Source organism: Lynx rufus, unplaced genomic scaffold, assembly GCF_022079265.1.
Source record: "Lynx rufus isolate CCGP_SWC_20201006 ecotype Redwood Valley unplaced genomic scaffold, mLynRuf1.p SCAF_4, whole genome shotgun sequence".
Lineage (NCBI taxonomy): Eukaryota > Metazoa > Chordata > Mammalia > Carnivora > Felidae > Lynx > Lynx rufus.
Genome location: NW_025814856.1, coordinates 79,421,497 through 79,866,118, shown reverse-complemented (window position 1 = coordinate 79,866,118; position 444,622 = coordinate 79,421,497). Strand labels below are relative to the sequence as shown.

Below are 444,622 nucleotides of genomic sequence, written 5' to 3'. Positions count from 1 at the left end.
TATGATTTTCATGACATCTCACACCTGATCATGACACACACCTTTGTGTCGACACCATCTCTGAGGATCCCTCAATCACTTATTGCCTTGCCCTCAGTCTGGGCCAAGGTTCTCATCTGCACTCAGTTTTAGATAACTTATTTAACTTATTAACATAACTAATACAGGGAGCGCCTCAGTGGTTCAGTCGGTTAAGCATCCGACTTTGGCTCAGGTCATGATCTCGCAGTTCATGAGTTTGAGCCCTGCGTTGGGCTCTGTGCTGACAGTGTGGAGCCTGCTCGGAATTCTCTCTTTCTCTCTCTCTGCCCCTCACCTGCTCGTGCTTTCTCTCTCTCAAAATAAATAAATAAACTTAAAAAAAAACCACCCATAACTAGAAAGGAGTTTTAAAAAATATTTATTATATTTTGTTCTAGAAATGGTAGAAAATAAAAACTGGTGCAATTATGTCACACATCCTTGGCAAGGCATAGTCAGCCTTTCACACCAGAGAAAAGTTTTACACAATGCCAGAAACGGAAATACCCAAGCCGAAGGTGACAAAGGGTGAGGCTGCTGATCGGAGGAGCCCTTTTGTAAAGGTTTAAAGTTTTCTTCTCTGCCGTCATTTACTTGTGGACAAATACCAGTCCAGTGGAAAGCATTCTGAACATAAAAGGCACCTAGAGTAAAAATCACACCTTGACTAATAAAAATAGCGACACATGTTTACACTGAGAAAAAAGGTCCTATCACGCAACTGTCCTACAAGGCAACGATAATATAAATGCAAAAGCTACTGCAACTAAAAGATCTATCCACACTTACCTAAACCTGGCATGGGAGTTAGATGATGACAGCCACTTTTGCATCTATAACCTGGACATGTTTTATCATCATTTAAATAAGCATGAGTACTGTACTTATAGGCGGGGTGGGGGCATCTATTTATCCATAGTCAAGATTTGCTTTGCTGCATTTTCTCTTAAAATGCATTGCTGCATATTCCATTCATGGCTACATGAAAAATTCATGTCATCCTTTAAGAATGAAGCGAAACTTAAAATTGCAAGTTTAAACCGAAAGTCCTTTTAAATTATCATAAAGCCAAATAAAGCTGATGTTTTACTATGATTTAAGCACCTGAAATATATTCTGATCAATTTATATTCTCTGAGCTAGAATTAGGATCCTCAGGATTTGTATTATGTGTACAAATATTGCAAATTAAGCTAATAAAAACTTGAAAAAATACAAATAATCTTTAGCTACAAAGATCTAAAATACACCTATGGTCTGTACTAAGACAAAAATGAACAAGAAGCCAGCAAACACCAGTCTGCATGTTCTCGTCTGGGGAAAAAGGACTCAGCGGAGCCAGGTGGTGTTCAGCTGGGTCTGGTTCTTGATGCTGGTATCCATTTTTAGCACTTCGCGAATGGCCATGGTAGCGTAGGTAGAAGGAGGAAGAGAAAAATCCATCTTCAGAGCTCTGTATTTGCCTTCTGCCAGGCAAGAAAGAAGAGAACGGTCAGAAAAGGAAGGCAGCTGCAGAGAGACTGGGGCGAGTCATATAATCGCTACAGAGAGGAAAGAACTGGGCTCTTCTGCAGGCACCACCTCCCGTGGGGCCTCAGAGAATAAAATGTAGAAGTGAGATCAGAAGTATATGATCCAGCCGAATCCCGACAGTAATTCTACTTGGAACCTTCAAGAAGGGCACAGGGTGGAAACAGACGAGGGAATGGCAGCCAGAAGTTGACAATGACAATGCAGATTTCATGTTTTAGACTCTGTTCCTGGATATTCCCTCACCTTTGTTCACTCAGTAGGGGAGGAAATATTCAACCACCTAATACCATAATGTTCATTCATTTTCAGTGAAATCTATTGTTCTAATCACCTGACATCAAGCTATAACCACGAAACCAAGATGACAAAACACAAAATAGCAATCACTGGGCAGGTGGAAGGTGGCAGTTTAATTTATGTTTTCGTCTGAGAAAATGTTTCAAAGTTGACACAGGGCTGACGGCTGAGTAAACTTACCAGAAGCAAACACCGGTGGTGGTTTCCCTTCTAGGTTGTCCACATCTGTGTTGAAGAGTGGAATTTTGGGATCATCATATGCAACGACTTCCCTTCAAAACACACAAATAAAGTGTGAATGCAAACTTCTATGAAAGGAACTAAAACTGCTCATCACCATTTTCTTAGAAAGGAAAAAACACACAGGCCTGTGTAAGAAATTCTAAGGGGAAGCTGTTCAATAACAGAACAGGGCCAGATTTTACATGTAAGTATTGCTTTTGTATGATATACAACAAGATGACAAATGATGCCAGACTCTGTTAAAAAAAATATAAAATGCTTCCTTAGGATGGAAATTCTTTTTCTATGTAGGTGGAAACTTCACTTGGTGAAGATGTGAATTAGTAATGGCATTTGTATCTTCTCCACGGTGGTCATCACTTCTAACAGCACCGTGTTACTCACCAGAAACAGCTCTCTGGGGTGGGGAAGACCAAATCCAACCTGGCCAACCTCATCCCACAACCCAGAGATGGAGACAGGGAAGAGAGAGAATCTCCCGGCAATGGACAACTAATTCAGGATTTAGTTTTTAAAATTATCAAACAGAACTGAGTTTTATAAAATTATCAAATAAATATACTGAAATATTTTAAATGAGTTAATACATGTATGTTTTTTTCTTCAGAACATATTAAAACAAACAGATCAGTGTTTGAAACTCATAGCTAATTCGGAATAAAGGTAGCTTGCTCAGGGATAGCTTTATAAGCAAATCTTAGTTTTTTCAAAGTAGGGAAAAAGTTTAAATGTTTCTTCCTTTTTTTTTTTTTTAAAGCCTGATGCGGGCTCAAACTCACGAACTATGAGATCATGACCTGAGCTGAAGTCAGACACTTAATTGACTGAGCCACCCAGGTGCCCCTTCTTCCTTTTTATTAACGTTTATTTTTATTTTTGAGAGAGAGAGAGAGAGAGATCTCACAAGCACGTGCATGTGTGCAAGCAGGGGAGGGGCAGAGAGAGAGGGAGACATAGAATCCGAAGCAGGCTCCAGGCTCTGAGCCTGACGCTGGGTTTAAACCCATGGAATGCGTGATCATGACCTGAGCCAAGGTCAAACACTTAACCCACTGAGCCACCCAGGCGCCCCACTCTGCATAGATCTTCAATAATTTAGCAAGGTCTATAAAATGTAAACTTAACCACTTACACTCGTTTGTTTCCTGATGATTGAAAAATGCAAGTAGAAGTAATAATGATAATAGTAACAACAAGTAATGCTTCTATGCCAGGTTGTCAACACTGGACAATAAACATGTGATGCAAAAGCTTTAAATCTCACGTTGTAATTCAGTTCTACTTCCTTCCAGACTATCACTCACCAACTGACATTCTGAGGACGAATAATGATCTTTCGGTAGGCTCCTGATAAGGAGTAATCTCGAATTTTGTGTCTCATGTTGTCAATATCCAGATTGTCTGCTGTGAGCATTTCCCTGTAGGCTTCGCTAACTGTAAGATACAAAAAGTTAGCTGGAATGCAGCATGTGAGCAAGCCACCTTCTGCCAGACCACAAATAAATTCATAGCATCCTAACATATTAGTCCCTCTCATTTATAATCCAGCCTGTTCTCTAGAATCAAAATTTAGGGATTAACTACTAGGACTAGATGTCTCCAGCTTAGATTTGAGCAACTTGTAAGTTATCTCTCATAAGCAGCCACAGTATCTGGGGTGTAAGGTTCTCAAGCTAACTATAAAAGGCCATTTCAAGAGAAGTTATTAACCTATAATTTATACATGCTCAGAGTTGGAAGAGAGCATGTACAGAGGCCTCCAATTCCTGAAGAAGGCAGTTATAAATAAATGTATAAAAATAAGAGACCTGGGAAAACAATCTGGCTCACCCTCGCCCCTGATGTGGAGTCTTTTTTATAACACCTGAGAGAGACAGTCACCCGGCCTTTGCTTGCAGGTTGCCATTTACGGTAACGTCTTTGTGAGGCTCACCAATTGTTAGAAAGTTCCTTATTCCAAGCTGAAATCTGTCTTTTTATAACTTCTGTTCACTGCTTTGCAACACAGCAGGTTAACTGCCCTTTTTCACATGTTCACACAAGTGCTGGACCTTTAAGCCGTATCTTCTTTAGGCCACACACACGTTCTTTCAACTGTCCCTCTTCTGACATTGCTGTATTCTCCACAAAACCCTTCATCTGCCTCAGGGTAGCAGAATGATGTTCAATAAGAACTCCAGATACTTTTTATATAGACTACTATCAAGCCGGACCTTTACAGAAGTAAGAATTTATATTTAACTCTATTAAATGCCTTCTGTAGTTCTTTTAAAAAATTTACTTTTTATACAATTAGTATTAACAGTTTTGGGTAACATAACTTGTAAACATGATAAGCAGATTTTTAAAAAATGTTTATTTATATTTGAGACAGAGAGAGAGAGTGCACGAGCAGGGAAGGGGCAGAGAGAGAGGGAGACACAGAACCTGAAGCAGCCTATAGGCTCTGAGCTGTCAGCACAGAGCCCGACGCGGGGCTCGAACCCATGAACTGTGAGATCATGATCTGAGTTGAAGTTGGACACTTCACCTACCGAGCCACCCAGGCACCCTGCAGATTTCTTATTCAAGTTATTCATAAAAAATATTGGGTAGACCAGGATCAAGGAAAGACTCCCTCACAACGTATCTCTAAGACAACAGGGATCCCTAAATTGAGCACTGCTGGATGCCAAGCGCGCACATGTAACCGATCCACATGCCCATCCAGTCTACGAGCCCCTGTCTTCGCCACAAGGATTCCATGAACAGACTTTGTCAAAAGCTGTATTGAATTTATGGCTTAAATGGCATTACCCTGTGCCATAGGGTAGGCAGACTGTTCCCCTCCCCCTCCCCCCTCCTATTCATTCCCTCCTCCTTTTCTCTGCTTTCTCTCAGTGAAGTCAACCTCACATAAGAATTAGAAGCACAGCAATCTGATTATATTAATTTGTAAGTGGCAGATGACTAACTTTTGTCAGTATTTGCAGTATCAAAGAAGGGTGTTAATTCCTAAGCATTCTGTAACTTGTATGGTTACAAGGAATATAACATTGATAAGCAAAATAATCATTCTGACCCCTCGAGAGAAAAGATGTCTTTTTTTTGTTTTTTTAAGTTTTTACTCATTTGAAAGAGACAAAGGCAGTGTGAGTAGGGAGGGGCAGAGAGAGAGAGAGAGAGGCGGGGGGGGGGGAGGGAGGGAGAGAGAGAATTGCAAGCAGGCTGCGTGCTGCCAGCATACAGAATCTGACATGGAGCTCTAACTCCCAAAACCTCAAGATAATAACCTGAGCAGAAGTCAGCCCCTTAGCTGAAGGAGCCACCCAGGAGCCCCTCCACCATTTTGTTTCTTAATTTAAATTACCCAGGGGCACCTGACTGACTTAGTGGAACATACAACTCTTGAACTTGGGGTACTTAAGTTCGAACCCCATGTTGGGTGTAGAGATTACCTAAAAATAAAAATTTTTTAAAAATTATCCATTTGAGGGGCGCCTGGGTGGCTCAGTCGGTTAAGTGTCCGACTTCGGGTCAGGTCATGATCTCATGGTTCGTGGGTTTGAGACCCGCATCGGGCTTTGTGCTGACAGCTCAGAGCCTGGAGCCTGTTTCAGATTCTGTGTCTCCCTCTGTCTCTGCCCCTCCCTCACTCATGCTCTGTCTCCCTCTGTCTCAAAAATAAACATTAAAAAAAATTATCCACTTGAATACCTTTCAGGGAGACTTTATATATGTAAACATAGTTTATAAATGTTTGAAATCTAAACATTTTCAAGTCTGACAGAAATGAAAGTTCTAAAATCATATTTAAAGTACTGATTTTTTCCCCTCTCTCTATTCTTGGTGGCTGGTAAGTGGCTTAAATATGTCAGGCTTTGTTTTATCTACTTTCCCCTGACAGGGAACTTACTTTTATGCTTTGGGTAGATAACATCGAAACCAGGCAAAGGCATTACCACATCATGGATGGAGTAATTATTAACATCTTCTTCATCAACATAGGTGGCTGTAGCTGCAAATTGACACACAGATAAATTAAGAAAAACTACGAAAATAGGTGATATTTTCATGAGCTTGATCTTCAAAAATTATATGCAAGCTGACACAGGATGAGTGGCCTACAAAATTTAAGGAAATTAAGTTAGATACCTTTCTGTCTTTTCTGCTCTACCCAAGAAATAAAATCATGGATTCATAACAAGTGGAAAGTAAAAAAAAACAAAAAACAAAAAACAAAAAAACAAACAACATTTATTTCTCAGCTGCACCCTTATGTTTTTAGAATGCTTTAAAAAAACAAGCTGCTTTCCCCTTTTTAAACAACCCTACAAAATACTATCTGGAAAGCTATCGCCATTGGATGCATTTTGATAAAAGAATAATTTTAAATCAGTCTGCGTTTAGAGGATGAAATGTGATGGCATATGGGACATTAAAACACACTGGATGTAATCAACATTGGAGGAGATTAAAAACTATTAATCCAGGATAATCAAAATTTCTCAACAGGACCCTTAGTGGATTTACTGGGTATACATGTAGATGAACAGGCTATGTCTTCAGACAGGAGAAGGGCGGCTGGGTGTGCCAGAACATGGACTTTGGAAACAGGCCGACTTTGATTCTGAATCTCTGCCTTTTCTTTTTTTAACCAGATGTGGAATCTTGTGAATCTTGTCTGAAGAACACAGGGAACACTTCACAGAATACTGTGAGCTTTAAACCAGAAGAGGTAGGCAAAGGGCTTAACACAAGGCCTGACACAAGGTGGGGGCTCAGCATCAGAGGGGATCAGCTGTGTGTTTTATGAACATTGCCGGCACAGAGTACGCACTAAGTGTCTGTTACGTCACGGCCCGCGTGTGAAGTGAGCTCTGGTCGAGCGCTGACTTACAGAAACTCTTTAAAACTGGCGGACAACAGCTGAGGCGCCAAGGCAAGTCCAGAAGTATAGAGGAGTATTTGCTAGACCCAGATTAAAGTTTAGAAAAAGACTTAAAGACAACATCTCATTCAAATCTTCTTCTAGCCAAGAAAATGGAGGCCCAGAGACCCAGAAGAGAATCAGGCGCTTACTCAAATCGTATGCATATTTTGATTAGAGATACAGATGCAAAGCGTTCCGTCTGAGCTTACAATGCCTTTCCATTTAACCTTACTAGACACCCCCCACGCTCCCCAAGCAGTGGCCAGGCTGGATTTTAAGCACTAGTGTCAAATGACTGAACCCTAGTTTGGTGGAGTCAGGAGGATATCTGCCTTTTTACCTCCTTTGAGAACGAGGTCCCCCGGGACGGGTCTCAGTCCATACTCCTCTATCCTCTTGCTTACCATGTTATTCCACACATAGCTTTGGTAGCTATGAATATACATTAAGCGATTATTTCTTGGTATCTGGAGGGAAGGATAAAAAACAGGCAAGGAAAAAAATACGTTCTGAATATTAAAAGTACTGTACTTTCCCAGGCCTCCCACTTGCTCAGTGGTGACCCTAGAACAAGAAGCTCGTAGCTCAAATCTCATCTCTGTAAAGGCTTATAGCAACAGCGAATGATGCACGGCAACCAATTTTAGAGACAGAACTCCTCCGACTACGGGGTGCTCATGGTCAGCTTCCATGGCGGCAGCTCCCACATGTTCATGCAAATAAAGCAAGTCCTGTGGAGCTCACACCCTAAACCAAAGACACGGCCCTCAAAGTCTAGAAATTCACACATTGGTTAGTTACACAGCAAACAGTGCTTCCTTCCTGCTAATGGCCGTGGAGGGAGAAAATCTGAATGACTGAACTGACAACTGACTTCATGCAGTAAAAATTCTTTCTTGTTTACCAGGGGAAGAGTAAATGAGACGTTAAGTTTAAGAGTTAACCTTTAGTCCACGAGGGATCACAGCCATCTGAACACTGGCAGAGGCCACACTTGCCAAGATGGTACCCACTCCTGAACAACCACAAAGAAACCAAACTAAAATGTAATCACTAGGGCGCTTCCCGTGCAACCTCTTACTGAGGCAGGTTGCAGTCCTGATGCTGGACAATGATCAAGAAGTGCACCCTAAGATGGATTCTGAATTTCTCAAGTAGCAAGATACTTAAAATTAAATTTAAGTTAAATTTCCTTAAATTAAATTCCTTAAGTTAAATTTAATTAAATTTAAATTAAATTTCCTTGTAGGCAGTATTTACCACTTTCATGCTTTTCTCAGCCCTCCATGTGAATAACTGTTGCCAACGCCACCCACACCCACCACCCTCCCTCGTCACCATTCAGGGTACACACAAGGATCACTCAGGTAACACACGTCTCCGAGATCACCAAAGGATCCTTATTTACCTTCTGCTCTTCTAAAATTTAGTAAAATATTTAAAGGTAAAATTTAAAAAGAATTAAGCCACCTCAAGTCATTTGCCTGACTTCACAAATAGCACTCACTATGCCAAATGCAGAGACTATATTCTTCATTCCATATTTTGAAAGTCCTCGCAGCAGCTGCCCTTCCACACACCTTTTGACAGGTAGTTTTCTGAGGGCAGCAGCTGGGTCTTTGGTCTTCGCCCACTCTTCCCTGCACTTAACCAAGTAGCCCTTTTCAGCTGGGGGGAAAAAAAAGTTGTGTTAAAACAATTTATGAAATGGACGGATTTCCGTAACTTTAACGCGCTTCCTAGAGAACACAAAATTAGAAAATGCTCTTTGTAACACAGGTACTCTGAACAGATTCTGCTCATTGAGAATACCTGTCAGGAGGTGAGAAGGTGGGACGGGGAGAATGTACAGAATGAAACAGCTTCGTCGATATTAGCCCCCCCGCCACCTCCAGTATTGAAAGTCCATTACTGTCCCCTTATCACGGCTGATTTAACAGAAGACAAAACCCAGGGAGCCTTTTCTCCTTTCTCTTCTTCTACTGTGTTGGCAAATTTGATAGAAACTCTCCTTAAAAGTAGGCAACTTTATCTCTTTAATTTGGAAATGAATAATTACCCAAAGGGACTAAATATTTTGATAATTTGTAAAGTAGTATTTAAATCATTTTTTAGATGATATGAATTTAGACGTACTTTCTGGAAAGTAGCTAACAAACTAAAATCGTCAACACTTTTTGCCCAGTTTTTAATTTCTACTACACTATGCTTTAACAAATTAACCACAAGTGAGATGTGTTTGGATTCCTGCACGTTCAGGGGTTTAGTAGTGTATGGGGCAAAAGAAATATATTTGTTTATGAATTAATATATTAGATGAACTAAAGAGCTAAACACAGGATACAAATTATAAACCTCAAATATATACATAAAATTTGTGAAAAAATAAACTATCCTTTTAACTTTACTATAAAAACAATTAAAAAAAATTTTTTTTAACATTTATTTATTTTTGAGACAGAGAGAGACAGAGCATGAATGGGGGAGGGACAGAGAGAGAGGGAGACACAGAATCTGAAGCAGGCTCCAGGCTCTGAGCTGTCAGCACAGAGCCCGACGTGGGGCTGGAACTCACAGAGCGGGAGATCATGACCTGAGCTCAAGTCAGACGCCCAACCGACTGAGCCACCCAGGAGCCCCAAAAACAATTTTTAAAATTTCTGAAATACCTACCTAATATACACAGATATTTTTTATTCAAAGTAATTCCACAAATACCTAACAAGATATTCTATTTTTTTTCATTAACATGAATTTTATTCTTACCTCCAGAACGGGGTTTCAATATTAAATCCATGACTTCAGTCCAGGAATTCTGTAATATAGCTCTAAAATGAAACAGCATTTATTTTACTTTAATTTTTTCTACTTAATTTTACATTATTTTACTTAATTTTGCATTAAGATAAATTTTATATGCTGAAATTTATGGAGTAAAAAATTGTGTTAAAATTCTATATATTTTATTAAACTTAAAAATAAGCTGAAAAACTAATGATATAGGTTTCAAATGTAAATGAGAAAAGAACTCAAAAGAGAGAAGGAAATTAAGAATGTTTACTTATTAACATTTAACATCACATCAACTTCTATTTTTATTTATTTATTTAAATGTTTATTTATTTTGAGGGAGAGAAAGAGAGGGAGGGTGGGTGCAGAGAGAGGGTGGGGAGAGAATCCCAAGCAGTCTCCACACTGTCATCACACAGCCTGATGCAGGGCTCGATCCCATGAACCACAAGATCATGATTTGAGCCAAAACCAAGAGTTGGTCGCTTAACCAGCTGAGCCACCCAGATGCCCCTTATGTCACAGGTTTTAAAAGCTATAATAGTAAATACTACCAAGTCATTAAGCTGTTAAACATGGTATCTGTACCAATCTGTACTAAAACTTATTTGAAACCTCTCAAGAAATTTCTCCCCTGTGTTAAATACCTTCTTGCCTAAACAAAGAGTAACACTTTATCCTTCCCTATTATTCTGGCCCAAATGGAAACATCTTTACTTTTGTTGGTTATAAGTTATACATGCTTCTTAAAAATTAAACAGTACATAAGAAAGGTTACCTGTAATCTAATTTAACACTTTATTATTTTTTAATGTTCATTTATTTTTAGAGATAGAGTGTGAGTGGGGGAGGGGAAGAGAGAGAGGGAGATACAGGATCAGAAGCAGGCTCCAGGCTCCTAGCTGTCAGCACAGAGCCTGATGCGGGGCTTGAACTCACAGACCGCGAGATCACGATCTGAGCCGAAGTCAGACACTTAACTGACTGAGCCACTCAGGTGCCCCTAAATTAACACTTTAGAGTGTATTTTTCATGACTTTTTAAAAAAGATTTTTAAGTAATCTCTATATCCAACATGAGGACTGAACTCACAACCCTGAAATTTAAGAGTCATGTGCTACACCAACTGAGCCAGACAGACACCCCCATGACTTTTCTTGATACATCTATAAGTGTACACAATTTTTTCTTTAACTTTTATTGTACTATCTTTGGCCTTGCAAAAATTCTATTTTGCCTATCATATCTGCGATTTTTTTCTGTTAAGATATTTGGTCTTGGGAGTTATGCTTAGAGAGGCCTTCCTGACCATAAGAATATAGAAATACCTATTAATTTTAGTTTTAGTTAACTAGGGTTTTAGTTTTTCATATTTAAGTTAACCCATATGGGATACTTTTGTATATTAAAGTGTATAAAATGCTGTTTGGTATCCGATGATGTGCTCATATGGATTATTTATCCACTAATGTGATTAATTACATAACAGATTTTCTACTACTGGCCATCCTTGCGTTCCTGGAACAAGCCATGCTCTATCAGTCTTTAAATATTCTCCTGGGTGACACGTTATGTAGCTGGCTAGGCTATCTGCAACACCTCCCAAGAGAAGAGAGTTCTAACTCAGGACTAGGCATTGGTCTGCCAGGTATCATAGAAGGAGCTGTCTTTATTCAAAAACCTTTGTTATCTGGCTGGCCACTTGATTTTGTAAATACTTTTATTGTAAAGCAGCTGCGCTCAGCCATTTACACACTGTGTATGACTGGTTCACACTGTTTTAACAGTGGAGGTGAGTTGTTCTATGAACACTCCACGGCCCACAAAGCCTAAAACATTTACTATGTGGCCCTTGGCAGAACAAGTCTGCCAACAAGTGGTATAAAATATTGCAAAGTTTAAGATGCTACCATATACATGCAAGTTCCATATACACTGCCATATTAAATATTCGCAGATGTGGTTACAATAGGCCATTCTATCTGGCCCACTACACATTAAGATGTTTTCTACTTTCCCTATGTTCTCTTTCTTTACCTTCCTTTTTTAAAAAAAATTTTAAATCTTTATTTATTATTTTTGAGAGAGAGAAACAGCATGAGCAGGGGAAGAACGGAGAGAGAGGGAAACATAGAATCCGAAGCAAGCTCCAGGGGCTCAAACCTATGAACTGTGAGATCATGACCTGAGCCGAAGTTGGACACTTAACCGACTGAGCTACCCAGGCGCCCTATTATTTACCTTCCTTTTTTAAAAAATTGTATAAAATACATATAACATCGAACTCATCATTTTAGCCACTTTGAAGTGTACAGTTCTATGGCACTAAGTACATTCATATTGCCGTGAACAGTACTACCTGCCTCCAGAACTTTTACATCTTCCTCAACTGAAACTCTGCACACATTAAACATTAATTCCCATTTCTTCCTCCTCCCAGCTCCTGGCAACCAGCACTCCACCTTGCGTATGCGTCTAACCATTCTAGGTCCTCACGTAAGAGGGATTACAGTTATTTGTCCTTTTGTGACTGGCTAATTTAGCATAAAGGTCTTCAAGGTTTATAATCTTGTAGCATGTGCCACAAATTCCTTCCTGTCAAGGCTGAATGATATTCCATTGAATCTATGTACCATGTTTTGTTTATGCATTCACTTGTTAATGGAAAGTTGGTTGCTTCCTTCTTCTGGCTATTGTGAACAGTGCTCAAAAACACAGGCATATAAATATCTGTTGAGTGTTTGCTTTCACTTCTTTTGGGTATATACTCATAAATGGAATTTATGGACCATACACTAATTCTACATTTAATTTTTTGAAGAGACACCGTATCATTTTCCATACAGACTGTACCACTTACATTCCTACCAGCAGCGCACAAGGGTTCCCATTTCTCCACATGTTCAACACTTGTTTTATTGTCTTTTTTTTTAACTAATGGCATTTCTAATGGGTATATAGTATCTCATTGTGATTTTGATTTGCATTTCCTTAATGATTGGTAATACTGAGCATCTTTTCATTATTAGCTTATTAGTCATTAATGTATCTTCTTGGAAGAGGGGCGCCTGGGTGGCTCAGTTGGGTGTCTCACTTCAGCTCAGGTCATGATCTCATGGTCTGTGAGTTCAAGTCCCCCGTCAGTCTCTCTGCTGACAGTTCAGTCTGGAGCCTGCTTCGGATTTTCTGTCTCCCTATCTGCCTCTCCTCTGCTCACATTGTCTCTCTCTCTCAAAAATAAACATTACAAATATTTAAAAAATATGTATCTTCTTGGAAGAAAGTTCAAGTTCTTTGCCCATTTTAAATCAGGTTATTTTGTTGTTGTGTTGTAGGAACTCTATATATTTTGGATATTAACCCCTCATCAGATATATAATTTGCAAACATTTTCTCCCCTTCTGTGGGTTGCTTTTTCATTCTGTTGATAGTGTCCTTTGGACACAAAAACTTTTTATTTTCTTAAATTTAAATTTTATTTAAGTTTTAGTTAACATACTGTGAAATACTGGTTTCAGGAGAATTCAGTGATTCATCACTTCCATACAACACCCAGTGCTCATCACAAGTGCTCTCCTTAGAACCCATCACCCATCTGTCTCATCTCCCACCGAGCTCCCTCGATCAACCCTGTTTCTTCTCTATCATTAAGAGCTTCTTGGGGCGCCTGGGTGGCTCAGTCGGTTAAGCATCCGACTTCGGCTCAGGTCATGATCTCGCGGTCCGGGAGTTCGAGCCCCGCATCAGGCTCTGTGCTGACAGCTCAGAGCCTGGAGCCTGCTTCACATTCTGTGTCTCCCTCTCTCTCTGACCCTCCCCCATTCATGCTGTCTCTCCCTGTCTCAAAAATAAATAAACGTTAAAAAAAAAAAAAAAAAGAGTTTCTTGTGGTTTATTTGCCTCTCTTCCTTTCCTCCCACCCCTTCCATACATTCATCTATTTTGTTTCTTAAATTTCACATATGTCTGAAATCATATAGTATTTGTCTTTCTCTGACTTATTTTGCTTAGCATGATATGTGCTAGCTTCATCCACATCATTGCAAATGGCGAGATTTCATTCTTTGTGAAGGCTGAATAATATTCCATTGTACATATATATACACATCTTCTTCTTTTTTTTTTTTCAACGTTTATTTATTTTTGGGACAGAGAGAGACAGAGCATGAATGGGGGAGGGGCAGAGAGAGAGGGAGACACAGAATCGGAAACAGGCTCCAGGCTCCGAGCCATCAGCCCAGAGCCTGACGCGGGGCTCGAACTCACGGACTGCGAGATCGTGACCTGGCTGAAGTCAGACGCTTAACCGACTGCGCCACCCAGGCACCCCCACATCTTCTTTATCCATTCATCAGTCAATGGACATTTGGGCTCTCTCCATAGTTTGGCTATTGCTGATAATGCTGCTATGAACACTGGGGTGCAGGTACCCCTTTGAATTTTATTTTTGTATTCCTTGGGGAAATACCTAATAGTGCAATTGCTGGATCATAGGGTAGTTCTATTTTTAGTTTTGAGGAACCTCCATACTGTTCTCCAGAGTGACTGCACCAGTTTTCATTCCCACCAACAATGCAAGAGGGTTCCTGTTTCTTCACACCCTTGCCAATATCTGTTGCTTCTTGTGTAATTCTAGCCATTCTGGTAGGTGTGAGGTGGTATCCCATCATGTTTTTGATTTGTATTTCTATCTGTATTTTGATTTGTATTTTGATGATGAGTGATGTCGAGCATCTTTTCATGTCTGTTAGCCATCTGGATATTGTACACAAATATCTTAAATTTTATGGAGTCCAACCTATTTTTTTCTTTTGGTGTTATAACCAAGAAATTGGCAACCAAATGTCATGAGGTTTTCCCGTTTTCTTCTAATTTTATAGTTGTAGCTCTTATGTTTAGGTCTTTGATCTATATTAATTCTGGTAAATGGTGTACGATAAGGGTCCAACTTCATTTTTTAATGTTTATACCCAATTTCCCCAACACAACTTACTGAAAAGACAGTCCTTTACCATTGAATGGTCTTGTCATCCTTGTTATTTGACCATATATGCAAAGATCTATTACACCTTTAAAGAAAAATGTTTTACTTAGGTGTAATTCATGTATCCATATAATTCATCCATTTAAGTACACAATATAATGGCTTACTGTATACTCACAGAATTGTGCAACATCACACAATCAATTCTGGAACATTTTTATCACCCAAAAAGAAATCCTGCACCCATGAGCAGTCACTATCTATTACTCCTCTCCCAGACCTAGGCACCACTAATCAACTTCCTTTCTCTATGGATTTGTGTAATCTGGATAACTCATATAAATGCATCCTACAGTATTTTGCCTTTTGTGACTAGCTTCTTTCACTTAGCATGTTTTCAAGGTTTATCCATGTTGTAGCAAGTATCAGTACTCCATTCTCTTTTATTGTCCCTTTGTTTTAAGGGGGGGTGGGGGAGGGATAGAGGAGGAGAGAGAGAATCTTAAGCAGGCTCCATAGCCAGCCTGGAGCCCAGCTCAGGGCTCGATCTCACGAATCATGAGATCATGACCTGAGCCAAAATCAAGAGTCAGAGGCTTGGGGCACCTGGGTGGCTCAGTCAGCTGAACTTCTGACTCTTGGTTTTGGCTCAGGTCATGGTCTCACAGTTGGTGGATTTGAGTCCCACGTGGTGGTCACAGTATGGAGCCTGCTTGGAATTCTCTCTCCCTCTGCAAATAAATAAAACTTAAAAAAAAAAAAAAAAAAAAGAGCTGGAGGCTTAACCAACTGAGCCACCCAGGTGCTCATTGTTTATTTTTATTGTTGAATAATATTCCATTGTGTGGATACATCACATTTTGTTTATCCATTTATCAGTTGATGGACATCTGGGTCGTTTCCCTTTTTTTGGCTGCTATAAACATTGGTGTAAACTTTTGTATGACACACGTTTTCAAATTCTTGAGTATATACCTAGAAGTGCAATAGCTGAGTCATATGGTATTTGGTATAGAGGACTAGCCAGGCTGTTATCCAAAATAGGTGTACTATTTTACATTTTTATCAGCAGGGCATGCAGGTTCCAATTTCTTCACATCCTCACCAACACTTTTTATTGTAAGCCTTTTTGACTTTAGCCATTATAGTGGATGTGAAGTGATAGCTCATTGGGGTTTTAAATTGCTTTTCCCTAATGATTAGTGATTCCCTAATGATGTTGAACATCTTTCCATGTGCTTTCTGGCCATTAATCTATGTTCTTTGGAGAAATGTCTACTCAGATCACCTGTTTTTATTTTAGTTATTTTTTTTGGAGACAGAGTGTGCACGTGTATGTGAGTGCAGGAGGGGCAAAAGCAGAGAGAGAGAGAGAGAAAATATCTTAAGCAGGCTCCACGTGGGCTTGTCACAGACCCTGGGATCATGACCTGAGCCGAAATCAAGAGTCAGACACTCAAAAGACTGAGCCACCCAGGTGCCTCTCACTTGCCCGTTTTTAGACTGCCATTTGTCCTTGTGTCTTTGCTTTGTAAGAGTTCTTTAAAAATCTTGGACGTAAGTCACCCTTCCAAAACTCGAAACTAAGGGTTTTGTTTTTTGTTTTTGTTTTCCTATGATGGTAACAGTGGGCTTCTTTGAAGCTAGGAAATATTCTTATGTTGTGGAAACTGTTGATTTGGGATTCTAAATGCACTGTATACTCATACTGTATACTTAAGGCATGCAATGCAATTTTTGTTCCTTTGTATTTTTGATAAATCTGATCTCATTTTCATTAATCACTTTACACTATCTTTGGAGTACAAAATTTGCAGGGTCCCACCGCTGTTCTGCCAAATTCATTACAAATTCAAAAGTTGATACAGTTCTCCCTTAAATATTCTGTCCCATAATACAATTAACATCTTCACTATCTTTATCAATGTCCTTTGGCCATTTAGCAAGATTGAAAACATCATCATTTATTATCTAATAATAATGATTACCAGTTACTTTAGTTTTCTTCTTGGCAAAAATTCTTTCTGTGCTTAGGATGCTTTAGTTTTAAAATATTACTTTCTGGGGGCGCCTGGGTGGCTCAGTTGGTTGAGCGTCCGACTTCGCTTAGGTCATGATCTCACAGTCCATGGGTTCGAGCCCCGCGTCGGGCTCTGTGCTGACCGCTCAGAGCCTGGAGCCTGTTTCAGATTCTGTGTCTCCCTCTCTCTCTGCCCCTCCCCCACTTGCACTCTGTCTCTCTCCGTCTCAAAAATAAATAAACATTTAAAAAAAAAGTATTACTTTCTGGGGACGCTTGGATGGCTCAGTTGTTTGAGCTTTCGACTTTTGATTTTGACTCAGGTCATGATCCCAGGGTCATGGGATGGAGCCCTGCATCAGACTCCACGGTAAGCATGGAGCCTGCTCAAGATTCTCTTTCTCTCTCTCTCTCTCTCTCTCAAATAAAATATTATTTCTGCTTATTGAGCACTTACTGTATTTAAGGCATAGAAATAGATGCTGCATAGACACCATGTCACTTCCATTTCACCACCCTGTGGGGTTAGTATTATGATCTCCATTTTACAGATGAGTAGTCTGAGGCTCAAAACCCAAGTCTGACTTTACTGCCTGAGCTTTTAACTTTTACAACACTGCCTAAAGAGGTAGAGGAATACTACATCACAGATTTTTATCATGTTGTGTTTTTAAAAACACATGAACAGATGCAACTTCGTGTAGTCGGCTGCTGCAACCATGCACTGGAAGTCCAGAAAAGTCCTCTGTTCCTAAGACTACGGAGGAAAACTGGTGAGCTCCAGCAAACCCCAAGCCTAAATTTCACCTTTGCTACAACAGGGGTTTGAAACCCAAGGAAGAATGCAAACTATGTAAGCTCTCAGATTACCACCAACTCATAACCTCTACAATCCTAACTCCCATGAGAATGATTACTTTATGTAACACAGTCTACAGGACAGCAGGGCAGCATATACAGGTTTAGGTTTATGAAACCAAGTATTTAGTTATTTTTCAAGTTAATTTACTTACTCATTAAGTAACCTCTACACCCAACATGGGGCTCGAATAACGCCGAGAGTCTAAGTGTTTATTGATGGGATCCCCACCCTACCTTACCCTAGAGGGATTCCCTATTTACTGCCTAAAAGAGAATCAGTTTTCTTTTTAATTTTTAAATATTTATTTTTGAGATAAGGAGTATAACCAGGGGAGGGGCAGAGAGAGAAGGGGACAGAGGATCTGGAGCGGGCTCTGCGCTGACAGCAGTGAGCCTGATGTGGGCTCGACCTCATGAACAGTGAGATCATGACCTATGCTCAAATGACTGAGCCACCCAGGCGCCCCAAGAGAATCGGATTTCTTAAAATAAATTTTACCACGCAATTTATATCCTATGCCACTGTCTTTAAAGGTGGGAGAGTGGAGATGTAAGTTTAATAAACTGGGAAGTGCTTGTTAACAGAGATCACAAACTACACCATCTCTGTCAGGCTACTCTGGGTCGGAGTCACCCAACTGCTTATTGTACTGAGCCAAGATTTACCTATAAAAAAAGAAACTAAAAACAGAATCCCCGATGGGAGAAAAACTTACTTTTTGGGTTATACCCTTCTGAACACTGATGTATTTTTATTTTTCCCATGTACATGTATTATCTTAAAACACAAAAAAATTAGAAGGATATTATGGATCAGTTGATGAGATACACTGGCTCATTTGGCCCAGACATGAATAGTTATAAATGACAGCAACAGGGCACCTGGGTGGCTCAGTTGGTTAAGTGTGACTTCAGCTCAGGTCATCATCTCATGGTTTGTAAGTTTGAGTCCTGTGTCAGGCTCTGTGCTGACAGTTCAGAGCCTGGAGCCTGCTTCGGATCCTGTGTTTCCCTCTCTCTCTGCCCCTACCCTACTCACGGTCTCTCTCTCAAAAATAAATAAACATTAAAAAAAATTTAAAAATCACAGCAACAAAAAATCTTTCTTCTTTTTTCATGAGAGCTCTTTCAGACAAAAGTTAAGGAATGAAATACAAACCTTCCAACTTGATATGTGGGGACAGCGGTAGTTCCAAATCTTTGCATTCCATAGTAGTTAATAAATCCAATCTCCTTGAGAGAGTTCATGGCTTGCTGAACTTGTTCATCCGTTCCTGTTATATTTCTGTTAAGGGCCCAAATTTCCCAGAAAAAAATTTAGTCAAACATATTCATGGATACATATAAATGATATGGCTTAGCTTCCATGCTTTCCCCTTTTTTAAAAAAAGGTTTTAGGGTTGCCCTGGGTGGCTCAGTCGGTTAAGCATCTGACTTCACCTCAGGTCATGATCTCCCGGTTCATAGGTTCAAGCCTGGCATCAGGCTCTATGCTGACAGAGCCTAGAGCCTGTTTCAGATTTTATGTCCCTCTCTCTCTCTGCCCCTCCCCCATTCAAACTCTCTGTCACTCAAAAATAAACATTAAAAAAATTTTTTTAAGTTTTATTTAAGTAATCTCTACACCCCACGTGGAGCTCGAACTCATGACTCTGATATCAAGAGTCACATGCTCTTCCTACTGAGCCAGCCAGGTGCTCCTCCCTGCCTTTCCCTTATCCCTGGTAGCCTTCTCTCTACCTCCTGAGGACTCTTTTCTTTTTCTCTTTTCTTTTTTTAAATTGTAAATGGAAGCTCTGCACCCACTAAACAATAGCTCTCCTTTCCCCCTCCTACGCCAGGCCCCAGGTAACCTCTACTCTATTTCTTGTGTCTGTGAGTGCGCCCATCCAGGTACTGCATGTAGGCGGAAGCACAGCCTCTTGATCTTTAAACCCTGTGTTGGAAGCAGAAAGCTTCTCTCCGAAGGAAGGGCTGAGTTTTGAGAGGTGAGGGGGCGTTGGCACAAATATTCCAGCAGTACTTGCTCTCCCGGCCCTATGGGGCTCTGCTCTGCCTTCCTTTCCTACCACACCTGTTAGTGCCAGCTCACCTGGGTTGATCACTGGTGCAAACAGACGTGAGGTGCCCCAGCAAGACCCTCTAGTCTGCATTCCTACCTGCAGTTCTTTACCTGAGGACAACAGTGAAGTGGTTCCCTTGAAGCTCTCCCAATTTCAGAGGGTTTTTCTGATAGCTGAAATTTCCTAGCTTAAAGTTCATCAAGCACTTGTTCAAGTGGGCAAGTCTTTGAGCAGTTATTCTAAAAAATATAAAATAAAAAAAGGAGCATAAAGAGATCATGAAATACTGCCTCACTGAAAAATAGTCCAGGACGCTTGTTACTTGTTCCTACTTGAAACCAGACTGCAACATGCTATGAAGAGTGAAAAGGGCACCCCAGCAGCTAGGGTGGACAGATGTAACCTGGGCCATATTTATATTCATAAAGCCTCAAGTTATTTATAATGAGTAATGAGTAATGGGACAATCACGTAGGCGCAATCTGCTACTTTTTGTGACGGGGGAAGGGTGAGGCAAGGGGATAAGAGCAGAGAGCAATCCAATACAACTGCAGAGATTGTTATTAAACATTTTAAAGAGTCAGTCCCATTTTCAGAAAAATATTGTAATCTTGCTACAGGAAACTTGGAAAAGTACAAAGAAAGGCAATTTATAGTTTCATTACCTGAAAAAAATGTTAATATTTAACTTTGTAATTCCTCCCATTCTTTTTTTTTTTTCATTCTTTTCTTTTTCTTTTTTTTAAAGTTTATTTTGAGAGAGAGAGGGAGAGAGCAGGGGAGGGGCAGAGAGAGAGAGAGAGAGAATCTGAAGCATGCTTTTTCACTGTAAGTGCTGAGCCTGATGTGGGGCTCAAACCCACAAACCAAGAGATCATGACCTGAGCTGAAATCAAGAGTCAGACACTTAACCAACTGAACAACCCAGGTACCCCTCCAGTCTTTTCTTCTTAAACACATGATAGATATAGACAGATAGATAGACAGACAGACAGATAGAGATGGAATCTTACCACGAATGTGTACCTTGCTATCATTTAAAAGGTATTAGAAAGTGTTCATGAAAAATCCCTAAGTAGTAATACATGTAGAAAAACAGAGGACTGAAAAACTTTTGTCCTTTCTCCAGCCCTTAACAACTCTCCCCACCAGTAGCCAATGTTAATAGCTTCTCATGTTTCCTTCCAGAAACACTTTCTGTATATAGAAGCATGTAAGTAGCTACTGTCTCCTCTCTTTTAAGTATTTTTTGGGAAGCTTTTAACATAAATGTCATATATATGGAAAAATACACAACCCATAAGTGTTCTGCTTGATGAATTTTCACAAAGTAAACACAACCATGTAACTAATACCCAGATCCTCCCTTTTAGAAAACAAATTTCATTACATTATAAATTGTTCAGCATCTTGTTTTCACTTAAAAATGAATATCTGATGGGGCACCTGGATGGCTCAGTCGGTTAATCGTCTGACTTTGGCTCAGGTCATGATCTCGTAGCTTGTGGGTCTGAGCCCTGTGTTGGAATTTGCACTGATAGCCTGCTTGGAATGCTCTCTCCTTTTCTCTGCCCCCCCCCCCCCCGCACTTTCTCTCTCAAAATAAACTTCAAAAAAAACAATGAAAATCCGAGGTTTACTTTATTCACGCAGTACTTCTGAAGCTGCCTCGTTCTTTGGCCAGCGGCACAAGGATGGCTACTGTCCTACATGGATATTCAATCCTTTACGTGACCAGTCTCCTTTGAAGGGCATTTAAATTGCTACCTATCTTTTGCTATCACACACAATTCTATAGCAAATAACCTTACACATACTTCTTTGTGCATCTATATAGGTACATGACTGGAATAAATCCCTAGATGTGGACTTAAAATTTTAATCCCTATTGCCCTCCAAAAATGTTTTATCAGGGCGCCTGGGTGGCTCAGTCGGTTAAGCGTCCGACTTCAGCTCAGGTCATGATCTCGCAGTCCATGAGTTCGAGCCCCGCGTTGGGCTCTGTGCTGACAGCTCAGAGCCTGGAGCCTGTTTCGGATTCTGTGTCTCCCTCTCTCTCTCTGACCCTCTCCCATTCATGCTCTGTCTCTCTCTGTCTCAAAAATAAATAAACGTTAAAAAAAAATTTTTTTTAATTAAAAAAAAAGTTTTATCAATTTATGTTCACACTATTAATATGTAAGTGCCTGCTGCCTCATCCCTGTGTCTCCTCCCATAGCATATTATAAACCTTTTTGAGCTCTGCCAGTCTGTTAAGAATGGTATTTTATCTTGGTTTTTACCTACATACTTCCTACTGCGAGGAACATTTAAACATTTCTACATATGTTGACTGCGAACTGCTTGTTTGTTCTGTTACCTATTTTTTTAACCTATTTCTAAGATGTGTTTACTTATTTAGAGAGAGCGAGAGCTCAAGCGTGTACATGAACAAGGGGTGGGCAGAGAGGAAAGATACAGAATCTCAAGCAGGGTCTGCGCTGTTAGCGCAGAGCCTGATACCAGGCTTGATCTCATGAACCACGAGACCGTGACCTGAGCCGAAATCAAGAGCTAGGACGCTCAACCAAGTAAGTCATCCAGGTGCCGCTGCCACCCGCTTCCCCCCCCCCCCCGCCTCCACCTTTTTTAAACCTATTTTTGATATTATTTTTCTTGCTGTTTTTATATAGTAAGGTAATCTCTTTACCACACGTTTTGCAAATATCTCCCATTTTGTGAGTTTAGAGTAGTTTATACTTCAGAAAATTTCCTGACTGTTAAATTATAAAAATTCAAATGACAGAAAGTGGCAACAATGTAATGAACCTTATACTTTGCACGGAGATTGACCAAATGTTAACTTTTCCCAAGATTTACTTTACATCTCTTTCTAGATCTATAAACACCCACACAGTAAATACTTGACTGACCCATGTGAGTTAGTTGCAGACATCACACCTTACTCCTAGAGAGCGGTGTGTGTGTCTCCTAGAACAGGCAGTTGCCTGCCTAACCAAGCGGGTCACGCTCAGGAAGCCTAACATGAAATTCCACACTACCAACAAGCAGTCCATATCCAAACTCACTCAATTACCCAGTAACACAATTTCGATTTTTTTTTAAGCTCCTTAAATTCAAGATCTAACCGAGGACCACACACTGCCATTGGGACATCCAGTTATTCGCCATTAAGGTATCTGGATCTGCCCAGCCTTTTGCATTACGTTGGTATCGGGCTTTTAGCAGAATCCAGGCCAGCTGTTTTACACCATGCCTTTACATTTGGATTTGTCTGATTGACGCCTCGTGATTAGACTTAGGTACACATATTACTTAGGTGATACTGTGGCTTTTTTGGTGTACCACAGCAAAAGGCAATAATGTTCAGTCTGTCCATCACTGATGGTATAAACTTAATCACTGGGTTATGATGGTACTTGCTAGGTTTTTCTACTGTAATGGGACCTTTCTCTCTTTTCCCCTACCATCCATCCATCCATCCACTTAAAAATGTTTTTTAGTTTTGAGAGAGAGAGAAAGAAAGAGAACATCAGCAGGAGAGAGGCAGAGAGAGGGGAACAGAGGATTAAAGCGGGCTCTACACTGACAGCAGAGAGCCTGATGTGGGGATCCAACTCAGGAACTGTGAGATCCTGACCTGAACAGAGATGCTTAACCGACTGAACCACCCCAGGCGCCCCTTCCTTTCTTTGTAATTAGTAAACTGAAGGGTGGTATTTTAAAAACTGGGCAACTACCCTGTTCTCCCACAGTCTTGCATCGGCTTGTTCAGGTATCTGAGAATTCGTATTGCCTGAAGCAAATACTACTGGATTGATGTGAGTGTTTTTCTGTACTACCACTCCTGCTTTAGCTGGCATTCTTCCGTAAATAAGGACTATATAGTAAAACTGTAGTTATGTTCATGAATATTTTTTTAGTAGGTCTGGGATTTAAGTCATCCTTAGAAAGAGTATTCCTAGTTGGAGATTATTATTAAAGTATGTTAAGTAGAGTACATATACAGTTGTTTTCCTAGTAAGAAGGGCACTTCTGTTTTGTTTTGGCTTAGAGTAGTGATTACTTTTTATCATGGCTCATTTAGAGCAGAGTCGGCCTCCATGGGTTCACTAACCCACTAATTTTCACTACTGGGTTTTTACAAGTTTCCACTGGTTGTGGAGAAAAATAGAACTCTGGGCACTGTTGTTCCAGGGGCTGAGGGGGAGCTTCCGTTTCTCGCTCCCCAGCCCACCTCTGATGCAAAAAGTGGATGGTTTAGGAAGGAGCAGGATAGGTGATGCTCACTCAGAAGGTTTTCCTGTTCTCGCCACCTGCTTTACACCATGCAGCTCGTCGTGCTAAGCAACGAGGTCAAGGGAAGAAAAGGGCAACTGTTTTTCACATACAGAGGCAACCAGGTCAGCTGCAGCTCAGTGGCTTGGACTCCACATTTTAAAATAACAGCATCACATGTGCCTTTTTGATTTATGTCCTTTTAAAAAGGTACATTGTGGGGGCACCTGTGTGGCTCAGTCAGCTAAGCGTCCAACTTTGGCTCAGTTAATGATCTCACAATTCACGGGTTCGGGCTCCGCATTGGGCTCTGTGCTTACAGCTCAGAGCCTGGAGCCTGCTTCGGATTCTGTGTCTCCTTCTTTCTCTGCCCCTCCCCTGCTTGCACTGTCTCTCTCCCTCTCAAAAATAAACAAACATCAAAACACTTTTTTTTAAATAATAAAAATAAATTTTTTAAATGTTTATTTTCGAGAGAAAGAGAAAGAACGGGAGCAGGGGAGGGGCAGAGAGAGAGGGAGATACAGAATCTAGAACAGGCTCCAGGCTCTGACCTCTCAGCACACAGCCTGATGTGGGGCTCAAACTCAAGAAGTGTGAGATCATGACCTGAGTTGAAGTCGGACACTCAACCAACTGAGCCACCAAGGTGCCCCAGGGATCTGACTCATGATCCTGACTCAGGTCATGACCTTACCATTTGTGGGATTGAGCCCTGAGTCAGGCTCTGTGCTGACAGTGTGGAACCTGTGTGGGATTCTCTTTGCCCCTCCGGTGCTCTCTCAAACAGAAAATAAACTTTAAAAAAATAAGACAATGGTTTTTCATTTGAAATTGATTTTTAATATTTATTCATTTTTGAGAGACAGAGCACGAGTGGGAGTAGGGCAGAGAGAGAGAAACACACACATGCAAAATCTGAAGCAGGCTCCAGGCTCTGAGCCATCAGCACAGAGCCCAATGCGGGGCTCAAACCCATGAACTGTGAGATCATGACCTGAGTTAAAGTTGGACAGTCAACCAACTGAGCCACCCAGGAGCCCCTCATTTGAGATTTTCAAATTTTGTCATGTTAAAATATTTTTATATTGTTATGACAACATTCATCTCTACTTTGGTAAAGAGGTTTTTTAAAATTAGAAATAATCTGGAGTGCCTAGGTGTTTTAGTAGGTTAATTGTACAACATGGGCTCAGGTCACGATCTCTTGGTTCACAAGTTCGAGCCCCACGTCAGGCCCTGTGCTGACAGCTCAGAGCCTGGAGCCTGCTTTGGATTCTGTATCTCCGTCTCTCTCTGCGCCTCTCCTGCTTGTGCTGTCTCTGTCTCTCAAAAATAAACATTAAAAAAGAAAATTAAAATAAATAAAATAAAATTAGGAATAATCCAATATGCTTGAAAATAATTCATCAATTGAAATTTACTTTTTTACTTAAGATTCCCCAATTTGTGCCATCTGGGTTGTTCACAAGTTCTCAAAATTATAAATAATGCTGCATAGTATATCATTGCACATAAGAAAACAGTTTTAAGTTCTTCTAAATTCAGATTTGCTCTGAAAAGATAGCTACTCTGAGAACTACTACAATGAAGAGCGTTTGTGCTTCACTTTGTTGAATAATATACTTTACGCTCTAGACTGGTTTTCAGCACTGGTCCCTGAGCTCATTCTTGCTAGCGGGAGACATGGTCCAGCTGTGGCCTGAAATACAAGAGTTGGAAGTGTGGGTGTGTGTGTCTGAAAGTGGATTCTGGGCCTCGGGCCTGTATAAAAGGCTGAGCTCTGCCCCAAAGTGCCTGGTCTATACACCCAAAGTAGCAGATCGTGGACGCAGCCCCACAAAGGGGTGAACCGTGCCCTGCAGTGTCTGAAGTCCCAGTGTTACATGAAAAATTATTGGGTTTTATCTTATTCCTTAGTTAAAAATATGCTGCTACTGAGTTAAATAAATTGCTTAAAATGCACCTATATAATATCAGCTTGCCATTTCATCTCACAGAATTCTCTTTTTCTTTGTTGAAAATTTCCCTATACTTTCTGAAGGCAATCAATTCTTTGATGCATATCAATCAGCTTATTTGTTTCCTAGTTCAATATGTGCAGAAGCAGGCTGACCAAATTTGAGAAAAAAAATCTGTCATTGCCCCATTAACACAAAATGTAGGAAGCTAACCAGAAGTTGGGAAACGGGCAGAGCTCGTACTCCATCCCCTCCCCACCACCAACCCCTTGTCCAACCTGAGAACCACATAGCACAGAGCAGGTCAGGTCCAGCCTTGGACCAGCTGCTCAGAGCAGCTCCATTAGCAAAGGGGCACCAGGCATTGACTACATACAGAGGGGGACACTGGCGGAACCAACAAGGCATAAATTCATCCAGGAACTATATCCCAAAGAATTCAGGAGGCAGAGGGATTATGATGCACAGAGTGAGGAAGACGAGGACAGAACTCTTTGGTCAGTAACAACTACACAGAAACAAAATAAGTTTTGGCAGCTCTGGGGAGATCCTGGAGGGCACTCTGAGAGAGCCATGGAGGTGCCTGACAGCTCTGTTGTTTTCCTTCTTTTTAAGGCTGAGATAGAATTGGGGCGCCTGGGTGGCGCAGTCGGTTAAGCGTCCGACTTCAGCCAGGTCACGATCTCGCGGTCCGTGAGTTCGAGCCCCACGTAGGGCTCTGGGCTGATGGCTCAGAGCCTGGAGCCTGTTTCCGACTCTGTGACTCCCTCTCTCTCTGCCCCTCCCCTGTTCATGCTCTGTCTCTCTCTGTCCCAAAAATAAATAAACGTTGAAAAAAAAAAAATTAAAAAAAAAAAAAAAGCTGAGATAGAATTAACATAACCTAAGATTGGTAATTTTAACTGTTACAAAGTTCAGTGCTTTTAGTATATTCACAATGTTGTGCAACAGTTACGGCTATCTAATCCCAGAGCGTTTCCATGATCCCAAAAAACCTTACACCTACTTACCCCTTTCCCGCTGGCTGTAGCCCCTGGCAAGCACTCACCTACTCTCTGTCTCTACACATTTCCCTGCTGTGGACATTGCATATAAATGTAATGAGATCATATGTGGCCTTTGGTGCCTGACTTCTTTTACTCAGCATCACATTTTAAAGATTCACCCATGCTGTAGTATGCATCAGTACTCCATTCCTTCTTATGGATGCATCACATTCTGTTGCCAATCCCTTTATTTTAAAGTTTTTTAATTCTTTATTTCTTTTTGAGAGAGAGAGAGAGAGAGAGAGAGAGAGAGAGAGAGAGAGAGAGAGAGGGAGGAAGTCACAGAATCCGAAGCAGGCTCCAGGCTCTGAGCTGTCAACACAGAGCCTGATGCAGGGCTCGAACACACGAACCATGAGATCATGACCTGAGCCGAAGTCAGACATTTAACCAACTGAGCCACCCAGGCGCCCCTCTACTGTCTATTCTTGAACATACAACAGACATGTATTTCTGAATCCCACTGGCACAGGAGAAAGCAGGAGCTATACTCATTCTGAAGGATGGATATTCCCTGATAAGAGATGAAGTGGTATAGACAGTATCTTCATGATACTGTTCACAGTTGTAATTTTGACGATCTCAGATGGAGCTCTCTGGTTTGTAAATTCATAGTGAATTCTGTGAATAACTTGGGAATACTAAAAATCTCACTCTCAAACATAAGGAGCCAACGTAAGCAACAGGTTGCATATCAGCCCTTATTAACAAAGGCACTGAAACTGGCCCAGGTTCAAAAAGGAGACTGGCAGGAAGAGGCAAGAAAAGAAACAAATCATTCTGAATGAGGCTGTTCCTGCCTGAGATCCTGTGAAAATGACGAGGTGGCTGGAGAGTTAACATGAAGCTGAAAAGCAATGCTGCTTACCCCTAGGATTGAGCGATTCAGCAATAATTAAAATGCCTGTGTGGCAGAGAGGGTTTATCCTGTCTACCAGTTCTCACGGGAAAGGCCGCCTGCCTGGCCCCGGGTATCCATTAAGCAAACGAAGGGTGTAGCCTGCATCCGCGAGATAAGTGCTATGTGCTTTCCAAAGGCCAACGCTGAGGTGTCTAATATGGTTTCTTACTAAGTCAACAGGAAGATGATAAAAGCAGCAAAGGGCTATGGAGACAGAGCGCAGTGTGATCAAGTAGGACACCTGGTGGCTGACCAAGAAGAGAGATAAATATCTTCATTCCAAATATTCAAAGATTTCATATCATGTAATGCAATCTAAAAGAAGGAGATGCCATGTTCTGACCCTCAAATTAGCAAATGATTTATTTTATTAAAAAACAATTTTAACATTTATTTACTGTTGAGCGACAGAGTGTGAGCAGGGAAGGGGCTGAGAGAGAGGGAGACACAGAATCTGAAGCAAGTTCCAGGCTCTGGGCTGTCAGCATACAGCCTGATGTGGGGCTCGAACCCACAAACCATGAGATCATGACCTGACCTGAAGTCAGACGCTTAACCGACTGAGCCACCCAGACATCCCTGATTTTTTTTTTTTTTTTTTTTAAATCACAAGTTGTGTTAGGGAGGATTCTGGGGAAGCAGAATAGAGGTGGTAAGTGGGTACTGCCTTTCCATAGGGTAATTAGGCCTTGGTATCAAAAACCCAAAACCTGAGTTTCACATTCTCTTTAAGTCAGAATTCCACTGCTAAGTTTATCTTAATGGAGTTTTCACAGATGTGCTCAAGATTTAGCTACCGATATGTCTGTCATGGAATTGCTTATAAATAGCAAGAAATGGGAAACAATGTCAACATCCCCAAATAGAGTAACAGTTCATAAATTAGGATTCGCCATATATCTAAATATCTTTTGCTATGTACTAAAAGGGAAAGAGGTACACCATTTACTGTTCACGAGAACACATTCTATATAAATATTTTGGTTCAAAGGAAAAGAGTCGCTCACAAAAAACACACCGAGCTGTGCACAAGGCAACTAGGAGGAAGGACAATTATGGCTTAACTTTCACTTTCTACCTTGTTCTCTCTGTGATGAAAACAAAACTAACTTACTTATTTTTTAAAAGATTTTGTTTTTAAGTCACCTCCACACCCAACATGGAGCTTGAACTCACAACTGAGATCAAGAGTTGCATGCTCCACTGACTGCCAGCCAGGCGATGAATTTACTTTTTTTTTTTTTTTTTACTTATTTTTTAATTTATGTGAAAAAAATTCACAGAGCCAGGCAGAAAACACAGGAATTGTCTACAATGATATTTTAGCTCCCAAAGGGAAGGCAAGAACCTTCTGTGTCCCACATCCATGGAGGATGGAAAACCTGAGCCCTCAAATCACTGCTGTTCCCCATTTCTGACTAGCCCCCACCGGCCCACTCCCCCTGGAGGCGATTTCAAATCCTCACACTCTTTTCAAGTTCCCCTCCCCACTCCTGCCCCCTCCACTCTCAGCAGAGGACTCCACATTCTATGTGTCATGGGAAGAAAAGGAACAGGCCACCAAGTAGAACTTCTTGAGGTATCTTGGGGCCCTCTCTTTCAAACACATCAGCATTTGCACACACAGTAAAGTCACGGAGAGCAGACGTTCTTACTCTGCTTTCACTACTACATCCTGCCTCCATCCCAAGGTCAAGGAGGAAAAGGACTGGAAAATGCAGCAGGGTGCAACCGGACGCTTAACCCCAACACCACTGCAAGTGAATCCAAACAGTGGGAAAGCAGCGGACTACAGGGGATTGTGGGGCAGAGGAGATGCCACCTCAACTCTATGAAAAGATATGGGAATTACAAATAAATATATGTATTTACTGTAAGCGAGAACAGCAAGTATAAACAACTTTACTTTTCATTACAGCATAATTAACCTGTGGTAAGCTGTACATATTCAAAACGTACACGTTTTATCGTGTGAATAGGCCCAGGAAACCATCGCCACATTCAAGATAATGAACATACACAGAAGTTTCCTCCTGTCCCTTTATTTCTCCCTCCCACCACTCCTTACCTTGGGGGAGGAGGGGGCATAGATGAAAGCCTAAATTTGTCTGACGTCACAGAGCTACAAATACATCTTTTCCCCTTCCTTTCACTAAGCTGGCTGGGTTCAGAGCTCCGTTCTCCCACCCCCAGGACATTGCAATGGCCCTGATCTCCAGGGTTACCCACCTGCTCCAGTCACAACCCCTACTCCTGCCCCTACACACGGTCCCTCTGTTTATTATATCACGGTCAAGTCCAAGATCCTCACCGAGGCCTATGGCCCCTCAGGATCTGGATCGTGCCGTTCCCTTGAGCCTTATTTTTGCTAGCTCCCCAAGACTCAAGTGCCTGCCAAGTACCCCATGTGCTGCGCTCCCCAACTCGTTTCCAGCATCTTTTCACAAGCTGTTTTCTTGATTCAAACCAGCAACCCCAGACCCTCACGGCCCCAGGAAACTCCAACTTGTCCTTCTAGAATCTGGACCAGTGGTTCTCAACCAAGGCGATTTTGCCCTTTAGGGAACATTTGGCAAAATCTGGAGACATTTTTGGTTGTCACAGCTGGGGGGCAGGGGAATGGGTTGGGGGAGAATGCTGCTGGCATCTAGTGGGTAGTGACAAGGGCCACTGCTAAACGTGCACAGGACAGCCCCCAGCAAAGAATTACCCACTTCAAAAGGTGATGGCACAGGCCAAGAAGCCCTGATTAGATGAAAACTCGCACATCCCAATTTCTGTGCAAGCCTCCCTGGCCTGCCCCCCAAAACAAGCCCCATGCTTTGTTGTCAGGTCTGTCCCAACAACCCATTTTAGCCTTTATCGCACTGTGTGATAAGTTCTGATTTACTTGTCTGCCTGCTCCATTAAATTATAATTGCTTCTAATGCAGAGACCATCTTTTCATCTGTATATCCCTGGTGTATAACAAAAGAGCTCATTCACTGTTTTGTAATTAAATTTTAAATAACTCGTATTAATAATGAATAAACTACAGAGAGGAAGGAGAGAAAGAAGCACTTATTCTCCTGGCTCTACCACAAAAATCCTTTAAAAACCACACAAATAATACCTGTTTGCTGTAAAAATGTTACAAAATACAGATAAGAAGAAAAAAAAGAAAAGTGTGTTTTTGAATAGGCAGAAGCAACCGTTTCAAGGGGGGAGCGGAGGACTCTGGAAGGTGGTGCTAGGGTTTCTACAGAACGAGTCCCAGTATGTACTCTATACTTACTTGAGAACAGCAATCTCTTGAACGGTTATGGCCCGTTTATCTTTGGTTCCCATGTAGGAGAATATGTTTGGTTTGACTCTGGTAAAACAAAAACAAACGTATGAACTTGCACACCATTAGGAAACTGTATTTCTCATAATTTAAGATTCAAAATAAATATAAGAAAGTAAACGCTGCCCAAATAACTCCTTTCTTAGCAGGGCCCGACTTAGAACATTTGTGGTGAGTGAGTAGCATGTCATTCAAAGACTGGCTAGCCAGTAACCACAAAGGAAACAATGCATTTCCTACTGATCGCAGGCTGTTCATTAGATTACACACCTGTGAAGGTAAAGAGAAACTCATTTCTGACAACATACCACTCTGAAAATTTTACATCTTCAGTTTTTAAAAAGTTAATAATAATGTGAAGTTTCCAAAAACACATGCTATTTCTTTGCATTACGAAAGCCAAATGCTAAAATAGGGATAGGAATAGTTTTGATGTAAAAGTGTAAGTAACTACATTAACTAAGAAGTATTCTACAGAAACCGTTCCACATGAGAAGGAAAACCACAGGAAAAATTTCTTGAACTCTGTGCACTCCCCAACTGCAGATCTCAGAGGAACTCCCTCCCCAGTGGTCTATTCTCCCAGGCTCAGGTACAGACAGGTACCACTGACTCTCTCCCAGACAGCTAACAACTGGAGTAAAATAAAATGTTACTTACAGAGTACTGCGTCCTACAGGCTGAATGATCTTTTCCCCCAAATCCATATGTGGAAGCCCTGACCCCCACTACCTTAGAACAGTAACTGTATTTGGAGATAGGGCCTTTCAAGAGGGGGTTAAGTTAAAATGAGGCCAGTTTAGGGTGGGCCTTCTGAGCTGACTGGTGTTCTAAAAAGAAGGGAAAATTTGACCACATAGACGCCAGGGACACATGCACACAGAGGGAAGACCATGGCAGGACACGGAGAGCTGGTGGCCATCTGTAGGCCAAGAAGAGGCCTCAGAAAAAAAACAAGTCTTGGGACTTCTAGTCTCCAGAGCTGTGAGAAAATCTGTTTGTTACTTAAGCCACCAGTCTGTGATATTTTGTTATGGCAGCCACAGCAAACTATCACACTGTGTACCATGTTTAAACTGGGTTTACTATATATCAGAAAGTAAATTTCCATTGCACACAGATTTGCTGCGGTGTCTGTATCCATGACGGAAGAAAAATTCTTCGGCACCGGGCCCATCCTCAGAGACTCCATCTCTGCTATATTTGCACTCCTATGAGAAAATCTGACTGGTCTCAGGTTTTCAATCTAGTCAATATCCAAGAATTAAGAGTTTACAGTCTAGTAAAGCAAATCCCAGCAAACACATTGAAGCATGGGCTTCCAGGGGAGCAGGTTAATTTTTACTTTCAGCTGGACAGACTGGTAACTCTCAGCTCTACGTGAACTACTCACTTAAAGAATTTCCACCTCGGATCATTGGCAATAAGCAAGGAGGTTAGAAGAATTCATCTACTATCTAAGGAAACTATAATTGGGAGACACATTTGCTATCCATTTGCCTGTTTTCCCACTCCTTTTTCATTAGCGTGCAAAGAGGATTTTGTATGGGCACAAGAACAAGATACTAACCGTAAATATTTAGACAGTACGTTAATAGCATCCATGGTGTCTTTGTTTTCCTTGTAGAGTACAAAGTGGCAGTAACTTCCCCTAGATTTTGGCCAAGAATGTTTTCTTGGATCTTAAAAACAAAAAAATTAAATGTTATATATACCATAATAAAAGCGATCTAAGTTTTTTCTTATGAAACCTACAAGCTCATTTTTCACCAAAGAACCTCTGAGTGAGAAATCAGATCTAGTCTGACAAGAAATACAGGTTAAATGGTTACAGTTGTGCAGACTATAGGAATTATACTTCCTGTGATTGGGTACGCAACATTGTCCATATTTACAATCAAAAGCTGAAATGCAGGTTGTGTGATAAATGAGTGAGACTACACAGTGATCCTCACACAGAGAAACAGAGAGGTCCACCGTTCCCCCGATGGCTTCTAGGTGGGTACTGGCCTTCTAGAACACACACAGTCCAGAGGGAAACAGCACTCCAGTTGGCATTATACACCTTGCTTTGTGTCCTCGGCCAGGTGTTCACACACCCCGGATGGACGCCTCCACAGGGACGAGGATAAAGTTTGTGAAAGTTGTCACAGTGACAGGTTTGAATTTTCCAAAGGCTACTTCGGTCACAAAAGTTTAGTTAATACTAGTTGGTTTACAAATGTTTACCTGACAGAGCAAGCAGCTGCCATTCAAAACAAAATGGGTCATTATTCTTGGGGAAAAGGAAACTAAAAATTAAGCCAAGTTAAACGTTAACTTCTGAACTACAGTTAGTTTGATTGTTCAACTTTCTGAACACTGGCAAATCTGTCCAGACTTCGGAGAACTTTTAAAAGTATTCTTTTAAATGAACATTTTAACTATACTGTAATGTAGAGACAGATTTTTAAAAAAATATTAGGATTTAAACTTTGATTTTGAAAAATCAACATATTTGGGAGAAAATATGTAAGCCACAATCACACTTTCAGACGCTGTACAATAAGACTCGTGGGTCTGGAGCAACACACAGCTGCCACTGTTACTTGAACACATCTAATTCACTTGATTTCTGTAGCTCCATGAAAGAACAACTGTGGAAAAATACTTCATACAATCCTTAAGAGTCGTCTTCTCTTAAAAATGTTCCCTTGTCTTTGTCCCTAAAATAATCCTTTAGCATGAACTCATGAATCCTTCCTCTTCACAGAGATAAGAAACTCCTGGCACTGAAGTTGCTAAGACACCTGGCTTTGTCAAGGCAAAAAGCATTCTCGATAGGCCAGTGATTTATGCTACAATGTAAAGAACAAATGAACCAATAAATCATCTCGGAAAACTGCCACGGCACGTATGCTAGGCGATTGGCTTTTCCTTTCTGATAAATATGAACGTGAGTCTTTTCTGTCTTGGAGAAAAAAAGTATTTCTTTGGCTCTTGGTGTGAATTCCTCACAACTCATCCTCAGAAGATTGTGAATAAGAGTATTATTTTTGGCTTTCCTTCCAGCTCACTACAGTGAAATAAAACTGTCTATACTTAGCACTTGGGAGAAAAATCATTGGCATTTCATTTTATCTACATGAAACACCAACCGCTCTTACCTGCTGCAGTTCTGACCTCTGTCCAAATGCACAGCATAAAGAGCACAAGAGAGCAATGTTTAATTCAGAATAACGTTAAAGTGCTTAAGAGGTGAACATGCAAATGATCGCATGGACAGGTTACCGAGGACTGCTACGGCACCTGCTAGTCATGTGGTGGGTTAACAGCCATTCAGACACGAGCAATGGAATGTCTCAAAGGCACATGGTGAACGAGGAGAAAACTCACCTACAGGGACAAGCCTCCCTGTCTCAACCTCCTCACCTCCTCACAATGACATGTCAGTGCGTCCTCAAAGTTGCATGGGTACACTGTCTGTACCCGCGGGATGTAGCAAAAGGTTTAAGACTGAATACAATATACCATACACCTGAAACTAATATTACACTCTTATGTCAACACACTGCAATTTAAATAAGAACTGAAAAAAAGACTGAATACAAAATGCTTCCACATTTAGAGACTTGTTTTCACAGAGTACTACCTAAGATTATTTTTAAGATTACCTAAGTAATTACTGCTTTGTGTTTTTCTGGGTTTTATGAGTTTCCTGCAGTCAGGTACAACAACTTTACTTGAAAAAAATCATTACAGAAACAGTTCTCCAGAACTGATAAATTAAAAGGGATTTGAGATGACTTAAGAGACTTATCTATTGAATGAAATGTTCAGAACTTGTTTCTATCATTATTTGACAAGTAATCTGTATGTAAAAGACATTTTTGAGACAGGGAAAAACTGGACGTGCCCTGAGTATTAGATATTAAGAAATTATTGTTCCTTATGTTGGATGTGATACTGGTATGGGGTTTTAGGCCTTAGCTGCTAAATACATACTGGAATACTGATAAGTGAAATGAAGTGCTATGTAGAATTTTCTTTAAAACACTCCACAAGAAAAAATAAGCAGGAGGAGAAGATCAAAGAAAAACAACAGAATGTCAGTCCTGAAGATGGGTGATGGGGGTACAGTGGTTCAATACTACTTTGTGCACCCGTCTGAAAATGTCCGTAATAAAAAGTTAGCAAAAACTTGTGATAAAAATTGATGAAGTGCAAGCTATACTTTCCCTTAATAACCCCTCAGAGCATTCACAAACAACTATAATGGTGAGAAATAAATGAAGCCACAAGGTGAAAAAGCTAAACGCTATTACACCTTGAGGGAGACCATGACAACTGAGTATGAGTTTTCGCTCACACACATGCATCTTTTATTAGCAAAACCAAGCACTAAGCATGCATACAATTATCTCCTCTGTCTAAAGCAGATACAAAGGTTCTTTTTCTAAGTGTACTCAGGATACAAAATAGCAAGCATATGTATTAATTAACTGGGAATATTTTGAATAACAGAAAAATCAACGAGTCTCAACTTATTTTGAGCAATTTGACTTTCTCAACTCTGAATCCTTAGAACTCTAAGTAGGATATGAGTAGCTTTGTAATTGAAGAGAATTTAAAATAACTTTGAGACTTTTTTTCAAGACATTCTGATTTAAAATGTGAATTCAAAAAATTCTCAGGCTGAGATCACTGGAAGCAACCTTCTGATGGTCTGATACAGCAGCATCAGTAGAGCAGAAATAGAAACCAACAGCAGAAGAAACCATATTCAGGAAGATTCATGTACTGAGCTGAGATCCTCATGAATAAGGAAGGAAAAAATGTAGTTTGAGAAAGATGACCGTATGGGGTAGCCTGCAGAACATTCTTTCCTCCTTATTCGAGGCCATTTCCACGACTGCACCCCTGCTCACTGACCTTGCCAGCACCCTCAGGACCCTGCTCCACCCACTACCACTCTCCTAACATAATTTCTGCCTGCCCACTCCCCCCTGGCTCTTTCCCTTCAGGATACCAATATGCCCACAGCTCTTCCATTTTAAAAGTCAAACCTGGGTGCTTGGGTGGCTCAGTCGGTAAGCATCTGACTTCGGCTCAGGTAATAATCTCACTCACAGTTCATGAGTTCAAGTCCTGCATCAGGTGAGCACAAGTCCCGCCTCTCTCTCTCTCTCTCTCTCTCTCGCTCTCTCGCTCTCTTGCTCTCTCTGCCTTTCATGGGATTCTCTCTCTCTGCCCTCGCTCACTTGCGCCCTCTCTCAAAAAAAAAAAAAAAAAAGTCAAACCGATGCCTCCCTTTCAACCATGATGCTTTCCTTTCTTCTTTTCCTTACAGCCTTTTAAAAAATTATGTATATATATATATATATATGTAATCTCTGCACCCAACGTGGGGCTCAAACTCACAACCCCAAGATCGGGAGCTGCATACTCCTCTGACTGAGCCAGACAGGTGTCTCTCTTTACAGCTTATTTTATTAAAAAAAAAAAAAAATGTTTTTAAAGTTTATTTTTGAGAGAGAGACAGAGCACGACAGAGGAGGGGCAGAGAGGGAGGGAGACAGAATCCAAAGTAGGTTCCAGGCTCTGAATTGTCAGCACAGAGCCAGAAGAGGGGCTCGAATCCATAAGCCACAAGATCATGACCTGAGCTGAAGTCAGACACTTAACCAACTGAGCCACCCAGGAGCCCCTGCTGATAGCTTATTTTAAAAAGCAGTCTGGGGGTGCCTGGGTGACTCAGTCAGTTAAGTGTCCAATTCTTGGTTTTAGCTCAGGTCATGATCTCACAATTCACAAGTTCAAGCCCCACATCGGGCTCCATGCTGAACTCAGAGTCTGCTTGGGATTCTCCCTCTCCTTATCTCTGCCCCTCCCCTGCTCATGCACGCTCTTGCTCTCTCAAAATAAATAAGTAAACTTTAAAAAATAAATAAAAATAAAAAGCAATCTGTATTTATTGCCTTCTATCTCAACCCACTATGTAACCTGGTTTCCAATCTTACTCCACTAGAGCTGCTACGGTCAACGCACCAATGATTTCTATGTTGCTAAAAACCAATGGATATATTTCAGAAGTCTTATCTCACTGAACCCATCCATAATATTTTCCACTGCTCATCACTTTGGTTATTGGCAGTCACTCTTCTTGGGGATTCCATAACACCAGTCTCCCAGTTTCCTTTTTATCTGTCTGGCTCTGCCTCCCGCTGGTCTCTGTGGATTCCCTGATCCAGTATCCCTGCTGGGAACCCTTCATTTCCTTAAGTATGGGAGAACCTCTATATATCATGCAGCGGATTTTTCCTTTTTCTTTTACTTAAGTCTTTGAAAAGAAGTTCTTAGAGGCATCTGGAATATATACTATGCTTCTCAAAATATAAATTAATTTCCCTGATTAATGACTTATAATAATTATACTTCCAGAAAAATACCATAAGTATGCTTTGGTAGGCGAATCAAACTATGCTTAGATAGGGCCCTATCTATCTGACTGGATTAACAAACAAATTAACATCTGAGTTAAAACAGCTGGTAATTTGTAGTGTTTGGGCACCATGATTTAGAATCCACCATGCCCATGTTTTAGGATGCCTGGCTCTAGATGAGAAGAGTTTAGGTAAGAATACTGCAAATCTGCTAGATAATGCATGTAACAATTTATATCAGGGTGTGGTAGGAAAGGAGTGCTAAAAACACTATAAACTTATCTTTGCAATGAAGCTTTAAAAGCTAATTCATTCAGGGGCACCTGGGTGGCTCAGTCGGTTAAGCATCCAACCCCCGATTTTGGTTCAGGTCATGACCTCATGAACCTCAAGCCCCACATTGGGATTCTCTCTCTCCTTCTCTCTCTGCCCCTCCTCTGTTAGCACTCTCTTTCTCAAAATAAAAAAATAAATTTATAAAAATAAGTAAAAGGTAATTGTTCAAACGCTAGGCAAGGCAGCCCAAGAAGACAAGCTGTCATTGGCACTGGATTCTGTCTACAGAAGCAAGAACAGTCTCTGGATCCTAGCTCTCTCTACTTTTCCAATGGTATTTAACGAACAAGGTACTCTCGCTGGGAGGGAGCTAGAGCTGCAAGAGGTGAACGCAGGCTCTCCAGTGCCTGGGTCTAGCAGGGGGTGGGAGACAACAGTTTAGACATCTAGTCTATCTTTGACCAAATGCCACATCTCAAGCCCAAAAGGTTTAGATCTCTTTGCAAGTGACGATCCAATGTGACCTGGTTTTGTGATTCTTTTTAAACTGGGAAATTCATATTTTACTGAAGATGTGTAAGGGCAATGGAGAAGGGTGGTTTGCGTCATACATGCTCAGCAGCTGACCTGAAAAATCTGAAGGAAATTTTTTTCTTTGGGAAAGAAAAAAGGTGGGTGTGGCATAAGCTTAGAGAATGTGGATACAGACAAAATGTGAGAGGTCTGGCACCAGTCACTTGAGGGGAAAGGGTGGGAAAACTGAAAGGCCACCGTGACCTGCAAATGCCCTAACATCCCTCCCTGCCGATCACAAAGCCTGGCATCTTCTAAGAAACAAAGATCATTTCCAAGAAGCAGGAGTCTGCAGAGCAAGATTTTGCCTTTTCTTCTCGCCTTTGAAAGAGGGTGGCTGACCGATGGGGACTGCCTTTCTACAAGGGGCATTTCCCTAGCAGCCGTTCTCAGCCTGGGCTCCTTGAGACAATAAAGACTGAATGCTGCAGTAGTTAAGTCACCCTCTCTCCTCCACATCTAGAATAGTTACTAGCTATCTGCCAAGCTTGGGAGAATGCAAAAAGAGTCACTCGAATCATTCTCCATGGGGTTTAATTCTGCTGAAGAACCCTGGCTGGAAGAAAGCGTGCTAAGGTACTATCTTATACTGTGACTCAGACATCAGAGAAACACACAGTAGCCAAGCCATTTGTCTGTGGTTTGAGAGGTGATTAGCAACCTGTGCCCTCAGTTGTTCCAGAACACATCATCTCATTTTCTTTTTGGTATCTCCGGGGAAGTGACCTCCAATGTCCACCTTCTCTTCCCCAGCTGCTCAAGATTTCTGATTCCTGTGTCACTATCCAGACTGACCGAATTGACTACATAGTTTTTGCAGGCACAGCTAACTAAACTTATCTCTGCTCCCATTTTTTATACCCTCCCCCATTTCACTAAAATCATACTTATAAACAATTAAGGCTTCATCCATACACAGCATTAGCCTGAGAGAATACTCATAAAGCACTAACCACACGAAGTCTTTTGTTATGTAGTCTTGGAATTCCTCTAACAAATTTATCTAGAAACGACTCTTTACTAATAGAAGCCATCATTGGTAGGAAATGAGGGTGAGGAACTATCTTTTTCCCATTCTAATTTTCATTAGAATTATGTCTGCTGATTTGGCAGAAAAATTCTTCTTAAGATTATATGCAAGCATATATGGCTGTAGAAATTCTTTTAGAGGGGCGCCTGGGTGGCTCAGTCGGTTGAGCGTCCGACTTCAGCCAGGTCACGATCTCGCGGTCCGTGAGTTCGAGCCCCGCGTCGGGCTCTGGGCCGATGGCTCGGAGCCTGGAGCCTGCTTCCGATTCTGTGTCTCCCTCTCTCTCTGCCCCTCCCCCATTCATGCTCTGTCTCTCTCTGTCTCAAAAATAAATAAACGTTAAAAAAAAAAAAAAAGAAATTCTTTTAGAGCATAAATATCAAAGAAATTCACTGACAACACACCCATTTCAAATGAATCATATACAACGAAAGATGAGCTTGGGTGGAGGGCCGCTTTGCCATGTATTCCATGTTTTTTATGTGTGAGTGAAGAAGAGACTCAGGGTTGTAAAGCAACAGCTCTTGCAATGTGCCACAGGGACTTTTTGTTCATCTGAAAGCTTTCTCTCCTCCATTAAGAATACAGAATGAGCAACGTCCTTCCATTTTCTTCTTGAATTGCCGCTGAGCCCATTCTGCTCTTCAGGGAACATATCAAATTGCTACGACTATCTCTCAGGCACCACTGTAAATGTAGCAAATCTTCACTCACATAAGAGACCTAATGCCCCTAACCAGACAGTCTGCAGGATGGTGCTGGCATCTGAAGTGATATTATTCACCTCTTTGAAGGAATGACATGATTGATATCCTTTTCTGCATAACAGCAAAGTAGCCCTTGAACATGAACAGGCAAGGAACACGAGAAGCAGGATGCCACCCGTGACCAACAGACAGATGAAATGCCACGTCATGCACACACTTACTTGCCAGAGCCTTTTTTCCAGCTGCATGGTAGGCTACAATATATTTCTTCCCCTCTCTATCCTCTGTTTTTGTCTCTAATCCTGGAAACAGAGATTTAATCGCTTGATGGATGATGGTTCTTTTCTCTTTGGTGTCCTCAATAACCTATTAAAAACAAATCATGCTACTACTGATTGAAGAAACATTAAATGGGGAAATAACACTAATGAAGTAGTAAAATCACTAGTCAGGTTATCAGCTATGCAAAGTAACAGAGGTACATGGGTATGATTTCAACAATCCTTTTTTTTTTAAATTATTTTTAACATTTATTTATTTTTGAGAGATACACACAGAGTGCAAGGTGGGGAGGGCTGAGAGAGAAAGGGAGACACAGAATCCGAAGTAGGCTCCAGGCTCCGAGCAGTCAGCACAGAGCCCCGCGCTGGGCTTGAACTCACGAACCAAGAGATCATGACCTGAGCCGAAGTTGGGACGCTTAACCAACTGAGCTTCATAATACCGCACATCTTAAGAGCCTGTTTATGGGGCATGACTCTCTGCCAGGCACTATACCAGGAACTTCAGAGTCACTGTCTTAGTTAATCCTTATCATCTCCCTACCATGCTACCAGTATACCCACTTGGAGATCAGGAAAACGAGGTTAAGAGAAGGACCTAAGGTTTTACAGCTGGAGGGCAGCAGAGCCACGTGTACAGTCCAGGCTGTGACTCCAGAGCCACCCATCACAGATACCCCTGCTCAGGGACTCTGCTGGGCGAACACCTCAGGGCTCACAGATGGAAATGGAGGCAAGCCGTGCCTTTCAGGATATCAGAAACTCAACTCCCTTGAATAGTCCAATCTACACTGCCTCACAAAGAATCCTATTCCATACTGGATTATTTTATAATGGTGTTCTCATATATTCGTAATAAAAAAAAAATCAACATCAAAAAAGGTAAACTTATGATGTAAGGAACTGTTGCTCAATTTTTCAATGTGTCTCACACTAAGAAATACATTTCACATCTGGAGTCAACAGTCAGAAATATATACATGCACCTGCCTTACTAAAAATCTAGAGGGGTACCGGGGTGGCGCAGTCATTAAGCATCTGACTCTTCATTCTGGCTCAGGTCATGATCTCACGGTTCATGAGTTTGAGCCCTGCATCAGGCTACGTGCTGACAGCACAGAGCCTGCTTCAGATCCTCTCTTTGCCCCTCCCCTGCTCATGCTCTCGATCTCAAAATAATACATTTTTTAAAAATTTAAAAAATCTTACAAAATAATATTTATCCTTAATACGTATAATACACTGTTATTTTCTATTTAATTTATTGCACTTAAACAAATGTCGGGGGACACCTGGATGGCTCAGTTAGTTAAGCATCTGACTCTCGATGTCGCCTCAGGTCATGATCTCACAGTTGGTGGGACTGAACCACCCGCAGTCGCTTCTAATTTCACCTGTTTCTGCACCTGTTTAAGTTTCTACAAGATTTAAAATTACAAACATGGCTCACATAATTCTACTGGACATCACTGAGAAGAATAAAATTTTCCTAACAAAAGCTTTTGAAAAAACATCTACTAGCCCATTTAGTAGCTGAGCTCTCCTTTTCTTCAATAGCAGAAGCTGAGTCAAGTTGAGCAAAGAAATGTTCCCTTACTTCTTTCCCAACTCCTCTCCCTCCAAGACCCACTTGACAGCCAGAGGCTGCTGGAGGGAGAGCCAGGGCCAGGGCCTATTAGGCCACACATCTGTTAGATGGTGGCAGTCCTTTGGCTACAGACACTGTGACAGAACAGTCACTTTGTGGTCTGAACAACACATTTCTTTCTTTTTTTTTTTTTAATATTTATTTTTGAGAGAGAAAAAGAGACAGACAGACAAAGAATCTGAAGCAGGCTCCAGGCTCTGAGCTGTTGGCACAGAGCCCGACACGGGGCTTGAACTCATGGACCGCAAGATCATGACCTGAGCTGAAGTTGCACACTTAACTGACTGAGCCACCCAGGTGCCCCGTGGAACAACGCATTTCTTTGTTGACTTGTGGTCATATAAAATTTTCTTACAACGTAACATTTTTTTGCTATAGTATGTCTGGATACTGGTTATTTGCCACTGATCAAAACATTTTTAGGGTAATGCTCTTTTACATCAAATAGGGCAAAGTCATCATTTCGTCAACTACTGTAATTTTTCTAATAGATGCTTATAGACTTTACCCAAAAAGAAGCAATGAAAATCCTGAAATGTATGTTTTTGTGCTATTTACCTCGATGGCAACACTAGTTTCCTTATTTTTAAAAAGCTGGAGCTCTTCTAAACGCTGCTTTTCTTCAGCTGTCAAAACTGTAAATACGTCTTCCGTTGGATCCTTGAAAATAATGAAACTCCCAGTGAGTCACACACAGAACTCAAAGCTGTTACAGCTCTATAGTTCTGGATCTCTCGGAAGTGCTATTTTATAGGGAAAGTGGCTTGTCAGAGAGCTGCTCTCACCTCTTCATCCACGGGGACAGACAAGTCATCCAAATGGCTGATGCGTCCGTCTTTTCCTATTTCATGAACAACAAAGTCGGAGTATCTGATGAAAAGAAAACACAAACTTTCAAAGCATTAACATTTTGCTTCTGATTAATTTTAGGAGGAAGTTTATCAACATTAAACTTCATGGTTATACGAAAATTTTTTTTAATTTTGGGGTTTTTTTTTTGAGACAGCATACTTGCGAGCAGGGGAGGGGCAGATGGGGTGGGGGGAGAGAGAGGGGGAGAGAGAGAGAGAGAGAGAGAGAATTGCTACGTGGAGCTTGACCCCACAACCCTGGGATCATGACCTGAACTGAAACCAAGGGTCAGATGCTTAAGTGACTAAGCCATCCAGGAGCCCCAAAACAGGAATTTTTTTTTTTTTTAAATTCTTCATTACTAAGTTCATGTGCAGTTTTTTTTTCTGGTTTCTTAAAGAATGCTACGCCACAGCTTGCATTCTTCACACAGAACGTAAAGACCCTCTGAGCTTTAGAATATTCTTTCAGAGAAATGCATAAATCAAAGCTTATTACCCTATTGATTATATAAACAGTCCATACTAAAGTGAATCATAAACTATGGCATGGTTAATTGAATCAGAACCCCGTTGGGGCGCCTGGGTGACTCAGTCAAGTCAGTTGAGAAGCAGACTTTGGCTCAGGTCATAATCTCAAGGTTCGTGAGTTCAAGCCTGGTGCTTTGCGCTGACAGTACAGGGTTGCTTCGGATTATCTGCCCATCTTCTCCCTGCCCCTCCCTCCCAATATAAACATTAAAAAAATATATATCACAACCCAGTATATCTACTATGAACCAACCTGAAGCTTGCTTTTATGCTAAATATTCTACACACATTATTTAAAACCTTCTCAAAAACCACAAGGTAGTATTAGGAACCATTTTTTGGATAAGGATACTATGTAAGTAGTCTAGATTCATACCCAGATCCTTCTGGCTCCAAAGACTACCTTCTTTCTACTGTAGATGTGACACATTCAGGTGGAAGAGTTAAGGATTTAAGATTTTAAGACCAATTCAAGAGAAAACTTAAAACCATTTAAAATAATTTATTTTAAAGAAGTGAACAGCACTCATTTACATATTAGCAAGGCTTGACACAAAAATTATTATTTTTTTTTTTAAAGGGAGAGCTTACACAATTTTTTTTTTTTTAACGTTTATTTATTTTTGAGACAGAGAGAGACAGAACATGAACAGAGGAGGGGCAGAGAAAGAGGGAGACACAGAATCCGAAACGGGCTCCAGGCTCTGAGCTGTCAGCACAGAGCCCGACGCGGGGCTCGAACTCACGGATCGTGAGATCGTGACCTGAGCTGAAGTCGGCCGCTCAACCAACTGAGCCACCCAGGCGCCCCAAAAATTATTTTTTATTTACTCATTTGACCTTGAAATGGCTTCATCTGCTCATTTAGACAGCTCTCCTCCATCCTATTCCTTCGTGATCGTCAATAAACCATTCTTGGGGACAGAAAGTTAAATAGAACATATTGGTGATGGAGACGCGGGGGGCAGGAGGGGGGGGTAGAGACACAGAATCCGAAGCAGGTTCTAGGCTCCAAGCTGTCAGCACAGAGCCCGATGTGGGGCTCAAACTCACAAACTGTGAGATCATGACCTGAGCCAAAGTCAGACACTTAACCAAGTGAGCCACCCAGGCGCCCCTTGCTAATTTCTTTCTAAAGAACAAATAGAATGCCAAATTATGGAGAGAGCCCAATGTCCATTGACTGAAGAACATTTAGAGAAGATGTGGTAGATATACACAAGAGAATATTACTTAGCCATCAAAAAGAATGAAATCTTGCCACTTCCAATGACAATACACTGTGGGTAGAGCTACAATGTATTACACTAAGCAAAATAAATCAACCAGAGAAAGGCAAATACCATATGATTTCACTCCTATGTGGAATTTAAGACACAAAACAGAAGAACAAAAGAGTGGGGGGAGAGAAGAGAGGGAAACAAACCACAAGAGACTCTTCATGATAGAGAACTGAGGACTGATGGAGGGAGGTGGGTGGAGGGGTGGGCTAGATGGGTGAAGGGTACTAAGGAGGGCACTTGTTACAATGAGCACTCGGTGTTGTATGTAAGTGATGAATCACTGAATTCTACTCCTGAAACCAATACCGTACTGTATGTTAACTATAATTTAAGTAAATAAAAAACAAAAAACCACAAAAACAAATAGAACAAAAATAACTTTACATGTAAGTGAAACATACCTTTCTTTTTTTTTTTCCTTTTTTTTTTTTTTTTTTAATTTTTTTTTTTTTTTCAACGTTTATTTATTTTTGGGACAGAGAGAGACAGAGCATGAACGAGGGAGGGGCAGAGAGAGAGAGGGAGACACAGAATGGGAAACAGGCTCCAGGCTCTGAGCCATCAGCCCAGAGCCTGATGCGGGGCTCGAACTCACGGACTGCGAGATCGTGACCTGGCTGAAGTCGGCCGCTTAACCGACTGCGCCACCCAGGCGCCCCGAAACATACCTTTCTTTCAAGATGCCTGAGAATCCCTGATGAGAACTTACAAACTTGGTGATGCCAACGTCAAGTTCAGTGAGGCCATGCTTCATCATGTCTGCAAAACTCTCAGCTTCCTCCTCCTCCTCACCCTCCTCAGAGAGGCCATCTTCCTCCTCCTCTTCCTCTTCTTCCAACTGCACATCAGAATTCTTTGTACCCTCTCTGGCACTCACAGCCTCAGGTGGCTCAGGCACGTTGACTCCACTGGGTGGAGAGACATGCTCCAGCTCGCTCTGACTTTTGGTCAGACAATGGTCCAAGATCTTCTGTCTTTTTGCCTCCTCAGCTGGGGCCACCCTGTCATTGTCTTCAACAGCAACAGACCCACGTTTCAGCGACACACCAGTCACTTCTGTCATCTCCATTTTTAAGGCTCCAAGAAAACATTTAAGAGAACCTTTTAGGAAGGAAGAGAGCGCAGGAAGTAACAATCACTTCCTTAAAGTGGGTTTCAGCAAACAGAGGCACAGTTAACTTTGTTCCTAGGGTTCTAAAACTCATCTATTAAAATAATTTTTCCTGATGCTGGTGTATATATTTGGTGGCATAGAAAAATGGCACAACACTTCTGCATAGAATTTGAGAGTATGCCTCAAAAAAAACTTTAAAAAATGTATGCCCTTTGACCCAGAAATACTACTTTCAGGGTGTATCTTAAAATAACTGAAGTGCTTACAATTTTAGGTTTAAGGATACTCATTTCAGTACTTTTACATTAACAAAAGACTAAGAAAAATGATGCCTGCGTCTGTAAATTAAACAATACAATGAAACAATATGAACAGAAGCTGGGAAGGATGGTTTCTTCTAGCACAGAATATGGGTGGCTGGGCACAGCAGGGAGACGTGCTGGTTTTAGTGAATACCGTAGTTGATCACTTGAACTGTGTTTCATGTAGATTATTCTTTAAAAAAAAAAAAACCTGATTAAATAAAAATAGTGCATAAATACACTTATTGACAGGAACGCATACTAGTATATTAAAAAAAAAAAAAGCAAGGGGGATGTGAAGTTGTTTAATGGGTTATAAAGTTTCAGTTTTGCAAGATTAGAAAGAGTTCTGCATATTGGTTCCACTACAGTATGAATGTACTTAACGCTACTGAACTGTATGCTTAAAAGTGGAGATGATGCTACGTGTTATGTGCATTTTGCCACAATTTAACCAATACAGACTATCGTGTAAGCAACCCACACACAATGTAATGAGGGAAAGTCTAAGAAGCCATACACACCTCCCAGGACTGGGCGGCTTGCCAGAGGGGTAACATGTGGCAGTCAAAATAAATACATTTATCTAATTTGACCTTACTTGGTGCTCTTGGTAAATTAAGGATAAAAGTTTTCCTACATTAATTATATACGGAGGTGCTATAATTAAAATGCTAATGAACTTACTAAGCATACTCATAAAGAACATAAATGAGCAGAAAACTAACATTCTAAGGTTCTCCAAAGCCTAGTTAACAAGAAACCCAACTACAGAAGCATCTACAACAGAAAAATAACAACAATGAGCTAAAGTTTAAGAATCCACATTTGAAGGGTGTCTGGCTGGCTCAGTCAGTGGAGCACGTGACTCTCTTGATCTTGGGGTCATCAGTTTCAGGCCCATCTAGAGATAACTTAAAAAAAAAAATCCACTTTTGATCTTGGCTCACTGTCAACAATCTAGAATGGAAAGAAAATGTAAAGAAGAATGCAAATAGATGCACAAAATGAAAGAAAAAGGGATGATGACTATAAAAAAAAATGGGAGAAAAGGTACAGAAAGATGCCAGTAAAACCACTTTCCTTTGAAAGACAAAAAAATTAAATAAAGAAAATGGAAGAAACCAAGAATCTGGAACAGAAGTAGACCACAACTATACAAAAATTACCTCTAATTCAATTAGGAAAGCATTTATTCTCTATTTGTTCTAAGCAAGGTCAAGTAAGAAAAAGAATGGTTTATGAAATGCTGGTGCTATTCATGCTCACTTTCTATCAACAAGGCTGCCCTCACAGAGCCTGCGCACCAATGTGGGAGACACAAAGGGCGCAGGTCACTCGGGGACTACAGGAACAAAGACCTCAGAGGGCACTGCCGGTGAGGGTGTCAGAGAAGACACCTTTCCTTATGGCAGACCAGAAACGAACACCTGAGCCCGGCTGTGAGGAGCGGGTGAGGTCGCAGAACGCGGGGAGGAGGCTGTCTGGGGGGGATGGTCGGGCATGTGCAGAGGTGTGGGAGCCCAAGTAGGGTAAAACACACAACGGGCGAGTCTGGAGGTAAAGCTAGCAAGTGGGCAGATGCTAGACCAGCAGAATGGAGGGGATTCCATCCTGAAAGTCAAACCACCACTAGACTCGTGAGTTAGAAAGGTGTCGCAGTGCCTCTTTGAAGAGAAACAGGGGTTAGATAGAAGATTCGGTGAGAGGGTACAGCTGAGGGTCACTTGGCTGTCTCAGTTGGAAGAGTGCGTGACTCTTGATTTCGGGGCTGTGAATTTGAACCCCACATTGGGTGTAGAGATCACTAAAAAAAAGAAAACTTAAAAAAGAGGGTATGACCAAAATTGAGTCAAGAAATTAGTATAACATGATCTAAGACTGAGACAAGGGTGACAGAAACAAAGTTTGGATTCAGGGACATTTAGGAGGTGGTGGGAACAGGACTGGATGACAAATGTGGGCAAAAAGAGGAAAGACCCTAGGATGACTCAGGTGTTCTGCCTTAGGGATCTCAGAGGACAGGGGAGCTCTTCCTAACACGGAACCCCAGAAGAGAAGCAGGGAGTAGGAAGACAAGCCCACTTATGGTCCTGAGGTGTCACAGGTACCTGGGAACATCCGGAAGCCAGTCACTACATTGTGTTACACATACTCTCAACCCCAAACGTGCAATGGCGTCCCAGCTGGCATGCCAGGGTCCACTAGTAGATCCTGATACCTTTCCACGCCTGAACTCTCAGCAGGGAGGAAAGCACAGCCAATGACAACCACATCAGTATCATGGCTCAGGGACTTTGCTGTCAGCACATGTCTACCTCCTTGCCAGAATGCAGAGAATTCATCAAGCTCCTTTTTAACAACTGATGGTCATAAGCCACATCAATTACTTCCTCTGCAGAAATGTCTGCTCCATCCTGCTTTGACACTGCCCGTCATCCAGCAACCTGTACCATTATCTTCCACACACCTGCAACAACTCAGGCCCAGTCCCAATGAGTTCCTGCTTCCAGTCTGACTGCTCATGAGCTCTCTCCAATGGGAAGTCCTCCACACCTGTCTAAGATCACCCCTGGCCTCATCAGTCCTTCAAGGCTCATCTGAAGGCCATGAGTCCTGACTGCTGTGCCTTCCTCTCTACTAACTCCGTCTTCCCATTTTACCTCCCTTCATCTGCACTACCATGTGGGCACCTGGGCACCATACTTTTCTCCTGCCATTTTCTAGCTGTCCGTCGAAGTAAATTAATTTCTCCAAGCCCCTGTTCTTCATCTGTAGAATGGGAATGACATGTGTATCACAAGACTGCCGCGAAGATTAAATGAAATGATAAACATTATATCCTGGTTAGATATAGTAGGAACAAAATAAGCTAGTCCCCTTTCCCCCCTCAAGAAGTCTGCAGATTTTTTGAGGACATTATTTCTTTTATACATGCCATAGAATTCAGAGTGGTATAACAGCCTTCTATAGACATTTTGTAGATTTCTTGGAACAGGTGCTGAAACTGTTCCCCACCTGTAGAGATCAAAGTCACACTAAGTAGCAAATGCCTAATGAAATAGTGGACCTGGACAAGCACCACGAATGGCCCACTAACATACATGACAGGCAGACACTGCACGTCCCTGAAAGCACATGCTGTGAAGTATTCTGACTGAAACTCTATGTCTAATTGGTAGTTTCGACAGCACACAGAGACAGAAGATGTTAACCACCACCATGGGGAAGCAATCAGCAACATTCTGAATGTGGGAAACTCTACCAGGACAAAGACAGTTCCCTCAACTAATAAAAAGCAAGGGGAAAAAGAGGGAGGGGAACTTACATATAAACCTACAAAGAAATGCAACGAGTGGATCCTTCTTCAAACAAGTCAAGTATTTAAAAAAAGCATTTAGAAAAGTATTTGATGGCTGTAGCAACTTCTTACTCCACATGTCTCCAGAGGCAAGGGAAACAAAAGCAAAAATGAACTATTGGGACCTCATCAAAATAAAAAGCTTTTGCACAGTGAAGGAAATAATCAGTAAAACTAAACGGCAACTGACAGAATGGGAGAAGATATTTGCAAATGACATATCACAAAAAGGGTTAGCATCCAAAATCTATAAAGAACTTATCAAACTCAATACCTAAAAAACAAGTAATCCAGTGAAGAAATGGGCAAAAGACATGAATAGACACTTCTCCAAAGAAGACATCCAGATGGCCAACTGACACATGAAAAAAATGCTCAACATCACTCATCATCAGGGAAATACAAATCAAAACCACAGTGAGAGGGGTGCCTGGGTGACTCAGTGGGTTAAGCGTCTGACTTCAGCTCAGGTCATGATCTCATGGTTTGTGAGTTCAAGCCCCGCTTTGGGCTCTGTGCTGTCAGTTCAGAGCCTGGAGCTTGCTTCGGATTCTTTGTCTCCCTCTCTCTCTCTGCTCCTCCCCCGCTTACACTCTGTTTCTCAAAAAATGAATAAACGTTAAAAAAAAAATAAAAATAAATTAAAAAAAATTTTTTTTTCAACGTTTATTTATTTTTAGGACAGAGAGAGACAGAGCATGAACGGGGGAGGGGCAGAGAGAGAGGGAGACACAGAATTGGAAACAGGCTCCAGGTTCTGAGCCATCAGCCCAGAGCCCGATGCGGGGCTCGAACTCACGGACCGCGAGATCGTGACCTGGCTGAAGTCGGACGCTTAACCGACTGCGCCACCCAGGCACCCCAAAAATAAAAATAAATTTAAAAAACCACAATGAGATACCACTTCACACCTGTCAGAATGGCTAATATTAACAACTCAGGCAATAACAGATGTTTGTGAGGATGCACAGAAAGAGGATCTCTTGTGTACTGTTGGTGGGAATGCAAACTGATGCAGCCACTCTAGAAAACAGTGTGGAGGTTCCTCAAAAAATTGAAAATGGAACTACCCTACGACCCAGCAATTGCACTACTAGGTATTTATCCAAGGGATACAGGTGTGCTGTTTCTAAGGGGCACATGCACCCCAATGCTTATAGCAGCACTATTGACAATAGCCCAAGTATGGAAAGAGCCCAAATGTCCCTCGATGGATGAATGGACAAAGAAGATGTGGTATATATATACAATGGAGTATTACTCAGCAATCAAAAAGAATGAAATCTTGCCATTTGCAACTACGTGGATGGAACTAGAGGGTATTATGCTAAGTGAAATTTGTCAGTCAGTGAAAGACAAATATGTGACTTCACTCATATGAGGACTTTAAGATACAAAACAGATGAACATAAGGGAAGGGAAGCAAAAATAATATAAAAAACAGGGAGCGGGACAAAACGTAAGAGACTTTTAAATATGGAGAACACAAAGGGTTGCTGGAAGTGTTGTAGGAGGGGGGATGGGCTACATGGTCAGGGGCATTAAGGAATCTACGCCTGAAATCATTGTTGCACTCACTACACGCTAACTAACTTGGATGTAAATTTTAAAAAACAAATGAGTAAGCATTTGAGATGATGAGGGATGCAAAATACTGGGAATATTTGATGACATCAAGGTAGTACTGTTAACTTTTAAAGGTGCAATTATGTTACTGTGGTTACATTTAAAAACAGAATCCTTATGTTTTAGACACACTAACAAATATTTATGGTTGAAAAGTTACGAAGTCTGGAATTTGGCTTCAAAATAATTTACCAGTGGTGAATGGAAGTGGAGGGGGTACAGATTTGAAACCAGGTTCATAATTATTGAAACTGAGTGATGGGAACATGGGGAGGTTATCACATCTTCTACGGTAAGCTTTTTATTACAAAAAATTTCAAACATATGAAGTATAAAAAGATACACAAACTATTGTGTTCTGATCAACCACTATTTTACCCTTTCTTCTGTTCTGCTCTCTCTCATCACGTGTTCTTCAAACAGGTCCCAAGATACCGTCTCTCCACTGTCACTTTTTTTTAATAATTAAAAAAAAATCTGATGTGCAGGCCTGATGCGGGGCTCAAACTCACAAACCATGAAATCATGACCTGAGCCAGTCATTTAACTGACTGAGCCACCCAAGTGCCCCTCTCCACCTTCACTTCTTCAAGTGCCCCAAACCTCCACATCTGTTAGCCACCACTCAACACTCTTGCTCACTGGTGCTGCTTCATGATCCGTGCTAAACCCCAACCAAGTATCAAACCTACTGTCTAGGTCTGTGCTCCTGGATGCTGCTGGAGAAAACCACAGCAGGTGAGGGGGTTTCCCCTCTTAAACAGCCATCCCTACTCTCATGGCCATGCCTGGTCAGTACAGTCTTCTTCAAGTCCTGCTTGCGGGCCTCCTCTGACAGATGTCTACCCCTCTTTCCAGCATATGCACTAGACCACTCATTATAACCATTCCCTTAAATAAGACAACCCTCTTAAAAGTCCAGTCATTCTAACACTCACTCCTAAGCGCTGCACTTCATCCCCTCAACAAATACCTACTGTGCACCCTGCGCTAGGCAGTATTCCAGGCACTGCGAAAAGACACTGCAGCAAATCAAATCAACGCCCTGCCAGTGTGCAGCTGACGTTTAGTGAAAGATCTGGCTTCTGCCTCCCACACACCAATGAAGTGTTTTTTTGTTTTTTTTTTTTAAAGTTCAGCAATGGCTTCCTTGTGCCAAAACCAGTCATTCAAGCCTGGCTCTAATTGACATCTTTTCCCAACTGGACACAGTTTGCCACTTTCCTTCCTTGAAACTCTTTCTACCCCTTTTTTCCTGCCTCTTGAGGTACTCTTTTCCCCTCCTTCTCTGCTGCTGCTTAAATTTGGGCATCTCTAGGTTCTTACCCCAGTCTTGTTCCCTTCTCACTCTCACATTTTTCTAGCCAAGACCCATCTCTGACTTCCCAGTTTGCTTGTTAAGTCCAAAGCAATAGCTGTCAAGCTGAGCAATTGCAGAGTGCACCCAGTGAGCTCATTCAAGCCTCTCCTCCACCCTATGGCTCTGGGTTCATTAGCATTGCCAGATATCGGTGCCTTACTCCAGCTGACCCAGCTAGGAAGAGCTGAATCAAATGCTCAAATTCAACATGCCCTAAATTGATCTCATCATCTCCCACCACCAACACACATTATACCTCCCAGCTCAGGGAACGTTGCCACCAACTACCAGTCACCTAAGTCAGGAAATGGTCATCACCCAACTCCTTGCTCTCCGCTGCACCCACATCAGTAATTTCGTGAATAAAATCCTGCAAAGTTTCAAACAGCACTGTTATGCCTAACATCCCTGGCGTGAGAATATTAGCAGATCACACATATGAATATCACACACTGGTTTCGACCCGATCTACGTTCTGCCGTTTATGAGTGGGCCACTTACCCTCTCTAAGCTGAGGTTTCTTTCTCTGCAAAGCTGAAAAATGATGAGTTGCTCAAAGGTATGTAATAGCTGTTCCTATTCAACTACTGGTCATTAATATTTATTATGGATGGTTTGTACAGCAGAACTGTATTGCTGAGTCTGGGGAAAAAACAAAGCTTCTTAGGCTTCTTTTGTTCTCTGGGCTAATGATTAAACACGGGTTTCTTCCTTCAAATACCATTTAATTTTAAGAGTCCCTCAAAGCACTGCCAACAGCACCAAATAAACAGGCCTTTAATATTTTTGAGCAGTCTTTTCTCGATATTTGTGGACACTTGCCTAATCTCTTTTCCTTGTTATATTTAACTTACAAGACAAGCTCATTAACTAATCTCACTTTTGTGTTTCAAATGAAATTACAAATACTTTCCATTTGCTTTAACTAATAACCCTACCATACACATTAATTATTAAAATATACATGGTACCAATGATTATAAGTCACTTAATATGTATTTTGCTAAGTTCTTTCAGTGGGCCTAGAAACTGAGAACATATTTACTGGAACAGCTGTTCAAACTTCTGGACTAGGAGAGACAGAGCTCAAATTAGCATTGTTTTCATGAACAAGAACTATATAAAAGGGAAGACTAAAATGCAGTATGATTTTTTTAAGGTTTATTTATTAGAGAAAGACAGAGACAGAGCAAGTGGGGAAGGGGCACAGACAGAGGGAAAGAGAATCCCAAGCAGGCTCTGCACTGGCAGTGCAGAGCCTGATGTGGGGCTCGAACTCACAAAACCAGGAGATCGTGACCTGAGCCGAAACCATGAGTCAGATATTTAACTGACTGAGCCACCCAGGTGCTCCTGCAATCTAATTTTTAAATGAGGGGAGGGAGCGAGCAGATCCTGTGAACACTGAAGATGCTGGGAAGAATTCAATCAGAAAAATAAACCACTCAGGATGCCCCGGTGTGATTTCCCTAAGAAAAAGTTTTGCATTCAGGAAAATCCAAATATACATATTCAAGCATGCTACCTCAAAGCTGAAATGACTGGCTTTTTAAAAAGGGGAGGAAGGGTAGAGAGTACAGCTTTATGAGGTTTTTTAAATGTTATTTTAAAAAAAAGTTTTTAAAGAGATGCTATGCTGCACAAATACACTATTCAAAATAGTAATCAGTCAAGTAATATAGACCACACCACCACCAAGAAGAGGATCTACTGATACTTACCTGTGAACCTCAAAGTCCTATGCAATTTTTTGAAGGGAATACTAAAAAAATGGGTTTTGTTTCTTTTATACTCCAAATGACCCAACTGACATTAGGAATATTACAATTTTATCAATATTTTAAAATCTTTTTCATTAAGATACTAAATTCACCAATAAGCTCTCTTTACATCCACAACAACAAAAGTTTAACATTTTCAAAATTGTAATACAACACCGATAATCCCTTAACATTATTTCTGTAAAATGAACATTTAAGCCATATTAGTCTTAGTCCTACCTATATTTCAAAATACAACTTCCACTTTTTTTTTTAAATTTTTTTTAATGTTTTATTTATTTTTGAGACAGAGAGAGACAGAACATGAACAGGGGAGGGGTAGAGAGAGAGAGGGAGACACAGAATCCAAAACAGGCTCCAGGCTCTGAGCTGTCAGCACAGAGCCTGATGCAGGGCTTGAACTCACAGACCGCGAGATCATGACCTGAGCCGAAGTCAGATGCTCAACCGACTGAGCCACCCAGGCGCCCCTTTAAATACTTCTATCCTCCAGCCTCTGCAAACTGTCAACAACCCCTCTGGCTCACTACAAAGAGCACTTTCTGGGGCGCCTGGGTGGCTCAGTCGGTTGAGCGTCCAACTTCGGCTCAGGTCATGATCTCACAGTCTGTGAGTTTGAGCCCCGCATCCGGCTCTGTGCTGACAGGTCAGATCCTGGAGCCTGCTTCAGATTCTGTGTCTCCCCCTCTCTCTGCCCCTCTCCTGCTTGTGCTCTGCCTCTCAAAAAATAAAATAAATGTTAAAAAAAAATACACACACACACACACACACATATAATAAAGAGCACTTTCTTCAGGGCAGAGCACACTCTACATTCTAATATGCAAAATCATTAAGTCCATTAGATTTGTTCATCCCACAAATATGTGAGTACCCCTTATGAGTCTGGCACTATCTTAGGCACTGCGGAAAAGGGGCAATTTCTTGTTCTCTTTGAGTTTATATTTATTTATTTATTTTTATTTTTTTAACGTTTATTTATTTTTGAGACAGAGAGAGACAGAGCATGAACGGGGGAGGGGCAGAGAGAGAGGGAGACACAGAATCGGAAGCAGGCTCCAGGCTCTGAGCCATCAGCCCAGAGCCCGACGCGGGGCTCGAACTCACGGACCGCGAGATCGTGACCGGAGCTTAAGTCGGACACTTAACCGACTGAGCCATCCAGGTGCCCCAGAGTTTATATTTATTTAAGGAAATATCAACGAAAACAATAATAATCTCAGAGACATACACCCGTAAGAGCTACAAATAAAGCAGAGTAAAGGGAAGGGGAGAAAAAACTATAGACATGAAAAGATGTGTATGGGGAGAGTTCCAGGCAGCAGGACCAGCACAGGTAAAGGACCTGAAACAGGAGAAAACTTAAGTCAACGGACCAGCTGGACTGCAGTATCTCTCTCCTACTTGGGGTCAATATACCTTTTATTAATACTTGCATCGCCTCAGCCTCTACCAAAAGATGTTCAAAAGGAGCTGTTAAATGATTAAACAAAATTATCGCCTATTCATCCCCTTTTCACTATGACTGTACGGCCTATTTTTGACAGATCCCTCAATTGCCAAGGTATCCCCAAGGGAACGGAATATGACTGCACAGACGACTGGAGACTTGAAACAAAAGCCCTTGGTAATCCAAGATTTGTGAAATGAAAAAAAAAAAAAAAAGTGCCCTGACAACGGGATTAAATATCTGGCAAACAAACTCTCTCCAAACCCTACTTCTTGGCAGGCACCAATAACCCAGGCAATTAGGATGTACTTCTAAACCTCTCAGTGCAGGGCTGGCGGTAAGGACTCGGCGTAGATGAGTTTCAACATGCACAGCAGCACCTCCAAACATCCACTCATTAAACACAGACCCGGTGGAGAGCTGGAGAAAACACTCCTGGTCCCCAACCTGTTGGCTCCTACTCTGGGAAACGTGTACAAAAATAAGCATTCAGCTGGGTGCTTGCCTGGCTTGCAGTAGCCTCGCAGTTAAGTAGTGATGGGTGAAAACGAGGACGAGAGAAAGCACGTGGGCTTTACCCTGCGGAAGACCGGCCCCGCGATATACCGAGGCTGTAAGGGCCCCGGGATAGAGGCCGGTTTTCTCTTTGGCGAGGAGAGGAGTTTAGGGAGCTCCCGGGGCAAAGAAAGGGAGGAGAGGGGCTGGGAACCGAGGGCGGCCAGCGCCACAGAGAGGCGGGAGGGCACTGCGCCCCCTGCCGATCGGCCCCGGAAGGGGGGGCGGGGCTGGCACCGCGGGAGGAGGACCGCCAGGCTCCAGCCGCGCTTCCGCGGGCAAGGCCAGTAATGGAGGCGCTGTGGGCAAGCCGTGCGCTCACGCCGCGGCCGGGACGCCTTCCCAGGCCGCACTGTCCCTCCGGGCGGGGCCCTGAGGCCGGGCCGTGGAGCCCGGGTGGCTGCGGCGAGGCCGCGCACTTACCCGGGGCCTGGGAGCGCGGGCGCGGCCCGGGCCGGGCGGCGAGGGGGCGGGCGCGCTGCTCTGGGCGCAGGAGTGCGGCGGCGACGAGGGCCACTCGGAAAAGCCAGCTGCGAGGGCGCCCCGGCATAGACAACGCCGTCAGCGCCTTCAGCCCCTGGGGCCCGGAGCGCGCGGGTGCACTTGCCGGCCGCGGAGCTCTCACACGTGCTGCGCACCGACGCGCCGCCGCTAATCTGCCCCACCCTCGGGGCGGGGCCCGCCCTCCGCCGCCGGCCCCGCCTCCGCGCGGGCCCGGAGCAACGAGGCCCCGCCCCTCTCCGCCGCCCAGTGACCCAGTGGCCTCTGCCTGGAGGAAGCTCGTTGGTTCACTGCGGCTTTGCCAGCTCACGGCGGCGGGAGCCTGTCCAGGCCCTGGGCAAACAGTGATTTCTCCAGGGCCCGGGCAAACAGGGATTTCATCGTGCACCAAAGAGTCCTTCAGACAGTCTTTAGGACTTCTAAAGTGGCCGTGGCCATGGCCTTAACGAATGCTTCACGTATTTTAATAAAGGTTTCTTCCACATGGTTATGGCCGTTTTGTGTTGCCCCCCACATGCGGCTAGTTTAAGGAAAAGAATAACTTTAGAATATATTGTTCTATATATTATTCCTTCAAGTGCAGGGGATCCGAGAGAAGCATGTTCCCACTTCTTCTATTTACCCCTCCTGCTTGACGGCTCCTCAATAGGATAGGCTCCAGAAAAAAACTGATCATAGCAAGTTTGTGCTTCTGTGTGAAGAAAAATAAAATCCATACTCCTTCCATGCTCTTCAAGTAGCACACGTTTCGCGACCAAATTCTGGCCTCTAATAGTTTTTGCACTATTTTGCCAAATTTCAATCCTCAGTGAAACACCTATACATTATTTCAAGTCCTTTAATTTCTATTAGACTTGGTTTTTTAAATTGTGGTAAAGTACATGCAACATAAAATTTATCACTTTAATCATTTTGAAGTGTACATTCAGTGGCATTAAGTACATTCACAATGTTGTACAACCATCACCAACATCCATCTCCAGAAGGCTTTTCACCTTGCAAAGCTGAAACTCTATCCAGGAAGTAGCAAATTCCCAGCCTCCCCACCTCTTAGCCCTGGGAACCACTATTCTACTCTTCTCTCTGTGAATTTTACAGTTGTAGGTAACTCCTATAAGTGGACTCATATAGCCATATGTCTTTGTGACTGCCTTATTTCCTTAATGTTCATCCATTAAGGATGCAACACGTGTTGCAGCATGTGGCAGAATTTCCTTCCTATCTAAGGCTGAATAATATTCCATTACATATATATAGCACGTTTTGTTCCCCTATTATCAGTTGAGTTGCTTCGGCCTTTGGGCTATTGTGAATAATGCTGCTATGAACACGGGTGCTCCAATATCTATTTGAGACCTTGCTTTCAATTTCTTGGGGTATATACCCAGAAGTGGTATTGTTGTATATTAATTCTATTTTCAATTTTTTGAACAACCCCACTTTGTTTCCTATAGTAGTGGTAGACTTGTTTTTAAAATCTGGGTTTACATTATCCATACTCAGTATGGATAATTCACTCAGACTGGTAGGATTCTACACTGTCTTTCTCTGAGATCAGTCACCTCAGTTGAGGACAGTTTTCTGTCCCTAATCCATGTATAATCACATGTCCTGGGCTATGGCTAATTCATAGGTTAATGTCCCAATGACAGCAACTGCACATATGTTTACCACAGACACAGTAAAAATTCAATCCTAAACTTTAAATTTTTGTATACTTTAAAATTATCTTCTCTGAGGCCGAACGCCTCATAAATGCATATGGAAGGAAAGAACATTCACATTCCTTTGGCTGTTAGCTAGCTAGATCCATGATCAAAACTTACTGCATTTTATCCTGAACCGCCTCAGACAAGGTCCAAGTGAAACATGCATTTTTAGTTTTCTGTTTTTCAAAATGACAGCCCTTATTGGCTTTTATAGTTAAAATAATACAGAAGTGTTCAAAGCCTGTCCCAAATTCCAACTCCCTCTAATAATCATTTAACAATTTAATGTTCTCCTTGACTTTCAAATTGCATCCTAACATGTATGTTATGTATAATATTCGGGATCCTGCTTTTAATCCACACCAGCACTATGGACTGGTAAGGGCCCAAAACATACAATGTATCTCTTGTTTCATCCTTATTATTGCCTACTATTCTGTCCATCTAAGATTGCCTCTTTACACTCCCCAGATAGTAGTCAATTGTTTTCTGTGCTCCCTCAGTCATTGCAAACATTTCCGTTGTTGAGCCTACTGCATTCAATCTTAGTTTATTTTCATTTCTGTTTCCCTTACCAGAAGTGAATTCTCCAGAAGCAAAAATCTGGGTTTAGAGCAATCTTTTTTTCCCTTTAATGTTATTTTTAATTTTTATCAGAGTATGCATGTCTGTGATTTAGAGCCAAATAATTCTGTAGAAATCTTATAAATTGCAATGAAAGAGCAGAGACTGTACCCCCTCCCCTTACCAATTTCCCCCTCCTTGTCTTTTAACTGGTTATTTTGATATTTACTTTCATTTCTCTATATAAAATGTTCGCATTGCTATTTCTCGATTTCTCACTTCTAGGCGTTATCTGTTGATTTCACTCAGTGGGAAATGAGGATTTAATTCTTCTTTCTTTCCCTATCCTTTTCCCCACCGCCACCACACTTTTCATCCTTTGATCTGCTCAATCTAGTTATATTGTCCTTTTTTTAATAGGTTTCTGTTTACTTCATTATGATTAGGTAAACATTACTTACATCTTGGGCCAAGTAGTATATACTATGATCACTTTTCTTCTCCTGCTCAGCTTTTTGTTTTTCCTGCAGTTATTATCTTATTTTGGTTTACTATCCATCACCAAGCCAAGCCCAAACTTTTTAACGATTGTTTCAATCTCTGCTTCCCAAGACTTAGATAGACGAGGTGTTCTATCAGTTTCATCTGAAAATGGAATCTCTTCTGGGCCTTCTGGACCTGTACCAATCCATGTCTGGTGAAGAATTGTTGTCAGGGCCTCTCAAATCATTTTTCTCCTGCATTATATCTTCTGTTTCCTATATCCTGTATCTTCTTTTTTTCTTTGTTTAGTCCCTCATTTTAGTAGAGCACAACCTCCAGAAGCATCCTGAGGAAGGAAAAGTAAATGAAAGGGAAATTTTTTGAGATCTTTGAATGTTTGGACATACCTTTATTGTTTACCCACACTTGATTGGTATTTGACTCATCAGGTGTAGAATACTAGTTTGAAATAAATCTCCTTTTGAAATTTGATAGAATTTGCTCCTATGGGGTACCTGGGTGGCTCAGTCAGTTGGCTCAGTTGGTTAAGTGTCAGACTTCGGCTCAGGTCATGATCTCACGGTTTATTAAGTTCAAGCCCTGAATCAGGCTGGCTGCTGTCAGCGCAGAGCCCGCTTTGGATCCTCTGCCCCCTGTCTCTCTGCTCCTCCCTCGCTCACGCTCTCTCTCAAAAATGAATAAACACTGGGGCGCCTGGGTGGCTCAGTCGGTTAAGCGTCCGACTTCAGCTCAGGTCACGATCTCGCGGTCCGTGAGTTCGAGCCCCGCGTCGGGCTCTGGGCTGATGGCTCAGAGCCTGGAGCCTGCTTCCGATTCTGTGTCTCCCTCTCTCTCTGCCCCTCCCCCGTTCATGCTCTGTCTCTCTCTGTCTCAAAAATAAATAAAAAACGTTAAAAAAATAAAAAAAAAAATGAATAAACATTAAAAAAAAAAAAAGAATTTGCTCCTATGTCTTCTAGCTTTCTTTGTGACTGTTGAGAAATTGAAAGTTATGTTCACTCTTGACTCTTTGTTAAGTGATCTGTTTTTCTCTCTAGAAGCTTAGGATTGTCTGTTCCCCCCCACCCCCATGTCCTACAATTTCACAATGATGATTTGGGATGAGTCATCTTTTATCCATTGTGCTGGGCACTCAGTGGGCCCTTTTAATCTGGAAACTCGTGACTTTTAGTTTGGAGACATTGTCTTGAATTTTTTGGTGATGATCATTCCTTCCCTAAGGAGTGATTGGTTTTTCTTTCGGAACTCTTATTTTTCAGATTTTGGATCTCCTGCAGTGGTCCTCTAATTTCTTTTTTTTCTTTCTTTCTTATTTTTCATTTCTTTGTCTTTTTGCTTCCCACCCCCCCGATATTTCCCAACATTTATCTTCCAACTCTTTTATTGAACTTTCCATTTCTGCAATCATATTTGTCTCTGAATACTCTTTTTATTTATTTATTTTAAGGTTTATTTCTTTTGAGAGAGAGAGAACGAGAGCAAGTGAGCAGGTGAGGGGCAGAGAGAGAAGGGGATAATCCCAAGCAGGCTCTGTGCTGAGCCCCAGCTGGGGCTCAGACTCATGAATGGTGAGCTCATGACCTGTGCCGAGATCGAGTCCAACACTCAACCGGCTAAGCCACCCAGGCGCCCCTCTAAATACTCTTTTAAAAATAGTATCCTGTTATTTATTGTTTTATGGTTGCAGTGGTACCTCACATCTCAAGATATTGATTATATATATTCTATGTACAATGTATATAGACAATGTATACAGAATATATATATTTTAAAGTTTTCTTCTCACTAAATGGTTTCTGTTTCCTCTATGGGTTGTTCCCTCCCACCCTCCTTTGTTTGTCTTTTTGGTACCACCTCCCATGTTTGTTTTTGAAGTCAAATCCCTGGGTCCTCTACCTACCTCTTGCTTCCAGATCCCTCATGTTCCTCCTTCTTGTCAAAGGCCACGTTTTTTGGGCCTCTGCACGGGGTAAAGTGCATATTTGATGCTGAGTCCTCTTCTGCCATTCAGCTCCCAGTCGTTTACAACCAGATATGCACCCTATAGGCAGGAAAGTGGAGGGTCATTTCTAGCTGGGTCTGATCAGCCTTAAAAGAAAGATCCCAAGGGGCGCCTGGGTGGCGCAGTCGGTTAAGCGTCCGACTTCAGCCAGGTCACGATCTCGCGGTCCGTGAGTTCGAGCCCCGCGTCAGGCTCTGGGCTGACAGCTCAGAGCCTGGAGCCTGTTTCCGATTCTGTGTCTCCCTCTCACTCTGCCCCTCCCCCGTTCATGCTCTGTCTCTCTCTGTCCCAAAAATAAATAAACGTTGAAAAAAAAAATTAAAAAAAAGAAAGATCCCAAGATAATGACATTGGAATTTCCCCCAACTAAACAGGCCGACCAAATTACATTAAAGTTGGCCAACAAGCCCCCTCACACTCCGAGAACATCTGGGGTCTCATCTAAAGGATAAGCTGAACACAAGGAATTTACACAAGTTCACAAGGAATTTATGGTGTAGAGGGTGGGGGTACCTTCAAGCTCCATCCGCAAGGACCCCCGCGAGGTGGAGGTGTGGCGGAGGTTGAGAAGGCCCGCCCCCCTTTCTCCCGAGAGCCTGGGGGGCTGGCGCCCGCTTCCTGAACGGCCGTGCTGGCCCCCTGCCAGCAGAGGGCGCCACCGCGCATGGCTGGCGGCTGCGCGGGCAGGGCCTCTCTGGGAGGAGAGGAAGAAATCAGAGAGACGGCGAGGGGAAGTAGAGGTGGCGCCCAGCCCCACGGTCTCCCAGGGAGAGCCGGTGTCTGGCCGCTGGCCTCAGCGGAACTCTACAAGCCACGCTGGCTGCTCATGGAGCCGAGGACTCGCGCGGAGACGGGATGCTCCTGGCCGCCGAGATCGGCAAGGCGCCGGCAGCCCCGGTGAGGCGGCCCTGGTGGCCCGGGGAGGGGACGCTGGTAGCCCGGGGAGGTGGCACAGATCTCCCAAAGGAGATTGCGTCGGTGAGGTGGCCCTGGCGGCCTGGGGACGTGGTTTCCGTGGCCCGGGGAGACAGGCCTTCCAATCTGGCGAGGTGGCACGGACCTCCCAGAGAAGGTGGTCCCAGGGCGGTGGCTCTGGCGACCCTGATGAGATGACACAGATAGTTGTCTCTAGGGACGTAGAGACATGCCCTGAAGGCTGGGCAAGGTAACTCCAGCGGTTCTGGGGAGGTGGCAGTGGTGGTCCTCAGGGTCACCTGCGTCAGATGGCCCTGACCCCTCAGGAAGACCCCAGGGGAGGGAGTCTGGGACCTCGCGCCCTCTGGGCATCCTGAGGAGTTCCACCTATCACTCCAGTCTTAATGTGTTTGTTACACCTGTTCTTCTAGTGCTGCTCTGAAGGTGGTAACGAAAGGAAGGACGTCGAGGAGAAAAGTAAGCAGACTCGAAACACCTTACCATTCTTTACCCAGCCATCTCTCCTAAACTCAGCCCTCCAGGGTCTGCGGAGCAGAAGAGTCATAGCCTGTCTTTAAGATGAATCTCTCCATTTTTTTTTTTTTTTTTGGTACAATATACTTGCATTGTATTAAGTACTGGTTATCATCATGCACTTATCTTTCTAAAATTGTAAAATGTGGGATAATTTGAAGATAAGCTATACTTCCTGACCCGGACTTAGTGCAGGGACTGGTGTAGTTTCACTGGAGTCCGCCCCCCGCACCAATTCAGAATAATTGGGGCCTGCCTGTTATCTTAATGAAGCAACAACTTATCAAGCATCAGGAATTTGGAGGGGCTAATTAATGATCTAGGAGAGATGACCACCGCCTTAATTGGAGTCAAAATGGTAACTGTTTAGTGGTCTTTACCTTCAGTGAATTTGCCAGTAAAAGTTGATCTGGGAAGAAAAATACAAGGGATAACTTGTTTCCTGAATCTTGGTCTGGACAAGGAAGAGGGAAAAGGTCAGCATCTCCATTTCCTATCGAGGACAGGAGCACATGTCAGGGATGTGGACATTTGTCATTTTACTGTAATGAGCTAAGCATGGTAGGCTTCTGGAAATCAGGGAATCTTCAGTGGCTTTTGAAGTGAAGTTTATTGGGGGAGGAAGGGGAAAGGCATGTAACAGCTTTTCCATCAGAGGGTTTTTGGTTCTTCTGACCATGGCAAATAGTCTAGGAATGAGTAGTGGTAGGAGGAAGGGTGCCCACATTACCATAATGCCTTCAGGAATTAGGCTTGCCTTACCATGCCTGCGGATACATTCTGCCTCGGAAGGAAAGCTCTAAGTAGCCCATAGCACTTGATGGTCATGGCTCAGCTCCTTTTTTAAAAGATTGGAGAGTACCCTCTATCTTTTAGTTAAACCCTTCCCTTTCCCACCTTTGCCCATTCAGATGCCTGAGAAGTTGATGCCTACTGAGATGTCATTTAGTAGAATGATAGACACAGACTATAGACTTCGTCCTTATCCCTCCTTTGGTGGCTTGGTCAACTTGTTTGCAATTAGGGGTGCTTATTACAAGAAACAGAAAAGGAGAGTCATAAAAACCTCCCAAATCACCAGTGTGTCATCTTAAAGAATGTCATTTGACCAAGAATGTACTTACTGCATTTAAATGGTGATGTCAAAAGAATAGAATTTAAAAGTGGGTGCAAAAAAAAAATTTTTTTTTAATGTTTATGTATTTATTTTGAGAGAGAAAGAGAGAAAGTATTTCAAGCAGGCTCCATAAGACAGCCGATGTGGGGCTCGAGCCCACAAACCATGAGATCAGGACCTGAGGTGAAATGAAGAGTCCGAGGCTCAACTGACTGAGCCACGCAGGTGCCCCCCCCCAAAAAAAATTTTTTTATTAAAAAAAACAGTAAGTAAAAGTAAATGAAGATAGAATTTGCTCCCTAAGCTACAGGAAAACATTCCCTCCACAAAGCCCTGCCTCTAGGTGTCTGCAGATGGAATGTACAACGTACTTGTTTTATTCAAGATTAAACTAGAAAAAGAGGACACTGTGACTCTTGTCCATAACCGTAGATGGATTCTGCATTAATGAAGTTTGATGCAAACCAGCCTATTCTCATATTTGAAGGAGAAAAAAAAGTAAGAAACTTGGGTTGAGGGTCAGGAAACATGGATTTTAATGCCGTGTATAACCTTTAGGTGTCAGCTGGGCAAATGGTACAATTTATAGTTGGGAAGTCAAGGCATAGATTTATGCTAGTTTTGCTCCTAGTTACTGGTGGGCTACTGCTTCTCATAGCACATGGACGCACTTTGAGTACTCATAAGTTGAATAGAACAAAGGAAAATTTGGGTTTGGGGGCTGGGGGAGGAACATAACCTAGTACTAAACACATTGGTATGTATTCTCTTAATCCTAAACGAGCAAAATCTGACAGTTACATTTTGCATTTAGGCATTTCTCTCTCTCTCTTTTCATATTTTCATTTGATCAGAAGTAACAGTTTCGTAATGAGGCTGATTATAATCTCTTGTCTAACCTCTTGCCTTCTCTCATTGCTGCTTTCTTTTTTTTTTTTAATTTTTTTTTTTTCAACGTTTATTTATTTTTGGGACAGAGAGAGACAGAGCATGAACGGGGGAGGGGCAGAGAGAGAGGGAGACACAGAATCGGAAGCAGGCTCCAGGCTCTGAGCCATCAGCCCAGAGCCCAACGCGGGGCTCGAACTCACGGACCGCGAGATCGTGACCTGGCTGAAGTCGGACGCTTAACCGACTGCGCCACCCAGGCGCCCCTCATTGCTGCTTTCTTAAAACTTCATTTTTGGTGAAGAGCCAACTTCTACAAGGGCAGCTCCAGGAAGAACAGAGGCAAAGTTCAACCAGTATTGCTCCCCAGGAGGCTCCGTATTGTTTCCCCAGCTTTCTCTCTCACACACACACTTTTTTTTGTTTTTCTTTTTTCTTTTGTTTTTTTTTTTTAGAAATTGCTGTAGTCTTTGTAACTAAACATAAACTAGTACAATCGAGCTTTTCATTTGTTTACAAACAAACACCGTGAATGGTTTGTTTACGGAGGACCACATCCTTTAGTTAAACCTGAGGTAGAGAAATGCACTGCATGTTCAGGTTTATTCTAAGGTTTGGTTTCCAGGAAGTCTGCTTTTTCTCTGGGGCCTTATTTTATAGCACTTACTTTCATCTGGAAATCAATTGCTGTTCCTCTTACACTTCTACATTATCTTTTTTTTTTTTTTTTTTAATCTGTAGGTGCTACTCAAATCTAGGGAGATTAAGCCCCGTCTGCGGAATAATTCACACCGTGGACTGAGTGGAGTCAAGCATGTTGGGCAGCAGGGAGCCTAGGGACCCCACAGTGGCACGCTCGCAGCTACCATTATACCGAGTTTCCTAACCTTCTGCTGGAAGGATTCCATGAGTTACCAAAAGGGAATAGCCTGCACATGGAAACAGATACTACAGAGGAAACAGTGTATCTCAGCACACCAGGGTGGTGTGGAAAGAGACGCGGCAGCCATTGCGAATCTTGTCACTCTTACCTTCTTTGTCAGGAAGCTGCTGTGGCCTTCCACTTTCTCTGGCGCTTAGGGCACGTCCACCCTGGAACAGATATAGAGCTGGAGATACTCTGGAAGAGAGGAGCAGTGCTGTCGGTCCAGAAATTTAGGACAGTGGAAGATCACTTAATTGCCTTTGAAGTGAATCAAGCATTTACTAGAAGTTTGTTTCTTTAAATAAAAATTGAACATTTTTCATTTATGTATCTGAATCTTGCCTCTTTCCACAAAGAATTAGAGGCAGCTTAAATTGCTTAATTTTGCCTTAAACATTGTGGATACTGGAAGAAGGTATAGACGCTTGCAGAGTGAAAAACTGACGTGGAAACGATAGGCAATGCTAGGTTTCAGGCGGAGAGCATCTGCCCACATGCTAAATGGGATGGGAGCAAAGCTACCCAGGAGCTCCTGGTTTCACTGCACATTGTTTGCTCAGCCACCGTCCATGTTGCCTCTGCTCCCACTCTTCCCGAGAAATGGCTCAGGGCTCCAAATCACCTGTTTTTGTCACATTTAATAAGTACACTGTGGATTGGTGTGAGTCTAGTTTATTTGCCACAGAAGGATCCTCACGTCGGACTGTGCAATTTAGTGGTTGCATCAGTCATTTTGGATTTTCCTTAGTAATTTGTGTTTTCTCTCAAGCTCCCTTTTTTTCCTTTTTCTGACATGGAAAGTTTTGTATAATGGCATTTGAAGCTTTTGAAACTTTTTTACTCGGGGCTCCAGGGTGGCTCAGTCGGTTAGGCATCTGACTTTGATGTCAGCTGAGGTCATGATTCACGGTTTGTGAAATCGATCTCCACATCGGGCTCTGCATTGATAGCATGAGCCTGCTTGGGATTCTCTCTCGCTCTCTCTCTCTCTACTCCTCCTCCATGCATGCTCTCTCTCACTCTCTCTCAAAATAAATGAATAAACATTTTTTAAAACCCAACTTTTTTACTCTTACATAAGGAAGAGTTTTTACTCGGTCACCTTTCAATTTTTTTCATAGACTCAAAATCTTTCAATACTATTTTTTTCTTTTTTTAAGGCATTTTTTAAAAGAATTCCTTTTTTAAAAAATGTTTATTTTTGAGAGAAAGAGAGCATGCAAGCAGAGAGAGAGAGGGACAGAGGATCTGAAGCAGGCTCTATGCTGACAGCAAAGAACCTGATGTGGGTCTCGAACTCACACTCTGAGATCATGACCTGAACTGAAGTCGGACACTGAACTGACTGAGCCACTCAGGTGCCCCCCTTTGTATATCTTTTGTATTTCCTTTAATCCTATGGTGCTTGGTAATGTTAAATAATTGTTATTCTTTCATTTTAGATGACATAAATATTGCAGCTCTTTTTGGAAATGAACAAGTCAGTGAAGATACAGATAATGGTGATCTCACTTCCTACGTGTCTGCATTTATAGAAAAAGAAGTTGGAAATGACCTTAAATCTTTAAAGAAACTTGATAAACTCATAGAACAGATGACAGAAAATAAAATGCAGTTAGAAGAACAGGCAAGTATTAAAACTCATTGAAATAATACCAGAATTGTTCAATGACATCATATAGGCATCACCATTATTATATATCACTGTTGTTCTAGGGAATTTTGAAGATACAGATTATGACAAATAGTCTAGTCATTTCAAACTGTTTAATAGGTTTTAAGGACCTACAATGTGCTAGGTACTTTACAAATTATGTAAAAGACAAAGTTCCTGCTGGTCTGATTTAGGTCTTAAAAACATAATGACAGCTAACATGAAAAAAATTGTTTTTTAATGTTTATTTAAGAGAGAGAGAGAGAGAGAGAGAGAGAGCGCGCGCGCGCGCGGGGGAGGGGCAGAGAGATAGAGACAGAATTCAAAGCAGGCTCCAGGCTCTGAGCTGTCAGCACAGAGCCCGACTTGGGGCTTGAACTCACAAACCGTGAGATCATGACCTGAGCTGAAGTTGGCCACTTAACCAACTGAGCCACCCAGGCACCCCTGACAGCTAACATTTTAAGGAGTTGTTCATACAGTGACTTTTAAAGTCAAGGAAGTAATTCATGGTGTACAAAAATGTCATAACACCATCATTCCAAACTTTTTATATGTGCGCTCATGAGGAGAAAACCTGAAAATAAGTATGACATAATAATGGTTATTTCTGAGTGGTTGGTTAACAGGTGATTCATTTTCTTTACATCTTTCTGTATTTTCAGGTGTTTTCTTTTTACAGTGAAATTATTACTTACAATGGCGTTTAAAAAACCCAATGAATGTAATCTTAAAAAAATAAGTGGATCCATTTACTTGCAACAGTGTGTCAAGGATAAAAGATTCATATCATGTAACTGCTACATTGGGTTAAGTGTGTGGGTATGTTCGTGTGTTAGCCCTGGGTTGATAGCCATCCTGTGTTCCCCCATCCCCACCCCCTCAGCTCTCACCTTTCCAGTTTTTCCACCATGTCTGCCCTATTCTCCTAAGCATGGCCCAGCCCCACCCCCTCCGTCCACGCCTGCGGCCAAGCTGTAGTGGGCTCTCTGAGGAAGTCACAGGCTGAGCGGATGGATGCCAGCCCTGATATGTGGTCTCCAGGGCTCCTTCCTTGGGAAGGTCGGCTCCTCTGCCACTCCCCTCATTTGTTCTTACAAATTCTCCCCAGGATACCTGCCCCATCTGGCCATTCCGTCTTCCCAAATAGAAAAGATGAAGGCCGCTTAGCATGACTCTATTGAACAGTCTACCCCACATTCCACAAACTTCTTTGCAGCCATGTCTACTTCTTAATTCAGCTGAAGATCAGTCTATGGCTGTCCTCGTGCCTCAGATTCTACCTGCCACCGGAGTGATGTTGCTTCGTGGTTTTATAGTTTCCTCCTCTGCTCCTCAGCCAGTCCTGTCCCCTCAGCGTAGGGACACGCCCACGGCTCTTCCTGAAAACAGAACACTCCCCCCTCATCTCTTAGCCAGCGCTAGTCCCTCCCTTTTGTTGTTAGGCTTCCTCAAGAAGTCCCCTTTCTTTGTGTCTGTCTCCACTTCCCAACCAGGCTTGTTTCTCCGATGACCCTGGAAGCTGCTGCCAAAGCCCCTAACTGAACCTTAAATTCAGCATGTCCCAAACTGTACTGCTCTGTGTCTTCACATGCTTCCCTTTCTTGGAAAATGGCGCCACTATCTGCCTGTCACCCGGGCCTGAAGCCTGGGAACCTTACTAAGATCGCCGGTCATCCTGCCTCCTCTATCCCATCTCCAGAACATCTGACCTTTGCCCCCTTCCTGTCTCTGCCCGCCACCCAGTTCACCCAGTTTAGGGCTGCAGCCTCTCACACACTGGATGGCAGTTTGCCCGTCTTCTGCTTCCTTCCCATCCCGCAGTAACCATCGCTCATTTTTATCCATTACAGAAATGATCTCATGTGTGAATAAGCAAATATATATATAGTTACAGTCTTTTCTGTATTGTGTAAGCGCGTGTATACTTAAAATATGCATGGCTTAACTTTTTATAATTAATGTAACACATGACTTGCTTTCCTATCAATGTATATAGATCTCTCTTTTTGAATGGTTTTATGGTATTCAACTATGGTTGTACATAATTTAACTAGGCCCTTACTAGTGGACATTTTTGCTGTTTCCACTTTTTAGTACTACAAATAATATGGGAATAAACATAATTGTTTATCACGTTACCTTTTTTTTTTTTAGATTTTTTATTTTAAGTAATCTCTATACCCAACACAGGGCTCGAACTTACAACCCCTACATCAGGAGTCTCGTGCTCCCCCAACTATGCCAGCCAGCCGTCCCTGACTTTCCAAATCATAAATCTAACTGAATGATTACCTTATTAAAAACTCTTAATGGTGGGGCGCCTGGGTGGCTCAGTCGGTTGAGCGTCCAACTTCAGCTCAGGTCATGATCCTACCGCCTTGTGAGTGAGTTCGAGCCCTGTGTCAGGCTCTGTGCTGACAGCTCAGAGCTTGGAGCCTGCTTCAGATTCTGTGACTCCCTCTCTCTCTCTGCCTCTCCCTTGCTCATGCTCAGTCTCTCAAAAAATGAATAAACGTTAACAAAAATGTTTTTTAAACTCTTAATGGCTTCCCATTGCCTGTTGGAAAAAGCCCACATCCTTCTAAGGCACAAGATGCTTCTCTGATCTCGCCTCTCCCTACCAATCTAGGTTTGTCTCTTCTTTTTTTTTTTTTTTTCTTTTAACATTATTTATTTATTTTTGAGAGACAGAGAGAGACAAAGGATGAGCAGGGGAGGGGCATAGAGACAAGGAGACACAGAATCCAAAGCAGGCTCCAGGCTCTGAGCTGACATCACAGATGTGGGGCTCGAACCCATGAACCTCAAGATATGACCTGAGCTGCAGTCCAACCCGACTGAGCCACCCAGGTGCCCCTAGGGTCGTCTCTTCTTTCTATGTGTTCTTGAACTGTATTCTGTGCCTTACTCAGCTTTGCTGGTCTCTCATCATGACTGAGCCGTTCCTTTTGTCTGGAATGTCCTTTCCTTCCAAAGTTCCCCAGAAAATTCCCACCGGCCCTGAAGAGGTCTTTGCAGGAGCCATGTAAGCCCAGTTGCCTTGCATCTCAACACCTCATTATCCAAAGCGTGGGAGCTTGTTGGAAATGCAGAATGTCAGTCCCTACTTCAGACTTAACAACTCACATTTGCATTACACCAGCTGTCTAGGCAATTCCTGTGTACATTCAGGTTTGGGAGGCACTACCTTCGGACACCACTGTACCTAGCATCTATCTTTTATTGCATCAGTCCCATAATACAGTAGTTATTTGCTTCCATTTCTCTCCCATATGAACTGAGCTTAAGGGCAGACACCATGTCTTATTTATCTGTTCCTAGCACAGTGCCTCACACAAAGTGTCTAATCAGTCTTGATTCAATTGAAATTCCTCTAGAATAGTCTTTATGTTGTATTGATACCTAATATTTGTATATGTTTTTCCATGTGCTAGAAGAAGAATTAGTAAATACCACATCTAAAGGCGTTACCTGTATATTATCTTCCCAAGTCAATGGTTCTTGCCGTAGACTTCAGTCAGAATCACCAGGGTCACTTTTGCAACAAACATGTACTCAGACTTTTAGAATAGAACTTCATTTGTTTTTGAAGGAAAGTGTTTGGTAGATAAAGCATAAGAAAATTCTCTGTCTGGACCCTCTGAAAGTGCTGAGCTTCATGAAAGATGCAGAGGTGCTTACAGGGGCATCTGCTGCTGCCCACACATCCCCACGTATGACATTTTGTGTTTAGGTTTGGTTGGTGCAGGAGGCAGAAATCGCACCTTTCTTTTGAAGCTTATAATTGACAATTTTCAATTCTTTTAGAACAAACATGTATTTTGAAGATGATAATCTAATTAAAACATTACAAGGGGGCTCCTGGGTGGCTCAGTCAGTTAAGCGTCCGACTTCTGCTCAGGTCATGATCTCGTGGGTCTTGAGTTTGAGCCCTGCATCGGGCTCTGTGCTCAGAACCCACTTTCCGATCCTCTGTCTCCCTTTCTCTCTATCCCTCCCCCAGGGGTGCTTTTTCTCTCTCAAAAATAAACATGAAAAAAAAAAGTGTGAAAATTTTATCTGATTGTTGCTGTTTTTTGTTTTTGTTACAATCAGGTACTTACAATTTCATCAGAAATCCCTAAAAGAATTCAGAGTGCCTTAAAAAATGCAGAAGAATCAAAGCAATTTCTTAATCAGTTTCTGGAGCAAGAAACTCATCTCTTCAGTTCCATTAACAGCCATTTGCTGACCGCACAGCCCTGGATGGAAGATCTGGGGGCCATGATTAACCAAATTGAAGAAATTGAGCGCCATCTTGCTTACCTTAAGTGGATTTCACAAATTGAAGAACTAAGGTAAAAAGGGCTTCTTTGTTCTCATAATTATTATTTTCCTTTGAGGCTCTGTCTTAGCAGTGCATGCATGCCATTAAATAATTGAGTTAATTAAAGATTATAATAATGTAATTTTCCTGGTTGTTATGAAAATAGTATTATAATAATTCTTTTCCTTTTTTGTGAATGAACATAAACTTTTCAGGGAGCTTAATTTGCATTTGAAAGAAAGTGATCTAAGTAAAAATTTTAAGTCCTGTAGTTGTATTGTGAACACAAAATAAAAACTATTATTTATAATACCAAATTAATAAACAACTCTTCAATGTGGTAATATTACTTTTTAGACACGATCAGTTAATAAAATGGATTGCTTTCTCTAAAATTTGAATTTCTTTCAATGGGAATCCTCTAATAAGAGATGTACAGTATTCTTAAATAAGTACAGTTTTGCTACCTGTGGGTAGAGGGAAAAAAAGTACACACTTCTTTCTGAATTGAATTCTGAATTGAATCACTAGTGTTAACTGAGAGTGTCTGGTATTGTCTTTCAAACAAGCTAAATTAACATTTCTGCCTAGATTGGCAAAATTATTTGGTTTTTGATATAGTCCCCCAGCCCCTCCATACTGCATGGTTCCATCGTGCTTTGTTTTAGCTACTCTTGCTCAAAGCTGTCGGCAACCATTAATATTGTCTGGAAGACTTGAAGAAGAAAAGTCATCCAAGAGTCTTAATGTCCCATTGTGTATCGGAGTTAATATATTTTATGTTACGTCTTCCAAAGAGTAATGCAGTATCACTTTGTCCTGTGTATTTCCCGAGATTTTAAAGAATTTTACCTCTCAGCATGGTGTGAAGTCTTTGTTTTGCATATATAAGTTTAACATTTACAGAAAAAATGATACACCTAAGATTGTAGTGTTACCAGTGATTCCAGAAATCAATTTAAACTTTTTAGATCATCTCCTTGTTGGGATAAATTATTTGGGGTGAACAGATTTTAAATCTTGCTACTTTTTACTTCATTTTTCTTTGCCCCTCTGGAGGAAAACACCAATAAGGAGCAATGTTAATAACCTTATTATTAAGTAGAGTAAGTTGTTTAAAAGCCTCACTCTTGTAGTAGCCAAAGCAATAGGTTAATTAACATAGGACTATGGTTATGGATAGCCTTTTTCTGGTGTTGGGATTGTTTAAGACAAGTTTGCCCTGGGCATCATATTAGAAATAGGAATCAAGTTCATAATCAAATAGAGCATAGCTATTTCTCCTTAATAACATGTTCTTTGCTCTCGATGTGATAAATCTCTATTTCTGTCTTCCTTTGGGTTTTTAAGATTTTCCTCATCTAATTTCTGTCTAACATTAACCTGCTTTTTATTCTGTAGCACTTTCTCTTTTTAAAAAAATTAGTTTTTTCCTTAGAACTAGCATCTTTTATTAGCTCTGCTTCTTGAATACCACAGTATCGCAGTGTCATTATGCACAAACCCTGTTTCCCTAGCTTTTTCTGTGCTCTGAATGCCATTCATGATGCTGTGTTGTGTGGAGAGCTATTTCACTGTGTCCTGGAAAGGAGTCCTCCCTTACTCTGTGCTTTTGTGTACATTTTACATTGTTTTGTAATATTTGTACATTTCTTAAACACAGCAGTCTTCCTTTTAACATAATGCAACACTTACTTTGGCTTTATGTTTCTTTGAAGTGGGAAATCAGCAAGAAGGTTTTAATTTGCCATGATGCACAGGGAAGAACCTTACAGGGGAGTAGGCTCCGTGCATGCTGACCATCAGAACAAGCCCATAAACGGGGATCCTGGTGGCTCAGTCACTGGAGCGTCCGACTCTTGATTTCAGCTCAGGTCATGAGCTCACAGTTCGTGGGTTCCAATCCTGTGTCGGGCTCTGAGCTGACAGTGTGGAGCCTGCTTAGGATTCTCTCTCTCCCTCACTCTCTGCCCTTCCACCTCCCTCACACACATGCACTCTCTCAAAATAAATAAATAAACTTAAAAGACAACAAGAAAAGAACAAGTCCTTAAAAAAAAAACTACTGGTGCTTTAAATGCAGAAATAATGGGTTTCTTGACACCCAATGGGACAAAAGAGTGCTTTCAATTCTGGTAGTAGCTATAAAAGACAAAACTGGTTGGAAATCTTAATAAAAATGATTAGAGAAAGAGAAGAAAGAAAAATGAGAGAATGGGAGTAAGGGATGGCCACAAGAGCTGACAGGAATAAATAGAATAATACAAAAACGCGAGCTAAGTATTCTTGCTGAGGCCTGAAGCAGTGACCGTGAAAAACACAAGCAGCTCTCAGAGGAGAGGAAAAAATGCTTGTGCATAGTGGAGCTCTGCAGGGTGGAGATACACATTCCTGTTCCTAAGGAGGACGCCGTGTGCGCCCCAGGAACATACACCAAACGGGGGACTGGAGTCCCAGCACTTTGGCGGCCGGCAGAGGATGCCTGGAGGTACACTCCCGCCTCAGGTTTCCTACAGGGGGCGGCTCCTGAACCAAGGTCAATTATTGACAAGGTCACATTTTGTTCCTTATTCTTAGCTGTTTAAGCTATGAGATGTTATTTTTATCCAAAGAAACATCTCATTTTCATTTTTCCTCATTTTCATTTTTTTTATTTTTTTAAATTATTTTTTTCAACATTTATTTATTTTTTGAGAGACAGAGAGAGAGCATGAGCAGGGGAGGTGCAGAGAGAGGGAGACACAGAATCAGAAGCAGACTCCAGGCTCTGAGCTGTCAGCACAGAGCCCGATGCAGGGCTCAAACTCATGAACCGTGAGATCGTGACCTGGGCCAAAGTCAGTCACCTAACCGACTGAGCCCCCCAGGCTCCCCTTTAAATTTTTTATTCAAGTATAGTTGACACACAACATCTCATTTTTAAATAAAATGTTTTGCTCTATGAAGTCAAATAAGGCAAAATGGTGGCTCACGGGATAAATTTGTCCTGAAGACATCTTTTATTTGGCTTGTTTCAAAGGATTTGATTAATTGATTTTGCATGAAAGTCTTGATTTCTGGCTTTCCTAGAAAAAATGTTAAGCTTTGGCCACATTGGTAAAAAGAAAGCCACTTCTGGCTGCCTCCTTCTTCCTTGCACGGAACCTTATACACCACAGGAGGGAGATGTCATTTTTGCTGCACTTGGAATTTTGACAGACTATCTTTGAAGTTTGCTTTGCCTCATTTTGCAGTGATAACATTCAGCAATATCTGATGACCAATAACGTCCCAGAGGCAGCCTCTACTCTGGTGTCTATGGCGGAACTTGACATCAAGCTTCAGGAATCATCTTGTGCTCATCTTCTTGCTTTCACAAGAGCCACTGTTAAATTCTGGCATAAGATCCTCAAGGACAAACTTACAAGGTAAGGAATTCACCTGTTATTTCATGGTAGCTGCTTTCACATGGATATTCGGTGACCATTGTATTTTACTGAAATACATGTGTTGCTTTTTCTGTTACAGTGATTTTGAGGAAGTTTTAGCCCAGCTTCACTGGCCATTCATCACACCCCCCCAGTCGCAGACTGTTGGCTTGAGTCGCCCAGCAGGTGCCCCTGAGATATACAGTAACCTGGAGACACTGTTTTGCCAGCTTCTGAAACTGCAAACCTCGTATCTTTGTTGGAGATAAAACTTACTAAAATTGCTTTTTTTTTCGAGAGTGGATTTGTGGCTAGAGAGTAAAACTTTTTGAAAGGGACTAAGAAGCCAAACAGTAGTACTAGGTTTGGACTTGATCTGTATATACCCGCAGAGTGATGGATTGTGCCCTTCAGAGCGAATAGCGTTGGGGGCAGCGGGGTCAGTCTGAAATATATGACTGACCCAGGTTTATATCACATGTAGGTCTCTTGGGACGACAGAAAAAAAAAAAATGGGCAATAGGGAGGGAAGTTTAGTAATCTAGTGTTAATAAAGGAATTCTTGATTGTGTTTCCTTCCTCACTACTGTTTTTTATGTTAGGAAAGACAGGGTAATTCTAATAACATATTTCATGCACTTTTTATGAAATCATATGCAATGTAAAATTATGTCTTATAATTAATTTTACTTAGTATCTTATATATTTGTTAGAAAAATATATTGTGTATCTGTACATACATACACGTGTGTGTGTATATATGTGTATATATCCATATATCCATGCATATATATTGTTTTGTATCCTTTTCTTTTTCCTTGACTTGACTATGTCAGAGATGAATTACTTACTGAGCCAAAACAACTTCCAGAAAAATACTGTCTTCCTGCATCCCCGTCTGTCATCCTGCCCATCCAGATTATGCTGACTCCCCTTCAGAAAAGGTTCAGGTATCACTTCCGAGGGAACCGACAGACTAATGTTATAAGCAAGGTGTGCTTTGCCAACTCTTGTCCTTCGTTGTTATTAATAGCAGTTGTTAAGCATCCCGATCCTCTTTCTGGTTTAAGTTAAAATCTGATCCCATTCACATTTCTTTTTTTTCTCTGAAGAGCTAAATTCCTGTTTTGTCCTTGCCTTAATAGATCTATTTTGGGACTTGTGTTGATATGCCATGGGACTCCGCTCACTCATTAGCACGTCATCTCACCAGTGTCTCAAGTTGCCCCTTGGGTGTGCTGTGACATTTGTTGGGGGCACTTGTGACAACTGGCTCCACGTGTTTCACTGTGCGAATTGCTCCTTCAGGCTTTTATATATATATATATTTTATATATATATATATATATATATATATATATATATATATATACCAGAGAGAGATGTGAAAGTCCACAGATAGTCGAGTATTCACTTTTGAACAGAGTGCTGATGCTACCATGATTTATGGCTGAGGTGCCTGGGTGGCTCAGTTGGTTGGGCATCTGACACTTGGTTGGGGCTCAGATCATGCTCTCACAGTTCAAGCCCCGCATCAGGCTCTGTGCTAATGGTGTGGAGCCTGCTTGGGATTCTCTGTCTCCCTCTCTGCCCCTTCCCCACTCGCTTGCTCTCTCTCTCTCTCTGCCTCCCCTCCTCCCTCCCTCTCTCCCTCCCTCTCTCTCAAAAATGGATAACCATTTAAAAAATAAGTGAAAAGCTTTAAAAAATTTTAAAACATTAAATGATTTGTGTGTGTACAAGAAAGTAAGGAATGATGGGGATGGCTTTGAGGAAATTCTCACCATCTCACCAGCATTTTAGCTGAGGGGTTACAGCCATATATGTTGGAGATACTCTGTTTTTTGTTTGTTTCTTTGTTTTTTGGTTTTTTTTTTAGAGAAAGAGGTGAGTGAGTGAGGAGGAACAGAGGGACAGGGGGGCAGGGGAGGGAGAGAGAGAGAGAGAGAGAGAGAGAGAGAAAGGAAGGAAGGAAGGAAGGAAGGAGGAAGGAAGGAAGGAAGGAAGGAAGGAAGGAAGAAAGGAAGGAAGGAAGGAAGGAAGGAAGGAAGGAAGGAAGAAAGAAAGAAAGAAAGAAAGAAAGAAAGAGAAAGAATCTTAAGCGGCTCCATGCTCAGTGCGGAGCCCAATGCGGGGCTTGATCCCAGGACTCTGAATGACCTGACCCAAAATCAAGAGTCGGATGCTCAAATGACTGAGCCACCAGGTGCCCCTATATTAGAGATATTCTTGAGATTTTTCTTTAACTTGACCAGAAAAACAATCAGGCATTTGTTTTTAATGAAATTTGATTGAATTCATTGAGAATTAGAACTCTGTTGCCAGGGTGTGGAGACTACCTTATTTATCCTTAAGTTTGCTACATTTAATGCAGTGCAAGTAGCAGAGTGGTTCATTTCAGTGTTTTGAATTATATGTTATTGCACCAGGCTTACCCCAGGCGTTGTATGTGGCATTTATAAATGAGTTTATAGGCTTTATAGAATTTTAAAGGGGTCAAGGGATAGGGAGTTATGTTTGCACGGGAAGGAGTTGAGTGGCAATTGCATTTCTGGGTCTTAAATTCAGTTTATTCTGTTGTACTTTATGGATCTCCTCCTTTTTTGGATGAGGTGTTGGTGGAAAGAAGAATAGAACCAATTAGTAAGTAGCGAGACAAGGCAATAAACCTACAGCTGTAGAGAGGCAGTAAGAATTTGAGGTTAGAAAATTGTGAGTTATGTTGATTCCTTTCTTTTTTTAAAATTATTTTCTTAACTTTTTAAAAAATATTTATATTTGAGAAAGAGAGGGAAGGAGAGACAGAGTATGAGCGAGGGAGGGGCAGAGAGAGAGGGAGACACAGAATCTGAAGCAGGCTCCAGGCTCCAAGCTGTCAGCACAGAGCCTGACATGGGGCTCGAACCTACGAACCCCAAGATCATGACCTGAGCCGAAGTTGGACACTTAACTAACTGAGCCACCCAGGCGCCCCATGTTGATTCCTTTCTAAAGTACATTTCCACTCTGTCATCAAGCCTAAACTACACAGCCCCTGAGATTAGGGATGCCCCTTACTCACTTTTGTATTTCTAGCATCTAGCACATAACAGGGATTTACCCTCAGTAAATGTTTTTGAATGCCTGTCCAACAAAACTTGGAAGGTTTGTAGAATCATTTCTAGGGACAATTTAAAAAGCTGCCTATTTACATTTACTTTTCTATGATTTTACCTGTTTTAAGGCATATTTTTTTCTTACTTTACCTTTTGAAAAGACAAACCAGAAGAAAATCAGGTTTAAAAGTTATTTTGGAATGTAATTTACAAAAAAACCAAACACAAAACAAAATTAAAGGCCATCGGTTCTTTGTAATGCTCATCATTTTACATATCTCCAAAGTGCTATGTTTTCAACACATACAGTATTGTAAATTTATGAGTTTACTGACTTATGCCACCTTTGGGAATTTGTTGGGAGTACATTGGGAAACATCTGATTAAAGTTCAGAGCAGAAATTGTGTTCTTTTATAAGAATCTTCACCTAATTTGTGTAAGTGCTATGTGTATACAATTAACTAGAACCATTTAATTGTAACTTTCTGGTCAGAATGACTTAAGAATTCAGACTATTTTAACTTCCTTCCTTAGCCTGAATGGTACTTGGCTCAGGTACTTATGTGGATTGGGAATCACACTCAGTTTCTGGATGAGAAGATTCAGCCAATATTAGACAAAGTAGGCCCTTCGGTAAATGCAAGGGTAAGAAACTGTGTTCTTAAATTGTTCCAGTTTTAGAGTTGTGTGTGTCCGCGAATAATCTGTCATTTACCTTACCTCCTGCTTACATGTTTCTTTCAGCTTGAATTTACCCGGGGCCTCATGATGCTCGTTCTTGAGAAGTTAGCTGCAGACATCCCATGTCTGCTCTATGATGACAATCTCTTCTGTCATCTGGTGGATGAGGTGCTTTTGTTCGAAAGGGAGCTGCACAGTCTTTATGGCTATCCCAGCACTTTTGCCAACTGTATGCATATTCTGTCAGAGGACACCTGTTTTCAGAGGTGGTTGACTGTGGAGAGAAAATGTAAGTGTTCAGTAGCCATCAAGTGGAGAGCATATTATCTCCTTTTGTGTATATTACCTTTTGGTGTTTTTCTCCACCCGCTCTGGGTAGAAACTAGAGTCATCTGGATTTTTCTTGGTTAAGGTTTACCAAGTTGCCTTTTCTTCCCATCAGACCAGTTTTTCTTGTACTTGCACCATCCACGTTTCTAGAATGGAAGAGTCAAGCCAGTATAGGATACAGCTAACTTTTATAGATTGTACCATAGTACTTCCTGTTCTTTGTAGTGTCTGTTGGATGTAGCTTGTCTCATCAGTTTGACTATTTTGAAGATTTTGGGTAGGGGTGGCGGGGAGAAGTAGGGAATCTTGTTCAACCCTAACACAGAGCGTGTTAAATATAGTGCAACTGGTGGGAGGTTGTAGATTTGGTTTTTTGTTTGTTTTTTACAGAAAAACCATTACTCCTAAAAACTTGTGCTGAAAATTAAGAATGACTGTAACTACTTAATTGACCTGTTCCCTTTTTCTGCATATCAGTTGCTCTTCAAAAAATGGACTCAATGCTTTCATCAGAAGCTGCTTGGATATCCCAATATAAGGATATCACTGATGTGGACGAGATGAAAGTTCCAGACTGTGCAGAAACTTTTATGACGCTACTCTTGGTTATAACTGGTAAGTATAAGTCTTTCAAGATACAACTTTCTTTTAGGTAAGCTTTTTTTTTTTTTCTTTTGAGAGAGAGAACGAAAGAGAGAGCGAGCGCATGCGTGCACACAAGTGGGGGAGGAGCAGAGACAGATAGGGACAGAGGATCCAAAGTCCAGGGCTCGAACTCACAAACTGTGAGATCATGACCTGAGCTGAGGTCAGACGTTCAACTGAATGTGCCACTCAGGCGCCCTGAAGAACTCGTGCTTTTTAAAACATTTTCTATTTGGGAAATTTTCAAACATACACAAAAGTGATTGTGATACCATGAAGCCTCAAGTATCTGTTATGAAAGTTTAAAACAATGATCACTTCTATTATATTTTTTTCTCCTAGAGTATTTTAAAGAACATTTCAGGCATCTTATTTCACCTGTAAATTCTTAAGTGTATAAGTCTTCTAACCTGTCATAGTTTCTCCTTACTTTAAAAAAGAAGTCATTTTTTTGTTGAAGAAATGGGGTGATTTTAAAAAAAGTTTTATTTTTATTTATTTGGGGGGGAGGGGCAGGTAGAGAGAGAGAGAGAAATCCCAAGCAGGCTCCGCACCGTCAGCACAGAGCCTAACACAGGGCTCCATCTTACAAGCCGTGATATCATGACCTGAGCTGAAATCAAGAGTCAGGTGGACACAACCAACTGAGCCACCCAGGTGCCCTGAAATGGGGTGGTTTTTATATGTACATGATGAGGTTTTGGGGTGATGGTGGGGTTCGGAGCTGACGGCCAAGAAAGAATTCTTGAAGATGTCTTTGGTGCAAAAAGGTGATTTTATTAAAGCATGGGGGCAGGACCCACCTCCAAACCCCACCATTACCCCAAAACCTTATCATACAGCTCTGTGACTTACAGTGGAGCTACATCCTGATGAAGGTATCCTAAGTTAAACATTTTAAGTCAAAAATGCATTTCATACACCTAACCTACTTTATAATAAAATGTTGAATAACTCCTGTAATTTATTAAATACTGTACTGATAGTGAAAAACAGAATGGTTGTATGAGGACAAAATGGCTGTAAGTGCATTGGTTGTTGACCCTCATGATCCCATGGCTGATGGAGATATGCCGCTCTCCCGCTGCCCAGGATCATGAGAGGGTTGTATCCCATATTGCCGGCCTGGGAAGAGATCCAAATAAAATATTCAAATAATTCCTATAAATGTGTATAGCTTTTGTACCATTGTAAACTTGAAAAATCTTAAGTTGAACCATAATAAATCAGGGCCCATCTATAATTTCCTCATGCCTTTAAAAAATTAAACCGTGGGGCGCCTGGGCAGCTCAGTTGGTTAAGCATCTGACTTTGGCTCAGGTCACGGTTCGTGGATTTAAGCCCCGCATCTGGCTCTGTACTGACAGCTTGAAGCCTGGAGCCTGCTTCAGATTCTGTGTCTCCCTTTCTCTCTGCCCCTTCCCTGCTTGAGCTGTCTCTATCTCTCTCTCTCTCTCTCTCTCTGTGTGTGTCTCTCTCTGTCTCTCTCTCCCCCCCCCTCAAAAATAAACATTTAAAAAAATTGAGCTGTAATTTCTATACAATGGAGAACATAAATCTGAAGTATACAGTTCAGTGAGTTTTGACAAGTACATATACTTGTGAAACCTGCAACCTTGTAAAGTTTAGAAATAGATCCGTGCTTGGATGGTCGATTGATTATTTGACAAAGGTACCAAAGCATGTCAATAGGGACACCCTGTAACTGTGTCCTGGGCAGAAGCAAAACTTTCACATGTCTTGTTAACTTTCTCCACAGACAGATATAAAAATCTTCCCACAGCTTCCAGAAAGCTACAGTTCCTGGAGTTACAGAAGGACTTAGTAGATGATTTCAGGATACGGTTAACTCAGGTGATGAAAGAAGAGACTAGAGCTTCCCTTGGCTTTCGATACTGTGCAATTCTCAATGCTGTGAACTATATCTCAACAGTACTAGCAGACTGGGCTGACAATGTTGTAAGTTAATGTGCTTTTATTTATTTATTTATTTATTTATTTATTTTAACATATATATTTTTTAGTTTATTTACTATTTTTTAAAATTAATCTCTACACACAATGTGAGGCTTGAACTCACGACTGTAGATCAAGAGTCGCATGCTCTTCCGACTGAGCCGGCCAGGTGCCCGCTAATGTGCTTTTTATATTAAATTGTAGATTTTTCACAGTTTTAGTTAAACAGTTTTTGTTAGTAGTATTAACAGTTTTACCTTTTGAAATTTTGAATTTACAGCAAGCAGAAATTACACATTAGTAGAATAACAATTAGGCCAAACCTAGGGGGTGTGATTAAATTACATTTTTTTCTCAATTCGCAAATAGTTACATAATCCTAATAGTTTAATCATTGGAAAAGAAAGCCAACGTCTCATAAAATAGTGGTCTATAGAATGAACCTTTTTCCTCTTAATTAGACTTTATCTTGGGAAATATTCATGTATGGTAATTGCCATCTCAGAAAAAGCTAGGATTGAGAAATGGTGTCAAAATCCATAAAATCCAGGACTTTAAGGAAGATAAAATAACACCATCTGAGGGGCACCTGGCTCGCTCAGTCGGTAGAGCCTGCGCCTGTTGGTCTCAGGATCGTGAGTTCAAGCCCACATTGGGGTAAAGATTACATAACAAAGTAAAATAAAAGTAATAAAAATAACATTTGATACCCTTTGAATGCCTTTAAATCATGAGTAAGTAGAATAATAAAATGAACTCCTATGTTCCTGTCATCCAGCTTCTTGTACCAATTTTGTTTTATTTAAGCCTCTTCTCCACATCCCACACTTGATTATTTTGAAGATCTTAAGGTATATTTCATGATAAATATTTCAAAATGTATCTCTAAAATAATTCCTTAAAAAAAAAAAACAACCCATAACCACAATACCATTATCACATCATCCAAGAAAGTTAATTTCTTATAGTGTGAGGTGTCTTAAATAAATCTAAAAATCAAAACCTTGGGTCCGGTTAGCAAGTACTGTAAGGCCTTTTGCCTCCAAGAATTTTATTTATCCTTCCTTTCTCCACACACATTCATTTGGTCTGCCTATATACAATTATTAAATAATTTCTGTGTACTCTTTTTATTAATCCAAGGACTATAGTGGTTTTCAAGGCTTTTGCTAACCAGATTTTCCAATATGTATTTCTAGCCAAAAATGAAGAAACTTAATTAGCCTTTAAAACTTTAACATAGATTAATTCCTTTGATGATGTTTAGATATTAGAATGACCTCAGAGGAGCTCCAGGAACTTCTTGGACAGGGTGCTCTTGGGTTTGGAATCACTATTCCCTGATCATGTGTATAGATACAGAAATCAGCTTGGGTTTTCACCACTGTGTCCCATGAAGTAGGTTTCATGACAGAAAGTATTAACAGAGAATTTGCATGACCATAAAACAGTGAAGTATATATTAAATGGAAAAAAAAACAAACTGGGGTGCCTGGGTGGCGCAGTCGGTTAAGCGTCTGACTTCAGCCAGGTCACGATCTCACGGTCCGTGAGTTCGAGCCCCGCGTCGGGCTCTGGGCTGATGGCTCAGAGCCTGGAGCCTGTTTCCGATTCTGTGTCTCCCTCTCTCTCTGCCCCTCGCCCGTTCATGCTCTTTCTCTCTCTGTCCCAAAAGTAAATAAACGTTGAAAAAAAAAAATTAAAAAAAAAAAAAAAGAAAAGAAAAAAAAAACTGTACTAAGGTACATTGTAAATGTAAAGTATTATATGATTGTGTCATGAAATGAAAATAGGAAAGTAAAACAACAAAACAACTACAATGTTAACTAAAGACTTAATAATACCACTTTTTAAATGTGGTAGATAAAGTGGGAATTGAAAAATTCCAGGGTAGAATAATTCGAAAGCTTGATTAACTGAGGATTGGTGATAAGTTCATAGTATACTAGAAAACATAATTTTTGAGTGTGTTCACATGAGTCACAGAGGTGGACAAGGTAAATTAAAATGTCTGTATATTGTCAAGTCTTAATGTAATAAAAAAAAGCAGAAATGAAATATAATCAAACATAGGCATTTAAAAATACTCAATGTCCAGGTTAAGGACAGAGTCTTGAAAACATAATAAGAATAGATATATGTTTGTTTTTTTAAGTTTTTATTAAAAATAATATATTTTAAATTATGAATTTCTAACAAAAAGTATATACTGCTAACGCATTATATAGAAAATGTATTCCTTTACTGTGAAAGAATAAACAAAAAAGTCTTTATCTTAATTACATACAGGGTAATTAATTAAAAAAATAGGAAACAAAAATAAATGTAATAACAGACATAAATAAAATAAAAACCTGATAAACATAGTTTATATTCTGGACTCTGGCTGGGACTTAAAAGTCTTTTTCAACAAAAATGTTAACTGAGATCCACATTCATAGTATCATTCTGCTAAGCAAGGAAGATAAGACACAAAGTAATTATTTCATAAAATGAATATAGAGTGTACTGACTAATGCATTTGTTTATAAAGTCACCTAATTAGAACACATGGGCTGTATTCTATTGCGTATGCTACACAATTCTCATTGTGTACTTTTATGTGTTGTTTTCCTCATTTTAGTAAGTACTTTTTTCACTCAGCCCCCACACTGCTCCATTTTCTGCTAAGCTTTGTCATAAAACAAATTGTCATTCCTGATTCTTGTGCCAGATGATCTAATAAGAGACTCATTCGAAGCCAGATTTTTAGCTTCAACGAATTATTTGTGGAACATCATTAACTACTTTTACTTGGTGCCATAGTCTGTTAACGAAGATGAATTGGCCATCATCCCTGTCCTTAGGAAATTTGTAATGCGCTGCTGAATTAACTGGGTCCTTCTGTCAACAGAAGAATAACCAAATTTAGAGTAGCTCCTCAAATCATGAATGAATTTTTTGTCCTTGTATGTTATGATTTTACAAATTCTGTTTAATATAAGAAGTTATTTACCCATTTTCATGGTCTTTCAGCCTGTGAACGCTTAAAATAAAAATCATTAATGCTCTTGTATTGCCTAGATAGAAAAAAGGAAGAGTGGACAGAGCTCACCTTCCATTAATTTCGATTCTGTACTAATAGTTGTCTGTCCATTGCCAGATTGCACCAAGCCAGACATACCCAGCCATTCAGAGTCAGGAATTTTTCAGTTGTAGGTGACAGAAGCTGGATTGATGCTGGCCTGATTGGGGAGGGGGAGTGGGGTGAGTCGGTGAGGAATCTGTTTGTGTAACTGAAAGCAGTAGGCATGGCTGCCCTGGACTTGTTCCCTTCTGGCTTCATTGTCAGGCAGGCTCTGGGAGTGTGGCCACAGGTGGCTCCAGGCTCCCACTGTCCAGGCACTGAGAGGACCAGTGCCTCTTCTCTGATAGGTTCAGCAGAAAATACCAGTGTGGCCTCTCACATGTCCATCCCTGAACAGTCACTTATTGTGGCCATATCCTGTCCCTTATTAATGGGCATTTAGGTTGCCTTTAATCTCTTGCTAAATATCCACAGCGTTATTTTTCTGTAGGGCAGAAAAAAATAATACATATTCTACCTAAAATGCCACTGTAAAAATGACATTTTAATTCTCTTAACTCTCATAAATCTGCTTACTACAACTCTCAGTCTGTGTTCGGAGAAAATGAGTACTTAAAGAAATCAGCCATCAGGGAAATGCAAATTAAAATCATAGTGAGACATCACTAAATATAAACCAAGATGGCTATAATAAAAAAGACATAATAACAATTGCTAGTGCAGAGGTAGAGAAGTTGGAACCCTCACACACAGCAGGTAGGAATGTAAGATGGTACAGCCACTGTGGAAGAGAGTCTGCAGGTCCTCAAATAGCTAAGCACAGAATTACCGTATGACCCAGCAGTTCTACTCCCGGTATACCCAAGAGAATTGGAGACATTTGTCCACACAAAACCATACACACAAATGTTCACTGCAGTATTGTTCATAATAGACGAGAAAGAACCCAGCTGTCTGTCATCTGATGAATAGCTAAATACAATGTGGTACGGCCGTATAATGGAATATTATTAAGCAATTAAAAGAAATTAAGTACTGATAACATCTTACAACATAGATGAACCTTGAAAACATACTAAGTGAAAGAAGCCAGTCAGAAAGAGCCAGAAATTATAGGATTCCATTTATGTGAAACATCCAGAAGAGGCAAATCGATAGAGACAGAAAGATGAGTGGTTGCCTAGGGTGGGAGGGTGCACGGAGGGGATTGGGAGATGATGGTTAAGTGTGGGGTATCTTTTTGGAGTAAAGAAAACATTCTAAAATTGACACTGGTGTTAGATGCACAATTCTGAATATACACTAAAAGCCAATATATTGTACACTTTAAACAAGTGAGTTGTAGTACATGAATTATATTTCATGCTGTTAAAAAGGAAGCATCTTAATGACCATGTTAATACATTTTTGCTTTCAGTTCTTCCTGCAACTTCAGCAGGCAGCACTGGAGGTCTTTGCAGAGAATAACACCCTCAGTAAATTGCAGCTGGGACAGCTGGCCTCTATGGAGAGTTCTGTCTTTGATGACATGATTAACCTACTGGAGCGTTTAAAGCATGACATGTTGACTCGCCAAGTAGACCATGTTTTTAGAGAAGTTAAAGATGCTGCAAAATTGTATAAAAAAGAAAGGTAAGTCCTTCATATTTTCTTATTACTCAACTCTCAAATCCAGTTTGCTAAAAGTTGAAAGATGATAAATACCTATATTTCTCAGACTATTCCAAAACATAGAAGAGGAAGGAAAACTTCCAAATTCATTCTGAGGCCAGCATGACCCTGATTTCAAAACTAGACCAAGACTCCACAACAAAAGAGAACCGCAGGCCAATATCCCTGATGAACATGGGTACAGAAATCCTCAACAAGATACTAGCAAACCAAATCCAACAATACATTAAAAGAATCATTCACCATGATCAAGTGAGATTTATTCCTGGATTGCAAGGGTGGTTCAGTATCACAAGTCAATCAGTATGATACATCACATCAACATAAGAGAAAGGAGAAGGATAATGTGATTATTTCAACAGATGGCAGAAAAAGCATTTGACAAAGTACAACATTCATTCATGACAACAAATCCTCGACAAAGTAGGTTTAAAGGGAACATATCTCAACATAATAAAGGCCATGTGTGAAAAACACACAGCTGATATCATCCTCAGTGGGAAAAGCTGAGTGCCTGTCCCTTAAGGTCAGGAACAGGACAAGGTTGTCCACTCTCACCATCACATTCAACCCAGTACTGAAGTCCTAGCTACAGCAATCAGATAACAAAAAGAAAGAAAAGGCATCCAGATCGGTAAGGAGGAAGTCAAACTTTCACTGTTTGCAGATGACATGATGCCATATATAGAAAATCCAAAAGACTCCACCAAAAAACTGCTAGAACTGATGAATGAATTCAGCAAAGTCAGTGTACACAATGTACAGAAACCTGTTACATCTCAGCCGAAAGAGAAATTAAGAAAACAGTTCCCATTTACAACTGCGCCAAAAACAGTAAGATACCCAGGAATAAAACTAACCAAAGAAGTGAAAGAACTATACTCAGAAAACTACAAAACACTGATGAAAGAAACTGAAGACGACACAGAGAAATGGGAAGACATTCCATGCTCATGGACTGGGAGAAAAAATATTGTTAAAATGCCTACACTACCCAAAGCAACCTACACATTTAATGCAATCCCTATCAAAATACCAGCAACATGTTTCACAGAAGTAGGACAAACATTTCTCAAACGTGGATGAAACTACAAAAGATCCCAAATAGCCAAAGCGATCTTGAAAAAGAAAAGCAAGCTGAGGCATCACAATTCTGGACTTCCAAGTTCTATTACAAGTCTGTAGGATCAAAACAGTATGGTACTGGCACAAAAACAGACCCATAGATCAAAAGAACAGAATAGAAAACCCAGAATAAACCTACAACTATTTGGTCAATTAATCTCTGACAAAGCAGGAAAGAGTATCTAAAGGGAAAAGGACTGTCTCTTCAACAAATGGTGCTGGGAAAACCAGATAGCTGCATGCAAAAGAATGAAACTGGACCACTTTCTTACACCATACACAAAAATAAATTCATAATAGATTAAGGACCTAAATGTGAGACCCGAAACCATAAAATCTTAGAAAAGAATATAGGCAGTAATTTCTCTGACATTGATCATAGCAACTTTTTTCTAGATAGGTCCCCTGAGGCAAGGGAAACAAAAGCAAACAACAACAAAAAACAAAAACTATTGGGACTACATAAAATAAAAAGCTTCTGCACAGCAAAGAAAACAATCAACAAAACTAAAAGGCAACTACTGAATGGGAGAAGATGTTTGCAAATGACCTATTTGATGAAGGATTAGTATCCAAAATAGATCAAGAACTGGTACAACACCCCCAAAACAAATAATCCAATCAAAAATGAGAAGACATGAACAGACATTTCTGCAAAGAAGACATCCAGATGGCCAACAGACACATGAAAAGATGCTGATCATCACTTAACACCAGGAAAATGCAAATCAGAACCACAGTGAGCTATCACCTCATAGTTGTCCAAATGGCTAAAAATCAAAACCACGAGAAACACGTGGCACCTGGTGGATCAGTCGGTTAAGCGTCTGACTCTTGGTTTCAGCTCAGGTCCTGGTATCACGGTTTCATGAGTTCAGGCCCCATGTCGGGCTCTGCACTGACGGTGCGGGGCCTGCTTGGGATTCCCTCTCTCCCTCTCTTTCTGCCCCTCTTGCTCGCTCTCTCAAAATAAATAAAACACACACAAGAAACAACAGGTGTTGGTGAGCGTGTGGAGTAAAAGGAACCCTTGTGCACTGTTGGTGGGAATGCAAACTGGTGCAGCCGCTCTAGAAAGCAGTATGGAGTTTCCTCAAAAAGTTACCCCACGATTCAGGAATCACACTACTGTGTATTTACCCAAAGAATATGAAAACGCTAATTCAAAGGAATACATGCATTCCTATGTTTATGGCAGCATTATTTACAAGAGCCAAGATATGGAAGCAGCCCAAGTGTCCACTGATAGATGAATGAATAAAAAAAATGTGGTGTATATCTACAATGGAATATTATTCGGCCATAAAAAAAATTTTGAAACCTTGCTATTTGCAACAACAGGGATGGAGCTAGAGAGTATTATGCTAAGCAAAATAAGTCAGTCAGAGAAAGACAAATACCATATGATGTCACTCATATGTGGAATTTAAGAGACATAACAAATGAACAAAGGAAAAAAAGAGGGAGGCAAACCAAGAAACAGACTCTTAACTACAGAGAACCAAATGATGGTTACCAGAGGGGAGGTGGGTGGAGGGATGGGTAAAATAGGTGATGGGGATTAAGGCGCGCACTTGGTGATGAATATCAGTGATTAAAATAAAAACTTTAAAAAAGATTGAAAGATGATATATGCAAATTTCCAAGGTGTCTAGATAGCAGAGTTTGGCCTTTTGCTCTACAAACTTTTAACCATTTTTGATAGAAAGCTTTCTAAAATATATTCAGACATTTATTCAGTTTATTTATTCATCCTGAGAGAGAGAGAATCCCAAGCAGGCTCTGCACTGTCAGCACAGAGCCTGACATGGGGCTCAAAGCCATGAACCGGGAGATCACGACCTGAGCTGAAATCAAGAGTCAGAGACACTCAACCAACTGAGCCACGCAGGGAGCCCTGTTCAGACATTCTTAATCAGAATAAACTGATCCTAATTTAACCCTCAGATGTAGTTGTGACTACAGAGATAGTCACAACTGGTCTGGGATGTGGGGCTGAGTGGCCTGGTGCCCCAACAGTACTCTGCATGCATGCCTGCAGGGTACTCTGTATCCACCGACATGATTCTGTGGTCTCTGTCCCTTTCCCCACACTGCGTACTCTGTGAGAACAGGCAGGGTCTGTCTTCTCCAGCACAGTCCCCGTCACACCGAACATTTGTAATCCGTTTGCAAGTGTGCTTAGTCCCTGTTATTCTGCCGAAAACCAGAGCATAAAATTACCTGATGTCTTCAATGCTAATACATGTTACATTTTAACCACTTTGTAATTATTTCAGTAAGTCACATTAAGGAAATGATGTGTCATCCTCATTAAATAAGGGAGTATTTAATGGAGAACCAGTGTATCAATATAGTTATATTTATTTTCTGAGACAGCTTTTAATGTTGGGCTGTACATTTTGCTCTTATCCACCCAAGATGCCCCAGGACAGTGCTCTTCCCCACATGTAAAATGATTGGTCACATCTCTAAAAGTACAAGGTTTTGAAGATTCTGTAGTAAAATGTAACACGCTGCAGGCGGTGCGGTCTTGGTCCCTCGCAGGTGGCTGTCGCTGCCGTCGCAGTCGGAGCAGGCGGTGATGTCCCTGTCCAGCTCGGCCTGCCCGCTGCTGCTCACCGTGAGAGACCGCTTACTCCAGCTGGAGGAGCAGCTTTGCTTCTCCTTGTTCACAGTCTTCTGGCAGGTGCTTGTGGAGAAGCTGGATGTGTACATCTACCAAGAAGTAAGCAAGAGCGGGCGGCGTTCCGGGGCCCTGATGGCAAAGGCACGTGTGACACGAACTGCTCTTTGTTTCAGATCGTTCTTGCCAATCATTTCAACGAGGGAGGGGCAGCTCAGCTCCAGTTTGATATGAGTCGGAACCTGTTCCCCCTGTTCTCCCGATATTGCAAGAGGCCAGAAAATTACTTCAAACAGTAAGCTCAGAACTTAACAATGACTGTTGATGGCATCAAGCTTTACAGGATGTTGATTCCTCTTTTCACAGCCCTAGGGGCCCCGTGATGTGTGGTGGGATAAATAGAGCGTCAGCTAAAAATTGAAAACACTCATCAGGTACCCAGCTACTCTAAGGTGTGACCCATGACCCCCGTCCCCCCCAAATTTATCAGAACTGGATCTGAGTTATGGGCTGGGCTTTGTTCCCAGCATTGGTTTCATGCTTCTATTTGCCTGTTACTGGAGAGACAAATGGAAAATAAAGGCAAGTGCAGTTGTACCATAGTCAATAAATAGAAGAAATTAAAAGTATGCCTGGTACCTAATAGTAGGCCAGGCATGAAGAAAGTGGTTTTCTTGCATATTTATGTTGATTTTGGTTCTAAGCGTAACTATAAATGAATGTCAGAAAAATTCTTCAAACCATTTTTAGAATTATTGGTTTGAAATTTAAATTATTGGGGAGAGGAGTTTGAGATTATAAAGTAGTCCCTTTAAAGTTATTATAAAATGAAAAAATGATTTTTATTTTAGTAAGAGATCTGAATTTTTTTTTTCTTTTTTATTAGTTTCTCTTCCCATATTGTAACCTACCTAAAGTCTTAGCCACATTTAATAGGCTATTATGGGGGCGCCTGGGTGGCGCAGTCGGTTAAGTGTCCGACTTCAGCCAGGTCACGATCTCGCGGTCCGTGAGTTCGAGCCCCGCGTCGGGCTCTGGGCTGATGGCTCAGAGCCTGGAGCCTGTTTCTGATTCTGTGTCTCCCTCTCTCTCTGCCCCTCCCCCGTTCATGCTCTGTCTCTCTCTGTCCCAAAAATAAATAAAACGTTGAAAAAAAAAATTTTAATAGGCTATTATGTTAGTGTCAATATTACCTTTTGGTGAGTAACACACACATATGGAAAACAATGATCCTATCACATTATAGTAATCTAATGAAATAGAAACACTGTACGCATACATTGTCCTTACATGTTAAAAGAGCCAAATAATAAATCCATAAATATTTTCTAGAGAGGGATGTGGATTAGCAGTGCAGGGAAGCTGTTTAGTTTCTGAAGATGAAAATATTATGGAACAACGTGATGACACAGATAATGGATATCTCATTTCCCTCCTGTTTTTTTTTTTCTTAAACAGTGTCAAAGAAGCGTGTATTGTTTTGAATCTGAACATTGGCTCTGCCCTCCTTCTGAAAGACGTCCTGCAGTCAGCCTCAGGGCAGCCTCCTGCCACCGAGGCCTTAAACGAAGTTGGAATTTACAAACTGGCTCAACAAGATGTTGAGATTCTACTTAATTTGAGGACAAACTGGCCTAACACGGGAAAATAAAGCATCTTTTCTTGTTTTGGAGTTTTGGTGTTTAACAAAGAGGAGGCCAACTGGATGTCAAGTTATGTGACGAAGTTCTGAGTTAATGAAACTGGACAGTTGAAAACTTTATGGAATCATTTATTATCTTGGACTGATGGCATTATTAAAATGCTGCCCATATTTCCTCCATCCTCTTGTTCCTAAGAAAACAAAACCAGAAAACTCAGAAGTCATGAAAACTCCGAGTAATTCCATTTACAAATGTAAATGCTAAGTATGTCTGTTGAACAAGATACAAGAGCAGAGAATAATAAATTACAAGCAATTTTCAATTTCCTGTGCTAATTAAGGGAGACTGTTGTAGATAATCAAACACAGCAAATACATTAAAAAAAAAAATCACTTTAGAATATATGTTCATAATTGAAGTTCCCGTATCTGGTTTGGAAATTCACTGTCTTTCCTCTAAGAAAACATTATGAGGTGGTGACCAAAATAGAATTGCTCTCATATTCCACAAATGTCCTTACATTTAAAATCCTTCCTGATTCCATTCCAGGACAGTGGGCAGGCAGCCTTTTCTTTTGGATGAAACATTTCAGGCCAGGGCACTGTGTTTCAGTCTCTCCCCGGGGCAAGGATGGGAATTAAACAGTTTTTGTTTAATATTTATGTAACTAATAATGAGACGGGAATCTTAAACTTTCTTTTTTCTTTGACTTTTCCTTGGCTTTTTGGACTATGTTACATACCAATTTCTTGATTAATAAATCCTTAGAGAACAAAACATTTAAACAAATTGAATTACATTGGTTAGAGGCCTTCTACAACTATCAAATGTTATTCCAATTTTTTTGTTTTCTGATTCAGCATTTAGTTAGTACTTTTAAAGCTGTAATATAACTTGCATCTAAAATTGTCCTAGGGCCCCTGGATGGCTCAGGTGGTAGAGCATGCAACTCTTGATCTCAGGGTGGTGGGTTTGAGCCCCATACTGGGCATGGGGCCTGCTTAAATAAGTAAGTAAATAAATAAAACTGTCAGGCTGGCATGCAACCTATCCTATTTCTTTATTATTATTTTTTTACTTATGTGGGGAGGAATGGCAGAGAGGGAGGGAGGGAGAGAATCCCAAGCAGACTCCACTCTTTTGGCATGGCGCGATGTGGGGCTCGATCCTATGAACTGCAAGATCCGTGACATGAGCTGAAATCAAGAGTCGGACACTCGACTGAGCCACGTAGTCTCCCGTACTGTTTTTTGTTTGTTTGTTTGTTTTTAAATAAGCTCTACACCCAATGGGGGCTTGGACTCCTGATCCCAAGATCAAGAGTCACATGCTCTACTGAGTCAGCCAGGGGCCTCACAACATACACTGACGGTAAATACTTACCTGGTGATAAATAATTTTGAGGAAATGCTTTGAGAGAAATTCTATTACTCCATATTTTATACAGAAATTTCCCAACTAGGGATTTGGGCTCAGAACTTTTCTGTTAGTTCCAGCACACTGGGGCTTCTCCACCTCATTTTCTGAGAACTGCTGGGCTTTCCCACTGAGAAAAGAATGGAAGTGCCCCAGAAACTTCCCAATTCCAGCACCTTCTCCCTCTGCCGCCTGCCCCCAGGCTTGACATTTTGCTGTCACCCCTCGCTTTCTAGACAGCTGAAAGTTTCAAGGGACTGAAATGTTTCTGTCAAAAGGTAGGAACTTACGTTTTAAATTGTTTTCATTGTACTTTAAGTCATGCCGTATTATTTAAACATCAGTCACGTAAAAATAAACTTACACTTCACGTCTGAATTTATCCAGAGTTACTGCATGTCCATCATCTTTTAAAACTTCATCTGCAGTCAACAGACCCAGGGTTTTTAAGGCTGTAAAATCAGAATGAGAAGAAAGGAAAATTTACGAAGCGAGAATTATTTTCAGCTAGGGAAAGTTATGGAATGGCCACAAACTATTGCTTTAATTGAGATGATAACTGACCTTCTCTGTACTGCACGAACGATATGGTGCCTTTATTCGAAGTGTCCATCATCTCAAACATAGACACAATGTTAGAATGATCCATAAAGAAAGGAAAAGCCAAGCCTGTCATTTTGGCAATTCTCAGTCGTTCCAATACAGATATTAAATACTCTCTTGGTTTTTCTGCAAGAGAATAGTGCCAATTCTTTCCAATATAAAATTAAGATACATCACAAGTAGAAACAGTCATTTAACAATTATTAAATAACTATGTTCAAGGTATTGTAATAGGCACTGGGGACACAGGCCTTGCTTACAAGAAAAGCAAGACATCGAACAATTAACTATGTATATAAGTGTTCTGCAGAGATGGGACCTGGGCTTTTTTTTTCCCCAACTCCTCAGGTGATTCTAATTTGCAGATAAGAGTAGAAAAGCAACAAAAAGGAAGAGCATGATGCAGGGAAGAAGGCAGCCAGCTAAAAGAAGCGATAAAATATAAATAAAAACAGGGGCTCTTGGATTAATTAATACCCTCTTCCAGGGGCGCCTGGGTGGCGCAGTCGGTTAAGCGTCCGACTTCAGCCAGGTCACGATCTCGCGGTCTGTGGGTTCGAGCCCCGCGTCGGGCTCTGGGCTGATGGCTCAGAGCCTGGAGCCTGTTTCCGATTCTGTGTCTCCCTCTCTCTCTGCCCCTCCCCCGTTCATGCTCTGTCTCTCTCTGTCCCAAAAATAAATAAACGTTGAAAAAAAAAAAATTTAATACCCTCTTCCAATTAGGAAGCATGAATGTTCTTTTTTTTTATTTTAAACTTTTTTTTTAATGTTTATTTATTTTTAAGAGAGAGAGAGAGAAGGAGATAGAGCATGAGCAAGGGAGGGGCAGAGAGAGAGGGAGAGACAGTCTCCGAAGCAGGCTCCAGGCTCTGAGCTGTCAGCACAGAGCCTGATATGGGGCTCGAACTCATGAGCTGTGAGATCATGACCTGAGCTGAAGTCAGACACTTAACCGACTGAGCCACCCAGGTGCCCCATCTTTTTTTTTTTTTTTTTTTTTGAGAGAGAGAGGGTGCAAGCAAGGGAGAGAGAGAGAGAGAGAGAGAGAGAGAGACGCGCACAGAAGTGGCTCACCCAAAACAGGACTCGAACTCACGAACCGTGAGATCATGACCCGAGGTGAAGTCCGATGCTTAACCGGCTGAGCCAGCCACGCACCCATGAATGTTCATTTCTAACATAAAAGCAGTATTTTGGATAAGCAGACCATCTTTCATTTAAGCAATACGAAAGATAAAAAATGAAGATCCACTTTACAGAAATAATGCAGGTCAGTTATGATGAAAAGAAGCCAAGAGAAGGTGCAGCAGCTTAGGTGAGTGCCACTCACTACACACACTATGCACACACACCACACACACAGTAGTGTGTGTATATATGTATGTTTGTATATATATAAACGTGTGTATATACAAAATTCTTTAAATTTGTTTTTCTCATTGAGAATTTCATAAATATACAAAAGCAGGAAAGTAAAATGAACCTGTCACCAACTTTTAACTGTTAAAATTTGTGGCCAGTCTAGGGGCACCTGGGTGGCTCAGTCAGTTGAGTGTCAGACTCTTGATTTCAGCTCAGGTCATGATCTCGCGGTTCAGGAGTTGGAGCCCTGCATTCGGCTCTGCACGGACAGTGCGGAGCCTGCTTGGGATTCTCTCTCTCCCTCTCTCTCTGACCCTTCTTGTCTCTCTCTCTCTCACAAAATAAATAAACTTAAAATAAATTTTAAAAAATTGTGGCCAGTCTTATTTCACCATCATCTCATCCAGGTCCCCTTTTCCTGTATTATTCTGCAGTAAATCACAGTGATCATATTTCATTAATAAATATTTGAGCGTACATCTCTGAAAGAGAAGGACTTCTTTTGAGATACAACTGACATGTAACATTGTGTAAGTTTATATAACATGTTGATTTGATACATTTATATTTCGTAATATGATTGCCATTGCAGCATTAGCTAACACCTTCATCACATCACATAATTATTATTTCTTTTTAGGGGTGGGAATAATTAAGATAGAGTCTCTTGGCAAGTTTGATATTTATGATACAGTAATATTGTCTGTCAGCACTATGCTGTGCATTAGGTTTCCAAGACTTCTTTACAGCTGCAAGTCTGTACCCTTCCACAACATCTCTCCTACTCCCACCCCCACTCATTGTTCTACTCTGTTTTTACAACTTTGGCTTTTTCAGATTCCACATACAAGTGATAGCATGCAGTGTTTGTCTGACTTAGCTCACTTAGCATATCCTCAAGGGCCGTCCATGTTGCACATGGCAGGATTTCTTTCTTTCTCACGGCTGAATAATATTCCATTGTATAAACATAGCACATCTTCATCATCCATCCATCTGTAGACAGACACTTAGGCTGTTTCCATATCTTGGCTCCTGTGAATAATGCTACATAAACATGAGAGTGCAGGTATCTCTTTGAGATCCTGTTTTCATTGCCTTTGGATATATACCCAGAAGTGGAATTGCTGGAGCACATGGTAGTTCTGTTTTCATTTTTTTTGAGGAACCCCCATGTTTTCCACAGTAGCTATACCAATTTACATTGCTACCAACAGTGCACAAGAGTTCCTTTTTCTCCACGTTCTCACTTGTTATCTTTGCCTCTGGGATAATAGCCATTCTAACAGGTGTGAGGTGATATTTATTTGCATTTCCCTGATGATTAGTGACGTTAAGCATCATTTTATGTACCTGCTGGCCTTCTGTGTGTCTTCCTTGGGAAAATGTCTAGTTCCTCTGCCCATTTTTAAAAATGTTTATTTATTTATTTTAGTAATGGCTACACCCAAGGTGGGGCTCAAACTCATAACCCTGAGATCAGGAGCAGGGTGCTCTTCTGACTGAGCCAGCCAGGCAGCTCCCACTGCCCATTTTTTAATAAGATTTTTCTTTGTTATTGAGTTGTAGGAGTTCTTTCTATATTTCAGATATTATCTGACGCATAGTTTGCAAATACTTTCTCCCATTCTGTAGGCTGCGTTTTCATTTTGTTGATTCTTTCTTTGTGGTGCAGAAGCTTGTAAGTTTGATGTGGTCCGAGTTGTTGATTTTTCATCTTGCTGTTTGTGCTTTTGCTGTCATATCCAAAAAATAATTGCCAAGACTTGTGTCAAGGAGCTTCTCCCTAGGTTTTCTTCTAGGAGTTTTATGGTATCAGGTTTTATGTTTAAGTCTTTGATCCATTTTGAGTTCATTTTTGTGGGTGGTATAAGATAGGGATCCAATTTTATTTTTCTGCATGTGGTTACCCAGTTTTCCCAATATCCTTTGTTGAAGAGGGAACTTTTTTCTTTTTCCATTACTGTAATGCCATTACCACAATACCATTCATACATTAAAAAAAAATTTTTAATACCTCCATATAGCCAGGCAGTAATATTTCCAGTTGTCTCACAAATTTTATTAATTGTGAACACTTCTTAAAAATAAAAAAAAAAAATAGCAGTGGCTCATTCGGTTAAGCCTCCAACTCTTGATCTCAGCTCAGGTCATGATCTCATGGTTCCAGGATCAAGCCCTGCATCAGGCTCTGCACTAACAGTGCAGAGCCTGCTTGGGATTCTCTCTCTCCCTCTCTCTGCCCCTCCCCTGCACACGCTCTCTCTCTCTCTCTCTCTCTCAAAATAAATAAATAAATAAATAAATAAATAAATCTTTTAAAACATTTTAAAAAGTAAAAGTAAAAACACTTTTATTCAAATAGTATTCACATATTGTGATTATGTTTTTAAATCTCTCTTGTGCCTTTTCGTACAAATTTTAGTAGACTACAGAAACAAATGGGTCACTAAAGGCAATCACATCATGTATGTAGTCTTCGGTTGCTTCTCCCTGAGCCGTCTATCAAATTCAGAAAGAGAAAAAAGGCCAATTTCAAATTTCAATTCACTGCATTTCTTTTTTTTTTTTTTTTAATTTTTTTTTTTTCAACGTTTATTTATTTTTTTGGGGACAGAGAGAGACAGAGCATGAACGGGGGAGGGGCAGAGAGAGAGGGAGACACAGAATCGGAAACAGGCTCCAGGCTCTGAGCCATCAGCCCAGGGCCCGACGCGGGGCTCGAACTCACGGACCACGAGATCGTGACCTGGCTGAAGTCGGACGCTTAACCGACTGCGCCACCCAGGCGCCCCAACTGCATTTCTTTCTAAGGATAGAGTAAGTAAATAATTCTAAGGGAACTAGGTGTGTTATTACCGTATATCCCTTAGACTCCTTAGACTCCGTATATCCCTTAGATGCTATAATGTTCAGGTCTGGAGTCTATAATTTATACTCTGCCTGCTTCTACAAATGTTTTGGGGTCGCCTGGGTGGCTCAGTCAGTTAAGCGTCCAACTTTGGCTCAGGTCATGATCTCGCGATTTGTGGGTTCGAGCCCCGTGTCGGGCTCTGTGCTGGAAGCTTGGAGCCTGGAGCCTGCTTCAGATTCTGTGTCTCTCTCCCTCTCTGTTCCTCCCCTGCTCGCACTGTGTCTTTTTCTCTCTCTCTCTCAAAAATAAATATTTTCTAAAAATTAAAAAAAAATGTTTTGAAAGTGCTTACAACAGAAATAACAGATGTAACTTTTTAAAAGATTTTTATTATTTTCATTTTTTAAATGGTTTATTTATTTATTTTGAGAGAGAGAGCGAGCTCATGCACAATCAGGGGAGGGGCAGGGGGCGGGGCGGGCAGAAAGAATCCCAAGCAGGCTCTGCACTGTCGGTACAGAGCCTGACAAGGGGTTTTGATCCCACGAACCATAAAATCATGACCTGAGCCAAAATCAAGAATCGGATGCTTAACCAACTGAGCCACCCAAAGCACCCCTAAAGATTTTATTTTTAAGTAATCTCTCCACCCAACATGGGGCTTGAACTCACACCTCCAAGATCAAGCATCGCAGGCTCCACCAACTCTGCCAGGCAGGTGGCCCTAAAGAAATAACTTTAAAACATGAAGGGAAGATCCAAAGGTTACTAACCACCTAAGTTACATCAATGTCAGCTGATAATAACAATCAGTTCTTCAAGGGGGACAAACCTCAAGTTCCACATCTTAATAATCGCAGCTAACGTTTATCGAGCCCTCTCTACGTGCCTAGTGTTCTTCATAACAGTCCCTTGCCAAGGCCCAGAGCTAGGATGAATCCAGGCAATGTGCCTCCCAAAGCTGTGGGCTTTACCGCGCTCCACTGACTTAAATATACGAAGCATCTGGAACGCCCAAACCTAGTCCACCATGACAGTTTCTACTGAACTTTTCTTCTCCATCACTCTCAGATATATCTTATCCTCACTTACGATTCCACAGCAGCATCTCTCATCTGGGTTACTACAACTGCCTCCTGTCTAAAAATGAAATTCTAATTTTATTAAAGGCACCCCCTAAGCACGTATACTCGCTCCTTCCATAGCACAGAATGGTCACTGCAAAGTGGCTGTGAAGCCAGGGGCTCTGTTTCCCAGTACAGTCTAGGCGAGGCCACGTTTTCCTACCACATGACTTCAGGTTATGCTAGGTTTGGGCGTTAAATGAGTTATAATAATCTGCAGGTTTCCAGGGCTTTTAGAATTTTGGAGTTGAGGATGTGGGATTGTGGACCTGCTCCCTCGATATAACAATCCAATCAAACTGTCTAGTCTTATTTTCCATAAATCCCTTACAATCCAGGGTTTTGACACTGGGATACCTGTCATTGTGCCAGAGACTTCATAAGGACCCGAGACAAATACAGTATTTCTTCCTGAGAATCAATCCTACTCTGATAATATGAAATATTTACATTAAGAAACAGATATGTCTTGGGGCACCTGGGTGGCTCAGTCGGTTGGGCGTCTGACTTCAGCTCAGGTCATGATCTCACCACTTGTGAGTTCAAGCCCCATGGTCGGGCTCTGTGCTGACAGCTCAGAGCCTGGGGCCTTTTCAGATTCTGTGTCTTTCTCTCTCTCTCTCTCTCTCTCTCTCTCTCTCTCTCTGCCCCTCTCCCACTCACAGTCTCTCCCTGTCTCTCAAAAATAAACATTTAAAAAAATAAAAAATAATAATAAAAAGAAACAAATATATCTGTAGAAAAATGAAACTTGGACATTTTTAGGGTAAAAGAAGTGACTCCAAAGAAATGTGTTATTCAGCATCAGGCTAAGGTCTCAGACACCAAAGGTACAAGTCCCCTCTCCTCTGCCATTAGGGGGCCTTGCGCAGGGAACTTTGAAGGGCACTGATATGCATTCTGAACGTCAGCCAAACCCTCCTTAGCTTTTCCTCAGTGTTTCTTCACCTGTCCTTTTCTCCACCCTGCCTCACCCCCTTTGGCATTTGTACAGATGTTTCAAGAAGTTCATATTGTTAGAGTGGGTAACAGCATCTCAGTTTCTTACACTGATCATTATTTAAATTATGACTATATGGGGCGACTGGGTGGCTCAGTCGGTTTAAGCGTCTGACTTCAACTCAGGTCATGATCTCTCAGTCCGTGGGTTCCAGTCCCACATCGGGCTCTGTGCTGACAGCTCAGAGCCTGGAGCCTGCTTCGGATTCTGTGTCCCCCTCTTCCTCTCCGCTTCCCAGCTCACGCTCTTTCTCTATCTCTAATAAATAAACGTTAAAAAAATTTAAATTGTGATTGTAATGGGGATTATGGTATTAATGTGTAACTACTCCCAGACTCCCCCTTCCTTATCCTCTGCTGCTAAGAGAATTTGTCTTTATCTGAGATTCTCTTCCCCCCACCCTGCCTTCCACAGAATTCTGTTTTTGCCAAATGGGTTCAAAGCCTTTTAAATTAAAGGAGAAAAATCAATCCTTGAGATACTCTACTGGTTGACACAATAAAGAGCTAGAAAGAAAAAGGACAGGAAAAAAGGAGGAGACAGAAAAAAATCTACAAATTAAATAAGACCACAAAGCACCTAGTACAGTGAATTAGAAACAAACAAACAAAACAACCCCCCTTTAAGGCATATAAACATTTAGAACACCAGGGATAAAGTAAAAAGACAAACCTAAAGACTTCCAGATGAAGAAAACATCCCTTATATTAAACAGATCAAGAATCTGATGACATCATGATATCAGACTCTTCAGAGCAACAGTGGCAATTAGAAGACAATGGAACAACGCCCTCCAAGTTCTGAGGGCAGTATTTTCTAACCAAGAATTGTATCCACCCTGGTTATCATCATGTTTGAGAATAGGATGAGACATTTTCATATATGCTCCAACAAAGCACAGCCTCTCAAGGAGCCGCTCACTAGAGGATGTTCCCCTAGAGAAAGGGGAAAAAAGCAAAAAAAAAAAAAAAAAAAAAGGAGGAGGCCCAAGCCCCACAAAACAGCCTTTAGGGGCACCTGGGTGGCTCAGTGGACTAAGCATCAGACTTCGGCTCACGTCATGATCTCACAGTTCATGGGTTAGAGCCCCATGTGGGCTCTGTTCTGACAGCTCGGAGCCTGACGCCTGCTTTGGATTCTGTGTCTCCTTCTCTCTCTCTGCCCCTCCCCTGCTGGCGCTCTCTCTCTCTCAAAAATAAAAAAAAAAAAAAATTTTTAAATCAAAAAAAAAAAAAAGAAATCGGGCTTTAAGTGCAGGAGACAGGTGAAGTGGATTAGGATCAGAGTGAGGGAAAACCCTGAATCACAGCTGAACTGCAGGGCAGTTGAGCGATCATCCAGACTAGAGCAGGCAGAGAGCTGGGGGAGGCCCTGGGGCTGTGGACTGGATGAACGTAAATGTACTGGGAGGACATCTACGCTTGTGACAGCAAGGGAATATCGATGAATTGGCGACAATTGCAAAGACAATTTAAGTAAACATTTAAAATGTAGTATTATTAATTTCAGGGAGAACAAAGGAAATACAATCATAGCATACTACGTGGATTAGCTGTGGATATTTGCCTAATAATAATGTGATAATGGTCACACCAAAATTGAATTCTAACTTTCTTGGGAAATTGGAGATGAGTGGGAACAGGTGTGAGTGCGTGTGTGTGTGCGCGAGCGTGGACACGTGGGTGCAGGTGTGTAAGAGAGTTAAAAGTTTCATCTTCCATAGTATAAAGCTAAGCCTAAACCTAGGGTGCGGGGGGCACTAGTAAGTAGCAGTGCAAGTCTGTGAGTTAGAAATATCAAGGTAAATAGCTAAACGAATGGGAAATCATTTCGTCTGTAGAGTGGGAATCTGGGACATGGAGGGAAATGCCGTTATTCATGATAAGCCTTGGAGTGGCTTTTGATTTTTAAACCCCATACGTATACTTTTATAAAAACCAAAATGAAACATCTGTTGGTTGCCAGGCATAGGGCTAATTTGTATACTACTCATTTAATCTCCCCCACGTGTCCATAAAATGGGTACTATTATTTCCATTTTCCAGAAGAGGAGACTCAAGGGCAGGCTTGCGCCCACACGCACGTAGTACTAAGCAGGCCCCTCCTTGAAGCCTCTGTCCCACCAGCCACAAGCCTCCGCGCACCTGGCTAGTGGTGGGCACACAGAAGCCGTTCAGGAAGTACTTGTTTGAGGACCACAGCGTTAGTTGGCAGAACGGCTCAAGTCGCCGAGATATAGGGGAGAGTGTGCGCGTGGAGGTGGGGGTACTGGAGAGGGGAGCCGGCCGGCGGCCGCGCGGGCGCGGAGGGATGGCGGTACTGGGAATTTCTGGCAACCGCTCCGCGCCGGGAGGCGGAGGCGGTGGGACAGAAAGCCGAGCGGTGGTAAAGACTCTTACCTGGCCGGAAAAAGAGCAGGGTGCTGGTGAGATAGTTCAGCAACTCCATAATCCGATGTTTTTCCAAATAATCCCTGGCCTCCTGCTCTCTGCTGCCGCGGGCCTGCATGGCTCTGCGTGGCGCCGTTGCTAGGCGACCCGGCAGCGCCTGGCCGTTCGGCCCCGCCCCCTGCGCCCGACGCGGTCACGTGACGCGCCTCTCTTGAAGGCGACCTGGACAGGGAGTTCTACACTTCACCACCAGGAGGAAGCTGGGGGCACCGATGGGGTGGGGCCTATGCGGAGGCTGAGGGTGACCGGTGCACAGCCCCTTGCGGGCGGATAGTCCGCTTCTCCCACCCCCCATCCCCCGGGGCTGAGGGCGGGCCAGATTGTCTTTTCCTGTTTTTGTCTGGTACTCAGTACTTGTTGATCCAATGAATGAGACCTCACGTGGTAATTAACAGAGGATGAACTAATAACGGAAGGAACTTGTGCGATTCTGGAGGCTACGGTGGAGTTTTTTTTTTTTTTTTTTTAAAGTTTATTATTTTGAGACAGTGCATGCAAGTGGGGGAGGGGCAGAGAGAGAATGATCGAGAATCCTAAGCAGGCTCCGCACCACCACACCACCAGCGTAGAGCTCCTCCAGCGGCCAGAACTCACAAACAGGGAGATCTCGATGAGCCCAAGTCTGACAGTCTGAGGCTTAACCCACTGAACCCCCACCAAGCGCACCCGCCCCCCACCCGTGGAGAGTTCTAAGTACCATCTTTGGTGTGAGCAGCTTGTAGCACAGCGTTGGCAATGGGGCAGGAAGGTAGCCCATTTTCTCCACTGGATCGTCGGTCAGGACACATGCTGGGATCCTGAGCTCCAACATCTTTGCTGCTTAACTAGGCTGCGTGGAGTTGGTCTTATCTGAGACCATCTGACAGTAGTTTTGAGGGAGGGTCACTGAGTAAGATGGGATGCAGGTACCTAGGAGGTCCTCTACTCAATCATCACTGTACCTTCGAAACTGAACTCTAGGCTGGGACATTGGTCCTTGAGGGCCGGGCTCTGAAGCCTGTGCCCTTACCCTTCAACAGAGAGCCCATTGCAGGTACTTCAAGGAGAGAAAAGACAAATGGCCAATAAACATATGAAAATACTCTTAGCCTCTTCAGCAATCCTGTAAACAAATTAAAACTACAAGAAAATGCCATTTACATCTACCAGACTAGTAAAAATTAGGAAGTTGGACCATATCGAGGGCTGGCAAGGATACAGTACCACAAAACAGTGATGATGGGAGCGTAAATTGGAACATTCATGTTGGAAAAATGATTTGCAATTACCTTGGTAATAGAGACATGTTTCTGCACTATGACCTAGAAATTCCACTCCAAGAGCAACTCTTGTCCAGGTATATCAGGATATATGTACAAGAATGTTCATAGCACTGTTCATAATAGCAAGCACTGACAGCAGCCCCAAAGTTCACCAACAGTACAACTGATTTGGTCGCCTGGCTGGCTCAGTCGGTTGAGCAGGTAACTTCTGCTCAGGTCATGATCCCATGGTTCGAGAGTTCAAGACCTGCATTAGGCTCTCTGCTGTCAGAGCAGAGCCTGCTTCAGATCCTCTATCCCCTTCTCTGCACCTTCCTCACTCATGATCTCTCTCTTTCTCTTTCTACAAAATAAATAAACATTAAAAAAAGAGAATACAATGGGATTTTAAAAAGCTGTGGTATATTACACAATGGAATGCTATAAAGCATTGTAACAATGCATTGTAGCTACTTGCAAACATATGGGTGGATCTCAAAAGTGTCTTATTGTCTATTGTCTCAGAATATGTAGTATAAAAATCAATTTATATAAAGTTAAAAAAGCATACAGAACTAAACAATACATTGTTTACATATTATAACATATGTAGGAAATCTATTAAGAAATGCAAGGGAATTGTACACAAAATTCAGCATAGTGTTTGCCTTGGAGGGGAGAGGAAAGGGAATGGGTTTTTGGAGGAATATCCTGGGGATTTCAGGGGTAATGGTAATGTGATTTTTCTTTGCCTGAATGGACTAAGCTTCTTTATACTTAATATGTATTTTATAGGTTTTAAAATCTACTCAGCATTTAGGGGCTCCTGGGTGGCTCAGTCGGTTAAGCGTCTGACTTCAGCTCAGGTCATGATCTCATGGTTTGTGGGTTTGAGCCCTGCATCAGTCTCTGTGCTGACAGCTCAGAGCCTGGAACCTGCTTTGGATTCTGTCTCCCTCCTTCTCTGCCCCTCCCCTGCTTTCACTCTGCCTCTCTCTCTCAAAAATAATAAACATCAACAAAAAATTTTTAAATCAGCATTTAATAACAATAATTTTTAAGCAGTTGAAAAACAGAGTAGAACAAGGAACCAGAAAGTCAATGCCAGGAGACTGAACCAAGTCTGAAACAGAAGGTAGCCAAGGTGCTGGGGATGTGGGAGATTGAATCTTCAGAGGTCGGGCCTACCTTAAGAATTCTGTGCCCTGAGCATCTGGGAGGACTAGGGAAAGAGACTTTATAGCCAGTGGTTGGGAGATTGACACAACCTTGAGCAAAGTGGAAGGACAATGCTCTTTGTCTTCAAGGTCTGGAGGAGGAGTTCCAAGAAGGAGGAGGAGTCATTTCTCTGAAATGGCTTGAAAACTGTGTGCCCTAATCTGCAACACAGCTTTGGTCTCTAAGAAGGAGAATATTTCAGGATGATGTAGGCGAGTGCTTTTCTAACTCTTTAGCAGCAGAATCCTTTGAAGACATCGTGCGTGGAATCCCCACATGTAGAACAGATTCAGGCGAGCACCACATTGGGATTCACACACATGACAGGGCTCCATTATCTAAGCTCCCTTAGTTGTATTTTTCTCACAGAGACATGGCTGGCAGCCTGAGTGATCCCGGTGGCAGAATGCACTGGAGCCTGGAGAGCCCTTACAGAACTAAGCTGACAGAGCAGATGCATTATTCTGGAGCCTGTGGACCTGAGGGCTGCCTGGGACCCCTGGTTCTTGATGGATTCTGGGGAGAATTTGAAACTACTGATGTGGTCTCTCTTATTCTTCAGTACGTTTTGATCCTTCCTTTGGGGACTTGCTTTATGTTCCTTGTTGGAGGTGACAGTGAGGCACAAATGGCAAAGCCCAATTTATGCAACCCCCTTCCAAAATAATGACCACCTAAGTGCTTGACCCTTCAGGGTTGACCAAAAGATGTGTGGTCACTTAGGAGAGTGACTCTGGCTCAGAACAACAGAGGCCAGACAATGGCTGGGGACTAAAACAGAGAGGGTCCCCTGTGGGAGGGGATAAGGGTTATGGAAAGCAGAAGACAGAGGGGGCTGGTCATGGTATCTTTTGACTGACTGGCCAAAGGCCCCATTGGGGGGAGGGGCCTCCATTAATGTTCTTTAATGGAGGGAGAGAAGATTGTGTGGTGGTCCACTGGAGACCGTGAATTCTGCTTATTGCTCTAAGCTCCAGACATTTGGTCTTCTCCTTAGGAACTTCATTTACTTTCCACAGGTTACTCAGTCCCTGAATAACTAGCTCTGCTCTTTGAACCTCAGATGATACCAGCACCTTGACATTGAAATGCAGCGATCTGATTCCCAGTTGCCTATGGCGTCAGGCTGGGAGCTCATGGGACCGCGCTGACATCTTCCGGCCTCACTGATTGTTTTCCGTGCCAACAAGCCTGACTACCTTTGTGGGCCCCATGCTCCCTCTCACAACACACCTCGGGCAGCCAAGGCCTGGGATCTACAATTCCCGCGGAAGTCATGCTAAAGAGAAGTGTCCAGATGCCACCTAGTGGAGTCAGCTATTCTCTGCTGATGCCATCTCTTAGGCCGTTTTGGGCTTAATTAATCACCATCATCAATATTTCATTCCTTGCTAGGTAATGAAATGCTGAGCAAGATTCCGGGGATGGATGTACCCCAATTTGTTTATCCATTCACCCGCGGAAAGACATTTGGGTTATTTTCAGGTTGGAGCTATTGCAAATAGAACTGCTGTGAACACTGGGGTATAGATCTCTGGGTGGACATGTGATTTCATTTCTCTTAGGTAAATAGCGAGGGCCGTGGAATTGTCTGGATCATACGGTAAGTGCAATTTTTGGAGAAACTGCCAAACTCTTTTCCAAAGTGGCTGTACCATTTTACATTCCTGAATTGGTAGCTGTTAAAGGCCTCCCAGGTGATCCTGGTGGACAGCCAGGACTAAGACCCTGCCTTAGGGCAGCCTGTGAGGCTGGAGCTGAAGGTCTGAGAAACGTTGTTCAGGAGGCCCGAGAGTCTTGGAGCTCCCAGCTCATGTTTGGTACGGTTCCACAACATTCAACCCAGGGCACACACTGGAATCTCCTGGAGAGCCTTTTACAAACACAGTGTCTGTCCTTTTACCCACAGGAAGTCTGATATAATTGCTCTGGGGATGGGGTGGGGTGGAGGGAGGTCAAGGGCAGCACAACTTTTTAACAGCTTCCTGGGTGGTTCTAGAGCTCAGAGTGACCAACTTTCCTTGTTTGCCCAGGACTGCTAGGGATCCAGTTCTGGGAAGCTTTCTCCTTCTCCTCCTTTTCTCCCTCCTTCTCCCCCTCCCCCTCCTTTTCCCCCTCCTCCTCCCCCTCCTCTCCCTCCCCTTCCTCCTCCTCCTCCCCCTCCCCCTCCAATATGGGAAGCTTCATGAATTTGTATGTCATCCTTGCGCAGGGGCAATCCTAACCTTTCTGTATCCTTCCAATTTAAGTAGATGTGCTGCCGAAGGGAGCACAATTCTGGGAAACTTTCAGTGCTAAAACTAGGAAAGTCCCAGGTCAGCTTAACACTTGGTCACCCTATTTGTGGACCGCTAGCATAAGGAGCCCTGCTTTGGCGTCAGACTCCCCAGTCCTCCTGTCCACCAGGGATTCATAGCTCAGGGTCGTGTGCATGTTTGGGAAGCATGTATAAAAGGGAAGTGGAGGGGACAGGAGTGGCCAGAAGAGACTGTGGGGTGGTACCCTCTCTCTTTTCTGTTTCAGACAGGGATAAGTCAGAGATGCCTCAGCTGGGAGTTTTGCTTGCTGTTAAAAAGAGGGGGAAATATATAAAGCGTAATTGTTCTGAGAAAATATAGGTGAGGCAGTGTACTGTGATGGCCTCTGCAGCCAGACCGCCTCTCTTTAAAATCCATTGTTACCACTGACCATTAATAACTACGTGATCTTGGGCAAAACACCTAAATTCTCTGCCTCAGCTTCTTTCATGGATATAATGGGGATAATTTATCTACCTTACAGGGGAAGTCTTGAGGACCAAATGAGTCACTTATGTAAAGCTATTTTAAAAAGTGGTGCCTGGGGGCGCCTGGGTGGCTCAGTCAGTTGAACGTCCGACTTCGACTTAGGTCATGATCTCATGGTCTGTGGGTTCGAGCCCCACGTTGGGCTCTGTGCTGACGGCTCAGAGCCTGGAGCCTGCTTCGGATCCTGTGTCTCCCTCTCTCTCTGCCTCTCCCCCATTCTCACTTTGTCTCACTCTGTCTCTCAAAAATAAATAAATGTAAAAAACATTTTTTTTAAAATAAAATAAAATAAAATAAAAAGTGGTGCCTGGGGACACCTGGGTGGCTCAGTCGGTTGAGCGACTTCGGCTCAGGTCATGATCCCAGGGTCATGAGATTGAGCCTGGGTTCAGGCTCTCGGCTGACTGTGGAGCCTGCTTGGGATTTTCTCTCTCTCTCTCTCTCTCTCTCTGCCCCTCTCCCCTGCTCATGCTTTCTTTCTCTCTCTAAAAAAAATTTATTGACTTTTATTCAGTACTGAGAGACAGAGTGTGAGCAGGGGAGGGGCAGAGAGATTAGGGGACACAGAATCCAAAGCAGGCTCCAGGCTCTGAGCTGTCAGCACAGAGTCTGACGCGGGGCTTGAACTCACAAACCGTGAGATCATGACCTGAGCCGAAGTCGGTCGCTTAAACCGACTGAGCCACCCAGGTGCCCCTCTTTCTCTCTAAAATTAAAAAAATAAAATAAAAACGTGGTGCCTGTACTAAACATGGTATGTACTAAGTGCTACATAAGTATTTACTATTATTATCTTAACAGCCTTTTTAAAACGAGAAAGGGAAATTATGGGGCACCTGGGTGGCTTAGTCGGTTAAGTGTATGACTTCGGCTCAGGTCGTGATCTTATGGTTTGTGAGTTCGAGCTGCACATAGTGCTCTCTGCTGTTAGTGAGGAGCCTCCTTCAGATCCTCTCTCTCTCTCTCTCTCTCTCTCAGCCCCTCCCCCTCTCATGCTCTCTCTCTCTCTCTCTCTCTCAAAAATAAATATTTAAAAATTAAGAAAAAAAAAGAAGAAGGGGGAAATCTTGACCAAGCACAGTAGTCCCATAACGTATGTCCCCCGGCTGTCCTCCTAGTTTCCTATTGGAGGATTTTTTGGGGTAACATTTCAGATTTTGTATTGCAGCTTTAAGAAACTATAGCCTCTTGGTTCTGTGTGGCAATGTAGGAGGAGCTAAAAGTGTATTTGCTATACACTTAAAGTTCTTGTGCAAATCCTAAGACAGATGTAAGTTTTGGAGCCTGATGAGTTTATTTTCACCAGGTTGTTTCACTGGTGAGATGATGCATCTTTTTTTTTTTTTTTTTTTTTCAACGTTTATTTATTTTTGGGACAGAGAGAGACAGAGCATGAACGGGGGAGGGGCAGAGAGAGAGGGAGACACAGAATCGGAAACAGGCTCCAGGCTCTGAGCCATCAGCCCAGAGCCCGACGCGGGGCTCGAACTCACGGACCATGAGATCGTGACCTGGCTGAAGTCGGACGCTTAACCGACTGCGCCACCCAGGCGCCCCGAGATGATGCATCTTAAGAGGGTTTTTTTTTTTGTTTGTTTTGTTTTTTTAAGTTTATTTTGAGTGAGAGAGAGAGAGAGAGAGTATGAGCAGGTGAGGGGAAGAGATAGAGGGAGAGAGAGAGACTCCAAAAGCAGGCTCCTCACTGTCAGCACAGAGACTGATGCAGGCTTTGAACTCACTAACCATGAGATCATGACCTGAGCCGAAATCAAAATGTGGGTGCTTAACTGAGCCACCCAGATGCCCTTCGAAATTTTTTTTTTTTTTAAAAGAACACAGTCTAAAAGTGACACCGTATTAGTCTTTGTGTTAGGGAGAGCTAGCGCAGGAGCCCGTTTTAACTGTGCACCTGTCATTTAGCAGGGACACAGGGTGCTGTGGAGCTCAGGTCTCAGAAGTTACATGTCAGTCTTTGTCAAATGGTGACATTCAGTCATCTGAGACAGTGCTCCATCTACTCAGAGGCCATATCCAGCCCTTCCTCACTCTTCATTGACCTAAAAAAGCTAAAATGCTAAGGAATGTTTGAAAACATTTTTCCAGCACATATTTAAATCGATTTTACAAAACATGCAAGTGTAGAAACTCTCAAAGGCTGCCTGCTCACTGGCTGTGCGATCTTCGCCAAATTTCTTGACCTCCATAAAGTTTGGTTTCCTCATCTGTAAAATGGGGGGAATAATCTCACCTATCTGATAGGATTATCACAAAGATGAAATGAGAAAAGATGGGAAACAGATAATCATGTTATACTTTACGCTTATTACTACCACCATCACTACCAGGGTCATTGCTACCACCACCAGGGGGATCCCTGTTCTTTTATATTAAAAAAATTTTTTTAAGTTAATTAATTTATTTTTTTGAGGCAGAGAGAGGGAGAGAGAGAATCCCAAGCAGGCCCCATGTTGCCAGCACAGAGCCTGATGTGGGGCTCAAACCCATGAAACCGTGAGATTGTGACCTGAGCCGAAACCAAGGGTCAGATGCTTAACCAACTGAGCTACCCAGGCACCCTGGGCATCCCTGTTCTTTTAGCCATTTTCTTTTTGCTAGAGTAACAGAGGTATGGCCTAGAGCTGGGAGTCTGCTCGGGTGCAGGCTGGAAGTCTTTACTCTCCTGGCAGCTGGTAGCTAGTGGGGACGAACAAAGGGTGTGGTCTCTCATGGCTGCGACAGGCTCAGGTGGCCTACAGTCCTGTCTTCCCTGGCTGAAACTGAGAAAGCATTTCCCCAAATATTCCTACCGCACTGATGTCAGGCTTCAAGTACATCTGTGGATCTATGGGCTTTTGTACGTTGTCCTGCAACCTAATCACCCTTGATATTACATTCAAATGGAAGAATTTTTTAGGTTCCGAATGAAGCATTTGGAGCACAGCCCATAGACTGGGGCTAGCTTTTACAACAAAGATAGAGAATTGGTTTGTATGTTATTTTTGAAATTGAGATACCCATTTTACCCCATGCAGTTTTTTTTAAATTCATTTTTTTATTAAAATTAAAAAAATGTTTTCATTTATTTTCAGGAGGGGGAGGGGCAGAGAGAGGGGGACACAGAACCTGAAGCAGGCTCCACGATCTGAGCTGTCAGCACAGAGCCCGACTTGGGGCTTGAACTCGTGAACTGTGGGATCATGACCTGAGCAGATGTTGGATACTTAACCGACTGAGCCGCCCAGGCGCCCTTTGACTGCTTAATTTTTTAATACAACATCCATTGTATGCCTGTCATTATTTTAGGAACCATGTGGCATTGAACAAGACAGCATCTTGGGACTGTAAGGGGATCCCTTAAGGTAAACTTGAAGTCCAAGCAAACATGAAACCTACATGGCTTGAAAGAAGAAGCCCCGGAGTGCCGGTGCACCCCACATGCATTACCAACACAAAATCTCCATGGGGAAATCCCGTATGAGGGAGGATTGCCTTTAAAACCACCCCAAGCATTCCATTTTTAACCACCTCCAGAAAGTGGAGTCGTAATTAATTATATATGCTCACTTTTAGTTTCTCGCTGGTCCTATTTCCAGACTTTTTAAGCTTCCAAGCCCACAGCCAAACACCGCACTCTGGTCAACACAAATGTGAGATTGCCTAATGGCTCCCATATATTTCATCATTGCTTAGGTCTCTGATATTATACTTACCTAAATTTTAAAAATAGCAAAGCAGGGGCATCTGGGTGGCTCGGTCCGTCAAGCGTTCCACTCTTGATTTTGGCTCAGGTCATGATCGCACGGTTCGTGGGTTAGAGTCCTGACAGCTCAGAGCCTGCTTGGGATTCTCTCTCTTGCCCTCCTTCTCTGCCCCGTCCCCACTTGTGCCAGCTCTCTCAAAATAAATTAAATTTATAAAACAACAACAACAACAACAACAAAACCACACAGCACAGCAATGCACGCAAAATGTAACAAATTAAAATTCTACAGTTAAGGATGAGAAGAGAGGATTTCATGCTTTGTCCTAGCCCCGATTCCACCCCGAGCTAACTTTCTCTGCTGAGCCTGGTAACCCTGATTCCCGAATCTCAGTATCCCATTCCATTTTCCTAGAAAATAACCTTTCAGTTTCCAGTTGGGGGGCAGAGAAAGAGCAGTCACTTGGTGGCATTTGGAAGGTGAGGGGGGCTCCAGGAGCCCAGCAATCTCCTGTGAGATCTTCAAACCTTTTTGCCATTTTCACCCCATAGCTGCACCTCTCCTCTATGGCTTCTACTGGCCTGGGGGATTTGGGGAGAAAATGGGCTTCTCATTAGTATTCTCCTTAAATCACTTTGTAACTTTCTTCTTTCTGCTGACACAATTATCCCTCCAAGTCTGCCATTTACTTTTTTGTCTGTGTGTAAACTTTTAAACTTCAAAGTGCCCAGTGAAATGAACAAATCTTAAGCATACAACCTGATAAATATTTCGCCAATGATTATATTCATTTAACAAGTTCCCAGGTCAAGATATAGAACATTTCCTGCACCGGAAACCTCCCTTGTGCCCCCCAAAGGTAACAGCTATTCTATAAATCCGTCTGTTGGTATTCATGGCTTTAATTCACCAAGGTTACTTTGAATGCCAATTCATTAATTAAAATGTTGAACAGTGCTGGGCTCAGCGTAGACCTGGCGGGAACATCCTCTAAGTGCTTGAAGGTGAGTGCCTCTGGAGGCACCCTCTCTGTACTCAATGTGCATCTAGCCCATGTCAAATTTTTCTCAATTTATTGAGTTGGACAGACTTGCAAAAATTGTAAACCCAAAAACATGCATCTGATTTTTTTCCAAAAGAAAAGCTCCAGAATCATGGTTTCCTTTCCATTTACTTCCCTTCACTGTATGGGCTCTGCCTTTACCCCATTCCAATAATGTACCAGAATTGCTATCCTCTCCCTGTCAGCCCCCAACTCGGGGTCTGGATTATTCAGGCAAGTGGGGAGATGTGTATGTGGGGGCGGGGGGAGGGTGAGTGATAAGACCAGCTAGGAAATCAGATAGGGAAGTGAAGGGAGTTGAGAGAAGCTGAAAATCCTAATACAGGCTGCACAAGCTCCTATTTTTCTAGCAGCTTCCACAGTGCCTGCTCAGGTCTCAGAGGAAGCAAATGTTTTTGTGATGATGTTTGTTTGGATTAGACATTTACTGAAATATTTGAAGGTGAAAGTAAATTCCAGAAGAGTTCCAAAAATTTCTTAAATTGAGAGAATTTTTCCCATATTAATGACCTTAGATCAGATCTGTGTTTTGAAATGTCACAATAAATGCAACACCGCCGAGCTGTTGGCAAGCTTCCCAAGTGATTCTGTACTGACTCAGACTTTTGTGGGACTGATTTAGTTTTTGAGGCATTCAGCTTCTTTGTGCTTTCTCCATTTACTTTTCTAGGTGAATGGCTTATGAGGATGTAATGAATAGAAAACACACTTATTAAAATACATTCCTGGGAACTTCGCTCAGAAACATGAATGTGTAATGAATATATAAAGCCTGCTGCTGGGGACTAATCCCAACCCGATCAGAAAGCAAGAAATAATCCATCGGGCAAGTAGTTATTGCCTAATGGGAAAAATCAAAAAGGAGGAAAATATTTTAGTGAAATAAATTCCAGAGACCTGAATAAGCCAATGAAGAGACACACAGAATTTTAAAACACCATTCTGGAAAAGTCTGTACGTGGAGTTTATTTCTATAGGAAGCAGTGAGATACCATGGAAAGAACAGTAGGCGGAAGGAACAGACTTACCCCATCAACAAGCTGTGTGGTTTTTGTACCTCCTTTGACCTGTGTCTCAATTCCTCACCTGTAGAAGAGGGTCTTTAAGATCACTTCCGGCTTCCATATTGATTCTCCAGGCCTGTGACTAGTATTGAAGCAGTCTTCTCAAAAGTCTGGGTTTGGAAAACACAGAATGTATAGGCTCATTTCAAAATGGAGTTGTTAAAGGGGCACTTGGCTGGCTCAATCAGTGGAGCGTGTGGCTCTTGATCTTGGGGTTGTGAGTTTGAGAGCCCCATGTTGGGTGTGGAGATGGCTTAAAAATAAAATCTTAAAGAAAAAAAAAAAGGAATTAAAAGTCACCCAGCCCAATGTATTGATGGGTGGCCAGTCATGGGCAGAGCTCAGAACAAATGGAGATATGATGTCCTTGGTGAAGCCACACACTGAGGTTTTATAACTGTGGATAATTGAATTGTACAAACATTGATTTGCAAGGTGCTTACTATGTGCCAAGTTTCAAATCTGCTTCCCTGGCTTTCTTCTCTGCACAACAGTGAAAACATTCACTTGGGCGTGAGGCAGAATCCTAAGAAATTTGCCTTAGTTTGCTTTGGAGCTCCAATGGCCCTGCCCTGCCCTTAGTGTGCTCAAACCACTCTCCAAGACTGTCTTTTCCAGGCCAGGACTCTGCTTTGATAATGAATCTCAAATGTGCTCTCAACACTGGGGCAATCTGCTTTCACTAGTCATTACTTAATTCTTTCTTCACACGTGTCCCAAGCTCTCACACACACTCACCTTGCCCCATGGTCACTGAGAAAATGGAAGCCGTTAGATGTTTCCTGTCTTCCCAACAGCCAATCTACAAGGTGACTTCTTCCCCACTGCCCTGGAGGGAGTGCCCCTCTACCTAACGTTCTGTTAATTAAACAAGGAGGCCCTTAGACTGAGGTGGCTCTAAGGCCCTGGTGGCCTAGGTAGTAAGCAACCCAAAATATGGGCCTGTAAATGCCACTAAGGACAACCAATCACAAAACTTCCTTCCCTTCCACCTTTTCCCTGTTAAGTCTCTTCTTGAGCTCCTGTTGGTGGAGTGCTCCCAGCTCCTTTCTGTCTGGTGCCGCCTCATTCAAATCCATTTTTGCTCAAATAAACTCTTAAAGTTAAAAAAAATTTTTTTTCTTAATGTTTATTCTTTTTTTTTTTTTTTTGAGAGAGAGAGACAGAGACAGAGAGACACAGAAAGAGGGAGACACAGAATCTGAAGCAGGCTCCAGGCTCTGAGCTGTCAGCACAGAGCCTGCTGCAGGGCTCGAACCCATAGACTGTGAGACCATGACCTGAGCCGAAGTTGGATGCTTAACAGACTGAGCCACCCAGGTGCCCCTAAACCCTTAAAGTTTTTAAAGAGGTCTCAGTTTCTCTTTTAACACTACAAACACATGTGTTGGGTTCACTTCCCTCTTGCCTTCTCAAAGCTTCCCCCCCTTAAAAAAAATGTTTATTTTTGAGAGAGTGAGAGAGTGGGGGAGGGGCAGAGAGAGAGAAAGAGCATCTGAAGTAGGCTTTGCACTGACAGGAGAGAGCCCGATGTGGGGCTTCTACTCACAAACCGGAGATCATGACCTAAGCCGCTCAACTGACTGAGCTTCCCAGGCATCCCCCACCCCCACTTATTTTTTTAAAGTTTATTTATTTTGAGAGAGAGAGTGTGAACACAAGTGGGGGAGAGGAAGAGAGAGAGAGAGAGAGAGAGAGAATCCCAAGCATGCTCCCCGATGTCAGCACAGGGCCCAATGCTAGGCTCGATCTCATGACCCTGAGATCATGATCTGAGTCAAAGTCAAGAGTCAAATGATTAACCGTCTGAGCCACCCAGGTGCCCCTACTCTCTTTTTTAATCACCCCCTGTTTCTTCAGCTTTTCCCTCCCCTACTGTCCCAGTCTTACCAGCATATGAATCATAATCTTGTCTTTTCTCCTTTAAAAATCAAAATGAACAAAAGAAACACAATCCAAACACTCTGTTGAGCCTTCTAAATCTCCTTAAGATTTGCCTACTTATCTGAATTTCCTTCAAACCACTCCAGGCTGGCTGTGGCCCCTACCCCCCCCATCACACTTGCTTTGCTAAGGTCACTGTACTGGGTTGAATGGTAACCCCCCAAAAGATATTTGAGTCCTAACCCCTGAAACTGTGAATGTGAACCTATTTGGAAAAAGATGTAATTAAGTTAAGGATCTGGAGATGAGATCATCCAGGACTTAGGGTGGGCCCCAAGTCCAATGACAAATGCCCTTACAAGAGAAAGGCAGGGGGAGATTTGGGACATGGGAGAGACCTAGGAGATAAGGCTGTGTGAAAATGGAGGTGGAGAGGAGAGTGATGTGTTTATAAGCCAAGGAATGCCACAGACTACTAGCAGTCAACAGAATCTGGAAGAAGCCTGGAAAGGTTCCCCTCTAGAGCTTTCAAAGGAAGGGCAGCTTTGCTTGATTTGGGACTTCCGGTCTCCAGAACTCTGAGAATAAATTTATGCTGCCTTAAACCACCACATGGTGGTAATTTGTAATGGCGGCCCTAGGAAACTAATGACCAATGAACTCCATGTTGCAGAATTCCAAACACCATACCATCTCCATCTTCCATTTTGCAGCAGTATTTGACTCAGCTGACTGTTCCTTCTTGGAGCATCTTATGGTCCTGGTTTCCAGAGAACCACTTCTTGTTGGGTTCTCTCTTCTCTTTGTGAATGCTTTATCTCAGGGTTCTTTGCTAGTTTTCTGCTTCCACTTAACCTCTAAATGTGTACTCTGCCTGCTCTATATTCTCTCAAGTAAATCCCACTCACACCTGTGGCTCTAAATATCCTCCACATACTGAAGGTTCTCGAACTGGTGCCTCCAACGTGGAGCTGCTGAGAGTTTCAGTCATGTGTATCCCATGCCTCCTTGACACAGCAGCCTCAGTGTTCCGGTGACACTATTTATGAGCCAACACACATGCACAAAACAGGACTTCTGAGCTTCACCAAACACTCCTCCTGCCTGCCCTCTAGAGAACTCCTCTGGTTTCCACATCTGAAGAAATGGCAGCCCTCTCCACCCAACACGATTGCTCTACCACCAACCTGGGAGTCATTTTTCCCTACTCTCAGATCCAGTTCCTAAGCAAATCTTGTCAATTTAATATGCAAGCTATATCTCGATTCCATTCACTTCTCTTTATCTCTACTGTCACCATCCTGGGACCACACGACATATCTACCTGGTCTCTTGAAATAGCTTCTGAGTGATTCTCCATACAGCAGCCAGTACTCTTAGCAGATTCTGCTGTGCCTCTACTTAAAGTCCTTCAAAGGATTGCCATTGAACTGAGCATGAAATCCAGACTGTGTGTGACCTTGCCCTGCCTTCTGTCTATCTTTCTCCCTCTGCTCCATCCACAGTGGATCTTCCTTAGGCTCCTTAAGATTCCTCAAGAACTTGCAAGTTTTTCCTAACCTTGGACCATCTCTGCCTGGGATTCTGTCCCCCACACTCTGTGCCTTCAGCTCACTTCCTCAGGGAGGACTCCCTGATAGCACCCCCCCCCCCAATTTTACATCGGCTTCTCCTGTTCTTTTCTCTCACAGAACTCAATCTTTTCCACCACGGCATTTGCCACAATCTGTAATTACACATTTGATCATGTGTTTATTTATTTACTGTCTTCCCCACTGGGTTGCTTCCAGAAAGCAGCTGGGACTGTGTCTGTTTCTCTTCGCTGAACACAGAGCGCCTAGCTCAGGGGCAGCCACGACAAGATGCTCCATAAACATGTGTTGAATGAATTCCCTCTCTTCTAGCAAATGTGTATTTTAGCAGGAATGCTCATCAGGTGGGAGCACTTTCATCCAAAAGAAAAAAGAAATGACAAACATCTAAATTTTATGAAAACCCGAAGACTTTGTTTTACAAACATATAAATTATTTTATTTACAAAGCCATGTTACAAAAAAAAAAAAAGCAAAAAAAAAAAAAATTACAATCGCTCACTGGAGAATGTCTCCAGGCCTGGTGCTGAAACCATGGCAGTATCAATAGATACGTGTTTGTTCTTTCCTTTTAAAACTGTAAGCCATAGAATTTACTATTTACACCTACTTTAGACATTTATTCTGCTTACAATATCACAGGCATGGAATGAATTCTATCTGGTAGTGCTAATATGTAAAGGTATGGGACAAAGAAGGAAAATACTTAGTGTTACAAAATATGGATCGTAGAAAAGAAACCCACTCCACAAGTGTGGCATTTGTTTAGAATGTTTGGACATGCTTTCTCCAAAATTCTTCTGGAAAAGGTTCTAAAAATCGGTAGTAGGAAAGGACAAATGAGCAGGTGCAAATTCTTGTCTGTGCAACAACAGTTATTGAATATACCCCATGACTGACCAGCTACGTGAAACCCACAGAGTTTTGTTAAAGTGCCATGGGCCGACGGCATAACAAAATATAAGGTGTAAATAGAAAATTTCTTTTTTTTCTTTTTGAAAACAAGAGTTCACTGAGAATCAGCAATAATAGAATATGCTGTAGAAACTATTCTCTACAAAGGTTGATCAGCATTATTTACAATTGGTACATTGATACAAAAGAAGGCATACAAGTTATCCAAGTCGCTTTTTTTTATGGCTGACAGGTCTATGCATTGTGTTATGCTTAACAACCAGAGCTTTCGAGCCTCTATGGCTGGCGACAAGTCACGAGATCTTCAGGTAGATGGGGGGTGGGGTGGAGGTGGTGGTGATGTGTGTGTGTGTGTGTGTGTGTGCAGTCAAGGGGCTGGGAAGGGAGGGGTTGGGGGGGATGAGCAGAAGTACCCAAAGGAGATCACCCTAATAATGCTTAATAGGCTGGTCCAGTTGAACTCCATTAAAACAAACCCAAAGAAAACCTTTTATTTGCATTCCACTTTTCAAGCTGTGAGTTTTTAATACATCATTATAAAGTAAACCTGTGGTTGATTGTGAAGGAAGAAACACCGTGGGTTTTCCCTTTTTTGCTCAGTTTTCCAGCAATGTCCTCACCTTGGTCAGAGCCAGTCTTTCACCAAGTAAGCAGCATCGGTGGGGGGCCTCTTTATTCCAGCTTGCAATTCCAGATGGAGACAGCTCACACATCGAAACCTATTGAATTGCTCCGTTAGTCCCTGTCGAGACATTATTTCTCAGAAGCAGCCACTTAATCTCTCAACCTTTGTTTTCCCTCTTCGAGTGTAAGAGTTTATAACTCAGAGGGTTATTTTGTTGCTGAGATTTTTTTTTTTGTTTTTTGTTACTCCTGCAAGTTTTTACAACTTAAAATAAATTATAAACAAAACAAAAAAAACCAACAGACTTCTTAAAACCGAACAAGACAAAAGTTGTGCAAAAATAACAAAGATATGTACATACTTTTCAGTTGGAATAAATGTACAATAAAAACATAATTCAAAGAACATTTTAAAAATATAAACATTGCTTAAACTTTCCTACGTTTCATATTGTTTCTGAAACTATTCTGGTCAGTTAGCTCTGTAATATAGTAAAACATAAATTATTACAAAATTAACACTATAAAAATTTACTTTAAGAATATCTTCTAAACTTTTTTCCAAAGGGTCTAACCTGTTTATAATTTCTTAAACATTTATAAGTCTTAAAATCTGCCTTAACTTTTTTTTTTTAAAAAAGAAAGAGTAACCATCTTCCCTTCAATTTGCAGTCTCTTTTTCCCAAGACGTAAATAAACCAGCATATAAGTGCACTTTTAACACTGTAGAAATAAAAATGAAATCGTCTGAACTAATGTCCTGGTACCTAATATCAACTCCTGATTTTTAAAAAAATCTTCATTTTATATTAAAAATTTTAGGAATCCTATAAGAAACACTGTCAGTGCAATTCCATTGATACAAATCACTCCGTTTGCTTCCCGTCTTCCCAAAATCTAATGTGGTGAAACTTAACAGTAGTCTGATCTTTGGGTTGAGGGGATGGGGAAGAAAAGGGGAACTTGAGGGCCGGGATGAGGGTTTGGGTCCAGCTGTAAAACTGGCATTCATTTCTGATTTAGGGATGAAGCAAAACTTCCTAGGATCTCTTGCTATTATCTCGTCCGCAAAGTTTCATGATTAATAGCGCAGGATGCCTATGTCATATTGTGAATTCCTGATTATGATTCCCTCTTAGAGCTAATCGTATTGCTACTTCTTTCAAAACTCCAGTGTGAACAGTTTTGTAGCTGCAGGGCTCTGGCTTCTTTCTTCCCTCTCTTCCAAACGGCTCTTCCTCATTAGGCGGTGGCTGGGCTTACTATGCCTTTCTGGGGGTGGGGGTGCTGTGAGTCGGGGCTTGTGATAACCTAGTATAAGCTGATCTATGGGAATGCTGATTGCACGGGACCCTGGGGCCCAGGGCACGGAGGGGCGCGGGCAGTGCTAGTATTTATTCTCACCAGGCGTTGGATACTTAACCCTCCACGGAAGCTTTCCCTCAGACCCTTCCTGCACCCCCACCCTTGCGTTTTCTCCTCTTGCCTGGCCCCGGAGGGCAGCTTAGGAACCTCCATCGCTGTGGGCACTGGGGTCTCATGCCCTTTTCCCTGGGATTCCTCCTTCTCTGGCTCACCCAGCTTTGGGGCCCTTGTGCACGGCACCCGGGAAGGGATTTGGCAGCGTGGATTCCTAACAAGCTCCGATGATCAGTCACCCAGTTTCCTCGGTCTTTTGAGGGATATCTTCCCCTACCCATACGCTCTGCTTCCTGTCACCTTCCAGGCCCATTCCAGCCCCTGTTCCTGACCCAGTATATCCTCTCTGAGCTGCACAGCTGGACAGTGGTATTGGGTAAACGACATAGTTCAGTGGCCACTTTTCTCCAACTTGCCCACAGCGTCGGGCTCCTACGGTGCTGGTGCAGCGCAGGAACCTGCTGGGGGCGCTCAGCCCGGCCCCGCAGCTCTCCGCTCTCGGCAGAGACACAGGCTGTTTCCCAGCAAAGCCCCTCCCCCAGCACGCTGTCCAGAGGGGAGCTCGTGAGAGCCAGCCCCTTCCCGAAGGCCAGTGGGGACCCCGTGAGCGGCAGGTGGGAGGGGATGGAAGGGACAGGTGGGAGAGGTCGAGGGAAGGAGCACGGCGTGTGCTCAAGTTCAAGAGTTTCAGACAACGAAAACCAGGAACTGACACTTGCAGCGTCTGCTCTCCTGGCTGGAGCAAAAGGATGGTGCGGTAGCAGCATCGGAAGCTATAGAGGGCCGACCCCGAACTTGGAAGAACGCGTACACGTGGCAAATGAAGGAACCGAAACAAAACACTGGTACTGTTTTCTGTGAATCTTAAATTCACGTTCTTTTGCCTTTTGCTTTCTCTTCGGAACTAAAAACCGGTCAATTAAAAAAGGAAGAAGAAAGGCCAGAGCCACCCGCCGGCACAGGAAACGGACTCTCCCCGGCTGCGCACACCCCTCCCTCCTCCTCCCGCCTCAGCCCCGGGTGGCCAGGCATTGGTTTGGAAGTGGCTTCACAGTCTTGTTACGGAAGAGTCCTGATCCTGCCCGTTCTGTTGGTGGTCTTCTAGGAAAGAAAAGAAAAGCTTGTGTAGAAACCACACACTGGGGATTACCCGCAAGAACTCAAGAACGGAGCCTCCGCTTTCTCCGTCTGGCGTGACCCTTAAGGCTACCGTCCCATCTCTTGCCTTGGGCAAAGAAACGAGGCAAATGAGCAAAGGAGGGGCATGTGAGGTGGCCACAAAGATCCTAGCTTGGGGGAAAACACAGGGGCAAACCCTGTGGACATGCATGTGGTGGGGTGGGGGTGTGGTTCCCTTCCCAGAGAGAGAACTGCAATAATTAACCACTTTTTTTTTTTTTTTTTTGGCCTCTGTTCATTTACCTTTTCCTATCTAACCTGTGCACCACACGGAGAATTATCTAAGGAAGAAGTGTAGTGTTGGATTAACATAGAGGCTTTGGGTTCAAGTTACTTAGCCTCTTCGCCCGGGTATCTCCAATCTGTAACATGAGGCTCATCACTGGTCCTTCACAGGGTTGCTAACAGGTCTATATGTATGTAAAGGGCTCAGCGAGGCACCTGCAGAAAAAGCCACCACAAACGGTGGCTATTTGATTATTATTACATTTGTTAAGGGTGACCGTGTGGCCTCTGGGTGGACCCAGCAACCCGTGCAGGAGGCTTGTCAAGATCAGAGGCAGGTTGCCAGGGCCCAGACCCCTGCCCCCACCTACCCCCCACAGAGGATAGGCTTCAGGTGCTCAGGCACAAAGTGACCCAAAATGATGGAGACGCGCTCCTTGATCTAGGGATACAAAAACGGTTTTCCTATAATCTTCACCCACACACCACCCTGACATCTGTGGGGAGACCTCAAAGGCCGAAATGCAGACACACACATTGCAATTTGTTCTCTACAAAACCTGTAGCCCGTTGAAGACAACATAACACCACCATACGTTTATTTTTTCCAGTCACATGTAACCTACAAACCCCATCCCCTACCCACCCTGGCTTCCCCCAGGGGCACGCACAGTCCCTCATAGCAAATCATTTGTACACTGACTACTCTCACACCTTGAATTTGTAAAAACTGCTGCATCTACCCTGGATGTTCCCACCAGGAAACCACATCTTGAACAGTAGCTACAGCTCACCAGAGGCCTTGAGAGAGGACTGACTGATGGGTGTCCCTAGCGAGGCCCTGCAGTCAAAACCATTAATTTTCTCAACAACGTTAGGAGGTAGGCATCACTTTTGCTATTTAACAGATGGAAACACTGAGACCCAGAGAAGTTACTCTGCTAATAAAAATCGGGGCTCATACTTGTGTGCTATGTGTTAGGCATTTTCTAGAGGCTTTAGGTGAATAGATTAATCTTCACAAAAGCCACAGGAGGTGGGGGCCATTATGATCCCCTTATGGGTGAGGAAACTAAAGCACAGAGAAGTTAAGTAACTTGACCAAGGGCACACAGCTACTAACCAGAAGGCCTAGCTTTGGAAGCCAGGAAGCTTTGTTCTTAGCTGGAGCAGAGATTCGAGCTAGGGTCTGCCCCACTGCCCATGCCTCTGCGTTGGTGACCCTGTGCACATCCCCCTCAGTACCTTACCTGTCGGCTGTGTCCTGGGCTGGATATGCTTGAAGGACTGGACTGTGACAAAGGTAGGCTGCTATTTTTCCCAACCTGAAAGACACCAGCGAGGCCCACTCAGATCTGCCAGCCCGTGAAAGACTCCGGGGACCCTGCGCCGCCCGGGGTACAAGAGCGCCATCCCTCCCTCCGAGCGGTGCATGGCTAGTGTTTCCATCTCAGATGGCAGAGGAGATGAAAATGCCTTGGGAGGCATCTTGCTGACACCCTTCCCGTCCCAGAGAGAAAGCAGAATGGAGGGGAACTCTTCATTCTGCTTCCCAGATGTAGACCGTGAGTTTCAGGGGGTGAGGATAAAGGCATCTGGCAAGAGGCCCGGCCCCTCCTGGGGGGGCATTTAACCCTGCAGAGGCCCCAGCTTTTCCATCCCTGACCTCGCAGAGCAGTCCCAGACCCATCTGGTTTCCGGCTCAGATTCCCTTGGACTAGCTCAGGATAAAAGCCTGCATCTTTTTCTGGGTCAGTTTTCTTGGCCAGAGGACATAGCCAACACCTTGCTATTCTTCAGAAAACAAGGCAAACGGCGCTGGGGGCAGGTGGGTGTGGCTATGGGGCTCCTTCCCTTTCTCTGTGACCGTCCTGGGCACCTGGGGAGCTGGTTCCTCAGGTGATTACCATTCTGGCAGGCAGCTCCTCCTGGAGCCTATAGAGACCTATAGAGAGCATCGTCCTCTACGTTAACTCACCTTTGCATAAAGACGTTTGCCTTACATTGGCAGTCTTGTTATGGTTCAATTTAATATCTCTGTGGGAATTCTGGTCTTATGCTTCCCAGATACAATTTAAGAGAGCCCCATTTGGTTCCCAAAGCCCATACCTTGAATTTCTCAACCTATGTTATGCTTCTCCAGTTTCCTAACGGGATCAACACTGATTGCAAAGGCCTTTCCCCAACACTTGGAGATCACCAGTGGTGACCCTGGACAAAGCCTTTTCTTTCTTTCTTTAAAAAAAAAAAATTTTTTTTAACATTTATTTATTTTGAGAGACAGAGAGACAAACCATGAGCAGGGGAGGGGCAGAGAGAGAGGGAGACACAGAATTTGAAGCAGGCTCCAGGCTCTGAGCTGTCAGGACAGAGCCCGATGTGGGGCTTCAACTCACAAAACACGGGATCATGACCTGAGCTAAAGTCAGATGCTTAACCGACTGAGCCACCCAGGTGCCCCTGGACAAAGCCTTTTCTTAATGGCCTGGTGACAAGCACCCAGGCAAGTATTGCCTGCATTAGGGAGCCAGTGCTGGCTAGATCAAGGCAGCTGTTCAAGTAATCTGCTTTTTTGATTTCCCTCCTGATAAATACTCTGCTGGAGGCTCGTCTGCTCCTTTCAGGACTAATGCATTGTGTTTACTAAACTTTTTCGTTCACTCATTTTTGACTAATTCATTGTGTTTACTAAATATTTCATAGAGTCCTGCTGACCCAAGAACAAACAGGGCAACATTAACACAGAGGCCTGGGGGTTAAGAGTCTAGACTCCAGAGTCAAATTGCCTAGGTTGAAATCTCAGCCCTACTATTTCCTTGCTGTGTGACTTTGGGCACATTGTTTAACCTTCCTGTGCCTCGGTTTACTCATTTGTAAAATGGGGGTAATAACAGGTAACAATGAAAGGAATTAATATATCTGAAGTGCTTGGAACACAGCCCATCCCAGAAGTAAGTGTTAGCGGCTAGAACTTTATATAAAGTGGGTGACACTAGGTGCACCTGGGTGGCTCAGTCGATTAAGTGCCTGACTTGATTTTGGCTCGGGTCGTGATCTCACGGTTCATGAGTTTGAGTCCCACACTGGGCATTGCGCTGACAGCACGGAGCCTCCTTGGGATTCTCTCTTCCTCTCTCACTGACCCTCCCCTGCTCTTTCAAAATAAATACATAAATAAATAAAAACTTTTAAAAATAAAATGGGTGACACTATAGCCTTGTTGCTCAGGGTGTGGCCTGTAAGCCAGAGAGTGGCACCCCAGACCTGTTGACAAAGAGTCTGCAGGTTCATAAGACCCCCAGGGGCTGCCTGTGCAAGTTCAAGTTTAGAAAGCCCTGGTTCTGCCCTTCATCCTGAGGCCTGGAGGTGGCCCGGACCAGCAGCTTAGTCTGTGGGTGCCAGCCCCTTTCCTCTGCACCCCTGGAATTGGGGGCGGGGGGGAGGATCAGATGGTGGCGCATCTGCTGCAGCCACAGGGCTCTAGTGGGAGGACCTACATCTCCCCCTGTCTCCCCTTGGCCTCAGTGTGCAGGCTGTCCGGCCCCCGAGATCCAAACGTGCGGTTTGTCAGGTGTTTGCCTGTGATTTGTGAACCCCTCCCCAGATGTTCTCTTTGTGAGGTTGTAACAAGTCTCATATAAAGATGACATAAAAATTAAAACATCTGTTTAACTGCCTCTCATCCCTCCAGAGTCCTCCTCCCTAGACAGGGCTGGCCTTAGGGTCCGGCCCACTTCATTCTAAATGTGGGCAGCTGTAGCCCCTTGTTCGCTCTGCTGCCCTGGTGGGGCTCAGGCTCGGGCCCTCCCACCACCTCTGCCCTCTCCTAGCAGAGTCTGGAGGGGGTGGGCCTTTGCTAAGTAGCTCCCCTGCCTGGGAGAAAAGATCAGATTTGAGGATGGCTGGTCTTGGGCTCTTCTCAGACCACGCCCCACTTTCCCAGACTTCCTCACAACACACCCTCCTATTTGCAGGTGGCATCGGACCCTTCTGTGCCTATAGGTGTGAGATGCAGTTTTATCATAGGAGGAGGTGGGGCCGAGGTTGCCTGGAAGAGTGGGGACAGTCAGTCACCCCGGGAGGCAGTAGCACCGCCTACCATAGCCCAGGTGGCCCGGGTCATCACTGGACCTGCCTGGGCCTCGGGCTCTCACGGAGGGGATTCCCATAGACCAGATGTAATGAAATTGTGCTCAAAACTCAAGATCCAAAAGCGACAGAAGAGGAGGGGGAGCTCAGACTCTCCCTGTGCCTCAGCGTCCCCATCTGTAGAGTGGTGCTGACAATTGCACCGACTGCGCTGGGTGGTGAGGTTTAAAGTAAGTGACATGCGCGCAGCGCTCGCTCGCGACAGCTTACTTAGCACGCAGCGGCAAAGTACTCGTCAACTACTCAGTTCTCCGAACGGAGGCTGCTCTGTTACCTGAGCTACCTGGCTGAGCAGGGGCGCTGCCCAGCTCCCTCTGCCCCCCCCAGAGCCCGTGAAGGCAGCGCCGGGAGGCCCCTGGAAACACGGGTCCCTTACCTGCCGAGAGGAGGTGCTGTTAACGGGATCGGGCACCGGTGCGAGAAGGCCGGGTGGGTTCTTTTTGTGAACGCTATTCATACCAGGCATTTTAGTGATTTTACAGGCTTTGCTACTAGAACTCGAGTTCTTACGCTTTTTTCCTTCTGATTTGTCAAAAGAGAGGGGCAGCGAAGACACGGCATTGTGTGAGGCCAGAGAGAGGTCCCCTGCAAGGGAGGGCACAGAGAGGGGACAGGAGTCACTGCTGCCGCCCACCGAGCCCACGTGTCTCACTATGTCCGCGGGGCCACTGGGCAGCGAGGTCCGTCCTGAGGGCTCCAGTTTGGCACTGAGTGGGCTCACCCCATTGTTGGAGTTGTGCACAGACAGACTGTTATAGGGAGGGGCCGCCTGATAGGAGTTCAAAGCTGAACTGGCATTCAACACACAGTTCTTTTTGTGGGGCCCTGATAATGGAGACGAGAGGGATGTCTGCAAGGATAATGAGGAGGAGGAGGAAGTCGAAGGCTGCGGCTTCCTCTTTTTGTTACTTGGAGACTCGTCGCTACGGGCGGACAGGTCTTTGACTTTTGAGGATTTGCTGGTTTTGGTTTTGGATGGCTTGTGGGATGGGGAAGGGATGGCGGCTGGTATCGGGGACACGGCGGATGGGGCCTTGAAGGTTGAGTCCATGATGCTGAGGGTTGCAGCCACATGGGGGAAAGCTGTGGTGTGTGACATGAGGGCGCTCGGGTCCGGCGACGCCACAAAAGCTGCGTTTGAGAGCATGGCTGATGTCATTATGTAAGAAGAGGTGAGTCTCGAGCTGATGGGGGCTGAAGGAAGATACACAGCACTGGGGTTGCTGAAAGGCTGTAAAACGGATGCTGGAACGGGGGTGGAGGTGTGGGCTGCTGGCGAGGGCATGGGGCTATCTGCCGCAGGAGGGATCTTCCTAAACATGAGAGAAGAGTGAGAGAGAAACCGTGAGAAACAGGCTTGGCACTGCTCCAGAGGCTCGAGTAAGCGTGAGCCTCAGGGCTACAGAGGAACCCCAGTAGAACCAGACTATGGAGGATGAAGCCTTGGAGGATGGCGGACTCTGAATTATGGCCCTTCCCTGTGGCTCCCCCCATTGCAACATCCAGCAACCTATATTGAATGCTTTCAGGTTTTCACATCCTTGTCTCCACGCTTGGCTACCGGATAATGGCTGATTTGGCTTCGTGAATAAAGGCGAATGTTATTTAGAATAGAAATTTCCCCAACAGTGTTCTTGCTCTCTTTTTTTTTTTTTTTTTTTTTTTTCTGGCAGTGATGAAGGTGGTTTTTAATGAGCAGTAGTCATTTCACAGTTAGGTCCTGGCTTGAAGTAAGAGGTGTGAGGACAGGGCTTTGCCACCGGCACCCCGGGGTCACCCCTGCACACTGCCGCTCAGGGCTTCCCAGCCCCTCCTGTGCCCTGCCTCCCCCCTGCTCCCAGGCCAGCATTCTCGGGCCTTTGCTGCCTGCAGGCTCCGGTTTACTTCAGAGAGGCGTGTCCACGTGAGCCTGGGGCTGCTGTTGCCGATTTATTTCTATTCACCTCACCCAACCTTGGCTCTCGCTCTGGGGAGCTACAGTGGGGGTGTGGCTGCCCTCCCACAGGCCTCCCCATCTCTGTGTCAGGGTGAGGTGAGAAGATAGGGACCCGCATGTATCCAGACAAGGGGATCGGGACTTTCCACTTTGTTCTGAAGACAGATGCAGGATGTGGGCACAGGAGAACACAAGGTCAGGGGGAGGGGGGTCTTCCAGGAGGTTGGGGGTCCCTGGGAGCAAACTCCCTGTCTCCTGTACTCTGTGGAACCAAGGGCAGCACCAGTGGCGGGTCACTCTTGGGGCCTGCCTATAAACTCTGTCTTTTGACTCCCATGTCCAAACCATGGCCTGGGTCAATATTGCTGCTACTCTGGGAACCAGGAGGAGGAGCATAGGGGCTTTGGGGGTCTCCATTCGTTCCTGATTTTATTCTGCAGGAAGGGATACTGACCTCAGGAGCCAGGTGAGTATTTTCAAACGGGCTCTTTCCTGGTTCTCCCCTTGCTCCCCGCCCCCCACCCCCCGCTTTTGCCTGGAAATCATTTTCAGTGTAGCTGAGCCCCCCACCCCCACCCCAGCAGTTAGGAACTAGCTCTCTTTCTTTGAAAGTGGTACTTGAAGGTGGGCAGGCTTGGGGCCTGCACCCCCATAGCTTCGAGCAAGACGTGAGACGAGGCCTCTCGAAAGCCCTTCTGTCCTTGGAGGCCACTCTCTTGGCTGCAGCAGCAGGACGAGGCCCCACTGTGAAGGAAATGCCTCTCCTGGCGCTGCCCTGAAGATTCAGTGTCCTGCCTGCAATTTGGTGGAGCCTATGGTTTCCATCTTTAGGGTGGAATCCAGAGGAGTCCTTGAATACAGAAGCACAGTGTCCTTGAAAACATCAGATCAAACAGATCAAATATAAGAGAAAAATGTTGCCAAATCCACTGTGGCCACGATGACGTTCGAAAATCTACTTTTTCTTAGGCCTAAAGAACGTAAAAGATCCTGTCCACACTAAATCAGTGCTACGTTAGTTCTTGTTGCAATGAACTAATGAGTGAATGGATGGATGGATGGATGGATGGGTGGGTAGGTGGGTGGGTGGCTGGATGGGTGGGCAGGTGAATTCTCAGCAGCAACATAACTAAGCATGCTGGGCAAGGACTCCCATGATATCAGACCGGAAAGGTCTAGACACGCCCTTAAAACTGTCTGGCACTGCACAACCCCTTCCTGACGCTTTAGGGGCGATTCCTTGGAACGTGTGGCATGAGCACACTCTCCCTGCTGTCTCTGTTCCTGGCTGTGGTGCCACAGGCAATCCACTCCATCTTTCCCTGACTCAAGTTTCTTACTAGCTAAAATGTGGATAGAAATACACGTGGGCAGAGGTTTGCAGTTACTTGTAATAAATGTTATTTTCTGAATACCAGATGGCTTATTTAGAGAGGACCCCAATCAGTGCCCTTCAGTGGGATCTACTCTGAACGTCCCAATTTGTAACTTTCCCATTCAATAGTATAAATGTGTGCTTCAACTTGTGTGGACAAGCAGGGCTGAAGTCCCCAGTCTTGCCCAGCTGGCACTCAGGACTGGGATGGATGCTACTTTTTAGCCTACTCTCTATCCCTTTCCTTCTTTCCCCCCACTAATCATAAGTGGATAGCAGAGGCAGAGGGGAGAGAGGGCAGGGGAGTGAGGGGCATGTGGAGGCTCACTGTCCCGGGGGGGTCCCTCCCCCTCCCCCCCCATCCCGTGCTAAATAGTTTATATGTTTTTCTAGGTGCCAAATGGCAGCGGATTTCAGCTTTGCGGACTGTGCCCTGGTTTAAACTTTGCACGCCGGCCTAGGGAAGTCCCGTACAAAAGCCCACAGATGCGCATAAATTACTGACAGTGCCCATCCTCCCCTGCCAGCTGGCATGGAGATCCAGATGCTGACCTGGCTGAAAGAGAATACTGTGTTGGCGTCTCCTGATGCAGAGTTAAATGCTTGTTAAAGAAAAAAGAGTCTTGGCCGTTCCTTTTCTTCCTAATGTCTTCCACGCCCCCATCGGCTGCCATCCCTCCAGGTTCGGGCCCGTCGGGGCCTGGGGTTTGGGCAGCGAGGTTGAGAGGGCAGCGGGGTGCTACGCTTTCCAGAGTTGACACCCAGGCAGCCCCAATGTTGCTCAGTGACAGCAGATTGGTTAGGCAAGTCCTGAAAAGGGGGGAGGGACCTGACGCCCTGTGGCTCGGGTTTCTGTGCCTGAGGAGGAAAGGAATATGGAGCTTGAGCTGACAGGACACCAGGTAGCGAAATACAGATCAACACATTCCTTCCACGTGTCCGGGATTTACACTTCCACAACACAGGAGAGCAAAGAGCGGAAAGAATCACCGGGGCGGGCTGCCATCTTGGGGGAACAAGTGCAGAAGGATAAACAACCAAATAACTGAGAACACGGTAACCCCGCATGCAGCGCCCGTGTGTTGGCGTTTAGAATGGACACAGGCAGAAACCAAGGGTGCCTTTTAGACACACTGAGCAGTCGCTTCAGTGGGAAGAAATGATAAGCTTCTCTTGTGGCCCTTTCCTACTTTGTGGCAAGTGTCAACGTTGAGTCCACTAGGCCAGTTTACGGCACACACCGTGGGGCTTGTTTCTGCTACGAGCTTGGGTCCAGAAGCTCTTTGGGCGTCGTGGTGAAAAGGGGCTGCCTGGGAGAGAGGAGGGAAGCTGGGGGAGGGGCAAGTTCTGAATTCTGTTCCCAGGCCCACCACCCACAGCACCCTCCTGTGTCTCAGGAAAGCCTTCCTGCCCTTCCTGGGCTTCCCTGGGCAGGCAGGGTGAGGGGTTTGGCGTTGGCCTTTCCCGGGCCTAGACCTAAGGGATCCATCCATGACTCTAATGGGTTGTGAGGTCTTAAGAGCTCACCTGAGTAGGGGTGGGGGTGGGGGCTGCCAGTGGGCTTGAGTGGCCGGCACTGGTGCTCCTTATGTGTCGTGGTTGGAGAGGGTCTAGCTTGTCATTCTCTCATAGTGGCATTTGCCTAAATCAGGAAGTTTTCTTCCCTTTTTATGACTCTCCCATTGGGAGGTGTTGGAGAACAAAGGGGGCTCAGAGAGATGGAATAGAAGCTGGGGTTTAGGGTGGAGAGAAACACAGGGAGAGGCGAGGAGAGAGATCTAGCTAGGTGGGAAGGGCCAAAGACAAGCTTAACCAACTTCAAACATCGCCTGGGCTCTGCCTTGTTGGCCGCTGTACATATTTTTTTCCACAGGACATTAAACAATTAGAAATTGGTCCATAACCATAGTGAAGTTTTTAGCATCGACACTGTAGCATTGACATTACAAACAGAGGCATATTCTTAGTATCCTTAGATGTTCTCAGTCAGAGCATAAAGGCCCTTTAACACTCTTGCATACACGAGATCTTATCTACTACTCTTTTCACCTAGTTTAGAAGATTACCAACAGAAAAATGATCTCCAAAGAAAGACAAAGCATACCATATATCCAACGCGTCTCTGAAAAACTGGGGGCAAGGCATTAAGAAGCGCTGACATTAAAGAATTAATCATGGATCCTATTCTCAGAATCATTTTGCTCTACGAAAAGCCAACTACCAACATTGATCTAGAAAGCTGGGGTTCAGACCATCGTGGGGCAGCTCTGAGCACATACAGCACGAAAACTGCGCACTTACTTCCACATCTGGGAATTCAAGTGTTTTTCTACCATGGAGTTTAGTGCGAATCGAAAACGATCCCATCTTCTATCAAACACATAGTACCCTCGTCCCATGAGGCGACTCCCGAATGAGCAAAACTGTGAGGAAAAAAAAAAAACATTTAAATTTTGATTACAGGTTAATAAGCTAATATAGACCATGCAGAGAAAAATAACATTTGCACAAAAACACACAGGGGTACAATTTTACTCAAAATAAAGAAGCAAATAGTTCCGAAGCCAAAAATATTTCTGCGGTGCTTTCGTTTGTGTTTTAGATTTTCTGCAGAACTTGTTGTTATGACTCAACAATAGTGACATTCAGTTTTCTGTGGCACAGAGGGCTACCTTCTCTACACCTGGACCAAACCAGCATTTTAGGGTAAAAAATCCCCGCAAAAAACAAAAAAAAAACAAAAACAGCAACAAACCAAACCAAACTGAGAACAACCAGCAGCCAGGGTGATTTTTCAGCACCGCCCGCTTACGGTGTCATCCATCCATCTTCTCCGGGGACTCGGCGGTTCCCTGCCTCTCATTACGGTCACAGAAGCTGCTTGTCCTGATGCAATCTGCCATCTGGTTGGAGCTTTCCTATCTGTTGTCAACAGAGCCACTTGACTTCCAACTAGGCTGAACTCCTTCCTTCCCTAGTCCTGACCTCACGTCCGCCCCTCAGCACTTCTAGGCAACATGTCACCACCACCAAGCTTCCATTCGTGCTGTTCACTCTGCTGGCCACCCCCTTCCCCCTTCTCTCGCAGTCCCAATTCTCCCCTCCCCCAGTGCCAGAATTGCGACTCTCATTCCCAATGGCCCTTATCTGACCAACCTCGCCCCTTTGAGCTCTCATGGCACACCTACTACATACTTTACTGCATTTCACCATGGAATCACTACATGGCTGTTTTGTGTGTGTGTGTGTGTGTGTGTGTGTGTGTGTGTGTGTGTGTGTTTTAATGTTTATTTTTTTTTTGTTTTTTTTTTTCAACGTTTATTTATTTTTGGGACAGAGAGAGACAGAGCATGAACGGGGGAGGGGCAGAGAGAGAGGGAGACACAGAATCGGAAACAGGCTCCAGGCTCCGAGCCATCAGCCCAGAGCCTGACGCGGGGCTCGAACTCACGGACCGCGAGATCGTGACCTGGCTGAAGTCGGACGCTTAACCGACTGCGCCACCCAGGCGCCCCTAATGTTTATTTTTGAGAGAGTGAGAGACAGAGCACGAGCAGGGGAATGGCAGAGAGAGAGGGAGACACAGAATGTGAAGCAGGCTCCAGGCTCTGAGCTGTCAGCACAGAACCTGCTGTGGGGCTTGAACTCACGAGCTGTGAGATCATGACCTGAGCTGAAGTCGGATGCCAACGAACTAAGCCACCCAGGTGCCCCAGCTGTTTAACGTTCTATGTAAATAATGCCTATGCACCTGGCTTGATTATAAAGGTATCAAGACTGAAAACCTCATTCTCCTCTTCCTCCTCAGTATGAGGTTGGTAGGGAAGGGATTTGGGCTAAAGAATGGATTGGAGAGACAAGGTCCCACACAATGTTTATAGCAAATCATCACATTTAAAGCACAGGGCTAAAACATGAGCGGTAAAGATGTTTAATGAACGTCACTGGATTATGATGTTAGGGCAGGCAGAAGGCCAGTAGACAGAAACACAAGTGGACTCTGAGAAGGTGGCATGTGGCTGGTCTAGAGCTCAGGCGAGTCTGCATACGACTCTATAACTCAAACACAGCTTCTCCTCTTTCCCCCAGACCTCCCAGCAGCTCCCTGGCCTCCGTCCCAGACACAGTGCTGGGTTTGGACTCATTCCACAAACCCTTCCTGGAACCAGCCTTTGGAACAGTTCTTAGGAGGAAATGCAAGACCTTCCCTTTGTTTTGTTTCTGCTTATGTTTTGGGGGTTTTGCATTAGAATTTTGCCACCCATCAAATCTGGTACTCCTGATGAAAAACTCTTTCCTGCACTCTGATTATCAAGTGCTTACTGATTGAGCAAGAAAATATACAAAGGGGATTCTCCAATGTGGAAGCTGGTCCCCAGCAGCATGTGGGACCTGTTCCAGGTCTAGGCATCTTTTCTTCCTGCATCCCAGTTGCTAAAGACACCCTGAATTACTGTTTCGTTACAAAAAATGATTTAATGTATCAATTGACCATGAGAGAAAGGACAAAGCATAGAAACAATCCATGGCCTTTCCATTTAAATCAGCAGAACATTAAGGGCACACCAATCTGCCCTGCCCAGAGTTGAGCTAATCCACCGTAGCCTGGCAGTTTGTCATTTGGACAAATATCCTGCACTCTGGAGTCTGGCCTTCTGGTAGAGCCCAATCTCTTTTTTAGACTTGGAAGCTGGAGGCCCTCTACGTCTCTCATGCAATATAGCTGCAAGGTTAAATGCCCCAAGAGGCTCCTGTTCTCGGTCGCACACTGTGCCCTCAGTGGAGCTACAGGTCTTCACTGCACGGGCCACCACGGCAGACTCCACTGGTAGCCGGTCTCATCAACCGCCATCCCACCCCCGCTTCTCCCCACCCTTTCCTTGCTAATGGATCTGCACTTTTGTTCTGATATCTGACATAGAGCAGGCAGCAGGGAAAGGGGGTCTCTTCCCAGAACCTTGAGAAGAATCATGGCTACTTTCATCCCGTGTCACTGCAATCCCATCCACCAACTGGGCATGTGACCCGTTTCTGCTAGATGTGAATGGAAGCCTGCTGGGGGAGCTCATTGGAAGATTTTCTTCCCCGAGAAATGACAGAAGCTGGCTTCTTAGAAAGACTCCCCTTCCATTCGTCCCTTTCCACTCTTTGGAGAATACTACTGGGTGAGGATGTGACCAGAGCTGTTGCAGACACAGTGAGATCATGTAGGACAGGCAGAAAGGGTTGAAGGGATTCTCCCTCAGAAACACCATATTGCAGGGGCGCCTGGGTGGCTCGGTCGGTTAAGCGTCCGACTTTGGCTCAGGTCATGATCTCACAGTTCATAAGTTCAAGCCCCTCATCAGGCTTTCTGCTGTCAGCACAGAGCCCACTTCAGATCCTCTGTCCTCCCCTCTCTCTGTCCCTCCCCAGCTCTTTCTCTCAAAAATAAATAGACACAGGAAGGAAGGAAGGAAGGAAGGAAGGAAGGAAGGAAGGAAGGAAGGAAGGAAGGAAGGAAAGAAACACCATATTGCAGAGATGCTGAGCCAAGCTTGGAACCACCTATCTCTGGACATCCTGTTAGGTGAGAGGAATAAACAACCATAGTGTACTGTATGGGTTCAATTTTTTATTCCTGGCAGTCAAAGGCATTCCTCATTGTCCCTATTTCTGTACTGGCCAAGCAGCAAAGTCTTAGGCTGCTTGTGAACCACAGGTCAACATCATCCCCAGAAATAGGAAGTGAATTGGCCTTCATTCATCACACAGATAGAAGGGAGGAGGAACTCACTCCGTCTTGATGCATGATTGATTTTTTTTTTTTTAAAGATCTTCTTTATTTAAATAACCTCTCCACCCCACACGGGGCTCGAGCTCACAATCCCGAGATGAAAAGTCGCGTGTCTCACTGACTGAGCCAGCCAGGTGCCCGATTCAGGATTGGTTTTATCTACACAGCCCATGACACTGAGGGACAGTCGAAGCTAACCTTGCAGGGCTCAAGCTGGGAGCAGAGCAACCTGGCCGTGGGGTCCCACGTTCCAGGACCCCCTGCCTTTAGCTCTGTGATGGTAGCACCAGGCAGTCCCTTCTTAAGTGTTTGGAGGGCAAACATAATCAAGCCTTCAGCTCATGCCTCCTTACATTTCCCACCTTGATTTCAATGACCTTTTGAATTGTCAAAAGTGGACTCTTTCAAGGAATTGGGAAGGAATTGTACCTTAATGTTAATCGCCAATCATGCTGACATGAAATGCTTCCCCCTCTCCTCTCCTCTCCTCTCCTCTCCTCTCCTCTCCTCTCCTCTCCTCTCCTCTCCTCTATACACACACACACACACTCTCTCTCTCTCTCTCAGTTCTGGTGCCATATGGTCACACTTACTAATAACAATAAAACTCCAAATCAACAGGGGAGAAAGGCGGCTAGGGCTGGCACCTGGCACACCGCTAAGACAGACAGTTTCCAAAGCAGGCGAGGCAGACGAACTCTGTAAAACCAGAGGCTCCATATTCCGATGCGCAAGGCCACAAGGCCAGCTCCCCAGTGGGCTTATATAAACACCGTTTCTCAAGCATCCTTGGCCCACAGATACTCAGGTGTTTAAAGGATTATAACCAGTAGGGAGCCCTGCCCTTTCCTTCTGTGATTTTCAAGGGTATTTTGAAGGCAATCATTCAACGTCAGGGTGTACCTTTCCATAAAACACTGTGTTGGCAGCCTCTCCTTGGGAGTGCGTGCTGTCTGACATGATGACCTAAATGCCCGCAGAGCACTGGGTCGGGGGAGGGGGGAGGAATGCATGGATGGAAACAAGGTGGCCTACCGCAAGAGGTCTGGGGTGGTGGGTAGAGAAATGACAGTCTAACTTCTCGGGTTCGTCGGCTCCGTCCATCTCCCCTTCATCACTTGACAGTCGGCTGGTGAGGTCACCTCCAGCTGGGGGTAGCGGGGGTTCCGGAGTGCAGCCACTGTGATTTGAAGATGTGTTGCTACTGATGCTATTTGCAGATGATGGTCTAAGGGCAAGGAGAGAAACGGACAGAATAAACTTTTCTGAGGCAGCAAGACCCATTCAGCTGAAGGGAGCTCGGAAGGAGACCCATCGGCTTTCTCGACATACCAAGGAAGGCAGGTCAATGGCAGATTGACACAAGGCAAAAACTCAGGCTGAGAGCAGGTTAGCTCTCGGTAAGAGAGCCGACCAGCTCTCTAAAATGATCCTGTGGAAGTTAGGCCCTGCCGGGCTTCAATTCAGGCACCAGGGAAAACTCCCATAGTGTAAGTGGAACATAAAATACAGTACTGTAACAGAGTTAACTTCAAACCAGTCTTCTAATGAATGCAGTCACAATTACTCATCTCTTTGCACCTAAGTAATTTGCACTTGCCAGATAGTTGCTTCTCTCTGAAAGTAGACCCTGACAGGAAGTTCAACAGAGTAAACAACTTTGAACCAATTAACAGACCATCGGTGATGATGAAGATAGCCCCATACTTGTTGTTACTCTTAAATTATAGCTTTATGCAACTGTTACCCTACTGGCATGAAAAAAGGTTTTGCCCCAATGATGGAGCACAAGTCTCTTACTCCACAGCCAGATTTGTTTCTTTTTTTTCTTTTCTCTCTCTCTCTCTCTCTCTTTTTTTTTTTATAAGTAAGCTCTATACCCAACGTGGGGCTTGAACTTATGACCCTGAGATCAAGAGTCTCATGCTTTGCTGACTGTGCCAGCCAGGTGCCCCCAGATCTATTTCTTAATATCAAGTCACATGTAGTTCAATTGTATCTTCTGAGGATGGATGTGTCCATTTAATTTTTGACAAGCCACCAGAACCACAGGCTGGCATGACTGGCTTCTAGTGGGTTCTGAAGAAATAGGTTTCTTTTTTTTTTTAATTTTTTTTTTAACGTTTATTTATTTTTGAGACAGAGAGAAACATGTCTGAGCATGAACGGGGGACGGACAAAGAGAGAGGGAGACACAGAATTGGAAGCAGGCTCCAGGCTCTGAGCCATCAGCCTAGAGCCCGACGCGGGGCTCGAACTCACGGACTGCGAGATCGTGACCTGAGCTGAAGTCGGACGCCCAACTGACTGAGCCACCCAGGCGCCCTTGAAATAGGTTTCTTAATGAAGGCATGAATGAGTTCCTTGTGTATGAACAAAACCTAGCAGATCTCATCTCAATGACGGCTGAGCTTATAGAAAAGCAGTGTCATAGTCAGAAGCACTACATGCTTCACAAGCAGCAAAAAACAAAACAAAACAAAACAAAGCAAAACCAAAATCAAAAACAACACATTCATGTTGGTAAAAGAGTTAGAAGAGGAATAGTCAAAGTTAGCTGTCAGTTGTTTTTTCTGCTTTTTCACTTTCATCAGGTGATTGACCAAGGAGAAATAAAGGGAGAAAAAGAAGTTTTGGAGAAAAAAAATTAGTTTTCTGTATTCTTCTCTGAAAGCTGCCCCTTCAAGCAGTGTGAAACAGCACCGTTGATTTTCTCCCTATTCCCTCAACTTCCCTCGGAATTCTTCGTTGCTCTGAAATCTTTCCAGCTGTCAAATACCTGAGTTCAAACCAAATCCCCAAAGCACAGTCATTTAACTTAATTATTTATTAATGTTTATTTATTTTTTGAGAGAGCGTAAGTGTGGGAGGGGCAGAAAGAGGGGAACAGAGGATCCGAAGTGGGTTCTGTGCTGACAGCAGTGAGCCTGATGTGGGGCCTCAACTCACGAACCATGAGATCATCACTTGAGCCGGAGTTGGACGCTCAAGGGACTGAACCACCCAGGTGTCCCAAACACAGTCATTTAAAGCAAAGCCGCAAAGGTCCCAAACGTCCATCAACAGATGAATGGGTAAAATGGTATATCCATACAATGGAATGTTAAACCTTAAAAAAGAAGGAAATTCTGTCACATGCTACAACATGGATGAATCTTGAAGACATTATGCTAAGTGAAATAAGCCAGTGACAAAGGACAAATATTGTATGATTCCACTTATATGAGGCACCTAGAATAGTCAAGTTCATAGAGACAGACAGTAGGACAATGGTTACGGGTGATGGTGGATGGGGAATGGGGAGTTAGTGTTTAATGGGTACAGAGCTTCAAAATGAGATGATAGAAAGTTCTGGAGAGGGATGGTGGTGATGGTCGCACCACAAGGTGAAGGTACTTATGCCACATACTGTACACGTAGAAACGATTAAAATGGTAAATTTTACATTATGTATATTTTACCATAGTAACGAAGCCCATAAGAAACCAAACCCAAGGCCCCAGGTAGTTTTTTTAGTGTTACTACAAGAACTCTGTTGCTGTGACACTTTGTTCCTGACTGTCACCTTCCCATATTTATGAAAACAAAAATGCCATTCATTCTGCATGTTCAAAGTGTATGGTCCGGAGGACACATCTCCCCAGGTGCATTCCCACATACCTACTCCCTTGTATCAGAAGGGGCAACGTTATTGCCTATTTACGGCTGAAGACACATACAGGAAAACAATGCTGATAATGCTGAAATATAAAGAAAGAAAGCAGCATCCATAATCCTGCCACTCAAGATCAAATGCTATTACCATTCTGATTTATATCCTTCCAGATTTCTCTACTGTGCATACACGGGCACATGCATTTTTAAGCAAGAACTGGCTCACACTGTATATACTATTTTCAGACATGCTTTTTTTTTTTTGCCTAGTGATGTTGTAGAAATCATTCCATGGGTAGAATTAGATCATTTTTAATATCCCCAATATTCCATAGTATGGATAGATCATAATTGACTGAATTATTACTTAACTATGTCTATCGATGGACATTCACGTTGTTTCCAAAATTTCTAGCAGCCTCTTTTTGAGGCCTTTCCCACTGTGTTAGGACCTCCTTGTCCTACAGGAGATAAAAGTGAGCTGGATTTTATTTAGTGTGATTAATAGCATCACAGTTATGTAGGAAAATATCTTTACATTTATTATTATTATTTTAAATATTTTTGAAACTTTACTTATTTAGAGAGAGGGAGAAGAGAAGTCGCCTCCCAAGCAGGCTCCATAAGAGCCTGACGCAGGGCTCAAACTCACGAATGGTGAGATTATGACCTGATCCGAAATTAAGAGTCCATTTAACCCCTAAACCAAGAATGGGAATTTCACTTATCTTGCTAATGATTGATTTGTTAAAGGGTGTGAAAAATACATAAATTTTTTTTTTCCTCTGGGGAGGTTGCAAATTTTCCTCACTTTTAAAAAGAGACACAAGGAAGTGGTCTCCACCTTCATCTGGAAGTACCAAGTACCACAGCCATCTTGCTATAAAACTTTGAACATGGGGGCGCCTGGGTGGCTCAGTCGGTTAAGCGTCCAACTTCAGCTCAGGTCAGGATCTCATGCTCTGTGAGTTCAAGCCCCGCATTGGGCTCTGTGCTGACAGCTCAGAGCCTGGAGCCTGTTTCGGATTCTGTGTCTCCCTCTCTCTCTGACCCTCCCCCATTCATGCTCTGTCTCTTTCTGTCTCAAAAATAAATAAATGTTAAAAAAAAAAATTAAAAAAAAAAACTTTGAACATGAAGCCCGAAGACCGAAGAGGGTGGAATAAAAGAAAGGCAGGGAATGTGAGCCGATTCCGCATCTTTGGGGACTGGTGCCCTGTCGCCTCTGGACTTCTTGTCACATATGACAACAATTTTTTAAAAATTTTTTAATGTTTATTTATTTTTGACAGAGAGACAGAGCATGAGTGGGGGAGGGGCAGAGAGAGAGGGAGACAGAATCCGAAGCAGGCTTCAGGCTCTGAGCTGTCAGCACAGAGCCCGATACGGGGCTCGAACCCACAGACTGCGAGATCATGACCTGAGCCGAAGTCGGACGCTCAGCTGACTGAGCCACCCAGGCACCCCAACGATTTTTTTTTTTTAATTTTAATTTTTAGAGAGAGAGAGACAGAGCGAGACAGAGAGTGAGAGAGAGAGAGCACATGAGCGGGAGAGAAGGGCAGAGGGAGAGAAAGAGAGAATCCCAAGCAGTCTCCCCCATCAGTGCTCAGTAAGGACCCTGACATGGAGTTTGATCCCACGGCCTTGGGATCATGACCTGAGCCAAAATCAAGAGTGGGATGCTCAACGGACTGAGCCACCCAGGCGCCCTGCATGTGATAAAATGTTTAATTATTTAAGTGATCAGGAAGACTAGGTTTTCTGCTACTTGCGCTTGAAGCATCCCAATGGATACAGAGTGAACATGAGATTTTAACATACTTTGAGAAGACAGAACGTGTCTGCAGAAGTGTTAATTGCAGGGCCAGGAGCTGGCTGACCGCAGAACCTGGAGCTACCTAGGGCTGCAAAAGTCATGGGTGAGGTGTGGGCTAAGTCCTTCGAAGGAGAGCTGAAGGTCTTCCCACGTGGTAGCTGGACCTACAGGTCAACACCACGACCTCACATGGCCAGATGATGCACCACTGCCCCTGCCAGGTCCCACCCTCTCCAACCAACTCTCCAACAAGAGAACAAAGGTTTACTCTGCAGAGAAACTGAACTGGAGAGACCCTAGACAAGGGGCTGCCGGGCTCGGCAGAGATCAGGAGAGAAGCACAGGGCTGGAAACAAGGTGACTGTGGGCTATCTCTAGTTAGTGGGCACTTCCGGAATGCCTATCACCATGAAGGATTCATTCCCTGAGAAACTGAATGGCCTTGAAAAAGCTTCCAGATCTTGCCTTTGAGAATCCTTTTTGCTGACAGACCCACACAAAGACTTCCAATCAGCCTGTTAGTGCTTCTCTTTTAAATGTGAATGGTTAGGCACCCCACCCCCCCTTCAGCTCAGGTCAGATCTTGAGGTTCATGAGTTCCAGCCCCACGTCAGGTTCTGTGCTGACAGCTCAGAGCCTCGAGCCTGCTTCAGATTCTGTGTCTTCCTCTCTCTCTGCCCCTCCCCTGCTTGTGCTCTCTCTCTCTCTCTCTCTCTCAAAAATAAATAAACATTAAAAAAATTTAAATGTGAATGCTTAGGGATCACCAAACATTCCTGGAACATCTCCATTATGAGACCGACTAGCCAAACATCAAATGCACAGCACGAAAGAAATCAAGATAGCAAAGGAAAGAGGAAACAATTAAAAAAAAAAACCCCTATCTTCAAAGATATTAGAATGGTATTACCTCTGCAAAATGATAGTATCTTGTATGATATTCTGAGAAGCAATTAGAAGTTCTTTTTATCTAAGAACCAGATCCTAGAATTTTAAAAAGTGAATCATAAGTGGATTATTTCACATACACTTTTGAAGGTAAAATAAAAGAAAATCTTTCAGAAAGTAGAACAAGAGATGAAGAGAAACAGGGGAAAAGAGGTAAAAGAATGAAAACATCAGAGCAAAAGGTCCAACATCCAGCTAATGGGAAGTCAATAGAGAGAATAAAGACAATACTGGGGAGAAAATTAGCCAAGATGTAGCATAGGAAAATATCCCAGAAACAGGGGTTTCCAGATGAAAAAGATCCACTGAGTACCCAGTACAATGAATGAAAACAGACCCATATCCAGTGATACCTGAAATTTTAAAGCCCCAGGCTTCAGAGATTAAAAACTGATCACGCACAAAGAAATGAGAATCTGAATGATACCAAACTTCTCAATAAAAATTTTCGATGCTAGAAGCCAATCAAAAAATGCCTTCATAATTCTGTAGGGAAATGATTTTCTTTCTTTTTTTCTTTTTTTAATGTTTATTTATTTTTGAGAGAAAGAGAGCACAAGTTGAGGAGAGGCAGAGAAAGAGGGAGACACAGAATTCGAAGCAGGCTCTAGGCTCTGAACTGTCAGCACAGAGCTCGACACGGGGCTCAAACCCACAAACCATGAGATCATGACCTGAGCCAAAGCTGGACGCTTAAGTGACAGCCACCCAGGTGCTCCACGCAGGGAAATGATTTTCAATCCAGTTACATACTCATAGAGATTATCAATTAAGTGTGAGGGTAGAATAAAAACATTCAGGGGTGCCTGACATCAGGTCATAATCTTGCAGTTCTCGAGTTTGAGCCCTGCATTGAGCTCTGTGCTGAAAGCTCAGAGCCTGGAGCCTGCTTCGGATTCTGTGTCTCCCTCTCTCTCTGCCCCTCCCTGACTTGCACACATGTGCTCTTTCTCTCTCTCTCTCTCAAAAATAAATAAAAACATTAAAAAAATTTTTCTCAGGCGTGTAAGGGTTCTAAAAATTTACCCCCTTGAACCTTTTCACAGGAAACTGATGGAGGAGATACTCTACCAAAATCAAGGAGCAAGCCAAGAGAGAGGAAGGCAATGGGATCCCGGAAACAGGTGCTCTGACACAGAGTGGGTGGAGAGACTTCCAGCATGGCACGAACTCTATTTTTCATTCTAAATCTTTTGGTTCTATTTGACTTTTGAGCTATGTGACCACTTTACTTGGATTAAAAAAAATAAAGTTTCATTAAGGAAAAAAAGAAAACAAATGGTTGAAACACTTAAGAGTAAATTCTGCTTGCCAGATAAAAGAGCGATGAGGGGAGGAGAATTCTGGAGAGTGAAGCTGAGCATGGAAATCCGTGTCCAGAGCAGAATTGGCTCCGAGAGCGGAGCCGGAATCACGAGTGATGATGGTGTGCAAGGCACCAGTGAAGAAGGAGCTCTGAATGTGTTCCTTTCCAGGCTTGTTTCACTCGAGATGTATCCACCCTCCTGGCGATGATGGGAGACGCTTCCAAGACGTTCCAGCAGAGCCTGGGGAGGGAAGGAGTGTGCTGGAACCAACCTGTGTCTCAGGAAAAACAAGGCTTGGCAGGGAGTGATGGGGAATGGGACAACCAGTCATGGGAAGGTGTTGAAAACATTGCTCAAGTTTGGTAAGCTGCCATCCCCCTCAGCACGACATCACCCTCCGCTCTCCAGTTACCAGTCTGGTCTAAAGACAATGTACGTGATAAAGGTCTGTGCCCAGTTCCACTCAGGGAACCTTACAGAAAGTCCCCTCCCCCACCCCTTGGATGAGGCGTGAGCCTCGGGCTGTCTGAGTGCTTTGGGGAAGAGAACACAAGGCAACTGACCTTAACTGGGTCCTACTATGTGCGAGGCATGCAACGTACGTTTTCTTGTGCGAGTGACCCACTGCCTTAGGTGGGTATAAGTGCTATCTACACTTCTCAGATGAGGAAATGGGTGGCAAAGCTACTAACAAGTGGACATGAGACTTGATATGGTCTGCTTGACTTCAAAGCCCCCCATATTGAGAAATGGATGTAGAAAAAGCAGAGGGACAAATATTCAGCTGAGGCTTACAGTGTAGCCATAACATTTGTCCTAATGAGGCATAAGTTGCAGTCGCTTTCACTCCAGAAGCATCTTCGCCCTTTTTTAGGTATCCAGAACCTTCTGCCTGTCTCCTCACTACCCTTGTCAGTCTAAGAGTCATTGGGTTTTGCCATTTTTATACTTTAAGATTAGATGTGCGAGCGTCTATGAGACAGAAGGGAATGTGCCTAGATTTTGTCAGTCTTGGCTTCCACAGCCTATCTTTTCCTCCCTCCCTCCTGGGGGCCAGAGACTGGCTTGTCAGAGCCTGGCTTAACCCTCTGCTCTCCTCCCCCTTTCCTAAAGAATCCTCATGGTTTTGGTTAGTCTGGTCATCTATAGCTCTTGGGATGTTCCCTTAGAGTCGGGACGAAGAAACAGAGCACAGTAGCATGTTATTCAAGGGCCCCCAGGTTGGTAAGCAGTGGCCAGAAGGATGGGCAACTGGAAATTAGGTGGCACCAAGGCCTTTATTACTCACACTGCTTTCCCATGAAATGCTACTATGACTGACTACCAGTTTCCATTAATTGAGTGCTTATTAGGAGCTTAGTACTTATCACTTAATTCTTCTTAGCTCTGCTTTACAGATGAGCTGCTTGAAGCTGGAGAAACCCAGAAACAGGATGGTGCTCATCTTGTTAGCAAGCATGGAGCTGACGTTTGCACTTCCAACCTTGTTCCAATGCTTGTTATCTGACTTAAACTTGTCCAGCTCTAGACCTAAGTTCTTTTCTCAGGAACCCTTGACAAGAATGGGTTGCAGTTCAAGAATATGAGAAGTGAAATATTTTCAAAGTTGCCAAACAATATGTAAGAAATAAATTCACACAGGGCACCTGGGGGGGCTCAGTTGGTTAAGCGTGTGACTCTTGATTTTTGGCTCAGGTCACCCACCATATCACATTCCGGATTGTGAGTTTGGGCCCCACATTGGGCTCTGTGCTGACAGTGCGGAACCTGCTTGGGATTCTCTCTCTTTGCCCCTCTCCGGCTTGTGCACACGGGCATGTGCTCTCTCTTTCTCTCTCAAAATAAACAAACAAAAAAAGAAATTCACACGTGGTAGCATTTCCTACAAAAGGAATTCATGATTGCGAAGGGATTACAATATTTCCATTTACATGTGATAATTTTTTTGCCAATTAGCAATAATTACTGTGACTGAAATATTAAAATTTTTTTTAATGTTTATTTATTTTTGAGACAGAGAGAGAGAGACAGAGCATGAACGGGGGAGGGTCAGAGAGAGGGAGACACAGAATCCGAAACAGGCTCCAGGCTCTGAGCTGTCAGCACACAGCCCGACGTGAGGCTCGAACTCACGGACCGCGAGATCATGACCTGAGCCGAAGTCGGCCGCTTAACTGACTGAGCCACCCAGGCGCCCCGTGACTGAAATATTATATGTATTGTATATCATGAATATGAGGAAACAATGTTTTATGTTTTAGGTGAGGACATTAAAATTCTTTTTTTTTTATTTAAGATTTTAGTTTTTTTTTTATGTTTATTTATTTTTTACAGAGAAAGACAGAGTGTGAGAGCAGAGGAGGGGCGCAGAGAGAGGGAAACACAGAATCTGAAGCAAGCCTCAGGCTCTGAGCTGTCAGCACAGAGCCCAACATGGGGCTTAAACTCACGAACTGTGAGATCATGACCTCAGCTGAAGTCGGCTGCTTAACCGACTGAGCCACCCAGGCGCCCCTAAAGATTTTAGTTTTAAGTGATCTCTATACCGAACATGGGGCTTGAACTTACAACCATGAGATCAAGAATCACATGCTCTACTGACTGAGACAGCCAGACGCCCCAAGGAGGGCATTAAATTCTGATCATGCTTTTTCAATCCCTGATTGTATGGCATTTCATCCTAAGTAAAACCAAGTGAAAAAGAACATTATTTCCCACAAAGTTTGAGCAGAGTTCATCCCTGAGTTTTCTGGTGCCTACCTCAACCTTGAAAAACATCTTTAACAATTATTGTTAGCCAACATTTATAATGCACCCCCTTTGCCTCTTCCATTCAGAGACATTCTTTTTGCTGATTAACCTCATTCTTTCTCTTTCTTCTGCTTCCTTATGAGAACATAAACACTTGGCATTTCTCTATTGACAAACATTCCCTGGAAAATTAAGTAAAAAAGGAACATTAAGAAGCAGCTCTTAAACCTCCACTGCCTGTTTTTGCTTTTTTAACAGCTGCCCCGTGGCTTCTCCGTTACACCAGGTACTCTGTCTGCTAGGGTGAGAAATGCCTCCATCTTGATGGTGAACCTGAACCATACAATAAAGGAGGGTTTTCAAACTGGGTTCCCCAGAGCCCTTGGGGACTTGACAGGGATCCCTCGGGTGGGCTGGGGGGACAGCAGGCTGTGAGTTATATGTGTGATGGAAGCAGAGTTGAGCTGGAGTTAGGTGGAGGCAGGACTGCTTTTTTTTTTTTTTTTTTAACGTTTATTGTTGAGAAACAGAGAGAGACAGAGCATGAGCAGGGAGGGGCAGAGAATGGGAGACACAGAATCTGAAGCAGGTTCCAGCCTCTGAACTGTCAGCACAGAGCCCGACGTGGGGCTCGAACTCACGAACTGTGAGATCATGATCTGAGCTGAAGTCAGATGTTTAACCGACTGAGCCACCTAGGTGCTCCAAGGTCTGCTTTTATATTGGGTACCATGTACGGTTTTGTAGGAATAAAAAAGTTCTACAGCCACAAAAAAGTTTGAAAGCCGCTGTACATAGGCTTGAATCCCCTCCCAGAAATTTGGAACAGAACCATCTGCTGAACTCCAAAGCTAAGGAAAGGTAATATCCTTCACCAACATCTGGCGTGACAGTAAGAAGTAGTTGTAAAATGATCCTGCAAAATGGTGGGACACGTAAGTTGGTAGTAACAACACAGCAATGGTTATGATGCAGGAAATGTGTGTGTGGGGCCATTCCATCTACTGTGTCCTCCTGAACCTGAAGCCAAGGTCGGCGGTTCTGACAGAGGGACTCTGGCTATCAAACTGGATCTGGCTTGTGCCAGTGGAAGGCATGAAGGTGAGAACCCAGTAGATCAGTAACAACTGTCATCAAATATTTGCTTTTGCTTTAAAAATCAACTCCATCCCCTTCTTTTATAACTATGTTCTCTTTAATCTTTAAAAAAATTTTTTAAAAAAGCTTATTCATTTTGAGAGAGAGAGAAAGAGAGACAGAGAGTGAGTATGCGAGCAGGGGAGGGGCAGGGAGAGAGGAAGAGAGAGAATCCCAAGTAGGCTCCCAACTGTAGGCTCATGAACTGTGAGATCATGACCTGAGCCGAAATAAAGAGTCGGACATTTAATCGGCTGAGCCACCCAGGCGCCCACAACTGTGTTCTCTTCATGCCTAGTTGCTGACTAAACAATTACCCCTTGAGATTCATACTGTACGCATTAAAAATGATCTGAAAATACCACTATCTACAAGTCTCATATTTTGTTATTAATGTTTCCTTTTCATGAAGTTCTGGATATTTGAGTCTTATCTTCTAAACTCTAGATTCTTTTTTTTTAAAATTTTTTAATGTTTATTTTTGAAAGAAAGAGAGAGAGAGACAGAGACGGAGTGCTAGTGGGGGAGGAGCAGAGAGAGAGGGAGACACAGAATCCAAAGCAGGCTCCGGGTTCCGAGCTGTCAGCACAGAGTCCGACATGGGGCTCGAACCCATGAACCTCGAGATCATAACCTGAGCTGAAGTTGGACGCTGAACTGACTGAGCCACCTGGGCACCCCTAAACTCTAGATTCTTAAAAAGCAGGCTCTAATTTCGTTCATCTCTGTACTACTGCTTGGAAGTACCTAACATAGTACAGGCCTACCTCAGAGACATCACGGGTTTGGTTCCACCCCGCTGCCATAAAGCCAATATTGCAAGAAAGCGAATCGAATTCATTTTTGGGGAGGGCGGTTTCCCAGGGCATAGAAAATTATGTTTACATTGTACTATAGTCTATTAAGTGTGCAATGGCATTATATCTAATTTACATACTCTAATTAACAAACACTTCGTTGACACAGAGACATAGTGCGCGATTGCTGTTGGGAAAATGGCACCGACAGACTTCCTCGATGCAGGGTTGCCCCACACCTTCAATTTGTAACAAATTGCAGTATCTGTGAAGCGCAATAAAACGAGGTCTGTCTGTACCTTGCTTATGAAGCAAGCACTAGATAAATATTTGGGAATGAAGGGCTCCCTGTCTTATTACCTGGAAATCGGTCGGCTGCTTAGTACCCCATGGCCCATCAAAACAGACACGCATAGATTTTAAATCGTTCTTAATCCAAATGGGTTTTAATTCTGTTTTCTGTTCTTTCCTTTCTGTCCAGGACAACCAAATAAAACCCCAAACAGATGGCTCAGCTTTCTTGGTGTGGAGGGAAATGTAAGGACAAACAGCCTCTGTGATGCCAATTTTCCTTTCGCCCTGATCAGAGGAGACTCGTGGAAAAAAAGTCACAAGATATCGTGGCAAATGGGCTCCTAAGGTGTGAGGACTACCCCACTCTGTGTCGGGAGCGTCCAACTAATCTAAAAACCCAGGCCACCAGAAAGTTGCCTGGTGGCTGATATAGCTCAGCCTTTCCAGGTATTAACTTCCAGATTACTCTTGCTCTGTAAAAACACATACTATCTGAAATATATCTGCTATGGTGATGATGATGATGGTGATGATGGTGATGATGGTGATGATGGTGATGAGGATGACGACAGCAGGAACACCCACTGAACACTATACGGTGGGCACTGGCCGAGCCCCTTATGCCTGTGATCTCACTTACACTTCACAACCGCCTTACGAGGTAGGGCTCTTACGACTTCCAGATGCCACGTGATCAGCCCACACACGACCCAGCAAGACAGAGCCACTTGACCAAGGACTCAGGGCTTCTACTGCCGAATGGGACTTACCTAGGAAGCACAGAGTTAGGCGGCCTGGATTTTGCAGGGGATGCGACTTTCGGTTCTGGCCCAGAGCTCCCCGAAGGTCCTGGCAGAGAGTCCTGCGCTGGCCCCGGTTGGTTTGGAAGTACTTCCCTCGCCGAAGTCAGGAGATGCTCTTTATCTTTAACTTCTTTTTCGCGGGACTTGGCTTTGTGTTCTGCCAGAAGGAGGTCAAATTGCTTTTTCCGGCCTGGGACTGCCCTCCGATGGCTTAGCGAATGTGTCTAAGGAGAAGAGAGATGAAAAGCACAGCCTCTTTGATCAGCACATAAACCTGCTTCCCCAGGCCCTCCATTTCAGAAACAGCAATTCATGGGAATTTGGAGGTGCTTGAAAAGTCAACTTCAAGGCAACGGCTCCTGTTCTGTGGCTGGGAAGAGGCAGACACCACACAAACGCAACCATGCCCTACACTCCTGGCGTTAAGAAGCCAAAGCTTCCTCCAGAAAATGGCTTAGGATGACCAGCTTCCGCGCAGAGCCCACGGAAACCTCTCTGGATGAAAGGCAACGGTGAGGGCGCGCTAGAGTTAATCCAGGTGCAGGTGGGAGGCTGGCTTTGGCCCGGACACACACGGCCGGCCACCGGGCAGAGGGGGCCACGGCCTCGAGCCCGGGGAGCACTAGCACTTCAGTGTGAAATACGGGGGCCGGGGGCTACCCGATGGCGGCCGCCTCGCGTCGGCTGTCCCCGTGGCCACCCGGTGTGGCCGGATCAGGGGCGCGGCCGCTCGTCCTCCCCTCCGGGGCTGCCTTTCAGGCGCTGCCGCCGTTGCCGCCGCTCCCGCATACATTAAAACGTAGCAGGGTTTAGAACCGCCTGTGAGTGCCTATAAATACAATTTACTGTCTGGCCTCACAAGTAACAGGGGAAGCCTATTTTTTTTTTTTTTCCTTCTTAAAAAGCCAGCCAGCTTGAGGCAGGCACTCTGCTACCATGGAAGAGAAGAAAGCATTTCCCTTACAAAGAACAGCTGGGGGTCATGTCGAGGTTCCACACCCTGCCGTGTGCAGAGAGTGGCATGCAAACATTTCGACAAAGGCCCCAGCGAGAGCAGGAAGTATTTTTTATGGAAAGAGAAATACCTTGCAGGTGAGGGATCTTGTGCAAGGTTTCTTTGTCTCGGGATCCAATACTCCACAGTGTTTATTTGGGTCAAATTCTCTCTCTGGTTTAAGAAACAAACAAAAAATATAAGAAAAAAGGAGACTAAATAGGATTTGGCATTAAGACTACATTTAAAAAAAAATGCACATTTGCACCAACAAGTGAGACATTGTCAGGCAATCTGGGTTTTTTGTTTGTTTGTTTTGTTTTTCTTTTCCTTTCTTTCTTTTTCTTTTTCTTTTTTTTTTTTTTTTCCCCCAACCGGCCACTAAAATGCTTCAAGAACCGCTCAGGGGAAAATGGCGCTCCCCTTTGACCCCTGAGTTCCAGGTCCAGCTTCGGGAGGGATGTAAATGCAGCACAAGGCGCCGGGGGGAGGGTGGGGACAGGCACCGGAGGGCGAGGAGCCCTGACGCTGTCACACTGTATGTCACTTGAAGAGTTCCCCAGGTACTTGGCACTTTGGTCATAGCTGGCTGCAGACCAGGAAGAGGGCCTGAGGCCCAAGGGCCACTGTGTCCTGGGCGGCTCCCCCCACCTTGCCTTCCTGCTGGTTTTTAGCCATTTAAGTGGGAGATTATTCCTTGACAGGTCAGTGTGACCTGCCTCTCTTGTGCTTTGCCACGTCTTCAGCACCAGGCTTTCCGCGCAGCCGTGCTGACCAGAAATGTCGTTTACCTGATTCGGGAATGTTCTGGCCGAGTTGTAGGCAGGGGCAGGGGAAAGTTCGGGTGTGTGCTCTATGTGTGTCTGCATAGTTGTAAGTTGCCTGGAGGGCAGGGCCTGCTAGTCTCCCAGCTTGCTTTGCACCCAGCACGGGCCCTGTTGCTCCAAATGGGAATGAGCCAGGGCTAGCCAGCCTGTTGGGGCTGAAGGGCAGCTGCAGAGAGGCTAGGCTTTCTCCAGTTCCCGCCTTCTCCCTGGACTGTGGATGGCTCATGGTGAGGTTACTTCTAAGGACGCTGAACTTTTTATGCCCACTTATGGATCCTTTGCTCCTTCTGGATTACAGCAATGCTCCCTCCCCCTGGAGAAGGAGGGGAAGTGAGGCAATCCCTCAAGGACCCTTTAGGCTTCAAAGGTCCACCTCTCAGATGGTCTGTGCTGTTTCTGGAAGGCACCCAGCAGACACCTGAGTCCTGAAGCACAGGGATGACACAGCTCTTCTGGGCATTCAGGGAGGCCGGCAGCCGTGTTGGTGGGTGGGTGTGCGGGCGGGGGTTGTATATAAATTTGGGAATGTCTCCTTAAGAGGTCTGAATAGCTGCAAACTAAAAGGAGGTTACTCGGAGCACAATAACTGAATGTGTTCTGTTTTTAAAAGAGGGTTTGGGGGTTGTGCTGGTGGCTGCATCGGTGGTGATGATGATGGTTTGATAAAAAACATTCTGACGTCCAAGACAGATTTCCTGGTTGGCTATCAAAATGCCTCCCACCTCTTTTTGTTTTTGTCATTGTCATCATCATCTTCTCTTTCAAAGACTTGATTTTTAAGTAATCTCTACGCCCAATGTGGGGCTCAAACTCCCAACCTCGAGATCAAGAGTTGCATGTTCCACCGAATGAGCCAGCCAGGCACCATCCCCCCCCCCCCCACCCCGCCTTTCTCTAGCTTCACTTTTAGGACTAGAAAACTGTGAGGCCTGGAGACACCTGTTTCCTGTGTGCCCTCGCTGCCCACCAAGGAGGGCCTGGGCGCCGGGCCCCAGGCTGCCTGCCATGGAGTTCTTTCCCTCAGGCCTGTCGGAGTCAGACCGGGGCCCGGATCCACACCAGCTCTCACACTGGCCCGCAACTGAGCAGGTTGCTTGGCTGGGCAGTAGGAGCTGGCCGCCAAATGTCAAAGCGAGATAGAAACAAGCGAGATAGAAACAAAAGACCCAATGAGACAAAACAACCAACAAGATGCAAAACCAACAGACAACAAGAACCCCCCCCCCCCCATATAACTTCAGGTCAGGGTGCAGGCTGGCAGCCATGGTCACGCTTCTGCCTCTGGACACTGCCCAGCCGGGCCTACTGGTTTTTCCAGGGATGTTACCGCCCAGCTCTGCAGAGTGAAATTGAACTTTCCATTCAGGAAGAGAGCCAGGAGTAGGGGGCTCCTGTCTACACAGGGAGGCCCCGCAAGGCTCCAAGAGACTGCCAGGCCCTACCTTCCTTCCTTGATAGTGGGTGAATAGTACATAGAGACATTTTTAGGGTAAAAATTTTCTGAATGCTTTGGGGCCAAAGTACTTTTAAGAAATAATTTTTTTTTTTTTAAGTTACAGATGTAAGACAGGAAAACCAAAATACACATTAACACAAAGTACAAAATAAAAATGACCCACAATTCTTAGGTTGATTAAGAATTATGCTCCTACTAAAGGGCCCAGTTTCTCTCTCACAGGGTGGTTTTCGTTGTATTTTCTTTTTTCTAGTCAACATTTGATAAATGCCCATGGTGTGTGAAGACGTTATAAAGTTTATAGCTTTTCTTGGTCTTTTGGAGGAAGCAGAACTGCCAGATTTAGTTCTACAACAAATCCAAAGCCAATGTCATCCCTATGGGGGCCTCTAAGGGCAGCCATTGCCTCAAAGACTGGCCAAGTGCACCTTTCCAGGCATCCTGAGTGTCTATGCAGACAACCAAGAAGTAGATCTGGGAGAAATCCCTCAACACCTCACCTGCTGTGCTAGCCCAAGCATTCCTGAATGGCAATTCCAACCTGATTATGTGGGAAAGGCAGTGGTAGCTCCAGACCACAGAATCAACATGGCAACCAACTAGACCAAAGGACAGAGTGGGGTAGATGGGACTGTCCCGAGCCCGCCCTGAGGTACTGTGGGGTATCATTATGGTTGTCCACCTTCCCTGCACTGAGGCTTCCACGGAAACCTGGGGAGCAGGCCAGCCTGTCAGCACACGGTAAGACCATCACAATGCATGGGCTGTTGTGGTTGGTGGAAAGCATCCTGCCTCCCGGGTCAAGAGGATCAACTCCCACTGAGTCGAGCGAGAGACCTCGTCCGACCCGGAAATAAGAGAACCATTTCTCCCTCGCATTTTTAGGCAGGGGTCCTGTTTGCACATAAATTCCGTGTCCCCCTTAAAATGAAACAGACCTGCTTAATTGTAAGAACACACCGCTCCTTGGTTACGAATATGACCCAGAGGCGCTCTAATCATGAGCCCGACTCTAACGACACAGACACATACCTGAAAGTCTCCTGTAAGGCTTGTTGTTGTTTTTGGTGCCATTTTGGTGTTTCTTGTCTATTGTGGTGGGCAAAATTCCTTTGCCATTTAAGATCTTCTCTGGGGAGGGTGGCACTGACTTAGACATCAAGACTGGCTTAATTAAAGGTGGGGTGGAGACGGCAGAGGACGAGGTGGAGCAGGAGGTGACCGCAGTAGTGGTTGTTGAGTTCATTTTGACATTGGCACCATCTGCCTTCACTAGATTAGGGATTTTCTCTAAACTGACTACAGGAACCGGAACGCTGAAAAATAAATGAATAGACACACACAATTGCCTTCTTTGATACATCTGGTCCGCTGAGAAGCTATACCCGCTTACCCTCATCAGAACACTTCCTTATCACTTATTTATACTCCTCTTACAAGCGAGCAGCGCGATCCCTTGATGGGAGGGAGATTTGTGCCTTGGAAAGGGCCAACGGGGGGTTCGAGGCTGGCGCAGCGCCAGGGATGGCATCGGAGCTGACTGATTACCTCCTGTACCGGCTGTCCTCATAGACCCTGCAGCTCCCCCTTCTCAGCCCCGACATGTCGGCGGTCTCTGAGACAGCACCTTGGGCAGAACAAGGTGCCCGCTGTGAAGCTCAGAAGAGATGCTGTTTGTCCCCTGAAGAGGGTGTGCCACCGTGCCACTTGCTGACTCACATCCCCTCCCCCTGCTGCTCGCTGGTCTCCCACCTCGGCGATCAGGCCTGACATCTGCTTAGCTCGGGAGCGCTGACAGGCTCACGCCGCACGGAGGCATGGCTGCGGGCCAGCAAGCCATGCTACCTGCTGTTGGAGGACTTCTGGATCACTCCTGTCCTGGGGACGGGCTCAGACTGAGAGAGGCACCATGTAACATTATCTAATATGCCATTTTAGGCAGCTAGTTATGTAAATAGGCAATTCTCAAGGCTGGCAGGTGAGAGGATGAATTTTAAGAAGACAGAGCACAAAGGTGCATGTTTGCTCTTCAAAATCTGTCACCATAGCCCCACTTCCCTGCGATTTCTCCGATAATGGATATGCGTTTGATTTCTGTGCATGTAATGCTGGGGGACCCTGTGTCTGGGGGGGCTGTGGAGGATTCTGTCTCAGGGTCTTGAAAGATGAGATGAGATGAATAAGCTTTTCTCTGGTTCCTGAACTGTTCTCTTTCCTCCTTGTAGGAGGGCAGAACGCTAACACTTCAGCTCCCCAATCATCTCTGAGCTGAGAGGAGCCGACTTAGCTATTTGAATGCCAAATGATCTAGAATATAGCTTATACATACGTGCAGACAATGTAGGGCATGAGAGAGAGGCTGATTCTGCAGGGGAGGAGTCTCATCTGTCCACATGGCTGGCTGGCTCCTCTCAGATTTAGTCACAGATCGTTTTTTGGACCAATTTGTTCATGAAATTATTTTAGCGACCCCTGAGCCCTTGCCTCTTTGCTGACTTTGAAACAGGATCACAGGTGTTATTTATAGGTCTTTGCCAGTGAGAAGGGCACTCAGTGGTTAAGCAGATTGTTGCTGGACTTCACCCACTTTACCCTCGGACCATGTGCTTTCTTGACCTGGGGAAGGATGGTGTGGGATTTCAAGCCCTGCGTGAAGGGAAAGTGGAACAGTGGGTTTCAGTAATACACTAAGTCCCTGATAATTTCGTCTTTGGTCAGTGTCTCAATCACTGAGTTATGTCCCGACTGCTGCTACCTTCTATTTAACGGCAATTTGCAAAGTACTCACAAAGCACTGAAGCACAAGAAGCCCTTGAAAAGTCAGCACGGTAAGAAGCTGGAAAGAGGTTACCTGCTGAAATTAGTGCTGCATTCCTGATTTTTTTTTTTTCTGAATGGTAAAAAAATGTAAAACCATGGGACATGGGATTCTTCTAGGCTCCTTCCCTCACTCAATTTTAAAAGACACAAACCATACAAATTAGGGTCTTGAAGAGATAGGCGTGCACCCATGTTCACAGCAGCATAATTCACAACAACCAAAAGGTGAAAGCAACCCAAACGACAATTAACGGCTGGCTGGATACACAAACTGTGGTATATCCATTCAGTGGAATATTATTCAGCCTTAAAAAGGAAGGAAATTCTGACACATGGATGAACATTGAGAACATTATGCTAAGTGAAGCAAGCCAGTCAGAAAAAGACGAACATCAGAAGATTCCACTTTTGTGAGGTACCTAGAGTGGTCATATTCATACAGACACAAAGGAGAAATATGGTTGCCAAGGGCTGGGATTGGGGGAGAACAGGGAGCTGTTATTTCATGGGTATAAAGTTTTGCAAGATGAAGAGTTCTGGAGATTGGTTGTACAATGTGAATGTACTTAACACTATACATTAAAAGTGGTTAGAATGGCACATTTTCTTATGCGTATTTTATCACAAGTAAAAATACAAACCACTCCCTCCCCTCCAACAAATCACAAAATTCATGGAACTTAAATTACATGTCAATATCCTGGCTTTAAAAACACATATTATAAAGGCCTGCTTAAAAAGTTCCTGTTGAGGGGCGCCTGGGTGACTCCGTCACTTAAGTGTCTGACTCTTGATTTTGGTTCAGGTCATGTTCTCACCGCTGTGAGATGGAGCCTGATGCCCTGGGCATGGAGCCTGCTTAGGATTCTCTATCTCTGCCCCTCCCCCACCCATGCGGGTGCTCCCTCTCCCCCTCTCGAAAAATGAAATGAAATGAAATAAAATAAAATAAAGCTCTTATTGATTTAGTCACCTTTGTCCTGATCTGTTGATTTCTGTTTTTTTAGAATAAAAAGTTCAACTTTGGGTGGGAGGATTCTCTAGTGCCTGAGTGGCCTACTCTGATATCCTTCTTTGTGAAGCCCAGTAAATTCAGGAAAGGAAATTAGGGTCCTGGGGTTTCAGGCTGTTGTTGCATGAGCTGGTATGAGTAAAGGGAAGGCCTCTAGTTTCTGTGGAAAATGGCCAGGGCACATGCTGAGTACCCATGAGTTCAGCCGACAAAGATATAATGTTGGGCTGGAATAATCTAGAGCAATCGTAAGAACTGAAATAAATGTAAACACCAAGCCAAATGGTCCTCAAATGCTCATGGTACAGTTTGTGTTTCTCCCCTAAAGTCAACGTCCAACTCCAACATGCTCCTTAATTCAGCCACGAGAGCACAGGTCCACTCGGTCCAGCCATCTGGAACAGTGCCAGCTGACTCATCTCTTTGGTAACGCTTCTTTCCAACTGTGTGTTAGTGAGTGAGCTTGAGCCAGGTGAGCTAATATCTGTGACTGATCTCCCAACTTGGAATTTTCTCCACTATATAACAAGTGTGGTGCAGTCACACCCTCTACTGCCAATGCTTCCAGAACTCCAGACTTCAATCCCAACACCCATAGGCAGGATGTGGAATTGGAGCCCATCAGAAATCAGAAGAGAAGGCTACCGTGAAGTTCCCTGGGATTGAGTTTTCTTGCATTGGAATGGGAGGCGTTAGGGAAAAAAGTCTGATCAAGAGTGTTTCAAAGGGTTCCAAAGACCAGATGAATTGTAAGGAGCTGAGCCACTGAGTAAACGACTCTGATGCCAAGTAATTGGGACCCATCTTGGCAGTGGGAGGGGATAGGAGACTCAGTTGTTTTAGGTTGGAATTCTAAGGGTGTCCAGTAACTAAATGGAGAAGGGCTGTAGATAGAGTGAAGGAGGAGAACCTGGGAACTGACCTGGATACTTTTTTTTTTTTTTTAAGACTTTATATTAAGTAATCTCTACCCAAAATGTAGGGCTTAAACTCACAACCCCGGGATCAAGAATTGCATGCCATTCTGACTAAGCCAGCCAGGCACCCCTGACCCGGATACTTTTATCTTTGGTTGTCCCTCTGCCCCTAAGGTTTTGGGCTTCCCCTCTAAGGTAACCTGCCTCTGGTCTGAGTTGAGAAGGTACTTCTGCTGGGAGTTAAAGCAGGGAAGCAGGCAGCTCAGTGGTGGTGGGCAGGGTCAAACACATCCTTAGAAGAAACAAGAATCAGAGAGAGAGAGGTGAAAAGCCTTCCTGTTTGCTCTTGCCAACTTGATTCCCCAAGATAAATGTCAGCCATCAGTCCACTGGAATATTTAGTCTTTTTTCTCCACTACTGTTGGCAACAGCTCTCAGATCATAAACTAATGAACAAAGGAGGAAATGATTCCAAGATGGTGCCACACAATTTGGAAAACCGATCCCAGACATTCCATCTCGTTTCAGCTGAGAGCCCTGGTCCCTGCTTCACTTACACACACATCCCGCGTGTGTCTACACTCCAGGGTGTGAGGGTGCGACTGTCTGGAAACCATCATCTCACGACTGCCTCCTGCTTTCTCCCATGGTGCCCTTTCTCACTGTCCCACTCCCCCTACCATCACCGCTGGCCAGTACAGTGTCCCAGCCCTGGGCAGTGGACCCTGAATAACAGGTTTAATTTTTTCCATTGGAAAGAAGCCAAAAGATTCTGACCGCTGCTTTCTCAGTGTGGGTATCTCCCCTGCATGGAATCGCACTAACTCAAACATCTCCACGTGGGGTCGGGGAGCTGGGAGGGGTGGGTAGTTGGAAACACCCAGATGACTAAGCAGTTTATCACTCTGTTTGCTCAGGTGATAAACAAGCCTGGCAGTTACCGCCTCCCTCCCCAGGAAAGCCCAAGCCCCTCAAGTTTCAAGTTCCCTTTCTGTCTTAAGGGATGCAACTCACACACTTCCTGAGTCCCACAATTAGTTGCATTTATCACCTCGCTATTGTCCTTTCTTGGAGGAGCAGAGTTTGAAAGGGAAAGGTGAGTCCGGCTCTGTCCCTGTTGCTTTCATAATGCCTGTTTTGTTGGCTGCCAGGGAGACCAGGGCTGCAGCTTGTTCCCCTGCTGTGTCTAATATACTGGGAGTAGTTATCTCCTTGTTAGCCCTGTATCTCTGTCTCTGGTCCGGGGAAGGGATCCTGGGAAGTCCTCCCTCACCCTCCTGGCTATGTGGGGGAGACATCTACCTTGCTTCTTTTCTGCTGCTTTGGCTGCCATGTCTTCTTCCTGAGTGCCTGTCTGAATTTATCATTCAGGACCGAGGAGGCTGCTCTGGCTTTAAGAAAAATGGCTCTCCCGGCACCAAGTGGATTCCTGCCCGGGGTGATGTCTGCAAAAGAGCAGAGGTGGAAGAATCTCACGGTGCCGTTTCAAGGGCCACCCGTGTCTTTCGGGACCAGCTGCTCTCCTGCCAGCTACAAGGTCCTGTGGATCTCATTTATTCTTTCATCATCAACAGATAAGTCTTAAAAGAACGGTTCAGAAAATCTGGAGGCCTGCAGAAATCGTTGCCAGCTCTGCTCTACTTACCGGCGCAGGGTAAAGATGGATTTGACAGGCAAGAGCCCGAAGACATATGGTATTTGTGCTGTGGGTTATGTGTCTGATGAGAGTTCTCAGCTGTCTGATTTCTTCCCACCAATTCTTTCGACAAAGGCCCATGTGCCTGTGCTACTGGCCTGGCAGAATTTTGAGGATCTCTGAGTCACTGCCAGATCCTTGAACAGGCCACCTCACCCAGCCTCCTGCCTTCTAAGCAGTGACAGTATTTAAGTCATCCCAAATAAAAGGGGGGATTTACTCTATTTTAAAAGATCCTCAGAGAAGGAATTAAATTTGGCTCATTTGGATGCATTCTGGGAGCAGCTATCAGGACATTATTTACATCAAGTTTAAATTCTTCAAGTGGAAGAAATACCTGGGACATTCTTAAAGCCTGAGGGTCAGGCAATTGCTAAGAATCAGCCTCAGTAACAGAGCTACAAAGTCCTCAATGGATAGAGGAGGCACTATGTAAATCCCGATGAATGAATCAATTTTTTTTTTTTAATCTGGAAAAATAGATTGGGAAAAACTTTTAGAAAGCCAATTTGTAAACACCTTAAGCAAACAGAAAACAGGGTAATCAACCACAGAGCACATAAATTAAAAAAAAAAACAAAAACCTGCCAGATTAATCTAATATTATTTTGTGGCTGAGGGTCAGGTCCGGTGGTCAGGGAGAAAGCACTGTGTTTACTCTCTCCTGGCCTTTGCACAGCTTTGGATTCGCTCCCATATAACCCACCCTCAATAAACTGGGAAAACGTGGTCAGACCACAGAGCTATTGGGGGTGAGAGGCCCTGGCAGCAGAGGCAAAAAAGATTGGGTAGTGGGGTCTCGTGCCAGCCCAGAGCGGTACCCAGCAGAGCTCACAGGGGCCTGTCGCCGGCCAGGAAGGTTAGAGCATCTCCATCAGTGACTTGGGTGATGGGCCAACATCTCCATCAACTCGGAGGAGAGGTGGTTAGCCACTGAGAAGATGTGGGACTTTCCCTTCAGCCCATTATGAATGGGGGAGAGATGAACCTGGGGACTTTGACGAATTGTAAAAGTGGCCAGGAGCAAGTGAAACAAGGAGGGTTGGATGTCATTGCTCTACAGGGCGTTGCAAGATAGTTTAGGATAATCGTTAGGAATATAGGCTTCAAATCAGACAAACCTAGATGCGAATCCTGCCAGTTGCCTTATGGTAGAAAAGCCATCAGACTTCCCGAGTCCAGGGCCTCGGCAAGCCCGTAAGGACTTCTGTGAGAATTAGAAGAGGGTGGCTGACCTGGAAAGTGGAAATGTGCCGGTTTCAGTTCCTCCCTGCCTCCTCGGCGGGGACAGACTCATATAGGCATATGGGGGCTGCCCTCCCTATCTTATTTCAGGAACTTACCACTCTGGGCCTCAGTTTCCCTATCAGTAAAATGAAGATCATGGTGGAGATTTGAGGTGATTACATGAGATCATACAAACGGAGTGCTTAGCAAAGTGCTGGGCACACAGTTGGCCTTCAACAAATTGGAGCTAAAATAAAAAGGGGAGAGAAGATTGTGCTGTCCCCTCTCCCTACTGACCCTGAGTCTTGTGGGGTATACCTCTGGGGTGCAACTCATCAGAAACTTGTGTCCTCTTTGCCTTCTGGTCCGACAATGGAGGGAGGGCCACACAAGGCGGGAGGAGGAAGGGGCTGGTGGCCTTCCATATTTACCATATTCACCCAGGGGAGGATCACTTTTGGGGGTGTAGTGAAGAGGAAAAACAGAACTAGGTAGGACATCTTCCCTTCCCCATTGCTTCTCAATCCCTGATCTTGTATGCACGGCCCAAGCCTGGACGAGAGGTTAGAGATCCCAGCTGGAGAACATATTCTGGAGGAAAAGTGAGCAGGAGGTAACGGGGGTCCTTCTGGCTCTAAGACATCTTCTGTAAGACTGACTGGATGGGTTCTCAGCTGCTCCAGATTTCCTGGAGGCAGAAGGCCCCAGCACCAGCCTCTGTTAAGTCTCTCCAGCACTTTGGTTAATCAGGGTTTCGCAAGGCCCGGAGCTCAGAAGGTGGTCCCCAAACCCGCTGGGAGATCAACAGGCACTAAATGCCATTCCTGGTGAGTCGTAATGCCCTAAGACTGTGGGAAAAAATCAGCAAGCTAGAGGAGAGGAAGATGAAGAAGGGAAAACAGAGTCCTGGCACAGCAGGGTAAGTCGTGCAGGACAGGCTGTCTCTAGAGTGCACTTGGACCAGCTTGCCTGCTGTGCTGCTGCCTTGGGTGGCACATCCAGGAGGAGTGAGACCAACCCTAGGCCAGACCAATTGCACCTGCTCTGACAACTAAAAGTGTCAGTTAAAACGAGTACCGAGTGAAATTCACATCAAGGCATAAATGGTATCAGAGCCTCTGAGGGCAGGACTTGAGATGTCAGCGACCAGGAAGCAAGTGGATCCTGGAGGGAGCGCTGGTGCAGAGAAGAACAGAACCCCAACCCCGCCCCCCCCCCCCACCCCAGCCCAGGACAGGCTCTGGAGAAGCAAGCAGGAGCGCTCCCCTCTGTAGCCACCAGAGGTCATTGGCTCCCGCTACCAGAGCTGCAGGCGGCTCCCGTCTGCCCGGCCTGTTCCTCGCCTTCCAGACCCAGCACAGCCAAGACATTCACTGTCTCTCTCGGGCCCAGGAGCCAACACCGACTGGGGGGCGGTGGGGAGGGGAGAGGACTCCTCACAGAACATCCTCCTTCACCCCCTGCCAGGGGAGGCCCGGAGCCAAGCCCTGGGCTCAGGTCCTCAGCTTTTGCTTTCAGGAAGCTTGTTCTGAGCAGACTGGGGATGCACAAATGGCACGGTGTCCCTGGCTGCCTGTGGGTGTCCCAGCCTCTGCTCCCCACCGTCCTTCACACATGAAGAGCCCCAGGGAGCGTCTTCCCTCACAAGTGGCCTGGGAGCCAGGGTGTCACTCACTCTGCTCTTTTCTTCTCCACATGGAATCCTGGGCAGGCAGCCCTGCACCCCAAACACCTCCATCCAGAACACTGAGCACACTGTTTAAACCATCAAGAGCTGGAGACTTGACATGGACCTACAGCAGACTCAGGAAATTCTTTGTCCCAAACTAAATACTTTGTATTAAAACAAAAAACAAAAAACAAACTCTTCTGGTTCACAACATCACCATCCAGTCAGAGACCTTGGCTCTTTCCTGACATTCGGTCACTCACAGGTCTACCTGCTGGTCATTGTTGCTCGCCTGAACACTGATGAAAATCCCTACCACCAGTCTTTCCGTCCCAGCCTCTTCTCAGCCTCCACTCAGCTCCCGTGCAAATCTGACCCCGCCGTCCTGCTGTTCCAAAGGCTTGGAGGGCTCCCCGCTGTCCAGAGTCCAACCTCACAGCCCAGCCCCCCACAGCCCGCGCCCTGGGGAACCTTCCCCCACAGCCTGGTGGGGCTCTTACCGCTCCTTAAACACCCGGCTCTCAGCTTGGCTCCCGGCCTTTATGTGGGCTGGGCGGTTCCTTCTGTGGCGGTGCCCTCCTCCCTCCTCCGGGTGAATACTCCCCCATCTGCCCAGATCCAGATGAAATGTCCTCTTCTCTCTCAGGGCTGGCTGTTCCTTCCTAGGTGTTTGTGCCACATTTATCATGTCAAATGGCAAGGTCTCAGTTGTATGTTAATGTGGCCTGACCAGAAAATGGGCTACCTGAGGACAAGGACCTTGACCAAGTGTCCATGTTGCTCTGGAGTTACCTCAGTGACATATGCGTTATTTGGCACTGAGGAAGGGCTCGGTGAATGGTCAATGAGTGAATTAATGTTCTCAGAGAAGGTTAAGTCACATAACACGATAAAACCAAACCAGTGCTCCGCCAGAACAAACGCTGGAGGTAAGTGGCAGCCTGCAGCTGTCTCCCTTCCTGGTGGAGGAGCCAGAGTGATTACAAAGGGGGGGGGGCGGCTTGTCGATCCCCACCCCCCATCCACTACTCCTCTCATTGTCTCTTGACACTCATATACTGAGCACTTGCCACTGCTGGCCAGGAGGCTATGGAAGATAGTACCTAACCTTCACCCCCAGTTTATAGAGGAGGAACCTGGGGTTTAGAAAGGTTGCCTCAGGGCATTCAATCAGCAAAGTGAAGGGCAGCAGTGGGGCTTGACTTCAAGCAGCCCTCAGGACGGTGCACCTGATCTTAGCACTGGCAGTGAGAAGTCCTGGGGTAGAGTCCCAGCTCCACCATCGTCCAGCTGTAATCTTGGACCATTCTCTTCATCAGTGTGGGCTGCTTCCTCATCTTGTCACCGAGCAGACGTGAGGCTCTGGAGGCGTCTAATAAGTACCATGTGCAGTGCGAGCACAGAGGACGGTGACTACTAATCTTTGTGGCTCCTCCTCCCTTTCTCGGTCATGTCATTTGTTTCTTTCCCCAGCTGTCCTAGCCTGTATGTTCCTTCCCTAGACTCTAGTCCCTATTTCTGAGCACTTTTGGGACTTGACAAGGTCAGCTGAGTTTCTACACAAGGAGCTGTCCATTGTCCTTATCTTGATCATCTGGAAACCCAGTGAGCCTGCAGCACTCAAGTGTTTCAGTTCCTATGCCTCTGTGTCCTGGAAGGGACATGGTCCCCCCGGATGCTCTAACATTCTGGCCTGTTCCTCCCATCCTCTCATGACTGCCCTTTCCATTCCCTCCCTCTGGGGCTCATCACAGTAACCTCCATCTACTTCCCTTCCTCTACCTGCCTTTCCCCCCCTCACCCTCTGCCCCACTGCTCCCTTAACACCCAAACCTGCACCACTAGGGGTAAAAACCAGCCCCAGAATGCCCCCCTCATGTCTTGTGTGAGGGGCTGCATTTGTAAGTGGGGTCTAGGGAGGGACTTCTGTGGGATGCTATACCGACTCCTTGGTTCCCTTCTGATTAGGGTTTTCCTCGTAGTCAAGTGCGTCCTGGGACATGCGTGCAAACGCAGGCAGAGGCCACGGTACAAGGATGCGCTGAACTTGCCTCTTCCTTAATTTAAGGGAAAATAGCTTCCCCTTCTTGCCAGAGCACAAAGGTTTTTCCTTTTTATCATCCAGGACCATACTTCTCCCTTCCCAACTCTCATAACTGTGATAGGGACAACAGTCCCATGATGGGAGCCTGGCAGTCTGATTTCTCACCCAGAACTCAAAAGACAGCTATTTATACCTGTCGTTTCCTTTAGCATCAGAAAAATCGCATGGGGGGGTGGGGAAGGAGCAGTTCTATTTCACAGGCTCCTTCATTCATTCACTCATTATTCATTCACTTAGCAAATATTTGCTGGGATGCTGGATTCCATGCTACACCACAGGAGGCCAGGGAGCTAAAGGTCCAGATGGAGGCAGGGGAGGATAAAGATGCAAATGAGTATAAGAGACAACGAAGGCTCTTACAGCAGTAGCTTGAGTGCTAGTGGGAGCTTAGAGGAAGAAGCATAAAAGTCTGGGAAGGGGCGCCTAGGTGGCTCAGTCGGTTAAGCATCTGACTTCGACTCAGGTCCTGATCTTGTGGTTCATGAGTTCGAGCCCCGTGTCGGGCTCTGTGCTGACAGCTCAGAGCCTGGAGCCTCTTTCGGATTCTGTGTCTCCCTCTCTCTCTCTGCCCCTCCCCCACCCACGCTCTGTCTCTGTCTCTCTCAAAAAGAAACAAACATTAAAAAAAAAAAAAGTTGGGGCGGCTGGGTGGCGCAGTCGGTTAAGCGTCCGACTTCAGCCAGGTCACGATCTCGCGGTCCGTGAGTTCGAGCCCCGCGTCGGGCTCTGGGCTGATGGCTCAGAGCCTGGAGCCTGTTTCCGATTCTGTGTCTCCCTCTCTCTCTGCCCCTCCCCCGTTCATACTCTGTCTCTCTCTGTCCCAAAAATAAATAAACGTTGAAAAAAAAAAAAAGTTGGGGCGCCTGGGTGGCTCTGTCGGTTGAGCGTCTGACTTTGGCTCAGGTCACGATCTCGCGGTCCGTGAGTTCGAGCCCCGCGTTGGGCTCTGTGCTGACAGCTAGGAGCCTGGAGCCTGTTTCGGATTCTGTGTCTCCCTCTCTCTGACCCTCCCCCGTTCATGCTCTGTCTCTCTCTGTCTCAAAAATAAATAAATGTTAAAAAAAAGTTAAAAAAAAAGTTAAAAAAAGAAAAGTCTGGGGAGACTTCATGGAGGAAGTGACACACATGCAGAGAGGTTGCTTCTGGTAAGGGAAACAGCACATGCCAGCACATGGAGGCACGTCTGAGGAGCTACAAATAGACTGGGACGCCTGGAATATGAAATGAAGGAGTTAAAGTGTTGGCGGCAGCAGTTGGACAAGTGGGAAATGCCAGATCATATGTCCACCTCCGAAGAGGTTAAGCCTCTGCTCTGTAGGCAAACAACTGAGAGACCCTGGAGAGTTGTGAGCAGGGCAGGGGCATGATGCACTCAGGTGGGGGGTGTGGACGGCAGACTGGGGAAGGGCACGGTGAGGGGTAGGGAGACCAGGCAGAGGCCGCCACAAGAATCCTAAGAATCTGGGTGATCAGAGGGTAAGTTGGGTCACCTGGAGGGTCTGCAGCACTTCGGAACTCTGAGATTTCCCCAAGCGGGAGCCCGGAGAAGACTCCCTACATCCTCTGGGAGCCATTAATACGGAGCCGTGGTCTTGCCCCCACTTCATGGCAACACCAGGCAAGAACCGATAAGCCAGCCTCGTTTCTCCCAAGGCACTCAGCCAGGGCCTCTCAGCTCTTCCCCCTCTGCAGAGAGTGCTGGGAAAGACTTCCACACCACTCCTACTCCCCAAACTTCCACTGCTCCAGGGGGACACAGCCCTCGTTCTAAGCATCCAGAGGAGCCCTGCCTGAGGAAGGAGAGGGACACCCTCCCCCACCTCACTGTCGGGCACACGCAGGAGGCCAGGGAGCCTGCTGATTTTTCTTTTGCTCTGGCTCATTTTCCTTCTGGAGCAGCGGGCTCATCTCCTGCATTTTTAATAGCTGAGCGTATTTAGCATTCAGCACACACGTGTGGGTTGATAAGGCCCAAAGAGAAGGCAACAAGCCATGCAGGGAGGAAAGCCTCCTCCCTGCTCCCGCCCACGTCAACGGGTTTGCAGGTTTCAGTTCCCTATGGCTCTCTTCCTGGACTAGGATAGCTGAAGTGACAGCAGGTGGGAAAGTCAGACTGGCTGACTTAGTCCCTATGCAGGGCTAGTCCCCTGGCTGAGTAGGAAATCAGAAGTAAAGGCTGAAATGTTCATTTTAGCTCAAAAGGGCTGAATAGCCATAAATCCCTTTTGACTTCCACCTAGAGACAGAATCTCATCTTGTGCCCCTCCCTCCACCTTTATGGGCTCCATGGACACCTGGATGGCAAGACCACTGGCAGGGTATTCTCTGGCCTGACCCCCTGCAGGACCATGCACCAGTGGAGAGGGGCTCTGACTGGGGGCTGGGGGGGGGCGGCACTGGGAGTGCTGCTGGGCAGACCCGCACGGGACAAATTTGGTAGCACAAGGATGCCCTCTCTGTTTCTCCCTTTCTTCTAACGCGGAATTATTTTCTAACCTCCCCATCCACAGAAGGGAGCAAATAACAAACCCACGGGCCATTTCACCTTGCGTGAGATGCCAGGAGGTCAGCCTCAACTCAGGAGTGGCGTTTTTATTTCCGTACATGGGAGTTTGAGCTACTTGGAAAAGGGTGCCCCTAACCTGATGTTAAGTCTAATCTGAAGGCCACAGTCCACCACCTGCACCCAAGACTTGTGCTTTTCTGACCTCTAGGGGCTGCTACAGAGCTCCTCTAGGGCAGGGGAGTCTCTGCACGGCCCGACTGGGACCTCCAGGCCGGTTCCCACCTCACACCTAACAGCGGCAGGCTAATGTGGGAGAAGAGCAAATGTTCCTTCCACCCTAGAGTCTATCAGTTCCAGCGGGGAGCATAACATCCCAGAGACGCCAGGAGCCACATTCATACACCTGTGAATCAAAGAACCAGAGGGGCTTACCAAGGGTCACCTGGCCAAGGTGTCCAGGTTTGTGCGGTCTGACACAGCAGCCACTAGCCATTTGTGGCTATTGAGCATTTAAAAAAGTGGTTGAGGAACTGAATTTTGAATTTTATGTAATTTGAATAAGTTTGATTCAGTTATTAGAAAATGTCTAGGGGCGCCTGGGTGGTTAAGTGTCCGACTTCGGCTCAGGTCATGATCTTGTGGGCTTGAGACCTGTGTCGGACTCCACACTGTCAGCACAGAGCCCGCTTCAGATCCTCTGTCTCCTTCTCTCTCTCTGCCCCTTCCCCACTTGCATGCTGTCTCTCTCTCTAAGATAAATAAACATAAAAAGAAAGAAAGAAAGAAAGAAAGAAAGAAAGAAAGAAAGAAAGAAAGAAAGAAAGAAAATGTTTAAGTGTGTCTGGAACAACTTGGGTTTGCGAATTCATTTTATGGTCTCTAGTTGTTTATGAAACCTAAAAATGGATAAAATATTTCTGATGAAAACTTGGTGTCCAAAGTGACGGGTGCTGTAGGTGTAAAACACACAGGATTTCGAAGACTTGGTAGAACAAAAAAACAAAAATTATCTCGCTGATTATACGTTGAAATTATAAGATGGTGGATATATTAGGAAAAAAGTAAAAATTATCTCACTGGTTATATGCTGTAATTATAAGATAGTGGATATATTAGGGAAAAAACCAGAAAATTATCTCACTGATTTATGTTGAAATTATAAGATAGTAGGTATATTAGGTTAAATAAACTATATTAAAAATTGTTTCCTTTCCCTTTTTCCAACGTGGCTGCTAGAAAATTTACATTTCCACGCGTGTCACACACTACATTTCCATTGGATGGCACCAGCCCAAACACGTGTAGATAAAAGGTTAACTGTCCCAAGAATAGAAATCTTACAATCCTTTTCAACGGTCAGATCAATTTCACTCAATTCGACAAATATTTACTGACAAGGGGACCATGTTTGCGGAGCGTGAGGCCCCACCATGCAGGAGATTCCGCAATTGCTTCTGAGCAGAAGGAATGACACGAGGTCTCACCTGTGGCAGACCATGGACAGAGTCATGGGAAAGGTAAAAATGAAGGGTCCTGGGAATTAAAAGGGAGATGCCAGCATACCAGTGGCCTGCAAGGAGGGAATGCGTGAACGGCAGGTAGAGGAAGGTGGCCAGTGGGACAGGCAGTGAGGGCAGTGGGGGATTTGGACCAGGAAAGAGGGCCAGGATGCTATGGGAAGAATCTCGACTTTGCAGTCCCTGCCTCCTCAGGGCCGTCTTCCCCGGGGCCCCTGACTCTCCTTGGCCCTGCCCTCGGCCCCTGCTTCTCTCAAGCCACGTACCTTCCCCAGAGGGTGCGTCTGTACCTACGGTCTCAAGGCCTGTGTCTCCACTGATGACTGTCAAAGCTCCATTCCCAGCCCACACCTCTCTCCTGACCTCTGGGTCCAAACGTGCAATGCCACCAACCGAACATCTCTATGCGGACCTTCCTCGGATACAGGGATGCCTAGTTTTACTGCATTTCCCTTTGTTGAACTTTGCACAAACTGTGCTTTTTTTTTTTTTTTTTTTTTTTACAAACTGAGGCTGTGTGGCAACGCTGCGGTGAATAAGGCCATTGGCACCATTTTTCCAATGGCACGTGTTTACTTCATGCCTCTGGGTCACATTTTGGTAGTTCTTGCAATATTTCAATCTTTTCATTATTATTATATTTGTTGTCAGTGATCTTTGATGTTACTATTGTAATAATTGTTTTGGGGTGCCACGAACCACCATACGAGATCGCAAACTAGGTGATAAATACGTGTATTGATTGGTCCACTGACCAGCTGTTCCCTGTCTCTCTCCCTCTCCTCGGGACTCCCTATTCCCTGAAACACGACAATTATTGAAATCAAGGGACACCTGGGGGGCTAAGTTGTTTAGGCATCTGACTCTTTGTTTCAGCTCAGGTCATGATCTCACGGTTTGTGAGATTGAGCCCCACGTTGGGCTCTGTGCTGACAGTGCGGAGCCTGCTTGGGATTCTCTCTCTCTTTCTCTCCCTCTCTCTCTGCTCCTCCTGCATGCTCTCTCTCGCTCTCAAAAATAAATAAATAAACTTAAAAAAAATATCGAAATCAGGCCAGTGAGTAACCCTACAATAGCCTGTAAGTGTTCAAGGGAAAAAAAAGTCACACGTCTTTCACTTGAAACCAAAAGCTAGAAACGATTAAACTTAGTGAGGAAGGCCTGTGGAAAGCCAAGACAGGCCAAAAGCTAGGCCCCTTGCACCACACAGTTAGCCAAGTTGTGAACGCAAAGGAAAAGTTCTTGCAGGAAATTAAAAGTGCTACTCCAGGGAACACGTGAATGATGAGAAAGCAAAACAGCCTTACTGCTGCTAAGGAGAAAGTTTGAGTGGTCTTGGACAGAAGATCAAACCAGCCACGACATTCCTTTAAGCAAAGCCTAATCCAGAGCAAGGCCCAACTCTCTTCAATTCTATGTAGGCTGAGAGAGGCGAGGAAGTGACAGAAAAAAACATTTGAAGCTAGCAGAGGTTGGTTCATGAGGCTTAAGGAATCTCCATAACATGAAAGTGCAGGGTGAAGCAGAAGGTGCCGATGTAGAAGCTGGAGTAACTCTCCGGAAGATCTAGCTGAGATCATTAATGAAGGTGGCTACGCTAAACAACAGATTTTCAGTGCAGGTGAAGCAGCCTTCTCCTGGAAGAAGATGCCATCTGGGACTTTCAAAGCGAGAGGGAAGTCAATGCCCGGCTTTAAAGCTTTGAAGGACTAGCTGACTCTCCTGTTAAGGCAGCTGGTGACTTTAAGTTAAAGCTAATGCTCATTTATGATTCCGAAAATCCTAGCCTCCTTAAGAATCACACTAAATCTACTCTGCCTGTGCTCTCTAACCAATACAACAAAACCTGGACGACGGCACTCTGTTTACAACATAGTTTTCTGAGTATTTGAAGCCCACTGTTGAGACCTACTACTCAGAAAAGATGCCTTCCAAAATATGACTGCTTATTTAAAAAATTTTTTTAATGTTTATTTATTTTTGAGAGAGAGAGAGAGAGAGAGAGAGAGAGAGAGAGACAGAGGACAAGTGGGGGAGGGGCAGAAAGAGAGAGAGAGACAAACACAGAATCTGAAGCAGGTTCCAGGCTCCAAGCTGTCAGCACAGAGCCTGACGCGGGCTCAAACTCATGGACTGTGAGATCATGACCAGAGCTGAAGTCGGATGCTTAACCGACTGAGCACCCCAGGTGCCCCAGAATAGGATTGCTTATTGACAATGAATCTGGTCACCCCAGAGCTCTGATGTAGGTACAATGAGGTTCATGTTGTTCTTATGCCTGCTAACACAACATACATTCTGTAGTCTATGGATCAAGGGATGATTATGTCTTTCAGGTCTTATTATTTAAGAAATAGACTTCATAAGGCTATAGCTGCCACAGATTGTAATTCCTCTGATGGATCTAGGCAAAGTTAAATGAAAACCATTTGGAAAGAATTCACTATTAAGTGAATTAAGAGGGATTCGAGACTGTAGTGCAGGAAGTAACTGCAGACAGGTGGAAACAGCAGAACTAGGATGAGAAGATGGAATGAGATGAGAATGAGGAGCCTGAGGATGGGGCTGCATGGCCACGATCTCATGATGGAAGTTTAATGGATGAGGAGTTGCTTCTGATGCATGAGCAGAGAAAGTGGTTTCCTGAGATGGAATCTACTCCTGGGGAAGATGTCCAGAAAATAGTTGAAATGACGACAGAGAATTTAGAATATTGTATAAACTGGGGCGGCTGGGTGGCTCAGTCGGTTTAGCATCCAACTTCAGCTCAGGTCATGATCTCACAGTTCATGAGTTCGAGCCACGCATTGGGCTTGCTGCTGTCAGCACAGAGCCTGCTTCGGATCCTCTGTCCCCCCTCTCTCTGCCCCACCCCTGCTCACGCTGTCTCTCTCACACAAATAAATAAACGTTAAAAAAAAGAGAACATTACATAAATTTAGTGGCAGGGTTTGAGAGGGCTGATTCCAATTCTGAAGTGGGTAAAATGCTATCAAACAGCATGGGAAGCTGCAGAGAAATCGTTCTTGAAGAATCCACCAATGTGGTAAACTTTGTTTGTTGTTGTCTTACTTTAAAAATTGCCACATGGCACAAAAACAGACACTCAGATCAACGGAACAGAATAGAGAACCCAGAAATGGATGCACAAACATATGGGCAACTAATCTTTGACAAAGCAGGAAAGAATATCCAATGGAATAAAGACAGTCTCTTCAGCAAGTGGTGCTGGGAAAACTGGACAGCGACATGCAGAAGAATGAACCTGGACCACTTTCTTACACCAGACACAAAAATAAACTCAAAATGGATGGAAGGAAGCCATCAAATCCTAGAGGCAAAAACTCTTTGACCCCGGCCATGGCAACTTCTTACTCAACACGTCTGCAGAAGCAAGGGAAGCAAAAGCAAAAATGAGCTATTGGGACCTCATCAAAATAAAAAGCTTCTGCACAGCAAAGGAAACAATCAGCAAAACTAAAAGGCAACTGACAGAATGGGAGAAGATATTTGCAAACAACATATCAGATAAAGGGTTAGTATCCAAAATCTATAAAGAACTTACCAAACTCAACATCCAAAAAACAAATAATCCAGTGAAGAAATGGGCCAAAGACATGAATAGACACTTTTCCAAAGGAGACATCCAGATGGCCAACCGACACATGAAAAAATGCTTAACATCACTCATCATCAGGGAAATACAAATCAAAACCACAATGAGATACCACCTCACACCTGTCAGAATGGCTAAAATTAACAACTCAGGCAACAACAGATGTTGGCGAGGATGCAGAGAAAGAGGATCTCTTTTGCATTGTTGGTGGGAATGCAAGCTGGTGCAGCCACTCTGGAAAACAGTGTGGAGGGTCCTCAAAAAATTAAAAATAGAACTATCCTGCGACCCAGCAATTGCACTACTAGGTTATTTACCCAAGGGATATAGGTGTGCTGTTTCGAAGGGGCACATGCACCCCCATGTTTATAGTAGCACTATCAACAACAGCCAAAGTCTGGAAAGAGCCCAAATTTCCACTGATGGATGAATGGATACAGAAGATGTGGTATATACATATATATACACAATGGGGTATTACTCGGCAATCAAAAAGAATGCAATCTTGCCATTTGCAACTACGTGGATGGGACTGGAGGGTATTATGCTAAGCGAAATTAGTCAGAGAAAGACAAATATCATATGACTTCACTCATATGAGGACTTTAAGAGACAAAACAGATGAACATAAGGGAAAGGAAATAAAAATAATATAAAAACAGGGAGGGGGACAAAGCAGAAGAGACTCATAAATATGGAGAACAAACTGAGGGTTACTGAAGGGGTTGTCGGAGGGGGGTGTGCTAAATGGGTAAGGGGCACTAAGGAATCTACTCCTGAAATCATTGTTGCACTATATGCTAATTTGGATGCAAATTTAAAAAATTAAATTAAATTCAAAAAAAATTGCCAGTCACCCAACCTTCAGTAACCATCAACTCGAGGCAAGACCCTCCACCAGCAGAAAGATTATGTCTCATTGAAAGCTCAGATTGAAAAAAAAAAAAGAAAGCTCAGATGATGATTAGCACATTTTATAGCAATAAAGTATTTTTAAATTAAGGTGTATACATTGTTTTCTTTAGACACAATGCTATTACACACTTCACAGACTACAGTGAAGTGTGTACATAACTTTTATATGCATTGGGAAACCAAAAAATTCATGTGACTTGCTTTATCGTGATATTTGCTTCATTGTGGCAGGACCCGAACCTTCAATATGTTTGAGGTATGCCTGTACTTCATACTCCAATGACTTCCCAGTTTCATCCTCTCCTCCCCACCCTAAACTCTGGCCCTTTCTATCCTCCTCTTGAGAAAGTGACAGGACCGGTCAACATCCAGTTGTCCAAGTCTGGACCAGTCTTCTCTTGCATTGCAAGCTGTGTGTGCAATGAACACTAGAGTCCTGTGGCGTGTTCCTCCCTATTATTTGTCCCCGCTGACTCCTTCTGCACATGCCCACGACTGCTGCCTGGGTACAGGACGTCACCACAGCTCACCTGAATTATGCAAAAACACCCTCACTGCTTCCTGAGTGGCCCCTCAAGCCATCCTTTACACTGGGGGCAGCTCAAAGCTGCTCCTTTAACAGCCCCATGGGGCTTTCAGGATGGACTCCCAGTCCCTACACTTAGCACACCCAGTGGAACTTTCTAATATGGCCCTGCCCGCCTCTCCCCGCATGCAAATACGATTGCACATTCTGGTCCCTTTGCCTGGGACCCTCTTCCCACACTCAAAATGTTAAAAACAATTGTGTTAAAATATATATAACATTTACCATTGTAATCCAGTTTTCTTTGTCTAGATTATTGCTACTTATCCCTCAAATTCAGCTCATGTGTGACCCCTTCTGAAAAACCTTTTCTGAGTTCTCAGGCTGAGGTAGGTGCCTGTCTTTTGTGCTACAAATATCTTGGCTCTTATCCCATTGCATTCTGTGTTAGCTTATGTCTCTTTTTACAGACTCCCTAAGAGAGTCTGTGTCTTATTTAATCTTGCATCCACAAGGCTTCAGTGTACGGTTGTACAGGTTATGCACTGCACTAGGATGTCTGATTGAGGAAGTAGGTGACGAAGACCATTAGCCAATTGTGCACTCTAGGACGGGGCTGTATCCAGGCCTTTTTCTATCTTGCACAGGGATGCCATAGGAGACATTGGGGGCCCTATATATCCTCAGGCCTTGTTATCGAATTGGCACATAGTATTATAGTAGGTGCTAATTAAATGTTAAATTGAGTGCAGACAGGTGGATGGATGTTCTACGCAAAGGTACCAGAGGAAGACACGGTGGGTAAGCTGGGATAATGGGATGGTACTGGACGATTTAGGTGGTTTGGAGCCAGTTTGTAGAGGGTCTCTTATGTTGGGCTAGGGGCCTAACTCTTAATCCAGTAGGCAATGAGGAACCTTTGAGAATTTTTGAGAGGACTGTGACTTAGAATCACAAAATACTCAGGCTTGAAAATGGGACTCAGAGAAGTGAAGTGACTTGTTCAGGTCACACAGAAAGTTTGTGGCCAAGCCCGGGCTTGAATTGGCTCTTTTTTTTTCTTTTTTTTTTTTTGCCCCTGGCTCAGTGCTGGCTCTTCTATACTGCTCCCAGAGAAGTCTGCCTGAACAGAGGTGGAGCCCTCCCAGCCTCCAAGAAAAGTCTTCACAGCCTTCCTGAAACACACCCCTGGCGACAGAGGGCAGGGGGACGACGGCCTGGCTGGCTGGAGGTGAGAAAGGAGGACGAGGCTGCAGTGAGCCTCCTTCTGGCCCATCCCTTGTCCGCCTTCAGATCTGTCTGCTCGAAGGTGGGCACATCACCCATTAGCTTTCTGCTCTTCACACAAGGCAAGCGTTCTGGTTTTTTGAGCCCTTTTTGTTTTGTTTTCTCCGTAAGAAGGATTTCCCTCCTTGAGACACTTTTGATTGCTCTTCTTCGGGCCCTGGCTAATTTTTTTCAGACTCTTTCAGAACCACCTTCTGCCCTATAGCAGGTCTTAATGAGCACGTGTAGAGTTGGCTTCCACGGAGTGTGGACACTGATCTAACCCGGGGTCTCCCCGAAGGCTGGCCTCCCGGGAGAATGCTTGGTGCCGTGTCTCACCCTGCCGGGACCACGTGTATCATCGGACATCTGTGGTGTTCATGCTAGGATCTTCTGTAACTCGTGATTCTCCTTCTGGCTTATTCCTCACGAGCCCCTTGTCCAGCTCTCCTCGCCCGGTTTCTCGGTACCTCCGTTCTGGACTCTGAAGCAGTGACTTTATCCTTGTCCTTTTTCAACTTCATTTCTCTAGTGTTTCAGAGAGATTGGACATCTCGGCCTTTATTGCCAGTTATAAGGGCTCCGTCCTTTGGCGCACACAACAATGACATGATCGTCACATATGTATCGAATGCGTGCTCTGCTCCAGACATTGCGCTTGCTGCTTTGTAGCGCTCTTAACCCTCACACGATGCCACAGGATGGAGCTATTATCAGCTCCGTTTTATAGATGTGGAAAATTGAGACACACCAGATCAAGCAACTTGCCCAGAGCCACCCAGCTGAGATCTGTAGGCAGGTGGGGATCCCACAGCTTGTGCTTCTGTTGAGACACCTGGTGCTGCCTCTGCAAACAAGCTTGGAGGTGCTCTGCGAGGTCACTGATAAAATAGAGACTCACACTCCGTGCGAGCAGGTCCAGGGGCCACCAACCGTCACTCTCTGGCTGGATCTTCCCTAACCTGCTCTGTCCCTAACAATTCGAGAGAACACAGCTTGCCCACAAGGCCCACCTGTTTGACAGGTAACTCCCCTCCTTGACACCTGTGTTTAAAGCTTTCTAGTCAATCGCAAGAGGCTCTTTTCATTGATCTGGCATAATGAGCTCTGTACAAAGTCATCATAATTTCCAGAGAGCAGTGACAAATTAAATTGATGGATGATGTCAGTCCACAGCTTTACTAGGGATGAACTTAAGTGTAATTAACGATCATTAATTAACAGAACACTTTTCCCTTTAAATATATAAATTAGGCAGGCTCCACACTTATCCCCTGTCTGCCTTCACAACGCCCGACCGAGAAGGCTACAGGCTCTGTCATAAGCCCGTCCTAGGTGTTCCAAGTAGAGGCTGTCAGCATTTGAAGACATTTGCTTTTTGCTTCCTGTCCTCCTTTCCAATTTGGTCCCTGAACTGTCCAGCCCATGGGTAACCTTTTCTGACTCTTGGGTAAAGACTGAGATTAAAACAAAAAAAATGAACCAAAAGATTCTGATGCTTCACGGGCCCCCTGCAGCTAGCTCTCCCCCACCCCATCAAAGGGGTGCTATTCTCTTTGGATTTCCTCTTTTCCTCCAGTGGTCAGCTCCCAATGACCTCTGTGCCTCTGTGAGCAGCTATTCCCTGAGCCGAGGCCTGGCTGTTTGAGGCAGGGAGGCTAACCGGGGGCCCGCCTCCCAGGGCCGAGGGGCTGGTCCGTGGCCTCACACCCCCTAGGCAAACTGTTTGAGCTTTTGATGATTTACCTCAATGCTTCTCTTCACTGGGGCAGAAAATTGAGAGATGACCGCATAACTGAGGAATATTTCCCTGTTACCCTTTCCTGAGACCCAACTTGGCTCAGCTCTCAGGGACAGCAAAGTGTCCCCTGTCAGGCATATGTAGTGCTTTCAGGTCCTGGGTTCCCTCTTGGAGTTTGGGTTTCTCACCCCATCATTCCACTTCTCTGTCCCATTCCCCCCCTCATTCCCCAAATTCCCAGACTCGATGCCCAGGAACAAAGCCAGAGAGTAAACATGGTTTCCTGTGGTGACAGGGACGGGGGGGGGGGGGGTGGGGGGGGGTGGGGGACAGGCAGCTGCTGGCTGCCAGTGCCCGACACTCACCATGCTTTGTCCCTTGATCCCTTCGCAGAAAAGACCGTGTGCTGTTTGCTGCTGGAGGTAAGTAGATTGTCTTTGGGCGTTTTGAATGGCTTTGAGATGCTGTTGGCAGAGTTCTGGCCGCTGAGACAGGCTTTTGTTTTCACCTGTCCTAATGATGTCCTGGAATTGGAGGGTGGAGATGCTGGAGAGGGAGAAGGTCTACACATTGAACCGTGTCTTCTCTCTACAGAGGAAGAAAGAATAGAACTCAGCACAGGCAAAGAGAAAAATGCTTATCTGGCCGGGTCGGCACCCCCGAAGCCCCAGTCCTGACTCCCATTTGTCTTGACATTCGCTCCTCTCTCCCCAACAAACAGCAATGTCATTCTGAATGTCTGTATCAAATGACACGTGAAACTAATATACCAAGGTTCTCGCAGGAGGCATTTACCAGGCTATCCTTCTGCGAAACCACTTCCATAGGATGAGCAGAGGGGACACCAGCTGTCATCAGAACACAGTGGGATAACCACACAGCCAATCCCCAGTCAGCTACTCAGAGGCCACAAGGTCCCTCAGGGCAGTGAGTAGGGCAGGACTCCCAAGAGAACAAACAGGAAATTCTTGAACCTGAACCCCTCCCACCGCGCCCCCGCCCCTCTCTGCAGAAGCAGAAAGGTCTGAAGGACCAGCAGGGCTGAATAAAAGGGTCTTTGTGTGCCAGAAAGTGGCTTGGCATCTGTCCATGGGACACTGTGGCCTCTCCAGGGCTCACCAAGGTCCAGGGCCACCGCTGTTGGGCCAGGACCTGAGGGAGGGCATCAGTGCTTGAGGGAGAAGTCACAGATGTGCGCCTGGGTTTAGGTGGACAGGCACAGCCTCTTGAGGTTCCACAGAAAATCCCAGAGCTCCAGATGAACATCCTCACTTGTTCTCACTTGCTCAGCCCCTGAGATCTCAACTCAATGGGCAGGATGAGGACACTGACCAAGAAAACAGGTGCATGGGGTAAAGTTCTTAACTGTTACAGGTCTACAGATTTGATCCAAGCTAAGAATCCCCTCTCAAGAAAAATGCATAATTATAGGAAAGAATCCTGGACCCCCAAAAGACGAAGGCTCTGAAATCCTAAGTCCCCTCTCGCTTTCTGGTGCCTACGGCAGGGCCCCACATTATCATTAGTGCTTCATTCATGTGTTGAATAAATAAATGAAATTATAACAGATGTCCTGATGGTGGTGCCTGGCTGGCTAGGTTGGTAGAACATGCGACTCTTGATCTCAGGGTTGTAAGTTTGAGCCCCAGAGTGGGTGGAGAGATTACTTAAAAATAAAATCTTAAAAAAAAAAAAAAATGTCCTGATGGGAAGAACAAGAGATCACAAATCTGGACATCTGTGTTGAACGTGATAATGAACAAGGTAGAAGGCAAAGATGGCAGTCCACAGTGTCCTTCCATCTCCAAGCTGGGGATCAGCCTTTTCTCATTACTGAGACCTTTCTGGCAGTTATTCCAGGCACCTTGACCTGGGAGAAGAAAGCAAGACCAACCTGACCATCAGGAATGGGACTCTGGGGTTCCTCTGTGTTCCCTCATACCAATGGGCTGCCAGGTTGTCTCAAAGCAGATTGACTCTAGTCCTCTGATGAAGTGGGAATTGGGGGGAAAGTGGATTTTTTTTTTTAAAGATTTTTTTTTCAATGTTTATTTATTTTTGGGACAGAGAGAGACAGAGCATGAATGGGGGAGGGGCAGAGAGAGAGGGAGACACAGAATCGGAAACAGGCTCCAGGCTCTGAGCCATCAGCCCAGAGCCCGACGCGGGGCTCGAACTCACGGACCGCGAGATCGTGACCTGGCTGAAGTCGGACGCTTAACCGACTGCGCCACCCAGGCGCCCCAAGGGAAAGTGGATTTTTAAGCATCATCTGGTTGTTTGGTTCTTTGGCCTCACCAGTGCCCGTAGGTTGCCTACACTGAATAACTTTACTGGGTAAGTTTTCTTCATTGAATCAGAGCTGACCTTGCATGCATGTTCAGTCCCTAGCACCATCCTGCAAGTCTTGAAAACCAAGAGCTGATCCCAGGGCATCTTCTGTGATGTAGTGGGAGAACCCTGGGCTGCGAGCCAGAGATCTAGGCTCCGACTGCAACCACACCACATTATTAAGCTTATGATCTGGACTTCACCACTTGCACATTCTCAGTTTCCATGTCTTTATCTGTAAATGAAGTGGGTCCCTAGGTGGCCACTAAGGTCTCTTTCTTCTCCATTACCATAAATACAAGACATACTTACACCAGCGCCTTCTCTTCTCATCCCTCATGATTCCTGAATATCATGGCAATAATTACAGCTGAAGTATTGAAATATTTTACTCAGGCAGGATCTTCCTTGGAGGAATTCATCCTTTGTGAAGTTGTACTGGCCTTTACGACTCCTGTGAGACAGGCAGGAAGCTGCTAGACGTCTCCACCCTCCTCACGGGTGACTGGCCAAAGAAGACCCAGAGGGGCGAAGTGACTCGCCAAGGTCAGGGCCAATGGCTACGCAAGGAATGGGCCTCCGTGCTGTGTGCAGGGGCCTAGCCAGTTCTCAGGAAGGCAGGAAATGGGGTGTACCGTGACCAAGATTTGAAGCCAGGAAACTAGGAAGTGCGGGACTTAGCATCACGGAAGGTTAGGACTGGATCGAAAGTCACCTGGTCCGATCTCCTTGCTGATGGGGGAGGTCAGAGAGGTTATCAGTCGGGAGCCTGCAGGGCAGAGCTAGTTGGGGGCAACATAACTCTGTCCTTGGGAAGTGTCCTGCTTAGCAATTTTTTTTTTTGGCAGGGGTTTCCAAAATTAAAATATGACTTTGATTTTTACCACTACTGTTTGGGAACTTTCTTCATTTACTCACTTGCTTATCACTTGCTCAAGCTGACCAAGTGGGTAGGGGGAAAGGATGTGCAGAAACAAATATTCCTCAGCTCTGGTGGAAGAAAAGCTTTGAAAATGAGAAATTTTGTTTTGCCGAACTAAGAGTTAAAAATAATACTAGTAAATGGAGAGAGACAAATACCATATGATTTCACTCATATGTGGAGTTTAGGAAACAAAACAGATGAGCAAAGAAAAAAAGAGACAACCCAAAAAACAGACGCTTAACTACGGAAAACAAACTAATGGTTACCAGAGGTTGGGGGCGGGGTGCGGGTAGTGGGTGAAAGAGGTAATGGGGATTAAGGAGTGCACCTGTCGTGATGAGAACTGAGCGCTGTATAGAATTGTTGAATCACCATACGTACACCTGAAACTAATATAACACTGTATGGTAACTATACTGGAATTATAATTTTAAAATACCACTACTATTACTACTACTAATGCATGTAAACAAAGACCAATCACAAGGAAGGGTGCCATTATGGACAAAATGAATGAGCCAGACCAGTGATTCTAAAGTCGTCCTCTCTGTTTAGTGACCCAGCCAGCACATTCTACTGCTAAATTCACAGAAAAAAGGAAATCAACGGATATGCTTTTATCTTGGTTTTATATTTTAGTTCTATAAATTTTTCTCAGATGACTAATTGGAGAACAAATTGTATATGAGAGAATGTTCATCAAAACTTGAAAACAGCCTTTCACCCTTAATTTTTTTTTCATGTGTGATTTTGTATTGTAATAAACAGATTAAAGCAGTATTTCCTACTTGACCCGTTCCTTATTGTTCATACCAAAGTAAATCCATCACTATTTCAAGGTATTCCACAAAGAGACCCGTACTTCTGTCCCCTGAGCTTCGAGAACAAGCTTGCCAGCCGCTGGTGCAGGCGAGAAAGGCTGTGTACGAATTTCAAGTGGGGAACTAGGGTCACCGTGATCAGAGCTTCCCCTAGGAGGCGAGTTTCACACTTCACTTGCCGAAGCTTTTGAAAATGGTAGAGCTGGTGTCCTGGGTAGCGCAGAGTGAGCGGATGTTTCAGAAAGACCCAATTCCCATTCAATCTGTGTTTCTCTAGTCTGTGAATACCCGCCTGTAGATAACTTACATGGTTTTGCCTTTTGGTGGAGAGGCGGTGGGCTGGTGATAGGAACGGTGTCTTGGTTTCTTGTAAAAATATATTTCTGTGCAGGTGCGATGTCCCGGGTAAAGTGTTCCAGATTTATATCACAATCATTCTGATACAAGTCCTCACCTGCCCTGGGATTACTTATTTTTTTCTGTTTTGGTCAAGGGAGGGCCTAAGGTAGATCCTTATAATTTTTCTAATTCCATTTGCCCTGCCCAGTAAGAGTTTATAGGACATTGTATTTTTTATTCACTATTAAAATATTTTATAGACTTTTTTTTTTAATTAGAGAGGTTGAGAGAGAGAGAGAGAGAGAGAGAGAGAGAGAGAGCGCACACGAGCAGGGGAGAGCGACAGAGGGGGAAAGAGAAAAGATCTCAAGCAGGCTCCATTCACGCTTAGCCCCAGTGCAGGGCTTGATCCCATGATCCTGGGATCATGACCTGAGCCAAAAACAAGAGTCAGATGCTCAACTGACTGAGCCACCCAGGTGCCCTTAAAATATTTTATAGACTTGAAAAAAAATTTTTTAGAGAAAAAGAGGCTTTTTCTCTAATTTTTCTCATTCTTTGTTAATGTACATAGATGTATTAGCAAAACTGTAATTAATGGATATTTTGGAGTATTCTTTTTTTAACAAACATTATTCCGTTTATACATTACTAATTCCCATATACTGGTCATTTTAAACGGTGGAGTAATATTCAATCATTGCTCTATATTATTTAGCCCCTCTCTTATTATCTACTTACCATCTGGCTTTGTTTTTTTTTTAAAACAATTTATTTAAAAAGTGTTTTAGGATTATTTCTTTGAGGTATAGTTCCCAAAGTGAAAGACTGCAATAGCTGATAGCTCTTGCAACACATTCTTTCCAGACAGAAAGACCAAACCAATCTGTTGTGCTAATGCTAATATGAGTACCACTTACGTGCTAAAGTGGAAACAGAAAATCACTGTGAGAACACACCTGTAGAATTAAGTGCCCACTACACCAAGAACAGCCTCGGTGACTGATCTTGAATCAGCAACCTCTGGTCTCACCCCTCTGTCCTCTGGCCAACACTACTAATAATTTACTAAGAACTTCCAATATACCAGGCACTCTACTAAACTCTTGATTTATCTTACAGCATTTAATTCTTACAGTACCCTAAGAGAGATATTATTATTTCGATTCTACAGATGAAAAAAACAGCTTCAGAGACGCGAGTGTTGCCCAAGGTTACAGAACTAGAAAACATCAGAGCCTGTGATCTGATCTCTACCACCCTGAAATCTTGGAAGATGTGGCAGTGGATGGGGAGAGCCTCAGGACACCCCCTGCCCTCCCACCCACTGTGCATGGGAATTTCAGCGGGGCATCCCCGCTCCCCTAGGGAAAGGAAAAGAGACACCTGTCAGCAGTCAGCAACCCCACTCCACAACCTGAGACCTCAGCCTCAGGGTGTTGGGGACCCCAGGCCCAAAGAAATGAAAAACCAAACCCTTTTACTTTTTTTGCTTATCTACCAAAAGTAGTCCAGACCATGGCCTCGGCAGCTGGCCACCTGCTTCACCATACATGCCTTAAGCATCCAGGTGGGACTCCAGGGCACACGGCTGTGTGGAGGGCTCGCAGACACTGCCTCCCAGCATTCTGGAAATCTCTGGTAGGTGTGGGAAGCCTGGAGTCTCCACAATCCTCTCCCCTTCCTTCCTGCGGGCCAAATCCACCGGGTTCTCCGGCAATTCTGTTGCAGAAAAAAGTTGGACCTCCCCCACCTCGTGCTTGTTCACGGAGGTATTTTCATACTCACAACATCAATATCCTGCGTTGAAAACGTCAGCCCAGATGCCTCAGGAATGGCTGAGCCAGCCACCAACACCCGGTGCGGCTCCCTGTACCAGCCTTAGAAAGAACTTGTCGGGAATTTTCCAATACGGTTTTTAGGGGACCAATCCCCTCCCAACAGACTTTGAGCACCACCGTCACCTGTGGCCCGCCACGGTTGTGTAAACTCACTCGGGCTTAGGCTAGCACCTGACCTTCTCATTTGACAGTATACACTCTCTTTCAGCCCCCACCTCTGAGGGCAGGAACTTGGCCAATCATTAGCTGGGCTCTATTTTATCAATGGATTCTATCTGCATTCGCAGCCGCAGTCAGGATGCCTTCCATAAAGGACAACTCTGAATTCCAAGGGACCTTCTTCCAAAAGCAAACGAGCTGGCAGGTGAGGTGCACGGCATAGCCCTCGGCATGGGGGAAACCACATAGGAACTGTGCTAGTTGTATCCTGCGGCCACTCAGGGAGGGAGCTAGTCCCCAGTTCACAGCTGTGGACACTGAGGCAGACTGCCTTTGAGAAGCTCTGAAGTCACAAGGCTATTAAGTGGAAGTGTGGGGGCTAGAATCTGAGCTTGTGGTCTCATTTGCCACAATTGTACTGAAACACTAAATATAGTGCTATGGTGGTTAGAGGAGGCATATTGAATCAGCCTTCCTCAGCAGGGGAGGAAATGAAGACACAGCAAAGTCAAGTGACTGGCAGGCAGAGCCGTGCCAAGCAGTTCCTATGCCAGGAGTGCTGTGAGCTCCTCTGGAGTGCCTCCTCCTTCTCAGGCCAGAGTACCTATCTCTTTAAAAGACTTCAGGGTCTGAGTGGCTGGGGAAGTGCTCCTTAAGGCATGGGTGCCTGCCTCCAATTAGCTTATACGAGGTCTTTACCCTCTTCACTTTCTACGCACAGCCAGGCAACAGGCACTGTCCAGAGCACTTTGATAAATGCCACTGTGGGTCCGTGGCTCATGCCAGCTCAGTGCTCAAATCGCTCCAGGCTCTGTGTTGGTTTCTCAGTCATCTGGTCACCCTGTGCCCATTCATTCAGGAGGAGAAGAGCATTCTTGAGTGCCTGTGTGTCAGGCACCTTGCAAGCTCCTTTTACCCTTTCCAGCTCATGTAACCTACCCCACAACCCCGCAAAGTGGATGCTGTTCACCTCCTTGTTATAGACGGGGGAAATTAAAGCTTAGCGAGATTATGAAACAAGACCAAGGCCATGCAGACCTCAGCATTTGGAAGGAGAGCCCAGGTCTGGCTGGCCCAAGTGAATGCTCTTCCCATCACGCCACCCTGCTCGGATATCCTCCTCCCTCTACACCTTCAGGCAATGCAGGTTCTGCCACGATTCTCGACAAAGCACTTCCCCAATTTCAGAGCTGGCCTGAGACACAACCCTGAACACAACCCTGAGACACAACCTGGCCTGAGACACAACCCTGAGACACAATCTGAATTTAGGTAACTTGAGATTTTCTTCATCTTCCCGTCTACAAGTATTCCCCCCTCACCTATTCTTTTGTTGGTTATTTATATTAAGGTGCAAAATTCTGGCATCATCCACTGCTAGGCATGATGTGGGGAGTCCCAGGGACTTTCCAGGGCCCTGAAATATTTCCATCAGCCCTCAGGGATGAGCCCCCAGTCCTTACTCGGCACCGAATCTAGCTCGAAGAAAAAAACCACAGCAAATAGAGACCTCGGGGGATATAAGCACATGTACACACACTGCTGGGGTACTTTCAAGGGATGACATTTCTCTGGAGACCAACCTGGTGATAATGACAAAAACTAAAAAGGAATTCACAGCCTTTAATCTGGTAATCTGATAGTTGTAGTCTGGAAAGTACACCTCAAGAAAATAACCCCCTACCCCCCAAAAGTTCAAAGATATTCTCAGTGATGCTGTTTACAATAATAAAAAATATCACAATTGACCTGAATGATCTAAAATAAAACAATTGAAAATGACAGGAATGACGGTTATCTCTACCTAAGGAAAGGTGTGCATGAGATAGTATGCCCAAATCCACAAGGAAATTATAAATATAACAAATAATATGTAAACATGGATCATTATAAAAACAAAAATGGAATATATATGTGTGTGTGTGTATATATATGTGTGTGTATATATATATGTATACACACATATATATACACACACACACACATATATATATATATATATGAATACGTGATGTAGATAGATGAGAAAAAAAAGGGAAGGATGTTGGTGGACTGCTTAATAGGCTCTGTTTTGTTAGAGCTCTTTAAATCCGTATAAGAAAAAGATAAAACAAGTAAACAATAACAACTACGGCAACACTAATCCATCCTTAACCAGAGAGGGCAAAGGAGAGAACACAGGTGCAGATACAAAGGTAGGAAGGAGTAAAATGTGTTCAAGTCAACTTCATTCATTCATTCATTCATTCACTCACTCATTCATTCATATTTAAAGTATTTCCTTGACACATAACTGTGTGCCAGGCCCTGGGATACGATGGTGGAGATAAGACACTGTCACTGCCAGAGGGTTCCCTCGGGGTGGGAACACACTCTCCAAATCTTGGGCTGGCCACCACTTGGGCACCATGGGTGGTGGAGGAAGGCTCCCCCTCAGAGGCTGGCTTCTGGCTGAAGGGCCTGAGGTGAGTGAATTGCACTCCAGCTTCACGGGACTCTGCCTACAGCCAGAGACCCGATTCTCTTAATAATATCAGGCCTTTTGGGGAGCCTGGGTGGCTCAGTCGGTTGAGTGTCCGACTTTTGATTTTGGCTCAGGTCATGATCCCAGGCTCATGGGATCGAGCCCTGTGTTGGGCTCCACACTGAGCGTGCTTGAGATTCTCTCTGTCTCTGTCTCTCTTCCTCCACCTCCTCCCCTGCTGGTGTGCATACTCTCTCTAAAATAAAAAAAATAATAATATCAGGCCTTTGATTGTCCTAGCTGTTTCCATGTGCCCAGAGCCAACGTGATAGCGGAGGGGGTGAGAAGGAACTGCCCGCATGGTATTAACTTCTCCATCAGAGTGACTGCCTCCGCAACTGCCCAACATACCCACCGCACAAGCCACGTGAGTTCAAACACAAGAGCCACCGAAGCTTGGGTGGAAACTGGGGGCTTCCAGCTTTAGGATATACTTGTTGGACTCTACCTTAAGATGGCACAGCTGACATCCTCCCCACCCTTGGGGGCACCAAAGGGACAGGTGTGACAGGCAGCCGGAAGTTGGGTGAAGCAGGAGGCAGAGGCTGGTGTGTCTTTGGGGAGAGGATTCACAAGCAGGGATTCCCAGTGTCTCAAACACCTGAACAGCCGGACCGAATCTTCCCAATACTGTCTTGCGGCAACATCAGGAACCTTTCCCTGGATGCCTTGGGCTAAGCATATAAAAAAATCCTTGTCCACACCGCAAGCCAGGGAGGGAGGATCCTCATGCACAAGGTAGAAAAAGTGTCCGGGCCGTACCTATATCTCAGAGACCACTTGGTGCCACAGAGTGCTCTTCTGTCTTGGGACAGCAGGGCCAAGGCCCCCAAATCTGTACTTTTTAAAAGGTCCCGAGGGGATTCAATGCTCTGGGCCAGCTTTGGGAGTCACAGGAAGTATGGACCCAACACCGCTGTCTTTGGAATCAGAGAGATCTGGGCTCAAATCCCAGCTCTGTCACTCATTAGCTCTGTGACTAGGCAGATAAAATGACCCCCTGAGCCCCAGTGTCCTTAGCTGTAAACGGGGGGGGGGGACAGCAATGCCCACGTTATAGGATTATAAGTGGGCAGGTGCTTCCACAGCACACTGAAGCGCCCTATCTGAGCAACATCACATGTCATTACTGGTTTACCGGCCTGGGCGTCTGTCATTGGACGTACCTCGAGGGCAGGTGTCTTATTCACTCTTATCCCTGGCAGTTGGCCCTGGGTCTCGCCCTAACTGTGTTCAGTGTTGAAACGAGTGCTGTGAGGATTGGTGGTAACACACAGGAGGCAGTTACCACAGAGCCAACTCGCTTATTAGAAGATCCCCCCAACACATGAAAATGTAGATTTTTTACAAATGCAAGTAGTGGTTTTACTAAGCGGGTAGTTCTCTGCCTTCTCCCGGCCCCTGAATTAAAACCATTCCATTTACAAGAATCCTACGGGAGCGCACTGTTCAAAAAACAGAGGCTGAGCAAGGAGAGGCCACGGCTGCTCGGTTTCTATCTGTCCCGACTTCCAATTTCCACAGTGCAGGCCACAGCCTCCCACAACAGAAGGTGCAAAGTCTCCACTCCCTGCTAAGCTCTCAGCGTCACTCAGAACCACTCACCCCACAGGCTGTCGGGGTCCCGCAGCAGCCACTAATAACGGAACCGTTTCTGTTCTCCTTGGAGTGACAGTTGGCAGTGCAAACAGGAAGTTGTCTTGAAACAGGGTGTGGCTGTGCCCTGCCAATATGTGAGTACAGAGACACATTCCCCCCCCCCCCCCAGCCCCCTTCTGTTTCCCTCTGCCCCCTTCTTTGGGAGCAGAAGGTCTGAATTATTTCGGTGAACACAAAGCCTTTCACACAATTTAAGATCGACCATCACCCCCGTACAAACAAAAATCTAGGGGAGAGAGGAGTCTAAAATATAGGAAAGGGTCTGTTTTCCTACCGTCAGTCACTCACTCGGGGCACTGAGTTGGGAACTGTGGGAGTGAGCGTGTGTGAGCTTCCCCCTCGATTTCTCCATGGGCACACAGGAAACAAAACCAGAGCTGGAAACCAGGCCAGGTACCCTGCCAATCATCTGAGTGAGTGAGCCAGCCAGTCTGCCCGGGCGGGGTGGGGGGTGGGGGGAGGGTGGGGGGGAGGGGGGCGGTGCTGGCCACCGACCTTCGCCCAGGGCCCACTGTGTGCATACACGGGACCGAGGAGCATCCGCAAGTAGGAAACAAGGAAAATCACAGGTCGCGAGTGTCAAGCAGTTTTAAAAGTTTGAGTGCAAGAGACCTGAAATATTTCTCAACACAAATTACAGCCTAACAATGACAGAAATAATTGCTGAGTAGATATACGCACGAAGTGTCATCGGGGCTGCACATAAATGCAGAGAATGGGGGGGGGGGTGACGGGTGGGTGAGGTTCCCAGCGCCAGGAGAGGTGTGTGCTACAAAATTTTCCACTGCGCTCCTACCCGGGCCCTGAGGCTTGTGTCTGCAGAAGGGCTGTCCAAAATAGACTGGTCCCCAACCCAGCCTCCTACTCCTGACCTCCTTCTGAGGCAGCTCCTCTCCCCACTGCACGCCTCAGCCCTGCCTCGGCTCCGGTGCCAGCCCACAGCCCCACAGTGCTGTCTACGCTACACCTCGGATTTGCTAAGTGGACGGTGGGTTGACAGCACGCTCTGCCTGCCAGGCTCTCTCTTCCGTGACCTGGGCCCAGCCCCACGCCATCCTGTGTGGCCAACGTGCCCTGCGCTCACACTTACACATCCTGGGGAGGCAGCCTTGCCGTTTGGATAAGGAGGCTGAGCCAGTGACACGCTGGGCAACGCGACTCGTGGGAGCTGTTTCCTGGCTCCCGGCTGAGGGCCCTGGCCAGTCAGAACGCACCACTTCCCCTTTAAGAGAGCCCGCCCAGATGCGATTAGGGAAAGGCAGAAAGAAAAGCCCGGAACAGTCAGGGCTGTATCCTGAATTTGGCAGATGAACTTGGGTCTTCCTGAACTGCACACACACAAGGTGTGGTCAGAGGCACAGAATCCTCCGAGGCTGATTTGAGCAGAGTCCGTGTTTGGGAAGGGCCGGGGCCTTGCCGCAGCCCCCGGGCTTGATGGCCATGTGCAAGCTGCGTGGGGGACTGGTTCCTGGAGCCGCTGTCCCCTTGGGCCTGGTCCCGGCAGTGCGTGGGAGCTCAGGCCTTTCCACTCCCCCTTCCCCCAGGGCCGACCGGCCAGATGCACAGAGTCCACTGCAACACATGGCCCTCCGCTTTGGAGAGTAGAGACATCATTATAAAGGTTTAACTTCTGTGGGACAGTTTAATTACCAATCCCAGCAGGGAGTTTTCATTTATTCAGGATATTTGTAAAGTTGATTCCTTGGGGCGCCTGGGCGGCTCAGGTAGTTAAGCGGCCAACTTCAGCTCAGGTTCACGATCTTGCAGCCTGTGAGTTTGAGCCCTGCGTCAGGCTCTGTGCTGACAGCTCAGAGCCTGGAGTCTGCTTCTGATTCTGTGTCTCCCTCTCTCTCTGCCCCTCCCCTACTTGCTCTGTCTGTCTCTCTCTCTCTCTCTCTCTCTCTCAAAAATAATAAACATTAAAAAAAATTTAGAAAGTTGATTCCTTGATCTTGGCAAGGAGACTGGGGGAGAGGGATGGTTCCCAAAAATACTCCAATAGTTCACAAAAGGCAACATGGTGTATGACTCCACTGAGACGAAATATCCAGAGTAGGTAAATCCATACAGACAGAAAACAGGTCAGTGAGTGCCAGGGACTGGGGACGAAGGCAGTGGGGAGTGACTGTTTAATGGTTATAATGTCTCTTTAGGGGTTGATGAAAATGGTTTGGAACTAGGTGGAGGTGATGATGACCCAGCACCAGGAATGGACTCAGTGCCACTGAACTGTACGCTTGAAAATGATTAATTTTGTGGGGCGCCTGGCTGCCTCAGTCAGTTACAGGTCTGACTCTCGATTTCCACTCAGGTGATGATCTTACGGTTTGTGAGATAGAGCCCCATGTTGAGCTCTGCACTGAGCATGGAGCCTGCTTGGGATTTTGTCTCTCTCTCTCCCTCTGTCCCTCCCCAGTTCATGCTCTCTGCCTTTCTCAAAATAAATAAGTAAAACATTTAAAATGATTAATTTTGTTATGTGAATTTCACCTCAATCAAAAACACCCAGTGGCAAAGTGCATTTGGGCAACTTTATCTTCTAATGAGTTCTCTCTCGTGTTTCATCCAACATTTCTTTGCAAAACCTGGCTATTACCTGATAAACCTTAAGTCAGTCCTGGCTAAGGAATATATGCCTTCTCCTAAGGAAAAATAAAAACAAGCTTTTAAGAGACAAAAGCTTTACAAGGGTCAGAGGTATGGCTCCTATGGAGAACTTCAGACCATGGGGACATTGAATCATCTACAGACATGTCACACAACCTGGGCAGGGCCTACCTGCCTTTGTAAGATGGTCCCATGGTGGGACCATCCCTCTGGAACCGTAAGAGCATAAGAAAGAGGGAGAGGGAGGCTCCCGGGGAGAATAATTCAAGAGAACACGACTTTGGGCTTCTGGGTTCTTGGCTTCCTTTCCCCTCCTGTAGAGAGTTTCTTCCCAGAATGAAGGAGAATTAATCCATTTCTGACTGGGAGGGGGCTGTGCTGGATAGCAAAGTAGCACTGGTTTCCACAGTTGCATGTCTTTGGAATGGGGCCCGTGGGAATGGGGCGGCATAACCCGACCACCTGCTGGACCCAGCTTTGCTGGACGGGGCATTAAGCCCCCTTTTCTCCATCACTTCCAGCTTTGCCTGGGGATAGTCTGTTCCCAGGGGTAAGGCTGTGAGCCTTCTCCTCCAGACCCGAGCGAGGCCAGTGGGTCAAGGGCTCATGGGTACACTGACCCCGCTCAGGGGACTGTCAGGAGGAGGCCTGCTGGATGTTGCAATGTTGCACAGATGAAAGGGCAGGCTCTATGGCTTGCGAGCCAGAGTCATTCCAGAGACAAATGTCAACAGCTTTCCTAGTCTCTGCTGAGCTCCAGGATGACCTGGAGGACAGAGATGTGAACAGCTTCCACCGGCCAACTCTCTCAGAGCCCTTCGATCCTTCCGGAGCACCTTCCCTTGCCTCTTTCACCCTGTTCTCTCCTGTTACCTCAGGTGCCCAGTAGTAAGTTGGTGGCCTAAGTTCTCAGCAAACAGGTGGTTTAAGATAAAAAGATGCAACTTTTACTACTACTGTTCTAGCATCTGAGGAATAGGAAGTTTAGAACCTTAATTCTAAATACAGAAACAGGCAGGTTAAACCCAATTAAAAAATGGACAAAGGACTTGGACAGACATTTCTTCAAAGAAGATATGCATATGGCCAACAAACACATGAAAAGATGCTCAACATTGTTAGTCATTAGGGAGCAAATCAAAACCACAATGAGATACAACTCCATACCCACTAAATTGGCTATATAGAGAACAATAACCAAAAACAACCAAAAACGTAAAATAACAAATGTTGGCAAGGATGTGGAGAAATTGGAACCCTTAGGCATTGCCAGTAGGAATGTAAAACGGTACAGCTTCTATGGGAAACAGCATGGTAGTGCCTTAAAAAATTAAACATAGAATTACCACACAATCCAACAATTCTATTCCTGAGGTACATACCCAAAAGAACTGAAAACACGTACTCAAATCCTTGTATACAAATGCTCATAGCATCACTATCAACAGTCTGCTTCAGGATAACTCAAGAGTTCCCTTAAAAACCCTTCTTGGGGGGTGCCTGGGTGGCTTAGTTGGTTGGGCGACCGACTGTTGATTTTGGCTCAGGTCATGATCTCACAGTTCATGAAATCAACATGGGGCCAGCTTTGGATTCTCTCTCTCCCTTTCTCTCTCTCAAAATAAATAAACACTTACAAAAAAAAACCCTTTCTTGGAATCACTTAAAGAAGGTAATTTTTAAGTTAAGGAGTCAGCTCACAGGCACTCTAAGATAGTAGTTCTCAAACAAGGCCAACTCAGGTCTATGAAGAAGTGTGATTGTTTTAAACAATGTCACACATGCACACACCAGGTACTAAGGCACAGCCCCCTCCGCCAGTCCCTCATCTCTCATACAGCTGTTGCTTCCATCAAGGGGATCACCATTCCTGTGATGGAATCATCACTGCCATGAAAGGCACCCAGGTCTTAGAGCTTGAGGTTGGGACAGAGTAACAGACTCCCAACAGGCCAGAAGAAGCCCCACACTTCCCTGATGCCTGCCAGATCCTTTCTGGGGTTGTTATGGCCTCCTCAGCACTCTGATCATGGTGCCACCCAGGCTTGCTTCTCCCCTGCAGACCCCAGTGCCAATGGGACCTTCCAGGTGTGCACCAGGTGAGACAGCATGGTGGTTCCATGGCTGTTGGAGTGTCTCCCCTACTTGAGCTGCTTTGCAATGCCACACATGAATCCCATTTCTGCTCTGTGGGGGTCACCTTGAACCGGTCTTATTTCCCTTCCAGGGGACATCTTGCCAAATATTTGCTCCTTGAAATATTTCTCCAGGCAAAACACCCAGAGGTCTTTTTAAACCCTTCCTCACAAAACATCATTTTCACTATTCGGTTCTCTGGGTCCTCTTTGGCTCTACCGTCTGTCCTTCATAGACTGTGGAACTCAGATGAAAGAATGTTACAGATGGGGTCCAAGCAGCTCCTAGCTGGCTTTCCTGGACATTATCCTCCTATTAATGTAGCTAGAGATCCAACCTACATTTTTTTAGTTGTTAATTTATTTTGAGAGAGAGAGAGTGCAAATGCATGCACGTGCGAGTAGGGGAGGGGCAGAGAGAGAGGGAGAGAGAGAATCCCAAGTAGGCTCTGCACTGTCAGCGCAGAGTCCAGTGTGGAGCTTAATCTCATGAACTGTGAGATCACGACCTGAGCAGAAATCAGGAGTCGAATGCTTAAAAGACTGAGCCACTCAGGTGCCCCACCCCCAGCCTAGATTTTTTATTTTTGACAATTGAACCACCCCTAAGTCTTATTTCACACATTTTTCTGCCAAGCCGTGTACCCACAGGTGTCCTTTAAAAGTGTCATCCAGGGGCGCCTAGGTGGCTCAGTCAGTTAAGCATCTAACTTCAGCTCAGGTCATGATCTCACAGCCCGTGAGTTCGAGCCCCACATCAGGCTCTGTGCTGCCAGCTCAGAGCTTGGAGCCTGCTTCAGATTCTGTGTCTCCCCCTCTCTCTGCCCCTCCCCTGCTCATACTCTGTCTCTCTCTGTCTCAAAAAAAAAAAATAAATAAAAACATTAAAAAAAAAAGCGTCATCTGGTTGGATGTAGTCTACTGCTCTACCCGTTCATGTATGCATTCACCCTCCCAAATCTGGCCCCTGAAAACTTGATAGGCCTGCCGCCAACACCATTCCTCTTCCAAACCCTTACTTCTTATAACGTGGAAAAAGACACAGCCAGGCAGTGTGCAACATCCCCCTCCGTGACAGTGACCTGTGAACAGCACTCTTGACCATTCAGGGCAGGTGTGTCACATAGCCCACACTTCCTCCTCTTCCCTAGTAAGGATCTCAGTGACAACTGACAAGTGGGGCTACCAACAGCCCTCCTCTTACCAGTGGTGGTAATGATTAAGCGTAAGGGTCTTAGAGCGATGCATTGCACATATGAGCAATCGAATGTGGCTTTGATAACTGACAAGAAATACAATGAAAAAACACACAAACCAGGTTTTCTGATTTGCAAACTACCTCCTTACTGGCAACCAAATACAGACATTAGGCAGCTGAAATCAATACAAGGAGCACTGGTGTCCAGGAGCTGGAGTCTCAACCCGGGCTCTCCTTCCAGAATTTCCATGCTCTGGGGTTAACAATACCTGCCTCTCCAAGGCCATAAGGAGGAGCCAATGAGATCAGGCATGTAAAAGAGGTCTAAAAGTTGAGTCAGGCCATGCATACAAAAAAGAGCAGTTTTATGATTATTACCGTTACAAATAACCCAGATCTCACCTCCTCTGGCACTCGGGCTGCCAGCACGGAGCAGCTGATTCCTGACCTCCTCTCCCTACAGCAATCACCTTCTCTTTTGTCTCAGACCAAAATCCAGGCTGGCTCACAAAGGGTAACAGATCCTCCACTAGCCTGCAGGAACACACTATCTCTCCATGGTCCCCTCGTGGAGACCAGAACCTGAGTCATCTGCAGCAGGAACCCGGCAGGTGATGAAGAGCCGGGATCCCCTGTAGCTTGACCACAACTCATCCTTGGGTTTCTGTCCCCATTGGCAGTTTCTAAGAACACCAGGCTTTGGTGGCTGCCATTCTCAGGATGGGGCCCTAGAAACTCTGCTCTGGTCTTGGCTGAGAGTGGCTGCATCCTCAGGGAACAAATGTTCTTTACTAAGAAAAGATCTTGGGGGAAAATTCTTGGAAAGGGCTACCAGAGGTCAACCTGCTGGCCCCTAGCATCTCCAGGTCAAAGATGTCCTATAGCAAGGGAAGAGGGAGGGAAGATCAATGGCCAACCACAAGTCCCTGGGGAAAGAGCAGCCATTGAAATGGGAAATGATAACTGGCTAGCTTCTCCTCTCCTAGTCCATGGAAGGCTGGTTTCCCAACTTCTACAGGGAATGAACACTGAGGGCAGATTTAAATATATATACATAGTTGTTGGCAAGACCCAGAGAAGATCATGCAAACGAATCTATTCACATATGAGGGAGTTTGCCCAGAACGGCACCAGGAGGAAGAGGCTCAGAAGGGAAGGTAACACTTTCTGTCAGATGACTTCTGGGGCCCCCTGGTCTGTGAGCTACCTTTGCTCAACCCACCCTTCCAACAGCCTTCCTCGAGACGGGTGGGCTGCTGAAGTCATCTAAAGATCATAATAGAACACACTGAAAGCTAACTCAGACTTTTCACAGCCACTGGTGACTTCGTCTTGTGACTAGGAACATGTTTTGTCTTTTTCTCATTGCGTTCCCTTTGACTGTGCACCCACACAGAGAGATGGTGCCTGATTCTACACACTCACATGTGCAGGAACAAGTCACAGATGAACCTCTACATCATGGCGGTTACTGCAGTGTTCTGATGCTGCTAATGAGTGGGGCTGAGGTGGGACCAGGCTTAGTTGGCTGGTGTTATGGCCTGAATTATGTTGCCCCCAAATTCATACATTGAAGTCCCAATTGCCAATACCTCAGAATGTAACTGTATTGGCAGATAAGGCCTTTAAAGAGGTGATTAAGTTCAAATGAGGCCAGGGAGGGTGGGCCTTGATCCAATATGACTGGAGTCCTTTCATAGGACGAGAAAGAGACACTAGGTATGTGCATGGAAGGGGTGAGGTGTGTGGGGGGGAACAACCTGATGAAGGGACAGCAAGAAGATGGCCATCTACAAGCCAAGGAGGGAGGCCTCCGGAGAAACCAACGTGGCTGGCACCTTGATCTCGGGACTTCTAACCTCCACAGCTGTGAAGAATTAAATTTCTGTTGTTCAAGCTGCCCAGGCTGTGATATTTGTTATAATAGCCCTAGCAAATTAATACAGTTGATTTACCTAAAAGCCCTTCCTGTTCACCAGATTGGAGAGAAAAAGTATAGTATGGAGGACAGGGGACAAGGGACTCCTACCCTCTGACATGGCATAGATCAAATATATCTCCCTCCTTAGTCTGGGATGTGCCACTTCAATGGCAAACTGTAACAAGGTCAAAGTGAGGGCTCGTCTTGACAACTGGCAAATCCTGCCTGCCTTGGTGGACTGAGGCTGAGTTGGTCAGCAGGTGCACAAGGGGCTGGTCAGAAACAGGGTGACTAAGCCACAGCCAAAGAGTAACCAACTCCTTCCATTGGCTTATTTTCTTGTTCGGCCTCTTACTTTTGGGGGTTCTGCCTAATCTATATGTTATTGCTGCTGTTCCAGAAAAGCTTAAGACCTTGGGGATGAGTGGGCCAATAGCAGAGTGAGGTAGCCACCAGAGTGTGGAGAGCCACCAAACCCTCACAGGTTTGACGAACTAACTCAGACCATCTGGCCCATATTTGCCTCTGGCCAGGGACCCACCCAATCTCCAAGTTCTGCCCCGGATGCCTTGGCCTTCCGGCAGACTGCAGGACCATAACAGATCCTGGGTTTCCCACTGAGTGTGGGGCCCAGCAGAACCACTCCTTGGGGGCCAGGAGAGAAGATGGACCCACAAATGCTAATGCTGCCAAGAGGCCCAGACACAGATCAATTATCAATCCAACCACAGCTCTCTCCAGACCGGCAGAGACAACCAAAGCGTGGAAGGAGGGTATTTGAAAGCTGTTGGCGGGCAGATGTCTGGAGGGCCTGGGAGGGGCAACAAAGTCTAGGAGCCTGGCAAATAGCAGTGCCTTCATTTTCTCTAGGATCCTGAAGTGGGCGGGTCTGGCTAATTCAAATGCAAAAGCCCCAGGGCACGATGACTGGGAAACCTTTCTGTCATCACTGCCATCCTGCTTCAACACTGTCGTAAAGGTAGGTAGGTTCCTTCATGTCTCTTCAGTCACTCTGGCCATGAGTTTATTTACCCAGTAGGGCAGGAGCCCCCATAATCACTGCTGGCTGACATGCACACAAACCAACACACGCCTCAAACCCGGGACCTCCAAAAGGTGAGCCTCAAATCCTAGCTCAACCTTAATACAGGAGGAGGAAAAGGGAAGTGTCGTAGGGGCCGCATCCTTGGGGGCAGATTAGAATCACAGTAGAACAAAAGGTCTCCTGCATCAGCAGTGCAGTTCGCGGGTATGGATGGGGTAGCGAGGAGGCCAAGGTCTGATGGTAAATGTCTGGGCCTGAGTGCCAGCTCCTCAGCCCCGCTGTACGAGTCTTTTTCTGCTGGGACCAAAGGGCTTAACTTGTCCTTCACCAGAGCGGCAGGGCTACCGTGAGGAAGCAGAGGGCACACTCCACACTCAAGGACCAAAAGCAAGACAGCCTCATCGCCATTCTCTGCAAGGTTAGTGGAGGCCAAAAACCAAACCAAATCAAACCAAAAACAACGCCAAAAAAGAATCCACTCTCCCATCGACGAGAGAAACATGGAAGAGAAAGAAGAAAATCGGCTCTTGGCAGCACTTAGCAGTTACAACTATGTCACTTTCACTACCTCAGAAATTTCCGGCTCAACCATCCATTTTCATTTGCGGGTGTGAGTCGATGATGGTGGGGGTGAGAGGAGATGTGGACCTGTCTGTGAGGGGCCCAAGGACCCCAATCAGGGCGGACTCCCCAGTTAGAAGGCCTTTCACGCGGCCCAAACAATGTTTCCCGTTTTCTCCCTCCTTCTCGATTTGTTTGGTTTAAAATATTTAACCCGAGGCGCAATGAAGTGTCTCAATTACGGCGTTCTCCTGGACCATTAGACTGGGGACTCCACACTCATTATGCTGATGAACGTGCTACTTACCCATGCAAATTCCGGCGGCAGCCGGCGCAGAGATGGGAGGGCTCAAGGTACACTGTCAAGGGGTGATTTAATCACACAGCCATTCAGTGGGCAAAGCAAGGAAATTTTTAGCCAACTGTTCTAGTAAATATTATAGGAAACCCTTTCACACAGTGTTCATCCTGGCGTAGTGGTTTCGAACGTGCCCAGATTTCCTTCCATTCATACGCCCCCCAAAAGGGGGGGGTAGCCAAAGTGCTACCAGAAGGTGCTACCCCCAGGCTAGAAGATCAAACCGATAATGCATTAGCCACTAAGCCATCCTGCAGTCGATGACTTTTTTTTTTTTTAAATGTTATAAACACCTGAGTATCGCTGTCATTTAGATGAGGACAAACTTGAATAGCCACTAACTTCCCGGCGGCTGTCCTTCCTCTGCCCCTCCCCCAGGCTCTCGGTGGGTCCCGCCAACCGGCTTCTGGGCAGGCTGCTGCGGTGGCCAGCGGACACAGAGCCCGAGGGTGGGACGAAACAACCCCCGCAAACCCACTTCGGACGTTTGAAACAATACCCAATCACTGCATCCACCCTCCCAGAGCGCCCCAGAGGAAATGGCATCATGACTTTCATTTTGCTCCATTTCTGACCGACTAAAAGGAAAACAACACGTCCTAAGACAATCATCAGGGTATCTGATGTCAGTGGCTTGGAGTGTAGGCTCCGGAATGTTATCAAGTGACCTCGAGGAGAAATTAATTTTCAAGAGCTAAAATAACCCTCTGCTGAACATGCCCGGCCGCCTTCCCTCCTCACTGCAGAAACGGATTTCACTTTCCACAGTTAGAACAGAAAACTCTCATGCATCCCCGTTTCTTCAAAAAAGTCTATAAATAACCCAGGATCAGCAAAATTATGCAAAACATCCTGCTAGCAGAAGAAATGTAAACTAAAACCACTTACAGAGAGACTCAGGCTGCCAACTTAATCTGATTCTACGTCGACTGTAAACATGTTGTACTTTTGGAACCTGAAGAGATCCAGATTAGCACGGATGCCATCACAAAAAAGAGGAAAAGAAAAAAAAAGGAAAAAAAGAAAACAACAAAAAACAAACCCAACAGCGAAACAACAAAAGCCCAGCCCCAAAATGCAGCAACGTGATTCGGTGTTCTGCACAGTCCAGGACCGGGCTGACCAGCCGCAGCAGTACCAGCGGCCCGAGCTTGCACACGCCAACTGTTTTGACTACAGGCACTTGTTAAACACAGAGTTTCAGGTCCTACCAGTTGGACACCAGAAGTTCATAGAACTGACCCGGTGCCAAGAACAACAAGCACAGAAAGCGAAACGGCTGCCTCGTGCGCCGTGTTTTTGTTAACTGTTTATGCAGGCTCCAAAGCTATGGGGTAACAATTAAGAATCAAGCAGAACTTCAATAACAAAAGCAAAAGATTACCACCTTGAAGGAAATGTAGATGTTGGCAGATAAAGGACAGACGTCAACCTAGTTTATTGGTGGGGTGGGTGGGGGTTTTCAGAGAGAATTGGTGGGGGGGGGAGGGGCAGGTGTCACATGACACACTGCAGTTATTAGGCAGAAGGAACTGGGTGCTTCCTTGAAGCATCTTTTACTTAGAGATTGACTTGAGAGACTTTGCAAATGCTGAGGCCTTGGTGCACATCTGGGGGTGACGGCAGGAGCATCGGAATTTGAAAGTTGGCAAATGCCACAGGAGAAAAAAAAAGGGGCGTGCTGAATGGAGATTTCAGGACACAGGAAAGGGACTTCCAAGTTCCCTGCTCCGTGCCTTGAGATCACTGAGCCACACAGGAAGCAGACGGAGGGGGCAGTGTCCCTGGGCTGTTTCTTGACCTGGTCCTGAGAAAGGTTTCCCTGTCCCCTTGGAGTCTAGGGTTGATTGGGTCAGTCTTTCTCCTTCATCAGGACTGCAGTCTGTGTTCTTTTGGTGACAGTGAATAAACTATTTTCATCTGGCAAAATAAAAAGGAATGCTTGAATCGCTTATTTAACAAGGTTTTCCATTTCTTTCCCAGAATGCATTAAGCATGGTCTCATTTTAGGACCAAGACAATTAACCAGATAAAATTTTAGAGTTATGCGAGGATTCGAGAGAACTGAATTCGAAGAGAACTGGGGCGTAGATGTAAGAGTGAGAAATTTTACGTTACTTTGACTTTAAGTTAAGAAGAAATTCATTTAAGTAGTCTCTGCACCCCACTTGGGGCTCGAACTCACAATCCCAAGATCAAGAGTCACATGTTCTTCTGACTGAGCCGGCCAAACGCCCCAGAGTGAAAAATTTTAAATCGCTGAGTGGGCTCAAGCCCTCCTCCCATTATCTATCTATCTATCTATCTATTTATCATCTATCCATCCATCCATCCATCTATGTTATCTATCTACCTCTCTGTCAAAGAAGATTTCAAAACGCAGCAAGCAAGCCTAACTAAGCAAGTCTCTTTTTAAAATGGGGTCAGGAGGCCATAAGGGAGGAGGAATTTGTGCACGTCCTTCTCGCAGGAACTGTGAACTTTTTAAAAACCTTTCAGCCAGCTGCAAGCCCTCAGCTGGGACTTAACTTCCCCCTCATCATGGCACCAGAATCATCCTCACTCTTCACTTCCAAAAGAGCCCTTGCAACAAAGTTTCCATCCCTTATTTGCATATGAACCCAACCAATCCCAGTTAACCTAGTTTCAATCCCTGTTTTGCATAGAGGATCTGAATGAGAACTCTACTCGCAGCCTTGAGTATACAGCCCTGCCCTCTCTTTGTCGTCCTCAGAACATGGTCCAGATTCTACTTGAATCTGTCTCTTCAATTGCAATTCTAATTACCCAAGTAAATGCCTGTTTGCTTAAATCTTCAGGGAATTCTTTCTTGGTCCACTCTACCTATCTATCTACCTATCTATCTATCTATCTATCTATCTATCTATCATCCCTATCTATCACCTGTCTTTGAGTTGAAGAATAAAATGTTGCCACTTCCCCACTCCAGGAGTTTAGAGAAAAGCAGTAAGTAGTAACAGGTTGTTTATAAAAGCTACTGTAGCCTTGGGCCATATTCATGTTTATTCTGGAGAGTAAATGTTGTGTCTCCCGTTCTGGGGGTCACCAGTATAATGATGGTGGAGGTGAACGCACATGGTAGCTCCCACTTTCCTCCCAAAGGAAATCACATTTTTTTTACAAGCTATATATAGACAGGGTTTCTCTGGGATCTGAAATGGAGCCCCCCTGGAGTGAAACAGGGCAGTTGCCAGACAGATCAAAAGGGAAGACCAAAGGTAATTTAAAGCATACCAGACAAAGGAAGGAGCTGAGGAGGAAGAAGGCTGGGGTGGGGGAGGGGGGAGCGGGAAGGGCTGACCCATTCAGGTCGGGCAAAGTGAGTCTCAAACCAGCCCTGGCCTCTGGGTTGGCAACTGACCCCACAAAGTGACACCAGAATTTTTGTGAGCTGTGTCCTTCACATAGAACTCCATGGTTTACATGCACATTATATGATTTGATCCTCAGAAACACCCTGAATGGGCAGGGCCCATTCAACCAAGGAGGAAAACCGAGGCTCAGAGAGTGCTGGTGTGGTGTTTTATATTCACAAAGCGTTTTCAAAGTGGCGGGCTTTATTATTTCCATTTTTAGACAAGTGCACTGAGATTCTGGAGAGACTACAAACCACGTCCAAGGCCACACTGCAAATTATAAGCAACACTGGGTCTCCTAATTCCCAACCTGGCCTTTCTTCCTTGCCTCTATCATGTCTCCAGAACACATAATGATCGAACTAAAAAGGCCACAAAAGTGGCTGTATTATAAAAGCACATCATCTCACTAGATTTTCCCAGAAATCCCTGTCTTCGTGGTTTTTCTGTAGCAGGCTCAGATTGCAACTCTCAAACACAGGAGGGTTTCCCTCCACACCTGGGAGCTTCAGACATCTGTACTCCAGAGCTACTATCCCAATAGGAAGCAATGACCTCCACCCTGTCCTTCTTTGATTTGATTAGTGTACCGGCATGGTAATCCCTGGTTCTTCATCTAATCCCAGTCCGAGGAGGAGACCACGTGGAATGTCCCAGCAGGTCTGCCACACTGGGCGTCATGTCACGTACATTTGTAAGGTGTGCTGTCTGTGCTGTGTTGCATTGTAGGAGGGATTTGGCTTAGCACACTGTTTGGTGGATATCTTCTTCAACAGTTGTGTTTCCAAGTCACGCTTCTGTTGAGTTCTCTTGTAGCAGAGGCCACTGAAAACACTGGACCAAACGAAGGGTCCCGCTGTCCTGTTCCTTACGTGTGGCAAGTGGACACTCATGGCTTGACAGAAAATGATATTACTATTGTGTGGTACATTGTGAACTAGTTCATTGCAGGTTTGGGGCACTTCCTCCGAGGGGACGTGGTAGTGAGTTCCTGCAGATGGCCACAGGGCTTGTAACGGTGAATGGGAACATTGGTCAGGAACCCTGGTCTCAGGGCCATGACCAGAGATGCCGAATGGGGAGGGCAGGAGGGGTGACAGTCAGGAAGTGAAGATTACAAAGTTCTCGAGTGTTCAGTCACTGCCTTATGAATCTCTCTCCCCCTCCTTCCTCCCTGAAAACACAACACTACAAAACACAGAACCAAAGGCCAGGGAAGCTGGGTGTCGAGGTGGACTTTACGTTCAAAGTGTCTAAAGCAGCCTAGAGATGGTGAGGACCAACCAAATCCACAAGCTCTTGGTGACTGGAGAGGCTCTTGGTTGGGGGGATGCCAGGTGGCCCCTCTGACTGGTTTAGTTGAGGTTGTTTTGGTGACCACATGACATTTGCATCCATGCTGCCTAAAAAGAATACGGGGACTGGGTAAATGTGAACAGTCTCAGCAAGAAAACTCGATTGCTTACAAGATACAAAATGCGTAGAATATTTCCACATAACTTGTGACTCCTTGGAGCATAGAGTCCGTTTTTTCGTAAGCCAAAAAGTAGAACACGTGGTTTGACAGGCACTGGTATACTTAGGGAAGACAGATTTAAAATCAGAACTTGTGAAAATCCATGAGGCATGACCACTGAATCTGTAATATCGAATTAGCAAAAGTATCAAATTAATCAAAATTAAATTATCCAATTAGTAGAAGAGAGGGATATGGGATATTAACAGAAACTTGTAGTTAGTATTGGTGTGCTTAACAGAGGTAGTTCTACCCTAGACCAGCCAAGTAGTACTGTGTTGATGGGTACAGTGGTTTTGGGAAGGCAGGTGAGGACAGTACATCCAGGAGGAAGATGGCGTGGATGGAGACAAAGTTAGGACCCTGGGCCCACACTCTGGGCATCTGGACTCCCCCTAGCGAAGGGAGCTGCATCTGAGTACATACACAGAGGAGGAAGCTGGTCTGGGACCAGTAAGGTCTTCAAAACATGGCCCGGATATATGGAAAGCTGGTCAGGAAAAGGATAGAGCCAAAAAAAGACAGAGGCCTGAGGTGACAGGAGACAGAAAGCAAGATAAGCATGCCAGCAGCTGGGTTCTTGCCCCTGATGTTGTCCTGCACACTTTCAGGTCAGGACCTGCGACCCAGCTCAGGGCTCTTCACTTTTGCCTGGATTTACAGGGACTGTGCCAGCCTTCCTGATTGGATCTGGGACTGGCTTTTGGCTTAATCCTTCTTGATGTGGATTCAGGACCAAAGCCATGGGGCCGGCTGTACACATTCGGAGGCCACATACCCTAGGGTTTTAGGAGAGTATCAATTTCAACCAGCCTTAGCCGTATTGTACACAATTTGCAAAATGGCTTTACATGTGGGTTGACTGGAACTGGACTACTGGACTGTAAGTTCCTTGAGGGACAATCCCAAGTCTCCTTTATCTTGGAGGCTGATGCCTAGCCAAGCATAGAAGCCCTGCTGTGAGTTTTCACTACACGTTTTGAATGAATGAGTGAAATTCCTCTTAACACCCATCACAAAGATATATGCATACCTTATTAGGTGTACCTGGAAGGTGAATGCCTTCACCTTAAATGTATCTCAGACCTGGTGTTTTAATTAAAATTTATTTTAATTAATTATTTTAATTTTTCGGGTTTCTCTTTTTCTTCCCCTCCAGTCAAATTTTGTTTTTATTTTATTTAAGTTTACTTATTGAGAGAGGGGGAAAGAGACAGAGAGAGAGAGAGGGAGGGAGAGAACAAGTGGAGGAGGGGTAGAGAGAGAGGGAGACAGAGAATCTCAAGCAGGCTCCACATTGTCAGCACAGAGCCTGATGTAGGGCTCGAACTCAGGAACCGTGAGATCATGACCTGAGCCAAAATCAAGAGTCAGACACTTAACCGACTGAGCCACCCAGGCACCTCAGATTTTGTGTTTTTAAAAGTTATGTTTGTGATTCAAGTTAGGGAGAAGGTAGAAAGGCTTTCCATTTAAAATTTAAAACACTAAATCTTCAAAAAAAATTGGAGGCACTTTGTAACCGAAATCTTTCCAAAAGATCTTCATCTCACTGTACTTTGTCCTCTTAAATGGTAGACTTTGAACATTATTTGATCCTTTTTTTTTTTTTTTTTTTTTTTTTTTATAACTCAAGATCACTGTTCAGGGCATTCCGTTCTAAACTTTGCTGTAAAGTGGTGATGACTTCAGAGTCCTACATCTGTAGCCTTCAAACTTCCTGACCCTGATCCACCTGAAGTCACAAATTTTACACTTTGCCCTAACATGAGCAGCCGGATGTGACCAGAGTTTCAAAAGATAACATTTATCTTCACTAAGTAAAAGACACTCTGACACTTTCTCTTGTATTCTGCTGTTTAAAATGTTGGTCAATGGGGAGCTGGGGTGGCTCAGTTAGTTAAGCATCTTGATTTCAGCTCAGGTCATGATCTCATGGTTCGTGAGTTCAAGCCCCAGTCTGACTCTGTGCTGACAGTGCAGAACCTGCCTGGAATTCTGTCTGTCTGTCTCTCTCTGCCCTCCTCCACTCACTCACACTCACCTGTGCTCTCTCTGTCTCTCTCAAAATAAAGAAAAAAAAATGTTGGTCTCCCTGAACTAAGTGCCTCGTCATCACGGGTAGTACCTGCAGTTTGCAGCAGGGTGATTTGCCCCTGCACAAGAGGGGCCTCGGCTTCCCCACGTTGTGCCTTTTCCCTTTTCCTGCACTCTGGTGTCACTTCTCTCTACTGGCAGGGCCTGCCTCCGTAGTCCTGCCCAGAGTGCTAATTTGCCAAACTTGGACATCAGACCATCAAGTGTGCTAGGTTCCTGTACAAGCTAAGTGTAAGCTGTTTCTCAGGGAAAGCCCAGAGGCTGCTCCCCTGGATGCCCCATGGCACTTGGTGCTCTTCAAGGGCTCCTGGACACGTTCCCAAGGAGCTTCACTTGGTGGCAGAGCTCGTGATACTGAGTTGTTACTGGCTGCGCCACATGCAAATGCCTGCATGGCACGTCTTTCTTTTTTGAAAGGAGTATTCTGATGATTAGGCCCTTTCGCAGCTGAAGGGCTATGAAAGGACAGAAGCTCCCGGCAGCAGTGCTGTTCGGTGAATGAGCAGATCCGGGCTCTGGGGTATGAGGAGGTTACTGGGCAAGTAACTGAGCCTGCTCCAGGCTCTTTGCGATGCAGCGGCCTGGCTTCCCACCTTGAGCTGCCCTGTGTCCTGTTGCTGACCGGCTCCCCCTGCCCTATGCTTCAACTAGCAGAAGTCTTTCCACCTAAATGCAAAGGCCACCAGCTAATAAATAAATGAATCATCCCCTGGTGGAATTCTGAGAAGCGTGTGTGTGTGTGTGTGTGTGTGCGCGCGTGCGTGTGTTAGGAGTAGATATCTTGTATTGATTTTTAAAAAATTACACCTAAAGGGGTAGATACCGTGCCCCTAACCAGACCTAAATAACAAGCAATCAGGCACTGGTGAAGTAAATTGCTGACACATCTATTCCATGGAATGCTAGGAAGCTATAAAAATGATGATGTAGATCTATATTTAGTGAAATGTGTCCACACCAATTTTAAACGAAAAAAAAAAAAAGGCAGATTTCAAAGCAATGTCTATAATAGGATTCCACTTTTATTTTTTAACATATAAGATACATGCATACAGATACACATGTACAACACATAGACAAACACATACACATAGAAACATGATTATAAAGTTTTACACCAAAATATTTACTTTCTTATATTTCCTGAAATTTGGGCAGTGTTTACAATGTAATACTTTCATAATAAGAAAAAATCAATTTTCATTTTGAAGAAACAAAATTCTACATTATTAAGCAAAACAGTACTTCTGCTGGGGAGGGGCACCCCACCCTATCCCCACCTTGGTTGTGACTGTTGCCATGGGAACCTTTGTCCTGGCTAGGCATCAACAAGGTGGTATACTCATGTGGGACCTTTCACCTTTGGCTCACACTAGTTACGATAGCTTCTCAAACTTTCAAGAGTTCTACACATATAAAGAAGGGTACATTGAATCTTTACTGGTAATTTTTTACATTAATGCACTTTAAGGCCAAAGAAGGGCTTATGGTTTTACTTGTAAGGCTCATGTTCTCTTCTCTGATGGAATTAAGGGGAAAAGTAAGTGCCCAAGCGGTAAGGGGATGGTTCTTGCTTCCCTGGAAGAAACAGGCTACACACGGGTCTCTCCATTCTATAGGAAGACAAGTGTAAGAGCAGACATGATCTATATTCCAAAGCTAATTTTCCCCCAAGCCAGAGTCAAATCAAAGCATAAACCAATGTTGGCTTTAAGGACAGGAATAAGCCCTAACTCTTGTTAGTGCCGTTCTCTCCACCGAGTTTATTCACATCCATGGGATAACTGGTATCTCTCTTAAAAATGGACTACGGGGACGCATGGGTGGCTCGGCTGGTTAAGTGTCCGACTCCTGATTTCAGCTCAGGTCATGATCTCACGGTTCGTGGGTTGGAGCCTCACGTTGGGCTTTATACTAGTGGCATGGAGTCTGCTCCGGATTCTCTCCCCCCGCCTCTCTGTCTGCCCCTACCCTGCATGCTACTCTCTCTCTCTCAAAATAAATAAATAAACTTAAGAAAAATGACTATGGATGGAGAGCAAGCAAGTGTATTACTCTCAGTTTACTAATGAGGCAAGTAAGATTTATCAGGGTGAGGCAATTTGCCCGAGGCCTGCCTCCTGGGGAGTGGTAGAGACAGGAATCAAACCCTATTCTCCTGGGTATGTTCTCTTTGTTGTGTGCTACTGCATTTTCTATAAATAGAGTAACCATATACTTCATTATCCTGACTGGACACCTCCGAAAGTGAAAGGGAGTGCTAAACGGATGGGCCCCAGAGCAACAGGTATACATTGTGTGACTTCCCTGAACAATCCAGAATTTATAGTCACTTTGGATATAATCCAGCCCTCCTGCCCGGCTCAGCACTGGGAATCATGCCTTTTGAATAGGAGAGAGAAATGGAACATCGTTAACACTGTCTATAATTTGCTTTAAAGGACTTGAGTAAAAATAAATAGAAAAAAATAGTACTTGAGAATAACTGGTATTCTCTTGTGCATGAGCCAGTTAGTCTAGGTTTTACCTCTAGGGGTAATCAGCTCACACGCTACCAAGAATACAAAGTCCAGGGGCACCCGGGTGGCTCAGCCGGTTGTGCAGCCGACTCGATTTCAGCTCAGGTCATGATCTTGTGGTTTGTGGGATCGATCCCCATGTCAGGGTCTGCACTGACAGTGTGGAGGCTGCTTGGGATTCTCTTTCTCAGCCCCTCCCCCTCTTGCATACACTCTCTCTCAAAATAAATAAATAAACATTAAAAAAAAAAGAATACAAAGTCCAGATTGGGCAACTAGTATTAATCTGAGAGATCACACTCCAAAAGTGACTACTTTCAGGGGAGGTGGATGAAATAGGTGATGGGGAGTATACTTATCATGATGAGCACTGAGTAATGTACAGAAGTATTGAAGCACTATCCTGTACACCTGAAACTAACATAACACTGCATATTAACTATACTGGAATTAAGGTAAAAAACATAATAAAACAACAACAACAACAACAACAAACCCCAAAGGTGGTTATTGTGAGTCCTTTTGCTATCCATATTTTGATCAACATTTTGAACATAAGAAATGGGTGAATTCTGTTAGTGAAACTTGGGACTTACTATCATGGAGGCTAGAAATGGATTCTTTTTGGTGAAGTTAGAGGTATTCAAGATACATGGCTGGCCAAAGACATTTAGAGACCCTCCCACCCTTGAATAAACAGGGTGTTTGAATACAGCGAGGCCTGTCCCTTCACCCTTAGGGACGGCACTCGAGGCTGCCTTGTGCAGCCAGGGGAAGTAGGAGGGTTGATGACAGAATGATGCTGATTCAGGGAAACAGAGACCTGTGTTTAGAATATTCTTGCAACTGCCTTGAGTGAACCTTCTGTGTAAGGTAAGGTTGGAATACCTCAAAGGAGAGGAGGCTGGGACTTCATCAAGGTTACTGAGTAGGTTAAGTCAATTGTTTTCTTCCTACTGGTTGGTTGATACACGTTTGTTTGACAAATGCTGTATCTGTGGCAGCCTTCAGTGTGACACTAGAATTCGCTACAACCCGGTAGGGGGGTTATGGGGTAGAAGCAGTCCTCAGTGCCTCAACCTTCCACAACCTTCTACAGTGGCAACTATTGCCTACCAAAAAGAACCTATGAGTTTTGTGTGGCCAAACCAGCTCGAGGTCAGTCCACAGTGAGCATGCCTCTGGGTGAGTCTGAAATGGGTAGATTTCAGGAAGGGATCCCGTAACACATATTCTTTTTCACACCGGATTATGAGCCTCATGAGAGCAGAGACCTGGTCTGTCTGGTTTCCTCTTCTAGTCCCTGAGCCTCACACAGTGCCTTGCCTGACCATGAAAAAGTGGGTGATAGACATCTGTCCAATGAATAACATAAATGAATAGGAATTCTTTTATTTCTAGGATCTACTGTATTAACTAACCTGTGATTTGTCTTTATTCCACTAATGATAATCTGTTGCTTGCCCTGGATTAGGTCAGTATCTTAAAAAGCAACAAATAACAAGCTGGTAATAAAAACCGTTGGGATGGCATGGTTTAATCCTCACAAGCACAGGATGAGATTGGTATTATCACCCCCAATGTCTAGAGGACATCGAAGTCTAGAGAGGTTAAAACTTAAGTTAGTAAAGGCAGAACCTGAATTTAGGACTTGAACTTTGTCAGACTCTGAACCCAGGTAATGCTCTGCTATCCAGAGTTAGCAATCACTCGGTTTTTGCAGGGATTGAGTTTTTTAACATTTTATTTTATTTTTATTACTTTCACTCTACTCTCTTCATGTCCTGCTATTGAACACACACATCTTTTGGTGCTTCATCTTATTTTATCAAAAGCTTTTTTGGGGGGGAGGAAAGCTAGATGGATGTTGGAATATATGAACCAGCTTTCCACTTCTTTTGCTTTTAATTATTTTGATTGACATGTGGCATTGAGGGATGTCTAATGGCCTCTCGTGTCTTTGAGCTGCAGAAGAATCAGCCCCTAGGAATCCGTCACAGCGCTTGTCTCCAGGGCACCGGGCGCTCTGGCTTATTCTGGTACCCCCCCCTCCCCCCCCCCCCCGCCGGCATCTTCCCTCCTGCCACACTGGACTACTGAGAGTCTTTTGTTTCATGCCTCTGTGACTTGGTGCACAGTGTTCTCTCCCTGGAATCCACCCTTTCGTTCTTCACCTTGGTTAACTCTTTATTTTCTTTCAAGACCCAGTTCAAATGTTACCACATCTGGGATACAGGAGATCCTGTCACCTTGCACCTCTGCCAGGTTGCGCTCAAGTCCCCTTCTCGGTGCTCCCAGGACACGCCAAGCACGTGTCCACTTAGTGTGTCGTACAGGGCTCTGCACTGACCCTGGGCCTGCCCCCGCTCCCCCCCCCCCTTTCCACTACACCCTCAAGAGCTGAAGTCAAAGACCTTGCCTTAGCCCTGGCACATCACAGGCACTCAAAGCATGTTAGATAATGCATGGGGAGATCAGGAAATAATTAGCCAGTCCACAGCAAAGCCAAAGAATGCAGGGATCAGCGGGCCAGCAGTTTTTAGTGGTCTGAGGGCTAGCGAACTTGTCTTAGACAGTGTGCTCAAAAATTATTATTATTATTATTTAAGTTTATTTTGAGATAGAGAGAGAGAAAGCGAGAGCATGAGGGGGAGACGGCAGTGAGAGAGGGAAAGAATCCTTGCACTGCCAGCGTAGAGACCAATGTGGGGCTCGCACCCATGAACCGTGAAATCATGACCTGAGCTGAAATCAAGAGTTGGTCACTTAGCTGACTGAGCCACGCACGTGCTCCTCAAAAATTATTTTTTAGGCCTAAGAGCACGACAGTGGGTTTTGAAGAGAGGCAATAGGCTATTTAATTTTGAGTGCTCTGTTCTTTCGCCTGTTGCAGAAAAAAACGTCTGGAGAGATTTTCCTAGTGCAACCAGTTACAACTCACGGGTGCTGTGCCAGCCACCAGTACCACCTCGGGAGCCTGGGGTGATCTGATGGCACCATGTGACAGGCCGTCCTGGCGATTCATGGAGCCCTCACCAACCCCGGGGTGCCCATCTAGGCTGAGAAGTTACCAGCTCCCAGACGCAGGGCAACACGTGACCCGAGTAGAGCCACAGCTTGATCCGGCCGACCATGCGACTTCGGCCTAACGAAATAAACAATTCCCAGCAGGGCCTGACCCTTCAGAATGTAATTCTTTCTAACCACAGTGTGTAGATAAAAATAATTTAGTGATTTCCTCCCACTAAACTCTTGGCACAAACCAAGAAATCTGCAGTGTGGCTGTTCTGATGCTACCGTATGACTGTAAACATTCAGGCGTTTCTGAGTTCTTATCGCTGTTTACCAGCAGGGATGCACCTGGCATTTCTGGGGGGATAATTTTTCCCTGGGCGGAACTGTCCTAGGCTTTGCAGACCACTTAGCACCTCTGATCCAATCAATGCCGGTTCCCACAACAGCCACAAAATGCACGTTTCCAAACATGTCGAGGGATGGGAGCGGTCATGGGTCCTGGGCTTTCTGCCGGGGTTCGCTTTGATTCACTCTGCAGCACCAGGATCTTGAAAGAGACCAAAGAAGACACCCAAACCGGCGGTGGGTCGGGACAAGGCCCAGGGAGTCCGGGAGAGCGCATGTGAGGCAAAGCCTGTCTGTCTGTAGGGGGAAGCGGAGCTCCACAGAGCAGGGAGGACGCCTGGGTCCCTTGAACAAAGAAGTCAAGGCAGCCAGGGAGCTGGTCTGCCCAAACAGAGAGATCAGAGCTTGAGCAGAAGTCAGCATGGTGCAAAAGGGATAAAAGATGATCAGGGGGTGGTGAGAAGTCAAGGTAATGGCCGTGAATTCTGGCTACACTCAGCAGCCTCCTCCCAGCCTGCAGGGATGTAACAAAGGGGCCAAGAAGGACACTGGTTTGGGACAGCTCGAAGGGTCTGAAGGGTCTGAATAACAACGAGCGCTTCTCTCTCGCCTGGCCTTAACAACAACCCTACCACCGCCACCATCACCACTGTGATCAACCCTACAAATGTCACCCGCTAAAGAGAATTTCCAAGTCCCTCCAAGTGACCTTCAAGGGCATCTTGACCACAAAGGGAGAGGGGGGCTAAAACCAGCCAGGGAGAAAAGCCTGCCAAAGTGCTGAGTTAGAGGGGCTGTGGGCACAGGCCTCATGGACGTCACCCGGGCTTCATGGCTGGGCGCTCAACAGCCCTAGCAGGATGGTACCGGGCAAAGCTGCTGTGAAGCTACTTATTCCTTTGTCTCATCTTTCTCACTTATTTGAAATTTATTTTACCTTGCTCTGTTGTTTGCGATTTTACAAGTGGCCTTAAATCCTTTTGCAACAAGGCTGGGTATAAATAAATAAAGCAAAGAAATAAAATGCACGGCTGTGGCATCAGCACCGCCAGACTGGGCATGAAGTGTCTGGCTCCCATCTAAGAGAAGGAGGCGCTCTGCTGAGAGGGGGAGGGGGAGAGGGAGGGGGAGGGGGAGGGGGAGAAAATGACTCCACAGTGTGGAGAACAGCAAAGGCTGGCCCCGGGCCTGGAGACTGCGTCCTGCCCTGTCTCTGCATCAAGGAGTCACAGGGCCTCACGCAAGTTACTGACATCTTGGGCCTCGGTGTTCTCATCTTTAAAACGAGAGATTGCACTGGATGGATTCAAAGGTCTCTTTATGTCCAAGCGCTGTGATTCTAAGCGACACCCACTCTTGGCTCTGGCTCCTCTCCCTCTCTATTCTTTCTCAATATACTGCCTCTTCTCCAAGTGGAGTGGGCTGGTCGAGGCTCCTTCTAGAGGAGTTTCTGTGTGTTGGTGACAAATGGAAATTGTGCTGGTCACCCAAAGAGATAACTGGTCACATGGAAGAGATTAATGTCCCATTACAAGAAATTGAAGGACTACTCATTTGAGAGTACAGAAAACCTGGGTTTTATTGGATAATTTATTGACCAATTTTTCCATTGTAAACTGGGGTGAAAACACTGGCTTTTCCCTCCATTCACTGATGAAGTGGTAAGTTCCCTACTTTTAAATAAGTTCTGTTACAGCAATGAGTACCACATTTGTTTCCGCAGCATCTATGACTGGTGCACGAATCATTACTAACAGTCAAAAGAACGGGGCGCCTGGGTAGTTCAGTTGGTTACATGTCCGACTCTTGATCTTGGCTCAGGTCGTGATCTCAGGGTTCATGGGATCGAGCCCTGCAGAGCCTGCTTAGGATTCTCTCTCTCCCTGTCTCTCAAAATAAATAAATAAACTTAAAAAAATATTTAAAAAAAATATGATGCGGCACCTGGATGGCTCAGTTGGTTAAGCGTCCAACTTCGGCTCAGGTCATGATCTCACAGTTTGTGGGTTTGAGCCCCGCGTCGGGCTCTGTGCTGCCAGCTCAGAGCCTGGAGCCTGCTTCTGATTCTGTGTCTCCCTATCTCTCTGCTCCTCCCCTGTTCATGCTCTGTCTCCCTCAAAAATAAATAAACATTAAAAAAAATATTATTAGCATATGCCCAGGAAACGAAAGGCATTGTCAATGTTCTGGGACATTCTTCTGTTATCTCTCCCCTTAAGATTTCAATGTACCCCGTCTCCCAAGCCGTAGCAGTCACTATCCCTGTTTGCACACAGCATGGCTTAGGGCATCTGTTGCTTTTAGCAGGATCCAATTCAAAATATCAGAGAAGAATCCTTCTCAGACTTTCATGTACTCATTAGTTACCTGCAGATCCAGTGAAAACGCAGATTCTGATTCCATGTGTCATTTTTATTTTTCTGCATTTCTTTTTTTTAATGTTTATTTATTTATCTTGAGAGAGAGAGAGAGAGAGAGACAGTGTGTGTGAGCAGGGGAGAAGGAGAGAGAGAGAGAGAGAGAGAGAGAGAATCCCAAGCACTATCGGCACAGAGCCTGACTTGGGGTTCAGACTCACAAACTGTGAGATCATGACCTGAGCCGAGATCAAGAGTCAGATGCTTAACCGACAGAGCCACCCAGGTGCCCCTTTCTGTATTTCTGATGCTTTGACATCTTAGGGCCTTGCTGACCCCGGGCTAGCCAATTCCCAGAGATAGTGAAGGACGCACCTGCAAGTGTATCTTTCATATGCAAATCAACCGATCTAAAGCCCATACCCCACTACCTCCTTTACTGTCTAGGCCACCCTTCCCTCATCCCAGTCACCCCAGGTTCAGAGACAGATGACCAGAGACAGCCCGTACACCGAGAGCCTGCTGCAATCTCCCACTAGTCAATCCTGCGGCAGCTGCCTGCGCCTCACCTGGTCCTTCCCGTGGAAACCACAGTGAAGGCTCTTGCCTAGGCTTTCCCCATTTTCTCTGCCTCCTGACAGACCCAGGTGCCTCCTCGGGTAGCCCTGCATGGTACAGCATGCCCCCTTCTCTTCGGAACTGTCAGTGACAAAGTATCTTGTCGTTTGCAACCATCTCCGGATCTGTTGCCCTCACCACATCTGAATAATAATAAAACCTACCTCTTCAAACAGCCAGTGAGGGGGCCTGGCGGTGTGGATGCCGCTGATCTGGGAAGCGGCCTTTGTGCATGAAGGCTCTAAGTCACAAGGCTCTGTCACAGAGCAGCATGCCGCAGCCGGGCTCGGAGGGGAATGACCGTACCATGGATATGCTGACTGGCGCTGGAGCCCGATGTGCTCCAGGAAAGAAACAGGTGAAATGGCCCAGGCTGCTGCAGAGAGGGTCCGGAGGATAACCTGCATTTCCGCGTGCGGGTTCAGACAGAAATTAAATTGCCCTTGCCAGACAGAAATTAAATTAAAAGCTGCACAGAAGGGGAAGCAGGGCCCGAGCCCCTTCGACTCTATCAGGCAGAGTGGCGATGTGACCCAAGGCCCAAGGACGAAAGGTTAAGACTGGCAGGACAGCTGGCACAAGACACTTGTTGCACGTTCCCTACTTGAGCCACGTCACTGGAAGCCATGTGTGCATCTGTGGGACACCCCAGTCAGGAGGCTCCAGGGGACTTGCAGGGTGTAAGCCTCGGGATCCAAGCACCTTACTGGTCCCCAGGGCAAGAGGCTATGCAGGTACCCCTCGGCCCTTCTGCCGGGAGGTATCTAAGGGCTCGGTGGGGCCTCCCACCCCCAGTGAGACTCAGGGCTTACAAAGTCGTCTAGGCGGGATCTCAAACTTTCCGACTCAGAGGCTAGAGCACTTTCCTCTACACCAGGGCAGTGTGGCTCCATGTGTTACTAATAAAAGCAAATCCTGATTGAGAACTATCAATTGTAAGTACTTCACATGGCTTATCTCATCTAATCCTCATAACTCTGAGAAGTGGCTGCTATTTAAATCCTTATTTTCAAGATGAGTAAGCAAGTCCAGAGAGGTTAAATAGCTTGCCCAAGCCACCCACTAATTGGCACGGTCAGAATTTAAATCCATAGTCTGCATAACACAGCCTTCGCCTGCTGAGTGCTGCCTCCGTACCTAGGGCGGTGTTATTCCCGGAGGAGGCCTCTGGGTCTGTGGCATCAGCATCGGTACCCAGGCTGCCCACCCCAGACCTGCTGAATTGGAATCTGCGCTTCTCCAGCTAGCTCTCCAGGCCAGTGTGCTGCATGCCGAAGGTGGAGAAGCCCTGTATCCAGAAACCAGATGGAAGTTCATTTCCTAGGCCAGACCGATAGTAACGGCACCGGTATGACTTTATAGATTTCACTGCTTAGGTGGAGGTTCTGGGGGGCAGCCTGGTATGCCAGAAAGAATCAGGCGTCGGTTCAAAACCCAGCTCCGGCAGCAGTTACCAGCTCAGAAACTTTGGGCAAAGAAGTTAACTTGTCCAAGCCTCTTTCTCCTCCTCTAAGAATGGGAATGTAATACCACCTCCTGGAGTTCATGCGAGCAGTAAGAGAGATAACTATATAAAGTCCTGTGCCCCGTATCTAGCAGCTCAGGAAGTGCTCGGGATTGGGCACACCCAGCACCCCAATTTTCTAAAAGTCATCTTCTTTTGGATCATGCTTTACAACAGTATGGATCCTGAATTCCTTTGGTGCCAAACTGAGAGTTGCTTCCAAAAAAAAAAAAAATAAGGAAGCTATAATCTTGAATAACTGGAGTGGTGAGCTATGTAAATAATGCCTGAAGGCATTACTGTTATCACCTGTGGGGCGCAAGTCCCCAGTACTGTCAAAGATTGTAACCCCAAGGGCTGGGAGGAGTGCTTACTTGCAAAAGGCGGAAATTCACATTTCAAGCAATAGCTTTGCTGCCAACGATTCCCTGGTAAAATTGTTACCAGGTGCATATTAATCAAAAAATGTACCCAATCCCATAGCCCAGAAGTAGAGCGGGGATAAAGGTATGGAAAATCAGCTCCAAGCACACACCAAATATCACGACGCAGATTCCAGTCCTTTCTGAGCCAAACCAATCCTTTGGTCTCCAGTCCTACAGACACTTGGAGGAAGCAGTTGTCAGGACGATTACGGCCGGGGCATCCCCATCAGGCAGCAGCAGGCTTAAGGTATAAGCAAAGAAAAGGGACCCTTCCAAAAGGGGGGTAAGGGGAAAGAAAGAAAGAAAGAAAGGATGTGGGAGAGCAGGAAGGGAGTCTCTGGGGGCATTTATGTCATCCCTATCTAAGCCAGCTGCCACCAAGTCTGCTTTTCACTTGGGAGAAGGGGGTGCCTGTAGAATTGAAAACGTTTTTTAAAAGATAAGAAAAAATGTAATACTAGCTCCATTATAGAAATTAAAATCCCACTGGGACACGTCAGTAGTTACTCTTCATATCTGTAAGGAAAAATTTCAATGACAGGGTGTAGGTGGTAAAATGAAAACCTGAGGAGACCTCATCTTCTCATTATTCCCTTCAGGATTTGAAAATTTCCACAAAAATAGTAGATACTTTGTATGAGGAGACTACTTGTTTCCTGATGCTTTTAGATTCTTACCCAGAAACAAACAAACAAACAAACAAACAAACAAACACCTAACAAGCTCCCATACCAAAGTGCTTCTCATACACCTCGACTTTGGCACGGTTATCATGTTTGTTTGTTATAATTAAAAAAAAAAAAATTGAATCACATGGAGCGCCTGGCTGGATCATGCGGTAGAGCTTGTGACTCTCGATCTCAGGGTTGTGAGTTCAAGTCCCATGCTGGGTGTAGAGATTACTTAAAAAGAAAAGTCTTAAAGGGGTGCCTGGGTGGCTCAGTTAAGTGTCCGACTCTTGATTTCATCTCAGGTCGTGTTCTCAAGGTTCATGAGATTGACCCTGAGTTGGGCTCTGTGTTGACAGTGTGGAGCCTGCTTGGGATTCTCTCCCTCCCTCTCTGCCCCTCCCCCGCCTGTGTGTGTGTGTGTGTGTGTGTGTGTGTGTGTGTGTGTGTGTGCTCTCTTTCCGTCTCAAAATAAACAAACATAAAAAATGTTTAAAAATCTTAAAAAAAATCGAATCATATAAATAATATGTGTGTAATAAAGAATTTAGAAAATTCAGATATGAATGAAGAAGAAAAAAATTACCCATGGTTACCACACCTTTTTATATAAAATTCAAATGCGTGCACATTTTCAAAAATAAGATTGTATTGAATGCTCAGTATTAAATGTATTGAGTGTGGGGTGCCTAGGTGGCTCAGTCTGTTGAACATCTGTCTTCGGCTCAGGACATGAACTTGCCGCTCGTGAGTTCGAGCTCCATGTAGGGCTCTGTGAGGACCGTGTGAAGCCTTAGGATCCTCTGCCCCTCCCCTGCTTGTGCTCTCTCTCTGTCTCCCTCAAAAATAAATAAATAAACTTAAAAAATTTTTAAATGTACTGGGTGTTATTTTTCCTATCATGGACGATTCTCCACGTTCTGAAAAAAAGTTTTTAACTGTTTTGAGGGGCGCCTGCATGGTTGAGTCAGTTGAGCATCTGACTCTTTAAAAAATTTTTTTTAATGTTTACTTATTTTTGAGAGAGAGCGAGGGAGAGAGACAGAGTGCACAGGGGAAGAGAGAGAGGGAGACACAGAATCTGAAGCAGGCTCCAGGCTCTGAGCTGTCAGCACAGAGCCTGACGTGGGGCTCGAACTCACAAACCGTGAGATCATGGCCTGGGCCGAGGTCAGACACACAACTAGCTGAGCCACCCAGGTGCCCCAAGCAACCAACTCTTGATTTTAGCTCAGGTCATGATCTCACAGTTTGTGGGATCTAACCCTGCATTAGGGTCTGCACTGACGGTATGTAGCCTGCTTGGAATTCTCTCTCTCTCCTCTACCTCTCCCATGCTCCTCACCTCAAAATAAATAAACTTTATTAAAAAAGACAAACAAACAATTTTGAGAGGTCTACTTAGTATTCTAAAAGCCCTGTTTGGCATTCAGATTTGGTTCCAATTTTTTTGCTATTATAGATAATTTTGTAGTGAATGTCTTCAAGTAAATTCTTGCACACATTACAATTTACTTTCTTATATAAATTCCTAGAAGCAGAATTTTTGGTTCCAGGCCCTTGATACATGTAGTCAAATGCCTGGCAGAAAGGGACCCCCCATTTACAGGTCCATCAGCTGGGAAGAGGGATGTTTTCCCTCCCTTTCACTAGCATGTGGTACTGTTGATTTCTAAACATTTGCCATTTTGGTAAGTTTTTGTTTTAGTTTTAGTTTTTGCTTACCATTGAGGTTGAAAATTTTCATGCTCATTGATTACTTGAATTTCTTCTCTTATGAACTGCCTAGTCATATCCATTCTTGAAGTAGTATGTTTTATTTTTGTCATTAATTTGCAAGAATTTTTATAATAGTATGAATATTCATATTTTAAAATCAGTGGTTGAAAATTATAATTGCTTCTTTTTTAAAAAAATGTTTCTTTTATTTAGTTTTGAGAGAGAGAGAGAGAGAGAAAGAGAGCAGGGGAGGGGCAGAGAGAGAGGAGGACAGAGGATCCGAAGCAGGCTCCATGCTAACAGCAGAGAGCCCAAAGCAGGGCATGAGCTCACCCAATGTGGGACTTGAACTCACGAACCAGTGAGACCATGACCTGAGCCAAAGTCAGATGCTTAACTGACTGAGCCATCCAGGCACCCCTATAATTGCTTCTTAACAAGACTGGGAAATGGTTAATATCCAGCATTAAAAGGTTGTGTGTGTGTGTGTGTGTGTGTGTGTGTGTGTGTGTGTTTTGTGGAGGGGGTGGAGGGAGAAGAAATGGGGGCAGGTGAAATTTAAATCAGATTAAAAAAATATTTGTCACTAAACGTGATCCTAGAATTCTTGTTTTAAAAAATTTTTTTTAATGTTTTTATTTATTTTTGAAGGAGAGAGAGAGACAGAGTACGAGCTGGGGGAGGAGCAGACGGAGAGGGAGACACAGAATTTGAAGCAGGCTCCAGTCTAAGCTGTCAGCACAGAGTCCGATGCGGGGCTTGAACCCACAAACTGTGAGATCATGCCCTGAGTCGAAGCTGGATGCTCAACCGACTGAGACACCCAGGCGCCCCCTAGAATTCTTGTTTTAAAACTGCTCCCCTTTGGGGCGCCTGGGTGGCTCTGTCGGCTGAGTGTCCGGCTTTGGCTCAGGTCATGATCCCACAGTTTTGTGGGTTCGAGCCCTGTGTTGGGCTCTGTGCTGACAGCTCAGAGCCTAGAGCCTGCTTCGGATTCTGTGTCTGCCTCTCTCTCTCTGCCCCTCTTCTGCTCGTACTCTGTCTCTGTCTCTCAAAAATAAATAAAATGTAAAAAAAAAAAAAAAAAATTAAAGCTACTCCCCTTTTAAAAGAACAACAAAAATACCGAAGCACCAGACGTAAAAATAATGACAGGGTGGCCTCTTAGGTTGAGTCCTGTGCCTTCCCAGTAGCCCTGGTACCTTCCCAGTTATCTGCTGCAGGACACCTGAGTGGGAAAGAGCGTTTGTGTGGGCACCTACCCATGTGAGTCCAGCCCCAGTGGCCACAGGGAGGGTAGGGCATTTTGTAGAGGTTGTTGTTTGGATTATAACCAGCAAGTCAGTGGTCCAAATTCTGAGTTCCGTAAGCTGAGGGATCAGAAGAACCCATATGAATGTGATCCGCCTCCATCCTCAGGGTGGACAGGACTGAAGGTTTACGGAAGCTACAACACTGTTTGCTTGACCCACTGTTCCAAAGACACAGGGCCACATCCGCCTACTGGGTGTGGATGCCCGAGGGCTCCCTGGAGAGGGGGGGCACCGATCAGTATGAACTCTGGAATCTCCCAGGCGAGGAAACACCTCTTCACACACAGTTCTTGTTAAACAGTTGATGGCAGGAGGAGAAAGTGTGGCCAGCCAGGGTGGGAGGGTGAAGGACGAAGACTGCCAGGAGGCGGGCAGCCACCTTGCACTTGGGGCAAACCCCAGGTCATTAACTGCAGAGCAGGTATTCAGGTTGGATGCGAACCACTCACATGGGCTCTGTGTCTGCCAGGGTGTGTCCAAGCTACAACTGTTCAAAAATATAACAGGAAGTCCAGAACAAAACAAAAGCCTAGAGGTGGCTACAGCACTGAGCACAGGTCAAGTGCAGGCTGGGGAGAGAGGATTTATCTTGCGGGGAAGGGCTGAGCAGGGAGGCACCTGTTCCAGGTGTAGAAAGACAGCACAAACTGGTGATGAACAGAAGTCAGGTATCACATGAGCGGCTACATTTCCATGTTACATCCAGATCCCAAATGAACAAGACTGGATCACAGACCCTCTACAGTGGTCATCAGACCCACAGACCTCGCCCACTACAACAGAGATTTTCCTCTCTTTTTGCCATCAGTAAGGGAAGGGTAGCGAAGGAAAGAGACAAGGGAGTAGATGGGTAAGGAGAACGAACGTTCAGTACTTAGGCCTTCTGGGCATTCATTCTCCTTGTTTCTTCTTCTAATAACAGACCTTAGTCTTCCTCTGGGGAACACCCTTCTCTCACACTCAGTCCAAGAGGCCCCCGTGGGGTAGGCTCCACCCCACTTCTTGGAGGCTTGGGAGGCCTTCTCTAGGGAACATGGGTAAGTTGACAAAACCATTATCCCTGGCATTTGTGTAAGGTTTTCCAGGTTAAAGAGCTTCCACATGCGTAATTGCTACCTGGGGCTTTGGGGCTTTGTGGTTTCCTAAATTCATGCATGATTCCGTGTCTTAGTTCAGACTGTAGGTTAGGATTCCCAAGACCCTTGTGGCACTGACCAAATTCCAGAGAGGTACCCCGGAGCTTCCTGTTAAGCTGGAGCAGGAGCAAATTCAGAAGATACCGGTCAGGAGTGGAAACTTCCTCAGAAAGGAGGGATTAGATTACTTTTGGGGCGAATCCGACACCTATTTATTTTTATTTTTAAATTAAAAAATTTTTTTTTGAGAGAGTGAGAGAGAGAGAGCGCACAAGGGGAGAGAGAGGGAGAGAGAGAGAGAATACCAATCGCACTATGACAGTGTGAAGCCTGATGCGGAGCTTGAACTCATGAACCAGGAGACCAAGTGTCAGTCACTAAACCTACTGAGCCACCCAGGTGCCCCTTTTTATTTTTTATATGTGTATTTATTTTGAGAGAGAGAGAGAGAGAGAGAGAGAGAGAGAGAGAGAGAGAGAATCCTAAGCAGGTTCTGTGCTGTCAGTACAGAGTCCCACGTGGGGCTCGAATTCACAAACCATGAGATCATGACCCGAGCTGTGATCATAGTCGGACGCTCAACTGCCTGAGCCACCCAGGAGCCCACAGTGGAGACAGAAAGTTAGGATTTGGCAGCTCCATAGACAGAGGACAGACTAAAACCCACCACTTACAGAAAAAGCAACCGCACAGGGAGTGAGCACTGCTTCTGAAGTAGATTTCTGCCATTCCGCAAACAGCAGGGGACAGAAAGAGCTGCTGTGAAAGGCCTGGCCAGGAATGCATTCAAAGACTGTGCTGCCAGAGAGCCTAGGAAAGGAGACTCTCTTCAGCTTGCCCCAAACTTTGCATTCTTCCCAAACCCGGGGTGACTGTATAATCCCTTAAACGTCTTCTGACCCTGTAACCGCCAAAGCCAAATTATATCTTAGGCCATGGGGAGCTTGGGGGCGTGGGCTGGAATCTGGGACCTAGACTCTGCTTCTTGCTTCTTTCAATAGTCTGAACACCTTTTAGGAAGTCTGAAATCCTGCCCTTGTTGCCGCCCTTGGACCACAGTTGTTTCTCTGGGTCGTTATCCTTAGTGCAGGTGGTACAGTCATTAGTACCTGCAGAGCGCAGACTGGAATGGGCGAGGCTAAGCCTGGCTCTTTTCTGATTCAGTAGTAACCCAGGTTCCTTGTCTTCACCTCAGAGGAGTTGTGTCTTTTGGGCGTCCCCTGGAAAATCCCAGGGTGCTTGCTCTCTGCCTGTGTGGCAGAGCCAGAGCCAAACTTTGGTAAGCACCAATCAGGCTTCCAGGGGCAGCCCTGTCTCCCTCCACTTTGGCAAAGCCCCTCGTTCAAGTTCCCTTCCGTGGCCTTTCCATTCTTTTCAGGCCTGGGGCTGCAGGAACTTTAACTCATGGCTTTTCTATCTGCGCTTTGAGCCCACAGAAATTCTGGCGAGATGACCCTTAATTCACCCAACAGTCTGGGCAGCAATGGTCACAAACACCTGACACCAGATGCTGGTGACACCAGGGTGCCGAACAGCAGGGCCAGGACGGTGGCTTCAGATGGTAGGGGCCTTCCTGCTCCATCTCTCGCACTCTCCAGCCAGTGGGCTGTTGATGGGAACCAGGGAGAGAGGACAACACAGAGAATCAGTGTAGCAAGGCCTGGAAGTCAACCCCTATCTTGGACTCCGGTGATGTTCACCAAGGCCTCCAGCGTCCCATGACGAAGCAGAAGAAGAGGGACTGAAGGCCGACTCAGGCAGAAGTATAGCGATGGGCAGCGGGCAATCAGGCGCCGCATTCAGCAGCTGGAATGATTCCTAGATCATTCGGCACAGCTTGCCGTCAAGCGGCTCATCATTAATAACCGTGCTCCGAAGCCACCACGCGGATCTGCTGCAGGCCAGCCGGAGTGCAGGTCTGTGTCCCTGTTAGCATCCTGTTCTCCCGTATGTACCACAGCTTATCACAGCCACACCTGGGGGCCTCGCCATGTGGGGCAGGGGATGGGCAGCTATGGGGGCAGAACGGACACCGGCGCTGACTTGGGTGTCATTCCTTTGTGACCTCATTTTGCAAAAACAGTGAACTTCCTAGACCAGAGGGGAGGACTTCCTGGAGGAAAACCTGGAAGAATTCCTAGGGGCTGTTGTGGCGGCCTCAGCCCACTGCTCTGCCCAGCAGGACATGGCCCACGGGCTTCTGTGTTCCCTTTCGCCGGCTCCTCATCCTGAGACGACATCGCTGGCTGTGGCCTTCCTGTGAGACCCGCCTCCCCCCGACCCCGATCCAGCTCTGACTAGTGCATTTTGGGAGGGGAAATGCTCAGGCAAAACTCGTTTTGGAGAAAGTTTTTACATTAATGGGAACTGGGTAGCTTAACTGATAACACAGTTGGGTCTTTCTCCTAAGGCCCTCTCTCTAAGCGTGTGTTCTCTTGGGAGTGACTGGTGGTCCCTCTTTTTAAGAAGGGTGTGGGAGCACCTGGGTGGCTCAGTCGGTTAAGCGTCTGACTTCAGCTCAGGTCATGATCTCACAGTTCCTGAGCTCAAGCCCCACGTCAGGCTCTGTGCTGACAGCTCAGAGCCTGGAGCCTGCTTCCGATTCTGTGTCTCCCTCTCTCTCTGCCCCTCCTCTGCTCATGCTGTCTTTCCCTCAAATATAAAAAAAATTTTTAAAAATTAAAAAAGAGGTGTGTGTGTGTGTGTGTGTGTGTGTGTGAGTGTGTGTCTGTGTGCACGGGCATGCATATGTCTCCACATGTACTTGTGCATACAGCTGGGTCTATATTAAGAAGACAAAGTCCCAGGGCACCGGGGTGGTTTAGTCAGTTAAGCGTCTGACTCTTGATCTTGGCTCAGGTCATGATCTCACAGTTTGTGAGTTTGAGCCCTACATGGGGTTCTGCCCTGACAGTGCAGAGCCTGCTTGGGATCCTCTGTCTCCTTCTCTCTCTGCTCCTCCCCTGCTCAGGTGCATTCTTTCTCTCTCTCAAAATAAATGAATAAACTAAAAAAAAAAAAAAAAAAAACAAACAAGAAGAAGATATAGTCCCACCTTCTGGTTTTCAGGTACTGTGGTTCCAGATCTTGATGCTGTAGCTCTTTGGATAGGTGAAGTAAGGCATATCGCGTTGAATCTCTGCAGAGTGGGGGGCTCAGACCACTAGGGGTAAGGCAAATGTAATTCTGCCATCTGTGAGCTGTTGCTCTCTGCACAGGTTCTTTTTCTCTCTGTACCTCAGTATCCTTATCTACAGGCTGGGCAGAATAAGAGTCCCTATGGCAAAGTGTTATTGTAATGATTAAATAAGTTAATATACACAGAGCGCTCAGAAAATTTCTGGCACACAGTATGTATTCAGTAAGTACTTGGTATTATTTGTATTGTTATTCAACAAATAGCAGATGGTATTATTATAAATAAAACGGGCTGGAAAGTTGGATTGAATCATACCCCAGGTCTTTTACAGCTCTAAGATTTTATGATATTACGGAAGACTCAGTGGATCCTGAATGGATCCGTTGAAGGGAAACGCCAGCCATAGAGAACCAAGACTAGGTTGCCGGCCCACTCCTGGCTCCAGTGCGTGCATTCTGTGATCAAGCCCTGTGTTTCGGGTTGGTACAAACCAGGATGGTCTATGGCCCGGTAGTCTCTTCCGTGTGAATGCTGTAGGGCCAGGAGGTCAAAACCCTTCCTGTTTGGCCTGTTTCTGGACTGTAGTCCCGCCCCCAGGCCTCGGTTCTGCCCCCAGGCTGCTGCTACGCTAGGCTGGGCGGCTGACCTGGGTCAACAGACTTCACAGTGGGGAGTACATAGTCAGAGCCAACAGACTTCCAAATGTCCACGCAGCCACCGAAATACTCGACGCACTTGATTTTGCTGCAAAACTGGGAGAATGGGAGAAGGCTAGATTTTGGAACTGAAAGTCCATTGCTAGATGTGGGCCTAAATCTGTCTTTGTTGGAAACAGGATATTTGGGCTCAAAGCCTCCTTCAAGAGGCTTTTCAAGAGAACCAAAAGACGGGTTGTAAGAGTTTCCAGGGCTGCTTGCAACAAAGTACCAGCAACCTGGTGTCTTACAACAACAGAAATTTATTTTTCACAGTTCAGGAGGCCAGAATTCTGGAATCAAGGTGTTGGCAGGGTGGGCCTTTTCTGGAGGCTGTGAGGGACCTCCTAGCTGGTGGTCACCCTCACACCTGGTGTCACCAGGAATCCCTGCCATCCCTGGGCTTAGGGCTGTATCACTCCAATCTCTGCCTCTAGGTTCACATGGCCTTCTTCCCTGTGTGTCTCTGTGTCCCAACCTTTCTCTCCTTTCTCTTTCTTAGTTTATTTTGACAGGAGAGAGTGTGAGCAGCGGAGGGGCAGAGAGAGAGGGGGAGAGAGAGAATCCAAAGCAGGTTCCACACTGTCAGCTTGGAGCCCGACGTGGGGCTCGAAACCACTGACCACGAGATCATGACCTGAGCCGAAATCAAGAGGTGGATGCTTAACCGACTGAGCCACCCAGGTGCCCTACTCTCCTTTCTCTCCTAAAGACACCAGTTCAGATTTAGGGCCCACCCTAATCCAGTACAACCTCATCTTACCCTGATTGTGTCTGCAGATCCTATTTCCAAATAAGGTCACATTCACAGGTGGGGGTGGTGGGATTTCAGCATGTCCTTTTTTTAGGGGGCACAGTTCAACCCCTTAGGCAGGATGAACGAACAAGTTCCAGAATACAGAGTTGAGGAGAGAAGAGAGATGTACTGTGTGACCAATGATGAAACCAGAGAAATTGCCTCTGCTCTGAGAAAAGCTATAAAACAGCAAATGGAAACAACCAGTCTCCCTCCGTTTCTGCAATCCCCACTCTGAAGCCAGTTGTGGCAAATTAGAGGACCACTGGGAGAATAAACCCCCAATGATTAGTGTTCTAACGAAAGATCCTCCGCAAACCTTAAAAAAAAATCTGTCTGAATCCTTCCCTGTCTCCTCCTCAGAGGGCACCATCTATGATTTCCCACAGTTGACAGGTTGTGTGAGTAGAGCCTGCTTTGTAGGGAATCTGCTCTTTGAATGTGAAGCATATACCCGATTCTGATTAATCAGAACAGGGACACTGTGAGCAACTTTAATTTTTCCACATCTGATCAAATAGCAGCACAGCAAGTTATTAGCTTTCACACATCCATCCAAACTCCCACTCACCTAGGAAATCATTCTGGGAGCACAAGGAGGGCTGAGAGAGTGAAGTTGGAAACGGTGCACATCCGGAACATGTGAGAGGATGGAATCCCCCGTTCACATTCTTTAAGGATGTCTAACATATCTCCCGTCTCAGTGCCTCCTCAGAAGTCCCTTAGTATGAGCAAACCAAGACTGAGACGAGAGTCCGAGGTAATGGCTGGCTGAGCCAGGAGTGAGCAAACTCAGGCCAGCTGTTACCCTCACCTCTGTCTCTCCAGTGCTGGGCTTCCTGCCCGGCACCCAACAGACACTCAACGAATGGGAAATGAGGGCGCAAAAATGCAGAGGCTGCCTCTGTCGATGCAGATCCCAGATGTGGCTTCTGGGAATTTCTAGCCTGTCAATAACTGGATGCCACAAAGCCATCCCAGGGGCCAGCCCTTAGTAGAGGATGAAGCATGATCATCTGAATGAACTCATGAGCTTCCTCCTCATCAAGAGCACGAGAGAAGCCATGAAGAATCTCCCCCTGTGTCTCCCATCTTGGTCCTTCTGTGCCCGTGGTGTCCCCAGGCCCCCGTCAAGCAGATAAGGAGTTCGGGAAGAGTCATACAATTGCTGAAACATCTACTTAGAATCAGAGACCGAGAGCACGCCCAGTAGACCTCTGTACCACACTGTCCCTCTTCTAATAATTTAACTATTAACATTTTAAAAGCACTGGAAATCATCACAGCATGAGGTTCTTTTAAATAACACACAGTGAATCTTACCCCCTAGTTACTATTCTCTGGAGAGAAACATTAGAGACAAATTAGAAATTGGCAATCTGATTCTCTTCTCTGTCCCACTCACCCACATAATACGGAACATGATTTTTTTTCTCTAGCTTGAGTATGCTGACAGGCAGTTTGACAGGAGCTGTTACAGAAAATGTGCATTTCTATGACCCAGCAGTTCCTAGAGAAGGGCCTGTACATGTACAAGAGTGTCACTGCAGTGCTTGAGACTGTAGTAGGGGAAGACCGCACAGTTGTAACCAACATGTCCATCGTATGCAGTGGCACTCGCAGGGCACCCAGACACACACAGACACGAAAGATATCGAAGCTGAATGGTCTGAAGAAAAGAGCTGCAGCAGTTATGTGTGATGCCATTCATGTTTGAACACACACAGCAATACTGCACATTTTCTACGGGTACATATGTGAGGATATGTACAAGAAAAAAAGTGAGCATAGACATATGCCAGATGAGCAGCACGAAGGAGGCGAACAGGGCTTGGAGTAGTATTAAAGTAGTATTAAGTAGTTCACTTTAACTTTTTTTTTTTTAAGTTTATTTATTTTGAGGTAAAGATAGAGAGAGAGTGAGCAGGGGAGGAGCAGAGAGAGAAGGAGAGAGAAAATCCCAAGCAGGCTCCATGCTGTCAGCACAGGGCCGGACGTAGGGCTTGTACTCACAAAACGGTGAGATCATGACCTGAGCCAAAATCAAGAGTTGGATGCTTAACCAACTGAGCCACCCAGGCGCCCTGAGCTAACTTTAACTTATAATGAAAGTATTACTTGTGTAATGTGGGAATTACTTTTTTTTTTTTTTTTCAAACCAAGGCAATGAAAAACAGGTATGATTGTACCACTTTGTTTCTTATGGTAGTTGTTCTCTGTGAATTTATTATCCTAGCTAAAGATAAAACGTTAAAAAAAAAAGTGTCCCCTGGGGCACCTGGCTGGCTCAGTCAGTAGAGCATGCAACTCTTTTTCTTTTAAAATTATTTGTTTATTAAGGAATCTCTACCCCCAATGTGGGTCTTGAGATCGAGAGTTGCAAGCTCTACCAACTAAGCCAGCCAGGCACCTGAACATGCGACTCTTGATCTTGGGGTTGAAAGTTTAAGCCCCACATTGGATGTAGAGATTACTCACAAAAAAAAAAAATCTTAAAAGAAAAGTGTCCCTTAGGGGGACCTGGCTGGCTCCGTTGGTAGAGCATGCGAGTCTTGATCTTGGGGTCGTGAGCTCAAGCCCCACATTGGGTGTAGAGTTTACTTAAAAAAAAAAAAAAAAGTGTCCCGTTAGATCTCAGGGAGGGATGCAGACTGTGATAAGAGAGTCTAACCCGTATTACAAATGTATGAAACCACCTCATTGAAGAGGGCTGGGGAAATGTATTGATCTACGTAACCTTGGAAAGGAGTGGAGTGTGTAAGACTAAAGACAAAAGAAACTACACTATATTCTAGTAGATAAAGTTGTTTCCCATGGGGGCAACTGGTTAACAATTTTGAAACTGCTGGAGATGCAGACTGGACTTGAACAGTTATATAGACAGCATATGGTGAAAGCCAGGTTTTCTACTGTTGGGAGTGGACATTTACAGGTAAGTCACAATGATCCATGTGGTAACAGACAGGAGTTGGAGATGTCAGGGGTGCCTGGGTGGCTCAGTTAAGCAGCCAACTCTTGATTTCGGCTCAGGTCATGATCTCATGGTTCATGAGTTTGCACCCACATGGGGCTCTGCACTAACAGCAAGGAGCCTGCTTCGGATCCTCTACTTCCCTCTCTCTGCCCCTTCCCTGCTCATGCATGCACGTGCCCTCTCTTTCTCTCTCTCTCTCTCTCTCTCAAAGATGGACGTTAAAATTTTTTTTAAAAGAGTTGGAGACATCAGCATGAACTCTTGTTTACCTTACAGATGGTTATACATAGAAATATTTATAAATATGTATATATACACAAGTTAGTATACACACATATTTTCTCGTGCTGTCAGCTGAGAGGGCCTAGAAGCAACATCATCCTAGTAGCGGTGAGCACACCTTGGACCCAGAACTTGGTTTCTAATACCATTCTTCAGTAAAAGGAACCAGGACTCCTTGGAGAAATGGTTGATTCCAGGACAGGGGCAAGATAGACAAGATGACGCCTGGAGTATCTAGTAGGGCCAAAAAATAAAGAAGAGCTCACCACCTCCCCAAACAAATAGAAAAACCCTCCAAATCCCTACAATGATGGGTGCCTGGCAAAAGAACACAGGAGTCAATGAAAAGAGCTCCCAATGGCCAAAATTGGAGCAATTTGAGCAAAAAATAAAATAGCATTGGGTTCGAACCCAAAATATGATGATCCGTGAGTCCATATGGATATAAATAAGTGATTGAATAATTAATCAATTAATTAATTAATTAATTAATTAATGGGGAAGAAGACAGAGATTTCCTTTTCTTTTTTTTTTTTTTTTTTTCAACGTTTATTTATTTTTGGGACAGAGAGAGACAGAGCATGAACGGGGGAGGGGCAGAGAGAGAGGGAGACACAGAATCGGAAACAGGCTCCAGGCTCTGAGCTGTCAGCCCAGAGCCCGACGCGGGGCTCGAACTCACGGATCGCGAGATCGTGACCTGGCTGAAGTCGGACGCTTAACCGACTGCGCCACCCAGGCGCCCCGAGATTTCCTTTTCAAAAGAATTCCAAATAATATATGTAGACACTCCATCCTTAAGGAGGGGGAGCACAACTTCCTACTTCCTAAGTGTTGGCTGTGCATAGTGACTTCCTTCCAAAGACTACAGTATGGAAAAGGTGGGGGGAATAACTTTGCAGTGGAGAAACTTGACCAATGCTACCTCAGGCAAGTGATCCAGGTCAACATCAACAGTGATAAACCATGCTGAGGTATATCACCCTTGACACGATGTGATGAAATGGCATTCTCTGTGGTCTTTACCCTCAAGCCCCACAACCCCAGTCTGGTTATGAGAAAAAAAGATCAGACAAATTTCAGTAGAGTGTGTGCCTACAAACTTCCCTGACCAGAACTCCACAAAGCTGTCAGGGTCACAAAAAACAAGAAAAATCTGGGAAACTGGCAGAGCTGAGGGAAGCTTAAGGAGATGTGATAACCAAACATAATGTGGTATCCCCAATGAGATCCTGGAACACAGAGACATTAGGTAAAAAACTAAGGAAATTGGAAAAACCATGGACTTTAGTTAATAAGAATGTACCAGTAAGGTTCAATAATTGTAACAAATGTACCATACATATTCTTTATTAGTGTAAGATGTAATCATAGGGGAAACTGGGTGTGGGGTATACGGGAACTTTCTGTATTATTTTCCCAATGTTTCCATAAATCTACTACCCTAAAAAATAAAGTCTATTATAAAAGTGTTCTTTTTAATTTTTTTTTAAGTTTATTTATTTTCAGAGAGAGAAAGAGAGCACAAGTGGAGTAAGGGCAGAGAGAGGGGGAGAGAGAGAATCCCAAGCAGGCTGACAGCACAGAGCCCATCTCAGGGCTGGAACTCGCAAACCACGAGATTGTGACCTGAGCTGAATCAAGAGTAGAATGTTTAACTGACTGAGTCACCCAGGCGCCCCCAAAAAATGTTCTTTTAATTTATACATTACTTCCTGTTCCTTCTAAAAACAACCCAAAATCTAAGTACAGATTTCACATTTACAAGGATAGATCATGAAATTTTCTTCCTTGAGAGAGATTTTAGGACTAGGAGGCCAACTACTTGAGATGACAGCTGAAATGAATTTGTAGTTGGGATGTAGCTGCATGGGGCAGTTGACCGCCAAGGCCTTGTAGCACCCAGTGATGGCTGCTGAGGCCTTGGCAAGTCAAGTGTGCAGAGGCCCATATGGGCATATTTGTAGGTCAATATTAAGCAAGCTGGAGCCTATATTAGGTGGGTAGGGTCTTTGTGTGCCTTGTGTGTAACTCACAGTTTACCCCGTCAGCCCCAGACTCATCCCACTAGCTACTGGTTTAGATGTGGGCAATAGCTGGTGAGAGCCAGAGCAGGGAAGGCCTGGGGAGATTCCATCACTCTTCTGTTCAAGATCCTTTAATCTCCTGTAACTATCTGCTTCGTTTCTTCCCCTCCCATCACACTGGGGTCACAGCTGTTCCTCAAATCCACCAAGCACACTCCTGCCTCAGTGCCTTTGCACCTCCTGTTCCTCTTCCTGGAATGCTCTTCCTTTGAAAATCCTCATGACTTGTCCTCACCACTTCTTTTGTGTCTCTGCTTAGATGTCACAGTATCAGAAAGGCCTTGTGGCTAAAATAGCAACCCCTACATCAACACTATGTTCCCCTCACTGGCTTAGTTTTTCCTTTCTCTGTATTAACAATGCTGTCTAGTTAGTTGCTTATTATCTGTTATCCCCAAATAGAAGGTGATTTCTGTGACAGCAGAGACCACTTTTTTTGTGTGTGCACTGTTTATTATCAGTACCTAGGCTGGAACTTAGTACTTAGCAGATACTCAGTAATATCTCTGGAATGAATACGTGAATGCATGGGAGGTTTTCTACATTGCAGTATGGTAAATAATATGTGCTGATAAATAGTAATAATTACACTCACGTTGTATTACGCAGTCCCTTCTGTTCTTTAAAGCTCAAAACGTTACCTTCTCCACAAACTCTTACTTGTCTTTGTACAAAAGTATACACATCATAAGTGGATTATTCATTCAACAAATATTTACGAAGTGTCAAAGCACTGTGGTGGGCACCAAGGGTTCAAAGGTGAATATAAAACCCACTTCCCAGTATCTGGGAGTTCTGTTCATTCATCCATCCATCCATGTGTCCATCCATCCATCCATCCATTCATCCATTTGATCCTTCTGAGGCCCTGCTAAGTGCCCGAGACTGCATGTTTAAGTAGTATTTGGTACATCCCTTTGTCTTTCTCTCTAATGGCAGAGAGCTGAAAAATTCAGTTGTAGTCCTTTTTTTTTTTTTAAGGCAATCTTTTTTTTTTTAGTTTATTTATTTATTTTGAGAGAGAGAGAGAGAGAGAGACCGCCAGCAGGGGAGGCGGGGAGACAGAGAGGGGGACGGAGAGAATGCCAAGCAGGTTCTGCACTGTCAGTGAAGTGCCTGATGTGGGGATCGAACCTATGAACCGTGAGATCATGCCCTGAGCCGAAGTCAAGAGTCAGACACTTAACCGACTGAGCCACCCAGGTGCCTCAATTTAGTTGTAGTTCTGCTGCTGACTAGTTTTTTGACCCTGAAAAATCATTAAACACTGAGTGGTAGTTTTCTCACTTGTAAACAAAGGTTTGAGACCCGTGGACAGCCTGCCATATAGTGCTGCTGGGAGCATCCAAGGAGGTGACCCCAAAATAAATGTGCTCGTGACACGGCAAAATCCTAAATACAGATGCGGGATTCTCAAGCAGCAAGTGCTAAAAAAAAAACACTCCCCCCCCCCCCCCAGACAGACAGACAAACAAAACAAAACAAAAACCCAAACTTGATCTTTTCCTCAGCCTGCTTCTCAGTAGGCCTCACAGCCCGAGGCAGCTGCTGCTGCTGGCGGGGCTGAGCTGCCATCACTCAAAAATTCTACGGTTGGACAAAAATCAGGAGAGGCAGCCCAATTCCTGTCAAGGTAATCCTTTGCAGATTAAGTAGACCATCAATAATCTTTGGTTAACATTTGATTCAAGCATGCACCAGCTCTTCCCACCCTGGCCTCCCCTCCAGCTGAGGGTCTGTTGGCTATTGTGTACTATTCTAAAGCTTTCACAGCCCTCAGAGTCTCCTTTTATATTTTTTTAAAAACCTTGACTTGGCCGGCTCTGGAGTTTCTTATAAGATGGAGCTTGCTAGTAAATGAAAGTGATTCCTGAATGTTGACACATAAACATCATTGACCAGGAGAGGCCTTCTTCAAAGGGAAGATATTGTAAGCCTTCCAAAGTCTAATCAAAGTGAATAATTGGGGGTGGGATGGAGGGAAGAAGGGAAGAGAGAGAAAGGGGAGAGAGAGAAAGAAGGGGAGAGAGAGAGAAAAAAGAAGAGAATATGAGACAGAGCAAGAGGCCGAGGGAGCAAGTGAAGACAGAATACATATGAGAATATCCTTTCTAGAGCCATGACTGGATTTCTCCATAAGCTCTGGAATTTCCTAGCTGCTATATTTATGCTCTCACTTCCTGATGGGGTGCATGAAATTGTCAGCCTTAACTGAAAAGGTGGAAGCTTCCAAACGGAGCTGGCAAATTTATTCTATGGAGACAAAGACTCGTCCCTCTTCTGGGTGTTCTCCCATATAAGGGCTAAATGATTTCAGATTAAATACCTAGGAGAGATTCTTTTTTCCTCAGCCTCTTTCACATTGGATCCCCATGTCCTGGGCCACGCAATAGCAACATCTGTAACAGTAATGATGCTATCTGGGGGTTACCTTGTATAGAGTACCTGCTGTGAGCCAGGGAGACCCTGAGTGTCAACACAGGCACTGCCGACAGCATGCAGCCTGAGAAGCTTATCTGCACAGAGACACCAGTCCCTTTCTGGGGACTTTCCCTCATGTATTTCAGGGTCCAGCCTCTTCTGTCCGTTAGGCGCGGATGCAAGCTCATCCCTACCAACATGTTGACACTTCCTGTATTATTTTCTTTTTTCTTATGGGAAAATTTCAAACATACACAAAAGGAGAAAAGCACAACAAATGTACGTGGACCCACCACCCGGTTTCAAGAATTAATATTTTGCCATTCCTATTTTATCTACTCCCACCCCAAAGTGCCTTTTCGGGATTATTATAAAGCAAACCCCAGACACTGTACCATTCACCACTGCTCCTTGGAATTTTTTGTGTGTTCTTTTACTTTGTTTAATGATGCAGTCACTCTGAGAACCCGGTAAGATTTCCTGCTGGTTATTTTACTTGGATGCAAGTGGTATGATACACACAGGAATATAGTTTGCGTTTCTCCTCTGTTAATTAATCAAACCTGAGCCAACAACCTATTCATTTTTTTATATTGTCTTATGGTAAAAATTGTTCAAGTTGCCTCATTGTTATTATTTAATGAAACAAAGGACAGGAAGTAGATTTACACCTGACACTGGGACTGAAGACAGATATAAAACTAGCATCTGAGAGGATGGGTGGTTGAAAGGGGTTCCAGGGTCCCTGGTCAGGGACCCCCAACTACTAGAAAACAGATCTAGGACATCCCTCCCTCTTCTTTGGAGCTGACGGGACTGTCTGAGGAGGCTTCAGCCTGGGTGGTCACAGTGCTGTTCATGCTGGTTCTCATCACAGGAACTGGGGGACGGATGAAGGAGAAGCCAGAAGCGTGGATTGAGTGTGTGCACGCTGTGAATTGATTATTTACGGAACTGCTTACCACGTGTGCTTAATTACCTTGCAGCATCATAATGAACAGGTCTATCATTACAATCCCCTTGGATTCCAGAGATTAAAACCCTCTGTGGGCTTTCCTGGCCTTCCTTTGCAGCTGGCAGGGTTGCTGGCTCAGAACTCACCAATACAGGTGGACTTGTTGCTGGCTAGGTCTTTGGTCTCTCAAGCCACAGCACTTGGAGCTTTGTGGACTCCTTTAGGCTCTGATGGGAGGCTTGGCATGTCCACGGCCAATGGCTGCCTCTTCTGGCCCTGATCATGTCAAAGGTTTGGCTAAAAGTCTCTCCCTGAACTGCTGCTGTGCTGAGATAGTTTGGAACCATAAACCAGGCTTTGTGGACTTATGTAATTTCCAGTAACCTTAAAGCAGCGGTTCTGGGGAGCTTGAAAAGCATATCCATGGCCCAGTGCTTCCCTAGACGAATGAAATCAGTATCTCTGGGAGTGGGGCGTGGCGTGCCCCAGTGATTCTTACACGCCTTCGGCTGACAACTTGCTGCTGTAGGCCAAGTGCTCTGGTGCACACCGAGTCTTGCTTTCTTGCCCATCTTTCTTTGTTAGGGTCATCTTTTCCCTCAAAGCTTTTGAGATAGAAGAGGCATATGCCTTTCATGTTTAAATACTGAGTTCATGCTGGCTTCATAAAACGAATTGAGGGAAATTTTCGTCTTATTCTATGACCTGAAACAGTTTGAATGACAAAGAATATTCCTGGTTTTTGAAGACGAGATAGTATCCAGTTATAAGACAATGAAGGCCTTTAAAAAAGCATCTCTTTAATAAGCTTCCTGAAGTATCCCATGATTATTGGTCAAGTCAGGTGTTCTACCTCTTTGGGGGCAATAGTTTGATCATTTATATTTTGCTAGGAAATTCTGCATTTCCTCCAGAGTTTCAAATTTATTGTCATAGAATGTCACATACGATGCTTTTACAATTCTTTTGTTCTTTTCCCAATTGGTAATTACATTTTCTTTCTCGTTCTAATGCTGCAGACCATGAGCTTTTCACATTTCCTGTATTGTAATGATAAGAGCTCATGCTTATTGGTCACTGACCATGTGATCGGCACAGGGTTCTAACTGCTTTATTTGCACTAACTCATCTAACCCTCATGACAATTCAGTGAAAGAGGTACTCTTATGACCCTCACGTTACAGACAAATTCCTTACATCTAGGTGTGCAGAGAAGTTACACAACTTGCCAGCAGCCCTATATGCTGCCTACTGACCTGTGTGTGAGCTTAGAATTAGCCTACCAGTTGAGTATATTATTCTAGGGTTAAGAATTCAGGGGGAGGGGAAAGGAAGACCAACAGTGTTCCTGCTCAAAGCTCTTAACTAGAGTGAATAATCTTCTAAGAGTTCTGTGGCCGGGAGGTGACAAGATCCCACCGGCAGAGAGTGGCCAAAGACTCGGGGCTGTGAGTTCCAAGGTTAGATGGATTCCATGCTATGTGACTCTGTTCATGACCTGGCTCCAGGTCACTTAACTGCCTTGAGTGTTCACTCAATGACAGAAGCTTGTGTCAACCCCGCAAGGCAGACGTGAAGAGAGATGAAGAAAATAACCACAATTACCCGAAAGAGGTGAGTGGTTTTTCCATTCTACTCAGAGCAACAACACACTTCTATATGAAAAGGTATATTTAAAAGATCTCCCAGGATTAGCCCTGCTACAAGAATAAAATCTGGATGTTTCAGTATGGCCTTTGAGGATTTTCCACCACCTGACATCAACGGGCATTCTGAGCCCACCATCCTCTGTTGCCTTCAGGCACCACGGTGGTACCTGTCAAGCTAAACTCCAGGCTCCCTATGTCCTTGAATGTCAGCCCCTGTACCTCTGCTCATGCTTTTCCCACCACTGTGAATGCCTTTTCTCCAACTCTGGAATCCTTCAAGCTCTAGCATGTCATAACGCTATTGTCAATTCTCTCCTCCCGTAATTAAATAATACTAGCACTGACATACGGCTTACACTGTGTACCAGCACTTTATATCTGTTAGTTCATCTACTCTTCAAAACAATCCTGTGGATTATATACTATTCTTGTCCTTATTTTAGAATCGGGAAAATTGAGGCTCAGTCATTTGTCCAAGGCCACATGGCTACTAGCAGAGTTGGGATTCAAACCCAGGCCATCTGGCTCCACACTCTTAACCTCTATACACATAGTGCCTGTGCCTCTCTGCAGGCATGAGTTACAGTGACTTTTACACATGTTACCTTCCCTATCAGACAGCAAGCTCCTCCAGGAAGGGCTGTGGGTATGGTTCTGGTATACCTTTGTACCTACTTAGGAATGGGGTGCTTGGCAGGCTCAGTCGATAGAGCAAATTACTCTTGATCTTGGGGTTGTGAGTTCAAGCCCCCTCAAGTTGGGCATGGAGATTACTTAAAAAAAAAAAAAAGAAATGATTTTCCCTACTTAGCAGATGTGCCGTTGACTATTTGCTGATAGAGCTCAGCTAGAGAAGAACATGGTATTTGGTAGACGGGTTGAGGAGGGCAAGGGTGAAGAATTTGGAACCAAGGTCCCTGGGGTCAAGATACATTAAAGTGTGGGTAGGGAGGCCAACTCTGATAAATGATACAGTGGAAAATCACTGCTGAAGAGTAAGCAAATGCAAATCCAGTGAGTATAAACTGAGGCAGGCAAGGGAGAGACTGGCAGATGTGTGAAGGTCTGCAGACTCTTGGGGACCTGGGACCACACTTAAGGACTTGCTGCACAAAGTATGGCCCCTGGACCAGCATCAGCGGAGCCCATTTTGAAATGCAGAATCCTAGACCTTACCTTAGACCACAGAAGCAGAATCTGCATTTTAGTAAGACCCTCATGGGACTCATATGCACACTAAAGTTTGTAAAAGGCTCCCATATGGCCAGACATTCAGGTCCACCCCCAGGGGTTGTAACTTAACTGGTCTGGGGTGGGGCCAGGGCACCCATTTTGAAACAAAACCATTTTCAGGTAACTGTACCATGTATTCCAGGTTAGGTCTTCCCTAGAGGCCTGTGGAATAGAATGATAGGGGAGTGCTAGGGGTGGAGAATCCCAGCTCTGCCACTCATGAGCTGTGTGACCTTGGGCACGGCACTCAATGTCAAATGAAGAAAGTAGATTAGATCAGTGGTTCATGAAACTCAGAATAAGAAAATATACTTTCTTGGATCAAGTGAATTTTAATTCCCAGGGCTGGGCCTGAGGATTCGGCATTTTTAACAAGTTTTCTAGAAGACCCTCATACAGCCGGCTGGCAGCAGTTTTGGGGATCCGTGGACTAGGTGACCTCTAGGTCTCTCGTTCTAACATTCTATGCACTTGAGGAGAAGCATTTTCTTCCCTTTTCCTGAAAGCAATGGTAAGTATATGTCAGTATAGGGCAGTTCAAGTATTTTTGTCTGCACTGTAACTCACTAAGTACTAAGTACTAAGACCTATCTCTCTATCTCTATCTCTATCTCTATCTCTATCTCTATCTATAATCATCTATATACCTGTCTATATTTATATCTATCTCCAAAACACCTTACTATGTTATCTACTCTATTTTCTCTTTTCTTCTCTATTTTATTTATTCAATAATACTGATTTTTAAAAAGGATTTAAATGTTTATTATTTTTGTGAAAGAGAGAGAGAGAGAGAGCACAGACACACATGCACGTGCATTGGGGAGGGGCAGAGAGAGGGGGACAGACCATCTGAAGCAGGCTCTGTGCTATTGCACAGAGCCAGACAAAGGGCTTGAACCCATGAACCGTGAGATCATGACCTGAACTGAAATCAAGGGTTAGTTGCTTAAGTGACTGAGCCACCCAGTGCCCCTTCTCTATTTTTAACTATTGTTTTATTGTTTTCATGATCCGCTAGTGGGCTCAGAAGACAATTTGAAAAGCCTAGGTACACAATTGCTGATGACTTTGTCAGGGCTAGAAAGCCAGAATCTGGAAGCACTGTCTGGTAGAGGCCATAAAGCTCTGTAATGACCAATCTCTTGGAAGGGTCCAAGGGGCAGCGGATGACAAGGTGTGAAAGGTTTCACACCACAAGAAAGGGGTTTTGGTTGGGGAAGTCGGACATGAGAAAAGAGGTCAGTGGGTGGCCCACGACTCCAGGCTGAGGAGTTTAGCAACAACTTCAGAGGCAATGTGCACTCATATAGCTTACAGACCAGGGGAGATTTGTAGAACATTTAAAGCCATGGTTCTCAACACTGGAAACACATCAGAATTACCCGGAGAGTTCTTGAAAAGTACCAGTACCAAGGCCCTACTCTGAGACATGCTAGGCTTCTAACCCAAAGTTCTCCCAAGTAATTAGACTACACAGTGGGATGGAAAACTACGGACCTTGGAGCTGAAGATGTGGAGGTCACCAGCACCAAAAAATGTGGGCCTTTAATTTCTTTGAGGTTTCCTAACTATGAAATGGGGATAACAACACCCATTTTAGCGGCTTGCTGTGAGGATTAAATACGATAAAGCCACATATACCTTTGACCTCAGTCAAAAGTCACTTCATTGTGAGTCCAGCTTCCTCGGTAGACTAGTGAGAACGCTAAGCTCCAGAGAGCCAGGTCCAAGTTCACACAGCTGGGAAGGAGCAGAGCAGACATGACGCGCCAATCCAAATGCTAATTCTGCCGCACCGTGTGGCCTCCTCTGGATACAGGAAAAGAGCCCACAGAAAACTCAAACGACCCCAGTTGGCCACTCTGAACTTCAGCCAGAGCACTGGGCCAATGGAGAGTCCCTCACACAAAACAGAGCCTTAGTTTTCTTTACCCAAGAACCAGGTCATCCCCTCTCCCTACAACCTTGTATGGGCTTGGCTTTCAACATGCTGCTGATGGCGTTCAATTCTGACCCAACAGGGCCTGATGTTCTTTTCTGATCACAGTATCAGGAATGAAATAAGTGCCTCCGTGGGGAAAATGCAGCGGGGGGAATGATTCTTTACCCACCGTGTGGGAGGTGAGTGGGAATGATGGATCCGCCAGCTGGAAGGCACTTTCATCAATTCCGATGTGAAGGGTTGAGGGACTGGGAGAACTACAGGTTGAATCATATTCCCCTAAAAGATGTTAGAAGTCCTAGCCCACAGTACCTGTGCCTGTGATCTTTCTTGTAAATAGGTCAAATTACAGATGAGGTCCTGAGGGTGGGCCTTAATTTAATATGACTATGTACTCAGGGCACCTGAGTGGCTCAGTCAGTTGAGGGTCTGACTCTTGATTTCAGCTCAGGTCATGATCCCAGGGTCGTGGGATCGAGCTGTGCGTTGGGCTCTGCACTGTATATGGATCCTGCTTAAAATTCTCTCTCTCTCTCTCTGTCTCTTCTTTTGCCCCTCCCCTGCTCATGCACACGCTGTCTCTCTCTTTCAAAAAAAAAAAAAAAATGACTGTGTCCTCAGAAAAGGGAAATCTGGACACTGAGACAGATACACACAGGGAGAACACCATGTGAAAATAAAGGCAGAGATTGGGGTGAGGCATCTACAAGTCAAGGAAGGTCTAGGAAGCTAGGAAGCTAGGAAGAAGTATGGAACAGATTCTCCCCCCAGCCCTCAGAAGGAAGGGACCCTGCGGACACCTTGATCTCAGATGTCTAGCTTCTAGAATTGTAAGACAATAAATTTCTATTGTGGTATTTTGTTATAGCAGACCTGAGAAACTGATGCAGTGTCAGATCCTTGTTCAAAGAACACATTGTTACGCAACAAGGCAAAGTGACCCAAATGTCTTCCCTGAAGAACTAGAACTTTCAGGAGAGTAAGAGCATTCTGTCTCTTGTGTGATGTACCACATGGTGGAGAAGCCCTGCTTTATCTGGTGCAGGGACCTAGCCTTGAAATACAGCTTGTGTTCTAAGTTCAAGATCACCAGTCTCTTTGTTGATGTTCTCAAATGTCTGGATATGAGCAAAATCCAGGGGTGAGCTTCTCACTGACCAGTACAGCAGGTAATAACTCTTGCATGGTTGTTTAATCCATGCCTTAAGTGCCTTATGGACAAGAATTCATTTGATTTTCATGAATGTTTACAACCCTCTCATATAGGTACTGTTGAGTCATATCCATTTTACAGATAGAGAAACTGAGACACAGAGGCATAAAGGAGCTTCCCCAAGGCTGCACAACTAGAAATGTTAGAGCTGGAATGTGGACCCAGGCAACCTGGCTGGAGAATACATGCCCTTAGCCACCACACACACAAAAAAATGGTTACCACTTGCCTGAGGGCTTATCCTGGGGCATCTGTTGTTCTAAATACTTCCATTCTTAACCCATTTCACATTCCGAACCATTTATCTAAGATCGGTTTAATTGTTCCATATTTACACTTCCAGGAAAGCTATTTCAAATTTGAATTTTAAAAGGCCCCCCAGTTCCCATAACACACACACACACACACACACACACACACACACACACACAATCTGGTCCCTCCTGCAGAGCTGGTCGCTGGCTGGTGATCCCACAGCTACCCCTAGTGGATATTTTCCCATGGCCAGTTGCTTGCCCTTCCGCCTCTCAACACACCACACCCCTACCCCAACTTCCAGCCCTGGTCCTCCAGCGGAAATGAAGAAGTGAACGCTTCTCTGGGGAAAGCAAGGCCTCCTAAGGCCAAAGTCATTGGTTTCCAAACTAGGATCTGATGGATCTTCTTTCCTGGTCGGAGGTGCATGGGACTCGGCCTCCCCATTCTCTGTCTGTGATTTTGGTACAAAATAATAGCTACTGCTTTTACTAAGAGAGTCAGGGAGAGGATAGGAGGAGCAGGAGAGCAACATGGAGGAGGAGAAGGAGGGCAGACAGAAAATAAAGGATGGAGAAGAGGAAAAACCAAAGATGATCACATAACTGGGCCAGGAATGGGGCCTAGGTACTCAGCACATGGCTCCCACTGCCAGAAACCCCAAGAGGTTAGGTAGAGTGCTGCACAGAGCAGACTCAGATCCAGTACTCCAATTGCTGCCCCCAAGAGCTGGGGTTGGGGTGCAGAGTGGGGGAGCAGCCTTGTTCTTGACAAGAAGGAAGTCTTCTCAATGAGGCTTTTCCATTGAGTAAGGAAGTGATGGCCATTGCGTCTGTAAAGGCCACAAGGACATTTCTCCAAGGTTCCACGTGGCCCTCAGGATGACACTGAAAAGGCAGCTATGATCACTGAGAGGTTTTTTCACCTTAGAGATTGATGAGTGTCACAGTGATACGGGGGTGTGGCCCAGGAGGTGCCCCCACGCGTGCCCTTGGGCCTCTGGCTCTCGGCCTTCTGACCCACCCACCATAAAAGCTAAGAATGCCAGATGAGGCACAGCTTCCTTTCAGAATTAGCCAGCGAGACGCCCCAGCGGTTACGGGTTCCCTCCAAATCTGTCTGATCACTTAGGAGGAAATAGATCTTTCCGCCCCAGCAACAACAAAATTGGTCTTTGCGTCTGTGAAAATTACGCTCTAGCTGACAGCAATCCTGAAGATTCATCAAGTAGCAATCACTGACATGAGTGGAAAATAGAGCCGGAGCCTTCACTCGAGCCTTGTTGTGAGCAGAGCAAAGTGAGGGCGGGCTGGGGAGAAGACCCCTTCCCGGGTTTGAAACCGCACAGTGGAGTGGAAAGGGCCCTGGCCGGAGGCCTAGGCCTGACTCCACCCTCAAGTGCAGGAGCTCCCTAGGTCTCAGCTTTTCCACTTGTAAAACAAGAGAAACACTTTGGGCCCTCAGGTCACTGAGACTAAGTGACAGCAGGCAAGGGAAGCGTGTCTCCCAAGCAGGCCTTACATCGGAGCAGCGATTTTTTTAATTGCTCAGAATAATTGGGGGGAATAAACCTCCTGGAGAGGGTCCCTTTTCTTGCCAAATTATTAGCTCAGGAAGTATTTATTTATTTATTTATTTAAATTGTTTTTTTTTAAACGTTTATTTATTTTTGAGACAGAGAGAGACAGAGCATGAATGGGGGAGGGTCAGAGAGAGAGAGACACAGAATCTGAAACAGGCTCCAGGCTCAGAGGGGTCAGCACAGAGCCCAACGTGGGGCTCGAACTCACGGACCGCAAGATCACGACCTGAGCCGAAGTCGGACGCTTAACTGACTGAGCCACCCAGGCGCCCCTAGCTCAGGAAGTATTTAACATGTGCTGCGTCCACACCAGGTGAACATTCTCTTTCCGTTTCTCCTCCCGTTTCTGAGCTGTCTGGTCCCCACCAAAAGGGTTCTTCCTCACACGAGTCGCATTGTCCTGCTCTCTCTCTGTCCTTGTCCCAACGTCTCAGACTCAGAACTTGCCCCCTTGAAAGCACCTTCTGCCCCAAATACAAAACCCGAATGTAACCATGAGGCCAGCCACACTAAGGGACATTCTACTAGATAATAGCTTGTCATACTCACAAGGGTCAAGGGCTGTGAAAATGGCAGGTTGAAGGACAGTCCCCGATTCACGGAGACTAAAGGGACAGGACAACTAAACCCAACACCTAATCCTGGATGTTTAACTTTTTCTTGGCTATTCAAGGTAATTGGCCACCTTTGAATAAGGTCTCCATTAGCGATGTTAGTTCCCTGATTTTGATAACTGTACTATGGTTATGTAAGAGAGCCCCCCCCTTTTTTTTTGGAAATGCTCATTGAAATTTAGGGGTAAAGGGACATGGTATTTGCACGTTACTCTCACACAGTTCAAAACAAAATCTATAAAATATAATATATAAAAACATGAAAATGTATATACACACACATATATATGGGGGAGGTTGAACTGTTTTTTACAACTTTTCTGTGAGTTTGCAATTACCTTCTTTCCCCTCCAGAAAAGCAGTCCACAGTCAACCACACCGTCTCCCTTTCACTTTGTGAATGTCCTTTGAATGTGGTTTTTCACATGGCTGGTGTGTAAGGATATCGTTTGGATACCTCAGGCCACTCGACTCCTAGGCAAACATTAGAGTGGGAGGGTCCTCAGAGACCACCCAATTCCAACCCTTCCAGGTGATGTGACCGGGTGCAGAGAGGCCTCTGGCTCATGGTCCCACAGCTGACACATGCCTGAGCTGGCCCTGGGTTCCGGGTCCTGACCCCCCAATACAGTGCTTTCTTGGACTCCATGCCGCGTGACCATACGATGCATTCGGCTGCAAAGGAGTGACAGCTCTGACAGCACACTGATCCCTTCGGCCTTTGGGGCAATGGATGGGGACCTGTTTGAAGGGGGCAGAGGCCCTGGTGTCAGGGTCCTTCCCTCCCTTTTCTCCTGAGGAACCATGGTAAGAAACATGTAGGGCAGCTGTTCTAATCTCATCTGTTCCCAGGGCTCTAAGTGACACCTATATGCTAATAAGTCTCAAATTTGTCTCCTCGACCCTGACCTCTGTCTGAAGCTCATACTCCTCATCCAACCTCCAGCTCTTGCAAAAAAGTCTACCTGCAATTAAATCCACATTTCCTCCCATAAAATGTTATAAGGTACACTTCCACCAATATGAAGACACGTGTGTTACAGATATAAAATCATGATATACAGATTTGAACATAACTTTTTTTTAAGTGTGCAGTGTGTAATGTTTTTTAAAGTTTATTCGTTTTGAAAGGGGGGGGAGGGGCAGAAAGAGAGAGAGAGAGAGAGAATCCCAAGGGATTCTCAATCCCACAAACCTCAAGATCATGACTTACTTGAGCTGAGATCAAGAGCTCGATGCTCAATTGACTGAGCCACCAGGCACCCCCACAACTTCTTTTGTTTAACTATAAAACCATTCGGTAAAGTTTATCATAATCGAGGTTAAGAGACTTATCTTGTGCCTACAGTCAGAGTTCCCAGAAACATCCCACATATGCAAAGTCCCCTAGAGACCCGAATAAAAAGTAACTGAAAGGAAGATGGAGAAAGAAGAAACAAAGGCAAATTAGCTTTAAGGATTACTTGTGGTTTAAAAAAAAAAAAAAAAAAAAGTGCACCCAACCCCAAGGCCCAGCCTGGGTGGGAGCCACGACTCTTCCAGGTCTGAGGGTCTTGTGACTGCTGGACCTGTTAATGTCCTGGCCATCCACAGTCCTGATAAGAATTACCGGGAGACACTGTATTTGTGAAAAGGGGCAAGGGGCAGTGGTGGAATGCTGGACTTTGACACCTGGGGGAGCGGCCCAGCTCTCTCTCCACCTGAGGGACTCTGGGCAAATCACCCACATGGCCTCAGCAGGTCTCAGGTCCTTCTACTGTATCAAGGGGGTGCGGAGGTTGGATCTGTCATCTTGGAGGGAGGGTTCTTTCTATCATTCCGCAGTCCTGTTGCAAGTAGACGTTGCCTGTTGGACCACACAAATGGACGGGTGCTATGCCTTTGAGATCCATGCAGATGTTACATGGACATCACAGGAATCCTCAGTGACCCAGCTGGGCGTCCTCCTGGCTACCTGAGCCTGGGCATGCCTGAGCCAGAAAGCTAAGGCTCACCTTCCTGCTTCTAGAGGCTTCCTCCTCAAGCCCGCGGGGGACTTTTGCGCCTCGTATCTCTGCCAACTTTTATTAGCCAAGTAAAGTGCTCTGGAGAGCTGCTACACATGATCTGAGTAAAAGAACCCAGAGCCAAGTGTGGACAGGGCTGCCTCTGTGCCCTCGGGAGTGGGCCCACCCCGGAGAGCAAGGAGAAGGTCAGGTGGTTTTAGGAGCCAGCAGGGCAGACTATTAAAGTAAACTTCCCTTTCCTGAAAGATGCTGGCAAGTAAAAACCACAAAAGGCCCTGAGTTGGGGAGGGGGGCAGGCAGTGGGAGAGAGAATTCTCAAACTCTCTGCAGGAGACAGAAGGAAATGGCAGGGATGCAGCCAGGAACTGGCCTTTCACTTTGGAATCCACCCCCACCCCTCATTATCGTGTTCATTATTACAGTTGTCTTGCTAATTATTTTAGAGGGAAGCTAACGTTAAGATTGGTTTGCATTCCTTCTAAACATGCCAGTGCACTGGTGGAGAGATGTTTGGAGGTGTTGGGCTCCAGAGGGAATTTCCCGGGGGAATCAAAAGAGTTCTCTGTGGATAATCCTCAAAATCAAGTTTAGGCTGTGGTTACAGCTTGGGGGAGTAAGAAAGGGTGAAATGAAAATACTCCATAAATCAATCAAGAATGAGAAAGAAAAGTCCATCTCTCAAAAAAAGTTCGATGATGCCTGTGGTTTGATTTTCTTTTCTTTTCTTTTTTTTAAAGTTTTATTTAAGTAACCTCTACACCCCAGGTGGGGCTCAAACTCACAACCCTGAGATCAAGAGTCACGATTCTCCTTCGACTGAGCCAGCCAGGTGCCCTGGTTTGATTTTCTTAAATAACGTGTTTAAGCCTAATTCTGCCCTTATTTTGAAAGCTCAGGTGTTGTAGTCTTTGGAGGTGTTTTGGGGGGAGGTGGGGGAAAGAGGTGCATAGAGTTGTCACATCCAGAAAAGGGCCACTAAAAGAGGCTGTAAGGGGCGTCTGGGTGGTTCAGTCGGTTAAGCATCTGACTTAGGTTAGGTCATGATCTCACAGAGCCTGCATTGGGCTCTGTGCCGACAGCTCAGAGCCTGGAGTCTGCTTCGGATTCTATGTCTCCCTCTCTCTCTGCCCTTCCCCTGCTTATGCTCTGTCTGTCTCTCTCAAAAATAAATAAATATTAAAAAAGAGAAAAGAAAAAAAAGGGGCTGTGAAAACTCCATCCCTGGGTATTAAAGTGATACGAGATGGCATTTAGGCTGGCGGATTTCAACTGAAGGAAGCTTCAGAATCCTTCTGGGGTAAGGGTCTGTTCTTTATTTCAAAAGCCCCAGAAACAACTGTAATGCAACTTGATTCTCTATTGTTGTCCCCAAACCTGCTGCTACCCGGGTTCAAGTGCCCTGTTGAGAACGACTGTTGGACCTGTTCTGGACACTTACGGCCTGAAAAATGAATCAGCCTGTGAAATTTCTCCCTGCACTATGATTAAAAATTCTTAATGTACCTGTGACAGCTGTGCCTCATAGGAAGCTCCTGGGCCTTCAATTGGGAGAATTGGGGTTTTACCCCTCTTTGTTTTTTTCTATTTAAGAGCATTCCAAGAACAGTATATATAGACTGCAAGCACTTCAGAAAGAAGTGTAGATTGAAAAGTCTGTCTTGACACCACAGGAGGGTCATGTCCCTATTTCTAGGGCCAGGACCCACTCTCTGCTCTGTCATTCACCAGTCTGCAATTCAAACAAGATATTTGGTGAGCAGGAAAACATGATGGATAATATAATGTTACACTTACAACTGCACTTTTTACCTTTCTTTTTTTATTTTTTATTTTAGAGAGAGAAAGAGAGACAGCATGAGTGGGGGAGGGGTGGGGGGGGGAGAGAGAGAGAGAGAGAGAGAGAGAGAGAGAGAGGGAATCCCAAGCAGGTTCCATGGTAAGCATGGAGCCCAACTCGGGGCTCGATCTCATGACCCTGGGATCATGACCTGAGCCGAAATAAAGAGTTGGACACTCAACCAACTGAGCCAGCCAGGTGCCCCTACAATTGCACTTTTTTTTTTAATGTTTTTATTTATTTTTGAGACAGAGACAGAGCATGAGCAGGGGAGGGGCAGAGAGATGGGGAGACACAGAATTTGAAGCGGGCTCCAGGCTCCGAGCTGTCAGCACAGAGCCCGACGCGGGGCTCGAACTCACGGAGTGTGAGATCATGACCTGGGCCGAAGTCGGACGCTCAACCGACTGAGCCCAGGCGTCCCCAATTGCACTTTTTAAAATGTCACTTTTGTCAATCACTGCTTAAAATTTGTAAGCACTTCCCGCTTCCCCCACCAGCCACCGTTCCTCAAAATAGAGCCTTAACTCTTTGAAAGTGGCTTTTCCTTTTTCTCAGTTTGTCATTCAAAGCCTTCCATGGTCTGGCTCCAATGTGATCTTCCAAACTGCCCCCTCTCATTCCCCTTGTAACCCATCCCTATCGCTTGAAGCTGGCTGGCTGCCTCACTGTTTCATATTCTTCTCTAGAGCTATAATAATAACTGCATAGGAGGAGCACCTGGGTGGTTCAGTCAATTGGACTGCTGACTCTTGGTTATCGCTCAGGTCATAATCTCATGGTTCGTGGGTTCGAGTCCCACATCTGGCTCTGGGCTGACAGTGCAGAGCCTGCTTGGGATTCTCTCTCTCCCTCTCTCTCTGCTTCTCCCCCACTAGCACATGCATGCTTTCTCTCTCTCTCTCTCTCTAAATAAATAAACTTAAAAAAATAATAATGCATAGGATTGTAGCATTGGGATTATGGATGCGCCTTAACTATTCCCAATTGCTGGACATTTTTCCGTTCATCTTCTCTGAATTTTGCTAGAAGGCATACAAGGAATCATCTAGACCATGGCTATCAACTTTGGCCAGTCCCTGGAATATGGGATTATGGGCAGTGGGAGAGTGGGAGGTGGTGCATTTATTTTTTTTATTGAGGTAGGATAGGCATAGAGGAAAAGGCACAAAGCACAAGTATGCCACCTTTTAACTTTGGATGTACAAAACAGCCTCATGTAACCAGCACCCAGATCGAGAAACAGAACAGTACCAACAATGCAGAAAGGCTGGGGTAAAGGAGGCTTTTAAAAAACTTGCACTTTGGACCCAATCCTTTAAGATTCTTAATCCTAGATGTGAAATAAAGCCTAGGGATTTGCATATTTAAGATTCTCCCCAGAGAAGTCTGGTTTCCCATGCACCTCCAGACTTGGAGACCATGAATCTACCAAAGGTTTTCAAATTGCCCCTCGTGTGTCATCTTGGGGGGTGGCGGTTGAGACAGGAAAGCGTCAGACTTGCCTTTTCCTCCAGTCAGAGCCACTTGTATCTCTTTCTTTCTTTTTAATGTTTACTTATTTATTTTGAGAAAGAGAGCATGCACACAAGTGGGGGAGGGGCAGAGAGGGAGAGAGACAATCTCAGGCAGGCTCCACGCTGTCAGTGCAGAGCCCGACGTGGGGCTCGAACTCACAAACTGCAAGATCATGACCTGAGCCGAAATCAAGAGTTGGACGCTCATCACACTGAACCACCCCAGTGCCCCTTTGTATCTCTTTCTTAAATGGAACCTCCAGTTTAAGGAAGGCCTCCCTCTGTGGATAAAAACAACTCCTTAATCCACAATTCTGCAAACAACCTCTATCAGTCAGGGTTCAGTCGAAGAAGCAGAGCTACAAGGATGGATACGGATGTATTTGTCTATGTAGCTGTATATATGGATCTGTAACAGGTATTTCACCTTTCACAACAGGAATTGCTGGTTAAGCAGCCCTGAGAAGTCTATTGCTTTTGTGTCTGATGCTGGAGCGTGAAGTCCACAGGGCAGGCGGTTGGGATAGGAAAAACCTTGGCAGACCAAAACCAATCTGGAATGCACAGCTTTAACTGGAACCTTCGGAGGATGGACTGAAATGCATGTTCTTGTTGTTTTTGACCTTGATGGGATGGATGTCCCCCAGGAGCCAGGACCCTTCACCATGGAACTAAGCTCTCACAGCTGGCCCAGGGGTCAGAGAAGCTGAAGGGGGATCCAGGGAAAGGTAGAGTAATTACAGGCCTAGCCACTGCCACATGGCGATGGGGAGAGCCAGCGTGCAGGCGACGATACGTGTCCTGCAAAATAGCTGCCACTTCCCTTTCATCCTCCAGCCCTCCCAAGAATCCCTCTGTGGCCCAACCCAATTAGGAACCCATGGGACAGGGAATTCTGGGAGATGTAGTTCAGCCTAGCTAGGCAGATGCATGACAAAGCCATCACTATCCATCTGATCACTGGTTCTCAAGCTCAGACGCACACCGGACTTGTGTGGTGGTGTTTTATTTTTTGTTTTGTTTTGTTTTTTAATGTTTCTATTTGAGAGAGAGAAAGAGAAAGAGAAAGGGATGGGCGGGGGTGGGGGAAATAGAGGATCCTAAGCAGGCTCTGCGCTGACAGCAGAGAGCTCGAAGTGGGGCTCAAATCTGCAAACTGTGGGATCATAACCTGAGCCAAAGTCGGCATGCTCAACCAACTGAGCCACCCAGACGCCCTGGAATCCTGTGGAGTTTTAAAAACCCAGATGCCAGGCCTATTATCAGGATACGGGAAAGCTTCCCAGGTCACCCTAATGTACAGTTGTGGCTAAGAAACACTGGCTGTCAACCTGAGTACCAGCCTCAACCTGCAGCTCAAGAAGATAAATCCTCTCTTCTTGCCCCAGGATGAGCATAAAAAGATCTGCTTATTTTTTCGAAGGTCTTCTCATTATCCTGCCTTCTTGCATCTGTCTGTCCTCTCTTTGTGAGACCAGCCACAACCCTCCCGCAGTCCTCAGCACATTAGCTGCCCCTTAGATGAAGCCACCTGATTATCCTCCTCTGCTCGGAAGAGGAGCACAGCGGGCAGAGCCTGAGATCATCCCAAGGCCAGCAAGCTGATAGTGACCTGAAGACTGGGAAGTTTTCCCTCGGAAGCTTCTAAATAAAGCATCTCTTCCTCCTAGGCATAGATGAATTAAATGATTATAGCACAGCGAAGTGGTCAGTGAGCACTTAACCAACGTAATATGAGCAAGAGTTGCTGAGAGTCAGTGCCGTGGGCTCGCGGGTGGGGGAGAGGCCACTGCTGGGTCTTTTCCAAGGACGGCTGGAAGAGGAGGACAACAGGGGCCACTGTGGGGAGAAAGCGAGAAAAGAGGTGGGGGCCGGAAAGAGCTCAGGTTCAAGTTCCAGCACTGCCACCGACAATCCGCGGGGCCTTGGGTAATGTTTCCAAGCACCAGCCCTGCTGCCTGCATGGGGTCACAGAGAGCATCAGAAGACAGAGATGTGAAGCAGCTTGTTGGGGGAAGTAGGTCCAAAAGCAAGGGCATCTCTGTGTGCTGGGCAGTAACCCTTACAGGGAACGGTGATCTCGATTATGGATTAGACCCTTTGCTTTCTTTTTCTTATCCACAACGTGGTTGCTCTAACGAGGTCTGCTGAAGGGTGAGATCGACACAGTTGGTCCAAACAGGGTCTTTGGGATTTCCTGCGGGTTTCTGTTTCTTAGGCTCCCCTTGGCCTCCGTGTTACAGCGCACAGCTGAAGACTGCTGAGCCACCCCATTCCATGCTGTGTAAAATAAACTTACAGAGAGAAACCTTCTGAGAAACACTAGGAATCTTTCATGGCATCTCTGTGAAGTAAAGCCGGGGAAGGATCAGGCAGCGCTCCAGTACATTAAGTGGCTGTGTTTATTGTGTAGGGTGTTTTCTGTGCTCAGACTGGATTGTAAGCTTCTTGACGGGAAGGCTGACTCTTGATCCCCCTTTATTTGGATCTCAGCACCTAAGACAGGGCAGCAGAAGGATACTGGACCCAGAGATCCAAAGTTCCGGGCTCTAGGGGTGCCTGGGTGGCTCAGTCAGTTAAGCATCCGATTGGGCTCAGGTCATGATCTCACAGTTCGTGTGTTTGAGCGCTGACAGCCGGGAGCCTGGAGCCTGCAGCCTGCTTCGGACTCCGTCTCCCTCTCTCTCTGCCCCTCCCCACCTCATGCTCGGTCTTTCAAAAATAAATAAATGTTAAAAAAAATTCAAAGTTCCAGGTTCTAGTTACAGCTCTGCCCTTCAGAAGTGACTTCAGTCCTTCTCGGCCTCAGTTTCCTCCTCTATTAAGTGGGAATTACCTACTTCACGGGGTTACTGTGTCGTGCAGATTAGACAGTGTGTGGAGGAAATACCCCCATGATCCCAGCAGGGATGTCAAGTGGGAGACGATGTGGTAAGAGCCAGTACTTCTCAAGAACTAGGTACTGGCTGACTCCCTCGTGGAGGACAGGGAGGCACAGAAGTGGCTGATCCTACCTACCTGGGCTGCTGCTGAGGAAATGCCCAGCAGCAGAGGTGAGGGTGCAGGTGGCCCTGAAAGCCTGCAGAGCGACAGCAGTCTCTTTCTCACTGCTCCTCTTGAGAGATCTCTGCATGCTCTTTCTTGCTACAAGCTGGTTGTGGGCCTGGTCCCGTGTTTATTCAGACATTATTTTATCTTGTTTACTGAACACCTGCTACGTGCCAAGCACTGTGCCAGGGGTTGAGAACTGAATGGTGACCAAAACCAGATGAGGTCCCTGCCCTTCCTTCCCAAACTGATTTGGACTCAGGCTTGTGCACCGAGAGAGCTGGAGAACTAGCTTCATGCAGCCCCAGGGACAGAGGCAAATGTTGTGTTTTAGTGGGATCCTAGAGTTAGCCGAAAAATATCAACATGTTGAGGCCAGGTCTAATGAGAAGAAGGAAAGGAAGAAAAGGTAAACTCTCACCAACCCCCCCTTGGGTCTTCCTTACTATGCCCCGACCTCAGGTTTCAGGATCCTACTCTTCATGACTTACCCGCTATTGAAACTAGCTCTCACCTAGTTTATTCATGGTAAGGGGCTTGGGGCGCTGGTGGAGCTACACTCAACAGGGGTGAAAGCCTCCAGGTAAAGGATGATGCCCCTGCTGGAGGGAGAGATGTCAGAGGTCACCCTCAAATCACCTAAAATGTACCTAAAATCACACCACAAGGGTGGTCGCTTCAGACTGGCATTTCCAGGGACAACGAGGGGCAGTAAGTAGGGGCTCATGGCAGGGGTGAGTTCCCCTAAACAAACCTTTGTGGCCTTTAAAGTTTACCAAAGATCAGGGAGGAGGAAGGGCAGGAGCGGATGCTGTCATCAGGGTCCTGGCTTTTGTTTAGGGAAGGTGGGTTTGCAGGTGCTTATTCCGTCACTAAAAGCAATTGACTAGAAAATTAGCTACATAAACAAAAAGCAGGGAAAAAAGAAAGAGCAGATGATTTCAGTAGCCAGAACCCAGAAAAGCTCCACCCCCAGGCCCACAGTTCTGACCAAGCTGCCAGACAACCCCACTGGGGAATTTCCAGCTGGATCTACGATTTTCCTCCCACTGAGAAAACGAAGACGTATTTTGTTAGAGACAACTCCCCGCCAAAGCTGAATTCCGGCAAGACTATAGGTAATATGAACCCCGAGTGGACTCATTAAAATAGAAGTTTCTATTGTAAAATAGATACTCAAAACCATACAAAACAAATGGATCGCACCGGGATTGATGCAAACGGGCAAACGCCCTAGGAAGCACCCGCCAGATGAAGGGAGAGGACTTTGCTGGCCACCCCAGAAGCCCCTCCACGCATCTGTCCCAACTGCAGCCCCCCTCCCCCCCACAAAACAACCACACTCCTAACTTCCAGTCTTCAGTTCCTTGTGTTTACTTATGGTTTCATCACCCAATGTCCTTAGCCACTGTAGGTTAGTCTTGCCCATATTTTAGATGTCTTGTAAGCTTCTTTTAAGCTTCTCCATCTCTGCCTTTTCCTTACAAATTATCTGTTGGAGACTCAGACCACCTAACCTGCCGTTCTCTACCATCTGGATTTTGCCTTGGTACATGCCAACATGTCCAAATGCACTCATTCTTAAATTTTCCTTTTAATTTTTGAGAGAGAGAGAGAGAGAGAGAGAGAGCGCGCGCGCTTAAGTGAGGTAGGGACAGAGAAGAGGGAGACACAGAATCTGAAGTAGGCTCCAGGCTCTGAGCTGTCAGCACAGAGCCCAACATGGCACTTGAACCCACAAACAGTGAGCCGAGGTCAGACGCTCAATCGACTGAGCCACCCAGGTGCCCCAAATTGCACTCCTTAAAGCAAGTGATCACTTGCTTGAGAAAAACCCTGTACGCAAGCCATGTTCTTAAGGAGGGCACACCCCACCACACTCACTTTCCCACAAGAATGGTGATGAGATAGGAAGAGAATGTGATATGGGGGAGCTTTCTGTGGAACTAGTGATTTATGACATTTTTTTTTTCTTTCTGCAATTGGAAGTCACTGGGGAATCCTTCTCTTTAATGCCTTTCAATATAGTTTGCTTTAGTAGGAAACACATTTGGAATGAGGTTTGGCATCGCGCTATCCTTCAAGGCCTGGGGTTGTATACTGTTAAGTTTTATCAAAGATGATTATATAATAGGATCCTGGATGTAGCAAAACCCCAAGGAATGTAGACCACTAACCAGACTCCCCAAATATAATAAATATAAATGATGGATGAAGGGAAGATTAGATCTGGCCATTTACTTATGGTTTGGAGCAAGGAAAGTTACACTTACAAAGTTTTTCCTTTCTCTAATCTCAGCAGACCGTCCCACAAACATAATCATTACCATTTTCAAAGGCTTTATTAAATATTGACTTAATAAGAGCTCATGCACTTAATGGTGACCTCCAGATGTCCCAAGTCCAGGACCTTAAATTGCTTACTCCAGGGCTATGGGACCCACAAAATAGACAATAGAAATGAGCAGTGTTGTTGTACTAGGAGATGAGAGGCTTTTTTAACACTTAAAATTAAGGGTGCCTGGGTGGCTGAATTGGTTAAATGTCTGACTTCAGGTCATGATCTTGTGGTTCGTGGGTTCAAGCCCCATATTGAGCTCTGTGCTGACAGCTCAGAGCCTGGAGCCTGCTTAGGATTCTGTGTCTCCTCTCTCTGCTCCTCCCCAGAGATGCTCTGTTTCTCTCTCTCTCTCTCTCTCACACACACACACGAATCAACATTAAAAAAAATTTTTTTAAATCAAATACATGTGGGGTCTGTTTTGATTTGCACAGAAAGAATAAGCTCCCAAACTGATGGATACAAGAAAAACTTCAAAACTCAAGGCACCCTTCAAACTCAACAGGCTCCCCACCCTACCTTCAGAACTTTATCACTGCTGTATAGAGCCACGGAAGACCCCTGAGAGACATCAGAGGGGAACACAAGAAATTAAGCAGAGGCCCAAACTGATCACATTCTGATTCCCTGTCCATATTTCTTTCCTTGGTTCTCCCAGGGGTTTTATTTGTGAAGGAAATCAGGATGGTGTGTCCTCCTCTCTGGTAACAGTAGGGAGAATGCAGGAACGGGAAGGAGCGGGGAGAATCGGGAGAACTTAATGCACATTCGACAGACAGAATGTTTTCTTTCCCGGGCTCAGGAGTTTTCTTTTCTTTTCTTTTTTTTAAGTTTATTTATTTATTTTGAGATACAGCACGAAAGAGAGAGCAAGAAAGAGCACGTATGTGAATGGGGGAGGGGGTGGGCAGAGAGACAGAGAGAGAGAGAGAGAGAGAGAGAGAGAGAGAGAGAGAGATGCCAAGCAGGTTCTGTCAGCACAGAGCTCGGCGTGGGGCTGGATGTCACAAAATGTGAGATCATGACCTGAGCCAAAATCAAGAGTCACAGGCTTTACCGACTGAGCCACCCAGGCAACCCAGGAGTTTTTCAAATCTGCTTGCAAGATTGGGTTCCTGTTCTTAGAGTGTAGATGGTAATTGAGTTCCAATTTGGTAAGTTTTCACAACGCTCTAGGGTACAATGATGACAATGGGTGCGTTAAAAATTCGAAAACCAAATTAATTTGAATTCACTTTCACTGAAAAGGCAAATACGATTCAAAAGCTTTTTTTCTTCCCAGGCCAACTTTCTGAAAGATCTGATACTCCTTGGCACTCCTTCCTGCCCGGGCTCTGTGACACTGTCCTGCTGGGTCTGAGCCCGGGTCTTCCCGGCTGCTCCTCTGCGCCCATCTCTGAAGCACTAGGACTTCCACAGAGCTCTTCCTCAAACCCTTTTCTTGTCCTTGTCCACTACTCCAGACCCAGCATGGGATCCTCTCTTCCTAATTTTCCCAACTTCAGCCTTGAAGAGCCACCCAGCGTCTGACCTTCAGTGTAAGCATGTCATGTGCATCATGGCATTTCATCTTCACACCTCCTCTCCGAGAAAGCATTTTCTACATTTTCTATACAGGAGATGTCAGCCGGGAGAGGGCAGGAGCCAGGCGAGGCGGAGCTGTGAGCCCATTTCCAGGCCCAGGTCTAAAGCACCACGTTCTTCTGTCTGAGGTGGGAGATTCTGCCCTCGCGTTTTTGGACATCAGAAGGACTCAGGAGCTTTGGGGTTTAATTCTCTGGTGGGCCAGAGGGAGGACAGATCAGTGGTCACAGGTTCCAGCTCTGTTGCCCCGGCCATGCAGCCGTGGGAGAGGGTCCTGCCATGTCTGTAACAGCCCCACCTCCCCCACTGACCACCCAGCTTCCCCACGAGGGGCTACACCGGAAAGCGGGTGTGAGGTCTCTGCTTAGTACCTCTCACCTTTCCCAGGCTGGAATGTAATGGGACTTCTGGGGACGGCGCCATTTACACATGGACCAGGGCCTGGGCATTTTCTCCTGGGCAAACTGTGTGCATCAGTTCATAGAAAACCACTTTACTGACTAAACGTTTGAATCACAGAAAGTTCTGGATCTGGGATATGTGGGGAAGAGGCAGAGACATACACGGACCCGTCTTTAGATGGGCAACACGCTCTTGAGCCATTGTGCTGAACAGGCACTAGAGAGGGGATTGCCAAACCCTCCCTGAGCCATTTTAAAGTTTTCTTGAAGAACACCTCCTTGGGGCGCCTGGGTGGCGCAGTCGGTTAAGCGTCCGACTTCAGCCAGGTCACGATCTCGCGGTCCGGGAGTTCGAGCCCCGCGTCGGGCTCTGGGCTGATGGCTCAGAGCCTGGAGCCTGTTTCCGATTCTGTGTCTCCCTCTCTCTCTGCCCCTCCCCCGTTCATGCTCTGTCTCTCTCTGTCGCAAAAATAAATAAACGTTGAAAAAAAAAATTTAAAAAAAAAAAAAAAAAAAAGAACACCTCCTTACTCCACAGACCCATGTTCCACACCACCAACTACTACATGGAAATGAAATAATCGGTGGCTTTTTCTTCTAGTTTGTTCTGAACTTTGTCAGCCAGGTTTGGAGCATGGGGGTCGGAGGTGAAGAGGAATGTGGAAGTAGCCATTGGACTTTCATGTACTCCTCACGTCTTTCTTTAGTAATCTCTACACCCAATGTGGGCTCGAACTCATGAGATCAAGGGTCGCATGTTCTTCTAACTGAGCCAGCCAGGCGTCCCTCGTCATGTTTCTTAACTTATCGAGAGTCAGCCCTAAGATGGTAAGTGTGGGGCTCAGGTTCAGCCTGGGCTGCTCCCTCCCAGGGCCCGCACACAGACAGACTGGCTGGATCAGGGCCTGGCAGGGTGAGGCCTAAGCCGCCATGTTGGAGGAGCAGCCACTCCAAAGCACCACGTGCTCAGCTAGTGTGCGTGCATGTGTGTATGTGTGCGTGTGTGTGTGTGTGTGTTAGAATGACTTGCCCTGTGTGGATGGTCGTGGTAGAAAGTGAGACGTAATCAAAGAGACCCCAAAAAGCTGACAGCAGTGAAACTGCCCTTGGATGGATCTCACACAGGTTCCTGCCCACACATCCAGCCCTGTTCCTCCTACTGGAACACAGGGAGTTAAAAATGAAAGAACCCTGGAAACCGAAACCTAATTATCCATGGCAATTTAATAAATAACTAAGGTTTACTAGGGCTTATTAAAATAAATGTTTAGTGTATTTTCTTATGCTCTGACATTCACTTCTGTACTTGTCAGCACCTGCTGGCAGCAGCTGGAGTAATCTCACCAATTTTGTTGCATGTGCAAATCAATTTGATTTTCCCCAAAAAGATAAAAATCAGTAATGTGATTAAGTTACAATTAAGGCATGTCATTGAAAGCACAGACAATATGAAAAGGCTGAGGAGGACCTGTCCTGAGGTCACCAATGACTTCCTTCTGTCTGAGTTAAAAAGATCCATGCCCCCCCCCCCCCCCACCTCATTCTCCTGGCCTGTTCTGCTCTATGTGATGTTGTGGTCCATCAACAAGCCTCCTCCTACTTCTTGAAATTTCCTCCTCTTTTGGCTTTCATCATGCTACTCATGTGCCTGGTTCCCCTCATGGCTCTCACAGTGGCTCCCTAACTGTTCATCTAGCCATTTGTTCATCCAACCATCTGTCTGTCCATCCATCCTTCCATCCATGCATCTGTTTGGCCATCCATCCATTTGTCCTTCCTTCCTTCCTTCCTTCCTTCCTTCCTTCCTTCCTTCCTTCCTTCTATCCATCCCTCCAAACTTCCATCCATTCATCCGTTTGTCCATCCATCCTTCCATCCTTCCAACCATCCCTCCATCAATCCAATAGTGACAAACACTGGAAAAAATGACAAAGTCTATTTAAATCTGCTTTCACAGTTAAAAAAATGCTTATAAGTATTATTTCATTAATTTCTCATCACAACCATGTGAGGTGGCTGTTGGTACCCCCATGTTAGAGATGAGGAAACAGGCCCTGAGAAGACCTGTGATTTATTTACAACAGCACGACCAGCAGGTGGCAGAGTCTGAACATGAATTCCGGTTTTCATCCCAGTAAGAATTCACAATGGCACTCTCCTACATACTGGTCAAACATAATTTCTCCACTAGTCACACTGTTCCTAATTAAATGTCATGATCCAGTCAATATATACTTATTGAGACTGTGCTAGGCTCTGGGGGATGCAAAGACTGGGTCCCTTCCCTCTCACAGTATGGGGCCTGGTGGGGGAGATAAATATTAATCATATGGTCACACAATGAACATTTGTTTTTGAGGTAGAAGAGAGTGCTGACTTAGCTATGAAAACCAGACAACTCTTCCAGGAGGAAGTAATCATTAAGATGCATTCTGAAGAATGAGTCAGAGTTAGCTTCAAGAAGATGGGAAGAAAAAAAATCATACAGAGGAGGAAAAGCATGCGCAAAGGCCCAGTGGCAGCAGGACCCAATGTGTGCTGACATGCTGAAGGTCAGCTTGATTGGCATATAGAGTGAAAGGGGGCCTAGCAGAGGATGTGGTTCAGACCATGCAAAACTTTATAGCCACGATAATCATTTACTTTTAGCTTAAAAGCAATGGGAAGCCGTAAGTCAAGAGAATATGATTAACTTTACTTTTTGATTCTGACTTTTGTGCGTGGACTGGACTATAGGGGAGCAAGAGTGGAAGCAGGGAAAACAGCTGAAACGCTTTTGTACTTTTCCAGGTGAGAAGTGATGGCAGCTTGGACCAGGGTGGTGGTGGTGGAAATGGAGAGAAGAATCCCACAGCTGCCCTCTGCTCCGCTCAAGCCCGTTTTCTCCCTAAACTCTGTCACCAGAGTGTGCTCACGAATTTGCAGTACATGGGAGCTTGTCCATACTGCGGGGCTCTGCTGGAGTCTCCTCTTCCAAGAAGCCTTCTCCAGACAATGCCAGTCCTCCAAGAGCTTTCAGATGTTGTGTCTACCTTCCGCACTGCCCATTCTCACATCTGATTCTTCTCTATGGCTTGGCTGCTCTCTGGTCCATTTCTGGAGATGCCTCCATTTGTCTTGTTGTCTTGCTTTCTCCCTTTGGAAAGTAAATGCTTTGTTGGCATTTGCTGAATGGTATCAACAGGGCTCCTTTGGAAATTACATTTGTAAACGATTACTCACGCCAATTGCCTTATCTCTTTTTCCTAAATTAAACACTGGTTGCTTAAATCTGTCTTCATGATCTTGTTCTATCAAAACGCATGTCTCAATTTTTCTATAATTTCCTCTAAACTCTTTCCCACATTCCTCGTAGCAGAAAGCAGTTTCAGAGGGAACCGAGTGAGAGGGCGGGGTGGGGGCCGGAGTGTAATTAAACCGGGGCTGTCTGACCAGAATTCCCATACCTTTTAATGGGGTATTTGATTAATCCTTTCCACAGGCACCATTATTCATGCCTTGATGGAATCTCATTTTATAGCCCTTAATACATGGGCCCAATTTATCCACATCACATTGTATTCTAATACTTGTCATCCAAGTTATTAGCTATCTCCTTCTTGGTGTAAAATCATCAGCAGGTTTGATTAGCTTATTCCCTGGGGATGATAGGGGAGATAAGAACAGACACAGTACAATATGACCACCAACGGTTCTGCAGCTTAAGACTGCTAAACAGGATCCATTCACGCAGCCCGGGTGGCCAAAATAAACATGTACCCCCATGTGTGGTCTCTGTGTGGGACCCAGGAGCCAAAGCCACGAGGGGTCGACTGCTGCTGTGCCTAGCGGTACTGAGCCATCATCCCAACTGGGGTCGATTTAATAAAAAAGAGTGGGGCTCCCCTCTCCTGCTTCCTAACATGCCCTACCCCCTATTTATCTTTCCTGGAAGGCACAGCCCAGAAGCTCCCCTTTATTGCAGGACACCGCATCTGCCTGGAATTGCTCTTCTTTGCTTAGGGGGACCCGGGCAGGCCAGACGACCTAGACGATGCCATTGCTGTCAATGGCTCCTTCTCCAGCAGGAGCCCCTGCTTCCTCTTCTCTGGAACCAAACCTGAGCCTTGGGACTCACAGGTGACTTCAGTCCCTTGTAAGCAAAGTAGTCCTGGGCCTGAAGAGACCCCTACAGGAGAGTGGGCTCAAAGCCCACAGAGCTTCCAGTGCCCCTTCCTCTCCACAACCACCTCTCCTCAGTCCGATCAGGCAAATTTGCCACAGCGCCCTTCGGAGTCCTTTTTAAAGCTCCTGTCATCCTTTCCCAAAAGGTCCCGTATCAGTTATTCTTGTGCTTTTCTGGGCCTGGCAAGAGGAGGATGAAAGGAACGTGCTCTGTGGCGGCATGCCTCCTTCAAGAGGTGATGCCTCATTCCCTTCCCCTTGAGTGGGGGCCAGCTGGAGGGACTTGTTTCAGCATTCTGACTTCCTCGCTCTCAGGTTGTTGGCTCTGGGGGAAGTTAATTGCTAGGTGGCGAGCAGCCCTGTGGAGAGGCCTACTACGGCCAGGTGAGGGCGCCATCTTGGTAGAGACAAGCTTCGGCCCCAGCCAAGCCTTCAGATAACAGCGGCTCACAGATGACAGTTTGACCGCAACCTCGTGAGAGTCCCTGAGCCAGAACCACCCAGCTACACCACTCCAGGTCCATGACCCACGGAAACTGCGGAAACTGTGTAAGACAAGACATACTTGTGGTTTTAAGCTGCTGGATGTTGGGGTCATTTGTTACATAGCAATAGGTTACTTCTGCATTCTCTTCGGAGGAAGGTCTTAGCCCCTCTTACCCTTCAATTGCCTTCTTAGGTTCCATTTTGATCTCTTCTCTTTGTTCAGGGAGTCTTGTATCCCTGGGGCACCCTCTACTGACCTGTCCCTGGCCTCTACTGAGGGTCCTCACAGTCTCAAGGACTCTTTCCTGAAAAGAGGGGGGATGCATGGCTGCAGGGAGTGGGGGAGCTTCCCAGTGGCCTGGGTTTGGGAAGCCTAGCTCTTTGCCTGCCGTCCAAAGTAACATCTGGACTTAGCACAACTTTTTTGCAGAAAGCAGCCTTCCTCAGCCCATGAAACTCCCTCTGTGTTTCTGAATCCCGTGGGCCTAATGACTTCAGTCAGGCCGACAGCCAGCATGAAAAGACTTCGCAAGGAACTTGTTCCCTTTTGTATCATATGCTCATCTCCTGTACCCTTTTTGCTCATCTGCAGTTTCTGGAAAAGATCATGTCTCGTTTCAGCTTTGCAGTTAAGCACCTCTGACACTAAGTAGAGATTCCCAAAGTGGATGGAGGTACAATCTGGCTTAAGTGTTGCAAGAGTACCACCCTCTCCCACCCTCCTGGAGTGGGTGCATCCTGCCAGCAGAGACCACAATTAAGAAGAAGGTGGTGATCTGATTCTCACATCTCTCATAATTATACAAGGAGCAAAATGTAGTTTTCTTTTTCTTTCTTTTCCTTTTAATGTTTATTTATTGTTGAGAGCGAGAGACGGAGTGCACGTGGGCAGGGAAGGGGCAGAGAGCAAGGGAGACACAGAATCTAAAGCGGGCTCCAGGCTCTGAGCTGTCAGTACAGAGCTCGAACTCAGGATGCCAGCCTCGAACTCAGGAACCGCAAGATCATGACCTGAGCTGAAGTCGGACACTTAACCAACTGAGCCACCCAGGCGCCCCCAAAATGTAGTTTTCAATTAAAAGGTTGCTTTTCTATCTGATCAAATCCTGGTAATTTTTACAAAATCTATTTTAGTTACCCAGGGCGAGGTCAGACAACTACAGATGTTAGTCTCTTGGAAGTCTTGAAACAGGTGAAAGTACAGCCCCGGGCCAACAGCATCAGCATCATCCAGAGGCTTTGTGAAAATGCACATTCCCAGGTCCCACTCCAGATCCATCGAATCAGAAACTCTGAGGGAGAGGCCCAGCAGTCTGTGTTTTAACAAGCCCCGGAACAATTCTGATGCATGGCTCAAGGTTGAGTATCACTGACATAAAGGATTAAATATCTAAATTATTGATTCCTTCATTCATAAGACATTGACTGAGTGACTATTTGCCAGACACTCTGGGACAACAAAGAGGATTTATAAGGAACTCCTTCTTTAAGCAGCTCACAGTCTTCCCTTCTCTTGCTATATGACCACACTTGAAAAGAAAGCAGGAATTTGAAGACACCAATCCAAGGAATGGAAATCATTCTTTACATGTAACTCTTTTCTTTTTTTTATTTATTTTTTTTATTTTTTATTTAAAAAAAATTTTTTTTTTCAACATTTATTTATTTTTGGGACAGAGAGACAGAGCATGAACGGGGGAGGGGCAGAGAGAGAGGGAGACACAGAATCCGAAACAGGCTCCAGGCTCTGAGCCATCAGCCCAGAGCCCGACGCGGGGCTCGAACTCACGGACCGCGAGATCGTGACCTGGCTGAAGTCGGACGCTTAACCGACTGCGCCACCCAGGCGCCCCCATGTAACTCTTTTCAATGGACAAGAGGTATACGAAAATCGTCCCTGCCGCCTCCCCCCCCCAAGGAATGATCATACTCTCAAAATCGTAACTTTTCCGAAGTAAGTAAATGTGTGTATTTAATATATCATGCACAGCTGGCTCAGCCTTTTAAGCTTAAAAAAAAAAAAAAAAGATGATGTGATTTCGCCATGAATGAAATACAGAATTACCTTAAAGATTCACTTAGATTCGCACCTGTCTTTTATAAACAAACTCATCTGTCGTTTCGTCCTCTTGATGAAGTAAGAGTTTCTGTAAATCTACATAAGTCATAACAGCTAAGATGTTCTGTGTGCTTCCTCTGGCTAGGCTTGGGGATATTTCTACATTTGATCTTCTCCTGACCTTATAAAGTAGATGCAGCAAACAAACGCAGTCAGTAGAAGAACAGAGGCCGAACGAGGCAGGAAATAGGCCTGGACCCATCCCTTAACCTCACGCCAATTACCTTCCTGTGCTGTACTCCCAGCCCCGTTAGGTCATTTTGTTGCTCATTAAAACTACTGGTTAAATGGGAAAACATAAAGGGAAATACCACCCTCCCCTAATAGATTTCTAGTATGAAACCACTGGGTCAAGTTCAATAGAGGGATTTATTTTTAAATGTGAAAGGTCATGCTGGATTTCTCCTTCAGTACCATAGATAATTAGGAGCTGGCCATAAAGCCTTTATGGTGGCCTGCGAGAAATCTGCTGCACGCTCAATAGATCCAGCTTTGAGAAAATGCTCCACATTTGCTCTTTTCTCAGGGTGCCCCAGTGATGGTCAATGACTCACTGCAACACTATCAGGGCAGATGATTTTCCTGTGGTTAGCAATGAACTTGAGTTAATCCAGCCAAGCCCGGGCTCTTGTGACTGTAGCTGCCCAGTTAATCCGGCAGCCACGGGGGTGAAGGGGGTGACTGATGACCATAGACGACATCAAAGCTGTCTGGCAGGACCAACAACACACTCAGACCCTGGCATGGGCACCAGGCCTGCCCTGGCTAGCAGAGTTCATCCGCCACATAGGACTATCCTTCATTTACACGGGCGTCACAGGTCACCCACGTTTTGGCAAGCGAGAGGCATCAGGAGGCCACATCCGCTTACTGCATCCTTGCAAATCACCTGGTGACTTCAGTTATACACCACCAGGGAAATGGAAAGTCCACGTGGGCCGTGTCGAAGGGTATTTTTCAAGCCATATACAGAGCATGCAACTTGAGGTGACCTGAAATGCATCCGCCTTTCCCACTGGCCTTCTGTCATCAAGGCTTTTTAGAACACAGAGCCCAACCCCTATCTATTTCTAATTCAGGGGTGCTTGCTGGCTTCTGCCGAGACACCGATTTGATTGGTGGCATTCTGTGGAGCTAGAGACATAAGAAGGTGAGCTCACAAATGTATGATTCATTTCAGGATTCTGAAATGAGAAACGCACCTATCAGTGGCACACCGGTGGCTGGGAGATTCTGAGAAAGCATTTCATGCATATAAATGGGACACCCGATGAAAAAATTTGCTCGTGGTGACAATCCCGGAGCCAGGGACCACCCCACTGTGCTCTCCACCCTCGTGGAGTGACGGCTCTGCGGGAAACCGCGGGGATTAGACGTTCCCGCGTTTGGACACCCATATGCCGCCTCATTTATCTACCTGTGACAGGGACAGTGCTGGAAGAGAATCAAAAGATGACAAATTGCTTCTGGTTTTAAAGGAGCTGTTCAGGCTGGGTGTATGCCCAGGGGGAACCGGTTCTCATGCCAGGAGCCATCACTCCATCCCGTCATAAGGCCACATTTTGGCAAACACCAGCCAGCAGATGACTGCTGTCTCCTTTCACCGGTGGATTTAAAGACACTTGCTCTGAAAGCCTGAAATCCAGTCATTCTGAAGCATGTGCAACAGAGAGCGGTCCTGCCCACACACTGCAGTGAGGCAGGATGGCAGGCGTTAGACAGGAATTCCAGATGAGAGGGATTTTTCCCATGTTGAGGCAGACAGATAACAGGGGAAGGATTCTGTAGGATTCCAGAGCAGAGATACAGTATCAGTAAATGACGCTGGGAAAGACAGACTTGTGTGAGATAAACGGACAAAAATTTCTAGGATGCCGGCCACTGGAATCTGCTTTTGTGGATACAGCTGGTGGTCCAGCCAACGCTGGCTCTCGTCTGGCTGTGACTCTTCTTCTTTCCAGCCGATGCTGCCTCTCTGGGAATGACCATGCAATCCACGGCCAACACACTCAGTCCTCTGGAGGTGAACTTTCCTCAGCCAATCCAGTTTGTGTTTCTTCTCCGCCATAGGCTGGTGTTTGCAGGGCTGGAGAAGCCCTCACTGCTTATGTAGAGAGATGTCGGGCGCTCTTGTCAGCGTTACACTCGTGTTTACTCATTTTAGCTTCCTGACCACCTCTAAGACAGGTACCGATATCATCCTCATCTTGTAGATGAGAAAACTGAGGCATGGAGAGCTTGAGGGATGGGCTGATGGGGAGCAGAGCCATAAGTACACCAAGGCAGCTTGGCTCCAGGGTCTGGCTTGTGCCTAACCCCTGTGGTGCTTCCCTAATCCAGTCCTCTTTCAAATATAGCAGCTGAACCTCACCACATGGGCACTGATTTGCCTAGGTCCTCCTCCTGCCCCAGGCCCAACCCTCTAGAAGTCAGCGGACAGCCGGAGCTGGAGCCCAGAGCCTGCAATGTGAAGAGACAGAGGCTCATCTCCAGTTCCTTATTTGTTGCTAAATTCAGGCCAGACGTTCCAACGTTTATTTTGTGCGTGTTGGTTTTGAACATTCCACCATGTTGCCCCAGACTGCTTCAGAGATGGTCTCTGTGTTCTCCTCTCTCAGACAAGCACCTGGCCCTCTCCCTCATACCTCTCCTGTCTCGGGCAAGGCGCCTGCTGCCAGGGACTGACGTTCCCTGCCTCGCCTCATCATGCATTTCAGCTAAAAACTCCTTTTTCCACATGGCAGCAAGGCATATTTATAGCACAAGTCACATGCCAAGGCGTGTTCAAGTTATTCATTTCTAAGAATAACCATGGAGCAGAACCACCATGGCCATTCCACAGAGGGGCAAAGAGAGGCGGGAGGTCACAGCAAGGTTGCAAAGGAGTCCTAAATTGCCAGGTCTCTTGAGCCACTTATATACAATTCTCTTTCCAGATTGCTTCCTCCCATCTTCCTGTTTAACAGACTTATCTGAGGCCTGGGAATGAGAGATGTTATCGAGATCAAATTGTATTGTATCTGCGTCTATAATCCAGCTCTCAGAATACTAACAAGCAACTCTAAGCTCTGGTGGCAGGAACGTCAATGCTCAGCTTTCTGCCAAACCCCATTCTCATTAGTAGGTTTACACGCATGAAACACATACTTGGAGTTTCTGGCCCGCACAATTCTCTCAGCACTGGTTGTCACTAATCAGAATGCTGAACGGATTTATTCTCATGCAGAACACAACCAAACGCCTACGGCGGCTGCTAAAATGACCGTAACTTTGTCCTGATGGAATCTGCTGGCCAGGAAATGAAAGGGTGGATCATGACCCAGAAGCCGACTGAATACTATTCCTTCAGAATCAGAACTGGTAAGACTGTGTTTCAAATGGTTATTACAGAAAGCTTGGACCCCATGTGAGGCAGACACGACAAAGCCGGACGATGTGCTGGTTGCCTCTAGGTCTGGGATTAGAGACGGTAAAGGTTAGAAGTTGCATAAAAGTACACCTGCCTCCAATATTTTGCTGCTGCTGTGCATTTACCCCTCCCCCCCGCCCCGGGGTCTCTGTTCATGGAGAATGCACTGAGCTCACATTCAGGAGTCCTGAGTACTAATCCCAGCTCTGCCCCTATCCGTCAGCGACCCTAGGAAAGTCGCCGAACTTCTCTGAGCTTCCAAATCTGGGAAGCCAGCCTCTATCAGTCGTTATCATGGTGAAAATGAACAAGCTACTAGTGAGTGCTTCGTAAAGGGCAAGATGCCGTAGAAATCGAAGATATTTCTATAGATATACGATCACCCTCAAAAGGCCGGAGTGAGAACAGAAGCCTCTAATCTCTGTATTCAAAGGAAACATCTTAGAGAGATGCTGCTGATAAGTGGCATTTGGAGTGGCCACAGAAGGCGGTCTATGTGACATCACTCAAAAGGAGGCCAAGGGGTGCTCTTCTCCTTGTTCGCCCTCCTCCTTATGTTCTCCTCTGAGTCCTGTCTCACCATTCAATGTAAAGCTTGACACATATTGGGTACTCATAACCGTGAGACAAATCAAGGAATCCCACTCTAAGGATTTTAATCCCTAATGCAGAAAATTCCCATGGGGGAAGGAAAGGGGCTCAGGGGGTAGTTTCTGGAAGCCTGACTCTATGGTGACCAGCCGACTCAGACCCAGGGGACTTCCCAAGACAAGCTGTTCACTTTACCAAGTGTCATACTTGAGTATTCATTTTGCCTCCTCCCAGAGGGCAGGGAATAAGGAAGTCTGGAGGGAGGCATGTGTGTCTCTGAGTTCCTAAAGAGTAGATCCCTAGAGATTTATCGTCTTAACATTCCCCCAGCACCCCCCCACCCCTTTGCCCCCATTAGCTGCAATTTCCCTAGCTGACACCACCTTCTCACTGTCAGGAATCCGACAGAATCACATCCCTTCTATTTTTCCGGCATCAGATTATCACCTTTAAGATATTTCCCTGAGTCCTGTCAGTGGCTTCCTGCCACCAGCTAAATCTTCTACCAAACAACCCGAGGCATGTGGTACAAATCGGTAGGATGAGAACTCGGAATTGTCCGAAGTGCTCTGTGCAGGATTCACCAGGACACATGTGGATTGAGGGCTGACTGGTGCACAGAGCAGGGAAATTGTACTTGGGCTAGTGAGGAGTTGCGATCAGTGGGGATTTCCCCTTTAAAAACTTATAGCGAACGCCTGCCCGAGACCATTCAATATTCATAAATGGAAAGCAGAGATGGTGTTTCTGTTCCGCCAAGAGCAATAGCTATTTATCACAGCAAATGACTGAAATGGTTGTACGTACAATGCTTTACTCGGTGCTGTAAATTATGGTATATACAGAAGATTAAACTTAAGCCTAATGCTACCCTTGAGCCTCAACAGCTGAGTCCTATAAATGGCTACCCGTTAAGAAGAGAGAATCTTTTTCCTGGTTACTATTTAAAAGTGTATCTCTATTAAAAGCTTGTCTTAAACATAAATTACCAGGAAACCTGCCCCTGGCCCCAGGCAGGCTCCTTCTTGGGCACTGACTCATGGTGTCACATCTACATGACACAGTGACAGGCCTGAGACTTGAAGCATGTGCTGTGCCGACCTCCAGAGGGAAGGCAGAGCCGACAGAGGCAAGAGGGACTCACAGTGCGCAGAATGAGCGTTCATTCTGGGCTCTGCCAGACCTTAAAGCCATAAGGAGACTTTCCAAATTCGAATGATCCTGAATCCCAAACCACTCCAAAGAGAGTATTTCTTCTGCTATCTGCCGTTCTGTGAGGTATCATGGAACCCTGACCGAGGGCTGAGGCCCCTATCTTCCTAGCTAAATTTTATTCTCCAAGCACTTGTTACTCCAATGTGGTCTGTGTGCCAAAAGCACCAGCATATTACCCGGAGGCATATCAGAAATATAGACATACTTGAATCCAGAATCTGCATTTTAGCAATTTAGCATTTTGCAAACCCCTGGGGGATTCATATGCACATTAAAGTTCGAGAATCAAGGGATAAGTAAGCAGGTGTCAGCAGGGAGAAGCCCCTTCATTTTCTCACTGAAAATCATTACACATGACGAACAGGATTTATGGGAACAGGCCGTAGCAGTAGAGCATGGGATTCTGCATTCTCTTTTATCCAATGCCACTTCAGAACATTTTCAGGAACTTGAGAGACAGATTCTTTCTTTCTTTTCTTTTCCTCCTTTTTCTTTTCTTTTTTTTTTTTTTTGAGATTTTAGAGGGATTTGTACAAAAATAGTTAAACTACAATTTAAAAGAATTTGTTTTTGAGATAGATTTTTACAAACTGGAAATGAACATGTCACTCTGAACTTGACAGATGTCCAAAAACACCCCAGGGTGTAAAACAGAGTGAATTAGCAAAAAATTCATGCTTTACAAATCAATCGGGGTACCTCTAATCCCCCTGTGAGTCAGTAGGCTGAGAATGCATGGCAACGTTGTGGGCCATGATTTCAACTCTTTATTGTCATTACCAGTTGACTTAAGAGAAAAGTGTGCAAAAGTGTTTGTGCTGCTTGAGGACACAGAAATCCTGGAAAACCATAGCCTTTCTTGGAAGACAAATTACTGTTTAGTATGCATATTAAAAACTTAATGGCAATCGCCAAATAAGATTAAAAAATAGATTTATATATAGATAGATGTAGAAATAAAATCTATTGTGGTCAAACTAGCAAATGAAAAATGGAGAGAAGGTTAAGAAAACTTTGTCAACTTAATGGAGGACAGGTAAAGAGAACAAATAAGCAAACAAAAATCAAGGCAATCAGAAACTCAAAAGATAGAAATAAGTCCAAATATATAAAGTAATCACAATAAACGTAAATGGATAAAACTCACCTATTAAAAGACACTATCAGATTGGACTTTTACAAAAGCTAGCTATATGCTGTTTACAAGAGAGCTGTCCAAGACAAGATGACAAAGAAAAGTTGAAAATAAAAGACTGGAGAGATAAGGTAAATACATATTGACCAAAAGAAAACTGGGTAGGAGAGTTAATCAGATACAATTGGACTTAAGGGAAAAGTTAATAGGATGAAGATTCCACCACAAAAAAGCCATGTGTCATAAACCTACAGGTATCCAACAGTGAAGCCTCAATACTGTTGATCAAAAGCCGTCCAAGTTCCAGGAGAGACTGACACACTTACAACCATCATAGGAGACTTAAAACCCCTTTCTCAGAAATTACAGACCAAAAGGACAAAAATGGCAAGGATACACAAGATCTGAACAACAAAATAATAAATATGTGGAACCTTGCACACAAAAGAGAGATTAAATAAATCTTCTAATCACCTAGGAAACATTTTTAAAAAATGGTCACATGCTAACTAGTTACAAAGGAAATATCGCTAAGTTATAAAATGGGTAACTGATAGCTAATGTTCTCTGGCCATCATAAACTAAGCCAAAAATCAAAAAATAAAACAACGGTAAGGCCTCCCCTACTACTCTTTGCATCTGAAAACTAAAGCCGCACTCCTAAACTGTGGCTGTGTGATTTTTTTTTCCCCTATGTGTGGCCTAGGCGCTATGGGACCAGGTTAACTTACATAACATTTGTCAAGGGCTACCACCAGACACAGGAAACTCCCTAAGCCATGATAGCTTCATTGTTTTGTGCTTGGAACTAAAGTATAAACCAAAGGGAAGGTGAGGTACCTGAGTCCCAGGAGGAACGAAAGAGGGATGTGCATGGGTCTGTTATGACCCAGTGGTGCAGCACCAGGAGCGGCTACTGGCTCATTCCCAGGCCGTGCCCTGTTGGCCGCACCATACACCCATCTCTTTCTGCTCACTGATGCTGGCTGGCTGGAGACTGGCCTGGACATGCTGCTGGCACCTGGGAAGGGGTGCTATTCTGCTGACGTGGAGTCTTACAATGAATAGTGTTCTGGAATAAACACTGCAGGTGACAGTTTGTACGAGGCCTTCTGGTTGCTTTTTCACAGGGCCAACCACTTCTGAAAAATGGTCAGGGAATACTGCCTATGAGACACACAGGAAAAAATACAGGTCCATTTATCCTGTGGGGAGGAACACACTTCCCCCCCAGGAATCCCTCAAAATAAAACCCAAACCAGACAGATGGTCCTCCCCCTGGACTGTGCTGCCAACCCAATACGATTCCAGTGCTGGTTGACTAATGAAACAAATATTAGAGAGAAAAACACCAAACAACGGAAAATGGATGGAAGGCAGGATCAGGGTAATGTGGATCAAATCGAATTAATGACAGGTCTGTAAGCTCTGCGGGGGAGTGGGGGTGGGAGGCGGAAAGAGAGACGAGAAAAGAGAGGAGACGTGGCTCTTCTGCCTGTGTCGGGGGCACCTGTCGCGGTTGAAGCAGCACGGTGGTTTCCTGGCTCACAAACATTAGGGCAGCTCTCAGGGGCATCCCCCCCCCCACCTCTGGACCTCCCTGCTGGTCTCCCAGGCCCTTGTGGCAAACACCACCTCCCTTCAGAGAGTAGCAGAGGCAAAGGTCTGTCAGAGGGATGGAGGTGCCCCACCTACAAAACCCCAGAGGGTCGCAGTGGTGAGGATCTGACAGGGCAGCTGGGAAAGCAGAATAAGAATTTGGAAGTGCTGCCATTCTTCTTCTTCTTCTTCTTCTTCTTTTTAAATGTTTTTATTTATTTTTGAGAGAGACAGAGAGAGAGAGCGTGAGCAGGGGAGGGGCAGAGAGAGGGAGACACAGAATCCGAAGCAGGCTCCAGGCTCCGAGCTGAGAGCACAGTTGTCATGAGGAGCTCGAACCCACGAACCACAAGATCATGACCGAAGCTGAAGCTGGACGCTCAACCGACTGAGCCACCCAGGCGCCCTTAAGAGCTGCCATTCTTAAACACACTGGTCACCTGACTCCTATGTACCTGCAGATAGTGCCGTCAAGATGACACCCAGAGTTGACGGTAATGCGGGTCACTGAGTGAGGGGGCCAGTCTGGGCTGGCGTCAGCGCGACCCTACTGATGCCGGGGGTGCAGCGCGCTCCTGCTGGAGGCAGGCACTTGTTGCACAGGGTAACGCGTGGGGTGGGGAAGGCCACTTAGGGCGATGAGCAGGAACCATAGGCACAACCCGAACGAAGCCACAGGCACCTCTGTAGGAGACTCAGGAATCTGAAGAACTAATTCCTGGGGGAGAAAAGCAAAGCATCTGTGATGCTAGTAAGCAAACCTGCCCCAGGGTCAGTCAGAAACCAAACCTGGGACAGAAATCTGTAGCTGCGGTTTTGTAAAACAAAGGCTATGGTTGCTTTCTCTGGGAAGAAAGGTTCTTCATTCCATGTGCAGCAGGATTCATCCCAGTGAAGTTGTTGGCTCAGCCTCTCATCATTCATTACCCCCAGTCTACATGCTCCCCCAGACCCATTTATTTCCCACGCGGCTCCTGCACTGCCTAACTGGCATACTTTTCCAAACAGCCCAGCTCTGTGCAAGACCATGGGGAAAGTCCGCCACAAACCATCCGCTGTAGCAGTTCCTCTGTTCTAGGACACTGTTAATTGTTAAGAAGTCAAATCAGTTTAACAGCACTTTTTTCCAGAGGAGGGGAGAAGAAATCTGCCATAGTAAATGTGCACACGATGGGGAGAACCACTTTGATTTTAGAAGCAATAGGGCTGGGGGTGCCTGGGTGGCTCAGTCAGTTAAGCATCAGACTTCGGCTCAGATCATGATGTCATGGTCCGTGAGTCCAAGCCCCGTGTTGGGCCCTGTGCTGACATCTCAGAGCCTGGAGCCTGCTTCGGATTCTGTGTCTCTTTCTCTCTCTGCCCCTCTTCTGCTCACGCTCTGTCTCTCAAAAATAAATAAACGTTAAAATAAGTAAATCAATGTTTAAATAAATAAATAAACATTTTTAAAATTTTTTTTTTCAACGTTTATTTATTTTTGAGACAGAGAGAGACAGAGCATGAACAGGGGAGGGGCAGAGAGAGGGAGACACAGAATCCGAAACAGGCTCCAGGCTCCGAGCCATCAGCCCAGAGCCTGACGCGGGGCTCGAACTCACGGACCGCGAGATCGTGACCTGGCTGAAGTCGGACGCCTAACCGACTGCGCCACCCAGGCGCCCCTAAATAAATAAACATTTTAAGAAAAGCAATAGAGCTTGGAACCTTCTTTAAAGTCCCTGAGGTGAACCTATACATGGGCTCCTCGTATGGGATGCTCTGGGAGGTAACTGACTCTCAGTGACCCCAGCAAAACACTAAGGAGAATCAACTCCTTGAGAGAGGAGGCCCTTCTGAAAGGACAACTGTTCAGCAGGGGTCCAGCTTAGATAGGAGCTGGGCCCCAGCATCAGGGTGTGAGATGAAAATTATGTATAATCACCACACCCTTGAATGCCCTTCTGTTCATAAAGTACAGTGCACATGGCTGTGTGTGTGTGTGTGTGTGTGTGTGTGTGTGTGTAGGGGGGCGGGGAGTGGACTCTCTCTCTGTGGCCAGTTTTTCCTCCAGGTTTCTCTGCTCCAGCTCGGGATGAAGTGGAATTGTGTCTGGGGCCACATTTTTTGAAACAAAAGTGCATGATGATGATGATTACTACCCAGTGCCTGTGGCTGACTTCTGATAAATTAAGAGTGATGAGACTCCACAATGAAAGAGATGCTTCTGGTCTTTACTCCAAGACCTCAGAGCACATTAATCCGCTAACAGCTGCTGTGAGCCTCCGGAAGGGATCTGGGTGCCGTGCTGCCTGTGCATACGCGGTCACCCCAAACTCTAGCGCTCGGAGTGCTGGTTCTCTGCTTCGGGGAGGAAATGCTGCTTGGGAAATCCTGCTCTCCTCATGGCTCAGGATGGGGAGAATTGCAAAGCGACCTTTTGAATCAGTGCTGGCAACATTCTTTCCTTGGATTTAAATAAAGCGATGACTGTTCCCCTAATTTTCCTCGGTTGATACAGCTCTCAGGAATGGAATGGTGTAGCCAGTGATGAGTCAGAAGCCGGGGGTCACGTTACAGGGACAGCCCTCCAGAAATCAGCTGTGGTCAGGGATCAAAGCGGCAGCCTCCCAAGCGCTCAACGAGGAAGGTCGTTTCCCCCGTTGCAGCCTCTCCAACTGTATCTGAACAGAGACAGTCTTTCTCTTTCAAGGATTGGAATCTGCTACATGAATATACTCGTTTACAGGTGGAATTTGGCTTCTTCACAAACAGCAAGCCGATTTTCCTTCATTGTTTGCTTCCTCCCTCCTTTCTCACAAGAGTCATTTTTTAAGAAGTATACTGAGGGGCGTGTGGGTGGCTCAGTCGGTCAAGTGCCTTACTTTGGCTCAGGTCATGGCCTTGCGGTTCATGGGTTCGAGCCCCTCATCAGGCTCTGTGTTGACAGCTCAGAACCTGGAGCCTGCTTCAGATTCTCTGTCTCCCCCTCTCTCTGTCCCTGCCCTGCTCACGCTCTGTCTCTCTCAAAAATAAATAAATATTAAAAAAAAGTATATTGAGCACCAACTGTATATTCAGCGCTCATTATTAACACAGAGATGTGAGTGTGACGATAGGGTTCCTGGCTTCTTGAAACTACCTCTAGTCTGGGGTGTGTGTGTGTGTGTGTGTGTGTGTGTGTGTATGTATGTAAGAGAGAGAGAGAGAGAGAAATGGGACAGACAAGTCAACAAGCATTTGTAGCAGCCATCACGTATGCTAATATTGGTGAAGTGGAGGGTGCACTCCTTCCTTCTACCTGGCTGTGTAGCAAGTCAGGAAATGTGCTCTGTGCTGGGACTCAGGGATGCAGAAGACTCGACATCTAGTGTTCGCAGGTGACCCTGATGCACGGTGATCAATCCCACAGAACGCAGGGCTGCCGGGGACAGAGGGACCAGCTGACGATTTGGGTGGGAGGCAGCTGAGCTCAGCACAAGTGTAGACGAAACACTTAGGGCAGCGTCAGCCTAAAAAGAGGTCTATCAGTGATGTAAAAACGAAGTCACCTGCACTTGGAAAAAAATCTCAAGACACAACTAAGATGGCTATTGTCAAGGTCACTAACAGCCTATGATGGCAAATCTAGCAGCTGCTTCTCTTTTCTCCGCTCACTCAACCTCTTGGCATTTGAAAGAAACGCTACGAAACGCTTTCTTGTCTTGACTTCCATGTCGTCATCCTCTGCTGCTTTTCCGGCCAGATCACTGGCCAAATCCCCTGCTAACTAATCCTAAATGTTGACCTCTCTCTTTTCTAATTCAGCCCATCATCAAACTCTGTCAGCTCCATTTCCAGAACGGACCTCAAGTTTATCCTTTTCTGTCTATCTGCACAGCTCTGCATTTGTCCCTAGGAGGTTTCCCAGGCTCCAAGCAGCCAAAGTGATCTTCTAAAAATACCAACCAGATTATGTCTTTCGCTCACTCAGTGCCCTCAGTGTCTTCTCACAGAACCCAAAATAAAACCCGCACTCTGCACTCTGGCTTCCAAGGCCCCATCGTTCTGTCCCCACTCACCTCTCCTGCTGTGCTCTCTGCTGGGACATGCTTCATATGACTTGATTGCATTGTTGTTTATGTCATTTAACCTAGCAGAACGTAAGCTTCTGGAAAGCCATGCCCTCGTTTGTGCTGGCCACCACTGCACCTGCAGCACCAGAACAACGCCTGCCATGTTGTAGGTGCTTCGTACATATGTTCCAAATAAATGAATGAGTCAAAGCCACGGGGCTCTGAAGAAGGGAATCCATAAGACTCAGCCTTCAAGAAACAGGCTTCGATGAGATTGCAAGTAGAAGGGCTTTTTTTTTTTTTCAATTAAAGATGAATTCAATAATCCCAAGGTTATGAAGATCCTATTGATTTAGCTTGAAATTTGAGCTGAACCATTACATCTGCTGTTCTAAAAAAAATTTTTTTTAATGTTTATCATTTATTTTTGAGAGGGAGAGACAGAGTATGAGCAGGGGAGGGGCAGACAGAGAGGGAGACACAGAATCTGAAGCAGGCTCCAGGCTCTGAGCTGTCAGCACAGAGCCTGACATGGGGCTTGAACTCATGAGCCATGAGATCATGACCTGAGCTGAAGTTGGATGCTTAACCGACTGAGCCACCCAGGCGCCCCACATCTGCTGTTTATTTATTCACATTTCTACTTAATTCACAGAAACATGCAAAAAGGGAATTTCAGTGGATTTAGACGAAATCACCTGTTGGTGCAGCTTGTGGATCTGCTCATGTGTTGGAGATAAAGGAGAACGTAGCAGGCAGAACTAATGGGGATACCCTCTCCACCTCCTCCACAAGCTCCCTCCTTTTCACTTGTTGATATGTAAAGGTCTATTCAAATGTTGCGGCTGAGGCTCTAAACACACTCACCATAGCTGATTTATTTCTCCCTTCTTTGGTCCCTCAATATTGTGCCCAAGTTCTTCACCTATGCCAGTAAGCAGACAAGGTCAGCAACGTACGTGAGAAAGATGGGGCTCAGCTGCCTGAGAGCACCTGCCATTTTGTGTGCAGTGTCCCACAGGGGACAACAACGACCTTTCTGTATCCCGGTCTAGTTACAGGGTTGCGGGGAGTTCGAGACCCAAAACATTCAATCCCTACAGTGGTTAAAGTGACTTGAGTCAGACAGAGGTTGGAACCCTGGTTCTGCCACTTACATTAGGCTGATCTTAGGCAAATGTCTCAAATCCTCTGAATTTCCCTTTCCTTTGGTGTGTGATGGGGATAATATGACCACGGACCTTAGGGTGGTGGGAGGATTAACTAACACATAATAGGGCTCAGCACGATAATAAGGCTAGCTCATAATAAGTGTTTACTATGTGTATTAGCTCTGTTATCATTGTTGTTACTGGTACTGTTGTTTTCCACTGGCAAAGGACCAAGAAAAGTCGGGGTTTGGGACCAGGTCAACCTGCTCTGTTCCAGACCTGGCATTAACTGTAACTTGAGCAGTTGCAAGTGCAAAATATAAACATCTGAAGTGGTGCAAAACGTAGTCCTACTTTGTTGTAGATTCTCTCAGATGTAATGCTTGACTTAAGATATAGCCCATTTGTTAATCAGTCCGTCCGTCATTCTTTCCATGGGGATCTCTGTAGGATCTATTATAGGGATTTCCTCAGGACCTGTTGCGCGATCCACACTTTACCAGGGATGATGGAAAGATGAAATAGGAAGAAACAATGACAGATACTGTTTCTGATCATAAGGAGCGCAAAAGACCTATCAGTCTAGGAGTTAATTCTGGATCGGGGGTACAGTCATCAAATTAAAGTTAAAAAAGGATCCTACTAACAAAATAAAGTTTGCACAGATTCACATGCTCTAGCCAAACCTTATTGATTAGTGCTGTCAGACTTGACAAAGAAGATGTTCGACGACAACCATTTCCTTTAAGTATTTCATACTTCTCTGGTGTAAATAATCCACTCTCATAAAAGGCAACGAACAATAATAACAAACGGAAATTTAATCTCCACAAACAAATCCGAGTGAATTGACACCGAAACCCAAACAGCTGTGCAGGGGCAATCGACACCTTCAGAAAGGAAGTCCTGCAGGGTAATTAGCTGGAGATGATCCCCCAGGAGCCCAGGGGGCACTGACACTCAGAGGGACTGGCCTTCTCTATGGCTCAGAAGCACAAATGGTTTGTTTCCTCCTCAACTAGGGGTCACCTGGAGATAGACAAAATAAAAAGAACGATTGCAGGAAACCCTGGAACCTCATTAATGAGACTCCCACGTGTCGTGCTGCCGGGCTGTGCTGCTCTCGGTACCCAGCTGACACTGGCATCTGGATGCGTGTGGAAGGAATGGAGGTGAGTCGCTGTCACTCATTCATTTTCCCGCTCAGCCTCTCTGCCTTGGCTCACAGTTCATTAAATTCTACTGCATCACCATCAACATGCAAAACAGCGACTTGAAGGGCATTCAAAAATATAATCAGGAAAGGGAATAAAAAGCCCTCTCTGAGAAAGAGGGGAAAAATTAATCCTCTTCTATTGAATGACATCTAGGTTCTTTGGTTCTAATACACTTTTTTTTAAAGTGGCGGCGACATCCAGGGATTATCTCTGTCTGATGAATGGAGTGTGGGGCTGCATGGCTCTCTGCTTGGAGAACAAGCACCAAATGTGGCCAAGAGAATTTGAAGGATCTGTGTGTATCACGAACACGCTATTTCTTTTGCCTTTTTTCTCCTTTTCTGATTTTGAGGTGGGAAAAACTGCAGCTTATGGGTCTATAAGATAGCTTGTTTTATGCTTTGCATATGAACGTGATGGGAAATTGTCCTGGTGACCAGCTCCGTGGAAGCTGAAATAGTAAACTTTCTACATGCTGCCGTGTGTGTGCTTTCACAGTAGTTATTTCTGGGCTTCATGTGTGTGTGCGCACACACTCATTTTAATGTGGAGAAGAATTTAAATATAGAAAAGCACAGAATACGCTATGACACATGGAGGTGTTATCTTTTATGGCAGTAGTTTTCAACTGGGGGCAATTTTGCCCCTCAGGGGACACCGGCAATGGTTGGAGACAGTTTTGGTTGTCATGACCGAGGGCAGGGGCAGCTACTGGCATCTAGGAAGATCGAGGCCAGGAGAACGGTTCAGCACCCTGCACAGCACAGCACAGAGCATTATCCAGGCCCCAATGGGAACAGTGTTGCTGGACAGTAGGACATTATGCAACCATATTAGGACATAAGGAGAGAAAATAAATCATCCTCCTTTCATTTGGACAAATCCTACAACTTCCTAAATGTTCAACCCAATTGCAAAACTACAACTTAAACCTATTATTCTTCTCTTTGATTGCAATATTCCTAATTGTTAGGGGTATGCAACTACTAAATGTGATAAAAATATTTTTTCCATGGGAGGCACCTTGCACCTCGTTTTGAGCTTATATACATGCCTGTGCACACTGATGAGACCCCTACACACACACGCACACCTGCACGCATATACCACACACACAGAATGGTCTTTCTGGAAAAATGGCAGCAGTGCTCTCTCTGGGATGAGGGTGGGACCCACAGCAGCACTGACATAAGAGGAAGAGTCACACGCATCACCTTCCTACTCTGCTTTCATCACAAGTGAGGACCCTTGGGACAAGATTTCATTACAAAGCTCTGCAGCTCATCATTTGGTTAATGACAGCATAATTTTTTTCTTTTTTCTTTTTTAAAAAAATGCTTATTTATTTTGAGAGAGAGAGACACAGCATGTGTGCATGTTCGAGCAGGGGAGGGGCAGAGAGAGAGAGAGACAGAGACAGAGACAGAGAATCCCAAGAAGGCTTGATCCCACGGACCATAAGATCATGACCTGAGTTGAAATCAAGAGTCAGACGCTTAACCATCTGAGCCACCTAGGTGCCCCAGCTTTTTTCTTTTCTTTTTTCTCTTTTTCTTATTATTTTTTAAATGTTCATTTATTTTTGAGAGAGTACAAGTGGGGGAGGGGCAGAGAAAGAGGGAGACAGAAGATCTGAAGTGGGCTCTGTGCTGACAGCAGAGAGCCCAACATGAGGCTCAAACTCAAGAATGGCGAGATCAGGACCTGAGCCGTGGTCAGACGCGTAACTCCGAGCCACTCAGGTGCCCCCCGACTTTTCTCTTTGTAACCAAACTTTGTTTCACAATTGTACTAAGTATTTTCCAAATGCAAATTCTTTTCATCATTACAACAACCTTGCGAGGTAAACCACTCTACTCATTTTAAGAATAAGGAAACTGAAGCACAGTTTGGGCAGGGCAAAGTAACCTGCCCAAGGTCACACAGTTAATAAACGGTTGTGCTGGAACTTGATTCCAAGCAGACTTATTCCAGAGAGGCTATTCCCAACCATGAGGCAGTCACATCATGGCAGCATATTAAGCTACACCTTGGGCTGGACAGCTGTGAGGACAGGGATGCCTGCTGAGTGGGATTAGGGCTCCCAAGGTGAGGCTTTTTGTTTCCATTTCCCTCTTTCTGTGACTATCCCTAAATAACCTCATCAACTCACCTAAGGGGCTTCAGAAACAAAGCTATCCCTCAAAATCCTAGATCTTCTGAGCAGGGGGTTAAAAAGCATCTAAAGGACCCTTGCATGGACTCAGGAAGTAGACTTCAAGGGGCCACACAGGTGGGGTGGCTCAGAAGGTGGCCCCCAAAGAGGCTTCGCCTCTAGGCCAAGCACAGGGCCTTTTATACCTGGGACATCAGCGTGGGGCCCAAAGTGAGGAGCGACGGGAATGCAGAGAGTCCTGGCAGTGGGGATTCTGTACAGCCACGTGACCAGAGCAGGATGGACCCTGGCAGGGGCCCCAGAGAGGTACTGGGAGCTTCGCGGCATTTCCAAAGGAGCTGACACTGGGGCCTCATGTGCATGTAAACCATATCTATAAAGCCAGACCCTTGGGACTCCTGGCAATGTAATCATCTCCAGGCTGACAATTCTTGTCTTCAAGAGTATGTGAAGCTGAAGATGAATCACAGGCCAGCAACTGTAGGCTGACCTCAGCGTGCACGCCCCCAGAGACGGGGCAAGACATGAAGACAGGACGCATCTGACCGAATCGGTTTTCCCATTTTTCATAAGAAACATTCAACTTAATAAGAAATAGCCATACTTTATTGATGATAATAGCTCCCCTTTCTTTGTTTCCTTCCCATGTGCCAGAAAACTCTACTATATCTCTGTTCTTCATTGTAACTCTGCGAGGCAGGAACTGTCACTTTCATTTTACAGGAAAATGATGCTCAGAAAGGTCATGCAATTAGCCCAAGGTTACACAGAGAGTAAATGTTAGTCAAGATTCTAACCCGGGTCTGTTTGACTACAAAATTCATGATTTTTCCACTATGGCTTTCAATGTTTCACATTACCATCAACCTTCAAAGTCCCCCAGAGCCAAATGCCTAAATACACGTGTGTATTTTTTCAATTTCACTTAAATACCCAGGGCACTGAGACCTTGCATATTGCCATTCACCCATCTCCCTGTATATGCCAGGATCCATAAAACCCAGGAGCTGAATCACACGTACTGAGAATGAGTAAGTTTCTAAGAGAACATATCGTCCAGTCCTGTGTCATTTAAAACGTGACAAGTCCAGGGCCTCAGGGCCAGGCAGGGCTGAACTGGGCTTTGTTCCCGGGCATACTGGCCCCAGGGTTATGTCTCTCCCTGCACCATAGCTCTGCTTCCTGGGGTCAGGCCGGTGATGATGAACTCATTTCTGGGGGCTGGCTGGGAACACAGGGCTAAAAATGCACGTCCCTGGTCCTGGAAGGATCCGAGAAGTCAGCAGATGTGCTGACACAGTCCACAGATAACTGAAGTGCACGGCAGAAGGTGAGACGTGGCACAGGACAACAGAAGTCTATGGATACTAAGAGGGATGAATCACGTCCAACTGGGGGCAATGGGGAACGAGGCCATGCAGGAAGAGGGAGGAAATGAACCCGGGCTCTGGGTGTATTTGCAAACCAGTTATTGTGCACCAGTGACTCCGTGAGGCAGACAAGGTGGAAAGACAGAGGCAACCTGCCCAAGGTCACACAGTTAACGTGAATTGCTTTGTCTGCCTCCCACCCCACGTCCTCTCCATCACAACAAACTGCAAAGGCTGTTCTATGGAAGCCCTGGCAGGTTGGGAGTCAGGAGAGGCCGGGTAGGTGGGGTTCGAGCCCCTATACAAAGTTCAACCCCAGTGGTCTGCTTTGCATACATATCTATAGATCAGGGGTTCTTCATGAGATTCCTTTTGGAAAAAAAATCTCTGCTGCTAATAAAATAGAGTTTGAAGACCCGTACTCTCATGTGCCACGCGGTGATTGAATGGGGTGGGTCTTGGAGGGGGCAGGGCAGGGAGGGCATGCAGACAGGCAGTGAGGGCTGCAGGCTAAGCCAGCAGACTATGTACTTCCCTCCCTCTGGAGTGATGCTGCCTGCATTCCTAATCAGGCTCTACACCTGCCTAGCTCTGAGACCTCAGGCAGGGTGCTCCTGAGCCTTGGCATCCTCACGTTCGAAACAGGGATCATACTGGTACCTCTTCGTAGGGCCGTTGAGAGGATTACATACTCAAAGATAGGGAAAGTGCACAGCACAGTACCTGGCATTTAGCACAGTGTCATTCTTATTAACTTGTTGAAGAGAGCAAGGCTAGTCATAGGAGATAAAACAGCACGAAAAGAAATATCATTAAAGCATAGAAAGAATTCTCAGGGAAACTAAGAAATCCTCACTGCCCCCAAAGAATTGCTGTGGTTCTGAGCTCTGCCTTGCATTCTCTTGGTTGTGATAAATATGGGCTGTGAATCAACAGGACACACACCTGAAAGACAAGGGAGGTTTTGAGGCCTCCATCTGCTGAGTTGTGGTTGTGTTCCCATCACTACTTGTCAGCTGGTTCAGCAAGAAGCCCAATGGAGTCTGGGCTTCGAGTGATGGGCTCAGTCACCCCAAACCCCCAGACTAATTGTCACTGCTCAGAGGAAATAGCCACGAAACCGTTGGCCATCCCCCTAAGCTCGACTTGGCTCCTTAACCCAAAGGCCTAGCACCGAGGGAGGCATGTGGGTCAGCAGAGCCAAGCCCTAGAGGCTGCCTTCACTGGCTAGTTGAGGCCTTCCTTGCCTTGGGCAGAATTCTGCAGGGCATAGTGGGGTCCGAGGTCCCTTTCTGGTTCCTTCCATCAAAGACTCTGCCAGTGGATTAAGTTCCCAGGGAAGGTTTTGATGGCTTATGGGATTTTCGTCTGTCTTGTTCGCAGGCATATCCCAGTGCCCACAACAGCAGCACATCCCTGTGAATGAAGGAATGCCCATCACATTCGGGGTGATCTAGCCTCTGCATCATCCGTCATGAGACCAACAGAAGCAATCGGCCACACAGATTCCACGGTGATTCACTGAGCCACTAGCTGTGTGGGATCTTCCTGCCGCTGCTCTGCTTTCGATTCCCCCACCTGTCACCTTAGCTGGTGGCACCACCTCTCGGTCTCTGACAGTTTCCTGTCGGAAAGGTTTGACCTTTTCTCTCTCTTCTTGGAGGAAGGGAGGGTCATTTGCTACAGAGCACTGAGCAAGAAGGTCAGCTCGTGCCGAGCACACAACTTGCTCCTTTCATGCTCACTCAGCCAGAAATGAAAATGTTAGAGTTAGAAGCACCCGTGGAAATCACTCCTCATGGAAGAGAAGAGGAAATTCAAGCCCCAAGACCTTCAGCAAGTAGCTCAAGCTCACAGAGCTGGCTGCAGACACGTCAGGAGACTTGGCCTCTGAAAACAGAGCTCTCTGTATGGCACTTTAAGTAGGGGACTCTCTCTGCCTTGTGTAGGTAAGAAAGTCTTGCAGAGGGCCCCTAAATCCTGGATTCTCTTTGTGTATTAACAACAGAAAATATGGCCACTATATATACACACACACTGATAGATTATATGTATTTAGACATGCATATATCATATACATGTATACATATTCATAGATGATATTGGAATACATAAAAGTTATTCTAAAGGCCCAAATACATTTACTGAAGAGCTCAGACAAGCAACTCCCTTTATTTTAAACCTATTTATTACAGAATAGTGATAACTGAAGGGGTGGGGGAAAGTCAGAAATTCTGAGTGTGAGAAAGGGGGAGACGCCTCATTTACAAAAGCATGCTCAATAGTATTACTGCTTTGATTTTTTTTTTTTTTTTTTTTTTTTTTTTAGGCACAACATGTAACGTGCTTTGAGATGTAACAGTAAAAGAGGGCACTGCGACATTACGTTCATCAAAAGGGAGTCCGGCTTAAATAAAAAGGTTGGGAAATAACCATTCTGGAATTCACAACATATCACAGCTTTGGAAATCATCTGGTCCAACGTCCCATGTAAATTAAAGATAAGGAAACTTCCATCCAGAGAGGTTAAGTAACTGCCTGCCTAAGGTCAGCAGCTGCTTGTGCATTCCTGAGGGGGTGGGCAGGCGGACTTTCTCTGCTGTAGGCACCCGCACGGAAGGGGGTCTAGGGTTCGCTGCTGACCTACTGAAGGGAATTTGTGAGACCAAGGATGTAACGATACAGAGGGAAAACAGGTTCCCACACACAAACAGAGAGCATTCTTGGAGAAAGAGAAACTAAACCTGAGGCTTTAAGTACCAGGCGTTTATTTCCCTGGGGCAGGGCCCCGACAGCCCCACACTGGGCTGCCCTCGGCTCCAGCCCCTCCTCCCGTGAACCCCGGGAGACCCGGTCTGGCCCTCTCTGCCAGTGGGACACGGTGTCAGGCTGCAGGAGCAATTCCTCAAGGCCCTGCTCCTCCCTTCCTTTGGTCACCTTCGGAGGCCACCGAAAGGCTGGGCGGATGGCTCCCGCGGGCTTCCATTTCCCTAAATGGGTTGCAGGGTTTCTCTCACTTGGTCTGACAGGCCTGAGCGTTTCCGAAGAAGTACGGCGGCTCCTAAGACAGCTCCCCTGTGAGCAGAGGCAGGGCCGCAGGAAGAGCTTACCCGGCGCCCCGGCCTAAAGCAGACACGGGGCCAACCCCGCGTGGGAGCCGCAGGGGCGCGGCCGCGAACGCGTCGCGGGGCGCGGGGGTCCACTTACCGCAGTGCGCCTGGAAAACCTGCGGCTTGACGGCCTGATTGCAGGCGCCGCACACTACGAGATAGAAGTCGTCATGTGCTGGATAATGGCCAAATAAGTGCATATCTGTGGGGGAAATGAAAACAGGGTTTTTTTGAAAAAGCAATTAAGTCTCAGAGGGTGCACAGTTTCCTCTTGCAATTTCCTCCGGGGCAGCTTTTCAAAGGAGACGGGCAGCAAGGCGATGATCTTTACGGAAGGGAACGGGGTTAGTCCTGACGCAGCTCCCGGCACCCGCAGGAGCTGCCGCCTCGCGGACTCCCTGCTCATCGTAGCCCGGGGGTCGGACCGCGATAACCCCGCGTGTTAGAGGTGCTGCGAGGCTGCGAGTCCCATCTGCGGGGGGTGTTACCTTGTCCTGACACAGGGCCAAGTGTTAGCCGGCCCCCGATGGGGTGCTGGTTATTTTAGGATGGGGGGCTCCCCCAGATCCATTCCTGCCCGAAGCAGAGGTCACTTGGGTGAGGTGCCTGTTTCCCCATAACCTTTGACCCCAAGACAAAAGGAAGCCTGAAAACAAGGGCCATCATTATCTGTTACTCATCCGACCGATATCTACCAAAGGCCTACGTGTGCCAGGCACTGTGCCACGGGCGTGGGTAGTTGATGAACACCAATGAGCCCTGCTCTCCTGGAGCTTATGTGGCAGAAGAGAGAAATGTAAAGCAAATAATCACACGAGCCATCATTTGGTTATAACTGAGGGACTAAGATGTAGGGAGGAGTCCCATGAGAGCATGGGGGCCCAACCTGGCCAGAGGCATTGCAGAGGCTTCCCTGAGGAGGTGGGGGGGTGGTATTTTGGCTGAGAGCTCAGGTTGGGGGTAAACAAAGGGCCAGAGGAGGGGGGGGGGCGGGGGTAAAGTCCAAGTCAGTCAAGGCAGGAAGTTCTGTGTGTCTAAGGAGCCTCTCAGCTGAACAGGAGGACAAGGGGGAGAGCACAGAAGCTGTAAGCCTTATGGACCAAGTAAGGGTTTTGAACCTGATTTTAAAAACAAGGGAAGCTGAGACGCCTGACTGGCTCAGTCAGTTAAGTGTCAGACTTCAGCTCAGGTCATAATCTCATGGTTGGTGGGTTTGAGCCCCACATCAGGCTCTGTGCTGACAGTTCAGAGCCTGGAGCCTCCTTCAGAGTCTGTGTGTGTGTGTCTCTCTGCTCCTCCCCTGCTCATCCTGTTTCTCTCTCTCTCAAAAAATAAACATTAAAAAAAAAAAAAAAACAAATGACGGAAGCTACTGAAGGTTTTTTTAATTACTTTTTTAATGTTTATTTATTTTTGAGAGAGAGAGAGAGAGAGAGAGAGAGAGACAGAGTGTGAGTGGGGAGGGGCAGACAGAGAGAAACACACACACAGAATCCAAAGCAGGTACCAGGCTCCAAGCTGTCAGCACAGAGCCCAATGTGGGGCTTGAACTCATGGACTATGAGATCATGACCTGAGCTGAAGTCAGATGCTTAACTGAGCCACCCAGGCACCCCATGAGGGTTTCTTTCTTTTTCTTTCTTTCTTTCTTTCTTTCTTTCTTTCTTTCTTTCTTTCTTTCTCTCTCTCTCTCTCTCTCTCTCTCTCTCTCTCTCTCTCTCTCTTTCTTTCTCAGAGAGAGAGAGAGAGAAAGCTCAAGCAGGGAATGGGCAAAGAGAGAGACAGAGAATCCCAAGCAGGCATGGGATGAAGCCTGAGCATGAAGCCTGACATGGGGCTCGATCCCACAACCCTGGGAGCATGACCTGAGTTGTGACCTGAAATCAAGAGCTGGATGCTTAACTGAATTGAGCCACCCAAGAGCCCCAGCCACTGAAGGTTTTTTTAAGCAAAAAAGTGACACGATCTGCTATTCAGTGTTAAAAAATCAGTTATATGGCCTAAGACACATGAACGTGTATGACCACACAAAAACTTGTACACACATGTTCATAGTAGCATTATTCATTAACAGTCCCAAAGTGGAAACGACCCAGATATCCATCAACTGGTGAATAAACAAAATTTATTATAACCAGGTAATGGAATACTATTCAGCCACGAAAAGGAGCAGAATACTGACACCTGTACAACATAGATGAACCCTGAAGACGTTATATTGAGTGAAAGAAGCCAGACACAAATGGCCACATATTGTATGGTTCCATTTGTCCAGATCAGGGAAACTTATCGGAGACAACAATTAGATTTGTGCCTGCCTTGGGCTGGGGTGCCTGGAGGAGGCTGGGGGGTGGTGCTAAGGGGTGCAGGGCTTCCTTTCGGGGTGACAAAAATGTTCTAAGATTGACAGTGGTGATGGTTGTATAATCTTGTGAATGCACTACAAAGCACTGCCTTGTAGACTTTAAATGGGTAAATTGTGCAGTATGTGAATAAAAGTCCAAAAAGAAGAATATGAAAGAAAGTTAGTTAGGTTCTGCGGAAACATGGTCACATCTCCTCGTGTACCACAGGGTGCAAAGAGAGCCCTGGGGGCACCTGGGCTTGCCTCTTCTTAGCCCACCAGATCTAGAATCGTTCTAGAATCACAGAGCAGGAGGCTCAGAACCACTGACACGGTTGACGGAGGAATGAAGAGACTGTGTACACACGAGTATGCTTTCTGTCACAAACCTCCTGAACTTCCTCTCCCCACATGTCCAAAGCCCTCATTTTCTAGATTCAACCTAGGTCTTTAACACAGAATGGGCAAATGCACAATGGTGCCCCCAGCTGCAGAGCTGGGTCACTGGGAAGAGTCGGGTTCCTCCTGATGTGGGGACGGCTCATTTATAACCCAGCAAATGCCTCCACAGAGGCACCCTCAGCTCTGTGTTCTCAGAACAGCCCTGCAGCTCAGAGAGCAGTGGAATCCACACATTTGTCACTCGGCAAGGAGCGGAGTCCCGCACTGCCCTGGAGGAGGCGTGTGGCTGCAAGGGGGACACCGGCTCTTGCCGCAGGTGCCCGAGGGCCCACTTGCCTCCAACGCAGGGACGGTGTGGGGCTGGGGACGCAGGCCTCTGAACTTCTCACTTGTCGGTGGCCCTGGGCGCGGCCTGCTATTTCCTCTCTCCAGAACTTGCCTCTGTTTCCACTTCTGACTAAGACTTGTTACCAGAGGGGAACGTTATTAGTCAGTGCCTGGTGGGCGGGAGGCCTGTGGAAAGAGAGGCAGAGAGAGAACCCAACTGTGACAGGAGCCCCGAAGTGTGAGGAGGCCCGTGCTGGGCCCGCCCAATGTGTCTGGGGCCCCTGGTTCAGGCACCACAGGGTGGAGAGGACAGCTGTTGGTCTTTTGCTGTTGATACCACTCCGTAGTATAGGTTATTTATTTTTATAATATAGGTCCTTTTTTTAAAAAAAATAACAGAAGTGATCCATCGATCTATGTCTTTGAAGATACATTTGAAAAATGCAAAAAAACTAGAAGACATTGAAAGAATCATTAGCAACTTTTATAAACACTGTGCATCTCACTTAGATTTAGTTACATTTTATGTCCAGGTACACGTGAAACCAGGAGCTGGAGAGGGCTGAGACTCACTTATTTACTCAACAAGCATTTACTGAGGTGCCTTATATCCTGTGTGCAAGAGATCAGGCTATAAAGGAGGAGCAGAAACTTATTAATTAAAGAAACCAGGGGCACCTGGGTAGCTCAGTCAGTTAAGCATCCGACTCTTGATTTCGGCTCAGGTCATGATCTCAGGGTTCATGAATTTGAGCCCTCCATCAGACTCTGCCCTGACAGCTCAGAGCCTGCTTGGGATTCTCTCTCTCTACCCCTCTCTCTGCTCCTCCCCCGATCATGCTCTTTCTCTCAAAATAAGTAAGTAAACTAAAAAAAAAAAAAAAAAAAAAAAAAATACATTCTTTAAAAAAAAAAACAAGCATTAACAAAAATTTCTTGAGTGCCTACTCTGTGCGGGAAGCTGTGCTGAGTCCGGCAGGCCCAGATCGCAGGCGTGGGGAGTTGTGCCTCTGCACCTGCTGACCCGGCCGAGGCCCGTCAGGACTCCTACTTCTTCCGTAATCCTTCAGAGATCTGCAGAACCCCCACCTCCCTGCCCCACCCAGGTACACACACACTCCTCTCAGGTCATGAGTTAGGCTAGCCAGAGACTGGCTGGCCGTGTGTGTGTATGTGTGTGTGTGTGTGTGTGTGTGTGTGCATGCACGCACTCCCCTCCAGGCCCTCCGCTCCACTGAGACCCTTCTTGGTTTCCTCTAGGGCAGTTTCAACCTTGCATGTGTCTGCTGAGAGCGTGTCTCCCGTGGAAAGTGAGGGTGTCTCCCCTGCTAGCCTGCCTGATTATTCCTCAGTCAGCTGACCTTAGAATCTCCTCTACAGGCCCAGGTTCTGAGAGCCTGGTGGGTGGGGAGCAAGATAAGGGCACTCGGCCTCTCGGAAGACCATCCCCTCACGTGGCCAGGTGATGGTGGGCCATGCGCTGTTTGCTTGGGGATGGAGGAGGAAGGACAGGTGGAACTGAAAGCTCTTATGCCCGGCACATGTTAGGTATTCTATTCATCAATCCCCATCTCTTTCAATTTACTGCCCAAAGACATTCTGTGCGCAGTTTAAAATAACAGCAGTGTGTGCTGAGGTGGGCTTACAGCATGTCTCTCCCCAACTCATTCCATGGTGTCAGGGCGATAGCTTGAAATCAGCCATCGTGGGAGTATTTACACCCTGGAAAGGGGCAAAGACTACAAATAGGGTCTGGTCTTCTCTTCTGGAGAGAAGCACCAGAATAAAGATGAGAAAAGAGGGAAAAGTGAAACCACCTGCAACAAGACCACCCACCACTGCTGATGTGTTAATATGGGTCCTTCTAGACCTTCTGATGTGGTAACATTATCTTAGTTAATCCTCATAATTAATCTAGAAAGTTGCCATCATCTCCATTTTCCAGGCAAGGAAACAAAGATAATTTGGTTGAGATCCCAGGGCGTGATTTGTAAGTGCAGATGAGATGCTGGGACTCTGACTCTAAAGGGCAAGTCTCCCTCCTCAGCAAAAGGCTGCTTTTTTCATTAATAGAGCAAAGTCCCATTTCACAGATGCAGAAACCAGTTTGGAAGGGTTGTCTGGATGACTAATAGGCTGTCCCAAGGCTTGGAGGAGGTCACTGGCATGAGTGCAGGCCTGGGCTCAGAAGGAGGGATTAGAGTACAGTGCTCCTTGCTGGGCAACCTCCGGGAAGGTGCCCAACCTTTCTCAGTGACAGTTTCCTCATCCATAAAATGAGGCTTACAGTTCATGGGGTTGCTGTGATGGCTCGTAAAAGCCTGTGTTTTCTTCCACCAGGGATTCGGGAGAGAGTGTGGAGAACCAAGGTCATCTCTCCCATCTTTCAGAACTAACTAGCTCTCTCTCCAGTGGGACAGTCTTTGCTCTAGGCAACACATCCTTTGCCTCTCCCTCATGACCACTCACAGCAGACCTCCTGGGAAGCCTGGAGGTCCCTCTGATCTGCAGAACTTGAATGTGCGTGTGGACCGAGGAAGGCTGGAAGCTTTTGGGAAGGCTCTCTCTCTGGCTGTGGCTGGATTCCAGGAAAACGTGTTACCAAAATGATGAGACTTTGTCCAGTTTCAAACACAGTTCAACCATCTCACAAACACAGAAAGGCCAACTTCTCCATTTCCCCCCATTTTGCTCCTGCAAATAGATCAACTGTAGGTCAGATAGGGAGCTACCACCACCACGACACTCACAGAGATGACCTTAAGTCATACTCCTGGCCTGAAAACATGTGAGGAGGGAGCAAGCTTCATTAACTCCATTTTGCAGATGGGAGAAACAGAGGTACACTTACTTCTAGGTATTTTTTTGGTTTTTGACTTCAGCCCACTATATAACTTATCTATCTATCTATCTATCTATCTATCTATCGTCTATCATCTATCTATCCATCCACTTACCTACCTATCCATCCATCCATCCATCCATCTACCCAACCATCCATCCATCTATCCATATAACCAACCATCTATCTATCCATCCATCTTCTCTCATTGGGACATGTACATTACACTCTGATATGTTCTGTTCTACTCATTTCTTTTGGTTTTACTCTATTCTAGTTCATTTAAAAATTAAAAAAAATTTTTTTTTGGAAGAGAGCGCGAGCGGGGGAGGAGAAGAGAGAGGGAGGGAGACAGAATCCAAAACAGGCTCTAGGCTCTGAGGATGTGGGGGCTCAAACTCACAAACTGTGACATCATGACCTGAGTCAAAGTCGGACACTTAACCGACGGAGCCACCCAGGTGCCCCGTATTCTAGTTCATTTAAAAAATGCTCACTGAGTTTTCAAAATTTCAGGACTCTTTCATAGGTCACAACTCAAAGTCTGAAAAACATTTCTCAAGGCAGTCCAGTGAGTCAGGGTCTGAGCCGGTTCTCGGTGGTCACCTGGGAATCTGAAGCCTGAACTGAATCATTAGCGCCAATTTGATGCCGGAGCCCCCCGAACAGCTCACAGGAGTTGACTGCATCCTCCTAGTTCAGCACTCAGTGAGGCATATTGGTAGGTTAAATCACCACGGTGGGAATATTCACACCGTGTGAGTCAGTGTCCACTATAACCTCTCGGAGGACTGTTGTTTGAACATCTGCCAGCATACCACTGACCTGCACCCATTGTGGCATCACCCTTCCCTGCATCAATTTCCCTAATTACAAAAATGGAGAAAATGATATTCATCATCTACCACAGTGGGATACAGAAAGTCTTTTGTCAACTTGGGAGGAAAGCATCATATTAATATAAAATTACAGTTGGGGTACCGATTATTAGCCCAAGAACTTATGCACAACAGAGCCAGGTAAACGTGTTGATTGCTTTCTGTATCATCAGATCAGCACATCGAGCTAGAACTTGCCCACGGTCTGGTGCAGAGAAGGGGGTGGGGGTTGGTGGTGTGGGGGTAGCGGGGAGTAGAGAATTAAGTTACTGGAGTTCTTCCCAAAGTCTGTCAACTTATTAAAGGTTGTTCACAGAGGTTACTCACAGATCAGGCTCATGGTATTAACCTTATGCTGTTTATAAATTTATCACACACAGGCTAGTCTCGGTGCCCCTATTTGAAAGCAGGCACTTCTTGTCTTACCTCTGCTAAAATTCTCATTTGTGGCAGAGTCGACTGTCAATTGCATTCATGTTATCAACGGAGGCTGGCATACTCAGCATGCTTTTGGACAGTCCCCGAGGTTCCCACAGCCTCACCTTCCCTAAATGCACCCCACCCCCAGACAGCAGAGGAGGGAGGAAGGGGACAGAGCTCAGCTGTGATGGAAGGAGAGACAAAGTTCAGGACAGCAGAATGGTTTCTATGAAAGTGAAACAGTAACTCTGATGTCCTGGTGTGGTTGGTTAACTGTCTCTTAAGTCAATACTGAAATGAAATTGGCCGGATGGGAGTAGCATTTTATTCAAGATATACAGTTTTTTTCAAAAAACTTTTTTTTTTTAATTTATTTTTGAGAGCAAGAAAGTGCAAGTGGGGGAGGGGCAGGGAGAGAGGGGACAGAGGATCCGAAGCGGGCTATGAGCTGACAGGGGAGAGCCCGACGCGGGGCTCAAACTCACAAACTGTGAGGTCATGACCTGAGCCAAAGTCAAAGTCGGACGCTCAACTGACTGAACCACGCAGGCACCCCATCAAGACACACAGCTTTTTGAGGGGAACAGTTTTGACATGCAAAGCCATGTGTCTATATGAACTTTTGCTGCATCCAGTCTTCGCGTTCGGAAAATGGCTGCAGTTAAGGAAAAGGCAGGGTGACATCTCCAATCCCCTGTTTGTACAAGATATGTTTCTAAGATGGGAAGACGGCTGGTTTGGTAGATTTGGATCAAACTAGAGGCTGTGCGTCTTTGAATTTGCCCCTGGACACCTTCCAGAGCCTGAAACTCTGACATTATGAAGCAACAACTGGTGAGAGCTCAGAAGATGAAAAAGTTAAGAAGGCGTGAGTAAGGGCTGATGCCTTCCCTCTGCAAGTGGGATGTAGAGCGGAGCGGAGCGCAGGCTGAACAGGGAAGCTGCAAGAATCAGGCTGGCTTTGAAGGCAGGGGAACAGCTTATCAGCAATCCGTGATACCTATGCAGTCGATAGAAAATCCCACAGCAGGGGAATGGGAAGACAGCAAAACAGACAACTTTGAATTTCAGTTTCCTGAAAAAAAAAAAAAAGCCCCAGACAATGTCCTTCAGTTTCCCCAGAAGTCTTGTCCAGGGTTGGGAAATCACCCCGCTGTCTATCGGAGTTACAAAAATGTCAAGGGAGCAATCCCTATGATACTCTTAGTACAACAACAGTTTCATATAATTTAAAAATTATGCTTCCTTTTTAACTCACTCCAAAAAATGACTGGTAGTGAAAAACACTGAGATTGTATTTATGTAAAACACCAAGCCCTTTCCAGGAAGGTGAACGTGAGCCCTGCCTGAAAGGGGAGCCTCTGCCTGTGGGAGATAACAGGACACACAGACCTCGCTAGGAGCTGATGGTGTGACAAGCCTGTGACGGGCGATGGCTGGAGAGCCAGGTGCCACTGGACTTCCTCGGAAAACTGTCAAAAAGATGAGCGGGCGGCTGGCGGTGGCTGTGATCTGTGGGTTTCCACTTACATAAACTCAAACTGGGGAAATGACGGGGGAGAACAGTCACTGTGGTTCAAAGACACACATGACTGCCTCCAAGCAGATTCAGATCAGGACACAGAAAGGCACCTACAAGAACGACGCGTGCCACCTTGGGAGGGGCACTTCTCACACCGGGAGAGGCTGGTCCTGAGAGCTTTCCTCTCCCCCATTAATCTTAATATGCTCATTACACAGTTTTTATTAATTCGTCTTTTCTCTCTGCCGGTGGAGTTTTGAGCTGCATTTTAATCACTCGTGTCAAATGGAAAGCTTGAGGGGATATAAAAAACGTTTCTCCTTTGCTCTGACAGCATGATTCTATTTGTTCCCCAACTCCAAAATCTCCTTAAATTCAGAGATCAAAACAGCGTGGGGTCTTCAAAGCAATGACCTCAGACCCAATACCTCCCACTTTCCCAGGCAGAATGTTGTTGAATTCCCCTCTAGGAAAATGCAAAAAAAAAAAAAAAAAAAAAAAAAAGCGGTCACTCTCCATCTTTCAGATCTCTGCAAACCCAGGGCCTGACTGTGAGGGCTTCAAAAACAATGAAATCTGGAAATGGCAACGGCAACAGGAGGACCAGAAAGCAAGCAGCAGTGGTGAGCTCCGCGGCGTCAATGAGGGCAGGCGGGCGAGCATGTGCGGGCGGCAGGCACAGAGCCTTTCTTCTCGGACAGACCGGGACTAAGGGGGCCCCCGGCCTCTTCTTGCTGCAGCTGGGCCGGAAGGAGCCCCCCTGCAAGGCTGCAGCCGGGAGCCAGGCCTGGTAGCAGGAGGATGCTCCCGTGTTAGGCTGTGTGAACCGACCCCACCCCAACCAACCCACAAGCCCAGCCAACCAACACAGCCACGGCCACGGCCACATGAGACGGTCTAATCCCTGCCTCCTCAGAAGGGCCTTTACACACAAGCATTCATGCTGTGTGGAGGCCGGGGCGGGGGGGTGGGGGGGGTTGCTCCCTGGGCAGACTCTCCTATGGCTTGTCCTCAGACTCAGAACTCCCGTCCTGCAGCACAAGGAAGGAAGGGTGATGGGATGGCAGCTGGACCCAGGAGGTGACTGTCCTCCAGGGTTTAGAGCAAAACCTGTGAGACGTGGGCCTGGTAAAACGCGTTGCTCCAGAGCTGGGCCCCAGAGTCAGGCGGCCTCAAGTTCAAATCCTGACTCTGCCATTTGGCATGACAACCCCCTCTAAACTGTTTCCCCATCTGGAGCTAAAGGACTTATTTGTGAAGGGCACACCATAAGGATATAAAAGAAACAATATTATTATCTATGGCCTTCTTCCTGTCTCTCCACTTCCCCAGTCCCCTCCTCCAGGAAGCCTTCTCCACCTCACCCAGAGGCGAGGCAGAGTCCACCAACCTCCCTCCTGGTGTATGCCCTCCACGATGTGACCACAGCTCCCAGGCTGTACCAGGGCACTTGGTTTACACCTCTCTCTCCAGACTGGGATCTCCTTGAGGACAGGACTTGCGACTCAGTGCCCTTTATATGTCCACAGCCTACCAGTCTGGCACATTAGGTAGCTGCTTAATAAATGTCAATTAGTTAATGAGGCTGGAGGTTCCAAGAAGTTGATTTACTTTTTGTGCTCCTTAATTTTCTCTTCCCTCAAAGGGGGAAGTTGCACATGGTAACAAACTGCCCCAATACCCATGCTGCTATCTACAATTATGAGGTCAATAACTATGTCTATTTGTTTGTTCTTAGAGCTCCTTGGGAGATAAGTGCGGGCTATCTGACTTTAGGGAGGAGGCAAGGGCCACACGGGCCATCGTAGTGAAGAAGTGGTTACTTCCTGTCCCCTCCCCCCTCCCCCCCCCAACCCCCGTGCCCGACTCAGGAAGGCTGGGCCCTTCCTCATCTGGCAAACATGGCTATTCCCCATCCCACTCCCAGTGATGGCCCCCTCAGAACCAGTATTCGGGGTGCGCTTAGGGGTGTTTTCTGGATGCTCCCCCTGGTCTCATTTTCCATTTCCTCATGCTGGGGCAGTCAGGTGTCTTGTACATCAAGACAGTGATCCAGGGCCCGGAAGATCAAGACTTCCCTCAGTCCTTCTGGTGTCAGCTCTGTCCTGTCTGATGCTGGACCAACACAGCAGCCAGGCTCAGCCCAGGGCATACTGAGCAACCTGAGCCCAACCAGGCAGAGGATCTACCAGTCAGCAGTGACCCTGGTAGCTAAGAAAAGCGTTTTGCAAAGGGCTCCCCTTTGCTTATGTGTGGCTTAAGCTGCGATGCCAACAATACGTCCCTAAAAATGTTCCCAGGGATATAAACCCAGTCCTGACTCCCTTTCCAGCAGCTGCAGGGACACCCGGGCTCCTTCCCACCCAGTCACACACAGCCTTGTCCACCATTCCATCCAGGTCAGCCGGTGGCTTCTGGCCCCTCAGGACAGGTGAAGAACATATAACCCCACTTTGGCTGGTTGTGGAGTCCTGATAAGGGTCCTAGCTAAAGCTTCGCTTACAGCAAGCTTGGGTTCAGGGATCAGCTACATGGACAGGACAGCCTCCAACCCCCCTCACCACGTCAGCCTAAGTGCCCTGGGCCCAGGGAGAGAAAAGTTCTGTGGAGAGGACAAGGGTGGGTGTAGCATGTTCAACCAAAGGCCCATTATGTAAAAATTGTATAGTTCACTATGACTCAACTAGAGAGAGAAGCATCAACCTATTGGGGGAAATTCTAGTCCCTTCCTCTGGCTTTAGGTGAGTAGAGGGGCCTATGAATGCTGTGGAATATGGCTGAAAGTTGTCACCAGCCTCCCTTCCCTCTCAGGTGCTCCCACCTGCGTCATTTAAACATTTAAATGTTCACCTAAATCTTTATGCCCACGTTCCCTTCAAAGTGAGGACTACAGTAGAGATAATAGTTGTTATCAGTAGGTCTCCCTGGGCATTTTTTCTCATTCTTCGTCAGTAGGTCTTGCTTTGCTTCTTTGTTTGGAATACGCTTTTCCTACCTTGAGCCTCCCTCAGGACAGGAAATTTAAGAGCTGTTCTGTGTGAGGCCTGTTTCCAATTCATTCTGGGGTGACTCCTTCCACCTTCATCCTGGGGCATCTCTTGAGTCCACTTGGGTCTCCTGGCACAGTCTGTGACACCTCCGCCCACCTCCCACCCAAGAGAGATCTTTGAGAGGTGGAGGCAGGCACCATATTTCAAGGAAGAGGACAGTGGGTTTGAGGACAAGGAGGTAATGATCCCTTTCCTCACAAGACAGGTTACGGGCAAAAATAGTTTCCAGACTGAACAGAGCACTGCAATCAAGAACTACCTCAATAGGTCAAGGGGAAATCAACGGAAACATCTCCTTTGGTGCCTTTTCACATAGTACAGTCTACCTTCTTGTTGTGGCACTCTGACTGAGTCTGGAGGATGAACTAACTGGTCTCTTAAATCCTTTCTGGCTTTTCAGTTATACGATGACTGGTCCAGCAGGGAGTATGTCAGGAGAAGAACGGTGGAGGAAGAGGGGAGGACGACACATTCATGTTACAAAGGAAATCCCTAGGAAAGGTAAATAAGGCACAAAATCTAAGTGGCTTATTCTTAAGAGGAGTTAGTGAGGGCCATCTGTCTGTCTGTCTTTATCTCATTTACCCTTTCTCATCAACCATCTGTCTATGTCTATCAATCATCTATCTTGATATATCGATCATATCTACTCTACCTACCTACCTACCTATTTATCTATCTTCTATGTCTATCATTTTTTTTTCTTTCTTGCTTGCTTTCTGTCATCTATCATCTCATTCTCTCTTTTTCTATCTTAGGAAGCATTATTTGAGCAATGTGGTTTTGAAGTGGAATTAATTCAGTCCCAGCCTGTTTCACTGCTACACCAAATGCTACAGTTTTGGGTGACAAGAGTGAGCTGGCTTTAATAAAAACAAATAAAAATTAAAAAAAGAAGAAAACAAGATAACAAGAAACTTAGGCCACACCAAAAGAGTAGCAGTTGGTTTTCAAGAGTGGCATTAGAAACTACACGAGAGCACAGACCAAGCCTCAGGAACAGTTTCATCTTCCCCACCCCAGCACGTTCTGTTCACACAGTAGGAGCCAGAATCAAAGTTCTCTTCATAGGCAACTGAATCAGCCTTCTCCCTGAACCTTGCATAGATGTTAAGCTTAAAAAAGGCTGCTTTGAGGCACACTGGAGGACTTGATACCCACCATTTTGCTTCTCGAAAGTTGCATGCCAAGAGGCTTTCGTTCCACCTTGATGAAAATGAGACCGAGAGCCCCAGTTAAAAGAATGGGATGGGGTTGGGGCACCCAGCTATCTGTGGGGGCCAAACCATGCCATATTGAGGGTTTTCATAGCCCCTGCTAAGATCAGGACAATTAAGTAAGAGGAATGTCTCACTAGGCCTTCCAGCACTGTGTAGAGATTTTAATTTAGAAATGGACTGGAGAGGCCAGGCAGCATTTACCACAGAGATGCCCTACTGCTTCAGCACAGAAATTTGGGAGGTTTCTGGAATGACAAGAAAGCAGGTTGCTGGAACCTGCTGAAAGCAGAGCTCCTGAAGAAGTCAGTCCTCCAGTGATGCCTCGTGAATGCCGGAAATGTGACATTTTAAAGACACTAGACGGTGCCTTCATGAGTGTATCGTGGCAGGCTTCAGCTATCAAATTATTGTTACCGATGCTATCCAGAACATGCCACGGAGACCACAGGGCCAAGAAAACGCCCACCCCAGAAAATGCGCCCATCATTTCAGACATGCTGACCCACTGCTCCGTGATGAGGAGTTACATCAGTGTGTTTGCAGATGCTCAGAATCCATGAGACAAATGGCCAGGAATGATGGGGGGGCCCTTAGGGCCTGGTGGTCTTGATGAGTCCCCTGGCAGTGGTAAGCTCATTCCTATTCAGAGGGTCTCTTAGACCCCCAGATCCCATGGCACTTGTCAGTGGCTCTGAGCGCAAAGCAGAGCTGGTTCTGGCTGTAACTGGCCAAGAGACAGTGGCATTTTTTTCCCCAGAGGGCCATTTGTGAAGGCTATGGAGCCCCACAAGTGCCCTTCAAGACTCCAATGATCACCCAAACGATGCTGCCAAGCTCAGAGGAAAATGTGCCATTTGGCTCTGTCATGAGAAACATGCACTTGGCATAGCCAGAGGACAGTGGCAAGAACTGCTTAATGTCCCTGGGAATCAGTGTTTGAAGCACTCAAGCCATGGGGACGGCCAGACCGCAGGAAGCTGTGGACAGATACCCCAAGGCAGCCCCCTAGGAACAGAGTGCTTACTGGGGTGGGGGGGGGCGGCGCGCAGAGCCACTCCAGCTCCACCTGCTGCTGCATCCAAGTACAGAAAGGCACTTCTGCTCTAGGAGAACAGAAAAGGAGCATCTCCTCACACACAGGCTCCCCAAACCAGCCACACACTGATGGGCCGGTGCTTAAAGCCAGCAACCTTCTGAGCAGAGACTCAGAAAGAAAAAATCCAGCATAGAAAGGATTACAGAAAGCTGTTTTAAGGTACTAATGGAAAATGAGATCGATCAGCTGGAGGAGAAAAATCACGATGTCTTCGATCACAAATCAAGCATGAAGCGAGTTATGCATCCAAGGAGAAAGGGGAGACTCTTAGTGGGGCTCATGAGACTCTGGGATCCAGCGCTGCCTCTGGGTCCTGAGGTCAGCTTCTGCCATGTCCCCTTCCCCCGGAGTCCTTCCTCTGCCCCTCCTCCACACTCACTGCAGTCCTGTACATCCTTCCAGGTCAGCGTTAGCGCGACCTCCTTCAGGGAGCCTCCCAGACACAACTAGCTCTTCCTCTGTATTTATTGCACTTATTGCCACACTTAGTCCTATGCACCTGGCGTTTACAGAGTGGTGGACAGGCCTATCTTCCCCATTTGTACACTGATGTTTTACACATAGACTCAGACACATAACAGTAAAAAATCAAGGGTGCCGGACACACGCTCAAATGCTTAACAGAACACCAATGCGACAAAGCTGCCTTACTTTAGACTAAGGAAGCACCCAGGGGACTTAGCCGGGACAGCTGTCGGGTAGTACAGGATGAGTGACAAATTCCTACTTGGCCTCTAGCTGGCTGTGCAACACGGAGCAAGCCAAGGAACCTCTTCTGGAAAATAGTAGTCATGGCTTCCCCGTAAAGTTGTTGGGAGAATTAAAGGAGAGAACTTATGCCATTGCCAGTGCCTTACAGGCACTCAATTAAATGCCCATGAAATTGCACGGAACTAGCTAAACCAAAAGCCACCACCTCAGAGGAACACTAGTTCACAAAGGCAGCTCAGTGTCATGCTTAAAATGTGGGCTCTGGGGGCGCCTGGGTGGCGCAGTCGGTTAAGCATCCGACTTCAGCCAGGTCACGATCTCACGGTCCGTGAGTTCGAGCCCCGCGTCGGGCTCTGGGCTGATGGCTCAGAGCCTGGAGCCTGTTTCCGATTCTGTGTCTCCCTCTCTCTCTGCCCCTCCCCCGTTCATGCTCTGTCTCTCTCTGTCCCAAAAATAAATAAACGTTGAAAAAAAAAAAAGAAATTTAAAAAAAAAATGTGGGCTCTGGAGTCAGACTGGATTTGAATCCTTGGGAAATTTCTCTGGGCCTTGGTTTCCTCATCCACAAAATGGGAAGGATAACAATAGGGCAGTTGTCAGGATGAGATGGGAGTAACAGCCTTTGATGTCTGCTGCTTGCACAGCTCTCAATAAGTGTTAGCTATTATTATGATTTGGAATCTGATTTTGCATGGTGGGACTTTAAGAAAATAATCCTGGGACACCTGGGTGGCTCAGTCGGTTGAGCGTCCGACTTCAGCTCAGGTCACAATCTCACGGTTCGTGGGTTTGAACCCAATGTCAGGCTCTGTGCTGACAGCTCAGAGCCTGGAGCCTGCTTCAGATTCTGTGTCTCCCTCTCTCTCTGCCCCTCCCCTGCTCTCTCTCTCTCTCTCTCAAAAATAAATAAACAAACAAAAAAAGAAAACAATCCTGTTTCACTGTGGGAAAACAGTGAATGTGGAGAATGAAATCATTATGCTAAAAGCCATCAGACCTTGAACTTGTAGTCACTGAAGCCACTGGGTGAGTAACCAGTAGATGAGGGTTTCTCAAAGTGTGAATACTACCTGCGATTCGGTGGCCGATGTCGGTGTCTGGACTCTTTCCCAGGTCTGTGGAATGAGATTCTCTGGGGATGGAGTCCAGGAGGATAGACTTTTAACCAGCTCCTCATGGGATGTGATAACCCCTAAACTTGTCCAATCACTATCGTATCATGGAAACTACTAACATGGAGACACATGGCGTGACACACGAGTGTCAGTTTGGCGATATGGAACCTCTCATTGGTTCAGAGACAGTGTTAGCCAAGGGGAAGGCGTGTTCTGTACATGTGAGGGTGTCACTGTGGGTACCCTTGGCATGTGGTTTTGTAGGCCCCTCTTACTTATCTCTCCTTGTAAATGCTTTGGATCTATGGGTTAGAGAGTCGGTGGTATGCTGGAACCGACCCAACTGTGAGCCTCTCTTCCCAGCTCTACATTTAGCAGCTTCACATTGGCTCTTTGAAATTCACCACAGTGGGAGTACCTACGCCTCGAAAATCAGCAAACGATACACTCAGGGCTCTTAAATTTGTTCGGAGGGCCAGTATGCTAGCACTCCACTGGTTCTCTTCCATAAGAAAGTTCTCTTCTAGAACCCAAACTCTATGGAACGTGGTCCTGGGCACCATACTTAGGTCCCTGGATGGTTTGGGGCCATTTAAAACCTGGTTTCTGAAAACCTACCTGCTAGACGGTGCTGATGATAATAATGGTGTTCTGGTGTTTAAGTCCCCATGGGGTGGCTCAGGAGAAAACCTCCCTTGTGCTCTGTGGTCACAGCATAAACTCCAGCACGAGGCTAGCCATCTGGCAAACTGCAGTGTCGATACCCAAGTGGAATATAGAGTAGGATATGGATGCTTCAGGGCCAATCCCTCATCGCCACTAGAAAAACAACCCCAATCCCCTGAGGGCTGTCTCCTGGCCTTCACACCTGCAGGAAACCAATCTGTAATGCCCAGACAGGGCAGAAGCTCTACAATAAATCTCTCTCGTCCCAGGGAGTGGAAGGTTCAGGTGTAGGGGTGGCCCAGCTAAGCTTCAGCCCAATCTCCAGCCTGCTGTTCAGACACCCCCAGCTGCTTTTTAAAAGGTCACCCATTAAGAGCGGCAAGCCATGCAGTCGGCACTGTTTGGGCAGATAGGTGGTGGGAGACACATACTTTTCCCTTGAATTCCTCCATTCAGCAGTAAGGTGAGTCAGGGGGAATTCAATCCAATTTCTTAGTAAATCCTCCTGTGCTCTGGAAGGACACAGTTTGAAAAATCTATTTTTGTGCTTTTATTTACTTAAGGTCTGCATGCCTGGGGAAGCTTTCTCACAGTGCCATCAGACGTCCTCTCACTTACCAGGGGAAAAAAAAAAGATCCCACCTTCCGGGAATACCACCAGCAACAGCCAGGCCACGTATCCTCTCTTCCCGTCCCTGTAGGCCTCCCTCGCACAAATGCCATCCAAGGCCCGAGGGGGGGGGGGGCCGTGTTCAGGAAGACACTTTCGCAAGGGGACTGCAGCTCTGGACCCTCAATTCTCTGTGGCAGGAGGCTCCCTCTAGCACCCTGCACAGCTTTCCCCTTCCAGGGCTGTCCAGAACTCCAGGATTTTTGTTTTCCTGGTTTAAATGCTGTTTGTTTGTTTTTTTTTTTAAGTTTATGTATTTGAGAGAGAGAGAGAAAGGGAGCACAGGGAGGGCTAGGGAGAGGGAGACAGAGAAAGAGAAAGAGAAAGAGAAAGAGAAAGAGAAAGAGAAAGAGAAAGAGAAAGAGAAAGAGAGAGAGAATCCCAAGCAGACTCCATGCTGTCAGCAAAGAGTCTGACATGGGAACTCACGAACTGTGAAATCATGATCCAAAACCAAGAGTCAGATGCTTAACTGACTGAGCCACCCAGGTGCCCCTCAATGCTGTTTTTGATTCAGATGCAAATCCTGTCTCCGTGGAGTTTCCACCTGTTATGCTAGAGGTTTCTCAGTGTGAACTGCTGGGGAGTGGGGCTGGGTATCTTTGGACAGTCTCCTCTTTCGAGAAGGGCCCAATGCTCAGAGCAGAAGACAAATGTACTCAATGCACTTGGGGGCCTGGGGTCATCTGTACTGGTGAACTTCTACTTCCCCCTCCGTGTCAAATCCGCCCAGCCGGGACACTGTCCAGACCCTTAAGGGCTTCAATGCCAGCAACGGTGGGTTTTTTTTTTTTTTTTTTAAATTTTTTTTTTTCCAACGTTTATTTATTGTTAAGACAGAGAGAGACAGAGCATGAACGGGGGAGGGGCAGAGAGAGAGGGAGACACAGAATCGGAAACAGGCTCCAGGCCCTGAGCCATCAGCCCAGAGCCTGACGTGGGGCTCGAACTCCCGGACCGCGAGATCGTGACCTGGCTGAAGTCGGACGCTTAACCGACTGCGCCACCCAGGCGCCCCAGCAACGGTGGGTTTTGAGGTGCTGTGCACATGGCCACTGGTGGCTGTGGAGGGCTGAGAGTGCAAGTACAGGTTCTGTAAGGACTGGTCAAAGAGCTCCTCTCCTCTGCCCTTCCCCGGGACTATGGATGAATGGGGGCCCCCGAGTCCATGCCCTACGGCTGGCCCTCACCCAGTCACCCAGGTCCCATCCATCTGGCCGTGGTGGTTGTGAGAAGGCAGGGCTGGACCATAATCCATGGAGCTTTGGGCCTCCGTCCCTAACTTGTCAACATACGAGGCCTCTCTGGGTCCCTAGAGCACACTTGCCCCTGCTGGTGAAAAGAGGCCATGGGACCAGGCCTGTGGTTCCACACCAAGCTGGGCAGCAAAATCTCTTAGGAGCTTTTAAGGTACAAACTCCTAGCTCCTATCCAGACTAAGTGAATTAGGAATTCTGGGAGTGAGTCCCAGGAAGCTGTATTTTGGAACAACGTTTCCCAGGTGATTTTGATGTAGCTGTGAATTCAACCCAGTGCTGGGCTAGACTCCCCCATAAAAACTTCCCATTAAAACTTTCCCATGGAAACAGTCTATGATTCTATATACTTTCACCCAGTTATGAACGGAGACGGGGAAGGGAGAGCATGGGGGTGAGAATCCTATGCACGATCTGCTTCACTAGCAAACAGAGATGGGGCTAGAATAGTGTCCCCTCAGGTGCCACTACAGGTGAAGGACAGGTGATGCCCTTGTTAAGGCTTCAGCCCCCCCTCCCACGTTGCGTGGACAGAACGCCATTGGTAAGAGGACAATGAAGAGGGAGAGGGCTTCCCTTAGACACAGCATCGGTCCAGACACGCCCCGGCACTGGACAGGTGTGGCCCAAGATGCCCTGTGAGGTCCCACAGGCTGCCTCCCCCTCCTTGATGTGTCAAGAAAAGTCCTTCAAGACACGTGACAGCCAGGCCGAGATCGACTCAGTCCAGGGAAAGTAAAACCTAACTTCCTGTTGTGAATGGATGGGAAGGGCCTGGCTGATTATCTCTCAAAAAGCCTGATTAAAGAAGGATTCCTGTGGCTGGCTGTCCCAGGTGCTTGCACGTACGGGTAAGGAGCCAGCACACCTCACCCTGTGCCAAGATCAGATTCAGAACTGTTAGGTTTGCAGAGAAGGAGGTCTGGCTGCAGATGAATGGAACTTGCCCCCACCTTCCCCTCCCATCGCAGAGGAAATCAGCCATGCATTCCAACTAATGAGTAAGGGGTAGAGTTTCAGGGACGGCCCCTGAAACCATCTGCATGCTAGCCTGACATGTCTACTAACACTGATTCCACATGTTCGCTGTGGGACAGGGACTGGTTTATGCTACATCCTTATGGGGAAGATGTATTGATAAAATAACACGGCAAGCAACATCCATCACGGCAGCCAATATTTATTGAGTATTTACTCCTTGCTAGGCACCGTGCTAAGCGCTTGACATTGACTGTTTCATTTAATCCCGATAGCCCTGCAGGGATGACAGCATCTCCATTTTACTGGAGAGGAAGGAAAAGCTCACAGTGGGAAGCTCCTGGCTCCCAGTCTCACAGCTTGGGAATGGTGGAGGCATTTACCGTGGAGGTGCTGACTTTCAACTCCCAGGCCATTCTGCCTTTCCAAAGAGGATGGCAGGTCAGAGAAAAGGAAACCAGTGGGGAAATGACTGGAAGTCTGGGCTCAGTTATGAATAAAGAACTGTGCAGTGGCCTTTACTGACTATCCAAGGACCCAGGAAGTACAGAAGCATACACAGAAGCCCCTGCTCACGAGGGCAGCTAGGACAACACTCACACTTACAACAATGAACGAGCCAGACGGTAGAAGGCACTGACTGGGTGAAGGGGAAACCGGTGCAGACAGCTAGACAACAGGAGAGCCCACAGTGGTGTCACAAATGAGCAGGACCGGCAGAAGAGGCCAAGGGGGCTGCAGCAGGGAGCAGTGAACTTGGGCAGAGGCGGCAAGGGGAAAACCCACCCTCCCGGGGCTTGGTAGATCCTGGGCATGGGCTGGCAGCCAATGGCACCTGTGCCAATGAGTCATCTGAAGTGATTCAGTGCAGGAAAGAGGAGATTGCTGGGTTCCCATGAGTGCCCTCATGCACTCACTCACCATCTTCATTCAACACTTCTTTACTGTCACTGACTGTATGTTAGCCACCGCGGTGCACAGAAATGACTGAGATAATTCCTGCCCTTGAGGAACCCATGGGCAATTAAGGGACACGGGGCCACAATACTCTCTGGCATGTGATAAATGGGGTCTGTACAGAGTAGAAAGGAGGGCGAGCCCGTGCAGTGGCAGAGGGTGGGGAAGGCTTGGCCAGGTTGACCCCAGAGCTGCATCCTGGCAGGTGAGCGGGAGAGTTGGGCAGCATAGTGTGGAGCACCTCCCAGGTGAGGGAACAGCACAGGAGGGGGTGGCTTGCTCAGGGCACTGCAGGTAGCTGAGGGCAGCAGAGAACAAGGATGGCAGGAAGAAGGGAGGAGATGGGGCCAGAGAGGCGGGTGGTGGGATTTTACAGTGTGTATGTGTAGGAGAGGGAGCGTGGAGAATAGTGATGGGGGCCTGTTCTGGTGGCAACGGCAGGAGCTCTGGGACAAGTTCGGAGCTGAGACAGCTGCCGCCTTCCGCAGGGAGGGCAGGGAAATCTGGGGAAGAGGCTACAAGGAAGGAGAGGAGGGAGGACCCAAGACACAGGCAGCACAGACGCACTGTGGGAAATGACTTAGAGCCTCCTGGCTTGGGTTGCTGGAAAGAGAGGCAGGTGGATGGGAACACAGCAGGAGACCAGGAGGTGTTATGGGTTGGATCGTGTCCCCCCAAATTCATATGCTGAAGCCTTAACTCCCAGTGTGATGGGACCTGGAGATACCCTCCCCAGGAACCAAGTACGCTGACATTCTGGTCCCAAACTTCCAGCCTCTGGAACCGAGAGGTGTAAATTTCTGTGGTTCAAGCTACCCAGTCCCTGGTATTCTGTATGGCTGCCCAAGTGAACTCAGACAGATGGGGCAGGTAGGTTTTTTTTGCAACCTCCTAAGTTTGAATAACGGATCTGCAGTTCAAGAGGCAAGCTGAGGCCAGAGAAAGATGAGGACGATCACAAGCATGTAGATGGTCCCTGAGTCGGGAATGTGGTGGGGAGTCAGCTGGTGAAAGGACATTGGTAACAAGAATTTGGTCAAGGACGGAAATGGGGAAACACCAGCCAGGAAAGGACAGGAAGAGGAAAGGGGCGAGTGCAGGAAGCTGAGAAGAAACACCCAGAGGGGAAGGTGAGTCACCGGCCGGCTCCAAGGACGACACAGGCAATGGAGTCCAGTGCACAGAGACATCAGGAAAGAAAACGCTGCAGAGTGCCCAGTGCCTCTGAGAATAAGGAGCAAAGGCTACTTGGGGGACAAGGTGGGTCATGGAAGCCAAGTGGCCACTGCTAGGACATGAACAACTAAGAAAGGGTGATCCGTTTGACTTGATTTAAACAACAAATATTTGAGCAGGGTTTTCGTCTCCAAGAAGCCAGAAGAGCCTTGTTTTCCAGGGTCTTCGCCTGGCCTCAAGGCCTAAAAGCACTTCAGACCAGGACTCAGGCAAGCCTCCTGGGCACGGGAGACCCCCACCACCCTCTCTGCCCCCAACCTGCCACCGTGAGTGCCCCTCAGTGGCCCCCCACTGTGGCCCCCCTCAGTGGCCCCCCAGTGGCCCCCCACTGCCCCCCTCAGTGGCCCAGTGAAAGCAGCTGGTGCTGCCTGCCGACCTAGTGCCACACACCAGGCTGCTTCGCAAATATCATCTCGCCCAGTCTTCTGAAGAACCGTGAGAGGGAAGCTTGCACGGTGCAGTTTAGAGGTGAAGAAACTTTCTGGGGAAGCAAGGTCACCTGCCTGAAGTCTCATGGATAGTAAATGGGGTATGGAATTTAAGTCCACGTGTATCAAACGCCACTGTACTCTCCCACCTCAAGAGAACATGTCCCATTACTGTCTTCCTGGTAAGAGCCACCCTGTACTGACCCTGCACACTGCCATACAGGGATTGAATAGGACATACCTACGACTTGCCACTCCTGGGCAGGTGTGGCAGGAATGACCCCAATTTGCCCGCATATCCATGCCCTTGGGTGTTCCCCACCCACACTGAATCTGCGCTTGGTCATGTGACTGGTTTTGGCCAATAGAACAATAGCAAATATGACAGAAACAGAGACACAGAAAGTACTTGTGTATTGGGGGTTGTCTGCCCTCTCTTGTTGCTCCTTGGGATGCGTTGTCTCATGTGAAGAAGCTCAGGCTGGCCTCCCATAGAAGGGGACAAGCCATTTCTGTCAAGGCCGCTCCAGATCAACCAGCCTCCAACCCCCAGATAGATGAGTGCAGCCACCCCAGACTATGGGGCCCCCACTGAGCTATCCACACCAGAAGAACCACCCTGATGACCTACAGAATCATGATAAATGATGTTTATTGTCTTAAGATGCCACCAAATTTTGGGGTGCTTTGTTTTGCAGCAAAAGCTGATTGATATGAGTCCTGAAAAAAAGCCCAGACGAGCTTCTCCTTCGAGCTCTGAAAAGTGGAGGTGACATCTTGGCTCTCTGGTGTCCATAGGTTTCTTCAGCAATGGAAGCACCGCCCTGAGAATGCACCACCGTCCCTGGCCTGGAGGGTCCCTGTGCTCCTGGAGGGAGCAGGAAAAGGGACAGTCTTCTTTGTACCTTCCCTCTGGAATGCATGGTGGGCCTGCTCCCAGCCAGCAGGCAGTCCCTGGTGGGTGCCAGGTTATCTGGGGACAAGGTGACACAGGAATATGCTTCTGCCATATTGTCCCCAGCCTAGTGTTTTTCCACTGATGAGAAAGGAAGGAGATGATCTCTTTAGTGAGCATTACTGCAAAGGCTTCAAGGCAGCATTTCATCAAAGGGTGCTGGAGGAGCTCTTTCAGGAGGCTCTGCAAAACCCAGCAATCTCCAGCTTTGCTTAGCAAGGAGCCTGCTGCTTCCGTTTCCAGAGAGGCATAAAAATGAATGAGTACCCAAGAAAGCTAACCTGATCAGTGGCACTTTGATAAGGTGACAAAATTGCTCCCTCCTCCAGTCCAAACCCACTCTCTGTGGTGAACTATTATGGAAAGGAAACATCGACTAATTAGAAGCATCTCTAGGACATGAGAAAAATCAGCACCTAAAAATGCCTAAGCAAAGAGAATTCCTTGTTAGGAAGGGAGAAAACAACAACAACAAAATGCTAGGATGTCACTTTCCCCAAGCATATTTAAAAAGGGAGGAGGAGATAAGAATTAATTAGGACAGGAGCTTCTACCCAAGTGACACAGAAGACACAATTATTTCTGCTGCTTTAATAGACCAAGTACCCCTTGCAGGTGGGGACAGATGCCTGACATCACCCGCCATTTTGAAAAATGACTTTTAGTCGTCGCTAGTTCTAATGAAGCTTGAAATGAAGATGGTTCTTTTGTTTACTCCCCCTGTTTGCGAAGCCTTAGCCTCCCATCAATAACACCAATGTCTGGATTATTTATTTCTCATTGCCCAACCTATGGGGCATAGAAGAATTCTATGGAGCCAAAATGTGTGGCATTTCTCCTGAGGGCGTGTGGACACGCCCCTCCGGGACTGCAGAGCATGGCCCCTCGGTAATCTGGATTCTGACGGACAGGACTGATGCCCCAAGAGTCAGAGGCTCCCGTGTTGCTGCCCCCTGCCATTTACTAGCTTTAACCCTGAGAAAATTCAGTAGAACGAAGGGGTGAGTGGCTAAAACTATTTCTTTTTTTTTTTTATTGTGGCAAAACCGAAATGAAACAAAACAAAAAAACCATGAGATCTAACCTCTCAATATATTTTTAAGAATACAGTACAGTATTGTTAGCTATATGCAGAATGCTGTAGGACACATCTCTAGAACGTTCTCATCTTGCATAACTGAAACTCTACACCCAAGAACAACTACGACGGCAACCACCATGCGACTCTCTGTTTCTGCGAGTCTGACTCTTTACAGATCCCTCATATAAACGGAACACGTGGCATTTGTCCTTCTGTGGCTTATTTCACGTGGCAGGATGGCCTCAAGGTTCAAACATACGACATTCTTACAGTAACACTCACATGGTACATGATACTCACTGCTTGTATGGTAAGTAGTTACATCTATGAACTCATTGAATCCTCACAAACACCCTTTGAAGTGCAATATCGTTAGTATCTGTTTTTGAGGCACAGGGAGGTGAAGTGATGTGCCCAAGCTCACCTGTTACGAACGTAACAAAAATGAAGTGGTTTCAGTTTTACAAGTTTTAGTTCAGGCACGTATGTTTAATAGAGATACCGCAGTCACTGAGGACGGCGGCAAGAGATGCGGGGAGGGAATAAGCGGGAGGGGTGCCTGAGGGATTCATCTTTGCGTAGCTGCAAGTGGTCCTTCACAGTAGAAAGCCTGGAGCTGGGGAAGCCTAGGTTCGCTTTTGGCTCTACCCCTGCCCCAGGCACTTGGGAAACAAAAATGAACAAAATCAACAAGAGCCCTGCCTCCTAGAGACTGCATTCTGGTAGGAACGGCAAAGAATAAACAATAAGTACTTCAAATAATGTATAGTGTGTAGAAAGGGAAAGGATTCTGGAAAACACACTTGAACAAATAGGGGTTTGGGAACACTAGGTGGGAAGGCTACCTGGAATTTTAAAAAGGGTGTCTTTGAGAAGATGGCATTTGAGAAAAGACTGGAAGAAGGTGAGGGCATCAATCATGAGGTAGAAGGGTATCTAGGGAATCTTGCTCTAGGCAGAGGGGAGAGTTAGAGCAAAGGTCCTGAGGTAGGCAAAACTAGGATGTATGAAGAAGAGCAGGTAGGCCAGTGTGAGGAGCAAACAAGGGCCAGAGTAGAAGAAAATGATGGAGGGGGGGAGGCGTGGGTACAGCATGAAGACGCCAGTGATGATTCTGAGTGACAGAGGAGTGACATGACCTGATGTTTGGCTTCTGTAGTACTTTGGGTGATGGTAGCTCCGATCAGGGCATCAGAAATGGAGTAGGAGAAGTGGTTGGACTCTGGACCTAACCCCAAGATGAAGTCAGCAGTGTTTCCTGGCAGACTGGATGTGGGGTGAGAGAAGAGGATGGGAGTCAAGGATGACCCCAAGGTTTTGCCCAGAGCACCCACAAGAGTGGAGCAGCTATTAGCTGAGATGGAAGGGCTATAGATGAAACAAGGTAGGGGTCAAGATGTGTAGAAACCCTACCCCAGCACATGTGACTATGACCTTGTTTGGAAATCAGGTCTCTGCAGAAGTAATCAAGCTAAGATGAGGTCATTGGGGTGGGCCCTCACCCAATATGACTGGTATCTTTATGAGGAAAAGAGACACAGACATGCCCAGAGGCGAGATGATGTGAAGGCACACGGGGACAGCAAGCACCATGCGACCAAGGAGGCAGCAGTTGGAGAGATGTACCTACAAGCCAAAGAAAGCCAAGGATTGGTAGCAATGCTGGAGGCTCAGAAAGGCACAGGACAGAATCCTCCCTAGGGCCTTTGGAGGGAGCACGGCCCTGCCAATATCTCCACTTCAGACTTCTACCCTCCAGAACTGTGAGAGAAGAGATTTCTGTTGCTTGAAGCCCCCCTCCTCCCCAGTTGCTGTTGTTTTATCATGTGGCCTTAGCAAATTAATACGGGGGGGGGGGAGACTAAAGTTCAGTTTTCTACATGCCAAATGTGACGTGGAGATGGGCAGTGGGATATATGTATGAGTCTTGAGTGCAGGAGAAAAGCTCAGGTGTTGACAGAAATTTGGGAAATGTCTGCAAATAGAATGTGTTTAAAGCAACAACTCTGGGTGACATCAGTAAGGGATAAAAGCAAATAAGAGAAGAGGCACAAGCGACCGAGCCTGGGGTGATCCGAAGTTGAGGGACTGGAGAGAAGTGCAAACAAGGAAATGAGTCAGGATGGTGCGGAACTAAGGGAAGAGGAAAAGCGAGGGCTGGCATTCTGGAAGCCTGCATCCCGTCAGTGGCTCCCAGGGCTCCCGGCGGGCCAACGTCTCCCTGCTGACCTACCCGCAGTTTCCTCCTCTCTCCCCAACACACCCTAAGCTCCAGCTGGGCCACTGAGCCCATCACGACTGTCTCCTCTGCCAGCTGCCCCTTCCCTCCCTTGCTCGCAGGTCCCAGCCTAAGACAGCCCCCTGCCCCCCACCTCCACTGCCCTGTGATGGCCCGGGACCTCCCCAATACTCCCTTCTTAAGTCCCCCACCCTGATACTACCCTTAACTGCTATTCATCTCCTATTATGGGGTTTGTGGGGATGTCTGTCTCTGCATGTAGCCTGCTCCTTGCCATAGCACTGGACCCAGAGCAGAGATTCGATAGACAGTTGCTGAAATTAGTGAATACATAAATGGCTGACTGAAATGGGCCTTTTCTAGCAGCGATGACATGACCTATGTTAACCCCAAGTTTAGAGTCAATTAAAACATATGAACTTTTTAATACGTTTAAGGTACCTCTCCCTCTTCTTGTACCTGTTCAGCTGATCTGTAAGTCTCACAAATAGGATTTTACCTATAGTCCTCTTGAACTTTTATCTCGATAGATTCGACGCAGATTAGTGAATACTTAGGAGTTTGGTTTTGTCAGTTTAGATACTGGTTTTCACAGAGAACAGGCTGGTGGTTGTGGAAGGTGGAGGGTGGGGGGTGAAGGCGGAGGGAAATGGGTGAAGGTGGTCAAAAGGTTCAAACTTCCAGTTATAAGATAAACGTAAGCTGTAGGAATATAATGTAGTGACTATAGTTAACAATACTGTCTTGTGTATTTGAAAGTCGCTAAGAGAGGAGCTCTTCTAAGTTCTTATCACAAGAAAAAAATATTTGTAACTACTGAGGTGATAGATGTTAACCAAACTTATTGTGGTAATTCTGCAACATATACATGTATCAGATCAATCAGCCTATTATACACCTTAAACGAATACAAACTTATAAGTGAATTATATCTCAGTAAAACTAGGAAAAAATACCAGTTTTCAAGCCTCATTTTCTCTTCTCTACAAACTTAAAATTTTTTTTTTAATGTTTATTTATTTTTGAGACAGAGAGAGACAGAGCATGAACGGGGGAGGGTCAGAGAGAGGGAGACACAGAATCTGAAACAGGCTCCAGGCTCTGAGCTGTCAGCACAGTGCCCGACAGGGGCTTGAACTCACGGACCGCGAGATCATGACCTGAGCCGAAGTGGGCCGCTTAACTGACTGAGCCACCCAGGCGCCCCTCTACAAACTTTAATGAGCAGATCATCGATGTTTCTATGCAAGTCATTAATACAACACTAAGTAAGATGGGGCAGGAAGGAATCCTGTAACGCTACCCTAAAATTGTCTCTCCGGCTTAGTAATGGCCTGTTCATTCAGCAGGTATTTATTTATTAAGCACCTGCTACGTGCCTGGCATTGTTCTAGGTTATTGGTGAACAGAACAGAGATCCCTGCCCTCACCAACTTACAGTCAGATACAGCCTTTCACTCAGCTAAAAATCTACCCACTTGTATGATTTTTTCAGAATGAGATTGTCCTCTTATCCACACACACTTTATGAGAGACGTTTGTCAAATGCCTTGTTAAAATCAGGGGCACTCTGTCTCAGTGTTTCTTGACCTCTCAGTCCAGCAGCTTCTCAGAAGAGAAAACGGTGTTTCTCCAGGGTGTGTAATTTCTTTAAAGATTTTTTTTTTTTTTAAATTTTAGAGAGAGAGCACGAGTGTGGGAGGGAGAGGGGAAGGGGAAAGGGGAGGGGGAGACAGACAATCTTTTTTTTTTTTAATGTTTATTAATTTTTGAGAAAGAGAGAGAGCGCAAGCAGGGGAGGAGCAGAGAGAGAGGGAAACAGAATCCGAAGCCAGCTCCAGGTTCCGAGCTGTCAGTACACAGCCCGACACGGGGCTTGAACTCATGAACCGCGAGATCATGCCCTGAGCAGAAGTCAGACGCTTAACCAACTGAGCCACCCAAGTGCTCCTGGGTGTGTGTAATTTCCAGCAAACCTGGGCTGGCTTCTGGGACTTCTTTTTTTTTCTCTGTGACTCTGCCCAGCTCACCAAAAGCAATTCCATCTCCTTTTTCCCCATTATCCTAGAATATCATTATCTGGTTCTGAAATCTGAACTTACAATAACTGGTCTTCTTGGATGATTTCTCCATCTCTCCTGAACTGCCATTTCCTCTTACTAGTTAGGAGTCCCTGCACAGTCTGCAAATCTTTCTTCTTCTTTTTCTTTTCTTTCTTTCTTTTTTTTTTTTTTTTTTTGGAAAAACTGCGATTACATTAATGCAGCACATATTTACGTAATAAAAGCTTTTCTATGAGAATTCTTACCAAGTTCTTTAAAGTCGACATATATTTACAGGCCATGGGCAAAATGTCCTGCAATGCCATACAAATACCATTAAGTCCAACTTAACTTGGTTGACATTAATTTTGATCCAAGGACTGAGCATTTAAAGCCCAAACTGATGCATATATTTGTAAATAACCCATTTAGAAAATCTTTCTTCTTTCTTCTTCTTTTTTTTAAAGATTTTATTTTCGGGGCGGCTGGGTGGCTCAGTCAGTTCTGACTCTTGATTTCAGCTCTGGTCATGATCTCACGGTTTGTGGGATGGGAGGCCCACAGCGGGCTCTGTGCTGACAGCACAGGGTTCTCTCTTTCTCTCCTCCTCGCACCTGCCCCACTTCTGCGCACATGCATGCACGCTCTCTCTCCCAAAATAAACTTAAAAAAAAAAGATTTTATTTTTAATTAATCTCTATACCCAGCATGGGGCTTGAACTCACGACCCCAGGATCAAGAGACACATACTCTACCACCTGAGACAGCCAGGTGCCCCCCAAATCTTTCTTCTTAGTAGGTTTCTGTAGCCTCACCCTTCTCTTCACCTATTCCTCCATTTCACTGTCTCACCCAGAGAATATGGCGTCCTCAGGACAATTCCTAATAATGACCAACTTTGCTGCTCTCCCCAATACCCTATAGCCTCCTATAACACCAGCTGTTGGATCCTGCCCTTGAGGATATGCTGTCTCTGCCAGGGGCCTTTTCTGCCTGTCCAGTGTTCATTCTCTCACCCAGCTTCCAACCACTGTCCCCAGCAAGGCCAACAACCATGTGGTCCTGAAACTGATCTTAGGCCAGAAAACTTTTTAGGAAACTCTATTAAAATTATCCCTGGCCCTGCTCCCCCCCCCCTCCTGCCGCCAACCATACTTGAGGTTTTAATGATGATGATGTTGAAGAAGGGGTGGGGTGGGGGAGAAGAAACTCTCAGTTCAGTGTTTTCCACTAAGATTTTTCCAGGGCCTATGTCTGAGGAATACAAAAGCTAGGATACCCATATGCATTTGGCTACTTGATTATATTTACATATATTTATAGGTTATTAATAGGTATTGGATTATTACTTAACTTTTAGGTGGTGTTTTTTTTTCCCCCTCCCTCACTGCTTCTCAATTCCTCCCTCATTTCAGAGACTCACTGACTCCAATGCTCAAGAATTCTTTACAGTACATGTAAGGAAGGATAAGAAGGAAGGCAGAAGAAGAAAAGGACCTGGAGGGGGACGGACAGAGTTGCAAAATACTTGCATAGTTTAAAAGATAACATTTTACTTTGTCTCTCACCTCCTCGTGGCTAGACATTCAGAGAAGATACAGAAAGTTTGATGTAAAAATACATTCTTCCTTAAATAAGAAGAGAATGTTCTGAACGGCTTCTTCCTGGGGCTTTGTATTTATTACTGTTTCACAGAAATTGCCAGTCTAGAACAATCAGTTCACAGGGCTGTTAGAAAAGAACATTTACTGGGAGCATATAAGGATTAGGATTGCTGTTGAGAAGGGGTGGTAAGGCTGTGGAGGGGGCTGGTCTCCCACCCCTTGGCCCCCACCTCACTTTTGTCTTTTCAGGGGAAAGAGAAGAAATTATTCTTAAACTCAAGTAGGGGTGCTCATTCTCTGTCTCTCAGACGCTTTGAGGACTGCTCATTGGTGTCTGGAGAGCCCGGGATTACGGAGTGAGGGGGGAGAAGTGTCAGGTGCAAGACCATCTGAGATCAGAAACCAGAGAAATCGCACATTTGCACTTCAAAGGTGGCTCTAGGAAGAGGTACCCACACTGCAGACTGACTTTCGACCTTATTAAGAGTGGTGCCATTTCCTTCTAAATGGTATATGTTGGGATAATTAAAAGAACAGTTTCCTTGAAACATGGCTGATTCAACCACGTTACTACGTTTTATGTTTCCTTTCCCTCATAAGTCCGTGGAAGAATATGTTAAAGATATGAAAGCGGGTTGGACGCTGAGGATGGAGAGGTGCAAAGAGCCCTTGGTTTGCCCTTCTGCAGGCACACAGCCTACAGCTTCCTCTCTGGGCCTGCAGTTCATCAACTCGGGAAGGCTCAGGGCTGGAGATGCTCAGACCTTGGAGGCAGGGGAGAGGGGAAGGGAAGGGTTATGGTCAGGGCTGAATAGAAACAGGCTGGAGCCCAGACTCTCCCTTAGGGGTTCCCTCTACCCTTACCCCACCCCTGCCCACCGCCATCGAGGAAGTGAGAGCCTTATTCTGCGAGAAATTACTCCAGGTAGACTCCTGTCGGGGCACAAGGATGGTGCTGGATGAAAACAGGGAATGAGGTGAAAGTCAACATTCTAAACAGCAAACTGAGCACCAGCCACTGCCCTCGATGGTTTAGGCCTCTTGGGCAGGAGAACAGAATCACTCCATGTCCTTCAGGGGGAGATGAACCCTTTTGTTGATCAGAGACGACAGACATTTGAAGAATGTCGCCAGAAGTGAAAAAGGTGAGCTCCAAATCACAAGGAAAATGGAACTCAAAGGAAACAGCCAATTCAGGAAGAATAAGAAAACCTAGAGAGAAGTAGAGAAGTAAAAAAACAAAAACAAACCTGTAATCAATATCATTAGTGATATAAGACATTACATGTCAGAAGCAACGGTGTTCTGAAAAAGAATCAGAATAGAAAGTACTTCTAGAAATTAAAAATATGTCAACTCAATGGAAGACACTGGAGAATAAAGTCAAGGAAATAGCCCAGAAAGTAGAACAGACTCATAAAAGGATAGGGGATGAGGAGAGGAGGCAAAGTACTTTGAGGCCAGTCCAGTATGGCCAAGATCTAACTAACAGGTAGTTCCATAAAGAAAGAATAGGGGAAACGAAGGAATCATGTGAAATATGAACATATTTCAGAATCAAAGAAAGGCATCTTTAGGTTGAAACTTTCCAGTGCATAACGAACTTAAGGAGCAGATCAAAAAGAAAGGCAGGAATGGAAGGGAGGAAAAACATAACTATCTGATGCATATTATTCTGAATGATAAAGAGGAGATTTCATAAACTTCCAGAGAGAAAACAGGTCACGTTAAAAATTCAGAATGGCATTAGACTCTTCCAGAAGCTGGAAGGCAGCAGAGCATTGCTTTCAAAATTTGGAGGGGAAATGATTTTCAGCCAAAAGTTCCATAACCACTTAACCATCATTCAGGCTAAGGGGGGACCCTGGCATTTTCAGACCTATGTGGACTCTCAGACTTTGCTTCCCATGTACTATTTCTCAGTTGCTGGGGGGAGGTACTCCCCCCAAGCGACAGGTTAAAGTCAAAAAAGAGAAAGCCATGGGGTCCAAGAAAAATGAGGATCTAAGACACAGAGGTGCAGTGAAGGGAGGTCCCCAGATGATGCACGGGACAGAAAGATGAAGGATTTGGGAGGTGGGGGGCAAGGCTGAACTGACAGATTATCTGACGTTTGTGAGCATCCGGGAAGTGGCATTGGTAGGCATTTGATAGGTCTACAGGGGTGTCTGGGAAGAATGTGCAACAGGTATGTAGTCAACTAAGCACTCTTTTAAAGGCAACCATTAAGTATGAGAAAAACAAAAAGTTGCATGAGAAAAGATGCAGACCTCTGGTACAATAGTTGGTTCTCCAGTGAATAATATTTAAATCAGCACTGCACTGGAAACAATGACCACAGGTTTTGTCCCACTTTGTAGGTAACTCTACTGGGCAGATGGGGGAGGAGAAGTCAGGGACGGAGGTATGAGGGGGTCAAATTTTCCTCACAGGAATGTTTGAAACCTACACATCAGGAAATGCACTGTAAGCATCTAATTTATGACGGTCAATGCCAGAAGAAACAGCTAAAAGATTTTAAAGAGGTTGCTCTGGGGGAAGGAGTCTGGGGGGCTGGGAGGGGCTGAGAAGGGTATTGCTGTTGGCTTTTACTCTGTTTTTGCAATACTCTGATAAAATAAAACTTAATTTAAAAAGTAATGCATTCATTTGACATTTTTATATAAAAAAGCTTTTCATAGGGAAAATGCAGTGACAAAGAAACTCAGAATGGGGGAGATTAAGGTGGAGGAGGACAAAAGGGAAATATTATAAAATTCTTAGCGTGAAATGGTTTGGATTCAGAACCCATAAATGCGATTTTCCTGCTGCCGGAAACTTCCAAGCGCAGCACTCCTGTAACACTGTTCTCCTTGTCCCCACACCTGGAGCACAGGGACATTCTATGTCCCTCAGGGAGGGGTGCAGCCACTGAGCGATTTCCCCCAAATCACTGTCACTCCCACCACATCTGTTATGGGCCCAAGAGGACGCCTCCAATTAGGAAATATGTCTGCTGAGACGTGCCTCCAGCTGTGAGCTGGAATGTTCAGGAATGTTCTGGAATGTTTGCTTTCGAGGAAGGAGAAGCCAAGAACTCTAGGAAACCCGCAGGGTGTGGGGAGCAGGGTGAGAGGCAGCTGATGACAGGTGTCACAAACAGTGACCTCAGGGTTTAGAAAACAATCCAGGGAGAACAGGCATGGGTCACTTATCAGTATTTTACCCTAGCTGACAGATTTGATGGTGAAAGTTAGTCAGCAAGAGGAAGCTGGGCAAAGAGGGTGTGAAGGATATTTAACTGAGAGCTCCCTCCTTAAGGGCTGGAGACATAAAAAGGCAACACGTTCCCACTGGACTAGGAAAGCGTTAAATCATACTGGTGTTTACTCTTTCATTTCTAAGGCTTGGGAGTGGGGTGGGGTATTTATTTTTACTCTCTCTCTGGTGTATTTAGGGACCCTAATGAGGGCAGAGAGTAAACAAACATTTGATTGAAAACAGAAATGTCAATATGCACCCTCTACTTATTGTGGATACAGGAGAAGGCGATTTTAATAAGATTGAAACAATTAGACTCGAAGACTGCTGTATGCAAACCACATGAAAATGGAAACCTATTGCTCTGTGTGCAGAAGAAAATAAACCACTGCTGGTTGGTGGTTTCTTCTGATTGCATTAAATGCTTGGATGTTACAGGCTGTGAAGCTGATAACTGTACTGAGGTTATGGAAGAGAATGGCCCTTTTAGACACACACACTAAAGTCATTGGTAAACTGCCATGAAAAACATAACTTGCCCTCAAATGGTTCAGAATAATATTATGTGTGACTATTAAAAAGCATATATGGATAAGTATCTATAGATCTCTATCCTCATGTATGCAGGTATTTATCAATCCATCTAAAGAGATACTGATAAAACGAATTGGGCAAAATGTTATCAAATTGGGCAAGACCTATAGGGTGCTACTATTCTCATTCTTGAGACTTTTTTGTAAATTTGAAGTTATTTCCAGGTAACAAGCTTAAAATCCTATAAAATAGAATGGATAATATCCCAGGTGAAACCATAAGAAAATGACTGATGCCTTCACAAATATTCCAAAAGCATTTTGGGTGAGTGCCAGATACCAGGCGCTAACTCTAACAAGCTGCCTGAGCTAAAATCCTTGTCTTTTGGAATAGCTTTAGGATTCTTAGCAGCAAAAGCAGCAAAGCAGTCTTAGAATGTTTGAGGTGAAAGAAAACTAGTCTTTCAGGCTTTGTTTGACTCTGTAATGGCCCAAATGCAAGGCTGACTGATCAGTTGCACAACACAGCTCTGGTTTGAAACAAAGGAACCATCCATTGTCTTACCAACTTCAAGATAATTCCAGAAAGGGGGAGGAGGGCCTCCAAAAGTTTGGTCACTCTTTGGTAAGTCGGCAGCAGGCATTGAGGTCAATACGCATTAGGATAATTCGTAACTGTACCCTGGTGGAAATACTTTACCAAAAAACCAGGGTATTGAAGCCAAGTGAGACCCCAAGACTTGCAGCCAGAAAAGACTATGCCCATATTTATCCCTTATTGCTGAACACATGGGTGGCTAATTTTCCCATTAAATTTAACTTCGTTTTAAAAATTCAGGATGGAGGTTGCTCTGGGGGTGGGAGGGAAATGGTAAATGAAAGGGGGGACATGGATGTGTCTAAATGACTACAAAGGTCCTTTCTCTCTCTCTCTCTCTCTCTCTCTTTCTTTCTTGTTTATTTATTTTTGAGAGAGAGACAGACACAACGCAAGCGGGGGAGGGGCAGAGACAGAGGGAGACACAGAATCCAAAGCAGGGTCCTGGCTCTGAGCTGTCAGCACAGAGCCCGATGTGGGGCTCGAACTCATGGACCGCGAGATCATGACCTGAACCAAAGTCAGACACTCAACCAACTGAGCTACCCAGGTGCCCCCAAAGGTCCTTTCTTGACTTGCATGGGTGGTGGTTACAACAGTGTTGGCCTCATATAAATTTGTGCATTTGTTTTATGAAGTTTTCTGCATTCGTATTGGATATTTAACAAAAAAAAATGTTTAAAATCAGAGAAAGGTAAAAAGCATTAACTTTGTTTTTGGATTTTTCTTTTCTTTTTTTCGTTTTTTCCAAGCAAGGCTGGCATTTTAATTTTTTAACGTTTATTCATTTTTGAGAGATGGAGTGTGAGCGGGGGAGGGACAGAAAGAGAGGGAGACACAGAATCTAAAGCAGACTCCAGGCTCTGAGCTGTCAGCACAGAGCCCGACGCAGGGCTCGAACCCACAGACTGCGAGAGCAGAACCTGAGTCGAAGTCGGAGGCTTAACGGACTGAGCCACCCAGGCGCCCCTGGATTTTTCTTCTTTAAATAGTTGTTTCCCATTCAAATGTCCTCCACTCCAACTAGTATTGATGTTTGTAGGTCACAGATATAGAAGCCAAGCCATGCAAACGAATATTCAAGAAAACAGTTAAAAGGTACATATTATCAGGAAGTAGCATATCAACCTAAAATTTATATTGGGGTATGGATGACCGCTGGGTGAGTGTTCTTCCAGAGAGCAAGCTTTTTTGGAAAGAAGGAAGAAAGGATGGGTCCGAGGTGGGGGAAGGAGCTGGCATTGAGAATGGGGCCTGCAAGGCTCACCTGGCCCCTCGGTGAAGCTGGAGCCCCCACCTGAATGGACAGACAGCTGTGGTTCTCACCACTGGAAGGCTCAGACACGCAGCTGTCTTCTCCAGCGTGGTCAGGCTGAAAGGCCATCACTTTCCCACTTCTACTCCAGCTGTGGGTAAAAGGGGAGCAGGGCTTTTTCCACTGCAAACTTCCCTCCATGTCCTCAGAAGACTTGGCTGTGATAAGCCAACACATTACCTGCTGCTGCTCTAAGACCCCATGGCAGGCAGTGGGGGCTGGGTTCTACCCCAGCTTGGCCTCAGGGAAGCAGCTGGCCTGGGAGATCTGTAGGCTTCTTCCAGTTTTGGGTCCCCTTATAACTCCATGAAAGATCAGTTATACAGATATCCAAGAGAGATGAGTTGTCATCAAAGGTGAAAATCAAGACGTCATTTTACAGGCAGAAGGGTCGAGTAGTTAGGCACGTGGGTTCTGGACACAGAGGGACCTGGGTTGGAATGGTGGCTCCACCAGGACCATGCACAAGCCTTCCAGCCCCTCTTACCTGTAGTCTCCTCCTCGCAAAATGCAAATGAAAGCAAGCAGGATGAAATGAGATGACGCACATACAGGTGACAAGAGCGAAGTCAGTGCTCGGTATGGTAAACTGGCATTGTTGCTGTAGTTCTCCAGCACTTATATTAGCTGGCTGGTACTTGCAACATTTTATTTTCTCCTTGCATAATTAATCCTCTACTTTGTCTGATGCCGGAGATGCAGTTTTGCTACACTGTAGCACTGCACACACTCAGAATGTGTAAGCCCCAGACCTCTTCCAGGGACCAGCTGGAGGGTACAGACACTTGCTGCCAGGCGGCTCATGATTGTTTGCCCAGGGCCATGGAGCCCTTTCCTTACACTTGTTCTGGACACACTGAAATTCTCCGAGTCTCACGGACACTGCCACTGCTTCTCAACAACAGATTTTCCTTTCAATATTTATGGTGTCTATGCAAGCAGAGCGTAAGACCCTTGGGGCCGCAGGGAGAAATACGCACTTCTGCGAATGGAGAAGAGACACTGTTGACTCATTAGCTGCAAGATTTGGCCCTGGTGTTGCTTTGGGTGTTTGTCTCCTCAAGTCAGGGTGGGAGACTTTCACTACGTCACTTGTCCACTTTCACCCCATTACCTCTTATGACTAGCAGGCCGGATTTCTGGATGGCGAGAAAGAACAGCTGGCCGGGGACATGAGGCGGCTAACTAGTCACAGGACTGGGTTTGTGTGTTGACTGGCTATAGTCTATAAAGCACCCTCAGCTATGTCAGCCCAGCCACTCTCACAGACACCCTCTGCGGAAGGCAGGGAAACTACAGTATTTTTATTCTGACTTCACAGATGAGGAAACAGAGGCCCAGAATCCCGTGGCTTGCCCAACAGCCCATGACTGAGTAACGGTGGGATCTATGACCAAGTCCTCATTTCCATTCTCCCAGCAAATGGCTCTAAGTGAGGCTCAGACGGCCAACATTAATCCACTAGGGAGGGGAAACACATTGAAACTTCTAGTTATTTCTTCTTCTTCTTTGTTGTTAATTAATACTTTATTTTTTAGTGCACTTTCAGTTATTCTAGTTGTTCTTAGCTCACCATTATAACTTTTTAAATCTTGTATCTGTTTCATAATACTCCCAATATATTATGAATTATAATTATAATTATAGAACAGTGTATTAAATCCACATATGTTGGGGTACCAGCTCCAAAGATTTTAACTGATAGGGCTGCACAATGAAAACAGCTTGGAGATCTCCTCTCTGAGGAGGAATCTTACTACTCCTGAAAATTAACAGACTGTTCTGCTCCTTTCCTTTCCTTTTGCTGTCATTTGTGACTTTTGGTCAAGAAATTTTAAGGAGGGGTAGTTTTCGGATTGCACCACAGCCTGGTGAAGCGATAACCTTGGTTTTATAAAGACTCACAGAAGGCGTTTTCTCCTACAGGGTCTAAGGTTGATATGAATCATCTTTCTTTGCAAAAGGATTCTAGTGATAAGCAAACATGGTGGTTCCCAGCTCACACAGCAGAGCCACCCTAAATCCCAGCATCATTTGTAGCCACTTATAAGCAGCAAAGGTTCAAGCAAGTATAGGGGTACCCAGGTGGTTGCACATTGGTTCTTGATCCATAACAAGCCCAAGCTCCTTCTTTCCTTTTCTTTTTTAAAAATGTTTATTTATTTTTGAGAGAGACAGAGTGTAAGCAGGGAGGGGCAGAGAGAGAGAGAGGGAGACACAGAATCCAAAGTAGGCACCAGGTTCTGAGCTGTCAGCACAGAGCCTGACGCGAAGCTTGAACTCCCCAACAGTGAGATCATGACCTGAGCTGAAGTCGGACTCTTAACTGACTTAGCCACCCAGGCGCCTCCCCAAGCTCCTTCTTACAGTTGGTCATATGATTGCCATTTTGCGGCATTTAAGAGCATGGAACTTCTAGTAAACGTGATACTGAAAGTTTTAAGAAGGAAGGAATTGCAGGATTTATTCACTGCTCTGTCTCCAGCAGTGCCTAGAACCCAATGGGAACCCGATCGCAGTCTGCTGACTGGCTGAATGAATGATGGCTAGACTATCCCTCACTCTCTTTTCTTGTCTCACCAAAGGCACTCTCAATGTGACAGTACAGAAAATGGGGTGAATGCAATAAGAGTGGAAATGGCAGAGATCAACAAACAAATAACATTTTTGGAAAAGTGATCACTGAATGGGCAGGTGGGAGGGAACAGTGGCCTACATATGTCCCCAGAAAAGGGTATGGATGCAAGGGGAGTGTATTTGTCTGGGACATAACCTTGGTGGGCTTGGGAGCAGGAGACAGCGCACCCTTCAGATGAGCAGGGCAATCTGACGGGGGACTATTTGAAGGTCTGACGGTTTGTTTTCTAGGGAAATGAATCGGAAGAGTCTCCAGACTAGGTGACAGGAGGCGTGGGGAGGGTCAGGGTGACAGGCAGGCTGAAAACAGTGGGATGGAGTGAGAATAGCCACACTAAAATACATGATGCTCTCGGTCCCCAGCTTCCATCTCTAGGGAGGCCACCCTCCTGGCAGGGAGGGGGGAAGATTAGTCTCTGAAACAAAACAAAACAAAACAAAACAAAAAAACAAAACAAAACAGACAGCCTCAAGAACAGGCCTCCACAAGCTGATAAATGAAAATTCTCCAGAACCTCCAAGCCACTTGTGCTTTTTCTTTTTTTTTTAATCTTTACTTATTTTTGACAGAGAGAGAGACAGAGTGTGAGCAGGGGAGGAACAGAGAGAGAGGAGATACAGAATCTGAAGCAGGCTCCAGGCTCTGAGCTGTCAGCACAGAGCCTGACACGGGGCTTGAACTGATGAACTGGGAGATCATGACCTGATCGGACACCCAACCGACTGCTCTGTCACTTGTGTTTCTTAGAAAAAATTTAGGGGCGCCCGGGGTGGCTTCGTCCGGTTGAGTGGATGGAGAGTGAGTGTTTGGAGAGTGAGGACCACCTGTAATGTTTACTGTAGAACCAAGGAGCATTCACCTCCTTTTTTATGTAAAAATATGTGTATGGGGCACCTGGGTGGCTCAGTCAGTTGAGTATCAGACTCTTGACCTCAGCTCAGGTCATGATCTCATGGTTCGTGGGATCGAGCCCCACGTCAGGCTCTTTGCTGACAGCAAGAAGCCTGTTGGGAATCTCTCTTTTTCTCTCTCTTTGCCCCTCCCCAACTGGCATGTGTTCTCTCTCTCTCTCTCAAAATAAATAAACATTAAAAAACAAGTATGTGTACTGACTACATCTTCATTTAGCAAATTTAGACATTGGGGTTTACGCTTCCTCACATGTGCTAACTTTTTGCTTGTCCTAAAATCAACGACTACTTTGTGGCTTCTACTTGCTGCCTCCTATAATCAAAAACATTAATATTTCTACAATGAAACACAGGACTAACCATACTAATTCGGATAAAGAGTATAGTAAATGGCACATGTCAGTTCTGGTCAGATTTTGATGCCATATAAGTGTGCTTCAAACTCAGGAAGAAAAACCTTTCAGTATTCAGCGTATTTGAGCTTCAGACATGCAGATCCCTAATGATACAGCAGCACTATTATCCCTGTTTGATAGATGAGGAAGCTGAGGCCCCCCAAAATTCCGGAGCTTGTCCAAAATCACACAGCTGGTAAGTGATGAGCTCAGGAGGTGACCCGAGGCAGTTTGGCCTCAAACCTAGGCTCTTAACTCCACTGCCCCATTGCTTCCTTGGGCATGGCTTACGGTTTAGGACTGGGGTTGGGGGAGGGCATTAATTACACTGTCAGCATACAAGCAGGCGAGGAACCCGGTATCCACACCCAAGCAGAACCCTGATGATAGGTAAGAGAGCCAGGTAACATCAATGCTTCCTGTCCTTGGAAAGCAAGGGCTGCTGGCTTGTTAGAAGACCAGGGCTTGGAGTTATATGCAGCTGGCCATGAGCCAGAAAGACCCTGGGCACACAGCACCTTGGAGAGAGCTGTGCCTGCTCCGAATTCCACAGAGGGTGGGATGAGGGGAACACAGAAAAGTCCAGGTGGAACCAGGTGAAACCAGGTGAACCAGTCTCAGTAACAAGGGAGACGGATACTATGGATGTGAGAAGTGAAAAGACAATGAGGAGAAATATCAGCAACAGCTGCTTATCCAGCACATACTATAGGCCAAATACCACGATAAGCGTTTTATGCGCCAAATCACGCTTTATCCATTCAATAGCCTCTTGAGGGAGGAGCCTTTAGTCCCATTTCCCAGAGGAGGCGGCTGAGGCCGGACTCACCCCGTTCAGTTTATCAGAAGCAGAGCCCAAATGGAAGAAGGAGTTGATAAGAGGGAAAACACAGGGTTTAGAAGCTATCCCACTCGCGGAGGGAGACAAGAGGCTGTGAACCTCACTGATCTCTACAGGACAGACCCGTGAGCACCGCTGGCAAAGGTATTCACGGCTTATGCGACGGGAGCTATCTTCTATGAAGCTACTTTCCAAATTATGTCTTCATGGGACAAGGCCTTTGACAGAGTAAATGAAAGGAGAATTTAAATACCAGACAAGCAGTCTTATTTGCTTTTTTCACAAGAGAAGATGAGCAAATATATAGCCTCCGATCTCCAACTCGGAGAAGGCAATCAATCCTTTTGACAGGCTCAGCTCTCCAACAGCAAAGTGAAAATACAGCCACTGCCCACACAGACAAAGCTCCCGTAGGCCAACGTGCAGGAGAGAGGAGACACAGTCGCGCAATTTTATGATAACGTAATTCATTTAATTAACGGCAACAAAACACCCACAAACACACACTCACTGAGGAGCTCTGCACAACCGTCAGCTTCCCCATCTTCAGGGCTGACCATTTGCAGACTTTGGTGCAAATGATGGAAATGCACTTACCAAAGGAAAGCTATTTCTGCGAGAGGGGAAAACATTTAAACTTCCTTTCAGGCTGGGGCCAAAGACAGAACGTCGTTTACATTCCAAGCAAAATCGCAAGCACTTGACGACCCGATGTTACAATGACCTTACAAGGACCTTCTCTGGAAAAGGGATTACGAAGAAAACAGTGAGCTGTTACGTGCTGCTAAGGCTGGGGTACAGTGAGGCTTTCTCAAACATTCCCATGTGAAGCTCCCCCGTAAAGCTGCTTAGGGTTCTAAGTGGGAGGTCATGAGAAGGGTCTGTGTCTGCGGGCCAGCAAGCCCCTCGCCCAGAGCTGGCAGCTGTGTGCCCACTTTACAGATGAGGACAAGGAGGCGCTGGGAGGCTGAGTGACTCACCCCAGGTCACACCAAGCACAGGAAGTGGAACCAGAAGTGACACCAGGTGTGCCCCCACAACCGGGGACTCTCTGGCAGAGCTGGGGAGGGGGATGGTGACATGGGCAGGGGTCTTCAGCCCTCCTCACCCCACCCCTCAACCTGAGCTGGGGGGTCCCATTTTATCTGTTTGATTGATCAGGCTTCTGCTTATTAAGATTTTTGGAGGGGGCGGAAATGGTCCTTTTCTGCAACATCATCATCAACAACGAAGACGGTGACTTTGAAAAGCACAGCCCCACGCCCCTGGCATGCCTTGTTTTGTGACTGGAAGTGTTTTTGTACCTCCTTTCCCTCTCCCTGCCGCGGGGGTGCAGGGTGCAGCCAGTGGTGACTGTGGAAGAGGATGAGATGTCGCTGTGTGGGAAATGCTATACATACCTAACACGTGATTTGGCAACGGAAGATAACATCTGACTCAGAAAGCAGCCTACATCAAAACAGTAAATCAAAAGCAAACAATGTGGGAAAACAAATTCCTGTTTCTTGCGGAGCCCGTGATGGGAGGATTCCCGTCCCAGGGCTCTTAACCCATAAATCAACAAATCCACCCCTTCTAGAAGAAGCCAGAACTAACATTCTCGCCTCCACGTGGGGCAGGGAGATTAGGACAGCCGTGCTGTGCCCGACAAGTCCAGGGGCCCTGGCGACAGACGGGGGCTGCGTGTCCTGGGACCCTGCTTGCAAACAGCCTTTTATCACAGACTGACTGCAGGGCAATGAACACTGCTAAGAGCAAGATTCACAGGGCTGTCCTACTGAGAGTTTAGAGACGTCTTGAAGTCCAGTGCTTCTCAATCCCGGTTCCTAGGAGCCTTGGGGTGCCTCAGAAGTATCTCAGGGTTCACCTCAGGGCCATCTGCCCCTCCTCCTTCAACCAGAAGTCCCCTTTGTGTGTGTGTGTGTGTGTGTGTGTTTTATCGAGGGCTCTGAGCAAGGTTTCGGTAACAAATGAGGTGCTCTAGTCCACCTCTGTCATGTCATAGATGAGGCGACTGAGGCCCAGAGAGGGAGAGTAAGTTGTGCACTGTCACACAGATGGTGAGGGGCCAAGCTCCAGCCTGACTGCTCATCACTCTGCCCCTCTCACCAGCCCCTGGCTGCAGGAAGGGTTCTGCTTCAAAACAGCCAAACGGACGTGAATGCCCCGTAGTCCCATCACTATAGTATGAAGGCACATGAGACCCACGCAGGAGGTCTCTCAGACTGCTCTGGGAAAATCACGACAGATTTAAAATGCCTGGAAAGCAACTGGCTGTGATGACAGCACTTCCCAACTCCCTATTTCCAACTCTGCAGGCTGAGGTGGGCAACAGGTGGTAAAAATCATTAAGTAAGGAACATCTGCCAACATCCATTATGAAAAGGTTGTGGGCCAGAAAGCATGAAAAAATGCTCTGGGAGACTTTTTGGCTAAATGTGGCAGATGGATCATGACATTTATCTCTACTGTCTCCTGAAGCTGCACTAAAATGACAGCAAGTCTCATTTATTTATTTATTTATTTATTTATTTATTTATTTATTTAATGTTTATTTATTTTTGAGAGACAGAGAGCAAGTGAGGGAGGGGCAGAGACAGAGGGAGACACAGAATCTGAAGCAGGCTCCAGGCACAAACTGTCAGCACAGAGCCCGATGCAGAACCCACAAACCGTGAGATCATGACCTGAGGTGAAGTCGGATGCTCAACCGACTGAGCCACCCAGGCGCCCAAGTCTTATTTTTTTTAAGTTTTTATTTATTTTGAGAGAGAGAAAGAGAGAGCATGTGCACGAATTGGGGAGGGGGTAGAGAGAGAGAGAGGGAGAGAGAACCCCAAGCAGGCTCCGCACTGTCAGTGCAGAGCCCGATGTGGGGCTTGATTTCATGAACCACGAAATCATGATCTGAGCTGAAACCAAGAGTTGGACGCTTAACCGACTGAGCCACCCAGGAGCCCCATTAAGAACAGCGTGAACGAGAGGAGATGAGTGGAGATCTAAGATATCAACAAAAATTTGGATGCTACTGGAAAGCAGCTGGACAAACGGTAAAGGACTAAGTAAACCCCAGCCTGGGGCAGATGGGTGGGAGGTGGGCTCAGGCTGATTTGAACCCCAAGAGCTCAGGAAGGCCCAGGAGCATGAGGAGCATGAGGTGGGGGTGGCGAGGGGAAGTGGGGGAGGGGACTAACCACAGGAAGCTCCCCGGAAAGTTCATAGAACCTTACACCCTCCCACTCTCTGCCTCACCGTGGCAAAAGGCAGTGGGAATCAGAGTTGTTTAAGACAGGACATGCAATAATAGTGCACTAGCTGCTTCAGCTGTGAATAATACTTACATGGTCATAAGGATACGAGACCCACAGTAGCTATTTAGTGAAAAACTGCCATGCAGCTATCATGGAGGGATGCATGGAGGCGGAGTGCTGTGTGTGGAGGGTCTATCAAAGAAATAAACTCCCATCTCTCATGGCAGGACGTTGTTAGAGAATATCAAACTTTTTCAAAATCCAGAAGCGGCAGAAAAAGCCAGTTACTGTAAATTACAGAAGCCAAGAATAGAAAAGGATGGTGAAAAGTGTTTTGGAAGTATTTGCATCTGGGAGTAGGAATTGAGAGAAGGGCGGGGCCTGGTGATTTTTCTTACAAGACTTACAGTATGGTCTGATTTTTAAAAACTATGTACATGTACGAATTTGATAAAAATAATAAAAATTTGTAATGCCGGGGCACAGACTCACTCACCAAAGAAGGAATTTTTACTGACAACACAAATTGGTTATTCCCCCCACCCAACTGCCTTCCGCAATCATCTCTTAGCTGGCTCCCCCTGCCTCCGAGGCCAACTTCCTAGCATTTTTTGCACATGCTTCGCCAGAGTCATTTTCCAGCAGATCTCTGATCACACTGCCCTCTGCTCCAGGCCTGTGTGCTAGAAGATGAAACTCATAGCCCGGGCCTAAGAGCACATCCACAGCTTTCACCCTGACCTTCCAGCCTGGCCTTCTGCCCCTCCCAGGCCGGTGTCCTCTGTCCAGCTCGGCCTGCTCCCTACCTTCCCTACTGAGGGATGCCTGCAGGTCTCCCCTCCTCCTCAAGGGACTCCCCCCTGCAGTAGAAAATGCATGTATAACTTCTGACTCACCTAAAACATAACTACTAATAGCCTACTGTTGACCGGAAGCCTCATGGATAATGTAAGCAGTCGATTAACACACATTTTGTATGTTACATGTATGAAATACTGTCTTCTCAAAATCAAGTAAGTTAGAGAAAAGAAAATATTGTTAAGAAAATCATAAGGAGGAGAAAATATGTTTAGAAAGGACCGTACTGTATTGAAAAAAAACAACTGTATAAGTGGACCCATGCAGTTCAAACCTGTGTCATTTTACTTCTTACGACCTGGATTGTCTTATTTATGGATTGTCTTTCCCTCCTATATGGGGCAAGGGGCTTTCTTGCTCACCCTTGTATCTTAGAGCTCTGCCTGGGACCTAGTAGGTACTCAATAAATATCTGCTGATGAATGAATGAGTGAACAAGTGAATGAAGGACTTTTAAAAAATGCACCCTCTGGTCCTTCTCAGACATCACAGCAACCATGCTCCTTCTCAGCTCACTCCACCCAGAAATTCACTCCCACTGCTTTTCTCTCCAGTCAAAGTCGCTCATGACCCGGGGTTTGTCGATCTCCTGAAGACAGGGTCTGTCACTTCTTCTGGAAACGCCATGAGGCCCCACCCTCTGGCTTCTCCTTCCTTACTGCCCCTGCATCTGACCTGACCTCTCTCTTCTCTATTTGACCCCACCCCTGGGTTGTCTTGTCCAAACTCACAACTTTCAATACTGGCCCACTCTACCTTTTTGTGGTTCTGAAATCCAAAAGCTCTAAAATCAAGTTTTTAGATAACTTTGGTACCAAAACTTATTTCATGACAACACTGGATCTTACTTTATGTGAAGCTATATCTAGTCTTTATTTATCTACTGACGTGTGAAGTGTTACAGTTTGCTGAAGAAATACTTGTGTGCTTTATTACAGGGGACGCCCAGACCCCATCGGGAACATTAGTTGATTGCCTTTTCTAAAATCTGAATAATGCTGAATTCTGAAACCTGTCTGTCCCTATGGGGGTCGTACACGGACCTGCTCCATCTGCACACGGACACCTCCCACTGAGGCAGCTCCAGCTTCCCCTTTTGATAAAATTAATGCTGGGGCACAGACATGCTCGTCCAGCCTTCTCCACTGAAGGGTGTGGAAGGTGAAGCTTGCAATTTGCACTCAGCATGTAACAAACAGAACTCCTGACTTCTCTACAGGTTCACCTGCCTCAGTTATACCATGAGCATTCATGCCAGTTGCTTGGACCTAGAAACTAAGCATCATTTTTGACACCTCTCCCCCTGCCCTGTCCCATCCCTTTAATCCCTCAGGAAGGAGGGTCAGTTCTATCTTCACAAGCTGTCCGCTGTTAATCACATTCACTGCTACCCCCATTGCAAGCCTCCCTTCCTGGCTTCTCTCCTTCTATCTTTACCCCATGAGAGCTAGTACTCCACAGAGCAGATAGGGCTCTTAAAAACAAAGGTCAGATCAAAGTCACTCCCCTGATGAAAACCCTCTAATGGCTTCTCTCAACACCAGAATAAAATCCTAACTGTTCACGTAACCTACAAAGCCCCATGTAGCTCGTTCCTGCCTCCCACTCTGGCCTCACCTCCTATCATACACTGCCTTACTCAGTTTCCTCCAGCCATGGCAGCTGTCCTCCCTTCCTGCCCCAGGACCTTTGCACCTGCCAGTCCCTTTTTCCTAGACTCTCCTGGCTCTCACTTTGCTTTTTCCTCACATCATTCAGTTCTCTGGTCAAATATCATCTTCTTACAGAGGACTTCTGTGCTACGTACAGTCCATTCCTTACTCCCTATTTCTTTGCTGCATTTATCTTTGGTTTATTGACTCTTTTACCTAGTAGACTATAAGCTCCATAAAGGTAAGAAGTTTTGTGGTTTTATTAACCACTGAATCCCCCAGGGGAGCCTGGCTGGCTCAGTACAGCATGTGACTCTTGATCATGGAGTTATGATCCAGCTCCACACTGGGTGTACAGATTACTTAAAAATAAAATCTTAAGGGGTACGTGGGTGGCTTAGTTGTTAAGCATCAGACTTTGGCTCAGTTCATAATCTCACAGTTGGTGAACATGAGCCCTGTTTCAGGTGAGCTTGAGCCCCACACTGGGGGAGCTCCGGTACTGCTTCAGGTAAAAACACAAGCCCCAGGTGAGCCACGCTTCTCTCTTTCTCTCTGCCCCTCGTGGGATTCTCTCTCTCTCTATCTCTCTCTCTCCTCTCTCTCTCTCTGCTCCTCGCTCACTTGTGCCCCCCCCTCTAAAAATAAGTAAATAAATAAACATAATCTTAAAACAAACCACTGAATCCCTGGTATTTAGGGTATAGCCTGAAACACAGCACATGACCAATGAATACCTGTTGAATAAAAAAATGAATAGATGTACTCATTGTATACCATTTGGAAAATATCATTTAAAAAATGATCCCTAGACACAGATATCCCCTAGATACAAAGTTACATACAAATAAGTATGTGTGTTTAATGAAAAAAATAATAAACATAATTTGTAATGATCTATGTCTTTTTAAAAAATTTCAGTATAGGGGCGCCTGGGTGGCGCAGTCGGTTAAGCGTCCGACTTCAGCCAGGTCACGATCTCACGGTCCGTGAGTTCGAGCCCCGCGTCAGGCTCTGGGCTGATGGCTCAGAGCCTGGAGCCTGTTTCCGATTCTGTGTCTCCCTCTCTCTGCCCCTCCCCCGTTCATGCTCTGTCTCTCTCTGTCCCAAAAATAAATAAACGTTGAAAAAAAAAATTTCAGTATAGTTCACACACAATGATACATTAGTTTCAGGTGGCGAGGTTCGTATCGTGATAGGGATTTGAACTTTATAAGAGTATGCATTTGTTAAAACTCAGAGATTGTATAAGGTTTGTATATTTCATTATATACAAATTTTCCCTCAAATAAAAGAAAATACAAATATTCAATACTAGTTAATGACACGCATGCTGAAGTATTTACAGGAAAGTGTACTGATGTCTGCAACTTGAAATGCATCGAAGAAACCAAGGTGGTGTATTGGATGAATAGAAGGAAGACGGATGGATGGATACATATCATATATATATGACAATATAAATATAATAAAATGTGAATGTTAGACCTAGTGGTAGTTATAAGAGAGAGTTCACCACAAAATTTTTTCAATTATGCTGTATGTTTGAAAATTTTTGATAAATTAGAATGTTAGAAAAATGTTAGGAAAAACAATTTGTGGACACCTTGACTATAATTTTGTAGCCCACATGGTTCGCTGAATATTTTATTGTATTTTTCCATGTCATCACTATCTTTGAAAATATGGGTTCAGGGGCGCCTGGGTGGTTCAGTTGGTTGAGTGTCTGACTTCAGCTCAGGTCATGATCTCACAGTTTGTGGGTTTGAGCCCCACGTCAGGCTCTGTGCTGACAGCTTGGGGCCTGGAGCCTGCTTTGGATTCTGTGTCTCCCTCTCTCTCTGCTCCTTCCCTGCTCACACTCTGTCTCTCTCTCAAAAATAAATAAAGATTAAAAAAAAGAAAAAAAAAGAAATTATGGATTCAAATGGCTATATGCTGTGCCACTGAATGGATGTACCACAACTTATTTTAACTGTTCTCCTATCTTTGGACACTTAGGCCATGTTCAATTTTTCACTTTTGTCAACAATAGAGTAATGAAAATCCCATACATGGGTCTGTGTGCACAAGTATGTTTATTTACTCAGTTTACCCTCTCAGAAGTGTAATCACTAGGGTCAAATGTCATAGCATTTTGGAATCTGGATGCATACATACTGCCAACTTCTTTCTTCAAAAAAATTTTTTAGACATTTATTTCTTTTTGAGAGAGAGAGAGGGAGCACATGCATGCATGAGAGGGGGAGGGTCAGAGAGAGGGAGACAGAGGATCTGAAGCAGACTCTGAGCTGTGAGCACAGAACCCAATGCAGGGCTCGAACTCATGAACTGTGACATCATGACCTGAGCCAAAATCAAGAGTCGGACGCTTAACTGACTGAGCCACCCAGGTGCCCCCATACTGTCAACTTCCTTCTTGAGGCAGCCATTGAATGGGTATATTCTTATTAACAGGAGAGTCTGCAGATTTCTTGAAGGAAAGCAGCTGCTTTCCTCTGCCTCCATCTCTGGGTTTAGTGTCCTGCCATGCACAGAAAAGTGTCTTGCATTATGCGAAAAGACCATACAACCAGAACCAATCCTGCCGTATCTTGGAGGAAAAAAGCGAGAGGCACTTTTCTTCATGGGAAATTTGAGGTTGCCTCTTCATGACCTGTGTTGAGGAGAGGCCTTCAGACTGAAGGCAAACACCGAGGTCTCCCCGAGACGTGCTGGACCACTGGGAACCAGCTTTTCCCAGGGTTAAAGGTGGTCTCTGGGACTCACTAAAGAAATTATGGTTCACCAAGCAATGGAACATTCTGGTGGCCTTTCCGCAGAGTGAGGTCAGGCCATATGAAGTCTGGTGGGAAGATGACTAGGATGGATGCCAAGGGAAGCAGCAAGCAGGATGCAGAACGGGGCGGGGGGACAGCATCCTCAGACTGCTGGTGGAGGGGGTTGCCTTCTTTACTCCATGCCTCTCTGGACTGTGGGTCGTTGTTTTTAAAACAATTTTATAATTAAAACAACAACGAAACCCCCCAAAAAGCAAAGTTAGCTCCCAGAGGAAAAGGAGACAAGTTTGGTGGGGCTGACTCTTTGGGATTACTGTTTGGATTTAGCACCTCAGTATTTCGGTTTAGACCTTAGTGTGCTAGGATTTCAGCTTTGAAAGCCACTGGAGAGGGGCACCTGGGTGGCTCAGTCGGTTAAGCATCTGACTCTTGATTTCAGCTCAGGTCATGATCCCAGGGTTGTGGGGTCCACACTGAGTATGGAGCCTGCTTAAGATTCTCTCCCTCTGCCCCTACCCCCACTTTTGTGCTTTCTCTCTTTCTTAAAACAATTTTTTTTTAAGTCACTGGAGCAGTAGGCCACATCTACAAATAACCTTTGCACCAAAGGTTTATTTGTAAGTTGTTGTGTGGGACTTGGAATATACTTCCCCATAAAATGGAAGCAATTTCTACTCTGGCTGGGAAGAGCTTTTCTGATCCTTCGTGAAACCAAACCAGATCTGCTTTCCATAGAGGACAGTAGAACCTGACCAATGGAGACTCTGAAGGGACCTTCGTAGGACTGGTGACATAGGCTGTAGTTTTTCTTAAAAAAAAATCTTTCTAGGGAAGTCTGGCTAGTGGCACCCTTATTTTTCATCTGTTTTTTTTTTTTTTTCCAGAGGGAAGAAGAACAGAGAAAAAAACCTGTCAGAACTTTGCGTAAAGGGTGGAGGGATGAAAGTGAGGGGCGAGGGGTCTTCAGTAAATGTGTGAGAACAAGCTCCTTCAGAGGTGGAAATGGTCTGACTTATCCCTGGCGAGAGGGGGCGGGGAAGAAGGAACAGGCACTCCTGCATCCCGGAATAAGTTCAAAGGAGGGCAGTGCTCCAAGGGCAGTGCTCCAGACCTGGGGGGCTCGAGGACGAGGATAGTGGGATGCAGGATCAGAAATGAAACCCACTGGAAACCGGAACTCTCCCAGAGAAGGGAATGACTTTAATGCACAGACTTTGGAGGCAGCAAACAGACTCTTGAGCCTCACCAAAAGCAATAGAAATGAGGCGCTTCCAATGGTCCAGGATTTCAGCAGGCCCAATCACCAGAGCGCGGCCCTCGGATCATTGATTCATTTGCAGATGACACTGACCACACAGGCAAATAATTGCCAGTAAACAATGTATGTTTCCGCCATGTGGAAGAGGTAATATCTATTTAGCTGAACGTCTTATTACACCTTGAGAATGTAAGTCCCTGAGTCACACAAGTGATGCGGGGTCACCCAAACAAACAAAATGATCCAAGGACCAGAAAACAATTTAAGAAATGAGATGATCAAACCACAGTACCAAGCTATAGTAATCAAAGCAGTATGGTATTGGCATAAGAACAGACCCACAGGTCAAGCAACAAAAGAGACAGCTCAGAAATAAACCCACATGTATATGGTCAATTAATTTACAGCAAAGGAGCCAATGGCAAAAGGATAGCCTCTTAACAAATGGTGTTGGGACAACTGGACAGCTACATGCAAAAGAATGAAACTGGACCACTATCTTACACCATAGACAAAAATTTACTCAAAATAAAGACTTGAATATAAGAACTAAAGCCATAAAACTTCTAGAAGAAAACATAGGCAGGAAACTCCTTGACATTGGTCTTGGTGATGACTTTTTGAATTTGACACCAAAAGCAAAGGCAACAAAAGCAAAAATAAACAAGCAGGACTATATCAAATCAACAAGCTTCTGCAGAGCAAAGGAAACCATTAATAAAACAAAAAGACAACCTAATGGATGTCAGGAAATATTTATAAATCACACGTCTGATATGGCATTAATATCCAAAATATATAAAGAATTCTACAACTCAACAGCAATCCCCCCCGCCCCCCAAATCCAATTAAACAATGGCTACAATTAAACAATGGCTAGAAGTGGCCTGGGTGGCTCAGTCAGTTAAACGTCTGACTCCTGATTTCGGCTCAGGTCATGATCTCACTGTTTGTGAGACTGAGCCCTGCATCAGAGCCTGCTTGGGATTCTCTCCCTCTCTCTCTACCCCTACCCCACTTGCATGCACACATGCTCTATCTCAAAATAAATAAATAAACATTTTTAAAACATGGGCAGAGGACCTGAATTTTTCCAAAGAAGACATACTGATAGCTAACAGATTCATGAAAAGGTGCTCAACATCATTAACCATGAGGGAAATGCAAATTCAAACCACCATATCACCTCACACCTGTCAGAATGGCTATTATAAAAAGATAAGCAATAATAAGTGTTGGTGAGGATGTGAGAACCTTTGTGCACTATTAGTGGGAACGTAAATTGGTGCAGCCACTACAACATGGCGGCACCTTGAAAAATTCAAAATAGAATGACCATATGTTCCAGCAATTCTACTTCTGGGTATTTATCTGAAGAAAACAGAACACTAATTCAAAGAGATACATGCACCCCCATGATCAATGCATCATTATTTATAATAGCCAAAATACGGAAACAACCTAAGTGTCCATCGATAGATGAATGGATAAAGAAAATGTAGTACGTACACACACACACACACACACACAAATATTATTCAGCCATAAAAAAAAAAGAATAAAATCTTGCCATTTGTACTAATATGGATGGAACTTGAGGGCATTTTACTAAATGAAATGAGTCAGACAGAGACAGACAAATACTGTTTGATCTCACTTACATGTGGAATCTAAAAATGAAACAAGAAAACGAGCCAAAAATCCCAAGCTTATAGAGAACAGATTGATGGCTGTTTGGGTGGGGGTGGGTGGGGTGAAATGGGGGAAGGGGGTCAAAAGGTGCAAACTTCCAGTTATAAAATAAATAAAGCATGGGGATATAATGTACACTATTGATGACTATAGGTAATAATACTCTATTGCATATTTGAAAGTCACTAAGACAGTAGATTTGAAAGTTCTCATCACAAGAAAAAAAATTCTGTAACTACGTGTGGTGATGGGTGTTAACCAGATGTATTGTGGTGATCATTTTGCAACATATACAAATACTGAATCATTATGTTGTACATCTGAAACTAATATAATGTATGTCGATGTACCTCAATCAAAAATTAAAAAAAAAACACAAAAGAAATGAGATGAACATGGTAAAATCCCAGGAGAGAGCGATTAGGGAGAACACAGGAAGCCAGCATTTAAAGGGTAGGGCAATGCGGTCCCCTGTGCACAGTACAGAGTGATGCTTCTAGAGAGGAGATGAAGGGGAAGTGAATTACTAGGGACAGATGGCAAACATGATCAGGTGACATAAGGGCCCCCCCCAAAAAGTGCTGGGACAGGGAGACACTAAGGGCAGGGGCTGCCCTCCACAGCACGGGCTCTGAACAGATACTGGAAGAATATCAGTGATTTGAGGTTATCCTGAAGCAGCTGTCAGACCACTCACTGGTTTTTTGCTTCTCCCTATTTCTTCAGATCTAAGAAGAATCTTCCATATTTCACATACTGGTAAGAAAGAAAAAAACCAACAGACCAGTTAAACCAGGATACAGCATCGATTTTAAGATGCATTTCAACTCTGGAGATGCTACCGTGTGAAAATAGAAGCATCTTAGAAGCAAGGAAATACAGTAGATTGATAGGATGCTACCTGTTTGGGGAGGGGTGTATGGAACTGTGAGACTGCCTCACCCCTCCTCCCCAGCACCAACGAAAGTGGGCACAGGTGTCCAGAATCTACACATGATAGGGGAAAAGCCGAACGTGGGTGAATGTACGACAAAGGATCCATGGAAGAAAGCAGGCCTGGGGACTGCAGGACTCCCCGTGGATCTGATTTACGGTGTCTGTGGAAGGTGGCTTCGCCATGGGGCACAGGTCTCTGGCCACCCTTCTCTGCTCACATAGCGAGTCTAGCCGATGCCAAGCTCACAGCCTCCCGCAGGTGCGCCAGGCCTTAGGGAACGTCTGCCAAGTGCTCGCCTCCCTCGTGAATGAACACCGCGCCCGTACGTTCTCTCTCTCTATGGCGCAGGTCCTAAAAGCAGGAGCTGGGCTGCACAGGAAATGTTTTTGCAAAGAATGAACCAAGTCTTCTCTCTCAGAAAAGAGCTTCCCTCCAACCTCCTTCACAGGAGCTGGAAAGGAATGCTGCCCATTTGCAAATCAATAACTTACATTGGCTGTGTAGACAATAAAGCGCAAGATGTGATCCTAGAGACCCATAATGGCTCAGTGTTCTAACATAATCCTGCCCTCCACGAAGCAGACAAGAAAACGACACAAGCCTCCTGGCTGTGTCTGCCCAGTGCCACACCGAGGGCTGGTGGTCTGTCTGCTTTTCTTCCTTCCTTCCTTTCTTTTTTTTTTTTTTTTTTTTTTTTGGTGGAAAATCAGAAGGCTTCAGCTGAGAACACTGCCAGGAGCTGAAGACACTCGACATTTTACCACTTCCTACTTTTCACAGCTATTTGCATAAGGGTTGTTAGGAAAATACCTATACCAGAAGGGAGACGGCTTAATGGAAAAAGCATTTCAATCATTCACTTTCAGCCAGAATTTCACACACTCGGAGGCACTTGACATTATCCTTGGAAATCAGGAGAGAAACAGCTGCCGAGCAGGCCACACCCCCAGGGAGTTCACAGCCTTTTGATACGAGGGGAGTCACCCGTGCAGAGATTTGCTGGATTTTGTGAAATCCCAGCCAGGAGCAGGAGCTGGGAGATCAGGTAATAAAAGTGATCTCCATCCCACCTAGATCAGCCCCCTGCTCAACCTGCAGAGACAATAAAAAGGGGCCGTGATTGGCAACCTTAATTTTCCCCTGAATGGTTCACTCCCTTCTAATTACTGTCGGAGTCTGGCACCAGGGCGAGAGCCCTAGGCAAGTAGAAATGACCCCAAGTCTTGGATCCCTGGGAACCAAGCCAGCCAGGTGTTCTGGGAATCTAGGAGGGAGCTGTTCTCTACCCACCTGCCCCATCTGAAGGCTTGGCCAAAGCACACCTCTGCTTCCTGTCCATTCAAGAGCCTCTTGGGAACCTCTCCCACCCCAGCAGAAAAAGCAAAGGAATCCATTCCTTCATGAAGGGTAATTCCTGCTCAGACATGCAGTCTGCAGTTCAGACTCAATTGCTGAAGAACTCTTGGAGTTGCCCACTCAACTTTAGGGAGGCCAGCTCTAGCGGGAGGCACAAGAACCGACCAAAGGATCCAACAACATCTGACCCACTCGGCTGTGGGTGTTCTAGATATAAATGCAGAGGTGTTGCCTTTTATAAAGGCCAAATGGGATTCTGTGTCTCCCTCTCTCTCTGCACCTCCCCCGTTCATGCTCTGTCTCTCTCTGTCCCAAAAATAAATAAAAACATTGAAAAAAATATAAGTTAAAAAAAAAAGGCCAAATGGCACGCTGTTTGGGCAGCGGCTCAGCTGAGAGATGTGTTAGGAAGCTGTTGCTGCTGAATGCAGGAATTAAAAAAAAAAAAAAAGCTTGTGGAATTTGTGCACTTTTGACCAATATCAAAACTTGAACCTGGAAGATGGTTGCCTGATGGTCTGGCATCTCTCCCTGGCCTAAGCACTCTAAATCCAACATGGGGATTTCCACGCCGCAGCCCAACGCTACTTTACTGGACTTCACTCCCAATTTGCTAGGCACACGGGTGTAACTGCTGGCAGCTTCCCCATTTGGACTGGGTTCCAGATGGTACCTGATTAGCACGTATGAGTCTGTTTTGGCCACTTGGCCTATATTGGACAGTCCATCTGGGCCATCTGAACAGCAGCTGTTCATCAGTTTGTGCACAGGGCAGAACGAGATGTGTCTTCTTTCCCCTCTCCTGTATCTCAGTGTGCCCAAAAGACAGGGAAGAGCTTCAACGCCCCGTGAGGACTGGTAGTCTTAGGCCCAGCCCTGCATTGCAGGACAGAGAACGCTGGTGAGTTTACTCCTCAAACTCAGGCCATGAACGCTGATAGGAAAATATACCTATAAAGTACCTACTATGCTCCAGGCATGGGAAAAAGGGATATATACGAGACATGGGCCCTGTCTTAAAGGAACTCAGAGCCCACAAGGAAGAGATGATATAAGAAATAATAAGATATGATAGATGCCATAACAGAGGCACCTGAACTATGACAAGAAATAGGTGAGGACTTGGTAAACTGTGCATGGGGCTGGGTGGGGGGGATGGGGTCAGGGAAACTTCATTTGAACGTGGGAAATGGCCAGGTGGACCAAGCCAGAAGTGAGAAGCAGAGGATTAAGAGGGGAAGGTGAATGGGGGCAGGAGATGTGCGAGGGGACATTTGCCCACTTCACTCAGTAGACCCTAGGGGGCCACTAGTGTGATTTAAGAAGCAGAGTAACCATCAAGACCCGAGTTTTGGAAAATCCCTCTGGAGATGGTAAGACTAGATTAGAGAGGCAGTAACTAGGAGAGAGGTCGGTTAGGAGGCTGCTATGAAGGTTCTGGAGAATGAGAATGTGTACAAAGGCTGCCGCTGTGGGGGAGAAGGGGAGGAGCCAGAGCAGAAATGCTTTGGGACTGCAGGCAGGAGAGTAGAGAGGCCCACCTGGGGCGAGGCTGTGCACTGCTAGGTTAAAAAGCTGGTGCATTTTATATTTCGATCCAGCTTCCCAACGTACCAGCTCTCTGGACCACATTTTCTGAACCTTCCTGATCCCCAGATTCACCCCTGCCAGACTCCAAGCAACATTCTGGCTTCTATCACTACCTTGTATATCTTCTCCAGATCATGTATCCCACCTTCCACAGCTTCCAAACGTCTTACCCACCTGTCAAATGCTACGCCATGAAGCCCTTCACATCCTCCCCTGCATCTCCACTGGCTCCCAGACCAGAAGTCCCAAGAAGAAATGGGGTGCACACCCTGCTGGATCCTATGCATGGGCCCCTTTCCAAATACAAACCACAAGTAACTTAGTGGAGGTGAGGTCACCCTTCCAGGTTTACTTGCCCCAGCTGGTACCAGGAATTCCAGGATCCATCTGGTCTACCCATACCCCCAAGTCCTGACCCCATGGCATAAGGCAATCTTGGGAGTCTTCCCAGAAGCCCTTCTGGGATATTTTTCTGTGGCCAAAGAATCATGCACATAAAATGACAATTCTAATTTCCTTGGTGAAGTCCACAAGACATACGTTTAGGGTGGGACCAGAACAGATCACTGGGGTACATGAGCGCCAGGTGTTTTTCCTGTAAATCTAATTGCTAGTTCCAAAGGCAGGAGTAACAGTGGACCCTGTGTACACGGCACAGCATTTATGTTTAGAAGAGGGTTTTGCAATGTAGAATTGCATTGGATTTCTGCAACACGGGAGGTAGGGGAGTTACAAACTCCTGCAAGGAGAACTTGAGAACACATATCTTGTGGCCAGAGCGCCTGGGTTAGAACCCTGCTCTGCCTTTCACTGGCTGGCTGACCTTGGACGAGTACTCGACTTCCTTATGTCTCAGTCTCTCCAGCTGGAAAATGGGACTGATACTAATGCCTAGCACATAATGAGCACTTTGTAAGTGTTCGTTAAAGGAAGACCTCCAATTCGGAGATGACTTTAACATGGTGCTGGTGTGCTGAGGGACTTGCTTGAGGCTGTCTGGCTGGAATATGAGACAAAGAACTAGAATTCCTTGCTCTTAGAGACACGTCAAGCTCCTCTGGGAAGCACCTATTCTCTGGCAAGTTCCTCACCCTTCCTTGGCGAGAGCCTTTTTGGGGAAAACAATGTACATCATCATCCCACAGCAATAATTGTTAAAGCAGAACACATCTTTTTTGGAAAACTTTTAAGATAAAATTTATATAAATATCAAGTTTATATTTAGCCATTTTAAAGAGTACAGTTCAGTGGTTCTTAGTCTGTTTACAATATTATGCAGCCATTACCATTATCTAATTGCAGAATATTCAGCATCCCCAAAGGAAAATCCAGTTCTTCCCAATTCCCCTCCTTCCTTAGCCTATGGCAACCACTATCTACTTTCTCTATGCCTATTCTGGACATTTCACATAAATGGAGCCATACAAATAGCGGGTCCTTTTGTCTAGCTTCTTTCACTCAGCATGATGTTTTCAAGGTTCATCTGTGTTCTAAAAAGTATCAGTACTCCGTTCCTTTTTATGACTGAATAGCATTCCATTGTGTAGATATACTACATTCTGTGTATCCATTCATCAGTTGATGGGACGTTGGATTATTTCCACCTTTTGGCTCTAGTGAGCGATGCTTCTATGAATATTGGTATACAGGTTTTTGTGAGAACTTGGATATATACCTAGGCGTACCTATGAGTGGAATGGCTGGATCATACAGTAACTTTTGGTCTAACCTTTTAAGGAACTGTCAAACTGCTTTCCACAGTGGCTATGCCATTTTTCATTCCTACCAAAAACGGAGAAGTGTTTCAATTTCTCTACATCCTCACCAACACTTGTAATTATCCCCTTTTCAAACCCTAAATACATATATTATAGACATCTTAGTAGATGTGAAACACTATCTCATTGCAGATTTGATTTGCATTTCCTTAATGATTCATGATTTTGAACATTTTTTCATGTGCAGTACAGCTTTATGTTCTTGATAATATGGAAGTTGAGATAAAAGAGGTGTCGGGCCCTTTTTCTGAGATGAAGAAGTATGCTTGGTATATGTGTACAAAACTAACCCCCACACAGATGGCAGCGGGAAACATTATGCCCAACAGACAGGTACATTTGGTCAGTTCCTATGTGTAGCAAGCAAACGGTGGCCTCTAGGGGTAAGGTGGGATTTGGAAAGGCTGCACAGGCCCACGAAAGCTTCCACGTCCATCTGGGGCCCAGCCTGCTCTGTTCCTCTTGCTGGTTATTAGGGCACATCTGTTTTTGCGGGCCTTCTTGGCCACCTCCACCTTTAGGATGGCAGCCCAACTTTGTCCAAGGGCTTGAAATTAGCAAGAGGCTCTGAGACACTCAGCTGGTAAACCAATTGCAGACCTGAGAAAAGCTGGGGAGCTAAGGATAAATGCCACATGACAGATCCATCTCGTAAGCTAAGGGAGCAGATGGCCTGAAATGCCAGCCAATGTCAGGGCTGGGCACTCACTGAAGCAAAACCTTCCTATAGTAAAGGGGCAGCAAAGTGGCCCTGAGATGACTAGTGCGTGAGCACTGTGAGTTTTGAGCTGCTCTGCCAAAAGCAAAGGCAGAGTGTGACTGGGCAAGTGCCTTTCCCAAAAGAGACTGCTGGCTACCATGGTGAAGAATGATTACCCCAAGTATGGGTGTCCCAGGCCCCATGCTGCCTCTTCTTTTCATTGCTGCCTTTTGGCTATGTTGTCACTTTTCAGGGCCTTCCCCAGAAACAGAAGAAAGAAAAACACCACTGTGTGCTCCCACAATTCTTGTAGAAAGGTACTGCTGGGAGAGTCAGGCAGAAGCAATGGATTCCTGATCTATTATTGTGCCATAAATTACTCCCCAAATCTGTGGCTGAACACCACGATTTGTTATTATCTCTCACGGTTCTGTAGATTGACCAGACTCAGCTGGGCAGTATTTGCTTAGGATTAGATGTCAACTGAAGCTACAGTCATATGAAGATCCACTGGGCTGCATGTCTAAGACGGTCATTCACGTGGCTGGTGTTTGATGCTGCTGTCAGCTAGAAGTTCAGCAGGGGATGTCCACTGGAGTACCTCATCCCAAGGGGCTTGGGCTTCTTATAGCATGGTAACCGGGTTCCAAAAGGGAGCATCCCAACAGTGAACGTTCCCCAAAATGCAGGCAGAAATCACAAGGCTCCTATGACTTAGCCTCAGATGTCACACGATGTCACTTCTGTCATCTTCCGTGGGTCAAAAGTGAATCACAGGGAAACCTTCCTGACTCTATGAGGCCATTATTACCCTACCACACAAGGATATCATAAGAAAAGAAAACTACAGGGTGGTTGGGGTGCGTGGGTGGCTCAGTCGGTTAAGCGGCTGACTTCGGCTCAGGTCACGATCTTACAGTTTGTGGGTTCGAGACCCGTGTTGGGCTCTGTGCTGACAGCTCAGAGCCTGGAGCCTGCTTCAGATTCTGTGTCTCCTTCTCTCTCTGCCCCTCCTCCAGTTGTGCTCTCTCTCTCAAAAGTACATAAACATTAAAAAAAAAAAAAAGAAAACTACAGCTCAAATCCCTTTTTAATATAGATGTAAAAATCCTCAATAAAATACCAGCAAACTAAATTCAGCAACATATAAAAAGGATTATTTATCTTAAACAAGTGGAATTTATCCTAGGAATATAAGAGTGGTTCAACATATGAAAATTAATCCATGTAATACACCATATTAACAGAGTAAAGGATAAAACCACATGATCATCTCAATGGATGCAGAAAAAGCATCTGGCAAAATCCAACACCCTTTCATGACAAAAGCTCTCAACAAATTCGGAGTAAAAGGAAACTTCCTCAACTTGTTAAGGGGTGTTTATGAAAAGTCCACCACCTAACATCATACTTAATAATGAAAGTCTGAATGCTTTCTCCCAAAGATCAGGAACAAGACATGATGTCCAATCTTGTCACTTCTATCCAATATTATACTAGAGGTTCTGGCCAGGGGCAATTAGGAAAAAAAAAAAAAAAAGACAAGGAAAGGAAATAAAAGCCATCCAGATTGGAAAGGAAAAGTAAAACTATCTCCATCTGCAGATGGCATAGTCTTATATATAGAAATTCCTAAAGAACACACACACACACACACACACACACACACACACACACACTATTAGAAGTAACAAACACGTTTAGCAAGTTGCAGGATAAAAGCCCCATGTACAAGAATCAGTAGCAATGAACAATCTGAAAATGAAATTAAGAGAACAATTCCATTTGTAATTGAATTGAAAAAATAAAATATAAATCAATTTAGCCAAGAGGTACAAAACTTTTACACTGAAAACTACAAACAACATAGTTGACAGAAATTAAGAAATATTTAGAAAGATGGAGGGACACCTCATGTTCACTACTGGAATACTTAACACTGTAAAGACAGCCATACTCCCTAAAATGACCTACAGATTCAACACAGTCTCCATAATAATTCTAGCTATGTTTTTTTGTTTTGTTTTGTTTGCAGAAATTGACAAGCTGAACCTAAAATTTACATGGAAATTCAAGGGGCCCATATTGTTTCAAGTAGAAACAACTTAAAAAAAGAGCAAAGCTGAAGGACTCCTATTTCCTGGTTTCAAAACATACTACAAAGCTACAGTAATCAAGACAGTGTGGTACTGACATAAGGATACACATATGTATCAATGGGATAGAACTGAGAGTCCAGAAATAAGCCCTACATCTATGGCCTGCTGATTTTCTTTTTTTTTCTTTTCTTTTATTTTCTTTTCTTTTCTTTTATTTTATTTCATTTATTTTTTTTTTAATTTTTTTTTTCAACGTTTATTTATTTTTGGGACAGAGAGAGACAGAGCATGAACGGGGGAGGGGCAGAGAGAGAGGGAGACACAGAGTCGGAAACAGGCTCCAGGCTCTGAGCCATCAGCCCAGAGCCCGACGCGGGGCTCGAACTCACGGACCGCGAGATCGTGACCTGGCTGAAGTCAGACGCTTAACCGACTGCGCCACCCAGGCGCCCCAATGGCCTGCTGATTTTCTTTTCTTTTTTTTTTTTATATATATATGAAATTTATTGACAAATTGGTTTCCATACAACACCCAGTGCTCATCCCAAAAGGTGCCCTCCTCAATACCCATCACCCACCCTCCCCTCCCTCCCACCCCCCATCAACCCTCAGTTTGTTCTCAGTTTTTAACAGTCTCTTATGCTTTGGCTCTCTCCCACTCTAACCTCTTTTTTTTTTTTTTTTCCTTCCCCTCCCCCATGGGTTCCTGTTAAGTTTCTCAGGATCCACATAAGAGTGAAACCATATGGTATCTGTCTTTCTCTGTATGGCTTATTTCACTTAGCATCACACTCTCCAGTTCCATCCACGTTGCTACAAAAGGCCATATTTCATTCTTTCTCATTGCCACATAGTACTCCATTGTGTATATAAACCACAATTTCTTTATCCATTCATCAGTGGATGGACATTTAGGCCCTTTCCATAATTTGGCTATTGTTGAGAGTGCTGCTATGAACATTGGGGTACAAGTGCCCCTATGCATCAGTACTCCTGTATCCCTTGGATAAATTCCTAGCAGTGCTATTGCTGGGTCATAGGGTAGGTCTATTTTTAATTTTCTGAGGAACCTCCACACTGCTTTCCAGAGCGGCTGCACCAATTTGCATTCCCACCAACAGTAATGGCCTGCTGATTTTCAATAGAAGTCCCATGACAATTCAGTGGGAAAAAGAATGGTCTTTTCAACAAATGGTGTGGGGACCACTGGATAACCACAAAAAAAGAATGAATGTGGGCCCCTACTTCACATCATATACAAAAAATACATCAGAATAGATCAGAGATCTCAATATAGGAGCTAAAACTATAAAACTCTTCAAAGAAAGCACAGGAGTAAATCTTTGTGACCTGAGATGAGACAATGGTCTCTTAGGTGTGTCACCAAAAGCACAAGCATCAAAAGAAATAATCGATAAACAAGGAGTGATAAAAATTAAAAGCTATTGTGCTCCAAAGGATACCATTAAGAAAGCAAAAAGACAACTCATGGAATGGGAAAAAAATATTTGCAAATCATGTATCTGATAAGAGACTTCTATCCAGACTAAATAAAGAACTCTCACAACTTACTAAAACAAACTAAAACAAAAACAAAAAAACCGAATTAAAAACTGGGCAAAGAATTTTAAACACATTTCTCCAAAAAAGACTGCTGTATGTGCCAAAAAGCACATTAAAAGATGCTCAAAATTATTAGTCGTCAGAGAAATGCAAATCAAAACCACAATGCGATACTGCTCCATACCCACTACCATGGGTATAATCAAAAAGATGGACAGTAACAAGTGTAAGCAAGGATGTGAAGAAATGGAATCCTCAGACATTGCTGGTGGGAAGAGAAATTGATGCAGTTGCTTTGGAAAATAGTTTGGTAGCTCCTCAAGAAGTTCAGCACTGAGACACCATACAATCTACCAACTCCACTCCAAAAACTTGTACACAAATGTTCATAGCAGCACAATTCACAACAGCCGAAAGGTGAAAACAGCCCTAATGTCAACTGATGAATGGATAAACAGAATGTGATATATTCATACAATGGAATACTATCCAGCCATAAGAGGAATGAAGGACTGATTCATGCTACAACATGAATGAACCTTGAAAACGTTATGCGAAGTGAAGAAAGCCAGATGGAAAGGCCACATATTGTATGATTTCATTTATATGTAATGTCCAGAAAAGGCAAATCTATAGAGACAGAAAGTGGATTAGTGGTTGCCAAGGACTGGGGAGGAGGGAATGTGAGTGACTGCTAATGGATATGAAGTTTCTTTTTGGGGCAATTAAAATGTTCTAGAATTACATTGTTGTGTTGTTTGCACAATTTTGTGAATATGCCAAGAAAATGGAATTACATACTTTAAAGGAGTGAATTTTATGCTATATGAATTACATTTTAATAAAGCTATTATAAAACATACCCATACACACACATGTGAATTACGGGGTCACCTCAGTGTCCCAGAGAGGGGACTATGTTGGGAGGCATGTTCATTCACTGCAAGAGCATCTGTGAAGATCAGTTGTCACGTGCTCTCTAACTTGCTGTTCTCACTGTGGAAGTAGCTGAGGAAGGCTTGACTTGTAAGACTATGATTCACCCTAAGAATTAAAGTCAGCTTGGTAGAGTAGACAGCATGTGTGTAGTAGAGAGGGGCAGATTCAAGTTCGAATCCTGACCCTGCCACTTATTAGCCATGTGAGCTCACGCGAAGTACTTCATTGTTCTCTGCCCCAGTTTGTTCTTCACAGGGTCATAGGATTAAAAGACTAGTATATATGAAATGTCTGGTAAGTAAGAGTTGTTCAGTAAATGGTAGCTCTTACACTTCATTCTGTCTTGTCAGCATAATTAATACCAGTGGCCCTTCCCAGCATGCAGTAACACCTACCACACAGCTTTGGAGTTATCCAGGAATTTCTATTTTCCTAGCTACTTTGGTCCTTCAAGCTAGATCAAAGAGTCACGGAATTTTTGAGCTATAAGATTTCCTAAAAATCTGCGATCCACATATAAATACAGGCGTGGCAGATTACCCTTAATATAGAGGGAGCTTTTACAAATCAATGAGAAAAACATTAGGAGACCAATAGAAAACAAAGCCAAAACCATGAAAAAAGCAACTCACACAAAACATACACAAGTAGGTAATAAATATATACAAAATGGTCACCTTCATTAGTAATCAGGAGACTGCTAATTAAAGCAAGGTAACAATTTAAACTTCTTAAGTCATCAAGTATTTGAAAATCTTTAGTGAGGTATTGGCCAAAGTTCAAGAGAACAACCATTCTCGGGGCGCCTGGGTGACTCAGTTGGTTAAGCATCCAACTCTTAAGGTTTTGGCTCAGGTCGTGATCTTACAGTTTCCTGAGTTTGAGCCCTGCGTCTGGCTCTGTGCTGACAGGACGGAGCCTGCTTGGGATTCTCTCTCTCTGCACACACCTCTCCCGCCCCTGCTCATGCTGTCTCTGTCTCTCTTAAAGTAAGTAATAAAATTAAAAAAAAGAGAGCCATTCTCATATACTCTAATGGGAGTGTTAATTGGTACAATACTTCCAGAGGACAATTTAGCAATGACTATCAAAAGCCTCAAATATATCATATTCCTGGACTCAGGATTCCTCTTCTAAAAATATATCCTATGGAAATAATCAAGAACAAGTGCAAAAAATTTAGCTTCAAGGACATTCATTTATTAATGGTCATATTTTCAGTAATGAAAAACTGAAAACAACCAATATATCCAGTGATAGGGAACTGGTTAAATAAATTAAGGAACACATATACAATGGAATACTTAATAACCTGAAAAGATGCTCATCATAATCAATACAAGATTATCTCACTTTTGTAAATTATTGAAAAAAAAAAAAAAAAGCCAGCACTTGTTAATTCTAGGTGACAGGATGAGGCTACTTTTTCTTTTCTTCTTTTGTTGATGTATATTTCCCACAGTGATTGTATATCACTTTTGTATTAAGAAAAAACCCACATTTATTAAGTTTATTTATTTTGAGAGCGGGGAGAGGGGCAGAGAGAGAGAGAGAATCCCAAGCAGCCTCCAGGCTCTATGCTGTCAACGTAGAGCCCAACTCGGGGCTCAATCTCACCAACTGTGAGATCACGACCTGAGCGGGATGCTTAACTGGCTAATCTTAATGCCTCTCTCCTCCTGAAAGTGCTGTACGTAGATTTTCCTTCTACGCAAAGTTAATGCGAATGATGGCTCCTTGAGGATGTACAGGCCTCAAGATGACTTTGAGCGTTCTAGAGTCTGGGGTCACTTCCTCGACCTCTCCACCCCCCCCCCACACTTCCCATCTAAACTTACAAAGAGATAAATCCTAGCCTCTCCTTCTTCCCGCTCAACCCTTGAAACAGAGTCACCCTGAAAATGGAGGCAAATTCACACATGCTTTCACAGTCTGGGGCTATATCAAGAGCTTTCAGTGTTTCTTAAACTTTCATGCTTTATGTTAAAAATTAATGTAAATTTTGCTTTACACTCTATTTTTGCCCTACTCTATTTCATTAATTCTAAGCTGTACCCCCACCCCCACCCCTCACTGTAACATCTTTAAAATCCGGATGGATTCTTAGAATGGATAGTGGCTGTAGTTCAATTGGCAGTATTTTTTTCCTATGAAATACAATGATGAAAAAAATAATCCTTTCCCCTAGAAGTGTTGGCGTAGACCCGAAAGATGTCCCGGTTTGCGTGCTGCCAGCCCCCTGCTTAGGGCCCCAGTTTATGGGCCATTTCTCGATGGTGTTTCCTCATGAGCTGTTAAGTCCAGCGGCATCCAGAGTACAGCCCTAGCCAAGGCACTGTGCCTCGTTCTGGACAACGCTCCCCTGTCTCCCCTTCCGGGGATGCCCAAGGGCAGTGAAAGGAAATGACTGAAGAGCGTTGATGAAGGGCTCTGAATTATGCTAGGGGCTATATGTTCCCTTTATTTAATCTTCCCAACAAGCCTATGAGGTACCTGTGATTATCCCATTTTGCAGATGGGAAAAATGAAGCTGGGTGGGGTGAGAGGCCTAGCACAGAACAAGCATAGGGCTTCTGCTCTCAAACATCCCGGTTCCCTCGCTGTTCACAGAACAGGGGTCTGTGAGCCAGGTGACCTGTTTGTTTGGAAAGTAACCCTCACTGGCCCACAGGAGGCCCGCTCGCTCGGGAGCTCCTGGTCTCCCCGCCTGGCTCCTCAGGCCCTGTGCATGTTCTCACTGGGGGCCCGCTGTGCAGGGTAAGCTGTAGGGCCAGCTCAAGTGGGAGCCCCGAGAGAGTGAGAGTCGATCCCAAAGCGGGCAGAAGGCCAGTCTCTGCCCCCAAAACACTTCAGGTCTTACTCCTTCCAGTTGCCCCCTCCCTTCTAACCCACCTTCACCTGGAGCTTCCAAACCCACCTTCCTCTACAACACTCTGGTCCTTTGCTCTCAAATTCTGGCCTACTTTTTGCTCATCTTATAATTTACACAGACCCAGCCGGTGGTTAACCTGTGGAAGCCCCTGGACTTCTCAGACTTGTGCCCTCTGCCAGGCAATAAGAGCAGCCGTCTCCTCGCCGTCAACAGGGCGCCCGCTCACGAGTGAGCCCTAACCCTCCCTGTGACCGGTTGCTGTGGTCAGGACGAACAAGGGGAGGCCCAGAGAAATGAGGTCGCTTGCCCAAAGTCACACAGCCTTCAGGCAGCAGGGCCAAGATGTCAGTTAAGCTCCGACTGCAAGGCCTGTGTTTTTCCTTCTCTACCAACAATCTCCTCCACTGGCAACCAGACACAGGGATGAGATTCAAAGGTGGCTTCTTCACCTACTTTCCTGTCTCTTTATCTCTGTCTGTTTTCAGATAAAAAGCTTGAATAGAAATCACGTCAGCAGAGCTAGATTTTAACGTGGTTTCACTACCCAGGCTTCTCTCCAGCTCTTTACACCGATCCAGGGAAGAGTCTTCCTCAAAGGAGATTTAAACATGTCATGAAACCTTAACTCCAAAATTCAACCCCTAAAGCAACTCACACATTCCCTGCTTGCTTGGATCCCCATTCCACGAAGCTTGCGCCGCGGCTATATCTGGGCACATGTGTGTCTCTCCCCTGTGAGTGGGAAATTTCTTTAAACGCCATGTTTTTTTCAAAGGGGGAGGGAATGCCGTGCCTTTGAAGATCTCAGGAAAGCCACATAACTGCTCCCCAGAAAACGTGTGCACGCAAAAAACGTGCCCTCCAAGAGTCTTCGCGCAATTGGACGGCTTCACAAGCCAAGCATCCCTACTCTGTGTCCCTCCTGCGCCCTGGCACAGAGCTCTGTACCCGAGGTGCCAAATAATTTTATTTATTTATTTACCCCTCTGCCACCATCCCTGGTCAGAAAGAATGTAGCCACTCACTTTCCCCGTTTCTCGAACCTCCTGAGGTCTTGTACCATCTTCTCTTGTCCTCCGTGAAGCTCTACCACCATCTTGTTCTAGGCCCTGAGCCTTCGAGCCTGCTCTCTGGCCTCGTGCCACCCCCCCACCCCCACCCCCACCCCCAGAGGCCTGCCTGCTCTGGTCTGAGTGTTTGTGTCCCCTTAAATGCACATGTTGGAATCCTAATGCCCAACGTAATGGTGTCAGGAGGTGGGGCCTAAGAGAGCAGGTCTGGTCATGAGGGAGGAGCCCTCATGAATGGGATTAGGGCTCTTATAAAAATGACCCCCCCCCCCCCCGAGCTCCCTCACCCCCAGCCACATGGGGACACAATGAGAGGTCTGTGACCCGGAAGAGCCTGGCCACGCTGGTGCCCTGCCCTCAGACTTCTGGCCTCCAGAACTGTGAGAAACGCGTGTTTGTTGTTTACAAGCCTGGCAGTCTGTAATATTTCATTACAGAACCCAAATGCACCCAGACACTGCCCTGGATGTCTCCTTTCTCTGACACTTTGCCGGCTCTGTGCAGCGGGGACCTTACGGCTCTTCTCTCTCACAGATGAAGCTCTGTGGACCCTGCCCCTGTAACTGCCCAAGGTGGCCTTGATTTCTGGCAGAGGGACATCCAGCGCCAGGAGCCCTGATACAGGTACTTCAGCCCTCCACACCAGCCTCTGCCCAGCAAGCACTTCCCCTCACCCAGGAAGCAAAAGCACCAGGTGCACTCTGGCCTCTCAGCTTTCCAGGCGCAGGAGGGCTCCTCTAGGTAGTAAAACATCCTTGTGCAAATTAGGAAAAGGTGCCCCCACTGAGCAGATGCAGGCCAGGGGGTGCTCAGCCCCTCCGACCCCTTGGCTGGTGTGCCTCGAACGGCATCCTCTTGCACGTGTCCCCGGCAGCTTTGACAGAGAGATGCACCTGCGCTGAGTGACCTCGGAAGGGCTGAGGAGTCATCCCAGACAATCTGACTTCTCCATCTGACTCCATCTAACACCCAGGGCCATAGCAGCAACGATTCACAATGGCCGAAAGGGGCAAACAGCCCAAGTGTCCATCAATGGAAAAGTGGACAAACAAAATGAGGTAGATATTATTCATTCATCAAAAGGAAGGAGATTCTGATACATACCACAATATGGATGAACTTTGAGAACATTATAGTACAGAAAATAAGCCAGTCACAAAAGGATAAATACTGTATGAGTCCACTTTCCTAGATTAAGGAAATTCAGAGAGTAGAGGTTACCAGGGCTAAGGGGAGGGAAGAATGGGGAGTTATTGTTCAATGGGTGTAGAGTTTCTGTCTGGGATGATGGAAAACTTCTGGAGATGGCTAGTGGTAATAGTTACACAACACTGTCCACTGAATTGAACCCTTTAAAATGGTTAAAATAGTATGGGGCACCTGGGTGACTCAGTTGGTTAAACACCAGACTCTTTGTTTTGGCTCAGGTCATGATCTTGTGGTTCATGAGTTTGAGCCCTGTGTGGGGCTCTGTGCTGACCATGCGGAACCTGCTTGGGATTCTCTCTCTCTCTACTTGCCCCTCCCTCGCCTGCTCTCTATCTCTCCCAAAATAAATAAAAATAAAATAAAATAAATGGTTAAAATAGTAAATATAATGTATATCTTTAAAAATTTAACAGCTAAATGTGCTCTATACTGTGGCTTAAAAAAAAAAAAAAGGAAATAGCACACCTTCCTTTCCCTCACTTTGAAAAGAAATGAGGATTTATTATACTTCCCCAAAGAGCTTGACACATCCAGAACATTACCTCAATATCTAATTCCCAGGTGGTCACATCTCCATAGGAGCCCAACCCCTTTGGACACGGGACAGTTTGAGACCCCACTGGATGAGAGGTGCCACATGGATGTAAACATCCCCGTCTCCCTGCCCACCCCCTCCACCCACAGACCCCATCCCCACAGGCAGCTGGTTTTTTCAGTAAGGCCTCAGCAGCCAGGCCCGTTCTGGGTAGGCACGAACCGCCATCCTGTTATAAATCCTTCCCCACAAAGCACTGGAGACTGGTCCCCTCGCTGTGCCAAGAAGTCTTTCTCTGACCATCTGTAATCCATTCAAAGGCAACTGGCAGGAAATGGCAGCAAGGAAAACCCCTGCTCCATGCAACTGGTGGGACCACCTCTCCTCTCACTCCTGGCCGGCAACAGGAAGTCGGCCCTTCTCGGGACACAGAACATCTGTGGGAGTTCTGGAAGCTGCTGGGCGTCTGTCAGGGGCTAAATGGGCTCGAGACAGATGCTCACAAAATTTGGTAAGGAACGCATGCTGTATTGAGTTTTTAAATTAGCTCTGAAGAAAACTCATTTGAAAAACCAAAACAAACCCAGACCCTAAGAGGAAAAAAAAATTATATGAAAACTAACCTCAAAAATGCTTTCTTCTGATTTCTATGGACAATTAGACCACAATTTCAAGTAGTTCAAATCCTCTTGCTGTGGCTCCCCCTCCAATCTGGTATTGTCAGCTGCTTCTTCCTATTAGTGACAGTTTCCTTTTTCGGCACTAAAAGCGGAGGCCCTCAAAGCGCTGCAGTGGTGAGCTGAATCCAGCCTGTATAGGCGTGCTAGAGCTCATTATTAAATCTTCAGGAATATGGTGAGCCAATTATTAGATTGCTAAAAATTATATGATAACAGCTTACAACTAAATGTGTTATAGATCTTAAAAAGAATACTCAAAATTTATCGGTTCTTATTTATCTTGCTACATTTTGCTATTCTCTAGGCTTTCAGCATGAGTTGACTACTTTTTTTAGAAAGGGCCAGGTAGTAAATATTTTAGGTCTTCAGCATCTGTCTCAGCCACTCCATTTTGCCACTAAAAGGCAAACGTAACCAGAACAATATGTAATTTAATGAATGTGGCTGTGTTCCAATAAAACTTTATTTATAAAAAACAGTGGCAGGCTAGATCTCAACAATGGGCCATAGGTTGCTAACTGCTGTTCTTAAAGTTGTTTACATCTACTGTATCTGTGTGGTGGAAATCCTATGTAAAAGCGTTATGATGCACATCTCTTCCCAACTCAAGAGTTCAGCAATAGCTTGAAATGTTGGGAATTTACAGCATGGAAATTATCAAATGCTATCAAATCAGGGCTTGATTCATTATTATTATTATTATTATTATTATTATTATTATTTTGGTTATCTAAATTTAAGAAAGTGATGGAGAAAATATTAGTAACGCAGATTGAAAAGTCTACCATGTCCATAGCTGTGTTGTGCATAGCACAAAAAATGAGGACATATTTTCTCAGTACTTGAAAACTATTATCCAATTCAGCAAGGAAGTCACTCTCGTCACCAACAATCAAGTGAAGTTCCAACATATGTCTTTGTTCTTTCACTTTCATCTTACCCACTGACTTACACAAAAATACCAACCAACACTTATGTCGGAGGTACACTTGTTTGTCAATTTCAATCTCAGGTTGGCCAGGGATCCAAGAGTTTGGCAAAAATCAACAAAAGCATTCTGTGAGAATCAACTGACTGTGAAATTTATAATAAAGAGTACCAAATTGTTTACTATTTGTAAGTTGTATGGTAAACAGCCTCTCATCAGCAAAATGTATAATAAACATATATGTCTACATGCAAATTTCTTTACAGAGTAAGTTGTAAAACATTTACTAGAACAACACTGATTATGATAGGAAAGAACTTACAGGTTAATTGGGCAGCAGGACCTAAAGGTGTGTGAGTGTGTGTGTGTGTGTGTGTGTGTGTGTGTGTGTTTATGAAAGAGAGAACAACCCTCCCCCAGTACACTGAATGGAAAAAGCAAAACATGACCAAACCAAAAAGGACCCTATTTCCTGAAAATTCTACATCATAAAAAACTGAACTGTGTTGGGTATGGAGTAGGTGTACAACTGGAATAGATTATGAACTGTTTCTCTGTAGTATTAATGGCAGACTCAGGGCTCTCCATAACTCCTTTCCCTAAAAGTGATTTTTTGGGGAACTCATAACCCTGACCAGGGCTTTACTTGTGCTGTTCTGTCCCTGTAGAGTGCTCCAATGTCTACATCCTATCCGTGATGAAGCATTCATTCATTCATTCATTCACTCATCCTTCAAACATTAACTTGACTCCTATTACACACCCTTCACAGTACTCCAGATAGAACCACAAACCAAACAGCCCCTGCAGGTCAAAGGTTGTGCAGACAGCAGACTGGAATCTTCCTTCCTTGAGTTCCTGGGCACTCAGGCCACATTTCACACTCATTCTCTAGGTGGTGTTTCCAGCCCACTGCATAGCAAGGTCCAGAGTTCCTGGAAGGCAGGTACCAAGGCTTTCCCACTGTTACATCCTGCACAGAGCCCAACCCATTGCCAACTGGGTACCTGGTCACTTTCTAGTGAATCAGTGATAGAGGATGCACTGCTCTAGCTTCATAACCTACAGACTGTCATTCATCCTGAATTATAATTTAACTTTAGCAGTTTGCCGGACCCAGGTTAAATTCTGGGCTCTAGCTGAAAGGTGGGAGAAGGATTCTTTTTTTAAGTTGTTATGTTTTTATTTTGAGAGAGACAGAGACAGTGTGAGTAGGGAGGGGCAGAGAGAGGGAGAGAGAATCCCAAGTAGGCACCACACCGCCAGCGCAGAGCCTGACATGGGGCTCGAACTCATGAACCATGAGACCATGACCTGAGCTGAAATCAAGAGTCGGATGCTTAACCTATTGAGCCACCCAGAAGCCCCGGGAGAAGGATTATTTTAAGTGTAATTATCTCCTTCCTCAAATCAAAGAAGAGGGTCACTTTGAGTGTGTGGGATAATGTTACTCAACGTTTTAAAACTCATGCTCTACCAACCAAGATGTGGTCACACTCTACATTTGATGTAAAGCTCGCTATATCTAGAATTTCCTATCGATGATAGGTTTTCACACTACACATGCATCCTATTGAAATGCTGGTGTGCCCAGGCTTGTTCTTGTTCCTGCTTAGCTTAGATCATGGGTGCTCAACTCCTTACTCTGAAAATCGGTAATGAGAGGGGAAAACTTGGCCTTTTTAGGAGGAATTTAAAATTTCACCTTTGCTGATAAGTAACAAACAGGCCTTCTTTATAAAAAAAATGTCAGCCAATAAATGTAGATCCAAATGAGAGAATTTGAAAATGACCATTCTACAACAAGGAAGCAAGTGATTCAGGTAAGGATTATCAATGGATGCCAAGCCAATTCCAAGAAATTTCTTACTGGGGAACTGGGCATTCACTTGGTACCAAAGCACCACCTACAGAATGACGTGCCAATTGAAGAAGGAAAATAGCTTTGCAATGCAGAGAGGTGGGCACCCCCTTACCAAGTGACCAATACCTAATAATGGGGTGCCCTGACATTGTGTCCCTGGGAGATGCTTAATGAAGTACTCAGAATCACCTGGGATGTACTCTTGCCAAAATGCTGAGCTAAATCCGAGACTTCAGCTCTAACTTCCATGATGAGGGAAAAATAAGGCACAGAGAAACAAGATAAATGACCCCGTGGAAGGGTTCTGACAGAATGTGAAGCATTTTAAGTGGCAACGTTTTATAGATGTATAAACAAAAATATATACCTATGAACATACATATGGGCGTACACACACACATTTGGGGGGGGGGCACTGTTCTAGATTAAAAATGATGAAAGAGACATAACAACCGAATATAATGCATGAACCTTGATAGAATCTAGCTGTATACATTAAAAAAAGAAAGCAGCTAAGAGAAAAGTAGTTATAAACCTTTTTGGGAGGACAATAGTGCAGGTATGCATATGAACTGGAGATTGGGTGCCATTAGGGGATTACCATTAGTTTTCTGAATGTGACACTGGTATTATGATCATATAGGAGAATGCCTTCACTTTTAGGAGGTACACACTGCAGTATTGATGGGTAAAGTGTCATGCTGTCTGTGACATACTTCCAAATGGTTCAGCAAAAACACACATACATATTTACAATAACATGAGGCTCTGAGAATGTGAGTGAGTAGCCCAAGGTTACACAATCAAGGTATGTCAACATGATAAATATTTTGAGGGGAAGTGTCGCAGTGTCTACAACTCATTTTCAAATTGTATAGAAATACATATCTTTATAAGAAAGCACGATAAAATGTGCGATAATTTTTAACTCTGCGTGGTGTTCATATGCATGACCATAGTACTATTATGTCAGCTTTTTTTTTTTAAGTTTATTTATTTTATTTTAAAAGAGAAAGGGTAGGAGCAGGGGAGGAGCAGAGAGAGAGGGAGAGAGAGAATCCCAAGCAGGCCCTGGGCTGTCAGTGTGGAGCCTGATCCAGGGGCTCGAACCCACTAGCCCATGAGATCATGACCCGAGCCGAAACCAAGTCGGATGCTTGACTGCTGAGCCACCCAGACGCCCCTCAACTTTTTTATACATGTAAAATTTGACTATTAACATAAGATGGAGGGGTAAAAAAGAAAGAAGGGTGCAGGTTAGGGTTACATCAAATCTGAACTGAGACACAGAGGTGTCTGTGACTTTGTGCCACAATTCTAGCACTTTTCCATCTGAATTTTCACTGTTGGTGCAGGGACCCACGGGGGACCCTGAGGCTGCAGCACCCCAAGCTGGGCTGAGCTAAGCTGACCTTTCTGCACTGTCGCTCCAAATATCCACTGGAACAGAAACTTCAGGAGGCCAGCCAATTCTTAGAATCGTAACAACTTTAAAACATCAGGTGAAAATCAAAGAAACTCATAAGTCATCTCCAGACTACTTTTAAAAGTGCAAACCTAGGTGGAGCATCATTTAAAGGATATAGAGCTTCAGTTTTATAAGATGACAAGCGCTCTGGACAGTGGTTGTACAATGTGAATGTACTTAACACCATCCTTAAAAATGGTTCAGATGATTCAATTTTATGTTATTTGTATTTAACTGCAGTTTTAAAAAAATGAAAAAGAAAGGGGGTATCTGGGTGGCTCATTGATTAAGTGCCCAACTCTTACTTTCTGCTCAGGTCATGAACTCATGGCTTCGTGGGGTTGAGCTCCACATCAGGCTCTGCGCTGGCAGTGTGGAGCCTGCTTGGGATTCTCTCTCCCTCTCTCTGCCCCTCCCCACTCGTGCTGTCTCTGTCTTTCCCAAAATAAATAAATAAAAACTTAAAAAAAAAATGAAAATACAGGTACATCAAGACACGTCCCTGTAAAACAAACTGGATGCATAGCCAAAACGCAGCACTCTATTGGTTGAAAATATCTGAGGGAAAAAAAGGGAAGGTCTCTCCCCGCCTCATCTGGCAACAACGGAATGCTCTAGTAGACAATGGAATGGCCATGAAGTGAAAGACTTTGAGGCCAAAGTACATGGTGAGTACAGCCAGTGGAGGTCTGGGCTGAGCAGCCTGAGAGGCTGGGGAAGGCTTCCTCAGAGAGAGAATGTGGCCTGGGCCGTGCACAATGAGAAGCATTCACATGAGGGGAAGGATCTTGAAGTGGAGGACCCCACAGAGTCAGAGACTGGGACTAGGAAGGAGCATGGCTTGTCTAAGGCTGTGAGGGGCAAGCCCCCTGTGGCATTTGGAGGGGTGAGGCACAGAGGGCCTGGAATACTGCATTAGCTATAGTCGCCGGAGAAATGATGAAAGGTTTTCACTTGAGGAACAACCTGATAAAATGAGACTTTTCAGGAGATTAATTTTGAAGTGGTATGCAGGAGGATAGAGTCAGGGAGACCAATTAAGCAGCTATTATAAAAAATCTAGGTAAGCTATGAGGCAGGCTAGCCTAGGATGGGGGCAGGGAGAGTGGAAAGAAATGGAGAGGTGTAGAGAATCACTCTTCAGACGAGAGAGGGAAGGGAGGAGGAAGGGAAGGGGGCTTTTCTGAAGACAATGGAGAAGGGAAGATACAAAGAAGGTCTGCGCTTGCCTAGGGGAGTCTTGGGGTGCAGTGAGGACACCTGTGGGAGGCCGTCCAGTGTGGCACACTAGAGGAGTGAGCTGGGCACTCTGTGGAGAAGAGGCCAGGACTGGAGGCAGGCACGCCAGAGTCGCCACACAGAGGGAACCTCTGTGGTGTGAGTAGGGAGCTGACCCTGGAGGGAGCAGACAGGACACAGAGCCGGCAGAAGATGCATTAAAATGGGCGTCACCAAAACTTTGGCAAAGAAAGTATAATTTCCAAAATGCTCTAGGGTAGTCTACTATTTAATGAAATCTCCAATAATTCCATTTGGAAAGAAAATAGCTCCCTAGTCTATTTAAGGCTGGGTTACTATTTATTGGGTTTACATAAAACTGAAGGTATCTCTATTTTCAATTGTCTTCTGCCATTAAGTATTTGGCCTGAGCCTCTGAAGGTGGCAGGACTCATCTGAATGAGTCCTGAAGAGAACATGGCTGTTCTCTCAGTCTTGCCCTGCTTCTCAAAAGATGGTGAGGAAGGCCCCAATGGTCAAGGTCAAGAACAAAGTGGAAGGGAACAGAAGCCTGGGGTCTAGGGATGTGGCTAATGGGGCCATCACTGGTGAGTAGGCCAAATGGAGTCAACCTCACCCAAATGTGACCAGTTTCACTTTCTGGTGTTTCTCTTTCTTCCAGCCAGTCTGGGCAAGTTCTGTCACGTGAGGAAGGTGCTTCATCCCACGAGCTCTCGGCCCCTGCCAGAGGGATCAAACCACTGGCTGGCAGACCAAGGGGTCTGAGGCCTGTCAAAGGTCACCTGAAACCCCACACTATGAGGTGACTGAACAGGAGAGGGAACAGCACTGAAAAAGAAAACACATATCAAGAGTTCTTCCGGTCTCTGAAACCACTGACAGAGAGAGAGAGAGAGAGAGTGTGAGAGAGAGAGAGACAGAGAGAGGCAGAAACAACAGGTCGTCTAGGACGAGCCAGGTCATCACGTCTAAAAGGCTAACTGCTGTGGTTAATGAAGAGTAGGTGAAATCCAAAGTCATGGAACCAAACATGATCACATGGCCCTGGCCTCATGTGGGAGACGCATTCTGTGCCTTTCTCAGCTGCTCCAGTCCCTTCAGAGCCAGTGACAACTAGGGTTTCAGTGTGGCTAAGGAAGCAAAGGTCTTTCACACCCACTTAGCAGGCACATCACCCATCAAAAGGACACCTCTAAGGTGACAGGTACTAAAAAGCTATCTCTGTTCCATCATCCAAAGGAGTGCACCCTTCATGAAAACACTCACAACAGAGAAACCGAAAAGCAGCCTAGAAGATGTTCAAAAGGGGGGAAAAAAGAGAGAAATCACCACGGTAGATAGATGGCCCTGGGGTTGCCTGGCAACCATCTTTGCTAACACCTTCTCCCAAAAGAGAACAGTTTGAGTCAGCTCCTGAGATTTCCCTGAGGCCAGGGCTCCGACCACAGAGGCCCTAAAGCTGGGGCCCTGGGTTAGGAAAGCAGTTCACTACAGGGGAGCCCTGGGGCCCTTTCAGCAGGCTTACCCACTTACCCACATGAGGGGGAAGGAAACGGGAACCATTCTGCTTAAAGGGACATGTTCTCCCTAGCAGGGCTGGTCCTAGGGTGAGAAGTGCCTCCTTAAATGTGTGTCCTGGGTGCCTGCCTGCCTCTTAGTCCTAACCTAGCTCCTGGGGTGATATTGTGACCCAATGCTTAAGAATGTGATCTCCGGAATAAGCCTGTCTCTGGGTTCAAATCCCAGTTCTATGACTTCCCAGCTGTATCACCTTGGGTAAATCACTTACCCTCTCTGAGCCTGTTTCCAGTCTTTAAAATGGGGTTGATGCTGGTAATTGCCTCATAGGGTCGTCATGAGGATTACGTGAAAAAATGCACATTGAGCTCTGTGCCTGGCCCCTGGTCAATGCCCAATAAATGTCAGCTAGGATGGTTATTTTTAAAGACACATAAGCAGCTTCCTAGAACCCCTTAAACCAGACCGATGGAGTCAGAATCTCTGGGAGTGGTCTTGGTGGTTTTGTTTTTAAAGAGCTCCTCAAGAGATTCTCAAGGTGGACAGGATTGAGAACCACTTTTCATACCTAATAAACAGTGGTTCAGAAAGTTTGAGAAACAGCAAAGCCACCTGGGGAGCCTGTTTAAAATACTGGGGCACCTGGGCAGCTCAGCCGATCGAGTGTCCGACTTTGGCTCAGGCCATGATCTCACAGTTCGTAGGTTTTAGCACTGCATTGGGCTCTGTGCTGACAGCTCAGAGCCTGGAGCCTGCTTTGGATTCTGTGTCTTCCTCTCTCTCTCTCTCTCTCTCTCTCTCTCTCTCTGCCTTTCCCCTGCTTGTTCTCTCTCTCTCTCTCTCTCTCTCTCTCTCTCAAAAATGAATAAACGTTAAAAAAAATTTTTAATGCATTTCTTTGCTCTACTCCTAGTCCTTCTGATTCAGTATGACCACAGCCTGGAATGCTAAGGACCTAGAGATTTCAATGCAGGGTCCCCAGAATGACCACACTGATTTACTGAAACGGATTCACTCTCAAAAACTAATAGCACAGGGACATCGGTTCCACTCCTTTTGATTTTGTTCCCAGCGTCCTCAAAGAACCAGGGACGAAGTGTTGACCAAGGGTGCCTACTGAACCCCAGGCACTCTGCTGGAGCAGTAAGGATGCTGCCTGGTGCCTAGAAGTGGCCGCAAAGAAGAGGACCCAAATGCCTGGTCAGAGCAGCAATCATCATAACAAAAGCTTACATTATTAAGTACCTACTGGATGCCAGATAGCACCTCATTTATTTTCTGCAAATGAGAAAACTGAGGTTCAGAGAAGTATCTCACCACCCAGCTAGTAAGCAGCAGAGGCAAGATCTACAAAACGCTCCGTGAAACTCGCCACTCTGCAACGCCAGGGCACTTCTGTGCTAACATATACATAACATAAAGTTTGCCACTTTAACCATTTTTTAAGCGTACAGTTCAGAAGCATGAAGTATAATCACACGGTCTTGTAACTGTCACCACCATCCATCTCCAGAACTTACTCATCTTTCCCAATTGGAACTCTGTGCCCATTCAACACTAACTCTCCTGTTCCCCACCTCCCGGCCCCCCGGCAACCACCATTCTACCACGTCTCTCTGAACGTAACTACTCTAGGAACCTCATGTAAGTGGAATACATAATATCTGCCCTTTCGTGCCCAACATACTCTTAAAAAGGGCCAGATTCCACCTTGGTCTGATGGGACCAAGCTACGAATGTGTCTCAGCCATCTTTATAATCTGGCTAGTGTCATCAGTTTGGGTGTCCTGTCTCTCCATGCCCACCCCAGGTACCCATGACCTACTGGCATGTTGAAGCAGGGCAGCTCCCCCACTCCGGCCAGAGAATCCCACGTAGCTCCAGAGACTGGATGCGCTGGTAACTGCTTCCATGCTCAAAGAACCTGTCCCTGAGTCACTTTTATCTTCCCCACTATGGTGACCTGGTACCACTTTGTCCTGCTCTAGTGAGTACTTAATTAGCTTCCTTCTTTTTCTTTAAGCACCTGATCCTTTAAAATTGGCAAGTGGCATTGTGTTATGAAACCACAGGTACAAGGATAAAGCATCTACATAAAGACAAAAGCTTTCCTCACAGTGGGATTCCAGCTTTACTTAGAGGCAACTGGGCAAGCCAAGTCTAGCCCCTGAATGGTAAGGATCCTCAGCCTTAGCCCACTTGCAGGAAGGGATTTCCCAGACTGTCATCATTAGTTCAAGTGCCTCAGGGTCCCAAGCCAGGTCCGTTTGGCTGAAGTGGCCAATCGGAGTTCTGCCACGGGAGAGAATGAGAGCCAGCCAGACAGCATCAGCCAGAGCGCACCATCGACACAACATTGCACCAAGAGTTTTAGGACAGAGAGACACGGAAGTCAGTCCTTGACATTGGGTTTCCACAATCTGGAGAAAAGGCCAACCTGCCGGCTGAGCTTCTCCCTCTCCATGATGGCTATATTTGATTACTGCAGTCACATTTGGACTCCCAGTGGTCAGGCCCCACAGATTTGCCCTGTTGAGGTGAGACTGCAGTGGGGACCCCCCGGAGCTGGATGTCCCCCTCACCCAGGGCTCTCTTCTCCCTGGTGGAGCCTTGGCTCAAGGCAATCTGTCCATGCGGTGCTGCATCGGCCTGGCGGAGAGGGAGGGGGCAACGCGGTCAGGGAGCAGGGCTCCTCTGACCCTCCATGGGGGTCTGTCTTGGTCTGTGTGGTGCCGGGGGTGCGTCAGCTCACCCCCATGTTCTGGGATTCTCCCAGTGGTGCCTTGTCCATGGATAGTTGTTAGTTGCTCTTGTGAGGAGGAGTGAGGTCAGGAACGACCCATGTCACCATCTTGGTGGCATCGCTCCTATTGCAGTCACTAAATGATCCTGGTTTGCAGTGTAAACGGTGGGCTCAGAGCATGGCGTCTTCCTCTCTCTCTCTGAGGAAGACACTCTGAGCATGCCTCAGAGCATGGCGTCCCTGGGTAAAAGGGAATTGACTGGGACAGGGTCTCACTGCGTCTGCCTCTACTGTTTTATGTCATAAATGAAACGGAGTGTCACGAATGGAAGGTTGGCCCAAAGGATATAAACACAACGTCCACAGAACACCATGCAGAAACCGAATCTGCCTCACTTTTCTAAATCAATTCTGACCAGAGACAGCCAGCCCCTGACAACCACTGGCTGGAGTGAGCATGCCCTTATGGTCCTAAATAATGCCACAGACCACTTGGAGCACAGCTCAGCAGCCCTCAGGAATCAGACTTCCTCTGCCCTTCCTATTTTCTAGTCCTTAACACGGAAATCCTGAAACCAGCTGCTTTGCTCTCCATCATGTGCATCCCCATTGCAGACAAATCCCATGGGTAATCAAACTGCACAGAACGCCAGTTGTATTTCCAGCCTGACTTTAAATATAAATATAAACTGAAATCCTTAATGCTTCATCATGGTGCTTTTGACATCAGGGGCCACCATATAATAAACGCCGTCATTATCAGAATCAGCACCTCAGGGTCTCCTCTACCCACAGTGAGGGAGGGTGGGCCACCCAGAATTAGAGCCTGAACTCACTACTGTCACTATTTAGGACAGACTGGAACTGAAGGTTTGAAGGAGTCATCTTGGAAACCTTGGGAGGAGAGCTTCTTGAGGGAGGGATGGGGTCTTCTCTCTTTAGACCCTCCTAAGTGTAGCCCATTCCTGGGGGATAGTCACAGGTCTGTATACGCCTGCTGAGTATTCAGTTTGGTCGACTCACCTGGAATGTAGGCCTAAGACACAGACAGAGGGTAGCAGAGTATTTCTGTGAATACCTCAGTCTACGTTTCTTGTGTTCTTACTTTTCCAGCCTCACCTTACACCAGTAATTCTCCATCAGGGTGATTTTGCCCCAGCCCAGGGGAACTTTGGCAACGTCTAGAGATGTTTTTGGGAGAGGAGCCTCTGGACTCTACTTGTAGAGGCCAGGGACGCTGCTAAACACCCTGCAATGCACGCGACAGTCCCCACCATGAAGAAGCAGTACCGCAGCTGAGAAACTTTGTTCTTATTCTCTGCTTTGCTAGCTTCAGTCTAGTGCCAGCCTTTTTTCTTTCTAGAACATTCTATACACTCTCACACTTTGGGCCTTCACGCATGTTGCTTCCTTTAACTCCACCCTGGCCAGCCCTGGAAGCACATGGAAACTTCCATTCATCCTCTAGGTTTTAGCGTAAATAAAATTTCCTCGGGGAGGCCTTCACTGAGCCCCTAATGTAAGCTAGGTCCCTCCAACATGGCTTTCAATGGCACCCTGATTTTCCCTATCAGAGCACTCACCACAGTCACCATGACTTCTCACACTTGCCTTTGCCACTAGGTTGGAAGAGCCATGAGGCAGGGGCTGTGCTTTTCCACTGCCGTATCCCCAGGCCTCGTCCGGTGCCGGCACACTGTGACAGCACACTCGGTCTCAAATGCACGACGCAGACCAAGCTAAGCAGGACACTCAGAGGCTTAAGTTATGATGCCATCACATGGGCACACCCAAAAGAGAATGCAGTAGCTCTGTATGCACTGATAAGGACCGCTCTGTAAGATGAATGGATATGGCAAGACACCAGGCAGTACCTATAGTATGCTAGCATCTGTGTTGGGTAAGCGAGAAGGAAAAATGTATGCGTATCTACTGGAAGCAACTGGGGACAGGGGGAGGAGGGAGGCTTCCTTTTCACTGCACACCTTCTTGAATTTCGTAACCCACGAACATTATTAAAGAAAACAAGAAGCGTTTAAATGAGTGTGGGTATGTATAAAAGTCTACATCTTCTTGAAACTAAAAAAAAAAAAAATTATTCATGTAGAATGATATCCGATGAGAACCCAGCACAGGGAACTGTGCGTAGAAGCCAAATTCACATACAGCATTTCAAAGTGTGCCCACCCTGTCTGACTTCCTGTTTTGGAAGGAGCCAGAGTCCACATGAAGACACAGGCACATGGAAATGCTTGTATGTGTAATGGATACTCATTTTATGAGGCGCCTGGGTGGCTCCCAGTCAGTTAAACGTCTGACTCTTGATTTCGGCTCACGGCCGTGGAATCAAGCCCTGTGTCGGGCTCTGTGCTGGGCGTGGAGCCTGCTTAAGATTCTTTCCCTCTCCCTCTGCCCCTCTCCCCTGCTTGCACGCACTCTTTCTCTCTCTCAAATAAAAAATAAAAAATAAAAAAATAAAGAGGTACTCATTTTAGAAGCTTTATATTTTCAGAACTAGATGGCTTTGGAAACACGTTCTCTCTGCTTCGCGGTCTTGGTCCTGGAACCCCTCTACCCCATCAGTTGGGGGCAACTCCAAAGCTAATTCACTCTCCAAGCCCTTCTTCTCCTTCCCAGCTTTCCTCCCTACCACCTGGAGGCCTCTCTGTCTCTCCTGTCCTTTCATCCCAAATGCTGGGGCTGGGCGAGATGAGAGAGATGATAATGAAATGCCAAAGCCAACAAATTGTTGCTGCTTGTTAGCAAAAGAGGAGGCAGGTAGGCTTAATGGAGAAGGAAGTTGAAATTAATGGCAAAAATGAGGTTTATCTGTGTAATCTGTGGACTTGGTCTCTCCCCATCTCCTATTAGCATAGATACGGAGGTGTCTGTATAATGACAAAGGGGAGCTGTCCGCACTTTCCCATAAATCTCCACCACCTGTCGCTGGGTCCCTGGCTCGGTGTCCAGGAACACTTCACTCTTACCAGGTCACTTGCCATCCTTCCCTCCAATTTGCCACAACGGCAAGACTCCTAAACCTGAACTGAACATGTTCCCATGCTCCCTGCTTCTGCTGTGTTCCCCCCAACTCTGCCAGCATCTCAGGAGAGCAGCAAAGTCTCACCATCACGGCAAGGTCTTACAGGACCCTGAGCACCTTTCACATTGGAAGCGTTCCACAAGTGTACCTCCATCAAAGCAAAACATCTGGGAACATGAAAACACAAATGCCCAAAGTAACAAGCATAGGCTTCCAAAAGGCCCAAACAAGGATCTATTGAGGACTTTCTTGTCTCAGTGACCAGATAAAACAACTTATCGATCATTTTCTAAATTATTGTTTACATCTCACCTGTCCTCAGAACTCTGTAAACACTTCTTAGCCTCAGGCCCAAACCTGCCTAAATATTTTTTCTACCTCTTGATAAAAACTTATCAAACTACGTATCCACTGTGCCCCATTAAATACATGGATGTCACAGAAATCTTTTTTTTTTAATCACTAGCTTTATAAAATTATGATAACCTGGTTTACGATGAAAATGAAATTTCTGATACAGTAATCTCTCTTCCATTTGTCACTGGTTAGTTAAAAATCCAAGTTAATCATAATAATAAAGTTTTCTAGAAATAGCTTCATTAATAAGTGATAAGCATAATCATTATAACAGTTTAAAAAAAAAGACAAAGGCAAACAGTAAGCGCTTACTATGTGCTGGGTCCTTTTGTAATATCTCAGTCAATCCTCACAACCCTGTTACTATCTCCATTGTATAGAGTTCGGGGCACTTATGCACCACATGCACCCCGTTCCTTAGTTAGGAATTGACAAGCTTAAAAAAAGTTCAGGTGAGACAATGAGAAAAGAAGACCATCCTTCTCCATCACAGCACTTTTCCCCAATTAGCTGGAAAAAAAATCTTCAGATAAATCTCCGAAGCTAGAGAGAAGATTATTTTAAAAGGTTAACTAGATGAATAGCCTTCCTTGGAATTTTCTATCCTAGCTGAATTTCACATCTTAGATTAGGCTAATAAGATTCCTGGGACCCCTCCTCTTAAGGAATCTCAGTGTCTCATTGGTCCACACTGATTGAAGCCAACTTACTCTCCCCTCTAGGCAACACACATCCCTGGGTTTTGAATTCAGACCCTCAGTTTTCTCAGAGTCCTCAAGACCACATGGCATTTACAATCTATTCACAGAATATGCTTGTTTATGAAAGACAGTGATGTTTACCACCAGGAGAAGATACAATGAGAAGACAGACCCACTGTGTAGTAGTTTCAGATATTTTTAACGGGAAGGCTTCGTTTTGTTGTTGTTTCTTAAAAAACAGCCTGTCTGGCATGCCTCCATTTCAAATAGAAGTACATTCAGTAGGAAAAGTCAGGTTCAGCAGTCTCAAAGGGATCTTGGGCGAATGTTTAATCCCACTCCCTTACTTTATAAGTGAGAGAAGGGGCCCAGGGAAGGGAAGGTCATATATGACCTATGTTCCCAAGGTCATATAGGGGAACTGTAGGAAGATGACCCAAAGCCCTCTCTCGGGCTCCTTTGGCGCTCCAGCTGCCCTCCGCATAACCCCATGCAACCATGTTCAAGCACGGGTCAGCACACCTTCCGAACCCAGGTGTTGATCTGGCAAGGTGGAAAAATGTTTGCCAAATTCCTGTCAACTGTGCTTTTAGCTAACTTTAGATGAAATAACATTAATGTGAAGAATTCCTTACAGAAATTCTGAAGCGTTAACATTTCACACTGATACAGGTGAATGGAAGCCAAAAAAGGTGAAAGAGGAATGAAGAAGGAAGTATATTCCAATAATCAGGTTATTCAAAACCACTGCAAGTCCTTCCTGGGTCTTCTGAAGCTGTGGCCAGACACAAGCAGAAGGCGATACTATGTTTCTTCTTTTGCATTTCCAGGCTAACTCTCCTCCCTGAGCTTAGTCTACAAAACATATCACATGGTGACAATATTCACAGCAGCATTATTCACTACAGCTAAAAGGTGGAAACGAGCCCAACGTCCATCAACAGGTGGCTGGATAAATAAAACATGCACACGATGGAATATTATTTAGCCCTAAAAAGGAATGAAATTCCAACACATGCTACGGCGTGGATGAATGATGAAAATGTTATGCTAAGTGAAATGAGAGATGGGGAGGGAGAGATAGAGGGATGGGAGAGGGAGAGAGAGAGAGAGAGAATCTAAAATAGGCAACTTCATAATAGAGACAGAAGATAGACCATAGGTTACCAGAGGGCGGAGGGAGAGCTATTGTATAATGGGTACAGGGTATCTGGTTGGGATGATGAAAAATTCAGAAAATGTCCAGTGATGATGGTTGTACAACATTGTAAATGTACTTGGTATCCCCAGATTGTACTTTTGGAAGTGGGTTAAAATGGTAAATTTTATGTTAAAATTTTTTACCACAATTTAAAACATCACATTAAAAAGTGGATCATGCCCCTTCATTTCTCAGTTAGAATTCCTACCCTTTCTTTTATTCACTCACAGCCATTAAAGCCCAAACTTCTTTTCAAGACTTGCTTCCTACCAATAGTGTCATGGTCAATGTGTGTGTTTCACACACATGGATAGACACGATCACATCGAAGCCCCTTTGTGTCCTGGAGACCCATCCACAAACACGTGTCCACCTTGAAGCCACCCACGTGGGGACTCCAACAAGAAGGCCCATGGCAAGACTAATGCAACCAGTGTTTCTGGAGATCCCCGCAACCAAACATCCCGACAAGGAGTCCCAGCTCGACCCTTAAATTCCTCACCACGGGGGGAACAGGTATTTAGTGCTGTATACTCTCCCTGTAAAGAAAACTATATGCACATACCAGGGAGACCTTCAGGGATTGCTAACCCAATCCTACTCCTCCAGGCCCACGAACAAAGAGATTTCAGCCCATACATGGCTATTTGGTGAACTCAGCAATTGCACGTTACACTGAACAGTGGGTGCCCTTAATGCAAACGCATATAATTAGGAGCTAAATCTTTGTACCTTTACAGGACAAAGGCTATAATAACCAGGATGTACCACTTGTGACTTCTGAGGAGAGTAGAGCTTTTCATTTTTCCTTTAAAAAATCTATTTCTCGCAAGGCGAAGAGCATCTGAGAGCAAGAGTCTTTTGAAAACAGAAGCAGGGAGGAGGGTGCAGAATATGAGTTTTGTGTGCTATGGTCACAACCTATCACCCAGGCCTGAGAGGTGCCAATGGGTGCCCTACCACGACCTCTGTTCAACTTTAAGGTTTCACAACCTCGTCTTCTTCTGCGAAAACCTTGGCATTGCCAGGGGCCTGAACACCGAGTCCCATAAGCTCTTAAAGATTTCCAGAGTTCATAAAGAAAAACAATCCCTAGTGATACTTTCCATTGTCAACATACATGGGCGTTTAGCACAAATAAGCTGCCACTTGTAAGAAGTCCACTCGACATCACTCCCTTGCATGTCCTAAAAACACATGGCAAGATCACACTAAGATGTTTAGAGGCAAGCATCTTTTGAATAAGGTTTCGTTCCCAAAGTGCTTAATTAGCAGGAACACTATGCTAAAGAACTGTCCTTGAATATGCATGCATTTTAACCTCCATGCTATTTTTTCTAAAGCACAAATTTTCCTCTCCCTGGATGGTCAGGAGATCACTGGGCACAGAAAACCGACTGTCTTAGGTGTTGATCCACAAAATGAGGTCTGTCTTTCCAAGTAGGTTTTAACTGCCTTACAGGGCGATATCCTGGTTTATGAGGGAGACCATTCTTTGGAGTCTTTCCTCCATTCGTTTTGGATGAGCAATGCTCCCACGGCCTAGTTATGGCTGAACTCCTTCCACACTTCCCACCAACCTCTTCTGCCCCCTCACGCCTTCCTCCCACCCCAATTCCAGCCAACCATGTTTACAAGACACCCAGTTAGTAAATCACAATTCAAATGAACCCATCCATTTGTTCGGCAGAAAGTGGCCTCTGGAGTCGCTCCATGTGAATAGGCCAGAGTTACATATGGCAGGCCCGCAAACGCGAACAGGATATGATTTATTTATGACGACCATGTGTGTTTGATGCCCAGTTCCAGCAGGCTGTGGCTCCCCTCCCCTGCCTCAGTCTGGGATGACCTATCTACTCACTGTGTCCCATTTCAGGTACTGTATTTCCACGCTGGGGACACAGAGATGGGCGACCGGCTGGGGGCTGCACACACAGATGTCCCAAACCCTGCTGGCCATGTAACAATCTGTGACCACACACAAAGTGGGCCAAACATAACTTGCTGCAAAGGTTTGCCGTGTACAATGGTTTCCAGTGGAAAGTGGAGAAGTGGCGGCTGGAACCAATGACCATGTGGGGCTCATTAAATTGTTCTGTATTTACCTATAAGGAAGGCTGGGATGCCGGCGAGGGGAGTCCTGCTCCTCATTTCAGAGATTTCAACACCCCCCCCCCGCCCCCCATCATTTGGCAGTGATGCTCCAAAGGTGAATGGCAGATCTGCATCAGAAGGTCCAAACGTGGACCTCAACTAAAGTGCTGTAAACTTCTGCCTTCCACAGTCTCCCCCCTCCCCCCCCCAGTTGTATTTATACTTTGAAAGAAGTTAACATGAAGCAGTAGTCACCTGGGCGTGCTCGATTTTTGACAAGCCTTAGTCACTCTGTACCCAGCAGAACAATTCACATTATAGTCGAAATCCTGTGAAGATTGTGCCACACATGCTAACACTAAAATGCCAGTAGCTCCACTTACCTTCTTTATTAAGCCTCATAACCTCCCTGCTTTTTCCACCCTCTTTTCCAGCCTCTTCTAAATCTACATCTGCAGATGAAAAAGAAAAGGAAAAAAAAGAGAATGAGGAAAGAAAAAAAAAAAAAGATCAAAAAGGGGGGGAAAAGCCAAAGTCAAGGGGGGCAGGGAGAGTGTTTATTTGCAAACAGATCGATATAAATACTGTACATGAAAATCTTTCAAAAACTGACAATGCAACATTTTCTCCCAAGTCCGGATTGCCATCTACCTGGCCCAGATAGGTACCAAAAAAAACTATGCAACCAGCAACAGAGTAGCCTTTTAAACAGATACACCGTGGGGCTGTGAAAGCCCACCCCGCGGGCTGCCACGGGGAGCCGGGCACAGACAGACAGACAGACAGCCCTGGCAGCAGGGCCTCTCTCTGTGCATTGATGATCTGTCTCTGTGTGTATTTATTTAGAGAGAGAGGGAGAAGCATGGAGGACACCGGGGGCCACTCTCTCTCTCACACACACACTTTTTCCCAGTGGCTCTAGGTGAATGGAAAGGTTACAGGATAATAAAAGGAGGAGGAGGCGGTGGGGTTCTTACTGTCGGAGCAGTGTAATTTGGCGGCGTCGATCCAGGAGGACCAGGGTTTGCCCAGAAACGCCTCCGGACTGGGCACTTTGCGATCCAGTGTCGCCATTGCTCTTCCTTCTTGTTGCTTTTTCCCTGTTCCTTCGGCAGCAGCAGCCGAGAGACACGGGATTCGAGAACGCTCCGACGTCATCTTCGGAACGTTCCGACATTGAGTGCTCTGAAAGGGGGAGGGAGGGAGGGACGGGAGGAGGGAGCGGAGAGGCGGCGGAGGAGGGGAGAGCGAGCGAGGGGGAGGAGCCGGAGCCGGCGCTCGGCGCCCGGGGCCGGCAGGGCTCGGCCCGGCGGTGCGCGGCCGCCAGAGGCAGCAGAGAGGCGCCTGCAGCTCGCCGCGCGCCCGCCCGCCCGCCGCCTGCCGGCCCGCCCGCCGGGGGAGGGGCCGCGCGCCGGGCCAGCGCCGCGTGCCGGGGCCCGAGGCTGCAGCGCGCGCGGGCGCCGAGCTGCTGCGGCGCCACCGCCGCCGCCGCCGCCACCGCCTGCGCCCGGCGTCCGGAGCCCGGATCGGAGGGGCCGGGGCGAGCGGGGCGAGCGGGGCGAGCGGGGCGGGGGTGCGAGCCGGGAGAGGCACGACCCGGGGCCGTAGGCGGGGTGGTCTTTCCCGCGGAGTGGCCGCCAGAAGACGGAAAGTTTTTGCATGCAGTCCTTCCAGCGTGTCCTTCCCTCGCCGGCTCCCTGTGGTCCACCGTGAGGCGCCCCCGCGACCGAGAGGGGAGGAGCCGCGCAGGTGTTCCCCCCTGCCCCCCGACGAGCATCCCAAATCCAGGGAGGGGACCCTGGTGACCTCTCCTCCCAGCCACCGCTCCCTTCACCCTTTCTTCTCTGTCTCGGTGGACCTTGGACCGTGGAGGATTCCGGGGATGCCTTTGGGAGCTGACATCAATGTGTAGATGGAAGTGGTTCTAAAAAGCAGGTGAGTTTGGGGCGAGGGCAGTTGTCTACCCATCTCAGTAAGGCTGCGGGACGTGCAAAGCTCAAAACTCGGGGCCGCGGTGCCCCCAGATTCCCTGCGCGATGCGTGTCTCGGGCGCTCGGGGAAACCACTGCGTAGACCTTGCTCCAGGATCAGGATAGCGGGAGAGCACATTCACTTCTCTCGGAAAACGATGCTTCCAGGGCCAAGCCCCTGGAGCAATTTCCAGCGCTCCCCAAGGTGGTGGTTCCAGGGTGGCCCGGATTAGCGCCTGCAACCTATGGCCAGGAACCCGACTCCTGGGAGAATTCAGTCCGGGCTTAACTCTGGCCAGCTAGAAAGGAAGCGTTAGATTTCCTCTGGATTTGGGATGTTTGATGCTTTAATTGAGATTTCCCCTTTTCCCCTTAGGGGTAAGGCAACAAAGGCCTTAAAAGGTCTTCTGGTATCTCTCTCTTTCTCTCTTTGAATCCTTTCGTTTACTAGGACTTACCTAAAATAGATGGACACTCCCTCACAATTGACATATTTTTCATTTTCCCCAGTACCCTTTTAGTTCTTACTACTCTGCTTCTGCCTCATGGGGGAGGCACACTTATTGGAAGTTGCTCTGCACAGATGGAGTTCTGCCCTGGCTATGCCATCCAGTGCCCCTGCACTTGGCAAAGCCAGGGTTAGGATGGGCCATGAAGGAGGAGCTGTGGATTGGTCTCCAGTTGTGATATTTGTATGAATGGGCTTATGTTTTGTCAGATCCAGACAAGTTTGATTTTCCTCTGCTGTCTTTGGAAGGGTTTCTACATAGGAACCACTAAATGGCGAAGATGCCAATGAGTGGAGAATTCTCTTTGTAAGGGTTTGTACTATTAAATATTTATTAATTATGGACCTAGTATATGCTAGACACTGTGGCATATCCTTCCAAATACCCATCCATCCATCCATCCAACCATCCATCCATCCACCCATCCACCTTTTCAACAAATATTGCCTGTCATGGACTAGTGTTTTCAACAGGGGAAGACAAATGAGACCTAGCCCAGTGTGGAGATGCAGTCTGGTGGTCTCTGTGGAAGAAGGAAGGTGTGAAACTTCCAACTTAGCCACTTGGAAAAAAAACAAGTACAGTGACAGGCCCAGGCAGTGAATGGTGTGCCCTCTGAGAGCTGTGCCTGTTCATAGGAGGAGCTAAGATCTAGTTTGGAATGACCAGAAAACGTGTCACAGAGAAGATAGGATCTGCTGTGCATCTTGGACATTGGGGAGGATTTATCATGGTATAGGTGAAGGCTTGTCTTGCCGAGGGAAGGAGAGCGATGGTCACAGATGTTTCAAGCCGAGCACAAGCTTGGTGTGTTTGGGGTTGAAGGTAGTTTACCTGGGATGGTGGGTTATTGTTGGGGGTTTGGGATTATTGTCAGGCCTGGTCAAACTATGGAAGGCACTGAATGGTGGCCTAAGGAGTTTGGGGTGTTTTGTTTGTTTGTTTGTTGTTTTGTTTTTTGACAATGGGAAGCCATTGAAGGGGCTTTCTGCAGTGTAAAGGTAAGTAGAAACTGTGACTTAGAAAGGCCGTGGTGTCCAGGATATATTGGATAGGGAAGCAGGTTAGAAGTATTGCTACAATATTCATGGTGTGGGGAACTTTGGTGGTCCCATGCAGGTGGAGAAGAGGGCATCTCATTCAAGGGTATGTTGTACGGCTGGATTTGGGGAGGGAGAGAGCACAGAGGCATAAGTAATTAGATTCTGGAACATTTTTCCTTTCCCCTACTGCCTTCTGATTTTCCTTCCATTTTTGTATTTATTCCTCTATTCTGCTTGCAAGGGAAGATGTAGTAGGCAGCCTCTAAGATGACCACAGTGATCCCCACATCCTGGTATCTATGCCCTCATGTGAGCTCCTCCCCTTCCACATGGGCCGGACCTAGTAACTTGCAGCTAAACAAATAGGATATAGCGTGACCCTTCCAAGGCTAGGTTACAAAACGACTGTGGCTTCTGTCTTATTCACTCCTGCTGTCACTGGCTGGCTCCAAGGAAGACCACTGCCATCTTGTGAGGTGCCCTAGGGGGAGGCACATGTGGCAGGGAACTGAAGGAGGCCTCTGGCCAACAGTCAGTGAGGAACTGAGGCTCGTGGTCCAACAGCCCATGAGGTACTAAATCCTGTCAATAGCCATGTCGAGTGAGTTTGGGAACACATTTTTCTCTAGTCAAGCCTTGAGATGAGACCACAGCCCTGCCCACGCATGAGAGACCTTGGGGCAGAGGCCCCCAGTCAAGTCTGTGTTCCTGTGGTCCTGACTGCCTTAAACTATGAGATAATTGGTGTTTGTTGTTTTAAGTTGTTAAGTTCTGGGGTAACTTGTTACATAGCAATACATAACTCATACACAACGGTTTGGGTATAAAGTGTTTAGTGTTATCCTTGCCAGCTTAGTGGGACTGGTTTACTCTAGTATCTCCTATGCTGAGTTTTGTAATTTACCTTTATCTCCGGGTATTCAAGTTTTGGCTCTTTCTTTATTTTCATTTTATTTATTTACTTATTTTTAATTTGAGAGAGAGCATGCATGAGCAGGGGAGGGACGGGGGTGGGGGGTAGGGAGAGAGGGAGAATCTTAAGCAGGCTCCACACTCAGTGCAGAGCCTGATGCAGGGCTCAATTCCAAGACCCTGGGATCATGACCTGAGCCAAAATAAGAGTCGGGCGCTCCACCAGCTGAGCCACCCTGGCACCCCAAGTTTTTCTTATTTAAACTCAATCACTACTTTATGGAAAGAATTGTACAATGACAACAAGGTCATGATGTAACTGTTGGAAACAAATCTTCACTGAGAGCAATGCTACCACACTGATGGCCATTACAACCCTGCCGTCCATCCTTGAGGTGTGTGGAGAGTAAATTGATGAAGGGACTCAAGCCCAGTGGTTGGGAGCTTCCAGAAAATTCTTTCTCCCCTCCCAGGAACCATTTTAAACCACTCAAAAACCCAAAAGTGGCTTACCATCAGGAGGAGTCAGGGCACCTCCGTCTAAGAAGAAACAAGGCAGTGCTTTGATATTTTAACATTAATTTACTCCCACCCCCACCCCCACCCTCAGCTGAGCCTCTCAAGTAGAAATTACTTCTACACAGAACCCTGAAGCTGGTGTGACAGCCTAAATATCATCCCCTTCTAGCAGGGAGCATTTTCATTTGTAACACAGGAAAGTATGGTCTGGAATCTAAAAGTGGTTTAGCAGCTCTAGGAAATAGACATTGGATACATTGCTTGCTTAACTGATCATCAGAATGGGTATACATTATTGCAGTTAGACTTCCGGAGCATAATTGCGGTTTCCACTCTCAGCCTTGCGCAGTCTCTCCACTGACTATAGAGATAATAATACCAACTTTGTGAAACTCTAACCCACCTATGACTTTGTAACTGGATAACATGGCTGTCAATTAAATTATACCACTGGGAGCCAGAGAATGAAGGAAGCGTTGCTCATGAAACCACTGGACTTTTACACTTGGCTTTAGATGAAAATTGAGGTCAGTCGGGAGTAGTATTTGGGTCAGCGTGGTGCGTATATAGTATTATATACATGTCTATACTTATGTATCAACTATACCTATGGCAAAGTTATTGCAGACTTGTATTCCTTTTGGTGGTAAAGAGTTACAAATCGTGTTAGTGGCAACAAGAATCTTACACATTCTTCACACTGACCTGCAGAAGTCATTTAAAGCACATCAGTGTAACATCTGTGTGATAAAACCGTCTAGCAAAGGTGTAACACCTTCCTCCCTTCATGGTTAATGTTTGGGAAGATAAAAGGGGTGTAAATATTTTTATTGTTTTATTATCTTTCTTAGAAAAATAACAGGGGTGGGTTTAATTGAAAAAGATACTCTTCCATAGACCAAATAAAGAAATCACTTCAACAGAGATGACAGTGGAAAATACCTATTTAATTTGAATAACACCTGGTTCTGGAGAGATGTGCATCTAATACGCAGCCTGCATTCACTTAGTCTGATTCATGGGCTGTTTTCCCTCATTACTGAAAAGAAGAGAAGGGGTAATATTAGCTCTCTCATTTGAGGATATTAAGCTCCTGCTGGGGTCGAGGCGCTGTGCGTGCACCCTACTTCCTACCTAGACCGATGTTGGGAGCTCCCTGGAGGCGACAAGGGGAAAATGACATTCCATTAAAATGAGGCATCCCTGGAATTGTTTGATGTTCTTTGTCTTAATTGAATCCATCTATCCCATCTGCCACTCTTCTCCCTAAATTTATTTCCCTCACCCACTCTCTCTCCGAATTGTAATTGGGGGGAAATTTGTTACATACGTTGTTACCTTTTATAAGAGCTCCAGGCTGCATCTGGAGGGCAGGTGTGCCGACTCCCTGGCCTTGTTAGACAAGGCTGCCTGCCTCTTCCCTGCCCCTCACATGTTGCTAGATCAAAGAGGACTGGGATAAAAGACCCCCAGTAGCAATGGGAGTGGGAAAGAAAATAGGCATTCCAGGCTTTGGGTTATTGGTTTCACTCTAAGGCCCTAGCCATGCGTCTGCTCTGAATAAACATGGACTCCATTAATAAACAGAACTACAAAAACATGCAACTTGCATTCTGACTTTGGCAGAAGGGCCAAAAGGGGAATGTGTTATGGGGAGGTAAAGCTGCCTTGCCACCCCAGGCAGACTCATCTGTGACTTTGATCTCCTTGGGCTTCCTGAAGCACTCTGATGTTGCAGGGTGAGGAGGCCTCTCTGCTCCCCGCAGTATGGCAGAACCCGCCCCATCTCTCTCCGTTTCTCTTTCTCAGGGGTTAGACAGGAGGAGAGAGAGCATCTCTTTAGCACTCCTGTACAATTCACTTTTGGCCCTTAACCTAAATAGAAATACACAAAAATTTAAGACACATGTCCACCCCTCCAAACTCACCAGCTAATATAGTGGGGGAGGCAGTGCAGGGTGGAGGCCAGAGCACTGGCTTCAGTTGGGCAGGTATGCATTAGAATTGCCCTTCAGTCATTTGCTTGAGAACCTTTCTTAATCCATCCCAAGCTCAGTTTCCTCATCTATTAAATGGGTACCAAGGCTCTTCTCTTCAGAGTGTCGTGAGGACTCTCATGAGATGCCAGGTCTTGAGCCCCACCGTGGGGGCCTGGCACACAAAGGACAATTGTAAATGTTTGCTACGGTTATTACTTCAGTTGCAATATGACATTATTGCAATTAATGCAATTATTGCATTATTATGTTGTGCAGACAACAGCTGCCAGTCAGAAACAGGCTCACCCTCTGATGCCAGGAGGGCTCCTGATGCTAGGAGGGCTTCTGACGATCCTTCTACTTAGAAAGGAAACTCCACAGCCACCTTGAAAAAGAAACACAAAGCTGGAGGCATCAGGAGTTTGGACTACAAACTCTATTACAAAGCTGTAGTCATCGAGACAGCATACAAACAGACACATAGATCAATGGAACAGAATAGAGAACCCAGAAATGGACCCACAACTATATGGTCAACTCATCTTTGACAAAGCAGGAGAGAATATCTGATGGAAAAACGACAGTCTCTTCAACAACATGCAGAAGAATGAAACTGGAACAGTTTCTTACACCATATGCAAAAATAAATTCAAAATGGATGAAAGACCTGAATGTGAGACAGGAAACCATCAAAATCCTAGAGGAGAACGCAGGCAGCAACCTGTCTGACCTCGGCAGTAGCAACTTCTTACTAGACACGTCTCCGGAGGCAAGGGAAACAAAAGCAAAAATGAACTATAGGGACCTCATCAAGATAAAAAGCTTCTGCACAGAGAAGGAAACAATCAACAAAACTAAAAGGCACCCTACGGAATGGGAGAAGATATTTGCAAATGACATATGGGGTAAAAGGGTTAGTATCCAAAATCTATAAAGAATCTTTCAAACTCAACACCCAAAAAACAAATAATCCAGGGAAGAAATAGGCAGAAGACATAAATAGACATTTTTCCAAAGAAGGCATCCAGATGGCTAACAGACACATAAAAAGATGTTCAATATCGCTTGTCATCAAGGAAATACAAATCAAAACCATGATGAGATACCTCCTCACACCTGTCAGAATGGCTAAAGTTAACAGTGCAGGAAACAACAGATGTTGGCGAGGTTGTGGAGAAAGGAGAACCCTCTTACACTGTTGGTGGGAATGTGAACTGGTGCAGCCACTCCGAAAACAGTATGGAGGTTCTTCAGGAGGTTAAAAACAGAATTACCCTATGACCCAGCAATTGCACTACAAGGTATTTACCCAAAGAATACAAAAATACAGACTCAAAGGGTTATATGCACCCCAATGTTTATAGCAGCATTATCAACAACAGCCAAACTATGGAAAGAGCCCAAATGTCCATCAACTGATGAATGGTTAAAGGAGATGTGGTATAGGGGCTCCTGGGTGGCTCAGTCGGTTAAGCGTCTGACTTCAGCTCAGGTCATTATCTCGCGGTCTGTGAGTTCGAGCCCCGCGTCGGGCTCTGTGCTGACAGCTCAGAGGCTGCTGGAGCCTGCTTTGGATTCTGTGTCTCCCTCTCTTTCTGCCCCTCCCCCGCTAATGCTCTATCTCTCTCTCTGTCAAAAATAAATAAACATTAAAAAATTAAAAAAAAAAAGATTGGTATAGATATACAATGGACTATTGCTCAGCCATCAAAAAGAATGAAATCTTGCCATTTGCAGTGATGTGGACAGATCTAGAGTGTATTATGCTAAGTGAAATAAGTCAGAGAGAGACAAATACCATATGAGGCAAATACTCCTATGTGGCATTTGGGAAGGAAAAAAAAGAGAGAGGGAAGCAAACCACAAGAGACTCTTAACTATAGAGAATAAACTGCAGGTTGATGGAGGGAGGGAGGTGGGGGAAGAGCTAGATGGGTGATGGGCATTAAGGAGGGCACTTGTGTGATGAGTACTAGGTATTATATGTAAGTGATGAATCACTAAATTCTATTGCTGAAACCACTATTACACTATATGTTAACTAACTAGAATTTAAATTAAAATTGGGGGAATAAAAGGAAATTAAAGCTCCTTTTTCTTTGTGTGGGGCTACTGTCCTGCATCACCTGATGGAGACTTCTGTCAGAAACTTCTGCCTGAAACTTCACTGGACAGGGACTTCAGGGCAAGATGCATGTCCCTATTGTTCTGGGGAGGGCCCTACAAGACTTTTCTGTTATTTCAAGAAACAGCAAAATCCAAAGTGTGGTTGCAGGCAAAACTGTTTTTGCATGACAGTGTAAATACTTGTCTTAATAGTAAGCAGAGTGGGGTCTCTGCAAATTATCCCCCCCCCAATTTATTTATTGTCTTTTATAAAAAAAATTAATACTGAATCCTAAAAATCACACATGAATGAGTGTGTTCCTAGGAGACAGTAAAACAGTAGTGATGAGGGGGAAATGCCCTTTGAGTATTTGCTTCAAACGTGGTCCCTACCCTGCCCCCAGATCACTCCCTTACCCCCAAATCTGAGGGCAGCTTTTCATACCATTTTCTAAACATTTACCTACGTATATATTTATCATTACAGGCATAGATGATATTGCTGCATGTATATTCTTATTTTCTTTTAAACATGAACAACATCATTTTGTAGAAATACGTATTTTATCCTTGGTTGAGAAAGAAGCCTTGCATAAACAAGATTGACAGGGGCAACAGACTGTTTTGTGGATATTTTTCTGCAATTTTCTTTTTTCACATATGCGATTGCATGTTATTATATATGGAAATACCTCATTCTTTTAAATTGCTGCATAATATTCCACAAAATGTTCCAGAGTCTGCCTATCGTCCTAGTGATAGACATTGAGGTTTCTGGTTTTAAAAACATAGGGTGGTCAACATCTTTATTTTTATAGCTGCTTCCTGGGCACATGAAGAAGTCTTTCTACCCAAAAGTACAATCACTGGGTATGTGCATTTTAAATTTTCACAGTTTGGCCAAATTGTCTTCTGAAGTAGCTGATCGATTCACGCTCTGACTAGCAGCATAGGAATGCCCCCATTTCCTCACGCCCTAATTCATGCCCAACGTTTTCAAACACTTTAATTTTGCCAAGATTAGGATTGAAAAAATCTTATTTAATTTCTATTTCCCTCATGTCTGGTATATTTTTGAGCATTCGTTCTTATGTCCACTGTATTTTCACGCTGTAAATTGCTGTTAGTATCTTTTGATGATTTGCTATTGGTATTTTTAGATCCTTTTATTGATTTGTAGGAATTCTGTCTACATTCTAGATTTAGAGATTTTGTTTGTTTGAAAATAATGTAATTTTCCAGCTTGATGCTTTTCTTCTTTTAACCTCATGTGGGGCATCTTTTCTATGCACATTTTTTTTTTTTTCCATTTGGTTGTAGTCAGATGTATTGGACTTTTTCTTCAGGCCTTTTGCATTTTATGTCTTGCTTAAGAAGACCTTCTCTTCCCCTAAGGCCATAAAATATTTTCTTGTATTTTTTCTTTCTGCTTTACAGGTCTTTGTTTTCACTTTTAGCTCTTAGATATTTTTGGTTAATGATGTGAGGTAAACATTTTTATTTTTGAGCTTTTTCCAAACAGCTACCAGTTTTCTGCAGGCGTATATTGAATAGTTTAGACTTTCCATAGAGATCAGTCATACACTCGCTTCCCAAATACATGAGTCTGTTTCTGAGCTCACTTTTCTATTCCATTGTTTGGCCTGAATTTTCCATACCAGCTCCACAGTTTTAATTACTTTTATTTTACATATTTTGCTGTGTGTTAGAAAAAAAAAATGTTTCTTTTCTACTATGGATTGAGAATACTCTGTCTTGGTCTGTTCGGGTTGCTGTAACAAATTACCCCAGACCGAATGGCTCATAAACAACAGAAATTTATTTCTCACAGTTCTGAAGGTTGGAAGTCCAGGACCATCGTACTGGAAAGTTCAGAGTTCAGTCACAGTTTCTTGGTTTGTAGATGGCACCTTTTTACCATGTGCCCTCATGGTGGTGGAAGGGGTGAGGGAGTTCTTTAGGGTCTCTTTTATAAGGGTCCCCCCTGCACGACCTGATTAATCTTCCTTCAAGCCCCAAAGGCCCTACCTCCTGACACCATTAGCTTCAGGAGTAGGATTTCAACATAGGAATTGGTGAGGGGAACACAATCGTTCAGACCATAACACTCTATCCCTTAAAAAGGATTTTTTTTATTTCTGAGAAGTATGTTACGGGTGTCATTGTTCACCATTTGTCATAGGACATCTCATGATGGAGATGGGCCATGTTAGGAAGTTCATTGGAAACCTGACCTCATGCCTACTTCATGGGTACCATAGAGGTGGGCCCAATGGCTATTGCCAGCTTGGACTCCTGGTGAAAGCTTCCCCCAAGGTGATTTTCCAAACCAAATATCTAGACTCAGGAAAATGAATTGTTGAGAGATTATTCTTCCTACTAGAAAGGGGTGAAAAGGCCAACCCCTGTGGTTAGTGGTTGAGACTCTCTGGGGATATTCCCATCTGTCAGTCATCCCAAGGCAACAAGAAGGAGCCATGGGCACAGAAGGCTGGAGCAGAGGGAGGGAACAGACCTGCGACCAGGGCTGAGCTCCCCAGGTTTGGGGAGCAGGCAGGTGAGAGCCTCTTGCTGGCTGGGAGCTGGGCCAGGCAGTGTCCAGCAGGGGAACCTCTCTGGGATGATCTAGCTATGAGTCTGGAATCCTTCAGTAACCAGTCATAAGGTTTTCTGTGTTGTCTTTTCTTTTGCTTCCCTCAAGGTTTTAAATGACCTGCTCTTAGGTAGCTGTGTTGTGAGAAATCTAGTTAGGGGCTTACACTTATATGGGAGCCATAGGTGTAGGGTTGAAAATGGCTACCTTGGGGCATATGGGTGGCTCAGTCTGTTGAGCATCCGACTTCAGCTCAGGTCATGATCTCGCGGTTGGTGAGTTCAAGCCCCACATCCAGCTTGCTGACAGCTGGTCAGTGCAGAGCCTGGTTTGGATCTTCTGTCCCCCTCTCTCTGCCCCTTCCCCACTTGCACTCTCTCAAAAAATAAATAAGCATTAAAAAAAAAAAGTTGCTAGCTCTACTTCCTGCCAGCCCTGTGTGGTAGCAGCACCATTATTCAAGAGAAGATGGCAGTCCTGTAGCCCCAAGAGGCGGCTGGGCACCAAGTGAGCAGGGGATACCTAAGCTTGTGAGCAGCCCCCAATAGCCCCTAACACCTTTCTCTCAGTCCCAGCCCAATACCTTCAAAAGGAGGAAATCCTGAAAATGTGAGGCCAGAGTTTGGGATATATATATATATATATATATATATATATATATATATATATGGAAAGAGAGAGAGAGAGAGAGAGAGATTATTTATTTTGAGAGACAGAGACAGCACAAGTGGGGAAGAGAGAGGGAGAGAGAGGTTACCAAGCAGGCTCCTCACTGTCAGCTTGGAGCCCAACGTGGGGCTCGATCTCATGGATGGTAAGCCATGACCTGAGCCATATCCAAGAGTTGGGACGCTTAACTGAGCTACCCAGGTGCCCTTGGGTTATGTTTATATGACAGGAAATAGAAGACTGGTATCTTTAAGGTCATAAGACAATCACTGAAGAACGTAGAGTAGAGCCCAGGTGTCTCTTGCTTGGGGGCCATCTTGTTCATAGATTAATACTTCCCAAGAAGGATACTAAGGCTATAAATTTAAATTTCCCTGTAGGCCAGTTTTCTCACCCAGGGATGGTCTTGCTGCCTCCCCTCCAAACTCCAAGGATATTTGGCAATGTCTGGAGACCTTTTTGGTTGTCAAGATGGGGTGGGGGCGTACTCCTGGCATCTGGTGGGTAGAGGCCGGGGATGCTGTAAATTCCTGCCATTAGATGCATGGGAAGATTTATCTAGCCCAAAATGACAGTGATAGAATCCAGAAGCCCTGATGTAGGACAACTAATTTCTGGTTTCCTTCTTTTCCTTCTTCATTTCCAGAGAATGAACACCTAACCCTCAGCAACCTCTTTGCCATCGTGGGCTTTTTTCCTCACACAGGCATCCAGTCAGAGTGTGGCAGGGCTGGGAGACCTGTCATCCATCGCTATGAAGAAAAAGGATCTTTTTCCTTCCAATGGATGAAAGCCAAATTATGTTATTGGAGGAATACTATTTGTAGAATCAAAGGAAATAGCTATGGTTGTTACGCAATAATCAAGTAATACGGTCACCTCTTTCTTACTCTCTGAATCCTTTTACAGACCATTGCTTACCTACTCTAATGGGAAAGTTGATCAGTGCCGAGGCACCCATGCTAGATAGCCCTTATTATTCCCAACTTACAGATGATGAAATTGAAGCGGAGAGCAGAAGTAAAATGAAACATGGTTCCCTCCTGGTTTCTTAAATTCCAGAGTTATCAAACACCTGGCCACGGCTATTGCATAGGTTGTGCACTGTAAAACTGTGCCGCAGTTAAGGGAGTGCCATTCACAGCACAGACACCATAGATTTATCATGACAACTTTCTAGACAGATGGCATGAACGTGGCTTGTTCTAACAAAATCAGGACCATAAGACTATTTTGTAAATAGAAGTAAGGTTTCTTGAAGAAAGTGGGCCTTCCTCTAATGCCCACGAAGGCACTAGATGGACTAGGAGAAAAGAAGGAGAGTTATTGATAACTCTTCATACACGTTAGCAGTTTCAGCTGGGAGTTGTATGGGAAACATGGTGCCTTGTGTGATGGAATAAATAAAACGATCTTGCTGTGTAAATTTGGTTGTTCATACTACTGTTCTGGTGTCAGTCATCCTGAGCTTGGCTTGGAGGAGGAGACATTGACATGTTATATCACTTTATAAATTTGGCAGCAGGAGGTGCAAAGAGTGTCGTTTCAATTATGGATTGACCTATGATTGATTTAGCAACGTATGTTGCCTAGTTTGTGATCGATGCCACGGAATGGCAGGTGCTGGACTCTTAGGAAGGCGAGGGCAGATGTTGGAGCATTGATCAGCTGATGAGCTCCATGTAGGCCCCACACAGGGCAGATCAAATGTAAGTAAAGTATTGGAAGGTGGGAGTGATAGTGTCCCATGTGTTAACAGAGCCTGTCTGAGCTTTTGTCCTTTGTAGCTGTGGAACCGTCTTTCACACAGACACTACTCTCCAGCAGAATTGTTTTTTTTTTTTTTTTCAACGTTTATTTATTTTTGGGACAGAGAGAGACAGAGCATGAACGGGGGAGGAGCAGAGAGAGGGAGACACAGAATCGGAAACAGGCTCCAGGCTCCGAGCCATCAGCCCAGAGCCCGACGCGGGGCTCAAACTCACGGACCGCGAGATCATGACCTGGCTGAAGTCGGACGCTTAACCGACTGCGCCACCCAGGCGCCCCTCCAGCAGAATTGTTCTAACTTTGTTCTGAATCGTTAGTGTGTACCATTGATGGTGCTTTTAGGGGGAAAAGGCCTCACCAGTCGCCTCAATTGAGAAGGCTGTAATTTTTTTCCATCTATGCAAATACCTTGGCATTCAGAGACTCTGGCTGATCAAGAAAAAAAAAATTGTCTCTTATGATGCCTAGTAATTATTCAAGCTTGGGTAGGAGGTGGGGCATTTGAAGGAATCACAGCCCTCATTTTCTGATTTGAATAAGAGAGGTTGACAGCCTGGCCTTTCCTGGCCCCGTGCCAGGTGGCATAGACTGTGAGTGGTAGCTTTTGCGAGGAGCTTAGTCTAGTTTAAGGGAGACGTGTGCAACCAATGATCGGAGAACAGGATAGCCTGTGAGAAGGTGCTATTCCGATGTGCAGATGATAGATGTTGCAGGTGTCAGAGCAGGACAGGTTACTTGTGGCCGCGAAAGCTTGGGACAGAGCAGAAATTTGAGCTGGCCCTGGGAAAGATGGTGGGGGGGGGGGCGGGGAGGAAGGACAGGAATAGCTAGTGCAGAGTATGCGTGGAGGACAGTGGCCTTAAGTGAGAGCCTCAGGTCACATAGACAATAATTCCGTAAAACAAAGCCCTCAGTGGAAAACAGGCAAGTCACAAGGGGATTTGGAATCAGGAAGGGTTTAAAAGTGTTACACAATGTTTCCAAGATTAAAATCTACAGTATGAGATAACATGAGTATAATACTATATGTTCTGAGGCAAGTGGCATATTTCTTTGAGAAATACTTTTTATCAAGAGCAAATCTCCAAAATTAGGGCTCTGTTGATCTGAATGAGCTCATCAGGTGAGAAACTTGAACTTTTCAAGATTCTTCAGCCATCTGGTCGGCATGTTTAGAAATTGCACCCAACTGTACTGATAAAAAGGAACTCTCTGTGTTTGGGGTTTACCCTAATCCTCCAACTGTGGGTCGTTTTCAAAGGCAAATTAAACAGACTTTTTATTCTAAGTTTCTGTCTAAGCCTTGACCACATGGCTGCATTTGCCTGGGGAGTCCTGGATTATACAAAATTATTAATAGCTTCTCCTTTCAGATTCAAAAGTGCCCTGGTTTTGGTGATAAATTATATGGCTATCCTAATTCTAAGTGATTCACCATGAACTTCTTTTGCTTACTCTGTGAATCCTCAGTGACCAAAAGGGATGCTTCTAGCTCAAGGGTATTTGCCCACAAGTGCAGTCTGTCTTTTTGAAATGGTTGTATTTTTTTCCCTTTGCATACAAAGCAATTTTTACAAAACATTCAGAAGAAAAACAATCAGCATAAATGACTTATCACAAATATAGAAATAAATTTTAATATTTTGATATATATATAACTATATATGTTTATCTGTCATAAGTATATATATAAATATATATAAATAAATGTAAAACAAGTATATATATATATATATATTTTTTTTTTTTTTTAAGTTTATTTATTTTGAGAGAGAGAATGAGAGAGACAGAAACCCAAGCAGGCTGCATGCTGTCAGTGCAGAGCCCGACACAGGGATTGAACTCATGAACCATGAGATCATGACCTGAGCCAAAATCTAGAGTTGGGCACTCAACTGACTGAGGCACCCAGGTGCCCCTGTCATATATTTATGTACTTTTAAATCTCAGTCTCCAAACTGACTTTACTCAGAGTAGCATTCCATATATACAGATATAGATATGGATGCCACATAAAATTATATGTTGAGAACTATATAATAACAGTCAACAAATAGATGAAATCACCCTTTTTAAATAATCACTTTTAAAGACTATGTTGTAGGGGTGCCTGGGTGGCTCAGTCAGTTAAGGGTTGGACTTTTGATTTCGGCTCAGGTCGTGATCTCATGGTTCATGAGTTCAATCCCTGTGTCGGGCTCTGCACTGACAGGGTGGAGCCTGCTTGGTTCTCTCTGTCCCTCCCCCTCCCCCACTTATGCTCTCCCTCCCTCCTCCTTCCCTCCCTCCCTCTCTCTCTCTCTCTCTCAAAGTAAATAAATAAACCTTAAAAAAGAAAAAGACTGCATTGTATCCTGGTAAATGGCTGTTCTTAAACTGTATTTAAATCCATAATTTGGGGAATTTAGGTTCTTTTGTGTATATATTATTAGCAATGTTGTAATGAATGTTTTCTGTAGCTAAATCTTTTCTCATACTCATGGTTATTTGGGATGCTTTCTTATAAATGAAATTAATATGTTAAAGGGGATATGCATTTAAAATCTTGAAATTGTCAAACTTGGCCAGCATGTGTGAAAATTCCCACTCATGGCCTCATCTGTGGTGTATCTTTTCTTGTTTTTCATCTTTCAGCCTGATAGGAAAGAACTTCATCTCTTATTTATTTCAGTTGCATCTTTGATTATTGATGATTCTTTTATTTATTTATTTTTTTTAATTTTTTTTTTCCAACGTTTATTTATTTTTGGGACAGAGAGAGACAGAGCATGAACGGGGGAGGGGCAGAGAGAGAGGGAGACACAGAATCGGAAACAGGCTCCAGGCTCTGAGCCATCAGCCCAGAGCCTGACGCGGGGCTCGAACTCACGGACTGCGAGATCGTGACCTGGCTGAAGTCGGACGCTTAACCGACTGCGCCACCCAGGCGCCCCTGATTATTGATGATTCTTATTTCTTTTTTAGTAAATTGCTCATTTGTCTATCAGAGTGTTCACCTTTCTCTTATTGAATTGTGAAATCTCTTTATATATTAAATAAAGTAAACCTTTGTGTTATAAGTTGTAAGATGTTTTCTTGATTTAGTGTTTGTCCTTTAACTTTATTTCTGGCAGATTTGTGTGTGTGCATGTGTATGCATGGATTCAGAAGTTTTTACTTTTTATACAGTTATACTTATCAGCCTTTGCCTTTGTGGGGGTATGTACTTTTTTTAAACGACCAAGTTTTCAACAAAACTAACCTGAGAAATTTTCATAATCTAATCTGATGCTCTCAAACCCCTTGAGCTCCTTGTTTTAAACTTACCAGTGCAGACGCTGTATTAGATGAGGCATACTTTTATTTCCATTTCTCCAGTTCAGTCTATCTCCCAAAAAGGGGTTTAATCACTTCACAGACCTCACAGATAAGTTACTGCAAGTAAGAACTGGCGATATACATTCTTTTCCTCAACCACAAAACAAGTTATGCCTCCTTTCATGAAAAGCTGTGCTGGAAATTAGAAAGGACTAGTTTGTTTAGATTCTTTGCAGAGTGAATCACTGCCCCACTGATACGCTTTATAATTGCACTGATGTGTTCTCAAGAAAACCGTGGCATCCACCCCAGGTTCTGATTACAACAGAGACACGAAAGGCCATGGCCTGTCATTTCTCCCCTGAAGCAAGCAGATTCCGTGGAATGATGTCCCTGGGCTCCACGGCAGTGTTACTACTCTGTGATAAGGAGGGCCCTCCCGGCAAACGCACATCTTGTTCTCGATGGGACTGTTGTGGGTGAGCTTGTATCTGGGCTTCTATGCTGGTGTGCTGGGCTGAACCACATTTGAGCCTCAACCCCTTCTTCATCTTTCAAGTTAGACCCGTGCATTCTGCTCTCTCCTTGGCCCTCTCCCATGTCCGTGTGGCCCTCTCAGTGTTTATTCTAGGGAGCAGGGAGAGAAGAGAATCCTCTTCCACTTACAGACCTCATGGAAGCCCACTCGATGGTCCTCAACCCCTCTCCGCTTTCATCCAAGGGCCTTCCTGTAGGGTGAGGGAGAGTCGGTCCTGAGCACCAGCGAGGGTTGAACGTCAGTTGGATGTTCAGCACCTCCATGATGATGAGATGGGGCGACCTTCCTCTGTTCTCAGCTGTCAGAGCTTTTCCCCCGCTGCTGAGCAGTGGGGACTTCAGGGGCCATCCCAGATGCAATCTCAGGATACCAAACCCCACCAACTGACAGCTTCTCAAGAGAACCCCATCATGGCGGGAGTGTGGGGGTGGGGACCAAGGCCCTACATCAGTAGGCCTTTGCTCTCTGGTTTTGCCAAAGAATTATTAACAAGTAACGTGTGCAGATAACTTGCTCCTATCAGCGGGGAACCAGGCTTTCAAGGCCACTCTGGGAGCCAGACCGGGGATTTGAAGACAGTTTTTACTATGGAATGACCCTATTATGGATTGGAGTGGCCCCTTCTCCAGAGACTAAACTTTTATATGAAGTACATCAGGGGAAGACAAACTAATTTCGCTTCTGCCTAATCAGTGCCCTTTGGTCTCCCCCTGTTCTCTTATCCAGTATCGCAAAGGCCAAAGGGTGAATTTGGCACAACCACCCTCAGAGTGCTGGAGAGGAGAGAAACCAAATGTGAGCAAAGCCCAAACCCTCTTTAGTGGGCAAGGCTTGTTTGTAAATAATTTTAGTCTTGTTACCCATTCACTAATCACATCTCCTTCCCGACGGGTATTGGCAGCACGTCAGATGGAGATCACTCATGAAAAGATGCCATAGTTTCCAAGCCCCTTCTGGCTTCTCGAGAATCTGAGACTTGGGGAAGCCAGCTATCCTAAAGGAACTATAGGCCCATTTCCCCCCGCTCTTGGCAGCTGGGGCGGGGAGTGGCAGAGCAGAACAACTTCCATTTACTGAACTTTCCTCTGTGGCAGGTGCCACCAGAGAATTAGACACGTGATGGGTCTCCATTCTGCAAAGGCACTTCTCAGAGTCACAAATGACACCTGCAGGGGGCTGAGCGGTGGCCTCCAAGGACACTAGGTGCTAATCTCTGACCCCCATGACAGCACTACCTACGACAGTATATGCCAGAGTCTTGCAGGTGTGATTAAGTTAAGCATCTTGAGTTGGAGAGATTATCCTGGATCATCCCGCTGGGCCCTAAACGCCATCACATGCATCCTTTTAAGAGGGAGGCAGAGAGAGATTTTCCAATGACACAAAAAGGGAAGAATATGAAGTACAGATGGAGCAGACGGGGATTTGACGGTGCTGGCTTCGAAGGCTAGAGTGGTGCAGCCCAGAGCCGAGGGACACCAGCAGCCACCAAAGGCTAGAAGACGCCAGCAACAGATCGTCTCCCAGAGCCTCCTGAGGGTGCTGCCTTTTTTCACACCTTGATTTTGGACTTCTGGCCCCCGGGATTATGAGAGAATAAATTGTGGTTGGTTTTTTAAAATTTTTTTAATGTTTATTTTTAAGAGAGAGAGAGAGAGCGGGAGAGGGGCAGAGAGAGGGAGACACAGAATCCAAAGCGGGCTCCAGGCTCTGAGCTGCCAGCATAGAGCCTGATGTGGAGCTTGAACCCACGAACCATGGGATCATGCCTTGAGCGGAAGTCAGACGCTTAACCAACTGAGCCACCCAGGCACCCCAAATTGTGGTTGTTTTTTTTTTTTTAATTTTTTTTTAACGTTTATTTATTTTTGAGACAGAGAGAGACAGAGCATGAACAGGGGAGGGGCAGAGAGAGAGGGAGACACAGAATCAGAAACAGGCTCCAGGCTCTGAGCTGTCAGCACAGAGCCCGACGCGGGGCTCGAACTCACGGACCGTGAGATCATGACCTGAGCCGAAGTCAGACGCTTAACCGACCGAGCCACCCAGGCGCCCCATAATTGTGGTTGTTTTAAGCCCCCAAACTTGTGGCAGTTTGTTACAGCAGCCCCAGAAAGCTAATGAAACATCCTTGCAGATAAAATGGGGACAAGGATCTAGAGGACAGTTTTCACATAGGCAGAGCCACAGGTATCTGACCACATTGGTTTATTCATTCCCTTGGCATGTATTTATTGAGGAACTACAGTGTTCCAGGTACAGGAGACAGAGCATGAATAAGACGGACGGTGTCCCCACTGACACTGGGTTGGAGGGAAGGAGCAGGTAATAAAAAGGTAAATAAGAAATATAAACCAGGTAAGCATCTGACTTTGGCTCAGGTCATTATCTCATGGCTCATGAGTTAGAGCCCCACATCGGCCTCTGTGCTGACAGCTCAGAGCCTGGAGCCTGCTTCAGATTCTGTGTCTTCCTCTCTCTCTGCCTCTCCCCCACTCACACTCAGTCTCTCTCAAAAAAATACTAAATTAAAAAAAACATTAAAAAATATAAACCAGGTAACTTGAGTTATTGATAAGAGCTTTAAAGAAAACAAAACAAAACAAGGCCATCTGGAGTTGGGGAGAGAATTATTTTAGACTGGGCAGTAGGAGGGCCTTTCTGATTAATGAGATAAACTTAAAGCTGAGTCCTGGATATCAAGAAGGAATTACCATCTGGACAAAGCTTTCCAAATGGAGAGAGTTGTAAGTGCAAAGGCCCTGAGGTAGGAATGAGCTTCAGGTGCTTGAGTTTAATCGTGCATAGAAAGACCAGATTCCTCCAAGGCAATGTGGAGAGCCACCTCTCACAGAGGGCTACAGGTTGCAGACCCCGTCCTGTGCAGTTTTCTTTGTTTATAACTAAATTGGAAGTTAACATACAAATCATATTAATCAGGTGTTAGTAACATAAAGCTGGTAGGACTTATATTTGGCTAAATAAATGTCAGGGATTGGGTTTTAAAACATTTTGGCAGGTGTGAACAAAACTCTGAGGATCAAATTTGATAGGGACAAAATGTGAACCCCTGACATGAGGCTCAAGAAACTTATTTGCCTAAATCAGTACTTGTGTGAAGGCCCTAGAGCTCAATATCAGCAAACGACCTGACGGGACAGCTGTAAAAAGGTGAAACACCTTAACAACTTTTTAAAGCATGGAGTACAGCTCAAGAAAGGAGGTAGCCATGGTCTGTTTCTGGAGTACTCAGTGGTACCACATTTTACGGGGGCCACAGAAACCGTTCATTCATTCATTCATTCAATTAATAAATGTTTAGTGAACACCTTCTATGTATCTGGCACTGGCTAAGCTGTGGGGGAAACGACACTGAATAGGACAAAGCATTTGCTGATCTCAGAGAGAAGAGAGATCCTACAGATTTAATTATGTAACTATGATCTTTTTCTCTGAATTAAATTTTTTTCAGATTTTTTAAATCTTTAATGTTTATTTTTGAGAAAGAGAGAGAGAGCACGCATGTGCTGGGGAGGGGCAGAGAGAGAGGGGGACAGAAGATCTGAAGCAGGCTCCACGCTGACAACAGAGAGTCCGATGTGGGGCTTGAACCCATGAACTGTGAGATCATGACCTGAGCTGAAGTCAGACGCTTAACCATCTGAGCCACCCAAGCACCCCAATTTTTTCTCAGGTTATAAACTGTGGTAATAAAATAGCAAAATCAAACTTTACCGATATATATATAACAAAATAAAAATGCCCTGTTAACTCATCTTCCTTCTCCAGAGATAGCCACTGTCAACAGATTGGTGCATTTTCTCCAACTTTTAAAAATATACCTGTCATATATTTTAAGAACATAAAAATGGAACCATACTTTTTAATTTTTTTCAGCTTGATCTATCTTAGACATCTTTCCACATGGATACAAAGAGATCTACCCTGTTCTTTTAAATGGCTAAGTAATACTCCATTTCATGAATATTTCACAGTTTCACCAGCGTCTTATTGATAGGTAGGGGTACTGTTTCCACTTTTCACTCTTATAAACAATGTTGCCATAACATTTGTTCCACATAAGCTTTTACATGAACTGGTGGGAGTATTTCTTTCTGAAGGATATATTCATGGAAGTAGAAATGCTGGGGCAAAGAGTATGAAACATTTAAGTAATAGCTGTTGCCATATTTGCTACCATTCGGGTGGTACTTGAATGAATGCAAATCAGAGTACACGTTTTCTTATGGCCTCAGCACAGGATTTTATCAACGATCACAATCTTTGCCTGTCTGATAGGCAGAAGACAATACTGTCTTGTTGTCTGCATGAACCATTTTTGGCCTACGACTGAGAGAGTGGGTCTGCGGGGACATGGAGATCATCCGTGTCTGTCAGAGAGGCCCGAACTGCTGAGGTGTGAAATTCCCCAGGCAGGGCGTGGTGTGGGATGACCACAGCACGCCAGGTGGTTCAGGTAGCAAGTGCAAAGGCCCTGTGGGGAGATTGTGCCTGGCCTAGCAATGGGACTGGAAGGCTTCCCAGGGGAGCAAAGAGCAGGAAGCAAGGGGGAGAGTGAAGAGGAGGGAAGGGCCAAACTTTGCAGGGCCTTGGGGTTCATCTTATGGCTTTTGGTATTTATGCCAAGAGAAATGGAAGCCAGTGGAAAGTTTTGAACGATCCGACATGATCGGGCAAGCATTTTAAACAGATCTTTGTGGCTACTGTGCGGAGAACAGATTAGGAGGCCGAGAGAAGGTGAGGTAGCTCTTGGCTTCGGGGTAGGCTTGGTGGTAGTCTGCCCCGGGGTGGAAGCTGAGTGGAGGCTCCAGGGGGGCTGTCCTGGAGTGAGTGGGTAGGCTTCAGAGTGACTTGGGCCCGTTAGGATTTGCCATGAATTGATGGGAACTGAGGCCAGGCTGGGCTTAGGTGGCATCCTGGAAGACTCCCAGGTGTGTGGGACACACTGATTGGCAGTTGTCATCGGGATGATAAGATGTCAGAGGAGCTGGCGAGGATCAGCCCGAGAAGTGAAAATCCGGAGAAGATAGCTGCTTTGTGGAGGGGTCCCTCTACCCCGACCTTCTCCCATGCCCGTGGCTCCGCCTGAGGCCGGCTGACCCCGCGATTCCGCCACATTGGCCACAGCCAGCTGGCCCGGGAGAGTGCCTGAGTCCCGGCCACAGTGTGGTCCGCAGTGCAGCCCACCCCTGACGGGGACACTGCCACATGGAACTGACGACCTCCTTCTGGGAGTCGGAAGGACCCCAGCGAGAGAAGCATTTGGAACCGGGGTCATTGGAAAGGCCACACAAGGAGAGGGCAGAAAGCCGAAGCCACGAGAAAGGAAGAAGAGCGAGGACGCAAGCTGGGGCAGAGTGGCAGAGGGAGCACGAAGCCTGGGGAGGTCTGGAGGGGCGCCCCCGCGTGACCTGGGGGACCAGCCAGGCTGCAAGGTGGGTGGAACGAGGCTTGCTTTCCCAGCTCTGAGGCTAATTAGCAGGCTTACCCCCTCCCCCCCCAACAAGGCAGTGACCTTCCCATGGCTCCATTCTGTCTCCTCAACTATGAAATAGATGCCATCACATTATCTTCTTTGGCTTGTTGTGAGGATGAAAGATGCACACGAGAGAGGGAAAGACGGTATTTGCAACACATAAAACCACTAAAGAACCAGTATCTAGGATTAAATTGGAAAAAATCTCCTACGAATCAATACAGAAAAGACAGCCTTGGACAAACAAGCAAAAGACTTGAACAAGCGCCTACAGAAAGAACAGCCCATGGCAAAAAATATGAAAATACAATCAACCTCATTAATAAGGGAAATGCAGCGAGATTCCATATGCAACAACACAGATGAATCCTACAAACGCAATGTTGAGCAAACGCAGAAAGACGGAGACGAATGTATGGAGTAGGAATCAACGTATTTGAAGTTTTTTAAAAAACTAGGCATTAAAACTACAATTAAATCCTACACACGAATATCAGACTGGCAAAATCTGAACAATCTGATGATACAAGTGCTGATGAGGAAGATGTGGGTGGAGACCCAGAAATCTAAATGCCGCTGGTGGGAATGTAGGTTAGTATAGCCATTTTGGAAAAACAGCATCATCTAGTAACCTGAACACATGCATATTGCACCACCCAGCAATTCTATTCTTGGATATATGTATCTCAGAAGAACCTCTCATATACACTGGAACATATATACAAGCTTGTCTGTAACTTTCCTCATAGCCTCATGCTGGAAACGTCACAAAGATCCATCAACTATGGAATGAATAGATAGGTTATGATATAGTCACACAGTGGAGTACTATATAGCACCAAAAATGAACTATGCTATAAGGAACAACATGAATGAATCTTACAAACACAATACTGAACAAAAGAGATAACACACTGTATTTGATTTTACTTTAAAATTTAAAAATTGGTAACCCTGAAGTATATATAATGGAGTTTATATTGTGTAGCATATATTGTTGAGCAAACTACAAAGAGAAGGAGGGAAGCAATAATCACAAAAGGGACAGGAAGGTTCTGGGACAGACAGCAATGATACTTGGGGCAGAGGGATTCTGCAGTGCTTGAAGGTATTCTATTTCTTGACCCAGGAGGTAGTTATGTGAGTTTGCTTTGTGATTGTTCATTATACTGTACATTTGTTTTGAACACTTTAAGAGTATTTTATTTCACAATTTAAACAGGTCTAAAAAAAAAAAGATAACTAACACTTATAAAATGCTTGGCATGGTGCCTGGCCCATATTAAGAGCTCAACAGATGGCAATTTTATTTACTGTTATAACCCAGTTGTTAGAGCGCATTGTATCCTAAGCAACCTTCCAGCTCCTGGATTGAGCAGTAATCTCCATGAAGCCTGGCTTTGAGGCAGAGATTCTGGACTCCTCTATTTCCCAGGGTGGCCTCCAAATAAATCTCGTTGCTTAAGACAGCACTTCTCAATTGGCGCGTGACGGCTTGCTTCATTGCCTTGAACTCTACCAAAGCGTGCTGCCCCATTTTGGCAAGATGTAAAACTTATTTACCTATTTTTTAGTGTCTCTGTTGTTATGCAATTCCAGAAAGTGAGATTGCTGAACTGAGCACTACGTGATGTATACAGTCAGAGTCCAGCCTCTCGCTGGTCACAAGTCAGAGGTCACAGGTGGAACCTGATGGCAAGCTGGTACCAAAGAAATGAGAACACATGAGAACTTGTCTCGCTGAGAGTCTATCAGGGAAGTACAGTCACACCCAAACAGGTGAATCCCAGGATAGCTGTGGATGCCATTTAAATCCTTCAAGTGTATGGCCCCCCAAACCTAGTATTCCATAGAAAGGTTGACAATCACTGGTTTAAAGGAATCTGAGGATGCCTCCTTGCAAGCCTAATAATGGAATCACCATTCCACAGTTATTGGAAGGGTTACTGTGTCTAATAGCTAATTATAATAACAGCTAATTTATGGGGTGCTAATCATAATCCAGGCATTGTGCTAACATTTCATCCTCATTTCCACCCTGGGAGGTAGGTGCTATCATCATATGCATATAGCTGAGGCACAGAGGAACTCAGTAACTTGCTGAAGGACACACAGCTGCTAAGGGCTAGAGCCAGGAAGGAGGATCATTCATATTCTCCGGTTCGAGAAGGAGGGCATAGCACAATGTTTAGACGTTAGGTGGAGGCAGGTGTTGCTACCGATGAGCAAAAATGTCCTGACAGTGAAATAGGGAATTTTAGGGCACAACAAATTCTCTCCCTCTAAGCCCGAGGCAGCAAGATGGTTTATCGAATATGGTTTAGAAGAGATTTCTGCATTGGTGGGCAGATTGGACTAAATGCCTCCCAGGGTCCTTTCGAAGAAACCAAAACTCTAAGTTTGGGTCTTGGTAGAGCTTCCAAAAGGGAGCTGCACTCCATGCTTATTTTCGTCTAAAATATGAACCTCCCGAGTTCAGTGCACACCCTGATGTGTAAGCTACGTGACCACACTTTCATGTGGATGTTCATGAACTTCCTCAGAACTGTTGAAGCCAGTAAAATGATTTTCCCTATGGGGTTGTTTTCTTTGAGTCTTTTCGCTGACAGTAGTTGTAAAGACGCTTTCTGACTGGCAACAAAATAGCTTTCTTAGCTTTAGAAGAGAAAGGGTTTGCATTCAATGTTCTCCCACACTTATTTCTTTAATTTCAGACCAGAGGTGCTGATCTTTACATACGGACTTTCCTGCCTCACCTCCTACGATCGGCATGTGTAGTGTGGGGACTACGTGTGTGGCATTCACAATGGCGTTGGATAGCATTAGGGCTGTTTAGAATCGGCCCTTTAGACTGAAATGATATGTCTGGCTTTGTTTCCAGGGTTACAGAAACTTCTTCTATTTCCATGACTGTGTCCAGTGGAAACGCATTACTTTGTGCTGTTCAGACTGTGCTACCACCCTCCAGGATAATGAAGGCATACAGTGGCGTCTCTAGCTGGAGTTGGCTTTGGTTGAGCCTTTGCGATTACCTGGCAAAACCAACTTTATTGTTTCAAGCAGTTTTAAGTTCAGAAAAATGTAGGAGCAAGTACAGAGTTCCCAGGGACCCCCTGCCCCCATACGTGGACAGCCTGTCCCACAGCCAACATCCCCTACCAGAGTGCTACATCTGTTACAATTCATGAATCTTTGCTGACACATTATTGTCATCCAAAATCCATAGCTTTCATTGTGGTTCAGTCGCAGGGTTGTATATTCTGTGGGTTTGGACAAAGGTGTAATGAAATGTATCCACCATTACGGCATGATGCAGAATAATTTCATTGGCCTGAAAATCACCCCTGGTGAACCACAAATCTTTTAACTGTCTTTGCACTTTTGCCTTTTCCACAGCGTCACATAGTTGGAACCATATGGTATGTAACCTTTTCAGATTGACCTCTTTCACTCAGTAATAGGCACTTAAGTTTCCTTCATGTCTTTCTGTGTCTTAATAACTCCTTTCTTTTTAGCACCAAATAGTACCCCACAGTTTATGTGTCCATTCATCTACTGAAGGACATTTTGGTGGTTTCCAAGTTTTGGCAATTGTGAATAAAGCTACTGTAAACACCCATGTGCAGGTTTCCGTAGAAATAAGTTTTCAATTCATTTGGGTAAACACCGAGGAGCGTGATTGCTGGATATATGGAAAGGGTATATTTTGTTCTGTAAGGGAGTGCCATGCTGTCATCCAAAGTGGCTATACCATTTTGTGTTCCCATCAGCAATGTATGAGATTTGCTGTTGCCCCACATCCTTGCCAGGATTTGGTGATGTCATGTTCTGGATTTTGGCGATTCTAATAGGTATAGAGTAGTTTCTCATTATTGTTCTATTTTGCAATTCTCTATTGATAGAAGATATGGAGAACCTTTTCATATGCTTATTTACCATTTGTGTAACTTCTTTGGTGAGAGGTCTGTTCCCATCTTTTGCCTATTTAAGAAATTTCGTTGTTTGATTTCTTATTGTTGAATTTTAGGAGTTTTGTATATTTTGGTTAACAGTCTTAAAAAAAATTTTTTTAATGTTTATTTATTTTTGAGAGCAAGAGAGAGTGTGAGCAGGGAAGGGGCAGAGAGAAAGGGAGATACAGAATCCAAAACAGGCTCCAGGCTCCAAATTGTCAGCACAGAACCTGATACGGGGCCTGAACCCATGAACTGTGAGATCATGACCTGAGCCGAAGTCAGATGCTCAACCAACTGAGCCACCCAGATGCCCCTAGGTTAGCAGTCTTTTATCTGATGTGTCTTTCACTAGTATTTTCTCCCAGTCTGTGGCTTGTCTTCTCGTGCTCTTGAATATACACTATTTAAACTGTGCCTGCTAGATGTTGTATGAGCATATAAAATATATTTAAGATAGAGTTTCATGCTTTTAAGTTGCTTATTGGGAAGTACCTATTTCCTGGATGCAGAAGGATCCCCATTGCTTCTTTTATTGGCTACTAGTGAAGCTCTTAAGTGTTTCATGGGAGTGGTAAGCATTCCAGAGAATCAGTATATTTGAGAAACTTGCTTGGGTATTATTTTAATGCTTTATTTATTTTTGAGACAGAGAGAGACAAAACATGAGCAGGGGAGGGGCAGAGAGAGAGGGAGACACAGAATCCAAAGCAGGCTCCAGGCCCTGAGCTGTGAGCACAGAGCCCGACGCAGGGCTCGAACTCACAAACCGCAAGATCATGACCTGAGCCGAAGTCGGACGCTTAACCGACTGAGCCACCCAGGCACCCCGCTTGGATATTATTTTATGTACTGAGAGTTCCACAATAAATTATACTGTGGTGGCTTATGTATAGAAAGGCTTGAGACTCTGACTTGTCTGATGTTATGAGCATTCTAAGAAATAGCAGTGACTGATATTTATATATTCCTGTACATGCTACTTTCACTGATATTACCTCATTTGATGATTGCAAAGTGACTTATCTAAGGAAGCAACATGGCAACTGGGCCAAAGGAAAGAAATTTTATTTTATTTAGCTGGCCTTTTTTTTTTTTTTTACTTTGAAATACCTGAAAATATTTAACAGAAGGGGATCATTTCTACACAGTGTAGAGTCACAGGTAGTACAGATCACATGACATCACCTCTGGAGCTGGCGTTCGCTTTATACTGAACTATGTAATGTCAGCAAATGAACGTGACATGCTTTAGCTTCAGTATATATTATACAAAACTCTTCAGTGTACCCAGTCATAGGCAGAAAACAAACAAACACAAAACAAAATAGGGCCCGAAAACCCGGTGTGAATTGGATGATGTTGGATATGCTCAGTCTAGGTGCACTAAATCAGCCCTATTTACCTGGTGCCAAGGCCATTTGGGATCATAATGTTCAACTGTAAATCTTGAACGAAAAGGAAATATTCAAACATTTAGCAGAGGAGTGGAACAAACACTAGGGAGACAGAGTAATGTGTTAAGACAGACAACGAGCTGGGTTCAATATCCAGGACATATGCTCTCAACAACTGGTCCAGTCCTAAAGAGGAAGAGATAGTCCAAGTGTCCAAATGTGCCATTCCTCCAAGAAGGCCAGAGAGTGGGAGAGGGCAAGACAAGGCAAGAAAGAGAGCGGACGATTGTATCTTTGACCAGGAAGATATGCTGGGTCACCTAACTGCAGACCCCTCTTCCTAGTCTGATACAAATGTTCTTCAAAATTGCCCAGGCTGCAAGGTTCCCAAAGGCAAAGATTAGGGTGGCTCAGTTGGTTGAGGTCATGATCTTGCGGTTCACGGGTTCGAGCCCCACATCAGGCTCTGTGCTCACAGCTCAGAGCCTGGAGCCTGCTTTGTGATACTATGTCTCCCTCTCTCTGCCCCTCCCCTGCTCATGCTGTCTCTCTCTCTCTCTTAAAAATAAATAAACATTAAAAAAAATTTTTTAAACAACAGGAGCTGCAGAATCCTTGAGCAACTTATTTAAACCTCTGGGCCTTGATTTCACCATTTGTAAAACTCGAATAAGAATTTCTGCCAATCGGTACCATTGCAAGGATGAACAATAATTTACATCAAATACCTGGCCCATAGCAGGGACTCAATAAATGTTAGGTGATTTAAAAAAAAATTATCCAGGTATTATTCATGTGTTTAATGAGTCCACTGTAAAGAGAGCCCAAGTGCACTTTATTTATTTTTTTAATGTTTATTTATTTTTGACAGACAGAAAGAGACAGAGTGCAAGCAGGGGAGGAACAGAGAGAGGGGGAGACACAGAATCCGAAGCAGGCTCCAGGCTCTGAGCTGTCAGCACAGAGCCTGTCGTGGGGCTTGAACCCACAAACCATGAGATCATAACCTGAGCCAAAGTCGAACACTTAACTGACTGAGCCATCCAGGCACCCCCAGATGCACTTTAAATACACTTCTGCTTATACTGCTTCCTGTGGAAATGAAATACGGTGTCCCAATGTATTACCTTCTGAAGAGTATTGGTAAGTATGTAGCTACTAAGATGCTTTTGGCTGCAAGTAGCAAAACTCTCAATTTAAATAAGCTTCAAGAATAAAGCAATTGTATTTGTTCATGTATGATACAAAGTCCTATGATGAACGTCAGATTTAGGAGAAGCTTGATCCAGCAGCTCCATGATCTATTGAAAGAACTAGTTTCTTTTGTTTCTGCTCTGCTACCCTGGTACCAGCCCTGTTCCATGTCTGCTTCCCTTTGTAGCCACAAGGTGGTTGTAAGCAGAAGTGTGGGTCCATCTATCAGAATTGAGTCTACTCTATGAAATGGAAAATCCACTGTTACAGTGGCTATAACAAGAGAGATGTATATTTCTCCCCATGTAAGTGAATTCCGGAGACAAGGCAGTCCACGGCAGGCATGGTGGCTCCATCATGTCATGGGCCCAGGTGTCTAACTTGATGTTGCACATCTTAGGGCATGGCTCCCTTTCTCAGGTCACCTCAAGGTCCAAAATGACTGCTAGAACTGTCATCATTCATTACCTCTGAATTCTAGGCAAGAGGAAGGAATGTAAGAAAGTCTTGCCTCCTCTCACTTGTAAAGAGACTCATTGGAAGTACCATACAACCCTTTTGCTTACATTTCATTGGCTGGAATGGAGCCACATAAAGCACTTGCAAGGCAGACTGGGAAATAGAATCTTCTGCTGGACTCAAGGGTGCCTAGTCAGAAATTGAATCAATCATTCTTATATCCAAGAAGAAAGGGAGAGTGGATATTTGAAAGCAACTGTTAGTTGTTGCCACTCAGGGCCACATGCTTCCTTATTCCGCCCCGGTGGATACAGTTATTTTTGGGGGGAGGGGTGAAGAGAGGAGCTTCCATCAAAGGGAACGGATGCTTTTTTCTCAGAAGACCCCAGGAAACATACCTCTTATCGGTACAAAGTGGGTCTTCCACTCACCCCTGCACCACTCACTGTGGGAGAGCTGGTGGGGGAGATGGTCAGTGCTGACTGGCTTAAGCACATTAGCGCCCTCTCCTGGAACTGAGGGTGGGGCAAATTCCCCTGGCCATGTGCCTGGGACACTCAAGGACCCATTACGCAAAGGGAAAGGGGACGATGGATATCACTACAAAGTTTTCCTCCCCTTTATACCCTCTCCCCAGCCCTCTTTCACTGTGCTAAACGGTTCTAGGATTTCGAGCCTCTTGATGAAAGCTGTGCATTTCAGATCCCTCTTTGTCTTCATGGATCTTTTATTTTATTTTATTTTTATTTTTTATTTTTAACGATTATTTATTTTTGAGACAGAGAGAGAGCATGAACGGCGGAGGGTCAGAGAGAGGCAGACACAGACTCTGAAACAGGCTCCAGGCTCTGAGATGTCAGTACAGAGCCTGACGCGGGGCTTGAACTCACGGACTGTGAGATCATGACCTGAGCTGAAGTCGGCTGCTTAACCGACTGAGCCACCCAGGCACCCCTTCATGGATCTTTTCTGAATCTTCCCCAATCTTTCCTGATTCACACTGGGCACAGTGATGAGCAGGCGAATCTCCCAGCCTCTCTAAACCTCAATTTCCCCATCTATAAAGTGATGAGGATCATAGCATCTATCTTCCTTCAAAGATCAAATGAGATGCTGCGTGTATGCTTCATGCACAGTGAGCATTTAATAAGGGTTAAATAATAAACATAACAATACATTCTGACTCTGGGATCCTATTCTCCTATGTTTTTCTCTATCATGCTTGTTTCTTTACCTGAAGCCTTAAAATTCTCTTCTTGCTCAACTCCAGCTTCTGTTTCTGTAGATGTTTTTCTCTCCTTAGAAATTCTTCTAACACCCCTGTGTCTATTTCTGACCTCGTCTGTAATTTGCCAAGGTAGCTGGAGGCAGTAAGAGAAAGTGATTCAGGAGGGCAGAGAGGAGAACAGGAGCTGTGAGGAGCAGGTGGTGGGAGGCCTGGTATGGACCCCACCTGGGCCACAGCCTCACCCCTGCTTAACCAGATGATGCCTTCTTGTTCCCAGGCTGAGTTATTTAGAAAAGGAAGAAGAATGCATTCTATTCGTTCATGTGAATTTGCATAAGAAATACATCCTCAGTGGTCAGGCTCTGGAGCTCATTTGTGCACATACTGCTTAAGCGTTGAGCTTCTGGGTTTATTGAGTTTGGAAATTCAAAGGTCGAGGCTCTGTCTGCCTTGAGGAGCTGAGAAAGCTTCCTCCAGGTGCATCCAAGATGGTTTGTCCTCCCCTCTGCCCTCCTTCCAGCCTTCCCTCCTTGCTTTGGCAGGGCCAGAGGGCCTGGGAGGATTCACACTCAAGCTTCCCATGCAGACTGTGCCCTTGTCCACACTGGAGGAGACGAAAGTTTCCGAGTGCTACTTGGGGGTATGCTAGCAAGCAGCATTTGCCAACCACTTGAAGCACTTTGCAGGTATCATAATAGCAATCATAATAGCTAACAGTTAACATGGTGCTTACTGTTTGCCAAGCGTAGTTTAAATTATTCGAGTATACATTGATTTGTGTTATTTCTCCTCTGAAGGAGTAGCTACCAGCACCCTCATTCTGTAGATGAAGATCTAGGCTCATAAAGCTTAAAAAACTTGCTCAGGGTCATTCAGCTGGTGTCAGAGCCTGGATTCGAAGACCGCTGGGCTCTGTGTTCTTAACTAGTATACTACACTACCTCCCCACGAACAGGTTTTGCTATTTTTATCATACCCATTTTATAGATAAGGAAACTGAGGCACAGTGAGAAGAAGCAGTCCTGGATTCAAATTTGAGCAAGAGACTTCACAGCCTGGGTCTTAACTGCTATGTCATGCTGCCTCGTCCAGGGACACGTGGGAACATCTCCCGACCCCACCTTTCACGTGGGAAGTAACCTGATGACATAACTAGGCTGGAGCGAGTAGTGGATAACACAGAATACGCAAACCCCGTCAGTCCTGGTATTGGAGTCAGGAAGACACCCCCTGTGATAGACAAATCATATCCCTGGCACCAGGAGCAGAATTCACTTGTGCTCTTGCACCAGGGCTGTGCGTCAGGAACTTAGAAGCATCCAACACCACAGCCATAGTGCCAGTAGTTAAATAAGGGAACTAGCAAGAGAAGGCATCATTTAAAATGTGATTCATTGAGCCTCCTGGGTAGCTCAGTCAGTTACGCAACTGACTCTTGATTTCAGCTCAGGTCCTGATCTCACGGTTCCTGAGATAGAGCCCCACGTTGAGCTCTGTGCTGACAGTGTGGAGCCTGCTTGGTATATTCTCTCTCTCTCTCTGTCTGTCTCTCTTTCTCTCTCTCTCTCTCTCTCCCTGTCTCTGTCTGCCCCTCCCCTGCTCTCTCTCTGTCCCCTAAAAATAAACTGAAAAAATAAAAATTTTTAAAAATGTGATTCATTGATTTGTACCATGCCTTGTTCCCTAAGGGACTGTGACAGAACACAGAACTGTCTCCCATTCTAGGAAAGAACATCAGTTAGGCATGTGCAACAGTGTGGCTGGAATCCCAGGGCACCCATTCCCCTCCCCATGGACCTGGATGGATCTTACCATGTTCCTGCCCAGGGTCTCTTTATGTAGACATTGGAAATGGTGTCTTCCTAGTGGAATTTGGCAAACATCAATGGCAGATCACGTAAAGCTTCTAGCCCCTGCCTGACCTACAGAAGGTGTTCAGTGGATTATTTTTCTTTTAAATTTTTTAATGTTTATTTATTTTTGAAAGAGAGAGAGATAGAGCATGAGTGGAGGAGGGGCAGAGACAGAGGGAGACACAGAATCTGAAGCAGGTTCCAGGCTCTGAGCTGTCAGCACAGCCCGATGTGGGGCTCGAACTCACAAGCTATGAGATCATGACCTGAGCCGAAGTCGGACGCTCAATGGACTGAGCCACCCAGCTGCCCCTATTATTATTATTAATTATTATTATTCCCAGGCAAGGAACGATGCCTCATAAGGAAAACAAGGGGCAGGGTCATAAAATGGAACCAGCTGTGAAGCCAGTATACAAATACTTACTGCAAAGTTGCACTTGCCTTCCCAGGGCCACTGCGAGGACAGAACCTGATGTTAAATCATTCACAGCACTCATAAGAAGAAAGGAGTGCTCAGGAGAGGCAACTTCCTAGGCTAAGGTGGAAAGAAAGATTCTCTAGAGTCCTTCTAAGGAGGACACTGCAATGTTATAAACAGTGTCCCCAACAGCTTCTTTAGAGTAAACCCAGTAACAAGTGCCACTGGCTGTCCCTTAATAGAGGCGAATGGCAACAAGCCACAGCATAATCCAATGGAAAGCATTCCACTGAGAGCAAACGTAATAGAGTCCTTGGCTGCTGTGACTTAACCAGGGGCGATAATAGCTAATGCTTACTGAGCATTGCGAGATGCCACTGGGAGCTCTGAGCCCTCCAACTGTGTGAGATTGGTAATATGATATCCCTATTTTGCAGATGAGTAAACTGAGACCCAGAACAAACATTAAGAGAGCTACCCAGGGTCACAGAGCTCATGATCCCTAGCCTGCCCTACACTAGGCAGGCAGGCTCCGGGACCCATGCCAATGCCCCTCTGTTGCTCTGGAAAACTGGTTAGACTCAACATCCTTGTAACGGTCCTTGTCAGCTGAGCCTTTGACAGGTCTTGCATAGCGGTGAGTTCAAGAAAATGTCTAGGGGCACCTGGGTGGCTCACTTGGTTGAGCGTACGAGTCTTGATTTCAGCTCATAATCCCAAGGTCGTGGGATCGAGCCCCGCATTGGGCTCTGTGCTGAGCATGGAGTCTGCTTAAGATTCTCTCTTCCTCTCCGTCTTCCCTTCCCCTGCTTGTGCACTCGTGCACGTGTGCTCTTTCTCAAATTAATAAAAGAAAGAAAATGTCTAAATCCTGAGAAGTTCCTGAGGGGCAGATGTTCCGTGCATTCAGTTAGTGTGGTGCAGTGTGGTTTCTCCATTAGCCAAGATGAGATAGAACCAACAGATTATCAGATTATGGAAGGGCTTGAACTGAAGGTGTTCATGACCTTGGCTCAGAAAAGGGGAGGGCAAACAGAGGAATAGGGCCAAGATCCACCTTAGAAAGGGATCTTCTGTCTACTTGAATGCACAGACATATGGATGACTAAGGACTCAAAAGTCTCTTATCATGGCTGTAGTAATTTTAGTCTGCAAAAGTATCAAGGCACTTAATTTCCTGTTTGGACTATTTCAAAAAACATGAATGGCACCCATTAGATCCATAATACACATTCCTTTTATTGTGTTTTGCCTAATGTATTAGACCCCCTAAACCACCTGGCAGGAAACACAGCTAAAGCCTCCTCCTCCTCCGCACACCCTCCCCCCGAGTCTGCCAACTTAACCACCATCACAGCAGAATGATCCAGAAAGGTCCAGCCTTCTGGGCTCCTCCTCTTCTTGTGATCCAGATTAATTGGCCGAGTCCTGTCTCCCCTTCTGTGAGAGCTGGGCCCTCATCAGGATTTCCACAGACTGTCTCTGATGGCCAGCGGTCTCCTGCTTAGCCCACCAGGCTTGTCAGGCCCAGGTGTGACTGCTTTTTCCCTGCCCTTGTAACCCTCAGCTGTACAGAGCCCCAGTTCCCTTGTCCTTTGTGCCTTACGCTTTGTGTTTGGTCTCAGCAGAGGCTTGGGGCACAGCATAGTATAGGCAGTAGCAGAAAAGCCAAATGTCCTGTCCCTTATCAGCATCCCTGACCATGTTCTCTTAAGGCCCTGGCTTGGCAGGACCTTCATAGGCTTGCTCTTTCTGGGGAGCTGCTGTCTGCTCAGCTCACTACTTGCTCCAATCCTCAAATTCCAGTTCCATCCTTAACAGAACAGAATCTAGTTCACTCTTCATCTTCCCCTTTACTTCCCAGGCCATGCCCAGAGCTTGATTTTCTCAGCCATAAAGACTCATCAAGGCTCACATAGCGTGCTTCTCTCCCATAAGATAGTTTATGTCCCACTGTGTGGGAGTGGCCACAGTCATGGTTTTAAACGGCATCTCCCCCTTGCTGTGTTGTATATATCAGAGCTTACAGGATAGCTGGGAATTAAAATCTCACAAACTAAGGACAAAATAGTAATATGATAAAAGTGATCAGAAATGAGCTTTCAAGCTATGAAAGGACATGGAAGAAACTTAAATGCATTCAACCTGAAAAGACTATGTACTGTGCGTACCTTATGGTTCCAACTATGTGACATCCTGGAAAAGACAAAACTACAGAGACAGTAAAAGGAACTGTCCTTGCCGAAGGGTTGTGGGGAGGGAGAAATGAGTAGGTGGGGATTTTTAGGCTGGTGAAACTATTCTATGTGATCCTGTAATGGGGGATACGTGTCATTGTACATTTGTCCAAACTCATGAAATGTACAAGAGTGAGCCCTAATGTAAAGGATGGACTCTGGGTGATAATGATGTGTCACTGTGTGTTCACCAACAAAGGTACCACTCTGGTGGGGAAGGTTGAAAATGGGGGTGGCTGTGTGTGTGAGGGGGGCAAGGGGTAGAGGAGAAACCTCCATACTGTCTGTTCAAGTTTGCTGTGAACTTAAAACTGCTCTAAAAAAGTGTCTATTGGGGCACCTGGGTAGCTCAGTTGGTTAAGTGTCCAACTCTTGGTTTGGGCTCAGGTCATGATCTCATGGTTCATAAGTTCAAGCCCCTCATCAGACTCTACACTGGCAGTGTGGAGCCTGCTTGGGATTCTCTCTCTCTGCCCCTCCCCTGCTCATGCTCTCTCTCAAAATGGATAAACTTTAAAAAAATTAAAAAAAATTTAAGTCTATTTTTTTTAATGACCCCAAATGAAAGATGGCCATACAATATGATAAATAAGGAATGAGGCACCAAAACCAGGGGAGGAGATGGCTATTGGCTGGGATGCCCCCTCCCTTGGCTTTCAGGAGAGAAAGTGGAAGTTGGATGAATAATGAAGGATGGATGGGGTTTGATGAGTGGGGAGTGAGGAGGAGGATGTCACAAGGAGGAGAAACAGCCTGAGCAAAGGTGTGGACATGGTGTGACACATGGCCCACGGGACGGACAGGTGAGCAGGGAAGAGCAGGGATCCTCGCAGGTGGGAAGGAGAAGCAGAAAGCCCACGACTCTGGAGACCCTGCCAATTGTTTTCTGGTAGCTTCTCTGAAGTGAGCGTGTTGATTGCGGTTCCCTGTGTAAGAGACACTCAGCGACGAAAACTGCTAGGATACAGCTATGTCTCTTTTCTTACAACATGTGTTTGTTTATTACAGAGAGCTGTGATAACACAAGGGAGTCGTGTCAACCTTGTCTCATGCACCGCTGAACTCCAGTGACACCAGCAGCTTGCATCCCGACAGACGGGGTGTTATTACTGCACCGCCAGGGAGGCTGCCCAGGGCTGGATGGCGCTGCCCCGAAGGTGCTTTGTTCGCAGCGTGGGGCAGCTTGACCTGAGTGAAGGCAGCAAACACGCCTCAAGTTGGAGCTCCCAGCCAGTGTCAGTGACACAGTGGTTCTCAAAGGCCAGCCTGTGTCTGAGTCACCTGGAGGGCTTGTTGAAACATAGAGTTTCAACCCCCCTGAGACTCTGGTTCAGTAGATTGGGGGGGGCAGGGATGGTGATTTTGCACTCTGGCAAGTTCCTAGGTGCTGCTGGTTGGGAGATCACACTTTGATGTTTTTTGTTTTTTGTTTTTTTTTATTTTTGAGAGAGACAGAGTGTGAGTGGGGGAGGGGCAGAGAGAGAGAGAGAATCTGAAGCAGGCTCCAGACCCTGAGCTATCGGCACAGAGCCTGATGTGGGGCATGAACTCATGAACCGTGAGATCGCCACCTGAGCCGAAGTCAGGTACTTAACCAACTGAGCCACCCAGGCATCCCAGGAGATCACTCTTTGAAAACTACACGTCTACTCCAAGCCTTGGTTCTTCCAAGCTCTTCCTCTCCAGGTCTTCTGTGCCCTAAAGGACTTCAGATTTGGGGAGAAGAGTGAATGGAAGCCAGAAGATGGAGACAACCCAAATATCCATCAACAGATGAATGGATAAGCAAAATGTGGTATATCTGTACAATGGAATACTATTCAGCCATAAAAAAGAATAACAAGTATTGGCACATGTTACAATATGGATGAACCTTCTTTCATTATGCTAAATGAAAGAAGCCAGGACCACATACTGCATGATTCCATTTATATAAGAAGCCCAGAATAAGCAAATTCATAGAGACAGAAGGCAAATTGGTGGTTGCCAGCAGGTGGGAGGGAATGGGGGGTTGACTGCTTATTGGGTTTCCGTTTGGGATGATGCAAACGCTCTGGAACTAGACAGTGGTGATGGTTCTACAACACTGTGAATGTACTTAATACAATTGAACCGCACACTTTACAATGATTAAAATGGTCCATTTTATGTCAGGTGTACTTCACTACAATAAAAGAATTTAAAAAGTGAATGGAGTGCTGTTCTAATTCACATTGTGGAGCCAGTTGAAAGGCTTCCAGGAGAAAGTCTGGAAATGCAAAGGGACTAAGCCAGTGATTCTCAGCCCTCATTCTGTGGAGAATCTGGGGAGTTCTTATAGCACACCCTTGTCTTAGCTACGCTTAAGACCAATTAAATCGAAATCTCTGGAGGTGAGGTCCAGGCACCAAAATTTTTAAAATTTACCCCCAGACGATTCGAATGTACCACTAGGATTGAGAGCACTGGCCTAAAATCTCAGGGGCCAAGTGGGCTGACGTCCTACGTGCACACTGGCTAGGGCTTTGTCACAGACAGTGCACCTTCGTCTTCTGAGCCGGCTGGCAAGTGGTCGCGAGAACAGAATGAGGAGGCCTTGGAGTCCGTTCCACAATCCGTTCCACTACCAACTTGCTGTGTGACCTTGGGCAAACCATATAACCTCTCTGAGATTTGTTTTTGCCTGTGGAAAGCCAGAGTCTGTTTCCTCCTTTGGAAAGAACACATTTCATAGGGTTTTTGTGAGGCTTGCATGAGACAGGCTGGTTTCCCGGTTACAAGAGTCAGACACTGTGGCGTACCTACTTCTGGACTGGAAGGGAGACGCAGTGCCTTATTGGTGTGACAAACCTATCACTGCAGTGCCTTGTACTGTAAGTTCAATTTTCTCTCTCCACCTAAGGGGAGGGACATTTTAGATTGATAATTAGTGATAATGGCCTCTCGAATCCATCATATGTAAGTGGAGGAGACTGTGAGCCTGGGGGACATCCTTTCTGTGCTCACGCTCAGATTTGCTTTTGTGTACTAAGCTTTATAATGATGTAAATATACTGTAAGATAAAAACAGATAAATTCACACATGAATTCCTAACAATAAAATCATTTGGATTTTTTCATGTTTCCATTTAGCCATTATTTGTAGGTAACATAGGTAATATATTTTTATTCCACCATAATTATGGCATCGGTACAATTTTACATTCTGCTTTTTTTCATTCAGTACTCTACCTTCTGCATTTGTGTCTGTATAGTTCTTTGTTGTTGACATTTTAATAGCTACATAGTATTTCATTGAGTAGCCTTGCTATGATTTACTTTAATATTCCTCTATTGTTAAGCCTTTTGATTTCTTCCAAATTTTCAATATTAGAAATTGTGCTCCATGAAATTATTTCTGCGTATAACTTTAACTTCCTTTGGTTTGTTTACTCAAAATAAAATTCCCATAAATTACTGGACCAAGGGACCTGAACATTTTCAGGCTCTTGAATGCACCATTAAATTGGTTTGGTAAAGGACTCTATCAATTTACGGGGCCACCACAGGGGGTGGATGTATCATTTTCCACAACGTGCCAGCACCGAATTGCATAATTTGAAAAAGGTTTATAAATCGTACAGCTATCATCTAATTTAATAGAAGGTAATAAGTTACTGGGTCCAACGTTTTGGCATGCATGACATTTCTTCCTCATTCCTTTTCTGGTGGCATCCCCTCTATTTTGTAAACTCCTGGAGGGCGGCTTACAAACCTTGCACATGGTAGAAAAATCAATGATTACTTTCTGAAGCAATGAATAATTCAGGCAAGCCTCTTCCCAATAATCCTTCAGCTTTCTAATAGCAGAGTCTTTTTTAAATAAGCGAAATTACACTTTATTTCACTTATGTTGGTAGCCTCGGCGAGCTGCTTGCTGGAGAAATATAGGAAGATTTTCACGTGGTGGGAGCAGCCTTCCCACCACAAAAGGAAGGCTCCCGTTTCCTGACACCTGAAGAGCCAGCTCCACGCGAACCAACAGAAAGCTATTTGCAGAGTGTATGGGAGGAAAATGTACACGAATGGGCCCCTCCTAAACCATGGAGCTCAGTTTTCACTCCTGCAAGCAGGGGAGGTCTGTGCGTGCCCAGATGTTAGTATTTGTACTTCGGTCCCCACTGATCCGGATAATTTTAGGGATGAAAAGCTGCTGTGAGTTCAGTCATGTTTTTACGTGTCTACGTGTGTGCTTTATTAATTCCAATGCTATCCACATAAATTTCAAAAATAGGGGGCGCCTTGTGGCTCAGCTGGTTAAGCGTCTGACTCTTGATTTCGGCTCTGGTCATGATGAGATCGAACCCCACTCTGGGCTCCATGCTCAGGGTGCTCTCTCTCCTGCTCCCTCTGCCCTTCCCCAGCTTGCGCTCGCTCTCCCTCTCTCTCTCTCTCAAAATAAGTAAATAAATACAATTTAAAATTTTCAAAAATAGTAGTGAAAATATGCAGGGGACCGATTACGCAGCTACAAACCATGTTTGGTGCACATTTGCATAGTCTGGAGTTCTTTAGATGTCATTGGCCCAAAGTTGGGAAGTGCTGCTCTGAGAATAAGCTAGTATCTCAACATTATATTATTATCCACATAATTATAATATTATCTATATCCATATCCATATATCCACATAATTATAATACGATTATCTCAATAGTATAACTGGAGGTGCTTACCGAGCTAGGATAACTAGGGAAGGGCTTATCACCGTAACAAGTAACTGACTCATATTTAATACTCTAACCTACGCCCCCCCCTAGGCCTGCGAGCTCCTCCTTACTTTTTGAAGATGGCTCATTTTAAAAAGTCCATTCCCTGCCTGTCCACCTTCTTCTCATCAGTGACAGCAATAAACAATTAATGGCATTTCTTAAATGTCTCATCGCCTAAAATAACATCTTCTTCCAATTAAAAAGTAACAAAGCCTGCACCTCTCCTCCATTCCCTTCATTAGCCACAGCATGTTGACATCTCCCTTTCTCTCCCTTTTTGTCTAAGACCTAGTTTGCCTCTCAAAACGGAATACGTCGTACGATTCTGCTGGGGAGGGATTGTTTGTGACCATGGTTTTCAAGCAAAATGTATGCTGGTGGTTTGTAGGAAGTTGACATCTACCTAAGCATCCCCTCGTCAGAGGGCGGCAGGGCCGCCTTGGATCCTGGCCGTGTGTGCCTTGTTGCAGGAACGGGGTGAGCCTCTTGGTCCTTTCTCCATTTCCTACAAAGACAGTCTGGCCTTCATTTACACTACCTTCCCTCTTCAAAATTCAACTCAACGTGTATCATCTCACAGGTTCTCAAACTCAAGGAAACAGGTCATAATCCAGAGGTTTCCAGGCCTGGCTTTTCATCAGTCTCTTGGCAAACTTTTCTAAAATGCATATCCTTGCCCCCTGACCAGTTGAGACCCATCCGGACTGCATGTGGACGTGAAACCTTGTGCCTCTGATGATCAGCCTGGTTTCAGAACCACTAACCCACCCAAACTCCCAGGGCGAGGCTCCCTTGAACATCATCTCCGGCAGGTGGTTGTGCAACTGGCCCTGGGTCACCTCCAGCCCCCGGCATGCTCACTGCTTTTCACAGGTGGTCTGAGTTGAAAGAGTTCTTCCTTAGGGCGAATTGAAAGACATTGCCACCACAAGAGTTTCTACCTATAGGTCTCAGTGGTCCTTTTTAGAGCAACACAGAAAAGCGTTTTTCCTGTTTCTCCCCCAAACACTTAAAGAGAGCCACTGTTTCCTTCTCAAGATCTCTCTTCTCATTTCTGGGCTCTAAGTCCGGGTGGTTCCTTCCTGAATATGGTTAAAGTGAGTTCAGGTATGTCTTTTACATGATCTTGCATGAGAACTTGATGCAGTAGGTATCTTTACAGTATTAAGAGATGACTGATGGCCAGGGGTTCCTGAGTGGCTCAGTCGGTTAAGCCACTGACTTCGGCTCAGGTGATGATCTCACGGTTCGTGAGTTCGAGCCCTGCATTGGGTTCTGTGCTGACAGCCCAGAGCCTGGAGCCTGCTTCAGATTCTGTGTCTCCCTCTGTCTCTGCCCCTCCCTGCTCATGCTCTGACTTTCTCTCTCAAAAATAAATACACATAAAAAAAAGAGAGAGAGAGATGACTGAGGGTCAGTCAGGTTAAGTGTCCTGCCTGGTTCCCACAAGTAATAAGTAGCTGAATTGAAATTTGAACAATCTGACTCCAAATTCTTCACTCTTAACTAACACTCTATGCTCCCAATTTTTCTTTCTTTTTTTAAAAAATGCAAATAGATGCTGAGTATTAAATTCAAGTGTATAAAAGCACCCCACCCCATCCTACTCCCTAGAGGGAGTCAAATTTTCAAAGTCCCTCTTCAGCATGCTACTAAAAGCTGGATGTTATGTGCAGAGCAGAGGGGAACTCTGTCTCCTTTGCTCTGGCTTCTGACTGCCTTGTGGGCTTGGAGGAACCAGGGGGAATGAAGAGGTCTTTTCTCATTTTGACTTTGGTGTCAAGAAAGCCCTTAGTTTTTTGTTCATTTTACTCAACTGTTGTCAATTCACTCATTTTGTACCCTTGCAAATGGAATTCTTTTTCTTCAAAGAGGCACTTCATATCTATCTCCATTATTTTTCTTGTTGGTTGTGACCTATCACCCCAACTTATATATATCCTTTAGACTCCCAATTTGATAGCCCATTAAACTATCTGGCTCAATGTCATTCTCATATTTTAATAGTTATAATGTCTCTTTTTGTCCAAATCACTGATAAAAGTTTTGTTGAAGATAATACCAAGGACAGAGTCTTTGAGCACCTGCAGGGGGGATTAATCAATCATTTAATTAATAAATTAATCCATATTCCCAGGCTACAGTTATCCAGTCAAAGGCAAACACACTTCATTGTATGAGCATTCAGTCTTATCTGTAAGGACAAGGGAAATTTGGTAGAATGCTTTTCTGTCCGCAGCGTTTTCCTGGTTAATTAATCTAGTAAGCCTATCTGAAAAGGGAAGTATTTAATTCTATTCTTAGCAAACCCTATGAGTTCCTAGTTATCATCACCTTTCCTCTTTAAAGTTCACAAAATATCTCTTTTATAGTCTAGTCTAGAGTTTCACTGTGGATTGATATCAACTCACTTTTTTATTGGGCTCTGAGTGGCTCTGAAAGGGGACTGGTTCAGACTGGAGTGTGTCGCCATGGAGCCTGGAGTGGAAGGCGGGACCGAGGCCAACAGGGTGATGAAGGAAGGCAGTTTCAGTGACAACGTGGGTGGGTTGGTTGAATGCATAAGTCGGGCTGGTTAATTACAGTGGAGACGTGACTAGCGGTCACTTAGGATCCACTCTAAGGATGCATCAAGGGGCCAGGGAAGATCAAGGATGGGACAAAGGCAGAATTTCCTTCATGGAGCAAAATAGCAGAGCAGGGGAAGACTGGGGGCTGATGTTCGATTGAAACTAAGAAACCAAGAAAGCCCAAGAGTCAGGAAGGTGGTGCTGACATGAGGATGGGTCTTGTAATGGAACAACTTCATTCCCTGTCTCAGCAAATGGTACCAACTACCCAATTGGCCAGGCCAGAAACGTGGGGGTTCTCCTAGAGTGCCTGTGATCCCTCAGCTTCCCCATGGTCAGTTTAATCGCTAAGCTCTATCCTTTATACCTCTAATATTTCCCCAAACTGCCTGTTTCTCTCTGTTGCTCTGTCCCCATCCTGGCCACTGTCATCCTACTCGTGTGTGTATGTGTGTGTCTTAAGTAATCTCTGTGCCCAATGTGGAGCTTGAACTCACGACCTTAAGACCAAGAGTCGCGTGCTCTACTGACTGAGCCATCCAGGCGCCCCTGTCATCTTACTCTTGAGAATCACTATGTAGCTACCTCATCCATCCTCTTGCCTCCGGATTTGGCTTCCCATTCAGTCTCCACACTATAGATTCGGTCCTTATTTTGAAACACAAACTTGATCATATCTCTCCCCTGCTTAAAAAGCCTTCAGTAGTTTTCCTATGACCTTCAGAATAAAATCAAGCTCATTAGCGGGAGATAACTGCTCCTCCTTAAGGATGCCTCACTTCCCACTGCCCCGCCCCCCAGCCCCTCCCACCTTACTTTGCCCGCCTCAGGCTCTGGTAGTCTGTGTTCTGGGTGGTCATTTCATGGATGCTCTCTTTTATGCTACCGAATATATTTCTTCTGCTGCCAGAAATACCTGTCCCAGCCTTACCCCCATCTACCTAATTGCTATTCCACTCAGCATGTCTCCCCTGCCTACCACCTGCTCCCCCTCCCCATTATAAAGAATGTGACCTTCTCTGAGTGCCCTTATCTTATTTCTTTCATGGGATATAATTACTCTGTATTGTAATAATTGATATATTTGCTTGCCTCTCCTCTAGAATGTGAGCTTCTTGAGGGCCTGAGAATATCCTGGAATCCCTAGTGCTTGGCATAGAGCATGGCACATTGAGGTAAACAAAAAATATTTATTGACTCCATCTCTTCATACACTCAATATTAATGAGAAAACAGCCCCTTTTAAAGACCAGCCCTTTACATGGTCTCTACCTTGAGACATTATTTTCCCCTATCCAAGTTCAGTCTATTGGGTCATGATACTTACTGGCAGAAGGGCATTGTTATTTAGAGGTTATGTACGTAGGAGGTATAATACTAGGTCACATCTCCTAGTTCATCAGGAACTGAAACTTTTTTGAATCCTTTCATATCCTTTACTGGAAGAGGAGGCAGCCAGGTGCTATGGTCATGACTCAGAATCAAGCTTGGTTGCCAAGAGGAGGGGATGATGAAGAAAGGGGTGGATTTGGGGCTCAGGGGAGGTCTATGGCTGCAGTCCCCCAGAATGTATGACCTATGCAATGGGAAATAGAGGTGTTACTCATCTTCTTAGAGTTTTGGGTACATGGAAGAATTGGCAGAATTGGGGCATTTTGGTGAGTATCTGTACTAGGTTTCTAACATGGAGAATTTCTGCAGGGAGACAGTTTGTTCAACTTAATCTTATAGACAGGCCTGATCTGGTGTAAGATTACATATAAATTGACCTATCAATGGGACATTTGTACTGGTAGTTATTTTTATCATGATAGCTTTAAGAGATTTGGGGGCTGGCAGGAACTGGCGTAAATGTAGCAGAACAAATGGGTATTAGAGGGAAAATTTAACTGTGAGGAGAAGTGATAGCTTGGTGGTGGTGGTAGTAGAGCATAGAGAAAAAGTCATCTTTAATTTTTGCTTTGCAAAAATTGAGGTACAAACTGAGGCTCCAAGACCCAGGCAACCCAATTGGGACGATCCATAAAAACGAAAAGAGTTTCATACATGTAGCCACCGTGAGTTTCTTGCAGGCCTACTAGAAAATGAACTGTGTTAGCAAATGTATTAGCCAATCTGATGAATTTTAGTGACAGACTCTACCCTGGGGAGCTCAGGATAACACCAGTTACACCCACAACTAGTTACTGGGTTAAATTACTGGGAATGTGTCAGAGTCTAGATGAAGAGCTGACCCAAGAGCACTCCTTGAATATGTCCATTTTGTGGCATCAAGAAGGCATCTCCTTCTAGAATGGCTAGAAGTTCCCATTTGTAAAATGTAATGGTGGATGCCAACTGAGAGATAAGGTGCAGCCACCGTGTCTGGGTGTTAGAAAGTGTACCCTGGAGTTGTCTTGGTGGCCAAGCAGTGGCCGTGGTCTGGGCCTTTTGCTGCTGCTCTCTGCTGAGAGATGCAAAGATAGCAAGGCTGAGTTGTGGCAAATTTCTGGGCATTCTTGTGCATTGAGCCTACTGTCATGAACTGGCAAGGTCCTCTGGGCCAGCACAGAAAATCTACGGTTCTGGATGCTCAGGATGCTGTGTGTGTTGATGTTGACACAGTGGGTTTAGAGGCTTGGTCTCAGCATCTCAGACTCTGGAAATGCTCAGGTTTGCAGTGATCCATGCATGGTATGATAGAGTGCCTGATTCCTATCCCTCTAGATGGCATCTACAGGATCAAAATGTGACCTTGATGGCCAAGTTTTCCTTCTTCCCAGATGGTCTAGATCTGCCCTGTCCAATATGGTAGCCATTAGCCACATGTGACTGTTTATATTAAATTTAAATGGATTAATCAAGGGATACCTGGGTGGCTTAGTCAGTTGAGCATCTGACTTTGGCTCAGGTCATGGTGTCATGGTTCGTGAGTTTAAGCCCCACATCAGGCTCTCTGCTATTAGCACAGAGTCTGCTTTAGATCCTCTGTCCCCATCTCTGCCCCTCCCCTGCTTGCGCTCTCTCAAAACTAAATAAAAATTTAAAAAACAAATGATTAATCAAAATTAATTAGTGCTTAGTTGCACTGGCTACATTTTAAATGCTTTGTAGCCACATGTAGCTAGTGGATACTGTATTGATCAGTGCTGATTACAGAACATTTTCATCATTGAAAAAATTCTGTCGGACAGCACTGGTAGATCTCCTTGAAGGAGAAGAATTTGTAGAAAGTTTTTCTCCTGCAAGGTCACCATGCTGGTGGTTTTTAAACCAGGTGAGGATAGGAGAGGGTTAGTTGTGATGATAAAGGGGTTCTCTTTCTCCCAGGGAAGTATGCTGAGCCAGAAAAGAGGTAAATCATTTCTTCAGGTCTTTAAAGATCCAGGAGATGACTCCTCAAAGGTTTTCATTTTGTTGAAAATGAAAGGATATCTGTTTTGTTTATGGGAGGGCCTCAAAGCATAAACACTGATCATCTTGGAGCTGAGTGAGGAAGAGGTGTAGGGAATGGTGTTGATCCATCTGGATGCCATGCTTGAAGGTGATACGATCCAGAAATTTGACTTCCACCAGCTAAAAAAATGTACTTCTATTAGTTTTGTGTTTAACCTGTAAATCCAGAGGCATGTCAGGGCCTTTTAGATAAGAGGCAAGAAATTAATAAATACTGAAATCTTTTCCCTAAAAGATCATGCACTGCTTTGCCTTAGATGATAATCCCACCTCATATTGCGGGCCTCAGCAAATACTCTTTGACAAACAATTTGTTCTGTGATGTTATTAAGTCTAATAAATGAAAGGTGGACCTCTCCTCTAAAAATTGAGATACACGATACCAATCTCATAAACTTGAATTCACAAATCCTAGGATTATGAGAGGCACTGAAAGTATGAATGGCATTAAGATTGCTCTTGGAGCGCCTGGGTGGCTCAGTCGGTTAAGCGTCCGACTTCAGCTCAGGTCACGATCTCACAGTCCGTGAGTTCGAGCCCCGCGTCGGGCTCTGGGCTGATGGCTCAGAGCCTGGAGCCTGCTTCCAATTCTGTGTCTCCCTCTCTCTCTCTGCCCCTCCCCCGTTCGTGCTCTGTCTCTCTCAGTCTCAAAAATAAATAAACATTAAAAAAATTTAAAAAAAAATTGCTTTTTATCTTTGTGGTAGGCAGAACAGTTCTGTGAATGTGTTACTTTACCTGGGACAGGGGACTTTGCAGACATGATTAGGGATCTTGAGATGGGGAGGTTTTCCTGGATTATCAGGGTGGGCTCAGTGTAATCACATGAGTTTTTAAAAGTGGAGAAGCTTTCCTAGTTGCAGTCCATAAAGAAATGTGACCAACACAGGAGAGGTCAGAGAGATGTAATATTGCTGGTTTTGAAGATAGAGGAAGGGACCATGGGTCAAGGAATGCAGGTGGCCTCTAGAAGCTGGAAAAGGCAAGAGAATAGATTGTCCCATTGAGCCACTGGGAAAATACAGCCCTGCACACTTGGAGTTTAGATTTCTGACCTGTGGAACTCTAAGATGATAAGTTTGTATTGTTTAACTTGCTCTATTTGTGGTAATCGTTAATACTGGTAATGGGAAACAAATTCACTTTTTATAGAGTGGAGAATGATTAAATAACTTATTTTGAAAACTGTAACTGTTAAGAAGATAGAATATTCATGTTCACTAATTAGTGCATCCTTAGCTTGCAACAATGCTGTATGAAGGCAAATTATAATAAAATCATTGCTTGGTGAGCATAGAAATCTTACTTAGTGATCAGACGGAGCCTAGAGCCTATGATGTCTGATTCTACCCCTTACCTATCTGGGTAGGCCTCTGAGAGTGTAATCTAGTAGAGAACCTGCCTGCCAAAAACTGGCCTGGTGAACTGGGCAGCAGACATGTAAGACTGTGGCATCGAAAGCCTCCTAGCCATTTTATAGCCTTAGCTCCTTGGTGCTATTTTTTCACAAAGATGAGCAAAGAAGATAGATGGAAAAACTTGGTTTTGATGAACTCTTTGTGGGGGCAGGAGGTGGCTACCAAGGGATCTGTATCCCAGTGCACACCAGTCTGAGCTCAGTAGTAATGTTCATCATGGGCAAAGAAGTCAGGATCACAGTTTCCGAGGACTGAACATGTTTTAATTCTCAAACACAAAATCCTTAGTGGAGTTGACATTCATCATTAGCCTTGGCTCAGAGGAGAATACCTTTGACATTCACAGGCTCTCCAAGTTCCCTCAGTAGACCATAGCTACGACACATGGAGATGGAACGCAGTTAATGATCCCTGATTTTGCTATGGCATAGCACCTGCTTGACTTCCAGAAGGCATTGCTTCACCTTTGTGGAGAAAAGATGTAACGGCTGCCACCAGGGACTCGGGAATTCCGCCCACCAATTCTAACTCCTACTGGCTGGCTGACCCTTTGTTCACTTTTCCCCCTATTATAACAGCTTTATTATGAACTTGACTTCACATACAAAGTTAGAATGGCAATTATACTTAAAATGAACTCATTAAAAAGTTGAAACATCATATTATAGGTATGTGCTCTCCAAAATTCCAGAAGGTATTTAAACAGGTAACAGATATTTGCTACCCATCTTGGACAAATAGAATAAGCATTATTGAAACTGGCTCCCGGACAAGTATGGACCATCTGCTGCCTTGTCTTAGGAAAGAGAAAAGGTCATGATACAGGCGTTGTTGATGCTGTAATTCATGGATGGTTGTTTTTTATAATAATGCCAAAATCGGGCTCACATTTTTTTTTTTTTTTTACTTTGCAAGGCAGCTGATGACTGTTGTCCTTCTCCTGTTCCTTGAAAGCTACCACTCAAGATATTGACATTATAGCCATTTATTCCAAAAGGCATCAGAGATAGATGGAAATGAATATAAACTTCTTCACAAAGCAAAGCACCTCAGATTCATAGATGGTATCCAACGTTAGTCCATAACTGATATTAGATATTATGACAACATCACTTCTTGGAAGTGATGGAGACCTGGTCCCATTAGTTATGCTGGAGTCCTGCCATTCCATGGCTCAATCTGTGCCTTGGATCTATGACTGTGCCTCAAACCAGGACCAGGCCCTGATTCCTGCTGTGGGGCTGGGCTGCGAGAGGCATTGGCTGGGCATACAGGTGAGAGTAAGCGTAGAATCCAAGTTGGAGGTAGGAGAGGTGCTGGTTAAGGGGCTGGCGAGCTTCGAATGAAGTTGGCGAGCATTTGGTCGGCAAGGTTGGGAATTAAGACTGAGGACTGGACTGAGGGCAGATCAGGGGTCCTGGCAGCAACACGGTTGGGATGAAGGAAGAAGCATGCAAACACAGGTAGGCTGAGAAGGGTCTGAGAGGGAGCTGAAGCTGGGCAGGTAAGTCGAGGCAGCAGGGGGAGACAGGGGGATGCCATGGTCCAGAGCATGGATTTTTCATTTCTATGGAAGACTCAAGTTTAATCCTGTCCTGCCAGATACCAGCAACGTGATTTGGGTCAACTTACTTAAATCTGTCCCAGTTAAATCATCTCTAAAATTAGAAGAATAACATGCATGCTGCTGGTGATTGTAAGAATTAGAAATAACGCTTATGAAGCCCCTTACACACTATCTCTTCAACTGGGTTCACAGCTGTACTTTCAGGAGTCCAGATGTTCTCTACAAAACTTTTATTCCCTGTTGTTATTTTTTAAACATAGACTTCGGTTGTTAGAGGACTTTTAGGCTCATGGCAAAATTGAGCAGAAAACAAGAGTTTCCATATACCCCATCCACCACATGTGCACACCTTCCTCCACTATCAACACCCCCTCCACCAGGGTGGTACCTTTGTTACCGTTGGTGGGCCTACACTGACATCACTATCATCCAAGGTCCCTAGCTTACACTGGGGCTCACTCTTGGGGACATTCTGTGGGTTCAGACAAATGTTCAGTGACGTGTATCCACCACTGAAGTATCATACAGAGTAACTACACTCCCCTAAAAATCCACTGTGCTTTTCCTCTTCATCCCTCCTTTCCCCACCCTGCGTCTGCCAACCACTGATCTTTTTACAGACTCTATAGTTTTGCCTTTTCCAGAATGTCGTGTAGTTGGAATCATAGAGTATCTAGCCTTTTCAGACTGGCCTCTTTTACTTAGTAACATGCATTTAAGATTCCTCTATGTTTTTGTGTGTGTGTGTGTGTGTGTGTGTGTGTCTTGATAGCTCATTTCATTTCAGTGCTGAATAATATTCTGCTGTCTGGGGGTACCATAGTTTATTTATGCAGCCACCAGTTCTTTTTTTTAAGTTTATTCATTTATTTTGAGAGAGACGGAGACAGCATGAGTGGAGGAGAGACAGAGAGAGAGGGAGAGAGGGAGAATCCCAAGCAGGCTCCGTGCTGCCAGCACAGAGCCCCATGCGGGGTTTGAACCCATGAAGCCGTGAGATCATGACCTGAGCTGAAACTAAGAGTCAGACACTTACCCAACTGAGCCACCCGGGCTCCCTGCTCTCCATTCACTACCTCTTAATTCTCAACTCAGTGCTTTTCAAACAGGGATCCTGGGATCTCTGTCTGGGCTGAATGTGTATTCTTGAGGACTCAAGAATTTAGAATTTGGGGCGCCTGGGTGGCGCAGTCGGTTAAGCGTCCGACTTCAGCCAGGTCACGATCTCGCGGTCCGTGAGTTCGAGCCCCGCGTCGGGCTCTGGGCTGATGGCTCAGAGCCTGGAGCCTGTTTCCGATTCTGTGTCTCCCTCTCTCTCTGCCCCTCCCCCGTTCATGCTCTGTCTCTCTCTGTCCCCCAAAAAAAAAAAAAAAAAAAAGAATTTAGAATTTGAGAAACACTAGCCTAGCATATGATAGGTACTCAATAAATGCAAATAATTCGTAATAGGATCATTACGCCTATAAGAGAAACTAAAAGTGTAGTGGGGCAGGGCTGGGCCAAGTCCCGTGCTCATAAGATTCATCCCAGTGAGGAGAGCCTGGTCAACTGCATTTGTAGTCAAACCTGCTTTACTGTGGGCAGGGTGAGTTCGGGCTTCCCGGACAGCTGCCCGGGGCTGCCCAGGGTTCAAGGGCACATCCTGGGGGCAGATGCTGGACACTGCCGTGACCTGACAGTCTCTGACAGCCCTCGTTCTGAAATGGGGAGCATTTTCTGCTCTTGGGTTTTCTGGCACTGCTCCCTTAATCCATGATTTTCAGAGATCACAGCGTGATTTCTCAATTACCTCTGAGAGGTCTCCCAGTTCCCCAGACTGTAACTCATGGGGCCTGAAGACCGTGACTCTATCAGAGCTGCTTGGGGCTCCCTCCCCACGTCCCCATCCTCTTCAGCTCCTGTTCCCTCCTAAGCATCCGTGTTCTGTTTTCCTGGGGCTGTAGATTCTGCCTCCAGATGGCAGGGACAGCAGTTCCACTGCAGCTGGGTAAGGTCCTCATCTACTCTGAGCCCTTGCCCTCTTGTTCGTCTTCTTGTCCCAGACACAATTTTTTGAGGTCCATGTTTTGTTCTCTGAGTGTTTCCCAGGCCCGAGGCTGGAGCTGCACGAGCATCTCCACTGTCTTCTGCCCTGCTCTGTGTTCCTCTCCCAAACCCCTCATCGAAAGGGACCCCATGCTGACACAGAGATGTTTTTAGGTGCCTCCTCAAAGTTCATTTGGATTATACCTTGTTATACTTCTAGAATTTCATTTTTTAGAGCTCTCTATATTTCAAGTCATATTTCCTCTTAGTGCTGGGGTTGTCAACCCTGGCTGCATGTTGGAAGGATTCGAGCAACCTTTAAAAAGTACCAATGCCTGGGATGCCTGGGGTGCCTGGGTGGCTCAGTTGGTTAGGCATCCAAATCTTGATTTCACCTCAGGTCACGATCTCATTGGTTCATGGGTTCGAGCCCCGCATTGGGCTCTGCACTGACAGCACTGAGCCTGCTTGGGATTCTGTCTCCCTCTCTTTCTGCCCCTCCCCCACACACTCTCTATCTCTCTCCCTCAAAATAAATAAAAATAAACATAAAAAAAAAAGCACCAATGCTTGCCCCCAACACAGACAAGTTGAACCGAATCTCTGGGGCAGGGCCCAGGCATGGGTATTTTTTATTTTAAGTTTTTCCAAATAGTCATAAAAGGGAAAAAAATGTAAAAATGGACTTCATCAAAGTTAAAAATTTCTACTCATCAAAAGAGACTGTTAAGTAAAAGAAATAAGTCAGGGTGCCTGGGTGGCTCAGTTAAGTGTCCAACTCTTGTTTTCGTCTCAGATCATGATCTTATTGTTTATGAGTTCGAGCCCTGCATCAGGCTCTGAGCTGCTGATGTGGAGCCTGCTTGGGATTCTCTGTCTCTGTACCTCCCCCGCTTGTACTCTCTCTCTCTCTTTCTCAAAATAAATAAATAAACGTCAAGAAGAAGAAGAAGAAGAAGAAGAAGAAGAAGAAGAAAAAGAAGAAGAGGAGGAGGAGGAGGAAGAAAAAAAAATAATAAGTCACGGACTGGGAGAGAGTATTTGCCACACGGTGTATCTGAGAAAGGACTTTATGCAGCATATGTTAGCAATTCTTATAAAAAGACAAACAGACCCATTAAAATTTTGGCCACAAAGCTTGCAGAGGCATCTTACAAAGGAAAATATGTAAGTGGCCAATAAGCTTGTGAAAACACCACTGGGCATCAGAGAAAGGTGAAGTGAGATCGAAATGGGATGCTCACTGATGGCCAAAGAAGAAATGAAAACAAGACAACATAAGGATGCAAAGTGCTAGTGTCACAGGTCATGCCAGGAGACCAGCGTGGTGTGACCACTTTGGAAACTGGTCTGGCAGGTTCACACAAAGTGAAACATACATACACCCACCTAATGACAAAAACACTGCATCTGGTTTTATCCAAGAGAAATGAAAACATACATACACTCAGAGATGTCACAGCTACGTTCATAATATCCCCAAACTGGAAACGACCCGCATGCCTCTCAACTACGGACGGCATGAACAACCTGTGGTATATCCATACAATAAGATACCGCTCACTTACAGAAAAGAGGTCCTGATTCGTGTGACAACATAGATGGGCCTCAAAAACATGATGCCAAGTGGAGGAATCCACACACAGATGAGCGCCTGCTCTGTGATTCCATTTATATGAAGTTCAACAACAGTTGAAACCAAGATAAGAAGAAACGTATCAGAAGAGAGATTGCCTGGAGGAAGGCACAGCCTATGAGTGACCAGGAAGTGCATGAGGGATCTTTCCGAGAGGACAGATACGTCCTATATCTTGATAAAAGGGTGGGTGACAAAGCATATACATTTGTCCAAATTCCTATGCAGTGTGGGGGTGGGGGGTGGGTCTTAAATGTTGTACATTTACTATCTGTACATTCAGTTTATTTAAATTATACCTCAACCAGAGAAATTCAATGAATGAATGTTCCCCAGACAATTGTGCTGCACGGGAAAGGCTGAGAGTCACTGCTATAAGGCCTCAGTTCATAAAATGTCTTCTGTCTTCCCTGCAGTTTGACAACCTTCTTTCTAACATCCAGGCCCCTTGTTTGCCAGCACCTTTCATTCCAATCTCTTGTCCTGAGGAACCGCGGAACACCGTGAGCATCTGACCTGAGATGTCTCTCATCTCCGGCACATCGACTACACTTTGTCGTTGGTCAAAATGAAATGGGAAACAAGGTCTCCTTGCTGAGAGAGGGGGAACTGTCAGCAGGGTAACAGGAAAAGGGATCACCTGCTTTTCATGTGGGTGACTGACTCTTGTCATGGATGTCTGGGGGGGTCATGGCCCTCTGGCCTTGCTCTCAGTCTTTATGCAAAGGTTCATATTATGTTTTGGGAAAGCGTCTTTCATTCACTTCATGGACGAGCATCTTTTCCCTCTCAGACTTACAGATATATTTTTTTGACTCACTGAATTTTGATATAGTTGAATGTGTTCTTATTTAAAATTAAGTTCTGTGTCTCTTCTGGTTACGTATACTTCTTTAGAATAAGACATGCTTTTAAAAATTACTATTTCCATTCGAAACTCTTTCCCACCGAGATCCTGGGATTTCTAGGAGGATGTTTTTACCATGCTGTACTATATTTTCAGGCTACTTATTGCCTTGCCACATTTTCTGATCTCCAGAAAATGCTGAGATCTGATTTAGGTTCTTTTTTTGGTCTTGTATCAAACAGCTATGAGCAATGCAGAAGTAATATATCACCTACTCAGCAGCCTTAACTGCCCAGGACTCAGCTACTAACTAACAAGGAAGCCACAAGGAGGCTCTGAAAATGCAAAATAGATGGCAGAAAACCCACGCACTTGACTCAGAGGTGAGCCCTTTGGATTCTCACAGCCAATTTACTCTTACCTGCGACCCAGGTGTAGCAATCTTCAGAAGCCCCAAGTCAGAAGCAGAACAGAGGTTCCTTGATAGCTGTAAAAGGTACAGCTGATGGGAGAGAAGATTGTCTTCCACTTCCATCTAATCCTGTTAAAACAAAAAAAGATAGAAAAATCTAGTGGCTGTTTGGCCTAGGGGCACACATGCAAAATCATTTTCAAGTCTCTGGAGGCATGACCATATTTGAGTTCAACACAAAACTGTCCTTGATGACCTTTAAGTCCTCGAGAAAAGGCTGAATATTCCCTGCAATTTCTCCCCTTGAGGAGGCAGAGAAGTGTGTATTACCATTACGGAAGTTTCTATCAAATGGGGTGGAAACAAACATTTTGATAGTTCGAGTGAACAAATTTCAGTATCCCAAACCTTGCCTGTCCCAGCGCGGCACCCTCCCTGGCCGCTCTGATGTGTTGGCATCACACTTCCCAGGTGGCGAGCATAGAGGTAGGACCGGGGTTACCCTACTCTTCTCCATAATGAGCCCTTCCCTGCTCTGGACATCAGAGGGGAGAGTCCCCTCCCTGACACTGCAGCCCCCAGGTATGGCTCTGAGCCTCTGATCCGCCCTTCTCGGTGTTTACTCGGCACCTGCTGCCTTTCTTCGTCGAAACCTCCCCCAGCTGCCAGCCCCTGTCTCCTCGTGCCTCCAAATCCACAAGATTATCTCCGGGTATCTCCGGGCGGACCCTACACTCTACAAATCCATCTGAGGCTTGTCTGTTAATCCCATGAATCTGAGATAAAAATAAGTGATGCATACAGAAGTTCTACAAATGAAATGATAATGATGCTTGGAATTTTTTGATTGTTTTTTATTTGAATTCCAGCTAACATACAGTGTTCTATTAGTTTCAGGTATACAAAACAGTGAGCGATTCAGCAATTCTATACGTTACCTCGTACTCATCATGATAAGTGTTGGAATTTGCTTTTAAATAATCCACCGGGCGTGGGGGAAGGAAAGGAACAGATGAAACAAGGTGGTTATTGACACTGCCGGAGTCGGATGTCATGGGAGCAGGTCACATAATGTACTCTCTTAGTGTATCTTAGAAAATGCCCATCAAAAAAGTTAGAAAAGAAAACGTGATGACATACAACGTAATTTAAAGTTCTTTTCGGGGCGCCTGGGTGGCTCAGTCGGTTAAGCGGCCGACTTCAGCTCAGGTCATGATCTCGCGGTCCGTGAGTTCAACCCCGCGTCGGGCTCTGTGCTGACAGCTCGGAGCCTGGAGCCTGTTTCAGATTCTGTGTCTCCCTCTCTCTGACCCTCCCCCGTTCATGCTCTGTCTCTCTGTCTCAAAAATAAATAAAGTTCTTTTCTTGGGGCGCCTGGGCGGCTCAGTCAGCTGGGTGTCTGACTTTAGCTCAGGTCACGATCTCATGATTCATGGGTTCGAGCCCCACATCAGGCCCTGTACTGACAACTCAGAGCCTGGAGCCCGCTTCGGATTTTATGTCTCCCCCTCTCTCTGCCCCTCCCCTGCTCATGCTCTGTCTGTCTCTCTCGGAAATAAATAAACATTAAACAAATATATATTAAAGTTTTTATTCTCATTTTCATGTGATGCCAGAGAGGCAGCATACATTCACTTTACTGTTAGCCTGAGATCACTCAAAATTGTTTTCTCGATAACTTCATCCAGGAAGCAAAATATAGGAATTATTTTTTTTAAAGACTCTTATCATAATTATAATAACTTTTTAAAATTTTATTTGGGCACTTTCAAACATATGTGTGTCTGTCTAATGTAAGGAATCCCTTGTGCCATCACGCAGCCTCAATGGATGTTCACACATGGCCAGTGTCCTTTTGTCTGCCGCCCCCCACATTCCACATTACGTTAAAACAAGTTTACGGCTTTGGGGGCACCTGGGTGGCTCAGTTGGTTAAGTGTCCGACTCTTGACTTCTGCTCAGGTCACGATCCCATGGTTCATTAGATCGAATCCCGTGTCAGGCTCTGTGCTGACAGCATGGAGCCTACTTAGGATTCTCTCTCTCCCTCTCTCTCTGCCCCTCCCCTGCTTGTACTCTGTCTCTCTCTCTCTCTCAAAATAAATAAAATAAAGCTTTAAAAATAAATAAATAAAACAAACTTAAGGCATCATATTGTTTCATCTGTAAACAGCCTATCTTTTGTTTTTTAAACATAATCACAATACCATTATCACATCTAAAAAGTCACTATTTGTTAATATAAAATATCCAGGGAGTGCTCAAATTTCCCTGATTATCTTGTGATTTCTTTTTATCCTTAGTTTGTTCAAATCAAGATCCAAGTAAGATCTACACACCGAATTCAGTTGAAATGTCTTGTCTTTTTGCATTTAGTTGAAATGTCTTGTTTTTTTGAATCTATAGACTTCCTTGATCTTGTTTCTTTTTTCTTTGCTATTTATTTACTGAAGACCCTGGGCTGTCTGTCTTGCGGCGTTTTCAACATTCTGGGTTTTGAGACTGCATTCGCATGGTGTTGGTTAACATGTTCCTCTATTGTCTATAATTCCTGTAAGCTGATAGTTCTACCCGGAGCCTCGTCTTCATTATTAGCAATATCGAAAACTTCACTTACAAGACTGACAATTTCCATGACATGTCACTTATATGACATCTCACCACAGTGAGTAAGGCAGGTTTTAAATTCTCCTGAGGCAACAGAAAAGAGGATAACTATTTTGCGGCAATGTCAAGTGTAGTCCCTGTTGACTTTACAAAACACGTCTGGTCAGAATCCCTCATTAGCTCTATGATACCTGTCAACTGGAGCGTGTTAGGCTTCCCCTCGGTGCATGAACGCGAGCCTGCACAGGTGGAAGGAACGTGCACTTGGGAGTCAGCCCTAGATTTGAATTCTGACTTTGCCTTTTAGGAAGCACACGCCTTTTCTAGTTACTTAATATTTTTTAGTCTCAGATTCCTCACATACGAGGATAATGTCTATCTCACCAGGCTGCTGAGATGCACTCATTGTGTGGTATGTGTTCAATAATTGCTTGTTTCTTTTACAATGTAGGTTAAAAATGAGAATTTGTGTTCAAAACTACAAATGTATGGTTCGTTTAGAATCCAAATGTGAATATGGCATTTACCAGCTTTATAAATAATAGAGGTTTTCAAGTTAGCCTCAAGAAAGGACATACAGGGGCACCTGGGTGGCTCGGTTGATGAAGTGCCTGACTTTGGCCCAGGTCATGATCTCTCAGTTCGTGAGTTTGAGCCCCACGTCGGGCTCTGTGCTGACAGCTCGGAGCCTGGAGCTGCTTCGGATTCTGTGTCTCCCTCTCTCTCTGCCCCTCCCCTGCTTACACTGTCTCTCTCAAAAAATGAATAAAACATTTAAAAAAATTTTTTAAAGGAATTCATACAGAAAGAGGAGGGAATATGAGAACAGGAAATATTCCTCTCTTCCGTCCTTCTTATACTGAGAAAATTTAGGAGGTTCTTCCCAAAGAAAGCATGACCCATTTCAGCCTAAAACTTTTGCTATTCTCTGAACTGTGCTGGCTTGAGAACATATTTCTTTTACCAAAAGATGAGTTCACAGCAAATGACTCAGAAACATATGGATGAAATTTCCCTTAAGCCACTCAGGGGATTTGAAATTAAGGGAAAGAGTACTTGGCAGAATGCATTTGGGGTTTTGCCAAACCCAAACCAACTGAGAAACAGTGAAGACACAAGGCAGATCTCGAATGCTGCCAAGTTTACCCATCATAGCAGGACAGGGATTTATAATCAGAGCTGCTCAGAAAAGCACTGCCTCACGGGTGGCAAAGGACAGAAAAGCCTTTGTCCTCACGTCTCCACGTGGCTGCTATGTCCCAAATGTGTGCACACCATGTTCATCATCAGGACCCTCAAAGCCACCTCTGTGGCTGCAGGTTCCTCTCTGCACTGAGCCCCTGACGTCTCTCCAGGCTGCTTTTGTTTCCAGGCCAGCCTGGATGCTTCATACTGTGAATTCCTGAAGGAGAGAAAACAAGTCTTGGTGAGCGTTCTGGAGTGACGGTGAAGAGCTGTAAGGGGTGAAGTGTGACAGAGCAATTCCCTTCTCTGACAGACACTAGGGTTTTTTTTTGTTTGTTTGTTTGTTTTTGTTTTTTTCAGTCACCTTTCCCCATTTCTCTGCTTTCCATGGGTTTCTTTGTCTGTAAGATGAAGGGACCGGATGAATGAGCTGTTTTCACACTGTGCTGCCTTGAGCCTTTTCAAGGCTTGCCTGGGCCCAGGGGACGACAGGGTGAGGAGACAGAGAAAGGGGCCTTCTTTGCAACGGGAAAGGGGCTCCAGCTTAAGATCAAGTGAACTTAGGGCTCTGGGGAAACAATTGGGCAGTCATGACACTAGACAGTGTCCTTTCCGACTAGACAGCCCCAGTGTCTTATGCCATTCTTCTCAGTCTCCACCCCCTGCACCAAATATCACTAAAGACGGGCACCAGTTTTTTTCTCCAGCATTCTTCAGAGGACTCCAGTGAGCTGGGCACAGTGAGCCGGGCATTTAGCAGTGAACAAAACACACCTGGTCCCCATGCCCATGGAGCCAACAGACTAGATGGGGAGGTTGACATTGAGCAAACAAATGCCTATGTAAATCTAAATCAAGATATATCCACCATGAGGGGCGGCTGGGTGGCTCAGTCGGTTAAGTGTCTGGCTCTTGGTTTCAGCTCAGGTCATGATCTCACGGCTTGTGAGTTCGAGCCCCACATCGGGCTCTGTGCTGACTATGCTGAGCCTGCCTGGGATTCTCTGTCTCCCTCTCTTTCTCTCTGCCCCTCCCCTGCTCGCTCTCTACCTCTCTCCAAAAAAGATATATCCACCATGAAAGATAGGATCATGGTTGAAATTTGAGCAGGACTGGGGTTTGAGAGAAACTACAGAAAGCTTCCTGATCAAAGCCGCTCCCCCACCAGCCTGGCTTGCCACTTGCCTCTCTACAGAAATGCTAATCATTGTGAAGTCATCGAGGGTTTCCATGAAAAATATCCCTCTTGCACCTGACAAGGGAGGCCAAGGAACCCAGAATGCAGTGTAGCTGATGGATGTACTAGCTGTTACTGCAGAAAGCCAAGAGGATGAACTTGAGAGAATAGACTGGGGCTTTAGGGGGGCAAGGATGGGAAGGTTTAGAGCTTGGTGGGCCCAAAGGGATATGAGGGACTCAGAAAGGAGGTGATCCAGAGTGCAAGAGAAGTCCATGCGAAGACTCCCTTCATGTAGTTCACTGTAGTGTCTAGAACTCTCGATGTCTTTTCCCCATTCCTCACTGAGTTTAATATGCTATGCGCAATAAGTGTTGACTCGTGACTAAATCTTAATTCTATTACTGTTCTTTCTCTATCTAGCTCTTTCTCTTTATGCATTTTGTAAAGAGAAAAGGGATTAAAAAAATTTCTGGAGACATTTCCACAGTTCCTACTGTAGGTAAGGAGGCAGTGCTCACCAGTAATGGCCTGTGATGTGTCTGACCTCTGGTCTAGGAGAGGAGCAGCCAAGCGGGGGGGAGTGGGGTGTGGGGGGAGGCTGGTTTCTCATCTGAAAGAGTGAAGGCTCCTGTGGGGCACTAGATGGCAACATTTCTCCAAATCTAAGCTCAGCAAAAGCAAGGACCTGTTGACAGAAGGTCAACCCTGCACAACTGCTAGTCCCAATGCGTTCTGTGAGACCTGAACTTCTGGAGATGAGAGGTCTGAAGCCAGATCTGGTGGAAGGGGGGTCCCCAACAGCGCATCTCTCAGGCACAGTCTATACAGGGGTTCAGAGGTGTTAGCTATTATTTCTCCTACCGTTTTGCAACCACCATCTCCTCCACCATCACCACCACTACTTAGTCACACAAGCTGCTATTAAATCTGTAGGTGCTGAAAATTAAAACTTCACGTCAACCGATTCTAGGAGAGATCTACCGAGAGATGCATTTCTTTTCGTTTCCTTTTTTGCGTCTACATGCTACAAGTATATTAACAAACTGGTACCCGGCTTAGAAACGTAGGAGAGTTGCTTTAACGAAGAATGATTAGTATTTGACATACTAGTTTTTTGGTAGATAAGTAGTTGCTTCTTATCTACTTAACCAATTTTGAAAACAGAGCGTCCTTCTATGTGGACTTAAGGTACCCTCTGGAGTGTCATTTGCTGTATCAGTTTCTTTAGCACACTCTTTCTGCTTAGCAGCCCTGCCCCCACTCCCTAGGTCTTGTCCTGGCAACCTGTCACTGTATTTCAGTGTTTGTGTTGATAAACAACAGCTGACCCATGAAGAGTCAAAACAGACCCACCCCACATAGAACAACATTTACTAAAGTTCTCATGCAATGGGCTGGTCAGATGAACTGTTCCTTGGGGACCGGAAATTGAACCTAGGTGAGCTTATGTGGAAGACCAGGAATCAAGTTGTTCAAGAGGATGAGGACGGCAAGGGGAAAGGGTGGCAATCCAGAGTTACAGAACCAAAAGTTGACAGTGGACCACTTGGTTTAAAGCACATCTTTTGTGCCGTCAAGCCCCAGTGCGTCATAGCTACAACCTGACAGGTGCAGATTTTCCGCATAGGTCCGTTCATGGGTTCAATCAATACGTAATGATTAACTTCTAACATATGCCCAGTCTGGTTCCATGCTCCAGGGAGAGAGTTATGAGCAGGGCATGTGCCTTAAGGACGCTCACACACCGGCAGAGGAGAAAAACAAAACAAATAAATTGCTAAATATAGTTCAGGTTTGATAAGTGCCGATTTCTTTTCGGCAAGTTCAGGAAGAAGGAAGCAGGATTTGCAAAGAGTGACAGATAATGGCATACGTGTGTGCAGCTGTGTGCGCATGTCCAATGGCTATTGTAGTTAGATTCATCAAGGAAGGCTACTCAGAAAGGGTGACATTTGAACAGTAAGACCTGAAAGAAATGAGAAGGTAAGTCATGTGAGAGTCTCTGAGCTAATGTGAAGCTACACATTATTGTCATTATGAGCTATTATTATGAGCTCACTTTATTGTTATTATAAGTCAGTTTGGTCACGATGCTCTTAGGTTCCTGGTGGTGATGATAGCTATTGAAAGAGATTGACGTAAATAAGGGTGAACTGCTACCCTATAACTTTGCTCCCAGTTTGTTTTTTGTTTTGTTTTATTTTTAATATTTTATTTATTTATTTTGAGAGAGAGAGAGAGAGAGAGAGAGAGCGAGCAGGGGACAGGCAGAGAAAGAGAGAGAGAATACTAAGCAGGCTCCACACCAGCAGTGCTGAGGCTGACATAGGGCTTGAACTCATGAACCATGAAATCATGACCTGAGTTGAAACCAAGAGTCAGACACTTAACGGACTAAGCTACCCAGGCACCCCTCACTTTGCTCCCAATTTGTAAAGAGACCAATCTTCTACCAGATTTGGTAATGCATTACAGAAATTTATTAATAGGTGTTTGTTTGTTTTTTATTAATGGGTTCAAATAGTTTACATGAACTTTTGGTAAGCTCAATGGAGACTCAGATTTCTATTCTTTTAGGAGCTCTTACTACTGCCTTGTATGAGAGGGTCACTTGAAGTGGGGCAACAGCACCCCAGAGGCAGGATTCTGTTATACTGGGACTCAGCAACAGGTGGCCAGAGCTCCCCCTAACCAATGCACAGACACTGGACTGTACAGGACCAAGCTTCAGGGGCCATCCCTAAGCGTGCATATTTGTAATGGTTAATTTTGTGTCCACTTGGCTAGGCTATGGTGCCCAGCTGCTTGGGCAAACACCAGTCTAGATGTTACTGTGAAGGCATGTTTGAGATGTGACTAACGCTTAGATTAGTAAACTCTGAGTAAAGTAGATTACCCTCCATAATGTAGGTGGGCCTCGTCCAATCAGTTGAAGGACCTAACAGCGAAGACTGAGATACCCCAAAGGGGAAGAAATTCTGACTCCAGATGGCAAATAGAGAGTCTGTCTGAGTTTCCAGCCTTCAGACTCATCAGTTGACTCCAGAGTTACAACAATAACTCATTTCAATCGCCAGTCTCCCAGCCTGCCCTTTGAATTTTAGATTTACTACTCTCCACAATCATGAGAGCCAGTTTCTTAAAATAAATCTCAATCTACCTATATCTATATCTTCATCTCGTATTAGTTCTATTTCTTTGGAGAACACTGACTAATACAGATTCTGGTATTGGGGAAGTGGAATGCAGGTGTGACAGATGTCTTAAAATGTGAAAGTAGGGCACCTGGGTGGCTCAGTCAGTTGAATATTCGACTCTTGATTTTGGCTCAGGTCATGATCCCAGGATCGTGGGTCGTGCCCTTTATTGGGCTCCATGCTGAGCATGGAGCCTGCTTAATATTCATTCTCTCTCTCTCTCTCTCTCCCCCCCCCCCACTCATATGTGCACTCTCCCTCTCTCAAATAAAAAATAATACATAAATAAATAAATAAAATGTGAAAGTGGCTTTAGAATGGGTAAGGATAGGGGGTGGACAAATTTAAAGCACAGGACAGAAAAAGCCTAGATCGCCTTGAGGAGGTCGTTGGTGGCGATGCGAATGTTCAAGGGGTTCTGGTGGGAGCTCAGGAAGAAAAGGGCCAGAGAGCCAGTTTCTATCGTCCTAGAGAACACGCATATCATTGTGAGCAGAATGCTGCTAGAAATAGGATTGTTAATGGTGCTTCTGCTGAGATCTCAGACAGAATTTTGGACACAGACGCAGACACGCATAGAGGGAAGATGTCATGGAGACATGGAGAGGAGACAGCCATCGACAAGCCAAGGAGAGAGGCCGGGGACAGATGCTTTCCCTGCAGTCCTTAGAAGGAAACCACTCTGCCAACATGTTGATTTGGGATGAACCGAATGACAGTGAATATGTGCACACTAATACAGGGCTGTAAGCCTCAGGGGCTCCCTATGCCATTTGTCACCAGTCTGGGTCTCTGGGAGCAGGTGCCGAGACAGAGGTGGGGGTGGAAAATGTTTGTCATGGACCAAACCCTGTAAAAGCAAGGGAAGGAGCCAGCATCAGAAACAAATGCAAATGACATGAAACCAGTGAACAAATATGGCCAGCTAGTTCTGTTTCTTAAAAAAAAGCTCAAAATCAAATATCAAGGAGTATAGATAATCTTTAAACATCATTTATACTTACCGTTTTAATGTTTATTTATATCTGAGAGAGAGCGCGCGCGCACACACACAAGCGGCGGAGGGGCAGAGAGAGGAGGAAAAAGCAGGTTCTGCGCTGACAGCAGAGAGCCCAATGTGGGGCTTGAACCCACAGACTGCGAGACCAGGACCTGAGCTGAAGTTGGATGCTCAGCTGACTGAGCCACCCAGGCACCCCTTCATTTATACTTATTATACTTGTTTCCCCTTACTAGTTTATCGAGAGTATGATGTCATTCGGTGTTTATCTACGTTCATATTAATGGAGCTCTATAGTCCACAAATTGAAGAGAATTATTAATGCTAATAACTTCATGTATTATGAATGCTAATCAAATAATAGTTATTATTAACTAATTAATAATAACTGCTTTATTTGAATCTTCTTCAGTTAGAAGGATTTCAATTCAGTACAATTTAAGGTAAATTCTTTAGAAAGGTGGGGGGAAGGAATCGAGACTGGGCAGAGGGAAAATATACATGATGATATATATCCAAGGAGGCATCAGGCATCCCAATGTTGAGCACTGGACTGAATGCTGCCTTCAGGGTTGTCTTGCATTTTGTCTAAATGGCTGGGACTTTATCCCTACTGGGGTCAGTCACTGGGTAAGGGCTGCTCCCAGTAGAGTGGCCGTGGGCAAGGAGTTTCTCTACAGCTGAAGCTGACCCTGGAGGAGTGGGCGGCTGGAGATGCCCTCTGACCACACTCCTTACAGTAAGCCCTTCCTGGAAGAGGGACCTGGGCTACACATCTCCATGTCTCTACCATGCTGCTCATGGAACAGTGAAGGATGGCACAAGACCCAAATGTTGTAGACAATCCACAGGTATCTTGAATACCTTTAATTTCACCAATAAGAATCCATTTCTTTTTTTTTTTTAAGTTTATTTACTTATTTTGAGACAGAGAGAGCGTGCACGTACAAGCGCAAGTTGGGGAGGGTAGAGAGAGGGGAGAGAAAGAATCCCAACCAGGCTCTGTCTGCACTATCAATGCAGAGTCCCATGCAGGGCTTGAACTCACAAACCGTGGGATCATGACCTGAACCGAAATCAACAGTCGGACGCTTAACTGAGCCACCCTGGTGCCCAGAGAGTCCATTTCTAATATTCATTGTACCTCTTACCAATGCACTAATTTAAACAATAAAACTCCATTTCTGACATTCACTATGCTAATTAACAAAGCCTCAGGTATTCAGTGAGACATCGATCACAAAAGCACTTGAGGTGACTATTTCTGGAGTGTGACTTTTCTGATAAAATATTAGCTGACTGCCCTAGAGTGGAATTTTCCATTAGAGCAACTGACGGCCCTTAGAGTAAAACCTCAAAGCTTAAATGAACCGGCACACACATCACATGACCGACTCTACCCTGTCAAAATCACAGACATCCTAACAATCCCCCATTTCAATACGCTTGTCTTCGTGGTCTTGGACACCGACCCATTTTGTCCAATCATACTGCTTTAGGGATTACTTTCTTACAAGAAACAGAAACACCTCAAACTGGTTTGAGTTTAATGGGGGTTAAAGGATTGGACACTGAGATTCGCAGGGAAGTCTCTTTGGGTCACTCCGAGTGGAACTGGGGTGTTGGGATCTCAAGCTTTCCCTGCCTCTCTCATGGGTGCACAGACTCTTCTCTCTGCTTTCATCTGAGTGTCTGCCTCTGTCTCCTGCTTCTCTTTCCCTTTCTACTTACTGATCAGCACACTTCCCCAATCGTTTTTTTAAAAGATTTTTATTTTTAAGGAATCTCTACACCCAACGTGGGGCTCGAACTTACAACCCTGAGATCAAGAGTCGCATGCTCTACTGACAGAGTCAGCTAGGTGCCTCACACTTCCCCCATCTTGATTCTATGTAACCACCATCACCTGACCATCTCCACATCTCTTAGGTCAATGCCTTGAAAGGAAAGAGAAAATATGACTGGCGCAGCCCTGTCTATAGCCTGGGGGCCTGTTCCAGACATCTGTGGCCAGGGGTGCTACGAGAGGGGTAAATGAAGCTTCTCCTTCCAGGGATCCTGGGAGGACGAATTCCTCCAAGAAGAGGATGAAGGTGCGAAGGCTCTGACCTTGGGGTGTCTCTGCCAAGCCCACCGACTGGTAGTGCAGTATCTTGCCAAAAAATCCCCTTATCTGCACGCTGTGTGTGCACACGCACATGTGCACATGTACGCACATAGGTACGTGCATGCATACCACATACATACGTGTAGTTGACTAAGCCAATCCACCAGTTACTGCCAAAGGCCATACATTCAAATGGTAATATTCGAACGCACACAGAATATGTCTCCGTGATTAGGTCAATGAAGCAATGTCTTGTTCTCCCTCTCTAAAACCTCACCTGCTGCAAATACCACTTTCTCCGTTGTAATCCACATTCTGAGTCGAACCTTCCTCAATCATGGCCACTTCCACCACCTCTGGGCACTGCCCTGTCTGGAATGGTGGTGTCTCTCCCTCCTCACAGACCACCCATTGTCAAGGCTGTGAGTCATAGAACCCCGTTCTAGGTGGACTCTCCAGGGACACGTTGGCCTCCGTCCCGGCTGTAACAATTAAACGTCAGCATAAGCTATCAACCCAGGGATTTGATTCATGAAAGCAGAGCTGTCCCTCAGCCTGAGTACATAGAAACCTCAGACTGTTCTCAGTGTTTCCTTTTGTGCTTGTTTGCATCGCCTGGGGTTTCCCAGGGACACTGGTGTGTCAACCAACGTTATCAGCCAGGCACCCTTAAGCAGGCACAGTGATGAGGTGAAGAGAGCCCTGTGTCCAGCCTACCGGAGCTGCTTACTTCTGCCGAGGGCAGAGATGGGCAGCCCCTGCCCAGGCCCGACAGACGCTCTCATTCCCCATGCCCTTTCCCCCTCTCCCTGTACCCCTTTAACAGGGGTAGAGAAAATGCAGAAAAAAGTGGAGACATCTCAGGCAGAAAGGACCTTGCCAAATCGAAGACCTCAGAAACGCCAAAGAGAAAAGGCCTATTGTTCCTTCACAGACTCTCCCTTGTCAGGGTAGGAAGAGGGGAGATCTGAGTGAAAACCTATATTTACCTGACACTCTCCTCCCCACCTCCCCTCTCAAGTTCACATGCCTAGAGAACTTATAGACTGCCATGAATAATTAGTTAAGTGTTTGCTAGAATATTCTCTCATGAAAGCCCTTTGGAGAGGTGTCCCTAATGGAGGGCACTGAACAAAAAATTTCTTCTTTTCAGTTTTGCCTCAATCCAGCTGCTCTGGTGAATACCATGAAGTGCCAAGGGGTCCAGGCCTCTGTGATTAGGCTGGTAAGACTGCCCTTCCCACACGGCCAGGAGCCCTCCACCTATGGTAGGGCAGGGCCAGGGGGCTCTCTGGCTGCTGCCCTTTGTTGTCCCCAGGTGTCTGTCTAGGTTTCTGGGTGATTCCACTGCCAACTTGGCCATAGAGCCCACACCCTTAAGAAGGGGCCCCGTGGCCCTCAGATCAGCCATTGCCCTTTAAGGGTCCCCTCGCTCACTGCAGTGGCACTGGTCTGGCTGACCCCACGTCTGCTTTCACAGCCCCCCTTTCTGAGCCTTTGTCCTGGGAACCACCAGGGCTTGGGGCTCTTCTAATGTCCCCAGACAAAGCCCACAGCAAGCATTCATTTATCTTGCCTCTTTTCCCTAGGGTCAAGCTGGTAAGTGCCAGGTGGTCCATTCAGGAGATCCTTGAGCTTAAGACACCAAGCAGCCTGTCTCCTCACCCTTTGAGTCAGGAGCACCTAGACCCCAGAAACCTCTTCCATGCATTCCTTCTTGGTGACCGAACCCCAGCTGCTCGGTGATTGGCAGGGGGACTTCCTGTCAGAGCAGCAAACAACAAACAGAAAAAAACAAACCAAACCAAACCAGATTTAATATCCATTCTCTTCCCCTACACCCCTCCCCACCACAAACACTGTTTGCAGTCACTTTTCTTTCCAGTGAATCTAGCGGGGAGGGTTGCGCGAGAGGCGGTAGGAGAGGGAGACACTGTTTTATCTGAGAGGCCCCATGTGCTATTTACGTATGTGGTTTTTCTGTGGAGTTCAATACTTAGGACACACGGGCTGTTCGTGCAGTGATTTGAAACCCAGGCTGTTAGCCCAAACTGCTCGGGTTTGAATCCTGGCTCCATCACTTTCTAGATTTGTAACCTTGGACTAGTTCCTGAACTTCCCCACGGCCTGCTTTTCCCCAACTAGCAAAAGTGGGGCATAGCATTTGTACGACAGTCTTATAGTGTTGATGTGAGGACTGAGTGACTTAATATATATTAAGCACGTAGGACAGGGTCTGGTACACAGAAGACACTGTATAAATGCTTGCTTTTCTTATTATAGATCACGTGATATAATATTTCTGTTTCCATCACTATGAACTTGGTTTATCACGGCTTATGAGTGTGGAGCAAATTTAACATATAACTTATTTATAATAAATACCTACTTCCAGAAAAGATTTAAAGTGTCTGAACAATGACAGTAATTAGAAAATCCATCCATGAGGGTCTTGTTTGTAGTTCTTTTGTAAAGGTTAAATAATTTTTTTAAGTTTATTTATTTTGAGAGAGAGAGAGAGCACGTGCACATGCATGACCACAAATAGGAGAGGGGCGGAGAATGAGGGAGAACGAGAATCCCAAGCACGCTGTCAGTGCAGAGCCCAATGTGGGGCGCGAACTCATGAACCGTGAGATCATGACCTGAGCCCAAACCAAGAGCCAGACACTTAACCGACTGATCCACCCAGGTGCCCTAAGGTTAAATAATTTTTCATCTGAGGGGGAAAGTGCCTTCTTTTTTGTTTATTTATGACTGCGGGGTGTGTGATGAAAAGCATCCCAACCCATGAAGCAGGAGATCTTGAGAAAGCTAATGGGAGCTGGGTGGTGCTCTGTGACTCGCTGTGGAAGACAGCAATGCCCTTTCTGAATGGCTACAACTGCCAGGACTAGTCCCTTTCCATGGATGGTTCCTTTGATTCTCACACTCAGCTCTGCAACGGGGAAGGCACTGTTGTCCCCACTGTGCAGACGAGGAAGCAGGGTCAGGGGGGCTTAAGTCACCTGCCCAATCACACAGCAGGTAAGTGGGGGAGCAGGGTTCAAATCCAGGTCCAATGCCAAAGCCGCTGGGCTGCCGGCTCTGCCCCCACCTACTTTGTGATTGAACAAGACGCAGCTTCTTCAGGTTCTACTGAGGGAAAATGAGAGGAACTGTTACTGCCTGTCCCTTCACATCCGGAGAGGAAGGTAGGCCCCTTGCCTGGGCATCGAGCAGTTTAAGCTTGTGGAATTCATATCAACTTTTGACGTGCAATAGAGGCTGTAAACAGAGAGCCTGACTTTAATTCAAACGTTCATTAAGTGATTATTAACATTAAATTTAACAAATAAATGTAAACAGGGCTTTAATTGATTCCTGTGCTTATAATTGGTGGTTCATTTAGAACTGTCTTCTGCGTGAGAACCTCTGTCTGGGATCTAGGGGAGACGGGTTTACACAGTCTCACCCCTGGTTTGAGCTCAGGTCCATCATTTCTCTGCAGACACACTCATTTGGTTAAGAAGTTAATGGTGCCGTGACACACGCTGGGCTCCAGTCGTGAACCAAGCAGATGTGGGCCCTGCTTCATGGCACTTGTGGTCTAATGGGCTGTCAGCAAATGACATCATGAAGAAATACACAGTGAAGTGTGGTAAGAACCATCAGTATAAGGACTCAAGGTGCTTGGAGGGAGGGTGACTAAGGAAGCTCTCTCTGAAGAGAGGCACTTAATTGGAGATCTGCAATTTGAAAGTGGATGGAAAAGTTGCAAACAGAGGAAACAGCATATGCAAAGGCCCTGGGCCAGGAAGTGCTTGGTATTCTTGAAGAGATACAAAGCCAGTGTGGCTGGAGGGAATGGAGGGAGGGGTTGCATTGCTTGAGATGGGGGAGATAACAGGAAATATAGGGATGATGGAAATATTTGAAACAATACATGTGAATATAATCATTAAAATAGAGACTGAGGGAATACCCACAGGAAAAAAAAAATGGTCTAGTTTGACAAATAACAAATAATTTCCAAGGGAAAAAATGGTAGAAGGGGACCTATGGATTAAGAGAGTTAAAAGACATACCAAGGATGTGGAGAAATTGAACACTCACACATTGCTGGTGGGACTGGAAAATGGTGCTGTTGACAGTGACAGCATTCCTGGAGGGTGGGACATGCATGGCATTAGGGAAATGCTTGCCCCCATTCTCACACACATCATTCACTTGCACCCTGAATGGTTTCTGTTATGGGTTGAATTTCCCCAAAATATATATTGAAGTTCTAACCTCCCATACTTCAGAATACAATTACATTAGTAGCAGTCAGGGTTCTTTAGAGAAACGGAACGAACAGAATATCTTTCTATCCGTACCTCTCTCTCTTTCTCTATGAAATTGATTGATTTTGAAGAATCGGCTCAGGTCATTGTGCAGGTGTGGCAAGTCAAAAATCTGCAAAGAGGGCTGGCAAGCTGGGGACCCAAGGAGGAGTTGCAGTTTGAGTTCAAAGGCAGGCTGCTTCTCTAATTTCTTCTTGCCTGGGGGAGGTCAGCCTTCTTTTTTTTTAATTAAAAAAATTTTTTTAATGTTTATTTTTGAGAGAGAGGTAGACAGACAGAGTGTGAGCTGCGGAAGGGCAGAGAGAGAGGGTGGCAGAATCCAAAGCAGGCTCCAGGCTCCAAGCTGTCAGCACAGAGCCCGGTGCGGAGCTCGAACCCACAAACCGTGAGATCATGACCTAAGCTACAGTCGGATGCTCAACCGACTGAGCCACCCAGGCACCCTAGGAGGTCAGTCTTCTGTGAAGGCTTTCAAATGATGGGATTTACCCCCTACACACATTATGGAGAGGACTCTGCCTTACTCAAAGCCTACTGATTTAAATATTAATCTCAAGTAAAAAATACCTTCAGAGAAACATCTAGACTAATGTTTGACCAAATATTTGGATGCCATGGTCTAGTTCAGTCGACACATAAAATTAACTATCACGGTGACCTTATTTGCAGATGTAATTAAGCTAAAGAGCAGTCTAGCATAGGCCCTGATCCAATATGATTGGTGTCCTTATAAGAGGGGAAATCTGGACACAAGGACAGACATGCACACGGGGTGAATGTGATGTGAGGATGAAGGCACCAATGGGGGTGATGCCAGTAAACCCCCAGAAGCTAGGAGGGAAGCACAGAACAGATTTTTCCTCACCGCCTTCAAGAGGACCCAATCCAGCTGATAACCTTGATCTCAGACTTCCAGTCTCCAGAACGGTAGGATAATAAATTTCTGTTGTTGAAGCCCCCTAGTCTGTGGTTCGTGGTGGCATCAGCCTTAGCTTCCCATAAAGTATTTTTTGACCATAGGCAGAAGAATCTGAAAGAAGATGTGAGCAAGCAGCACCCATTTTTCCCTGTCTTATCTCCACCCACACCCCCCCTACTTCTGGGCTAACAGATGAAACCCTTACCCTGAGTGGAGAGAGGAGAGCTGAAGGGGAAATGAGGCTATTGGATGCAGTGTGGAAGCTGTGCCTCTTCCCAGTGCCTCCACACTAGCCACTTCAGAGATGTGGGTGTGTCTGTTGGAGGCACACAGGAGCTCCTGTTGAGTTTGGAGATCTGAGAATGGAGAGGACCTGTTCCCCGGATGAAGTCCAGGGAGACCATAAGGGGCTTCATTGTTGTGTAGCAACAGTAGGGTAGAAATGGCAGCATGACATACAGGTCTAGAAGCTAGCCTGAGCTTCCTGTATGTCTGACAGGGTGTGGATGGCCATCTGAATATACCCAGGGCTCCTGAGTGAGACACAGAAAATATCTAGGAAGCAGCAAGCCCATGGGGCCTTGAGCCCAGAAGGAGGGAACACTATGTCAGAAGGCTGCAGCCCATGGACAGGAGTGCAGAAAACCTGGGAAGAGGTCTCGGAGACCAGGCAGGATGGGGGTACATCTGAAGCAGCAGGGCAGCAAAGCACCAAGAAGTAGGTGCCCAGCCACCACCCTGATCCCAAGCCCTCGCCGCCATGTTGGCGAATATGAAAGGAGCTGGATATAAGTGTTAGTCTCAGGGATAAAGAGAAAGAGGGGGGACAAGGAGACAGAGGGGGAATAAAATGTTGATTGTGACTTCGTTATGAAACCAGAATGGCTAGGAAGTCACTGAAGCTGGGTAGGTTTAACTGAAAATAGTTGGGTGAGGTTTTCTATATCAGTTCAAATGAGAATTCAAGATCAAAAGTCTCATTTCATGGCGACACCTCCACACGTGCAGATTCATGCATATATACATTTGAAGGGCCCTTTAAGCACCTTTTGGCAGAGCTTTCTCTTCCTTCTTGACCACTATCTTCTCAGTCAGAGCTCCCCAAAGCTGGAGACCTCAGGTGTGCTGGCCCCAGCAAATTCTGTGATGACAGTGATAATCATGTCCAAATAGCCAGTGACTGACCATCCATTCCTGCTCTTCAGGCCCTTCCTCAGAACCGTGTCCAGCCACAGTTCTCTGCTTATTAGGCAGCCGCTGCTCTGCATGCCCGACTTCTGTGGCAGAATGTCTATATTCTCACATTATATGTTGAGGGAGAGAGGCAGCAGCTTGGAACACTTAACTGGCACGTTCTAAGCATTGGTCAATGAAGTAGTCACAGCAGAAGGCATTATCTGCGCATGAAAGTGTTTTCTATGAAGTAACACACACATCAGTCACTTACTGCTGCTGGTGTTCTCTTCCTACTATTATTAACAACATTTTTAGAGTGGGAGAAAGGCAGCAGGACTCAGAATGCAGAGGCTTGGCATCCGTCCATTCATGGTCCTCTGCTAACATCTCATGAGCTAGGGCAAAACATTTGAACTGTTTTCTTACCTAGAAAATGCAAGGCGTCTATAGTACTCAACTAGAAGATCTCTGTGGCCCTTTCAGCCTCTAAAATTCTATAGTTCTAACACAGTTTTTACATTTTCTAGTTGTTTGAGGCAAATATTGGAAAAAGATGTTCAACCTCACTCATGAGACGGGAAATGCAAATTGAAATAACACACTGGTTTTTTTTACTTAACAGAACGGCAAAAAATAAAATGTCTGATAACATTGTGCAGGCAAGGGTTTGGGGGAACTCTCCCACATGCTCCCATGTTATTAGTAGGAGCACAAAATGAAACAGCCCTTTTGAGGAATATTTTGGTAATATCCATCAAGAGGTTAAAATCACATTTCCTTCAATTCAGCAATTCCATTTTTTGGAATTTAATCTACCGACATACCTTCACAGGTGTAATGTTAGGTATGTTCAAGGATATTTATTGCAGCATTATTTGTAGTAGAAAAGGATTGGAAACAAAGCAAACAACCATCAAAAGGGACATCCATATAACAGACAAGTATGCGGTTATTAAAAAGAATGAGGCTGCTCTACATGTACTGATATGTTAGAATTTCCACAATATAGGGGCGCCTGGGTGCCTCAGTCAGTTAAGTGTCCAACTTCAGCTCAGGTCATGATCTTATGGTTCACGAGTTCGAGCCCCGCGTCAGGCTCTGTGCTGACCGCTCAGAGCCTGGAGCCTGCTTCCGATTCTGTGTCTCCCTCTCTCTCTGCCTCTCCCCAACTCACACTCTGTCTCTCTCTCTCAAAAATAAATAAACATTTAAAAAAATGTTAGAATTTCCACAATACAGTAAAATAAAAAAACTAGGCCAAGTCCAGAGTATGTCATATGCTTTAATTTGTACTAAAGCATAGACTACATAGATTAGTATATGTTTGCATATGCACAGACTGCCTCTAGAAAGATCACAAGATTCTGACAATAATGATTGCCTCTGAGGAGAGAAACAGTTTCTGGGGAACAGGAGTGGTCAGGAGGATTTACTTTTCATTAATTACTTTTACTTTTTTGAGCACTTGGACTAACTAAGTAAGAGGAGGAGTATAGCTTGGGAAAGGGACTCTAAGAAGGCCAACAAAGGACAATGGAGAAGGAGCTGGCTTCAAGGCAAAATTAGCTATTTGTCCACAAGGATGATCTGGCAGGCCAAGATGGCCACTAGATGCACAGCGTTCCTCAAGAATGTCTGGGCCAAGAGCCAGCGTGGGTCATGTCCTTCACCATCAGGGGCCTTGCTATAATTCTTCCCCGTTTCAGCTCCCACAATAATCACACCATCATGATCAACCAAGCCACCTAGTGCTCCTCTGAAATGATGGGCATGAACCCCATGTGCCAGGCATCCCAGGATCCCCTGGGTCCAAGCTTGGAGTGGCTGAAGAAACTGTTGAGTGTCTCTGTTGATAGGGAAGAGGCCCCCTTACCTGGGGCCCCCAGTAAAAACTGGTTGGTTTTTTCCCAACCACAGGAAAAAAAAAAAAAAAAGAGAAAGATCTGGCAGAGTCACCATATGACCCACCAATGATATACTCCTGGGTATTTATCTAAGAGCAATGAAAACATATGTCCCTGCAAAAATTTATACGAGTGTTCATAACAGCATTATTCATAATAGCCAAAAAGTAGAAAAAAACCCAAATGTCCACCACTGATGAATGGACAAAGTAAATGTGGGATGTCCATACCATGGAATATTATTCAGCAATAAGACAAAATGAAGGTCTTTCATGCAGGGGAGCCTGCCCCAAGTGTTCCAGACCCTTCCAGGCACTTCTTTCACATCACCTGTCTCAGACCCTGGTGGGACCAGGAGGACTTAGGCACAGGAGAGCAAGGGGACTCGGGGTCCTGCCTCCAGGGGATTCTGGCCCAGCTGCATCCCTGGGACCAGACCTCATGCTTCCAGAAGAAGACAGGAGCTTACGAACAGATCACAGAACACCCTAGTGGCAGAAACAACCTCAGGACTGAAAACAGAAGCTGTAATCACAGAACAAACCCACAAGTTCCAAAATCCGAGGGGTGCCTGGGTGACTCAGACAGTTAGGTGTCCGACTCTTGATCTCGGCTCAGGTCACCATCTCACAGTTAGTGAGCTCGAGCTCTGTGTCAGGCTCTGTGCTGAAAGGTCTGCTTGGGATTCTTCCCCTCCCCCCCCCCCGCCCCTCCCCTGCTCTCTCTCGCTCTCTCTCTCTTAAAATAAATAAATAAACTTAAATTTTTTTCCCCCAAAACCTGACCCTTATGATCCCTGGACCAGGAAGGAAGTGGAGATTCTCCATATCCTGGTGAGAACGGCAACATGAGGAACGCTGTGCAGTCAGGCTGAAAATTAAACAGATGTGAGTTTCTTTAATTCAAAGGCTTAATTATTCTGACGTTTTCCATAACTTCATCTGAGCCATCACTTCAGCTTTAATTATGCATAATGAAATGGATTATTTACAGTAACTAATATGACAGGAAAAACTGAGAGGTGAGAATTGGTAACTTGGCAACTACTAACTCATACGTTTTCAACCCGTGTTTATTGAGTACCTACTATGTTTTCGCCTTTGCCGCTGTCCTGGAGATGTCCTATTGGGAAAAAAATAGTATCGCTGGAGCACATCCACGGGCCAGTGTCTTTCCCTTCATTATCTCACGTGCGGCTTGCAAGAATGCTACACAACAGGGATTATTCTCCCTGATTTATACGGGTGCAACTGAGATTCTGGAAGGAAGGTAATTTGCCTAAGGTCACACAGAAAAACCTATGGTGTTATGTTGTTTTTTGCCATCTACCTATTTCAGACAGGAACTTACATGCTGACATTCCGAATCTTACTGCCTTGTACAGGAAAAGTCAACTTTTCCTAAGGGAAAAGTTGCTTGTTGTGTTAAGCAGGACAGCGGGAGCAGGGGTACTTTTGGGAAATTAACCTGACAGTTTCCTATAGGACGCACTGGCTGCTATTGAGATGGTCCAGGTCAGAGGCCAGGACCTTAAACCAAAGCGGTGGCAGCAAAATTGGGAAAAGAGGCTGCAGGCAGCCCTGTGGTGTCTGGAAGGAGCTTGACGAAGGCTTGCATGTGGTGGAAAGGAAGGACGCCAGCCTCGCCGCCCTGGGTTTGGGAAGCAGGAGAGGCTAATGCCAGCCTGACCACTGACTGGCAGCTTGACCAGGGGCAGGTCACTTAGCCTTATGAGTCCTCGTCTCCTTGTGCCCAGAAGAGGCTGCAAGCAGTTCATAGAGCAACCTCGGTTCAGGGGCGTATGAACTAACACGTCTACTGGCCTCCATTAAATCTCCCTTAAGGTCTTGCTTCCAGATCACTTCTAATTACTCACAGTCCATCATAGACTTTACTTCCATCTCAAATTTGACTTAAGTTTCTTTCTTTTTTTTTAATGTCTATTTATTTGACAGAGAGAAAGAGAGAGACAATGTGAGGGGGGGAGGGGCAAAGAGAGCGAGGGAGACACAGACTCCGAAGCTGGCTCCAGGTTCTGAGTTGTCAGCACAGAGCCCCATGTGGGGCTCAAACCCATGAGCTGAAATCCTGACCTGAGCTGAAGTCGGATGCTTAACTGACTGAGCACCCCAGGAGCCCCAACTTGACTCAAGTTTCATTTCAAGGTTGTTGAAGCCAGAGCTGGGATTCTGAGAGTTTGGGGCCTGGACGTGAGGTGCGAACAGGCCTCCTCCCTTTGTGCTGGGGCAGGACTCCGAGGAGGTGGAGGGAAAGGGATGTGTGAGTCCCCCTAGCTGGCCTCGTTCTGTCTCTCTCAATTGGTTGTGGCCTTCCTCGGGCTCATACTGACTAACTGGCCAGGGGTGACCTCCGAGTAGCCAAATGCTGGTTTACTTGTGGGGAATGCCCCCCCCCCACTCGGGCCACCAGCCTTGGGCTGCTGGGCCCCCTCCTGCCACAGGCAGTTCTCGGGTGTGAGGAGCAGGAGAGAGGGTCTAAGTCTGGCTTCCTTTCGCTATGTCAACTACTGTTCTCACTGCACCACACCGAGAGGTCGGGCCGCGCCAGCCCCACCCTTGTCCTGCCACTGCTCCTTCTCTGAACTTCTCTGGACTCCAGCCCGGCTGTGTTTCGCTCACCACGCCTTGGAGCCTAGCATGGGGCCACATGGGGCACAAAAGCACCATATAGGGCAGCACCTGGCCCCAAGGGATGGGCCACATCACTCCCAGCAGGCGGAAGTCTGCCTCACTACTCCAGTAATCTTTGTCCACAAACCACGTTGAGGGCTAGAGGGACGGTGGTTATGGATGCAGTCAAAGGGCCAGGTCTATCACAGCCAGTCTGCCTTGAGAAGGGTCTGGTC

General features: G+C 45.4%; 4 protein-coding genes, 2 long non-coding RNA genes and 1 other non-coding gene across 18 annotated transcripts; 3 read left to right on the top strand and 4 right to left on the bottom strand.

Annotated features, from left to right (window-relative positions):
* Positions 1-384: 384 nt before the first annotated feature.
* On the bottom strand, positions 385-57,001 carry PUS7 (pseudouridine synthase 7). Its single transcript, XM_047096674.1, has 16 exons — positions 56,810-57,001; positions 45,506-45,938; positions 42,958-43,042; positions 42,731-42,832; positions 40,465-40,609; positions 32,806-32,917; positions 31,185-31,262; positions 19,835-19,963; positions 18,821-18,946; positions 9,773-9,834; positions 8,514-8,674; positions 7,347-7,473; positions 5,990-6,091; positions 3,399-3,528; positions 2,032-2,123; positions 385-1,487 (listed from the first exon to the last, which is right to left on the bottom strand). The coding sequence occupies exons 1-16, from the start codon at positions 56,934-56,936 to the stop codon at positions 1,351-1,353; spliced, it is 2,148 nt and encodes a 715-aa protein (XP_046952630.1). The 5' UTR covers positions 56,937-57,001; the 3' UTR covers positions 385-1,350.
* Positions 57,002-62,394: 5,393 nt separating this feature from the next.
* Positions 62,395-93,032, top strand: RINT1 (RAD50 interactor 1). Of its 2 annotated transcripts, XM_047096413.1 has the most exons (15): positions 62,395-62,563; positions 63,013-63,058; positions 67,488-67,672; positions 71,798-72,039; positions 75,242-75,415; positions 75,516-75,665; positions 76,252-76,408; positions 79,046-79,156; positions 79,256-79,481; positions 80,000-80,137; positions 81,927-82,126; positions 86,608-86,822; positions 90,534-90,714; positions 90,789-90,907; positions 92,071-93,032. In XM_047096413.1, exons 1-15 carry the CDS (start codon positions 62,522-62,524, stop codon positions 92,261-92,263), a joined length of 2,379 nt encoding a protein of 792 aa, XP_046952369.1. In that variant the 5' UTR covers positions 62,395-62,521; the 3' UTR covers positions 92,264-93,032. The 2 variants fall into 2 exon arrangements, with proteins under 2 accessions (XP_046952369.1, XP_046952370.1); XM_047096414.1 differs by lacking the exons at positions 90,534-90,714; positions 90,789-90,907; positions 92,071-93,032 and adding an exon at positions 86,908-87,075.
* Positions 92,368-103,215, bottom strand: EFCAB10 (EF-hand calcium binding domain 10). Of its 2 annotated transcripts, XM_047096416.1 has the most exons (4): positions 103,014-103,215; positions 94,236-94,400; positions 94,036-94,123; positions 92,368-92,445 (listed from the first exon to the last, which is right to left on the bottom strand). In XM_047096416.1, exons 1-4 carry the CDS (start codon positions 103,120-103,122, stop codon positions 92,409-92,411), a joined length of 399 nt encoding a protein of 132 aa, XP_046952372.1. In that variant the 5' UTR covers positions 103,123-103,215; the 3' UTR covers positions 92,368-92,408. The 2 variants fall into 2 exon arrangements, with proteins under 2 accessions (XP_046952372.1, XP_046952371.1); XM_047096415.1 differs by lacking the exon at positions 94,236-94,400.
* Positions 103,216-107,690: 4,475 nt separating this feature from the next.
* LOC124525198 (U6 spliceosomal RNA) lies at positions 107,691-107,796 on the bottom strand. Its single transcript, XR_006965421.1, has one exon. It is a non-coding gene; the product is annotated as a U6 spliceosomal RNA (small nuclear RNA).
* Positions 107,797-118,893: 11,097 nt separating this feature from the next.
* On the bottom strand, positions 118,894-368,547 carry ATXN7L1 (ataxin 7 like 1). 10 transcript variants are annotated; one of them, XM_047096905.1, is made up of 13 exons: positions 368,352-368,547; positions 367,758-367,826; positions 280,987-281,091; positions 175,896-176,118; positions 153,031-153,314; positions 149,807-149,889; positions 148,689-148,945; positions 136,247-136,439; positions 131,737-131,858; positions 129,988-130,293; positions 126,501-127,437; positions 123,226-123,300; positions 118,894-121,672 (listed from the first exon to the last, which is right to left on the bottom strand). In XM_047096905.1, exons 1-13 carry the CDS (start codon positions 368,530-368,532, stop codon positions 121,631-121,633), a joined length of 2,877 nt encoding a protein of 958 aa, XP_046952861.1. In that variant the 5' UTR covers positions 368,533-368,547; the 3' UTR covers positions 118,894-121,630. The 10 variants fall into 10 exon arrangements, with proteins under 10 accessions (XP_046952861.1, XP_046952862.1, XP_046952863.1 ...); XM_047096906.1 differs by having other exon boundaries at positions 118,894-121,669; XM_047096907.1 differs by lacking the exon at positions 129,988-130,293.
* On the top strand, positions 279,469-280,293 carry LOC124524587 (uncharacterized). The gene is made up of 2 exons (XR_006965275.1): positions 279,469-279,728; positions 280,109-280,293. It is a non-coding gene; the product is annotated as an uncharacterized LOC124524587 (long non-coding RNA).
* A 395-nt stretch (positions 368,548-368,942) lies between the features above and the next one.
* Positions 368,943-381,100, top strand: LOC124524535 (uncharacterized). Its single transcript, XR_006965269.1, has 2 exons — positions 368,943-369,309; positions 380,321-381,100. It is a non-coding gene; the product is annotated as an uncharacterized LOC124524535 (long non-coding RNA).
* Positions 381,101-444,622: the final 63,522 nt, after the last annotated feature.

What these genes read in the sequence shown, in the direction of transcription:
- PUS7 (XM_047096674.1), bottom strand. Translation starts at nt 56,936, where the DNA reads ATGCCGGGGCGCCCTCGCAGCTGGCTTTTCCGAGTGGCCCTCGTCGCC. An exon ending in ATTGAAACCCCGTTCTGGAG is followed by an intron (nt 8,675 to 9,772) that starts GTAAGAATAAAA and finishes TTTTCCCCCCAG; the next exon opens with CTGAAAAGGGCTACTTGGTT. An exon ending in GGACCTCGTTCTCAAAGGAG is followed by an intron (nt 6,092 to 7,346) that starts GTAAAAAGGCAG and finishes GTCAATTTGCAG; the next exon opens with CTACAGCCACCTATGTTGAT.
- RINT1 (XM_047096413.1), top strand. Translation starts at nt 62,522, where the DNA reads ATGCTCCTGGCCGCCGAGATCGGCAAGGCGCCGGCAGCCCCG. An exon ending in CAGACTGGGCTGACAATGTT is followed by an intron (nt 82,127 to 86,607) that starts GTAAGTTAATGT and finishes TTTTGCTTTCAG; the next exon opens with TTCTTCCTGCAACTTCAGCA. An exon ending in CCAGAAAATTACTTCAAACA is followed by an intron (nt 90,908 to 92,070) that starts GTAAGCTCAGAA and finishes TTTCTTAAACAG; the next exon opens with TGTCAAAGAAGCGTGTATTG.
- EFCAB10 (XM_047096416.1), bottom strand. Translation starts at nt 103,122, where the DNA reads ATGCAGGCCCGCGGCAGCAGAGAGCAGGAGGCCAGGGATTATTTGGAA. An exon ending in GTTCGTGCAGTACAGAGAAG is followed by an intron (nt 94,124 to 94,235) that starts GTCAGTTATCAT and finishes CTGATTTTACAG; the next exon opens with CCTTAAAAACCCTGGGTCTG. An exon ending in GATAAATTCAGACGTGAAGT is followed by an intron (nt 92,446 to 94,035) that starts GTAAGTTTATTT and finishes TTGTTTTCTTAG; the next exon opens with GAACAAGAGGATGGAGGAAA.
- ATXN7L1 (XM_047096905.1), bottom strand. Translation starts at nt 368,532, where the DNA reads ATGACGTCGGAGCGTTCTCGAATCCCGTGTCTCTCGGCTGCTGCTGCC. An exon ending in GCCTTACAGGAGACTTTCAG is followed by an intron (nt 149,890 to 153,030) that starts GTATGTGTCTGT and finishes TTCTTAAACCAG; the next exon opens with AGAGAGAATTTGACCCAAAT. An exon ending in ACCACCCCAGACCTCTTGCG is followed by an intron (nt 131,859 to 136,246) that starts GTAGGCCACCTT and finishes TTTTCCTCACAG; the next exon opens with TTTTGCTCATTCGGGAGTCG.